We start from the raw sequence: 576,716 nt of genomic DNA, 5'->3' as shown, positions 1-576,716 counted from the left end.
GGACTCAGTACTAAATCCTCTTGACTGTGTGTGTGTGGGACTATGGGTCCCAGCAACTCTGCCTCGTGTAGACGGATGTATGAAAGTGCATCAAGATACTTTTGGGCAACAGCCCTCTCACCCAACCAGGACAGTGTTGTCAGAAGACTCCATACTGATGTACAGGATTCTGTCTCCGCAGTATCTCAGTTCATTCCCTGTGGCCACGCCGTCACGCTGTAGCACTTCACAGACGACCGGGAGTCCTCGGTTACCTCCTTCAAGGGTCTCTGGAACTATCACACTGCTGCTCCAACACGCTGTGATCTAAGGCAGGATCGCTGGCTGCTGTTCCGCTCCGCACAGGGTAGGCCGCAACTCTGTGGGACACACACACCCACAGAGCCCTGCTGGCAGGCCATGCGTCCCAGGAACAAGAGACCTAAAATGGCCGCTCCCAGCCCTTTTATGGGGTAGGTCAAGTTAATGTCCAAATGTAAACAAACAAAGCACTTCCATGTCAACTTCTGAACAACCAAAAAAAAAATAAAGATGCAGACCTTTTATATTTTGGCCGCTAGATGGCACCAGATGATAAGATATAACCTAACATTAATTTATATATATATATTATGACCGCTACACACCCCCCCTGCTTGAACTCTTTGGTCCCCAAAGAGATGTAATATTTTGTTTCATCAAACATCTTTGCCTGTTACATGCTATCAGCTACATGCGGAGAAAACAGGTTAGTAGGACAATAAACAAGTCGCATTTATTTTCATGACCAGAGTCCAAGCTCAAATGGCTCAGTTTACAACACAAACTTGACAGAGGAACTTCCCACCAATTTTCACATGATGAGAGACTGCTCTGTGTACCCACAGCTGACACCATGGTGTCCGGTACAACTGTGTCAAGGGGCGAGATGGGGTTGCTTCTTTCTGACTCAACAATAGAGGGACCAGGCATCTCAACATTTCTTCTGGCAATAATTGAGTCCCTTCAGAGCATTCACCCAAGGTATCATAAGTCAGCCTTCTTGGTGGGTGAATCACTCTCTTTGTTCTCTGTACTTTTGGCGTCTGAGGCAAACTGGCATTTTCTTGAAATTTCTTTACTTTCCTGTACTTTGGACTCAACATCAACAGAAAAGTCCTCAGTGTCTGTTTCCAATAGAGGAGTTTGAGACTCCACTAGATCTCCTGTTGACCTGTCTTTGGATATAGTCACCACTTCTGGGTATTACCCTCCCCCATTTCAGACTCCTCTATTTCAATGCCAGTGAGAGGCAAGTTTTCCTCAGAGTATTCAGACCGACACAAATTCTGGGGTGTCAGGTCTAAGAGTCCCTTCATTTCCACTTCTTGGCTGAGGTGAAACACCCGCTTCAACTTCTGGTGTTTCAGATGACCACAGCCAACTTATCTCCATCTCCTCTTCATCCTCAGTGATTGAGGATCCAGGCTGAGACCTAGTCACTGGTCGATGCACAGCATCAGATGTAGAGGGTAAGTCCGCCTCTAGATTTACCCTGACTGCTTCCGTTAGAGGTAGGAGGTGGTTCCTATGCCAGGTCTTTACTGGTCCAGTGCTCCCTTCCGGCCTGATCTCATACACTGGAAGTTCTGAAAGTTTCCTACACACAATATACGGTTGTGATTTCCAGCGATCAGCCAGTTTGTGCTTGCCTGGGATCCCCAAATTCCATAGTAGAACTCGGTCACCGGGTTGTAAATCTTGAACCCGTACTTTAAGATCAAAGTTCTTTTTGTTTCTGTACCCTCTGCTTTGTACTATTATATGCATGTACTAATGCAGTAATATGCCTGCTCCAATGTGGTGTTTGTTCAGATGTCAGGGTTGCCAACATGTTTAAAAGAGTCCGGTTAAATCTTTCCGGCTGAGGGTCACCTTGTGGATGGTAAGGAGTGGCTCTAGATTTCCGAATACCTAAGAGATCCAACTGCTTTTGAATCAGAGTACTTTCAAAGTCTCTCCCTTGATCAGAATGAATTTGTTGTGGTAGACCATAATGGACAAAGAACTTCTCTACCAGAACTTTCGCCACTGTTGAGGCCTGTTGGTCTTTAGTAGGGAATGCTTGAGCATAACGAGTAAAGTGATCAGTAACTATTAGAATGTTCCCCTTTCCACTTAAGTCAGATTCCACACACAGGAAATCTATACAGACCAGCTCAATTGGTCCATGGCTCTCCAAAAGACCCATTGGGGCAGCTCTCTGAGGCAAGGTCTTCCTCTGTATACACCGGAGGCATGAGTGACAGTAGCCCTATACTTCGGTCCTCATATAGGGCCAGTAGAACCTGTCCTTCACCAGCTGGAAAGTCCTTTCTGCTCCCAAATGGCCGTGATGATCATGTAGAACGATCAGTACCTTCTCTCGGTGCTTCTCTGGTAAGAACAGTTGCCACTTTTCTTCACCATCATCAGAGGGGCCCCTTCGGTAGACCACCCCTTGTTTGAGTTGTAGCTGATCCCACTCTTTGTGTAAGACGTGAGCCTCCTTTTCAGTGCTTTTGAGAAATAAGTCAGGTTGTTTGCTCTCCAAAGCCTTCAGCGCCAGACTACAAAGTGGGTCCCGTTGTTGGTCCAACCGAAGATCCCTCCTGGACAGCTTTGGTAAACCTTCCTCTGCAATTTGAGTGACATCACAGTAACACTTAGGCACTCCGGCAGCAGACACTCCAACTTCTTCTGCTCTAGCCCCACCTTTATTTTGTCATTGCGCCCCATCACAAAGGGCTCTCACTCCTTCTGAGGTGAGCTGGGTCCATTCTTCTTCTTGACTCTGGGAACAGTGAGGTCGTCTTGATAATGCATCTGCATCTCTATTTCCAATTCCTGGTCTATATTTCAAGCTGAAAGTGAAAGCCGAGAGTGCAGCCAGCCAGCCACCTATGGCCCGTGGCATCCAACTTTGCTGTGATAAGCAAGTAAGTAAGTGGGTTATTGTCTGTCTTAACCACAAACTCTGCACCATACAAATAATCCTTGAGTTTATCTACCACAGCCCATTTTAAAGCCAAGAATTCCAGTTTGTGAGTGGGGTAGTTCTGCTCAGCGGGGGGTTAGACTTCTGCTCAGGTAGGCTATGGGCCTTTGTTGTCCATCATGTTCCTGGTAAAGTACTCCACCCAGCCCATCTCGGCTGGCATCCACATGCAATTCATAGGATTTAGAAGGGTCTGCATAGGCTAGAACCGGAGCAGTGGTAAGGCTCCATTTCAACTGTCTGAAAGCCTCTTCACACTGTGTAGTCTATTCTTCCTGGATGGACTCCTTCTTCTTTCTGAGGCCTTTCTTTGGTTTCCCCAAGCCTTCTGAATTTGAGCTAGTTCCTTCTTGATTCTTCAACAGCTCGGTGAGTGGGTGGGGTATTTTAGCAAACCCTTCCACAAACCCCTTGTAATAAGAACAGAACCCTAGAAAGGATCTAAGTTCAGTCACGTTAGTTGGTCTAGGCCAGGAGGTAACGGCCTCCAATTTCTGCGGGTCTGTTGCCACTCCTTCAGCGGACACGATGTGACCCAAGTAGTTCACTGAAGGTTGGTAAAAGCGACACTTCTCCAAAGAGAGCTTCAGGCCTTCGTCATGTAGTCTCTTCAAGACCTTCTCCAGCCGCTCTTCGTGTTCCTCCAGTGTTCTGCCAAACACTATGACATCGTCTAGATCAGTGGTTCTCAACCTCCCTAGTGCCGTGACCCCTTGATAAAATTTCCCAAGTTGTGGAGACCCCTAACAGTAAAATTATTTTTGTAGCGTGGGTTGTCAGCACCCAAGGCAAGACAAGTAATTTTCGCCCCTAACCTACGGACATTTAGCGCTCCCTGAATCCCTTCCACTCATACAGTATTAAAATCCCTTATGGTACATTTTAGGATGTACCACTCTTTCTTTGCTCTCCTTTCTTTCCCTTTTATCTCTCTCTATCCTAATTTCCTGTACCCCCCCCCCATCCCTCTCTCTAGCTGTTTTTCTTGTTCTTTCTCTTATTCTTTCTCTCCTTTTTTCTTTGTTCCTCCCGCTCTTTTCCTCTCCGTTCCATGTATTCTCTATTTTTATTCCTTCTCTTACTCCTTGGTGGGGGGAATGGGATGAGTGGCAGTGCTGGCGTGGAGTTGGGATCAGTGGCAGTGTTGGCAGGGAGTTGAGATCAGTGGCAGTGCTGGGGGGAGTTCTGATCATCCAATTTAGGAGCTCTTGATCAAGGTCATCTGCTGATCTGAGAACTGTAGTGGGGACTTTTAATGGCAACTATAATCACAGGCAGTGTTACTCACTGTGTCTCAGACTTTGTGGTGTCTCATAGCAGTGACACCTATACCTAAATCAGGAGATAAGGTCTCCTCCAGCCCCTCCCACTTCACATTCCTCACCAGTCAGCTGACTGCTAGTCTCTGCCCCCCAGCCATGCAGTGAACTAAATGGGCAGCTGCGAAGAGGCTGAGTGGGCAGCTATGGGCTCCAGGGACAGCCCTGCTGAGTGGCCGCAAAAAGGGTGGGAGAGCGGTGCGGGCTTCACAATTAGCCCAGGATTCAGTGACCCCTGGCAAATCATCATTCGACCCCCGAGGGAGTCCCGACCCCCAGGTTGAGAACCACTGGTCTAGATAGACCAACACCTTGATCAGGTTCATGTCACCCACTGCCTTCTCCATTAATCGCCGGAAGGTTGCTGGGGCTCTAGACAGACTTTGAGGCATTCAATTAAATTTGAAGAACCCTACAGGGGTAATAAAAGTGGTCTTCTCTCTATCTTCAGGGCACATGGGGATCTGATAGTACCCACTCTTAAGATCTAGTACACTGAAATGCTTTGCTCCTGTCAGACTCTGTAGGGCATCCTCTATCCGAGGTTTGGTGTACTGATCTGGGATGGTCCTCCGATTTAGTGTCCGGTAGTCAATGCATAATCGTAAAAAAAACATTTTTTTTCCTTACGACCACTATGGGAGAGGCATATGGACTCCGGGACTCTCGGATAATCCCTGTACTTTTTTAGCTCAGCTAGCTGCTCCCGTAGATCTTCCAGATCTCCCATCGGGATCCGCCTTACCCTCTGTCGGAAGGGTTTATCTTCTTCCAAGCGGATTTTGTGTTCACCACTCTTTGCAAGCCCTACATCGAACTCATTTTTTGAGAAGGCAGCTCTCCATCTCAGGAGCTGGTTCCTGGCTCTTTCCATCCAGGCAGGCGTAAGTGGTGTGTTCTTTGGGTAGAACTCTTCCAGGGGAATCTCTCCATCCTGTTCTCCCATGACGCTATACGGTGAGACTGGGGTTGCTTGACTGACCTGTCCCAGCAGCACTCTGGCAGGCACCTTCACAGGCAAGGCGGTTGTGTTGCGGACACTGACCTTTATTTCTCTTCAGTGCCTTGGTTGACAACACTTTGGGGATAGCCTCCAGACCCTTGTCTTCTTTCTGCCTGTCCGTCTCAAGGACGATGAAGGGACCGGGCTGTCTCCAGCTTAGCTTGATAGAAGCTTTTAGGCAAACTACTTCACCCGGTTGTACCAGCTTTTCGCTCTTGTCTAGATGCCAGATTTTTCCCACTCCTTCGGGTGGGGCCTTCTATTTCTGTACAAGATCTTGGTACTCCTGTGCTAGCATGGGATGCACACTCTTGGCTGGAGTGTTCTTCTCCTGCACAATTGGTGTAAGCAGTTTTCTTACCAGATCAGTGTTGGTCCCAATGATGAGGGAACGTCCATCCATGAGGGTGAGGACACACCACTGCCAAGATGTCGAAGGTTTCGGCCTACCCTGCCACACTCAGGTCGAAAGTAAGTCTTATGGGTAGGTAGCCATCATAGGGGAAACTCTGAGTCCCAATGCCCCATGTTTGTAGCTCTTCTAACTTCTGCAGTGGCAGGTGTGTAAGGTACTTTTCATAGAAATCCCTATGAAGAAGAGTCACTTGAGCCCCAGTATCCAGGAGACCTCTGGTGTAGATTCCCTCCACCTGAATGGGAACAACGGGAGAAGTTGTTGAATCTGGGTGGTAATTTAATGGGGGTAGCGCGTTTGGCCTGTTTAGCGACTTTGACCTGCACTCCTTTCTTGCGGGGCTTCGAGCTCCGCGCGGCTTCCTGTGTGACCCTCTGGTCTGGCGTGCATTAACTCCTCCTCTTTTAGTAGTCTGGGTGGAAAAAGATGAGGTGCTGGGTTGCTTTGAGATGATTACAGGGGCCTTCTCTGTGAGTTTCAACCCCTCCTGTGGTATCTTCATATCATTGTGTTTCTTGGAGTTAGCTGACACAACAGGGCACCCGGTTGACTCCTTCACCGGGGCCCTCTGAAGTTTTCCGCTGGCTTTTGACGTGATGCCTCAGGCTTTACTGGACTTGGGCACACTTGCCGATAATATCCGGTTCCTCCACAATTGAAGCAGACTTCATCGCTCACTGGTCTCTGGTTCGAGTCAGTGAATTTACTCTGAGGTACTCTGGTCATCGTCCCTCCTTCTGTGGCTACCTCGGAGAATCTTGCCATTAATGTCGTCATCATCTCCATCACTTGTGCCATTTGAGATTTCAAAGTGATGATTTCAGAGTCTTGTTCTACTGCCCTCGCAGGCCTTGCTTGAGCTAGAGATGCATAGGCTGGGTGAACAGTCGCTTTCTGATCATCTAACATGGCTTCTTCATCTCTTACCACTCTGATGAGATCAGGGTATTTGAGTGACATAACACCCACTAAGGTTTTCAAATGGAGCCAAACTGGATCAGAACGTAGAGCCCCCTTGAGGATTTGCTGTATTCGGGCTTGGTCTATGGCAGAGGGCCTCATCCCTTTCTTCAGCACGATCTGGTATAACATCTTATTTAGTCGTCTGATATATTCAGAAAGGCGTTCTCCTTGGCATTGGAGGGTATGCTCAAACTGGTAGATTAAATCAGCTGCCTTTTCTAGCCGACCGAACTCCTCATGTAACATAACCAAGTAATCGTAGGCTGTACAGGTGGTATTACTGAACTTCAGGTTCCTGACAGCCTCTGCAGCAGCTCCTCGCAGGCTTTCACTGATGCGCTGTTTTTTTTGGGCTTCTGGCAGCTCCCACTCTTCCAGAGCCTGCATAGCCTGCTCTATCCATACATCAAATTCCTCTTCTCCAGCCGGCACAGGCTGTTCTCCTGAAAAAATTCTCAGCTTCCTGTACCCAGCTTCTATGCATACCGTGTTGCTCTTCTGGCACTTTGACACAAAGTCTCCCAAAGCTGCAAGGAGTTCTGGCCCGATCATGGTCAGAGATGCTGGGGGAGGGATTGCTCCTCTAGCTGTGTCCCAGTGGGGAGCACTGATGGGATCCCCATCTGAGACTTTTGGGTGTACTATGTAAAACCTTGTTTTATTTTCCAGCTGTACACTTCCGCCCTTGAAGCTCCCCGGTACTCCTTCTCTCCACTCCAACAGTGCATAACTGCGAGAAGTCTCTTCATCTGGCTTGATGGCAATCACCCATGCTTTTCTATCTGGGGATAATGTCTTTATAATTTGACTGATCTGTTCTTTTTCCCAGGCCTCACCAGGGAGCTCAATCGCTACGCTTACTTCTGAGCGGCGCCTTCTGCTGCTCACCACTGAACCACAGTGGACAGGTCCATACTGGTGCCAAGGGGATGGGCTTGCTTGCAGAGTAACAGTAATCCCGGACGACGCACCCACGTGTAGCACTGACCCCCGAAGGAGCTGCTCATTTATTTGGGCCTGTACTCTGCTTTGTTTCCCCTTTGACTATCTCAGTCCCCCTAACACAGCTGTGGTGTAATAGTGTGCAGTCAAAACAAAATCATAAAGGCAAGTTCACAATACAGGGGGTCCCCGGGTTACAAACAAGATAGGGACTGTAGGTTTGTTCTTAAGTTGAATCTGTTTGTAAGTCGGAACATGTACATTTTTTAAGTGTAGCTCCAGCCAAAAAAAATATTTTTAAGCTTTTTGGATAGCATAGGGAAGGGTTAACACCCCTGTAATGTTTGTTTTGCTGTCTGTGCCCCTATTCAGAAGATTTCACCTCACTTTCCTTCCCAATGACAATTGGATTTTGAAAATTTTGGGTTGTTGTGGAAACAAGGATTGGTGAAAAAGCATCAGTGGCGACACATTTTTCCCATAATAGCTCTTACAGGAGTGAATTTCCCTTCCTAGGGGTAGATTTCCTCTCACTTCCTGTTGTCTCCCTCCGTTTGTAAGTAGGAGTCGTTTGTAAGTCGGATGTTTGTAACTAGGGGACCCCCTGTACTCAATAAAATATACCTACCTGTAGTTACCTTACCCTCCTCTTGGCTGGTGATGAAGAGGAAAACAACACTCACACAGAATAATAACCTTATTTACTTGATTGTTTTAGAAGGTTTAGCTACAATGGTTGTACTGTCAGACCAACATAATCTGACAGTTAACTGAACTTTATATTACAAAGATACAATACAGGTATAAAATGTCTGAAATAATATATGAGTGGTGTAGCGAAGTAAATAGGATAACCGTCAGAGTGAATTTGTCTCACTATGAGCACTATCCTATTTCCTGCACGCTTTATTACTACCCTAAATCAAAGACTAACTTGATTAAGTGTAGTACAACAATTAGAGAGCTTCCTCATTTAGTATCACACTACCCCAATACAATAAAGAGACACAAGGCCTTGTATTTTACTAAGCAGTCCTTCCTTTCTTCTTTTCTTCTGCTAGCAAAAACAAAGTAGATTTGTAATCCAAGGGTTAATGACTCCTGATCAATGTAGATTGAAATATGAAAGCAAAGTTCCAGTGCAGCCACACTATAACTAACTTTGATGCCAGGGACTCAGTACTAAATCCTCTTGACTTTGTGTGTGGGACTATGAGTCCCAGCAACTCTGCCTCATGTAGACGGATGTATGAAAGTGCATCAAGAAACTTTTGGGCAACAGCCCTCTCACCCAACCAGGACAGTGTTGTCAGAAGACTCCATTCTGATGTACAGGAATCTGTCTCCGCAGTATCTGAGTTCATTCCCTGTGGCCACGCCGTCACGCTGTACCACTTCACGGACGACCGGGAGTCCTCGGTTACCTCCTTCAAGGGTCTCTGGAACGATCACACTGCTGCTCCAACACGCTGTGATCTAAGGCAGGATCACTGGCTGCTGTTCCACTCCGCACAGGGTAGGCCGCAACTCTGTGGGACACACACACCCACAGAGCCCTGCTGGCAGGCCATGCGTCCCAGGAACAAGAGACCTAAAATGGCCTCTCCCAGCCCTTTTATAATCTTCCCACAATGCAGTTCTGTTCCCTCAGGTTCATGGGAATTAATGAGCATTGTGGGTAGGTCAAGTTAATGTACAAATGTAAACAAACAAAGCACTTCCATGTCAACTTCTGAACAACCCAAAAAAATAAAGATGCAGACCTTCTATATTTTGACCGCTAGATGGCGCCAGATGATAAGATATAAGGTAACATTAAGTTATATATATATATATATATATATATATTATGACCGCTACATACAGTACAGTGGAACCTTGGTTAACGAGCGTTTTGAAAGACAAGCAACTTTTTTTTTTAAATCCTGACTCAGTTTGCGAGTGTTGTCTCGCAAAACGAGCAGAATTCAACCTAATGTGGTGTGTAGCACCGCACTTGGCCAGAGGTGCGGGGACGCCGGTGACACTCGGAATGGTTCAGAGCCGTTCGGAAATATTCGGAATTACTCGGAAATACTCCATTCCTGAGTGTTTCTGAGCCTTTCCGAGGGTTTCCGAGTTCAGCAGAGCTGTCCCCGAGTATTTACGAGGCTCCCTGGCGCCCCCCCACCTCTGGCCACATGCAGTATTGCATGCAATAGAAGTCAATGCGGAACAAATTATCTTTATTTCCATTGACTTCTATGGGGAAACTCGCTTTGATATGCGAGTGCTTTGGATTACAAGCATTCTCCTGGTTTATGCTCGTAATCCAAGGTTGTATATCTATTTAAAAAGGGTTGTTATAGCAAGTGTGTTCCCCCCTCCCCCCTGAATCACACCAGTCCATATTCCCTCAAGTGTGTTCCCCCCTCCCTCTCAGAAACCTTGTTCCCATGTTGATGGGGACAGGGGCCTTATCCCCACATCCCTGACCCCCACAAACCCAAAATCAAAATGTAATACATTTCAGTTTACCAATTCTTAGATGTGTTGGATGCATTAGGTTTCTTTTTTAGGCTTTTTCCTTTATTTTTACTTGGTGTGATCATTTATAACACCAGCTATATGATGGCTAGAGAGTTTGGTTGAGAGCACAAGCATCAGTGACAAGTATGAAGGTGTGTGAAGGCAGGAACTGAGGATTACGTTTACCATACTTCACTAATAATTTATTGAAGTATGGTACATTCACATATGCAGAGGCCTGATTGGGAAGGACATTGTGCACAATAATAAGATGTGTCTCTTCTGACTCCTCCACTGGTACATACCCTACATCTTTTTTGATGTCTTTGGCCTGTTGGTTTGGGAGGGATTTTATCGGGAAAGTGGCGTTCGGAGAGTCGTCTAAGAAAATCTGATCAGATGTTATCTGGTGGGCCGTTCGGGAATATAAGGGCAGTGTAAATTTCCTCCTGGTAGCCAAGGAAGGGTTGGGGGTTTTGGGTGGAGTTGCAGTAAATGATATAGGAATTGAATATAGCCAATTGAAAAAAATAAATTGGTACTTTTTTATACCAATGGTATGTCCGTCTTGTGGCAAGGTATGGTTTGAGCATTTGGTCGTTCAAGTCGACTCCCTCCATAAACAAATTGTATTCATGGATGCATGTTGGTCTTCTTCCATTGAAGGTTGTGGAACAGGGGCAGAGATGTGTAGAAGTTGTCTATGTATAAATAGTAGCCTTTCTCCAGTAGGGGGTATATGAGGTCCCAAACAACTTTCCAGCTGAATCCCAAGTAGTCCGGGCAATTAGGGGGCTGCAGCTGGGTGTCCTTCCCTTCATACACTATGAAGGAATATGTTTTATCTGTGGCTCGGTCACATAATTTGTACACCTTCACCCCATAGCGGGCCCTTTTGCTGGGGATAAATTGCTTAATTTTAAGCCTGCCGCTAAATTTAACAAGGGACTCATCCACACATATGTGTTGGTCTGGGGTAAACAACTGGGGGAATATTTCCGAAAAATAATTTAGTATTGGCGAAGTCTTGTAAAGACTGTCATAATTTGGGTCTTTTCGGGGAGGGCACTGGGTATTGTCACTGAAATGTAGGAACCTCATGATCATCAGATACCTGGTTCTGGGCATTAACGCAGAGAAGAGCGGCATGAGGTGGATGGGGTGGGTTGACCAATAGGAACGCAATTGATTTTTTTTGGTGAGTCCCATATTAAATGTGAGGCCCAAAAAAACTTTTAACTCCTCCACTGTTAGGTCTCTCCACTCGTAGGGACGGGCATAATATGATGTTGGATTTTCCAAAATAAATTGCTGTGCATACAGGTTGCACTGGGCCACAATTGACGCTAACATGTCCTCCGTAAAAATTAAATAAAAAAAATTGATTGGAGTAAAATTCTCTGTGTCCACCTGGACTCCTGGCTGGGCAGTGAAATGGGGAACGTTAGCTTCTCCTGAATTAGGAGGAAGCCACAAGGGGTTCTGAAGGGCATAGGGAAGGCTGGCATGGGTCCTAATCCTTTGGGGCTGAGGTGAGACCCCACTGGTACTTGGCCTTTCTTGCTGAGGTACTGCGGTGCTGGTGGATTGCACTGCGGTGCTGGTGAATGCCACTGCAGTGCTGGTGGATGCCACTGCGGTGCTGGTGGATGCCACTGCCTCCTCACCAGAATGCCTTTTTTTTGGCGAGCCGAATATCTTCCTCCTCTGAGTCTGTCAGTGTGCCACTACTGAAGACTGGCTCATAATTTACGTCAGACGAAAACGAGAGCTCCTCTTTGCTCTCGTCAGCCGTGGAAAGTATTTGGTATGCCTCCTCGGTGTAAAACCATCTTTTGGACATGGTTGCTGGTGGTGATGAGTCTGCACAGGTGTGTGCTAAGCCTGCACTGATGGGCACTGATGAGGTGGCACTGATAAGCACTGATGTGCACTGATTGATGGCACAGATGTGCACTGATGAGGCGGCACAGATGTGCACTGATTGATTGCACAGATGTGCACTGATGAGGCGGCACAGATGTGCACTGATGAGGCGGCACAGATGTTCACTGATGAGGCGGCACTGATGAGGTGTCACAGATATGCACTGATGAGGTGGCACAGATGGGCACTGCTGAGGCGGCACAGATGGGCACTGATGAGGCAGCACAGATGGGCACTGATGAAGCAGCACAGATGTGCACTGATTGATTGCACAGATGGGCACTAATGAGGTGGCACAGATATGCACTGATGAGGTGGCACAGATGGGCACTGATGAGTCGGCACACATGTTCACTGATGAGTCGGCACAGATGTGCACTGATTGATTGCACAGATGTGCACTGTTGAGGTGGCACAGATGGGCACTGTTGAGGTGGTACAGATGGGCACTGTTGAGGTGGCACAAATGGGCACTGATGAGGCGACACAGATGGGCACTGATGAGGTGGCACAGATGGGCACTGATGAGGTGGCACAGATGTGCACTGATTGATTGCACAGATTGCACTGATGAGGCAGCACAGATGGGCACTGATTGGTACAGATGGGCACTGATTGGCACTGATGAGGTGGCACAGATGGGCATTGATGAGGTGGCACAGATGGGCATTGATGAGGTGGCACAGATGTGCACTGATTGCACAGATGATCGCTGATTGCACAGACGGGCACAGATGGGCACAGACGGCACAGATGTTGCACTGACGGGCACAGGTGGGCACTGATGGCACAGGTGGGCACTGATGGCACAGGTGGGCAGAGATGACTCTAGCTATAGATGCTAATTGTCACTGTGGTACTGGTTGGGCACTGATTGGGCACTGTTTGGGCACACTGTGTGTTTTTTTCACTGAATTAGCACTCACGATTCTTCAAAGAAGCTCTCCCTCCTCACACTTGGTTTCTGTGTGAGGAGGGAGAGCCGGCAATGAGAGATGATCTCATATGTTTACATTTGAGATCATCTCTCATTGGCCACGCCGATCGCGCTGTAAACAGCCGCTGTGATCGGCCATTTACAGCGATCTGTGATTGGCTGTGTCCAAGGGACACGGCCAACACAGATTTTCCCTGATGCGCGCTCACAAGTGCACGCGGGGAGCGAGGAAAGGGGAGGACGTCCTGGCAATGTAGATCTGCGCTGTAGGCGTCAATTGGCTATAGCGCGGAACTGAACTGGTTAAAGTGAAAGCATAAAAATTAAAAATTCCTTCCAAAATAGTGCCTGGGGGGTCCCCTTAGTCTACCTGTAAAGTGGCAGATCTGTACCATGTCTACAATCTGCTGCAGCAGTAATTGCATTTATAGCCAAAAAATGACATTTTCCATGCAAGCTGCCTTTATTTTGCTTAGCAACAGCTGGGGAGTCAGTGTGTATGATGAGGACACAATGTAGTGCACTGGGAACAAGATTAGAGATTTTTTGGATACATTCTGGTGTCACTTTGACTTTGGATAGAAGTAACGGGTGCGTAAAAATTGGTCTTTGGGTGTCGGTGGCGCCTTCCCACTATAACCCTATAGAGGTACTCTTGATGAAAGCAAGAATTGGCCTTGCTGTAAAAAATTGCAATGATATGCACCTGTCAAACAGATGCAGAAAAATTGGTCTTTGGCTGTCAGTGGCGCCTTCCCACCGTAACCCTATAGAGGTGCTCTTGGTGAAGGCAAAAAAAATTGCAATGATATGCACCTGTCAAATAGGTGCTGAAAAACTGGTCTTTGGGTGTTAATTGTACCCATGAAACCTATACCAAATACATTTTTCCAGATTAAATGATTGAACACCCTCAAAGCTAGGCAGTCTTAAAGTCAAATAGTACAGACACATTCTATGATCATTAACGAAACCTCCTGCAGCACCGAATGCCCATTCTGAAAGCACGATGGATGCAGGGCAGCCCAACAACTCAATAGCATACTGGGCAAGTTCTGGCCAGTGGTCTATTCGCATGACCCAGTAAGTCAGTGGATTGTCAGCTGGAAAGCTCTCCATCTCTGTTTTGGTCCTGAGGTAATCGTCCAGAATGTGATGCAGACGCTGCTAATGGGAAGTGGAAGCTGAAAGCCCTGGGTGGCAAGGACTAAAAAAATTCCGAAATGCCTCACTTAGGTGGACGCCTTCTCCAACGTTCCTCTCTTGAACAGAAGACTCAAAACTATGTTTTCAACAACACTGTAACCTACTGGAGTCAGGAAAAATGTTCAATAAAATCCTGATGTTCATAGGACAATTCTGCAGAGGAGGGCATGGAGGTGGCGGAGGAGGAGGAGTGAGTAGAGCTCACAGGTCTGGCATTATCACCACCAGCTGTATGGAAACGTGGGGGCACAACAAGCTGCAGCACCGAGCCCTGTCCTGCATCCTTTTGAGTTGCAAGCAGCGTTATCCAGTGTGCTGTGAACAAAATATATCGTCCCTGCCCATGCTTGCTGGACCATGTGTTAACAGTAAGGTGGATTTTATGGCTGACTGCCTTGCCCAACGATGCCAGAACATTCCTTTCCACGTGATGGTAGAGAGATGGAACAGCCTTACATGAAAAGTAGTAGAGACTGGGAACCTGCCATTTTGGTACAGCACATTGTGCGAATTCACAGAAGGGGGCAGAATCCACTAGGCTGAAAGACAGAAGTTGGAGAGCCAACAGTTTTGACAAGCTTGCATTTAGACGCTGGGCATGTGGGTGGCAGGGACTGTATTTTTTTCCACTGCAGCAGATGGGGAAGAGAAATTTGCCAGCTACAGTCTACAGCTGGGCAGACTGAAGTGGGTAAGGAGGAGGAGGAGGGACAGATTTGCGCCCCTTTTGTGTGGCTTTTAAGTGCTCTTGCCAACAAGTGGTTGGACGTTAAATGCCTTGTTGAGCATGTGGTACCCAAATGGTTGGTGTTTTTGCCACAATTGATGTACCTGAGACACAGTTTGCAGATAACAACAGTGCGATCTGCTGCAGATGTGCTGAAAAAGGCCCAGACAGCTGAGCTTTGTGGAGTGGGCCGGGGGATAACAGCTGCAGAATGTGATGGAATAGGGTGGCTGCTCTACTTTTTCTTGATGTCAGCCTCCTTGGGGTTGTGCCACCTCACCTTCAGTTTCCTCCTCTGCTCTATCTGGCACCCAAGTAGCATCAGTGACCTCAGCATCACTCCATCTCCTCCATCTTCATCATTACCACTGGAGACAACTTGGCAATACGCTGTGGCTTGGGGAACATGAATGCCAAATTGTCTACCAGTGTTCCTCCCTCTCTCTAGGCTCATCTTCCTGTCATCCTCAACCTCAGAACCAACATCTGAATCCAGTAATGGCTGGGCATCATCAAGGAGCAAGTGGCTGATGCTGTGGTCAAATAACTCAGCTGACTCCTCAATGGCTGATGTTGGGGCTATGGCAGGAATAGATGAGGACAAGGAAGCAAGTTTATCTATTCTGGCAACTGCAGGGTACTGCACACTTGTCTCTGCTTGCATGACAGAAGATGAGGAGGATGAAGGTTTAGTAAGCCAGTCCACCACCTCCTCTGCATGCTGTGGCTGGATAGCACGGGCAAACTTACAGAGGAAATTATGCCCTGCCTGAGGACTGACCACCACGTCCACCTTTGCCTGTGGACACATTTGTTGCTGACCCCCTTACAGTGCCAAGGGAACGTCTGCCTCTCCTTGTTGTCCTCCCAGACATTATTGGGAGGGAGGGGGTGGTGCTTATAAGCAAATGTAAAGAAGAAGTTGAAATCTGTATGTAGATGCACTTTAATCAATGTAAAGAGGTGTTTGGTGCACTTTCATTTGAGTACTCACACTACACAGACACACTCCACAGATACACTATAATATACTGCAATATAATGTGCCAAATGTACAGTGACACACAGAACTATATGGCATTAAACTGGAAGTAACGCACACAGAACTATATGGTGTTAAACTGGCAGTAACGCACACAAATCTATATGGCGTTAAACTGGCAGTAACGCACACAGAACTATATGGCGTTAAATTGGCAGTAATGCACACAGAAGTAAATGGCGTTAAACTGGCAGTAACGCACAAAACTATATGGCATTAAACTGGCAGTAACGCACACAAAACTATAGGGTGTTAAACTGGCAGTAACACACACAGAAGTAAATGACGTTAAACTGGCAGTAACGCACATAGAAGTAAATGGCGTTAAACTGGTAGTAATGCACAAAACTATATGGCGTTAAACTGGCAGTGTCAGGAGAATAGTAGACCAGACTGTGTGGACTGCACAGAGATAAAAAACGCATGTAAGTGAATAAATAATATATATTAAAATAGGTGATAATTCAGAAAATACAAACAGTGCAAAACCAACACAACAAACCCACTACAAACAACAATATATACAGCAAGGGGCAATACCGGAATCACAGATGTCAGCCAGGCCAGGGTCATACACAGCAGGTAAGCAGGAACAAGGGATATACCAGAAACATAAACGTTTAGCCAAGCCAAGGTCATACACAGGAGATAAGCAACTGAACAAGGGCAGGTTAGGAGAGGGGGATAATGGATGGGATAGGATACAGGCTCAGGAGCAGGCTCAGGTTCAGATACAGGAGATACAGATTTACAGGATACGGGATAACAGGTCAGGGTGCAAGGAAGAAAGATAACAAGGCAAGCCTATGAGGGCTTGCCGGGTATTTATAAGGCTGTGGTAATTGACCTCATGTTACAGCTGAGCGGAGAGTGTGCTGTTTGCTCCACACTGCCGGAGTGCACCCGCTGGTGGACACCGGTACTACGGCCCAAGGATGCAACAGTGCCACCAGCAGGAGAGACCTCTTACTACAGGTCCCAGGTGTTGGAAGACACCCGCTGGTGGACACTGGTACTGTGATCTAAGAGACCGACCAACGCCACCAACGGGTAAACCACACAGTACCCCCCCAAAGCAGCGGCCTCCGGACGCTCCAACAAGGTGAAATTGTCCAAAGTTCAGGGCCTCAAACCAAACAACAGATGAGGGCACATCAGGCTGGGCATCGGGTACATCAAACTGGACAGTGGGTACATCTGAGAAGACAGCGGGCACATCCGGGCAGACAGCGGGCACATCCAGGCAGACAGCGGGCACATCCAGGCAGACAGCGGGCAGGAATACACCGAGCTGGGCAGCGGGCACTTCGAGCTGGGCAGCGGGCACTTCGAGCTGGGCAGCGGGCACATCAGTCTGGGAAGCAGGCACTGAGACATCAGGCTGGAAGGCAGGCAATGGGACAATAGGCTGGAAAGCAGGCACATCAGACTGGGAAGCTGGCACATCAGACTGGGAAGCTGGCACATCAGACTGGGAGGCAATCTTCGAGACATCAGGCTGGAGGGCAGGCACTGAGACAACAGACTGGGAAGCTGGCACATCAGGCTGGTAGGCAGGCATCGAGACATCAGGCTGGAAGGCAAGCTTCAAGACATCAGGCTGGGAAGCTGGCACATCAAACTGGGAAGCTGGCGCATCAAACTGGGAAGCTGGCGCATCAAACTGGTAGGCAGGCATCGAGACATCAGGCTGGGAAGCTGGCACATCAGGCTGGGAAGCTGGCACATCAGGCTGGTAGGCAGGCATCAAGACATCAGGTGGAAATGCAGACACCGAGACATCAGGCTGAAAGGCAAGCTTCGAGACATCAGGCTGGAAGGCAGGCATGAAGACATCAGACTGGGAAGCGGGCACATCAGACTGAAAAGCGGGCACCGAGACTTCAGGCTGGAAGGCAGGCATCAAGGCATCAGACTGGAAAGCAGGCACATTAGACTGGAGAGCAGGTACATCAGACTGGAAGGCTGAGACATCCGGCTGGAAGGCAGGCGCCGAGACATCCGGCTGGAAGGCAGGCGTCGAGACATCCGGCTGGAAGGCAGGCGTCGAGACATCCGGCTGGAAGGCAGGCGTTGAGACATCCGGCTGGAAGGCAGGCACATAAGACTGGATAGCAGGCGCATCAGACTGGAAAGCGGGCACCGAGACTTCGGGCTGGAAGGCAGACATCAGGACAGACTGGACAGCGGGCACATCAGACTGTGAGGCAAAGACATCAAGCTGGGAGGCAGGCGCCGAGACATCAGGCTGGAAGGCAGGCATCAGGACATCAGACTGGAAAGCAGGCACATTAGACTGGAGAGCGGGTACATCAGACTGAAAGGTGGACACATCAGACTGGAAGGCAGAGACATCAAGCTGGAAGGCAGAGACATCAAGCTGGAAGGCAGAGACATCGAGACATCCGGCTGGAAGGCGGTCACTGAGATGTCAGGCTGGAAGGTAGGCATCAGGACATCAGACTGGGAGGCAGGCACATCAGACTGGATAGCAGGCACATCAGACTGGAAAGCGGGCACCGAGACTTCGGGCTGGAAGGCAGGCATCAAGACATCAGACTGAGAAGCGGGCATATCAGACTGGAAGGCAGAGACATCAAGCTGGAAGGCAGGCACCGAGACATCCGGCTGGAAGGCAGGCACCGAGGCATCCGGCTGGAAGGCAGGCACCGAGGCATCCGGCTGGAAGGCAGGCACCGAGGCATCCGGCTGGAAGGCAGGCACCGAGGCATCCGGCTGGAAGGCAGGCACCGAGGCATCCGGCTGGAAGGCAGGCACCGAGGCATCCGGCTGGAAGGCAGGCACCGAGGCATCCGGCTGGAAGGCAGGCACCGAGGCATCCGGCTGGAAGGCAGGCATCGAGGCATCCGGCTGGAAGGCAGGCATCAGGACATCAGACTGGGAGGCAGGCACATCAGACTGGAAAGTGGGAGCAGGTTGGGTTACTGGCAAGATGGTGTGGGTCGGGAAGAATTTTTGTTTTTTTTTGGTTTAGCCCATGCAGTTTTGTATGTAGGTGCAGGGCTGTAAGAAAAGAAAGTAGCTGGGCAGAAGGAAGACCAGGGAACTGTAGCTGGAGGAGGGTTTTGTGAGACTGTTACAGGTGGAGGAGAAGAGAAAGGTGGATTGAAGGCAGGATAGGTGCTACACTTGGAGACTGGGTAGTAGTATTTGGTAGGGGGCTGATTAAACTGGGCTGTAGCTGAGGTTGCCATAGGCGACGGGGAGATAGATTCTTGGAAAGGCAGATGATTAATGGCAGGGCTGGAATATTGTGGCTTAGCTAAAGACAGGAGATCTGACCATGCCTGCAGCACAGGTTGAACAAACGCTGATTCAAACACAGCCTGACTAACCAGGGATTGCACCGACTGGAGGAATAATGTTCCATGAAATAGGCTGGATCATCCTCTAACAACCAAACCAGGGATTCAACTTGGCCATAATTGAAGGGGGAAGAAAAATCATCGCTTTCTTTGGGAATGCATGACAGGGCTGGTTTTGCACATAACTGGATCAGAGGCTGAACATCTTCAAATGACATATACCCCTGATCCACTAGGGAATGAGCTGATCGCATAGTTTCCATCAGCTGGTCACTAGTCCACCCTTTTAAAATCTGGCGACAATATTCACCATCCTCTTCTGCCAGCAGGGAATAATAACTGATTTCATTGAAATCTATATTAGCAGACCCGACAAACCAGGATGGTTTCCTCAATGCAGCCACGTCTGGTCAGGGATGGCCTTGGTATACTGTCAGGAGACTAGTAGACCAGACTGTGTGGACTGCACAGAGATAACCCAAAATGCATGTAAGTGAATAAATAATATTTATTAAAATAGGTGATAATTCAGAAAATACAAACAGTGCAAAACCAACACAACAAACCCACTACAAACAACAATATATACAGCAAGGGGCAATACCGGAATCACAGATGTCAGCCAGGCCAGGGTCATACACAGCAGGTCAGAAGGAACAAGGGATATACCAGAAACATAAACGTTTAGCCAAGCCAAGGTCATACACAGGAGATAAGCAACTGAACAAGGGCAGGTTAGGAGAGGGGGATAATGGATGGGATAGGATACAGGCTCAGGAGCAGACTCAGGCTCAGGCTCAGGCTCAGGCTCAGGCTCAGATACAGGCGATACAGGTTTACGGGATAACAGGTCAGGGCGCAAGGAAGAGAGATACCAAGGCAAGCCTATGAGGGCTTCCCGGGTATTTATAAGGCTGTGGTAATTGACCTCATGTTACAGCTGAGCGGAGAGTGTGCTGTTTGCTCCACACTGCCGGAGTGCACCCGCTGGTGGACACCGGTACTACGGCCCAAGGATGCAACAGTGCCACCAGCAGGAGAGACCTCTTACTACAGGTCCCAGGTGTTGGAAGACACCCGCTGGTGGACACTGGTACTGCGATCCAAGAGACTGATAGCGCCACCAACGGGTAAACCCTCTCATGACAGGCAGTAATGCACACAGAACTATATGGCATTAAACTGGCAGTAACGCACACAGAACTATATGGTGTTAAACTGGTAGTAACGCACACACAAAAGTAAATGGCGTTAAACTGGCAGTAACGCACACAGAAGTAAATGGCGTTAAACTGGCAGTAATGCAAACAGAAGTAAATGGCGTTAAACTGGCAGTAACATACAAAACTATATGGTGTTAAACTAGCAGTAACGCACACAGAAGTAAATGACGTTAAACTAGCAGTAACACACACAGAAGTAAATGACGTTAAACTGGCAGTAATACACACAGAACTATATGGCGTTAAACTGGCAATAACGTACACAAAACTATATGGCGTTAAACTGACAGTAATGCACACAAAACTATATGGCATTAAAGTGGCAGTAACGCACACAAAACTATTTGGCGTTAAACTGGCAGTAACGTACACAAAAGTAAATGGCGTTAAACTGGCAGTAACACACACAGAAGTAAATGGCCTTAAACTGGCAGTAATGCACACAGAAGTAAATGGCGTTAAACTGGCAGTAACATACAAAACTATATGGTGTTAAACTAGCAGTAACGCACACAGAAGTAAATGGCGTTAAACTGGCAGTAATGCACACAGAAGTAAATGGCGTTAAACTGGCAGTAACACACTCAAAAGTAAATGGCGTTAAACTGGCAGTAACGCACACAGAACTATATGGTGTTAAACTGGCAGTAATGCACACAAAACTATATGGCGTTAAACTGGCAGTAATGCACACAAAACTATATAGCATTAAACTAGCAGTAACGCACGCAGAACTATATGGTGTTAAACTGGCAGTAACGCACACAGAACTATATGGTGTTAAACTGGCAGTAACGCACACAAAAGTAAATGGCATTAAACTGGCAGTAATGCACACAGAACTATATGGCGTTAAACTGGTAGTAACGCACACAAAACTATATGGCGTTAAACTGGCAGTAACGCACACAAAACTATATGGCGTTAAACTGGCAGTAACAAACACAGAACTATATGGCCTTAAACTGGCAGTAACGCACACAGAACTATATGGCGTTAAACTGGCAGTAACGCACACAGAACTATATGAATTTAAACTGGCAGTAACGCACACAGAACTATATGGCGTTAAACTGGCAGTAACGCACACAAAACTATATGGCTTAAACTGGCAGTAACGCACACAAAACTATATGGCGTTAAACTGGCAGTAACGCACACAAAACTATATGGCGTTAAACTGGCAGCAACGCAATCAAATAGACAGTGATCAACCGTCACTACACTGACGCTATCTGAACTGTCCCTACTCTAGCTATACACTAATGTACAGATTACTGACACAGTCTCACTACACTACACTGAATCTATATGAGCTCTCTCTACTCGACATTAATGTATGTATGAATGACACGGTCTCACTACACTACAGTGAAACTATCTGAACTGTCCCTACTGTAGCTGCGCACTATGCAAAGCTGAATGATGGTCCTCACCCTATCCCTAGACTGACACTACACTAATATTCTACATTGACAATTGAAGCAAAATAGCACAGTATAGCAAACTAACTAATAGCACTGAACAAAGCCCTGTTCTATCTCTCTCTGCCAAAAACACACTGAAAATGGCTGCCATTGAAAGAATACTTTTATACTGTGGGGCGGGAATGAGCCATTATTGGATAAAGTGACAATGACAGTGTCCAATCATGACTCTGACAGTGCTCTGTGCCCTGATTGGCTGAAGATTTCACTGCTTCAACCAATCAGGGCTTGCAATGCACTGTTAAGTGCCGCAATTCATTGTGGTCTGTTCAGGGGAGGGGGGGCGTACAAACTGTCGAATGACCCGTTTTTTCGGATGCTCGCAGAATGACCGAACAACTAAAGTTCGTCCCGAACTTATGATCGGTCTGAACCGTTCGCCCATCCCTATACAGCAGCAGAAGACCACACCGGGTGCTATTCCTGTTAGCTAAGAACAGGAAACTGAGACTACATTTCACACGGGCTCACTAAAATTGGACATTAGAAGATCGGATTGGAAAAATGTTACATGGTTTGATGAGTCTCAATTTCAGCTGTGACATTCAGATGGTAGGGTCAGAATTTGGTGTAAACAACATGAAAGCATGGATCCACCCTGTCTTGTATCAACGATTCAGGCTGGTGGTGGTGGTGGTGTAATGGTGTGGGGGATATTTTTTTTTGGCACACTTTGGGCCCCTTATTACCTAATGAGCATCGTTTAAACGCGACGGCCTACTTGAGTATTGTAGCTGACCATGTTAATCCCTTTATGACTACAGCGTACCTATCTTCTGATGGCTACTTCCAGTAGGATAATGCACCATGTCACACAGCTCAAATAATCTCAAACTGGTTTCTTGAACATGACAATGAGTTAATTGTACTCCAATTGCCTCCACAGTCACCAGATCTCAATCCAATAGAGCACCTTTGGGATGTGGTGGAATGGGAAATTCACATCATGGTTGCGCAGGCGCCAAATCTGCAGCAACTGCATGATGCTATCATGTCAATATAGACCACAATCTCTGAGGAATGTTTCCAACACCTTGTTGAATCTATAAAGGGGAAAAAAACTGCTCTAAATAATAAATTATTAAATGAAATACCTAAATAATGTGATATAAATCAATTGCATATCATAGTGAAAAAGCAGCGATTCTGACAATATAATTATATTATTTAATTCACTTAGTTTTGGACTTTTAGGTTGCATGGATGGTTAACCCTTGATGCCACCATATTTCTTAGTTTATTTACATCTTGATTTGACACTGTTTTCACAGTCTCTATGCACCTTTTTGTAATTTATTAGCACGATTCTATTTGTTTTTTATTTTGTTTTTTATTGTTGAATCTATGCCACGTAGAATAAGGGCAGTTCTGAAGGCAAAAGTGTGTCCAACCTGGTACTAGCAAGGTGTACCTAATAAAGTGACTGGTGAGTGTATACTGTTCTGTACTGTAATGGCCATTACTTTTTGCAGAGCTACATGATAAGAAAATCAAGAACAACTGTCCAGCCCCCCACACTTCCACTGGTTTTTATTGCTGTCATTGTCCCTACTAGGTAGATTCAACCTCTCTTTGTCCTGGTGACCAATGTCAATGAGAAAGTAATGGGAAAGTCATGTCATTGCCAAAACAAAAAGTGATTGTTAATATTCTAATCGGAACTCCCATTTTTTAAAAGATTTCCTCTCACTTCCTGTTGCAGCTCCAGGATAGGAAGTGAAGGGAATTTGCTCCAGTGGAGAGCAAAATTGACAGGGGAGTTAAGACTTTCCTACTCTATTGAAAAAAAAGGATCTAAACATACGCTTTAATTCAGGTTTTTAAATGTGTTGCCGTCAGATTTTCACACTGCTCCTGGCCAGGAAGAAAGCCTCTTGTCACACAATTCTACATATTCCAAATAACTTTTCTGATCAGCACAAAAAGAAGGACTATAAAAATTTCACCCTATAGACTTCAATAGGATTTGCTGAACCCCCCACTAATGGCACCCAGACAGATTTGCCCAACCTCGATCCTCAGCAATAAAAATGCTGAGCACATTTTAGACCAGTGTTTCTCAACTCCAGTCCTCAAGGCGTCCCAACAGGTCATGTTTTCAGGCTTTCCATGATTGGGGTATTGCCCAATTATCGGCTGTATGCCATCACCCAATACCCAATTACCACCTTACCAAATGACAATAATTAAGCCAGACAACTTGTTTTTGGGTTTAAAATGGCCATAGCAGCCTATTTTATTACACAAAAAACAAACCATAACAAAACTTTAATAAAAGAAATAACTGAACTGAAAAAACTGCATAGGATTTTTGAAGGCACCTTTGACTGCTCAAATTTCTGTATCTGGCACTACCTCGCCTATTACGGCCCCCAGCCGTGCTTTACGCCAGCTCTGGGACAAATTTAGGCAAATTCACCAGCCAATACAGCCAACTATTACTCCCGCCCTTATTAGGGCAGGTACACCACTACCAGAGATGGGCCTAACCCATCTTTTTCCAAAGAAATTCACTATCCCCGCCTTCAAAAACCCTACAACCTCTGCCAAGACACCTGGCATGAAACCTTACACCTGGGCGGCCCGCCACACCCACAGAGCTCTTTGAATGCCGTCTTGTAAGCCCAGGAACCAAAGATCAATCCCTATCGCATTCAAATGAACCCCGTCCCCTCCCAAGTACAACCACGGATCCTGCTCCAATTCTCTTTGACGAATCGCCAAACCGCCGTTGCGGACAAAAAATTTTGCTACAGCCTTATTGATCTTGATCCTGGCTTTATTAATCCGCTCCACAGATACAGCTAAACGCCAGGAGGCCCTAGCCACCATGTCCGACCATACTACAATTGTGTCCGGGAACAGGGTACGCAATCTTAATAAATCATATTTAATGTCTCTGCATAATTCCCTGGAAGCCTGGAGCCCCAAATCATTTCCCCCCACATGAAGCAGAAGCACGTCGGGGGGTCTGTCAAGCCTGGGGTAATGGTGCACTTCTGGAAGAACCCTCGACCACAACATGCCCCTGACCCCGATCCACCTGATCCTGACCTTTTCTCTGGAGAATCCCAACTGGCGACCATCCTGCCTAACCTCAGCCCTCTTTGCCCCCCAGTAAACATAAGAATGGCCCAGGATCCACACCAAACATTCCAGACCTGTAAAGCAACACAAAACATAAACAACACAAATCCCCAGCACCAAAACACCACGACAAGAAACCAACAAATGAGCACCCACAAACATGTAGGAAAAACACAAGAAACAGAAACACACGTAAAACATGATCACCTTACTCCCCCACTTCTCCCGTGCTTACCTACAATCTCACAATAGATGAGGCCGCACATACAGTCGGAAACGTGACTCCCATCGACCAAGTTGACGCACTAGCTTGTCTTCCAGGCCCCATCGGGCCGCTTCAGTGGCCGCTCCAATTCTGAAAGAATGGGAGGAGTAATTCTGAGTTGAGAAACCCGCAGCCAGGAGACACTTCTAAAAACAGCCCCAAACTGAAACCTAGACAACGCAGACCCATTACTATGTTTAAGCAAAGGACTGCGTTCCGTGCCCTTGACATCCAACCATTCCCGAACTGCCCGAACAGGGCACACTGGCGAGCCCCTTACCTCCCCCAAAGTAACCCATGCACCTTTACCACCTTGGTCAGTTTTGGACCTGCGAATGAAAAGGGACACCACTTCACCATTCCATAGAATTCGGCGGAATTGCACCAAGGACGAAGATTACCACATACAGGGTAAACTCCTTTCCAATAAATTTCAAGACAAAGGATACCCACCACATCTGGTACAAAAGGCCTTCCTCCAACAGGCAAAGAAACCTCCACCCAAACCCAAAACTTCATATAATCCACAACCAACACGTTTCACTACCCAGTTTTATGATTGTCACAAGAAGATGGAGAACATCTTAGCCAAACATTGGTGCATTTTGCTTGGAGACCCCTTTCTAGGTTCTTCCCTCACCCAACTACCCAAGGTTTCATATCGTAGAGCAAAAAATATTAAAAGTAGGATAGCATCCAGTAAAATCCGTAAAGTCCCACTCACTCCAGCCTCACATATCCCCCTAATTCCATTAGTGGGAATGTACCAATGCCGGAAAAAATTATGCCTAGCGTGCAAATTTGTTGACCATGGACAAAAAACTTCACTGTTAAAGACAAAACATACACCATAAAAGACTTTTATAATTGCTCCAGTGAATACATGGTGTACTGCCTGACCTGCCCATGTGGTCTCTTTTATGTGGGCAGGACCATACGCCCCCTACGCCAACGTTTTGGCGAACACAGGCGTTTCATAGAAAAGGGCTGGGACAAACACAGTGTCCCTCTTCATTTTTTGAAGGAACACCAAAAATCTACCATGGGCCTCAGAGTCTGGGTCAACAGAAACCTTTCCACTTTCCGGCCGATGGTGACGCGGTTCCTGCTCCCCCACCAGCCCCCCCCTGAAAGGGAGTGTTTGTTGCCCTCGCCTGGGTCATCAACTTCATCCACGAGCTGATATCCTTGTGGTCCCACCTAATTGATGGCCTGAGCGCCTTGACGAAATTGTTCATTGTAACGCAACCAGGACACTCCCCCGTACACCCTCTGCACCTCACCAATAGCATCCGCGTAGCAAAACAGCGCGGAGCACTGATCTGGAGACTTCTCGCCTATGACACTGGCAAGAATATTGAACACTTGTAGCCAATTCCCAGTCCAGGGAATAAGCCGGTATCGCCTCTTCTCCTCTTCCTCCTTCTTACTCTCATCCGGCTTGACCTTGTCCAGGTTGAACTTTTCCAGGGGTAACAGGGAGAATATCTCCACGTACTCACCTTTCCAAATCCGTTCACGCACTTCCTGTTTTAAATGAGATCCCAGCGGTCCCTCGAAGCACACATATACTTCGCATTTTGCCGCATCCGCTAAACGCACACCCTCGGTTTCCCTTGTTGACTTCTTTCCCTCCTCAGCCGCTTTGACTGAGCTCTGCGACTATGCCACTTCGGATGTCGTAGCCACCACCGCCTGCCCTGCCCCCTCCTGGGGGGACGTCACCGATACCCCTCTCGCTAGCCCCCAGATGAGCCCTGGCTGGCCACATCCCCTGATGCAAGTATTGGAGACTGCGCAGCCGTCCATGCTGACGCCGGGGAAACAACCCCAGTCGCACTTGTCCCCGTGTCGCACCTGGCTAGCACCTCACTGAAACCGGCCATGAACGCTTGAAGCAAGCCGGCCACACCGGTCATCCCGGCTGCCGTTGCCGGCACCACCGATGCCAACCCTGGTAAGGACCCCCCCCCCACAGCCGTGCCCTGTAAAGCTACCTCCCTCACAGCAGTGTCTTGCCTTAGGCCCATCACAGCACCCCTTCTTCAGCCACAGAGCCCCCCTTTTCTTGTACCTGCCCCTGTGACAACATCCCTGTACTGACAGCAGACACAGACGTCACAACATTAGACACAGAAGACACACAGGGATAGTACTCACCAGGCTGCCCAGACCGCTCAGCCGTCACTCCGGATTCCTGCAGCTGGTCCTCCTGTCTTCTCCCTGAGCCGGCATCCGCCCCCACCTCTCCATCCTCTGATGCTGTCAGCTCTCCTTCCGACCGCTCTGCATCTTCTTGTAGCCCGCCCATACTTCTCCCCGTTGACAGGCGCCGGCCGATGACGTCACCGGAGGCCGCCACTCCGTTCTCCCTTGCGTTCCTCCTCCCCCGCTGCGCTCTCTGCCTAGGGCTTGTAACAGAAGCTGCACGCTGGTCCCGCTGAGCTGTGGACTCGGCGCCGGCTGCCCTCTTGTGACCTCCGCTTCTTCTGCTGTCAGTCCCAGCCGCCCCAGGCATCAGGCCGGCACTGGGTGATCGCACTCTCCCCCGCAGGGCTGCTCTAACGGCGGGCGTAGCACCCGCAGAGACAGCCGCATGGTCCTGCAAAGCTGTAGAAGGGGGGTGGGATCGGGTGGCTAACCCACTTCTTCCCCCAGGGGGACGCCTGTGAAGAGGATTCCTCCCAGCTCCGCTAGCCTGCTGAGAAGGCGTTCTCTTGGGCGCGGAAGCTGAAGGGTCCATTACTGGGCTCCCAGCGCGGCGACACCCCCTCGGAGTCAATTCAGGGCTCAAACGCTCAGGAGGCCTTGACCTCCTAGCGCGTGCAATAGAAGGGGCAGGTGTAGCAATTACCTGCCCCGACCCCAGCAAAAGTCCAGACAATTGATCACGTAGCCATTGCGGTTCATTGGCAACCGCCGCCACGCGAATCCTGGCCAGCATATTGTCAAGATCCTCCATCTTAAATCTGTTAACTGCCAGACACAGCGTTAACTACTCAGAGAATCTACTCGGTTGCTGTCCAAATTCCAAGTGATACTGAAAGACCAACACCCACCTAGCAACACATTAGTACCACCCAGCCACACCCTGCCCCACCCTATAATCCTCCAATGGGGTACCTCTTATCATATCTCTCCTGATACTTAACCCTCCTACCAACTGTATCAATTTCTTAACAACCCCCACCTTGCTATAGCCTTATAGGGAAAACCCCATCATGCTGGCCCTACTCTAATGCCCCGTACACACGGTCGGATTTTCCGATGGACAATGTCCGATCGGAGCGTGTTGTTGGAAATTCCGACCGTGTGTGGGCGCCATCGGACATTTTCCATCGGATTTTCCGACACACAAAGTTGGACAGCAGGAGATAAAATTTTCCGACAACAAAATCCGATCGCGTCAATTCCGACCGTGTGTGGCCTGTTCCGACGCACAAAGTGCCACGCATGTGTAATGGAAATTTGTAAGTTCTGTATATAATTGTATTGTATTTTGTATGTATTGCACACTGCCCTCACTGTGCAACAGCACTAATAATGTTTTCAGTAAATGTTTACATTCTTTCGAGTCCTGATTAGAATAAGCCTGCCTATGTAACGCCCCTTGTTATGATAAACCTACAATTGTAATATTAATGTGATACCTACGTAATCATGTGCATAAAAACCTTCAATTGCGTCATAATAAAGCAGAACAGTAATTTGGAAAGATGCTGAGCGTATCTTTTGTGTCTGTTCCCTACTGCAGTAGTTATTATTAATTTGGAACCACTAATCAATATGAGGATAGGAGTTGCCTATCATCAATTCAACCGAGTCAGCATGGCGAGCCAGCCAGGAGGGGATTCCAGGTGACCCTGAGTATCCGAAACGAGGAGCTTGAGACGATCCGGGAATTTCTGATAATCAGCCGGCTGAGGTAAGCCTTTTGCTTACATTTGAGTTATCAGACTTCCTTGATCGGTAAGGCATTTTCGGGACAAAGGGTACCTATTTTACTCCCCTTAATCGAACTGTATTGATTGGTGGTTATATGTTATGTTGTCCCTGTCTACTGTTCATCGGAGTGTTATAGATAAGAAAGGGAAGAATAGTGCTGTTCACAGGTATATGCAGTACATCTGCTAGATAAAGTAGTTTAGAGGCAAGAGGGTATAGGCACAAGTAGAGAAGAGAGAAGACTGGCCAGTCATTATGGGCATTGAATTAAGTAAGGGAATGAAGGGTAAGAGACCCTCAAAAATGCCCAGCGCAAGAGGAGCGCTACATATGAACCAAAGGTGCGGTTCCGCCTATACTGAGCCCCTAGATTAATGGTTAAAGTGGACAGTGATCCACATTGGGTAACTGGGTTACCAAAGTCCACAGGGACTAAGAATCATGCAGAGTAAACAGCTAGAAAAACAGCTATCTATGTGAGCAGGATGGATCAAGGGTGACATTAACACTAGACAGGAAAGGGACATTTTCATGTTAAGTTGTGGGATGAATTTGGAGTCAGGCACTATAACTATTAGAGTCAGAAACAGAGAAATGAGAGGTAAAACAGAATACTTTATATGTTGTCAGAGAGAGAAGATGGGATGAGTACTCTGGCTGACCGTCTGATCATAGAAGCTAGATATAAAAGTTATCTGAACAAAAATAAAGAAAGTAGAATTTAGACAGGAAAATATTAATGAGAGTTAAAAGAAAGTGAGAGAATGATATGCATGTGTTGTGCACAAATGGGAAAAATGTAAGCGATTTTAGAGAGATATTGGTGTATGTGTGTGCGAATGCTGGGACCTTTAGTTCTATTGCTTGTGTGTGTCATGTACGCAGATGTGACCCCCTCCTTTGTGCTCTCCTGAAAGAAATGTGGCTGGGATGAGAGGTCAGTGATAAGCTGGAAGGACATCATGCCAATTCCAGTTTTTTTTAGACAAAACATTTATAACAAAATGTGCCGGGTTAACGAATCTAATGGTAAACAATGTGATCACAATTATTTTGAATCTGTTTTCCAAACATGGTAAAATGAAGGTTACATTTAACCGTGTATTACACAAATTGAATATCCTTTGATAGTGGAAACAGTGCATTTAAAAAAGGGAAATTAAGTAAAATTAAGTAGTAAGGAGTATTAATTTCTAATATGAGTTTAACAATTTTATTAATAATATAGATATATTGAAACTGGTTTAGACAACCTTTGGTTGGAAATGAAATCCAGGTTAATGGGGAAATTTGTAATGAATGAGATTAGTTTAGATTAAGATAACAATTTTGTAATTTTACATTTATTCAAAAAGCTCTTATTGAGAGAAAAAAAAGATTAAGATGAGGTTGTTATTTTGAATAAAGCTGCCATAATATTTAACAAAGCCAAGATGGATGGAATACATAAGAAGTTCTTCTATAAAAATGAAATTTTAAGGTTTTTGATAATAACTTGATGTGCGGTCCATGATGTAAGAGTAATATTAAATAAAATTTAAATATAACAGACCCATCACATCAAGTCCACACACCCTGTTAGGATAGATGCCACCTGCAGCCAGTTGTTTTATAGTTTTTGATGCTTTCTGGTCCATCATACAGATTCTTGGTCCTTTTGTTTTTATTTATTTTTATTTTTGAAATCCAAAGCAGAATGTGTGGATTGTGAAATGATGTGCCCCTTTTTCTTGTAAGTACAGTGGTATAAGCAGAAGAATATTTTGGATTTATGGGCATCTCTCCATGACCGCAGGGTATTGTTATCATTTATTATAATATTGCCAGGAAAAAGTTGTCTTTTGAAACATGAAACTGGAGTTCTTACACAAATAGTGTGATAGAAAACAAGACATTGTAATATATTTATGCAAGCTGGACCCAGTAATGAAGGGTTCATCCCGATATATCAGAGCTGTAGCTTTTATGCAAAGGTGCTATTAGACAAAGTTAGATATTGTTTTGGTCAATGGTCTGACATTCTGTGCAGCAAATTTACAGCTAACTAAATGTTTGTCTAATGAAAGGTTTAAAATATGAGTTTGTTTATGTACAAATCTAACAATGAAAAACGCGTACATTTATTCAAAAGAAAGGAAAAGACGCATGTGTTAAATTGATGACATAGGAATCAGCTGCTGTGAGCCCAGTGCAGGACACACTCCCTGAAGACCCAGATATTACATTTTTTGTAGATTTGAGTATGCAGTTTATCACCCAGAAGGATACTCTGTATTCAAAGTCATTGGATCCTTTTTCCCCAGCTCAAGAAGCAGAGCTCCATGTTTTAGCAAAGCCTGTGAGCTATAAAAAGAGTGTATATTTATATAGATAGTCGAGATATAGAGAGCTTTTGGTTCCATTTAAAGGGCCAGAAGTTTGTTTTTACTTCGGCAGGTAAACCAACCAAGCATGCCAAGTTAATTTGATCGGCTGTTTTCAGCCTTCCAGGTTCTTGCTGAGGTAGCCATATTAACTTTCACACATGGAAGCAGACCAGGTGACTAAGGATGCTGCATTTACAGCCCCGGACACTTGATGGGTCTGTGCAACTCACAGATTCCACCCTAGTTCTGGCCCAGTATAGCTGGGATTAATAATTCAACTTTAAGGACCCCAGAACGAGAAGAACAAGTGGTCCACAGGGGGCAACTTCTTATGAAACAGGACTTTGGAAAAGGTGATCATTTATGTCTGCCAGCCACTCTTTTCCCTTCAGCTTGACACATGGACCGTGTCATCAGTCACAAGAAGTTATGGCTGCCTTAGTAAATGAGCGTGGGATAGAGCCAGGGTTCACCACAGTTGTTTTTATAACACACCACTTCTTGTTTTACCTGTTACCAAAGGTGTTACCAAAAGCTGAACATCCCTCCCAGAGATTACATAAAAGATATATCCAGATGCCCAAGTCAGGATCTTTCGAGTATGCATTTTGTCTGTATGGACATGTTTTTTGGATGTCCAGTGGCAAATGCTACTGCAAAGGCCACAGTAAAAAGTGTTATCAGAAGTAGTTTGTAAGTACAGAGTGCAGAAAGTACAGAGAGTAACAGAGGAAATAATTTTTATAGGAGAGTCCTTACTAGAAGTTTTGAGGTTTTATTTTTACACCCCCTACTGTCTACAATATAGCGGACAAAGTAAAGTAAGAAACTAGAAAACTTTTGCCTGAATGTTTTCTTAAATTTTATCAAGCCCCTAAGGGGATGTTGGACTCTCTCCCTATGAGATTTTGTTTGGGAGTGTGTTACTCACTTGCTTATATTTTGTCTCAGCAGCTGAAGTCCTCCATTCGGATCTCATGGAGAATGCTGATGATCTTTTAAGGTTTTTTACAAACTCATTTATGTGTTTTCTCCCTAATTCCAGATCCTAAAAGTTTGGAAGGATCTAAAACTAAAGCCAGGTGACTTTTGGATTGTTAAGAGACATTTATATATAAGGAAATGTTTGGAGACTCAATACAGCATCTATTTCATTTACAGTTTTTGAAAAACTTGAAGGAAAAGTCACCTGGATCCACACCAGACACTGCAAAAATGACTTAATTAAAGAAATCTCTGTGTTTGATTTGTTTCCCTCTTGTGATCACAGTCTAGGGTACTTTTTTATTCAATTACTTTAATTGTAAGGGATATATATATATATATATATTTGAAAAGTAGTTCAGCCAAGTTGAAGTCATATTTGTCTTTTGTGCGTCTTCCATTTCATGTAGAATTGTCTGTGTTTACATGTGCTGATAAGTCAGCATGTCCACAATTCAGCTAGAAGGCCATTCTGGCCACAGGAGTGTACAGCCAGTACTCTGTAAATATGTCTTATCAATCATTTGTTTTTCACAATGAAAAGTCATTTTGGTAATGAAAAAGTTGCTTAGCTATTATTTTCTCCACAATGGAGTTTTTGCTTCTTTGGCCAGGACTACCTCCACACGCGTGTGGAGGTTCCAGGTTAAAGGTGATAGCAGGTATGGTTAGTGATCAAAATATTGATCAAAAGAGGGGAGACTGTAATGGAAATTTGTAAGTTCTGTATATAATTGTATTGTATTTTGTATGTATTGCACACTGCCCTCACTGTGCAACAGCACTAATAATGTTTTCAGTAAATGTTTACATTCTTTCGAGTCCTGATTAGAATAAGCCTGCCTATGTAACGCCCCTTGTTATGATAAACCTACAATTGTAATATTAATGTGATACCTACGTAATCATGTGCATAAAAACCTTCAATTGCGTCATAATAAAGCAGAACAGTAATTTGGAAAGATGCTGAGCGTATCTTTTGTGTCTGTTCCCTACTGCAGTAGTTATTATTAATTTGGAACCACTAATCAATATGAGGATAGGAGTTGCCTATCATCAATTCAACCGAGTCACATGCTCAGAAGAAATTCCGACACGGGACAGCTCGTTCTGGTAAACTTAGCGTTCGCAATGGATACAGCACTTTCGTCACGCTGCAATGTAAAAAATGGTTTAATACAGCGCACTCTCTTCTTCTTTATAATGTGACAAGAATGAAGTAGTTTTGCTGCTCATATTCACACACACTTCTCACAAAGTTTTATTTGTGTTTTTTTAGTGGGATTCCCTGAATAAATTGTTATTAGTTGTCACATCTGACAGTTTTATATTTTTTATGTTTTTTTTTTTTTTTTTGATTTTAAGCCTTTTTTTTTCTTTAATGTTTGGATTTTTTCCAAGGCTGATCTTTGTTCAATGTTATTTTTATTTTTACTCCAGAATATTTTTGTGTGTGTTTTGTGTGTCAAGTTACCCCAACACCATTGATATCTTTTATTATTTAATCTCAAGGAGATTGTTTGTTGTTGGTGACCCTTGTTCATTTCACATTGTATATTAGAAATGTACCTGAATCCTCACAAACCAACTGTCATTTTTGAAGTAAAACACATAGGAGAGTATAATTCAAAACAAAAATCCTTTATTAAGGGATCAGAACCAAACAAAGAGGAAGGCAACACTGGATCAACAGCAGAAATTAGTGAAGCCTGGGACCCCCACGGCAGACATCAATTCTTAAACATCAAAATTGGTGGCCTGAGGAGTCCATATGTAAGGGAGGGCAGTCTGGTCCGGGATTCACAGAGACTCGGATAGCAGCAGATGACATCTGTGTCCGCAGGCTGTGGTACCACAAGAGGCTGCATCTTTTGGCCGACCAGACTGGATCCAGGGCAATCACTCTCTGGTCTTCCTTTCACACTTCCTTCCGGGCTGTGGCTGTGCAGTTGGAGATGTGGCAGGAGGAGGAGTAGGACCTGGAGGAGGAGTAGGACCTGCAGGAGGAGGAGGAGGACCATCCCAAAGCTGTGTGTGAGGTGTAATTTGGCCCCTCATACCTTTTGCCAGAGCCTCAGATATGAGGGCCTCACACATGGCTTTTTGGCCCTCCTCCATCCTCTGCATTTTATATGCTATGAATGCAGCAATGTTCTCCTGCCTGGTGTGTGGTGCTCCCAGGACCTCTGTAGCCCTACAAAAGAATCTGATAGCCGCCTCCTCTAGGCCACTCCTCCTACTGCCACTTTCTGTTTCCAGGGGGGATGGAGGGACCTGCAGTTCAGCCAGCCGGCTCGGTCCGGCCACCTCCTGGCTGAGACTTCCCTGTGTATGAAAAAGGGACATAGTTGTAATGTTTTGCATCATCAATCACAATCCTTAATTAGTACTCCCAACTAACATATAGTTCACATCATTGATTGGACAAGCAGAAATATTTAGAGTAATGCTATACCTGGCTCAATCTGGGCTCCTCCACATGTGGCCTGGAAGGCCCAGGTTGGGCGTCAGAAGCCTCAGCCGGGGGGAAGGAAGCGTGGAAGGAAGACTGGAGAGGGATGGCCTGGGTTCAGTCTGGCCTGCCAGAAAGTGCAGCCTGTCGTAGTACAACATCCTGGGGACATAGATGTCACCTGCTGCTCCGGATCTCTGCGAATCAAGGACTTTATTGCGCTCCCTCAGATATGTGCTCCTCAGGCCACCAATGAAAATCTTTAAAAAAGTGATCTCTGCCGTGGGGATCACCTGCTTCACATTTTCACACAATTGCTCCAGTGCTGCCTTCCTCTTTGCTTGGTTCTTGTAATGGGGGTGTTTAATCTCCCACAGACAGGGCAGCTCCCTTAGCATCTCTATGAAGACTGAAATGAAGTCCTTATCTTTCAGTACCATATCCATGTTCACTGCAAGACACAACACAAGACAAAGCCTAATGTCACACAAAACTCTCCTAATCTTGTTACAATATAGGCCTCAATCTAGAAGCAGTATAGGCCCAAGTTTGTCTCTTACCTTCGTTCTTACGATCTCCGCGTCCAATGCTCCTTCCTCTGCTCACAGATCAAACGTAATACGCACGCGTGTTACGCTTTATATACACTGCGCATGCGTGTAACTCCGCCCGCCCCTGACGTTCTTTCTAGTGTATTCCCCGCCCCTTTTCGTTCGGCGCAGTGGGGGAAGAGCATGATGGCGGACATACAGCACGTGCGGTCTAATTGTAGCAACGAGGAGGAGGAGGAGGAAAGGGCGGATCGAGGCACGTCCCGATCCAGAAGGAGACGTTTTAAGGCCACAAATATGTCGTTTGGGGAGATGTTGGAGATGGTCGACATCATGAGGAAGTCCGACTATGACGGAAAATATGGGCCTTACCCCAACCCGAACATCCGAAAGGCCAAGATCATGGCGAAAGTGGTCAGGAGTCTAGAGCGGAATTTCGGGGTACGAAGGTCTAAAGATCAGCTCAGGAAGCGGTGGTCGGACCTGAAGTTGAGAGAGCCAGAGCAGTACCGAAAGATCCGGAAAGTGCTGCAAAAAAGTAAGTAGTTGTGCTGTGTTCCTATTCTTTCTGTCTTTATTACGTTCGTTCTGCTCCATATGCTTTTATTAGTTGTAACGTTTCAAAAGGTCAACTTTAATGTTCATGGGCACATTATTCTTTCGTATCAAACATTTTTCTTTCGGCCTCTAGAACACCATTGTTTAGGCCATATGCATTTTCACACATTTTTGGGGGCCTACTTGGATGCCAAATATTTGTTTGTGGAGATGGGTTTGTTACTAGAATGAAATGCAAACTAGATTGTGTGTAAGGAGAGGACACTGAGCAGCTGTTTTCACATCTGGACACTGGAGCACTAGTGTGGGACACAAGAACACCATTTTTATTAGGGGGGGCCACACAGGTGCTCCAGTGTATACTATAGGGGGGGTTACATCTGTGAAGCTTGTACCAAACAGGTAAAGTATTGCAGCTTGACAAAGGGCAATAAAAAATATACATCTTGGAACTCTGCTAAAATAGACAATTGTACCCCACTTCCGAGCAATGTTTCCTATTTCTATAGTTCTGCCATCAAATATCTGTGTGCTAAGTATACCATTTTTGTTTTACATAGGGGATAAAAGACTCGGAGGACACCCCTCATCCCAGGAGACCAGAGACCCCCCCCCCTCTGGAAGAAGGGGAAATACCCCCAACCCAAGAAGCTGAGCAGGAGGAAGAAGAAGATGTGGTGGAGATTGGCACCACAACAGGTGAGTGTCTGCGACCACAGACTCAGGTAAAAGAGATGGCTGGTGGCAGATTTTTGAGACTTTTTTTTTGTCTTTATCTCTTTTTAGGTGATCGTGATCCAGAACGCTTTACATCTGAAAGTGCCCAGATACTGATCGGGGAGATCATTGGGTGTAATCTCCAATTGCAAAACATCCAGCAACAAATCAGTGATGTTATTAAAAAAAATAATAACATCATTGATGTTTTGGGGCGAATTTAAACCCCACAAAATCACCTGTTTTATCGTACCAAAATTTTTTAAATGTTTAGAAAAGCCAAATTTGGAGGATGCACACAGTGTGCCAACATGTGCTATCTGCCATCACGGGATATCAATGGACGCGTTTTGGGGGTGCAACCCCTTCCTCAATTATAAAGTAGCGTTGAGGAAGGGCTTGCTCCCCCCAAACACGTCCCTTGATCCCCCCTGATGGCAGATAGCACATGTTGACATTCGTAAATTGGTGTGCATCTTCCAAATTTGGCTTTTCCAGGGGTGATTTCCCCCCATCTGAACGCTATATCAAACCCAGTTCCTAAATACTGATGTCTGATATAGCCTTCAGGTTTTACCTAATGTAAACTTTGTAAGTTCAAGTTTTTTGGCTTTCTTGTTGGTTTTACACAGGCCTGTTTTATCTGAAATGGATATTTTGATTTTTCATAATGCTACTGCAAACATTGTTATACAACAAACATGTTGGTTTGTTTTAAAAACCTTTGGGAAATGCACATGTGATTGTGCACGTATAAAAAAGTGCCTTACTCAAGAATGTGTGGATTATTGTCTCAACACTACAACACTTTTGGGGTGATGTAATTGCTGTTTTATGCAAAAATGGGGGTTATTTCCTAAGGGCAAATCCTCTTTGCACTACAAGTGCAGGTTCAGTGCAGTTGCAAGTGCACTTGTAGTGAAATGTGTTTTTGCATTTAGGAAGTACCAGCCAACACTGTTTTTTATAAGGTTACCCAATCACGACATTTTCTGCACTCATTTCTGCACATTTCTGTCAGGGTCAGCTAAAACAAACACAAGCAGTAAATGTCCACCAAGAATTTCTTTTGGTTGTTTTTTATTTGAAAAAGGTGTCACAGATTGTCTGGCATATTGATAGCCCCCCTACCCGCAAAGAACTCCAGGTAGCGTAACCGGACATCACGGGCATTCAGGGAGGGCAAGCCAGGACGGCCACTTTCAAGCGCCGTCAGTGTTGATGGATTAGGGATTCCGGCCTCAGGCCCAACTGAGCCAGCATAGTTGGCTGAATGTTTTCTTAAAAAATTATGGAGAACACAGCAGGCAAGTATTATATGGTTCAGTTTATACTCCGCCATATGGATGGGTGTCAGAAATAATCGGAACCGGCTGGCCAGGATTCCAAATGTGTTCTCCACCACTCTTCGGGCTCTGGCCAGCCGGTAATTAAAAACCCTCTGTTCCGGGGTGAGGGTCCTCATCGGGAATGGCTGCATAAGATGGTCCCCCAGCGCAAACGCTTCATCAGCAACAAACACAAATGGGAGACCTTCAACATTGTCCTCTGGAGGTGGCAAGTCCAAGCTGCCATTCTGGAGACGCCTGTAGAACTCAGTCTGGGCGATCACTCCACCATCGGACATCCGGCCATTCTTCCCCACGTCCACATACAAGAATTCGTAATTAGCCGACACCACCGCCAACATCACTATACTATTAAACCCCTTGTAATTATAATAGTATGACCCCGAGTTGGGTGGTGGGACGATGTGGACGTGTTTCCCATCAATTGCCCCTCCGCAGTTAGGAAAGTCCCACCGCTGGGCAAAGTGGGAGGCCACAGTCTGCCATTCCTGTGGCGTTGAAGGAAACTGTTGAGGAAAAAAAAATAAACCTTACTATTTTTTCACAGAAACATGGCAAGCAGATTAGACACAAACATTATGGGGCAACCTCCAGATAGCATTTACTAAGGGGAATTTAACAAGGCCAAAGTATAAGGTACACCTATCATATTCCCCCTCCCCCCCTCTCATGGGCCATTTCTAACATTATAGGGGGGGGAACTCTTGGACAGGTAACCCTCTTCACTTCATTGAGAGATGAATGCCTAAATACAGGGTATTACTTGGAACAGCCCCTCCTTAGTTACACTATTGGCAGACCACTGGACAGGTAAGAAGTGTCTGAATACAAAGATATAAATACACACTGTACACATTTGAGGACATTTGAACATTCTGCTATTACCTATCAAGATAATAATAGGATACAAAAACTTTAAACAGTACCATTGGAAAGTATACAGGCAGGCCTTTGCACTACATGCTTTGGGGAATTCATCCCTAAATCTGACCAGTAAAGAGGTGGGTATAGTGTGTATGGGTTTGGCAAAGTCAGCAGATAGATGATTGAGGATAGATAGAGAATTGGGATCAGCTGACTTAGCAGTTGGGGGGGAGGGTTAAAAAAAATTTGGGGACACCACAAAAAAAAGCCTCTGGCACTTTGCCTGAATTTAAATCAAAAATAACATTTCCAAACATTTTAGGGGGTGTTTGGGGTAAAGCACTACTATGGAGCTGATAAAATACATTGTTAAGTGACTACATGAGGTGAATATAGGCCAGGAGACACCATGCTGGGGAGGTTATTGAAGGGCAAATATGTATGAAGGACATAAAATAATAATTACCTAAAAATCCAGCATGCATGAGAACAAAGGGGACATTCACAGCATATTACAATCATGGTAATTAGGGAATGAGGGAAGAAATACAATATATTATCAAACATTAAATACAATAAAATGGGATATAAAAGGATAAAAATCTTACCTTCATATACTTCTTCTGCAGGACCTGGATGATGGCAGAACAGGTCTCTGGGATAATGATCCCCAGAGCCTGGGGGGAGATGCCTGTCGAGAACTTCAAGTCCTGCAGACTTCTCCCTGTGGCCAAATACCGCAGGGTAGCGACCAACCTCTGCTCCGGAGTAATGGCTTGCCTCATGCAGGTATCCTGCCTGCTGATATAGGGGGTCAGCGAAGCCAACAAACGGTGAAACACGGGGTCCGTCATCCTGAGAAAGTTCCTGAAATCACCAGGATTATTCTCACGGATCTCACGGAGCAAAGGCATATGACAGAACTGGTCACGCTGAAGCAACCAATTCTTGGTCCATGAACTCCTCCCCACCCTGTTCATGGACTGGACTTGTGTCAAGGTCAGGACCCCAACACCAAGCCCCCGCACAGCACGAACTCTACGAGGAGTACGCATACGAAACATGGCTAGAAAACGGTCGGCTGCTCAGAACGAAGTAACAGAACGCACTGAAGAACAGCAAGGCCTGTGAAGAGCGACCTGAAAAACAGCAACGAGCAGGCAAGATCACACAGAAAACTCCGATACGAACTGACTGCACGCACTGAAGAGCAGATACAAACCCACAAGCACAAACTGAACGTCAGAAAACGATCTGAAAGCCACGAGTCTGAAAAAGCGCGAATCGTCTCTCACCAAACTTTTACTAACACGAGATTAGCAAAAGGAGCCCAAAGGGTGCCGCGCTTGGTTCTGAACCGGCTTTTTCTAGTCTCGTCGTACGTGGTGTACGTCACCGCGTTCTTGGCGATCGGAAATTCCGACAACTTTGTGCGACCGTGTGTAGGCAAAACAAGTTTGAGCCAACATCCGTCGGAAAAAATCCTAGGATTTTGTTGTCGGAATGTCCGAACAAAGTCCGACCGTGTGTACGGGGCATTATGCTGCACTTCAGCTCCAGGCCTATACTTTATTTTGCACTGGTGATTTGATCAGTTTCACTGCCTTAGTAATTACAACAGCCATATCATCTGAAGGAAATCCTGAAAACATGACCTGTTGGGGCGCCTTGAGGACTGGAGTTGAGAAACGCTGCTTTAGACAGTGTGAGGCCTTTGCTTTAGAAAATTTCAGAGGAATTCAAAAAAGAATTAGCACCACTTTTCTGTGGCAGAGACAGCACTCAGAAAGTGCTGAGAGTCTGTTAAAGTATACAGTTTATAAAGTTGAAGCTTATTAACCACATGCCGACCAGCCATCACAGTTGTACTGCGACAGAATGGCACGGCTGGGCGAAACAACGTTATGTAACGTCACTTCGTCCGATGCGAGTGCCCGGTGGTCTCGATCACCCCCGGGCTCCCGAGATTGCTCGGCCCACACGGAGAACCTGGAACTGTGTGTGTAAACACACAGTTTCCGGTTCTCTGAGGGGAGAACTGACAGATCGTCTGTTCATACAGAGTATGAACGGCGATCTGTTAGCTTTCCTGCACAGTCCACATTCCCCTTCAGTTAGAACACAAACTAGGACACACAAATTATTGAAAGGAGACAGACTGTATCATCAATCGAAGCTGGGGAAAAACCTATTGATTTAAACCAAAATTATTCTAATAGTCTTGATGGAAAATTGTAGATTAACCACTTGCTGACCAGCTCACAGAAAATGCCATGGAGTGCGCAGCGGCGTGATCTCGTGACTGGCTGGGATATCGTGTGATCGCTATGACCAATCATAGCGATCACGTGGTATTATGAAGGAGAGAGAGAGAGAGACAGAGAGAGAGAGAGAGAGAGAGAGAGAGAGAGACACCTGGACTTCATTATCTTCATTATTAACTCAAGAGGGACTGAATGGGTAACTTTCATTCTTAACACCCCAGAAGACCACCCTACACCTCTAGCTGGGGATTCAAGAGCAGCTAGGTGCGTTAGCATTTCTCTATGGAGTAGCACCTGTATACAGCAGTTTAAAATGTTGCTATCTGTTTTTTTATTGTACCATCAAACCTACAGGAGAACATATTTAAACATTAGTGTTCAGCAGAAAGAAAGTTAGCAAGTCCTCAAGTTTGCATTCGAGTTCTACAGTTCTGTGCATCCCATGTGTCCACTCCCCATCCAAGTTTTAACCCCCTAAATAAACAAAAACAAGCATTCGTTTGTCTGATTCTTGAGTCTGAATGAACTCTGCAAAAATTCCTGTTGCCTGGCTGTGTACGTAAGGGAGGACATGAAAATCCAGCGGCCCTTGCGGGGATAGCGCTACATAAGCATACTATCATAGTTACATAGAAGGTGAGGTTTAAAAAAAGACGCAAATCCATCAAGTTCAACCTATGTGTGTGATTATATGTCAGTATTACGTTGTATATCCCTGTATATTGCGGTCGTTCAGCTGCTTATCTAATAGTTTTTTTAAACTATCGCTGCCCCCCCGCTGAAACCACCGCCTGTGGAAGGGAATTCCACATCCTTGTCGCTCTTACAGTAAAGAACCCTCTACGCAGTTTAAGGTTAAACCTATGTATTTTGGCCCTTTTTTAAATATTGGTGCTACATTGGCTTTTCTCCAATCAGCTGGTACAATTCCAGTCAGTAGACTGTCAGTAAAAATTAGCAACAATGGTCTGGCAATTACTTGACTGAGTTCCCTAGGTACTCTCGGGTGCAAGCCATCTGGTCCCGGTGATTTATCAATGTTAAGTTTCCCAAGTCAAAGTCCATTTCTAATTCTGTCCTTTAATAGCCATGAGGGTGCTTCCTGTGATGTGTCATGAGGACAAACACTGCAGTTTTGGCTACTGAAGCCCCCCGATTCCCTCATGAAGACTGAGGAAAAGAATAAATTCAATACCTTCGCCATCTCCCCATCCTTTGTAACCAAATGTCCTTCCTCATTCTTTATGGGGCCAATATGGTCTGTCCTCCCTTTTTTACTGTTTTCATACTTAAAGAATTTCTTGGGATTTTTTTTGCTCCCCTCCGCTATGCTTTTTTCGTGGTCTATCTTAGCCGCCCTAATAGCACCCTTACATATCTTGTTGCATTCTTTGTAAAGTCTGAATGCTGATGATGATCCCTCAGCCTTGTATTTTTGGAAGGCCTTCTCCTTTGCTTTTATAGCAATTTTTACATTAGAGTTATGCGATCCAGGACTTTTGTTCACTCTTTTAAATTTATTTCCCATTCATTTAATATACTCTTAAAGCAAACCCATCTCTCCTCCGTGTTCTTTGTTTCTAAGATTTTATCCCAATTAATATCTTACATACATAGTTTAGGGAAGTTGGCTATTTTGAAATTCAATGTTTTTGTGTTCCCCTTGTGTTTCCTATTTGTGTGATTTATACTGAAGCCAATTGACCTGTGATCGCTGTTTCCTAAATTGCCCCGTACTGTATTTCCACATCCGTGATCAGGTCTGTATTGTTGGTAATCAGTAGATCTAGTAACGCCTTGTTTCTAGTTGGTGCGTCTACCATCTGACCCATGAAATTGTCCTGCAAGACATTTAGGAACTGGCGAGCCTTAGATGAATGTGTAGTTCCCTCCACCTAGTCTATGTCTGGGTAATTAAAATCGCCCATTATGATAACACTTCCCAACCTTGCTACCAATCCAAATTGTGATAGGAGGTCCACCCCCCCCCCCCCCCCCCCACTCCCTCATGTTAGGGGGCCTATAGCATACGCCCAGTATTATTTTATCCTTAGTTTCATCCCTTTGGAGCTCTACCCATAAGGATTCCACCTCCTCCCCAACTCCCTGATCAATGTCATCTCTCACATTCACTTGAATGGCTTTCGCTCATAAACAGCTTGCATACTATTGTGATCATAGGCGTGCCCACGGGGTGTGCCAGGTGTGCCCAGGCACACCCTAATCCCTGTGCTGAGCTGTCATTGGTCCGGGCAAAAGTGCCGTAAAAATAGCTGTGACCTGGTCGGCTATGAACTGTGCATGCACAGTTCTGGCGAGCTGCCCGACTCCCAAGCTGATCCGCGGATTTGACAGAGGCTGTGAGGCATGCTACTGGCTGCGATGCAAGTGATGTCATGGTGCATCTTGCCAGGCGCGCCAGCCTTTAAAAGTAGTCACCATGAGGCAGGAGCTGAGCAGGTGGAATGGAGGAGCCTTGCCTGTCAGACAATCCAGTAATAGCACAGCCCAGCACAGCACAGCAGCTGCCTAGGCAACATCCACAGCACAAGTGGACCAGCTCAGGGCAAGCTTGCATTCTCAGACTTCCTTGCTTTAAGGTAATAAAGGCAGGAGGTTATTGTGGCAGGAGCTGGTGGTTGCAGAAGGTGGTGGTGGCAGGAGCTGGTGGTGGCAGGAGCTGGTGGTGGCAGGTGGTGGTGTTTGGGGCAGGAGGTGGTGGTGGCAGGAGGTGATGGTGGCAAGAGCTGACAGGAGATGGTTGTGGCAGGAGGTGGGGGTGGTGGGTGCAGGAGGTGGTGGGGGCAGGAGGTGATGGTGGCAGGAGCTGGTGGTGGCAGGAGGTGATGGTGTTTGGGGCAGGAGGTATTTGGGGCAGGAGCTGGTGGTGGCAGGAGGTGATGGTGGTGGGTGCAGGAGGTGGTGGTGGTGTTTGGGGCAGGAGGTGTTTGGGGAAGGAGGTGGTGGTGGCAGGAGCTGACAGGAGGTGATGGTGGTGGAGGTGGTGGTGGCAGGAGCTGGTGGTGGTAGGAGGTGATGGTGGCAGAAGGTGGTAGTGGTGGGTGCCGGAGGTGGTGGTGGCAGGAGGTGGTGGGGCAGGAGGTGATGGTGGGAAGAGCTGACAGGAGCTGATTGTGGCAGGAGGTGGTGGGTGCAGGAGGTAGTGGTGTAGGCAGGAGGTATTTGGGGCAGGAGCTGGTGGGGGCAGGAGGTGATTGTGGTAGAAGGTGGTGGTGGTGGGTGCAGGAGGTGGTGGTGGTGTTTGTGGCAGGAGGTGGTGGTGGGGCAGGAGGTGATGGTGGCAAGAGCTGACAGGAGCTTATTGTAGCAGGAGGTGGGGTGGTGGGTGCAGGAGGTGGTGGTGGGGGCAGGAGGTGTTTGGGGCAGGAGCTGGTGGTGGCAGGAAGTGGTGGTGGTGTTTGGGGCAGGAGGTGGTGATGGGGCAGGAGGTGATGGTGGCAAGAGCTGACAGGAGGTGATGGTGGTGGAGGTGGTGGTGGCAGGAGCTGGTGGTGGCGGTGGGTGCAGGTGGTGGTGGTGGCAGGAGGTGATGGTGGAAAGAGCTGGCAGGAGGTGATGGTGGCAGGAGTTGGTGGGGGCAGGGGATGATGGTGGCAGGAGATGGTGGGGGCAGGAGATGGTGGGTGCAGGAGATGGTAGGGACAAGAGGTAGTGGTGGCAAGAGCTGGCAGGAGGATATGGTGGTGGGGGCAGGAGCTGGTGGCAGGAGGTGGCGGCAGCACAGCACGTCAACAATAAGCAAGCTTTTATAAATGCAAAGCCATTCAGGACAGTAATGCAGCGTACACACGATCGGAATTTTCATCAGAAAAGTCTTGGATGGTTTTTCCGAAGGAATTACACTCAAGCTTGTCTTGCATACACACGGTCACACCACATTCTGACCGTCAAGAACGAGGTGACGTACAACAGGTACGACGGCACTATAAAAGGGAAGTTCAATACCCAATGTGCCACCCTTTGGGCTCCTTCTGCTAATCTCGTGTTAGTAGAAGTTTGGTGAGAGACAATTCGCGCTTTTCAGCCTCGTGCTTTTCAGATCGTTACTGCTCTTCTGTTTGTGTGTTTGTATCTGGTTCTCAACGCGTGTAGTCAGTTCGTATCTGTTTTTCAGTGTGTTCTTGTCCGCTTGTTTCTGATTTTCAGCTCGCTCTTCACAGGCCTTTCTGTTCTTCAGTGCGTTCTGTTAGTTCTTTCTGACCAGCCAACCGTTTTGTTGTGGTCACGTATTCGTCGCAGAGTTCGTGCTATTCGGGGCTTGGTTGTTGGGGTTCTTGCTTTGCTACCCAAGCCCAGTCCATGAACAGGGTGGGGAGGAGTTCATGGACCAAGAATTGGTTACTCCAGCGTGACCAATTCTCTCATATGCCTTTGCTGCGGGAGATCCAGGAGAATAACCCTGATGATTACAGGAATTTTCTCCGGATGACGGACCCCGTTTTTCACCGTCTGTTGGTTTTGCTGTCCCCTTATATTAGCAGGCAGGACATCTGCATGCGGCAAGCCATCACTCCCGAGCAGAGGCTAGTCGCCACGTTGCGGTACTTGGTGACAGGGAGAAGTCTACAGGACCTCAATTTCTCTACAGGCATCTCCCCCCTGGCTCTGGAGATCATTATTCCAGAGACCTGTTCTGCCATCATTCTGGTCCTGCAGAAGGACTATATTAAGTTTTCTCCTTTAACATCACATTCTATGTATTTAACCACTTCAATACCAGGCACTTATACACCTTCCTGCCCAAGCCAATTTTCAGCTTTCAGCGCTGTTGCACTGCCCGAGGGCCCTGGGCCACTAGGTGGCCCCATCAAGGTTGCCAGCCTCAGTAAAACCAGAGACAGTATGTATAAATCTGTTTTTTTTTACATCTGTCTGTGTATACTGTGTGTACATGTATGTGTATACTGTGTGATTGTATACTGTGTGTGTGTATACTGTGTGGCCTCATAATCTCTGATTGCCTGGGGGTCCCATAATCTCCTTGTCATGGTTATGCAATAGCGTTTTCTCTGTCAGCTTACCTGTCTCCATGTGTTCATCTCTAAAGACCAGCTGCCTCTCACCTGACTGGTTTTATAACCTCTCCTCTAAGCATGGCCCCACCCCAGGCCCTATCAGGGAACCCTATATTAACCTGTGCACTGCAAGCCAGCAGTGCTGATCAACCATTGTGTGTTAGCCTCTGTGTGTACCCTGTTATATTTATCCTTGTTTGCTAGTCGCCCTGACCTTTGGCTTACCCCTTACTTCCCTGTAGTTCCAGCCTGCTACCTCCTTCCTCTTCTCCTGTAGTCTACGGTGAGCGTGAGCTGTGAGACCCTGGGGGCCGCGACCTGGAGCCAGACTGCAGCGCAGTCCATCCTCACCACTAGAGGCTCTGGTGAACACCCGCTGGCTCTTAGACTCCGCGCCCTGGGGAATCTATGCTCTAGCTCCCACTGGGATCCATGTTAGTTATCCTGTAGACCTGCTTCCTGATCCTTCCTGGGTTCAATCCGCAGCAGTCAGTCCTAGGGTCCACTACCTTAGCGGTGCACTTCCGATTCCTACAGAGTGCATCTGTCACCTGGTCTCAGGTGACCTGACAGTTTGATCAGTCATGGACTTGGCTAATGTGCCGCTACCCGCAGATGATCCGTTGCAGGGCATAGTTCGCAGACTTGAGACCCAAGAATTGCATCAGACCCAAGTGATGCAATTCCTTCAGGATTTGGCATCCCGTTTTGAACAGGTTCAGGCCTCATAAGGACCCCCGGTTCAACAACCTCAACCGCTATCTGCTGCTGCACCTATTGCACCAGTCGCAGCCACACATTCATTACAACTGCCAGCTCCGGCCCGTTTCTCTGGGGACTCCAAGGCTTGCAGGGGGTTCCTTAGCCAGTGCACAATTCATTTTGAACTACAGCCCCAAAACTTCCTGTCCGATCGGGCGAAAGTAGCCTATATTATATCTCTCCTGTCCGGCGAGGCGCTAGCTTGGGCTGCCCCTCTGTGGGAACTGAATGATCCAGTGGTTTCTAGCCTGTCTGATTTCTTGAAACTTTTTTGGAATATCTTCGAGGAACCAGTCGTGTCTCCTCAGCAGCTAGCGCTCTTTTTCATCTCCGTCAAGAGTCTGCTTCTGTGGGACAGTATGCTCTTCAGTTCCGTATCCTCACAGCTGAATTGAGCTGGAATAATGAGGCCCTAGTTGCAACCTTTTTACATGGCCTCTCCGATAGAGTGAAGGATGAATTAGCAGGAAGATCCCTTCCTGCTGATCTGGACGGTGTCATCACCTTGTGTAACCAGATCGATATTCCCTTTTTAGGAGAGGGCTCTGGAAAAAAGACGCCAGCATTCCCCGTTCCTTAGGCAGCTTGAGCTCCCAGTCCCTTCTCTTCGATCCGAGGAGCACCCTCTGCCCGCTGAGGAACCTATGCAGCTGGGCTGGACCAAGTTGTCTCCTGAAGAACGCGCTAGGTGCAGAACTCTGGGCCTGTGCCTCTATTGTGGGGCCAAAGGTCATTTTCGTGACACTTGTTCTCTCCGTCCGGAAAAACGATCGGGGCTAATACATCTGGAAGGTGGAGTATTAGACCCTGAAGTATCACCTTCACCTTCTCGTCTTCTTCTTTCTGTGTTCCTTCATGTCGGCGCTTCCTCTCGTTCGGTCTCGGCACATCTGGATTCCGGAGCTGCTGGCAATTTCATGGATTGGGAAACTGCATCTTCCATGGGACTTACCCTTTTGCCCCTTTCAACACCATTGGTGGTCTTGGGGATTGATGGCACTGTTCTCCCAGAGGGTCCTATCTGCTTCCAGACCCTCCCTGTTAAGGTGTCGGTAGGGATACTCCACCAGGAGTGGATATCCTTCCTTGTCTTACCTAAGGCTTCATCTCCTATCATATTAGGTCTTCCTTGGTTACGGTTCCATTCTCCACACATTGACTGGACTGCTGGACGGATCCTGGCTTGGGGTTCCTCCTGTTCCTCTTCCTGCCTACTCAAGGTTACTCCAAAAGAGAAACTTCCTGTTGCCACCATCCCAGTATCTTCTGCTCTTCCCACTGCATATAGCGATTTCTGGAATGTCTCCTGCAATAGTCAGGCTGAGGCACTCTCTGGGTCATGTGGCACTCTGGATGAGGAGCCCACCTGTGAACTTGAGCCGATCATTCACTCCAGTTTGCATGGTCATTTACCTTTGCCTGTTCCTGGACCCCCTTGGACGCACACCCAGGCTGACTCGTCTACCAGTTCCACAGTCGCTACGCCCTGTGATGCGATTCTGGTGGTCACTGCACCTGGCAATGCTGTTCAATCGGCCTCTGCACCAGTTCAGCCTATGCCCAGTGAAGCTATCCAGCTTGACTTCTGTGACACATCACTTTCTAAACAACCTGGTCTCAGAGATCCACTGACTTCTGCCCAGTCTGATCCTGTGCTGGATGTCCAGCTCATCTTTAAGGGTCTGGGGGACCCTGCTCAGACTCCTGATGGTCTTCTTATGCCTTTACCCTTTCCTAATAAGCCTTCAGCCCTCAATAAGTCCTCTCGTCCTCTCCCTACCTCGGTGTCGGTCACTGAGGATAATCTTAAGTACGAGGTTAGTCAAGTTCTCGATTCCCGGTGCCGTAGAGGCATTCTTCATTACCTCGTACATTGGGAAGGGTTTGGTCCTGAGGAGAGGTCTTGGATCACTGCATCTGAGATTTTTGCGCCTCATCTGTTGAGGAAGTTTCATCTGGAGTTTCCCTTTAAGCCAGGGCCCAGGCGGGGGAGGGGGAGGCCTCATAAAAGGGGGGGTACTGTCATGGTTATGCAATAGTGTTTTCTCTGTCAGCTTACCTGTTTCCATGTGTTCATCTCTAAAGACCAGCTGCCTCTCACCTGACTGATTTTATAACCTCTCCTCTCAGCGTGGCCCCACCCCAGGTCCTATCAGGGAACCCTATATTAACCTGTGCACTGCAAGCCAGCAGTGCTGATCAACCATTGTGTGTTAGCCTCTGTTTGTACTTGCTGTGTTTCCTACGTCTGATTCCTGATTCAGAGCACTGTCAGCTCCCGTTTTTAAACTTTTACTCATCATTCTTTTGACAATAAACTTTTATTTCCAAACGGATTTACACTATGAGGATTCCCTGTTTCTCCACACATATTTTGTTCCGGTGGATACTTATGTGAAGAATAACGCGGATCCAGGAGGAGGGGGCTCGCTGAACCTGAGAGGGGGTTTTCGGGTCTCCAGGATTCCGGCCACAGGATCTATTCATGCCCTTTACCCCTGCAGGGGTTGGGCTTTCTGGTGAGTGGGGGCACAAGAGGGGGCCTGCCAGTCACGGATACATCAAACATTAATATTCGTTGGGGATAACACACCTGTCAGACATACCTCCATTGGACAATTTATATTGGACGATTTTGATTGCATCACATATGCTAATTTATTTATATTCTATTTAACACTCTCTTTTTGATTTTTTTTACTTTCATAACACATTTTTTCATTCATTTTTTCACTATTCACATCAGGAAGAGCACAGAAGTTCATTTGGTACACTTATATGTATTTTTTATGTATTGCTTATGATATTGGACATTTGAGTGGGATTTTTAAACAACGATATCACTTTTGATGATATTTTTGTACTATGTACGATTTTGCAATTCTTTATTTATGGTTGTGACCTACATATTCACACCCTATGCCATACACGTATTGGTTTAATTTACATTATTTTGTGAGTTTTCTCACACATGTTGCTGTGACCTCGGTGCATTCTGCACATTTATTGTTTATTTTATATATATATAATTTTTTTCACATTTTTTCTTTCCTATTACAAAAAAAAATTTTTTTTGGTGGGTTGTATATTACGTTTGTTGATTTTTTCAATATTTGCGAACAGCGCCATTCCCCTTTTAGAATATTTACGTCTGATTCCTGTTACCGACTTTGGCCTGTTCTCGACTCTCCCTGTTTGCTTGTTACCCTGACCTTTGGCGTGTTATGTTTATCCTTGTCTGCTAGTCGCCCTGACCTTTGGCTTACCCCTTACTTCCCTGTCGTTCCAGCCTGCTGCCTCCTTCCTCTTCTCCTATAGTCTACGGTGAGCGTGAGCTGTGAGACCCTGGGGGCCGCAAACTGGAGCCAGACTGCAGCGCAGTCCATCCTCACCACTAGAGGCTCCGGTGAACACCCGCTGGCTCTTAGACTCCGCGCCCTGGGGAATCTATGCTCTAGCTTCCACTGGGATCCATGTTAGTTATCCTGTAGACCTGCTTCCTGAACCTTCCTGGGTTCAATCCGCAGCAGTCAGTCCTAGGGTCCACTACCTTAGCAGTGCACTTCCGACTCCTACAGAGTGCATCTATCACCTGGTCTCAGGTGACATGACACTCCTATTGCCCGGGGGCCTCTGCTAATACTCTGCATTAATCTGCAATACTCTGCCAATACTCTGCAATAATCTACCAATACTCTGCAATACTCTGCAATACTCTGCCAATACTCTGCAATACTCTGCCAATACTCTGCAATACTCTGCCAATACTCTGCCAATACTCGTCAATACTCTGCCAATACTCGTCAATACTCTGCCAATACTCGTCAATACTCTGCCAATACTCATCAATACTCTGCAATAAATTTTAACAGAAACAAAGTTTTTTTTTTTTTTTTTTTTTTTTTACTGAATTTTTTGATTTATAGCGCAAAGATAAAAAACCCAGCAGTGAGTAAATACCACCAAAAAAAAGCTCTATTTGTGTGAAAAAAAGGACAAACGTTTCATATAGGTACAGTGTTGCATGACTGAGTAATTGTCATTCAAAGTGTGAGAGCACGGAAAGCTGCAAATTGGTCTGGTTAGGAAGGGGGTTTAAGTGCCCAGTGGTCAAGTGGTGAAAATGTGTCAAAAATGTATAAAAATTGGTCCAAAAAAATATAAAATGGTGGCATTTTGTTGTTATTTAGATTCTTCCTAGTACATCAATGATGTTCTTCAGTTTTTGTTCAACCTCATTTGTTTTTTGCTTTATGATGTCTAAATCCCAACTACACACTGTTATCTCCTGGATTAGTATTTTGCACTTGCACTGGTGAAATGAGGAGATTGTTCTTCCACAACATGCACATCACCTGAAATAAAAAATACACACCATGTATTATAAATATGCAGGCATACCTCTATTACCTGAATCTGTGGTGTCAGACACTGACCTGTTGTGGTGACAATTTCAACCACTTCTTCCACCTCTCCTTCCTCAACATCCTGAGGTTGTGGTGTCCTCTGTTCCCCTTCTTCAGGAGATGGGGGGTTCCTGGTGTCCTCAGATATTCTGAGTCTTTTCTCCCCTATGATAATGAAACAAAAGGTATACTTAGCACACAGATATTTGAGGCCAGAAAATGCAAAATGAAACATTGCTTGGAAGTGGGGTACAATTGTTTGTTTTGGCAGAGTTCCAAGCTGAAGACATGATTTTTTCTCTTACCAAAGCTGGAATACTTACCTTTTTTGGACAAGTTGGATGGAGACACCCCAAGTATCCACATGAGTACCTGTGTGGGACACCCTAAAAAGGCTATTCTGGTGTCCCACACTAGTGCTCCTGAGTCCAGATGTGTAAACAGCTGCTGAGTGTCCTCTCCTTACATTACACTGAATCAAGTTTGCAATTCATTCTAGTTTCAAACACATCTAGACAAAAATGTCCTAAACTTCTTTTAATACAAATTAGCATGAAAAAATGTAGTTAACCGTGTATCTGCCAAAAACATCGTATTTAGTTGGCAAACAAACGATGTTTACTGCGACTGATTACTGTGCCCACGAACATGAAAATAGCCATTTAAAACTGTACAACAATAAAGGAAAGCACGTTGAGCAGCATGCAAGTAATAATGATAATAATAATAGGAACACACGACAAGTACTTACTTTTTAGAAGCACTTTCTTGATCCTTCTGTACTGATCCTGCTCCCTCAATTTAAGGTCTGACCAGCGTTTCATCAATTGCTCTTTGGATCGTCGTACCCCAAAATTCCTGTGCAGACTCTTCACAAATTTAGACATGATCTTGGCTTTTCTCACATTTGGGTTTAGGTAAGGTCCATACTTCCCGTCATAGTCGGCCCTCTTCAAGATGTCCACCATCTCCACCATCTCTAAAAAGGCCATATTTGAGGCCTTAAATCTCCTGCGGGATCATGACGTTTCTGGCTCCGGGTTTTCCTCCTCTTTACTGCTATTACACACCTGCTGTTTCTCCGCCATGTTCCTCTCCCACAGAAAGAGAAGGGGCAGGGAATATTCTAGAAAGAACGTCAGGGGCGGGCGATGTGGGTGGAGTTTCACGCATGCGCAGTGTATATAAAGCTAACACGTGTGTGTCGTAAGTACAATCTGTGAGTGGAGGAAGTGCCGATTGTGAGAACGAAGGTAACATTTTAACTTGGGACATCAGTGGCCTATACTGATTCGAGATTGAGGCCTATATTGGGATAAGATTAGGAGAGTTTAGCCTGATATTAGTGTTTTTGTCTTGTGTTTTGTCTTGCAGCAAATATGAAACAATTCAATGACCCTGAATTCATGGGCCCGCTCATAGACAGATACAGGGATCTGAGAAATTTGTGGGAGGTTAAAAATCCCTTATATCGAAATAAACCAGCGAGGAAGGCATCGCTGGAGAAAAACGGTCCGTGTTCATCTGATCCCCCATTGGGAAGAGCGGAGATCCGACAGGGCGGTCCCTGCACAGTGTGCAGGGACCGACCTGTCATCCACCGGCTCCGCGGGGATCAACGGAGAGATCCCCGCTGAGCAGCGGATGTTCACGGGGCGGATCATCATGGATCCGTTCCGTGTGAAAGGGGCCTTATTGTCACCAGTCAGTATCCATGATCACTACCACACCAGTCATATGATCGCACTGTACTGCACCGGTGACAGTATGTAAAAAAAGATTGTGAACAAAAAAAAAAAATTGTATTTAATTTCTTTATTTTCCAAAAAACTGTAACAAAAAATTGTGACTTAAAATTTGGGGGTTATTTGTACTTTCCTGTCATTTTAGGGTCTCAAGAAATGAGTACAGTACATCTGGAATGATCAATTTCCAAATATATACTGTATGTACCATAGTTTGTAGGCTCTAAAACTTTCACACAGACTAAATAATATACACCGATTTGCAGCAATTTAAGACTATTGTGGTACTATTAGAGACTTGACAAAGGGTCAGATGCCTGGAAAGGCGCTGTCTGCTGTAGCCCCGCCCACTCCCATCACCTAGGCTGTCCCATTGCACAGAGATTTCGCTGTGCTGTGTAGTGTGCTGTCTGATCAGTCCGTCTGCTCAGGCTTCCTTCCTACATTGCACCCAGCGCTATTATCTTTCACTGTCTCTGTGTGACTGCACACCAATCATCTCTATACAATGTGCGTGGGTCCATGTTTTCTTTTCATTATAGTTACCAAAGTCTGACATTTCCATGTGTCCTTGTCTTTTGTTCATTTTTTAAGGTGAATTTAGCCTTTAACACAGTTTTTTTTCTTTGTTCAGTACCTTTTTATATTTATGCTGCTTTCCATTTGCATTTTTCTGGATGTGAATGACATCCCCAGCTGCCTGCAATACTCCTGGGATACTCGCATCATGCATTCCAGTAGGCTTCGGGGCAATCCACAAGACATACTCCTTTGCTATGATGCATCATTAGGGGACTATCTGCAAGAACCTAGAAGAGACAGCTGGTTCCAAATGATGCAAAAAAGATGATGGCAGGGGGACCTGCCATGCAGATCAACCCCTGATTTGCTGGGCATGCTAGTATGTTTATTGTGGAGTTCTGTTCCCACAATATGTATTAGATTAGATGCTTTGATGGACTGGGGAAATATCAGGGGCCTAATGGACCCCTGATGTTTAATAAGTACCTGTCACTATCCTAAGCTATCATAAGGGGCTTGTTCACCCCTTGTAATAGCAATAAGGTAAAAAAAAGAAAATGAAATGTAAAAAAGTTACCGGTAATGCATGTGTAAACATTGATTGCACCACACATGGGAAGTATGGCCGCAAACGCCAGAGTGAGAGCAATAACACTAGCACCAGGGCTCATGTTTAAGGGGCTTGTTCACCCTTTGTGATCGCAATAAAGTTAAAAATAAAAATAAAATAAAAGTAAAAAAGTGAAATAAAAGTAATAAAAAAAATATAAAAGCACCCCATTCCCCTGTGCTTACATGCAAATGCAAACACGCATGTAGGTCCCACATGTATATGTAAACAGTGATTGCACCACACATGGGAAGTGTGGCCGCAAACATCAGTGTAAGAGCAATAATACTAGCACCAGGGCTCATGTTTAACTTCAAGGTTTCATTCACACGGGGTGCTTTACTGTATGCCCCAAGCAGGTCCGTGGTGTTCCGGCATGTGGATAAACAGGTGTCCCATTCATTTCTATTGATTCAGCCACTGTGTCCTAATATGACATGTGGGTGAGTGCAAGTGCGGTTCCTCAAATGCATTAAAGGTGCATTTAGAGACTTGCATCCGCAGTCACCCGCATATCATATTAGGACACAGGTGTGCTTCTCCCTGTCTGGGAAATGTGGATCTGCATAGGGCCCACAGTAAAGCACCCCATGTGCAGATATTAACACCTGCCCGCCCGTAAGGTGACCAGATTTTTAAAAGGAAAACCAGGGACATTTTTATTTTTTTATTTTAAATGGTAAACTATTTTATAAGCATATTTTCCTCAAATTATATATGCAGTGTATGTGGTATGTGTTTATGGAATGATTTTATGATATATTTGTTATTTCTCACATTTCGTCCATGAGATAAAAAAAAGATACTTCTTAGAATTTTTTGAGATATAACTACCAAATGTTATGAAGATAAGAGAAAAAAAAAGAGAGTAGGGCTCAGGAATGCGCTACATAAATATTGCAGGGCTCAGCTGTGCCCATCTATGCAGCCTCACCAGTGCCCATCTATGCAGCCTCACCAGTGCCAGCAATGCAGCCTCGCCAGCGCCCATCAATGCAGCCTCACCAGTGCCCATCTACGCAGCCTCATCAGTGCCCATCTATGCAGCCTCACTAGTGCCCAGCAATGCAGCCTCACCAGTGCCCAGCAATGCAGCCTCACCAGTGCCCAACAATGCAGCCTCACCAGTGCACATCTATGCAACCTCACCAGTGCCCAGCAATGCAGCCTCACCAGTGCCCAGCAATGTAGCCTAACCAGTGCCCAGCAATGCAACCTTACCAGTGCCCAGCAATGCAGCCTCACCAGTGCCCATCTATGCAGCCTCACCTATACCCAGCAATGCAGCCTTACCAGTGCCCAGCAATGCAGCCTCACCAGTGCCCAGCAAGGCAGCCTCACCAGTGCCCAGCAAGGCAGCCTTACCAGTGTCCAGCAATGCAGCCTTAACAATGCCCAGTAATGCAGCCTTACCAGTGCCCAGCAATGCAGCCTTACCATGTGCCCAGCAAAGCAACCTTACCAGTGCCCAGCAATGCAGCCTAACTAGTGCCTATCTATGCAGTCTCACCAGTGACCAGCAATGCTGCCTTACCTGTGTCCAGCAATGCAGCCTCACCAGTGCCCGGCAATGCAGCCACACCAGTGCCCATCTATGCAGCCTAAACAGTGCCCAGCAATGCAGCCTCACTAGTGCCCATCTATGCAGCCTCACCAGTGCTCAGCAATGCGGCCTTACCAGTGCCCAGCAATGCAGCCTGACCAGTGCCCAGCAATGCAGCCTGACCAGAGCCCAACAGTGCAGCCTCACCAGTGCCCATCTATGCAGCCTCACCTGTGCCCATGTATGCAGCCTCACCTGTGCCCATGTATGCAGCCTCACCTGTGCCCATGTATGCAGCCTCACCAGTGCCCATGTATGCAGCCTCACCTGTGCCCACCAATGCAGCCTCACCAGTGCCCATGTATGCAGCCTCACCTTTGCCCATGTATGCAGCCTCACCAGTGGTCATGTATGCAGCCTCATCAGTTTGCATGTATGCAGCATCACCTGGGCTCAAGTATGCTGCATCACCTGTGCCCATGTATGCAGCCTCACCTGTGCCCATGTATGCAGCCTCACCAGTGCTCATATATGCAGCCTTACCTGTGCCCATGTATCCAGCCTCACCTATGCTCATGTATGCAGCCTCAGTAACAGTTTTAATTTGAATCTACGGTTGCCTGTCGTCACACAAGTCCCTCCTACAGATGATAGACAGCACACGTCCCGGCATTGGACAATTGTGCTGTCTATCAAAGGAGCCAAACTAGTAGGTGGGACTTGTGTGACGGCAGGCACCCAGCGATTTAAATGAAAGCGGGTACAGCGGGCGACGCCGGCCTGAAATCCCCAATTGTTATATCTGTCAAAAAAAAAATTATAAAAATGTAGTTTGGGTACAGCGTTGCATGACCGCGCAATTGTGATTCAAAGTGTGACAGCGCTGAAAGCTTAAAATTGGCCTGGGCAGGAAGGGGTTGAAAGTGCCTGGTATTGAGGTGGTTAACTTTACCCCAAACGGCAAGTGGTTAAAAAAATAAAATAAAAATAAGCAATTAGGTATGGGCCCAACACCCCCCGGTTCGGTTCACACCAAAACATACTGAACAGGCAAATAATTCGGCTGAACACACGAACACCGTTAAAGTCTATGGGACACGAACATGAATAATCAAAAGTGCTAATTTTAAAGGCTTATATGCAAGTTATTGTCATAAAAAGTGTTTGGGGACCCGGGTCCTGCCCCAGGAGACATGTATCAATGCAAAAAAAGTTTTAAAAACAGAAGTTTTTTCGGGAGCAGTGATTTTAATAATGCTTAAAGTGAAACAAAATTGAAATATTCTTTTAAATTTCGTACCTGGGGGGTGTCTATAGTATGCCTGTAAAGTGGCGCATTTTTCCCGTGTTTAGAACAGTCCCTGCACAAAATGACATTTCTAAAGGAAAAAAGTAATTTAAAAGTACTCTCCAGGCAATACAGATAAAAGTAATTGAAAAAAATGTCTATGGATCCCCCCAGTCCATTACCAGGCCCTTTGGGTCCAGTATGAATATTAAGGGGAACCCCGAACCAAAATTTTAAAAAAATGGCGTGGTGGTCCATACCAGACCCTTCAGGTTTTTAAATTTTGGTTCGGGGTTCCCCTTAATATTCATACCAGACCCAAAGGGCCTGGTAATGGACTGGGGGGATCCCATGCCGTTTTTTTCAATGACTTTTATCTGTATTGACGGGACCGACAATTCATTATAGCCGCGAGTAGTTTTAAATGACTTTTTTTCTTTAGAAATGTCATTTTGTGCAGGGACTGTTCTAAACATGGGAAACATGCGCCCCTTTACAGGCATACTATAGACACCCCCCAGGTACGAAATTTAAAGGAATATTTCACTTGTATTGTTTCACTTTAAGCATTATTAAAATCACTACTCCCGAAAAAACGGCTGTTTTTAAAACTTTTTTTTTGCATTGATCCATGTCCCCTGGGACAGGACCCGGGTCCCCAAACACTTTTTATGACAATAACTTGCATATTAGCCCTTAAAATGAACACTTGATTTTTCATGTAAATGTCCCATAGACATTAATGGTGCTCCGGCGGCTTTTGAATTTGCCCCGAACACCGCATATTGTTCGGTGTTCTGCAGAACATCCGAACAACCAAAGTTCGGCCTGAACCGTTCGCTCATCCCTATTTGCAATTTTGAGAGGGGTCTGGGATGAAATGGTGGAAAGTGGCTGGTGGGAGGGAAAGGTCCACATTGGGGCTGAACAACTATACGAATGTGTGTATTTTGAGCTCCAGCCAGTAGATGGTGCTGTAACACGGGCATCATATGAAGAGGACTTTATTCTTCAACGTTTCCATGGTAGTCCTGGTGGGAAAGCATGTAACAGGTAGGAGGATTGTATGTGCTGTATATTGTCCTCTGTTTGTTCCTGGATCTGTTGTGTACATGAAGTGTTAGTAACATGGAAGTTCTATTCTCTGGTATTCACTGTACAGGAAGCTGGGCCACTGGGGGAGGCAATGCAGATGAATTAAGAGTAACTGCAACAGAAAGCCACATGCACATTGCCCAGGCTTGTGTGTGTCCAGAGACATTCAGCACAGTGTCTTCTGTCAGGCCTGGGGCTGAGGATTCAGCAATGTGTATTATGCAGTTGCTGATTTTACTGGAAATGGCTCCTCACCTTCCATTCTGTGTAATCAGCTCAAGATTTACTGAGTGTATATAGTGTACAAGTATACAGCCAGTCAGTATATGGCATGTTAGGCCTCATTCACAGGTTTACCTATCCATACAGCTGTTTAAAGGGCTGTCTTTGACTGCATGAGCAGCACAGGTGTTCATGCATCCGCATACAGATGGTCCCATTCATGTCTATTGGGATGCAGCGGCTGCATGGACACATCTGCTTATCACTGAATGCAGACAGTGTGCGTTTTGGGTACCCGTCCGGCTGTCAGATTAGGACCAGTGGTTGTGTCCATGCAGCCGTTGTGTCCCAATAGACATGAATGGGACTGACTGCCTGCATGCAGATGCATGGAACCCCTGTGCATCTCATGCAGGCAAAGACAGCCCTTTGCAGGAATGCACGTATAAGTTCACGTCGTGCTAAAACAGGGGTAAGGGCCTTCCATTATGCAAAGTATCTGAGCAGGGTGATGGCCCGCATTAAGTGGATCATACACTTTAAAAAAAAACAGAATGTACAATCTTTTTTTTAAGGGCCCATTCACACCAGATGATGATCATACAGGCAGTCCCATTCATGTCTATTGAATGCAGCGGCTGCACGGACACCGCTACTGTTCCCAATTTGGCAGCCTCACAGGTCCCCGATCTCACTGTTTGCGTTCGGGTACCAACGACCGTGTCTGTGCAGTCACTGCTTGCCAATAGACACCTGTACAGGCAAACACTGTCATTTGCACGTGTACTTTGCATGAATCGATACACCTATGCAAATGAGGCTTAACAAAGGCCTTGCGTAGCATAGTTGTTGGGGAATCTAAGGGCCTATTCACACCAGAGACCACACGTTTTTTATGCATTGCCAGTACTTTTGGCATGGGGAAGGATGGGTCATCAAAGGAGCCAAACTTGTCTTTTGTTCCTAAAGTTGCGTTTATGTGCTTACCTTCCAAAAAAAAAAAAAAAAAATGCAGCTTCTTTTCACCGCACTGCAACGCAGTGTGAATAGAGTTGCCACCTCATCCCTTTAAACCCAAACACCTTTGAATTACACAGGTTCTGAGGCTAATTAAATGCAGATAAGGCACCGAGTGAGTTTAATTACCACCTTAATCAGCCACAGAACCTGTGTAATTAATATGTGTTCGGGTTTAAAGGGATGAGGTGGCAACCATAAGGGGGAACTATGCTCATTAGCTAACATTAATTTTGCACTGTAAGTGCAGTGAGAATACATTCAAAAACACATCCCACTTCTCCCTCACAGCAGTTGTCACTTTTGAAATTGTTGCGGTTGTACAAGGCTTCACATTTGTCTGTAAATGGATGAACTGTAAGTACTGTCTCTGCTACAGAAGATGGACTTGTACTTCTCAATAGAAAAGGATAGTGGTAATTGGAGCACTCTTATCCATTGACACTTCTCTGCAGCTAAAAGCCCGTACAGAGGTATGGACAGGGAGCCGGAGGAAGAGTTTTTAAAAGCCTGACATTGCAATGCTTTTTAGTCTCCTGTGAAAAAAAATAATAAATATAATTTTTCCCCTGCAAAAACATGCTTTTTTTTTTTTTTTTTTTTCCATTTTTTTTTAATATATAAAAATGTGGTGCTTCCCAAAACCAAAATAATTAGATATTATTATAAATAGTGAAAATTACCATAAAGGATATAATCATAAAGTCCACATGACAGTCCCATAAACAACCTTAGAGCTGAAAAATGTAACTATCTGTATGCTAAGGACAAAGCAGGTAAAGAGTGATAGATTAGGGCTGGAGCAATATAAGACTTTTGTAGTAGTATTAGAGACTCTATTAGAGGCCGGGTCGCAGTTCGGTGTCTGATGGGACACAGGGATCTGTGACCCGCCTCAGGCGCTCCCATAGCAAGCTGCTTGCTGTGGGGGCACTCGACAGGAAGGAGGGACCCGAGAAGAGGAGGATCTTGGCTTCTCTATGCAAAACCACTGCAACAGAGCAGGTAAGTATGACATGTTTGTTATTTTTAGAGAAAAAAACTAGACTTTACAATCCACTTTAAGATTAAAGCGCTTCTCCTCCAGTCTCATTGTGTGGCCCCGTATACACACTGGGACGACAAGTAGCGTCCCGTTCTGTACAATGGATCCGTTCTAATCGTCGCTCTGACTTAGAAAAAGGTTCCTGCACGACTTTGGGGGCGACTTGCATTGACTTCTATACAGAAGTCGTTTTGCAAGTCGCCGCTCCTGTCGTGTCCAGGTCGCCTGAGGCAGTCGCGTTGCAAGTCGTGCTGCCTCAGTGTGAACCGACACTTCCACTCCCTGAGACTGAAGGGACTATTTTCCTATGCTAGGATCACCATTTAGGTATTTGTAAACTGCTATCATGTCCCCTCCTAAGTCTCTTCTCCAGTGAGAATAAATGTAGTGCTTCTAGTCGTTCCTCGTAATTGATGTCCTCCAGTCCCCTTATTTATTTAGTTGCTCTTCTTTGTACTCTCTTCAGCTCCAGCACATCCTTTCTGAGGACTGGACAGAATACTCCAGATGTGGCCTAACCAGAGTTTTATAAAGTGGCAGGATAATCGTTTTATCTCTGGAGTATATCCCCTTTTTATGCATGGTAAAATTCTGTGGCTTTGGTAGCTGCAGCTTGACATTGCATGCTTTTGCACAATCAGTCATCTACTAGGACCCCCAGATCTTTCTCCATCCTTAATTCCCCCAGAGGTTCTCCCCCCTTAGTGAGTTGTTTGTGTTTAGCCCCCTAGTGCATTACTTTACATTTCTCCACATTAAACCTTATTTGCCATTTATTTGTCCACTCCATTATTTTGTTCAGGTCTTCCTGTAAAATTTCTATATCCTGCTGTGAAGTTATTGCCCTGCTTATTTTTGTGTCGTCAGCAAAAACTAAGATTGAGCTTTTTATCCCATCCTCTATATTATTTATGAATTAATTAAACAGAATTGATCCCACATCACACCCTTGGGGTACCCCACTTACCACTTCAGACCAGTACACTTCATTTATCACTACCCTGTGGACATGCCCCTGTAACCAGCTTTCTAGCCAAGAAAAAACTTTTGTGGTCCATGCCTGCAGACCTCAGCTTGTAGATTAGGGGTTTATGAGGGTCTATATCGAATGCTTTTGCAAAATGCAGATACACCACAACCACAGACCTCCCCTATCCAGATGACAGCACACTACCTCATAGATCATAAACCCCGCCAGGAGGTGCTGGGGTTGAGAATTTCCTTCACTCCCTCTCTTTACTGTGGCACAGTAGAAACCACTCTGAAAACAAGTTTCTGTACCACAATTATCAAAAGTTTTTATTTACACAATTAGAATAAAAATTGGGGTGTGTTCAGCATAACAAACCGTGCACTATAAGCCCCACTTGAACATTTTTATGCTCATTTCTCTACCCCTGACTATGCTTGATTATGCAGAATCATATTCTTTTTATTTGTGCCTGTTCACTCTTGTACACTCAGTCACCCTCTGCTCAAATAAGTACATAAGCTTATGACCCCATATACCTCAATAGGAACGCCTGTGAATGCATGATACGCATGTTTTTATGCCTGAAGAATTCCTCTCTCTCCTCCTATAGGACAGCTGTCCCCCATTTGCCCAGCCCAGGAAGCTTGATAGGTGTGCAAAAATGCCCGGGGAAGTTGTTTAGGTTATGGAAAAGGCAAGATGGCGAAAAAGGATCAGGGTTTATAACCCTCCCTTACTTTATCCAAAAAAAAAAAAAAGTTTTGCCTTTTAGTTCTAATTTGATAACAAACTCGCTTCATAATGGAATACCCACAGTAAACAGTTAACTGCCTCTAAAATATGGGTGTCTGTAGAAGATTAAGATCTTAGAGCAAAGCAATCTAAAAGTGATAAATAAGCTTCTATATATTCACTGTTATCGGATTTAAATATCCTTAGAAGAAAAGATGTATTAAAGTCTTTCTTTACCCCAGAAGTCAAAAATGTAAAGTCTGCAGCTACAAAAAACTGCTGAGTTTTAATAATAGGACACTCCATCTGAGGGGAATACCCAGATAGTGTAGTATGTAATATAAAAATATTTATTGAATAAAAACTATCTGGGCATTTCCCCCCCCCCGGGCGAGTGTGAGATTACTATGGAGAAGCTACCATCCACCACCCAGAATTGATTCTCAGGACAATGAGAAGAGGACCCCTAAAGGAAAATCAAGATTTTTAAAGCCATCAGTCATCTATGTAAGGACCCCTGGGAGGATATTGGAATCATATGCTGTTACCTTACACCAGTAAGGTGAGAGGCCAATCCACACAGGTGTCACTGCATGGAATGAAGAGACACCTGCTTATATTAGTTTGCACGGTTAAGACTGTAGCATTTTATTTCACTTTTTGACACTTCAATCTCAAGATTATTCCAGAGACTTTTTCATCTGTCACTCCACTATCCAGTGTCATGTTGATCAATTTTTTCACATGAGCACCGATTGATCAATCGCCCACTTTTTTGTTAGATATCTCATTTGTTTTGTGATGGAAATCATTTGTTCTTTACTTTTATTGTGAGGAATTCCGATCGTTAATTGGAGATTTTGCATCTGCACGTTTGGTCTATACTGCCACCTTGTGCACATCTTTAGTATTGCTTTCAGCATTATTATTTTGCATCATCTTGTTACACTACAGTTCAAGAACAGCGCAGCATCATTTATTACACACTTACAGTTACGGATTCACCTATCGGTGTTTGCAGCAGTTGTTTTGTTTTACACATCGTTTTTTTTCACCTCCAGCGTGGGAATATTCCTTTACTAATGATATTCTTGACCTGTTTTGAAAAAAATTATCTGGTTTGCTTTCTGGTCATACAACCAGCATTTTCTGGACAGAGGATGCAGTGACACCAGTGGGGTACCTGGGGGGGGGGGGTGTCAGGCTGGCCATCAGAGCCGGGACAAGGCAGTGGCGGGTGCAAGAGGTGCTCTCTGCTCTGTAGCTTGTAGTGCATGTACCTGGAATCAAGACCTGGGATAAGGAAGACCACCTTACAAGTGGGGGCTGTGAGTACACGTGCGTGAAGGGAGGAGGCTGCTTGTGTACAGGGAGGGGGGGCAGAGCTGAATATGTTTTTACAGATGTGTGTGTGGGGGGGGTGAGTGCGTGCAGGTGTATAGGGGGCAACGCTGTATCCTGACCTAGGCCGACAAGGCCCAGGCCTAGGGCAGCACTTTGCAGGGGGGCAGCACAGAGAGAGTCCCCATCGGCTAGTGCTACACTGTTAGTGTAGCGCCAGTCTTATGGGGTGGACTGGGCTGAGAGGCAAATTAGTCTAACAGTGCGGGGGTGGCGCTGCTTCTAATTTTGACTGTCCTATCATTCTGGACCACAAACCTTCCTCACTGTGCTATATGTTTTCTGCTGCACCAATGGCATGGTTATATCTTCTTAGTCCTCTCCATAAAATTATCAGAAATTTGTGCTTAAAGTAGAACTATAGGCAACGCTTTTTTTTTTTTTTTTTTTTTTCATTTTTGGATAGAATAAGGGAGGGTTATAGTCAGTTTATTTTTTACCATCCCTGTCCATTGCAGAGATTTCCCTTCACTTCCTGCCCCACAGCCAAACAGGAAGTGAGAGGAAATCTATGCAAATTAAGGGAATCCATTGCCCCCCCAGGCCCACAGAACTAGTGTCCCCACTCAAAAATTTCAGGGCGGGTCTTAAACAGCAAGGGGGGTGGCCTTGACAGGAAGGGGTGGGTCATATTTAAATTAGAGGGTGCATAAGTTTAGTCAGGCCTAGGGCGGCACAAAACCTAAATACACTACTGGTAGGGGGGCTGAGTGCGTGCAGGTGTGTGGGTAGGGCTGAGGAAAAAATCGATTTAAATCTTGAATCGAGTTAAGAGGTCAAATCGATTCAAAATTTAAGCAAATCGATTTTTTTAGATTTTTTTTTTTTTTTTTCACCACGCCGGTCCTGAAGAGCTGGGGGCAGGAGTTTTTAGGCGAGTCCGCGGCGCGGACTAGGCCGAAGTCGCGGCCTCGCCTAAAAACTCCTGCCTGCAGCTCCCCAGGACCGGCGCTGACACCGCACCGGTCCTGAGGAGCTGTGGGAAGGAGTTTTTAGGTGAGGCCGTGGCTTCGGCCTAGTCTGTGAGGCCGGACGCCGCAGACTAGGCCGAAGCCGTGGCCTCGCCTAAAAACTCCTGCCCGCAGCTCTTCAGGACCAGAGCAGTGTCCAAAAAAAAAAATTTGAATCGTGAATCAAGTTTTTTTTTTTTTAAGAAAATCACAGATTTTTTTTTTTTGTGGAAAATCTCCCAGCCCTATGTGTGGGTGGGCTGAGTACGTACAGGCATGTTTGGTGAGGGGAGTTCCAGATATAGGATCCGCCCCGGGTGCCAAATGCTCTAGGTACACCCCTGAGTGACACCCTAAGTATATCTCTTAGGTCAGACTTGTGGTGGCCATAGACGGTGCTAAAAAAGATCTATCTATAGCTGTTAGCGTGATAAATCGAGCTAAAGGCACAGCAAACAATAATATTAATAATCAATTCCGTACCTAAATTGATCCCATCAATTCATTTGGATGAACGCACAGGTCTCTTTGTGTCTTGAGCAATTGGAATTTATTTTCCCCCTTTTATTGATTGAACTAGATGGACTTGTATCTTTTTTCAACCTAACTATAAAATGATGAACTATAGGAATGGCATAGGGTGAAAAAAAAAATGCCATCTGTTCACTCAGTTGAGGCAGAAAACACAATGCAATCGATCAAAACCTTCACTATCGGTTGCTAGGCCGTGCCATATTTGTTTTGCTTGTTCGATGTCCAATTTGTTTTGTCGGAGTGGACGTAAATTGTTTGGTTTTATTACACTGTTTGAGGCTTCCATTAGTTAAGGCATTTACTGTAGGGGTTATGCTGCACTGTCTGAAGTGATTTTGAAACAGTACTTTGACAGACCATTCCCACCACGTGCATAGGGCTGTGTTGCTTGAAGCATGCCGAACTCCATAACCAGCTGAATTTGTTTGTTTCCAATGGGCCCAATTCACATCAATGATCGTTGTTGGTGTGCGTTGCGGGGAAAATGGGACATGCTACATTTAAACACAGCACAGTGTGTCTCAACACATCTCAGCAAACTGCAACCCACGTTAAGGGTAAAATACTCCTGCTGCGAATTAACACCTACTGTATAATACCTGCTCGCACATCAATGCAAGAAATGCACCATACACACATTCCAATGCAGTCTGTTATAAAGGCACAATTAACTCAACTGCTAAGTACAATGGAAATGCTATGAATCCAGTCTGAAGCTCATACCCTGTAGCTCAAGCAGCATTCTTGACAGTTATTTATATTGAAAATTGGTAAAGGATTACTTCACCCTTTCAGAAAAAAATGAAAAGGTGGACTAAGGGCTCTTTTTTACACTGATATGTTCTTCCTGCATCTTTACTCTGCAAAAAAAACACAGCAAAAAATATTTCCCCTTAAATCCTTTGAGACTTTCACACTACTACATTATGGGTGTGGTGCTTTTTGAAAAGTCCTTTGGTGCGGTTTTCCGCAGCTTCCCATTGAAATGAATAGAAATCGCTGTTAAAATGCACCCTCGATTTAGTTTGTTATTAAGTCACATTTACATTTCTCACAGGTGCAGGCGGCCCAAAAGCACACCAGAAACACGAGGGCTTTCACACTGAAGCGGTGCGCTGACAGGAGAAGAAAAAAACTCCTGCCAGCCGCATCTTTGGAGCGGTGTATTCACCGCTCCTAAACCGCTCCTGCCCATTGAAATCAATGGGGCAGTGCGGCAATACCGCGGCCATAGCCGCGCTATTCCAGCGGTTTTAGCCTTTTTTTCGTCCGCCAGTGGGGGTTAAAACCGCACCGCTAGCGGCCGAATACCGCTGGTAAAGCAGCGCTAAAAATAGCGCTGTTTTACCGCCGACGCCACCTACCGCCCCAGTGTGAAAGCAGCCTTAGTGATGAGCTGTCAATGTCCATGCAGCTGGTGTAACGGGCTGGGGATTTGATAGCCTTTCTCTTCTCCCTCTTCTTTCTTCAGTGCTTCCAGGGCAGATCAGAACAATGCACTGTGCCGGCACTGACCAATGAGAAGCACTAAAGTGAAAATAAAATTTGAAGGCAGAGCTTTCTTTTGGCTAGAATAAAAGGGGTTATCCCCTGTAAGTGTTTTTTTTTTTTTTTTTCTTTTGTGCCCCCTTAGGGAGATTTCCCTTCACTTCCTGCCCCCTTTTCACAACAGGAATTGAGAGGATATCCCTCAAAGTGAGGCAATCTCTGGCTATCATCAGGTTCACCAGAACTAGTGCCACCATTGAAAGATTTTCACTTTCATTCCTGTTCTGGTGACCACCCAAAATATGGGATTCTAAAAGTAGCAGCTACCTTCTAATTTTGTAAAGGTGAAGTTCCCTGCAGCAGCGACAAGTGTTGAGAAGATGTCTGTAAAATGTGTAATCAGCACAGGGCTTGCATTTGGCAGATAGTTTTACGTTCTTCTGGAAAATGCAGAATGCAGATGTAAAATCTCTAGTGGTAGCATTCTTTTTTAAAAATGGTGAATGGGGCATTCAAAAAACATCCAGTGATGTTAAATCATTAAAGTGGATGTAAACCCTCTCCTATACACAGTGAAGTGAACAGCCTCAGATGATACACAGAGATTAAACAAATCTCCCTACATAAATTTTACATGCATATCTGCTGTCTTCAGCTTTCTACATTCTTTAGAAAGTGCAGATCATGTTAGAAATCTAGTTTTCCTCTTCCAGCAGTTGGAGGGGAGTCTTGACATACACTATGTGAGCTGATTGGAGGAAAGGCACACACCCACCCCCTCGACATAGGCAGAGGAACAAAGGAACATGCAGAGCTGTAGTTTGAATAGACAAGCTCTTGCTAATCTACCTCTAAGCACCCTCCCCGACACAAATTTCCAGCTGTTGTCCAGCTGCTGTTATCTCGTGTGTCAGAACTTGTCAGCAGTTATCATGCTGATAACAGAACGGAGCAGGAGAAAGACACGGGACTCAGAGCTTTAGAGAGAGATAAGGAAACACTACAGATAAGTGCATTTTTCAAATTTCATGAATGGGGTTTACATCCATTTTGAACTATTCACCAGAAAGATTCACCTGCACTGAATATTTGAATGTCACATTCACAATTTTATAAATATGCTTTTTTTACATTTTTATAAATATGCTTTCAATGCAAATAGTGTTGAAAGAAAAGCTTCTGTAAAACCTCATAGTCAATTTGGAACAAACCTCGAATAGCAGTCTGTAGGAAGGATCATATTGCTGCTGACAGTTGGCTGAGGCTGTCTACTGTTCTGCTTTTCACAGGTATTATGTAAAACAACAATTGAAGCAAATGGATTTCATTCCGTCTGTAATACAGAATACTTTCTTTCCAGCCTTATAATAGACATACTGTAAGTAACCAGCTTATCGCACGCACAGCCAGAGCTCGCTCATATACAGTATATTCAGGTGTGTCTAACAAAGTGCAGCTCCCTCTGACAAAATCTTCTTGGGGCCCCTCTACACAGAGAAAGCACAAAGTAGCTGAGTCCCCCCTCTGAATATTTAGCTGTCTATGTAGGTCAGATTTTACAGAGTTTAATATTAACCTCAGTAAAATACATGCTTTTCTAGTATTACCAGGTACATTTGTGTGATGGAGCCTAGGGCTGCACCTGCTGGCTGTAAATCTAAATATGTAATGCTCATATCCAGTATTTTTATATTTACCTGCCAAAATGTCTTTTATTCTTCTTTTTAAAAAAAATATAAAACACTATACATTGCTTATAAGTGAGAAATGTGAGACTTTAAATAATAATTAGGGCTGTGTGTGGCCACTCTTTTTCATGTCCTAGATGAGCAGTTCTAATCTGTGTCTTGTAAGTAGTGTGGTGGTAAAAACGATTATCAGGATGTCAGATCCTGGGCTGCATATTGGCTGCTGTCCTACTGTAGCTGATTGACCTAGAGGTAGTCATTTATTTAGGGCTCATTCACACTGTTGCTCAACACTATACAAGGTCAGGTAAAATATCATGGTTTTTCATGGTGCTATTTCACACCAAAATCATATGTTCATGTGCAATTAGATAATAAAAATAAAAAAATATATATAATATATAGTGTGTGAAAAAACAAATTGCAACATGTTTTAAAAACTCATTGCAACTCAATGCATTGTATAATTGCATGCCAGTGCATTCGCGTTGCGCAAATGCTAACACCTGCACTGTGGTGTGAGTGAACCCATAGGCCATAGGGCCTGTTCACACCGAAGAAACCTGTTCTAGATGCATTTCCGCACGTGTGTGTTTGATGCTTTTTCAGTGCATCCCCCCCCCCCCCCTCTTCTTCTTTTTTTTTTTTTTTTTTTTTTTTTTTTTTGCTGTAACGTGTTCCGGTGCATTTTTTTTTTTTTTTTTATATATGTTTTGCCACGTTCCAGTGCAGCATGTGCTACATTTTTTTGACTGTACTGGAGCACACTACAGTGGTGGTAACTTTGCCATTGAAATCTATGTGAGCTACAACCCATGCATTTTTGATGCAGAACAAAATGCACTGGACTGCATGTGATGTGAACCGGCCTGTAATGACAGTAAAGGTTCCTTGTTTTAAAGTATATTTAAGTTTCCCTTTAAATACTGTATTATTATGAAGTCCAGAAAAAGCTTTTTAGGCTCCATGCACACTAGGAGCAGAAAAAACATCAACATTTTTAGCTGTAAAAACGTGGCATGAAAGACGCAAATTGAAAGCATATTGTACAAAGTTTAGGCGAGTCTATGAGAGTTTAAGAGCATTTAGTTTAGACGTTTTTTGCACTACACGCCCTTCTGCAAAAGTCGGGAAATGATGTACAGTGACAACACACCTTGTTTTTTTTAGTAAAAAAAAAAAAAAAATTGAAACTTGACGTTCAGACTGACGTTTTTACAACTCCTAAACTTCTCCAGAAAACGCAATAGAGAAGGTTTTTTTTTTCACTGCCTATGAACATCCCTGACAGAAAACGCCTGTAGTAGTCAATAATGTGAAAAGACACATAGAACACAATAGAAGTGCTTCTAGAGGCAGGAGAAAAAGACGTCAGACGTCTGTAGTATCGACGTTTAAGTCCAGTGTGCATGGAGCCTAAGAGTGTTTATGTACTGATGGCAGCCATAACAATGTAGTGTGTATAATCTAAAAGCTAATGATCTTTGTTTAAATTCTAAACTAACTTGCGTATAAATCCTGATTTATGTTGTATCTATTTCTAGGGTGTCGATCGCAAAGCTGGAATTGAGAATGGCAACAAGAAAATATCGGTAAGGGATAGTTGCTTGGAAATGTAGGTTTGGGATACAGGGAATGCACAGGGCTTTTGCTTTTCATGCTGACATTAACTGAATACATGAGACCAATAAGGTTTGTAGAACAACTCTTCCACAGGCCAAAGTGCTGCAGGCCAAGCATTACCAAATCTGTCTGTCATAGTCGCCCTGCGGTCCTAACTATGTATATGCAATCATTCAGAAAGAAAGGATTTGTGCTTATATCATACTCCAACTATACCCTACAGGAAACTACTTGTGGAGAGATGTAATTCAGAAAGATGTACAGCAAGAATATGTAGTCCATTTCAAAAACACATTTGAAAGACTACTTTGATTTGGTTTTAAAGTAAGCGCTAAACATAAAGTTTTTTTGTTCTAAAATATCGAGTATACCATGGGGCTTTGTTTTTTCTTCCCTTTTAAGAAGTCTCTTACCGTTGTTTTCAGACTTCTCTTTTGTCCTGTGCACATGCTTCCTATAGAGCGAGCGGTGCTGGTATTTGTAGTCACATGCTCCGCTCTATGCATACTACAATTCCCATAGAAATGAATGTGTTTGCAGGTAGATGTATAGTCCATCTTGGGGTGGCTAAGTTCACATACACAAGGGAGCATGGAGAACAAACGTAACCGCCCTAGTACAGGAAGTCTGAGAATAGCAGAAAAATACTTGCATGTGAGGAATGAAACAAAGAGAGAGAGAAGGTACATTCCACTTATCTCTGTCAGCTTTATGGAGCTCCCAAAGGATAGCTATCGTTACACTCAAAGGTTCTGAGAGGAGAGATGCTATTTTCTAACATACAGCATCTCTGCCCACCTCTCCTCTCTGCTGCCTGTTTACAGAAAGCTTTGTATTTTCTTAATAGGTTCACTAAATACAAGGGCTTCTGTGAATAGACACCAGAGGGGAGGGGCTGCATGTGACTCTGCCACTGAAGGAGCTTAGACCAGAAGGTCGGAACTCCGAGACAATAGCGAGAGCTATTCTTCCAGAGCTTTATTAAACTGTCAGATGTAAATTAAAGAGTTAAGTCCTCAAGGTGGCACGCACCTCACTGCACTTAACTCATAGTACGCCTGTGTTTCATCAGATTAGGCGACCCGTCAGAATGTGTAACAAAAGTGACGTTTTGTCGCCGCCATCTTGGTACACCCCGCACTCCTCCACAGTAAGGATACACTGAGAAGGGGGCAAGCGGACATCTTGTTACACCCACTGGAGTTTTGCATTTTACACTCATTTTTACAAGTAAACTGAGTTTATATAGGGAAATACAGTACTTAGAACTCCGTCAGACTGTTTAGATGTTGAATTTTAAAAGCAGCGCCAAGCCTGCTGATCTCACAGGTTTGCTAATCAGACAGAAGTTCGCTGCTTTTAAAATTCAACATCTAAACATTCACACTGAGTTCGAAGTACTGTATTTCCCTATATAAACTTTTACTGGAGAGGCTTCCGTCGGGCCACTCTGCCATAAAGCCCTGACTGGTGGAGCTCTGCAGTGATGGTTGACTTTCTACAACTTTCTCCCGACTGCATCTCTGGAGCTCAGCCACACTGATCTTTGGGTTCTTCTTTATCTCTCTCACCAAGGCTCTTCTCCCCCGATAGCTCAGTTTTGCCAGATGGCCAGCTCTAGGAAGGATTCTGGTCGTCCCAAACATCTTCCATTTAAGGATTATGGAGGACACTGTGCTCTTAGGAACCTTAAGTGCAGCAGAAATTTTTTTGTAACCTTGGCCAGATCTGTGCCTTGCCACAATTCTGTCTCTGAGCTCTTCAGGCAGTTCCTTTGACCTCATGATTCTCATTTGCTCTGACATGCACTGTGAGCTGTAAGGTCTTATATAAACAGGTGTGTGGCTTTCCTAATCAAGTCCAATCAGTATAATCAAACACAGCTGGACTCAAATGAAGGTGTAGAACCATCTCAAGGATGATCAGAAGAAATGGACAGCACCTGAGTGTCAAAGCAAAGGGTCTGAATACTTGAAGAGGAGGGCCCATTAAAAAAAAAAAAAAAAAATTAAAAGTCAGCAGCTACAAATACTGCAGCTGTTGACTTTTAATCGGACACTTACCTGTCCCGGGGTCCAGCGATGCGGGGGATCGAAGCCCTGCTCACCTTCCGCTCCATTCGGCGGCGCCGGCATTGCAACTGTGGGCGCCGGGCTGTGGCTTCACAGCGGGGTAACCACTGCGCATGCGCGCCGTGATTGGCCGCTCAGTCACCTGGGACCTGTAATGGGTCCCAGGTGATTGACAAGAGGAAGGGAACAGAGCCGAGTCCTTCCTGTGCCGAGGGGGAAGTGATGTCACCAGCCCAGGCACTGAAAGAGGGACCCCCTAGCAACAGGCATTTAGAGGTGAGTTAAAAAAAAAAAATTTCCAAATGATTTTTTTCAATTTTTTTTTTTAGTAATTTTCATGTATTTTTTATTTTTTGGGTGGAACACCACTTTAAGACCATGTGATATTTCAGTTTTTCTTTTTTAATAAATCTGCAAAAATGTCAACAATTCTGTGTTTTTCTGTCAATATGGGGTGCTGTGTGTACATTAATGAGGAAAAAAATGAACTTAAATGATTTTAGCAAATGGCTGCAATATAACAGAGTGAAAAATTTAAGGGGGTCTGAGTACTTTCTGTCCCCACTGTATATCGAATATTAAGCCCTCCTGGGCAGAGCCTGCCAATATTAGATTTTTAAAGGGGGTTGGAGAGAAAAATTGCAGGTTTGGTGAAAAAGTCAAGGCATAATGGCGTATTTGGAGGTACCCATAGAACTCCTGGTGTGGTAGATCAAATTTTGGCCTGTAGCTCGGCAAAAGGCAGCAGTTTGCGAGTCCGGGGATCCACCAGATTCCCAAAGTGAAAAAGATTCTGCGTAGCACACGGTGAGGACATTCGTGGGTAAGGCTATCTGGCACCTTGGGATTGCAGACAAATGAGGTCAGGAGCGAGCTGTCCGAGGACAGCTTATGTTGGCGTGCCAGCTTGTGCCATGTCCGCCGAAGTTGGGACATAGGGCCCTACAAACAGTCGGGGTCTTCCTCTGCGTTTGTAGATTGTTTGTTTGGGTGTAGTGGGGCGAGCCACAACTTTTCGATTTCCGTCCATTTGTTTAAGGAGCGCTGGGTGAACCAAGAGGCTATGGCCTGCAGCTGGGCCACCTGATATTTAATAAGGTTAGGGTAAGCCAGGCCCCCGTCTGATCGCGTCCCCATTAGTGTGATGCCTGTTTTTAATGCTGTGTTTTATCTTCATTGCCTTTGTATCTCTTCTTTATGTTTGGGAACATTACAAATTATTTTTTGGCAGGTGTTGCCCTAGACCCCCTTGCACACAGGGCATTCTAGTTGCTGTATGCCCAGGAGGGAAAGTTGTAGCGTCAGCCTTCTGCCTGCAGACTGTCAGTCCATGGCAGGTTGCAGCTGGACAGGGCTGTACGCTGTACTGAGTGGTACTCCTGTTTACAGATTAATGCCTGGAAAAAAAGTCTTCTGCGTTCCAGGCATTTGTCTCTGAACGCATAGGACACTAAATGCGAATATCATTCGGTACAGCCCCCTACAGCCTTCTATAGACTTTGACATGATGTAGGCAGCGGGGCTGGACGCTGCACCTGGCCCTCCCAGGCACAGTAAGCGGCCAGGCAAAGGGCCCCGTGTGCAGCTAGATAGCCCCATGTACAAGCAAAGCAGCTTTAGAGGTTTATTATGCACTGGGTGATTTCTTTGTATAAAGATTGTCCGATATGGACCTGTTTTGTTTTTTCGTTTAATTCAGATCAGATTTTTCAATCGACTATTATTGAAGCTGGCGCGAAAATCCAGTACAAGCACTGTGCAGGTATTCAGCAGCACCTGTTGTTTAGTTGCGGGTGGGGGGGCTAGGACAGGTATGGTAATTTTTTCCCTAATGCAGAAAAAACATTCAGTTAAAAAATGGTTTGGGCTTAAAACCACTTAAGTTCAGCTCCAGAACATTTTTTTTTTTTTTTTTTTTCACATACATGTAAAAATCTTAATTTTTGGCAATAAAATTACTAAAACCTCCAGAATATTATATATTTTCTGAAAGCAGGGGCCATGTAGAATAAAAAGCTAATAGTTGCAAAATGTTATCACATTATACATGCGCAACTTTTCAAATTTTCAGGGAAAAATATAATAAAATGAACTTTAGTGCAAAAACACACAATATAATACCCTTTTGTTAGTTAAAATATAAAAGATGAGGTTGCATCGAGTAAATAGATTCCAAACATTCCATATCTTAAAATTGCGTGCGCCTGTGATATTGCAAAAAACTACGGTGACCAAAAATCATCATAGGGGATGCTTTAACCACTTCAGTACAGGGCATTTTCAGAGCTGTTACACTTGGCAAATGAGCGGTCATGCAACACTGTACCCATATGATATTTTGATAATTTTTTTCCCCACAAATAGAGCTTTCTTTTGGTGGTATTTGATCACGTCTGTGGCTTTTATTTTTTGCGCTATAAACAAAAAAAGAGCGACAATTTTGAAAAAAAAACACTATTTTTTACTTTTTGCTATAATAAATATCCCATTAAAAAAAACCAAAAACTATTTTTTTCCTCAGTTTAGGCCGATATGTATTCTTGTACATATTTTTGGTAAAAAAAATCGCAGTAAGTGTATATTGATTGGTTTGCGCAAAAGTTATAGCGTCTACAAAATAGGGAATATATTATTTGCATTTTTATTGTGTTTTTTTTTTTTTTTTTGTTATTGTGGCTGCGATATTGCGGCGGACACTTTTGACACTATTTTGGGACCTTTCACATTTATACAATGATCAGAGCTATAAAAAATGCACTGATTACTGTGTAAATGTGACTGGCAGGGAAGGGGTTAACACTAGGGAGCGAGGAAGGGGTTAAATGTGTATCCTAGGGAGTGATTCTAACTGTAGGGGGAGGGGACTCACAAGGGGAGAAGATCGATCAGTGTTTCTCTGTACTGGGAAAACACCATCGGTCTCCTCTCCTCTGACAGGATGTGGATCTGTGTGTTTACACACACAGATCCACTGTCCTGCTGTGTTCATGGGCAATCGCAGGTGCCCAGCTGAAATTGCGGCCCATCGCGCACATTGGGTGCCTAGTGACGTGGCGGGCGCGCATGCCCCCTGGAGGCTCAGAAAGTAAAAGACGTAATTTGACGGCGGCCCGGAGGGACAAAGGGTTCCTGCAGCCGTCATATGATTATGCGCACTAGGGAAGTGGTTAAAATCCTTTACAGCTCATCAGTTTAGAGTTCACTAGGAGCTCTTGTGCTAGCATTATTGTTCTCACTCTGACGTTCACAACGATATGTCGCACGTGTGGTGTGATTGCAGTTTACATATGCGTGCACGCCCTGAGTCTGCGTTTGTGCATATGTGCGGGGCAACAGGGGTTGTGACAATTTTTTTTTTTACTACATTTATTTATTTTTTTTTTAAACTTTTTTTTATTTTAACTTGATTGCTATCACAAGAGGTTAATAAACCCCTATGTGATAGCATTGGGCAGGTGACAGGTACTCTTTATGGAGACATTAGGGGTCTAATAGACCACCACTGGAGGAGGGGGGCTGCCAGTGGAAAGGGGGGGGGGGGCGGCACCATGCTGCTGGCTCTGTGGAGCTGCCGTATCAATCACTTTCGAGTCGGAAGCCGGCTAAACAAATCTCGCACAAGTTGATAACTCCAGCCAGCACCTTGTCATTAAAGGTTCACTCTTTGGACTTATGCCCCGTACATACGGTCGGACTTTGTTCGGACATTCCGACAACAAAATCCTAGGATTTTTTCCGACGGATGTTGGCTCAAACTTGTCTTGCATACACACGGTCACACAAAGTTGTCGGAAAATCCGATCGTTCTAAACGCGGTGATGTAAAGCACGTACATCGGGACTATAAATGGGGCAGTGGCCAATAGCTTTCATCTCTTGATTTATTCTGAGTATGCGTGGCACTTTGTCCGTCGGATTTGTGTACACACGATCGGAAATTCCGACAACGGATTTTGTTGTCGGAAAATTTTATAGCCTGCTCTCAAACTTTGTGTGTCGGAAAATCCGATGGAAAATGTGTGATGGAGCCTACACACGGTCGGAATTTCTGACAACAAGGTCCTATCACACATTTTCTGTCGGAAAATCCGACCTTGTGTACGGGGCCTTAGTATGTCCAAAGAGCTGCACTAGTTATGTTTAAGAGCAAATGTGAATTTCTGAAGACAACTTGCACTATTTAGAAGCTGCAGCAGTTTTTTTTTCTGCATACAGTCTGTGGTAGCAATTTTGAGCCTCAACAATTTAAAGAACAAAATATTAAGATAATTAACAACAGCAGTATTATCCTGTGTGTAGATAGGTTCTTAGTTTACAGTGCCTTGAAAAAGTATTCATACCTCTTGACGTTTTCCACATTTTGTCATGTTGACCAAAAACGTAAATGTATTTTATGTGATAGATCAACACAAAGTGGCACATAATTGTAGAGTGGTAGGAAAATGATAAATGGTTTTCAAAATTGTTTACATAAAAATATGTGAAAAGTGTGGCGTGCATTTGTATTTAGTCCCTCTAATGCAGCCCGTCTACCACAGCCGCGACCCGCTTGTTAGGCAGGGACCCGGCAGCTAGAGACTCGGGGCTATGGGCTCTAGATTCAGGGCTACAGCCTCAATAGCCACCCCCTGGCAACACCTATGCTTGCCACAGATTCTCAATTGGATTTGAAACCGCTTTAGTGCACTTTAACACCTGACACATTTGTATATACAAAAAATAGTTTGAATATATTCAGTCATACTATATTAATTGATGATTAATCATATTTGCATTTTAGAAAGAACATAGTATCCATTATCTTCCCTGAAGAAGGAATATAATTCTGAAACATCTTGGGATGCATCAAAGAAACTCATGTGGACTGACCACAGTCTATCTCTGGCATTACCCAGGGTGGATTTTCATATTTTGGGGTATTTGTTTTAATGCCTTTTTGTTCAGTGTACTCCTCCTGTTAGCATTGATGTACTGTACATGGTATAAATACATGTTTTCTTTAGTGGTGGCCCGTGCATTGTGTGCGAACGGGTGCTGCCCCCCCAACACTGCCGCCTTTCTCCCTATCCACGTGCCCGGCCCCTTTCAGGACGCCGGACATATGAATTACAATTGCGGGGATAGACAGGGAGGTGTCTTTTGAAGCACCTGATTAGAGCCAGAGGCTCTAAATAGGCTTCAAAATAAAGAGGCTTCAAAATAGGGTGGGCTTGGGGCGCTGAGAGTGCACCCTGATCCCACCCAGTTGTGTGACACTAGCGAATGAATATTCGCTATTCTGCCACATTCTCCTCCTGGCCAATCAGGAAGCCCCTATTATGACTCCCTGGCCAATCGTGTGTCAGGACACACTTCTGGGTTCCAATCGGCCTGAAGAAGAATGCCTGTGTCCTCGCTGGAGCGGCCTGGCTCTTCCTTCTCCCCGCCCCCGTGTCTCCTCCATGTCTCCACTAGGTAAGATGAATCGCCGTTGGCTGCTGTGTCTCCTGCGGGGTGATCGCCGCTGGCTGTGTCTGTCTCCCGCAGTGGGGGGGGTAGTAGTGTTGGTTGTGTCGTCCCCCCCAAAATTAGTAAGCACCAGCCGCCACTGATTTTCTTAGGATGCATGCAGCCCTCTCTCTCATTTTATACTGGTATTAATAAAAGTGGTGATGTTGCCTTTTAAACCTATTTATTTTCTGCCTTGAAAGTCCATGGGGGTGTTATACCATTTTGCACTTTTGTGCATTATACACATACTCAATTAGATTTAGGTCTGGACTTTGCCTGGGCCATTCTAATACATGAATATGCTCTGAATATTGTAGCTCGGGCTGTATGTTTAGGGTTGTTGTCCTGCTGGAAAGTGAACCTCCGCCCCAGTCTCAAGTATTTTGCAGACTAACAGGTTTTCTTCTAAGATTGCCCTATATTTGGCTCCATCCATCTTCCCATCAACTCTGACCAGCTTCCCTGTCCCAGCTGAAGAAAAGCATCCCCATAACAGTTTTCTGCCACACATAGCCTTTTACTTTTAGGCCAAAAGGTTCAATTTTGATCTCCTCTGACCAGAGCACCTTCTTCCACATGTTTGCTGTGTCTCCCACATGGCTTCTCCCAAACTGCAATCGGGACTTCTTATGGCTTTCTTTCAACAATGGCTTTCTTCTTGCCACTTTTCCATAAACTCCAGATTTGCGGAGTGCACAAATAGTTGTCCTGGTGAAAGATTCTCCCACCTGAGCTGTGGATCTCTGGAGCGCCTCCAGAGTTACCATGGGCATCTTGGCTGCTTCTCTGATTAATGCTGTCCTTGCTCAGCCTGTCAGTTTAGGTGGAAGGCCATGTATTGGTAGGTTTTCAGTTGTGCCATACTCTTTCCATTTTCAGATGATGGCTTGAGCAGTGCAAAGCTGAGATGTTCAAAGCTTGGGATATTTCTTTAATCATACATCACGGGACACAGAGCCTTAGTAATTACTGTGTAGGTTATAGTCCACCTTCAGGTTCTGGACACTGGCACACCCTAACCAGGAAGTTGCCTCCCTATATAACCCCTTCCATACCAGGAGTATCTCAGTTTTTTCGCCAGTGTCTAAGGTGTTGGTCACGAGTGAAGATACGCTGTGCTGAGCTCCAATTTAGCAATCCTTGCTGGGGCTTGCTATGCAGCTGGATCCCTTCAAAGTGTCTATTAGGCCGAATTGAATGGTACCCGGGCCTCGTGTCAGAAGAAACAAGGTTTTGCCTGTAAACGCTTCTCTTTTTAGAGAGTTGGACCCCCAGGATCCAGTACTTTTGGTATTAAGGCCATAAAGTTTTACTGGCGGAGGTGCTATTACAGGTCCAGGATTGTGGGTTTCCCTGAGGATCCCCGGCTCCTGAAGGTTTGTTAACGGAACCCACCGTGAAGGGTGAAGATTGGGTCTGTTGGTTTTTACCACAGAAAACTCCGCGGCGGGAAAGGTAAGTGGAGTTTTTTCTAAGAAATTTGTGAATTTTCTTATGAAATGTCTCCTTTAGTTAGTAAATGTTGTCATGCCTAAGTATGGAGCACATACCTTCTCATGCTTCCTCAAGAGATCACGCTGTGTCCGGAGCAGCAGGCTTTTTTTTTCTCTCCAGCCAGCAGCAGACCTCTGGTAAATCTGGGGGGGGGTTTCTCTTCACCAGACACTAGAGCTGCACGATTAATCGTCAAGAATCGTTATCGCAATTTTTTTTTTCCCTATTGCGATCTTGACAAAGGGTTTCCCAATCTTCCCAATCTTTGGTATGCAGAGAATTTTCTCTCTGCTCTCAGCAGTCAAAAGTCAAAGTCTGGGCAGTCTGCCAAGTTTTTAAACATTCTATCAGTGGAATGTTAAGTCTAAACATTGTATCAATTTTGTCTTTTACATCAAAGTAATAGACTTCCATATGTAAATTAGGAAAGTTTAACCACTTAAACACTAAACCTTTTTCTTACAGTTGTTGTTTTTCAAGTTAAAATCTTTTTTTTTTTTTTTGCTATAAATTGATAGACATTACTTGGAACCCCCAAACGTTATATATTATTTAGTAGAGACCCTAGAGAATAAAATGGTGGTTGTTGCAAAATTTTATGTCACACTGTATTTGTACAACGGTCTTTCAAATGCAATTTTTTTGGAAAAAATGACTAATGAATTAAAAAAAAAAAACCAGTAAAGTTAGCCCAAACTTTTTTGGTATAATGCGAAAGATTTTACGCCGTGAGAATCGTGATCATTATTCTAAGCAAAAAAATTGTGATTCTCATTTTGGCCAGAATCGTGCAGACACCCCCCACCTGTGCTGTATTCTCCCCCTCTTCACGAGGAAGAGCGTCAGGAAAAAAACAGAAAAAAAACAAAATGATCAGCACACCACTCTACTCGGTGGCTTCCAGGCTCTCTCCTCGCCATTTTTTTCCCCCTCACATGACGATCCTGTAGGATCGGGAAAATTCTTTTTGTAAAAAAAAAAAGAGGAGGGGGGCTGAAGGCGACGGAGTGGAGTGGAGCTTAGCGCGGCTTTGGCGTTCTCCAACGTCCAGCGAGGTAATGTATTTTTTAAAACGCCATTATTACTGCTGCAGGCTGATGGAGGGACACAAGCGTAGAAAGAGGTTTGGTGACACAAGCATTCCTTTTGACACATTTACTATTGCATCAGGCTGAGCAGTAATAGCGGCAGCAGGGCTGGACTATTGCTCAAGCAATGGATGCGATTTCTTCTGGTAGTACCTCTGCTTTGTGCATCGGACTATGGTCAGAAGGGGGGTTAAAACACGAGCTAAAAGGGTCTCCCTCAAGCTCTGGAAAAAAGAGCTAAAAGGGTCTCCCTTAAGCTCTGGAAAAAAAAAAGTTTAGCGACTTTAATTGCATCCCAGTGTGTTCAAGATGTGACAGGTTCTCTTCCATTTTCCTAGGACCCTTAAACTGAGGAACTAGGGGCAGGAGAAGATGAATTCCCTCAGGAGACCGTGGTGAGGCTGATGACTCCTCTTCTGAGGTGTCAAATGCGGGAGAGTCAACTTTCACAATCTGTAAGATTGATGGTAGAATTTCTTGCTGAATGATCAGCTCCAAATTTATGTACCCTTAACTGAGTGTTTGGGTTCGCTAAAGCCTCCTCAAGCTGTGCATGCCTTTTCCTGTTTATTCGTTGTTGGAAAAGCTTTTTTTTTGTATCTGGAGGATCACCCAGATAAGCATTATTTTCCTTTCTAAAAAGTTTTCACACTTTATCCTATGGTAGAGAAGATTCACTAAGTAGGGTATACCGGCAATTAATGCTACTATATCCTCTGTGAATAAGTCTCACTTGTCCGGCAGACAATACTCAAATACCTAGGGATCCAACAGATAAAAGGTTGGAATTCCTATTTAAAAAAAAAAAAAACGCTTTTTTTCTGGCAGACTGAGTGTCTCAGCCTGCGCTGACAGTAATTGGTTAACGTTGAGAGACCGGTTTGAACAGGTGTTCAAGGTTATCCTGCTCAGCAGGCCCAGGAGGCAGTTTTATGTTTGCAATAGTTGCTATGACAGATTCTATCCTTTTAGGCTTTGCGCCCTTCGCTAAGCGTCATGCAAGAAGCTCCTGGCTAGTCTTCCTTTTTGCGATTAAACAGCTATCTGGGGATATTTTGGATAATATATCCAAAGAATTTCTAGTGAAAAAGTCCCCCTTTTGCCATTTAAAAGATGGAGTAAATGTATTTTCGTTTTCAAAGCTCCTTCTTCTGTGCCAGGGGCATCAGCCTCCAGGCAGTCACGACGGCTTCCGCCGTCAGGTTCAAAAGATAATCCTCAGGGTTAACCCCAGGGACAAAAGAGGTCTTGGGGGAGGAAGCCTACAAGATACTGAAGCCTCCCCGCTTGCTCAATAGGGAGAATTCTTCTGCAGTTCTCAGGGATCTGGCAGGAGGAGTGTCAAGACGAATGGGGGTCTTCCTCAATAACTCCAAGGTACAAACTGGAGTTCCAAGAGTTTCCGTCTCCTCGTTTTCTCAGATCAAACGTTCCTAAGGATTTTTTGCATTAAGTCAATCCAGTCAGTTATCTCCATCCTACAAGGAGGAGAACTTCTGGCGTCAATCGACGTCAAAGATGCATATCTCCATATGCTTATTTCCTCCCTCACTAGTAATATCTACTTTCCAAAGTAGAAAATCTTCATTTTCAGTGTGTAGCTCTGCTTCCAATCTAACTACTGCACTTCGAGTACAAAGGTTCTGGCTCCTCTTCTAGCCAGATTGAGGGCCCAAGGTATAACGATTATGGTTTACCTAGTCGATCTGTTCTTGATAGACCGTTCGGTAGCCCGCTTAGACCAAAGCAAGGTCAGCACATTCGACTACCTGGAATATCTAGGTCGGATTCTCAACCTAGGAGAAATCTTCTTTAAAACCATGAAGAAGGCTAATACTTGGGTCTTATCATAGGTACACCCAGAAAAGTGTATTTATACCCCAGGCAAAGATCAGTGCCATAAAGGAACTGATTTAGGTGGTCGAAGCAAGATGAATTTCTCCTATTCAACTTTGCATGAGGTTGTTGGGAAAGATGGTGGCTTCATTCGAGGCCGTTCCTTATGCTCAGTTTCATCAAGACTGCTGCAAAACAGTATCCTATCGGCTTGAAACAAAAGGGTTCAAGATCTACATTCCAATGTGTCTGACTCCAAAGCCTACGACCACATCACCCTGATAGCGCCCAATCTCTTCTGATCTTGAAGGCTAAGCAGGGTCGGGCCTGATTAGTACCCGGATGAAAGACCACTTGGAAATACCAGGTGCTGTAGGCTGGGTGCGCCGGAGCCTAAGTTTATGGTTAATATCCAAAAATCTGCAAAGGGCAAAATCCTTCAGTTACCTGGGAGATAGTAACAACATATGCCAACCTTTTTTGTTTAGGTTGGGGAACAGTCCTGAAAGAGGCAACTGTCCAAGAGAAGTGGCCCAGATCAGAAATGGCTTTGCCCATTAACATTTTAGAAATCCAGGCAGAGCACTTGGTCCTGAGGGCCTGAACGTTCAGTTTACGGTATTGTCCTGCCAGGATTCAATCCGTCAATGCCACAGCAATGGTCTATATTAATCAACCAGGGGGCACAAGAAGTTGTGAGGCCCAGAGAAAGATGAATCATATCCTATCTTGGGCAGAACACAATGTACTTTGCCTATCGGCCATCTTCATTCCAGGAATAGAAAATTGGCAGGCGGACAACTTGAGTCACCAGCAGTTGTTTCTGGTAGAATGGTTCCTTCACCCCGATATCTTCCTGTCAATATGTCAAAGATGGGGGATCCCAGACATAGATCTGTTTTCGTCCAGGATCCCGTGGCATCGGTTCTCACTGATTTATGCATTCCCTCCTATTCTACCTGCGTCCACGACTTCTTCGCAGGATCAAGCAGGAAGGGAAGTCATTGATTCTTGTGACCCCCAGCGGGGTCCAGGAAATCTTGGTATGCAGAGATCATAAAGATGGCGGTAGGGGACCCATGGACCCTACCATCATGGCCAGACCTTCTCTAGCAAGGTCCGAAGTTCCATCCTACTTTACAAACGCTAAATTTAACGCTTTGGCTATTGAGACCCACACTCTGAAGAAGCATGGGCTGTCAGGTTCAGTAGTTTTCTACCTTGGTTAATGCAAGGGAGCCAGCCTCCATAATTATATATTATGAAGTCTGGGCAACATATGTCTCCTGGTGTGTAACCAGGAGCTGCACCCCAGGAAATAGGTCAAAGGTAGAGTCCTTGACTTTCTGCAGATGGGGTGAGAAATAAAGCTGACCTTGGGTGCTTTCTAAGGACAGGTCTCGGCCTAATCGGTATTATTTCAACGACCACTTGCTTTGCATTACAAAACAGCCTTTTTTTGGCCTGATACAACATATTCCCTTGGTGCTTTTTTGACAAGGAAACTATTTTTTTCTGGTAACCATATCTGCTGCAAGAAGGGTATGAGAATTGGCTGCTCTTTCTTGTAAAGAGTCATATTTTTATTTTATGTTTTTATCTAAAGCAGGATATTGTTCTACCTTCATTTTTCCAGAACCCTGTTCTTTGGAAGAAAAATCACTACATTCTCTTGATGTGGTGAGAGCAGTCAAAGTCTACTTAAAGGCAATTGCTCAGGTTCAGAAAACAGATGTTTTGTTCGTGCTGCCTAAAGGTCCTAAAAGAGGACAGGCAGCATCGAAATCTACTATTCTAAATAGATTCGACAAGTAATCGTTCAAGCTTATGGTTTAAAGAGGTAGATTCCACCCTCTCAAATCAAAACGCACTCCTCTAGGGCAGTTAGTGCTTCGTGGGCAGTGCATCACCAAGCCTCCATGGCTCAATTCTGCAAGGCTGCAACTTGGTCTTTAATCCATACATTTACCAGATTCTATCTGGTGGACATGAGGATGTTGCCCTTGGGCGCAGTGTTCTGCAGGTAGCAGTATAAATCCTCTGTTCTCATGGTGCCCTACTTTGGTTGTGTCTCCCTCCCCTCAGTTGACATTGCTCTGGAACATCCCACATAGTAATTACTATGGCTCTGTGTCCCGTGATTTACGATGAAAGAAAATAGGATTTTTATAACAGCTTACCTGTAAAATCCTTTTCTTTTGAAGTACATCATGGGACACAGAGGTGTCCTGCCCCTCTTTCTAGTATACACGTGTATTGCTTTGCTACAAAACTGAGATACTGCCGGTATGGGAGGGGTTATATGGGAAGGAAACTTTCTGTTTAGGGTGTGCCAGTGTCCAGCACCTGAAGGTGGACTATAACCCACATAGTAATTACTATGGCTCTGTGTCCCGTGATGTACTTCAAAAGAAAAATATTTTCAGGTAAGCTGTTATAAAAATCCTATTTTTTTTTTTTTTTTAACCTAACCCTGCTTTAAACTTCTCCCCAACTTTATGCCTGACCTGTCTGGTGTGTTCCTTGGCCTTTGTGATGCTGTTTGTTCAGTAAGGTTCTCTAACAAACCTCTGAGGGCTTTACAGAACAGCTGTATTTATACTGAGATTAAATTACACACAGGTGGACTCTATTTACTAATTAGGTGACTTCTGAAGGCAATTGGTTCCACTAGATTTTAGTTAGGAGTCTCAGAGTAAAGGGGGCTGAATACGAATGCATACCATACTTTTCAGATATTTATTTGGAAAACCCATTTATCATTTACCTTCCACTTCACAATTATGTGCCACTTTGTGTTGGTCTATCACAAAATGCCAATAAAATACATTTGTTCATGGCAGAATACCTATCGGTTAACCCCACCCCCACTCTTCCCCTATAGGACCCCACTCCCATAAATCTTTACTCTGAGCCATAGCCATGCTCCTTTTTTGTCGTCCTCCTAAGGACCGGTTTGATAATGCGACCACCTACGTTTTTTCCCTCTCTGCGATCAAGACTGGCCAACGGTGACCACTGGGAAGACAGGTCGCGATACTCCGATAAGCCTTGGCTATTAGCAGGGTATCAAGTCGACAAACGGAAGAGGCGCTGAAAGAGCTGAAGCCTGGCCATTAACAGGCAATCTACGCAATGGATTGGCAGGCAATCGGTGCAATGGCTAGATAGGGCCACCCGCTAATAGCTGGGCTATCTGCCCCAAGTATGGCGTGATCAGCCTACCTGGTCCAGTTTGATCGTGGAAGCAGGATTTAATTGCAGATCTGTGTTCGTGCCGTGTGCGGTGATGTATACTTTCATATTACATATTCCATGGCAGCAGTTTGTGTGTTTTTTTTTCTTTTTGTCTGTCTTCTTCCCTGGCCCTAGTGTCTTCCAGTCTATGGCAGTTGGAGCGCATTGGCGTTCCAAGCCCCTGCTTTTTCTTCCGGCCGGGCGTCCCTGGGTTACTCCTGCTCAGGGCCTCAGCGCATGTGGGCTGGGGGCGGCGGTGGCATCATTTCAAGGGAGAAATTCAATCAGCGGTCAGTACTGTTGATATTCGGATTTCCCTGTGCGCAGCTTGCAGCGGTTTCTCTAAATGTTGTGCACAATTGTCCCAGGTATATGCTCTGCACTAACACCCCTGTTATGCTGCCTCTGTGTGATTTCCTTGCTGACCTGGGTACTCTTTTTGAGTTTAACCATTTCCTTTCTATCTTATTTTGCATTTTTTTTTTTTTTTTTTTGAGTTCTTCTAGGTCAGATTGAAAATACACAGCACAAGATGATAAAGACCTCATTATTTGGCATAGGGCACCGTCAAGGTCCAGCCTTCATAGTAGAAGCTATGAATTCTCCTTTACGTACCATACCACCGCTATGTCAGCAGCTCAAAGAAGGCAACCTACTGCGGATGCGGGACTCCAGTCCCAGAGGGCAAGTCTCTGTGTGAGCTATGCTGAGCCCAGGTGGTTGGAAAAGTAGATGGTGATTTCCAGTAAATGGAATCTCTGGTGGGGCACATGGTGCAAGAATTCCTTAAAGAGTAGAATACAAGCCACACGCAGGAGTAGATGCTATGGATCCTCATTTACGCACACACCACTGTCAGCCGCTTCAAAGAAGGAGCCTGCTGGGGATGTGGGACTCTGGTCCCAGAGGTCAAGTCTCTGTGTGAGCTATGCTAAGCCCAAGTGGTTGGAAAAGGGGATAGTGACTTCCAGCAAATGGAATCTCTGGTGAGGCATGTGGTGCAAGAATCCCTTAACCACTTAAGCCCTGGACCATTTGGCTGGCCAAAGACCAGAGCACTTTTTGCGATTTGGCACTGCGTCGCTTTAACTGACAATTGCGGGGTCGTGCGACGTGGCTCCCAAACAAAATTGACGTCCTTTTTTCCTCACAAATATTGCATTCTTTTGGTGGTATTTGATCACCTCTGTGGTTTTTATTTTGAAAAAAAGCAATATTTTTTACTTTTTTCTATAATAAATATCCCCCCCCCCCCCAAAAAAAAAATGTGTGTGTGTGTGTGTGTGTGTATAATAAATATATATAGATATAGATATATATCTATATCTATATATAGATATATAGATATATAGATATATATATATATCTATATATAGATATATATCTATATATAGATATATATCTATATATATATATCTATATCTCTACCGTATTTATCGGCGTATAACATGCACCCCAAGTTTAGGAGGGAATTATAAGGAAAAAAATGTTTTAAGGAAAAAAACTTACATTTAAATGCCCATCAATGCAGCCTTGCACAGCGTCCATGTGTATGCTTGTCCAGTGTCATTTGCAGCCTTGGTGTCATTTGCAGCCTTGGTGTCATTTGCAGCCTTGGTGTCATTTGCAGCCTTGGTGTCATTTGCAGCCTTGGTGTCATTTGCAGCCTTGGTGTCATTTGCAGCCTTGGTGTCATTTGCAGCCTTGGTGTCATTTGCAGCCTTGGTGTCATTTGCAGCCTTGGTGTCATTTGCAGCCTTGGTGTCATTTGCAGCCTTGGTGTCATTTGCAGCCTTGGTGTCATTTGCAGCCTTGGTGTCATTTGCAGCCTTATCAGTGTCCATTTGCAGCCTTGCAGCTTTGTCAGTGCCGATCTGCAGCTTTTCTGTGTCCATTTGCAGCCTTGCCCAGGCTGCAGTTAAACTGCAGTGACTTGTCAGTGTCACTGCAGTTTGAAAATGGCGCCGAAATACACAGAGCCGGTCCTCGGCTCTTCTCGGTGGCTCACTTTCGGCCACTTTCGGCTCCTCTCGTAGTCCCGCCCGGGATGGTCGTGACTGTGAGCGGGGTCGAGCGCTGCCCATATACAGATAGCCGAGTGTACTCGGCTAAGTTCGGCAAGCTCCGCTCACAGTCACGCCCAGTCCCTGTGTCCATCATAGGGCGGGACTGGGCGTAACTGTGAAGGGAGCTAGCCGAACCTAGCCAAGTACACTCAGCTATCTGTATATGGGCGGCGCTCGAGTGGAGCCGAAAGTGGCCGAGAAGAGCCGAGGACCAGCTCTGTGTATTTCAGGGCCGGCGAGAATTGCGCCATTTTCAAATCGGCGGCCGGCGATTGCTCCGCTCAGTCAGCAGGGGATCGGCGTATAACACACACCCGCAATTTTCCCCTGATTTTAAGGGGAAAAAAGTGCGTGTTATACGCCGATAAATACTATAACTTATATATATATATATTATATATATAATTTCCTCAGTTTAGGCCGATACGTATTCTTCTACATATTTTTGGTAAAAAAAATCACAATAAGCGTTTATTGATTGGTTTGCGCATAAGTTATAGCGTCTTCAAAATAGGGGATAGTTTTATGGCATTTTTATTAATAATTTTTTTTTTACTAGTAATAGCGGCGATCAGCCATAATGTCGTGACAGCGACATTATGGCGGACAGATCGGACACTTGGCGCAATTTTGGGACCATTCACATTTATACAGCGATCAGTGCGATAAAAAATGTGCTGATTACTGTGTAAATGTGACTGGCAGTGAAGGGGTTAACCAGGAGGGGTCGCTGCAGGGGTTAAGTGTGTCCTAGGGAGTGATTTTTACTCTTGGGGGGAGGGGCTACGTGTGACACGACACTGATCACCGCTCCCGATTACAGGGAGCTGTGATCAGTGACCTTTCACTAGGCAGAACGGGGAAATGCTTGTTTACATTAGCATTTCCCCGTTCTTCAGCTCCGTGAGATGATCGTGGGTAGCCCCGCAGACATCGAGTTCGGGGGACCCGCTATCACACTCACGGAGCTCACGGCAGGGTCGCGCGCGTGCCGCTGGTGGCGGGCACGCAACCATGTGGCGGCAAATTCAAAGGGACGTACAGTTACGTCCATTTTCGCAGCCGTGCCATTCTGCCGACCGTATATGTACATGCGGCGGTCGGCAAGTGGTGAGAGTGGAATACAAGCAACATGCAAAGTCCAACAGCCATTGCGACGTGTTCTTCCACTGGGATGACCAGGGAGAACTGGAACTGTCCCAACATGCCATCCATCTGTGAAGACGTCAGATAGTGAGGCAGAGGGAGATGAGCCTCTTTACCCTTGTAACACCTTTTGGTTAAGGCAATAATGGGTGCATTTACATGAATAGAATCTTTAGAATCTCCTGTAAAGGAAGAGGAAGTTCTGTAAGCACCTTGGGCTACGTTTTTCTCTAGTGCCACTTGTCATGACTTTGTCATGTCACTTGATGGGTCACAACCCATTGATTTCCATGGCACCCATTCTAATCTTTGCGACTTAAGGTTGCAGGGACTATGGGAAGGTTTTTGTACTACTATGGTGTGACTTTTGATGCAGCTTTGATCCAGAAACAGCAAAGTTGGTTTGGGGTTGCACTCAGAATCGTATCAAGGTTGCACTCTAAATCGTGCAACTTTGGGGTCACAATAGTGGAAGACGTAGCCTTAGAGAGAGTGTTCTATTTCCCCATTGTTAACGGAACTAGGGGACATCATTTTGGATGAGTGGAGCAAGGTCGCGAGATATACCTCCCTTTTGAGCAAACATATCGTTTTTTTCTTGGAAGATGCAGTGAATAGCCCGGCCTGGCCTCTTGTGGCCATGTTGAAAAGGATAAAATTGTGGATAGAGAATGTGGACGCATTATTCAAGTGCGTTTTCAGAAAGTCTGTAGCTCAGGAGTCGGCGCTGGTGTCTGTTTACATAGTGAGGCTCCAGTTGAAATCATCTGCATAGTGGCACGGGTTATGCTCTATTCAGTTACGGCAAATGAGTGATACGGCTGGGACCTGGGCTTGCTGATCCTGCCTCTAACAGGTGTAATATAGCATTCCCTTTGAGGGAGCTTCATCTTTGGCAAGCTGAATAGCACCGCAACCTGGCCCACAGTTGGCAAGTTGGGGTCCTGCTGAGGACTGGTGCCTGATGGGCCGGAAGACGACAATCTAGAGAACAAAGTTTGGAGCGTGCGAGGGTCACATGTTTTTACAGACCAGGTCGAGATTCTAGAAAAAGCTGGTGTGGAGACCAGAGTTAGTATGCTAAAAGCGTGAACTCAGGTATACAAGAAAGCTACTGAGTTTGGGCCTCAGACTATTGCGACGTCAAAATGGTCTCTCTGGGACATGCATGGTCCATCAGAAGTCCTCCTCATCTCGGATTAATTTCATTAATTTTTAATTTTATCTCACTCTGAGATAAAGGAAGCATATACTCATGTTTCACCTAAGTCACTGGTGTCGCAAAGTGCTGCCATGACAGTCTCCGAATGCGAGAGATTTCAGGGCAGGTACTCGCCCCTGTTTATGGTCATGAAGCAAACAGCTTGTGGAGGCCGGTTTTGGACCTTGCGCATCTGAGACCATTTTCAGCAAAGGAGAAGTTCAAGGTGGAAACATTGTCCCTGATTCATAGGGTGCCCAGCCAGGTGGCTGGCTTGTTTCCAATAGACCTAAGAAGATGCTTACTTTCATGTGCCCATTGTAGAAGACTTCAGCAAGTTCCTTCAGTTCTCTGTAGGTCAAGACCATCTCCAGCTCCAGCCATTCAGGCTTTCAACATCACCCTGTGTATTTTCAGGGTCTTAGTGGCTGTCTTTATCAAAACAAGGAGCGTACACCCGCATAGTTACGTGGATGTCCTTCTCCTACTGTCCCAAAACAAAGGGCAGCTACCTTGTCTTTTCAATGCTCCTCAAATTTGTATGGCAGCTGAATCTGGAAGAGAGTCACCTGGAGCCCACTCAGTCTCCTGTGTGCCTCGGGGCTCAGTTCAATATAATCAAGAGTACCATTGCCTTGACTCTGGATCCCGATGTACTGGAACAGAATACTCCTGGCCCTGTCTTCTTCCCACCTGCGTGCCTTTCAGTGCCTAAAATGATTGGCACTATGGTGTCTATGGTTCTGCGGGTCAAGTGGAAGCTGGAGAAGGCGGCCCTTCCGGAAGGGGTTTCTTCAGCAGTGGGAGCCAGGAAGCATAATTAAGGTCCTCTACATAACCTCAGTCATGAGAGCGAGTCTCCTGGTGGCTGCAATGGAAAAATTGGCTAATTTGCCATTCCTTGGCCCTATCTCCTGGTTCACAAGCACGTCCGATGCTAGCAAATACAGAATGGGTGGGCTTGCTGCCTGTTGGGGATAGCTCAAGGCAGGTGGGGCTGTCAATTTCACAGATTGTGTTGAACATTCTGAAACTACGGGTAGCCTTCTGCACCCTACAGGCCTTTCACCATACAGTCAGGTCCATAAATATTGGGACATCGACACAATTCTAATCTTTTTGGCTCTATACACCACCACAATGGATTTGAAATGAAACCAACAAGATGTGCTTTAACTGCAGACTTTCAGCTTTAATTTGAGGGTATTTACATCCAAATCAGGTGACCGGTGTAGGAATTACAACGGTTTGTATATGTGCCTCCCACTTTTTAAGGGACCAAAAGTAATGGGACAATTGGCTGCTCAGCTGTTCCATGGCCAGGTGTGTGTTATTCCCTCATTATTCCATTTACAAGGAGCAGATAAAAGGTCCAGAGTTCCTTTCAAGTGTGCTATTTGCATTTGGAATCTGTTGCTGACAACTCTCAATATGAGATCCAAAGAGCTGTCACTATCAGTGAAGCAAGCCATCATTAGGCTGAAAAAACAAAACAAACCCATCAGAGAGATAGCAAAAACATTAGGTGTGGCCAAATCAACTGTTTGGAACATCCTTAAAAAGAATGAACGCACCAGTGAGCACAGAAAACAACTGTGGTGGATGACCGAAGAATTCTTTCCCTGGTGAAGAAAACACCCTTCACAACAGTTGGCCAGATCAAGAACACTCTCCAGGAGGTAGGTGTATGTGTGTCAAAGTCAACACTCAAGAGAAGACTTCACCAGAGTGAATACAGAGAGTTCACCACAAGATGAAAACCATTGGTGAGCCTCAAAAACAGGAAGGCCAGATTAGAGTTTGCCAAAAAACATCTAAAAAAGCCTTCACATTTCTGGAACAACATCTTATGGACAGATGAGACCAAAATCAACTTGTCAAATCAAGAGTGATGGGAAGAGAAGAGTATGGAGAAGGAAAGGAACTGCTCATGATCCAAAGCATACCACCTCATCAGTGAAGCATGGTGGTGGTAGTGTCATGGCGTGGGCATGTATGGCTGCCAATGGAACTGGTTCTTTTGTATTTATTGATGATGTGAATGCTGACAAAAGCAGCAGGATGAATTCTGAAGTGTTTTGGTCAATATTATCTGTTCATATTCAGCAAAATGCTTCAGAACTCATTGGACGGCGCTTCACAGTGCAGATGGTCAATGACCCGAAGCATACTGCGAAAGCAACCAAAGAGTTTTTTAAGTTTGTTATGCAATGGCCAAGTCAATCACCTGACCTGAATCCGATTGAGCATGCATTTCATTTGCTGAAGACAAAACTGAAGGGAAAATGCCCCAAGAACAAGCAGGAACTGAAGACAGTTGCAGTAGAGGCCTGGCAGAGCATCACCAGGGATGAAACCCAGCATTTGGTGATGTCTATGCGTTCCAGACTATAGGCTGTAATTGACTGCAAAGGATTTGCAACCAAGTATTAAAAAGTGAAAGTTTGATGGATGATTGTTAATCTGTCACATTACTCAAAAAGTGGGAGGCACATATACAAACTGTTGTAATTTCTACATCGTTCACCTGATTTGGATGTAAATACCCTCAAATTAAAGCTGAAAGTCTGCAGTTAAAGCACATCTTGTTCGTTTTTATTTCAAATTCATTGTGGTGGTGCATAGAGCCAAAAAGATTAGAATTGTGTAGATTTCCCAATATTTATGGACCTGACTGTATAACAAAGGGAGCGTCAGTGCTCTTAGGTTAGTCAACACTACGGCGGTCTCCTACGTTAAAAGACAAAGGGGGACTCGCAGCCTGTTCTCTATTACAGGAAGCAGAGCCAATTATGTCTTTGGCTCAGAGGATTCAAGCCTACACCTCAGCGGCTTATGTCCCCAGATTCCAAAATATTCTAGCAGGCTTTCTTTCCAGAGACAACAACGAATGGTCTCTACATGTGGAAGTTTTCAGGCACAGATGCCCTGATGCATCATTGGAAATGCGGTAGGACCTGTGCATTTCTTCTAGTCCTGGTCAACCTCGGGTTTCTATGAAGACTCCGAACAGAGGTTGTGGAGGTAGTGGTGACACCGTCCCGGTCCTGAGGAGCTGCGGGCAGGAGTTTTTAAGCGAGGCAGCGGCTTCGGCCTAGTCCGCGAGGCCGGATGCTGCGGACTAGGCCGAAGCCGCGGCCTCGCCTAAAAACTCCTGCCTGCAGCTCCTCAGGACCGGCGCAGTGTCCAAAAAAAAAAAAAAACTCGATTCGAATCGTGAATCGAGGTTTTTTTTTTTTTTTAAGAAAATCGCAGATTTTTCTTTTCTTTAGAAAATCGCCCAGCTCTAATCCATGTCCAGCACGGTTTCCTCTGACGCCCTGGTTCTCGAGATGGGAGGTCCTCGGCTGCTCTTCCAGAGTCATCTCCACTCTCTTGAATACTAGAATGAATGCAAACAAAGTTTGCAGGAGAATCTGGTCAAAGTTTGTTCAAATACATGTCTGCTGCTGACAGATCATGTAGTGATCTAGAAGTTCTAAATATTCTAGGCTTCCTCCAGTCGGATTTAGATCTGGCTCTATCGGTCAGCTCCCTCGGAGTTCAAGTGTCAGCTTTATCAGCCTTCACTGGTGTATTCCGGTCTAGGCATCTTTTCCTGTCCAACAATTGTGGCTAGGCTCAGATCCCGAAGTAAGCGTAGGTTTTCCAAATGTAGTCTCCCTCTTGTTCTCAACTCCCCCTCGGGAATTGGAGCAGAGTGTTCTAGAGCTGTCTCCATTAAAGGCCTCTCTGTCAAGTTCACCTTTTTCCTGGCTATCACGTCGGCATAAAAAGCCTCAGAGATTGATTCACTGGTCATGGAGACCTTTTCTTAACATTCTTTCCAGTTCGAGCGGTGCTGTTACCTATGCTTGACTCAATTCCCAAGGGTGCATGAGTCTTTCATGTGAGCCAAGAAATTTTTCTGCCAATCTTAGAGTTCTAACTTGCGTCCTTTAGACGTGGGAGAGGGCACGCTGTGGCTTAGTAAAGCACATGTCTAGTAAAAGGAGTCCTGAATTGACTCCTAGCAGTGCCTTCCTTCGGTTCTAGGAATACCTTGGATATTGTGAAGTTATAGCTACAAAGCTACAACTTCCTTCAAGCTTCAGAACGCCTGTTCATTCCTTTGCCAGAAAGGACAGAGGAACGTGCCTCATCTAGGATGATTGTGGCACGGATTGCAGAGGCAATCCAACAGGCTCACAGAGCAAAGGGCTTGGCTCCTTTGGAGGTAGTGTCTGCTCACTCGACCAGGAGTGGATCTACATCTTAGGAAGCTTTGCAGCATGTGGTTCCCAAAGTAGTCTGTAGGGCGGCCTTGTGGTCCTCAATACATTTATGGCTCATCATTGTGTAGGGTCTGCTTCCTTATCCTCTGTTTTATTATGGCTTGCAGGTCCTGTCTGTTGGTGGTACAAATTAAAGCCTTTGGGATAGCATTGCCCACCCATTGGGTATATGGCGAGTTAGTTCCCATATGTATGCTGCCATGGAGTCGGTCAGGAAAATGGATGGACTCCATGGCAGCAGGAGGAACCCCTCCACCCCCAGTGTCTTGAGGAGGCTAGTTACGGAACACGGCCTCTGGCTCAGAGCAAAGATTTATGGGAGTGGGTCCTATAGGGGAGGAGTGGAGGCGGGGTTAACCCATACATATGCTGCCATGGAGTCCATCAGGAAAGGAAAATTATGGTAAGTATTGGATAGGACATTTTCCGTTTTACGATCTTGGTTGTAACATGACAAAATGTGGAAAATTTCAAAGGATATGAATACTTTCCCTTATCGTCTTTCAGGACAGCACATGAGAGAGAGGCTCCACCCACTAGGAAACAGGAAACACAAACTCCACCACATTTTAAAAGGAGGCTCCTCTCCACAGCTCGTCAGTTTTTGTGTTTCCTCCGGCAAGGGAACACCTAGTAGGGGCCAGGGTCTCTTATGGTGCTATCCTGAGAGGCCAGGCTGCCTACCCCACCATACCTATCTTTTTCCTCCAGAGAGTCCGATCCTCCCACACTGCGCCACAGGGTTGCTGGTAAGTGGGCTCCTTTTTCCTCTTTCTTTGCTCATGATGAGCTGGACCGTTCCTGGAGCAGCTCCTTAGGCGGCGGCAGCCGCTCGCGGGCTTTTTTGAAACCGCGTGTCGGCGTTAGTGGCCGCCGCCATCTTGGAAGAGTACAGACTCGACCGGTCGAAAGTGAGGTATCTGACGAGGGGAAGGCACTAGAAACGGGCGCATCATTTCCGATCGGAAGTGGCGCAGAGGAAGAAGGGAGGAGCGGTCCTGGTGCCTATATTCCGGTTCCGGTCGGGCGCAACTGCGTTTTTTGACTCCGGAACCGAAGTTCGTAAGAGCCACCGATCGGTGCAGCACCACTATGGATTCTGTGGCAGCTGCATGTGGGACAGGCACAGGCACCAGCAAGGCCCAGGTAAGAGGCTATAGTGAATATCCTGGTTACTTTGGTGCCCCTCTCACAAATGTTTTTTTTTTTTTCCCCCTTGGTGGCTGGGGCCTGTCTGGGCACATGGGGTTAACTGTTGTTCCTCCTGTGCACCTGTGGTGAGTCCGTTAGGAGGAAGCTTTGGCTTAATGAATGCTGGTGTTTTTTCTCTTTTGTCATTTTTTTCTGGCAGGCTAAGAGCTCTGAACCAGCCATTAAAAAGAGATGCCCCTCATGTAAAGCAAAGTTACTGGAGGGTTGGAAGAAGACTTTATGCCAAATTTGCATCGATTCCTTAGTCAAGGAAGAGGCTTCTTCTGCGTGCAGCGACATAATCGCATCAGTTAAGAAAGAGCTAGATGCTACTATACAGGCTTTTCGCTCTTCTCTTGTAACACTAGCATTAAGTCAGGCAACTACCTCAGACCCCTCTCAGGACTCACACTTAACCCCAACGGTAGAGGCTGAGGCTGGCCCGACTACCCAAAAGGGGTATTCCCCCTCATACTCTGGAGAAGAGGAGGAGGAGGAAGAGGAAGAGGCAGATGCACCTTCTAGATACAAACTGTCCTTGGAACAAGTAGACAGTCTGTTGAAAGCAATTTATGCAACATTGGGAATGGAGGAAGAAAAAAGAGAATTATCGCTGCACGATAGAATGTATGAAGGGCTTGGTGAAGCATCAGGTCGCACTTTCCCTGTACATTCGGTAATCTCGGAGACCATTAAGAAAGAATGGGCTGACCCAGAGAGAAAACCCTTTTTCCCAAGAGCTCACAAGAGGCGTTTTCCATTTAATGATAATCCTGAGTCACTTTGGAATAAAGTCCCGAAGTTGGATGCAGCTTTTTCCCAAGTATCTAGATCAGGGGTCCTCAAACTACGGCCCGCAGGCCGAACCCAGCCCTCCAGCGTTTTTTATCCGGCCCGCGGACTGCCTCTTTAACATCGCAGCACTCCCCCTGCCCTCTGCTACCTCCATCACACAGGACGGGAAACATGACAGGCCCGGACAAGGGCCCTTCTGTGCTAAAAAGCAGGTGATTGGTTACTAGGCATCGGGGCGGTCCCAGGAACCAATCACCTGCCCCTCACTTCCAAAGTCCCGCCCTCCGTCCGGACCTACCATGCCTCGCGTCCTGCGTGATACAGGTAAGTGCTGAGTGGGAGTGCTGTGACATTATACAAGGGGCGGCAGTGTAATATTGATGAGGGGAGTCTATGATATGGGGGATCTGTGATATGAGGAATCTGTGATGGGGGATCTGTGATGTGGGGGAGATCTGTGATGTGGGGGAGATCTGTGATGTGGGGGAGATCTGTGATGTGGGGGAGATCTGTGATAGGGGGGAGATCTGTGATAGGGGGGAGATCTGTGATATGGGGGGGTCTGTGATGGGGGAAATCTGTGATATGGGGGGATCTGTGATATGGGGGGGACTGATATGGCGGAGTCTGTGATGGCGGAGTCTGTGATGGCGGAGTCTGTGATGGCGGAGTCTGTGATGGCGGAGTCTGTGATGGCGGAGTCTGTGATATGGGGGACGTATGTGATATGGGGGACGTATGTGATATGGGGGACGTATGTGATATGGGGGACGTATGTGATATGGGGGACGTATGTGATATGGGGGACGTATGTGATATGGGGGACGTATGTGATATGGGGGACGTATGTGATATGTGGGGCTTTGTGATGGAGAGGAGTTTGTGTTGGGGGGCTTTGTGATGGGGGGGCTTTGTTATGGGGTGAGTCTGTGATGGTGAGGGGGGGGGTCTGTGATTGGGAGTGGTTCTGTAATGAGGGGAGACTGTGAAATACTGATAAGTTCATACTGATTACAATTGTTCTTTATTTTAAATATTGTTCTGTTTTTTTCCTGGTTTTTTTTTTTTTTTTTTTTTTGCACTACAAATAAGATGTGTGCATAGGAATTAGTTCATATTTTTTTAAACTATAGTGCGGCCCCCCCAACAGTCTGAGGGACCGTGAACTGGCCCCCTGTCTAAAAAGTTTGAGGACCCCTGATCTAGATCAACAGATCTGGCATTCGAGGACATGGGTACTTTGAAGGATCCTATGGATAAGAAGGTGGACCAACAGCTTAAAAAAGCCTGGCAGTCCATTGTAGGGAATCTCAAGCCTGCTATGGCTATGACCTGTGTCTCCAGAAACATGGAGTTCTGGCTGAATCAGCTAAAAGCACATATTATAGCTGATTCACCCAAACAGGAGATTCTAGATTCCTTCCCAACCCTTATAGCAGCTGTAGCATATATTTCTGACGCCTCTGCTGATTCTATAAGAATGTCAGCTAGGTCAGGGGCCCTGACCATTGCAGCCAGGAGAGCGTTATGGATGAAGACATGGCCTGGGGACGCAGCTTGCGGAGTGCCATTTTTGGGAGATCAGCTTTTTGGTCCCGATCTAGAATCTATTTTGGATAGAACAGCTGATAAAAAGAAATCCTTTCCGGTTAAAAAGAAAAAGCAGCCAGTTAGGCGTTTTTTTCGACCTCAAAAAAATCAGGAAAGGAGTAACAGGCCCCAAGAAAAAAGAAGGAATTGGGCGGCGCAGAGAGGAAAAGGCAAAGGGAATGTCCTTTTCAATCCTCCTACGCAGGCCAATAAGACACAATGACTTGGTGGTGCCTGTGGGAGGAAGGCTTCAAAAATTCCTTCCTCTCTGGGCAAACATAACAAAAAACCCTTTTGTTTTGGATTCAATAGCCCAGGGTTACAGGATAGAGCTGTTGAACCTTCCTCCAGAGAGGTACTGCGTAACAAATTTGCCAAAAGACACAACAAAAGCCCTAGCCATGAAGAACCTGTTAGGGGATCTGCTAAAACAGGGTGTTGTGGTTCAGGTGCCTCCGGAGGAAGATTGCCAAGGGTTCTACCCCCATATTTTTCTGATAAAGAAACCATCAGGAAGCTTTCGGCTCATCCTCAATTTAAAACCGCTAAACAGGTCAGTCCAATACAGGCGATTCCGCATGGACTCCATCTTTTTGGTAAGAAATCTCTTAGTCAGAGGATGCTTTAAGGCATCAATCGACTTAAGGGATGCGTACCTGCATGTACCTAAAGCTGTTCAGTCCCAGAGATATCTGAGGCTGGCAGTAAATATGGGGAGGGAGGTTCTGCACCTTCAATTCAGGGCTCTCCCGTTTGGTCTATCTTCCGCCCCTCGAATATTTACCAAAATTATGGCGGAAGCCCTAGCTCCCCTCCGGCTACAAGGGATTGCGGTTATCCCTTACCTGGACGACCTCCTTTTCTTTGCCCCTTCCAGGGAAAGGTTACAGGAGGATCTGATCAAGGCTCGCAGTCATCTGGAGGCCTTAGGTTGGATTATAAACATCCAAAAATCAAATTTCAATCCAGCACAAAGAGTCCAATTTCTGGGGTATCTGATAGACTCAGTGGATCAAAAGATTTTTCTTCCAGAAGAGAAGAAAGTGAAGGTATTGCAGGCAGTATCCAGCCTTCAGACGAACCTGGAGGTATCAGTCAGAAGGATTATGTCAGTACTGGGAACCTTGACCTCAACCATGCCGGCCATTCAATGGGCCAGACTCCATTTCAGACCCCTTCAGAGTTTTCTCTTAAAGATCTGGGATCACAGTCCAGAAGCTTTAGACTCAAAGGTAAGGCTTCCCACCAGGGTAAAAAGGACCCTTTGGTGGTGGAGAAATCATGCAGTGCTGTCAAGGGGTTTACTCTGGTCCTTCCCAACAGAGAGAAGGATAACGACAGACGCCAGCAGTTGGGGATGGGGAGCACACTGGGGTCAAGACATAGCTCAGGGAGTTTGGTCCCCAGTGGAAGCAGGAAGGTCATCAAATTGGAGGGAGTTAAAGGCAGTCGCTTTAGCCTTGGTTGCCTTCTCTCCAAACCTTCGGGGGTCCCATGTGCAGATATTGTCAGACAACGCCACCACGGTGGCATACCTGAACAAACAAGGGGGCACAAGGAGCGGGACTCTTCTATTGCTATCTTCAGAGATCCTAAAATGGGCAGAGAGTCATCTACTTTCCCTGTCAGCAGTACATCTCAAGGGCACGCTAAATGGAGTAGCAGATTTCTTGAGCAGACAAAGGATTCAGGAGGCAGAGTGGAGTTTGAATCCAGAAATATTCACTCTAATAACCCAGAAGTGGGGATGCCCGCAGGTGGATCTATTCGCATCAAGAGAAAATGCTCAGCTCCCTCAGTTCTTCTCCCTGCACCGAGACAACGGACCGATGGGGATAGATGCCCTGGCACATCCTTGGAATTTCCAGCTGGGTTATGCCTTCCCCCCTTTTCAGCTAATTCCTTTAGTATTGAGGAAGATACAGAAGGAGAAGGTGTCGGTAATCTTGATCACCCCGTACTGGCCAAAAAGGGCCTGTTTTTCCTCCATTCTACTAATGTCAGTCAAACCATTCTGGCAGCTTCCCCTCAGACAGGACTTACTACTTCAAGGTCCAGTGTATCATCTGGATATAGCAAGACTAAGTCTCACTGCTTGGTATCTGAGGAACAGCTGTTAAAAAACAAGGGTTTGTCAGAGCCTCTAGTATCTACTTTACTGGCTAGTAGAAAGAAGGTGACTAGAGATATCTACGCTAAGGTTTGGAAAGTCTACAACTCCTGGTGTCACTCGGCAAACCGAAATTTAGAAGACATTGTGTCAGTTCTGGAATTTCTGCAGAAGGGGGTGGACAAAGGGCTGGCAGTTAGCACTCTTAAAGTACAAGTGGCTGCCCTAGGAGTATACCTGGATCAACCTATTTCTTCAGTTCCGTTGGTCACGAGATTCTTTAGGTCACTTACTAGATCCAGACCAGTTCCCAATAGACACTTTCCAAAATGGGACTTGACAGTGGTCTTACAAGTACTCACAAAAGATCCTTTTGAACCATTACAGTCAATCTCGTTAAAGAATTTAACTCTAAAGACGATATTCTTAGTTGCAGTTACGACTGCGAGAAGAATTGGAGAACTTCATGCTCTTTCAGTTAAAGAGCCCTTTATGTCAATTTACCCAGACAGGATTGTGCTTAGAACAGATCCTGCGTTTTTACCAAAAGTGGCATCAGTCCATAATAGGTCGCAGGAAATCATCCTGCCAACTTTTTGTTCAGATCCTTCAGGAAGTAAGGAAGAATTATTTCATAAGTTAGATGTAAGAAGAACTTTATTACATTACTTAGAGAAAACAAGGGACTTCAGGTCTTCGGACTCTTTATTTGTTCTGTTTTCCGGCAACAGAAAAGGAAGGAAAGGGATCAATTGCCAGATGGTTAAGAATGGCTATTTCAGAAGCTTATGTCCAGTCGGGGTTGTCTCCTCCTCAGGGAGTACGAGCACATTCTACCAGAGCTCTAGCCACTACATGGGCAGAAAAAGCTGGTGCCACCCCAGACCAAATTTGTAAGGCGGCTACGTGGTCAAGTTATCTTACGTTTGTCCGTCACTACAGATTGGATCTTCTGTCAGCCGGTGATCAGGCATTTGGCAGAAAGGTCCTGCAGGCTGTTGTCCCTCCCTAGTTGGTAAGTCTCGATTATCCTCTCATGTGCTGTCCTGAAAGACGATAAGGGAAAATTCAAGTTAGACTTACCGGTAACTTGTTTTCCATGAGTCTTTCAGGACAGCAGCAACCCGCCCTTCATGTTTATATATACATATTTATACGTATATGGAAGTGTGTGTGTGTGTGTGTGTGTGTGTGTATGTATGTATGTATGTGTGTGTATATATATATATATATATATATATATATATATATATATATATATATATATATATATATATATATATATATATATATATATATATATATATGCTGTGAATTAACAGTATTATGCTTATGTGTTCCAGCTTGGGCCGGAGGTACTCTACTACAACTGACGAGCTGTGGAGAGGAGCCTCCTTTTAAAATGTGTTGGAGTTTGTGTTTCCTGTTTCCTAGTGGGTGGAGCCTCTCTCTCATGTGCTGTCCTGAAAGACTCATGGAAAACAAGTTACCGGTAAGTCTAACTTGAATTTTTTCAAGGCACTGTATAAGGTTGAAAAAAGACACAAGTCCATTTAGTGCATCCTATGTGTGCGTGTGTATGTGTGTGATTTTTATTCTCTAAAAATTCCCATAACCTTGTATACTCTGCTTCCCGAGGAAGAAATCTAAGTGTTTGGACACTTTCAGCTAGTACCACTTCCTGGAGGAGGGAGTTACACATTTTTACTGCTCTAATAGTAAAGAACCCTTTTTGGAATGTAAGGTTAACCCTTAGATTGCTCACATCCTTTGAGAAAGCTTATGCTAAGGTTTGGAACAGTGTTGATGTGGTAATCCCTCCCGCTATGTTATTGTGTTCTATTGGCGAGGAGTGCAATAGGAGCGGCCATAGCCTCAGGCAGTTATTAGGTGAAAAACATGGCAGGCTGGATCGATGAATCAACTTCAGTACAACTTGCCTTCCCATAGATGGATCGACATTCAACCAATTTTCGGATGACTTTTGATACATCTATAGCCAGCTTTAGGAGTGCTTGAATTTGAACCTTTTGACTTTATCCTTTCAATAATTTTACATTTTATATCAGTTGCCTTGGAGCCCAGACCAGCATCTTCAGATCTGTGGATGTCTCTTATGTGGCTGTCCTACAGGATTCTTGGAAAATATCACATTTATTTTTTCGTTACTTTGAAGTGTTGGCTGTTATTGCAGCTATTGACCTCTGGGAGGGTGTAGTGACCAAGAAAACTGCCTGGCTTTAGTTTTCGTTTCTGTATAGAGGCAAACATTTTGGTACACAAGATATCTCAAATTGCTCAGATGGATAATTTGTAGATAATGAACAACTGAAAATAGGTATATGGCCGGTGACAGAACTGGTAGTATTGCATACATTGATTTGCCTTTTTATATAATAAAGCAGACAATTTTAACTTTGAAAGCACTGTGTGTATATTTCATGGTGATTTTTTTAAGATTGTGCAAACTGTATGTGTGAGCTTTGCCATATAAGGCCTCATGTACAGACGGTGAGAGATGGAAAATATGCCCAGCGTAAAATTCTGCTTGGAGCTGCAGATTTTACTTACAGCCTACCATACAAGTGAATGGCTGAATGAGGCCATACTCTTGTAAACACTGATGTTTCTGTGCATCAACGTTTACTCGCACATGCGCATGTGACAATTTCCCGAAAAATTATTGCCTTTGGGAAAAACATTGTATGGGTGAAAAAAACGCTGATATACTGAAGCATTGGCACTTACAAGACTACATCCGCATACAGCCATTAACTTGTATGGCAGGCTGTAAGAAGCACCTGCAGCTCCCTGGGTGCGGGAAAATGGAATTTTAGTTGGATATATTTCCAGCCTTTCACTGTCTGTGTGCTTGAGGTCTAAAAGTGAAAGAAAACACTGATGCAGCCATGAAATTTTAAGCCTTAATCTAATTGACAAGTCTTCTGAAAAAAAGCAGAAAAGAGAACTGGTCATTCCACAGAATTTTATTTCCCCAGCCACTTCTAATATCTTTCATATCATTTAAAATGTGTGGGATTTCAAAATAGCAAACATACATACTCACATAGGTGGATGCAGCATCTGTTTCCCTCCGCCTCTATACTTAGAACTGAGTGAACAAAGACCACTGATCACTCAGTTCTCAGTCTTCAGTGAACGGAGAGCCAGTGCAGTACTCTGCACCCCCCCCCCCCCCGCGCGTTTACTGGACTGCTGGGCTGTACAAGGGATTGGGGGCTGCTGACTCTCTGCGAGGAGAGGCTGAGCCAGCTGCTGCTCAGGCATCTGGATGGATCATGACATTAATGTTGGGATCTCTCCACAGCCTGGACTGACAGGAATGCAGAACTAAGTACAAGAGCTTTGGCCCTACTTCTCCTTTAAAGTAGTTCTTAAAGTGAAAACATTTTTACCTTAATGCATTCCGTGCCTTAAGATAAAAAGTGTTTTGCCTCTTTTGGTGCTCTCCCACCCACTCTAAATTCTAAGTTGTGTATTAATCCAGCTCTGTGCCCGGCTGTTAGTCTTTTCTCTCTTCTCCCCCACTCTTACAAGCTTAGCTAAGAGCACCAAGACCCATTGTCTCCTGCTGTCAGTTAAATCCTTTGAGCAGTGAGCGGGAGGCTTTGTGTGTGTCAGTGGACGCACACAGCCCGGCTTGGGAGTAAGCCTGCACGTCTGCTCCATAGCAAACGCTTGCTATGGGGCGGTATCTATATTCCCATCACACACATTCCTGGAAAGGGCTTGGAGGCTGCAGCCAGCTGGGGACTGGAAACTTCACATATCAGTGTTCATATTTGACAACACACCACAGTTCTTCAATAATTGTCCAAAGGTTTTACTGAAGAATGGTCACATCACAGTGTAAAGGGTACAACATTTTGGAGCTGCACAGGACCCCTTTGTCAGGCATGCTATGGGGGCCGACATAAAAGAGGAGAAGCTGAGAGTGCCGGCAGGGGACTACAGAGGAGGAGGTTCAGGGCTGCTCTATGGGATACCATTGCACAGAGCAGGTGAGTATAACATGTTTATTATTTTTATTAAAAATAAATTGTTTTTAAAACCGCTTTAACAATATCTTTGTTGTCCTTCCTTTTTTTTCTTCTAAAGCTCAGTATGGTTGATTTACTAAAGAAATAAAGACAAAAGAAATAAAATATATAATTAGCAAAAGTAATGTTTACTTTAAATAATAAATAAGATAAAGCTGTCTTAACTTTGAATACCCAAATGTAGAGGTGATGTGCAAGGAAATCAAAGATGTACTGTATCCTTACCCCTATTCCTTCCTATGTACCTCACTTCTGTGTTCTGTCCCTCGTGCTCGCGATTGCTCGTGGCTGGCGGTCATCGCGACCGTCAGCCACAAGCATCGGCACCCCCGCTGTGCAGCGGGCGCGTGTGCCTGCTATCATGATCCCGCGAGCCGACGTATAGCTACGACGGTTCGTGGGATGGTGCCGACCTGCCGCTGTAAAATGACGGCGGCTGGTGGGCAAGCGATTTAAAGAGGAAGCACACTGCACATAGTGTGATACTGTTTAAAAACTGCTAATTTTTCTTGGTGTATTCACTTTCCAAAAAAGATTGTCTGCAAAATCAGCAAACATTAAATAATACTTGCGATATACAAAATGGTGCTATTGTCATCAGTAATCAGCGCACATCTGCTAAAACAATGTCAGACAATATGCCCCGTCCACCTGGCGCAGCTCTTCATTATAAATAACATCTTTTTTTTTGTTTTTTAATTTAACTTTAGTACTATCACAAGGAGGCGAACAAGCCCCCTATTTGATAGCATGGGCAGGTGATAGGTTCTTTATATGGAGACATCAGGGGTTTATTAACCACTTCAGCCCCAGAAGGTTTTACCCCCTTCCTGACCAGAGCACTTTTTACAATTTGGCACTGCGTCGCTTTAACTGCTAATTGCGGGGCCATGCAATGCTATACCCAAACGAAATTTGCGTCCTTTTTTTTTCCCACAAATAGAGCTTTTTTTGATGGTATTTGATCACCTCTGCGGTTTTTTATTTTTTGGGCTATAAATGGAAAAAGACCATAAATTTTGAAAAAAAAATATTTTCTACTTTTTGTTATAAAAAAAATCCAATAAACTCAATTTTAGTCATACATTTAGGCCAAAATTTATTCAGCCACATGTCTTTGGTAAAAAAAAAGTAAATAAGCGTATATTTATTGGTTTGCGCAAAAGTTATAGCGTCTACAAACTAGGGTACATTTTCTGGAATTGTCCCACATGTGTGGGACTTTTTGGGAACCTCGCCTCGTACGGGGCCCCCGAAAACCAAGCACCGCCTTCAGGTTTTCTAAGGGCGTAAATTTTTGATTTCCCTCCTCACTACCTATCACAGTTTTTTGAAGGCCATAAAATGCCAAGATGGCACAACCCTCCCCCCCAATGACCCCATTTTGGAAAGTAGACACCCCAAGCTGTTTGCTGAGAGGCATGTTGAGTCCATGGAATATTTTATATTTTGCCACAAGTTGCAGGAAAATGACAAACTCTTTTTTTTTTTTTTTTTTGCACAAAGTTGTCACTAAATGATGCTCAAACATGCCATGGGCATATGTGGAATTACACCCCAAAATACATTCTGCTGCTTCTCCTGAGTACAGGGATACCACATGTGTGGGACTTTTTGGGAGCTTAGCTGCGTACGGGGCCCCGAAAATCAAGCACCGCCTTCAGGATTTCTAAAGGCGTAAATTTTTTATTTCACTCCTCACTACCTATCACAGTTTTGAAGGTCATAAAATGCCCAGATGGCACAAACCCCCCCAAATTACCCCATTTTAGAAAGTAGACACCCTAAGCTATTTGCTGAGAGGCATGGTGAGTATTGTGCAGCTCTCATTTGTTTTTGAAAATGAAGAAAGAAAAGAAAAATATATATATATTTTTTTTTGTTTTTTCAATTTTCAAAACTTTGTGACAAAAAGCGAGGTCTGCAAAATACTCACTATACCTCTCAGCAAATAGCTTGGGGTGTCTACTTTCCAAAATGGGGTCATTTGGGGGGGTTTGTGCCATCTGGGCATTCCATGGCCTCCGAAACTGTGATAGGCAGTGAGGAGTGAAATAAAAAATTTACACCCTTAGAAACCCTGAAGGCGGTGCTTGGTTTTCGGGGTCCCATACGTGGCTAAGCTCCCAAAAAGTCTCATACATGTGGTATCCCTGTACTAAGGAGAAGCAACAGAATGTATTTTGGGGTGTAATTTCACATATTCCCATGGCATGTTTGAGCAATATATCCTTTAGTGACAACTTGGTGCAAAAAAAAAAAAAAAAATTGTCTTTTTCCCACAACTTGTGTCACAATATAAAATATTCCATGGACTTGACATGCCTCTCAGCAAATAGCTTGGGGTGTCTACTTTCCAAAATGGGGTCATTTGGGGGGGTTTGAACTGTCCTGGCATTTTATGCACAACATTTAGAAACTTATGTCATACATCACCCACTCTTCTAACCACCCTTTCTGACACTTTTTGTTTTACATGAAAAAAAAAATTTTTTTTGCAAGAAAATTACTTTGAACCCCCAAACATTATATATTTTTTTAAAGCAAAGGCCCTACAGATTAAAATGGTGGGTGTTTCTTTTTTTTTTTTTTTTTTCAAATGCATTTTTTTTGGGGAAAAACACACTTTTTTTTCATTTTAACCACTTGACCACTGGGCACTTAAAATAACCAGACCAATTTTCAGCTTTCGGTGCTCTCACATTTTGAATGACAATTACTCAGTCATGCAAGACTGTACTTATATGAAATTTTTGTCCTTTTTTTCACACAAATAGAGTTTTCTTTTGGTGGTATTTAATCACCGCTGGGTTCTTTATTTTTTGCGCTATAAAAGAAAAAATTCTGTAAAAAAATGCATTTTTCTTCGTTTTCTTTGTTTTGCAAATTAGTAATTTTTCTTCATATATTTTGGCCAAAATTTATACTGCTACATATCTTTGGTAAAAATAACCCAAATCGGTGTATATTATTTGGTCTTTGTGAAAGTTATAGAGTCCAAAAGCTATGGTGCCAATAACTGAAAATTGATCACACCTGAAGTACTGACAGCCTAATTTCTTGAGACCCTAACAAGCCAGAAAAGTACAAATACCCCCCAAATGACCCCTTTTAGGGAAAGAAGACATTCCAAGGTATTAAGAAAGATGCATGATGAGTTTTTTGAAGTTGTAAATTTTTCCCACAATTCCTTGCAAAATCAAGATTTTTTTTTTCCCACAAAATTGTCATATTAGCAGGTTATTTCTCACACACAGCATATGCATACCACAAATTACGCCCCAAAACACATTCTGCTATTACTCCCAAGTACGGTGATACCACTTGTGTGAGACTTTTACACAGCTTGGCCACATACAGAGGCCCAACATGCACGGAGCACCTTCAGGCGTTCTGGAGTGCCCAGGCCAATTCTGACATTTCTCTCCTACATGTAAAAATCATCATTTATTTGCTAGAAAATTACATAGAACCCCAAAACAGTATATATATATATGTTTTTTTTAGCAAAGACCCTAGAGCAGGGGTCTCAAACTGGTGGCCCTCCAGCTGTTGCGAAACTACAAGTCCCATCATGCCTCTGGCTGTAGGAGTCATGTTTGTGCCTTGCAATGCCTCATGGGACTTGTAGTTTCTCAACAGCTGGAGGGCCACCAGTTTGAGACCCCTGCCCTAGAGAATACAATGACGGTCGTTGCAACTTTTTATTTTGCACGGTATTTGCGCAGCAATTTTTCGAATTTTTTTGTGCTTTAAAAAAAAAACAAAACAGTAAAGTTAGCCCAATGTTTTTGCACAATGTGAAAGATGAAGTTATACCGAGTAAATAGATACCTAACATGTCACCCTTAAAAATTGCACACACTCGTGGAATGGCACCAAACTTCGCTACTTAAAAATCCCCATAGGCGACGCTCTAAAATTTTTTACTGGTTACATGTTTTGAGTTACAGAGGAGATCTAGGGCCAAAATGATTGCTCTCGCTCTACCGATCGCAGCGATACCTCACATGTGTGGTTTGAACACCATTTTCATATGTGGGCGGGACTTATGTATGCGTTCGCTTCTGCATGCGAGGACACGGGAAACAAAAAACATTTTTTTTTTTTATTGTTCATTTTACTTTATTTTTGTTTGACTCTTTTGTCCAAAAAATAAATGTTTTGATCACTTTTATCCCTATTACAAGGAATGTAAACATCCTTGTAATAGGAATATGGCATGACTGGTCCTCTTTACAGTGAGCTATGGAGTCAATAAGACCCCACATCTCACCTCTAGGCTGGGAAGCCTGAAATAAAAAAAAAAAACAAAAAAACAAAAAAAAAAAAAACAGTCCTGGCTTCGATCGTAGCGGTGAGTCGGTAGAAGCACCTGAGGGCGGCGGGAGGGGGGAATTCCCCTCTCACCTCCCGTAAGAACTATCAAGCAGTGGAACAGCCACTATGATCGTTCTCATGGTGTAGGGAATCGCTGGCTGAAAAAGCTGATATCTGAACAATGCCTGTAGCTGCAGGCATCATTCAGATATCCCTGCAGAAAGTCAAGGACGTCGTATGACGGCCGGAGAGCGGGAAGTGGTTAAAACGCTTTTTTTTTTTAACACAAAGTTGTCCATTTATACAATATTTCTAACACATAGCATGTACATACCAAAAATGACACCCCAAAATAGATTCTCCTACTCCTCCTGAGTACGGCGATATCACATGTGTGAGACTTCCACAGCCTGGCCAAGTACAGCCGAGTATGGCTGAGCATGGCTGGGTATGGCAAAGTATGGCTGGGTATGGCTGGGTATGGCAGAGTATGGCTGGGTATGGCAGAGTATGGCTGGGTATGGCAGAGTAGTGCAGGGTATTGCTGAGCATGGAGGGATGGATCCATGGAAGTGACTGCACATGTCACAGAACAGCGCTGTGGGCACTACACATCCAGCCCACAGCGCTGCTGCCATCTGATCTCTCCCCCTCTGTACCAATGGGCACGATGCCGGTTTGTTTACATTGTTTACATGACGGAGCGATCACATGGTAAACGGCCACGATTTACCGTGATGCGCCGGGTCCTCTGGGGGCGCGCGGGAGTGGTTTTCTGGGATCACGTCATAGTACGTGCTTCCAGAGCTATCCAACCGCCCTGCAGCTGTCATTTGGCTATGGGCTGGTTGGTAACTGGTTAATGCACTAAAACACACTATATTGCCCAAATGTTTGATGGAATAAAAAAGATGATCTTGGGCCGAGTACATGGATACCAAACATGACATGCTTTAAAATTGTGCACAAACGTGCAGTGGCGACAAACTACATATATTTTTAAGAGCCTTTACAGGTTATCACTTTAGATTTACAGAGGAGGTCTACTGCTAAAATTGCTGCCCTCGATCTGACCTTCGCGGTGATACCTCACATGCATGGTGCAATTGCTGTTTACGTTTGACACCAGACCGACGCTTGCGTTCACCTTTGCGCGAGAGCAGGGGGGACAGGGGTGCATTTTTTTTTTTTTCTTTTTTTTGCTTTTTATCTTATTTTTAAACTTCCTTTCATATTTTTTTTTTTTTTTATTGTTATCTCAGGGAATGTAAATATCCCCTATGATAGCAATAGGTAGTGACAGGTACTCTTTTTTTTTTTTTTTTTTTTTTTTTTTTTTTTGAAAAAATTAGATCTCTCCTCTGCCCTCAAAGCATCTGACCACACCAAGATCGGTGTGATAAAATGCTTTCCCAATTTCTCAATGGCGCTGTTTACATCTGGCGAAATCTAAGTCATGAAATGCTTGTAGCTTCCAGTTTCTTAGGCCATAGAGATGATTGGAGCCATTCTGGTCTCTGATCAGCTCTATGGTCAGCTGGCTAAATCACCGGCTGCATTCTCGGGTTCCCCGTTGGGACAGGAGAGCCAGAGAAAAACATGAAAGACGGTGGGGGGGGGGGAACATTCCCTCCCACTGCTTGTAAAAGCAGTCTAGAGGCTAATTAGCCGCTAGGATTGCTTTTACATGAAAGCCGACCGCTGGCTGAAAAGAATGATACCTAAATCTGTGGGCATCATTCTGGTATAACCACTCAAAGTCCAGCAACATACCAGTATGTTGCTGGTCCTTGTTGGGCATATATTGTAATCTTTCTTTTTTTTTTTTTTTTTTTTGCATGCAGCCTGTGGGCTGAACGAAAAAAAGAGATTGATTGGTGGGTATGCCCACTATTACAGCACCTCCCTTCATCCACCCACTTCTAATGATGGGAATACATGCACTATTTATATATGCCGGAGCATGGGGGCATCTGCCCCAAAAGTTAGGAGCAAATCACTCCTCCGCCCCTGCTGCCCCCATGCTTTTGGCATATATGCTCTTTTTTTAACTGTGGTGGTGAAATCACCTCCGACAGCGCTGGAGTCACGGCTTTATGTATGGTGGGAGCGAACGCTGTTGCTGTCAAGATAAATAAATCCGTGCTGCAGCTGAATGGCGTACCTGAAAACAAAAAGATGGTTAACAATAAAACACAGTAAACTATAAAAAAAATTACATACCTGAAAAGCAAGCATGATAAAACATAATAACAATAAAACATTGCAAAATAGAATACAGTAAAAAAGAGCAGAACAATAGAGAGAGACTAGAGAGAGAGAGAGAGAACAATAAAACGACAACTATTTTAGTTTTTTTTATTTCATATTTTTTTTTGTGTATTTTTTTTTTTTTTACACTTTCTTTGTAACTGTAACCAGTTCCAGGTTCGGGTCTCTCAAAATGCGATGGCATCTTGGACCCTGTGAAGGTGTGCCTAGTCTGTGCAATGCTGTACCCTACGCTAAAACTCAATTAGTGTATGGTAGCGCTCAAAACATTCACCAATGCAAAGACCAGGATTGTCAGGACACGACGGACAATAATAGCGGGTGTTACGCCTATATCAGCGCTTTCTACAGACACAGCATTTTCTTTGGGGGGCTCGTTGGGTGGGCGTACTCGGGAGGACATAAAGAAAATGCCTCTCATGCACCCGGCTTACTGCATTTGTATTGGGAAGGTGAGGCGGAGCACCGTCTGGAAACAGAAGGGCTCTGACGATCTCTTCCTGGAATTTAAGGACGGATCACATGAGCGTTCAGCAAAGCCAATTGAAATAAGTATACAGACACTTTTTTATACCAGCCACTGGCCTTAGGGGCAACTAGGTACAGTGCCAACAACTGGTCGTTGAGGTCCACCCCTCCCATATTTTGGTTATATTCGTGGATATAGAGGGGTTTCTCCACAACACCAGTCGCCATAGTAATTTGGACAGTCGTGTCTGCATGAAGGGAGGTAAGAACAAAAAACATTCTTATTATCCCTCCACTTCATAGCGAGCAAGTTATTACACTTCAAGCAGGTTCTCTCCCCCAGCCTAAGACGGAAACCTACAAGCCGCTGGGGAAAGCCCCAGCGATTAGATCGCACGGTGCCACATGCTCCAATCTGATGATCAAACAAGTGACTAAAAAGTGGCACGCTCTTGTAGTAATTGTCCACGTACAAGTGGTACCCCTTTCTGAATAAGGGTGATGCCAAGTCCCGCACAATCTTGCCAGCGCTTCCTATGTAGTCAAGGCAGTTTGTTGGCTCTACGTGACTATCTCTTCCCTCGTAAACCATAAAATTACATGTATAGCCTGTGGCCCTGTCACAGCTTATACATCTTGACCCCGTATCTGGCACGCTTGCTCGGAAGGTACTGTTTGAATGACAAGCGGCCAGAAAACTTAATCAGGGACTCATCGACGCAGACAACTTGATGGGGAGTAAACAAGTCTGAAAAACTTTGGTTGAAGTGGTTTACGAGGGGCCGAATTTAGTAGAGGTGATCATATCCAGGGTCTCCTCGAGGACGACAGAGTTCATTGTTGTTAAAGTGCATGAACAGCAAAATCTGCTTGTATCGTGCCCTGGCCATGGAAGCAGAGAACACGGGCATATGGTGAATTGGGTCAGTGGACCAATATGACCGCAACTCACTCTTTTTTTTGGTTATGCCCATGAGGAGGGATAGGCTCAGAAAGATCTTAAATTCGGAAACCGTAACTGGTTTCCAATCTCTGGCAAGGGAGGACTGGGGAATAGTGGCGATGTGTTGACCAGCGTACAAATTGCTTTGGTCCACAATAGATCTATAAAGATCTTCGGTGAAAATGGTGAATAAAAATCAAGTGACGTAAAATCGACTGTTTCCACCTGAATGCCGGGTTGGCCAGTGAATGGGGGAAGTACGGGTGCTGCAGAAGTGGTGGGTTCCCAATTCGGATTGGCGAATGCAGCAGGAAGGGCACTATGGGCATGATGGGCCTGTGTTTGTCTTCTTGGTGGCAGCGGGACACTACTTGTGCTTGCCACCTCGCCAGCTTGAACTGCACTCATGGGACTCGCCACGTCACCACCTGTTACTGCAGTGCTGGATGTACGACCAGGGTGTACTAGGCCGCTGGTGCGTGCCAGTTCACCAGAAGGAATAGCGGCGCTAGTACTGCTCTGCTCCATACAAGGGACCTGAGATTCTTGCACCTCAACAGCAGAAGAAGATTGGGGTCTGGTACGCCTGACCTTGGCAGGGACCAAAACTCCGTCGTCAGAGCTATCTGTCATGGAGCCGCTGCTGTCTACAGGTTTGTATTCTGAGCCTGAATCTGACAGATGAGTAACTTCCTCTTCACTATCTGTCATGCTCAGAAACGTGTAGGCCTCTTCACTACTGTACCTTAGATTTGCCATTTGGGGCTCTAAATTTATTGTTACAGTAGTGAGACGAACAGGTAAAAAAGCTCCTGACTGTTAACGACTGTATCAAAACGCTACCAAAATAACTGTTAGTGATCGCAGGGATCAGACCTGACTCTGCGAACGCTGCAGTTATGTGTGCTTAGTGTTTTGTAAGTAACAGTGATCGATCAATACTGCACTTGGTTGGGCTGGGTGGGAGGGCAAAACGCAGATGCTAGCAGGTATCTGGGCTGATCCCGCTAACACTGCGTTTTTGGGAACCCTAAACTGCTGGGGACGCTAGTATAGATCTAATCAGATCAGATATCGATCCGTTCAAATACTATACCACTAAGGGAGGTGCATGCTATCTGACCCTAAAACCTAACTTATATCACCCGCCAGGCGATCAGGGGGTTAAACCTTTATTAGGTAGTAAACGGCGGGTGCCCTGACACTATAAAAAAACAAACTAACCAGCGTCATCCATAACAGTTATACGGTGACCAATGGTGAAAGGGTTAACTAGGGGGCAATCAGGGGGTTAAAACCTTTACTAGGTAGTACATGGGGGTACCTGACGCTATAAAAAGCTGACAGCGAACCTAAATACTTATCTGCCTAACTAGCGTCACCTGACACTAATACAGCGATCAGAAAAAACGATCGCTTAGTGACACTGGCGATGGGGGGGGGTGATCAAGGGGTTAAACCTTTATTAGAGGGGGTTAGGGGGGTACCCTAGACCTAAAGGGGCCCACCACTAACTGCCCTACCACTTAAAACAGTCACAAATGACACCAATGCAATAATCAGTAAAAAAAAAAAAAAAACTGCTATTGGTGTCACTGTGACAGGGGGTGCAGGGGGGTGATTCTACTGTTAGTGTAGTGTTTGGTGCAAACTTACTTGATGTCTTCTCTCCTCGGAAGCTGGAACAAAAAAGGCTTCACGAGGAGTGATGACATCTCTTCCTCCGCTTCTGTTTACAGTTCAGAAGCCGAGGAAGCCTGTCATTTGCCAGGAGCGATCGTGAGGGGGTGGCCATGAATCGGTGGCCTCCCCCTCAGCACGGATCGCTCCTGGAGCTAATCCGTCCGCCGCAGACACCGGGGGGGGGTTTGAACCCCCCCGCCCACGGGCAGGCAGGGACATACAGGTAGGCCCTTATGCCTGCCCATGCCATTGTGCTGCAGCTAAAGTGGCCAGGGAATATAGGAACTAAACCAGAATTGACAAAATGATTGCTGCTTTTGACTTCATTACTAACAGAGGATATCGGGGAACAATCGTTCCTCCTGCTCTCTGATTGGTCAGTTGGCCCAGATCACTTTTACTGAACAGCTGACCGCCAGCTGAACAAAAATTTTACCAAGCTTATTTTAAAGTGGAATTCAAATCTAACACTTACAGTATTATTTTTAAAAATGTGCGCCCCACTTGTCCAGTCTACACTGTGTAAAAAAGAAATGCATACTTAACTTTTTTAGTCTGGTTCGGTCAATGACTGGTAATTCCAGGAGCTGTGATGACACCCATAGGCACACAGCCGTTGTTGGCTCTCCCTACTTTCCCCTGCAGCTGCCACTCACTGACACTGGTGCTGCAGGACTATGTAACCATAAGGCTACTTTCATACTGAGGCGCTTTAGCGCTAAAAATAGCGCCTCTCCTGTCACTCCAGTGTGCGTATAGAGCGCTCCTAAAACGCCCCTGCCATTGAAATCAACGGGCAGCGCCGCTGAAGTGCCTGCAAAGCGCAGCGGTGCTTTGCGGGCGCTTTTTAACCCTTTTATTCTGCCGCTAGCAAAAAGCGCCACTAAAACAACGGTAAAGCGCCGCTAAAACTAGTGACGCTTTACTGCCGACGCCCCCGTGCCTCAGTGTGAAAGTGCCCCAAGTATACAGAACTTTTTTTCTTTACACAAGGTAGGTAGGAGGAGGGGGTGGGTAAATTTTCAAGAATAGTTTTAGTGTTAGGCTTGAATTCCACTTTATCCACTTGAAGGCCAGAATGGTTTAAAATGGCCTATGGAAGGCAAGTGGTTAAAGTAGACAAACTTACACTGAGTGATTATATGTAGAATTTTTACATTTTTGATAGGATCAAGATACTTGTATTTTAAAATGCTTTATTTACGATTTGAATATTTTAATTGTAAAATATTTATCTAGTTTTGTGCACATTTATCTTAATAATTTGGGGGGAGGAACTTTGGTGTTGGATACGTATGGCAGCTGTAAGAGCTAAATATTGGCAGAATTTGGATTGTTGTATGCTATCTATGGGTGGCATATGCGGCTGCCTGTGCACTTGGCTTTCAGCCCAGGAAAGGCTTTTGTAATCACAACATGATCTTGTATGCTATGCAACCAGCACAGGGTAACTGTCTGATGTCTCTCCTGCCTCAGCTCTGCTTTGGAATCTACCCAGCTTTGCCGTTGATGTCCAATATGCACAAAACTGTAAGTGTCTTGCCTTTGTGTATACATGGTTTTCCTTTTTTTTTTTTTTTACACCGAAAAGTCAGTACACGGTTTTCAAAGTTCACTTTAAAATGATTGCATTTTGAATATTGAAGTTTCCCCACACAGTTTTCTAAATGCAGATCACCAAGGCACTTTGTTGTGATTTGTTGTGGTCATTGCGGCTATTTGAGTAAATGATCATGCACACCGCGTTGTGGCCAAAAGCTTAGGTTGAGATCTTGCATTGCAGCTGTTGTTGAATATAGAAAAGCAGGAATAGTAAGTAAGTAATCTTTCTAGCACAATACCCACTGCTTACTTTTTACCCCTTCATTTTATTGTATGTTATTTTATCTTAAGACTGTTTTGCACCCCTCCCCCAATGCCCTTTAAAAACCTAAGCTCCAAAACTGCTTACGAAGAAAATATGTAGTGTAGTTCTGCGTATGGAGTTTCTATTCCTGAAGAAAGCTTTGCAGCACAGTGACAGCTATCGGCAAGTGAAAAAGAGAATGGGATATATTTTAATTGGAGCTTACTCTAGATTCCTGATTTTTATTTTTAACGCATTCTTTTTTTAGCAATTAATTTTAAATATGTAGATTCTAATGAAATGCAAAGTATAACTGCACTTCTTTGCTGATATTCATTGTATTCTAATCTGTGTTTCTTGCTCTTGCTTCTATTTTTGAACTGAAAATACCTTCAAAGTTATTTTGTAATATCATCAGTGTAAAAAAAGTCTAGTTCAGGTTGCAATGCTAGCATTTGCATCCTGCAAAGGTACAGTGTGTAACATATTTACTATAATAAAATAATTTACGCCTCCACTGCAATACATTGTATGTAATTTTCCTGTATTGAACCTTGAAACATTGTTTGCACATTATCATGTAGTATTGTTTTTATTTGCCCCTGCATTGTTGGTACATGTAATCGATATGCGTGTAGAGGTGTCATAAGTAGTGGAAGTTGGTTGAAGGTAAAGGAACAGACACTGAAAATGTTTCACAAAATCATGAATACGTGTGAAAAATATGTGGACAGAATGTAGCAATGTCTGATTGCTACTTCTCCCCAGACCGGTGAGCCACAGGTGTGCGGCAAAGTCTTCTGGGGCCCATAAATATTACAATCCTGACTGGTCACAACTGACTACAATTATCTGGTGCCTGTGGTTGCATTAAGCTATTTTCGTGTTTTGCATGTTTCCCAGGGTTTATGCATTTTTTTTTCTAAAGATAACTGTTTTAGGTAAGCAAGTATTTGTATTTTAACGTGTTTGTTTTCAGATGTTCCTGTGTGCATAGAGGTAGAATTTGAATGTATCTGTTTGACAAGCAAAAGCCAGTTTATAACAATGCCTTCAATATTTCAAAAATTAAGCTCTCATCATGGCAGATTATTGTTGACCTAGTGGAAATCAGTGAAGCAGTGCCAGGAGCAATGTCATTAAAGTGGAGTTTCACCCAAAAGTGGAAGTTCCGCTTTTAAGGACTCCTAAGCCTCTGACATGCTACATTTGGCATGTCTTTTTTTTGGGGGGGTAGTGGGTACCTAGTTTTGGCCGGTACCCAGCTCCCACTTCTGCTCGGCCACCTAGGTGACTCAAGCGGAAGTTCTCCTCTACTCCTCCCTCCCTGCAATCTTCTGGGATACGTCACAGGTTCCAGAAGATTACCCGACCATTAAGGAGGCGCATCACGTCTCGTGGCAGCTTGTGGCTTCACAGCCAGGTGCCTGCACTAGTGATGTTGGTGCCGGGGAGAGGAGAGGGAGAGAACCGAGGGTTCAGGTGGCTGCATCGCTGGATCATGGAACAGGTAAGTGTGTGTTTATTAACCACTTCAGCCTCGGAAGGCAAAACTTTTTTTTTAGTTTTGGATAGAGTAGAAAGGGATTAGAACACATATCAGTCTTTGTTGCTGTCTGTGCCCCCCCTAAGGAGATTCACCCTCTCTATTTGACCTGTTTAATGAGAGAACACAGAAATTGGGACTTTGAAGGTGCAAATAAATTGAAAATAATATCAAATATAATATATAAAAAATTATTTTATTTTAAAGAACAAAAAAAGAATTAATTCGTTTTAACCACTTGCTTACTAGGCACTTAAACTCACCTCCTATCCAGACCAATTTTCAGCTTTCAGTGCTCTCACACTTTGAATGACAGTTACTCAGTCATACAACACTGTACCCAAATGATTTTTTGTCCTTTTTTTCATACAAATAGAGCTTTATTTTGGTGGTATTTGATCACCTCTGGGTTTTTTATTTTTTGCGCTATAAATAAAAAAAGACCGAAAATTTTGAAAAAAAACAAATTTTTCTTAATTTCTGTGATAAAATTTTGCAAATTAGTAATTTTTCATAAATTTTGGCCACAATTTATACTGCTACATATCTTTAGTAAAAATAACCAAAAATTTGTGGAAATTATTTGGTCTGTGTGAAAGTTTGAGTCTACAAGCTATGGTGCAAATCATAAAAAAATTATCACATCTGATGTACTGGTGGCCTATCATTTCCTGAGACCCTAACAAGCCAGGAAAGTACAAATGCCCCCCAAATAACCCCTTTTTGGAAAGTAGACATTTCAATGTATTTAGTTAAAGGCATGGTGAGTTATTTGAAGTTGTATTTTTTTCCCACAATTCTTTGCAAATTTGAGATTTTTTTTTTCCCCCACAAAATTTTCATTGTAATAGCTTATTTCTCTTACATGGCATGTGTGTACCACAAATGACACCCCAAAATACATTCTGCTACTCCTCCTGAGTATTACGATACCACATGTGTGGGACTTTTTCACTGCCTGGCCACATACAGAGGCCCAACATGCATGGAGCACCATCAGGTGTTCTAGGAGCATAAATTACACATCACATTTCTCAACCACCTATTACACTTTTGAAGGCCCTGGAGCACCGGGACAATGGAAACACCCACAAAATGACCCCATTTTGGAAAGCTAACAACCCAATGTATAATCTGAGGCATAATGAGTCTTTTGAACAGTTCATTTTTTTCCAGAAGTTTTTGAAAAATGTGGAAAAAAAAAATGAAAAAGCATTTTTTTTAAACAAAGTTGTCCGTTTATAAGATATTTCTAACACATAGCATTTGGATAGCAAAAATGACACCCCAAAATACATTCTGCTACTCCTCCTGAGTATGGCGATACCACATGTGTGAGACTTCTACACAGCCTGGCCACATACAGAGATCCAACATGCAAGGAACCACCGTCAGGTGTTCCAGGGACACACAGCATGCACATACCAAGAATTACACCCCAAAATACATTATGCTGAGCAAAGCGTAAACAAAAGATTACCTGTGGTTGTAGTAGCGCAGTTGTACACAGGAGGATAGCACTGGTCCAGGCAGCAGGCAGGGACTTGGTCAGCAGTGGCGAACACAATTGTCCAGTCAGCAGGCAGGGTTACTGTCCATATAAAGTCCGGGGTCAGTGCAGGCAGAGACATGTCCGCAGTGCCAAAAATATTGGTCCTGGTAGTAGGCAGGTCCATGTGGTGTGGTCAGTGCGACAGGCAGAGGCATGACGGCAGTAAGTACTACAGGCAGAAGTAGGGCCACATTCAGGACAGAATGGGGACAGGGGTAGAGGCTTCTCCCACCCAAATCTCTTTGAAGCCTCCGAGTCTCCAGACCCTAATCTAGGATTGAGAAAACAAAAAAAATTGTTTTCTTCATCCAGAAAAACAATTCTGTAACCCCTCACATATGTGAGACCCCTGTGTTGCATCCCACTAGTCCAATATCAGGGTACAAGGCAGGCAAATATCATGGTCAAACAGTCCAAGGTCAGTTCCAGATCAGGCAGCGGTATGTACAGAATCGTTAGGCAGAAGCGTGGTCAAATAACAAGCCAGGGTCAGTTACAGAGGAGGCAGTGGCATAAGGGGTGTGAGGGTAAATTGCAGGAATGGAGGCTTACGTTTACCATACTTCACTAATAATTTAGTGAAGTATGGTAACGGCGAAAACATTCACCTACGCAGAGGCCTGGTTCAGAAGGACATTGTGCACAATAAAAAGATGTGTCTCTTCTGAATCCTGCTCTGGTACACACCTTACATTTTTTTTGCCGTCGTTGGCCTGTTGGTTTGGGAGGGATCTTATCGGGAAAGTGGCGTTCGGGGAGTCGACTTAGAACATCTGATCGGATATTTTCTGGGGGGCCGTTCAGGAATATAAGGGCAGTGAAAACGTCCTCCTGGTAGCCAAGGAAGCGTTTGGGGTTTTGGGTGGAGTTACGATAAATGACATATGAATTGTAGATGGCCAAATGAAAAAAATAAATTGCGACTTTCTTATACCAATGGTATGTTCGTCTTGTAGCAAGGTACGGTTCCAGCATCTGGTCATTCAAGTCGACTCCCCCCATAAACAAATTATAATCATAGATGCATTTAGGTTTCTGTATGGGGCCATTTCTTCTGGGGATTTCCATGAAGGTATCATCGTTAATTGAAGACAACATGTACACATCTCTTTTGTCTCTCCACTTCACTGCAAAAATCTCGTTGTTTCGTAGACTTGCCGTTTCTCCTTTTCTCGATTTCTTATTGACCAGACTTTGAGGAAAGCCCTTCCGGTTCTTTTTTACGGTACCACATGCAGGCGTCTTCTTCCGATGAAGGTTGTGGAACAGGGGCAGAGATGTGTAGAAGTTGTCTACATACAGGTGGTAGCCTTTCTCCAGTAGGGGGTATGTGAGGTCCCAAGCAATTTTCCCGCTTGATCCCAAGTAGTCTGGGCAATTAGGGGGTTGCAGCTGGGTGTCCTTCCCTTCGTACACTTTGAAGGCATACATGTAACCTGTGACTCGGTTACATAATTTGTATACCTTCACCCCATAGCGGCCTTTTTACTGGGAATATATTGTTTTATTTTAAGCCTGCCACTAAACTTAACAAGGGACTCATCCACACATATGTTTTGGTCCGAGGTAAACAGCAGGAGGAATAGTGCAGAAAAATAATTTAAAAGTGGCCGAATTTTGAAAATTCTGTCATAGTTTGGGTCATTTTGGGGAGGGCACTGGGTATTGTCATTGAAATGAAGAAACCTCAATATCATGAGGTATCTGTTTCTGGGCATTACCTTGGAGAATACTGGCATGTGTTGGAGAGGGTGGGTTGACCAATAGGACATCAAAGTGTTTTTTTTTTGTGAGTCCCATATTAAATGTGAGCCCTAAAAAAAACCTTCAACTCCTCCACCGTTAGGTCTCTCCACTCATAGGGACGGGCATAGTAGGACGTTGGATTATTCAAAATAAATTGCTCTGCATAAAGGTTGCACTGGGCCACAATATTTGACAGCATGTCCTCGGTAAAAATTAAATTAAAAAAATCTATTGGGGAAAAATTCTCTGTGTTCACCTGGACTCCTGGCTGGGCAGTGAAAGGGGGAATGTTGGCTTCTCCTGAATTAGGAGGAAGCCACAAGGGGTTCTGCAGGGCATAGAGAAGGCTGGCATGGGTCCTTGGCCTTTCTTTCCGAGGCACTGCGGTGCTGGTGGATGACACTGCGGTGCTGGTGGATGACACTGCGGTGCTGGTGGATGGCACTGCGGTGCTGGTGGATGGCACTGCGGTGCTGGTGGATGGCACTGCGGTGCTGGTGGATGGCACTGCGGTGCTGGTGGATGGTACTGCCGTGCTGGTGGATGGCACTGCGGTGCTGGTAGATGCCACTGCCTCCTCACCAGAACGCCTTCGTTTGGCGGGCTGAATATCTTCCTCCTCTGAGTCACTCAGTGTTTCACTACTGAGGACTGGCTCATAATTTATGTCCGACTCAGAATCGGAGTCGGAAAGGGAATCCGAAAAAGAGAGCTCCCGGTTGCTCTCGTCAGCCTGGGACAGTATTTGGTAAGCCTCCTCGGCGGAAAAGCTTCTTTTGGACATGGTTGCTAAGCCTGCACTGATGGGCACTGATGAGCACAGATGTGCACTGATGAGGTGGAACAGATGTGCACTAATGAGGTGGAACAGATGTGCACTGATGAGGTGGAACAGATGTGCAGATGTGCACTGATGAGGTGGCACTGGTGGGCACTGATGAGGTGGCACAGGTGGGCACTGATGAGGTGGAACATATGTGCACTGAGATGGCACAGATGTGCACTGATGAGGTGGCACAGCTGGGCACTGATGGGAGGGCACAAATGGGGCGGCACAGATGGAGCAGCACAGATGGGCACTGATGAGGCGGCACAGATGTGCACTTATTGCACAGATTTGCACTGATTGGCACAGATGGGCACTGATGAGGTGGCACAGGTGGGTACTGATGAGGTGGCACAGGTGGGCACTGATTGTGCAGATGTGCAGCTGGACACTGATCACCGCTGGGCAGACAGGTGGGCACCGCTGGGCAGACAGGTGGGCACCGATTGGCACAGGTGGCCACCAATTGGCACAGATGGGCCAATCATGTGACGGCCTCCCGGGAATTGACATCCGCGCTGTAGCCGTCATTTGGCTACGGCCGGATGTCAGGTGGTTAAAAAAGGAAAAGGAGATGCAGTGATGGCTAGTACAATGGTTTGTAATTACAACAACACAGCAGTGAATGATGGACTTCCCCACATGTTTCACCCATAGAGCGGGCTTCCTCAGGGGATGCTGGTCATATGCAACGTACAATGTGGGAACCAGGGGACATATGCATGCTGCTTCTCCTTATCCAGATATCCTCTATTTAATGATACAAAGGCATTTGTCCCCTGGTATTTAGCCAGCTGCTGAAGCTGCCTTTTTGGTCTTTACCTTCAATGGCCACTTTAGCGCATTGTTTCTCTAATGCAGTAAAACATCCAGTCATCCCAGCAGTCCTTGGTTCTTTCTCCCCCCCTCGTTTAGGAGATATAGAAGGCAATATATGTTGCACATGACCAGCATCCCTTGAGGAAGCCCGCTCTATGGGCGAAACATGTTGGGAAGTCCATCATTCACTGCTGTGTTGTCGTAATTACAAACCATTGTACTAGCCATCACTGTATGTCCTTTTCCTTTTTTAAAACAAATGAATTCTTATTTTGTTCTTCAAAATCAAAGAATTTTTTATATATTTTATATTTGATATAATTTTCAATTTCTGCACCTTCAAAGTCCCAATTTCTGTGTTCTCTCATTATCCAATCCCGGGATGTGGTGCTAAAAAAACAACTGGTGTGTTCTTGTTCATAATAACCTGTTTGACCTGTTTACCATTATTATTGAAAGGTAAAGTAAAAGAAAATCCCAAATTTTGGGTTGTCCCCAGAAAAGAAATAGAGGGGAAATCTTCCAATGGGGACACTAGCTCTGGAGACCTGGGGGTCCCCAAGGAATTCCCCTTAATTTGCAGGGCTCTCCTCTCACTTCCTGTTTGGCTATGGGACACAGATGACGAGAAAACCCTCCCTTGCTCTATCCAAAATTGAAAAAAAGATTTTTTGCCTATAGTTCTACTTTAAAGCTGTCAGCTTATTTGACTCTAGTGGCTCTGGTTTTACGCATAGTGTTGAGAATAGAGAGCAACTGAGCATGTGTAGAGCCGGGTGAGACAGTGCATTACTAGATTTTAAACAGTATAGCCACATATTTACTGTTTTTGCAAAAGGGGCAGCCTAAGGTCATCTATCAGGACTTAAGGGAAGAGCCAAAACCCATAGCGACCAGACTGAAGATTGCTAGACTCACATCCTCTAAGAGCTAGTTACTGGTGGGTTTCATATAGAACAAAGAAAAATCTATCAGATGACCTTACTGCCATGGATCTGAGACGTTTACCTGTTTTCCCAGTGGAGTAATAAGTGGAGTTTTCCCAGTGGAGTAATAAGACAAGTATATATAGTATATACAGTATAATATAACGATTTTAGTGAGGGCCCTACCGTTATAAAGTTTTTAATCTTGATGAGTCAATGGTGCTCCACTTGAGCAGAGACAGAAAAAAAAGAGGGATTAAAAGTCACAAAAGAGATCCTTCTAAGGATAGTATTTAGTTGTATGAAAAGTATAACAAAAAGTGTATTAAGTGTATACTCACTATCAGTGTTTTTCAACATTTTTCAGTCAAGGCACCCTTTAGAACTGTGCACAGTCCCAGGGCATACCAGTCTGATGGCTCGTTCTCAGCGGGTCTGAGCACATGCTTTTTTGCGTGTTCACGCATGTCGCATTTTCTAATGAGCACAAATGCGTGGGAAGTCATTAAGAAATGATGGCACCCACATGCAACTGCAAAAGGCAGGTACAGGAAAATGTGCAATTTTGCACGTTACCTTACTGTACCTGGTATGAAGAAGCCCTAAAATGTAGTCTCCTCTACCTCCAAATTCCCCCTTATAGCACCAATCCTTCCTTCTAGCACAAACCCTCCTGCTCCAAAATCCTCCCTCCTAGCACAAACCCTACTCCAACCCCCCCCATTACCCTCTCCTAGCACAACCCCCTTCCCCCAATTCCTTCTAGCACAAACCCCCCCTTACTTCCAAATACCATTGGGACAGGGGAGATCCAATTATGTAATTCTTCCCAAGAGAATATCCCTTCAGTCCTTAGAATGATGTCCTGCTGGTATCGGACGCAGCGGCCGTTCACCTTGTCTGACCTTAGGTGACCCATAAAGAGTACCTGTCACTACCCATGCTATCACAAAGGATGTTGTTCATCCCTTGTGATGGCAAAAAAGTCGATTAAAAAAAAAAGATTAAATAGTGTAAAAATTAAATTTAGGATATAATAATTTTTAAAAAATTAAAGCGCAAAGGCGAATGCATAAATAGGTTACGTATGCATATGTAAACAGTGATCGCACCACACCTGTGAGGTATCGCTGCAAACGTTCTAGTGAGAGCAATAATTCTAGCACCAGACTTCCTGTGTAACTCTAAACTGGTAACTTGTAAAGGCTTATAATGTGTTGCCTATAAAAAAAATTTGATTACCGTAGTTTGGTGTCATTCACGAGCTTGCACAATTTTAAAGCATGACATGTTGGGTATCTATTTAGTTGGCATTACTTCATCTTTTATATCGTAGCATACAATTGGGTATTGTATTTATATGGTGTTTTATGCATTAAAATTCACTAACGGTGTAAAAAAAAAAGTAAAACCACTGCACAAATACTGTACATCATAAGAAATTGTAACACCCACCATTTTATTCTCTAGAGCCTCTGCTTTCAAAATATATTCGGTTTTGGAGTTCTAAGTAATTTTCTAGCAAAGAGGCAGATTTTTACACTTCTGTGAGAAGTGGCAGAATGGGTTTGGGAAGCAAGTAGTTATAGTAATTGTACGCTCAAATTTTACCTGCAATGATCATCTCAATAGTCTGTCTAAATTACTTTCTAAAGTGTATGTTAATGGAAAAAATTAGTTTACTTACTTTACTTTATTCATAGAAAAATCTTTGTCTATCCTCACTATGCCACAAGAACCCCCTCTCGTCATATATACAAGGCTGATTAACCTAGCACAAGAAGGCTCTGCCCCATCTCTCACCACTCATGAATAGCTGTTACAGGACCCCTTTAGAACAACTTAAAAAAAACCCAGTTTTTGCACAATTTTTTACTATATGTTTGATGTAGATTAGCATTAGAAGGCTGTATGGAATGCAGTAACTATTGGTACAGGTTAGGCATTCATATAGGTTTTTTTAAAGTATGTAAACTCTTTATGCTCTTATGTAGTTATAACATGGATCAGTGCATGGTAGAAGTAACTATCAGTCACATTTGTTTTGTTTTTTTCAACTCTTTGGGTATAGGAAGAGTTATTTTCCTAAATAGAATTTATTTCAAGTGGTACTAAACTGAGCAAAAGGAAAACCTTCCCCCTGCAAGGCAATGTTATAATGTGCTAGTGTGCACTGCATACTAGCACATTATAAGAAACTTACTTAAAAACAAAGCCCTACAGCGGTGGGCTGTCAACACTCAACATGATCTTCCATCTTCACCCGATCTTTCTTTCAGGTTCGTGGGCTCTGGTGTTTTAAATGGCTGAGGCACAATGATCTTGGTCCAGGGCTGTACATGTCTTCAGCAGCTCTTCTCCCCCCTCGAAATCTCGTGCACAGGCTTGGCTGAGAGCAGCAGGAGCCATTGTCTCCTGCTGCTATCGGTCAAAACCTGTGAGCAGAGAAGGTGGGGCAGGTCTGAGCCGAGCTGTGTGTCTGATTTAGATGCAAACAGCCCGGCTCGGCATCGTACATGCATGAGTGCCCCTATTGGAAGCAGCTTCCTATGTGGGGGCACTCGCCAGGGTGATGGAGGGACCTGAGAAGATGAGGATCCCGGATGCTCTGTAAAAAAAAATTGCACAGAGCAGTAAGTATAACATGTTGTAAAAAAAAAAAAAAGCGGAAGCTTTACAATCACTTTAATTCCCTCTGATCTGCGGCCACTTTGCTTTTTTCTCTAGGTAACATTGCAAGGATTTGTACATTCATATCTTTGTTATTTTTGTCTGAAGAGTTTGTGGTTTATTTTACAATATCCATTCAGAAACTGATTTTTAATTGGAAGGTCAGGCATTATAACCAGTAAGGATGAGCTCCGGCGTGTTCCTATGCTGCACGTGCCGAGCCTGCCAGGAAGTCGGCACGGTGCAGCGCTGATCACAGGCAGTGAGACGTTTCCCGATCTCTGCAGCCGCACATCAGGAAATGTCTCACTGCTTGTGATTAGCGCGGCAAGTGCAGCATGCGAACACGCCGGAGCTCATCCTTAATAACCAGCTAGGCCTAGGGCGATCTCAGGGTTGTAATTGGAAAAGCTGCAGTATCTCACGAAAACAGCAACTCCTATTGCAGGGATATAAATCAAACCTGCGCGGTACTCATAAAAATGTGAAATCGCTGTAGAAAAGCAGCTGACACTAATCACAATCTCATAGTTGTGCTACAAAAATATTAATAGTAAACTGTGCAGCGCTAAACTATCAAAACTACCACAATTATAAATGCAATGTGCAATGATATGGTAAACAAAGAAAAATAAAAGATAAAAAATCAAACCAAACAGAAATCCCCCTGAGAAAGACCCATGACCCTGTATCGACACGTGTAGGGGAGAGGCAGGGATGGTGACGATACCAGGAACTTAGCATGGAGCTGGGTATCGACGAGGGTGTCTGCGCCTTTGCGGGGCTTGTATTGATTGAGAGAGATATCTTTTTAATGATATAAGCACTATCGGCTTTTTTTTTTTCCTCTCCACTCACTCCTCACAGATGGTATCCACAATAAATGTATATTTATTGTGGATACCATCTGTGAGGAGTGAGTGGAGAGGGGGTTGGAACACGCCATATTGTATCCCTGGAGAGCCTAAAAAGCTGTTTCTGACCCTACTTAGCTGTAGTGGTCGCATTACTTCAGGTGAGATTATTTCTGGAGGGGGGCACCTGCGGTGACCTATTTATTTGTCCTCACTAACTGGGAGCACGATAGGAGTGGACTGAGTTAAGACATCAGTGTGTGAAACCCCATCTATGTGGAAAAAATGAAATTATATATATTAAATATATAAATATTAATATAAAATATATTATACACTTTAATTTTTCTTTAGCTCAGTGAATGTATGGAAAATTCACTTTGCAAAGAGTACCTAATTGAAGGCTACGAAAATAAAAAAAAAAAACTTCTTCCTTGCACATGATTGGACGATTGGAAGTCAGTACAACTTCACCTTATTCAGCAAGCTACATATCCTCGCAAAAGTGAACAGTCTATTTGCTTTTTCTTTTTGACTTTTAAAAAGTGATCAAATGATGAGAACATTGCACACTAACACTGGATGTTACTCTTCCTTCTGTATAAATAGGCACATCTTTATCTACGACCTCATAGCTGCACAGTGAGACCTAAGGCAATTGGTGATGTCATTACGGTGCTGCTCACTCTTCTTTGTTGGAGGATCACCAAGCTGGCTACCTCCATCAAAGATGGTGCAGAACAAGGCATGATAAGTCAGTAGTTGGGAAAGATCAGCTGCAGGGAAGACACCAACAATACTGGTGCCCTTTGTCTTCTGCCTGTCTTTCTGGGTATAGATTCCAGAGTTCAGTTCCTTTTTTTTATTTTCTGAAAACCTATATTCACGTATCGCATTCTGTGTTTTTTTTTTTTTTTTTTTTTTTTTTTACTTCATCTCTTTAAAGAACTTTCTTCCTTGTGTAAAATCACCAGGAAGACTTAGGGCTAGTTTTCACAGAGCAGCAAAGAAGTGGCCGATACTAACGCCTTCTGAATGCCTGTTGTGTGTTTTTTTAATTTTATTTTATGAAAACTGAATGAGCTTTTTGAACAAGAATACCACGCCAAAACCGCCCACTTTGTCTCTGACTTGCTGTTACAGTGCAGCCCTATTCACTTGAATAAATTGCATTTAGGGGTGGTTTTGCCTGCCGAACCTGTCAGGGGGTATAGTTTCTGTGCTGCAGTGTGAAACCTTTTACACTTGCAGCTTAAAGTGGTAGTAAAGGCTTTTTTGTACTTTATACTTTCAGGTAAGCCTATAAATAAGGCTTACTTGTAGGTGCATTAAATATCTAGTAAACGTGCGTTTTCTAGAACTCTCTAGAATTTCCAAACTCATATACTCCTGGCATAAAAAAATCTAATAACATTATTATTATTTTTGGTATTTAGGGTTTGATCATTCACTACAGACACAAATTTAACACTTGTGATATATATACGTATCTATTAAATATCACAAGGGCTAAATCTGTGTCTGTAGTGAATTTTCAAACCTTAAACTGCTGCAATAAAAAAAAAAAAAACTTTCCCCTGCAAAATAATCGCATAATGTGCCAGTTTGCATTGCATATTAGCACATTATGAAATTCTTACCTTAAAGCGAAACCCTCTGGCGGCGTTCTGTCACCGTTCAGAAGGCTTCCATCTTCCCCTGGTCTTCCTTTCGGGATCACGGACTCCGGCTGTGTGAGTGACCGGAGCCGCGATGACTTGGTTACGACATGGTGCTTTGGGAGGGGAGCATGTGAGACAAGAATGAAGGAGGATTTGACACAGACAGAAAGGTAAAATATTATTAAGGTCTTGTATAGTAACTGGGTTTGTGACTTGTCTAGACTGTCATACAGGAGCTTTTAGTTATATTTTAAAGTGACTGTCTTTCTAATTATCTAAAAAAAAGGTTTGAGGCATAGAAGTGATAGTTCAAAAAAAAAAAAAATGCTATCACTTCTGGTGATGCAATGTAACAGGTTTAATATGTATGAAAATGGCTAAACTAAATTGCATATATTTTTGCAAGTAAAATTGCTCTGATATCTCTGTCAAATGTGTATTTACAGTAGTTGTTTGACTGAAATTTTGAAATATATTTGTATGTTAAAAAAATATGAATTTCTGCAATATTGTTTTTTTTATACTATTTTTTAAGAAAAGTATAGGAGACAGATAATGGGCAACACATTAAAGCGACACTAAATGATATCCAAGGACAAGCCATGTGCATACACTAATTAATAACCCTGTAATCTCCTTTTTTTTTTTTTTTCATGAAATTGTTTCTTAAGCCGGCCATAGACGGTTCGAATCTCGGCTGGTTCAGCAGGGATCGGCTAAGATTCGAACCATGTATGGGCAGGCTGATTGTACCCAAATTGATCGATGAACATGGGTACAACCAGCATTTTCAATTTGTCATGTTATTATTATTGATGGGGAAATCAAGGAATTTTCTTGGCTGTAGGAAATAAAAATCTATGGCCAGCCTAACTGTGTTTTTCTGCTTCTTTGTAATGTCCTCCGTGGGCTCCCAAACCTCTCCTTTTCCCATCTCATTACATTTGTTTGGAGTGAGCAGTGTACATTAGTTGCTAGTTGCAGTCATGTGCACTGCTCTATGTTCACTACTAATCCCATTTTCCCTAGTCTATTTCGGGAATGAACAAGAGAGGATGGCTATGTTCCTACACACACTTTGACTATGGAGAACAAAGTAGCCATCCTCTAACAAAAAAAAAAGCAAAGGAGATTTGGAGGAGGCCGAAAACAATAGAAGGTACTTTTTTGTGTCAATTCTGTTTGGGTATATATTCTTAATATACCAGAGTTTAGTGTCACTTTAATGTTGTGCAAACAGCTTGATCTGTGTATAGTAAGAGATTTATAAGAACCATTGCAGTTCTGTTTTAAGTGTAAATAGTTCAGTTTTGAGCACAAGTAGCAGAAAGGAGCATTTTGGTTAGAATGTATTGTATGTGTACATGTCTGAGTAACAATAGAAGGTGCATTAAAAAATGTTAAGGAATAAGCAAAATGTAATTTAAATATTTGTGTTACAGTTTGAGATCTGAGAAATTTTCAATGGAGGATGGACAGCAGATGGTAAGTGATGTTTAGAAGCATTTCGTTAAAATTTGCTTATGGGGTTGTCTCCTGTCTCTTAACGTGGAAGCTGCAGGGAGTATTGCACATTAAATGGCACATATTCATCAGAACTCTATTGAAGTCTGTTATGAGACTGGTTTTAATCCAAATGCCTCAGCAAAGAGTGACATAGATAAACTTCAGGTTATGGTCCTTTCCCTTGTTACTGACACTGTTAATGTCTCTGTACAACAGGCATCCTCATAGACTAATATCAACACACAGCCCAAACTAGTCTTTGAATGCAATAATTTGAGGCATTATGGTTGTAGTAGTGTCTAGCAAAAGGCATGTATGAACAGAAATTTGGTCCTTTATCATAGAGTATAAGAGGTACAGGTAAAGAGTCTTCAGAAGTCACTGAGCTGCCTTCTACTATCCCTTTATATGACAATAGGGATTTCATTATTACTATTATTATTATATACAGTACATTGATAAATGTTTGCTGGAATTCTGTGTTTTAATTAGCTTTATTCAGTGTTTATTCAATAGATGCACAGTGTATAAACAAATAGAGAATCCTAGAAGAAGAAAGTGCTGTGCATGGTAAACAGGTTGATGCTGGTGTTCCACAATTTTCATAGCTGCCTCCCTCCCACAATTTGCTGCATAGTGTAACACCAAATCAGTAGGATGACTTGCTCTTTAAAGGAAAGGTGAGGACACAAGTATAGAAACATAATTTAGTTAGCAACACCTCTTCCCAGCACACTGCTCAAGACTTGCTTTTCCTTTTATCCCCAGACTCTGGGCGCTGGTTAAAAAGTCTGTCTTCACTTGTTGCAAGATACAGATAAATTGATAAGAACCACACTCCAGTCTGTGCTCTTACTTTATTGGATCACCCATAGTAGATATATGCCATGGTATCTCCACCTAAGAAAACCCACTAATTCTTAACGCATTTCACCACAATGTGGCTTAATCACAAGAAAATTACATTTTGCTGACTTTGTTTTTAAGACCTAGTTTCCAGGGCTTTCGTCCTGATACTGGCTTTACTACCAAGCAAGGCACTGATTTCAATCAAATATACGGGATTGTCATTCATCTTTTCATACTTTTCTGCATGCTTCTTCCAATTCAGGGACTCACTAGATAGAAAAGCCAGGGTCAGGCTAAAGTCAGGGGCAGGTTAAAACAAGTAACCAATGTCCGTTCTCATTTATCTATTAACACAAATTCAATTACAGCCTTTACCTCCTCTTCTATCCTCACCAGTGGGTTGTCCTCACTGCTACAGAGAGCTCTGCAGCATTCTTTTTTAAGCCCAAGGTGGCTTGATGCCCCCCTTAATGGGTTGTGCCCTTGACTTCCTGGGCCCACAAGACGTTGGTTGATTGACATTGGACCACGAAAGAGGATGCACGGGTTAGTGCAAGAGTATGGAGAGGTTGAGTACTGCTTGACGATTTTGTTTTTCCTATACTGGAGGAAGAGGGCAAATTATACTTATCATGGGACTTTAAAGTGGTCATTTGCCTTTACACCGTTCTGCATTTTGTCTAATTGACCCTTCTTTCCTGTCCCCCCAAGTTACCATTTTTCACCAATTAAGAAGTAAATCAGTGTAAGGGCTGATGTATTCGGATTCATAATGGCTCTCCTTCTCCCCAGCAAACCTTAAAGAGGTGGTAATCGCTCACATGTATTCGGTGTACTGACTAGCATTAGGTGATCCACAGAGATTAAACAAATCCTCCTACATAAAGCCTCATGCACACTGGATGTTTTTAACGTGGTTGTTGGGGGCGTCTGCAGTTTTTTCTCTGTTTAGTTCAGCCCATTTTGAACACGCAGGCTTTTTCCTGTTTTTTTTTTTTTTTTTCCCCCTGGAGGTCTTATTTGGCGTTTATTGTTCTTTCTACAGTTGGAGATATTGCAGCTCACGCTGGTTGACCACACCCATTCTAAAATTTTGATCTTTACTGTACCACCTTACTATAACCCCCTGATGAAGGTTGCTCTTGCATATCAAAATGTGTTGCATGTATTTTATATATATATATATATATATATATATATATATATATATATATATATATATATATATATATATTAATATGTATAAATTGGCTGATTTGTTATTCGATTATGTTGTGCTGCTGTTGTCTCGGTTTTTAAATATTTAGATAATGTCGCTTTTGGGTTTTTTTGCCTGTTAATATCGAGTGCCTGAAAAACCCCATTATATGCAAACAAGCTCTTGATATGACTAGGGATGTGGCACATTTAGGTTCACTGCTATTTGAATCATTTAACAAATTATTAAGGCCTTTCTAGTTTAAAGCAGTAGCAAATCGCCCCCCACCCCCAAAAAAAGAACATCGCATATTAGAACATTATGACAGACTTGCCTGTAAATAAAAATAAAAAGACTCCAGCGATGCACTATCACCGCTGTATGTGCTTCCATCTTTACCCGGTCTTCATGAGCTTCAGCCATATTAACCACTTCAGCCCCGGAAGGATTTACCCCCTTAATTACCAGGCCATTTTTTTGCAATACGGCACTGCGTCGCTTTAACTGACAGTTGCGCAGTCATGCGACACTGTACCCAAACAAAATTGATATTCTTTTTTTCCCACAAATAGAGCTTTCTTTTGGTGGTATTTGATCACCTTTTGCGGTTTTAATTTTTTGCGCTATAAACAAAAAAAGACCGAAATTTTTTTTACTTTTTGCTATAATATCCCCAAAAAATGTAAAAAAAAAATTTCTTCATCAGTTTAGGTCAATATGTATTCTTCTACATATTTTTGTTAAAAAAAATCGCAATAAGCGTATATAAATTGGTTTGCGCAAAAGTTAAAGCATCTTCAAAATAGGGGATAGATATATGGCATTTTTATTATTATTATTTTTTTACTAGTAATGGTGGTGGTCAGTGATCTTTAGCAGGACTGCGACATTGCGACAGCCAAATGAAACACTTATGACACTTTTTTGGGACCAGTGACACTTATACAGTGCACTGATTACTGTATAAATGAGACTGTCAGTGAATGGGTTAACTAGGAGGCGATCAAGGGGTTAAATCTGTTCCCTGAGAGGTGTTTCTAACTGTAGGGAGAGTGGACTGACTGGGAGAAGAGAGAGAATGCTATTCCTGATCACTAGGAACAGCTGATCTCTCTCTCTTCCCCTGACAGATCGGGAATCTGCTTATTTACATTGACAGATCCCCGTTCTGGCTCTCTGTGGAGCGACTGCAGGTGGCCGGCAGACAAAGCGGCCGTCGGCAACACGCATCGGCTCCAGCGCCATGCGCGCCCCCACTATATCTTTTGCATGAAGTGACGTACAGCTATGGCGATTCGCGCAATAGAGCTGACCTGCCGCCGTATAACTGTGGTGACTGCTCGGCAAGTGGTTAATGGTTGAGCTGTGATGACGTCACTTACATGCGCTCTGGTGTTACCGCCGTGTCACAGACTTGTGAATGGACAGCACAGACCATTCAGACCCCAGTGCGCCTGTGCCAGTGATGTCACCAGCTGATGCCAGACTAAATATCGCCTACATTTAGCAGATATTTACTTTACCTATAGGTAAGCCTTACTATAGGCTTTTTTAAAGGTATAAATCAAAGAAGTGACTTTACTATCACTTTAAATTGGAACTACAGTCTGTTATCCTTTACAGCCAAGGAAGCTGACGTCTTAGCCTCTGATTGATCTGTAGTTGCTATGGTGCTGCGCATGTGATCCGTTATAGTTAGACAGTGTGATTGAGAGCACAACCAATGTGACAGTTAGAATTCATGACATGCCTTGCATAAAATGGTTTTGGAAAAAAAAGTTAAATCTATGGACTAGTTCTTTAATTTTAAGAAAAGGCAGTGAAAATGGTAGCCTTTCATTTTTTTACATAGAATCTTTTGCAATTTTGGGATACATATTGCACACCTTCTGAATCTTAGACAGCTGATGTAAAACCTCTTGTAAAGTTTCCACAAATATTAGAACAAACATTTGCCATTTCACTGTTTCTGTTGCTGAAATGGTACACAGTGCATTCCATATTTTTTTCTTTTCTTGCCACATTTTTAAAAAGTATGCTGTAGTTTGCCTTATTTGGAGTCAGGAATTTGTGTAACACTCAGTTTTACTGTGAATGTCAGTGTAGACCAGCCTTTCTCAACTTGTGTGCCGCGGCACAAAAGGGTGCCGCCAGAGGTCCTCAGGTGTGCCACAGGTTCATGAGAGAAAAGGGCTGTTATATGAGCCTGATCGCTCGATCCCCTGCCGAACTGTACATCGGCACTGCAAGGGAGCTCCATCAGCCTCAGCGAAGTGGAGGTAAAGGGAGGGGGAGTGTGCTGTGCTCCCTGCTTCCCTCTACAGTGCAGTACCCGGCTGAATGAGAAAAGGTACTGTGCTAGAACATTTTAAAGGACTTTATACGCGTGTGTGTGTATTAGAGCTGCACGATTCTGGCCAAAATGAGAATCATGATTTTTTTGCTTAGAATAAAAAGATCACGATTCTCGCGACATAAAATCTTTCACATTATACAAAAAAAATGGGCTAACTTTACTGGTTAGATTTTTTTTTTTTTTTAATTCATTTTTTTCCCAAAAAATTGCATTTGAAAGACCGCTGCGCAAATACAGTGTGACATAAAATATTGCAACAACCACAATTTTATTCTCTAGGGTGTCTACTAAAAAATATATATATATGTTTATGGGTTCTAAGTAATTTTCAAGCAAACAAAAAAAATGATTTTAACTTGAAACCAACAAATGACAGAAAAAAAAAAGGTTTAGTGTTTAAGTGGTTAAACTTTTTTAACTTACACAGGAAGTCTATTCCATTGACAAATTGTTACAATGTTTATACTTAAGTTCAACTGATAAAGAATGTTTTGTTTCTTGGCAGACTGCCCAGTTTTTCTCTTCCTTTCTTTTGAGGGCTGTGGCTTCAGAAGAGCAGAGAGAATTCTTTGCATAGAAAGAATTGTGAAACACTTTAGTCAAGATCGCGATAACGATTAATTGTGCAGCTCTAGTGTGTATGTGCACGTGTGTGTGTGTATGTGTGTGTATGTTACTTTTAATCCTGCCCCCCTATTCCTGTACCATTTGAACTGCTTTTGTAGGGCTTGTTGGTGATAGCAGCAAGGACTGCTACTCCTCTGTAAAGCGATCCATGCTCAGATCTCTTTGTCAGAGGCATTTGCCAGGTGGTAAAGAGGCAATATGTGCCTCCTCACCACCTGTTTTAAGCCCGTAAATGCAGCATCACCACACCGCAACCATGCAATGCGGGGTAGTTGCAGTGCAGCCCCATTCACCCTGGGTATACCTCCAGCTGCATCAACAGCATGTGTACACCCCCAGATGCTACCTCTGCAGATAAAGGGGGAGAAGTTGTGGGTGGTAAAAACAGCTCAACCATGTGGTTTTACCACCCTTCCAACCTGGCATGTGAACAAGCCCTTGGTACACATCTGTGTGGACGTGTGCTACGTGTAGGACAGGCCATTCATTTCAATAGGCTTCCCTACCCACAGAAATCGAGGAAAGCAGTCCCCGACCCTATTTTAGCCACTCCCCATTCACCAACCGTCATATGACGTCCTTGAATTTGTGCGGGTATATCTGAATGATGCCTTCAGCTACAGACATCTTTCCGATATCGGCTTTTTCAGGCTGCGACTCCCTACACCATAAGAACGATCATAGTGGCTGTTCCACCCCTTTGTTTGTTTTTACGGGCAGCGAGAGTGGACATCCCTCCCTCCCTCCCACCCGCTGCCCTCTGGTGCTTCTACCGACTCACCGCTTCCATCGGTGAGTTGGAGACAGGATCCGCCAGCCCCGGATGTTTACCATAGAGGATTCCGCTGGACCAGATGGTCGCCGGAGTCGCTATGTTCGTTCGGAGTCCGGGCACGATGTTATGACGTCACGCCGGCCTCTGCATTAAAAAAAAAAAGTCCTCGGCTGGAAGGCTGAGATCGTTTGTTTTTTTTTTGTTTTTTTTTTTATATTTCAGGCTTCACAGTCTAGAGATGAGATGTAGGGTCTTATTGACCCCATATCTCACTGTAAAGAGGACCGATCATGCCATAATCCTATTACAAGTGATGTTTACATTTCTTGAAATAGGAATAAAAGTGATCAAAAAATTATTTTTTTTTTAAAAAGTTAACAAAAAAAAAAAAAAAAAAATTAAAGCGCTTCTGTCCCCGTGTGCTCGCACGCAGAAGCGAATGCATACGTAAGTCCTGCCCACATATGAAAACGGTGTTCAAATGATGTGAGGTATCGCCCCGAACGTTAGAATGAGAGCAATAATTCTAGCCCTAGACCTCCCCTGTAACTCAAAACATGTAACCAGTTAAAATTTTTAAAGCGTCGCCTATGGGGATTTTTAAGTACCGAAGTTTGGTGCCATTCCTCTGGCGTGTGCAATTTTGAAGCGTGACATGTTAGGTATCTATTTACTCTGCATAACTTCATCTTTCACATTATGCTAAAAAATTGGGCTAACTTTTTTTTTTTTTTTGTTTTAAAGCACAAAACAGTTTTTTTTTTTTTTTCCAAAAAAAAAAAAAAGTGTTTGAAAAATTACTGTGCAAATACCGTGCGAGATAAAAAGTTGCAACGACCACCATTGTATTCTCTAGGGTCTTTGCTAAAAAAAAACATGTATAATGTTTAGGGGTTCTATGTAGTTTTCTAGCAAAAAAATGATAATTTGTACATGTAGGAGAGAAATGTTAGAATTGGCCTGGGTGGCAAGTGGTTAAAATTGCACCGCATGTTTGCCAATGTGTGGGGTACCATTAAGAATTAATGGCACCCCTAAAGAGCAGAGCATTTGTCTGTGTGTCTGGAACTAGCGCAATTTTGTACGTGTTCTGCGAAACACAGTAACGTGGTAACCAAGTGGGACAGGGGTGCCTCAAGGCTGAAAATACTTTTCTTTATCGTACATCATGGGACACAGAGCCTTAATTAATAACTTAATGGGTTATAGGCCACCTTCAAGTGATGGACACTGGTATACCCAATCCAGGAAGTTCACTCCCTATATAACCCCTCCTCCTTCCAGGAGCACATCAGTTTTTTCGCCAGTGTCTAAATTGTTGGTCACTAGTTAAGATGTGCTCTGAGGAACTCCAGGAGGGATCCACGCTGGATTTAAATAGCCTCCATAGACCAGATCCATCCAAAGAGTCACCGAGGCCAAAGTGGATGGTCCCTCCTGGAGCTCCTCAGAGCATATCTTAACTCGTGACCAATAATTTAGACACTGGTGAAAAAACTGATGTGCCCCTGGGGCCTCGTATCCGAAACTCGAGGTTTTGCCTGTAAAGCCTCTCTTTGTAGGACTGGACCCCGGGACCCAGGGCTTAGGTCTTGCTTCATTACCTAAAGCTTTCCTGGTGGGATGCTTTTACAGGTACAAGGTAGTGGAGGCCCGATATCAAGGGACCCGGTCCTTGAAGGTTTGCTAAAGCAGCCCGCCGTGACGGGTGAAGGTTGGATTGTCTGTTAATTCAGCAAATCCTGCGGCAGGGATAAGGAAAGGGAAGAAACTTAGGAACTAAAAAGTCCACCTATGCTTTCTTCCATTAGTGAAAAAAAAAAAAAGTTGTCATGCCTTAATATTCCACCCAGAGGGAGTCTATGCACATACCTTAATCTGTTGTCTTCACTGTAAAGCTCAGTCAGTCTCTGTGTGGCCGCAGCAGCATGTGCAGGAGGATTTTTTTCAGGTAAAGAAATCTGCCAGATGCTTTCTTTTTTCACCCTGAAGGGACCGGAGGGTTGGGGGAACATCAGTGGTGTACCCCCCTTACATTACCTCCCCTGCCGCGGGGGGTGCGGAGGTCCCGGTGTTACTGCTACTACTGTTACTATTGTTTTTTCTTTGCCTGCTGCTGACAGGACTCTGCCCCCCCCGTGTTGGGTCTGACCCGAAAGCCGCCGCGCACGAGTGCAGGAACATTTTAAAAAATGAAACGGGGGGCGGGTTTTCGGAGGGGTCGGGGCCTGAGCACAGCGCCGTGCAAAACGTCCACAAGGACGCACAGCTGGAACAGTATCTCCTCGGCTGACAAGGAGGAAACAAGCAGTCTGCACACAGGGACACAGGAGCTGGTCACGAGTGAAAGCCAGGGTGAGCCATTGGAATAAATTGATGGTACAACTGCTTCTCACAACTCGGCCCCTGTATACGTGACCGAAGATGTCCTTTCCTCCACCCTGCAGGGTCTGGAAGGAAGATTAGTGGCTTAAATCGCATCCTCCATTCGAATGGATAGGATGCGTGCTAGATCCCCCTCCCCCACTTCAGACCCTTTGCAAGTGGAACAATTGGCACAGGATGATGTGCTACCTTAGGCGATCAGGAGAAAAAACAAACCAATGATTCCTCTGCGGAGGAAACAAGGGTAGATGAACCTTTTTTCAGCTTCACAATCTAAGAAATTGCTGATACAATCTCTTACGGAGATGGTTCATTCGACTTTCATGCTACCCCTAACGGAGTCTCCTGAAAACTCGGTTTCTTCCTTGGGTTCCTTAAAACCTTCCTTTGCATGCGTTTCCTGTCCATTCATTACTAGAACAGCTTAATTTTGCTGAATGGGATCACCCGGAGAAGCATTTTCTCCCTCCTGAGAGATTTTCAGTTCTCTATCCCCTGGAAGAGAAATTCACCAAAAAATGGAAAGTACCAGCAGTTGCATAGTTATTAAGGTTGAATAAAGACACCAGTCCATCCAGTTCAACCTGAGTGAGTGCGGGTGCATGTCTACAATTGTCCCTATCCCTATACATTGTGTCTCATTAAGATGCTCATCTATATTATTATTTATTTAACCGGTTCCCGACCGGCTCCTGTAGATATACATCGGCAGAATGGCACGGCTGCGCAAAGTAATGTACCCGTACGTTACTTTGAATTTGCCGCTGTGTGTGCGCGCGCGCCGCGATCTCCGTGAGTCGGGTCGCGGGTCCCGCGGACTCGATCGCCGCAGGGATACCCGCGATCGCCTCACGGAGAGGACCAACGGGGAGATGCCATTGTAAACGGCATCTCCCTGTTCTGCCTAGTGACAGTGTCACTGGATCTCTGTTCCCTGTCATCGGAGCAGAGATCAGTGACGTGCCACACACAGCCCATCCCCCCTACAGTTAGAATCACTCCCCTAGGACATACTTAACCCCCCTAGTGGTTAACCCCTTCACTGCCAGTGTCATTTACACAGAAATTAGTGCATTTTTATAGCACTGATTGCTGTATAAATGACAGTGGTCCCAAAAATGTCCGATGTGTCCGCCATAATGTCGCAGTCCCGATTAAAAATCGCTGATCGCCGCCATTACTAGTAAAAAAAAAAAATATTAATAAAAATGCCATAAAACTATAACCTATTTTGTAAACGCTATAACTTTTGCGCAAACTAATCAATAAACGCTTATTGCGATTTTTTTTTTTTTTTTTTTACCAATCATATCGGCCTAAACTGAGGAAAAAAATGTTTTTTATATATTTTTTGGGGATATTTATTATAGCAAAAAGTAAAAAAATATTAAAATTGTCGCTCTTATTTTGTTTATAGCGCAAAAAATAAAAATTGCAGAGGTGATAAAATACCACCAAAAGAAAGCTCTATTTGTGGGAAAAAAAGGACGTCAATTTTGTTTTGGAGCCACGTCGCACGACCGGGCAATTGTCAGTTAAAGCGACGAAGTGCCGAAACGCAAAAAGTGCTCTGGTCAGGAAGGGGGTAAATCCTTCCAGGGCTGAAGTGGTTAAGGTACTCATATAGTGCCATCAGTGCATGCTGCACTCCACACACATATTGCACACTCACATCGGTCCCTACCCCCAAGGAGCCCACAACCCAAGGTCCCCAACTCGCATTCATATACTAGGGCCAATTTTGGACAGAAGCCAATTAACCTACCAGCATGTCTTTGGAGTGTGGGAGGAAACCGGAGTTCCCGGAGGAAACCCACGCAGGCACAGGGAGAACATGCAAACTCCAGGCAGGTAGTGTCGTGGTTGGGATTCGAACCAGCGACCCTTTTTACTGCTAGGTGAAAGTGCTACCCACTACACCACTGTGCCGCCCTAAAAGTTGATGTTGCGATTTCCAGTGTGAATAAAAGCCTAACTTGTCCTGTAGACAATGCACAAATGCTTAAGGATCCAACAGATAAGAAGCTGGAATCCCTGTTAAAATCTACTTTTTCCTTGACAGGTGCCGTTACTGTAGTCGCTGCAATAGGCATCTGGCAATCCATAAAGGACTAATTTAGACAGGCCCTTAAAGAGGTTCCTGCACAATAAGCTCGGGAATTGGCTGAACTACCAAAAGCATTATGTTTTGCCATTAAAGATTCTATTGACCAGGCGTCCCACCTTACGCTTATGCTTGTACATATACTTAGAATCCTGTGGTTAAAAAATTGGTCAGCCGAAGCACCATGTAAAAACCTCCTAACAAGGTTCCCAAATATATCCAAACAATTTCTAGTAGGAAACGTACTCTTTTGCCAGTCAAAGGAAAGTATAAATGCCCTTCGTTTAAACGGGCCAGGGGCTTCCCCCCTGTGCCAGGGGCTTCCGTCTTTAGGCAGTGGGGACGGCCTCCGCCATCAGACTCTAGAGGAAAACCTCAGGGTCAGACCCAGGCTCAAAAGAAGTCCTGGGGTCGGAAACCTGCAAAGCAGAATCCTAAAGCCTCATCATGAAGAGGCAACCCCCCTCACCAAGGTGGGGGGAAGACTTCTGCAGTTGTCAGAAGTCTGGCAAGAGGAAATTCCCCCCTCCACAGTAACACTGGGGTACAAGCTGGAATTTCGGGACTTTCCACCGTCTCATTTCCTGAGGTCAAGCATTTCCAAAGATCCAGAGAAAAGACAATCTCTGTTTCAGGCACTAGACCGATTAATATCTCAAGGGGTGATCATACAGATCCCCACAAAAGAGCAAGGTTTGGGGTTTTATTCAAATCTTTTTATGGTACCAAAACCAAATGGAGATGTTGAACCCATTCTAGATCTAAAAAATCTAAATCGGTTCCTGAAGATCCGCTCCTTACGCATGGAGACGATCAGGTCAGTAGTCTCTATCCTTCAAGGGGAAAAAAACAGATAAGCCCCAAGGGATAGTGCGGACACAGAGAGAGTGCAAATTAGGGTGCACACCAAGGTAGGTATAAAAATATATAAATTTACTTTATTGGTACAGAGTAAAAAAATATAACAATGAAAATTTACAAATGTAAAAACAATGATACATCTCATTTGGAGATAGAACAAGCTGCTAGACTTAAATCACCGACCTGTTTCGGAAGCCAAAAAGAAATATTTTTGACATATTGTATATCCTCAAGGTAAATAGACAAGCAGACTATTCCATATTCTATCAAGGGCAGAAAAAGGGGAAGAGAAAGGGAATATTGTATCAATATTGTGAGTAAATAATTACAAACAATAGGTTAAAGCATGGTGGCATTGCAGCATATATAAGGTTTAAATAGAAAATGTCTATTCGTACTTACAGATGTATGTTCAAATCTTAGAGACATGCACATCAGTGGATAAAACGTCAAGCCAAAGGTATTTCACTCAGCTGTGCCTCAAAGCTTAATTTGTATGATTTAGTAAGCTGGGGAATAAATCCCATGAGTAGTAAGTCAATCCCATAAGTGTATGCTTGCATAGACTAAAGCCAAGCTCAAGAGAGGGCAGATATAGTGCTTGTCCTGAAGCAGTCCATCAAAGCTCACGGGGATACCACAAAAAAGAGGGAGACGGATATCTAAAAATATAATGGGATGTAGGTATCAGAATAGCAGGCAACATAGTGTGTATATGGGCCAAAAAGTTAAAAAAAGGGAAATATCCATAGTGAAACATTTATGCCATATATATATATTACCTGGAATATGGTGGACAAGGCTTGCTTACAGGAGTCTCTGGCATTTCCTGGCTGTGCAGCAAGTGAGTTTCAAGGCTCGGGGGGAGGAGACCCTTGTAAGATGCGGGGAACTTTTCCCTGCGGTTCATGTGCCTATTGTAAGTACATGGACTCAAGAAGGAACATTTCTTTACCTAATGGAATACGGTACATGCCCAGACACTTTTCTAACTGCCAAACAACCGCGGTGGTTTATCTTTTGATGTGCAGTTGCAATTGTTTTTATGTGGGCAAGACCATACAAAAGTTGTGGCAAAGATTATATCGCCACATCAGGGCTATCTATGCAAACCAGCAACCCTGATGTACCTCTAGGAAGACACGTATCACAAACCCACAATGGCATTTGTCCTACCATCAGAGTATTGGTATTGGATAGAGTACACCCGGGCACCCGTGGAGGGGACCTTGACAAAATCCTCCTCCAGCAGGAGCTCAGGTGGATATTCCATCTTAATGCCACCTCGCACCCCGGCCTCAATGAGGCCTTTAGCTTTAGGTCTTTCTTACCAGGATTTTCCTCAGGCTTCTTTGATAAAGATATGTAATTACATTATCCACTTTTCTCCCTCTCTCTTTCTTTCCCTCTCCGTTAACTTTGATGGCATGTATTTGTTTACCAATGAGCATATGATTGTATTTTTTGCTTGTTATTTTTCTCAAAACGTGTTATCATATTAATCATATAAAATTTTTGTTTGTTACAGATACTGTAATATCAACAAATCCTCTTGTAAGGATGACAACCAATGACCGGGGCTAAAATCTGAGCTGTGCCCACACCTGTATTCTTCAACTAGCTCAGGCGGATGTGACTGTCCTTGGTGGTCCACCGAGGCTCCCCGACACATGGGGCCCCTTCGGTGGCGATTTTTTCCACCTTTTGGGGTAGCTCCCTGTTAAGGGGTTGCATTGGCGGAGACTCCTGTGCGGACAGTATCTTTCTGCACATGCGCAACGGGCATCTACATCGCCTGGCTGATCCGCCTACCTTCGTGTCGACGGCCATGTCGACGTCTGACGTCGCCGCACTATACGCGGCGACGTCAGACGCTGCATCGGCCAGGGGATGCCGATGGGAGATGGTTACATGGATTGGGACGAGGTGATGGGTGTCTGAGGGAGCGGTCAGCTGACGCTCCACAGCACCTGTCTCCTCCCCCCCTCCCTTCTGATTTTGTCATACTCTTAATTGCTGTTATGGCATTCACCTGATCTCTGGGCGTATATATCCTGGCTGTGAACAGCATCACTTGCTGCACAGCCCGGAAATGCCAGAGACTCCTGTAAGCAAGCCTTGTCCACCGTATTCCAGGTAATATATATATGGCATAAATGCTTCACTATAGATATTTCCCTTTTTTGAACTTTTTGGCCCATATACACACTATGTTGCCTGCTATTCTGATACCTACATCCCGTTATATTTTTAGATATCCGTCTCCCTCTTTTTTGTGGTATCCCCGTGAGCTTTGATGGACTGCTTCAGGACAAGCACTATATCTGCCCTCTCTTGAGCTTGGCTTTAGTCTATGCAAGCCCACACTTATGGGATTGACTTACTACTCATGGGATTTATTCCCCAGCTTGCTAAATCATACAAATTAAGCTTTGAGGCACAGCTGAGTGAAATACCTTTGGCCTGACGTTTCATCCACTGATGTGCATGTCTCTAAGATTTGAACATATATCTAAGTACGAATAGACATTTTCTGTTTAAACCTTATATATGCTTTAATACCACCATGCTTTAACCTATTGTTTATAATTGTTTACTCACAATATTGATACAATATTCCCTTTCTCTCCCCCTTTTTCTGCCCTTGATAGAATATGGAATAGTCTGCTTGTCTATTTACCTTGAAGAAGGATATACATATGTCAAAAATATTTCTTTTTGGCTTCCGAAACATGTTGGTGATCTAAGTCTAGCAGCTTGTTCTAACTCCAATTGAGATGTATCATTGTTTTTACATTTGTAAATTTTCATTGTTATATTTTTTTACTCTGTACCAATAAAGTAAATTTATATATTTTTACATACTACCTTGGTGTGCACCCTAATTTGCACTCTCTCTGTGTCCGCACTATCCCTTGGGGCTTATCTGTTTTTCTCCATTTATATTTTGGGATGTGACACAGAGTGTAGGGTTCCCCTATTTCTAGTTGGTTTCCATCTCTCCTTCTTGTATTTTCTATCCTTCAAGGGGGAGAACTTCTGGCATCTATCGACATCAGGGATGCATATCTGCATGTTCCTATATTTCCCGCTCACCAAAAGTTTCTGCGGTTCGAGTTAGAACAGCAGCATTTCCAGTTTGTAGCCCTGCTCTTCGGGCTAGCCACAGCACCCCGGGTGTTCACAAAAGTGCTAGCCCCACCTCTAGCCAGGGTAAGGGCACAGGGCATAAAAGTCGTAGCGTACCTAGACGATCTATTGCTAATAGACCAGTAGGTGGCTCGTTTGGAGCAAAGCGTACGCATTACAACCACTTACCTGGAAAGTTTGTACTAGAAAAGACAACTGTCCAGGGACAATGGGCAAGACCCGAAAGAACCTTGCCCATCAGTATCCTAGAGATTCGGGCAGTGTGTCTGGCTCTAAAGGCCTGGACTTTCAGGTTACGGGATTGTCCTGTCAGGATCCAATCCGACAATGCCACAGCTGTGGCCTATATCAATCACTAAGGGGGCACCAAGAGTCTCTCAGCACAGAGAGAGGTGAACCATATTCTATGGGCAGAAAGGAATGTTCCGTGCCTATCGGCAGTCTTTATTCCAGGAGTAGAGAATTGGCAGGCGGACTACTTGAGTCGCCAACAGTTATTCCCAGGGGAATGGTCTCTTCACCCCGACATATTTGGGGCTGTTTGCCAAAGATGGGTGACTCTGGACGTAGATCTTCTAGCGTCCATGTTCAACATGAAGTTAGTCAACTTTGTGGCCAGAACAAGGGATCCACTCGCATGCAGAATGGATGCGTTGGTGACCCCGTGGGATCAGTTCTCACTGATCTATGCATTCCCCCCTATTCAGTTGCTGCCTCGACTTCATTGCAGGATCAAGCTGAAAGGAAAGCCGGTAATTCTGGTAGCACCAGCATGGCCCAGGAGGTCATGGTATGCAGAAATCGTAAAGATGGCAGTGGAGGGTCCATGGTCCCTCCCACTACGGCCAGATCTGCTCTCACAGGGACCGATATTCCATCCTACCTTACGGTCTCTAAATTCAAGGGCTTGGCTAGTGAAATCCACATTCTAAAGAAACGTGGGCTTTCCGGGTCAGTTATCTCTACCCTGGTTAATGCAAGGAAGCTAGCTTCCAGAACTATATATTATAGAGTCTGGAGGGCTTATGTTTCCTGGTGTGAATCCAAGGGTTGGCACCCTCGAAGATATATCATAGGCAGAATTCTTGCCTTTCTACAATTAGGGGTAGAGATGAAATTGGCTTTGAGTACTATTAAAGGCCAAGTCTCAGCTTTATTGGTCTTATTTCAAAGACCGCTTGCTATACATTCTTTAGTACGGGGTTTTATGCAAGGGGTGATGCGGCTTAATCCGCCAGTCAAACCTCCCTTGAACCCTTGGGACTTGAACATAGTTTTGTCTGTGTTACAAAAACAGCCATTTGAACCAAAAGTGGTTTCAGGTTTTCACCTGAACCAAGATATTGTCCTGCCATTGTTTTTTCCAAAACCATGTTCCAGGGAAGAAAAGTCACTACATTGTCTTGATGTGGTGAGAGCAGTGGAAATCTATTTAAAGGTAACTGTTCAGATTCGTAAGACTGATGTCTTATTTATTCTGCCAGAGGGTCCTAAGAAAGGGCAGGCAGCGTCGAAATCCACTGTCACTAAGTGGATTCGGCAAGTTACGATTCAAACTTATAATTTAAGGGGTAACCTTTTCAAGTTAAGGCGCACTCTTCCAGGGCGGTTAGTGCTTCTTGGGCAGTGCGTAATTGGGCCTCCATGGCTCAGATCTGTAAGGCCGAAACTTGGTCTTCAGTGCATACATTAACAAAATTTTATCAGGTAGATGTAAGGAGGTATGAGGATATCGGCTTCGGGCACAGTGTGCTGCAGGCAGCAGTATAGGTCCTCAAGTCTGGGGGTACCCTCCGGGTTGTGTCACACTCCCCTCAAGTAGCATTGTTATGGGACGTCCCATTAAGTTATTACTTAAGGCTCTGTGTCCCATGATGTACGATAAAGAAAATAGGATTTTTATAACAGCTTACCTGTAAAATCCTTTTCTTGGTGTACATCATGGGACACAGAGGTCCCTCCCCTCTTTTTGGGATTTAAGTATATTGCTTTGCTACAAAAACTGATGTGCTCCTGGAAGGAGGAGGGGTTATATAGGGAGTGAACTTCCTGGATTGGGTATACCAGTGTCCATCACCTGAAGATGGCCTATAACCCATTAAGTTATTACTTAAGGCTGGCTCTGTGTCCCATGATGTACTCCAAGCAAAGGATTTTACAGGTAAGCTGTTATAAAAATCCTCCGGGATTAGAACTACAGCTATGTGCCGTTCTAATCCAGTTGTGTAGCTCAGAACAAACACCAGGCAGGCTGTATGTAAGTTCAACCAGGAATCTCTTTTATTGAAAGGAATACAGGCTCTTTTATACAGTAAAAGAGGAGGTGTATACCTCCTGCTCATATTACTCTGAACCTACACCTGTGACCAGAAACCTAATTAACATGGGCAAATTAACTAATCCCTTTAGATAGCCTAGATGACTCAGACATGACCTTTAGGCCAGACTGGCCATCTTGTAGCTCAGACAACCCAATCAACATTATCACAAATCAACACCGAACTCTTGTTCACACAATAGCAGAGTTAATTAACACAAACAACAATGGGGATCTAATGACTCTTAGATCCCATACTAGATTCTAGCAGGCAACAGACAGACAGGTGGCTGGAATTGACATCAGCATCTCCTAACAGTATTTGTCCCAGCATTATGAATCAGCCAGTATTTCTAATAGGGCAAATCCAGGGTCCCCAGAGTCTGTGTGTCCTGGGGGACCAGGACCCTAATCCACAGTAATACCACCTCAAGGGTCCCCAGGCATACAGCTCACAAAGAGCACCGTTCCCCCAAATGCCAGGGCCCACGATCGATCGGCAAGAGGCTAGCATTCAGTCTCCTCCAAAAGTCTCTCTCCCGGCTAGGTCTGTCACAAACGCATTTCAGTGAATTGACTACTTTTTCAGAGAAATGCCGTTATTTTAACTTAAACATTCATATTTCAATATTTTGTGTTTATCTCTTAGTGAATAGACCCCTTAGATCTTTGTTCTCTTGAAGAATAATCTTCAGGATTCAACATACTTTGAAATGTTTTGCATGCCTGTTCACCACTGTGTGCTGTGGATCTTTTTCTTTTTTTTTCTCTTTTATATGCCAGCAGAGTTGCTTTGATGAACTGCTGTTATCTTATGTGTAAAGCCAGCCTTAGTACTTGTCCGTTTAGCCTTTGCTTTATGTATTGTCATATTACTTTTTTGTTATCAGGTCTCACTATCTGATGGGGAAATCAGAAAAAAAGAGCTGAAAGATGCTGAATTGGAAAAAAAGATAAAAGCTTTAAGAAAGAAGAATGAAGCCCTTGTCCGCCGATATGAAGTAAGTTATTACCAAATCTGTGAAAATTTTTTAAAGTCTTATATTTTCAAACGCCAAAAAAAAACATTTTTATATGGTATAAAAAAAATCTAAATCATTTCCTGTCAGCACACTGTACCCTGTAAATGATAACATCCTGGTGCCACAATAATTACAGCAATATCGGGCAGTTAGCCTAATATTGGGTGGTGCTTGGCTGTATAAAGCAGCCAGCCTGGCCAACTCCATTACAATGAATGTAGTCAGAACGTTGCTTCTAGTGCCCAGTATCTGACAAGCAGGCCATTATTCTCGATAAGGCTGACTCTGCATTAGAATTTCTTATTGTTCCATTAGGCAAAATCGAACCCTAGAAAATGTTTTTCTTAAAGCTTAACTTCAGGCATGAAGAAAAACTACTGCTGAAGCAGAATAATGCCCACCTTGGAGAATGTCATGCTTGTTATTGTTCTGCCAGTGGTGTGGAATCTTCATCCTAAGTCACCCTGATGCCACTAAGGATAGCCCAACTTACTTTCAAAAGGTTTAGTTGCCAACTGCCTGCTTCCTATGAGAAGTGTGACTGGTCACCCCATCAATGCTTGTAGTTCTTTTCACGGGTCAGCACTGCTGGATCTTCTCTGTAACTCCATCTCCAACACCACCCATCCTGACCAAACTGCTTCACCTTTCAATCAGCAGATGTCCTTTTTCATCCTGTAAATTGGCTCTAAAAGCCATATAGGATGCCCAGACCCCCCCCCCCCCCCACACACACACACACACACACACACACACACACACACACACACACACACACACACACACACACACACACACACACTTTGGATTTCAGACCTATAATGACATCTTTTGCTAAGGGGAAGCTGAAAGAGATTTGTGCATGGTGGTCAGCTTCAACTAGATGCATTATGTATACAAATAGCTTCTCCATCGCTTTACAGCAGTGCCCACTTAAAAAATATTCTGCCACCAAACATTTTGATATTTTCCCAGAAACAAGAAGTTGTCACAAGTTTGTATATGGGTGCATGAGTTCTACTAGCCACCTGTGTGGGTAAAGGCTAAATATAGAATAGTTGCACAATTTGTGTGTTCTGTTGACTAACATATTTGGCTTCTGTTGTAGCATCTTTAAATACTGAAATGTGAAATACTATTAATATTAACTATACCCAGAATCACATTGAATGATTTATTAAACCTGGCCGTGCAAAGTGTAGTAATCCTTAACTGGAAATGCTGCTTTTCACATTACGCTTATTAAGCCTAAAAGTATGGTAGGTTTTATTTCTATCCTTGTAAGTAGAAAATGCTTCTAAATTTCAGCCGTGCTAAAGATTTGATTCACAGTTTGAAACATATTAGTACATCAGCAGTTTGGCTTTTTAGTTTTCACATTAAAAACAAATATTGAACAGGGAATTTTCACCCGATCTATGACTTTTCAATACAAGTATTTGCTGGCATCCAACTAGATGATGTGCAACTGCATTTCCCAGTAGTATAATACATTTTTAGATGATAAGATTTTCTTGACACAGGAAATTGAAGAAGACAAACGGAATGCTGAGAAACAAGGCAAGGCAATTACTTCTCGCCGGGCTAAGCAAGACAACCTCACAATCACGATCACAAAGGCTCCTAATGTAAGACTAATTCACTTCTTGCTATCAGATTACCTGTAGAGAAGTATAGCGTAATAAATGAGATACCTGCAATGTCTACCAAATGTAAATGTCGTAATCCTCTAAAGTAATACAGGCAGTCCCCGGTTTATAAACATATGTTCTGTAGGTTTGATCTTAAGATGAATTTGTATGTACAGTAAGTTGGAATGGGTACATTTTTTAAATGTAACTCTAGCCATAAAAAATATATTTTTAATTTTTTTTGGATAGTATAGGGAAGGGTTAAAATCCCTGTAATGTAAGATTTCACTTCACTTTCTGTCCCAATGACAATTGGATTTTGAAAATTTTGAGTTGTGGTGGAAACAAGGATTGGTGATAAAACTTCAGTGTGGAAACCTTTTTCCCCATAGTAACTCTTACAGGAGTGAATTTCGCTTCCTAGGGGTAGATTTCCTCTCACTCCACCTGTTATTACCCTGTTTGTAAACATGAGTCGTATATAAGTAGGATATACAGTGTGTAACTCGGGGACTGTCTGTCAATTGGACATTATATGTTTACCCCTGACTTTTATTTCCAAAAAATGTAATAATGTGTTACTCTACATTTTGGGGTAGATGTCTGTGTGTTGAAGTACCCAACAACTGCATATACCTCTCAAGTACCTCTCAGTTCCACAGTCTTGCCACCAGGAACAAATATTGTAATTGTGCCTTAGTTTTCTATTACAGCACATATAGACTCAGGAGGAGTCAGCACCCATATTTACTTTGGTGGGAGAACTCTGGCAATAAGATCTTGCTGTTAAAGCTTATAAAACTCAAAAGTTGGCAAAGGCATCTAGTATGCACTCATACAATTGTTTTTGAAGGTCTGATCATATGGGAGCTATGGTATATTTAAAGGAAAGGGAGAGAACTGTCAGTTATTACAGAAAGAGCTCTGTCGCTGATGTTCTTTATCTGCCCTGGACAAATGTGCTGTTCTTAGGTAAGTACTCTGACTATTGTACATTGTTTTGTTTTGTCCTTTTGCATTTTGTCTTGGTATGTCACATTCTTCTAATCCCTATGTATTAAAATTACATAGGGATTAAAAGAATGTCAAAAAAAGTCTGGGAGACCCTTTTGGAGCTATGACTTGGGCACATCATAGAGCCAAATGTACTCCTCCAGGCCTGTATTTCTGCTGAAGACAAGACACTGCCTAGAATCTGCATCCTCGAGAAACCTATACATGTCAGTGGTGACACAGAATATACCGCTCCTGGCAGTTTACATTTGTTTTGAACCAGCTTGTGTTCCTATGACTGACTTTATGTAGAAATTTTTAATTGGTCAAAAATGAAAAAGCCCATGAGGTGAATAGCGCAGGTCCTCCCATGTATTTCTGTTGGCTTGTGTCAGCTTTAGGTTTTTTGGTAACCTCCACAGGCATTCCATTTCTAATGTCTTATATTTGAGCCATATGGTGTAGGATGGCATATATAATTCTCCTGGTTAGCAATAAAATTATTGCCCTCTCGCCTAGTATAGGTCTTTAAAGAAGGATCATCTTGTAAGGCTTTTCAGAACACATGAAACATTGGTAACAATGTGTATTAAAGTGGATATCTGTTCTCAAGAAGGCAGATACATCAGGGCTTATGTGACCTCCAGAGCCTTATTTGGGGCCGGGCTCCCTGAGCCTTGCTTCATCCTCTTCAGCCAGAAAATATATGCAAATTTCTTTTTTCTTTCAAAGATTAGTATTTGACATGGATTTTCATCATGGTGTTGCTAAAAAGCTCACTGAACAAAGGCTGCCAAGAATTAAATATCCTGAAAACTCTTCTATTATCTTTTGTAAGTGACAGTGGCATTCCCTGGGCTGTCCAGCACATAACTGTCCCATCATGACATTTGAGTGCTTAATACAGCAATGAATATCCTCTTATAGTTATCTCAAACTCAACAAATAATTTTCTTCTTTTTGGGAGAGCATTTGACTTGGTAGCTAGATTTTTTGCTTATGAGTCTGTGTGGTATAGGGGTATACAGTAGCAGCAACCAGCATGGGATTTTTTTTTTTTAAGTATGTTGCCACAAAAAGTAACAATAAAAGGGAGGGAGCCTGAGATAAATGTGTAGTGTGAGTGTAAGATTGTGGTAGTTTTGTCTTCATTGAAGACAGATAAATGGAATAAATCAGAGTTTGAGCTTCTGGGTCAATTGACCCTGGTCTTATTACCAAGCCGTACAAAAAAAAAAAAAAAAAAAAAAAAAGAAAATCTGAACTTGTCTACCTTCAAATGCACTTACAAATCTAAACCCTAGGTTTACCTCAACCATTTATACAGCTTCTATGAATGAAGCACAAACAGTCCTTTTATCTGCCTGTCCTCCATTTATAGACTGTGTTTCATTCATAGAAGCTGTAGTACGGCCTCTATGACTGGAGAAGCTGGGTGGAAAAGGACAGGCATAGTTGGTCACTCTTGAAGAAGGCCTGTGACAGCTCCTCAGTTCTATTAAGCCCCGTGTCCCCAGAATGTTTTTTTTTTTTTGGGGGGGTGAGGTGGCAGAGGAGGAAGATTACTAGAACTTGAAGAAAGAAGCACAAGGGAAATATCACACTGAAGGTAAGTAATGTTTTGTGCTTTTTTTGTTCTTTTTGTTTTGTTTTTTCATTTGATTAAACTTAAGATTTTACACTCAACGTCAGTAAAATGTTACATAGTTGCATAGTAGGTGAGGTTGAAAAAAGACACCAGTCCATCAAGTCCAACCTATGTGTGTGATTTATAGGTCAGTATTACATTGTATATCCCTGTATGTTGCGGTCGTTCAGGTGCTTATCTAATCGTTTTTTGAAACTATCGATGCTCCCCGCTGAGACCACTGCCTGTGGAAGAGATTTCCACATCCTTACCGCTCTTACAGTAAAGAACCCTCTACGCAGTTTAAGATTAAACCTTGTTTCTTCCAATTTTAGTGAGTGGCCACGTGTCTTATTAAACTCCCTTTCGTGAAAAAGTTTTGTCCCAATTGTGGGGTCACCAGTATGTTAGTTTTACATAGAATGATGAAAGGTTGGAACTTACATGTGTTCACATGTGTTCCTTTTCTGTCTGATACCTGTCACCTAAGGTGGAAGTGAGAAAAAAACTCCCACATATAGACACGGACAGGAATAAAATCCTGGCAGAATTTCTAAATCTTCCTGCATCTCCTATAAAATTATTATTTTTTTTTGTCTGTTTACCCATTTAGGGGATTTTCCCTTTCTGTTCTCTCTGACACACACTTAGGCCCCTTTCACACTGGGGCGGTAGGTGGCGTCGGCGGTAAAACAGCGCTATATTTAGCGCTGTTTTACCACGGCATTCGGCCGCTAGCGGTGCGGTTTTAACCCCCCGCTGGTGGCCGAAAAAGGGTTAAAACCCCTCGTATAGCGCGGCTATAGCCGCGGTATTACCGCGGTATAGCCGCGATGTCCCATTGATTTCAATGGGCAGGAGCGGTTTAGGAGCGGTGAATACACTGCTCCTTCACCGCTCCAAAGAAGCGGCTGACAGGAGATTTTTTCTTCTCCTGCCAGCGCACCACTTCAGTGTGAAAGCCCGAGGGCTTTCACACTGAACAAACAGCTGAGGCTATTTAGGGGCGGTTTGCAGGTGCTATTTTTAGCGCAATAACGCCTGCAAACCGCCCCAGTGTGAAAGGGGTCTTTATGTGACAGGAATTGAGGAAATTTTGCCTTCTTGTATCAGTCTGAAACCTGTGAGACAGTGAGACTTCTACCAAATAAAATTAATAAAAAGTGGGTAGTGTTTCCTTCTACAATTTATTCAAAAATAATAAAAAAAATTACTGGAGTGGAGAGACACATCCCTTATAAAGAATACCAAGCATAGTTGCCTGGAACAGCCCAGGATCCAGGACTGTCCTGCTGAAGTGGAATTGCACTTTTCACTCACCTGTTCCAGCAAAGCAGGCTATTTCCAGGTATTACAGCTGGCCAAGGTAACTGCAAGAAGACTGCGATTTTTCCTAAGCAGAGTTCTGGAATTGGTACCTCACTATTTCTAACCCTAAATCACACTGAAAATAGATGCTACATGTCACTCTGATCAATCTTGTATATTTACCATGTTTTAGAAATGGAAGGCAGATGAAATGTAGACCTAACTTTTTGTTTTCTTGGTTTTGTAGGAAAAAAGAGTTGTAAGTGAGAATTGGAATAGCTCTGACAGTGAAAACGAGCAGAGATTAACTGTGCATGTGGGAAAAGAAGTGCAGCTTGCCGTTACGGTTGACAGTAAAGTTGAGGTTAGCTGCAGTCATTTTTTTTTCAAATTAAGGTTAAACAACTTTTATTGTATTGCTAATACAGTAGATGCATGCTGTTTGCGGTTTTTCTTCTTCAACCCTTTAAGACAGGGGTCTCAAACCAGCGGCCTTCCAGCTGTTTTCGAAACTTCAAGTCCAATGCGGCATTGCAAGGCTGACAATTATAAGTATGATTCCCACAGGCAGAGGCATGATGGGACTTGTAGTTTTTCAACAGCTGGAGGGACACCAGTTTGAGACCCCTGCTTTAAGAGCTCAGGGCAACAGAAAAACAGGGAATATTAGTCCTTCCTACAGCGTTGGATTTTGGTGTTCCTAGGCCCTAGCCTTGCCAATGCCACTATACCATAGCATTGCATGCTTACTTGTGCATAGTAATTACAGATGTTCTTTGGAATCCTTCAGTGGAAATGAACCAATACGTGGCTGTGTAATGACCTGTTGTCATGTATGTGGTTGGACTGATCTTTGGCAGCATAGGAGAAAGAAGTGAAATGTAGGCGCCAGGTAGTGTATTTGACAAGCCAGGATAAAAGCACTGGATGTGGGAGTAGTATTGCATTCTGGGATCCCGCTTGAGGTCTGAGGTGAGGGACTTTTGTGATTTTAGTGTAAAAAATATTTTAAAGTGGTTGTAAACCTCAGACATGAAATGTGAACAACGCATATCCCTCTATAGTGTGTATTTGTGTAATTAAGAACACTAAGGGGGTTATTTACAAAAGGCAAATCCACTTTGCACTGCAAGTGCACTTGAAAGTGCAGTCGCTGTAGATCCAAAGGGGACATGCAAGGAACATAAAAAACAGCATTTTAGCTTGCACATGATTGGATGATAAAATCAGCAGAGCTTCACCTCTTTTCAGATCTACCTCTCAGATTTAAAGCGACTGCACTACCAAGTGCACTTGTAGCGCAAAGTGGATTTGCCTTTCATAAATAACCCCCTAAGTGTCATTTCTGTCTACTGCTTTGTTCCTCTGCTATCTGCATGAGTCACTTCTGACAAGTTTTCTTGAGACCAAGAGCAAAAAGGTGACGGGGGGGTGGGGGGGTGAAGGGGGTGTCCCTTCCAATTAGCTAACAGAGATCTCACTGAGCTCTGCAGACTGTTATTTCAGCTCTCTGCCTCCTTTTTTCTGACATATCAGAAAAATGTTATTAATTCTGGACTTTGAACAGATGTAGAGAAGATAAGACTGCAGATAAACAGGAACAACTTATGTAGGAGGATTGACAGGTATAGGTGTAGCGCTAAATCATAATGACAATAAAGCAAATGTATAGAAAATACAGTCCATAAATGAAATATTGCAATCCATCCAGAGATTTCCAATTAGATAGAAAGAAGGAGAACCGTCACTGACACCCAATAAGACTGCCTCTTACCGCCAGTGTGTAAGATATGCACATTGAGCAAACGTCTGAAGAGCCAGTTCCACACTTAATCATCAGCTAGGTCCTCTCATTGGACTAGGAATACAGCTCACATTGGGTAAATAAAAATAGGCAAAAGGAAAGCGTCCAGCGCTTCCTACCCACAAGATGGCGCCACTCTATTCACAATGCGTCACTCGTCCCTCGTTGGCCCGACTTTTCGTCACGAGTGTGCGTCCTCAGGGGTGAAAAGAGGAGTGGCGCCATCTTGTGGGTAGGAAGCACTGGACGCTTTCCTTTTCGCTCATGCCTATTTTTATTTACCCAGTGTGAGTTATATACCTAATCTTTTGTCAAATAAATCGTTATATTTTATGGATGTTTGCGCAATGAGAATAGGGGTCTAGGGGTCTGTGAATCAGGATTCCTAGTCCAATAAGAGGACCCAGCTGATGATTAAGAAGTGTGGAACTGGCTCTTCAGACTTTTGCTCAATGTGCATATCTTACACACTGGCGGTAAGAGGCAGTCTTATTAGGTGTCAATGACGTTTTTTTTTTCTATACCTTTACTTTATTGTCATTATGATTTAGCTCTACACCTATACCTATCAGTTTTTGTTATTGTATCCAAAATTATTGTGTTAGCTGCTTTTTTTCATTTTATTTATTTTTGAGTGCAGCAAATTTTTTCTTTTTATGTAGGAGGATTGTTTCATCTCTGTGTATCACCTGAGGCCAGTCATTTCACTGGGTATAAGTAAGGGTTTACAACCACTTTGATGTCTTCTTCCTATTTTCTTTATTAATAAAGTGGACAATTAAAGAAAATCCACTTTCTCCTTTCTTTGTGGATGAATAGAAAGTAGAAATTAGTAGAAATTCCATCTCTGCCTGTATGATTTAAGCTCCGCTGATGTCCCCATTACTTTCTTTCTAAGTCTGTTCTTGCCCCTTCTCGGTCATCTGCAAAGTTTTTCTCTTTTTGCAGGGAAAGAAAGTAGTCAATAAGAAGAGTGAGCAAGACTGCATACTGGTGACAAACAAAGCTCCTAATCTGACTATGGAAGAAGTGGATCATCTGTTTTCATTTGGTAGAGGACGTCGTATGCAGATAGCAATTGCCATGGAACAAGTATGTCTTTCTTATGGTTGTGCTAAAAGCATCTTTTGAGTTTTTTTGTGGTCAAATATTTTCCAGGAAAAGGATTGTTTCTACATCCAGTACTACTGTTTCTACAGCCAGTACCGTCTCCATAGAAATGGACAAACATTTAAAGAAACTGATTGTTGATAGTGTTTTTTTATAAAATATTTGGAAGTTGCGAACAACCTTTAGAACCGAGCTGGACGCCTGGACAATCTGTGTTTTCTGTATTTGCACACCAGTTCCTTTCAGTAACAAAATTGCAGTTTACATATTTGCCTAGTTATGAGTTAGTTATGTTTTTGTTTTAAAGCAGGACTACAGAGAAAATGCTAAATCTGCTGATGATACCTATAAGCACTGTTTTACCTGCCAGTGTACTGTATTTCTCTCCATCCAGTTTGGGTCTAGCTCTGCCCCATAGCACAGCCCTGTTTAGCAGTAAGGGGACCTTATCCTCTGCAGTTTCATTGCAGCACACTGAATGGCTCCTTTTGCCCCTTTGTTGTCTCCCTCTCTAAGCTTTGCAGTGCAGACTGTACAGTAGACTGCAAAAAGCTGGCACTAAGGTAAATTCAGGTACTTGCTCTCCTTTCTTTTAAAAAATACATTTCACAGTGTGATAATTATGAACAGTATGCAAAGGAGCAAGCGGTTTGCTTTCACTGTCAATTAGTAAAATAGCTGATTTTTTTTACCTGCCATAAAATAATTATAATTATACAATATTCTGGTTGCTTAGGGTAATATATTTATTTAAGCAAAATTATTGTGTTGCACTGTCAAAACCAAGTGCCAATACATTATTAATACAGCTCAGTGCCATAAAAATAGTGTTTAAAAAAACATCATGTGAAAATTAATTCATCAAAAGTGTCCAAAGATAACATTTTGATAAAGTGCACGGTGCAAGTCCAAATGAGAAGTGATCAGTGCAAGACAATTCTTGAAATGTGTATATTGCCCCTGTCTTCTTGTGTAAACGTATACCACTCCACACCCGAGTGCACACCCAACTCACAAACTGCTTTCCAACAGGTAAGATCTCCGATATGGAGGCCTGGCTGCACCTTTTGGGAGAGATCCCTGCTGGGGTGGATGGCATACTCCAGGACACAGAATAAGGAATTCCCCAGAACACTCCGCAGGGGAATGTAGAGATAACGGAGAAACTCGTAGTGTAAAACTTCACCAATTTATTAAAAAGAATACTACTCGCACAAGGAAGATAAAATCAGGCATGTAAACACAGTGATCACCCTAGCAGGCATGATTCCGTCACAGCTGTAGCTCCATCCGATGCATTGCATCTGGTAGGACGTCATCCAGGAGTATAGCGGTGAATGAAATTCAAGGTATTTGTACCAAAAATACAAGATGCACTTAGCCGAAAACCGAAAATTACAGTTTTTAAAAAATATTTTTATATATAATTGTATTATATTATACTTTTTAATTCATATCATCAATTTTAATTAATATACATTTATTGTTGGCCAATATTGGCACCTTTAGTGTTAGAAAAGCTCAAGAAAAATGCAGTCTGCAGTCTCCAACCATCTCTTGTATCATGTCTGCAATCTTTTAAACTTAAACACATTTCTAACAGTATTAGCCAAATTTCCATTTGGTGCACCTCTAGCAGACACGATACAGGAGATGGTCAGAGACTGCAGACATGATACAAGCGATGGTCAGAGACTGCAGACATGATACAAGCGATGGTCAGAGACTGCAGACATGATACAAGCGATGGTCAGAGACTGCAGACATGATACAAGCGATGGTCAGAGACTGCAGACATGATACAAGAGATGGTCAGAGACTGCAGACATGATACAAGAGATGGTCAGAGATTGCAGACATGATACAAGAGATGGTCAGAGACTACAGATGTGAAAAAAGAGGTCAATGCAGCCTCATCTAGTGACCATCAAATGCAGCCTCATCAAGGCCCATCAAATGCAGCCTCAGCAGTGCCCATCAGGTGTAGCCTCACCAGTGCCCATCAGGTGTAGCCTCACCAGTGCCCATCAGGTGTAGCCTCACCAGTGCCCATCAGGTGTAGCCTCACCAGTGCCCATCAGGTGTAGCCTCACCAGTGCCCATCAGGTGCAGCCTCACCAGTGCCCATCAGGTGCAGCCTCACCAGTGCCCATCAGGTGCAGCCTCACCAGTGCCCATCAGGTGCAGCCTCACCAGTGCCCATCAGGTGCAGCCTCACCAGTGCCCATCAGGTGCAGCCTCACCAGTGCCATCAGGTGCAGACTCACCAGTGCCTGGTAGCATGATCTCCCGCTTTATCACAGAGCTAGATTTGAATTGCCGGGTGGCCGCTGTAACAAAGTCCACCCTTCTTTGACACACTGATTCAGTTTCCCGGCATTGGATCAGTGTGCTGTCTATCACAAGTGCCAGTCTAGGAGGCGGGACATTGTTATAGTGGCCGTCTGGTGATTCAAACCCAGCTCTGTGACACAGTAGGAGCTCGTTGCGCCAGGATAATGTGTGGCACCCAGGGCAGACCGCCCCCTTTTTTGGCTCCATTATCGCACCTTTTTTTCTTACGGCCGCATGCCGAAAAACCCAATTTTTGGCCGATATGTTTCGGCGGTCTAAATTTTGGTGCACCTCAAGTATTTTTACACACACAGCACCTAATTCTGCCTTCTAGATGCCGTTATCTAACCAAACAGCTTTTGGGACACGATGCTGGCGACCATATTGCCTAAGCTCAAACACTAGAGGCCAGCCATATCTTTTTGGATTGGATGCCAATTTGCCATGGTCCAAGAATACAGAATGGGAGAAAAAAGTCGAAGATGGCAAAAAAAATATTTACATGGGCTGTAAATAGCGACTGCTGAGCTGAGTTAAATCTAGGGGGTTTATAAACCATATAAGAAGGTTAAAGAAAAACCACCTGAAATATGAAATAAACAAAACAAAAACCCCCTCTGGAGGCAAACTTGAATCTCACAATTTGTATGAGAGTCAAGAAAAAAAACCCTAGCAAAAAGTTATAATTGGTTAAAAAAAATGTATTTACTTCCAGTCCCATAGAGCTGGATTTTTTAATGTTAGACTACTGAGTAGCCAAATGGAAATATTGTTGCAAACTTTTTCTACATATAGTATGTTTAACCACTTCAGCCCTGGAAGATTTGGCTGCTGAATGACCAGGCAATTTTTTGCGATTCAGCACTGCGTTGCTTTAACTGACAATTGGGCAGTCGTGCGACATTGCACTCAAACAAAATTGACGCCCTTTTTTTCCCACAAATAGAGCTTTCTTTTGGTGGTATTTGATCACTTCTGCGGTTTTTATTTATTGCGCTATAAACAAAAAAAAAGAGCGACAAATTTGAAAGAAACACAATATTTTGTACTTTTTGCTAAATATACCCATTAAAAAAAAAAAAAAAAACAAAAAACAATTTTTTTTCTCAGTTTAGGCCAATATGTACTCTTCTATGTATTTTTAGTAAAAAAAATTGCAATAAGCATATACTGATTGGTTTGCGCAACAGTTATAGCGTCTACAAAATAGGGGATAGATTTATAGCATTTTTATTATTTATTTTTTTACTAGTAATGGCGGCGATCTGTGATTTTTATCAGGATCATTATGGCGGACACATCGGACACTCTTCACACATTTTTGGGACCATTGGCATTTATACAGCGATCGGTGCTATAAAAAGGCACTGATTACTGTAAAAATGTCACTGGCAGGGAAGGGGTTAACACTAGGGGGCGATCAAGGGGTTAACTGTGTTCCCTCAGTGTGTTTCTAACTGTAGGGGGAGGGAACTGACCTAGAGGAAGTGACGGATCGTGGTTCCTAGCTAATAGGACCTCACGATCTGTCACGCCTCACAGAACAGGGATTTGTGTGTTTACACACACACGTTACTGTTATGCCTCTCGTGGCCTCTCGACCGCCGGCCATGAGCATCGGCTCCCCCGCTGTGCAGCGGGCACGTGCGCCCGCCTGCTATCCCGATCCCACGAGCCGACGTATAGCTACGACGGTTCACCGGTTTGCGCCGACCTGCCGCAGTAAAATGACGGCAGCTGGTCGGCAAGCGGTTAATGTTAACTAAAACGTACCTGCTAGTCCAGTGATTCAAGAGAAACTGCAGTCTGCTCACATAATTTGTAATAAAAACATATTTGCCATTCTGAAGCTTCCCTCCAACCACTTTGCATATTATTTTATATATACTATGAATCTGAAATCTCTCTCCACTGGCTGCAACCATTTTAACTGTGGGAAGCTGAAGCTGTTGCCTGTTCATTTCCTGGATTTACACAGACACACAGAGGCACGCCTCAATCTCTACAACTTTCATTGACCCTCTTATGACTCCTCCCCCCCCCCCCCCTTCCCTTCCTGGAAAACTCTCATGAGAGTGAGGGAGAGAGCTGTGCATGATGTCATAAGCCTAAGCTAATGACCAGACAAGAAACAGGAAGTGGACTGTATAAGGTATTTACTGTTATAAAAAAAATGTTTTACTATCCAAAGTTAAAACAACAAGGGCAGAAGATTTAATCGATGGAAAGTTGAAAAAAATGACTGAAGGTTCACTTTCATGTCAGATAATCTGCACGTCAGAAACAAAAAGTAGAACCATTTGGAAGAAAAGCACACTTTTATATCTGTATTTTTGGTTCAGGGCTCCACCCCCACCCCCGTATGAAGCCTGACTTATGAGCTTTCTATGGGGAAGCCTCAGCAAAGCCCAGTAGTTAGCACCCCCTTCTGCTATGCCCTCATGCTGTAATTTCCACCCACCCCCTGTTGTCAACTTGATATTCCACCCATTTCTGCTATTATTTTCTCCTCGCACCTCTAGTCCGCCATCTTGCATTCCACTGTCATTCTCACTCACCCAACCCCTGTTGTCTATTTCATCTTCCTCTGGGCTCCTGCTGTCAGTCTTGCCTGTCACCTCTATTTATTCCTCTCACCTCCCACTGTCATTCTTGTTCATCCACCTCCTTTTGTCTGTTTTATTTTTTCTTTCTCCCACATCCCGCTGTCGCTCTGTCCCGGCAGCTCTATTGGGTCCTCTTACTTTCCGCTGCCATTTTGTGTATTCTCTCTGTATGTGTTCCACTGGGAAGACATATACAGGCTGATATGCCCACTGCATGAGTGGTGACGGTGCATATGTCAAGTAGGTGTTTGCTGTCAGAGACAAGTGTGCCGCTCAAAACCCATGAGAAATTCCTCTCCTGCTGAGCAGCGTGGTCCAACAACAGCAGGAGGGAGGATCGCACTAGTAACCACCACGCAATCCCTCCAACAGCATCACAGATCAGAGCGGGATAAAGTACTGCTTCCATTTTTTCTTCTTAGGGGCTGGAGGAACCTAGGAATATTCTATAGAAACATCTCCTTTAAGTACAAATTAACAAATAAAAAAAAAAAAGAATTCTATGCTAAAAGATGATTATGTAAAGCTGCTGAAACTAAATATCCATGCACAGATCAAATCCCGAAGCAGGAAAATAGAAAGTACAGTGTTTGATAAGAAAAGAAAAAAAAATCACAGATGTAAAAGCAGCCACCAACAGAATCACAATAGGTACTACACTCACCTTAATTTAAATAATGAGACCTGTCAAACAATAAGGGCTGTCAGTTAATAATATCCGTGTAGAAGCCCAGCCACACACATTAGCAAATTAATCCCAACAACACTTCGAACATTTTAGTGTGTCTTAAAAATTGTTGTTACTCTCACAATCAACGGCAGTAAAAATGTTTCATGGTTTATTCAAACCACTTATTTGATTTACCCCCTTCCTGACTAGAGCACTTTTTGTGATACGGCACTGCGTCGCTTTAGCTGACAATTGGGCGGTCGTGCGACATTGCACCCAAACAAAATTGACATCCTTTATCTCCCACAAATAGAGCTTTTTTTTTGGTGGTATTTGATCACCTCTGCGGTTTTTAATTTTTGCGCTATAAACAAAAAAAACCGACAATTTTGGAAAAACAATATTTTTTACTTTTTGCTCTAATAAATATCCCCCAAAAATATAAAAAAACAAATTTCTTTCTCAGTTTAGGCCAATATGTATTCTTCTACATGTTTTTGGTAAAAAAAAAATTGCAATAGGCGTATATTGATTGGTTTGCGCAAAAGTTATAGCGTCTGCAAAATGGGGGATAGATTTATGACATTTTTATTACTAATTTTTTTTTACTAGTAATGGCGGCGATCTGCGATTTTTATCGTGACTGCGACATTATGGCGGACACATAGGACACTTTTGACACAATTTTGGGACCATTGTCATTTATACAGCGATCAGTGCTATTAAAATGGGATGATTACTGTGTAAATGACACTGGCAGTGAAGGGGTTAAACATTAGGCGGCGATCAAGGGGTTAAGGGTGCCCTAGGGAGTAATTTTAACTGTGGGGGGGGATTTCCTCACTAGAACATGACAGAGATCACTTCTCCTGATGACAGAGAGTAGTAGATCTCTGTCATGTTACTAGGCAGAACAGGGAAATGCCTTGTCTTGACACAATCGTGGGCCCCCAGCAGATACCGTCGCAAAGTGCGCGGCAGGCGCGCACCCACAATGCTGCAATTTAAAGGGGACGTACCTGTACGCTCATTTGCCCAGTCGTGTCATTGTGCCGACGTATATTGTCGTACGCTGGTCGGCATGTGGCTAAAGAATAAAACCTGACTAACAAAACATTGTAAAATACAATGACCTAGAGTGTATATCATTTTTTTAAAACCATGAAAACGCTATAAAACTTCAGATTTCAGTGTATAATGTCTTTACACAGAATTTAAGGGGGGGTTTTAATAAAACACGGTGGTGCACACAGAATCTGGTACAGCTGTGTATAGTAACCAATCGGCTTATAACCAGCTTGTTCAATAAGCCCTTGTTCACATTGTCAGGTCGAATCACATGACAAGTTGCAGCCTATTGGCGGCAATGACACCATTCCAATTGGTGCTACGCCGACTTTGCCGATTTCGGGTGCGACTTCAATAGACATCTGTGCATGAAGCCGCACAGATGTCTTTCAAGTAGCATCTGAAATCTCACTGACCTGCTACTTTGAAAGCGCGCTAATTCAAGTGAAGTAGCACGATTTCAAAATGGCCTCAATGTGACCCAGGGCTTAAACTTTGACAATAAAAACCTAGAAGCTGTTTTTCCATGTGGCTATCCAATAAAAGACTATTAAAACACCTATCTCCATTTGCCTGGAGAAAAGGAAACAAAATGTACCACTCCTTAGCTAGTAAAAAAGTAAGATATAACACTGAGGTTAGGTAGTGATCTTCATGTAAAGCTATAACCTTTGTAGCCCATCTATGTAGATCCCCTAGTAGTGCCCTTGCCAACTGTTCTGCAGTCTGCACATATTGTAGTTCCCACAGGCATCATGACCCGTAAGCCCATCACTGGCCTGTGTCTGCTCCCAATAATGGTACAAATCCATGAGTTAAAAAAAAAAAAAAAATATTTATAACTTTTATAACTTTTCATTTAGATTTCCACACACTTGTTCCCTGAAAGTGCGAGTTTGTCTCCACTTTAGTGAGGATTTTACTATAGTATGCATGGCCCATGGGACACAACAAGAATATAAAAGATGAGCCCAAAACTGATCAGTTTGAGAGATTGGTTTTAGGTGTTACAGGAAAATACTGTTCAATTAAAATTTTCAAAACGGTCATTGAACAGTGTTTTCCAAACTAAAGGAAAAAATATTTTGACTGGAGCTGGGCAATACCTTTTTTACACAGTTACATTACTTCAATGGCTATTTTTTTCTACAGGGCAAGAGTGTGGCCAGTAAGAATAATGACCAAGACTGTTATTTGGGGATCAGTAATGTGCCTAAGTTAACAATGGAAGAAGTGGACTATCTGTTTTCTTATGGCAGGGGCCATCGTAGGGAGATTGCTATTTCCATGGAACGGGTAGGTATTTATTTTTTTTTACTCAACATACTGTTTTCTGTCTTTAAGGCCTCATGCACACTGGATGGTTTTGGCGCCGCTCGTAGGAGCGTCTGGCATTTTTTTTCTGCCTCTAATCATCTCTGCATGTTAGCCTATGTGGCCATGCACACATAGATGTTTAGAGGCAGAAAAAAAACCTGCTGCCAGTGCATCCAGGAGCAGCAGCATTTTGGCAGAAAAAGCGCTTGATGTATGTAAATGTGTTAACATGCCTAAAAGTATGTTTAGGGCTTGAGTGTTAATTCATTTCATTGGCTAGAATGAATTAATATTCTGGCCAATAAGATAAGTTAAACCCTGTGCTTGATGCACCTAAACACTTTACATGCATTTACAAGCGTCGCACTTTCTTTTTTTTTTCTGCCAAAACACTGCTGCCAGGAGGAAAGGTGTTTAGGAGTGATGGCAAAAACATGCATGAAGCCTAATAAATCATGCAATTTGAGATAGGAAAGATGATGGCATAGAGGATACAAATGTATGCTTTGCAAATAGCTATTGTTTTTGGATCTTCTCTAGTTCTGCATTCCAGTTTCTGCCCTGTAACCAGTCAGTTGGCCTTTCTGTGCTACTTTCTACTTTTTAATTTTTGATATGTTGCATTAATACAGTAGGTTGCACCTCTAACAGGAAGTAAACTGTGGGTTCTGAGAATTATCAGTTGTTCCCTTTATTTTTGGAAAGGAGTAATGCCAAATAGCATATTTTCACAGTAATCCAAAGCAACCAGATAAAACCATGAAATCCTCATTAAAGCTGAACTCAAGGCAAACAGATGAATACACAGTTGCAGTGCATATTTGGTAGTTGTACTATTTGCCAAATGATTTGTATTTTTTTGCAGGCAGTCCCGAGGTTTATACAGCACTGCTGGACTGCATAGCCTGGCTGATGACCTGACTTTCCACTTCTACAGTTATAAAATATAGGCTGATTAACTTCCTTCTGCCCAACCTGTAATTGTAGAATACTGATAAGGTCATCCTATTCTCCTCTCCTTCTGTCAGCATGATCTTTGTAAGCACATCTGACTTCCAGTGCTGCAAATCCTTTACACAAGTTGATAAAACAAAACAAAACACAAAAGAAGCAAAGACAGAAGGAGTTTAGGTAGCCACTTAAAGTGTTAACCTAGAAAAAAAAGATCCTGTTCCTTTACAGCATGTTATACAGCACAGTAGCACAGTGCTTGTGCTGCGTCATTTGGCCCCCTGTATCACCTGAAATACCTGGCTGATCCTGCCTTGTTCTACCCTCCCCTTTGTAAATTGACCACGGTTTATCACGGCTGCTGAGCCCTGACACCATGGTCAGTTTACGTGCCTCTGCCACCTGCTCTCTCCTCTCTGCTGTCCTGTGTCCTCCTCTACCCCCCTCCCCCACCTGTCAGCTGCGTGTCCATGCCCGCCCCCTCCTGCTGCTGAAATTACTGTTCAATTTTTACACCATTCTCTCTGTTTATTAATGTAATCTGCTGCCTCATTAAAAAAAATGCATCTATATGTCTGTTTCCGGAGCACCGTTTGGTGCTCACGTGACCCGCTGCCTCTCTCCTCCTGATTGACGTCACTGAGGGATCCTCTGCCCCGTCCGCTCCAGCTGTCTGGTGGAGAGAGGAGAGAGCTGGCGGGTCATGTGACCGCCAATCAGTGGTCTGAAAACAGGTAAATAACATTTTTTTTTTTATATAAGGCACAGACACAGGAGCAGATTACATTAATAAACAGTGAGGATGGTGTAAATTTTACTTAGTGGGTTAACCACCACTCTAAGAAACATAATGAGCAACAGCTTAAAGTAGGTCTCAAGCCAGTCACTAATATCTCAAAAAAGTTTTAGTCAATGTGATTTCAAAAACGGTTTTAGTATTTTCAAATATACCACTTTCAATAAGAAAGGAAAAAAAATGTAATCCCACATGAAGGTCTATGTTCAAACCCCTGTTATGGGGTGACTGCTTTCTCCTAATTGTAATGTTTTTTCACCCTATCAACTGCACTCAGGTGGGTGTACAAGCTGTCATTTGATCGCATGTTGTAGAGGTATTGTCGTCATCAGGAATCTGGTCCTAAGCAATGATGTGTATGTAGACCGGAAGTGGCTGAAGGGGCTGGTGGATAGCAGCAGTACTGAAATGAACAAAAGGGTGATAAGATAAAAGCAGGATTTTATGAGATAAAAGCAGGATTTTATGAAAAAATGCCAAGTGCCTGATACACAGTTTTTAGAGAATTTAAATCTTCTACTTGGGCAGGCATCACTAAATGGCAGACTGTGTCCCATTTGGACCTACAGTTGTGCCATTGAGGAGCTGCTTCTTTCTCCCAGTCTCTACTGCTGTCATTCTCAAGGCAGAGCAGGAGGCAAGATAGCAATGAACAGAGAGTGGTGGCACAGCCGCACTGGATAGAGGGCGGGAGCAGGAACTGCACAAGTTAACTTTCCAGAATAACTAGCAGGTGATAAGATGCTGGTGGTGGGGGGTTGAAGAGGGGGCAAATGTGAAGGGGCAGAGCTTATTATTGTGGGAGGGGGTGGTGTGTGAAAGGGGAGCAGTGCTGTGGGGGGAGAGTGATGTGAAAGGGGAGCAGTGCTGTGGGGGGAGAATGATCTGAAGGGGGACAAGTGCTGTGGAGGGGGTAGATGTAAAGGGATGTAGGAAAAATGTGAAGGGGGGAGATTTAAAGGCGGGCAAGTTTTGTGGGGGGGTGATGTGAAGGGGGGCAAGTGCTGGCGGAGAAGGGAGATGTGATGTAAAGGGGAATTATGTGGTGGGGGGGGATGTAAAGGGGACACGTGCTGGGGGGGGGGGGAAATAAAGGGGGGCAGTACTCTGGGTGGAACTGAGGACACAGATCTAAAATGATGGGGCTGTAATGGGCAGGATCTGAGTCATTGCACAAACATGTGATTCGGACCTCCATGAATTGAATTGATTTTTAATTCAATATCCCTGTACTTGGGGTATAGACCCTTTAAAATTCCTGTTTATAGTGTGATCATGAACCTGGCATGCTTGGCGTGCGAACGGTGTCCAGTCCTCCTAAGAGTGGCATCAAAACTGTTTAAATGTAGTCAGCTTTACAAAATATTATATTGCTATGAAAAATTATCTTGCAGTAATATTTAGGAAACATTTCCATTCATATCCTGAAGATGATGGCAAACCTAAATTGACTGACTGAGGATGAATCTAGGAGTTGTATTATCAAACCTTCTTTGGCTGGATATGGATATGTAGATGATTCTTTTGGCTGGAAGGAAAAATCTTGAGTTTCAGAATGTATAACTTGATGCATCAATCATTCTTGGCTTAATAGCCGCAGATACTCATCCTCAGAAATTGCTCATTCAGGATTTCTTTTAGATGATGAAACCAGTGTTGTATATTATGCTCTGCTTTATGGTCATGTGAATCATTTAACACTTAAAGGGTTATTCCACCCAAAAGTGAATTTTCAGTCAATAACGGAACCCCATACTTGATTTGCCTTTTACATCTTTTGAAGACTTCAGTTGTAAAATGTTCTTGTACCTAGCCATGCTTTGGAGTCCTAAATCACAAAATAGGCGATTCTACTCCTGGTGTATTCTCTGTGTAGAAGGAAGTCCTGATTATTACTAGGGCAGGTGTGCAGACCTGAAAACACAACTTAGAGATCACCGAGAGCCCATTCACACAGGGGCAACTTTGGATCCGACTTCAAGTCGCCCCTAGTCGCCTCAAGTCGCGCTACATGAAAAAATCAATGTAAGTGAATGGATCCATCTTAATGCACACTACTGCAGTCGCTCCGACTTCAGAAAAGGTTCCTGTACTACTTCAATCCGACTTGAAGGCAACTTGTACCCATTGATTTCAATGGAAGTTGCCTCCAAGTCTGATCACTGTTCATACTGAGGCAACTTTACAGGAAGCAGAAAGGAAACAGAAAGTAATTTCCTCCACTAAACAGCCAGCCCCCTCCTTCTCACACACAGCTGATAAGCTCTGATTGGCCACTTGTAAAGTTCCCTGTCCTGGAGGCGACTTCAAGTTGTGTTGTAAGTTGCCCCAAGTCGTGCTGTGATTCATACTCAAGTCGTGTCCAAGTTGCCTCCCAAAGTCGCGCTGGAAGTCGTGTTGCCCCTGTGTGAATGGGCTCTAAGGAGGTAAAACTCTGTCTATAATAAATACCAGTTTTGGGTGGGCCGTTTACAATTTAAAGAGAAGCACAAGCACTACATAGTGTGCTGTGCTCGCTGTTCTATTTATTTTTGCCTGTTCTATTTTCTCATGATGAATGTCAAATTACAGTGTAAAAGTCAGAGCTGCACTGTTTCCTTTTATGGTCAGAAACATTGGACAAAAAGAATGCTATGTCAGTTGGCAAGAACCTCACACAATAGCGGTGAACAAGTGGCTTTGCAGTAGTTAGCACACTGAATTGCAAAGCTGGCACAAATAATGCTTGCTGACTTGTCTGCTAATCCCAAGCATAGCCTGTGTTAAAGCTCAATAAACATCGCTTTATACTGTAACTGCTGGAAGTTACATTGATGTGGAAGAGATCGTTGGACTAAAGCTGGTCATACACCAGTAGAATTCCCTTTGAAATCTTTCATTTTTGGATGTTAATTCAATTTTCTAATGTTTAGTGGCGTCAAATCGATGATTGTTGTCTGTAGTGATGAGAAAATTTGAAAGAGCAGGATGTTTTTTATTTTTTTATTTGAACAAACAAATTTCTAACTGTGAAGGTGGTTTGCATCTGGAAAAAATCATACATGTTGTAATGAAACCGGTTTGTCAAGTCTAGGATTCCATTCCAATAGCAGGTCAAATTTCAAATGAAATCAGTTGACTTGATAGCATAAAGAATCTTCTGAATAATAATGTTTCTATGAGCGTTCAAAGGAAAATCTATATTATAACCATATATGACCAGCGTATGTAGAAGACTGTTTGTTTCACCCTTTTGCTGATAGGTTACCACTTCTAGCTGGCCAGGTCTCTACGCTGTACAGACCTGGCATTCCCCCTTCTGCTATAAGCTCATGGTCATGGTGACCATGGGCCTATAACAAAACTGTTCAGCAGACTGCTGAGCAAATTAATTGCTCTGAATAATGGCTAACAGTCCACTGATCAGAGCTGTTGACCCACCTGCTGCTGCTTCTGAAATTTCTCTATGAAATTTCTCCTGCTTTCCCCTCTCCACTTACCCTGCCATGGCTAAAATTACCCCCTCTACCACCGTGCTGATTACCCCCGCCGCACTGATCCCTGCAGCTCTGATTCTCCCTAATGCCCCCCAGCACCAATACCACCGGCAACACTGATACACTGTTGCTTCCCTGCAACTGCTGGCTTCTTCTCGTCTGCCCTCTCTCACCAGCATTAGGTGTTGCAGGGGAGCCACAGAGGAATACTATACACAAATGCGTGACCTCATGTACCCCTGGTGCCCTTCCCTGCAGTGCTTGCTTTCTTTCTCCTCCCCTCCTCTCCTACCAGCTGCTGCTGGGGGCGGGAGATTGGTTTCAGGATGGAGGAGGGAGTCATTTTCTTGAATGAACACCGTGTGATAGGTACCGATTGCTTTTGTGTTCATTTGTCACTGAGAACATTCAGCCCACAAAACTACTGTGTGTTGCCAGCCTACAATAGGACTTAGGAGCTACGTGCATTACTGGCAGACCAAAAGCCATTTTTATGTACTTTCGGGGTCTTTAAAGCGGTTCTTCGGTCTGAAACAAAAAAAATAAATTAAGTCAGCAGCTACAGTATTTGATTAATATGACACTTGCATGTCCAGGGATCCAGCGCCATCATCACCCGAGCAGGCTGTTTGGCCCTCTTCAGGTCCAGGCGCCAGCATGTTTACTGTAGGAAACCGGCTGTCACGGCTTGCAGCTTCACACTGCACATGAACAAGCCCTGCTTCGCTTGGTGAATGGCCCCGCCCGTTATGATGTCACCGCCCCATCATGCCGCGGGCAGTGACCTCACCTGGTGACCCCGCCCCATGCCAATATAAGTAGTGGCACACCGCACACCCCGCATTAGAGTGGGAGAGATTGTCGAGTCAACATCGGAAGAAGAACAGGGGGAGAAGACAGCGGAGAGGACCCGGCAAAAGAGCGAGAAGACAGCGGAGAAAATCCAGCAGAAGACAGCGGACAGAGGGAGAAGAACTGGAGAGGGCTAGAAGACATTAGCGGAGCATGAGGGGAGAAGAACCGGCAGAGGCAGAAGACGTCAGCAGAGGAGGCAGAAGAGCCGGAGATGGGAGAAGAAATTTAAAGCTGCCTTAATAACTTACTCTAAAAACGTGTAATGTGTTTTATTTTTGACAATTTTTTTAGGTGAATGGGTAGGGGTACAATGTATCCCATACTCATTCACATAAGGTGGGGGCCGGAACCTGGGGAGATTCCTATAAGCTCCCTGCCCGCAGACCCCGATAACCAACGGCCAGGGTTGTCGGGAAGAGGCCCTTGTCATCATCAACATGGGGACAAGGTGCTTTGGGGTGGGGAGTGCAAGGCCCCCTGCCCCAAAGCACCCACCCCCCCCCAATGTTGAGGGCATGTGGTCTGGTACGGTTCGGGGGGGGACACTCGCTCGTCCCCATCCCCTTTCCTGACCTGCCAGGCTACGTGCTCGGATAAGTGTCTGGTATGGATTTTGGGGGGACCCCACACCTTTTTTTTGGCGTAGAGGGTTCCCCTTAAAATCCATACCAGACCGAAGGGCCTGGTATGCCCTTGGAGGGGGAACTCATACAAATTTGATGTGGAGTTCCCCCTAAAGATTCATACCAGACACAAAGTGCCTTTATTGTCGGATCCCCGTTCATTGAAGTCGAACGCATATTGGACTTCAAGTCGCAAGGCAAAGTCGGATCCACAAGATCGTACTCCGCAGCTAGCCAGGACTCAGATCGAATTCACAAAATAAGATATATGCATATCAAAAATAAATATAAACCATAATCAAAAATAATTGAAATTATGAAATATTAAAATCATATAAAAAAATCTTATACAAAAAACACAAAAAAAAAAATGGTCACTAGGAGTTGTCAATAAAAGAATTAACTTAGACATCTATGTTTAAACCAAAAGGGGTGTAGCATTTAATCTTATGCACCCATGGCATCTCTAGAGTTGCTCCTAACTAAACTCTACCCCTCCACTGGGGCCTATATTTATCAATGCCTAAAAATATAGTGTTAGATGGATCCCTATTATGTGCAGTAAGGTAGTATTTTGACACTGAATATTTGGTGAAGCCCTTATGTATTTTGTTTATATGCTCGTTTAAGCGTACCTGCAATGGTCGCTTAGTCTGGCCTACATACTGCAGGCCACACGGGCACTGAAGCATATAAACAACTCCAACTGTGAAGCAGGTAATAAATGGCTCAATGTAAAAGCTCCTAGAGGTACAACTTGAACTGAAACTCATGGTCCTTCTGGTCCTACATCCATTTAGTGAACAGACCTGACACTTTCTGCATTGATAATACCCGGTAAGTTTAGAAAAAAAAGTGGGTTTTATACTTGGAGGATTCAAGATATGAGGAGCCAGTTTGTCCTTTAAAGAGGGGGCATCCCTGAAAACCACCTGGGGCTTATCAGGCAAAATCCACTTGAGTACCCGATCGGTTTTAAGGATATGCCAGTGTTTCTTCATTATGTGCTTAACACTGGAGTGTTGACAAGAGAAATTGGTGATAAATGGATTACGAAATGCATCATTATCATGGCCTCTAATGCTCTCTTTCAACAGATTGGTTCTATCAACACATTTGACCTCATTGAGGCTGTTAGTAAGGGACTCAAGGGCATATTCTTTATCTATGAATCTGAGTTAGAACTTGAACTTGTGCCAGAAAAACACTGTTCAGTGCAATTGCGCTTTAATTTCAAATATTGGCTCTTTGGCACAGATCTAAGCCAAGAGGCACAGTGACAGCTATCCTTTGGAATAAGCAAATTTCTGTCAGTGGGTTTGAAATATGTAGATGTGACAAAACTGTCTCCACTGACAGAAATAGTAAGAGCCAAAAAAATTATTTTTCCTTAGATGGCCACATAATTAAGGTGTTATCCCCCTATTGTTGGTATTAGGGGAATGCATGAAATCCGAGAGATCAGTCTCACTGCCGTCCAACAGGAGGAGGATGTCGTCTATGTAATGAGCCCACAAGGTCACCTCAGGTCTTGGCTGGGCATAGACATCCTCCTCCCATTTGGCCATGAATAGGTTCACCAAACGAAATGACCATCAAACGAGAAGTTGTGGGTAGCTGCATACTCCAACAACATAATGAAATCAATCTGTTCTTGAGGTAAATTGGAAGCTCCATCCAAGTAGAATGACACAGCATCTAAACCCAACTGGTGGGGAATCATAGTATAGAGTGAGGTGACATCAGCAGTCACCAACCAGATCTCTCACGGGGCTTAAAATTAGAAAGAAGGTTGATTACATGCCGAGTGTCCTTCATGTACGAGGGCATCATACGCACCAAGGGCTGCAAAAAGAAGTCAACGTACTTGCCCACCCAGGAGGTGATAGAATCTATCCCACTAACTAGGGGATGTCCCAGGGAGCAAGTAAGACTCTTATGCACCTTCGGCAAATAATAAATAATAGGGATCCTAGGTGTTTTAGGCACCAGAAAAGCCCTTTCCTTCTTATTTAAAATGTTCAATTTAAAACCCCTAGTGAAAATTTACTCCAATGCACTCCTATATCTCTCACTGGGATTGGACGGCAAAGGGGTATAAGTGGCGTCATCTCCCAAAATATGGTACATTTCTTGCATATAGTCATCTTTATTCAAGATGACTATACCTCCCCCTTTAGCCACAGGGCGGATAACCACATTTTTATTGGCACAGAGAGAGTCAATACCCAGATCTATATCTTTTTTATTTCTAACAAGTTTAACTTGCATTTCATCAAGGTCTTTGAGGGCCAGATCTCTAAAAACTCTCAATGAAGGAGATGGATGTCCCGAATGAGAGAAGCCCTGAGGCCCGAATGAGAGAAGCCCTGAGATGCTGTCCTTGAGAGATTAAAATGATTTGAGGCTAAATATCTCTGGACATTAAAATTCCGAACATATTTTTGAATGTCCATATATGTCTGGAACTTTCTAATATTGCAGGGCCGAGCAAATTTTAAACCCCTATCAAGAACTCTCATCTCAAGAGTCTGTCAGGGTTTGAGAACTCAAATTAAAGATGCCGGTGCCTACTACATCCTTTGTCTTTTTGGACTGAGTGTGCCTCCCACCTCGAGTTCCTCTCGACCACCCTTTTTGTTCCTTGGCTGGGCCTGGGAAAAACCCAATTTTGCTGTTTGTAGTTATCGGCATGATTGGTCTCTCGGTAGTCACCATGGTTAAAACCATAGTATCCATCCGAAGTACCAGCACTCCCCACTTTACCATCAGGTGGTACACTGTGATGTAGACTATGAGTCTGATTATAATATTCATACTCAGAACAGTTTCCTACCTCTTAGAGACACCGGGGGCCCCAATGAAGGTGTATACCAACCACCTCCTAAAGTGGGAGATAGTGCTGGTACTTTGGATGGATACTATGGTTTTAACCATGGTGACTACCGAGAGACCAATCATGCGGAGAACTACGGACAACAAAATTGGGGTTTTCCCAGGCCCAGCCAAGGAACAAAAAGGGTGGTCGAACTAAGAGAGGAACTCGAGGGGGGGAGGCGCACTCAGGCCAAAAAGACAAAGGATGTAGTAGGCACTGGCAGAGTTCTCAAACCCTGACAGACTCTTGAGATGAGAGTTCTTGATAGGGGTTTAAAATTTGCTCCTCCCCGCAATATTGGCAAGTTTCAGACATATATGGACATTCATAAATATGTTCGGAAATTGAATGTCCAGAGATATTTAGCCTCAAATCCTTTTAATCTCTCGACAGCATCTCAGGGCTTCTCTCATTCGGGCCTTTCTAATGCTTCACTGTTTAACCCTCCGGGACATCTATCTCCTTCATTGAGAGTTTTTAGAGATCTGGCCTTCAAAGACCTCGATGAAATGCAAGTTAAACTTGTTAGAAATAAAAAAGATATAGATGAACATTTTAAATAAGAAGGAAAGGGCTTTTCTGCTGCCTAAGGCCTCATGCACACGAGACGCTGTTAAACTCGCGTTCAGAGGCAGTTGGACACTTTTTTCAACTGCCCCTAAACCCATTCAATGTTATCCTATGTGTCCATGTACACAGTCTCGTTTTTTGGCGTTTTTAGGCAGTTGCGTTTAACCTCATTTTTCCAGAAGCAAAAAAATGGGTTCAGACGCAAAAGTTTTCCACGTTTCAGACGCCAAACGCTGCTAAACATGGCTAAACGCCGGTACCGCGTTTAGCCGCGTTTGCGTTTATAAGTGTTTTTTACAACCCAACTTTGGGGCCCCATATCTCGGGGACACTTGGTGCTAGGAACCCCATATTTGGTGTGCTAATACGGTTGGACTAGCCCTATAACGTATCCAAATTTGGGGTTCCTAGTACCAAGTGGCCCCGAGATATGGGGCTCCAAATTCGGGTCACAAAATGTCATTCTCTGCTGCAGAAAAGTGCTTGACATTTTGCGACCCAATTTTGGGGCCCCAGATCTCGGGGACACTTGGTGCTAGGAGCCCCATATTTGGTGTGCTAATACAATTGGACTAGCACTATAACATATCCAAATTTGGGGTTCCTAGCCCTAAGTGGCCCGAGATATGCGGCCTCAAAATCGAGTCACAAAATGTCATTCTCTGCTGCAGAAGTGCTTGACATTTTGCGACCCGACTTTGGGGCCCCGTATGCTAGGAACCCCAAATTTGCATATGTTGTAGTGCTAGTAGTGCTAGTTCCACTATGTTAGCACACTAATTTGGGGTTTCTAGCACCAAGTGGCCCCGAGATATGGGGCCCCAAAGTTGGGTCGCAAAATGTAATTTTCTCCAAGCGTCTTCCAGGACAGCCCATGAGACCTTGGGCTCCTCCTACCAGGACAGGAAACATGTCACCCCCACCAGATAAAAGGGCGGTCCTCCAGGCCCATGTCAGTTATTTGTGTTTCCTCCGGACGGGGGTAACATGTTCATGGAACCTGCTCCCATAGGCCTTATAAGCAGGGGCTTTGTATGGCCTTTTTTCTGGGGCATATCACTTACCTCTTCCTCTGCCAGAGGCAGCACACCGCTGGGGAGGTTGGCTGTGTTGCTGTTCTCTGTCCTCAGTTCCTGGAGAGGGCCAGGACCGGTGTGAGGTCGTGCCCCTAGCGCAGTGCATTGCACTCTAGCTCAGTGCATTGCACTCTAGCTCAGCTGAGCTTCGGTTGTCCTTTCCTGCCGACAGCCTGGCTGATCTGAGCAAGGAATGGAGGAAGCCGCAGCGTTCGAGGGGGCGGAGCTATTGCGCTCCAAGCTGGCCCACAGGAAGTGCCTGGAGAGGGTTACTTCCGGGGCATATGACATCATCATCGGGCGCCGGAGACGAGGTTCCAGTCTTCATAAACGGCGCGAACAGAGAACGCTGGCTGCTGGTGTTTCTTGGTGTTAAGCAGCCAGGCTGTGGATGACCAAGAGGGGCAGAATGGATCTTCCTGCAGTACCTGCACAGGCAGCGGATGCAGTTCCCAACACCAGCACCTCACAGGTAAGCCTGGGGTGTTCTGTCACCACCTTACTATACCTGTGAGTGTTCCCTCCCCCTCCCCCCTCTGTAGTAGTGGGTGTAAGGGGACACATTTCCTCCCTCCTGCACGTGGTGTTACGGAGTGATTGTGTGGCTTTAATTACATTGTGGGTCATTTATTTTGTCTTGCAGACCAAGACTCAGGACAAGGCCCAAGCGCAGCCACTTAAAAGGAAATGTGCGGTTTGCGCAAACAAATTGAGCTCCTCATGGAGCAAAGCAGTTTGTCGCACCTGTATAGAAGGCCTAGTAAAGGATGACCCGGTTGCCTCTTGCCAGAAGATGCTTACTTCTGTTAGGGATGAGCTTGCGTCCACCTTCAGTTCCTTTAGAAAGCTTATTGACAAGCTCCAGACTCCAGCAGAGAGTCCGTCTTCACTGAAGGCTTCAGTAAGCACTCCGCAGCAGGCACCAACCAGTCGGTCTCTCTGAGACAGGTGTCGAGGGCAGTGGGTCTTATGACCTCATGTTTTCCCGCAGTACCATGGGCGAGACTCCGTCAGCGTCCGTTACAAAGGTTTCTTTTAAGAAACTGGGACGGGGACGTAAGGTCCCTGGAGTCAAGGATCTGGCTTCCCGACAGGATAAAAAGAAGCCTGTGGTGGTGGAGAGCTGGTCAGCACCTAGCAGGAGGTCTCCCCATGGTCCTTTCCCATTTCCCGAAGGATTACCACGGATGCGAGTTCCTGGGGATGGGGGGCCCACCTCAGCAATGCAGTAGCACAAGGAGAGTGGTCCCCAGAGGAGGCAAGGGCCTCATCCAATCAAAGAGAGCTGCTTGCAGTCCAGAGAGCCCTCCAGTCTTTTCAGATGGAGATCAGGGGTCACAACCTCCAAATCCTGTCAGACAATATAGCGACAGTCGCGTATATCAACAAGCAGGGAGGCACGAGAAGCTGGAGGCTTCAGTCCATTGTCCAGGAGATCCTTTCATGGGCAGAGGGGAATCTAGCCTCCATTTCTGCTGTACACCTGAAGGGGAAAAACAATTGCCTGGCAGATTATCTCAGCCGTCACAGGATAGACCGAGACAACTGGTCCCTTCATCCCGAAGTCTTTGCAGACCTCACCAAGAGATGGGGTTATCCGGTAGCGGATTTGTTCGCAAACCGAAACAACCGCAAGACGGAGATATTCTTTTCCATGAACCCGGCAGACCAAGCCTTGGGGATCGATGCTCTGGCGAACCCGTGGCCTCCAGGCCTATGTTATGCCTTTCCGCCAATCAGGCTGATTCCAGAAGTCCTCCGGAAGTTTCGGCTGGAAGAGACAGATCTGATTCTAATTGCCCCGTTTTGGCCCAAGAGGCCATGGTTTTCCCTGCTACAGTCTCTGGTTTCAGAGCCTCCGTGGAGTCTTCCGAAAAGGGAAGACCTATTATTGCAGGGTCCAGTATCACACCCTCAGGTGGTTTCCTTAAACTTGACGGCCTGGTATCTGAAGAAAAGATACTGAGCGCCCAAGGGTTCTCTGACAAAGTAGTCAGGACTCTCGTTAATTGCAGGAAGCCAGTTACTAGAGCCATATATTCCAAAGTTTGGAAAAGGTTTAACTCATGGTTATCTGAAAATGATAGATTAACTCATGATATTCCGTCTATTTTGGAAGTTTTCCAAGAGGGTGTCGACAAAGGTCTTTCTGTTAGTACCTTAAAGGTACAGGCGGCAGCTATTAGTGTGTTCCTCCAGTTTTCTCTCCTGGAAAATCCCACTATAGCCAGATTTTTCAAATCTATCTCTAGGGCCAGACCAGTAGTAGTGAGAAGTTGTCCAACGTGGGATCTGTCCCTAGTACTTCAAACTCTGGTAGAATTTCCGTTTGAACCTCTGGAAAGTATGTCAGTTAAATTACTTACATTAAAAACTGTGTTCCTTATAGCTGTTACCTCAGCTCGTAGGGTAAGTGAGTTGCAGGCCCTATCAGTTAGGGAGCCCTTCCTCACGATTTTTGAGGATCGAGTTGTGTTACGAACCGATCCAGGTTTTTTGCCCAAGGTGGCAAGTACATTCCACCGATCTCAAAACATTGTATTGCCAACCTTTTGTAGTTCGCCACAGGGCGACTTAGAAAGAAAATTTAGTTTTCTAGATGTAAGAAGGATTCTCTTGGTCTATCTTGAGGTCACGAAGACCTTTAGGAAAACTGATGCCTTGTTTGTCCTCTTTTCTGGAGTTCACAAGGGGAATAGTGCATCTAAAGCCACATTGGCTAGATGGATAAAGCAAGCCATCTTGGAAGCTTACAAAATTAGGGAGGTCCCTACACCTTTTGTTACTGCGCACTCAACTAGAGCCTTGTCTACGTCTTGGGCTGAGAGGGCTGGTGCCTCACCGGAACAAATTTGCAGGGCTGCCACTTGGTCCAGTTACTCGACCTTCATTAAACATTATCGCCTGGATCTCCTATCAGCTCAGGAGCAGGCGTTTGGTCGTAAGGTCCTTCAGGCAGTTGTCCCTCCCTAGACTGGTAAGTTCTGGCTCTTCGTCCCATGGGCTGTCCTGGAAGACGCTTGGAGAAAAGCTGAGTTAGACTTACCGGTAACTCCTTTTCTGAGAGTCTTCCAGGACAGCCGGATTCCCACCCGGTATTGTCTGAAGTTATGTGTATTATGCATATGTTTTGCAGGGTCCTACGGTTCTTGAGAATACTGACATGGGCCTGGAGGACCGCCCTTTTATCTGGTGGGGGTGACGTGTTTCCTGTCCTGGTAGGAGGAGCCCAAGGTCTCATGGGCTGTCCTGGAAGACTCTCAGAAAAGGAGTTACCGGTAAGTCTAACTTAGCTTTTCTGCTCTGCAGACGCTTCTAGACGCAAACGCGGCTAAACGCAGCATGCAAAAGCAGCAAAACGGGCGTTTCTAAACGCCGGTTTCAGCTTTTAAAAACATGTGTTCAGCAGAGTTTGCACTGGCGTCTTGTGTGCATGAGGCCTAAAGCACCTAGGATCCCTATTATTTATAATTTACCGAAGGTGCATAAGAGTGTTACTTGCCCCCCGGGATGTCCCACAGTTAGTGGGATAGATTCTATCACCTCCTGGGTGGGCAAAGTACATTGAGTTCTTTTTGAAGCCCTTGGTGCGTATGATGCCCTCGTATGTGAAGAACACTCGGCATGTCATCAACCTTCTTTCTAATTTTAAGCCCCGTGAGGGGACTTGGTTGGTGACTGCTGATGTCATCTCCCTCTATACTGTGATTCCCCACCAGTTGGGTTTAGATGCTGTGTCAGTCTACTTGGACGGAGCTTCCAATTTACCTCAAGAACAGATTGATTTCATTATGTTGTTGTTGGAGTATGCAGCTACCCACAACTTCTGGTTTGATGGTCATTTCTTTTGCCAGGATAGGGGTGTTGCTATATGGGCTAAATATGCCCCCAGTTTGGCGAACCTATTCATGGCCAAGTGGGAGGAGGATGACGTCTATGCCCAGCCAAGACCTGAGGTGACCTTGTGGGCTCGTTACATAGATGACATCCTCCTCCAGTGGGACGGCAGTGAGACTGATCTTTCAGATTTCATGCATTCCCTTAATAGCAACAATATGGGGATACACCTTAATTATGAGGCCAGCCGGGAAAAAAAATAATTTTTTGGATCTTACGATTTCTGTCAGTGGAGACAGTTTTGTCACATCTACATATTTCAAACCCACTGACAGAAATTTGTTTATTCCAAAGGATAGCTGTCATCGTGCCTCTTGGCGTCTATCTGTGTAAAAAAGTCAAAGAGCCAATATTTGAGATTAAAGCGCAATTGCACTGAACAGTGTGTTTTCTGGCACAAGCTCAAGTTCTAACTCAAAGATTCGTAGATAAAGGATACGCCCTTGAGTCCCTTACTAACACTCTTGATCAGGTCAAATGTGTTCATAGAACCAATCTATTGAAAGAGAACATTAGAGGCCGTAATAATGACGCATTTCGTAATCCATTTATCACCAATTTCTCTTGTCAACACTCCATTTTTAAGCATATAATGAAGAAGTACTGGCATATCCTTAAAAACGATCGGGTACACAAGTCGATTTTGCCTGATAAGCCCCAGGTGGTTTTCAGGGGTGCCCCCTCTTTAAAGGACAAACTGGCTCCTAATATCTTGAATCCTCCAAGTATAAAACCCACTTTTTTCTCTGAACTTACCGGGTATTATCAATGCAGAAAGTGTCAGGTCTGTTCACTAAATGGATGTAGGACCAGAAGGGCCACGAGTTTCAGTTCGAGTTATACCTCTAGGAGCTTTTCCATTGAGCCATTTATTACCTGCTCCGCGGTTGGAGTTGTTTATATGCATCAGTGCCTGTGTGGCCTGCAGTATGTAGGCCGGACTAAGCGACCATTGCAGGTATGCTTAAACGAGCATATAAACAATATACGTAAGGGCTTCACCAAACAGTGTAAAAACACTACCTTACTAAACATAATAGGGATCCATCTAACACTATATTTTTAGGCATTGATAAATATAGGCCCCAGTGGAGGGGTAGCTGTTTAGTTAAAACTAGAAATGTCATGGGTGCATAAGATTAAATGCTACACCCCGTTTGGTTTAAACATAGATGTCGATGGTAATTCTTTTATTGACAACTCCTACTGACAATTTTTTTTGTGTTTTTTTTTTTTTTTTTTTTTTTTTTTTATATGATTTTAATATTTCATAATTTCAATTATTTTTGATTATTGTTTATATTTATTTTTGATATGCATAAATCTTATTTTTTTAATTCAATCTGAGTCCCGGGTAGCCGTGGAGTACGATCTTGTTAAAGAAGATTGAATTCTTTATCTAATTTTTTTTAATCTTTTTTTGCTTTTTTTTATTTTTATTTTTACAATTAAATAAAGGATAATTTCCTTTTTTTATACACATGCCCAGTTAGGCTGCAGATAGGGGCCGTGTCTACCTTCTATATAGACGGGGGTCAATGGTGTGACTCTCGCACTAGTAGCAGCCTTAGTTTGAGTTTGTTAATTACATGTATTGAATCTATTTTGACTGCTACGGTTTACAGTGCTGACGCATTATTGTGCGGTTGTGCATGATTCTGCCCGTTGGTGATTAGATGTTGATCATATCAATGTCTGTATGTGGTCTAGCAATTCTAAAAGATTTTTTAACCACTTGCTGTCCGCGCTATAGCCGAATGATGGCCACAGCGCGGACCTGAATTTGACGGCCTCCCTTTAGCACGCTCCCTGCGCGCCCCCTGCAGGACGCGCGCTGTGATCACTGAGTCACTGAGACTCGGGTGATCACAGATCCAAGTAAGGGGCCGTTCCCGGCCCCTTACCACGTGATCAGCTGTCAGCCAATGACAGCTGATCACATGATGTAAACAAAAGCTCAGTAATCGTTTTTTTTTCTCCTCGCGCTGACAAGGTGAGGAGAAAAAAAAGCAGATCACTGGCTTATCTGCAAGGGACATTGGTCCCAAAGAGGAAGAGGCAATTATGCCTCATCTGTGCCCAGCAATACCCCCTGCCAGTGCCACCTGCCAGTGCCCACAGTGCCACCTATCAATGCCCATGAGTGCCACCTATCAGTGCCAATCAGTGCCACCTAGCAGTGCTGCTTATCAGTGTAACCGATCAGTGCCCATCACTGCCACCCATCAGTGCCCATCAGTGTACATCAATGAAGGAGAAAAATTACCTGTTTGCAAAATTTTATAACAAAATATAAAAAAAATTAAAATTCGGTCTTTTAAAATTTTTTTAACAAAAAATAAAAACCACAGACGTGATCAAATACCACCAAAAGAAAGCTCTATTTGTGGGAATAAAATGATAAAAATTTCATTTGGGTACAGTGTAGCATGACCGCGCAATTGTCATTCAAAGTGCATCAGCGCTGAAAATTGGTCTGGACAGGAGGGGGGTTTAAGTGCCCAGTAAGCAAGTGGTTAATTAAATAAAATATTCTTTATATATTAAGTTTGTACTTTCAGTGGCTGGCAGCCCTTTTGTTATCTATGTCAGCTGACAGTGCGTGGATACTTAGTTATGAGTTTTCTGTTGTGTCTGTTATATGAGTGTTTACTATTTGCCCTCATTATGTGGATATTTTAGTACACACATTTGATTTTTTCCATTAACCAAGATGGCGCCGTTCGACGTTGTCCCGGGACTCAGACCAAGGCTTGGTTACTTGCTCTCTGTATATAAGCGGTGCGTCAGGACGCCGCCCGTACCCTGTGACATCCTATGGTGTGCCGAAACGCGCAGGAAGGAGTGACATTCTGACGTCACTGCAAGTTACGCAAACTCCCGGAAGTTACGGGCTGCTGTTTGAGAGCCGGCCGGCTCGATTCCTTGAACGCTATTTTTACTTTACTCAAATGTAAGTGTTCATTTGTCTTTAGAAGTGTAAAATAAATGTGAAGGTTTTATACTATGCGAGCCTTTATTGTTTTATGGGGATCCATTAACCTTGCCTGATTCGTGTGAGGACTACCACTGCTGAGGCCAAGGAGTCCAGTGTATTGCACAGAGATCCCGGGCTGGGGTATTAGCCATCTGCGCTCTGTGGTCCCCTGTAGTAAGGGACCATAGTGATCTGGTAAGCTGCTGTGTGTACTGAGGTGGAGACATTTCCTATTCCTATTTTTTCACGTTTTTCCTGCTTTGTGTCACCGTGGATGAGTTAACCATTTTGGATGGACTATTTTGATAAAATTCTTTTCGAATTTTATATTTTTTCTCACTACAATCACATATGGACTCATTGCCATCATTCATTTAATTATTTCATTATTTTTTTGGTCACGTAGGCACACATTCACCCCCCCGATCACCCCCCCCCCCAATTAACCCCTTCACCACCTGTCACTGTGTCACCCAGTACAGCAATCAGATTTTTTTTTTGATCGCTGTACTAGTGTCATTAGTGACACTAACTCCCCCAATAAAGGTTTAACCCCTTGATTACCCCGTCACCTGTGATCACAGTATAAGTCTCACGGGTGACACAGTTTAGCTAGATTTATTTTTATAGCGTCAGAGCACCCGCCGTATTTTACCCAATAAAGGTTTAACCCCCTATCCCTATCTGATGCTAAGGTTTTAGCATCAGATAGGGTCTGCGTTTCCCCAGGCAGCATCAGATCAGTGCCAGTACCGCTAACACCCACGCATGCACCATACGCCTCCCTTAGTAGTATAGTGTCTGAACGGATCAATATCTGATCTGATCAGAACTATATTAGCGTCACCAGCAGTTTAGGGTTCCCAAAAATGCAGTGTTCGTGGGATCAGCCCAGATACCTGCTAGCACCTGCGTTTAGCTCCTCCGCCCAGCCCAGCCCAGCCCAGCCCACCCAAGTGCAGTATCGATCGATCACTGTCACAAAGCACAACACACATAACTGCAGCGTTTTCAGAGTCAGGCCTAATCCCTGCGAGCGCTAACAGTTTTTTTGTATTGTTTGAATCAGTCGGTAACAGTCAGGAGCTTTTTTAACTGTGAGTCTCACTACTGTACCAGTAAATTTAGGGACCAAAATGCTGTCGTTGAGGTGCAAGAGCCGCAGGTCCCTCGTATGGAGCAGAGAGCCAGTACTAGTGCCGCTATTCCTTCTGGTGAGCTGGCAAGCACCAGCGGCCTAGTATACATCCTGGTCATACATCCAGCACTGCAGTAACACTTGGTGACGTGGCGAGTCCCATAAGTGCAGTTCAAGCTGGCGAGGTGACAAGCACGAGTAGTGTCCCGCTGCCACCAAGAAGAAGACAAAGACAGGCCCGTCGAGCCCATAGTGCCCTTCTTGCTACATTCACCAATCTTAATTGGGAACCCACCACTTTTGCAGTACCCGTACTTACCCCATTCACTGGCTAACTTGGAATTCAGGTGGAAACAGTTGATTTTACGTCACTTGATTTTTATTCGCTTTTTTCACCGAAGATCTCTATAGATCTATTGTGGACCAAAGCAATTTATATGCTGGTCAATTCATCGCCGCTAATCCCCATCTGACCCTTGCCAGAGATTGGAGACCAATTACGGTCTCCGAATTTAAGACCTTCCTGGGCCTATCCCTCCTCATGGGCGTAACTAAAAAGACTGAGTTGCTGTCATATTGGTCCACTGACCCAATTCACCATACGTCCGTGTTCTCTGCCTCCATGACCAGGACACGATACGAGCAGATCTTGCGGTTCATGCACTTTAGTGACAATGAACTCTGTCATCCTCGGGGTGACCCTGAATTTGATCGGCTCTACAAAATTCGGCCTCTTGTAAACCACTTCAACCAACGTTTTACAGCCTTGTTTACTCCCCATCAAGTTGTCTGCGTTGATGATTTCCTGATTGTTTTCTGGCCACTTGTCCTTCAAACAGTATCTTCCCAGCAAGCGTGCCAGATACGGGGTCAAGATGTATAAGCTCTGTGACAGGGCCACAGGCTATACATATAGTTTTATGGTTTAAGAGGGAAGAGATAGTTACGTAGAGCCGGAGAACTGCCCTGACTACATAGGGAGGGCTGGTAAGATTGTGTGGGGCTTGGTGTCACCCTTATTCGGAAAGGGGCACCACTTGTATGTGGACAATTATTACACAAGCGTGCCACTTTTTAGTCACTTGTTTGATCATCAAATTGGCGCATGTGGCACCGTGCAATATAATCGCTGGAGCTTACAGATTCCCATCTTAGGCTGGGGGAGAGAACCTGCTTGAGATGTAATAATTTGCTTGCTGTGAAGTGGAGGGATAACAAGAATTTTTTCGTTCTTTCCTCCCTTCACGCAGACACGACTGTCCAAATTACTACGGCGACTGGTGTTGTGGAGAAACCCCTCTTTGTCCACGAATATAACCTCAATATGGGAGGGGTGGACCTCAACGACCAGTTGGCGCTGTACCTAATTGCCCGTAAGGCCAGACGCTGGTATAAAAAAGTGTCTGTATACTTATTTCAATTGGCTTTGCTAAACGCTCATGTGCTATACTGAGCTTCAGGACGAACTGGATCCTTCCTTAAATTCCAGGAGGAGATCATCAGAGCCCTTCTGTTTCCAGACGGTGCTCTGGCCCAACTTCCCAACGCAAATGCAGTAAGCCGGCTGCATGAGAGACATTTTCCGCATGTCCTAGCGTAGGGTACAGCACCACACAGTCATAGGCACACGTACACAGGGTCTCGGGGTCTCGAAAGATCTGATGGCCATCACACTTTGAGAGACCCCAATCTGCAACGTTCAGTTTATAGTTTGTTTTACAGTTTTTATAATAGTGAAAAAAGTGGAAAAAAAAAACAAAACACAAAAACGCAAAAAAAAAAAAAAAAAAAGTAGGAGGTGATTTTACCACCACAGTTAAATAAAAGAGCATATATGCCGAAGCATGGGGGCAGCAGGGGTGGAGGAGCGATTTGCTCCTAACTTTTGGGGTAGATGCCCCCATGCTTCGGCTTATATATTTTAGGCACAAATTGCGTTTAAAAATGTTTTATTTTTTACTATGATTTTTTTGTATTTGCTTTGCAGGTGTGGTATGTCTAATGCCCCGTACACACGGTCGGACTTTGTTCGGACATTTCGACAACAAAATCCTAGGATTTTTTTCCGATGGATGTTGGCTCAAACTTGTCTTGCATACACACGGTCACACAAAGTTGTCGGAAAATCCGATCGTTCTAAACGCCGTGACGTAAAACACGTACGTCAGGACTATAAACAGGGCAGTGGCCAATAGCTTTCATCTCTTTATTTATTCTGAGCATGCGTGGCACTTTGTCCGTCGGATTTGTGTACACACAATCGGAATTTCCGACAACGGATTTTGTTGTCGGAAAATTTTATATCCTGCTCTCAAACTTTGTCGGAAAATCCGATGGAAAATGTGTGATGGAGCCCACACACGGTCGGAATTTCCGACAACAAGGTCCTATCACACATTTTCCGTCGGAAAATCCGACCGTGTGTACGGAGCATTACTGTTATACTGTAATGTTACTTTGTTTTATTGTTAACCATCATTTGCTTAGCAGGTACGCCATTGAGTTGCAGCACGGATTTATTTATCTTGACAGCAACAACGTTTGCTCCAATGATAGTTAAGCCGTGACTCCAGCACTGTAGGAGGTAATTTCACCACCACAGTTAAAAAAAAGCGCATATATGCCGAAGCATGGGGGCAGCAGCGATTTGCTCTCAACTTTTGGGGCGGATACCCCCATGCTTCAGCATATATTTTTTAGGCCATTCAGCTGCAGCACTGATTTATCCATCTTGACAGCAACAGCGTTTGCTCCCATGATACATAAAGCGGTGACTAGAGGGCTGTAGGAGGTGATTTCACCACCACAGTTAAAAACAAAATGGTGCATGTATGCCCATCATTAGAAGTGGGTGGATGAAGGGAGGTATTCTAATGGTGGGCATACCCACCGATCATTCTCTTTTTTTTTTTTTTTTTCATTCAGCCCACAGGCTGCATGAAAAAAAAGATTACAATATATGCCCAACAAGGACCAGCGACATACTGGTGTGTTGCTGGACTTTGTGTGGTTATACCAGAATGATGCCTGCGGGTTTAGGTATCATCTTGGTATCATTCTTTTCAGCCAGCAGTGGCTTTCATGTAAAAGCAATCCTAAAGGCTGATTAGCCTCTAGACTGCTTTACAAGCAATGGGAGGGAATGTCCCTCGCCCCCTCCCATTGTCTTCCATAGTTTTCTCTGGCTCTCCTGTCCCAACAGGGAACCTGAGAATGTAGCCGGTGGTTCCGCCAGCTGACCATAGAGCTGGTCAGAAACCAGAACGGCTCCAATCATCTCTATGGCCTAAGAAATCGGAAGCTACGAGCATTTCATGACTTAGATTTCGCCAGATGTAAACAGCGCCATTGGGAAAGAATTTTATTACACCGATCTTGGTGTGGTCAGATGCTTTGAGGGCAGAGGAGAGACCCCAATTATTTCAAAAAAGAGTACCTGTCACTACCTATTGCTGTCATAGGGGACATTTACATTCCCTGAGATAACAATAAAAATGAAAGGAACAGTTTAAAAATAAGATAAAAAAAAAAAAGCACCCCTGCCCCCCCCCGCTCTCGTGCAAAGGCGAATGCAAGTGTCGGCCTGGCGTCAAATGTGAACAGCAATTGCACCATGCATGTCAGTTATCACCACAAATCAAGGGCAGTAATTTTAGCAGTAGACCTCCTCTGTAAATCTGAAGTGGTAACCTGTAAAGGCTTTTAAAAATGTATGTAGTTTGTCACCGCTGCACGTTTGTGCGCAATTTTAAAGCATGTCTCATGTTTGGTATCCATGTACTCAGCCTAAGATCATCTTTTTTATTTCATCAAACATTTGGGAAATGTAGTGTGTTTTAGTGCATTAAAATTAAAAAAAAAGTGCGCAAATACTGTGTAAAAAAAAAAAATAAATAAAATGAAACACCCACCATTTTAATCTGTAGGGCCTTTGCTTTAAAAAAATATATTTTTTGGGGGGTTCAAAGTAATTTTCTTGCAAAAGAAAAATATATTTTTTCATGTAAACAAAAAGTGTCAGAAAGGGCTTTGTCTTCAAGTGGTTAGAAGAGTGGGTGATGTGTGACATAAGCTTCTAATTGTTGTGCATAAAATGCCAGGACAGTTCAAAACCCCCCTCAAAAGACCCCATTTTGGAAAGTAGACACCCAAGCTATTTGCTGAGAGGCATGTTGAGTCCATGGAATATTTTATATTTTGACAAGTTGCGGGAAAAAGACAATTTTTTTTTTTTTTGCACAAAGTTGTCACTAAATGATATATTGCTCAAACATGCCACGGGCATATGTGAAATTACACCCCAAAATACATTCTGTTGCTTCTCCTGAGTATGGGGATACCACATGTGTGAGACTTTTTGGGAGCCTAGCCGTGTACGGGACCCCGAAAACCAAGCACTGCCTTCAGGCTTTCTAAGGGTGTAAATTTTTGATTTCACTCCTCACTGCCTATCACAGTTTTGGAGGCCATGGAATGCCCAGATGGCACAAACCCCCTCAAATTACCCCATTTTGGAAAGTAGACACCCCAAGATATTTGCTGAGAGGTATGGTGTGTATTTTGCTTATTTTGGTTCACACCCTCTAGATATTGTAATTTAATTGAAGGTTATTTCACTGGTACATTTGTGCACACTCATTTTGGTTAGTGGATTCATATTTTTGTATTGTGTTTTTTCCACCGTTCAATTATTATTATTTAATTTCTTTATATATATCATTTATAACTGTGAGTGCGCACATTTTTAATAGGCCCCTTTTTTTGTATTTCTGTTTTCTGTTTGGTGTTGTATAACATCTTGAGTTGCAGCTTAAGTATTTTTAGCTAATAGCGCAGTTTTTGTTTTTACCATAAAAAAAAAAAAATATATATATATATATATATATATATACACAGTCAGGTCCATAAATATTGGGACATCGACACAATTCTAATCTTATTGGCTCTATACACCACCACAATGGATTTGAAATGAAACAAACAAGATGTGCTTTAACTGCAGACTTTCAGCTTTAATTTGAGGGTATTAACATCCAAATCAGGTGAACGGTGTAGGAATTACAACAGTTTGTATATGTGCCTCCCACTTTTTAAGGGACCAAAAGTAATGGGACAGATTAACAATCATCCATGAAACTTTCACTTTTTAATACTTTGTTGCAAATCCTTTGCAGTCAATTACAGCCTGGAGTCTGGAATGCATAGACATCACCAGACGCTGGGTTTCATCCCTGGTGATGCTCTACCAGGCCTCTACTGCAACTGTCTTCAGTTCCTGCTTGTTCTTGGGGCATTTTCCCTTCAGTTTTGTCTTCAGCAAGTGAAATGCATGCTCAATCGGATTCAGGTCAGGTGATTGACTTGGCCATTGCATAACATTCCACTTCTTTCCCTTAAATTCTTTGGTTGCTTTTGCAGTATGCTTCGGGTCATTGTCCATCTGCACTGTGAAGTGCCGTCCAATGCGTTCTGAAGCATTTTGCTGTATATGAGCAGATAATATTGCCCGAAACACTTCAGAATTCATCCTGTTGCTTTTGTCAGCTGTCACATCATCAATAAATACAGGAGAACCAGTTCCATTGGCAGGCATACATGCCCACGCCATGACACTACCACCACCATGCTTCACTGATGAGGTGGTATGCTTTGGATCATGAGCAGTTCCTTTCCTTCTCCATACTCTTCTCTTCCCATCACTCTGGTACAAGTTGATCTTGGTCTCGTCTGTCCATAGGATGTTGTTCCAGAACTGTGAAGGCTTTTTTAGATATTGTTTGTCAAACTATAATCTGGCCTTCCTATTTTTGAGGCTCACCAATGGTTTACATCTTGTGGTGAACCCTCTGTATTCACTCTGGTGAAGTATTCTCTTGATTGTTGACTTTGACACACATACACCTACCTCCTGGAGAGTGGAGAGCAGCCAATTGTCCCATTACTTTTGGTCCCTTAAAAAGTGGAAGGCACATATACAAACTGTTGTAATTCCTACACCGTTCACCTGATTTGGATGTAAATACCCTCAAATTAAAGCTGAAAGTCTGCAGTTAAAGCACATATTTGTTTCATTTCAAATCCATTGTGGTGTTGTAAAGAGCCAAAAAGATTAGAATTGTGTCACTGTCCCAATATTTATGGACCTGACTGTATATACTGTACACATATATACCAGAGTGGATAAAAATCATTTTTTTTTTAAATCTTATTTTTATTATTTAAATTAGATTTTTTTTAATCACATTTATTTTAATAAAATGCTTTTGGATTAAAAATCTAAGATACATTAATAATTTAGTTTATTCAGCATGAAATGGAGCTTAGTTAATTAGCATGAGGCTGTATATTCTGCAATATTTACATTTTTGGTAAACTCATTGAATCCAAGCTCTGCAAGCTGAGAGAAGATGCACTGGCAATGTTATTGTTTTAATTAAATTAAATAATTTGAGTAGTTCTCCAACTATGGGGGTTATTTACTAAAGGCAAGTGCACTTCAAGTGAACTTGCAAGTGCAGTCCCTGTAGATCTGAGGGGGACATGCAAGGAAAATAAAAAACAGCATTTTTGCACATGATTGCATGGAAATCAGCAGAGCTTCCCCTCATTTCAGATCTTCCCCTCAGATCTACAGCGACTGCACTTCCAAGTGCACTTGTAATGCAGTCCAGATGAAGACAAAAGAAAAATGTAGGCGCTCCTGACAAGAGCTCCTTGAAGCACATGCCCTAACAAGGCACACAGGTGCAGGCTCTGCAATGGATCAAGAGACAAAAAAGAGTCCTGGACGGCCGCACACCGATGCAACACATCCAGCAGTCAGTCCATATGAGGCAGAGACGAATAGCTAATGTGTTTCACACCATGTGTTGGTGCTTAATCATAGCTAGTGTGGCATGGTCTGACTGTGCATATAAGTAAGGGTAGATAGCCAATCAAAATGAATTTCACTGAAATCACCCCTACTGCACAATCAAAGCATGACTGAAAGTCATCTGGGGGAGAACCCATGAGCAGGTGCAAGTACATGAAATCCTATAAAGGAATATATACACACACTGCAACCCCTCTCAAAGAACCTCCCACCCAAGTCCCTCAAATGTATGGAATATTCAAATTATCATGACAAAACAGATTTACATACATGGATAAAATCATGGACCGATTACATATCATATTTCATTAAGTAAAAATTGAACTGGTAATAACAAATGTTTCAAAAGCAATTAATACACAAGTCTTAAACATATTATGTATAAATCATGAACCATAAATAAAAAGATCATAATTTAAAATGATTGTTTTGGAAAGATGTATTGATTCCAATGTCTCATCGATTCTAGACGTAACGGACAGTCACTGTATCTGTGTAAACGTACACTGTTAAGCATATACATACATGTATATGTGTATGCATGTGTGTATATATATATCCCCACATTGAAAGCAGGGGACTAAAAAAGGGAAAGTGACTTTCGGTCGGTTAATGCATGGATGTGAGGCAGACCTTTACTAAATATTGGAAAAGACAGAAACACCTAAAAAAGCAGAAAAACATTAATCTAGGAAAAATGAAAACAACATGAGGAGTGTAAAAACATAACATGTATATAGACTACTCCATCGATGTGTAAATTAAGATATAAAATTAAATGGAAAAAAACGAGGCGAGGAGAATGAATAATGAAATCATGAATAATAACTTTAATCAATCAAAAAAATTATATTGCCATTAATGATGTAAGCCCATCGTTTAATCAAAGGGTCAGCAGGCAAAGAGATAGCAACGATCTCCATTATACCGATCCTGTCAATGGTTGATTAACCGGTAATAAACTAGAATTCTTTATCATATAGTGTAGCATATGGTTGTATCATCAGCCCTTATTAATGGCAACAAGAAGGGATCTAGTTATGATAAGGAACCCTGAGGATGTGTCTCATTCATAATAGTGAGACACATCCCATTCAAAGTTGAGGCCGGCGGGCTTTCTAGTACTTAAACTAAAGATACACCAAAGTTCTTGTCTGTACAAGATTTTAAATTTATCTCCCCCCCGGGTGGTTTTAGTATGCCTTTCTATGCCTTGGATAACCAAGCTAGATATATCTTTGTGATGGAAATCATTCCAATGACGAGCCACATTAGTGAAATGGTTCTTCTCTGTGTCATAGAGATGATCGTAAAGGAGATCTCTCAGTCTACGTGTCATCCTTCCTACATATTGAATGGGGCATAATGTGCATGTAATCACATACACTACAAAACGCGTGTTGCAATTGATGAAGGACAAGATTTTATGAGACTTGCCTGTGGTGACTGAAGAAACTGTGTCGCCCCTTTTTATAAATGGACAATACGCTGTTAGTCCCGCATTTGAATGTGCCTTTGAATTGTAGCCAGTGTGTGGGTGCTTTTGTGCTAGTATAAAGACTGGGTGATAGCCACTTGCCAAGTCCCACCATCCCATGTACAAATTGGCCAGGGATGGTGAGAACTTGGCCCCCATGAAGGCTCTGCATTTCTGGAGGTAATAGTCCCAGTTGAACATGAAAAAATTGTGTGAAAGTAAATATTCCAGACTGATCAAAATGAATTCCTGTGAGACCAGTAAAAACCTTCCTGATTTACTTAAAAAATAGGAAACCACTTGCAAGCCCAGGGTGTGATTGAGAAATAGAGATTGGAAATATCACATGAAATCCAACTGTAATGACTTTCCCATTTTAAATCTCTCAATTTTGACAGCAGTTGTTTGGTGTCACGGAGGAAGCCTGGTAGATCCATAACTAATGGCTGTAATTGTTGGTCTAACCATTGACCTAAACGCTCCTTTAATGAGTCTATGCCTGTTACTATGGGTCTGTCTGTAAGGGGATTTAACCCCTTGTGTATTTTCGGAAGATGGTGAAAAACTGGCATTACTGGAAATTCAGGGATGAATATTTCTCTTTCTTTTGATGTAAAAAATCCTCACTGATACTGCTCTGTCAATGAGATCATTAGAAAGTTCTTTTTTAAAAGCCTCAGTGAGGTCACCCCTCAATTTGCAGTAAGTAGCCGTGTCAGACAATTGCCGTAGTGCTTCATTCCTATAGCTCACTAAGTCCAAAAATATCACCGAACCACCTTTATCTGCATTCTTGATTACTATGCTAGTATCTTTATTTAAACATTCAAGAGATGACTTTTTGTCCGCTGTAAGATTTTCCAATGTATTTCTAGGGCTACCTCATGCTAGGTGTGTCAAGTACCTCTCCACCAATTCTTGAAACAAGTCCATATCTTTGCCCCTAGATCCCACAGGGTAAAAATCTGATTTAAGTTTAAATGACACAACGGGATGACAAAACTTGGTGTCTACAGGATCGGTGCATGATTCAAGGGCGAGATCAGTAAGATCTGGTAACGCACACACATCAGGAAAAAATTGGGGAGAGGGAATTGACTCACCCGCTGGCGACTGCTCCATAGATGAAAGATGTTGTGCATTTTCAGGATCAACAAAATAACGCTTCTTTAAAGTTAATATGCATGCAAATTTATTGACCTGTCACAGTTCATCTTAGTACTTGAGTACCTGTCACAGTCCATCTGAGCACCTGTCACAGTTCATATGAGTACAGAGTACCTGTCACCACCCTTCAGAGTACCCGAATACCAGTCACCAGGCCATCAGAGTACCCGAGTACCGGTCACCAGGCCATCAGAGTACCCCATTCCTTATAGAATATACATGGGGGGTTTGCTTTCCAAATTGGGTCAGTTTGTGGGTAATTCCCTGTCCTGGTGCTCAAGGATCTTCAAAAGTGTGATAGGTAGGAATGAAATGTGATGTGTAATTTATGCTTCTAGAACGCCTGAAGGTACTACTTCAATGTTGGGCCTCTGTATGTGGCCAGACTGTGTAAAAGTCTCACACATGTGGAATAGCAGAATGTATTTTGGGGTGTAATTTTTGCTATATACATGCTATGTGTTAGAAATATCTTATAAATTGACAACTTTGTGTAAAAAAAAAAATGCGTTTTCATTTTTTTTTTACACATTTTCCAAAAACTTCTGAAAAAAAAATTAACCGTTCAAAAGACTCATTATGCCTCATAGATTATACATTGGGGTGTTTGCTTTCCAAAATTGGGTAATTTTGTATGCAATTCCATTGTCCTGGTGCTCCAGGGCCTTCAAAAGTATAATAGGTGGTTGGGAAATGAGATGTGTCATTTATGCTCGTAGCGTACATACTTGCCAGCACACCAAGGATCAGCACAAGGTGGCGTCCAAACTGTTTAGTTTATTGCATGATCACAACACAAAAAGGTGCCTTTTTGTGCACCTTTTTGTGTTGTGATCATGCAATAAACTAAACCATTTGGACGCCACCTTGTGCTGATCTTTGGCGTGCTGGCAAGTATCTACATTGTGACTTGAACCAGCATCCAGCTGGTTGTTGCTGCAGCACCCAAACCTTTAGAGCTTATACCAGGAACGTGTGCGATGGGAATATGAAACATTATTTATGCTCGTAGAACGCCTGAAGGTGCTACTTCAATTTTGGGCCTTTGTATGTGGCCAGGCAGTGTAACAGTCTCACACTTGTAGTATTGCCATACTCGGGAAGAGTAGCAGAATGTATTTTGGGGTATAATTTGTTGTATGCATATGCTGTGTGTGAGAAATAACCTGATAATATGTAAAAAAAAAAAAATCTTCATTTTGCAAAGAATTGTGGGAAAAAAATACAACTTAAAAAAACTCACCATGCTACTCACTTAATACCTTGGAATGTCTACTTTCTAAAAAGGGATCATTTGGGGGCTATTTGTACTTTCCTGACTTATTAGTGTCTCGAGAAATGAGATACACCTGATGTACTGAAGGCCTGATCAGATGTGATTAATTTTCAGTGATTGGCACCACAGCTTGTAGACTCTATAACTTTCACGAAGACCAAATATACACTAATTTGGGTTATTTTTACCAAAGCTATGTAGCAGTATAAATGTTGGCCAAAATTTATGAAGACAAATGACTAATTTGCAAAATTTTATAACAAACAAAGAAAAAGGCTTTTTTTTTTCACAAAATGTACGATATTTTTTTATTTATAGCACAAAAAATAAAAAACCTACTAGTGATTAAATACCACCAAAAGAAAGCTCTATTTGTGTGAAAAAAAGGATGCAAATTTCATACGGGTACTTTGTTACATGACTGAGTAATTGTCATTCAAAGTGTGAGCGCGCTGAAAGCTGAAAATTGGTCTGGGCAGGAAGGGGGTGTAAGTGCCCTGTATTGAGGTGGTTAAAGAGCACCTGTCATTTCAGATCTGTACACCTGGTGCTGCCACGTCCCTCACCTTGTTGTGTCACTGCTGCATCACCAGCTGTCTCATTAACCACTTAAGAACTGAGCCTCTTTCTGAGATTTGGTGTTTACAAGTTAAAAACTGTTTTTTGCTAGAAAATTACTTAGAAACCCCAAACATATTATATATTTATATATATGATATATTTTTTTTTTCTAACACCCTGGAGAATAAAATGGCAGTCGTTGCAATATTTTGTCACACTGTATTTGTGCAGCGGTCTTGCAAGCGCACTTTTTTTGGGAAAAAATACACTTTTTGAATTAAAAAATAAGACAACTGTAAAGTTAGCCCATTTTTTTCTTTTAATATTGTGAAAGATCATGTTACGCCGAGTAAAATAATACCCAACATGTCTCGCTTCAACATTGTGCCCACTCGTGGAATGGCGACAAACGTTTACCCTTAACAATCTCAATAGGTGATGTTTAAAAAAATTCTACAGGTTGCATGTATAGACTTACAGAGGAGGTCTAGGGCTAGAATTATTGCTCTCGCTCTAACGATCACGGCGATACCTCATGTGTGGTTTGAACACCGTTTTCATTTGCGGCGCTGCTCCCGTATGCGTTCGCTTCTGCACGCGAGCTCAGCGGGACAGGGCGCTTTTCACATTTTTTTTTTCCTTATTTATTTTACCTTTTTGTTTTTCATTTTTACACTGTTCTTACACTGTTCTTTAAAAAAAAAAAAAAAATGTCACTTTTCTTCCTATTTCAAGGAATGTAAACATCTCTTGTAATAGAAAAAAAGCATGACAGGACCTCTTGAATATGAGATCTGGGGTCTAAAAGACCTCAGATCTCATATTTACACTAACATGCAATAATAAAAAAAAATGTCTCTTTAAGAGCTATTGGCGGAAGTGGCGTTTTGACGTCTCTTCTGCCCTGCAACGGTATGGCGATGGGTGGGGGCCATCTTCCCCTCACTCGTCTCTATACCTAAAAGGAGAGCAGACCCGATCACCTCCACCGCTGCTGGCGGCTCCGTTAAGCGGCGGAGGGCGGCGGAGGGCACCGGAGTGCGGTGAGAGGGGAGCCCTCTCCTGCCACCGATAAAAATCTGAAAGCAGACCGCTGAAGAAGAGGATACCGGGGTTATGGTAGCTAGCTGCTGCCATAACAACAATACCCCTCTTCAAAGTGCCGACGTATAACAACGGATGGCGGTCCGTAAGTGGTTAAAGTGAATGGGATGGTCGGTAAGTCAACAGCGGGTCAGAAGGAGCCGCTGTGGGACAGAGACAACAGTTGCCCTTTAAAAATTATGATTTAAATCAAGCCTTTTTACTAGTGATTTAAATCATGATTTAAATCGACTTGATTTAACTCAAATTCACCCTGATACATACACACATGCACATACAAAAAGCTCCTAGCAATTTCAGAGAACATTGTGCTATCCAACACGGATTTACTTTTTGAACCCTAAAAAACTTCAATGTTGTACATAAGTACAGGATAGGGAGGATATAGTATCACACTGCTGTTTTGGTAGAAAACACACCTCATTCAGACTCCTCAAGGTCAGCTTAATATAGCAGGCACCATTCCAGCACTATTCCTCATCATTGATGGGTAGGTATGTACAGTAGCTGCTCGACTTGCCAAGGGATCTCAGAATTGATAACTTCAAACGTATGAAGACTTTTGAGGTAGCCAAGGAGCACAAAAAGTTCTTGGAAGCCCCAGCTGGTTGGGAACAATGTTCGCCTTTTAAATATAAAATAAAGAATAAGTATCATCTGAAAGAGCCAATGCATTTAGAGGAATGGGGGTTTCCCCTTCTTCGGCCTTTGTTAGTGTTAGATATGCTGGTAATGGGTACTGGAGTCTGTGTCCTTATAAGTTTAAAAGAGAAGTATGTTTTTTTTTTTTTTTTCAAATCATAGCTGCAGCTGTCCCCCAGCGTCTCTGCACTGAGAACCGAGCCACCGAACACCGCCGATGACTTGGTTCTCACTCCTCCCTGAGCAGAGCGATGCTGAATGTCAGTCAGCATGGCTCCTGGTCTGCTTCTCCACGCTCATTGGAGCGATGAGCTGTGGAGGGGTGGGGAGAGGCCGTCTCAGCAGCTCGCTGAGACTGCCTTCAATCAAGGTAGCTGGCGGATCCAGACTTGGGACACGCTGCCTCGACTGATGGCAGTGACGTCAGCGGAGAGTGGACTTCAGACCGCTCTCTGCTGAAAACGGGTCACAGGAGTGCAAAACGAATTGCACTGCTATGACCTTTAGGAGAAGTCCAGCCTAAAAAAATTAAGGTTGGATTTCACTTTTAACGATTTTCCAGAGTGTTCTGTTGTGCTTGCAGTGGCCATAACACTAAAAATAACAATATCACCATCTTTCCAGTGAGATCCCTGGAAAAGCCGAGTGACCCAAATCTCACAAGAAGATGATCCTGCACTGTGCTGAGAAGTCAACTGTGCAAGATTTGTGACACTTGCTATTACTTGGGATCTTGCTGGAATGCTAGTGACATCACTTTTTGCTGTTTGTGGGGCGTAAACCACAAGTATATTTAACTTTTTTTCTCAAAACTTTTTTGTTTGTTGTATCAATGTTTCCATTTTTAAGAGGGTGGGGCCCTGATTTATTAAGAGGACCTTTGTTTGTTAGTACAAGGTCTGCTTTAAAAGAGATGTATAAAGTATTAAAAAAATAAACAAATTAACCATACTCACCTAGATGGCTGCAGCACCGATCCCAGCTGCAGCTATCCTCCGCCACCTCCAAGACCGAGAACTGAGCGATCAAATCGCACAGTTCTCGGTCTGGAGCCTGCAGAGATCTGGGAGTCACAGGTGAGTCACAGACTCCCTGCTGTTCCCCTCCAGTGCTCACTAGAGCACTGGACTGTGGAGGGGGGCAGGAGCGGCTGGCTCAGGCTCTTGACGGTGGCCCAAGCATCTGGGTGGATCCTGAGACTGGGCCGGCTGAGTGACGTCAGCGGGCTTTAAGCAACTGTTGGCTAAAAACTGGTAACTGGAGTGTAGAATGAACTGCACTTCTGTGATCCATAGGAGAAGAATAGCCAAAAAAAGCTTTGGCTATGTTTTTTCCAGAGTTGCTGTGCATGCACTGTTATGTCTGTGCTGTGGATCCATGCTACATCTCTAACAATGACACTGACATATTGTTTGTGTGTGCCATTTTACATTGTGGAGGGGAGGCAGAGCAATGCTGCCCAAAGCAGCCTCCAAAGGGAGTAAGGTCTACTTTCAGTAACATGCTTGGGGGTTGTCTCACATTGTCGTTAAATAATGCTGAAGATTTTAGGTACAATAATGAATGCAGCGCTTCTATCAATATAAATTGTATAACTTGATGTAATGTAGTCCCACTTTTCCTGCGATAGTCCAGAAGTGCAAGGAAATAGTCCACATCCATCACCACAGTATATGCATGAACACAGTGTGAAACTCTTTCCACCAAACGGATGAAATGCGCACTCATCCCAGGGATATGCTGCCAGATAAACAAGTATTAAATAAAAGTAAGAAGGCCCTGCCATCTAAGTTTATCTGTTTAACAAATAAAGAGGATTGCACTCGCAGGGTAAGAGGAGTAAACAGGCACATCATCATCAGTCCCAACTGGCTAGCCATTGTTAATCCAGTGGAGGCTTGGTGTAAAGTCCATAGCTCTCACTCAGGGTAGAGGTGTCTGTGATTCCTGCTTGTCGAAAGATGGCGAGCGTGATGGATGAATCTTGGCAAGAGCTCGTTAGATGGATGGACGAGCAGAGAGTGCTGCAGGCACGGCCCGCAACCAAGCTGGAATGCAAGCCACCGTGAAAGCTAGGAACCAGAAGGATGTCGGGGCGAAAGTGACGTCACATGTGGGTGGTAACAAGCTCTTCTTTTTGGTTTGACAAAGGAGCAGAATCGCTCCGAAACCTTTTACCACCCACATAGTGACGTCACTTCCGCCCGAACGTCCTTCAGTGGAAGGAGTTTCACATGGTGTTCTATATACAGAATCTCACAAAAGTTAGTACACCCCTCACATTTTTGTAAATATTTTATCATATCTTTTCATGTGACAACACTGAGGAAGTTACACTTTGCTACAATGTAATGTAGTGAGTGTACAGGTTGTATAACAGTGTAAATTTGCTGTCCCCCCAAAATAACTCACAGCCATTAATGTCTAAACTGCTGGCAACAAAAGTGAGTACACCACTAAGTGAAAATCTCCAAATCGGGCCCAAAGTGTCAATATTTTGTGTGGCCACCATTATTTTCCAGCACTGCCTTAACCCTCTTGGGCTTGAAGTTCACCAGAGCTTCACAGGTTGCCACTGGAGTCCTCCTCCACTCCTCCATGACGACATCACTGAGCTGGTGGATGTTACAGACCTTGGGCTCCTCCGCCTTCCATTTGAGGATGCCCCACAGATGCTCAATAGAGTTTAGGTCAAGAGACATGCTTGGCCAGTCCATCACCTTTACCCTCAGCTTCTTTAGCAAGGCAATGGTCGTCTTGGAGGTGTGTTTGGGGTCGTTATCATGTTGGAATACTGCCCTGCGGCCCAGTCCCTGAAGGGAGGGGGATCATGCTTTGCTTCAGTATGTCACAGTACATTTTAGCATTCATGGTTCCCTCAATGAACTGTAGCTCCCCAGTGCTGGCAGCACTCATGCAGCCCCAGACCATGACACTCCCACCACCATGCTTGACTGTAGGCAAGACACACCTATCTTTGTACTCCTCGGCTGATTGCCGCCACACACGCTTGACACCATCTGAACCAAATAAGTTTATCTTGGTCTAGTCAGACCAGAGGACATGGTTCCAGTAATCCATGTCTTTAGTCTGCTTGTCTTCAGCAAACAGTTTGCCAGCTTTCCTGTGCATCATCTTTAAAAGAGGCTTCCTTCTGGGACAACAACCATGCAGACCAATTTGATGCAGTGTGCGGCGCGTATGGTCTGAGCACTGACAGGCTGACCCCACCCCCATAACCTCTGCAGCAATGCTGGCAGCACTTGTACATCTATTTCCCAAAGACAACCTCTGGATATGACGCTGAGCATATGTACTCAACTTCCTTGGTCGACCATGGCGAGGCCTGTTCTGAGTGGAACCTGTCCTGGTAAACTGCCGTATGGTTTTGGCCACCGTGCTGCAGCTCAGTTTCAGGGTCTTGGCAATCTTCTTATAGCCTAGGCCATCTTTATGTAGCGCAACAATTCTTTTTTTTCAGATCCTCAGAGTTCTTTGCAATGTGGTGCCATGTTGAACTTCCAGTGACCAGTATGAGAGAGTGAAAGTCATAACACCAAATTTAGCACACCTGCAACACATTCATACCTGAGACCTTGTAACACTAACGAGTCACATGATACCGGGAAGGTAAATGGCTAATTGGGCCCAATTTAGATGCCAACCGAATGGAGGACACATAAAAGCTGGCTTCTCAGGCAAAACAGCTGCCAAAGATCACGGCGACCTGTGAACAATATTATACATCCTCCCCCCTCCCCCATTATTTTTTTTACTCTATTTTTCTTTAACTTTTCTTTTTTTACCTCTTTGTATGTCCCTTAAACACTGTTGGACACTTCAGTCCGTATATTGCAAGTCCAAGGCCTATTGGCTTAGTTATCATATTTTTTATACTCTTTAAGAGTGAGACATTAGTCCTGTGTACCTTGTGGTACCGAATTTTTAAATCTAATTAACAGATGGATGCTTGGTTAATTTCTGACTAGATCAGATGTAACATTATTATATGCTATTCGCCATTTAACTTTTAAAATAAATAAACTCAGATTTCTTTATCGTACATCACGCGACACAGAGCACCATAGTAATCACTATGTGGGTATATAGGTACCTTCAGGTGATGCACACTGGTGTACCCAATACAGGAAGTTCACTCCCTATATAACCCCTCCTCCTACTAGGAGTACCTCAGTTTTTTCGCCAGTGTCTAAGGTGTTGGTCATGAGTGAAGATGTGCTCTGAAGAGCTCCACTGGAGGGATCCTGACTGGATTTAAATAGCCTCCATAGACCGGATCCATCCAAAGTGCCACTGAGGCCAAGGTGGATGGTACCCGGGCCTCGTATACGAAGCACAAGGTTTTGCCTGTAATGCCTCTCCTTGCAGGGCTGGACCCCAGGACCCAGGGCTTTTTGGTCATGCCTACATTACCTAAAGTTTTTCCTGGCGGGGTGCTAATACAGGTCCAAGGGAGTGGAACCCTGATAAAAAGGGACCCGGTCCTTGAAGGTTTGCTAACGCAGCCCGCTGTGATGGGTGAAGTTTGGATCTGTCTGTTACAGCAGTATCCTGCAGCGAGGATAAGGAAAGGGAAGAAGCCTAGGAACTGTAAAAAGTCCACCTATGTTTTTTTCTTCCATGAGTAAAATGTTGTCATGCCTTAAAGTCTCCACTAGAGAGAGTAAATGCACATACCTTGGTACGTTGCTTCTCAGTCAGCTCAGTGTCCAGCTAAAACAGCATGTGTGTGGTCTCAGCAGCCAGGAGGGATTCTTAATCTTGAACAAAATTTTGCAGCATGTTCTTCTCCCCCCTGGGGGAACTAAGGGGCTGGGAGGTACAACAGCAGTTTGTACTCCCCCCCCCCCCCCCCTCGGGGGGAGCGGTGGCAGCCCCCCTATGTGGTATTTACCGTTAATGGAGTCAGCTGAAAGATTCCCCACATAGCCATAAAGCAGACCCGAATGCCGTCCGCACGTGGACTGCTGTTAATTTGAAACGGGGGGGGGTTAGTGGCGAGGGGGTGTGGCTTAGACGCAACACCGTGTGCAGGACTTGGCGTCCACGAGGAGCACAGGGCGCAGGCGCTTGGGACGCCAAGCAGAGCTCGCACCTGAGGCTTTTAAAACAGACGCTTCTCATCAACAGAAGATCTCGATCAGATGCAACTGAAGAGATGGAGGTCTGACACAGGACACAGGAGCGCTGGGGCAGGTAAGGGATGCATGAAGGCATTTCCAGTACAGGAAATAAATTTTTACTCCGCACCAAGCTGAACTTTATAGCGGCATTGTACTGCTAGACTATTGCTCAGCAAATAGTGCATTTACTTAGTGCCTCTGCTTTTGTGCTTAGCACTATGGCTTCCAAAAAAGACGACACAAAAAAGGTACCAAAAATTCCACCCCCAGGCACTGGGAACTCCAGTTGTGCCTCCACACTGTCATCCTCTCCTGAAATACCAGATATAGCAAGCCAGGGTGAGTCATTGGAACCAATTGGTGGTGCAGCTGCTTCTCACATCTCAGCTCCTGTATACGTGACTGAAGATGCATTTTCCTCTGCCCCGTAGGGCCTAGAAGGAAAATTAGCGGCTTTAATCGCATCCTCCATTCAAAAGGATAGGAAGCGTGTTAGATCCCCCACCTCAGACCCTTTACCAAGGGAACAGTGGGTACAGGAGGAGGTGTTACCCTCAGGCGATCAGGAGGAAAGACAAACTGATTACTCCTCTGAGGAGGAGGCAACAGTGGATGAACCTTTTTCAGCCTTGCAATCTGAAAAATTGCTGGTACAATCTCATACGTAGATGGTTCATTCCACTTTCAAGCTACCCCTAATGGAGTCAGCTGAAAGTTCTGTTTCTTCTTTAGGTTCCTTAAAACCTTCACCCCTTTTGCATGCGTTTCCTGTCCATGCATTACTAGAACAGCTTATGCTGAATGGGATCACCCGGATAAGCATTTTCTCCAAAGAGATTCACAGCACTCTATCCCATGGAGGAGAAATTCACCAAAAAATGGAATGTACCAGCAGCTGACGCTGCGATTTCCAGTGTGAATAAAAGTCTAACTTGTCCAGTAAACAATGCACAAATAAAAAGAAATAAAAAAAAGGGTGCGGCGCTAAAAATTGAGTTTAAGTGAAAACATAAATAAAGAGAAAAAAACCCAAAACAGGTCTTATCCTCATATAAAAAAAAATAAAACTAAATATAAGCACAAAATAAGTGATGCTACAATATATGACAATTAAATATAGGGATGAGCACTAATATCCAAAAGAGTAATAAATAACGTTATGTAAAAAATAACAAATGTGAAAAGAGAAAAATCCCAAGATATAAAGTCCACAAGATGAAGGAATGATCTGTGATTGAAAAAAGAAAAGTGCCAAAAAAAACGCAAGTGAAGATGCAGGTAGGGAAATCTTCTGTAACTCGTCACACCCAGGGTGGAAAATCAAATGCGCCTACCGGATCCTGGTGACTGCTATTACGGCAGTCTTCATCAGCACAGGGAAATCGGTCTCCCCACAACCTTGGCAAACAGCAACCGTAAGCAGCAGATGGTTGTCTCATCCAGGTCCTCTACAAAAGCAGAAGTGGGGGCCAGCAGGGACAAGGAGACCCTGACCAGAACCGATCACAGCTGTACATCACCGATCGCCCGATGGACCGACTGTGCTGGTTAAGACTGCCGTAATAGCAGTCACCAGGATCCGGTAAGCGCATTTGATTTTCCACCCTGGGTGTGACGAGTTACAGAAGATTTCCCTACCTTTATATCTTGGGATTTTTCTCTTTTCACATTTGTTATTTTTTACATATCGTTATTTATTACTCTTTTGGATATTAGTGCTCATCCCTATATTCAATTGTCACATATTGTAGCATCACTTATTTTGTGCATATATTTAGTTTTATTTTTTTTTATATGAGGATAAGACCTGTTTTGGTTTTTTTTCTCTTTATTTATGTTTTCACTTAAACTCAGTTTTTAGCGCCGCACCCTTTTTTTATTTCTTTTTACTGTGAGGTTTTGCACTAGACCCTTGGTGCTGGCTGCTTTTGATTTCACTATTTTTATTATTATTGTAGTATCCTTTAGCGCAGCTTTTATATCTGTTTTTCCAAAACAATGCACAAATGCTTAAGGATCCAACAGATAAAAGGTTGGAATTCCTGTTAAAATCCTCTTTTTCTTTGGCAGGTGCCGTTACTCAGCCTGCAGTCGCTGAAATAGGCATCTGTCATTCCCTAAAGGACCAGTTTAGACAAGCCCTTAAGGAGGTTCCTGCACAACAAGCCCAGGATTTGGCCGAACTACCAAAAGCATTATGTTTTGCCATAGACGCCATGAAAGATTCTATTCACCAGGCGTCCCACCTTGCGCTTGTGCTAGTACACATGCGTCGGATCCTGTAGTTAAAAAATTGGTCAGCCGAAGCACCATGCAAAAGGCTCCTGACTGGTTTTCCTTTTCATGGGGATAGGCTATTTGGGGATGATTTCTAGTGGGAAAAGTACTCTTGCCAGTCAAAAGAAAGTATAAACGCCCTTCATTTAAGCGGATTCTTTCTACTGCTTCAGGGGCATCTGCCTCTAGGCAGTGGCGACGGCCTCCACCATCCGACTCTAGAGCAGAGGTCTCTAACTGGCGGCCCTCCAGCTGTTGCGAAACTACAAGTCCCATCATGCCTCTGCCTGTGGGAGACATGCTTGTAACTGTCAGCCTTGCAATGCCTCATGGGACTTGTAGTTTCGCAACAGCTGGAGGGCCGCCAGTTTGAGACCCTTGCTCTAGAGGAAGTCCTGGGGGCGAAAACCTGCAGAATTCTAAAGCCTCATTATGAAGGGGCGCCCCCCCCCCCCTCGCCAGAGTGGGGGGAAGACTTCTGCAATGCTCAGAAGTCTGGCAAGAGGAAATTCAGGACAGATGAGTCATCTTCACAGTGTCTCTAGGGTACAAACTAGAATTTCGGGAGTTTCCAACGTCTCGTTTTCTGAGGTCATATGTTCCCAAAGATCCAGGGAAAAGTCAATCTCTGTTTCAGGCACTAGACCGATTACTGGCTCAGGGAGTGATCATACAAATCCCCACAGAAGAGCAAGGTTTGGGGTTTTATTCAAACTTCTTTACGGTACCAAAACCAAATGGAGATGTCAGATCTAAAGAATCAATTCTAGATCTAAAGAATCAATCTGTTCCTGAAGATCCGCTCTTTTCGCATGGAGTCGTGGTGTTTATCCTACAAGGAGGGGAACGTCTAGCGTGTATCGACATCAGGGATGCATATCTGCATGTCCCTATATTTCCTGCTCACCAAAGGTTTCTGGGGTTCGAGGTAGAACAGCAGCATTTTCAGTTTGTAGCCTTGCCCTTTGGGCTAGCTACAGCACCCGGATGTTTACAAAGGTGCTGGCCCCACCTATAGCCAGATTAAGGGCACAGGGCATAACAGTCTTGGTGTACCTAGACGATCTATTGCTAATAGACCAGTTGGTGGCTCGTTTGGAGCAAAGCATGCGCGTTACAACCAGTTACCTGGAAAGTCTGGGTTGGATTCTCAACCTAGAGAAGTCTTCCTTAAAACCACTAAAGAGGCTGGAGTACTTGGGTCTGATCATAGAGACAGCCCAGAAAAAGGTGTTCTTGCCTCAGGTAAAGATCAACTCCATAATAGAGCTGGTGTGGATGGTCAGGTCGAAAGGAGATCCCTCTATTCGCCTTTGCATGAGGTTGTTAGGAAAGATGGTGGCTTCATTTGAAGCAGTTCCCTATGCCCAGTTCCATTCAAGACTGTTGCAAAACAGTATCCTATCTGCTTGGAACAAGGGTTCAAGCTCTAGATTTACCAATGTCCCCAAAGGTGTCCCAAAGTCTCAATTGGTGGTTACTAACCCAGAATCTGCTGAAAGGAAAATCCTGGAAGGTGGTAATGACAGATGCCAGCCTTTCAGGCTGGGGAGCAGTGCTAGAGAAGACAACTGTCCTGGGACAATGGTCAAGAACCAAAAGAGCCATGCCCATCAATATCCTAGAGATTCGGGCAGTGCGTCTGGCTCTGAAGGCCTGGACTTTCAGGTTCTGGGATTGTCCTGTCAGGATCCAATCCGACAATGCCAAAGCTGTGACCTATATCGATCACCAAGGGGGCACCAAGAGTCTGGCAGTGCAGAGAGAGGTGAACCATATTCTAACTTGGGCCGAAAGGAATGTTCCGTGCTTGTTGGCAGTCTTCATTCCGAGAGTAGAGAATTGGCAGGCGGACTACCTGAGTCGCCAGCAGTTTTTCTCGGGGGAATGGTCCCTTCATCCCGACATTTTTTGGGCTGTTTGCCAAAGATGGGGGACTCTGGACGTAGATCTTCTGGCGTCCAGATTCAGCATGAAGTTAGTCAACTTTGTGTCCAGGACAAGGGATCCACTCGCATGGGGAACAGATGCGTTGGTGACCCCGTGGGATCAGTTCTCACTGATTTATGCATTCCCCCCTATTCAGTTTCTGCCACGACTTCTTTGCAGGATCAAGGTGGAAAGAAAGCCGGTAATTCTGGTGGCCCCAGCATGGCCCAGAAGGTCCTGGTATGCAGAAATCCTAAAGATGGCGGTGGAGGATCCATGGTCCCTTCCACTACGGCCAGACCAACTCTCACAAGGGCCGATATTCCATCCTACCTTACAAACTCTAAATTTAACGGCTTGGCTATTGAAACCCACATTCTGAAGAAACGTGGGCTTTCCGGGTCAGTTATCTCTACCTTGATTAATGCAAGGAAGCCAGCTTCCAGAACTATATATTATAGAGTCTGGAGGGCTAATTGGCACCCTTGTAGGTATATCATAGGCAGAATTCTTGCCTTTCTACAATTAGAGGTAGTGATGAAGTTGGCCTTGAGTACTATAAAAGGCCAAGTCTCAGCTATCGGTCTTATTTTATTTTATTTATTTTATTTTAATTATTTTATTTTATTTATTTTATTGCTTCGCATTCTTTGGTCTGGGGTTTTGTGCAAGGGGTGATGCGGCTTAATCCGCCAGTTAGATCACCTTTGAACCCTTGGGAATTGAACTTAGTTTTGTCAGTGTTACAAAAACAGCCATTTAAACCTATACAGCATATTCCCTTAGTCCTTCTGACAAGGAAGTTAGTGTTCTTGATTGCTATATCCTCAGCAAGGAGGGTTTCGGAATTGGCTGCTCTTTCTTGTAAAGAGCCTTACTTGATTATTCGTGAGGACAGAGTGGTGTTGCGCCCTGGTCCAGGTTTTCTGCCAAAAATGGTCTCAGGTTTTCACCTGAACCAGGATATTGTCCTGCCATCATTTTTTCCAAAACCACGTTCTAGGGAAGAGAAGTCACTACATTGTCTTGATGTGGTGAGAGCGGTCAAAGTCTATTTAAAGATGACTGCTCAGATCCGGAAGACTGATGTCTTATTTGTACTGCCAGAGGGTCCTAAGAAAGGACAGGCAGCGTTTAAATCCACTGTCGCTAAGTGGATTCAGCAAGTTATAATTCAGATTTATGAGGGGTAACATTCCACCTTTTCGAGTCAAAGCGCACTCTACCAGAACAGTTAGTGCTTCTTGAGCAGTGCGTCACCAGGCCTCCGTGGCTCAGATCTGTAGGGCTGCAACTTGATCTTCAGTACATACATTTACCAACTTTTATCAGGTGGATGTAAGAAGGCATGAGGATATCGCCTTTGGGCACAGTGTGCTGCAGGCAGCAGTATAGGTCCTCAAGTCTGGGGGTGCCCTACGGGTTGTGTCTCCCTCCCTTCAAATAGCATTGCTATGGGACGTCCCACATAGTGATTACTATAGTGCTCTGTATCCTGTGATGTACAATAAAAAAAATAGGATTTTTATAACAGCTTATCTGTAAAATCCTTTTCTTGGAGTACATTACGGGACACACAGGTCCCTCCCCTATTTCTTGGGTTTAGGTATATTGCTTTGCTACAAAAACTGAGGTACTCCTGGTAGGAGGAGGGGTTATATAGGGAGTGAACTGTATTGGGTATACCAGTGTCCATCACCTGAAGGGGCCTATATACCCACATAGTAATTACTATGGTGCTCTGTGTCCCGTGATGTACTCCAAGAAAAGGATTTTACAGGTAAGCTGTGATAAAAATCCTATTTTTCCATTGAATGATCCGTATTGATTTAAATGTTAGGATCTTAAATCTATAACATATTATCAATATTTTTTCTATGCCTCTCCTTTATTTTTTTAGCATTATCTAAATTCATCTCCACTGGACACATGTTGTTCCACATACAGGCGCCCTCCCATGTACGCTTTGAATAAATCTGCTATGGAACATTCCCATTGGCAATTAAGGTTTATCCTTTATGCACCTTTTTGATATATATATATATATATATATATATATATATATATATATATATATATATATTACACACACACATACACAGTATCTCACAAAAGTGAGTAGACCCCCGTATAAGGGCTAGAGCAACGCCTCCTCAGGCAGATTCGCTTCCAGTATAGCCACAGTCACGATAAAAATCGATGATCACCGCCATTACTAGTAAAAAAAAATAATTATTTTTTGTTTATATCGCAAACCGCAGAGGTGATCAAATACCACCAAAAGAAAGCTCTATTTGTGGGGAAAAAAAATGATAAAATTTCATTCGTTTAGGTACAGCGTTGCATGACTGCGCAATTGTCATTCAAAATGTTACAGCGCTGAAAGCTAAAAATTGGCCTGGGCAGGAAGGGGGTGATAATGTCCTGTATTGAAGTGCTTAAATACCCCCGATAGTTACAGTAATTTACTTCCATCTGAAGAACACTGTATTGAGAGGAAAACTCTCTCATACAATCTCGAAGATGTATGCCTTGACTTTTCTTCAGGAGGATTTCCAGCTACCGTATTTTCAAAAATGGGAGCTGGATTTGGATAGAACTAGTAACAGTATAATACATTCTATTTTTGAATCCTCGGTTTGCACGAAAATGCAGGAAACCAACTTTAAGATTTTTTTTCAATGGTATCGAACCCCGGCCCTTCTTCATAGATACTTTACAGATACCTTGGATAGATGTTGGTGCTGTCAGAAGGAATATGGGACACTATTACATAGTTTCTGGTCATGCCATAGAATAAAGGATTATTGGAGGGAGGTCCGAAAGATCATTCAAAAATTTTGTGACTGAGATCCTTGAGGACCCAACCTTTTTTTGTTGCATGACCTTAAAATACCACTCAAGACATACAAAAATTCTATTTCTTTAATCGTACATCACAGGACACAGGACCATAGTAATCACTATGTGGTTATAGGCCACCTTCAGGTGCTGGACACTGGCACACCCTAAACAGGAAGTTGCCTCCCTATATAATCCCTCTCATACCGGGAGTACCTCAGTTTTTTCGCCAGTGTCTAAGGTGTTGGTCACGAGTAAAGATGTGCTGTGCTGAGCTCCACTGGAGCAATCCTTGCTGGAGCTAGCTATGCAGCCGGATCCATTCAAAGTGTCTTTTAGGCCGAATTGAATGGTACCCGGGCCTCATGTCCGAAGAAACGAGGTTTTGCCTGTAACGCTTCTCTTTTTAGAGAACTGGACCCCGGGTTCCAGTGCTTTGGTATTTTCAGCCATAAAGTTTTACTGGTAGGGTGCTATTACAGGTCCAGGAGTGTGGGTTCCCTGATTCCTGAAGGTTTGTTAACGGAACCCACCGTGAAGGGTGAAGATTGTGTCTGTTGGTTTTACCACAGAAAACCCTGCGGCGGGAAAGGTAAGTGGAGTTTTTCCAAAGAATTTTACATTTTTTTATGAAATGTCTCCTTTAAAAAAAATAAAGTTAATGTTGTCATACCTAAGAGATACCACTGGGGGCTGTATAGAGCACATACCTTCTCATGCTTTCCTCAGAGATCACACCTGTGTCAGGAAGCAGCAGGCTTTTTCCTCCGGCTAGCAGGCAGACCTCCGGTAGGTTTGGGGGGGGGGGGTTCTTCCACCAAACACCCCCCACCTGGACAAAGCTCTCCTCCTCTAGGGGAAAGCTAATAACGATCAGCATGCCGCTCCATTTTCCTACCGCCCCTGCATGGTCAGCCTGTCTAGGTCTCCTCCTCGCCATCCCTCACACACAAGCCGATCCCATCGGATCGGAGAGGCCCGCACTCGCACAGGAAAACTCTCTTTTCAAAGAGAGAGGAGGGGGGGCGTGATGCGATGGAGGGGGCGGGGCTTATCGCTGCATTGGCGTCCTCCATCATCCGGCGCAGGAGTGTGTTTAAAAAGCTCAGTTTTTGCTGCTGCAAGTTGTCGGAGGGACACAAGAGCAAAGAGTGGCATGTAAGAGGTTTGGTGACACAGGCATTCCTATTGACACATTTACTATTCGCATCAGGCTGGACTATTGCTCAAAGCAGTGGATGGGATTCTTCTGGTAGTACCTCAGCATTTATGCATCAGGCTATGGTCATAAGGGGAGGTAGAAACACCCCAAAAGAGGGCTAAAGGGATCTCCCTCTAGCTCTGAAAGCCTAAAACTCATCCCTACATTGGCATCCTCCCCTGAGGAGGGGGTGGCTGGTCAGAGTGAGCCTTCAGGGGCCATGGAATGTTTGCAACTGTTTACAACATTGCAGCCCCTGCCTATATTTCTAAAAAGGTTTTTTTCCTCAGCCATGATAGCATGGAAAAAAGGTTAGTGGCTTTAATCGCATCTTAGATTGGGATAAAATGCGACAGGTTCCATTCCATTACCCAAGGACCCTCAAACTGAGGATCTGGGGGCGGGAGAAGATGTTTTCTCTCAGGGGTCTGTGAACAGGCTGATGACTCCTCTTTTGAGGGGTCATATGCGGAAGGATCAGATTCACATTGTGGGTGCAATTCCTTACTGAATTGGTCCACTCCACATTTTATGCTACCCTTAACTGGGTGTCCACTTCTTGTTTTGGGTTTGCTAAAGCCTTCTCAAAGCTGTGCATGCCTTTCCTGTCCATTCATTGTTGGGAAAGTTTATGTATTCTGAGTGGGATCACCGAGATAAGCATTTTTTCCCTCCTAAAAAGTTTTTCACACTTTATCCTATGAAGGAAAAAAATGTATTAAAGGTGGAAGATACCAGCAATTGACGCTGCTATATCTTCTGATTAAAAGTTTGACTTGCTCGGCAGACAATGCTCAAATACTTAGGGATCCAACGGATAAAGAGTTGGAATTAAAGAAAAAAACAAAAAAAAAACATATATTGTTTTCCTGACAGGTTGAGTGTCTCAGCTTGTGCTGACATGACAGTAATGGTATATGTCAAAATCCTTGAGGGACCAGTTTAAACAGGTGCTCAAGGTTATCCCTGTTCAGCAGGCCCAGGATCTGGCAAGCTCCTAGTAGCTTTATGTTGGCAATAGACACTATGAAAGATTCTATCTTCAGGCCTCACGCCTTTCGCTGGGCTGGTACATATGTATAGAATACTATGGTTGAAAAATTGGTCAGCCGAAGCATCATAAAAAAAAAAAACAAAAAAACTCCTGGCTGGTTTTCCTTTTTGCGGTGAACAGCTGTTTAGGATTCCTTGGATAATTCATCCAAAGAATTTGATGCAAAACAGTATCTTATCTGCTTGGAACAAGAGGGTTCAAGCTCTAGATTTTTCCAATGTGTCTGACTCCAAAGGTGCGCCGGAGCCTCAGTTTATGGTTCATAACCAAAAATCTGCAAAGGGGAAAATCCTTCCTACAGTTACCTGGGAAGTGGTAACAACATACTCCAACCTTTTTTAGGTTGGGGAGCAGTCCTGGAAGAGGCAACTGTCCAAGAGAAGTGGTCCAGACCAGAAATGACCTTGCCCATTAACATTCTACAGATTCGGGCAGAGAGCTTGGTCCTGAGGGCCTGGACGTTTAATTTACGGAGCTATCCTGTCAGGATCCAATCCGACAATGCCACAGCAGTGGCCTATATCAATCACCAAGGGGGCACAAGAAGTTGTGCGGCCCAGAGAAAGGTGAATCATATCCTACCTTGGGCAGAAAACAATGTACCTTGCCTATTGGCAGTTTTTCATTCTAGGGATAGAAATTTGGCAGGCGCTCTATTTTGAGTCGTCAGCAGTTGTTCCCGGGAGAATGGTTCCTTCACCCCCGATATCTTTCTGACAATAGGTCAAAGATGAGGGATCCCAGACGTAGATCTGTTTGCGTCCAGGTTCAACAGAGAGATTGACATCCTTATGTTAAGAACAAAGGATCCGTTAGCATGTGGAACAGGTGCCTTGGTGTTCCCATGCAATCAGTTTTACTGTTTTATGCATTCCCTCCTTTTCTGCGTGCGTCCACGACTTCTTCGCAGGATCAAGCAGGAAGGTAAGTTGGTGATTCCTGTGGCCCCGGCGTGGTCCATAAGATATCGGTATGCAGAGATCATAAGGATGGAGGTACGGGTCCCATGGACTCTACCACCACGTTCAGACCTTCTCTCGCAAAGATCCGTATTCCATCTTACCTTACAAACGCTAAATTTAACGGTTTGGCTATTTAGGCCCACACTCTGAAGAAGCGTGGGCTGTCAGGTTCAGTAGTGTCTACTCTGGTTAATGCAAGGAACCCTGCCTCCATAATTATATATTATGGAGTCTGGGAAGCATATGTCTCCTGGTGTGAAACCAGGGGTTGGCAGTCCAGGAAATGGGTCATAGGTAGAATCCTTGACTTCCTATAGATGGGGTGAGAAATAAAGCTGGCCTTGAGTACTTTCTAAGGACAGGTCTCGGCCTTATCGGTATTATTTCAGCGACCACTTGCTTCGCATTCTTTGGTTCGTAACTTTATTCAGGGAGTGATACGGCTTAATCTCTGGTTAGGTCACCCCTGAACCTTTGGGACTTGAATTTAGTTTTGAAATCAACAAGTAGGGAGTGGCGCTGTGCTATAAAAAAAGGGGGGATACCGTTATCTAATAATCCTACTCGTTAAAGTGACTAGTGTATCTGTGTAAAAATTCAATCCTCTCACAAATTTAAATTAACAACGTGATATTAGATAGGTACAAATTAATGATATAAAAATAATTTAAAATTAGATGCAATAGTGTATATTTCACATGTAAAGTAATAAATATTCCTTAGTGTAAAAAGTTATAAATTTTATATAAATATATTGGTGCAGTCATGATCCCATCAACTCAATAAGAGAGAGAATTCATGAAATATAAACGCTAATTGCTTTGTGATAATCCATCTCATATAAATCAACCCACTATATATAAAGCGAAAGTGACAGGTGCAAATTAAAAAATATATATTTTAGTATTGCAAAATAATAGTATATATAAACAATTCAAGTAAACATACACTACAAACAGCGCTATTGTTGAGCAAAAACATATATATAAATATCATGCGGCCAACTACGCACAAAAGTGATTAAACAGAGAGGTACAGAGTCTGTGAGGTGATCAGGAAAATGTCCATAAGTGATAATGCAGCTGAATCGCAGTGTGCACCTTCCACCGGTCAGTAGGATTTCACCCTGTGTTGACACTCTCCCCCTAGGGGGTCAAACTCACCAAAACTGCAAGTAAAATAAGCCTCCAAGAGAAGAAGATCTCCTAATCACATCTCTCTCAGCACCACTCCTGGGGGTTCAGGGGGGGTCACAACTCCAAACAAATAGATAACAAAGAGAAAAAGTGTGCACATAGCGTAATTCTATTTATTTAGATGAACCCCACAATCTTCACAAAACACCCCTCAACCAATATACGTACAAATAAGAACAGTCAATCAAGCAGATAGAAGTATTGCGTATCACCGTTCCGAAGATCAGCCGGCTCGGTAACCAGGGGAACAGATCACTTCCTGGTTGTGGATCCAGGCTGTGGTGGAGCGCATACCTCCCTTCCGGCGTCGTGTAAGCCACGCCCTGATGCGTTTTGTCATATCCTGACTTCGACAGAGGGCGTGGCTACACGGCGTAATGAGAGGCTTATATCGCCCGCCCCAATCCTAACCACCAATCACCGAGCGTCCAGCCCGACGTCAGGCGCACGACGTCAGACAGGGAGCTCAGCGGCGGCTCAGCACAAGGAAAAGAGGGGGGCGTACTCAGCCTCACTGCACATATCAGATGTCAATAACGAGGTGCCTGGATCCATGAGCGATCGCTCATCTCATAGACCCACACACATCGCACATGCCCATAAAGTCACCAGCCGGCATACTTAATAATAAACATACGGATGCCGCTGCAATTAATTGAAGTAGCCATGATTACATGTACTATAGAGAAAACAACAACAAACATAATAAAATCATAATGGTATAGTAAAACTTGCAAACTATAATTGCATAAATAATTTCAAGCACAAATCATTGAACAGTATGCATTAAAAAACACATCCTTATAACAGAGCATGTAGGTCAGGTTTAAACTGATTAATTCAGGCTAAAAAGCATTTAAAAATATGTGTGAATACAAATATAAAAATATATAAATCTATAACATACGAAAATAGCAAAATATCACACACATATTAAGCATCATAGTGGGGGTCATAATAGATGATTGACATTATAAATAAATGATTGACATAAGTTAAAAAACTCTAATCAAGAGATGATCATTGCTCATATAATAGAAACTGTCATCGTTGAAATTGCTACAAAAAATCAAAAAAAAAAAAAAAAAAAAATTTTTTTCTTCTTTTTTTTTTTTTTTTCCTTTTCATTTCTTTTATTTTTATATAAAAAAATTTTTTTAAGAATCACTGATAAAACAATTGATGTCTAGGTCAACGTTTAACCCCTTTGGCGATAAAGTATCCACCAAAAATATCCAGAAGGATTTAAGGAGAAGGATTTAAGAAATAGTGCAGAAAGTACTGGACCCTCCATCTAGGTTGCCCACTTTTTGGGATAGAAAAGGTTTTTTTAGTTGTAGAAGATGTCGGGCTTGCAGAGAGGTCAACAGGCCTCTTAGGGCTGTGGAAAATTTTATGTCAACTTCTAACGGTAGGGAATTCGCTATTGGTGAATTCATCACATGCAACACCTCGCATGTGGTCTACGCTCTGCAATGTCCGTGCGGTCTGATCTATATTGGACGCACTAAAAGGCTTTTGAGAATAAGAATTGCAGAACATATAGCCAACATCAAACTGGGCTTTAAAGACCACAACGTGTCTCTCCATTTTAAGCTGATGCACAATCGGGACCCGTCAGGTCTTAAGTTTTGGGGCATTGACCATCTCAAGCCGAAATGAAGGGGTTCCAATCTTGTCCGTGATATCTCAAAAAGAGAGACCCAGTGGATATTTTTGGTGGATACTTTATCGCCAAAGGGGTTAAACGTTGACCTAGACATCAATTGTTTTATCAGTGATTCTTAAAAAAAAAAAATTTTTTTTATAGAAAAATAAAAGAAATGAAAAGGAAAAAAAAAGAAGAAAACATTTTTTTTTTTTTTTTTTTTTTTTTGATTTTTTGTAGCAATTTCAACGATGACAGTTTCTATTATATGAGCAATGATCATCTCTTGATTAGAGTTTTTTAACTTATGTCAATCATTTATTTATAATGTCAATCATCTATTATGACCCCCACTATGATGCTTAATATCTATGTGTGTGATATTTTGCTATTTTCGTATGTTATAGATTTATATATTTATATATTTTTATATTTGTATTCACACATATTTTTAAATGCTTTTTAGCCTGAATTAATCAGTTTAAACCTGACCTACATGCTCTGTTATGAGGATGTGTTTTTTAATGCATACTGTTCAATGATTTGTGCTTGAAATTATTTATGCAATTATAGTTTGCAAGTTTTACTATACCATTATGATTTTATTATGTTTGTTGTTGTTTTCTCTATAGTACATGTAATCATGGCTACTTCAATTAATTGCAGCGGCATCCGTATGTTTATTATTAAGTATGCCGGTTGGTGACTTTATGGGCATGTGCGATGTGTGTGGGTCTATGAGATGAGCGATCGCTCATGGATCCAGGCACCTCGTTATTGACATCTGATATGTGCAGTGAGGCTGAGTACGCCCCCCTCTTTTCCTTGTGCTGAGCCGCCGCTGAGCTCCCTGTCTGACGTCGTGCGCCTGACGTCGGGCTGGACGCTCGGTGATTGGTGGTTAGGATTGGGGCGGGCGATATAAGCCTCTCATTACGCCGTGTAGCCACGCCCTCTGTCGAAGTCAGCATATGCCGAAACGCATCAGGGCGTGGCTTACACGACGCCGGAAGGGAGGTATGCGCTCCACCACAGCCTGGATCCACAACCAGGAAGTGATCTGTTCCCCTGGTTATTGAGCCTGCTGATCTTCGGAACGGTGATACGCAATACTTCTATCTGCTTGATTGACTGTTCTTATTTGTACGTATATTGGTTGAGGGGTGTTTTGTGAAGATTGTGGGGTTCATCTAAATAAATAGAATTACGCTATGTGCACACTTTTTCTCTTTGTTATCTATTTGTTTGGAGTTGTGACCCCCCCTGAACCCCCTGGAGTGGTGCTGAGAGAGATGTGATTAGGAGATCTTCTTCTCTTGGAGGCTTATTTTACTTGCAGTTTTGGTGAGTTTGACCCCCTAGGGGGAGAGTGTCAACACAGGGTGAAATCCTACTGACCGGTGGAAGGTGCACACTGCGTTTCAGCTGCATTATCACTTATGGACATTTTCCTGATCACCTCACAGACTCTGTACCTCTCTGTTTAATCACTTTTGTGCGTAGTTGGCCGCATGATATTTATATATATGTTTTTGCTCAACAATAGCGCTGTTTGTAGTGTATGTTTACTTGAATTGTTTTTATATACTATTATTTTGCAATTTTATGATTTTTTAAACGGCTGCTGTCTCTTTGATCACTTAGTGTAGAAACTGAGTGTTTTTACCTCCCCCATTCTCTAGTTCTGCTCTCTTAATTTTGGACATTGTCTTATCCTTCTGGCGCTGAGCGGTGTGCTGCAGGCCCGAGCAAACCTTTTCTTTCTATATATTTTAGTATACCGACCCCTATAAAGTGATGTGCAATAATCCTAAATAAACTCCGATAATATATTGCATATTCTATAATAAATCTAAATAGACTCCAGAAGTATATAATAAAATCTATAATAAATCCTCAGCCGAAGAAAAAAAGTCCCATATAATGTGCAGCAGTAAGTGTTCATAAAGTGATATATTGTGTCTTCCAACCGAATTCTTCCTTTCAAATAAAAAGCATGCAGTGATTCTTAACAGTCTCCCCCCGATATGATTGCACTCACCGGAGCGCTATACCCCTGCAGGGGTATAAGCGTGAGATGTTGTTTCCAAGATTCCGATGTTCTTCCGAATCCTCAGATATTGATATCCTTCCAATTTCAAATACCTCAATCTGGGTCATCTAATCATAGGAAGGTAGGGGGGAGGATACGCTATCCCTTATACCGATCCAGTCCCAGCCGGACATCCACTTTAGTATGTTATATAAAAATAAAAATGGTCCACATAGCGTAACTCCGTATTGGTAAATTTATTTGTAAATGCTGATAAAAAAACCAAGGAGTACAAACAGAATCCAAGGAATGGTGTTTAAAATAAGGAGCACACAAGCTCTCTTAATCTACTCGTAGTCCGGGGACGCAGCGCTGCCCAAGCCCACCGCTTGCGTTCCACTGGCCGAGTAACAGAAACCACGTTCTCAGGATGTGACGTTGTGCGTGCCAAGATAGTCCCACCTTACGCGTATCGTTATACGGACGTCATCGGCGCATTTCGGGGGCAGCAGTTGCTAAAATATCCTGAAGCGCGGATCCACTGACAAACTGACAAACAGCCTTTTTTTGAGCCGATATGACATATTCCCTTGGTCCTTTTTGACAAGGAAACTATATTTTCTGGTAACCATATCTGCTGCATGAAGGGCATCAGAATTGGCTGGTCTTTTTTGTAAAGAGCCATATTATTATTTTTGGTCACAAGGATAAGGTAGTATTGCATCCTCATCCTAACTTTTTGCCTTCATTTTTTCCAGAACCCTGTTCTATGGAAGAAAAATCACCACATTCTCTTGATGTGGTGAGAGCAGTCAAAGTCTACTTAAAGGCGACTGATCAGATTCGGAAAACGGATGTTTTGTTCGTATTGCCTGAAGGTCCTAAAAGAGTACAGGCAGTATCAAAATCTACTATTTCTAAATGGATTCGACAAGTAATCGTTAAAGCTTATGGTTTAAGGGGGTAGTTCCCACCCTCTCAAACAAATTGCACTCTTCTAGGGCTGTTAGTGCTCTATGGGCAGTGCATCACTAAGCCTCCATGGCTCAAATCTGCAAGGCCGCAATTTGGTCTTCAATCCATACATTTACCAGATTCTATCAGGTAGATGTAAAAAGGCATGAGGATAGCGCCTTTTGGCGTAGTGTGCTACAGGCAGCAGTATAACTCCTCTAGTCTCATGTTGCCCTAATTCTGTTGTGTCTCCCTCCCCTCAGTTGGCATTGCTATGGGACATCCCACATAGTGATTACTATGGCTCTGTGTCCCATGATGTACGATTAAAGAAAAATAGGATTTTTATAACAGCTTACCTGTAAAATCCTTTTCTTTTGAAGTACATCACGGGACGCAGAAGGTCCCGCCCCTCTTTCTAGTATACACGTGTATTGCTTTGCTACAAAACTGTGGTACTCCCGGTATGGGAGGGGTTATATAGGGAGGCGACTTCCTGTTTAGGGTGTGCCAGTGTCCAGCACCTGAAGGTGGCCTATAACCACATAGTGATTATTATGGCTCAGTGTCCCGTGATGTACTTCAAAATAAAAGGATTTTACAGGTAAGCTGTTATAAAAATCCTATTTTTATGTCATCTTCTGAATGCAGTAAGATTCTGTATTCCTCTTAGATGGAAAAAGACACAACCTTCTTCGGTAGGCATGTGGCTGAGGAAAGTGGAAGAGTTGAATAGATTGGAAAATTTGGTCTGGACAGGAGTGCAGAAAGGAGATAAATATAAGGAAACATGGTCTCTCTGAAACATTTTCATCAATTCAGAGGAGGGAAGGACTCTCATTGCTGGGAATAAAGATGGCTGAGGGAACTATATCCTAGCCTATAACTAGCTAGACCTGGAGTTGAAATATGGCGAACGTATTTGGTTGCCATGGCATGGGGGTGATTGTGTTGTTATGGAAAATTGTTTTATTTTTCTTTTCTTGGTTGTTGTTTTTTCTCTTTTTTTAAATAAATAAAAATCTTTAAATGGAAAAAAAATACATTGTAGCAAAGTGTAATCTCTTCACTGTTGTCACATGAAAAGATAGAATAAAATATTTTAAAAATGTGAGGGATGTACTCACTTTTGTCAGATACTATGTGCGTATACACACACACTGTGTAATAGATGAGGACTATTCAGTTGCATTATTGGACTGTCACAGGAAAAGTGCATTATATCACGTACGTTATATACTTTTTACTGATAGAAGTGCTACATTCATTATTATACTATCGCACAGAAGTTTTTTTTTTTTTTTTAAAGGTTTTTATTTGCCAAAAGTACATACATGTCAAGAGATGTAACAAAACCCCCCCCTGTCTCGTTCCCCTATAGATCTGGAAAGGGTCTGATATAAGCCCATTTACTCTAATACTCGCTCGGGGATCTTTGTATAGGAGTTTTACCCAGGAGATAAATTTAGGCCCAAAGCCCAGTTTACTTAGAAGAGAAAAAAAGATAATCCCGTTCTACCGAATCGAACGCTTTTTTTGTGTCCAATGATGCAGTCAACCTCTTGCCCGCGTTTATACGTTGGACCTGTAAGTTGACAAATGGTCTGCGAAGGTTCATTTGAGTGCAGCGGCCGGGTATGGATCCTGTCTGATCAGAATTAATTAATTTAAGGATCACCGATGTCAAGATACTGGCCAAAGTGTTGGCTAGTAGACTGCTATCAGAGTTGATCAGAGAGATTGGCCTTTATGACTCACATTCTTGCGGATCTTTCCCAGGTTTGGGGATCACTACAATCAAAGCTTCCTGCATAGAATCCAGGAGTATGCCTTCCTTTTCCGCCGCTGTAAAGACTTTTTGCAAAGATGGTGCCAGTTTCTCTTTATGTAGTTGGTATCAGTCAGCTGGGAACCCATCAAGGCCTGGTGATTTACCAGGTTTGAAAGAGGAAATAGCGCCACATATCTCCTCCTGTGTTATGGGATGTTACAAAGCGGCACTATCTTCCTGGTTCAAAGAGGGCAAGGTCAGGCTCTCTAGATAAGATAATTCCTGATCAGTATGTCGAGCCTGTGTCTGGTACAGAGTCTCATAGAATTCCAAAAATGTATTTAGAACTACACCACCTCTCCACTGGGTCGCTTAAGTTGCATCACCGAGATCGGAGTGTAAAGCGGCTTCGCTAAAAAAGCTAGCAGGCGGCCACTTTTGTCTCCAAATTCAAAAAAAGATCTGGTCTGGTGTTGTTGTTTTTTTTCAGTATATTCAGTCAGAAGTAGTTTGTACTGCCGTGTCTGGTCCTGCCAGAGGTGGTATTTACTAGGAGATGGGTCATGAATATACTCCTTTACAGCATCAGTAGGCTTGAGTTCTGCGTCTTTCATATCAGAATTCAAAGCCTTGGAGAAATCTCTTGTTTCTGTAGTGAACACCCCTCTCATAGTTGCCTTAAAGGTTTCCCATTGATTAACAACCGGCAGTACCGCCCCATTCTCTCTCCAGTATTGATCAATAGCTGTTTTGCATTTTGAGCAATAGCTGTTTTGCATTTTATTGCACAGAAGTTACTGGTATACTATATCTGCTTCTATTGCTAGCAGCTTCTTTCAACACATTTGGTTTAGTGCTGACTGTTTTTTGTTTTTTATAGCTTTTATGTGTCACTCTATGCAAGGGACAGTGGGTACCCTGCCAGGGGGCTTTTCCGGGCAAAGCATATTGTCTTTATGTTCATGAGGACAAGGACCTCTTCTCCTCATCTCTGGCCCAGTGGATGTGGGGACCTGCAGGGGGGGGGGGGGGGGGGGGCGCTATCGAAATCTAGAAGCCCCCGTTAACTGCTTGCCGCCCACCCACCATCAATTGACGGAGGACCGGTGTGGCTCTAGTTCTGGGTGGACAATATATGACAGTGCACTAGAGCGGCCGCTCTTGTGGCTGTGCCGCATTCTTAGGACACAGCGCGACCCTAATCTCCATACAGAACCTATGACACGGCTCTTTAACCATGTGATCGGCTGTGTCCAATCACAGCCGGTCACATATAAATGCGGAAATGCCGTTAATCGGCTCTCTTCGCCTAACACTCCTCTCCTCGCCTTACCTCATCTGGAATATGCAGCTAAGTTTTGGGCACCAGTTCTCAAAAAGGATATCGGTGAACTGGAGAGAGTGCAGAGAAGGGCAACCAAAATGATAAGAGGCATGGAGGAGATGAGCTATGAGGAAAGATTAGAGCAACTAAATCTATTCCCTCTTGAGAAGAGGAGATTAAGGGGGGATATGATCAACATGTATAAATATGTAAGTGGTCCATATAGTGAACTTGGCGTTGAGTTATTCTCTTAAAGGTCATCACAGAGAACAGGGGGGCACTCTTTAGGTCTAAAAGAAAAAAAGATTTCATCTCCAAATGCAGAAAGGTTTCTTCACAGTAAGAGCTGTAAAAATGTGGAATAGACTCCCTCCGGGGGTGGTTCTGGCAAGCTCACTAGATTGCTTTAAAAAAGGCCTGGATTCTTTCCTAAATGTACAGAATATAACTGGGTACTAAACTTTGTAGGTGAAGTTGATCCAGGGAAAATCCGATTGCCTCTCGGGGGATCAGGAAGGAATTTTTTTCCCCTGTGGCAGCAAATTGGAGAATGCTTTGCTGGGGTTTTTTGCCTTCCTCTGGATCAACTATGGGTATAGGTTTGTGTATATGGGATTGTATTATTAATAATAATATTATTATTATTATATATATTTCTTTGGTTGAACTAGATGGACTTGTCTTTTTTCAACCTGACTATGTATGTAACACTGACAGAGTGTGTGGCGAGGAGTGCCGATCAGCGGTATCTCCTCACAGGGGAGACCAGGGCAGGTAATTGGGGCACTGATCATCAGTACCCTGATTACAGGAAAGCCCCAGCAGTGCCCATTAGTGCCACCAATCAGTGCCCATCAGTGACACCAATCCTTGCAGCCTTTCAGTGCCTGCTCATCAGTGCTGCCCACCAGTGCCTCCCATCAGTGCTCATCGGTGCCGCATATCAATGGCACCTATCAGTGCCCATCCGTTCGACATATTAGCACCGTCTCATCAGTGCCCATCAGCGCACATCAGTGAAGCCTCATCAGCGCACATCAGTGAAGGAGAAAAATTACTTATTTACAAAATTTACTGACAGAAACAAAGAAAACCTTTTTTTTTTTCAAAATGTTTAGCCTTTTTTTCTTTTTTCTTTTGTAAAAAAATAAAAAACCTTGCAGTGATTAAATACCACCAAAGAAAGCTCTATTTGTGTGAAGAAAATAATAAAAAATGAATTTGGGTACAGCGTTGCATGACAATTGTCATTCAAAGTGCGACAGCGCTGAAAGCTGAAAAATGGCCTGGGCAGGTGAAAGTGCCCTGTATTGAAGTGGTAAAGTAAAAAGATCCCCACCATATGTGAATAAGCACCCCTTGATACTCCTGGTTAAGCCTTTACAAAAAAAAGAAAAGTAATTGAATGCACAGTATCCAATACAAAGTAAGCAACCACAAAACATGCCACTAGCAACAAAGGAATGGAAAGTCATTCATTTAGTGGCAGAAAAATGGCAGGCAGGTGAACTGGTCATTTAATTTGCCCGTTCAGGGAACTGTGAACATGTAAAGTTCTTGTTGAACTCTACATTGCCAAGAATTTGCTAAATTGGAAAAGAGACTATCTTGCTCTAAGCAGCTATGGTTTTATCACTCACACATGTTATGTACTCCTTTAACCTGTAAGACTCTAGTAGCCTACCACAGCAGTGCAGGTAACATTATCCTTGTTTAAATTTATTATAGTATTTATGGGCTTTCAAATAAACTGCGGGTATCATGACCATGCAATTTACTGAACACTGGCTTATCAAACAGTTCAGTACAGGTTTATTGAAGTAGTGGTAAACTGGTTTGCGTGTCCAAGATGGCACCTGGATGGACATGTGACTGTGAGGCTCCCGATTACGGCGGTGATCCTCCCTTCCATCCTGGTGCGGAACAAATGATTTTTGGCTGCCCAGACTCTCTACCACCTGTGGAAAATGGCACACCCGTATATATGTCAGTGCCCCCCCACACACCTGTATATATGTCAGCACCCCCCCACACACCTGTATATGTGTCAACGCCCTACCCCCCCACACACCTGTATATGTGTCAACGCCCTACCCCCCACACACCTGTATATGTGTCAACGCCCTACCCCCCACACACCTGTATATGTGTCAACGCCCTACCCCCCACACACCTGTATATGTGTCAACGCCCTACCCCCCACACACCTGTATATATGTCAGCCCCCCCCACACACACACGTGTATATATGCCAGCCCCTCACATACACAAACCTGTATATATGGTAGCCCCTCACACAGTGGCGGTGCATCCATAAGGGCGCACAGGCGCCGCCCCCTCTATCCAGTCACCCCTCTATCACCAATAGATATATGCATTGCATGAATCTATGGCCGCCGCTGAGTTTGGCGCTCGCAGTTCACCCATCTGTGTTTAGAAAAGCGAATGAATATTTGCTTTCCTAACACTGAACCACCTCTCCGCCAATCAGGTTTGGTACACAAACCTGTAAACACACAAGGCTCTGGCCCCTCCCTGTACACAAACAGCCCCCCTCCCTTTCCCTCCCAGCCCCTACTTGTAAAGAAGGTCTTTACCTGGTCCCAGCCTGTTTTCGCAAAGCTGACATTTTGCTGAGAAGCTCAGTACAAATCAGACAAGGGGTGCACATACACATAGTCGCCAGAGGTGGCAGTAAAGAGCTCAATGTCTGAGCTCAGTGACACAAGAACAGAAGAAGCTGTGAAATCGTTTCTGTAATGCACAGCACGGCTCTCCTTCACCTGTCCTGCCTACTTCTGGCCCAGGCGGGCCCCTTACAGTTGTGACGGTCGCACCCCCTGATGGCGGGCCTGAGTGTTGGTAGTAAACCTGCTTATCAAGCCACTGCAAGCGGCTACAAATTCCCAACTTTTCCAAAGCCTCTAGCTCAAAGTGGTCCTCACCAGAGTCCCTGCCAACAGATGCATTTTTAAGGTAACCCTTCTTCATTAAAGCCAAATAACAATTGATCCTCTACCTCTAACAATTGATCCTCTACCTGCGGCACCCCTGGGTTATGACCAGGGGCAGAAGCACTGGCCTGCCTCACTGCACAGCAGATCCTGTGATTACTAAAGCTGAGGTGGGGACTTCCGCCTCTCCCGTCCGTGACATGGATACACAGACTGATGGCCGAGACTCTACTTCCTCTCCCTTACGCAGGCTATTAATGCCTTCCAGACCACCCTTATCACTGAAATCAACCATGTATGAGCTGACATTCGTCTGATCCGCCAAGACCTTGACCGATTCTGGGAATGTGTCACTGAGGTAGAGCATTGGGTGTCTGCAGTGGAGGATGTGCAAAGAGACCACCATGTCGACCTCCATACACTACAGATAAGGGCAAAGCACCTAGAAGCCAGCCAATTGAAATTCCTCCACAGGGCATATTACCCCCCCCCCCCCAACCAATATTTATCTCCAGGCAGACCCGCAGAGTGAGGTGGCTTTGCCTCTTGATCCTCTTTTGTTGCTGTTGAATTACTGTATATAAAGGATATTGAGGCTGATAGATATCCTAAGCTCTCTCTCTCTCTCACATATGCCTTCTTTTATGCGAGAAGAGAATTATTATTGCATTGGAAGTCTACTATCCATACTACTTATTTCGCCTGGCAAACAGTGGTCAATTCAGTTTTACTGTATAAAATGACATGAGAACAGAAATTGCCCTAAGAAGTTCGATAAGATATGGTCCACCTGGATTGATGCACATAGTCAAGACTCCTTGAATAATATGTGATTGATGTTTCACTATGATTTCTTAATTCATCCTTTTCCCCCTCTTCCTTTTTTTTCTTTCTGTGTCCCCCCTTTACGTTCCTCTTTTTCCGATTTCCCCTACCCATCCTTTCCCCCTTGTTTCCCTAATTCCCCCTTTTCCTTCCCTCATTCCCTTCCTTTTCCCTTTGGTTGTTCTCCCTTTTGGTTACTGTTTAATTTAAATCACTTCTGAAAGAGAGTTGCTCCTTAATTTTCATTATCTGCCCACCTGCGTCTTTTCTGCTGATGTCTCCTCTGTTAGGTTAAATGCTCCTGCATCCATGTCCCCCTTGCCGCTATAATCTTTCTGTGCTGTGGGGGTTAAAAGGACTAAGGGGCTGTTATAGCCTCTCATCAGGAGTGCCAGACCATGCCTGCTCAACTCCTCTATTTATAGAAGTTGAAATGGTGGAGGTAGACCAAAAAAATCATCTGTCCACCCCCCATGCCTGTGACAGCCCCTTAGTTCTATTAACCCCTGCTGCACAAGAAGATTATAGTGGCAGAGGTGGGGGGCATGGGCAGAGGAAGATTTCACCTACAGTACCTGACCGCGAGATCCCATCGCGCTGGTTCACGGCGACAGGGTACTGTGCATGTCGCGCTGGCTCGCTGATCGGGGAAGGAAAACTTTTTTTTCCTTTTGCGATGAGCGACAGGCAGTGCTGACAGCTGTCTGGTATGAATCATGAGGGGGAACGCCGTGCCAAATGTTAAATGAAAACGGCGTGGGTTCCCCCCAGGGGCATACCAGGCCCTTAGGGCTGGTATAGATTGTAAGGGGAACCCCCTACGCCGAAAAATCGGCGTGGGGGTCCCCCCCAAAATCCATACCAGACCCCTATCCGAGCATGCAGCCTGGTCGGTCAGGAAAGGGGGTGGGGACGAGCGAGCGCTTGGGGGTTCCCCTTGTGCCTGGTATGCTCTTGGAGGGGGAACCCATGCCGTTTTTTTTTAAATTTGGCGTGGAGTTCCCCTTCAAGATCATTAAAGCACAAGTCGCATGCCAAAGTCGATCAGTAAAGGCGGCGATCCGACTTTGATCCGACTTCAGTGATATTCAATGGGCTGTATATATGATTAAAGTCGGACCAAAGTAGTGCAGGGAGCATTTTCAAAGTTGGACCAACTTGTGTCGGACCAGTTCTCATAGGGAAACATTGATTTTCACACGTCATGCGACATGAGCTCCCAATATCGGAGCGTTTGTCGTACCAGTGTGAACCCGGCCTTAAGCAATATTTGGACAGTATTGTACTGCAGGAAGTACTATGTTGCTCTCGAACTGGCAACTAAAAGACAATTAACCACTTGACCTCAGGAAGGTTTTACCCCTCTTCCTGACCAGAATATTTTTTGCTATTTGGCACTGCGCTACTTTAATTGGTAATTGCGCAGTCATGCAACACTGTACCCAAACAAAATGTATGTCCTTTTTTCCCCCACAAATAGAGCTTTCTTTTGGTGGTATTTGATCACCACTGGAATTTTTAGTTTTTGCAATATATTTTCTCATACATTTCGGCCAAAATGTATTCAGCTACGTGTCTTTGGTAAAACAAATCCCAATTAGTTTATATTGATTGGTTTGCGCAAAAGTTATAGCGTCTACAAACTATGGTGTATATATATTGGAATTTATGCAGCTTTTACTTTCTGACTGCCTATCTCATTTCTTGAGGTTCTAAAATGCCAGGACAGTACAAAACCCCCAAATTACCCCTTTTTGGAAAGTAGACACCCCAAGGAATTTGCTGGGAGGCATGTTGAGCCCATGGAATATTTTAATTTTTATCACTTTATTTATTTTTTTTTTTTACAGAAAGTTGTCTTTTTAATGATATATTGCTCACACATGCCATGGGTATATGTGGAATTACACCCCAAAATACATTCTGCTGCTTCTCCTGAGTACGGGGATACCACATGTGTGAGGCTTTTTGGGAGCCTAGCCGCATACAGGCCCCCGAAAACCAATCACTGCCTTCAGGTTTTCAAAAGGTCTAAATTGCTCCTATTACTTCCTCGCTTCCTATCACAGTTTGGAAGGCCCTGAAATGCCAAGATAGCACAAAACCCCCCAAATGACCGCTTTTCGGAAAGAAGACACCCCAAGGAATTTGATAAGAGGCATGGTGAGTATTTTTGCATTTCTAATTCATTGTCAAGATTTAAAAATTTGAAAAAAGAAAAGAAAAAATTTGGCAACAAATGAGATCTGCAAAATACTCACTATGCCTCTTAGCTAATACCTTGCAGTGTTTACTTTCTGAAAAAGGGCTCATTTTTTTTTGGGGGGGGGGGGCTTGTGCTGTCTTGCCATTTCAGGGCCTCAAAAACTGTGATGGTGGGGAAATGAAATGATCAATTTACGCCCTTAGAAAGCCTGAAGGCAGTGATTGGATTTCGGGGTCCAGTACGCGGCTAGACTTCCAAAGTCCCACACGTGGTATCCCCATACTTCGGAGAAGTAGCAGAATGGATTTTGTGGTGTAATTCCACATATACCCATGTCATGTGTGAGCAATATATAATTTAAGTGACAACTTTGTGTGTAAATTTTTTGTCATTTTCCAGAAATGTGTGTGAAAAAATCAAATATTCCATGGACTCAACATGCCTCTCAGCAAATAGCATAGGGTGTCTACTTTCCGAAAAGTTATAAAAATAAATATTAATAACAGCTTTATCCTTGACCATCAGTGGAGCCTCACCTGTGCTCATCAATGCAGCCTATCTGTGTCCATCAATGTTGCTTTACCTGTGTCCACCAATGCAGCCTGCCCGTGTCCACCAATGCAGCCTGCTTGTGTCCACTGTGCAGGGGAACAGAGGCATGGATTGCCGGATGGATGATCAGAGCAGGGGAAACATCACTAGAACAGATTTAATTTCAATTGCTGTGTTCCGTCGCCTACAGCCCCACCCCCCTGGCTGGGGAACTTTGATACACGTCCCGGGATTGGACGGATGATTTGTCTATCAAAGTCCCAGGACCACAGGAGGTGGGGCTGTATGTGACAGCGAGTGCGGGGAACACATGGCAGTTGAAATGAAAGCCGCTAGTGCGGCTAGGGCCGGCTCTCTCCTCTCTCTTCCCCGCTGCGATCGGTGGGACAAGAACTCCCATTCAACCCGTCTGCCGGCGGTGCTCTCCCCCGCCCCCCGCTCCCAGGCAGCCCTTCCTCTACAGCCCTCAAATTCCACTCGCAAAATGCGAGCAGGTGAGTGGAATTTTTGAGGGCTGACTATACTATTGAGGATGCTAGAATAGTTCTGATTAAAGATATTGATCCGTTCAGACATTATACTAGTAATGGAGCATTATAGTGTGTGTGTTACTGGCAATCAAAGGGTTAAATGTAATAATAAATATGTGGTGAGCATTCTGACGCTTTCTGGGATTGACGCTAACTGACACTAATGCTGTCTGACGTCACCCGTGACACTAATACAATGATCAGGAACAAGATCTGTACACTGTAAAAAAAGGAAAACAAAATATAAGAGAGTTGCCATTGGTAAAACCGGGTGGTATTTTATTATATTAAAACCTGTGCCCTTCATCTGGATATGCCAGAATCCTTGCTTCAGGCTAAAGTAATGGAATTTACCGGAGTAGTATGAAGGATCTGAGCCACCAAAGATAATCTCACCTCCGGTCTGCAGTGTTCTGCTAGATCTGTGACTCCATTTCACATGTGTTGCTGGGCTTATCTGTTTCCTGTAATGTGTCTGCAATCTTTGACCATCTCCTGTAGTATGTCTGCAGTCTCTGATTGTCTCCCGTAGCATGTCTGCAGTCTCTGACCGTCTCCAGTAGTGTGTCTGCAGTCTCTGGCCGTCTCCAGTAGTGTGTCTGCAGTCTCTGGCCGTCTCCAGTAGTGTGTCTGCAGTCTCTGGCCGTCTCCAGTAGTGTGTCTGCAGTCTCTGGCCGTCTCCAGTAGTGTGTCTGCAGTCTCTGGCCGTCTCCTGTAGTGTGTCTGCAGTCTCTGACGGTCTCCTGTAGTGTATCTGCAGTCTCTGGCCCTCTCCAGTAGTGTGTCTGCAGTCTCTGACCGTCTCCTCTAGTGTGTCTTCAGTCTCTGACGGTCTCCTGTAGTGTGTCTGCAGTCTCTGACCATCTCCAGTAGTATGTCTACAGTCTCTGGCCGTCTCCAGTAGTGTGTCTGCAGTCTCTGACCATCTCTTGTAGTCTTTTTGCAGCCTCTGACCATCTCCTACAGTGCGTCTGCAGTGAGTAATGTGTGGTGTGAGTGATGTGAGGTATATAGCGGCACAGTGGTGTAGTGGATAGCACTTTCGCCTAGCAGTAAGAAGGGTCGCTGGTTCGAATCCCAGCCACGACACTACCTACCTGGAGTTTGCATGTTCTCTCTGTGCCTGCGTGGGTTTCCTCCGGGTACTCCTGTTTCCTCCCACACTCCAAAGACATGCTGGTAGGTTAATTGGATCCTGTCTAAATTGTCCCTAGTATGTATGAATGTGTGTTAGGGACCTTAGATTGTAAGCTCCTTGAGGGTGGGGACTGATATGAATGTACAATGTATATGTAAAGCGCTGTGTAAATTGACAGCGCTAATCTAAGTACCTGAAATAAATAAAATAAATAAAAATATATATGGTATGTTTAATGTAGGCTGCGTATGAGTGACATTACACAGACACACACAGAAAAAATATTCACACATACTGACAAAACATGCACAGAAAAAAAATCACATGTATTATATATATTTCGTTTTTTTTTCAATGGTATGATTTAGTGGTGAAAAATATTAGTGCCTCCCCAGTTGTGACTGTGGTATCTTATGTGTTCCCCCTTATATTGTTCCCAGAGTTGCCACTGCTCTAGACTTAAAGTGGTTGTAACGTTGCCACAATAAACTACCATGACAGGTTCTCTTATGGGGCAATATTAATGGCAGTGTGTTTGTTTGTTTTTCAGCAATATAATCTCTAAATACATTCTCTCAGCAGTTCTTCTGTGCAGTCATATGGTTTTCTCAGGTCTAGTTACTCCCAAGCATATAGACTCAGCTCCCATTCCTCTGCTGGTTTAGTTTCAGGAGGGGAGGGGCTGGAAGAGGATCAGTTTCACACAGATCACAGAAATGACAGGAAAGGAGGGGGAGAGAGGGAGATACAGATGCTGCAGAGAAAGAGCAGGATGATGGAAAGTCAGTTTACTGATGGGAACACAGAAACAGGCAGGATCAACTAGGTATTAATCTAAACTGGAAAAAATAAATACTTGCACAAAAATAATGAAGGAAGGATCAAAGGTAAGAAGGATCGGTCAATCGCAGGAAGGATCGGTCAAATAAATTAAGGATCAGTCGATCACAGAAAGCATTGGTCAATCAAGAGAAGGATCCATCAGGTCGATCACAGGCAGGATCGGTGGATCAGTCACAGAAAGCAAAGGTTGATCGATCGCAGGATCAAAGGATCGATCACAGGAAGCATAAAAGTAAGGAAGGGTCGATCGATCAATAGGATTGGTCGAAGGAAGGGATTGGACGTTTGATTGCAGGAAGGATTGGTTGGTCAATTGTTTATTCCTTGTGAAAACAATAAAGTTTATAGAAAAAAAAATTAGAGACCGTGTAAAAAAAACTTTTGAATAAAATAATAAATAACATTTAAAAAAATGTAAAGCGCCCCCTCCCCCTAGTGCTTACATGTAAACGCAATTGCTCTCTAACTCTTGTAACTCTAAATTAGTAATATGTAAAGGCTAATAGAGGTACCGTAGTTTGGCGCCGTTCCACTGGTGGACGCAAATTTAACCACTTAAGGACCAGCCTCGTTTTGGATTTTAGGTGTTTACATGTTTAAAACAGTTTTTTTTGCTAGAAAATGACTTAGAACCCCCAAACATTATATATGTTTTTTTTTCCTAACACCCTAGAGAATAAAATGGCGGCCGTTGAAATACTTTTTTTTTTGCACAGTATTTGCGCAGGGGTCTTATAAGCGCACTATTTTTGGAAAAAATGCACTTTTTTGAATAAAAAAATAAGAAAACAGTAAATTTAGCCCAATTTTTTTTTTTATATTGTGAAATATAATGTTACGCCAAGTAAATTGATACCCAACATGTCACGCTTCAAAATTGCGCCCGCTCGTGGAATGGCGTCAAACTTTTACCCTCAAAAATCTCCATAGGCGACGTTTAAAAAATTCTACAGGTTGCATGTTTTGCGTTACAGAGGAGGTCTAGGGCTAGAATTATTGCTCTCGCTCTACCGGTCACAGGGATACCTCACATGTGTGGTTTGACCACCGTTTTCATATGCGGGCTATTCGCGTATGCGTTCGCTTCTGTGCGCGAGCTCGTCGGGACGGGGGGGGTTTAAAATTTTTTTTTTTATTTTTATTGTTTATTTTACATTTTTTTTTTTTTTTTTTTTTACACTGTTTAAAAAAAAAATTGTCACTTTTTTTCCTATTACAAGGAATATAAACATCCCTTGTAATAGAAAAAAGTATGACAGGACCTCTTAAATATGAGATCTGGGGACAAAAAGACCTCAGATCTCATATTTACACTTAAATGCAATAAAAAAAAAAAAAAGTCATTGAAAAAAATGACATTGAATAAAATATGCCTTTAAGAGGCGTGGACGGAAGTGACGTTTTGACGTCGCTTCCGCCCAGCAGTGTCATGGAGACGAGTGGGCGCCATCTTAGCCCCACTCATCTCCAGACACAGCACTGACAGGACGCGATCGCCTCCGCCGATACCACCGGCTCCGGTAAGCGGCGGAGGCCACCGGATTGCGGCGGGAGGGGGGCCCTCTCCCGCCACCGATAAAAGTGATCTTGCGGCGAATCTGCCACAGGGACCACTTTTATCAGAAAGCCGACCGCCGCACGAAGACGGGGATACCGGGGTTATGGCAGCTAGCTGCTGCCATAACCCCGGTATCCGCTGCCAAAGTTTGGACGTACATCGTCGTGCAGCGGTCGGCAAGTGGTTAAAGCACGACATGTTTGGTATCTATTTACCCAATGTAACATTATATTTTAACAAAAAATTGGGTATTATGTTGTGTTTGTGTGCAAAAAAGTTTATTAAAGTGTATTTTTTCCCAAAAAATTGTGTTTGAAAAACTGCTGCAGGCAGCCGCAGACCTGCAATAGAAAAGGCGAAAGAAGCATACAAGCCTGAGCCTCTGCTGCCTTTCACTTCAACAGCCCCCCCCCCCCCCCCCCCCGCTGCTGTGCCCCCTGTGCTGTAGATTTGGACTCACTTTATTTAATCTCCTTGGATGGGACACCAGAGGCTGACAAACTGGCATGATGGAGTTGCATTGTGAAAATGGATGAGGATGACTCTGGGTGGGGATGAGAGTTACACTGTGGAGAGCCATCCTCATCTATTTTCACAATGCAACTCCATCATCCTCATCCCCACCCAAAATCTCTATCCCTCTCCACAATGTATCCCCATTAAGGTGTTTCATTTTCGAAATGGAAAAAAAATAAACTGTAAAATATTTGCAGACTTTACTTACGCCCTGAGTCTGAGTGATGTAAAAGATATATATGCTAAATTTCAAGAAGATTGGATAATATTTAGAGGTTGCACACTTTGATCTGTTTTGTAAAAGTAGGCAAAAAATACGATTTTTCAATGTTAATTCTTTTATTGGGAAAACTAGAAATCACAAACTTAAAATACTATTACAACTATACACTAAGATAGGTAATATGATAGGCAAAACATGTGTTATATTAATCAACTTTGAACAATGCAATCCCTTGTTTTGTTCGCTTGGTGACGACTTTTCTGTGATGCTTGACTACCCTCAACAAGAATTGTTTTTGTTGTTCATCCCTGACCGATTCGTTATACTTTATCAGAGCAATTGCTCTTTCTGCGGTATCATTGACAACCTTAAGAGTGTTCACATGGCTTCTTAGAGAATCACTGCAGTATTCTGTCACGTTGTGGATCCCAAACAATTCAAAGAACGTCTTTGTTTTATTAGTAACGAAATGGCTCAGGTCTTTTCCTTCAAAAACCATGTTTTTACCCTCTAATCGTTTCACTTCCTTTTTCTTTGCAGGTTTGGTTTCTAAATTTTTAGTCATATTTTCCTTAACAACCTAAATAATACATTCGTACATTCGTCCAAAAAAGAATTTGGCAAAGAGATTGGCTCTCACACAGACTGCAAACTATGGAACTTACAGAAAGAGAGGGAGGAGGGGGAGATTCAGAGAGACACAGAAGCAAGCTGGAATGACCGAGACAACACTTTTTCATTGCACAGCAGCCATGGTAAAAGTGGTCAGCTCACAGAGGGTAAGACAGGAACAGGCTGGATCAACCAGGTACTGTACAGTAGAAGATAGAAAGGGACAATTGACATGCAAAAGCACTATATATAGCTTGTGCCTTTAAAAGGACAGGGTATGATTTCTTTTTACGATTACAACCTCTTTAACCACCTGCCAACCGGGCTGTAGCCGAAAGACGGCTACAGCACGGTCGGCTTATTCTGGGAGGGCGTCCATGGACGTCCTCCCAGAATCTTGCTCTCGCGCGCCCCCTGGGGCGTACACCTGCGAACATCCGTGACCGCCGGGTCCCGAGGACCTGGCAAATGAGGGATCACTGTAAATAGCCGCTGATAGCGGCCATTTACCACGTGATCGCTCTGTCAATGATGGAGCGATCACATGTAAACAAACCGGCGTCACATCCGCTTCCTCCCTACACTCTCTGTACAGATCTGTACAGTGCAGGGGGGGGGGGGGATCGAGTGCTGCAGCGCTGTGGGCTGGATGTGCAGTACCCACAGCGCTGATATGTGCCCACTCCAGCACTCAGCCATTTATACCATCCATACCCAGCCATTCATAACAGCCATCCATGCTCAGCCATATATACTCATCCATCCATCCACCCATACTCAGCTATACCCAGCAATACTCAGTCGTACTCAGCAATACCCAGCAATATTCAGTCATACCCAGCCTTACTCAGCCATACCCAGCCTTACTCAGCCGTACCCAGCCATACTCAGCCGTACCCAACCGTACTCAGCAGTACCCATCCATACCCAGCTGTACCCAGCTATCCCATCCATACTCAGTCGTACCCCACCATACTCAGCCATACTCATTCATATTCAGTCATCCCATCCACGGCTCATCCATCCCCATTCATGCTCATCCATGCCACATCAGTTCTCATCCATGCCACATCCATGCCACTACAGTGCCTCACAAAAGTGTAATAGGTAGTCAAATTAGATTTGAAACTTATGCCCCTAGAACACCTGACGGTGCTCCCTGCATGTTGGGCCTCTCTATGTGGCCACGCTGTGGAAAAGTTTCACACATGGTATCGCCATACTCAGGAGGATTAGGAGAATCTATTTTGGGATGTAAGTTTTGGTATGTAAAGAAGGGAGGTTGAGTACAGCTCTGCGCTAAAAAAATGGGAAGAATAGCAGCCAACACAGCTATAGACTCAAGGTAGAAGACAATAAAACAAAAAAGTGTAGCGCTATAAACCCCAAAATAAATTAAAAATGTGTCAAAACAGTAGGATATATATATATATATATATATATATATATATATATATATATATATATATATATATATATATATATATATATATATATGAACAGTATGTGAAAATAATATCACCACCTTAAGATGTATCTAATGGATACAAAGAAAAAAATTATAATCTAATATATATTATTGTGCTATAAATCAGAACAACACTCAATATATATATGTGAACAATATGTGAAAATATGTCACCACCTTAAAGTGTATCCATAGGATACAAAATAGATCATAAAAGTAACACTGTGTTAATAAATCAAAACAATATAAAATAACACACTGGTGATAAATAATAATGATCAATATGTACATTAATAATTGGAAGACCATAAAAGGTCTAATAGGTCTAGCACCATAAAAGTTTGTAGATAAAGGTGTTCTGAAACATAAAAGTCCACAATGTTGATTGTAGAAAAAAGGTGACGGGAAAACCACCACCAGGGGTCTATGGAGGTTCAACACTAAAAATGGTAGATCAATAACTCCCCAAATTTTCAATAGAAAGAATCAACTGGATCTGGCAGGTGAGTGAGCTGTAGAAGAACCACGTGTGCACAAAAGATCTAAAGTGGTGCAGGGGCCATCACCGGAGACATCAAGAGGCTTACCGGAACTTAGTGACTTGAAAAGACATATGTCATACAAGTCAGAAAGGCTTAGTGACCAACCGGTCTGGATGATACGTCTCTTCAGATGTCCTCAGTATGTAGCAGAAGGGAAAATGGCAATACGACTTCCAAATCCATAAACATTCCAATAAAAGCCATACGAGTGTTCATATGCCATGTGAGAAGTGAAAAAAAAACTCACATAGCGTGATAACGTTTAAACACTGGTTTATTAAAATAATATAAAATAGACTCACATGTTAGAAGATCATAAAAGCTCAAGTATCAAATAGCGGTAATCGTGAGGGGTCCACCCGACATGTTTCAGCTAAGGAGCCTTCATCTGGGTTGTGGAACCCCCCCCACTCTACAGCTTTATAAACAAATAATGACCCCCCACTGGGAGTGCCATGATACCGGAAGTGCAATGAAATGATATCACTTCCGGTTCGGGGAGACCTTTAGTTGATAATTTAACACCCAAATACATAAAATAAAGCTAGAAGAGGATTCAGAAGGTCCTTAATATTTAAAAAACTTAAAAAAGTGATGATAATTCGATGTGGAATGGCTCAACTCATTAACCACTTGAGCCCGGACCATTATGCTGCCTAAGGACCAGAGGTCTTTTTCCAATTTGGCACTGCGTCGCTTTAACTGCTAATTGCGCGGTCATGCAATGCTGTACCCAAACGAAATTTGCGTCCTTTTCTTCCCACAAATAGAGCTTTCTTTTGATGGTATTTGATCACCTCTGCAGTTTTTATTTTTTGCGCTATAAACGGAAAAAGACCGAAAATTTTGAAAAAAAATGATATTTTCTACTTTTTGTTATAAAAAAAATCCAATAAACTAAATTTTAGTCATACATTTAGGCCAAAATGTATTCGGCCACATGTCTTTGGTAAAAAAAAGTCAATAAGCATATATTTATTGGTTTGCGCAAAAGTTATAGCGTCTACAAACTAGGGTACATTTTCTGTAATTTACACAGCTTTTAGTTTATGACTGCCTATGTCATTTCTTGAGGTGCTAAAATGGCAGGGTAGTACAAACCCCCCCCCCAAATGACCCCATTTTGGAAAGTAGACACCCCAAGGAAATTGCTGAGAGGCATGTCGAGTCCATGGAATATTTTATATTGCGACACAAGTTGCGGGAAAGAGACAAATTTTATGCACAACATTTAGAAGCTTATGTCACACATCACCAACTCTTCTAACCACTTGAAGACAAAGCCCTTTCTGACACTCATTGTTTACATGAAAAAGTTATTTTTTTTTGCAAAAAAATTACTTTGAACCCCCAAACATTATATATTTTTTTAAAGCAAATGCCCTACAGATTAAAATGGTGGGTGTTTCATTTTTTTTTTCACACAGTATTTGCGCAGCGATTTTTCAAACGCATTTTTTGGGGAAAAAACACACTTTTTTAAATTTTAATGCACTAAAACACACTATATTGCCCAAATGTTTGATGAAATAAAAAAGATGATCTTAGGCCGAGTACATGAATACCAAACATGACATGCTTTAAAATTGCGCACAAACGTGCAGTGGCAACAAAATAAATACATTTTTAAAAGCCTTTACAGATTACCACTTTAGATTTACAGAGGAGGTCTACTGCAAAAATTACTGCCCTCGATCTGACCTTCGCGGCGATACCTCACATGCATGGTGCAATTGCTGTTTACGTTTGACGACAGACCGCCGCTTGCGTTCGCCTTAGCGCGAGAGCAGGGGGCGACAGGGGTGCTTTTTTTTTTTTTCTTTATTATTTTTTTGCTTTTTTATCTTATTTTTAAACTGTTCCTTTCATTTTTTTTTTTTTTATTTTTATTGTTATCTCGGGGAATGTAAATATCCCCTATGATAGCAATAGGTAGTGACAGGTACTCTTTTTTGAAAAAATTGGGGTCTATTAGACCCTAGATCTCTCCTCTGCCCTCAAAGCATCTGATGACACCAAGATCGGTGTGATAAAATGCTTCCCCAATTTCCCAATGGCGCTATTTACATCCGGCGAAATCTAAGTCATAAAATGCTCGTAGCTTCCGGTTTCTTAGGCCATAGAGATGTTTGGAGCCACTCTGGTCTCTGATCAGCTCTATGGTCAGCTGGCTGAATCACCGGCTGCATTCTCAGGTTCCCTGTTGAGACAGGAGAGCCAGAGAAAAACACGGAAGACGGTGGGGGGGGGCATTCCCTCCCACGGCTTGTAAAAGCAGTCTAGAGGCTAATTAGCCACTAGGATTGCTTTTACATGAAAGCCGACCGCTGGCTGAAAAGAATGATACCAAGATGATACCTAAACCTGCAGGCATCATTCTGGTATAACCATTCAAAGTCGTGAATGGCGTACCTGAAGACAAAAAAATGGTTAACAATAAAGCACAGTAAACTGTAAAGTATAAAAAATTGCATACCTGAAAAGCAAACATGATAAAACATAATAACAATAAAACATTGCAGAATAGAATACAGTAAAAAAGAGCAGAACAAGAGAGAGAGAATAGAGAGAGAGAGAACAATAAAACGACAACTATTTTTTTTTATTTTATATATATATTTTTTTTTTTTTACACTTTTTTTGTAACTAACTTTTATAACGGTAACCGGTTCCAGGTTCGGGTCTCTCAAAATGCGATGGCATCTTGGGAGACCCTGTGAAAGTGTGCCTAGTCTGTGCAATGCTGTACCCTATGCTAATACTCAACTAGTGAATGGTAGCGTTCAAAACATTCACCAATGCAAAGACCAGGATTGTCAGGACAGGAGGGACAATAATAGAGGGTGTCACGCCTATATCCGCGCTTGCTGCAGACACGACATCTTTTTTGGGGGTTCGTTGGGTAGGGGTACTCGGGAGGACATAAAGAAAATGCCTCTCATGCAGCCGACTGCATTTGGTTGGGGATGTGAATGGGGGAAGTACGGGCGCTGCAGAAGCGGTGGGTTCCCAATTAGGATTGGTGAATGCAGCAGGAAGGGCACTATGGGCACGACGGGCCTGTGTTTGTCTTCTTGGTGGCAGTGGGGCACTACTTGTGCTTGCCACCTCACCAGCTTGAACTGCACTTATGGGACTCGCCACGTCACCAAGTGTTACTGCAGTGCTGGTTTGACTACGACCGGGGTGTACTAGGCCGCTGGCGCTTGCCAGTTCAATAAAAAGCTACCAAAAAAACTGTTAGCGATCGCAGGGATCAGGCCTGACTCTGCGAATGCTGCAGTTATGCGTTAAGTGTTTTGTAAGTGACAGTGATCGATCGATACTGCACTTGGGTGGGCTGGGCCGGACGGAGGGGCAAAATGCAGGTGCTAGCAGGTATCTGGGCTAATCCCGCTAACACTGCGTTTTTGGGAACCCTAAACTGCTGGGGACGCCAGTATAGATCTGATCGAATCAGATATTGATCCGTTCAGATACTATACCACTAAGGGAGGTGTACGGTGCGTGCGTGGGTGTTAGCGGTACTGGCGCTAATCTGACGCTGCTTGGGGCTGGTGCTTGCCAGTTCACCAAAATACTACCAAAAAAACTGTTAGCGATCGCAGGGATCAGGCCTGACTCTGCGAACGCTGCAGTTATGCATTTAGTGTTTTGTAAGTGTCAGTGATCGATCGATACTGCACTTGGGTGGGCTGGGCTGGGGCGGGCGGAGGGGTAAAACGCAGGTGCTAGCAGGTATCTGGGCTGATCCCGCTAACACTGCATTTTTGGGAACCCTAAACTGCTGGGGACGCTAGTATAGATCTGATTGGATCAGATATTGATCCGATCAGATACTATACCACTAAGGGAGCTGTACGGTGCGTGCGTGGGTGTTAGTGGTACTGGCGCTAACCTGACGCTGCTTGGGGCTGGTGCTTGCCAGTTCACCAAAATGCTACCAAAAAAACTGTTAGCGATCGCAGGGATCAGGCCTGACTCTGCGAACGCTGTAGTTATGCGTTTAGTGTTTTGTAAGTGACAGTGATCGATCGATACTGCACTTGGGTGGGCTGGGCGGAGGGGCAAAACGCAGGTGCTAGCAGGTATCTGGGCTGATCCCACTAACACTGTGTTTTTGGGAACCCTAAACTGCTGGGGACGCTAGTATAGATCTGATCGGATCAGATATTGATCCGATCAGATACTATACCACTAAGGGAGGCGTATGCTGCGTGCGTGGGTGTTAGCGGTACTGGCGCTAATCTGACGCTGCCTGGGGCGACGCATATCACCGCCGGGCGATCAGGGGGCTAAACCTTTATTCGGTAGTAAACAGCGGGTTCCCTGACACTATAAAAAATAAACAAACTAACCAGCGTCACCCGTAACAGTTATACGGTGATCAGTGGTGAAAGGGTTAACTAGGGGGCCATCAAGGGGTTAAAACATTTATTCGGTAGTATATGGGGGTCCCTGTCGCTATAAAACGCTGACGGCGAACCTAAATATTTAGGTCCCTAACTAGCGTCACCAGCGACACTAATACAGCGATCAGAAAAATGATCGCTTAGCGACACTGGTGACAGGGGTGATCAAGGGGTTAAAACTTTATTAGGGGGGGTTAGGGGGGTATCCTAGACCTACAGGGGGGTAATACTAACTGTCCCAACACTGTAACTGTCACAAACTGACACCAATGCAGTAATCAGAAAAAAAAAAAAACTGCTGGTGTCAGTTTGTGACAGGGGGGGGGGTGATTGGGGGGGGGAATCGGGGGGCGATCGGGGGGGGGGATCGGGTGTTTTGTGTGCCTGGCATGTTCTACTGTGTGTGTGTAGTGTTGTGCACTCACATACCTGTCTTCTCTCCTCGGGCCGGAACGGAAATTACCGAGCCGAGGAGAGATGACATCATTTCCTTTGCTGCTGTTTAGCATACAGCAGCAAAGGAATGATGTGATTGGCCGGCGGCGATCGCGAGGGGGGGGCCACGAACGGATGGCCTCCCCCTCATCTCCGATCGCCGTGGGACAAAAGACGACCGCCTCGGGCACCGGGGGGGGGGTCCGATCGGACCCCCCACCCGCGGAAGGCAAATCACGTATATGTACGTGATTTTGCCTGTCCATGCCACCTTGCCGACGTAAATTGGCGTGAGGCGGTCGTCAAGTGGTTAACATGGAAGTGCTCCGAAAATAAACAAACCAAGTCTCGCTTTCCACATAGTGCTGCGGCGTCACATCCTCCACGGATAGTGTGGTGCCGTTGCGCTGCACATGTTGAACCAAGCCTCGCTTTCACATAGTGCTGCGACGTCACGTCCCGCTCAGATCGTGCGGCGTCGCTGCGCTCCACATGTTGGACCAAGCCTCAATCTGAGGCCGGTCACGAGTCTCTTAAAATGCTGACAGAAGAAACAAAAACAAGCAGAGAGTACAATAACCAGAACTGCGCGTCATCAGCAGAAAGCGTCATGACAACTGGTCACAGCAACGGCATAACGGCGACAGTTCTAATAGGATATTAAATTAAACTCACTGCGATCATGAGACACAAAACCAGACATGATATGCCCAGAAAAAACAATTTAGAAATTTAAAAATGATCAGTCTAACCCAGCAACTAGATATAAATACAATCAGAGCTGGAAGCAAAAATTAAAAATAAAATTAAATTATAATGGGATCACGAATAAGGGCCCCAAAAAAACTAAATGACACTGCCAGTAGGGGGCATCACAATTGTTATGACCAAGTCTTTACCAGACAATATCAACATTAAATATAATAAAATGGGAAATTATATTACTAATTTATTGAAATTATGAATAAAAAATATAAAAATATATAAACTCTGTGAGTATAAAAAAAGGGAGGAGAGAGACCGTACTAGTTCTTAAGCTTGGTTAATAAAAGAGTTGATGTCCCACCCACATTAATCCCCTGTGGAAAATGGGACCGCAACTCATAAATCCAGTATGTCTCTAACCGAGAGGCGCCCCTTAAGGTCGACCCCCTCCCCCCCCCCCCCCGCCAGGGGGCAACATATCTATCGATGATGAGAAACTGGGTGCCCACAGGTTTTCGATCATGAAATTCCCTATAGTGCCGAGGAACAGTGTGTTTGGTACTACCTGCCTTAATAAGATTTATGTGTTCAGAGACACGCGTCGTAAAAGATCTAATAGTCCAAGCCACGTATTGTTTGCCGCATGGGCTAGTCAGAAGGTACACTATTCCTGTAGTGGCGCAAGTACAAAATTGTTTAATCTTATATGTACGGCCAGTTACAGTGGAAGAGAAGCTATGGCTTGCCCTCCTGCCACAATTATTAAACTGGCATACTAAACACTTTCTACAAGGATGAAATCCAATCCAATCATGGAAAAAAGATGGTTTACTTGGAGGGTTAATAACATTGGGTGCCAATTTGTTCCGAAGTCATGGAACACCTCTAAAAACCACCTTAGGAGTCTTGGGCAGCAAGATTTGATCTGTTTTCAAAATATCCCAATGGTGTTCGAAAATTTTCTTAATATGTTTATGCTGAATGGAGAAAGACGTTAGGAAAGACCACTTGAAATCATCGCTTGACTGTCGAGGTTTGTCCTCCAACAGCGACAAGCAGTCAGTAGCACAGGCATTACCAATCTCCATATCTATATCGGAAGGGTTATAACCCTTTTCAAGAAACCTTTCTTTCATGGTGTTAGCCTGGACCTTGAAAGTGTCAAGTTCAGTACAATTCCTGCGCAATCGCAGGAACTGGCTCTTAGGGACTGATCTAATCCACGATCTGTGGTGGCAGCTGTCAGTAGGTATATACCCATTCCTGTCCGTAGATTTGAAATAGGTACTAAATGTAAATTTCTGTTCACTTCGCTCGATGACCATTCCGCACCGTAAGGGTGTGGATGCGGTGAAATGCTTTCTTAACAGAGATGCCTCCCTTGCCTCACCACAGGTTGGCTTTATTGTTGATTTGATTGAGTTTGCCACACAACACAACTATTTCTGGTTTGATGGAAAGTTTTATCGACAGCATAAAGGGGTGGCAATGGGAGCAAAATTTGCTCCCAGCTTGGCCAATCTGTTCATGGCCAAATGGGAGGAGGATGTCGTCTATGCCATGGATAACCCACACCTCTTGTTGTGGGCCCAGTACATAGACGACATCCTCCTCCTGTGGACTGGCACTCATCAGGGCTTGGATGATTTTGTCAGGGCCCTTAATGACAATGATAGGGGTATTGTCCTGTCTTTTGAAGCAAGCAAAACTTCAGTCCCACTTTTTGGATTTGGTCATCGAGCGAAGTGAACAGAAATTTACATTTAGTACCTATTTCAAATCTACGGACAGGAATGGGTATATACCTACTGACAGCTGCCACCACAGATCGTGGATTAGATCAGTCCCTAAGAGCCAGCTCCTGCGATTGCGCAGGAATTGTACTGATCTTGACACTTTCAAGGTTCAGGCTAACACCCTGAAAGAAAGGTTTCTTGAAAAGGGTTATAACCCTTCTGATATAGATATGGAGATTGGTAATGCCTGTGCTACTGACCGCTTGTCACTGTTGGAGGACAAACCTCGACAGTCAAACGATGATTACAAGTGGTCTTTCCTAACGTCTTTCTCCATTCAGCATAAACATATTAAGAAAATTTTCGAACACCATTGGGATATTTTGAAAACAGATCAAATCTTGGGCCCTTTGCTGCCCAAAACTCCTAAGGTGGTTTTTAGAGGTGTTCCATCACTTCAGAACAAATTGGCACCCAATGTTATTAACCCTCCAAGTAAACCATCTTTTTTCCATGATTGGATTGGATTTCATCCTTGTAGAAAGTGTTTAGTATGCCAGTTTAATACTTGTGGCAGGATGGCAAGCCATAGCTTCTCTTCCACTGTAACTGGCCGTACATATAAGATTAAACAATTTTGTACTTGCGCCACTACAGGAATAGTGTACCTTCTGACTTGCCCATGCGGCAAACAATACGTGGGTCGGACTATTAGATCTTTTACGACGCGTGTCTCTGAACACATAAATCTTATTAAGGCAGGTAGTACCAAACACACTGTTCCTCGGCACTACAGGGAATTTCATGATCGAAACTCTGTGGGCACCCAGTTTCTCATCATCGATAGATATGTTGCCCCATGGCGGGGGGGGGTCGACCTTAATGGGCGTCTCTCGGTTAGAGACATACTGGATTTATGAGTTGCGGTCCCATTTTCCACAGGGGATTAATGTGGAGTGGGACATCAACTCTTTTATTAGCCAAGCTTAAAAACTAGTACGGTCTCTCTCCTCCCTTTTTTTTATACTCACAAAGTTTATATATTTTTATATTTTTTATTCATAATTTCAATTAATTATATCATTTCCCATTTTATTATATTTAATGTTGAATGTTGATATTGTCTGGTAAAGACCTGGTCATAACAATTGTGATGCCCCCTACTGGCAGTGTCATTTAGTTTTTCTGGGGCCCTTATTCGTGATCCCATTATATCATTATAATTTAATTTTATTTTTAATTTTTGCTTCCAGCTCTGATTGTATTTATATCTAGTTGCTGGGTTAGACTGATCATTTTTAAATTTCTAAATTGTTTTTTCCGGGCATATCATGTCTGCTTTTGTGTCTCATGATCGCAGTGAGTTTAATTTAATATCCTGTTAGAACTGGCGCCGTCATGCCATTGCTGTGACCAGTTGTCATGACGCTTTCTGCTGATGACGCGCAGTTCCGGTTATTGTACTCTCTGCTTGTTTTTGTTTCTTCTGTCAGCATTTTAAGAGACTCGTGACCGGCCTCAGATTGATGCTTGGTCCAACATGTGGAGCGCAGTGCCGCAGCACTATCTGTGAGGGACGTGACGTTGCAGCGCTATGTGAAAGCAAAGCTTGGTTCAACATGTGGAGAGCAACGGCGCTGCACTATCCGTGGAGGATGTGACGCTGCAGCACTATGTGGAAAGCAAGGCTTGGTTTGTTTATTTTCGGAGCACTTCCATGTTAATGAGTTGAGCCATTCCACATTGAATTATCATCACTTTTTTTAAGTTTTTTAAATATTAAGGACCTTCTGAATCCTCTTCTAGCTTTATTTTATGTATTTGGGAGTTAAATTATCAACTAAAGGTCTCCCCGAACCGGAAGTGATATCATTTCATTGCACTTCCGGTATCATGGCACTCCCAGTGGGGGTCATTATTTGTTTATAAAGCGGTAGAGTGGGGGGGTTCCACACCCCAGATGACGGCTCCTTAGCTGAAACATGTCAAATGGACCTCTCACGATTACCGCTATTTGATACTTGAGCTTTTTGTGATCTTCTAACATGTGAGTCTATTTTATATTATTTTAATAAACCAATGTTTAAACGTTTTCACGCTATGTGAGTTTTTTCACTTCTCGCATGGCATATGAACACTCGTATGGCTTTTATTAGAATGTTTATGGATTTGGAATTCGTATTGCCATTTTCCCTTCTGCTACATACTGAGGACATCTGAAGAGACGTATCATCCAGACCGGTTGGTCACTAAGCCTTTCTGACTTTTATGACATATGTCTTTTCAAGTCACTAAGTTCCGGTAAGCCTCTTGATGTCTCCGGTGATGGCCCCTGCACCACTTTAGATCTTTTGTCCACACGTGGTTCTTCTACAGCTCACTCACCTGCCAGATTCAGTTGATTCTTTCTATTGAAAATTTGGGGAGTTATTGATCTACCATTTTTAGTGTTGAACCTCCATAGACCCCTGGTGGTGGTTTTCCCTTCACCTTTTTTCTACAATCAACATTGTGGACTTTTATGTTTCAGAACACCTTTATCTACAAACTTTTATGGTGCTAGACCTATTGGACCTTTTATGGTCTTCCAATTATATTTTATTAATGTTCATATTGATAATTATTATTTATCACCAGTGTGTTATTTTATATTGTTTTGATTTATTAGCACAGTGTTACTTTTATGATCTATTTTGTATCCTATGGATACACTTTAAGGTGGTGACATATTTTCACATATTGTTCACATATATATATTGAGTGTTGTTCTGATTTATAGCACAATAATATATATTAGATTATAATTTTTTTCTTTGTATCCATCAGATACATCTTAAGGTGGTGATATTATTTTCACATACTGTTCACATATATATAACCTACTGTTTTTACATATTTTTAATTTATTTTGGGGTTTATAACGCTACACTTTTTTGTTTTAAAGTTTTGGTATGTACATGCTGTGTGTTAGAAATATTGAATAAATGGACAACTTTGTGTAAAAAAAAATGCGTTTTCATTTTCTTTACACATTTTCCAAAAACTGGTAGAAAAAAAATGACATGTTTAAAAGACTCATTATGCCTCATAGATTATACATTGGGTTGTTTTCTTTCCAAAATGGGGTCATTTTTGGGCGTTTTTATTGTCCTGGTGCTCCAGGGACTTCAAAAGTGTAAGAGGTAGTCAAGAAATTAGATGTGAAAAAAGAAATGATTAATGCGCTACCCAAAAAAACAAAAACCAGCTGCTACAAACCATGAGACAAAAAGGTAACAAATATAGGATAAATTGTAGCCATAAAACACACATGTATTAATAGTGAATAAAGTTCAAAGTGCATGTAGACGTAATGTCCCAAGAAAAAAAGGGAATATATAATCCAAATAGGACAACAGTCCGCAGTGAGATTAAATAATCTGTGTATCGATCCTGTCTGCTTCCCAACCGTCAACTTGTATATCATCAACTTTAGCGAATAGATGGAATACGCTTACCAGAGAGGTTGGATTCTACTGCCATAAGCATAGAATCAATGGAGCTTGGTGCCACCCTGGGCAAAGTAATGAAGTGTTGGAGGCAAGGGTAGAGCCTCTACCGGGCCGGGACGTCCCCTCTATGTCCACCAAAGCATAGATTATACATTGGGTTGTTTTCTTTCTAAAATGGGGTAATTTTTTGGGCGTTTTTATTGTCCTGGTGCTCCAGGGACTTCAAAATTGTAAGAGGTAGTCAAGAAATTAGATGTGTAATTTATGCTCCAAGAACGCCTGGCGGTGCTCCCTGCATGTTGCGCCTCTGTATGTGGCCACGCTGTGTAAAAGTTTCACACATGTGGTATCACCATACTCAAGAGGAGTAGTAGAATGTGTTTTGGGGTGTACTTTCTGCTATGCATATGCTGTGTGTGAGAAATAACCAGCTAATATAACAATTTTGTGAAAAATAAAAGAAAGAAAATCTTGATTTTGCAAAGAATTGTGGGAAAAAATTACAACTTCAAAAAACTCACCATGCCTCTTACTAAATACCTTAGAATGTCTACTTTCCAAAAAGGGGTCATTTTTGTGGGTATTTGTACTTTCCTGGCTTGTTAGGGTCTCAAGAAATGAGATAGGCCATCAGTACATCAGGTGTGATCAATTTTCAGATATTGGAACCATAGCTTGTGGACTCTATAACTTTCACAAAGACCAAATAATTTACACCAATTTGGGTTATTTTTACCAAAGATATGATGTAGTATAAATTTTGCCCAAAATGTATGAAGAAAAATTACTAATTTGCAAAATTTTATAACAGAAACAAAGAAAAATTCATTTTTTTACAGAATTTTCAGTCTTTTTTTTTTAATAGCACAAAAAATAAAAAACCCAGTGGTGATTAAATACCACCAAAAGAAAGCTCTATTTGTGTGAAAAAAGGACAAAAATTTCCTATAGGTACAATGTTGCATGACTGAGTCATTCAAAATGTGAGAGCATCAAAAGCTGAAAATTGGTCTGGTTAGGAAGGAGGTTTAAGTGCCCAGTGGTCAAGTGTTAACCACTTCAGCCCCGGAAGGATTAACCCCTTAATGACCAGGCCATTTTTTGCCATATGGCACTGCGATACTTTAACTGACAATTTTTATTTTTTGCACTATAAACAAAAAAGACCGACAATTTAAAAAAAAATATATATATATTTTTTACTTTCTGCTATAATACATATCGAATAAAAAATGTAAAAAAAACTAATTTATTTATTAGTTTAGGCCAATTTGTATTCTGCTTCATATTTTTGGTAAAAAAATTGCCATAAGCATATATTGATTGATTTGCTCAAAAGTTATAGCGTCTACAAAATAGGGGATAGATTTATGGCATTTTTGTTATTTTTTTTTTTTTTTTACTAGCAATGGCGGTGATTAGCAATTTTTTTGCGACATTGCGGTGGGCTGATCGAACATTTTTGACACTTTTTTGGGACAGTGACTTTATTACAGTGATCGGAGCTAAAAATATCCACTGATCACTGTATAAATGACACTTGCAGGGAAGGGGTTAACACTCTGCGGTGTTTGAGGGGTTAAGTGTGTGCTAAGGAGGTGTTTCTATCTGTGGGGGGGGGGACTGACTGGGAGTACAGAGAAATCGCTGTTACTGATCACTAGGAACAGATGATCTCACTGTACTCTCCTGTCAGAATGGGGATCTGCTTTGTTTACATTGGCAGATCCACGTTCTGCCTCTTTGAGGAGCTGAACCCACGCATCGGCTCCCCCGCTGTGCAGCATCCGCGCCCACCCACAGTGTCTTGTGCACGAAATGACGTACAGGTATGTCGTTTTGTGCAATAGGACCGCCCTGCCGCAGTATATATGCGGTGGGCGGTCCTTAACCACTTCAGCACCGGAAGATTTACCCCTTAATGACCAGGCCATTTTTTGAGATACGGCACTGCGTCGCTTTAACTGAGAACTGCGCGGTTGTGCAAATAAAATTGATCTCCTTTTTTCCCACAAATAGAGCTTTTTTTGGTGGTATTTGATCACCTCTACGGTTTTTATTTTTTGCGCTATAAACAAAAAAAGGCCGGCAATTGTGAAAAAAAAAAACAATATTTTTTACTATAATAAATATCCAAAAAAAAACTAATTTCTTCATCAGTTGAGGCCAATATGTATTCTTCTACATATTTTTGGTAAAAAAAGTCGCAATAAGCGTATTATAGCAGCTACAAAATAGGGATATATTTATGGCATTTGTATTACTAATTTTTATTTTTCTTACTAGTAATGGTGGTGATCATTGATTTTTAGTGGGACTGCGACATTGCGGCGGACAGATCGGACACTTTTGACACTTTTTTTTGGGACCAGTGACATTTATACAGCGATCAGTTATATAAAAATGCACTGATTACTGTATAAATGACACTGACAGGGAAGGGGTTGACTTTAGGGGGCGATCAAGGGGTTAGGTGTTCCCTAGGGAGGTGTTTCTAACTGGGGGCGGAGTGGATGTACTGGGAGTAGAGATCGCTCTTCCTGATCACTAGGAACAGAAGATCATTTTGTACTTTTGTTACTCCCCTGACAGAACGGGGCTCTGTTTGTTTACATTGACGATGCAGCCTTCTGCGATTTGCGGAATCGAGCCGACCTGCGCAGTATAATGATGGCGGCTGGTAGGCAAGTGGTTAAGTAGTCAAACACCATCAAGCTGGCTTTATGATAAGCTGGAGAGAAGGATGAAAGCAAAGCAATCTACAAGTGTAACACATCTATTAGATGGAGGTTGATGGGGAACTGAGAGACTAAGTCACCATCAGGTCCTCTTTGCTTTTGACAGCACACAACAATAGGTAAATTCGAAAGCAGTTATTGGACTCAATAGCTGGTATAGATATGCCCACTGCCATGCACCATCAATCAAAAGTTAAACAGACCTGATGGGGAAATAGTCTCTCAGTTCCTCATCTGGCTACACCCACCCCTAATATGAAACTCCTTAGTAATGCCCCGGTCAGTGTGTTGCAGTGGCTGGTGAGGGAGCACACTGTGGAAAGCGTGTCCAGTATGGCACTCTTTCCTGCAGGCACTGACCGATTCATGTACATGACTTTAGTGCAAGCACCAACCCTTTTGGTGCTGCGTCCTGACTCTAAAGGTTGTCTACAACACCCTTTTTGAATTCGCTAAAAAATGCAATTCAACACTGACCTTATAGTCTTCATACATTATATATTTAGAATGTTCGGATCCTAGTCTGAATGCCATAAAGCTGTCACTGTACTGAAACAGTCATTGGCCAAGGCATTTCCCACGCCACAACCACATTTAAACACCCTCATTGTATATGTGTGGCTGCTAGGCAGGAAATATCTCTGCTAGTCATGCTTGGCCCTGTACAGGTGACCACTTTCTTTCAGGCTTGCTCTGGTGGATTCGGGCTAGGATCTGAAGTCACATAGAAATTACAACAGCATTATTATTAAGCTAGTCGATATGCTTATCATGTTGGCCAACATCACAAGCTACACACTACTGGCAAAAGGTTCCTTACTGAGCACCAAGAATAGCTTAGCTGGATTAATTGGTATTGGCGGATCCAATGGTTGCCTATCCAATGAGGTGACAGAATTTTTGGATAACCCCAGCTTCTAGTTATTTATGGCCTATCCAAAATACACAAGGGGATGACACCCCTGAATTTTAGACCACTTGTGTTTTGTACAGAATCTGTTGCACAACCATTGACCAAACTAATAGATTTTCTGGTGAAGGACGTACCAGTGTACATCAAGGATATGAATGATTTTATTGAGGCTGTTCGCCACATTTTGATAATTTTAAATTTGCAACTATAGACTTGTATACCTGCAAACCTAAAACCTTTGAATTACTGCTTGAATGCAGGAAAAATTATTTTGCATTTGAAGAGACAAGATATACCTAGATAAGTGGCACTGCCATGGGCAGTCCTGCAGCCTACTTGTTTACACAAACTATTTTGTGGGCTATCTTTAAGAACATGACATCCACCCATCCCCCACTTTCTCTGCCCATGTCAAATGCTGGATGCATTATATAGATCAGTGTTTCTGAACTCCAGTCCTCAAGGCGCCCCAACAGGTCATGTTTTCAGGATTTCCCACAGATGAAACGGCTTTGGTAATTACTAAGGCTTTGAAACTGATCAAATCACCTGTGCAAATGAATAGAAAGCCTGAAAACATGACCTGTTGGGGCTCCTTGAGGACTGGAGTTGAGAAACACTGATATAGATGACATCTTCCTCATTTGGGCTAGCAGTGATACTGATTTTTTTTTTTTTGCTTTTGTTGATTTCCTAGATAATATCTTTCCTGGGATAGTGTTTAATCCAGAGATCTCATTACAGAGCATTTATTTTCTTGACTTCACAATCACCCATGTACAAAGTACCCTAATGACATTCATTTACACCAGGGCTAGACAAATCCCAGGTCGCCATGGTGACTAGAAATTGCATCCTGGCACCTGGGTTTTTGTCAGCCATCCGCATCTGCCTCCCATTTGCCGACCGCACTATAGCCAAATGATGACTACAACACGGTTGTCCAGTTCTGGGAGGGCATCCATTGAGGTCCTCCCATCAGTGCTGCCTATCAGTGCCCATCAATGCTACCTTATCAGTGCAGCCTCATCAGTGTAGCATATCAGTGATCATTAATGCCCATCAGTGGTGCCTCATCAATGCAACCTCATCAGTGTCCATCATTGCAGCCTCATCACCGCACAACATTGAAGAAGAAAAATTATTTGCAAAATTGCAAAAAACAGAAATGGGAAAAAAAGGCTGTTTTTCTTTTTAAATTTTTTTTTTTTTTTCATTTGTTTAGCAACAAGTAAAAAACCAAAGTGGTGATTAAATACCACCAAAATTAAAGCTCTGTGTGAAAAAAAAATTGTTAAAATTTCATGTGTGAACAGTGTTGCATGACTGTGCAATTGTCATTCAAAGTATAACAGCGCTGAAAATTGACCTGGGCAGGGAGGGGGTGAATGTGCCCAGTAGGCAAGTAGGCTAACTTTATCTGGCTCCCAGATTCAAAGCAAATTTGTCAAGCCCTAATTTATGCTAAATCTACTGATATGAATACTGTACTGCATTAACAAATGTCAGAGGGGGTGACAGACATACCCTGCTTTGCAGTTTCTGCCAATTCACCCGCCACAACCCTTCAGGGCCCCTTAGTTCCCGAGTCCCCTAGGGAGGAGACTAATAGGAACACTGGTAAATTCAAACCCATGTCCCGCACATTTCCAGACCTGATGATCTATCTGTGTGGGCCTTTCTCCATGCATCGATTAAATCTCTTAAACAACCATGGCCTCATCTACCCTCTAATTTAACTAAAAAACAAACACTGGGCACTGACTAAACTACAGAAACACACGGATCTGATAATCAAACAATCCGATAAGGGCTGGAATATAGTCCTTATGACACATCTCCAATACCAGACTATGTGCCTGGATGTCCTGCACAATACAACTTGGTACACTCTGACCATACTTTGATACAACAATTTATTGCCGAATTACAAAACTTGTGCATTGGAGCATTCTGGGAAGGCCTCATTGATGAGGACACTCAAGTTTATCAATACCCAAACCCCACGGCTACCGACATTTTATACGCTACCCAGAACCTCAAGGTACCACCTGGGAGACCCATAGTTTCGGGCGTAGGGTCCCTCACAGAAAATGCAAGCAAATTTGTAGACACATTTCTAATGCCACACGTTCTGAGTTTACCGTCATACATTCGGATACAACAGACCTGCTTCGGCACATTGAGGGGGTCCGGGTCTCTCCGGATGCCCTCCTCGTGGCTATTGATGTCGAGGCCCTCTATTCGAGCATCCCCCATGGGCAGAGCGCCCGGATGGCTGGTACCTTCCTGATGGAGCAGGATCAAAACACTTGGCCCTTTAATCAATTCATTTTGAAACTATTACAGTTTATTTTGACCAAAAACTACTTTGTTGTTCTTTTGATTAAATCTTTTGTACCAGGCATGTTTGCCATGGGATACAGCAGGCTGAGGCGTTACACTCCACCTAGCAGCGGACATGCGTCTCTCCATTAGGAGGCTGACTTCCATTCCTTGGTTTCCCTCCCCCTTCTTCCCTCGATGACGGCCCTGCACCGTCCCTTGTGAGGGTCACGTGCGTGCACACTGTAGGCGCGCGCAGTGGCCATCCTTCTGTGAGCGTTATGCACGTGCGCATGTGCGCACGCATTGTGGGCGAGACGGACTGGTTGACGTCAGGTGTGGGTGTCAGCCAGCGCATTGGCATGGGCCTGGTTGGAGGCTCCATAAAAGAATGTCTAAATCCCTGGTGTACCGAGCTAGTCCACAACAATCCTTGTTGTCTTGGGGCAAATTTTGGAGTAGCACATGACACACCCCTTTTCTCATTATTCCAAGTTATTTTTAGATTGAGGCAATACTTTACACCCTAAACATATATTAAGGACCCTACCCTAAAGACCCATACACACTATCAGATTTTCTGCTGATTTTTTCCTTCAGATTTACCAAAACCATATAATTTGAGGTCAAACCTTAGGTGTTTCAATGTGTATGCAATCAGGCAGGCCCTTGCACTACGTGGTTTTGGTAAATCTGAAGACAAAAATCAGCAGAAAATCTGATAGTGTGTATGGGGCTTTAGGGTCACACACATCTGCTGTGGTGCTGTTGATATAAAATCTCAGCTGGAGAGGGTGTATCACAAATTTCTAGAATGTAAGTATCCTGCCATGGAGCTTGATCAAGATCTGGTCAAATCCTTGGCTGATCCTACTAACACTCCACACCCCCCCACCCCCCCAAGACAACTGACACATCTTTGTGCTGACATTTTGACATTTAACCTGGAATCTGAATGAATCAGACAGACAGCAATAAAATACCTTGACCTACTTAGAGCAGACAGCTATTTGAATCCAAATCTTTTTTTTTTTTTTTATATACAGGCTGGTGCCAAACAAAAATATGCAAAAAACATGATGTTCCAGGTGTCAAAGTATGTAATTCAGTGTATGTGATTTAACATTTCTTGCGCTCTCTCACAAGGGCAATTAATACTGTATACATGATTACCTAAATTGCAATACTGAGTACTGTATTTACATCTTAAAGTACCCATGCACACTGACATGTTTGGTGCGTTTAATGACACAGAAGGAACATTATAGTGGCCCTAGCAAAAAATTGGGAACGGTGAACAGATTGTTATGAACAAACCAGTAGCAGTACACTTTATCACACTCAGTTTCTTGAACTTAAGGGCATGGTGATTGGACATGTCAAGTGGCCTGTGTGAGATGGAGACTGTCATTGTCTCCTTATACTTTGTGAGGCGTTTTGGATTTACACCCTTACGGTACAATCGGGTGGATTGAATGCCAGTTTTTCATTTGAGTGCTTCCTTGATGTCAGATGATAATTGTTATGGCTTTTTCATTATAAGGCTTCATGTACACGGGACTTTTTTAACCTCTCCTGAACGATTTAACTTGACAGCTAGAGACTGACGTCTAAAAAGGTCAGTTTAGCCGCATTTACAAGCTGCGTTTAGCCACATTTGCGTCTAGAAGCATTTGTAAAAATTTTTTAAAATGTTTGTTACGTTAAACTGTAAACAAAACGCTTCTAAACGCTAGTTACTGCATTTAACAGCGTTTAAAGCTGTTACAGGCATTTGGCGTTTCAAGTGCCTTTGAACATCTCCCTAAACCCATTTTTTTGCGTTCCAAAAAAGTCTTTTAGAAATGACTATAAAACAATAATGTGTACTGGTGCGCAAACCACCAACTAAACTATAAAAGTAAAAAATCTAAATATCGGTGATGAAGCTGCCACCCTAAAGGTGTTCCCACACCATGAAATAAACAGCTGAAATAATAATAGGTAATGTGGCGCTAAATCCAAAATATTTAAAAACCCAGCAATGTGAAAAAACAATAATTAACAAATATAAAAATATAAAGAATGTGAAACAACCACATAAATGGAGATTTTACAAAAAAAATCCCAATACTAATTGTGTCAACAAAAATGTAATCTACCATCATAATGTGTAACAAAGGTTATAATGAACCATCGCTACAATAAATAGGTGTATATAACTTTATTTATAAATCACTCATGAATTAACTTTCCAAAAACTACTATTCAAAAGTGGCTATAATCCCGCCAGGATCCAATAATAAAGTGCAAAAATGCAAGACATACAATCAATGAAAGTATGTAACAGTTACAGTGTAGTTTCATTAATAAAGATCAGTGTATAAAAAGTAGCAGTCCAAAAATATTCAATTCATGCAAAAAATCGTGCACTTAATAACAAGTCCCATATACTGTGCAATCCGAATTGTGGCAATCTCCAGGAAATGGTGCAAATTAGTGCAAACAACAGCTCCCCCAGCCGCTCACCTTATGGCAGATCGATCACAGCCCAATAAATAAAGTCCGGATGGACAGGCAGCTCCAGGATCTCCTATTTAGTAAGAACGCTCTCTGCTCCCACAGCACCTCAGCAGCTCAGCCAGGCAATATGAAAGAAGGGAAGGAGTACTCCATAGTGTAGTATCAAAGTAACATTAAATTTATTAAAAAGTATCCACTTACATTTACAATACGATATACGAGCACACACAACAGCTGATTCCTGATCCCGGCCGTGATGGGAAAAAGCCGAACAAGACAGGACCCGCCTCTCCTCACTGACGCGTTGCGTGACCGTCACATCACTTTTTCAAAGGGTATACCCTGATACACTGATCTTTATTAATGAAACTACATTGTAACTGTTACATACTTTCACTGATTCGGATTGCACAGTATATGGGACTTGTCATTAAGTGCACGATTTATTGCATGAATTGAATACTTTTTTGGACTGCTACTTTTTATACACTGATCTTTATTAATGAAACTACACTGTAACTGTTACATACTTTCATTGATTGTATATCTTGCATTTTTGCACTTTATTATTGGATCCTGGCGGGATTATAGCCACTTTTGAATAGTATTTTTTGGAAAGTTAATTCATGAGTGATTTATAAATAAGGTTATATACACCTATGTATTGTTGTAGCGATGGTTCATTATAACCTTTGTTACACATTATGATGGTAGATTACATTTTTGTTGACACAATTAGTATTGGGATTTTTTTGTAAAATCTCCATTTATGTGGTTGTTTCACATTCTTTATATTTTTATATTTGTTATTTATTGTTTTTTCACATTGCTGGGTTTTTAAATATTTTGGATTTAGCGCCACATTACCTATTATTATTTCAGCTAGAAATGACTATAAATGTCCCTGTGTACATGTACTGATAAGATAACATAGAGGAGAGTTCAGGGGCGGCTGAAAAAAATGCCTAACTGCTCCTAAACGTCTGTTTACCAGCAGCAGTGTACATGAGGCTTTTAATTTGTGTTTTTTCATGATTAAATTTGCTTTTGTTTTTTCGTTTTCTTTACCTGATTTTTTTTTGCTTGGTTTCTTTTGTCCCCTTTCCTTTTCCCACCTGGATATGGACCGATACATTGGGTAGTTTAATATATTCTTTTATAACCACCTGACCTGAGTTTAGGCCTTTCTCTTTCCTTTGCCCCTTCCCCTTCTCGCTCCCTATTTTTTTTTCCTTCTTCCTTCCTTCTTTCTTATTAATATTCTCTTCCCCTTTATTTTTCCCTCTCCACCCCCCCCCCCCCCCCCCAATATCTTTTTTTTTTTTTTTTTTTTTTTTCAGCCCCCCTACCCTTTTTTTGTCTAAGGTTTTACCTTCTTGCTGTTTGTGTCCTTTCTTGCTGCTAGTTTTCAGTACATTTTCTTTTCTATTTTCTTTTAGTCTGTACCTACTCCTACTTCTGTCCCCTCACATTGCAGTCTTGCTGGTGTGTTAGATCATTTTTTTTTTCTTTTTGGTTCCCCTTGGCCAATATGCCCAAATTGTTTAACCTCATTTATTTGTTTATTGCTCATTTTGACAGCCAATGAAGGATGTGTGCCTTGACGTGGGTTTTTTTGGCCGAGGCATTTGGCATCCTTAGTTGCCATGGTTTGGGCGGCCATGGAGTACATGTACAAAATGCATATTAGGCTCCTTTTGAGTTACTCCTTTTGGATTAGTCTGGTTATCTAGCAATGATGACGTCCTACTTTGAGGATGTTAACGCACATCTTCGATCTGGCTCATCTGCAGATATGTTAGATTAGATGCTGTGCGTAATTTCATTAATTTAACCCTTTCATGACTAAGCCTATTTTTGAAATTTGGTGTTTACAAGTTAAAATCCATATTTTTTGCTAGAAAATTACTTAGAACCCCCAAACATTATATATATTTTTTTAGCAGAGAATCTAGAGAATAAAATGACGATTGTTGCAATATTTTTTATCACACGGTATTTGTGCAGCGGTGTTTTAAACGCAAATTTTTGGAAAAGTGACACTTTCATGAATTTTAAAAAATCCAAACAGTAAAGTTACCCCAATTTTTTTGTATAATGTGAAAGATGATGTTACGCCGAGTAAATAGATACCAAACATGTCACCCTTTATAATTGCACGCACTCGTGGAATGGCGACGAACTACGGTACCTTTGAATTTCCATAGGCGACACTTTAAAAAATTTTTACGGTTACCAGGTTTGAGCTACAGAGGAGGTCTAGGGCTAGAATTATTGCTCTCGCTCTGACGATCGCGGCGATACCTCACATGTGTGGTTTGAACACCGTTTACATATGCGGGCGCGACTTCCGTATGCGTTTTCTTCGCTGCGCGAGCTCGCGGGGACAGGGGCACTTTAAAAATTTTTTTTTTTTTTTTTATTTATTTATTTTATTTATTTTTGTACTTTATAAATTGTGTTTAAATTTTTTTTTTTTTTTTTTTTACTTTTATTGCTGTCACAAGCAATGTAAACATCCCTTGTGACAGTAATATGTGGTGACAGGTACTCTTTATGGAGGGATGGGGGGTCTAAAAGACCCCCCATCCCTCCTTTACACTTCAAAGTATTCAGATCGCCGAAAACGGCGATTCTGAATACTGTGTACTTTTTTAAATTCGGCGCCATTGGCAGCCGAGTAAACGGGAAGTGACGTCATGACGTCGCTTCCGCGTTTACAGCAAGAAGGCTGGAACGAAGCCGCTCGCAGCTTCGTTCCAGTCCGCCCCCAGCCGCCGAAGGCAGCGGAACGGACACCGGGCCTCCCGATCGCACGGGAGGCCCGGTAACAGCGGCGGGAGGCGGCGGGAGGGGGGGATGTCCCCTCCCGCTCCTCCGGTATAACAATCGAGCGGCTTTTAGCCGCATCGGTTGTTATACTCGGGTAGCCGATCGCCCGCTGGAAACAACGGTACCGGGATGATGCCTGCAGCTGCGGGCATCATCCCGGTATAACCCCGGAAAGCCGAGTACGCATATATGCGTTCGGTCGGCGGGAAGGGTTAAGCACCTCCCTTGTTTAGGATACCATGCCAATATTTTCTTATTAACCCTTTGCAAATGTGTGACTTTGGAAGGGACAGGGGTATTTGCTATTACACTTTATAACACTTTTGATGGGATTTATGACATCATCTTTTTTTTTTTTCCACTTCAGTGAAAATTTTCTGAGAGACGTATCAACTTTGGAGATCAAATTTGTCCCCTCTCATTTTTCACATCATTGTGGATTTATTCAAGATTATCTTTATTAATTTTCCAAACAAATATTTAATTTGTTTTAATTACAAAAAGTCACTCAATCAGTTATCCCCGACTTCCCTCCCTCCCCCCCACTTCTATTTGGTTTGCTTCTTCCCAAGTTCCTTATCATTCTAGCTCAATACCTACTGTTTCCTTCATCTTGTCTAAGTATATATCTGAGGTTTTATATAATTTCCATCCCTCTCAGAGACTATTACACTTGTTATCTCTTCTCTCCCTGTTTCTCAGCAAATCCATTTTACAGTAATAGTCTATTTTTTCGTACCACTCTTTTATATCTGGTTTTCCACTTTTTAACCAATATTTTGGGATCAGACCCTTTGCGGCATTCAGGAGTTTTGGAACCACTGATCTCATATATATATATATATACATATATATAGTTTCTTTGGTATTTTATGATCATGAAACAAGCAGGTCCATATATTTTGTTCCATTCTCTCACCAGTTATCTCCCCTATATTTTTGACTATTTCTTGCCAGTAATCCGTTATTATTGGACACTCCCACCATAAATGTGTCATCGTTGCTCTTTGACCGCATTTTCTCCAATACAAGGGTGTTTTCTCTTGTTAATATCTGTGGGTTCTTACTGGTGTCAGGTACCACCTTGCTAACAGCTTATAGTTCATTTCAATGGTCTTCATATCCCAGGCATTATTGTATCCCATTTCTATCATCTTTTCCACTTTCTGATCTTCAAATTTTAAATTAATTTCTCTCTCCCATTGTTTAATGTACTCAGGTCTTTCTTGTCCATCTAAGTCAGCCAGTATTCCATAGATTTATATTCCATTTTTCAGTGGCGTTTTGGTGAAACAAAGTTTTTCCAAAGGGCTTAATTTCTCTTCTTCTCTAAGTGGATGTGGTATTGTATTTACTAGATGTCTTAATTGGCAATAATGCCATATGCTCATCTTCCACCCATTAATTTCTTCTAATTCTAGTCGTGTTTTAATCCTACCTTTTGTGGTGATATATTTCAAATGTGGATTTCTTATTTCCCTTATTGTCTTTCAGGACAGCACTTGAGAGAGTGACTCCTCCCCTTGCAAACAGGAAACACCTCTTCCACCAAACTTTAAAAGGAGGCTCCTTTCCACACATTGTCAGTTTTTGTGTTTCCTCCGGAGGGAACACTTCGTGGGGAAGTCAGGGCTCTCAGGTGCTGTCCTGGGAGCTCAGGTTTCCTGTGTTTTTTTTCACCAAATACTTCTTTTACCTCATGAGAGCTGTTCCTCCCATTCCACAGCTGATGAAGGTGCTGCTGGCTGGGCTCCCTCTCCCTCTTCACTGGGCTCGGGGTGAGTCCGACTGTTGTGGGCATCGCTCCTAGGCAGCGGCAAGACAGGCGGTGGCCGTTTACTGTATTTTTTTCTCAGGTCCATCGCCTGTTGCTTATTGCGCCGCCGCCATCTTGGGGATGGCAGCGGGGCTCCATCCGCTGGAAGTGAGGCGTCCGGAAAAGGGGAGGCGCCCACAGAACAGGCGTGCGGCGTCATTTCCGCCGGAAATCGCAAAGGGAAAGGGGAGGAATGGGGCTGGTGCTTATTTAGCGGGTCCGGCGCACTGGCGCTATTGGAGTCCGGAACCGGAGTTTTAGCCACACAACACAGCAAGTGCTCCTCGATGGAATCGATGGCGGCAGCGAGTGGGACAGGCACAGGCACCAGCAAGGCCCAGGTAAGGGGCAGTTGTATACTGTCCTCCTTGTACTGTGGGGTCTCTCTCTCTATCTCTCTTCCCCCCCGGTGGCAGGGGCCTGTCTGGGCACATAAGGCAGTTTAGTTCTTACTGTGCACCTGTGGTGAGCATCCTTGGGAATAGGACAGGTTGTCTCACTGGGATGGTTTCTTCTTTTGTCTCATGGCAGGCCAAGAGCTCTGATCCAGAGTCAAAAAGAAAATGCCCTTCATGTAAATCCAAGCTACTTGAAGGATGGAAGAAGACGTTATGTCAAGCCTGTATTGATTTGCTAGTCAAAGAAGCTTCTTCCGCTTGCAGCGACTTGATTGCATCTGTTAAAAAAGAACTTGATGCGACTATTCAATCATTTCGCTCTTCACTAGCAAACCCATCCCTGAGTCAGCCTACTACCTCACAGTCCTCTCAAGGCTCACTTATAGTCCCGGCGGTGGAGACTGAGGCATCTCCTACCCCAGAGGGACATTCCCCCTCTCAATCTGAGGATTCTGATGAGGGGGAGGAAGGAGAAAATTTACCTTCAAAGTTTAAATTGTCTTTAGAACAGGTAGATGGCCTGTTATAAGCAATCTATACCACACTGGGTCTGGAGGAGGAAAGAAGGGAGTTATCTCTGCATGATAAAATGTATGCAGGGCTTAGCGAACACAAAAATCGCAATTTCCCAGTGCACTCTGTTATTTCTGAAGCGATTAAGAAAGAGTAGACAGAGCCAGAGAGAAAGCCTTTCTTTCCCAAAGCCTTAAAAAGGCGTTTTCCTTTTGATGAAGATCCAGCGGCGGTTTGGAACAAAAACCCCAAACTAGATGCCGCGTTTTCCCAAGTCTCGAGGTCAACAGATCTGGCATTCGAGGACATGGGGGTGCTGAGAGATCCCATGGATAAAAGGATGGACCAGCTATTAAAAAGGGCTTGGCAATCCATCATGGGAAATCTTAAACCTGCTATGGCGACTACGGTGGTATCCAGGAATATGCAGTTCTGGTTAGAGCAACTTAAGGCCCATATCTCAGCAGACTCACCAAAACAAGAAATTTTGGACTCATTCTCAACTCTGTCTGCCGCTGTCGCATTTATATCTGATGCATCAGTGGAATCAATTAAAATGACAGCTAGATTTGCTGCCCTAGCCAACTCAGCCAGAAGGGCTCTGTGATTGAAAACTTGGGGAAGCGGCATCCAAAAACAAACTGTGTGGGATACCGTTCCTAGGTTACTTGCTTTTTGGACCTGACTTAGATGCAGTTCTCGATAGAACAGCGGATAAAAAGAAGTCTTTTCCCATCAAAAAGAAAAAGCAGCCAGTTAAACGTTTTTTTCGTTCCCAAAGGGCTCAGGAACAAACCAAACCCCAGGAGAAAAGAAAAAATTGGGCATCGCAGAAGGGTAAAGGCAAAGGAAATGTCCATCCTCCTGCAGCCTCCGGTAAAACGCAATGACTTGTGCGTACCAGTGGGGGGAAGGCTTCAAAGTTTCTTCCCCATTTGGGCCAGCATGACAAGAAGTCTATATATTTTGGACATGCTGTCCCAAGGTTACAGGATAGAGTTTTCGGATCGCCCGCCAGAAAGATTCTTTGTAACAAACCTACCAAGGGATCTGACAAAGGCTCTGGCCATGAAGAACCTTTTAAAGGATCTGAGGCACCAGAGGGTAGTGATACCAGTATCCCCAGAAGAACAGGGTCAGGGTTTCTATTCACACATCTTTCTGATAAGAAAACCATCCGGAAACTTCCGTCTTATTCTCAACCTAAAACCCCTGAACAAGTCAGTCCTATACAAAAAGTTTTGTATGGACTCAATTTTCTCTGTCAGGAACATTCTGACAAAAGATTGTTTTATGGCATCAATCGATCTGAGGGATGCTTATCTTCATATTCCTGTAGCACCTCAGTCCCAGAAGTTCCTGAGGTTTGCGGTGAATATGGGCAAAGAGATTATACATCTTCAGTTCAGGGCCCTTCCCTTCGGCCTGTCGTTAGCTCCTCGTATTTTTACGAAGATAATGGCGGAAGCTCTCGCCCCTCTTCGTCTCCAGGGGATTGCGGTTATTCCATATCTGGACGACCTCCTCTTTTTTGCCCCATCCAGGGAAAAGTTGCAGGAGGATTTGATCATAGCCCGCAGTCATTTGGAGTCACTAGGGTGGATAGTGAATGTTCAAAAATCAAATTTTATCCCAGCTCAGCAAGTACTGTTTCTGGGTTATTTGATAGATTTGGTAGAGCAAAAGATTTTTCTCCCAGAAGAGAAAAAGATCAAGGTCCAAAGGGTAATAACGGCACTACAAACAAATCAACTGATTTCAGTCCGAAAGGTTATGTCGGCTCTGGGGACATTAACCTCTTCCATGCCAGCCATCCAATGGGCAAGGCTGCATTTCAGGACTCTCCAGAGGTTCCTTCTAAGGACATGGAACCACAGGACAGAGAGTTTGGATGCAAAAATAAAGATCCCCACCAGAGTCAAACGTTCACTTTGGTGGTGGAAAGTCAGGTGGTACTGCAAAGAAGTCTTCTTTGGTCGTTTACGACCGGAAAAGTGGTCACAACAGACGCCAGTTTACAGGGATGGGGGGCCCACATGGGTCAGACCTTAGCGCAGGGAACATGGTCCCAGTTCGAGGCCCAAAGATCCTCAAATTGGAGAGAGCTGAGGGCGGTTGCTCTAGCATTAGCTTTCTTCTCTCAAAACCTCATAGGTTGCCATGTCCAGATTTTGTCGGACAATGCCACTACAATAGCCTACCTGAACAAACAGGGAGGCACAAGAAGCAGGGCTCTTCACTTACTCTCAGTAGAGATTCTGGAGTGGGCGGAGAACCACTTACTATCTCTATCCGCAGTCCATCTAAAAGGCACATTAAACAAAGTAGCGGATTATCTGAGCAGACAGAAAGTTCAGGAATCAGAGTGGAGTCTGAACAGGAGGGTGTTTGCATTAATCACGAGTGTTTGGGGCCTTCCGCAGGTAGATCTGTTTGCTTCAAAACAAAACTCGCAGCTCCCAATTTTTTTCTCCCTTCAGAGAGACAATTGCTCTCAGGGGATAGATGCTCTGGCACATCCGTGGGATTTTCACCTAGGGTATGCTTTTCCTCCATTCAGGTTAATCCCTCTAGTGTTGAGAAAAATTCTGAGAGAGAGAGTATCAATAATTCTGATTACTCCATATTGGCCAAAGAGAGCTTGGTTTTCCACAATTCTTCAGTTGGCAATCAAACCATGTTGGCATCTTCCGCTCAGTCAGGATCTGTTGATTCAGGGGCCAGTGCATCATCCAGATGTAGGCAGATTAAATCTCACTGCCTGGTATCTGAGGAGCAGTTAATGAGAAGCAGTTAATGAGAAGCAAAGGCTTTTCAGAATGTTTAACTTCTACGTTGCTTTCCAGTAGGAAAAAGGTAACCAGGGATATTTACGCCAAAGTCTGGAAAGTCTATGTTGCCTTCTGTCATTCTGAACATAGGAAGGTAAAAGATCTAGTTTCAGTACGGGAGTTTTTGCAAAAAGGTGCAGACAAGAATCGGGCGGTCAGCACTCTTAAGGTGCAGGTGGCCGCCTTGGGAGTTTATCTGGAGAGATCCTTATCTTCAGAAACTCTGATCATGAGATTTTTCAAAGCACTTTCCAGGTCTAGACCGGTCCCGGTGAGGCATTTCCCAAATTGGGATCTCTCGGTGGTTCTGCAAGCTGGCAAAAGAACCATTTGAGCCTTTACAGGCCATATCCCTAAAGAATTTAACTTTGAAGACTATTTTTCTGGTCGCAATTACTTCAGCAAGAAGGATTAGTGAACTGCATGCCCTATCAGTAAAAGAGCCTTTTTTGTCAGTTTTTCCTGATAGAGTTGTCCTTAAAGTAGATCCGGGGTTTTTGCCAAAAGTGGCAAGCTTTAGTAACAGGTCTCAGGAGATTACTCTACCAACCTTTTCTGCTAACCCTTCGGGTGCAAAGGAAGAGCAGTTTCACAATTTAGACGTAAGACGTATCCTATTACATTATTTGGAAGTAACAGGAGGGTTTAGAGTTTCAGATTCATTATTTGTTCTTTTTTCTGGAAACAAAAAAGGCCAACAAGCATCGAAGGCATCATTGGCTAGATGGCTTAAGACAGCTATTTCTGTAGCCTATTCTCAAATGGGTTTATCTTCCCCGCTGGGAATTAGGGCTCATTCAACGAGAGCTCAGGCCACTACATGGGCAGAAAGAGCTGGTGCCACCCCAGATCAGATTTGTAAGGCGGCTACGTGGTCAAGCTACTTAACGTTTGTCCGTCATTACAGACTGGATCTCCTATCAGCAGGGGATCAGGCTTTTGGCAGAAAGGTTCTGCAGGCTGTGGTCCCTCCCTAGGGGGTAAGTCTCTATTATCCTCTCAAGTGCTGTCCTGAAAGACGATAAGGGAAAATTCAAGTTAGACTTACCAGTAACTTGTTTTCCTTGAATCTTTCAGGACAGCAGCATCCCACCCTATTGTTTTTTTTTTTATATATATATATATATATATATATATATATATAATATATACTGTGACTAATCATATCTCGATTATGTGTTCCAGTTTGGGGCCGGAGGTTCTCTACTACTACTGACAATGTGTGGAAAGGAGCCTCCTTTTAAAGTTTGGTGGAAGAGGTGTTTCCTGTTTGCAAGGGGAGGAGTCACTCTCTCAAGTGCTGTCCTGAAAGACTCAAGGAAAACAAGTTACCGGTAAGTCTAACTTGAATTTTCTCGTCCTACAAATATTTCCTTCCCTGGAGTAAAAAAATGTGTTCCTGTGAGTGCTAATAACGGTGAATTGTATCTCCATTCATTCTTCATGTGTACTATATCCCAGATTTTGAAAACGTTTTTAGTTATTTTGTGAGTTTCCGAATCTATTAATCTGAACTTTCGTGGTATCCATATGTTTTTGTGCAATGTGGTTTTACTTATTGTGTTTTCCATCTCCACCCACTTTTTTTCACTATTTCCATTTGTCCACTCAATCATTCGTGACAATACTATTGCTTTATAATACCTACTTATGTCTGGAGTTGCTAATCCTCCGTGCTCCCTTTTCCTTGTTTTTTATTATTCCAAATATATTTTAACAATATTGTTTTAATTATTTTGAAAAAACTCTGTCGAATCCTTACTGGCAACATCTGAAATTTGTAAATTATTTTTGGAAGTACCATCATTTTAAACATATTTATTCTTCCTATCCATGATATTGGTTGTATACTTAATTTTTTTATTTCTTCCTTGACCTCATTGATTAATGGGATATAATTTGGCGGGAAGATTTTTTCATCCTTTGAGGTTAATTTAATTCCAAGGTATTTTAGTTCTTCTTTTACCCATGTGAATGGAAATTCTTTTTGAAGAGACAGAACTTCCCTTTTCCCTAGTCCGATATTTAATATCTCTGTTTTTATCGGGTTTATTTTGAAGTTTTACAGTACCCCATATTCTTTTATTTCTTTCAGCATATTTGGCAGAGCCACTCTTGGGTTAGTTACGTACATCAGGATGTCATCCGCGTATGCCGCGATTTTGTGCTCTTTTTCTCCAACTCTCACCCCTCTCACATCCTGATTGTTTCGAAGTGTCGCCAGGAATGGTTCCAATGCCAATACATAAAGTAGTGGGGAAAGCGGACAACCTTGCCGTGTTCCGTTCTGCATCGCGATCAAAGGTGAAAGTCTGCCATTCACCTTTACCATTGCTGTTGGACCGTTGTATAGATTTGTTACCCACTTCATCATTTTTGGTCCTAGTCCCAAATGCCGCAACGTGTCCATCATGAATTCCCAGTCTACCCTGTCAAATGCTTTCTCTGCATCTATTGACAGGAATAGAGCTGGGGATTCACTTTGCTGTGTAACATCAATGTTGTTTTTAAGCTGTTGTCCCTTCCTTCTCTCCCCGGTGCAAATCCAGTCTGGTCGGGATTTATCCAAAGTGGAATTAATTTTTTTAGTCTAGTAGCTAAAATTTTAGCATAGAGTTTTGTGTCCACGTTCAACAGAGCAATAGGTCTGTAGCTTAAACAATTGGTTCTATCTTTCCCTTCTTTGGATAATATTGTAATTAGAGGTCGACCGATATATCAGCCGATATTTGGCTTTTTTTACTTAATGGGCATCGGCTGATTGTGCTGATAAAAAAAGCCGATTATAACTTCAGCGGGACTTGCAAATGACTTCTGTAATAGAAGTCAATGCAAGTTGTCTGAAAGTTATCTGTGGAGAGGATTCTCTCCTCCCTGGGCAGCCTGACAAATCTGATAAGAAGATACATTGTATCTTTTCAGGTTCTTTTATCAATGAGCTGAACTCCGTGTGTAGCTCTCAGTTTAACCATTTAAAGACTAAATCTTTTCTGACACTTGTTGCTTACAAGTAAAAATCCTGTATTTTCTGCTAGAAAATCACTTAGAACCCCAAACATTATATATATATATATATATATATATATATATATATATATATATATATATATATATTTTTTAGCAGAGACCCTAGGGAATAAAATAGCGGTTGTTGCAATATTTTATGTCACACGGTATTTGCGCAGCGGTCTTTCAAACGCAATTTTTTTTTAAAAAATACACTAATGAAATAAAAAAAAAATAAGCAGTAAAGTTAGCCCATTTTTTTCGTCCAAAAGTTTTGATTACCTGTTTTTGTGTATTTAATATTTAAGATATCGTTATTTTTTTTTAATCTAAATTATACATACAAGTGAACTGATTGGAGGTTTGCTTTGTTTAACAAATGTTTAAATGTAAAAAAATTTCTGTATTACTTAAGGCTGCTTCCACACTGGAGTGGCCATGCGTTGACGGTAAAACGCTGTTAGTTTTAGTGGCGCTTTACCGTCATTTTAGCGGCGCTATTCGGCTGCTAGCGGGGCGCTTATAACCCAGCTAGCGGCTGAGGAAGGGGTTAAATGCGCCCCTGAAGCGCTGCTGCCGAAACGCTTTGCAGGCGCTTCGGCAGCGGTGCGCATTCATTTCAATGGGTAGGAGTGGTGGAGGAGCGCACCAAAGATGCCGCTTGCAGGACTTTTTCTTAAACATCCTGCCAGTGCATCACCTCAGTGTGAAAGCACTCGGGCTTTCACACTGAGACTGCAGGGGAGCCGTTTTACAGGCACTTTACAGGCGCTATTTTTAGCCCAAAAGCGCCTGAAAAACGCCCCAGTGTGAAAGGGGTCTAACTGTTAGATTTTATGAGATGAAGGGAAAAAGGAAAAAAAAAAAAAAAATCGGCCTAATATATCGGCCCAAAAAAATCGGCATCTTATATCGGCCATCGGCCACTGCGATTTCTAAATATCGGCATCGGCATCGGCCAGAGAAAAACCCATATCGGTCGACCTCTAATTGTAATGTGGGCTAATAGCGATTCTCGTCTTATTTCTTCTTCGTCTCCTATATTGTTCAGATATTCTTGTAACTTAGGGATCAGTTGTTCTTGAAATTTTTTATATTTGACCGTGAACTCGTCTGGTCCTGGGCTTTTTCCTCCAGGAGTTTCTTTTAATGCCTGTTTTATCTCCTCTTGCGTTATTTTTTTTCCCAGCTCTTTTAATTGCTCAAGTTTTATTTTTGGTAAATTTGCTTTTTTTAAGTAGTCTTGTATCTTCTTTTTCTTATATCTTCTTCAAGATGTATTTCCTGTTTTTTTATCGCGTATAGTGAGCTGAAGTATTTTTGAAATGCTAATGCAATATCCGTTGTCTTGTTTACCACTTCTCCTTTCTCATTTTTGATCTTCTCAATATAATTTAAAGACTTCTTTTTTTTTTTTTTTATCATATTTGCAAGGTATTTTCCTGGCTTGTTATCCCATTTAAATCTCTCCTGCAGTACTCTATTATATTCTTTCCTCTCTTCTTGTTCCATCCATTCCTTTAATTGATCTTTTTTTTTTAATTAGGATCTGGTATGTTTCTTTGTCTGATTGCTTTTTATGACTTTGCTCCAGATCCTATATTTCCTTTATAATTTTCAGCGTATTTTTTCTTCTTTCCTTCTTTTTTCCTGCCCCAATAGATATTAATTTACCCCTGATGGACAGCCTTATGTGCCCCCCAAATTGTTGCTTTGATAATTCTGGGGTATCATTCTCCTTAAAATATCTTTTGATCTCTTCTATTATAATTTTTTCCTTCTCCCTGTCTTCAATTATATCTTCATTTATTCTCCATGTACCTTTCTCGAAGGATTCTCCTTGCAATTTAATTTTCAGCATTACTGGACTATGATCCGAGGCTGTTATTATTCCTATTTTTGTTTCTGCTATTTCTTCCAAGCTTCTATGTTCGACCATGATGTAATCTAGCCTGGAGTATATTCCATGCGCAGCTGAATAAAAGGTGTAATCTTTTGTACTTGGGTATTGTATTCGCAAAGGATCAACTAATTGATATTCATATAATTTTCCTTTTAATTTCTTTAATTGTCTTACTTCTCTGTCTATTGCTATGGAGGTACTATCTAATCTATGGTCCATGGTGAAATTGAAGTCTCCAGCCAGTATTAATTTGCCTTGTTTAAATTCCATTAAAACTTTTAATATTTCCATCAGATATTTTTTGGGGTTTGTATTGGGACAGTATACATTGGCGAGTGTGTATTTCACCCCCTGTGTGGTACCCATAAGAAAAAGGAAGCGTCCTTCTGGGTCTACTTTTCTTCGTTCTAATAGAAAACGTATATTTTTCCCTATTCCAATAGCCACTCCTTTAGCCCTTCTTATTGGTGAGTCTCCGTAGTACCATGTTGGAATATTTTAGTATTTGAGTTTTGAGTGATATGTGTCTCCTGTAGGAATATTATTTCAGCCTTGCTTTTATCTAGTTCTCGAAGTATTATGTTTCTCTTCCCTGGGGAGTTTAATCCTCGGACATTATAAGACATCTTCTAATGTCAGAGGTCAAGGGGTGTCTATACTGCAGGTTTGACTGGTGGATTGTACTTCTTACACTGTCTTACGCACTTATCACGTGCCTGACAAAGGGGTCCTGCATGGCCCTGAAACATTGCACTTTATTGCTGTGATGTGATCACTAAAAAAACATTTAGACATTCTCTTGAAGATCCGTGCTGTGCTGACAATACTGTATGTGCTTCAGACTAGGATCTCACACCCAAGCTCATGCGTTAGGAAATTTTTTATTTTTTTTTTTATAATTTTTATAATTTTCCTTCACACGTATGAGTATTCAAAGTTCGCCTTCTTCACCAACATTTACTTTGCAAAGTGAGCAGCCTCAACTCTTTTACTAATAACCACACAGTCCAAGACCCCAAAATGAGACACCATTTTATCTTATTATCCCTCAAGCAAACAGGATCTGAGCATTGGTAGGGTGTCTTTGAAGTGACATATGCACATACTTGCTGAAGGCAATAAACAAATGGACAAGAAAGTGTTGTATGTTCTATATGGTCATGACTATTGGTGAAAGACAGAATTAACCACTTCTCACTCGGCCAATGTACATAAGTTGCCAGGTGGGTGCTTCCCTGTATCAGGGACAGTCACAGAGACATGTGATAGCTGTAACCAATCACAGTAGTAAGCAAGGTTTCATGAATGATCACTGTAATTAGCAACCTCTAACACAGTTTAACACTGTAATAAGCAGAGTGTTAAAAAAAAGAAAAAAATTCCCTGATCACCACTGCATGTAAAATAAATTAATTATATTTACTGCACAGTGCTCAGCATAAATGGTTACACTTCTTTTGAAAAGTACAATTTTAGTATCTCTATGAACACGCAAACAAATTCCAAAATTTTGACAAGTTTTTTTTTTTTTTTTTTTAGAACATTTGTTTAGCTCATTACATGAAAATAAGGCTAATAATATAAATTAGATTACAAAATCTTCAGTTTTACTCAAATTAGTTGATGCAAAAATGAATACAACACACAACAAAAACTACTACATCTAGTATTTTGTATGGCATCCATGATCTGTTAGGACAACACCAAGTTTTCTAGGCGTGGAATGAACAAGTTGGCGACATATTGCAACATCTATCTTTTTACATTCTTCAAGATCGACCTCTTTTAGAGCCTGGATGCTGGATGGAGAGTGATGCTGAACTTGTCTTCAGAATTCCCCATCGGTGTTCGATTGGGTTCGGATCAGGAGACATACTTGGCCACTGAATCACTTTCACCCTGTTCTTCTTCAGAAATGCAACAGTGACCTTAGATGTGTGTTTTAAATCATTGTTATGTTGGAAAAGTGCACGATGACCAAGGGCGCGGAGTGATGGTAGCATCTTGTCTTTCAAAATAGAGCAGTGCATCTGTGAATTCATGATACCATCAATGAAATGCAGCTCCCCGACACCAGAAGCACTCATGCAGCCCCGCAGAAGGACACTGTCACCACCATGTTTCACTGTAGGCACTTTTCTTTGTACTCCTCACTTTTGTGATAACATACAGTTTTGAAGCCATTTGTTCCAAAAAAATGTATCCTGGTCTCATCACTCCAGAGTACAGAGTCCCAGTAGTCGTCTTCTTTATAGCAGGAAGGGAAAGAGAAAGGTGCCTCTAAGTGCAGTGGTTAAAATATTTATTACAGGCACAATGGGATTAAAAAGACTTACAAGATAGTGAGAGGTCATAGCCATATAATGATTTGTCCTCATGTGGATCGCTGTAATCCTCATCCTGGTGTGACGAAGGAGCTGTGCATGCTCCAAAACGCATTACCGCTCCACCACCTTCAACTGATGTCGCATTGGCTGCGTGCATTCCACCTTGGTCCCAGAACCCGGGGCCGCCTTGTCGCATCTTCGCCAATCCATGTCACTAGGGACTCTGACAGCTGCAGGACGGCTTTCTCTCTCCCCCAGACAGAATAGGATTGCAGCGATCTGCATGAGGACAAATCATATGCCTATGACCTCTTACTATCTTGTTAGTGTTTTTAATCCCCCTGTAATAAATCTTTTAACCACTATACATAGAGGTGCCTTTCTCTTTCCTTTATGACCCTCCGGAGCTGCTTCTTCTCTACAGAGTGCTACCTTCAGTGCCATCTCTCCACTGCTACTATAGACCAGATACCCATCCTTACCAGAGTGCCCTCATCTCTCTCTCCCTTTTTTATATCATGGCCCTGGAAAATTCTAGGTGGGCTTTTTTGTGCATGGGCTTTAGGAGAGGCTTCCTTTGTGGATGACGCCAATGCATGCCATTCATCTGCAGTGTATGCCATATTGTGTCACGGGAAGCAATCACCCCATTCTTTTTTTCTTTATCTTACATCATGGGACACAGAGCCTTAAGTAATTACTTAATGGGTTATAGGCCACCTGCAGGTGTTGACACTAGTAAATCCAATCAAAGGAGGTTTACTCCCCTATATAACACCTCCTCCTTCCAGAAATACATCAGTTTTTTCGCCAGTGTCCAAAGTGTTGGTCACGAGTGAAGAAGTGCTCTGAGGAGCTCCAGGAGGGATGCATGCTAGATTTAAATTCCTCCATAAAAAGAATCCAGATCCATTCAGACGTGCCACTGAGGCCTAAAGTGGATGGTACCTGGAACCCCGTATTTGAAGCACAAAGTTTTGCCTGTAATGCCTCTTTGTAGGGCTGGACCCCAGGAACCCAGGGCTTAGGTCTTGTTACATTACCTCAAGCTTCCTGATTGGGTGCTTATACAAGGCCCAAGGCAGTTGGACCCCTTGTTTACGGACACAGTCCTTGAAGGTTTGCTAAACGTACCCGCCGTGATGGCTGAAAGTTGAATTTTCTGTTCAGCAAAATCCTGCGACGATGACAAGGTAAGGGAAGAAAACTTAGATATTAAAAACATCTATGCATTTCTTTCATTATAAGGTAAAGATGTTGTCGTGCCTTAAAATCTCCACTAGATGGAGTCTATGCACATACCTTACTTTGTCTCAATGTTTGCTCAGTCAGTCCATGACTGGCTGCTCAGCTCGTGGAAAAAGATTTTTTGCAAGGTAAAATATCTACAAAAAATGTCTTTTTTACTTCCCCTGATAGAGCCAGAGGGTTAGGGGGACAGCAGCGCTGCGCCCCCCTTACATTCCCCCCCCGCCGTGGGTAATGCGGAAGGTCCCGCTGTTTTATCGCTAATGTCTGTTACTGTGGCTGAATTTTTCACGTCTGTGCCTGACTGCAGGAGGTTCTGCCGCCCCCCCCCCCCCCCTCGTGTTGAGTCTGGGACCCGAAAAACGGCGTGCTCAGGCGCCGCAATTTAAATAAAAAAGGGGGTGGAGTTTTTTCGGCGGGGGCGGGGCCTAACGCAGGTGCCGTGAAATGTCCACGAGGACGCACGGCAGGCTAATAGCAGATAATTATACAGCTGTGTCGGTCAATCCTCTGCTGATGAGGAGGAAACAAGGTGCCTGCACACAGGGACACATGAGCTGTGGGATACGTATGCGTTGCAAAACTGGCATTGCTGATAGAGGAACGAGACACTCTTTTCCGGCACTAGGCTGAACTGTATAGCAGCTTTAAAAAGTCATGACTATTTTCAGCAATTTAGTGCAATGTGTATAGCGCCTCTGTTTTTTTGTGCTTAGGACTATGCCTGTCAAAAAAGACACCACAAAAGCCAAAAGAGTTTCACCCCCAGACATTGGGATTTCCAGCTGTATTTCCATGCTGTCATCCTCGCCTGAATTACCAATTATGGCAAGCCAGGATGAGCCATTAGAGCAAATTGATGGTGCAACTGCCTCCCACATGTCAGAACCTGTATACTATACGTGACTAAAGATGCTCTTTCCTCCTCCCTTCGTGATCTGGAAGAAAGATTAGCGGCTTTAATCGCATCCTCCATTCAAATGGATAGGAAGCGTACTAGGTCCCCCACCCCCGCTTCAGCTTTGCAAGGGGAACAGTGGGCACACAATGAGGTTTTACCCTCAATCGATCAGGAAGAGTAACAAACTGATGATTCTTCTGCTAAGGAAACAACGGTAGATGAACCTTTTTCTCAATCTGAAAAATTGCTGATACAATTTCTTACAGAGATGGTTCGTTCCACTTTCATGCTGCCTCTAACAGAGTCTCATGAAAACTTGGCTTCTTCCTTAGGTTCTTTAAAACCTTCCCATCATTTGCATGTGTTTCCTGCACATGCATTTACTTGAACAGCTTTTTTTTTTTGGAATGGGATAAACCGGATAAATATTTTCTCCCTCCTAAAGAGGTTTTTAATTCTCTATCCTCTGGAGGAGAAATTCTCCAAAAGGTGGAAAGTACCAGCAATTGACGCTGCGATTTCCAATGTGAATAATAACTCAACTTGTCCTTGTAGACAATGCACAGATGCTTAAGGATCCAACAGATAAGAATTTGGAATCCCTGCTAAGATCTGCTTTTTCCATAACAGGTGCTGTCACTCAGCCCGCAGTCGCCGCGATCGGCATCTACCAATCCCTAAAGGACCAATTTAAACAGGACCTTAGAGAGCTTCCACAACAAGCTGGGGATTTGGCTGAACTACCTAAGGCATTATGTTTTGCCATAGATGCCATTAAAGACTCTATTCACGAGGCATCCCACCTTACGCTTATGCTTGTACATATGCGTAGAATCCTGTGGTTGAAAAATTGGTCAGCTGAAACACCATGTAAAAACCTCCTAACTGGGTTCCCCTTTCATGGGGAGTGACTGTTTGGAGAAGACTTGCATAAATATATCAAGACTATTTCTGCTGGGAACAGTACTTTTTTACCAGTCAAAAGAAAATATAAACGCCCTTCATTTAAACGGGCTCTTTCCCCTGCGCCAGAGGCTTCTGCCTCTAGGCAGCGATGGCAGCCTTCGCCATCAGACTCTAGAGGAAAACCTCAGGGTCAGACCCAGGCTCAAAAGAAGCCCTGGGGTAGGATATCTGCAAAACAGAATCCTAAAGCCTCATCATGAAGAGGCAACCCCCCTCACCAAGATGGGGGGGACCTTCTGCAATTTTTCAAAAGTCTGGAAAAAGGAAATTCAGGACAGATGGGTTATTTCCATGGTAACGCTGGGGTACAAGCTGGAATTTCTGGACTTTCCACCATCTCACTTCCTGAGGTAAGCGTTCCCAAAGCTCCAGTCTCTGTTTCACTCACTAGACCAATTAATATCTCAAGGGGTGATCATACAGATACCCACAAAAGAGTAAGGTCTGGGATTTTATTCAAACCTTTTTATGGTACCAAAATCAAATGGAGATGTCAAACCCATTCTAGATCTAAGAAAGCTAAATCAATTCCTGAAGATCCGCTCCTTTCGCATGGAGACAATCAGGTCGGTAGTTTCTATCCTTTTAGGAAGAGAACTTCTGGCGTCAATTGACATCAGGGATGCATATCTACATGTCCCTATATGTCCCTCATCAAAAGTTTCTGCAGTTCAAGTTAGAACAGCAGCATTTTCAATTTGTAGCCCTGCCCTTCGGGCTAGCCACAGCACCTCAGGTGTTCACCAAGTGCTGGCCCCACCTCTAGCTAGGTTAAGGGCACTGGGCATAACGATTGTAGCGTATCTAGACGATCTATTACTTATAGATCAATCAGTGACTCGCTTGGAGCAAAGCGTACACACTACAGCCAACTATCTGAAAAGTTTGGGTTGGATTCTCAACCTAGAGAAATCTTCCTTTTATACTGCTAAAAAGGCTGGAGTACTTGGGTCTGATCATAGACACAGCCCAGGAAAGGGTATTCTTGCCTCAAGCAAAAATCAATTCCATAAGAGAGGAATTCCTCCATTCGCCTCTGTATGAGGTTGCTAGGAACCATGGTAGCTTCATTCGAAGCAGTTCCCTATGCCCAATTCCATTCAAGACTGTTGCAGTATCCTATCTGCTTGAAACAAAACAATTCAAGCTTTAGACTTATCAATGCGGCTGTCCCCAAGAGTGGCCCAAAGCCTCACTTGGTGGTTATTAACCCAGAATCTGCTGAAAGGAAAAGTCCTTCAGACCAGTCATCTGGAAAGTAGTAAGGACGGATGCCAGCCTTTCAGGCTGGGGAGCAGTACTAGAAAAGACAACTGTACAGGTACAGTAGTCAAGAACCGAAAGAATTTTGCCCATCAATATCCTAGAGATTCAGGCAGTACGTCTGGCTCTAAAGGCCTGGACTTTCAGGTTACAGGATTGTCCTGTCAGGATTCAATCCGACAATGCCACAGCTGTGGCCTATATCAATCACCAAGGGGGCACCAAAAGTCTCTCAGCACAGAGAGAGGTGAACCATATTCTATCTTGGGCAGAAAGGAATGTTTCACTCTTTGTTATATTGCAGCCATTTGCTAAAGTCATTTAAGTTCATTTTTTTCCACATAAATGTACACACAGCACCCCATATTGACAGAAAAACACAGATTTGTTGACATTTTTGCAGATTTATTAAAAAAGAAAAACTGAAATATCACATGGTCCTAAGTATTCAGACCCTTTGCTCAGTATTTAGTAGAAGCACCCTTTTGATCTAATACAGCCATGAGTCTTTTTGGGAAAGATGCAACAAGTTTTTCACACATTTGGGGATCCTCTGCCATTCCTCCTTGCAGATCCTCTCCAATTCTGTGAGGTTGGATGGTAAACGTTGGTGGACAGCCATTTTTAGGTCTCTCCAGAGATGCTCAATTGGGTTTAAGTCAGGGCTCTGGCTGGACCATTCGAGAACAGTCATGGAGTTGTTGTGAAGCCACTCCTTCGTTATTTTAGCTGTGTGCGTAGGGTCATTGTCTTGTTGGATATTTAGCAACATTTTAAATTATTTTTTGTACCTATGATATGTGATACAAACAAAAAATTATCTGTAATACTTCTTTGACATATTGTTTAAATAAAATTTATTCCTTTTTATCAATTTTTTGTTGACAATCTATGCCTTTAAAGTCCCACCCTCTCTGGGGAAAACTTTGCTTGCATTGTCTTGTTGGAAGGTAAACCTTCTGCCCAGTCTGAGGTCCTGAGCACTCTGGAGAAGGTTTTCGTCCAGGATATTCCTGTACTTGGCCGCATTAATCTTTTACTTGATTGTAGCCAGTCGTCCTGTCCCTGCAGCTGAAAAACACCCAACAGTATGATGCTGCCACCACCATGCTTCACTGTTGGGACTGTATTGGACAGGTGATGAGCAGTGCCTGGTTTTCTCCACACATACCGCTTAGAATTAAGGCCAAAAATTTCTATCTTGGTCTCACCAGACCAGAGAATCTTATTTCTCACCATCTTGGAGACCTTCAGGTGTTTTTGTTTTAGCAAACTCCATGCGGTCTTTCATGTGTCTTGCACTGAGGAGAGGCTTCCGTCGGGCCACTCTGCCATAAAGCCCCGACTGATGGAGGGCTGCAGTGATGGTTGACTTTCTACAACTTTCTCCCATCTCCCGACTGCATCTCTGGAGCTCAGCCACAGTGATCTTTGGGTTCTTCTTTACCCCTCTCACCAAGGCTCTTCTCCCCCGAAAGCTGTTTGGCCGGACGGCCAGCTCTAGGAAGGGTTCTGGTCGTCCCAAATGTCTTCCATTTAAGGATTATGGAGGCCACTGTGCTCTTAGGAACCCTAAGTGCAGCAGACATTTTTTTGTAACCTTGGCCAGATCTGTGCCTTGCCACAATTCTGTCTCTGAGCTCTTCAGGCAGTTCCTTTGACCTCATGGTTCTCATTTGCTCTGACATGCACTGTGAGCTGTAAGGTCTTATATAGACAGGTGTGTGGCTTTCCTAATCGAGTCCAATCAGTATAATCAAACACAGCTGCACTCAAATGAAGGTGTAGAACCATCTTAAGGATGATCAGAAGAAATGGACAGCACCTGAGTTAAATATATGAGTGTCACAGCAAAGGGTCTGAATACTTAGGACCATGTGATATTTCAGTTTTTCTTTTTTAATAAATCTGCAAAAATGTCAACAAATCTGTGTTTTTCTGTCAGTATGGGGTGCTGTGTGTACATTAATGAGGAAAAAAAATGATTTTAGAAAATGGCTGCAATATAACAAAGAGTGAAAAATTTAAGTGGGTCTGAATACTTTCCGTCCCCACTGTATACACACACACACTATCTCCAGAGCAAGTGCACTGTCACTATGGTGACATCGTACCACTGTGGCGGTGATCATGTACAATGGCTAGCTGCTCTGATATCACTGTATGTCTGTGCCGCCAGCCATTGTCTCTAATCACCATCGGACCAGTGCTGTCAGTCAGTATCCCTACTTACCGAGGTTCACTCAGTGTTGCTAATCATCGTCACTCACTCAGTGTCCCTAATCACCGCCACCCACTCGCAGTGGTAGAAGAAAGGTAGGTAGGTGCCAAAAATATGAGTGCAATCTGCTCGCTAGGGGGAGAACCTCTGGGGGAATCTAGGATGTAAAAGGACCTGGGGGGTCTTAGTAGATGATAGGCTCAGCAATGGCATGCAAAGCCAGCAGAATATTGGCATACATTAAAAAGGGGATTAACTCCAGAGATAAAATAATTCTCCCACTTTACAAGACTCACCTCTACACCTGAAGTCGTGCCGTCCAGTTCTGGGCTTCATTCCTCAGGAGGGATGTGCTGGAACTGGAGAGGGTCCAGAGAAGGACAACAAAGCTAATAAAGGATCCCACTGATTACATTCCTGCAAATCACCAGGTCAGTGGATATGCAATTCCTTGGGGCAGCCATGTTGCCAGCAAGGTAGACATGGTTATAGGAACTGGGACTGCTGTAGATGAAGCTACACTAAGTTATATTCCCTGGCCACTCATACAGATGTACGCAGAATGCTAATTTGTAGTCCTGTGAGCCTCCAGGTAATTGACCAAATCTGGTCTCCAAAATAGTGTATCTTTGCAAATGATCAGCTGCTAACGTTACGCATGTCTCATAACCATGCAAAATAGTTAAACCAAATTGTACACACGCTGCGCTTATTAAAATGTGAGAAATTTCCACTAAAATATTAATAAAGTGATATTGTGCTTAACATACAAAATATACAAAATCTATTAACCCTTTGATGACTAAGCCTATTTTTGAAATTTGGTGTTTACAAGTTAAAATCCGTATTTTTTGCTAGAAAATTACTTAGAGTTCCCAAACATTATATATATTTTTTTAGCAGAGAATCTAGAGAATAAAATGGCGATTGTTGCAATATTTTTTATCACACGGTATTTGTGCAGCGGTGTTTTAAACGCAAATTTTTGGAAAAGTTACACTTTCATGAATTTTAAAAAATCCAAACAGTAAAGTTACCCCAATTTTTTTGTATAATGTGAAAAATGATGTTACGCCGAGTAAATAGATACCAAACATGTCACCCTTTATAATTGCACGCACTTGTGGAATGGCGACAAACTACGGTACCTATGAATTTCCATAGGCGACACTTTAAAAATTTTTTACGGTTACCAGGTTTGAGCTACAGAGGAGGTCTAGGGCTAGAATTATTGCTCTCGCTCTGACGATCGCGGCGATACCTCACATGTGTGGTTTGAACACCGTTTACATATGCGGGCGCGACTTCCGTATGCGTTTTCTTCGCTGCGCGAGCTTGCGTGGACAGGGGCACTTTAAAAAATGTATTTATTTATTTTATTTTTTTACTTTAAAATTGTGTTTAAAAAAAAATTTTTTTTTTTTTTTACTTTTATTGCTGTCACAAGGAATGTAAACATCCCTTGTGACAGTAATAGGTGGTGACAGGTACTCTTTATGGAGGGATGGGGGGTCTAAAAGACCCCCCATCCCTCCTTTACACTTCAAAGTATTCAGATCGCCAAAAATGGCGATTCTGAATACTGTGTACTTTTTTTAATTCGGCGCCATTGGCAGCCGAGTAAACGGGAAGTGACGTCATGACGTCGCTTCCGCGTTTACAACAAGAAGGCTGGAACAAAGCCGCTCACAGCTTCGTTCCAGCCCGCCCCCAGCCGCCGAAGATTCCCGATTGGACACCGGGCCTCCCGATCGCACGGGAGGCCCGGTAACAGCGGTGGGTGGCGGCAGGAGGGGGGGATGTCCCCTCCCGCTCCTCCGGTATAACAACCGAGCGGCTTTTAGCCGCATCGGTTGTTATACACGGGTAGCCGATCGCCCGCTGGAAACAACGGTACCGGGATGATGCCTGCAGCTGCGGGCATCATCCCGGTATAACCCCGGAAAGCCGAGTACGCATATCTGCGTACGGTCGGCGGGAAGGGGTTAATACTATACATTAATGTGCAATAAACTTCAATGAATGAATAAATAGGTAAAAGTGCTCCAATCAGCCTGTGTATCTCAAATATTCCACAAAGCTTGTGCAATTTTCAAACATTAATAGATAATTCAAAACAAACATCCATGCAATTTAGTGTTGCATCCATGCATTTCAGTGCTGCATCTATGCAATATGATGTTAGTGCAATGTTCAAACAATAAAAAGTGAAAAAATACAAAAAAATGCATCCATGCGATTTGGTGCTGCATCCATGTGATTCTATGCAATTCAGTGCTGTATTGCTGTGCAGTGATCAAATTAACAGTCTGATTTAGTGTTGCATCCATGCATTTCAGTGCTGCATCTATGCAATATGGTGTTAGTGCAATGTTCAAACAATAAAAAGTAAAAAAATACAAAAAAACGCATCCATGTGATTTGGTGTTGCATCCATGTGATTCTATGCAATTCAGTGCTGTGTTGCTGTACAGTGATCAAATTAACAGTCCACAGATCTTCCACAATCCATTCTTGTGAACACAAACTAAAGTGCTGTGTGCTCATACAAGTGCTCCCCCCCAGGTGATAGCCCCTCACCTTGGGGTGTGTGACCTTGCACTTAAGCTTGGTCAGAATGCGCCTTAGAACCAACTGTGTGAAGTTGGCACCCCATGTTTGTAAAACCTGAATAAAAATATACCATTCGTTTGTGCTGATTTGTGCCGCAAAAGTGAGCGTTTGTGCCAGTTCGGTTTCTGAGATATTAAACATTCAATGCAATGCAAGCCCTGCCCACTTTGCACCCCATGTCCCTGAATTTTAAAAACAAACGTTTGTGCCGCTTTGGTTGCGGAGATATTGTGCGTTATAGTTGCTGTAACCCCGCCCATTTTGCACCCCATGTTCCTGAATTTTAAAAATAAACGCGCCATTCGTTTGTGCCGCGTTTGTGCTGGTTTGTGCCGCAAAAATAAATGTTTGTGCCGCTTTGGTTGCTGAGATATTGTGCGTTATAGTTGCTGCAACCCCGCCCACTTTGCACCCCATGTTTCTGAATTTTAAAAACAAATGCGCCATTCATTTGTGCTGCGTTTGTGCTGGTTTGTGCCGCAAAAATAAACGTTTGTGCCGCTTTGGTTGCGGAGATATAGTGCGTTATAGTTGCTGCAACCCCGCCCACATTGCACCCCATGTTCCTGAATTTTAAAAACAAATGCGCCATTTGTTCGTGCCAGGTTTGTGCTGGTTTGTGCCGCAAAAATAAACGTTTGTGCCGCTTTGGTTGCAGAGATATTGTGCGTTACAGTTGCTGCAACCCCGCCCACATTGCACCCCATGTTCCTGAATTTTAAAAACAAACACGCCATTCATTTGTGCCGGTTTGGGCTGGTTTGTGCCGCAAAAATAAATGTTTGTGCCACTTTGGTTGCGGAGATAATATGCGTTATAGTTGCTGCAACCCCGCCCACTTTGCACCCCATGTTCCTGAATTTTAAAAACAAACGCGCCATTACTTTGTGCCGCGTTTGTGCCGCAAAAATAAACACTTGTGCCGCTTTGGTTGCGGAGATATTGTGCGTTATAGTTGCTGCAACCCCGCCCACTTAGCACCCCATGTTCCTGAATTTTAAAAACAAACCCACCATTCGTTTGTGCTGCGTTTGTGCTGGTTTGTGCCACAAAATAAACGTTTGTGCCGCTTTGGTTGCAGAGATATTGTGCGTTATAGTTGCTGCAACCCTGCCCACATTGCACCCCATGTTCCTGAATTTTAAAAACAAACACGCCATTCATTTGTGCTGGGTTTGTGCTGGTTTGTGACGCAAAAATAAATGTTTGTGCCGCTTTGGTTGCGGAGATAATATGCGTTATAGTTGCTGCAACCCCGCCCACTTTGCACCCCATGTTCCTGAATTTTAAAAACAAACCCACCATTCGTTTGTGCTGCGTTTGTGCTGGTTTGTGCCACAAAATAAACGTTTGTGCCGCTTTGGTTGCAGAGATATTGTGCGTTATAGTTGCTGCAACCCTGCCCACATTGCACCCCATGTTCCTGAATTTTAAAAACAAACACGCCATTCATTTGTGCCGGGTTTGTGCTGGTTTGTGCCGCAAAAATAAATGTTTGTGCCGCTTTGGTTGCGGAGATAATATGCGTTATAGTTGCTGCAACCCCGCCCACTTTGCACCCCATGTTCCTGAATTTTAAAAACAAACACGCCATTAGTTTGTGCCACATTTGTGCTGGTTTGTGCCGCAAAAATAAACGTTTGTGCCGCTTTGGTTGCGGAGATATAGTGCGTTATAGTTGCTGCAACCCCGCCCACAGTGCACCCCATGTTCCTGAATTTTAAAAACAAATGCACCATTCGTTTGTGCTGCATTTGTGCCGAAAAAATAAATGTTTGTGCCGCTTTGGTTGCGGAGATATTGTGCGTTATAGTTGCTGCAACCCCGCCCACTTTGCACCCCATGTTCCTGAATTTTACAAACGTGCCATTCGTTTGTGCTGGTTTATGCCACAAAAATAAACGTTTGTGCCGCTTTGGTTGCAGAGATGTTGTGCGTTATAGTTGCTGCAACCCCGCCCACATTGCACCCCATGTTCCTGAATTTTAAAAACAAACACGCCATTCATTTGTGCCGGGTTTGTGCTGGTTTGTGCCGCAAAAATAAATGTTTGTGCCGCTTTGGTTGCGGAGATAATATCCGTTATAGTTGCTGCAACCCTGCCCACTTTGCACCCCATGTTCCTGAATTTTAAAAACAAACACGCCATTCATTTGTGCCGCGTTTGTGTTGGTTTGTGCCGCAAAAATAAATGTTTGTGCCGCTTTGGTTGCTGAGATATTGTGCGTTATAGTTGCTGCAACCCCGCCCACTTTGCACCCCATGTTTCTGAATTTTAAAAACAAATGCGCCATTCATTTGTGCTGCGTTTGTGCTGGTTTGTGCCGCAAAAATAAACGTTTGTGCCGCTTTGGTTGCGGAGATATAGTGCGTTATAGTTGCTGCAACCCCGCCCACATTGCACCCCATGTTCCTGAATTTTAAAAACAAATGCACCATTTGTTCGTGCCAGGTTTGTGCTGGTTTGTGCCGCAAAAATAAACGTTTGTGCCGCTTTGGTTGCAGAGATATTGTGCGTTACAGTTGCTGCAACCCCGCCCACATTGCACCCCATGTTCCTGAATTTTAAAAACAAACACGCCATTCATTTGTGCCGGTTTGGGCTGGTTTGTGCCGCAAAAATAAATGTTTGTGCCGCTTTGGTTGCGGAGATAATATGCGTTATAGTTGCTGCAACCCCGCCCACTTTGCACCCCATGTTCCTGAATTTTAAAAACAAACGCGCCATTACTTTGTACCGCGTTTGTGCCGCAAAAATAAACACTTGTGCCGCTTTGGTTGCGGAGATATTGTGCGTTATAGTTGCTGCAACCCCGCCCACTTAGCACCCCATGTTCCTGAATTTTAAAAACAAACCCACCATTCGTTTGTGCTGCGTTTGTGCTGGTTTGTGCCACAAAATAAACGTTTGTGCCGCTTTGGTTGCAGAGATATTGTGCGTTATAGTTGCTGCAACCCTGCCCACACTGCACCCCATGTTCCTGAATTTTAAAAACAAACACGCCATTCATTTGTGCTGGGTTTGTGCTGGTTTGTGCCGCAAAAATAAATGTTTGTGCCGCTTTGGTTGCGGAGATAATATGCGTTATAGTTGCTGCAACCCCGCCCACTTTGCACCCCATGTTCCTGAATTTTAAAAACAAACCCACCATTCGTTTGTGCTGCGTTTGTGCTGGTTTGTGCCACAAAATAAACGTTTGTGCCGCTTTGGTTGCAGAGATATTGTGCGTTATAGTTGCTGCAACCCTGCCCACATTGCACCCCATGTTCCTGAATTTTAAAAACAAACACGCCATTCATTTGTGCCGGGTTTGGGCTGGTTTGTGCCGCAAAAATAAATGTTTGTGCCGCTTTGGTTGCGGAGATAATATGCGTTATAGTTGCTGCAACCCCGCCCACTTTGCACCCCATGTTCCTGAATTTTAAAAACAAACGCGCCATTACTTTGTGCCGCGTTTGTGCCGCAAAAATAAACACTTGTGCCGCTTTGGTTGCGGAGATATTGTGCGTTATAGTTGCTGCAACCCCGCCCACTTAGCACCCCATGTTCCTGAATTTTAAAAACAAACCCACCATTCGTTTGTGCTGCGTTTGTGCTGGTTTGTGCCACAAAATAAACGTTTGTGCCGCTTTGGTTGCAGAGATATTGTGCGTTATAGTTGCTGCAACCCTGCCCACATTGCACCCCATGTTCCTGAATTTTAAAAACAAACACGCCATTCATTTGTGCTGGGTTTGTGCTGGTTTGTGCCGCAAAAATAAATGTTTGTGCCGCTTTGGTTGCGGAGATAATATGCGTTATAGTTGCTGCAACCCCGCCCACTTTGCACCCCATGTTCCTGAATTTTAAAAACAAACCCACCATTCGTTTGTGCTGCGTTTGTGCTGGTTTGTGCCACAAAATAAACGTTTGTGCCGCTTTGGTTGCAGAGATATTGTGCGTTATAGTTGCTGCAACCCTGCCCACATTGCACCCCATGTTCCTGAATTTTAAAAACAAACATGCCATTCATTTGTGCCGGGTTTGTGCTGGTTTGTGCCGCAAAAATAAATGTTTGTGCCGCTTTGGTTGCGGAGATAATATGCGTTATAGTTGCTGCAACCCCGCCCACTTTGCACCCCATGTTCCTGAATTTTAAAAACAAACGCGCCATTAGTTTGTGCCACATTTGTGCTGGTTTGTGCCGCAAAAATAAACGTTTGTGCCGCTTTGGTTGCGGAGATATAGTGCGTTATAGTTGCTGCAACCCCGCCCACAGTGCACCCCATGTTCCTGAATTTTAAAAACAAATGCACCATTCGTTTGTGCCGCGTTTGTGCCGAAAAAATAAATGTTTGTGCCGCTTTGGTTGCGGAGATATTGTGCGTTATAGTTGCTGCAACCCCGCCCACTTTGCACCCCATGTTCCTGAATTTTACAAACGTGCCATTCGTTTGTGCTGGTTTATGCCACAAAAATAAACGTTTGTGCCGCTTTGGTTGCAGAGATGTTGTGCGTTATAGTTGCTGCAACCCCGCCCACATTGCACCCCATGTTCCTGAATTTTAAAAACAAACACGCCATTCATTTGTGCCGGGTTTGTGCTGGTTTGTGCCGCAAAAATAAATGTTTGTGCCGCTTTGGTTGCGGAGATAATATCCGTTATAGTTGCTGCAACCCTGCCCACTTTGCACCCCATGTTCCTGAATTTTAAAAACAAACACGCCATTCATTTGTGTCGCGTTTGTGTTGGTTTGTGCCGCAAAAATAAATGTTTGTGCCGCTTTGATTGCGGAGATATAGTGCGTTATAGTTGCTGCAACCCTGCCCACTTTGCACCCCATGTTCCTGAATTTTAAAAACAAATGCACATTCGTTTGTGCCGCGTTTGTGCTGGTTTGTGCCGCAAAAATAAATGTTTGTGCCGCTTTGGTTGCGGAGATATTGTGCGTTATAGTTGCTGCAACCCCGGCCACTTTGCACCCCATGTTCCTGAATTTTAAAAACAAACCTGCCATTCGTTTGTGCTGCGTTTGTGCTGGTTTGTGCCACAAAAATAAACGTTTGTGCCGCTTTGGTTGCAGAGATGTTGTGCGTTATAGTTGCTGCAACCCCGCCCACATTGCACCCCATGTTCCTGAATTTTAAAAACAAACACGCCATTCATTTGTGCTGCAAAAATAAATGTTTGTGCTGCTTTGGTTGCGGAGATAATATGCGTTATAGTTGCTGCAACCCCGCCCACTTTGCACCCCATGTTCCTGAATTTTAAAAACAAACCCACCATTCGTTTGTGCTGCGTTTGTGCTGGTTTGTGCCACAAAATAAACGTTTGTTCCGCTTTGGTTGCAGAGATATTGTGCGTTATAGTTGCTGCAACCCTGCCCATATTGCACCCCATGTTCCTGAATTTTAAAAACAAACATGCCATTCATTTGTGCCGGGTTTGTGCTGGTTTGTGCCGCAAAAATAAATGTTTGTGCCGCTTTGGTTGCGGAGATAATATGCGTTATAGTTGCTGCAACCCCGCCCACTTTGCACCCCATGTTCCTAAATTTTAAAAACAAACGCGCCATTCGTTTTGTGCCGGGTTTGTGGTGGTTTGTGCCGCAAAAATAAACGTTTGTGCTGCTTTGGTTGCGGAGATATTATGCATTATAGTTGCTGCTACCCCGCCCACTTTGCACCCCATGTTCCTGAATTTTAAAAACAAACGCGCCATTCGTTTGTGCCGCGTTTGTGCCGCAAAAATAAACATTTGTGTCGCTTTGGTTGCGGAGATATTGTGCGTTATAGTTGCTGCAACCCCGCCCACTTTGCACCCCATGTTCCTGAATTTTATAAACAAAGGCACCATTCGTTTGTGCCGCATTTGTGCCGCTTTGGTTTCAGCGATATTGAGTGGTATATGTTGTCAAACCACATTGACTTTGCACCTCGTTATTAAATCTTACATACAACTAGATTTATTTGTTAGCAGTTTATGCAGATTTGGTGGATATTGTACATGAAGTTTTACTTCACATGCGTAGTTTTGCCACCACCACAGGGATCCCCCCCTTTCCGATTCTCTAGTGCTGACTGGAAGAACAAACGGGGAGGGGGCGGGCACAGCTGGCTCTGGCTCTAGTGAATTTTTTTTTAACCGCTTGCTGCCCGCCGGCCGTCATATGACGGCCAGGCGGCACGGCTCTCGTTCTGGGAGGGCGTCATATGACGCTCTCGCCTTCCCGGCCCACCAGGCTCGCCTTCCTGGCCCACCAGGGAGAGCGTGAGCGCCGCCGACGGCAATCGCGCGCGCCTGTTGTGTCACTGGGGACCCGATTATGGTTACCACCTCATCCCTTTAAACCCGAACACATATTAATTACACAGGTTCTGTGGCTGATTAAGGTGGTAATTAAACTCACTTGGTGCCTTATCTGCATTTAATTAGCCTCAGAACCTGTGTAATTCAAAGGTGTTCGGGTTTAAAGGGATGAGGTGGCAACTCTAGACCCGATGCGTGTGCCCGGCGGCCGCGATGTTTGCCAGGCACCCGCGATTGCCTGGTAACACAGCAGGACAGTGGATCTGTGTGTGTAAACACACAGATCCATGTCCTGTCAGAGGAGAGATGATTGATGGTGTGTTCCCAGTACAGAGGAACACCGATCGGTCTTCTCCCCTTGTGAATCCCCTCCCCCTACAGTTAGAATCACTTCCTAGGAACATAATTAACTCCTCGATCTCCCCCTAGTGTTAATCCCTTCCCTACCAGTAACATTTATACAGTATTCAGTGCAATTTTATAGTACGGATCGCTGTATAAATGTGAATGGTCCCAAAAATGTGTCAAAATTGTCCGATCTGCCCACCGCAATATTGCAGATCGCCGCCATTACTAGTAAAAAAATAATAATAAAAATGCCATAAATCCTTCCCCTATTTTGTAGACGCTATAACTTTCGCGCAAACCAATCAATATACGCTTATTGTGATATTTTTTTTTAACAAAAATGTGGAAGAATACATATTGCCCTAAACTTTGGAAAAATTTTGTTTTTTTAAAAAAAAATTGGATATTTATTATAGCAAAAAGTAAAAAATAAGGTTTTTTTCAAAATTGTCGCTATTTTTTGTTTTTATAGCGCAAAAAATAAAAACCGCAGAGGTGATCAAATACCACCAAAAGAAAGCTCTATTTTTGGGGGAAAAAATAACAATTTCATTTGGGTACAGTGTTGCATTACCGTGCATTTGCCATTCAAAATGTGACAGCGCTGAAAGCTTGAAAAATGGCCTGGGCAGGAAGGGGGTGAAAGTGCCCAGTATTGAGGTGGTTAAATAAGGATTTTTCAAAAACCTGTGTTGTGTTGTTTTTTTTTTCCAATAAAGGACTTTTTATATGGTGTTGTGTGTTTGACGGGCTGGAGCATGTTCGTTCGCCCCAGCTACATGCGGTCATTCCTTTGGTTGCCTTCGACTGCTGTAGGTGCTTTTTGGCATAGTGCGTACAGCAGCCATTCAGGGTTTAACCAGGCTCAGCGAGCCGAAAGCTCATTATGTAATACTCACCTGGGATCAAAGCCCCCGCTGCGGTGCCGGTACACAGCACCGGCCGGCGACATGTTGTCCTGGAGTTACTTACGGGTATCGTGGCTCCGGCGCTGTGATTGGCCGGAGCCACGATGACGTCATTCCCATGTGTGGGAGCTGCCAGTCATGACCTCCTTTTGAAACGGCATGCGCACGTCTCTTTTTTAATAATTGTAATAATTCGTTTTTCTTGAAACTTGGCTTACCACACTCTCAAGCAAGCACTTATAACTTGCAACATAAAGCATGCTAATAGAGGCTCAGATGTGGCAAGTGCATTAAAATCTACAATGCTGCGGCCTGTCACAGACATGTTTACATGTTTAGAAATAAAACAATTTAAATATCAAATTTTATACGTCCTACCATAGGAATAATACTGAATTTCAAATTAAGTCACTGTAGTGTAAACTGTGCAATATTTTATGAAAAGCCACTTATATTTATTTATTGTAGACCCTGTTTAAGGCCTCATTCACACAGGCAAAACATTTTGTACTAATTTGTGTAGTGTTAATTTCTGTGTGCATCTGTATGCTGCATGTGCAAATACATGGGTCCGTGCACACAGCTGCATATAGGACTGTGTTTTTGCATTGCTAACAAATGTGCACAGAAAAAGCAACAAGGGTGCATCCGGGTCTGCAAATCATGCACGTTTTCCATATGTACGCATGTGTATTTGCCTAAACACACATATGCATTTAAAGTTTGCTATACATTCTGGGCCTGCATAGTGCTAGAATGATATCCCCTTAGCGCTGACCGTACGCACATACGACTTTAGGGGGTTATACCCGGATGATGCCTGCAGCTGCATGTATCACCCCAGTACCGTTTTTAAAGCGGGCGGTTGGCTCTTCGGGGATAGCAACCCATGCGGCTAAAAGTCGCTCGGCTGTTATCTGGAGAAGCAGGAGGAGACTACCCCCCTCCCGCTGCCTTTCGCCGCTCTTCCCAGGTCTCCCATCCCACCGGGAGACCTGAGCCATGATCCGGCACTTCCGCCGGCTAGAGTGAGACTGGAAGGAAGCCATAAACGGCTTCATACTAGTCTCCTATGTGTAAACAACATCACTTCCGGTTTACTCGGCTGCCAATGGCGCCGTTTTAAAAAAAAAAACAATATTGAGAATCGCCGTTTTTGACGATCTGAATACTTTGAAGTGCAAAGGAGAGATTTGGGGTCTTTTAGACCTCCGATCCCTCCATAAAGAGTACCTGTCACCACCTATTACTATCGCAAGGGATGTTTAGAATCCTTGTGAGTGACGATCTAAAAAAAATAAATAAGAAAAAACATTTTTTTTTTTTTTTAAAGCGCCCACCCATCCCTGCGAGCTCACGCAACAAAAACACACACATCAGTCGCGCCCGCATATGTGAATGGTGTTCAAATCACACATGTGAGGTATTGCCGCAGTCGTCAGAGTGAGAGCAATAATTGTAGTAAAAGACCTCCTCTGTAACTCTAACCTGGTAACCGTTATTTATTTTTAAAGTGCCGCCTATGGAGATTTTTAGGTACCATAGTTTGTTGTCATTCCACTAGTTTGCGCAATTTTAAAGTGTGACATGTTAGGTATCTATTTACTCGGAGTAACATCATCTTTCACATTATACAAAAAAATTAGCTAACTTTACTGATTCGTTTTTTTTTTTAATTCATGAAAGTGTATTTTTTCCTAAAACAAATGCGTTTGAAAGACCACTGCGAAAATACGGTGTGACATAAAATATTGCAACGATCGTCATTTTATTCTCTAGATTCTCTGATAAAAAATATATATATAAAATGTTTGGGGGTTCTACGTAATTTTCTAGCAAAAAATACGGATTTTAACTTGTAAGCAACAAATTTCCGAAATAGGCTTAGGCATGAAACGGATTATGTACGAACTGACAGTAAGTGCATATACACATTTGCAGTACAAGGATGCATATTTTGTGCACCTTTGTAAACTCGTATTTTGCAAATTCTGCTCATGCGTTGTGTGTTGAATTTAGGCCTCATGCTGTTGGTGCATTGAAAATAAAAAAAAATAGTCACACAGTCACTTCAGCACATTGGTGTGCAAAGGCAGAAATTTTTACTGCCATGTGTGACACATTCTAAAAAGACTCCGCCCCTGAGCACTGGAGATCACCATTATTTTCTAAACACGTTTTGCTGGGTGCATACCTAGAATAAAAGGTGTTTAATGTACCCTAATGCCCTTGATTACCCTGTGTGTGGACATGAAAGGTTTAAAGCATTTCTGCATGTTACTATAATGATTTTACATTCTGGCTAACCCTGAACACAGAATGTTTACAGTACATGGGGACATCAGTTATTAACACAACTAGTATTGCCACCTGACCACTATATTAGGTTGTCTTGCTAGTTAGTGCTAGTATTGCAAAAAAATAGTTTGTATACACACAGCAAACACACAATCATCTATTCCAAATTTATTATTTTCATTGCAATTGCATACATTGAATAATTATTAATAATAAGTACAATTAAAGATGTTAAAAATGAATTTACCCTGGATTCCCTGAGCTAGAAGTGAAACCATCAAGCAAAAAGTTGTTTGAGCTCCAATGCTGCCTTTTTCAGGGTACAATATGAAGTGCAGTGCCAGTACAGTGGGAGGAGCTTTACATTAAGGAAACCCAAGCTGAGTTTTGGTTCTGTATGTAAGCTTTAATAACAAGGTGTAAAGTCAATGTGGTTTGACAACATATAACGCACAATATCTCCGCAACCAAAGCGGCACAAACGTTTATTTTTGCGGCACAAACCAGCACAAACGAATGGCACGTTTGTTTTTAAAATTCAGGAACATGGGGTGCAATGTGGGCGGGGTTTCAGCAACTATAACACACAATATCTCCGCAACCAAAGTGGCACAAACATTTATTTTTGCGGCACAAACCAGCACAAATGCGGCACAAACGAATGGCATGTTTGTTTTTAAAATTCAGGAACATGGGGTGCAAAGTAGGCAGGGTTGCAGCAACATATAACGCACAATATCTCCGCAACCAAAGCGGCACAAACGTTTATTTTTGTGGCACAAACCAGCACAAACGGCGCGTTTTTTTTAAAATTCAGGAACATGGGGTGCAAAGTGGGCTGGGTTGCAGCAACTATAACATACAATATCTCTGCAACCAAAGCGGCACAAACGTTTATTTTTGCGGCACAAACCTGGCACAAACAAATGGCGCATTTGTTTTTAAAATTCAGGAACGTGGGGTGCAAAGTGGGCGGGGTTGCAGCAACTATAACGCACACTATGGATGACAGTAGTTCCGCGCTCAGGAGTATAAAATCTAGGAAAAAAGACTGCTGCCCCCCTATAATGGAAATCACCAGGGTGAAATCCAAAACGTGAAAGATTATTATAAGTAGGGGATTGGCGCTGTCCAATTTTGATGATAATTATAGATGAAAATTATAAGTGAGAAAATGTTTCCCAAGTATTAGTGTCAGAAATTTTTTTTTAAAAAATTATTGTGCATATACCAAAATATGTGCAAAAACTAAAGTGTATCAAGCATACATAATCCACCTATGTGGTACAATACGATAAAGTGCAGCGTGCTCCTGAAAAGTGCGTGCAAAAAATATATTTTATATTCAATGATTATATATGTGTAGATGAAGTACCTGTATCTTATAAAATGGTAAAAAACAAGATATAAAAATAAAAATATTCAAAGCGAACAATTGTGTGGAGAATAAAACATGAAAAAAATTTGAAAGAAATGTTGAAAAAAATGATGAAACAAACCAAAATATATATATATAGGAAATATATATATAAAAAAAAAAAAAAAAAAAAAAAATATATATATATATATATATATATATATATATATATATATATATATATATATATATATATATAAAAAACCCAGCATGTGTGCTTAAAAAATACAATTACGACACTCAAAACAATTCCTTAAGGAGAAGATGTGAAACAAGTTATTTTTTAGCTGGAAGTAACAGCAGAGGAGTGTTTTTCTTCCTCACTTCATATGGATGCCTTGTACTGGGGACTACATTACGCCAGAACAGGATAAAGCACCCCTGGACGGAGGATCACTTCTCGGTTCCAATATCACAGGATTGTCTACATATGCCCTTTACCCCTGCAGGGGTTAGGGAGTCCGGTGAGTGCAAACACAAGTGGGGGTGCAGGGAAGGATGGGAAAAACGCTGCCACCACGTTGTTTCTTTAACAGGAGGACATTTTTTTAGGATTTTTTTGTGGACATTTATCTTTTGAACTTTTTGATTTATATGCACATAAGCTGAAAAATAACTTGTTTCACATCTTCTCCTTAAGGAATTGTTTTGAGTGTCGTAATTGTATTTTTTAAGCACACATGCTGGGTTTTTTATATATATATATATTTTTTATATATATATTTCCTATATATATATTTTTTAGTTTGTTTCATCATTTTTTTCAACATTTCTTTCAAATTTTTTTCATGTTTTATTCTCCACACAATTGTTCGCTTTGAATATTTTTATATATACGCTGCACTTTATCGTATTGTACCACATAGGTGGATTATGTATGCTTGATACACTTTAGTTTTTGCACATACTTTGGTATATGCACAATAATTTATTTTTAAAAATTTTCTGACACTAATACTTGGGCAAAAATTTTCTCACTTATAATTTTCATCTATAATTATCATCAAAATTGGACAGCGCTAATCCCCTACTTATAATAATCTATAACGCACAATATCTCTGCAACCAAAGTGGCACAAACGTTTATTTTTGCGGCATAAACCAGCACAAACGTGGCACAAACGAATGGCGCGTTTTCAAAATTCAGGGACATGGGGTGCAAAGTGGGCGGGGCTTGCATTAAATTGAATGTTTAATATCTCAGAAACCGAACCGGCACAAACGCTCATTTTTGCGGCACAAATCAGCACAAACGCGGCACAAACGAATGGTATATTTTTATTCAGGTTTTACAATCATGGGGTGCCAACTTCACACAGCTCTTAGAACCTCTATGGGTTTGATGTTATATGCAGGGTCCAGGATAGATTCGCACTGGTGCCTCTGTTCCTCACAGCAGTCCCGTTTGTACCTCAATATATCAACACAAAAAGGACTTCATGGTGCAGTATGTACTAAATTTATTAAAATCATAAACAAATCCCGCAATGGGTACTCACAGTAACAAGGCGCTTAAGGGCGCCACACTAAAACAGCAGAAACGAACGGGCAGCAGCGGCCGGTATGGGGTGGCGTGCTAATCTTTCCTAACAGGTTGTATGTATAACGTTCCGTCCTGTCCCCTTCCCCTACGTGTGTTCGATTCAAGGGGTATTTCGTATCTTCATCACCCCCTGATGAAGATACAAAATACCCCTTGTGGAATATTTGCAATACACGGGCTGATTGGAGCACTTTTACCTATTTATTCATTCATTGAAGTTTATTGCACATTAATGTATAGTATTAATAGATTTTGTATATTTTGTATGTTAAGCACAATATCACTTTATTAATATTTTAGTGGAAATTTCTCACTTTTATTTTGATAAGCACAGCATGTGTACAATTTGGTTGTGCTCAGGAGGAGCAGCAGAATGTATGTTGGGGTGTAATTCTAAGTAAGCCCATGCTGTATGTGAAAAATCTTATTAAATTATAAATTTGTGTAAAAAAAAAAAATAATTTAAATTTTTTCCCACATTTTTGAACAACTTGTGGCAATAAGATTGAGTCTTCAAAAGACCTTGCCTCTTAAAAAATACCTTGGTGTTTTTACTCTCCAAAATGTGGTCATTTTGTTGATGTTTCTACTCTCCTGGTACTCCAGGGCCTGCAAAAATTTGATGGGTAGTTAGGAAATTAGATGTGTAGTTTATGCCCCTAGAATTCCTAAAGGATTTTGTGCCTCTTTGGATTTTGGGCTCCTCTATATGAAAAAGCCCCACACATGCTATATCACCATACCCGGGAGGAGTAGCAGAATGTGTTTTGAGGTGTAATTGTAAGTATGCCTATGATGTGTGTTAGATCTTATTAATTGACAACTTTGATTAGAAACTTGTAGTGAAAAATTACATTTTCAAGAGACTCCCTATGCCTTTCAGAAAATTCCTTTTGCTTTCCAAAATGGGGTGATTTTGTGGGAGTTTCTACTTTTCTGGTGCTTCTGGACCTCCAAAAATATGATAGGTTGTTGAGTAATTAGATGTGTAATTTATGCTCCACCGGTGCTCCTTGGATGTTGGATGCTCCTATGCAACTAGGTTGTGAAAAATCTCACACATGTTCTATCCTCGTACTCAGGAGTCATAGCAGAATGCCTTTTGAGGTGTAATTCTAAGTATGCCTATGCCATGTGTGAAAAATAACTTGTTAAAATGACAACTTTGTGATTCTTTTTTTTTTATTCATTTTCCAAAAAGCGTGACACAAAATTACAGCTTAAAAAATTTTCCATGCCTCTTACTAAATACCTTGGACTTTCTGAAAAACTATTTATGATGAAAGTCAGAGAGGCAGTCAGTACATCAGGTCCGATCAAAGTATAAATGTATATACCATAGTTTGTAGACTATGCAACTTTCACACAGACTAGATAATATACAGGCAGTCCCCGGGTTACAAACAAGATAGGGTCTGTAGGTTTGTTCTTAAGTTGAATTTGTATGCAAGTCAGAACAGGTACATTTTTTAATTTTGCTTCAGCCAAAAAAACTATTTTTAGGCTTTTAGCATAGCATAGGGAAGGTTTAACACCCATGTAACATTTGTTTTGCTGTCTATGTCCCTGTTCAGAAGATTTCACCTCACTTTCTGTCCCAATTACAATTGGATTTGGAAAATTTTGGGTTGTTGTGGAAACAAGGATTGGTGATAAAGCTTCAGTGGAGACACCTTTTTCCCATCATAACTCTAATGCCCCGTACACATGGTCGGACATTGATCGGACATTCCGACAACAAAATCCATGGATTTTTTCCGACGGATGTTGGCTCAAACTTGTTTTATCTACACACGGTCGCACAAAGTTGTTGGAATTTCCGAACGCCAAGAATGCGGTCACGTACACCACGTACGCCGAAACTATAAAAGGGCAGTTCAGAACCAAGCGCAGCACCCTTTGGGCTCCTTTTATTAATCTTGTGTTAGTAAAAGTTTGGTGAGAGACAAGTTGCTCTTTTTCAGACTCGTGGTTTTCAGATCAGTGCGTTCTGTTACTTCGTTCTGAGCAGCCGACCTTTTTCTAGCCATGTTACGTAAACGTACTCATCGTAGAGTTCGTGCTGTACAGGGGCTTGGTGTTGGGGTCCTTACTTTGACACAAGCCCAGTCCATGAACAGGGTGGGGAGGAGTTCATGGACCAAGAATTGGTTGCTCCAGCGTGACCAGTTCTGTCACATGCCTTTGCTCCGTGAGAATAATCCTGACGATTTCAGGAACTTTCTCAGGATGACGGACCCTGTATTTCACCGTTTGTTGGCTTTGCTGACCCCCTATATCAGCAAGTAGGATACCTGCATGAGGCAAGCCATCACTTCGGAGCAGAGGCTAGTCACCACCCTGCGGTACTTGGCAACAGGGAGAAGCCTGCAGGACCTTAAGTTCTCGACAGGCATCTCCCCCAGGCTCTGGGGATTATTATCCCGGAGACCTGCTCTGCCATCATCCAGGTCCTGCAGAAGGAGTATATTAAGGTAAGATTTTTATCCTTTTAATATCACATTTTATTGTATTTAATGTTTACTAATGTAATGTATTTCTTTCCTCATTCCCTTATTACCATGATTGTAATATGCTGTGAATGTCCCCTTTGTTCTCTTGCATGCTGGATTTTTATGTAATTTTTTTTCTCCTTCATACATATTTCCCTTAACTAACCTCCCCAGCATGCTCTCCTCGACCTATATTCACCTCGTGTAGTCACTTAACAATGTATTTTGTCAGCTCCATAGTAGTGCTTTACCCTAAATACCCTCTAAAATGTTGTAAATTGTGATGTGTGCTTTAAATTCTGGCAGAGTGCCAGAGGCTTTTTTTTTGGGTCCCAAAATCATTTGGAACTCTCCCTCCCCCAAATGCTAATTCAGCTGATACCAATCCTCTATCTGCTGACTTTGCCAAACCCATACACACTATACCCACCTCTTTTGTGGTCAGATTTATGGACGAATTCCCCAAAGCATGTAGTGTAAGGGCCTGCCTGAATACTTTCAAATGGTACTGTTTAAAGTTTTTGTATCCTATTATTATCTTGATAGGTAATGGCAGAATGAAAAAATGTTCTAAAATGTGTAGAGTGTGTATTTATCTCTTTGTATTATGACACTTCTTACCTGTCCAGTGGGCTGCCAATAGTGTAAAGTAAGGAGGGGCTGGCCAAAGGAATACACATTATTTAGGCATTCATCTGTCAATGAAGTGGAGAGGGTTACCTGTCCCAAACATCTCCCCCCCCCCCGTAATTAAAAAAAAAATGGGCCATATGGGGGAGGGGGGGACTGATAGGTGGACCTTGTACCTTTTGTCTTTAAATACTCTCTAAAATAAATGTTATGTATAAAATAAATATCATACTGATGTTGGCCAAGAATGTTTGTGTCTAATCTGCTTTCCATTTTTATGTGTAAAATGAATAATTTATTTTTCTTGTTTGACTCCACAGTTTCCTTCCAACCCACAGGAATGGCAGACTGTGGCCTCCCACTTTGCCCAGCGGTGGGACTTTCCTAACTGCAGAGGGGCAATTGATGGGAAACACGTCCACATCGTCCCACCACCCAACTCTGGGTCATACTATTACAACTACAAGGGGTTCAATAGTATTGTGATGTTGGGGGTGGTGTCGGCTACTTACGAGTTCCTGTATGTGGACATGAGGAAGAATGGCCGGTTGTCAGATGGTGGAGTCATTGCCCAGATGGAGTTCTACAGGCGTCTCCAGAATGGCAGCTTGGACTTGCCACCTCCAGAAAACAATGCGGAAGGACTCCCATTCGTCTTCCTTGCGGATGAAGCGTTTGCGCTGGGGGACCATCTTATGCGGCCATTCCCTATGAGGACCCTCACCTCGGACCAGAGGGTTTTTAATTACTGGCTGGCCAGAGCCAGAAGAGTGGTGGAGAACACGTTTGGATTAATGGTAATTTTTTACACCGATACACATGGCGGAGTATAAACTCAATCACATCATCCTGGCTTGCTGTGTTCTCCACAACTTTTTAAGGAGAAATTCTGTCAACTATGCTGGCTCAGTTGGGCCTGAAGCCGGAGTTATTAATCAAATATTTGCTTACATTTATTGCTTGTCTTTCTTTTAGCTGACCATGACTGAAATTTGTGGAGTTGTGAAAATGGCGTGATTGTGTAAAATTATAAAGCACTATTGGATGTTATTTACTAAAGGCAAAGGCACTTTGCACTATAAGTGCACTTGTCACTGAAAACACTAATTTTACCACAAAAAAGTTTGAGCATTGAAAGAAGAAGCCACACGTTGTTGATTATCAATCTTTTTAATACCAGCACAATCACATGTGCATTTATAAAAGGTTTGTAAAACAAGCCAACATGTTTGTTGTATAACAAATTTTTTGGTCACATTAATAAAAGTACAAATGTCCTTTTAAGGTAAAACAGGCATGTTTAAAACCAACAAGAAATACACAAATCTGGAACTTACAAAGTTCAACTTTTCAAGAAAGTGAAGGCAATATCAGCCATGAGTATTTATAAACTGTGTTTGATATTGCATTCAGCAGATGTGGTGAAGTCAGCCCTGGAAAAGCCAAATTTTGAAGATTCACACAAATTGCCGAATGTCAGCATGTGCTAGCTGCCATCATGGGGGATCGATGGACGTGTTTTGGGGGTGCAACCCCTTCCTCTCAGCTACTTTATTATTGAGGAAGGGGTTGCACCCCCAAAACGCATACATTGATCTCCCGTGATGGCAGATAGCACATGTTAACACACTGTGTGCATCTTCAAAATTTGTTTTTTCGAGAATATGTCAAAAAATTTGCAAAAAAATTTCTGTTAAAAAAAAAGGAAATAATAAGGGATTTCGAGGGGTTTTAAACTCTCCCTAAAACATCAATGATGTTCTTCATTTTGTTTTGAACATCACTGATGTTTTGCTTGATGTTTTCCAAGTCCCTATTACACCCCATGATCTCCCCGATCAGGATCTGGGCACTTTCACTGGTGAAATGACCTTCATCCACAACATCACGATCACCTAAAATATACAAACAAAAACACACCATGTATTATAAATATGCCGGCATCCATTTCTTACCTGAGCCTGTGGTCGCAGACACTCACCTGTTGTGGTGACAAATTCCACCACGTCTCCCTCCTCCTCCTCTGCTTGGCTTTGGGGGATTTCCCCTTCTTCATGAGGAGGGGGGTCTGTTATCTCCTCGGATGAGTCGTGTCCTCCGAGTCTTTTCTCCCCTATGTAAAAAAAAAAATAGGTATACTTAGCACACAGATATTTAATGGCAGAAATAGGAATATGAAACATTGCTTGGAAGTGGGGTACAATTGTTTGTTTTGGCAGAGTTTCAAGATGAAGAAATATTGTTTTCCTTTGTAAAGCTTGAATACTTACCTGTTTTGTGCAAGCTTCACAGATGGAGACAACCCCTATAGTATACACTGGAGCACCTGTGTGGGTCCCCTAATAAAAAGGGTGTTATTGTGTCCCACACTAGTGCTCCAGTGTCCAGATGTGTAAACAGCTGCTGAGTGTCCTCTCCTTACACAGAATCTAGTTTGCATTTCATTCTAGTTCCAAACCCATATAGACACCAAATTTTTTTTAACAGAAATAGGCCAGAAAAAAATTTATTGAACTGCATCTGGACAAAACATGGTGTTTTATTGGCGGAACGAACAATGTATCCTACAAACTAAAAATGTGTCTCTGAACATGAAAGTTGCCATTTTAAACTGTACAACGGTAATAAAGAAAAGCACATGGAGCAGCACGAACGTTATAAAAATAACGAATAAGAACACAGTACAACTACTTACTTTTTTGCAGCACTCTCCTGATCCTTCTTTACTGCTGATGCTCCCTTAATTTGAGGTCCGACCACCGCTTCCTGAGTTGATCCTTGGATCGTCGTACCCCAAAATTCCTGTGCAGATTCTTTGACAACTTTCGCCATTATCTTGGCTTTTCTGACATTGGGTTTGGGGTAAGGTCCATACTTCCCGTCATAATCGGCCCTCCTTATTATGTCGACCATCTCCACCATCTCTACAAAGAACATATTTGAGGCCTTAAATCGTCTCCTCTGGGATCGTGACGTTTCTGGCTCCGGCCTTTCCTCCTCCTCCTCGTTGCTGTAATTAGCACGCACCTGCTCTGTCTCCGCCATGTGCTCTTCCCCACTGCACCAAACGAGAAGGGGCGGGGAATAGACTTGAAAGAACGTCAGGGGTGGGCGGAGTTTCACGTATGCGCAGTGTATATAAAGCGTAACACGCGTGCGTAGTACAATCTGTGAGCGGAGGAAGGAGTATCAGAAGAGCTGATCGTGATAACAAAGGTAACATTTAAACTTGGGTCTATACTGCTTAGAGATTGAGGCCTATATTGGGACAAGATTAGGAGACTTTAGCCTGACATTAGGGTTTGACTTGTGTTGTGTCTTGCAGAGAAAATGGATATATTGAAGGATCAGGACTTTATCACCATATTCATTGATATGTTCAGGGAGCTGCCCTGTCTGTGGCAAGTAAACCACCCACATTATAAAAATCAAACAAAGAGGAAGGCAGCGCTGGATCAATTGCTGGAATTTGTGAAGCCGATGATCCCCACGGCAAACATCAACTATTTGAAGGCTCTAATTGGTGGCATGAGGAGCACTATCTTAGGTCCAGGATTCCCAGAGATCAGGAGCTGCAGATGACATTTATGTCCCCAGGCTGTGGTACTATGACAGACTGCATTTTCTGGCAGGTCAGACTAAACCCAGGCCAGCACTCTCCACTCTTCCTTCCATGCTTCCTTCCCCCCCAGCTGAGGCTTCTGACGTCCAACCTGGGCCGGAGGCAGCAACATGTGGAGGATCCTAGCTTGAGCCAGGTATAGCATTCTTCAAAATATTTCTGGTTGTCAAATTAATGATGTTAAATATATATGTTAGTTTGCATTCCTAATTTCTGATTGTGATTGATGAACCAAAAAATAAAACGATGTCCCTTTTTCATACACAGGAAAGTCTCAGCCAGGAGGTGTCCGGGCCAAGTAGGCTGCCCGATGCCCATGTCCGTCCCCTCCGCCTTCAAAGAAAAAGTGTCAGGAAGAGGAGTAACCTGGAGGAGGCAGCAATTGGCCTATTTTGGAAGGCTACTGAGGCCCTCAGAACACCCCACAGTGTTGAAGAGGATTTTGCTGCCATAACAGCCTGCAAAATGCAGCAAATGGAGGAAGGCCAACGCCTCTTATGTGAGTTTATTATTTTCGAAGCACTACATATGGGGTTGAGGGGCCAACTCACATGCCAAACCCACATTTGTCAGCTGACCCATGATCCTCCTCCTCAAGGTCCTCCTCCTCCAGGTCCTACTCCTCCTCCTGCCACACCTCCAACACCAGAGCCACAGCCGGGAAGGAAGCGTGTAAGGAAGACCAGAGAGTGATGGCCTGGGTTCAGTCTGGTCTGGCAAAAGATGCAGGCTCTTGTATGACCACAGCCTGGGGACATGTATGTCATCTGCTGCTGTTCATGATTCTCTTGGACTTCTGGACCAGATTGTACTTCCTTAGATATGGATTCCTCAGGCCACCAATTTTGCAGTAAAATAATTGATGTGTGCCCTGGGGGCCAAAGGCTTCGCCAATTTCTGCTGTTTATCCAGCGGTGCCTTCCTCTTTGTTTGGTTATGAGCCCTTAATAAAGGATTTTTTTTTTCAATTATACTTGCCTATGTGTGTTTTCCTTCTAAAAGGACAGTTTGTGAGTAGACAGGTACATTTCAAAAATACTATGTTAAATTAACAAGAGACACCAACACCAAACAGTCTCCTTGAGATTAAATAATACAAGATAATAATGGTGTTGTGGTAACTTGACACACAAAACACACCCAAAAATATTCTGGAGTAAAAAAAAAAAAAAGATAAATAAAAAACAAGATCAGGCTTTAAAAAAATCATAAAGAAAATATTTTTAATCTAAAAACATCCCAAAAATATTTTTTCGGTAGATGTGACAAATAAAAATATTATATTGATGAAATCACGAGAAATAATAAAGAAAGAAGTTTGTGAGAACTCTTTGTGAATATGAGCAGCAAAACAACTTCATTCTTCTAGCATTATAAAGAAGAAGAGAGTGCGCTGCATTAAACAATTTAAAACATTGCAGCCTGACGAAGGTGCTATATCCATTCCGAATGCTAATTTTACCAGACCGAGCAGTTGCGTCTCTGAATTTATTCTGAGCATGTGTGGCACTTTGTGTGTCGGAATTGCCCACATACGGTCGGAATTGACGCGATCGGATTTTGTTGTCGGAAAATTTTATAGCCTGCTTTCCTTGTCAAAAGAAGTTTATTGAGTATACAATGTTATAAAGATACATAAAGTAAGTTTACAAGGATCTATAAAGTAAGCTCATTGTTTTACAGTAGGGTTTATATAGGTAAATATCATGAAATTTCAAATATTAAACATTGGGTTCACGTAAACCTAAATTAAAAATATATATCATTTCCTTAGTTACTTTTGTAGGTATTTAAATGATTTATACCTACTATACATATTGTTTACAAGTAGAGTGTATATAGGTCAAATAAATTCTGATAATGAGCTTTAATCGTAAGGTGGAGAAAAGGAAAGAGAAAGAAGAAAAAGGGTTGAAAGGTAGAGGTGTGGTCCACAAGGTTGTCCCGCTCGTCAGTTTATTATTCTTTTTAGTTCTCTTTGAAGCCTTAGAATGGGTGTCTCTGTAAGTCATTTAATCTGTTACCATGGCAACAGGACAGAGTCATTGAAGTTTGACAGGAACTGTTGTTTTATCCAAGGATGCCAAAGTTTTTCAAATTTTGGAATTTGATTTTGATCGATGGCTACCATCTTAGCATGGGACATTGTATTATTCATTCTGTGAATTGTTTCTGCTAGTACCAATGTAGGAGATTTCCATGCCTTGGCCACTGTTTGTTTTGCAGCCGTTATTAGTTGGATCATAAGTTTGAATTGAGAGAGTGTTAACCATTCCGGTTTTAGATTAAGTAAAGTTAAATATGGATCTGGTTGTATTATTTTTTTATATATTTTAGATGCAATCACGAAGACTTCCTTCCAGAAGGTTTGGATTACTGGGCACGTCCACCATATGTGTAAATATGTGCCTATTTCTGGGCATCCTCGAAAACAAAGAGTTGAGGTATTAGGTGAATATTTTGCCACTCTAGCGGGTACAAGGTACCAGCGAGTTAGGACTTTATAATTTGTCTCCAGTGCTAAGATGTTAGGTGAAGATGACTTAGATGTGAGCCATATGTTAGACCAGTCCGTGTCTTCTAAAGTTCGTCCCAGGTCCTCCTCCCACCTCTGAACGTAAGAGGGTCTATTAAGATTTGCTACTCCATATAATTGATTATAAAGTGATGAAATTGTACCTTTAGCAAATGGATCTTTTGTACAGATTGATTCAAAAATGGATAATTGGGATATTGGTGTATCCCCTTTAGGAATGGTGTATAGAAATTTTTGATTTGGAGATATCTAAATATCTCAGAGTTTGGTAGATCATATTTTTCTCTAAGCGATGGGAATGAAAGGAATGATTTAGATGCTATGAAGTCATTTAGTGTCTGAATGCCTGATGTTGTCCAAGCTTTAAAAGAATTTGGGTAGATCCATGCCGGATAAAAGGCCGGATTTCTGATAAAAGAAAGGAGAGGATTGTGTGGAGATTGTAACTAATATTTGGTTTTTAGTTTATCCCAGAGAGATAAGAAGTGTTTAGTTATGGGATTATGAATTTTAAAGCGGTCTTTAGGATGAAGCCATAATAAATTTGATATTAATAGAGGGTCATTTTCTGAAGCCTCTATAAATACCCATAATGGGATTTCCTGTTTTGCATGGTATTTGGACAGACTGGCCAAATGTGCTGCTCTGTAGTAGTTAGTAAAATTAGGGTATCCCAGGCCTCCTTTATTTTTGGGAAGATGTAGTGTGTGTATAGGTATACGTGGTTTAGAAGAGCCCCATATAAACGAAGTTGCTCTTTTTTGTACTATTCTCAAAAAATAGGAAGGAATTGGAATAGGGAGGACTCTGAATAGATAAAGCAATTTGGGTAGAATAGTCATTTTGATTGCATTAATCTTCCCTATCCAGGATAAAGGAAGTTGCGACCATTGTTTTATTAGATTTGTGATCTGTCTTAATACAGGAGGATAATTGGTTGAGAATAAGTCAGAATGAGATGCTGTTAAATGAATTCCAAGATATGGGATTGATTTTTCTGCCCATGTGAATGGGAGTGCAGCCCTAGCCGGGATCAATTCCATGTTTGTGAGTGAAATATTAAGCACTAGGCATTTCTTAGGATTAATCATAAGGCCGGATAGGGCTGCGAATCCATCAAGAGCTGGTATTAAGTTAGGACCAGAGACCTGTGGTGATGATAGAAAAAGTAATATATCGTCTGCAAATATACATAATTTGTGTGTAATACCTCCTACTTCAATGCCAGTTATAGTTTGGTTTGTTCTGATGTATTGGGCCATGGGTTCGAGTATAAGGGCAAATAATAAGGGAGATAATGGGCAACCCTGTCGGGTACCTCTTTCGATATTAAAGGCTTCAGATTTGTATCCAGCATATTTTATATAGGCTTTGGGTTTATTATATAATGCTTTGATCCATGTTAAAAAGTGGGGTCCAAAACCCCATTTTTGTAATGAATATTGTATATATTGCCAGGATACTGTGTCAAATGCCCTCTTAATATCGAGAGATAGAAAACATAAAGGGATTTTCCGTTTTTTAGCAATATGTGCCAATAACACTGCCCTGCGTATATTATCGCCTGCCTGTCTATTTGGCATGAAGCCTACTTGATCTCTATGTATTAATTTTCCTATAATGTTATTGAGGCGTTTTGCTATTATTTTTGCTAATAATTTAATATCGAGGTTTAACAGAGAGATAATTCACACAGGAAGTATCATCAGAAAGGGGTTTTGGGATCATACAAACAATTGCCATTAGTGTTTCTTGCCGAAAAGAATGTCCATCTAGAAGTTTGTTAAAAGTTTCAGTGAGAATAGGAGAGAGTATTTCTGAGAATGTTTTATAGTATAAAGCCGAGTAGCCATCTGGGCCTGGTCTTTTGTTAAGTTTTAGGTCTTTTATGGCGTTAGCAACTTCATCTATAGTTATAGGCTCATCCAAACTGCTTTTTTGATTCTGAGATAACTCAGGTAAGGTTATTTTTGAGAAGAAGGATTCATCTTCTGTAGGATTAAATTCATTGTTTGTCTTGTATAAAGTTGTGAGATGTGAGTGAAATTTATGGACTATTTTAACTGGATTACAAGTGTAAACATTTTTTGATAATTTCAAACGTATTGGTTTGAAAGATTTGTTAGTTGAATTTAATGCCCGAGCCAAATATGTACCTGGTTTGTTTGTATTCATGTAGAAATTGTTTTTGGAGCGTTTGAGGGATTTATCAACTGACTCAGTGAGAAATAGATCGTATTCCAATCTAGATTTTTCCAGATGAGATTTTGTACTCTGAGATGGATTATCTTGAAATGATATGTAGGCTGCATTAAAATTGAGTTCTAGTTTTTTTGCTAGATTTTTGCGTTCCCGTTTAAATAGTGCCATTTGTCTTTGTATTGTACCACGCAAGACAGGCTTATGAGCTTCCCACAGTGTTATTGGGGAGATGTCTGTTGTATTATTAATTGATATGTATTCCTTTAAAGCTTGTTCAATGGCCATCTGATGTAGTGGGTGTTTGAGCATTATGTCCGGTAAGTACCACGTTGGGTCATGCACTTTTGGTATGGCTGAGGCTATAGTAGTGTATACTGCATTATGGTCAGACCACGGAATCGGAATTATATCTGATGCAATAATTTCTGGTATCATTCCTATTGTTAGAAAAATATGATCTATTCTGGTGAAGGTTTGATGAGGGTGCGAGAAATAAGTGAATTTCTTTTTCATTGGGTTACTTTCTCTCCATGAATCTACCAGATTGTATTTGGAAAGAAGTTGAGAAAAAGGTAATCTAGAGGTTATTTTGGATGGTGTAAAAGGTGATTTATCTAGAAATGGGAGGAGGACCTGGTTCGAATCCCCACACATTATTACTGTTCCTATTTTGTGTGTATTAATCACTTGTAATATATGTGAGAGGAATGGTGTAGGTTGTTTGTTAGGAGCGTAGTAGGAAATCACCGTGATTGCTGTATCCATTATATAACCCATGAGTATCAGGTATCTACCTTCTGGGTCTTTAATTTCTGATGATAAGGTGAATGGTGTGGATCGGTGAAATGCAATTAGAGTTCCCCTTTGCTTGGTACAGGCAGAAGCCGTGTAAATTTGTTGATAAAAAGGAGAAATATATTTTGGAGTAGAATCTTTGGTGAAGTGTGTTTCTTGGAGGCATACTATGTGAGCCTTCTTGTTATGGAAAGTACGGAAGGCTTTGGTCCTTTTTTGAGGGACATTTATTCCCTGAACATTCAGGGAAATATATTCAGTGGTGCCATGGCAATAGATCAAATAGTTTTGACTTACTTTTTGTTATGCAGAGCTGACTGCGCAGATCAACCTGTGTGGACTGAAGAGATGAATAGATAGAAAAGAAACCAGTGAATTCTGGAGTAAAGAGTAAACAAAAAACATATGAGATTAGATGATACATTGTATAAATTATTTTTTGCAAGTAATCACAATTTACCCGTGAAAGAGAATAAATATCTCTCTCAGGGGAATAAGTGCCTTCGTCACACTCCCACATAATATGGTTGGGAGAATGAGGAGGGCTAATGGGGGTACACGGATCTTCCGCTTACAGGAGAGAAGTGCTATGTCAAAAGACATCAAAATGATGTTTCATTAATTGGAGTGCAGAATATAGTTTTTGTTGAAATTATTTATTCCAGGGTGGTTGTATATGGTTAGTCTTGCCCTAGGCTAAATAATTCAGTTAGAAAGGTACTGTTAATAACTTTGGTATTGATGAAGATAGTTTGAATTATTTTGGGATTTTAACCCTTTTAGAGTAAACAATTACATATTTTATTCATATGTAACTGTTTAGATATGTTAACTCATAAAATTGAGGTTGTATTGCTTCAGATTAGAATAAACAAAAACATAATTCTAGGAACTAGTTAGGTAATAATATATTTGTTTTAAGAAAAGAAAGAAAAAGCTTCCATTACTTCTGGATTATTGAACATATTTGTCCTAAAAAGTAATAAATCTATTGTTATTACCTGATAATATATAACTGAACAAGAATGTCCTTATTTCACTTATATATTCCAAGGCTATATGAATCAGAAGTAATAAGAAATATAACTGGAATGTAACATGACCCCACACAGTGTGCGACTATCAGAATGCAGTTACATTCAGTTATAAATATAGGGTTTTTTTTATAGAGAACCATCTCTTAGTATAATAAATGAAGAGATATCAGGAATTAGGATGTCAGGCCATTGAATCTTCTTGGTCCATGGATGATGTGGCATAACGGCCTCTTTTGTGAGAATGATGATTCCCATTTTGTTCTGAGATTTTCTGGGTGCTGCCTGAAGGTGAAGATGATGCCATTCTTCTGCGTGTGGGAGTGTTGCTGCTTGTGGGTTCTGTCAGATTTAATTTTAAAAGGGTTTGTTGTAGTTCATCTGCTGATCTGCTTCTGTAAATTGTACCTTGGTAGTTAAATCTGACTGAAAAGGGGAAGCCCCATTGATACATAATGTTGTGGCGTTGCAGTTCCATTAGTTGAGGTTTCATGGATCGTCTTTTAGTAATAGTAAGTTGGGATAGGTCAGCAAAAATTTGATAATTGTGTCCTTGAAAATTAAGTTCCTTTTTTTCTCTTGCAGCAATTAGTGTTTGTTCTTTCATTCTGTAATAATGAAATTTTGTGATTATATCACGTGGGGGTCCATCTTTCTTTTTGGCTGTGAGGGCTCTGTGTACTCTGTCCAGTTCTAAACGTTCAATAGGGATATCTGGCTTTAGTTCTTGTAATAGAGCAGTAATAGTAGATTGCAGGTCTGTCACAGTTTCAGGTATTCCCCTTATGCGCAAGTTTGAACGTCTGGCTCTATTTTCGTAATCTTCGAGCTTAGTTTGAAGTATTAAATTCTCTCTTTTTAATTGTTCCAATTCTGTTATATTTTCTTGGGTTGTAATTTTAATTTCATCCATTTTTATTTCTAAGGCTGCGGTGCGGTTTCCCAGCTCTCTTATTTCTTTGGTTAGGCTTTTTGTTATTTGGTCTGAGGTTTGTTTTAAAGCCTTATGAAGCATCTTTTCAAATTGTAATAATATTACTGGGGATACTGAGGAGGCTTGTGGAGAAGTTTGTGAGAGGATTTGTTCTGTATCTGACTCAAATGGAGAGTCTTGCTGTGACATTTTTTGTCTGTGAGAGCGCCCTGATGCTGTATCTTGTGAGGTGACTGGAGCTGCTTCAGCTGCAGTGAGTGCCTGTGAGCTCTTTGTGAGGTGATTTTTATTTCTGCCACGGTTTCCTCCCAGTACCATATTTCCTGCCCAAACTTTCACAGTTTGTTCCCTGGGGCAAAAAGGTTCAAATGGATACCTTTTGAGCCTGCAGGCTCCGCTTTGTCCTTCTCTTCTCTCCTCAGCGGTGTGGAGCTCTAACAATGCATGTCTGCTCCGCTAGGCTCCGCCTCCTGCCCCCCTATAGCCTGCTTTCAAACTGTGTGTCGGAAAATCCGATGGAAAAAGTCCGATGGAGCCCACACACGGTCAGAATTTCCGACAACAAGCTCCGATCTCACATTTTCCATCGGAAAATCCTATCGTGTGTACAGGGCATTACAGGAGTGACTTTCCCTTCCTATGGGTAGATCTCTTCTCACTTCTTATGTCTCCCTTTGTAAGTAGGAGTCGTTTTGTAATTTGGATGTTTGTAACCCCGGGACCGCTTGTACACTGATTTGGGTTATTTTTGCCAAAGAAATGTGACAGAGTATACTTGGCCTAAATCTACGAAGAAATATTATGTATGTGCAAAATTTTATAACAGAAACTAGGAAAAACATGTGTTTTTTTTTCAAAAGTTTTAGTAATTTTTCCTTCTATATAACAAAATGTAAAAAACCCAGTGGTAATTAAATACCACCAAAAGAAAGCTTTATCTACAGTACCTCAAAAATGATACAAATTTAATTTGGGTACATTGTTACATGACTGAGTAATTTTCATTTAACAACTTCAGCCCCGGAAGGACTTACCCCCTTAATGACCAGGCCATTTTTTGCGTTACGGCACTGCGTTGATTTAACTGACAATTACACGGTCGTGCAACGTTGTACCCAAACAAAATTGTTGTCCTTTATTCCCACAAATAAAGCTTTCTTTTGGTGATATTTGATCACCTCTGTGGATTTTATTTTTTGAGCTATAAACAAAAAGACTGAAAATCTTGAAAAAAAAAAAACAATAATTTTTTTACTTACTGCTATAATACAATCCAAAAAAAATCGCAATAAGCATGTATTGATTGGATTGCGCAAAAGTTAAAGCATCTACAAAATAGGGGAAAGATTTAGGGACTTTTTTTAATTGTTTTTACTAGTAATGGGGGTCAGAGATTTTTAGCACAAATATGGGGTGGCGGTGCGATGTTGGTCTATTGAGTAGGGTGGACCCACATCCCAAATTTTCAGGGAGAAATGGAAATTTGATCCTCTTAGGGGACTTAAAAGGGGACACCTACTCATAAGTAATAGAGTATAATAAAGAGTATAATAAATGTAGGTATGATTGCAAAAGTATGGGTGTTTATTGGGGTAAGAATACGGGTAAATAGGGGGTACAATAGATGAGGCATAAGGTACAGGATACAAGTTATAAACATGGAAACATGGCAATACAACATGCAAAAAGATCCACAATCATGGGACTCCAGGTGTGTATGGAGCACACACCCAGAGAGTACCCGACGCGTTTCGAGATAAACTCTTCCTCAGGGGTGTCTGATAGGGATCAGCAAGCACAGAGGTATGTCCTATTATGTTGCTTGGAGGGCATGTGTTACTGCATTGTATCCAAAGAAGCACTCAAAAGAAAGGGGGGTATGGTTGGTTAGGGGGATAAAAAGACACACCACTGGACCTCCACGGATCTTTCGCCCCCAGTCCACGTCAGGCCCGTGACACCCAAAACCCGGCGAGGTGGCCTGAGAGAGAGCTCCCCAGCAGAGGGCGCCACAGAGCCACCGTAGAAAAGAGTAATTCTAAGTATGCTCCAATCTGGAGAGGGCCGAAAGAAGGCCCTTGCAGGCAGGAGATTGCAGGTCTCCAGAGGGGGGTTTTTTGGTATTTTCTTGAGGTCCGGCCTGGTGAGCAAGTGCACTGGTCCTGTATGCTGTCCCAGACTATGTGCATCCGATTCCCTATGAGGGTAGCGGTGCCCCAGGGGGGTGATGGCAGTGTGGGAGCAGTGGAGATGAGTGCTCCAACAGGGGGTCCAGGCCGGGAGGTCCAACCTGGTGGTTGTAGCAGCGGCAAGCGGCGATGTGTGGCAGAAATCTGGAGACCTGCAATCTCCTGCCTGCAAGGGCCTTCTTTCGGCCCTCTCCAGATTGGAGCATACTTAGAATTACTCTTTTCTACGGTGGCTCTGTGGCGCCCTCTGCTGGGGAGCTCTCTCTCAGGCCGCCTCGCCGGGTTTTGGGTGTCACGGGCCTGACGTGGACTGGGGGCGAATGATCCGTGGAGGTCCAGTGGTGTCTTTTTATCCCCCTAACCAACCAGACCCCCCCTTTCTTTTGAGTGCTTCTTTGGATACAATGCAGTAACACATGCCCTCCAAGCAACATAATAGGACATACCTCTGTGCTTGCTGATCCCTATCAGACACCCCTGAGGAAGAGTTTATCTCGAAACGCGTCGGGTACTCTCTGGGTGTGTGCTCCATACACACCTGTAGTCCCATGATTGTGGATCTTTTTGCATGTTGTATTGCCATGTTTCCATGTTTATAACTTGTATCCTGTACCTTATGCCTCATCTATTGTACCCCCTATTTACCCGTATTCTTACCCCAATAAACACCCATACTTTTGCAATCATACCTACATTTATTATACTCTTTATTATACTCTATTACTTATGAGTAGGTGTCCCCTTTAAATTCCCCTAAGAGGATCAAATTTCCATTTCTCCCAGAGATTTTTAGCAGGACTGCGAAATTGCGGCAGACAAATCTGACCCTAAATGGCACTTTTTGGGAACCAGTGACACTAATACAGTGATCAGTGCTATAAAAATGTACTGATCACTGTATAACTGGCAGGGAAGGGTTTAACACTAGGGGTGATCAAGGGGTTAAGTGTGTCCTAGGGAGTTGTTTGTAACTGGGGGGGAAGTGGACTAACTGAGAGTAGAGAGAGATCGCTGTTCCTGATCACTGTCAGAACGGGGATCCACCTTGTTTACATAGGCAGATCCCCGTTCTGCCACTCTTCACCGCGACTGCGGGTGGCAGGTGGACATCAAGTCGACTGGACCCACGGGCAAACTCCCACTGCACGTGGCAGGTGTGCGCCCACAGTACCTCATGCACAGACCGGCCTACAGGTATGTCAGTTTGCACAGCCGAGCACCTTGCGGTCGGCAAGTGGTTAAAGCAGCCTTTTTCAACCAGCGTGTCTAAAAATTGCCCAAAAATGTATACCAGCCAGCAGAGGTTGATCAAGCCTGCTTTTTAATTGCACAAAGCCACAGGTTTTAATTGTTCACCATTTCAACCTCCTAGCCACTGCCAGTGTCCTAACAACTAGTGATGTCATCAGTGTTGATGAGAAGGTTGATAATTGCCTGTCAACACTGGGGTCACATTAGTTGAGTAATGGAGAGAAACTGAGGGGGAAGGGAAACACTGGAATACTAGTTGATACAAGTGTGCAAAAGTGTATTTGCTTTCGAAGAATAAATCGCCTCTAATGTTGTGTCCTATGTGTGTCGATGCTGCCGCATTAAGTAAAACTATTAGAATATTTTTTTACATTTTAGAATGGGGTGCTTTGATACTGTCTGTCACTTTAACCACTTCCTTCCCAGACCAATTTCCTGCTTTCATTGCTCTCGCACTTTGAATGATAATTGCGCAGTCATGCTACACTGTACCCAAATGAAATTTTTATCATTTTGTTCACACAAATAGAGCTTTCTTTTGGTGGTATTCACCACTTGTTTTTTTATTTTTTGCGATATAAGCGAAAAAAGAGCAAAAATTAAATAAAAAAAAAAACAATATTTTTGGGGGGCGTGGCCGGCATGGTGGACTGAGTGGACATGTTCTCTGAGAGCTCCTGGAGTATTGATTGGTAATTTATCCGTACACTGAGACTATATTCACCGGAGAGACCCCTGGTCTCTGGATGCCTTCCAGAACTCCTGGCATTCAAAAGCGGGGTAAGAAATTGAAATTTCCCCCAAATATACTGGAGGAAATCGACCCGGTCTCCTGCTCTCTGAGATCTCCTGGGTGTCATAGTAATATGGCGTCGCAAACAGACCACGAGGAGGATCTGCTAGCAGCCCCCCCGGGCTTGCCAGAGATCATGACAGCTATTACCTCTTGTCAAACGGTTATCACTGCTTGTCAGACTGCTCTGGCATCCAAGATGGAAGAGGTTCAGCTGGATGTGGGCTTGATGCGACAGAATTTTGACAAGATCAGATCCAGAGTGATGGAGGCTGAGCAGCGTGTGGGTTTGGTGGAGGATACAGTGTCAGACCATGCTGCTTCCATCCGCACACTTCAAACAAAAGTTAAAGCCCTGGAGTACAGAGCGGAGGACGCGGAAAATCGCAGCAGACGGAACAACCTCAGACTTGTGGGTCTCCCAGAGGGTGTTGAGGGGAGAACACCGACCCTGTTCACGGAAGACCTGCTGCGCTCCCTGCTGCCCTCCGCTCAACTCTCTCCTTACTTTGCCGTTGAAAGAGCCCACCGGGTCCCACCCAGGCCGGTGCCGACCAAATGTGGATATCTGATTGTTGTTCCTGTGTTCAGTATTCGTATACCGCTGGAGACGCGTGAGCTCTGTCCTTTTTCTCCTACTATGCCCAGGCCCCTCTTTCTGCACTCCACAGACTGATATTAGTTCTGGTTGTTTTCAAATTGTGGGGCTGCACTGGGTGGGCATGATTTCCCTGCTCCGTGTTAGTTATTGCCTATACTCACCTTGAAGTTTTTTGGGAGTCACTGCCCCGGCGGCCATTGTTGGCTACAGAACGGTGCCAGCGATTCTGGACACATACAGGACTGCTCTCTCTGATTTTCTCATAACCCGGTACCTTTCTTTAACCGGTTCCTGACCGGCTCCTGTACTTTTACGTTGGCAGAATGGCACGGCTGCACAAAGTAACGTACCCGTACGTTACTTTGAATTTGCCGCTGTGTGCGCCTGCTGCGATCTCCGTGAGTCGGGTCGCGGGTCCCGCGGACTCGATCGCCACTGGCATACCCGCGATTGCCTCACGGAGAGGACATAAAAATGCCATAAACTATCCCCTATTTTGTAAACGCTATAACTTTTGCGCAAACAAATCAAACGCTTATTGCGATTTTTTTTTATTTTTTATTTTTTTACCAAAAATATGTAGAAGAATACGGATCGACCTAAACTGAGGAAAAAAATGTTTTTTTATATATTTTGTGGGGATAATTATTATAGCAAAATGTAAAAAATAATGCGTTTTTTTCAAAATTGTCGCTCTTATTTTGTTTATGGCGCAAAAAATAAAAATCGCAGAGATGATCAAATACCACCAAAAGAAAGCTCTATTTGTGGGAAAAAAAGGACGTCAATTTTGTTTCGGAGCCACGTCGCACGATCGTGCAATTGTCAATTAAAGCGATGCAGTGTCGAATCGCAAAAAACGCTCTGGTCAGGAAGGGGGTAAATCCTTCCGGGGCTGAAGTGGTTAAAATTTTTTCAGGTTTTTTCTTTTTTATGTATTGCTTGTTGTAGTGGCAACTGTTCTCTAAGTATATGCCCCTGCTTAGGCAGGTGAATCTCAGTACTTTTTCTCCGGATCATAATGCTCCAATACTCAGGGTCGAGTCTCCCTATGAATATTCACGCTAGAATCCCTACCAGTTGGGATGTAGTAGACCCTGTTGCGGACACGCAACCCCAACTTTAAAGTTATAGTCTATTGACTATGGGTGGTTTGGGATTTAAGGGCGCCTCACTGTTTCGAGGTGCACGGGGTGGGGGGGAGGAGGGGGTTGGCACTTGCTGACCTGTTTTGGGAGTTTGGATGTTTCCTATGTTTCAGATTTTTTGTTGGTCTTTTATTGAAAATGTTTTTCATATACCTAACTGCTAACAGTGGTACTGCTTGCCGGAATGCTTTGCTGCAGGAGTATGGTGTTTGTGGTCTGGTGCTGCCTCCACTTGCAGAGGTGGCTCTGGATGACAGTACCCAGGAACCTGCGCCATTTTAATACCATAGTAGTGTCATGGAATGTGCAGGGTTTAAACTCTGCCGTAAAGCGTTCTCTGGTTCTTAACAATCTACGGAAACTCCGCCCACAGGTGTGTATTCTTCTGGAGACGCATCTTATGGGATCCCGGGTTTTGAGCCTAAGATGTGCCTGGGTAGGTGCTCACTACCATGCCCCTTACTCTAACTATGCTAGAGTTGTAAGTATTTTAGTGCAAAAATCCCTCCCCTTCCAGCTATTGAATGTTAAACTTGACCCGGGGGGCAGCTATGTACTCCTACATGCCTTGATTTCGGAGATCCCATTGGTGATTGTGGGCGTTTACCTCCCCCCGGCCGATATAGATGTGCTTCATGTGCTGATGCAGCAGGTTACACTTTATAATGTTGACAATGTTCTCTTCACTGGTGACTTTAATATGGCTCCCTCTCTGGGGATGGATAGACTCCATGCTTCTGGTCCTCAGCAGTCTAGTATATCTCGTTGGGCCTCCACCTTCCACATGACAGATGTTTGGAGACACTTTCATCCCTCTGATAGGGAATATACCTGCCTTTCTACCACATACCGGTCCTTGTCCCATATTGACTTGACATTTGCCTCCCCTGCTCTGCTGCATAGGGTGGAGTCCGCAGAGATCCTCTCACGGGGATTTCGGATCACGCTCCGGTATCTGTTACGATTCGGCTCTCTGATGTGGGGGGTGTGGGAGTATGGAGGCTGTCCAAATACTGGATTATGGACCCGGATATACAGGAGGAGATGCCAGAGACACTATGTGCCTTTTGGATTGATAATGCAGATTCTGCTGGGCCTCTGGTTGTGTGGGATGCCCTTAAATCATGGCTCAGGGGAATATATATAAATCGTATAGCTGCAAAGAAGCGGCAATCTGTGCAGTCTCTGAGGCATCTAGAGGCGCAGGCGAGGTTGAAAGAAGCTGAATATGTTCGGTCTCCTACCCAGGACCACTATGTGCCCTGGCAAGACACCCTGAGAGAGTTGTCCTTACTTAGAGTTGAGCTCACTAAGAAGTCTATGCTTGACAGTGCCAAGAGGGTGTTTGAATTTGGAGACAAAAACGGTAAGCTGCTGGCCTGGTTGGCCAGGGGCCAGCATACTGCGACACATATTGGTAGGCTGAGAGATCTGGATGGTTGTCCTCTGACAGCTCCAGTGGACATTAGTGCAAGGTTCCTAGATTTCTACCAGACCCTTTACTCATCCAAGGCAACCTTTCATGATTCTGAGCTACTCCATTACCTAGACCAGATCCCGCTCCCCTCCCTAGAAGCGAAGAAGCACGAAGAGTTGGATAGGGGCATCTCCCTAGAGGAAGTGCAGGAGGCAATGGGGTCTATGCAGTCCGGCAAGGCCCCAGGTCCCGATGGCATTCCCATTAAATTTTATTCGGTGTACCAGGAATTTTTGGCCCCTAAGTTTACTACCCTTTTGAAACAATCCATAGATCTAGACTCCTTGCCGGAGTCATGGTCTGAGGCGATAGTGGTTTTGGTGCCCAAACCTGGTAAGGACCCTGAAGAGTGTGCCTCCTACCGGCCTATTTCTTTAATTAACGCTGATGCTAAGCTTTTAGCAAAAATTTTAGCCCGTAGGATCAGTAAGGTAACAGAGGACCTCATCCATGTGGACCAGACTGGTTTCATGCCGGGTAAGGGCACTGATATCAATATCCGTCATCTGTTCCTAAATTTAGCCACCTCCCATAGTAACGGGGGCACTAGAGTCATAGCCTCTCTGGACGCGGAGAAGGCTTTTGGCTACGTTGAATGGGAGTATTTATGGGCGGTGTTGAAGTTTGGAGTTGGACCTAAATTCCTGCACTGGTTGAGATTGTTATATAAAACACCTAAGGCAAGAATTCGGGTAAATAACACCCTTTCGGAATTATTTTCTCCTCCAGAGGGGAGCCCGACAGGGTTGTCCTCTATCCCCCAGCCTGTTTGCGCTGGCCTTGGAGCCCCTGGCAGTTTTGGTCAGGGAAATCCAGCAGAATCGAGGGTCTGCGGGTTGGCCCTCTGGAGGAGAAAATATCGCTCTATGCGGACGACACCTTGTTATATTTGCAAGACGCGGGTGCTTCTCTACAGACTGCGCTGGAGACCTTTGATGTGTTTGGGAGATTTTCTGGAGTCCGTATTAATTGGAGCAAATCTGTCTTGTTCCCTCTTAATGCGCAATCTAGACAATCTGCAGCTCAGACCGCGTTATGCTGGGTGGATGAATTTGCGTATCTAGGAATTAGGGTTACACGGGATCCCCAGTCCTTTTAACGCCTTAATCTCCAGCCCATAGTGACACGCCTCAGAGACCACTGCTCTAGGTGGACTAAATTGCCCCTTAATCTCCTAGGGCGTATTAATATCCTGAAGATGATCTATCTTCCTAAATTTAACTATATCTTCAGGAACTGCCCTGAGTTGATACCCCAGTCTTTTTTCAAAGATCTTGATAGCTGCATTGGATCCTTTCTGTGGGGGGGATCCACCCCTCGTATAGCTAAGTCGACCCTTCAGCTTCCGGTTGACTGTGCGGGGTTGGCCTTGCCTAATCTGCTATTGTACTATTGGGCAGCCATGTTGGTCACAGTTAGGTGGTGGTTGGAGCAGTCTAGGGCCAATGAGACGATTAGACAATGAGATAGCCTTGAGGTGGCTATCGTGGGATCCCTCTGGGAACTAGGTAACCTGATATACAGGGGGGCCTCGGCGTACCCTTCTTTACCAATCCCTACTAAAGTTACCCTTGGGGTCTGGAACCTGGCTAGGAGACGCTTTCTCTCCTCCAAGCGCTGGTCCCCTTTTTGCCCGTTATGGGGAAACCCATCACTCCCACACTTTCGGTCAATCCCTGACCCACACGTTTGGGCCAGATATGACATCAAAGTTCTGAAGGATGTGATGTCGGCAGGATCTCTTAGATCTTTTCAGGAGCTGGCTAGTAGATACGACCTTCCTGCATAAATGTTATTCCGTTACCAGCAGCTACGTCACGCATTTCGAGCACAGTTCCTAACACCGCCTGATCTTGTATCGGATGTGGTTGAGGACTTACTAGCCCAGGAATCCTTAGCTAAACCTCTCTCTGCATTATATTTTACTCTCCTTAGGAAGGATTCACCAAAGATGGAAACACTTTGGACCAATTGGAAGAATGAGATTTCGACCCTAGATAGGGAAACATGGGAGGAGTGTTTCGAGGATAGTTCTAGACTAGTAATTTCTTCTAGGGACAAACTAATACAAGCAAAATTCCTTCACAGAGTATACCTCACGCCTCAGAGACTGCATAGAATATACCCGCAGAGGGCCCCGAATTGTCTGCGCTGTCAGTCTACTGATAGCACCTACATTCACATGTTTTGGGCCTGTCCTAAACTTTCCAGGTTCTGGTCTGCTGTAATGGAGGTTATTAATGTCCGTTTGCAACTTGATATACCCCTCTCACCTGAATTAGCTCTGTTGGGCATACAGGACGATGACCAGAGGCCTAGATATACTAAGTTACTTGTGTTGCTGTTGCTCTTCTATGCAAAAAAAGAGATCTTATTCTCATGTGCCCCCCACGGCAAGGGAATGGGAGAATTCAGTTAATGCTGTTTTACCCATGTACAAACTGACCTACACCTCTAGGTACCCAGAAATTCATGAGAATGTGGAAGCCTTGGACTGACCCAACTTAGGTACCTGTTCAATGCAACCTGTATACTTTCTCTCGTCTAAAAAGATGTATTAATTATTGTATTGGTTCCCCCCCCCCCCCCAATCACTACTTTAATGAACCAGATATCCTAATTTGGTGGTGTGTATTGTTTCCTATGTATATAGACTATGGATTGCCTATGTGCCCACTCTATTGTTTTCAAAACATTTTTTGTATTGTGTACAATTTCTTTTCAAATAAAGACCAACCTTGTTAAAAAAAAAAGAAAAAAAAAAACAATATTTTCTACTTTTTTGTTTTAAAAGAAATCCAATAAAATCTAATTTTGTCATAAATTTAGGCCAAAATGTACATACACACTGATCACCGGCCGGCTACAGTGATCCACTCTCCTTCTCACTGATAAGCTCCGTGTGAGGAGGAGAGCTGATTGCCTAGCAACCAACTCTCTATTTACATCACATGATGGCTGTGATTGGACACAGCCATCATGTGATCAGGAGGGCCAATCACAGAGCCCTCCTGCTGATCCGAGATGCGCCAAGATTAAAAAAAAAAAAGTGTTTGAAAGGCCGCTGCGCAATATACGGTGTGACATGAAATGACTGAAATTTTTTTCTCTACGGTCTCTGCTAAAAAAAATATAATGTGTGGGGGTTCTAAGTAATTTTCTAGCAAAAAATACAGATTTTAACTTGCAAGCAGCAAGTGTCAGAAAAAGGCTTAAGCGGAGTTCCACTCTAAAGTGGAACTTCCGCTCATCGGATGCCTCCCCCCCTCCGGTGCCTCAATTGGCACCTTTCAGGGGGGAGGGGGGTGCAGATACCTGTATATACACCCACTTCCGGGAATAGCTAGCCACAGCTAGCCGCCAGAGTGTGCAATATTGAGGACAAGCTACCTCTGCTCGCACGAGAAGCCAGGGCAGCACACCGCATCGCCCAAGAAACATATAGAGCAGAAGACACAGAAAATCGCTTACGCAGAAACAATGTCCACATTGTCGGACTCCCGGAAAAATCCGGGGGTAAAGACCCCACTACATTTGTGGAGAACTGGCTTACTGAGATTTTTGGTAGGGAAGTGCCAAGCTGACCACCCCCGCAGGGAGCTCCACCCAGATCAATGTTGGCCAAACTTCTACATAACTGTGACGGAGGCAGTATTACGCTGCGCTCGGGAACGGGCTAATATCAAAAACAATGGAATCAGGGTGTCATTTTACCCTGACCTCTCAGTTGAGGTGCAGAGAAATCAAGCAAAATTTGGGGATGTGAAGAAACGCCTGCGGGCCCTGCAGTTACCATACGCCATACTCTATCCAGCTAAACTGCGTGTGACAGCGATGGCATGTGCAGTTCTTTGATTCAGCTAGGGAGGCAGCTGCGTGGCTGGATCACAACGAACAGGCCCTGCGCCACCGTCGAGCTGATGCAGAAGGAGATTGATCCCCACACCATACCTGTGTGAAAAAGCAAGAAGGCATGCTCGACTGTTAAATTCCTCAAATTAACGAAATGCTGTTCTCTTATTCTACTTCCATGGTGCCTCTTCCTCCCATTTGTTTTATTTTTCTTCACTTGTTTGCTGGGGGACACTACATATCTATACACGCTAGGAACTCAACTGTGACTACCCTATTTGCTAATTTTCCTAAATCTTTTTTTCTTTTTGGAATGCGTAGACAATCTGTCTGCTACAACTAGGAGTGAATAGATCTGCCCTGTTGGCAGAGTTATTATGTTTGACTTTACTTTTTGGTCCTCTACTTGCTCTTACCGGCGTAAGTGTTACATGCCGGGCAAGTGGATACCTCAATACCAATGCACTACTGTTTGTTGGCATCGTTGTGCCTTGTTGCTGTCCACAGTATAGACTATCCTACAGTCCAGAGATATACACTTACCTGACTACCAGCCAACCCGATACTACAGTACTTTGCCTTTGCCCTTCCCGGATACTGTTTGCAAGGGACGGCCAGAGGCCCTACCTGGACACTGACTATGCTCCTAAGATGGCGGCACCCTATTGATCTCCTGGAATGTTAGGGGCATGATCTCCCCACTTAAATCTACAATGATATTCACGTCTGAAAAAGTTTTATCCTGCTGTTTTATGTTTTCAGGAAACGCATTTGATGGCCAAGACTAAGAGTTGCCTGAAATATTCATGGATAGGATGTGCGTACCACTCCACTCACACCTCATTTTCCAGGGGAGTTAGTGTTGTGTGGTGCACAGGTCCCTGGATTACCAGGAATATGCTGCTAAAATAGATCCTGAGGGAAGGTTTGTGTTTCTGTATTGCCGTATTGGTATTCTGAAATGTATTTTCGCTTGTGTATACATAGCTCCCCAATTTGATTCCTGGGTACTCCAGCTTTTCTTGGAATTTTTAGAGGGGAAGCCGGATCTCCCAATGCTGCTTGTGGGGGACTTTAACAGTTGGTTAGACCCTAGTCTGGACATACACCCAGCTCCGGGGGTACATGTACCACATAGGGTAACCCCCCTGGCAAGACTACTACAGGAAGTGGGCTGGCTAGATATATGGAGACACCAAAACCCTGCAGTTAAACAGTTCTCCTGCATCTCAAAGGCACTCGGGTCCCTATCCAGGATAGATTTAGTGGTGCGAAACTCTGCTATGCTCCCCTCGGTTTCAGAAATTTCCTACAAGCCCCGATGCGAGGTGCTGAAGCTATTCGGTTTTGGAGATGTGTATATCTCCAGGGTGCGTTTGCTGTATCACCACTCCCAGGCAGTTATTAGAAAGGCAGGTAGATTGCATTGGGCCGGGGCGTCCTTTATCGCCCCTGCTGTTTGCCCTGGCAATAGAACCACTGGCGATCCGGATCAGTGATAACAAGGGCATCACTGGCTTCTGCTACGGGGATAGGCAGGAGAAAGTGATGCTATATGCAGATGACACGATGATTCTGCTGGGCGATACCGAACGATCCCTGAGTGAGACGATTGATACTATTGTGTGCTTTGGGAAGTTCTCCGGTCTAAAAATTAACTGAACCAAATCAGCATTGATGCCGATAGATGTCGAACGATTACAACACGGGGACCTAGTAGGGGATATCCCAATAGCTACCTCTTTTAAATATTTGGGGATACAGGTGATCCCCGTGAATTAGGGACTACAGCCAACGTAATATCTCTCCTCTTCTGGCCAGATTTCGATCGCACGTCAAATTTTGGAATGCTCTGTGTTTGTCAGTTGAAGGCAAAGTGAACCTAATTAAAATGATTCTTATGCCCCAACTGCTATACATGCTCCATAACTCTCCAGGGGTAATCCCACTAAAAACTTTTAGGATAGTAAACACTATATTTCGCAAGCTGATTTGGAAAAACCAGCCCCCTAGGATAAAGTTAAAGCATCTGCAATGTCCTAAGGACGATGGAGGCCTTGCATTACCAAATCCATGGCTGTACTATCTAGCGTCGCAACTGCAACACTTGATAGGCACCATGGTAGCAGAGGGAGAACAGGCAGACAGAATCCCGAGTGCTTCCGAGAGTATTATGCTACATACAGTGGGTGGTAAATCCGTTCCAACTGCACTTGAGGCATTAGCCTTTGGAAAACCCCAAAAAAGCTTCCCCACATGTAACTTAATGCAGAAAATATTGAACAAATCCAGATATCTACAGGGGGCGACAGGTATCATTGAGTTCAGTCCCCTTTGGTCAAATGATTCATAACCTGAGGTGGCCAAACTACAACACACGGATAGGTGGAAAAAATATGGCATTATCTATTTGAGACAAATTATTCATAATGGTGAATTGTTGACTTTTGAAACTCTGAGGGAGATGTATAAGTTACCAACATTTATGCACTTTTATTATATACAACTCAGACATGCGTTCAAGGCCCAAACGAGCGCCTCTGAGTGGAATATGTACTCCGTACCCCTCTTCTTTCAGCTTAAGACAGCAGAGACCTCTAAGGGGTTTATCTCCCAAAGCTATAGTACATTTCTCCACCAGTACCTGCCCAAGCACCCCCTGACAGTAAAAAGAAGGTGGGAAGTGGACGTAGGCCCCCTAGACCAGTGGGAGGAGGCTCTACAGAAAGTGGCCATATGCTCCCTGAATGTGACACAAAGGCTGACACAATTATACACACTCTTGAGAGTATACTACACAACCCATTGGCTGCATAATATAGGATTGTTACCCACACCAACGTGTACTAGATGCAAACGGGATCATGGGGACCTGATACACATGTTGTGGCGCTGCCCCAAACTACACATATACTGGAAGGGGATGACGGACACCCTGAACACAGTGTTCCGGGTGTCAGTCCCATTAGACCCCAAATACTGTATACTGAATCTGTTAGATTAGCTTGAATGGGAGCATCTCACTAGACAAGCTCCCACGAGGGCCCTTTTTATGGCCCACAAAATGATAATGCTCCATTGGAAATCCGACTCGCCCCCCAATGTCAAAGAATGGATTACTACTGTAGGTAATACACTGAGGATGGAAAAAATCATTTACCAACATAGGGCGTGCTCTGGAAAATTTCAGAAGTTATGAGACCCATGGTTGTGTACACCGGGGCTTGCCCCAGATGACCTGATCATGGACGGACTTTTGAGACTAAATGTGGGCTAAATACAGATATCCTACTGCATTACTGATGGATCAGGGGCGGGAGGCAAACTATCTCGGACTTTGGTTGTATGGTGAAACGGGCTCTGGCTTCAGGATGTATGATGTATGACAATGGCGACTATGGTGAATATGAAATGCTTCCATTGTATATTGATTTGTATATAACTACTGTATATGGACTAAATGTTGATCTTTGGACTGTATGTGTTCGATTTAAAATAAAAACAGTTTTTTTGGATAAAAAAAAAAAAAATTATGACAGGTGTGTTCTGACTCCTATTTAAGATGAGTTCAAATTTGATTGCTTAATTCTGAACCCAGCTACATCCCCAGTTAGAGGGATGTGCACACTTATGCAACCGCATTATTTTAGTTTTTTATTTTTACTCAACCCCCCCCCCCCCCCAAAAAAAAAAAAGATTTCAGTTTGTTTTTCAATTGAGTTGTATAGTTTATAGGTCACATTAAAGGTGGAAACATTTCTGAAATGATTTATATTTGTCTCATTTTTTACATCACAGAAACCTGACATTTTAACAGGGGTGTGTAGACTTTTATATATATATCCACTATATGGCCAGATTGTATTCATTTAATGTGACATGTGATCTTTTTCCATTTTAGGAAGCCAAGAAAAAATCTGGAAAAAAACGTGAAGAAATAGAGAAAATTTGCATGAAAGGACAAAGCAGTAAGGTGAGCTTAAATGTAGATTAATGAAAAGGTTGATTTTATTGTTATGGTGTTTTAAGTGATAACTAAAGTAAATGTATATAATGTGTCTCTTGTGCTAATTATTTTTCTTTCAAAAGAAATCTTCTTCTATCCTATCCTTCCTTTTAGGCAGTTTTTTAATATGAAGTATTTATGATAGCTTTATGAGAACTGATTTTTTTTATTTTATTTTTTACTTTAACCTCCCTGACGGTACTCTCGAGTGTGGCTCGGGGTGGATTTTCAGCACCAAAAGCAGTAACCCCGAGCCGCACTCGAGATTGCAACGCAGGATCCAGGTACAGCAAACTTACCTTGTCCCCAGGATCCTGCAATGTCCTCCCCGCTCTGTGTGCGAGCTGTCCTCCGCTCGATCTATCACAGAGCTGAGCTCCGTTCCCTGCGAGCGTTGCGACGCACAGGAGCGGAGGATGGCGCCAAATTCAAATAGTAAAAAACACAATACATATACAGTACACTGTAATCTTACTGTATCAATTTATTTCACATCCCTTTTGTCCCTAGTGGTTTGTCCAGTGCCCTGCATGCACTTTTATATTATAAATACTGTTCTTTCTGCCTGGAAACTGGAGATTGTCCATAGAAACCAAAACTGTCCCTTTACATCAAAAGTGGTTTTAGACCAACTAGAAAACAGAGATAATAAATTAGAATCACTTGCAGAATTGAGCGACCGTGAATTGTGGGGAAATCCGTCATCAAACACTGAAAGTAATGACAGCAACCGGGATGTCTACTAGACTCTTGGACAGATTTATTCCTAAGAATTACAGGCCAACAATATAAAACCCCAAATTTCCATGCAAAATATTTGTACCGCTTTCAGCATTAAAAATATGAAGAAATCATACCGCCAGGGAGGTTAAGGGCCCATTCACAACATGTGTGTTGTGTTGGGCTGCAGTGGGCAGCTTTGTCCAGAGCAGTCTGAACACATTGACAAGACAAATTGCCTTGTGTCCTATTTGTTCATTTCACACCACTGTGTCGTGGTGACGTGAAGTAAAAGAGAGTAGGGGATGCAGTACTTGTTTTCACTGCGGCATGTCACACCTCATTGCAATGTGCTGCAATGAATACATATTAATGGAATGTAATTTTGTAACAACCCAATAAAGTAAAAAAAGAAATAACATTAAAGAGCGCAGTGGGCTGTAATTGTTGCATCTACACTGTGTTCTCCACAGTGTAACATGGGCGCTGGTGTGAATGAGCTATTCATCTTTCTTTTTGTAAAATTTGCAAAGCACAGAATTGAAAATCATATGAATGTATGAAGTTTTTATGCTCAACTCCAGACAAAACGTATGCATGGTTATTTTTAAAGTGGCGCTCCACCCAAAAAGGGAAGCTCCACTTGTCTGCCTCCTCCCTCCGCTGTCACATTTGGCACCTTTTGGGGAGAAGCGGGTACCTAATTTTGACAGGTACCCACTCCCACTTCTGGCTGACTTTAACGTGGCTCGCCCTCCATCCTCCTTCGGCAGCTGGCCCATTCATAGAGCGCAGCACTATTCGCACATACACAGTAGGAAATCGGCTGTGAAGCCACAAGTCTTCACTGTCGGTTTCCCTTAGCCAAAATGGCGGTGCCAGCACTCGAGCCAGTTCAAGTGCGGACACTACTGGATGCCTGGACAAGTAAGTTCCAGCCATTTTTTAGTCTAATAAGCAAATTATTGTGAAAACAGGACATGGGCCACTGGGGGTCATTTATCAAAGTAAAACTGTTTTGTTTTTTTTGTTTTTTTTGGTAACAAACATGGAGTGGGTCTTTTTTAACCCCTTTTTGCCTAAAGATAAAACAAATCTTAACTATAATGATACAATTGCAGCACCTATTAGTACCAAAAGATACTAATAGATACAAAAGATACGTATAAATAAACAAGTGATCCAAAATGTATAATACATAAATCGAATTATAAAAGTCCCAAAATGTATAACTTGTAAAAATCTAGTTCTTGCAAAAACACCAATGTGCTCAAAATAATCCGATGATTTTCCTCCAGTGAAGCCCTGTCACCAGTATATATCATGTCAGATAGAATACCTTGCACATAGAGGTATACCACACATAGTATAATCAGTTGGGGCTGCGTTAGAGCAAACTCCCTTTTCCCTGCTGGCAAGCGCTCCGTGAAGGAACAGCATTCTGTATAGGAACAATCAGCTGACCGGTGTCTCTCCCACAAATTCACCTGTAGGTCACCATTCCCTTCATCACATCAGGGCACCCCTGATTCCACATACAGTGCTGTGAAAAAGCATTTCCCCCCTTCCTGATTTTTTTTTTTCTTTTTTTTGCATGTTTCTCACACTTAAATAATTCAGATCATCAAACAAATTTTAATATTACACAAAGATAACCCGAGTAAATCCAAGATGCAGTTTTTAAATTATTATTTCATTCATTAACGGAAAAAAGCTGTTCAAACCTGCCTGGCCCTGTGTGAAAAGTAATTGCCCCCTCCCATGCTGAATCTTGAATGAACTGTGATTAACCTCATTTTTTGGAAAGCTGAGTTAAATTTCATTTGCCACACCCAGGCCTGATTACTGCCAGACCTATTGAATCAAGAAATCACATAAATAGAAGCTGTCTGACAAAGTGAAGCATGCTAACAGGTCACAAAAAGCCACACATCATGCCACAATCTAAAAAAAATTCAACAGATTAGAAACAAAGTAATGTACATGTAGCGGTCTAGGAAGGGTTTCAAAGCCAATTTTAAGGCAAGGGAACCACGGGGAGAGCCATTATCCCCAAATGGAGATAACTTGGAACAGTGGTGATCCTTCCTAGAATTGGCCAGCCTACAAAAATTACTCCAAGAGCATGACAACTCATCATCCAGGAGGTCATAACAGAACCAAGAAAATCATCTAAAGAACTGCAGGTATCACTTGCCTCAGGTAAGATCAGTGTTCATGATTCAGCAATAAGAAAGAGACTGGGCAAAAATGTCATCCATGGGAGAGTTCCAAGGCCAAAGTCACTGCTGACCAAAAAGAACACCGGCTCATCTCACATTTACCAAAAACATCTTTATTATCCCCAAGACTTTATGGCAAATATTCTGTGGACTGATGAAACAAAAATTTCACTTTTTGGAAGGTGTGCGTCCCATTACATCTGCCATAAAACTAATACAGCATTTCATAACAAGAACATTATACCAACAGTCAGACATGGTGGTGGTAGCGTGATGGTCTGGGGCTGTTTTGCAGCTTCAGGACCTGGATGACTTACCATAATTGATGGAACCATGAATTCTGAGCTCTACCAGAATATCCTAAAGGAGAATGTCCGGCTATCAGTTTGTGACCTCAAGCTCAAGTGCACTTGGGTTATGCAGCAGGACAATGACCCGAAACACAACAGCAAATCCACCTCCAAATGGTTCAGACAAAGCAAAATTTAGGTTTTGGAGTGGCCTAGTCAAAGCCCGGACTTAAATCCAATTGAGATGCTGTATCATGACCTTACACAGGCTGTTCATGCTGGAAAACCCTCCAGTGTGGCTGAATTAGAACAATTCTGCAAAGAAGAGTGGGCCAAAATTGCTCAAAAGCAATGTGAAAGACTCATTGCCAGTTATCGCAAACGCTTAATTGCAGTCATTGCTGCCAAGCGTGGCACAACCAGTTATTAGGTTTAGGGGGCAATTACTTTTTCGCATAAAGCCAGGCAGGTTTGGACAGCTTTTTTGCCTTAATAATTTAAACCATTGTTTAAAAACTGCATTTTGTATTTACTCAGGTTATCAGAAAGGGGGCAAATACTTTTTCACAGCATTGTATGTCACAAGATGCAAAAGGAAATTCTCAGGCCTCATGCACACTGGACGTTAAAGTAACGTTAAAAAAAGTCAGTAGCTGCAGTGAGTTTTTCAACGTTTTTGCAATAGCGTTTTTCCGCGTTAGCGTTTTTTTTTTTTAATAAAAAACATTTCTTTTTAAATTTTTTTCAATGGATCAAAAATGTTAAACGCTGGTGAGCGATTTGAGCGTTTATCAACGTTTAAGCGTTTTTACAGCTGAAAAACGTCTCTCAGAACCCACTAGTTTGGGGTTTTTTTTTTACTGCTCAAAAACTCCACTGTCCAAAACTGCTGATAACAGCCTATGTGTGCATGGACACATAGGATAACATGATGGAGAGTTTTATGACTGTAGAAAAAAACATCTACAGCCAAAAACAGCTGCTGTAAAAATGTCAAAAAACAGTGCATGAGGCCTCATAGTGTAGCAATTTGAGTTTTTCTATTAGAAAACCATAAAATAAAAAGCTGGTTAACAACACTTACATAAGTGCCTTGGCTCCCAATGAGACTGCAGCGAGCAACATCCGTGCACACAGCTACACTTACCACTGTTCCTTCTCTGAGTGCTTGTCAGCAAGGAGTAGGAAGTTTGTTCTGAAACAGCCCCAGTTGATGATACAGAATGCGGTATACCTCTACGTGCAAGGTAGATGTATACCGCACTCTATCTGGTAATTGGTAATGGGTCTTCACTGGATTTGGAATACATTGGTGTTTTGTGAGAGCTGTATTTTAGGAAGTTCTACAATTTGGGACTTTATGATTTAATTTATGGGACTTGTATTATAATTTATGGATCACTGTTCTTTATTTGTAAGATTCTTTAGGTAATAATAGACACTGCATTTGTATCTTTATAGCTCTTTGGTGGATTTGCATATATCAGTTTAGATTGCCAGCTGCCTCTGTATTAGTTGCACTAGCACAGACTTGGCTTATTCTTTAAAGCAAATCTTAATACCTGATCCCAGCCATTATTTGTGACCTCAAACCTGACAACAACCTAGATAAAGCCCTGATCCAGGTATTTTAACTCTTTTTTTACATACATCATCTTTTTTTTTTTTTTTTTTTTTTTTTTACTCTTCAGAAGAGAAACTGAGTACAGGGGTTAGATTTTAGCCAGGCTATGACAGTGATCATGTGTTCAGGAACCAGGGCTGTTTTTTTGTAGCTAATGGCTAAGAATCAGGTTGGAAAAGGCCAAATAATTCTGGCCTTTTTAGACGAAACCATGGCTCACTCACCAGAAGTGTTTTTCTGAGACAATCAGTGGCGGGTGGTGGTATATTTTTTGGGGCTGGGTGGCAAACAATCTACCAGCTACTCTGCGCCCCGAGCCTACCCTTTTTTGAAGCCTATTAGAGCCTCTGGCTTTAATCACGTGCTTCTAAAAAAGAAAAAAAACCCCATTGGAATCCATGCGCCCTGCGCCCCACATGTAGATTAAGGGACCGGACGCATGGATTGGGGGGGGGGGGGCGGCGGCGTCCCGTAGGGACGGGCCACTACTAGAGACCTTATGGTGCAATGAGAATCTGTGGTACCCTTTCCTTCTCTATATAATGTAGCAGTTGTGGGAGAATCTTCATCGGAGAAGGCCTACATTAACTCCAAGGAAATAACTCCAAGGAATTTAGCCACAAATTTGTTCACCTCGTTTTTAAACCTAAATGCCAGAATGTTCACAACTGGTTTTCCCCCCACCTTTGACAGACATTTAAAAGATCTCTGGGTGCAGGGACCACTCCCCCAGGTATAGGTGTTTGCTTAGAAAATCAAAGAATAAGCCAAAGAAGAATTGCCCGTAGTGCTCAACCTGTTTAGAGACTCCTAAAACACAGTGTGCCAGTTCGATATGCTCAGCAGGAGAGAGCTATGTCAAAAGATTTTGATAATGCTATGTGGCAGGTTAAAGCCCTTAAGCTCATTAATCATATATACAGTATCTCCGAAAAGTGAGTACACCCCTCACAGTTTTGTAAATATTTTATTATATCTTTTCATATGACAACACTTAAGAAATGACACTTTGCTGCAATGTAAAGTAGTGAGTGTACAGCTTGTAAAACAGTGTAAATTTGCTGTCCCCTCAAAATAATTTAACACACAGCCATTAATGTCTAAACCGCTGGCAACAAAAGTGAGTACACCCCTGAGTGAAAATGTCCAAATTGGGCCCAAAGTGTCAATATTTTGTGTGGCCACCATTATTTTTCAGCACTCCTCCACGACGACATCACGGAGCTCCTCCACCTTTCATTTGAGGACGTCCCACAGATGCTTGATAGGGTTTAGGTCTGGAGACATGCTTGGCCAGTACATCACCTTTACCCTCAGCTTCTTTAGCAAGGCAGTGGTCATCTTGGAGGTGTGTTTGGGGTTGGTATCATGTTGGAATACTGCCCTGCAGCTCAGTCTCCGAAGGGAGGGGATCATGCTCTGCTTCAGTATGTCACAGTACATGTTGGCATTCATGGTTCCCTCAGTGAACTGTAGCTCCCCAGTGCCTGCAGCACTCATGCAGCCCCAGACAGTGACACTCCCACCACCATGTTTGACTATAGGCAAGACACACTTGTCTTTGTACCCCTCACCTGTTGCCACCACACACACTTGACATCATCTGAACCAAATAAGTTTATCTCGGTCTCATCAAACCACAGGACATGGTTCCAGTAATCCATGTCCTCAGTAAACTGTTTTTGGGCTTTCTTGTGTGTCATCTTTAGAAGAGGCTTCCTTCTGAGACGACAGCCATGCAGACCAATTTGATGCATTGTGCGGTGTATGGTCTGAGCACTGACAGGCTGACCCCCCCACCCCTTCAACCTCTGCAGCAATGCTGGCAGCACTCATACATTTATTTCCCAAAGGCAACCTCTGCCTCAACTTCTTTGGTCGACCATGGCAAAGCCTGTTCTGAGTGGAGCCTGTCCTGTTAAACCGCTGTATGGTCTTGGCCACTGTGCTGCAGCTCAGTTTTAGGGTCTTGACAATCTTCTTATAGCCTAGGCCATCTTTATGTAGAGCAAAAATTCTTTTTTTCAGCTCCTCAGAGAGTTCTTTGCCATGAGGTGCCATGTTGAACTTCCAGTGACCAGTATGAGAGGGTGAGAGGGATAACACAGCTGCTTCCCATTCACACCTGAGACCTTGTAACACAGAGTCACATGACACCGGGAGAGAAAGTGGCTAATTGGACGGCCCAATTTGGATACTTTCACTTAGGGGTGTACTTACTTTTGTTGCCAGTGGTTTAGACAATAATTGCTGTGTGTTGAGGGGACAGCAAATTTACCCTGTTATACAAGCTGTACACTCACTACATTGTAGCAATGTGTCATTTCTTCAGCGTTGTCACATAAAAAGATATAATAAACTATTGTAACGATCTGGGGTGATTATACTCAAGTGGTGTATGCGTTTTCAGGAACACTGGTCAGTCCAGACTAGAATTTTTATGGGCGTGGCAGCCAAATTTTATTTAAATGAAACAAACTTCACAGACAGTCTTCCCTCATAGGGGGTTCCATCATCATTGTATAACAGAAAAACTTCAGCCTGGCTCACTCACTCTTACTTAGTCAAACTCCCTCCTGGAGCTTACTTGCTCAGCTGCGTGCTACTTGGTCGCTGGCCACATCTGCCTCCTGCAGACATACACACTCAGACTCCTAGATACCGCCTGCCTCTCTTTCAAGGAGCCGTCGCCACCTCAAAGCCCTCCTGACTCCTACACCAGGCCACCTGCCTGTAGGGGGGAGCTGTTCCCAAGTGTGAGCCCTGAGCTCTCTTCCTGAGAGGAATATAAACCCAGTCCACGGGTGTGCAATCATGCCTGTCTTTGCAAAAACCAGGCTGAAGGTGCTAATATACACCGTGACCTGGAGTCGCCTCTCCACAATATTTACAAAAATGTGAGGGTTGTACTCACTTTTGTGAGATACTGTACCTTTATCCAAAAAGGAAACTGTTTAAAACTGAAATAGATAATAAAAGAAAGTGATTAATTATTAATTTGGTTACCAAAAACTTAAATGAATAAATGTATTTCCATATTTCCACAAAATCCAGAGGAATTTAGACATTAAAGTACAGTATACCATATATACCGTATATACTCGCGTATAAGCCGAGTTTTTCAGCACATTTTTTATGCTGAAAAAGCCCCTCTCCGCTTATACTCGAGTGAGGCAGACGGGCCCGGCTGTCTGGCGGGGATGGGAGAAGGGAGGGGCGGGTGCAGAAGAGCTCCGTGGCTGCTCTGGCTTTTGTGTGTTTTTTTATTGAGCTGATATTGGGCTCTTTGTTGCCCCCTCTGGTAAATTCCTGCATGTGCACCCCTCGTGTGTCCTGCACAAGAACTGGGAGTGGGACAAGGAACACCACCTAACAAGTAAGGGCTGTTCTACAAGTAAGAAGCGGGGGGGGGGGGGGGGGTTGTGTGTGTACATGTGTGTGTGTGTCTGTGTACATGTGTGTGCCTGTATAATTTACCAGTAGCTGCTTGCTGCATTTTCCACCCTAGGCTTATACTCGAGTCAGTAAGTTTTCCCAGTTTTTTGTGGTAAAATTAGGTGCCTCGGCTTATACTCGAGTATCTACGGTATGTAAACCCTCACCTTGTAGAACAACCCATTCAGTTTAAAATAGAAATAAATGGGAAAACATTTGTGTATACTAGTATATATCCAGAAAAATTATAAACAGCATCACATTGATCTTCCCAGTGAATGGCTGGGGGGGGGGGGGGGTAGCCAGCCCTGTCAGTACAAATCTGATCATTGAAGGAGAGTAGTCGGAGTTCGTCTTTGGTAGGAAAGCAGGAACACCAGGGATTTCACACAAGGGAAGTAATACAAAGAGAACTGGATACTTTACCATACAATTACATTCTACAGCTAAGGCTAGGTTGCCGGTAACTGCAGAACAAGAGAGAAGGGAGAGGGGAGCCAAGCAGTCATATAGTTTTGTAAACTACCTTTATTAGGATGACATTAAAACCAATAATAATGCATTCACAAGCGCAGAGAAGATCTAGGCATGTCACTGAGAAGCTCGTTCCTAGTCGAGGATCAGAACCGCCGTATGATCTGTGTTATTACACTTCCTCTAAGATTCCAGCGGTCCCAGCAGCGGTGGTTGCTTTCTCCTGGTTTTTGCATTGTGTCAGTTGTTAGCTGATCCTGCACTCTTGCTCTGGATCCGCATCCTTGTACGGCTACATCTGCAGCAGTATCTCTGCTCACTACTACTTGCATACAGGAATCTGCATTTGGGGCTTTGCATATATGTCTCTGCATGCAAATACGACCTCTTTCACATTCTTTAAAAAAAAAAAATAAAGTTTTGGCTTTACATACACTTTAAGGTGTCTATAAATGCTTGCACAAAAGATTCACACTTTTTCACCCAAGAGTCACACATTTTTTCTAATTGGATTTAATTGGGCAAATGTGTGAAACCTGGGTTAAAGTTACACAAATCTTATATGGGAAAAAATATTTAAAATGTAAGTGTCAGAGAAACTATAACATTTTTCATTTACAATTTGGCTGGGATAGGTTACAGTGTGATGTATAGTAATAATTGAGGGGAACAGACCAACTTTAGTTAAACTGGACCAACTGGGGTTCATTAGGAGCAGGTAATTGTCGGAAGCTACCAGACGCATCCTGAACATCGTACATCATGCGAGGGCCAGTTGAAGGCCTACTCTGCCTCGCTCTATAGATGCAAAGAAGATGTTCGACAGAGTTTACTGGGGGTACATGGCTGCTGCTCTCTCCAAATTTGGCTTCCAAGGCAGCATACATTCCACTATCCTTGCACTGTATTAAAACCCATCTGTGCAGGTCTACACAATTGGCTTGTTATCTAACCTGTTTAATATAACCAATGGCACCCGCCAGGGGTGTCCCCTCTCCCCATCCATCTTCAACTTAATAATAGAACACCCAGCTGAGACTATATGTTCACACCCTCATATCTCAGGCTTTCGATTTCGTCAGAGCTCTCATGCAATTAACTTATTTGCAGACAATGTAATTCTTCTACTGTCCAATCTGAACATCTCTTTGCCTTTTGCACACAACACTCTAACTCACTTTAGTTTAGTCTCCTATTATACAGTGAGGGGGAAAAAAGTATTTGATCCCCTGCTAATTTTGTACGTTTGCCCACTGACAAAGAAACGATCAGTCTATAATTTTAATGGTGGTAGGTTTATTTTAACCTAAAAACCTTAAAAAAAAAAACCCCAGAAAAAACGCATTTCAAAAAAGTTAAAAATGTATTTACATTTTAATGAGTGAAATAAATATTTTACCCCTTCGTAAAACATGACTTGGTACTTGGTGGCAAAACCCTTATTGGCAATCACAGAGGTCAGACGTTTCTTGTAGTTATCCACCAGGTTTGCACACATCTCAGGAGGGATTTTGTCCCACTCCTCTTTGCAGATCCTCTCCAAGTAATTAAGGTTTCGAGGATGACATTTGGTAACTCAAACCTTCAGCTCCCTCTGCATATTTTCTATGGAATTATGGTCTGGAGATTGGCTACTCCGGGACCTTAATGTGCTTCTTCTTGAGCCACTTCTTTGTTGCCTTGGTCGTGTGTTTTGGGTCATTTTCTTGCTGGAATATCCATCACCCAAGATTTGACAGTACATTGCCCCATCCATTGTCCCTTTGATGGGTGGAAGTTGTCCTGTCCCCTTATCAGAAAAACACCCCAAAAGCATATTTCCACCTCCATGTTTGACGGTGGGGATGGTGTTCTTGGGGTTATAGGCAGCCTTCCTCCTCCTCCAACGAACACGATTTTGGTCTCATCTGACCACAACACTTTCACCCATTTCTCCTCTGAATCATTCAGATGTTCATTAGCAAACTTCAGATGGGCCTGTACATAGTTACATAGTTAGTCAGGTTGAAAAAAGACACAAGTCCATCCAGTTCAACCTTAAAAACAATAAACAAATAAAATACAAAATATCGTACAATCCAATATACACAATTTTATACCCTCAGTTGATCCAGAGGAAGGCAAAAAACCCCAGCAGAGCATGCTCCAATTTGCTACAGCAGGGGAAAAAATTCCTTCCTGATCCCCCAAGAGGCAATCGGATTTTCCCTGGATCAACTTTAGCTAGAAATGTTAGTACCCAGTTATATTATTTACATTTAGGAAAGTATCCAGGCCTTTCTTAAAGCAATCTACTGAGCTGTCCAGAACCACCTCTGGCGGGAGTCTATTCCACATTTTCACAGCTCTTACTGTGAAGAAACCTTTGCGTATTTGGAGATGAAATCTCTTTTCCTCTAGACATAAAGAGTGCCCCCGTGTCCTCTGGGTTCACCGTAAAGAGTATAACTCAACACCAAGTTCACTATGTGGACCCCTTATATATTTGAACATGTTGATCATAGCCCCCCTTATTCTCCTCTTCTCAAGAGTGAATAAATTCAGTTCCTCTAATCTTTCCTCATAGCTGAGCTCCTCCATGCCTCTTATCAGTTTGGTTGCCCTTCTTTGCACTTTCTCCAGTTCCTCGATATCCTTTTTGAGAACTGGTGCCCAAAACTGAACTGCATATTCCAGATGAGGTCTTACTAATGATTTGAACAGGGGCAAAATTATATTTCTCTCTAGAGTCCATACCTCTCTTAATACAAGAAAGGACTTTGCTTGCTTTGGAAACCGCAGCTTGGCATTGCATGCTATTATTGAGCTTATGATCACCCAAAACCCCCAGATCCTTCTCCACCATGGATTCCCCCAGTTGTACTCCCCCTAGCATGTATGATGCAAGCATATTCTTAGCCCCCAAGTACATAACTTTACATTTCTCAATATTAAACCACATCTGCCACATAGTGGCCCAATTAGACAATGCATTGAGGTCAGCTTGTAAATTGGAGACATCCTGTAAGGATGTTATTCCACTGCATAGCTTGGTGTCATCTGCAAGGACAGAAATGTTACTGTCGATCCCAGACCCAATATCATTTATAAAGATATTAAAAAGTAAGGGTCCCAGCACTGAACCTTGGGGTACACCACTGATAACCTTAGACCATTCAGAGTAAGAATCATTAACCACTACTCTCTGAATTCTGACTTGTAGCCAGTAGACTTTACCTTACACTTGAGCCGCGTGTGGGGAACTGTGTCGAACGCTTTTGCAAAATCCAAGTATACCACGTCCACAGCCACCCCTCTGTCTGTTTTACTTACCTCTTCATAAAAAGAAATCAGGTTTGTCTGACAACTTCTGTCTTTCATGAATCCATGCTGTCTGTTGCTTAAAATTTTTTTTTTCCAGCAAGAACTCGTTTATGTGGTCTTTTATTAAACGCTCCAGTATCTTCCCGACTACAAAAGTTAAACTAACAGGTCTATAGTTACTTGGTAAAGACTTTGATCCCTTTTTAAATATAGGCACCACGTTCGCCCTGCGTCAATCCAGTGGTACTATTCCCGTCATTAATGAGTCCCTAAAAATTAGATACAATGGCTTTGAAATTACAGAGCTTAATTCTTTTAGGATCCGTGGGTGGATGCCATCAGGTCCAGCTGCTTTATCCACCTTTATTCTGTTTAAATAATTCTGGACCATATCACTTTTGAGCCCTTGTGGATCATTCGGGGCTGTGTCACTACCACCCCCATTATGAACATGAGCTCCCCCATGTTCTTTTGTATACACAGAGCTGAAGAAAGTATTTAATAAATTTGCCTTCTCTTTGTCCCCAGTCACCCACTCTAGATTATTTTGTAAAGGGCCTCCATGCTCAGACCTGGCCTTTTTACTATTAATATATTTGAAAACATTTTTGAGGTTTGTTCTACTATCTTTTGCAATCTGTCGTTCATTTTGAATTTTTGCATCCTTGATTTCCTTTTTACATATTCTGTTAAATTCTTTGTAACATTTAAACGACACTAGTGTTCCTTCATTTTTATATTTTTTAAAAGCTCTTTTCTTATTGTTTATAGCTTCTTTAACTTTGGCCGTGAGCCACATAGGTTTTGTTTTTAGCCTTTTAAACTTATTTCCCATGGCAATATACTTTTGCAGTGAGGTTCCAAACAGTCTTTTTGAAGAATTCCCATTTCTGTTCTGTGTTTATCAATGCAAATATTCCCTCCCGGTCTAAATGCTGGAGAGCAGCCCTCATCCTTGGAATATTTGCTCTCTTGAAGTTAAGTGTTTTTATCTTTCCCGTATGTATTTCTTGTTTACAGCTAACATCAAATGAAATCATGTTATGATCACTGCTATCCAGGTGTTCCTTTACCTGGACATTAGTAATATGTGCTTTCTTGAGCAGGGGGACCTTGCGCGCGCTGCAGGATTTCAGTCCTTCACGGCGTAGTGTGTTACATAGTAGGTGAGGTTGAAAAAAGACACAGGTCCATCAAGTCCAACCTATGTGTGTGATTATATGTCAGTATTACATTGTATATCCCTGTATGTTGCGGTCATTCAGGTGTTTATCTAATAGTTTTTTTAAACTATCGATGCCCCCCACTGAAACCACCGCCTGTCGAAGGGAATTCCACATCCTTGCTGCTCTTACAGTAAAGAACTCTCTACACAGTTTAAGGTTAAACTTCCTTTCTTCTAATTTTGTGGCCACGTGTCTTATTAAACTCCTATCCGCGAAAGTTTTTTCCCCTTTTGAGGGGTCACCAGTATGGTATTTGTAAATTGAAATCATATCCCCTCTCAAGCGTCTCTTCTCCAGAAAGAATAAGTTCAGTGCCCGCAACCTTATTTCATAACTAATATCCTCCAGACCCTTTATTAGCTTTGTTGCCCTTCTTTGTACTCGCTCCATTTCCAGTACATCCTTCTGAGGACTGGTGCCCAGAACTGGACAGCATACTCAAGGTGAGCCTGGACCAGAGTCTTGTAGAGTGGGAGAATTATCGCTTTATCCCTGGAGTTAATCCCCTTTTAAATGCATGCCAATATTCTGTTTGCTTTGTTAGCAGCAGTTTGGCATTGCATGCTATTGCTAAGCCTATCAAATACTAGGACCCCCACGTCCTTTTCCATCCTAGATTCCCCCAGAGGTTCCCCCCCTAGTGAGTAGATTGCATTCATATTTTTGCCACCCAAATGTAGTATTTTAAATTTTTCTACATTAAACCACATTTGCCATGTAGTTGCCCACCCCATTAATTTGTTCAGATCTTCTTGCAAGGTTTCCACATCCTGCAGAGACGTTGTTGCCCTGCTTAGCTTAGTGTCGTAAGAAAAAAAAGAGATTGAACTGTTTACCCCATCCTCCAGGTCGTTTATAAATAAATTAAACCGGATTGGTGCCAACACAGAACCCTGGGGGACTCTACTCCCCACCCCTGACTATTCTGGGTATTCCCCATTTATCCCCAGCCTCTGAACTCACCCTTGTAGCCAGTTTTCAATCCATGTACTCACCCTATGGTCCATGCCAACGGACCTTACTTTGTACAGTAAATGTTTATGGGGAACTGTGTCAAATGCTTTTGCAAAATCCAGATACACCACGTCTACGGGCCTTCCTTTATCTAGATGGCAGCCCACCTCCTCATAGAAGGTTAATAGATTGGTTTGGCAAGAACGATTCTTCATGAATTCAAGCTGATTACTGCTAATGATACCGTTTTCCTTACTAAAATCTTGTATATAGTCCCTTATCATCCCCTCCAAGAGTTTGCATACTATTGATGTTAGGCTAACTGGTCTGTGATTTCCAGGGATGTATTTTGGCCCTTTTTTAAATATTGGTGTTACATTAGCTTTTCTCCAATCAGCTGGTACCATTCTAATCAGTAGACTGTCAGTAAAAATTAGGAACAATGGTCAATTACTTGACTGAGTTCCCTAAGTGCCCTCAGATGCAAGCCATCTGGTCCTGGTGATTTATTAATGTTAAGTTTCCCAAGTCTATTTCTAATTCTGTCTTCTGTTAGCCATGAGGGTGCTTTCTGTGATGTGTCATGAGGACAAACACTGCAGTTTTGGCTACTGAAGCCCCCCGATTCCCTTGTGAAGACTGAGAAGGATAAAAACAATACCTTCGCCATCTTCCCATCCTTTATAACCAAATGTCCTTTTTCGTTCTTTATAGGGCCAATATGGTCTGTCCTCCCATTTTTACTGTTTATATACTTAAAGAATTTCTTGGGATTTTTTTTAGCTCTCCTCCACTATGTGCCTTTCGTGTTCTATCTTAGCCGCCCTAATTGCACCCTTACATATCTTGTTGAATTCTTTGTAAAGTCTGAATGCTCATGATGATACCTCGGCCTTGTATTTTTTGAAGGCCTTCTCCTTTGCTTTTATATCCTTTTTTTCATTGGAGTTAAGCCATCCAGGACTTTTGTCCGCTCTTTTAAATTTATTTCCCAATGGGATGCACTGGCTAATGCCCTTATTTAATATGCTCTTAAAGCAAACCCATCTCTCATCCGTGTTCTTTGTTTCTAAGATTTTATGCCAATTTATATCTTCTAGCAAGGTTCGTAGTTTAGGGAAGTTGACTATTTTGAAATTCAGTGTCTTTGTGTTCCTCTTGTGTTTCCTACTTGTGTGATTTATACTGAAGCCAATTGAACTGTGTTTGCTAATTCCTAAATTCACATCCGTGATTGGGTCTGTATTGTTGGTAATCAGTAGATCTAGCAATGCCTTGTTTCTTGTTGGTGCGTTTACCATCTAAACCATGAAATTGTCCTGCAAGACATTTAGGAACTGGCGAGCCTTAGACGAATGCGTGGTTCCCTCCGCCCAGTCTATGTCTGGATAATTAAAATCCCCCATTATGATAACACTTCCCGTCTTTGCTGCTAAAACAAATTGTGATAGGAGGTGCATATCTCCCTCCTCTCTCAGGTTAGGGGACCTATTCCCAGTATTATTTTCCCCTTAGCTTCATCCCTTTGGAGCTCTACCCATAAGGATTCCACCTCCTCCCTAGCTCCCTTATTTATGTCATCACTCACATTTACTTTTACATTATTCTTGATATATAGGCACACCCAGGAGTTTGGGCGTATGGAGGAATTATAACGGTGCCAAAGAAAAGGAAGAGTGAGTATTCAGATGAAATTACAAAAATACTTTATTAACATATATTATCACATGTAGAAAGGCAGGTCATTAAAAAGATGGGTGCAGTTCACAGATAAATTGATACAGAGCAAATACAATCGAGTAGGCCTGGTGAAGAGGGCCTTCAAAACAGGTGCTCAATTCGTACATGTTTCGCCAAGACATTGGCTTCCTCAGGGAATGGTATGAGCCTGTAGCAACATTAAAGATCTCTACATAGATACAAAAAACACAATAAGAGACATAATAGAGAACAAGTGATATAATACATAAAACATCGGGTAGGGTGTGTGGCGGAGCTAGATCCCCAAAATGGCCAAAAAACCCCCATCCAGGGACGTACCTGAGGGCTAGACACCCAAGGCAAGGCCAGGCGAGGGGCACCCCAACCAAGGGCCAATTGGGTCACACCGTATCTATGACTGCAGAGGGCATACAAAAGACCTGGCAATCAAGTATAATACTATTAGATAGTGTATGTAAAAAAGAGAAAGAAAGAAAATAAGAATATAACCAGATGAGTGGGATAGTTATCACCACATCAGATCAATAGGGCTAACATAGCCGCAATAACTCACAATTTAAAAGTAAGTATAATCCAGGGGGAACGCCTGAAGGAAGTTGGAGGGATATACTCAAAAGCTGATTGGAAGATGCAGATATTTGTCTAAAAAATGAGAGATCCAAAATCAGTAAAGATAAACCATGAGAAAATAGTAGATACCTATACGGATAATTACATACACACAGGTATGTAAAAAACAGGGACAATGATTAAAAGGTGAATGTATAAGAACCAGTGCGCAAAAACCCAATGTACACAGAGAGCTTTAAAACTGACGGTAAAATACCCAATAGAGAGCTGCCAGCATAGATAGGTTCACTCAATTCCCCCAAGATAGATAATAGATAGAGATATGTGGCGCTGCTCCATCAATCAGTGATAAAAAAATAAAAAATTCAAAACCGCAACTAAAATGAACTAAGCTGTAGGATGAAGTACGCAAAGTGGGCTCCACCTTATATATTGGATATTAATTAAAGCCTAGAGATATAAATATCACCATACATGAATAAAACAAAGAAGAATTCTGCAATATCAACAATAAATTGTGAGTACCAATATGCTCAAAATTAAAGTATGTGATTTCCGTGCTCATTGAATTATATCAGCCACCCCTCATCAGGTGGCAAAAATACAGTGAACCTATGAATATATTGAACTGACTTCCCAGGCTAAAAAACACCAAAAAACCATAAGCAAATAATGTCCAATATCTCACAGGCAACAGCTGGAGATCAAATTATTTCTAGTGATGATACCAAAAATACATAAATCTTCAACGTGAACTAAAAAGTGGATGTATTAAACCGACATAAAGTGCAAAAAAATCTCTACGATCAGCAAGAATTCCTATAAAATCCACAATATGAAAATAAATTCCACAATAATAATGCAATCATATCCTAATAATCTAGTGCATAATAGGTGATTGAAAATAATATAAAAACAATAAATATTAATTTTAAATATTAATAAAAAATATAAATGAATGAAAAATCAAATATGATAGGACAGATAATCCCACAAAAGAGACACTGTCCCAAACGGTGACAATAGTGCAATAAGTCCATACAAAAAGTGCAGTAGTGATGGGTGACTTCCACACAAAAACAGTCTTTGATTATAGTGTCAAATGTGCAGTGACTGGTGCTTTTCTTCTATGCACGATCTAGTGCATCTCCCAAGTGTTTCCCCCAGCCTCTCACCTCCAGCAACGGCCCCCAATGGGCCAAGTAGAGCGGATAAAAATTCTAGGAGAGGATGTGTTTCCTGCAGCTTTTCTTTAATGCCAAATGAGTCCGTCTCTCTGCAACTCCTCCTGCGACTCCCAGCACTCCCAGCAATCCCAGCAGTTTGTTTAGAAACAAAGGAGAGGTCTCATGGTGCAGTATTAAATACACGTTTATTGAATAACATAGCAACTTACATTTAAAATAGCAGCGAACAGTGGATGTGTAGAGCTTCCGGGTTCGGCCGTCCCCGAGAAGCGTCAGGAGGAGTCAGGTGCCGACGGTCAGGGCAGAGTGGCACGAGCACAAGCACAGGAGCCTAAACTGGCAGACACTTGGGAGTGCTGCCCTGGGCGTCCATACAGTCAACAACAGTGCAAATCCAGAGGCCAGGGCAAGGAGGCCACAGCCACACCAAGCAACAGCACAGCGGGGAAAAGGGGCAAAAAGCCACCTGGGGAGAAATAGCGCGGAGGAGAGCGCCCGGGCACAGACCCCCCCCCCTGCCAATTCCAGCACACTGTAGGAATGGAAGGAAGGTCCCAGGCGCACAGCCACGCACAGGTCCAGCCACACATCCCAACGAGTTCATAGAGAATAACTGGGACCCCGTTGTTACACAAAGAAAATAGACATTTGTTTAAGGAGTAAGGACAATAATGAAAAATATGGGATACTCTATACGTGTATAATTGTTGTTTAGGTGGCACCACAGAATTAATAAATAATGCAAAGTAAAACATACATGGAAACATCTTATTGGAAATAAATATAAGTTATCCATAGCACATACAATGTAGTTGTGTAAAGAGATCAAAGTAACATTCCATGGCTGAAGGAAGAAGGGAGAGGAAAAAAATGGGAAATGAGAAGAACAAGAGGGAGGGGGGGGGAGAATACAGACTGAGAATAGGGCAAAGGGGAGAAGAAGGATGAAAGGGGAAAGGAAAGAGAGAGAAAGAAAAAAACCAAAGACTGACCCAGAGTGGGAAGGAACTTAGGTTAGAGACACGAATTAGATATTTGGGTTACAAACTGGGTTAGAAATTAACAAACTATTAATAATTCAATTGGGAGGTGCAGGAACTCTATAAAAAGGGTTTAAAGCTAATATGTTCATTTAGCCCGGGAAATTTTGTAGCCTGTAGAATGTGAATCCACTTGGTCTCAAGCTGTAGCAGTTTGCTGTCGGTGCTCCCACCTCGGGCATGTAAGGGTACATGCTCAAGTGCGGAGAACCTGACAATGTGTGGTTCAAAATTGTGTTGTATTGCAATATGCCGGTCAATGGCTGTGGTGGTGGTACGTTTAAACAGGGGTTTGATGTGGTCCCTGACACAAACCTGGAAGGGTCGCTTGGTTTTGCCGATGTAGTAGGAACCACATCGGCACAGAGCCAAGTATACCACTCCCATAGTAGCACAGGTGACTCGATGTCTGATGAGATGAGTCGATCTGTTGGGAAGGACACGTTCCCTAGAGTTAGAAACAAAGGTACAGACATCGCACTTGCCGCATTGAAAGGTCCCAGTAATTCTGATCGATGACTGGGTGTCAACAGAATGGTGACTTGTTATCAATCGATCTCTCAATGAGGGAGATCTACGATATGTTATGTCAGGATATGATCTAACATATTTGGCGGTGACAGGGTCTGTGGTTAATAGAGGCCAGAATTGATTAAGAATGTCCTTGATTTGGGCATGTTGTTTGGAATATTGGGTGATCAGCCGGACAGGCTGCTGAATCTCCGAAGGCTTGTCAGAGAAAATTAAGTCCTTCCTATCAAATTTTTTGGCTTTATTGAAGGCTTTTTCGAGACGAGAATGACTGTATCCTCTATCTCTAAGTCTACAATATAACTCTTGTGATGCTTGAAAAAAATCAGTCTCAAGGGTGCAATTTCTTTTGAGTTTTAAGTACTGGCTGAAGGGAATGCTCTTAAGAAGAGGCTTAGGTTGGGCACTGCTGGCATGAAGAATGGTGTTACCCGAAGAGGGTTTCCGATATAGGGCTGTTTGAATATTGCCATTTGGGTCCAGACTAATTTGAAGATCAAGGGAGTGAATCTGAGATTGACTGCATTCCATGGTAAATTTAAGGTTGTAGGAATTCATGGTCAGGAAGTCCATGAACAGAGATAGTCCTTCTCGAGTGCCAGACCAAAAAAATAGCATTGGCGTAAGAGGGGGCACACTAGGGCTATGCGCAGAAGCCTCTCTTTGCGTCAGCACACTTGATCAGCTGCACTGATCACGTGTGGGGGGCGTACATAAGCCGGCCTGTCCTTCGTTCCAGCTGGACATGAGGAACACCTGTCACTATTGCGGAATACTCACAGGGTATGTTTGATCCTCTTCACACTCCCTTTGTCTACCTCAATCTTCGTTTTCTTTTGGTCTTGAGCTTACACCACTTTTTCTATTATAGGATGTGACTACTCTTGTTGCTGTGTAAACCAATATAATCCTATCCGGTGCCTTGTATATGCGTACAGGGTAGCCGTTTTTGGCATCTCTGATCCACCTGCAATTTCACCTTGGGTAAGATACCTTTTAATCATTGTCCCTGTTTTTTACATACCTGTGTGTATGTAATTATCCATATAGGTATCTACTATTTTCTCATGGTTTATCTTTACTGATTTTGGATCTCTCATTTTTTAGACAAATATCAGCATTTTCCAATCAGCTTTTGAGTATATCCCTCCAACTTCCTTCAGGCGTTCCCCCTGGATTATACTTCCTTTTAAATTGTGAGTTATTGCGGCTATATTAGCCCTATTGATTTGATGTGGTGATAACTATCCCACTCATCTGGTTATATTCTTATTTTCTTTCTTTCTCTTTTTCTTTTTTACATACACTATCTAATAGTATTATACTCGATTGCCAGGTATTTTGTATGCCCTCTGCAGTCATAGATACGGTGTGACCCAATTGGCCCTTGGTTGGGGTGCCTCTCGCCTGGCCTCGCCTTGGGTGTCTGGCTCTCAGGTACGTCCCTGGATGGGGGTTTTTTGGCCATTTTGGGGATCTAGCTCCGTCACACACCCTACCCGATGTTTTATGTATTATATCACTTGTTCTCTGTTATGTCTCTTATTGTGTTTTTTGTTTCTATGTAGAGATCTTTAATGTTGCTACAGGCTCATACCATTCCCAGAGGAAGCCAATGTCTTGGCGAAACATGTAGGAATTGAGCACCTGTTTTGAAGGCCCTCTTCACCAGGCCTACTCGATTTGTATTTGCTCTGTATCAATTTATCTGTGAACTGCACCCATCTTTTTAATGACCTGCCTTTCTACATGTGATAATATATGTTAATAAAGTATTTTTGTAATTTTATCTGAATACTCACTCTTCCTCTTCTTTGGCACCGTTATAATCCCTCCAAACTCCTAATTGATAATCCGGGATGAGGTGCTGTATATAGTGTAGCCTTTCTAGTCATACCTTCTTTCATATAGGCACACCCCTTTCCTTTTTTTAACCTCTCGTTCTCTGCGATAAAGGAAATACACCTGAATGGTTGCCAGCCAATCATGAGAGCTGTTGAACCAGGATTATAAAATTCTCACAAAATCTAAATCCTCCTCGTTTAACAGTATCACTAGTTCCCCCATCTTGTCTGCCAGGCTCCTGGCATTGGTGAACATGTCACGTAGTTTAGACCAGTCACATACTGTTTTCTTGGTGACTACGATCCCTGCTGCCTTGAGATTATTGACAAGATTCTCTTGTGTAGTTCTGCGCTGATTCCTTACTGTTCTCCTGATCATTGAAACTCCATGAGGTGAGATCTTGCATGGAGCCCCAGACCGAGGGAGATTGACAGTTATTTTGTGTTCTATTTGCGAATAATCGCACCAACTGTTGTCACCCTCTCACCAAGCTGCTTGCCGATGGTCTTGTGGCCCATTCCAGCTTTACGTAGGTCTACAATCTTGTCCCTGACATTCTTGGACAGCTCTTTGGTCTTGGCCATGGTGGAGAGATTGGAATCTGATTACTTCTGTGGACTGGTGTCTTATATACAGGTAACAAGCTGAAATTAGGAGCACTCCCTTTAAGAGATTGCTCCTAATCTCAGCTCGTTTCCTGTATAGAAGACAACTGGGAGCCAGAAATCTTGCTGTTTGATAGGGGATCAAATACTTATTTCACTCATTAAAATGCAAATCAATTTATAACTTTTTTGAAATGCGTTTTTCTGGATATTTTTGTTGTCATTCTCAGTCTCGCACTGTTAAAATAAACCTACCATTAAAATTATAGACTGATAATTTCTTTGTCAGTGGGCAAAAAACAACGCGTCTTCCCTACCAGTGGGCTGAAAGTATTACCTAGTACTTCAACATTACACTCACCTCAAACTTGGCAACAATTGTAGAGACTAATCTCAAACCATTCCTAGCTGCTCTCTGCAAGTATGAACTCTCGTGGGTGGGATGAATTTCAGCTTTCAAGATGATAGCCCTTCCCCAAATCTTATGCCTTTTCAGACATTTAAACCCTCACACTTAGCCAAACTTGCTAAGACTCTCAAATAATTTCTTTGGCAAGGGAAAAAATAGGATTTTTTATAACGGCTTACCTGTAAAATCCTTTTCTTTTGATGAACATCACGGGACACAGAGCCTCAGTAATTACTGATGGGTTATATGGGTATTACAAGGTGATTGGACACTGGTCACACCCTAGACAGGAAGTTCAACCCCCTATATATCCCCTCCCCTTACTGGGGATACCTCAGTTTTGTAGCAAAGCAATATAAGTGTATTAGAAGAGGGGCGGGACCTCTGTGTCCCGTGATGTACATCAAAAGAAAAGGATTTTACAGGTAAGCTGTTATAAAAAATCCTATTTTCTTTCTCGTACATCACGGGACACAGAGCCTCAGTAATTACTGATGGGACGTCCCAGAGCAATGCTATTTGAGGGGAGGGGACCACACAAGTAGGGTGTAATCAGACCTGAGGACCTCGTACTGCTGCCTGCAGCACACTACGCCCAAAGGCGATATCCTCATGCCTTCCCACATCCACCTGATAAAATCTGGTGAATGTATGGACTGAAGACCAGGTTGCGGCCTTGCAGATTTGAGCCATAGAGGCCCAGTGATGTACCGCCCAAGAGGCACTATTCGCCCTTGTGGAGTGTGCCCTGATTTGAAAAGGTGGAATTTTTTGTTTCAAACCGTAAGCCTGAATAATCATTTGTCTAATCCATTTCGAAAGGGTAGACTTTGACGCTGCCTGCCCTCTATTGGGACCTTCTGGTAGTATGAACAAAACATCCGTTTTGCGAACTTGAGCAGTTGCTTCCAGATAGGCCCTGACTGCCCTTACTACATCCAAAGAATGTAGTGACTTTTCTTCCGTGAAACAGGGATCTGGAAAAAAGGAAGGCAGAACAATATCTTGGTTTAGATGGAAATCTGAAACCACCTTTGGTAGAAAGCTAGGATGGGGGCGCAATACCACTCTATCTTTATGTATGATCAAATAAGGCTCTTTACAGGAAAGGGCTGCTAATTCTGATACTCTTCTAGCAGAAGAAATGGCTACCAGGAAAATTAACTTTCTTGTCAACAAGACCAAGGGAATCTGACGTTCTGGGTTCAAAAGACTGTTTCTGTAAAACTGACAGAACCAAATTCACGTCCTTGGGGTTTAGGGGCGCCTTAACCGGAGGATTAAGACGCGTCACCCCCTGCATAAAGCTTCGGACCAAAGAATGTGAAGCAAGTGGTCGTTGAAATAATACTGATAAGGCTGAGACCTGGCCCTTGATGGTACTCAAGGCCAGCTTCATCTCTAATCCTATTTGTAGAAAGTCAAGAATTCTACCTATGACATATTTCCTGGGATGCCAACCCCTGGCTTCACACCAGGATACATAAGTCTTCCAAACTCTATGATAAATCACTCTGGAAGCTGGCTTTCTTGCATTGATTAAGGTAGAGATCACAGGACCTGAAAGCCCACGACTCTTCAGAATGTGGGTTTCAACAGCCAAACCGTCAAATTTAGCATTTGTAAGGCAGGATGGAACACTGGACCTTGAGATAACAGGTCTGGACGTGACGGTAGGGTCCACGGGAAACCCACTGTCATTCTTACTATCTCTGCATACCAAGCTCTTCTGGGCCACGCTGGGGCCACCAGAAGTACCGACTTCTTCTCCTGCCGGATCCGGCGAAAGAGCCTTGGTAGTAGCATAATAGGAGGAAACTCATAAATCAGTGAGAACTGATGCCACGGAATCACCAACGCATCTGTCCCGCATGCAAGAGGATCCCTTGTTGTTGCCACAAACTTGTCAACCCTTTTTTCGACCCTGGATGCAAAGAGATCTACATCTGGTATCCCCCATCTTTGGCATATGGCCCAAAAGACATTGGGGTGAAGAGACCATTCCCCTGGGAATAACCGCCGGCGACTCAAATAGTCCGCCTGCCAGTTCTCTATCCCTGGAATGAAAACTGCTGATATGCATGGCACATGCTTTTCTGCCCAGACTAAAATCTGGTTCACTTCTCTCTGAGCTGCACAACTCCTGGTGCCTCCTTGATGATTGATATAAGCCACTGCTGTGACATTGTCGGACTGGATCCTGAAAGGGGCAACCCTGTAGCCTGAGAGTCCAGGCCCTTAGGGCTAGATACGCCGCATGGATCTCCAGAATGTTGATGGGTAAGGTCTTCTCGATTTTGGACCATTTCCCCTGGACTGCAGACTGTTCCAGAACTGCTCCCCAACCCGAAAGACTGGCATCCGTTGTTAAAGGTAACTGGTAAAAAGGATTTCCCTTTCTGCAGACTTTCGCGTATTAACCACCAACTGAGGCTCTGACGCACTGTAGGAGTCAGGTGCATCGGAAAATCTAATGCCTGTATCTCCTTGTTCCAAGCAGACAGGATACTGTGTTGCAGCAGTCTTGAATGAAACTGAGCATAGGGAACTGCTTCGAATGAAGCCACCATCTTTCCCAGCAGCCTCATACAAAGATGGACAGAAGGACCCTTTTTGGTCCTGACTACCTGAATCAGCTCTCTTAAGGCACTGATCTTTGCCTAAGGTAAAAATACCTTCTCTTGGCTTGTATCTATGACCAGGCCCACATACTTTAGTCTTCTTACTAGTTTTAAGAAAGACTTTTCTAGGTTGAGAATCCAACCTAGGTATTCCAAGTAGTTGACTGTGGTCATCAAGTTCCAGCTCTAGCAGGCTACCGACCGGCCTATCAAGAGCAGGTCGTCTAGGTATGCTATGACAGTTATACCTTGGGCCCTTAATCTGGCCAGAGGAGGAGCCAAGATCTTTGTAAATACCCGAGGTGCAGTGGCTAGCCCGAAAGGCAGGGCTACAAACTGAAAATGGCGTTTTTCTATATCGAAGCGCAAGTACTTTTGATGAGCAGGGAAAATGGGTACATGCAGGTACGCATCCTTGATGCCTATTGATGCCAGAAATTCTCCTCCTTGTAGGATGGAGACTACTGACCGAATTGATTCCATGCGAAAAGATCGAATCTTTAGGAATCGGTTTAGATCCTTTAGATCTAGGATGGGTCTGACATCTCCATTTGGTTCTCGAACCATGACAAGGTTGGAATAAAATCCCAATCCCTGTTCTTCCGTGAGAACCACCACGATGACCTTTTGCAACAATAGAAGGAGCGACTGCTTTTTCTCTGGATCTCTGGGGACATTTGATCTGAGGAAACGAGGAGAGGGGAATTCTTGGAACTCCAGTTTGTAACCTAGAGTTACCGTGGAGATTACCCATCTGTCCTGGAAATCCTCCTACCAGAGCTTTGAGAACTGTAGCAGTCTTCCCCCAACCCGAGCCAGTGGGGGCGCTCCTTCATAAAGAGGCTTTAGCGTCTTGTCTAGTAGGCTTCTTCCCCCAGGACTTCTTTTGTCCCTGGGGTCGACTCTGAAATGTATTTCTTGAACCTGGCGGAGGAGGCCGTCGCGACTGCCTGGAGGCTGATGCTCCTGGCACTGGGAAAGAGCCCGTTTAAAAGGGGGATGCTTACTCCTTTTCTTAACAGGTAAGAGAGTGCTTTTCCCACTAGAGATGTTTTGGATATAGTTGTTCAAATCCTCTCCAAACAGTCTAGCACCACGAAATGGAAATCCAGCCAGAAGCTTCTTACATGGTGCTTCGGCTGACCAATTTTTCAACCAGAGGATTCTACGCATATGCACCAACCCAAGCGAAAGGCGAGAGGTTTGGATGATAGAATCTCTGATAGCGTCAACAGCAAAACATAAGGCCGCTGGAAGGTTGGCCAACCCCCGGGCCTGCTGTTCAGGTAGAACTTTGAGGACCTGTTTAACATGGTCTCTCAAGTATTGACAGACCCCGATCGCTGCCACTGCAGGTTGAGCTACTGAACCCGCTAAGGAAAAAATATTTTTTAACAGGGATTCCATCTTTTTATCAATTGGATCCCTGAGCATCTGAGCATTGTCGACAGAACAAGTCAGACTTTTATTTACGGAGGAAATGGCGGTGTCAACTGCCGGTATACCCCACATCTTTCTAAACTTTTCCTCCATAGGATAAAGTGTTGAAAACTTTTTAGGCGGAAAAAACTTTATTTGGGTGATCCCACTCAGATTAAATGAGCTTTTCTAGTAAATTATGAACAGGAAAAGCATGTGTTTTTCCCAGAGTTCCTCTGCTTGAGGGTCCTGGGTAACAGAGGGAGACCTAGTGCGTTTTCTTCCACTGTGTGAAGACGCAATTAAGGCCATTAGTCTTTCCTCTAGTCCATTAATGGTTGAGGAAAAAACCACCTGCGTAATGTATACAGGGGCTGAAGTGCCAGAAGCAGATGCAGCCCCTGACCCCGACAGGGTCAGCCATCCCAGGTCCTTCAGGGGGGGAAGGTGCTGCAGAACGGGGGTCCTCAGAGCCTGAGGGAGATCCCCTAGAGCCTCTAGTTTTTGGGGTATTTGTACCTCTTCTACCCATAGTGCAAAGCAACGAGGTGGAGGTATCACAAAAATGAAACACTGACTGCTGAGCGATGTAGTACAGCAACTGCCGCTGCTACCAATGCACAGTCTGGTGTTTCTAAGTAAATGCTGCTTGGGAGAATGCCTGTGTCCCACCTTACATGCGACCGTCAGCTCTGTGTCCCTCCATAGGCTGTGTGCACCTGGAAAAGTGTGCTCTTTATAGCCTGTGCAGCCGGCGATGTGGACGTCTAAGCACGCCGGACATCACGCTAATGCCCCGCCCCCCCTCCTCTGACCACCCCTCCCGCCCCCCTCCTCGCATAGCATACATTTACTTAAAGGAGAAACCTACTAGAATTAAAAAATTCTGAGGAATCTCCCTTACCTTATCCAGCTGCAGGGCTCTGTTATACAGACCCAATCTTCACCTCTCACGGTGGGCTCCGTTTGGAAAACCTTCAGAGACAGGGGCCCCCTAGAAAAGGAGGATCCGCAGTTCTGGGCCCGTAAAGCACCCCGCCAGGGATATGGCTAGAAAAACCAAATACTGGATCCCGGGGTCCAGCTCTCTAAAAAGAGAAGCGTTACAGGTAAAACCTTGTTTCTTCGGACACGAGGCCCGGGTACCATCCAATTCGGCCTAGAAAGGACACCTTGAAATGGATCCGGTTCGCATAGCTTGCCCCAGTATAGAATATAGGATATTCCCTTTGGAGCTCAGCACAGCACATCTTTACACGTGACCAACACCTAAGACACTGGCGAAAAAACGGTGGTATCCCCAGTAAGGGGAGGGGTTATATAGGGGGTTGAACTTCCTGTCTAGGGTGTGACCAATGTCCAATCACCTTGTGATAACCATATAACCCATCAATAATTACTGAGGCTCTGTGTCCCGTGATGTACGAGAAAGAAAAGCATGTTGTTCCCAGATTCACCTCATGAAACACAGAACAGTGGGAGGAGCAGGCTTGCCCCATATTACTATTATACAGATCACACTAGACAGATATCACACTATTATCCAGCTGCATAACTTAAACACCTCAAACAGTGGTTTCTAACCCCAGCCGAGGCATTATGGGTAAAAATAGAAGCAACTTGCACAAAGTCCCCTAGCCTATACCTTTTACTGCTGGCAGATGCTTGGAAGCCACTTAATTTATGCGGTCTCCCTCCCACTAATTTAAAATTCGCAACAGGACCTCCACACTATACCTTTGATACACACATTAGAAATACTTATTCCCTATATTTATGTCAAAAGTTGGGTTGACAGAGGTCTTCAATGGGTGGCCGAACTCTTTATGGGAAGTATTCCCAAAGACACAGCAGCAGTGGTGGAAGAATATGATATCCCCAAACTTACCACCTTTACTCTCGTATTTAGAATTTTCTTTCTAAATCACGGCCCCCAACTATCACTGTTAATAAGCTTGCATGGAAATTTTATTAATGCATGTACCCTTCCATATTCTTATGGGAGTCCGACCGTCATTGCACCCCTGAACATAGGTCTTTCACATTCCACTACAGTTATAGTGCAACACATTGTATCAACCACTGGGAATTGACCCAGAAGATAGTGGCCAGAAGGTATTGTACTCCTCAGTTGGCAAAATACTAGCCATTTAACCCTCCCCTTTGTTGGAGATTGTGCGGACAAGTCAGTAACCTCCATCACACTTTCTGGACATGCAAAAACCTTACCAGTTTTTGGAGGAATTTTAACTTGACCATGTTCAGCTCTAGCTCTTTTGCATCTTGGTCTAGAGATTTTTTCCACATAATATAGGGTAGTAGTGACCATTATCCTAGTGGCGGCCAAAACCGTTATAGCCAGACATTGGAAAGAGAACTTTAACCCAAATCCATCTGAAGTGGTCACTATGATCAGACTCCATTCTCAATATGACATTTTTTTCCTATAGGCAAACCTCCTGCACCAGCTTTGATAAAGCATGAAAACCGTGGGTCGACTGGTGCATCTAAATTTCAATTGTTTAGACAAAAGCATATTTGATGTGTAAAAGACGATAACCTCATTGTTCTTCTTTCTATGATATACCAATGTATCTAACACTCTGCGAGGTGACTGTTATACTCTAAAAGTCCTTCAACAATATTGATGTTTTTTTATTAATTTCCTTTTTCTGTAATGTCCAAAAACTCGATAAATACTATATTTTAAAAAAAAATTACTTTCCATCTTCAGCTTCTTAGGTAAGCTTTAAAAATGAAAGTTAGAAGCTGGTTGATTGCCGTCCATATCTGCTCCAGATTCTGGCTGCTCATGTTTTAATAAATTCCCCCTACTGTATTTTCTTGTGACATACATGTGTAATTGATCTTTAGTGATATATATACTTCCCCAAAAGTGTTTTTTTTTTTTTAATGGACAGTTTAATTAAATGGGTTTCTTTATATATATAGTTAATATTGTGCCCACACAAGGCTGAAAAGTCAGATGAGCAGTCCTTTCCTTTTATTTTTTCTTTGTACAGGATAATCTTGAATACCTTAAATGGAAGAAAGAGCGTGAACAAATTGATTTTGACCGTGTGGCACGACATAAGAATTCAAAAGGAGAATGGCGCCGTCCCTGGGATATGGAAAAGACAGATGAAATGTAAGAGCCATATTTAATTCTCGCGGTGTAATCATATACCAAGATATTTAACCACCTGCCAGCCAGGCCAATTCTGACACTTTTCTCCTACATGTAAAAATCATCATTTTTTTTGCTAGAAAATTACTCAGAACCCCAAACGTTTTTTTTAGCAGAGACCCTAGGGAATAAAATGATGGTCGTTGCAACTTTTTATCACTAGACTACGTAACAGTTTTGAAAACATATGTACAGTGGCTTAATATTTTTGTCATAGTTTTGTCCTTTGACTTAAAGCTGTCTTTGTGCATTTTCCATGGTCAGTGCTCTAATGTGTGCAGGTGTATATGCATAGATTATATCAAATATACAGTTTGTGTATGTTCATCCACATACATTGTAATGTCAGTAGCTTTGCTTTTACATTCTTTCAGTGTGGACAGTCTCAAATCGGGGTTTTGTGCACAGGTAATGTCCTCACAGCAGTTTACAAATTCAAAAATGCCTCGACCATCTTTTATTTAACTTGCAATATCACATACAACATAAACCGTATTTTTCCACAGCTAACAAAAAATTGTTAAAATACATCCTAGTCTGCCCTGCATTATCTACACAAAAAAAAAATCAATTTCAAATAAGGACAATGTGCCTTGTGCCTAGGTCCCCCAAAACAGTAGTTCCCACTTTCAAAATCTGGGAGTTCTGAGAGACCACAGTGAAGGCAGTTTTCTGTTACCTAAAGAATGATAACGGCAGTGGCCTAAGTACCCCTAATTACTCCACTTTTTCAGGTACATGCAGCCCAGTGATTCTGTTATCATATATCTAACACAAATTTAGACTATTCCACTAAGGCAATGCAAAGTTCAATGATGGCTTGTAATGTGCAGTAACCTATACTCAACCATGCAAGGAGCAGTGTTCTAACATAAGTGACCTAATACAACCTATCAGTTTTCAGTTTAGTCACAGAGCTGGTCCAGGCTGGGGAAAGATTGCGACAATATGATCGGGATCCACCCACAACCCTGGACCGGCATCTGGCTCAGTCTTTCAGCAAGCCGCTAAGAGCCTGAGCCCTGCCGTTCCCGCTCCCTTTACAGTCCAGTGCTTCTAGTGAGCGTGCGTGGAGGAGAGGGGCAAAGCAGAGAGCAGTGACTGACAGTCAAGAGCTCTCTGCTTACGGAGCTCTGAGAACCAAGTCATTAGCTGTGTATGATCGCTCGGTTCTCAGTCATAGACCTGGCGGGGGACAAATGCAGCATTGGACTGATGCTGCATCCACTTAGGTAAGTATGATTCTTGGGAAAATAAAAACTGTACTTCTCTTTTAACTCTGATTCTATTGTACATAATGTCCTGATGTCTGTTAAGTTCCTTTCTCTGAATGTTCATTGGGAGACACAGTAGTCCTCTGGGGTATATAAGCTCTGCCTTTAACAGGGCTTATTCCCTGAACAAAAGCAGAAGGCTGTGGTCCTCCCCTTGTCTTTGCCCCTCTGCACACAAAGAGAAATGTTTAGCGTTCGCTTTGTGTTCTAGGAGGTAAAACATCTTTAGGCCCTGAGTGCATGGGTTTTTTACCCTAGGGAAATCTCCTTGATTCTGTACATAGACAATTTGCCCATCATGAGACAAACCAATCAGGAGACTTTGTTTAGACTGTACACCCTGCGGTGCTTTAGCTTACTCATACATTTCTACAGGTCCTATCTTCACCACAACCAATGCTTCCCAAGGATAATTGAAATAGACCATGTTGTCAGACTATTCATTTTAACAAATATTTCCTCATAATAATATATCTACATAAATTGTGCATTAATGTTTTTATGCATGTTATTTACCTGTAAAAGCCTCCAATATGTAGACATCCAAATGATCTGATACTGCTGCTGTGCACTACAATCTTGGATTCAGTGTCAGCAGCCCCATTTAACACAAAGCTGTCACTCAAATACTACACTATAGGATTCCCCTTTGTTTCTCCCTAGCTATTATCAGAGGGGTGAAGAAGCTAGGCCTGCTTAGAGTATAATTAGACACTCAAAAAAGAGGAGAGGGCTAGGACATGCAAGGAGGTTGGGATTGTGTTTGAGAACTAACTTTAGGGTAGTAAAAATTTTGAGTAAGTTCAAAGCCACATTGCAAGTGAATCATATCTCACAGCACAGGACACAGGATCTGTAGTCATTGACAATGGGTTAATATGAGGCCGCTACCTTCAGGTGATTGGACATTGGCTTTCATGGGAACACCCTGAACTCCCCCCCCCTTAATAAACCCTACATACTCCATGTTCCAGGTTTTTTTTGCTAGGGTCCTTAAGCCATTGACCTCTTTTCCTCTGGAAATAATCTACACCAGGGGTAGGTAACCCCCGGCACTGGTGCTGCAAGCGGCACGCAAAGCCTCTTTTGCCGACACTCAACTCCCTCCCCATCAGCGGGGCAGCGCAGGGAAGTGTCAGTGAGACACTAATAATGCATTCCAATTTCAGAATTCCCCACGCCGCACCTGCACTGAGGGGGAGGCGCTGTGCCCCCACACATTGTAAAAGATGGGACACATTATTTGGTTCTCTAATTGCTGTAGCTGCGATCGTCAGCTTTTGTGATGGGGAGGGGATTGGGTGCAGTTCTCCTGGAGGAGTGGTCCCTGTTTCCAGGAGGAGGAGGACTGTCTTGGCCACCGCTAAAGCCAGTCCTGCTAGCCCAATCCACCATCTGGAGGAAGATGACTCACTTGGTTGCCACTACCAATCTCAGAAAGAAGGGATTTCACTGATTGAGAAAACGACAATCAGGTGACAGTTTGTGGAATTACTGTTGAGCTTCTGGGAACTTTGTTGAAATTATTCCTTAACCTTTGCGTCACTTACTACTGAACCCCTGCACTCTGTGTCCCTTTAAGCCACAGCCAGTATTCAGTGCAATGAAAATTACACCCAACCACTTTTTCTCAGCTGCGGGGGCCCAACTTATGATCCTGCCCACAGGCCCACTGCTTTCAGAAAATGCCTCTGACCTGAGCTCATCATTGCACATCTATTCCGTATGCTGGTATGTGACATCACGTAAATCACATGCAAGCACGTGGGCTGGATGCGAGAGTTGGATCAGCAGGATGATTGTGCCAGGTCATGTAGATGTGTCTCATCTCTGCTTCCTTTCACCACTCTACATATCACTCATATCATAGATGAGAACAGGGTACAGCGGTGGAGCAGATGAGCAGGAGGGGTTCAGAGGTGGAACAGAAGATCAGAAGGGTACAGCGGTGGGGCAGATGTGCAGGGAGGTACAGTGGTGGAAGAGATGAGAAGGGGGTTCAGCAGTGGGAAGAACAGTGGGTTACAGTGATGGGCCAGGTGAGCAGGGGGGTACAGTGATGGGCCAGGTGAGCAGGGGGGTACAGTGATGGGCCAGATGAGCAGGGTGGTTCAGTGTTGGGGCAGATGAGCAGGGGGGTTAAGTGTTGGGGCAAAAAAGCAGGGGGCTAAAGCAGTGGGGCAGATGTGAAAGGAGGTGTATTGGTGGGGCAAATGAGCTGGAGGTTACAGTGGTGGGGCAGGAGAGAGGGAACAGTGGTGGGGCAGGAGAGCAGGGGGAACAGTGGTGGGGCAGGAGAGCAGGGGTAAGAGAGGTGGGGCAGAAGAGCAGGGGGGTACAGAGGTGAAACAGATGTGCAGGAGGTACATTAGTGGGGCAGATAAAAAAAAAGGAAGTTACAGTGGTGCGGCAGATGGGTTCACTGTTAGGACAGGTGATTCAGTAGTGAGACAGAAGAGCATGTGGATAACAGCGGTGTAGCAGATGTGCATGGAGGTACAGTAGTGGGGCAGATGAGAAAAGGGGTACATTGATGGGGCAGATGAGCAAGGGGGTTACAGTGGTGGGACAGAAGAGCAAGGGGGGGTACAGTGGTGAGGCAGATGTGCAGGAGGTACAGTGGTAGCAGGGATTAGAAGGGGGGTACAGTGATGGGGCAGATGAGCGGGGGGGGGGGGGGGGGAATCAGTGTTGGGCCAGATGAGAAGGGAGTTACAGGAGTGAGATAGATGAGCAGGGGGGTTTAGTGTTGGGACAGAGGAGAAAGGAGGTACATCGGTGGAACACATGAGCAGGGGGTTACAGTGGTGGGGCAGAAGAGCAGGGGGAACAAAAGTGGGACAGATGTGCAGGAGGTACAGTCGTGGGGCAGATGAGAAAGGGGGTTACATGTTGGGGCAGTTGAGCACATAAGTTCAGTGTTAGGACAGATGAGAAGATGGTACAGTGGTGGCGTAGATGTGCATGGAGGTACAGTGGTAGGCAGATGAGAAAGGGGGAACATTGGTGGGGCAGATGTACAGGGGGTTACAGTGGTGGGACAGATTAGAAAGGGGGTACATTGGTGGAGCAGATGAGCGGAGGGGTTATAGTGGTGGAGCAGATGAGCAGGGGATACATTGGTGGGGCAGATGTGCAGGGTAGTACAGTGGTGGGGCAGATGTGCAGGGTAGTACAGTGGTGGGGCAGATGTGCAGGGTAGTACAGTGGTGGGGCAGATGTGCAGGAGGTTACAGTGGTGGGGCAGATTTGCAAGGTGGTACAGTGATCTGAAATGTGGAGTTGCAGGAATTGGGGCTGATCTGAGGCGTAAGAGTGCAGGATGTTAATTTCTCACTACTAAAGTAGTTTACAGCATTTACTTTATAAAAAATCCGTTTTGTGATTGAGTGTAAAGTTGACATTTTTTTTGTTATAAAAGCGGCACACTCAATTTCTTTGAAAACATTTTTCAGCACACTGCTCAAAAGGTTGCCTACCCGTGATCTACACCAATCCTTTTTACTTTTCTTCGCTACTTTAAATGACACCTCTATCAAGATTCAATTGCTTACTTCCTTATGGCTCACTAGGAGTTTTCGGATCAGCTGCCTTCAATGTACATCTTGAGAACCTTACCTGGACCCCACATCAGTGAAGCAAGCCTGTAACATTTGCTTCAGGCACTGGATCCTGCGTTTGGTGCTTACCTTGGCACTTGGTACAGTGAGTGTAGGTAGCCACAGGGTGTGCTATACATGTCCAGGGTCGTGCTTCATTCCTAAGGGACCCAGACCATGAAGACCCCTTTAGGGGTATGCCCAATGTGAGTGGTGAAGTTTGGTTCTCACTGAGAACCTGCAGCATGGATAAGGTAAGACAGTAATTGTGATGATGTCCTGTTCTTACATATGAATGTTTGCTTCACCCAGTGTGTTATCCACCTCTGTAAATGCCTCCACTTACAACTATTTTGAATTTTAGCTCCCTCTCTATTACCTATTTGGCTAAAGCAGATTTTACTTCAGCTATGTCTGATTTTGGATTTGGGAAACTCGCTGCCCTTCTGAAACCTTTGCTCCCCAGGGCCCAAAAGCAGTCTTCTGCCTCTCCACCTCAGGAGTATGACCCTGATCCTCCTAACATCGTTAAGGAAGATATTAAGGTGGATGAGGTGGATGCAGAAGATAATCCTGCAGAGTAATTTTCACCACCTGTATTTCTGAGGCACAAGCTAAGGCTTCCCACTATTTGCTTTCTACCATGAACTCATTTATTGATTCGGTGCATAGTAGACTTTGTCAGACAAACCAGGCATCCCTGAATTAACTTCTGCATGAGAAATCTAGACCTCTGGAATTTAGAGCACTGGATTAACCAGATGAAGGCCCATGTTACTGCGGATTCCCTGAAACAGGAGATTTTGGATTCCTTTACAACCCTATCTGCAGCAGTGTCATATATTGCAGATGCCTCAGCAGAGGCCATACACATGCCGGCTAGGTCCGCAGCATTAACAAACTCTACTAGGAGAACCTCATGGCTAAAAACCTGGCCCGGGGAGGCAGCATCAAAAAATAGGCTGTGTAGCATTCCCTTTGCAGGGGATTTGCTGTTTGGTTCAGAATTAGAATCCATTCTTGACCGAACGGCCAATAAAAAGAAATTGTTTCCGGTCAAGAAGAAGCAGGTGCAGACCCGTAAGAACAGCAGGAAGATGAAAAAGGAAGCCATGGTCTTAACAGAAGCCCAAAGGTAGGAGTGGAGTGCTCTTCAATCCTCCTGCGACTTCCGGAAAATCACAGTGACTCCTTCCTCCCAGACAGAGGAAGGTTCCAGGAGTTTCTTCTGCAGTGTAGAGGCATTACACTAAACCAATTTATTTTAAATATACTCTCCCAGGGATATGTGATCTAATTCACGGAAGAACCTCCAAAAAGATCCTTGTTGACGAACGCACCAAGGGATCCAGCCAGGCTTCACGCCATGAAGTCCCTAATCCAGGAACTGAGATACCAGAGAGTCATTGTTCCAGTCCCTACAAGGGAGTTCTTCCAAGGGTTCTACTTGCATGTATTCCTCTTTCAGAAACCCTTAGGGAGGTTCAGTTTCATCCCAAATCTCAAAACGCTAAATCGATCGGTAGAGTACAGAAGATTTCAGATGGATTCCATTCTCTAAAGAAGCAGAGCTCTTCAGTGCCTAGCAGGAAGTATTCTAAGATGGGCAGAGCTCCATATTCTATCCTTGTCTGCGATCCATGTATAAGGGACTCTAAACAGGGTAGCGGACTTCCTCCGCAGAAACCAGGTTTATGAGACAGAGTGGCGATAGAACCCGGAAATCGTCCAAATGATCGTGAAAAAATGGGGGCAGCCAAAAGTGGATCTTTTCACAACTCTGGTTAGATGCTCTGGTGCACGGCTGCAATTTTCGCCTTTGTTACGCCTTTCCCCATATCTTCAGCTTATCCCTAAGGTCATAAGGAAAATCCAGTAGGAGCATGATGACAGTAATCCTCATCACTCCCTTTTGGCCCAAGAGAGCTTGGTTTTCATCCCTTTTCCCAGATGCAACTCGAACCGTATTGGCACCTTCCGTTGAGGTAAGACCTGCTGATACAAGGTCCTTACTTCACCAGGAAGTAGCAAAGCTAAAGCTCACAGCTTGGCTTCTGAAGAGTAGCTCCTAAGAAAGAAGGGATTTTTAGATAGGTCGGTGGCTACCCTCCTATCTAGCAGAACGAGTGTTACCAGAGCAATTTATTTCAAAGTCTGGAAAGTTTTCAACTCCTGGTGCACTGCATCCGGAAGATCCTTAAAAGATATTTGTTCTATTTTGGAATTCCTGCAAGAAGGAGCGGATATAGGCTTAGAAGTCAGTACCCTCAAAGTTCAGGTTTCCGCTCTGTGGTTATTTTTGGAAAAATCAATCTCATCAGAACCCCTAGTGATCAGGTTCTTCACGGTTGAGAATTGCGATCACAGAGGCCTATTCCCTTTCAGGCAAGGAGAGTTCAGTTGGTATTTCGGGCTCATTCTACAAGAGCTTTGGCAGTGAACTTGGCAGAAAGAGCTGGTGACACCCCCTGAACAGATCTGTAAAGCAGCTATATGGACGAGTCTGATGACCTTTGCTAGTCATTGTAGGTTTGACCTCCTGACAGCTAGGGACCAGGCTTTGGAAGGAAAGTCTTGCAGGCTGTTGTCCCACCCTAAATGGGGTAAGTCTCTATTATCCTCCCGCGTGCTGTCCTGAAAGACGTTTTGTGAAAAATTCAAGTTAGACTTACCGGTAACTTGTTTTCCAATAATCTTTCAGGACAGCAATAACCCACCTTTTTTTGTTGCTGTAATACTATGATATAACTGTCACTTATGTGTTGCAGCCGGGGCTGGAGGTTCTCTACAAACAACTAAAGGAAGCTGCGTGGAGGCATTCTGTTAAAGCTTTGGATGATGAGGTGTTTCCTGTTGGAGGAGGAGCCATGATTTGTTTTTATCCTAATGATGAGGATAATATCCTCCCCCCTCGCCAAGGTGATTTCAGTCCTTTGGATGTGGTCAGAGCAGTTAGGGTTTACCTAGCTCTAACATCTTCCTTACAAAAAACTCCCTCCTTTTTTGTCCTCCCTGGGGTCTTAAGAAGGGTCATCCTGCTTCCTCTTCCACCATAGCTAGGTGACTCAGTAAGCTTATTTCCAGGGCATATGACCTCAAAGAAAGGATTTCCCCCTTCCCTGTCAAGGCCCACTCCACCAGATCTGTTGGTGTTTTTTGTGCTTTTCAGCATCAAGAATTCATTGCTCAGGTCTGCAAATCCACCACTTGGTCTTCTGTTCATACCCTTTTACCAAGTGGGCCTCCAAGCCTTTGTTGATGCAAGCTTTGACCGCAAAGTGCTTCAAGCTGTAATCTGTTTTGGGTCAGTTGACATTTGTTTTCTTGGGGACTTGTATGCCGTAGTTTGCTATATTGTTGTCCATTTCCTCAGTTTATTGCTGTGGAACGCCCCATGGTCTGACTACATATCATGCCTCCTGTACAGTACAATTATGATAATAGGAATTTCAACTCACCTGAAAGTCCATATCTTGGAATACAGTACAGGACGCTGGTCCTTACCTCTGTTCTCTGTTTCTTATTATTGCCTGCTACAAAACTAGAGTCGCACAGAGTGGATGGGAGTATTTAATGGTGCACTAGGGAGTGTTACCAACAAAGCTTTTGCCAGTGTCCAATGACTTGCAGACAGCAGCAAATAACACATGGTCTATGACTACAGGATCTGAACTCCACCCATAAAAAACACTGCAAGTAAGCATTTAGAATAGTTGATTTTACCTGCTTTTAGTTGTTGACAGGGTCTCTATAAGATTCCAGATTGACGCTTGTTTTAAGCAGATGACCGTCTTCTGCACTTTTCACCATCTCCCTGTTTAGCACACGTGATTCCTTGGGCTGATGGGGACACGTGTCAGGTTACTTTTTTGTTGTCTGTTTACCATTGGGGAAATTTTCCTTCACTTCCTGTCACTTTGCTATCCTAAAGTCAGGGAATTTCACGTCTTTGGTAGTTGTCCCCCAGAACATGTGTTCTAAATTTTTCCCTTTACTCTTGTTCTGGGGACAAGTCTTACATTTTGGATTTTTTATGTAACAGTTGTCACCAGTACAAATAAAAGGGTATGTAACTATGTAAGGGTGAACCTTCCCAATGGGAACACTGACGACACTAACAACTCGACAGAGTGTAATAATTCCCCACTCTATCCAAAACTAAAACAAAGCCTTTTTAGGCAGAGATGCACTTTAAGTACACCCCTCACCATTCTCTCCCAATAAGACATATCATCACTTTCCCTAGTAAGCAGAATCCAATTCTATTCATCTAGGGTCAAGAAATGAAGGAAGTTCCTCCCTTCTGTTCAACATATTGGAGTTCTGGACTATTCTGTAACTGTTCTACCAGTTTCTATTCCTGATTGGTAGTCTAGCACAGGCTTAGTGTAAAAATGCCATTGCTTTGACATACAGTACATGAACAACAAAGGAGGCACCAGGAGTTCAGCTGTGTTAGAGGAAGTGTCCAAGATCTTTTGCTGGAATCAGCAGATGGACGTTCTCAGCCACCTGGGGGAATGGACTGTTTATCTAGAAAAACATTTTTGGATTGGAAAACATTGGTGCACACAGATTATTGACTTGCTACACCCTCTAGGATCTCCAGTTCATAGCTCACTCCAGGGATCTTTCTACTGATGCCATTGTCACCCCGTGGGCTCTGCACTGCTTAGTGCGCCACTTCCCTGTTTTTCAAGCCTAAGTTACAGAGATACGTACCTGTAGTTTGATATCTTAAATTTCTTAATACAGCTATCTACCTAGTTCTATCTTCTGTGCAAAGGGAATGCACAAGGGAGGGGAGCCTTTCTGTTTTATCTGCCTAAGGGTAGAGATTATACCCCAGATGCCTATTGTTTTAGTCATTGAACTATCCAAGGAAACTTTTTTTACTGTTAAAAAAAAAAAAAAAAAAAAACCTTTTATATGACATTCTAAAATGCTGATTGCATGGTATTTGTTGTTCTCTTCCATAATAATGCAGGTTTAAAGATGATTCTGACACAGTTCCAAGTGGATTCTGTGGCAAGAGAGGTGAGCATCACACGAATTACGTAAAGAAACCATCTAGAAACTGAGCAACTCAGACGTTCGTCTGAGTAATTTTTTTTATTTGCGGAGATTAGTATATTAAACATTAATAAAGTTATTGTTCCTAAATCAGTGTCACAACCATGTCTTTATTTTTTTCTACCAGTGGCTTTTATTTTGAATAGTGTAATATAATTTTTCTGTTTCAAATGCTGCTTTATGCATTGACATACCTTTTAGACCCAGTCTGTCCAGAGAGTATGGTCACTTGTTAACTTGGCACCGTTCACATGCAGCTAAACTCTTTAATAAGGCACAGAAGTTGAATCCAATGTGATTTGACGTAATTGCAGTATAGAGGGTGTTTTTCCAGTTCTTTTGATGTGTACGAAGACCATGAATTTCCCAAGGCCGTGCAAATAACTAAAACTAACTGAGGGAACATAGAAGAAATGGGGAGTGTCTAGCTGGGACTAAACTAACTGGACAAGAGGAGGACAGAGGAAGATACCAAAGTCACATTAGTGAACAAGTTGTAGTGGCCCCAAACCACTACTAGATGTCAGCATACTACATAAAAATAACAAAAATAATGCAGTTAATACCAACACAGATAAATTACATGACACTGAAAGAGAACACTCCTTGTCTGAAATCGTAATATTTAATTTTAACCCAGTTTAAGTCCATAAAGCGTGACTAAAAAGAGCAAGAGAGGGAGAACATGCAAGTGTGTGTGTGTGTGTGTGTGTGTGTGTGTGTGTGTGTGTGTATGTATATGTGTATATATATATATATATATATATATATATATATATATATAGGATTTTTTCTTTTGCCGGATCGGAGTTCCGCCAAATTTGGCAGTCCTGTCCTCTTCCGCTTGTCATGTAACACAGAAGCTGGTAGAGGACTCACTTCCTCCATCAGCTTCTGCGTAGTAGTGTCGGCACTGCACCCAGGGCACACAATGCTGGATATTTACAGGTGGATGTCCCAGAACTCGACGCTGCAAGCGCCCACATTGTTTGTAAATATGTGGCTTGGGGAGGTGGCTTCTTTCTCCACCTGTCACCTGTTACAACTGTGTGTAGCACAGAGCTGAGTGAAGCGCTGTGAAACTCTTCCTCTGCTCTGTGCTACATTGCTAATAGGCAGAGCTGCAGGAAAGTCACTGTGTGTTGAAAATAAAAGCCCGGGTACAGCTAACAGAGCCCTGATGGCTGCATTCTGCAAGAGGTGACAGAGAGCTTTGGAGGAGGAGGACAATACGTCAACAGGTGAGAGAGCTTTTTGTGTGGAGGTGGGAGGATTTGTGAGAAAGCTGAGGGGAGGGGGGGGGAATCTGTGAAAAGGTGAGGGAGCTGGGGGCGGTCTGTGAAAAGGTGAGAGAGCTGGGGGGGGGTCTGTGAAAAGGGGGGGATCTATGAAAAGGTGAGAGAGCTGGGGGAGAGGGGGATCTGGGAGGATCAAAAGTGAGAGAGCTGGGGGGGGGGGGGGGGGGGTTGTGCAAAGGGGAAAGCTGGGAAAGGGTGGATTTGTGCAGGGGTGATAGCAGGGAAGGGGGAGTGTGGATTGTGCAGAGGTGAAAGCTGTGAGGATAAGCTGTAGATGGGGGTGCAGAGGCGAGTTGTGGACTGGGGATGTAACCTGTGAACGGAGGGGTGCAGAGGCGAGATGTTAATGGGGTGCTAAGGTGAGTTGTTGATGGGGAGGTGTGTAGGTGGGTTGAGGATGTTGGACGCAGAGTTGAGCTGGAGATGTTGGGAAGGCGTGCAGAGCATAGCAAAGAGGTGTGTGGAGGCGAGTAATTGATGGTTACTTTGAGGAGTGGGGGATACTTGAGGGAAGTGGGATTTTTGCTTGGAGAGGACAAGGGAACTTTACTGGGGGGCAGCAGAGTAAAGGGTTCAGTAATCAAGAGTATGTCATATATGGCAGGGTGCAACAGTGAGGATTTAGTAAAATACCTTGTACATTACCTAGTCATAACTTTATGCTGTGCTATACATTACATACCTTTTACAGTCATATGTTACATAAATGGCCCCTGGGCAATACTCCTTAATTCTGCACTCTGTACAATGGGTTTTACGTTATGTACTTCTGACCCCTGCACACTGTATGCTGGGCTGCACATTACACTCTGTTACATATTCCTGATCACTGCAGTCTGTACACAGGCTATATGTTGCATAATCCGAAAACTCTGTATATGGGTATTACAGCAGTCAAGAGCGTGCAAAATACATCACAGCATACAGAGTTCAGCAGTCAGGAGTATGTAAGGTACATCACAGCTGACAGAGTGCAGTGGTCAAAGTATGTAAAATACAGCCTAGTATAAATAGAACAGGAGAGCAAGAAAAATCGTGGACGGCCGCACACCGATACAACACCTTTATTGTGAAATCTAAAATCCAAAACAGTCCATGCTATGCAGAGGTAGAGGCAATAGCTAACGTGTTTCACACTGTAGGTCGGTGCTTAATCATAGCTAGTGTAACATTGTTTAACTGTGCTTATAAATAGGGGTAAATGGCCAATCAAAAGAATTTTCATCAAGGCCACCCCCCTGCACAATCAAGTCAAAACAAGGGACACATGAAGGAGAACTCCGAAGCAGGTGCAGGCATGTAAGGCACCTTATCAAGGAAACCATCCACAATCTGCAACCCCTTTAGAGAACATCCCTTATGAAACAACAAGATCATAAGTAAATAATGCTTTCATAACGAGATAAGTGAAAATTTAGACCAAAATTATACCAAATCACAATAAATAAAATAAAATTAAAGATTTTATATGTTTCAGCGTGACAATATTTAAAACAATTAGTATGCAGTTCATAAATTATTTGATATACAGATCATAAATCACAGATAAAACAATGTATAATTAAAATAATAGTTTTTGTTCCAATGAAATGTTAAGAAGAAAAATAACGGAGAATTGCTATGAACATACTGTATTTAACGCATGAACCCCCTTGCTTGGGGGGGGGGGGCTCCGGTAGACTTGAAAGACCCTTTGTTAGTTCAGAAAAAAAAAAAAAGGAACCTCATGAAAAGTATAAATGTATAATTATACATGTAGTTACATAATATATACACTAATCTATTTGAGACACAAGAGGAAGAATGAGATAAATAGATCAATCAGTAGAAAAAATCCTCACTTGGCAGATGGCTATCACCCAGTCTTTACACAAGCACAACAGGACCTACACATTGACTACAATTTAAGGGTACATTTAAATGCGGTATTAACAGTTGTGCATATTGTTCTTTTATTAAAAGGGGTGACACAGTCCTTTCAGTTACAACAGGGAAATCCTACAAAAGCTCGTACTTCATTAATTGCAATACGCGCTTCTTAGTGTATGTTATTACTTGCACTTTGTGCCCCATTCAATATGTGGGTTGACGACACATAGGTGAGGGATCGTCTCTACGACCACCTCAATGATATTGAGAAAAATCATTTCACCAATGTGGCCCGTCATTGGAATGACTATCACCACAAAGATGTGTCCAGTTTGGTCACCCAGGGTATGGAAAAAATAGAATTCAGAATTTTGTGTAAACAAGAAGTTTATTGGCTCTTCAATTTAAATACTAGAAAACCAGCAGGCCTTAACTTTGAGTGGGATGTGTCTCACTTTTACAAGTGAGACACGTTTTTAGAGTAACTTAGTTCGACTATAAGTCACTTTATATTGTCATTTATACATCTAATTCATGGTGATGGAAAAAATGTCATATAGCACATGGGTCGTCAACCCCCGGGCCGCGGCCCACTATCGGGCTGCAGCGTCTATGCAGCCAGGCCGCGGCAGGTGGCATGACATTTTAAGGCACCGGTGGATCAGTGAGGAAAGCGGGCAGGCGAATGAGAGAAGCGGGCTGGCGAGCAGAGATGACATCTCTCTCCGCCCACCTAGCATCACTGCTCTTCCGCCCTCACAGCGTGAGGAATGTCGGCGGTGCAATGGGGAGCAGAGAGATGACATCATCTCTCTCTGCCCGCCTAGCATTACCGCTCTTCTGCCCTCACAGCATACAGGATGTTGGAGGTGCGGCGAGGAGCAGAGAGATTACATCATCTCTCACCGCCCACTCCACATCTCTGCTCTCCTGCCTTCACTCAAGAATGATCACTGAACCAGTGGCACCAATGCAGTGAAAATCCTCATCTGGTGGCACTGGCAGGTGATGTGGCATTCCTCATCTAGTGGCACAGGCAGGTGACATGGCAAGTGGCATTCCTCATTTGGTGGCAGGCAGCATGGCAAGTGGCATTCCTCATCTGGTGGCACAGGCAGGTGACGTGGCAAGTGACATTCCTCAACTGGTGGCAGGCAAGTGGCATTCCTCATTTGGTGGCAGGCAGCGTGGCAAGTGGCATTCCTCATCTGGGGGCAGGCAGCGTGGCAAGTGGCATTCCTCATCTGGTGGCACAGGCAGGTGACGTGGCAAGTGGCATTCCTCAACTGGTGGAACAGGCAGGTGACGTGGCAAGTGGCATTCCTCAACTGGTGGCAGGCAAGCATGGCAAGTGGCATTCCTCATCTGGTGGCAGGCTGGAAAGTGACACACTCAGGGCTCCAACTGATTCTGCATTATGGTGAGTTGAACTATTTAATTTATATTACAATGTAATATAAGAAATAATGTGCTTCATTCATTCTGACACCATACCAACCATGGTGCCTTGATGATTGAAGTACCAACAGCTATTGCCCCGATAAATTGCCCATGAAATTCGCTTCCCCTCCCCCCCACGTACATCCCCCCCTTGCCGGGCCTTGGCACAATTTTCTTCCACGCAGTTGGTCCCCGGTGCCAGAAAGGTTGGGGACCATTGATATAGCATGATGACCACTCGTTTAAATTTACCTCATCTTTTTTTCCTCTTTTTTTTTTTTTTTTTCTTCTTGAAATTCATGTCACAAATTATTAATTATTAATTGCTATGATTGATATGACTAACAATACCACGGATTGTTTCTACTGATTGATCTATTTATCTCATTCTTCCTCTTGTGTCTCATATAGATTAGTGTATATACTGTATCAAGTAACTACATGTATAATTATAATTTTATACTTTTTATGAGGTTACTTCTTCTTTTTCTGAACTCCCAAAGGGTCTTTCTCATTTTAATTCACAAGTCTATCGGAGGCCCCCCCCCCACAAGTGAGGTGGTTCATGCGTTAAATACAGTATGTTCATAGCAATTCTCCGTTATTTTTCTTGTGAACGTGTCATTGGAACAAAAACATTTTTCCAACAATTATTTTATTATACATTATTGTTTTATCTGTGATTTCTGATCTGTATATCAATTAGTTTATGATCTGCGTATTTATTGTTTTATGTATTGTCACATTGAAACTAATGAAATCTTTAATTTAATGTGATTTGGTATAATATTGGTTTAAATCTTCACTCATCTCGTTATGAAAAGCATTATTTACTTGTGGTCTTTTTCCATATGGGTTGTTCTCTGAAGGAGATGCAGATTGTGGATGGTTTCCTTGATAAGGTGCCTTACATGCCTGCACCTGCTTCTCCTTCATGTGTCCCTTGTTTTGACTTGATTGTGCAGGGGGGGTGGCCTTGATGAAAATTCTTTTGATTGGCCATTTACCCCTATTTATATGCACAGTCAAACAATGTTATACTAGTTACGATTAAGCACCGACCTACAGTGTGAAAGCGTTAACTATTGCCTCTACCTCTGCATAGCATAGACTGACTGTTTTGGATTTTATATTTCACAATAAAGGTGTTTTTCGGTGTGCGGCCATCCAGGATTTTTCTTGTTCAGTGATCCATTGCAGAGCCTGCACCTGTTTGCCCTAACGGGGCATGTGTTTCACAGAACTTCTGTCTAGAGAGGAATCTTTCTCCCGTTGTTTAAATATAAAGAGAACAGGGTCATAGTCTCTGTGCTGTATGGTACATATTGTACTTTTTTAATGTGTACTGTACATGTTTATGGCTACTGGACATGATATGCACTGCACTGTACATGATATGCACTGCACAATGCACACTCCTGAGTCCTGTACTCTGTGTGCTTCACTTTTCTGAACCATGTGCCTTCCGCGATACACATTTCTGAGCCTCGATCACACCCACTATTTGGCAACTGTGTAATTTTAACCTCTGAGGAAGGTGTGGCTGGGGGCAGGGTTGTGGGTGTGGTGGGGTTGTGGGCGTGGTTGGGGCAGGGACTTGCCTGTTGAGAGTAAGTTCCAGCACCTATTTTCTGAGAAAAAAGCCCTGTGTATGTATATGTGTGTATGTATATGTATATATATATATATATATATATATATATATATATAAAATCTCACAAAAGTGAGTGCATCCCTCACATTTTTGTAAATATTGTATTCTATCTTGTCATGTGACAACACTGAAGAAATTACACTTTGCTACAATGTAAAGTAGTGCATGCACAGCTTGTATAACAGTGTAAATTTGCTGCCCCCTCAAAATAACTCAACACACAGCCATTAATGTCTAAACCACTGGCAACAAAAGTGAGTACACCCCTAAGTGAAAATGTCCAAATTGGGGCCAATTAGCCATTTTCCCTCCTCCTCATGTGACTCGTTAGTGTTACAAGGTTTCAGGTGTAAATGGGGAGCAGGTGTCTTAAATTTTGGTTTTATTGCTCTCACACAATACTGGTCACTGGAAGTTCAACATAGCATCTAATGGAAAAAAAACTCTCAGAGGATCTGAAAAAAATAATTGTTACTCTACTTAAAGATGGCCTAGGCTATAAGAAGATTACCAAGACCCTGAAACTGAGCTGCAGTATGGTGGCCAATAACTTACAGCGGTTTAACAGGACAGGTTCCACTCAGAACAGGCCTCGCCATGGTCAACCAAAGAAGTTGAGTGCACGTGCTCAGCGTCATATCCAGAGGTTGTCTTTGGGACATATGAGTGCTGACAGCATTGCTGCAGAGGTTAGGGTGGGGGGTTAGCCTTTGTTGCCAACGGTTTAGACATTAATGGCTTATTTTGAGGGGACAGCAAATTTACACTGTTATGCAAGCTTGTACACTCACTACTTTACATTGTAGCAAAGTGTCATTTCTCCAGTGTTGTCACATGAAAAGATATAAAATATTTTCAAAAATGTGAGGGGTGTACTCACTTTTGTGAGATACTGTGTGTATGTGTGTGTGTGTGTGTGTGTGTATATATATATATATATATATATATATATATATATATATATATATATATATATATATATATATGCACCGTGCTAGTATCGGTTTGGACTGCCTTAATTATTGGTGGCGTAGATTGAACAAAGTGTTGGAAACATACCTCAGAGATTTTGGTCCATAATGACATACTAATATAATGCAGTTGCTGCAGATTTGTTGGCTGCACATCCATGATGCAAATCTCCCATTCCACCACATCCCAAAGATGCTCTATTGGATTGAGATCTGGTGACTGTGGAGGCCTTTGGAGTACAATGAACTCATTATCGTGTTCAAGAAACCAGTTTGAGATGATTTGATGTTTGTGACATTGTGCATTATCCTGCTGGTGTTAGCCATCAGAAGATGGGTATACTGTATTCATAAAGGAATGGACATGGTCAGCAACAATGCTCAGGTAGGCTGTGGTGTGTAAATGATGCTCAATTGCTACAAAGGGGCCCAAAGTGTGCCAAAAAAATATCCCCCACACCATTACACCACCAGCCTGAACCATTGATACAAAGCAGAATGGATCCATGCTTTCATGTTGTTGTTTATTTCAAATTCTGACCTTACCATCTGAATGTCACAGCTGAAATAGAGACTCATCAGACCAGGCAACGTTTTTCAAATCTTCTATTGTCCAATTATGGTGAGCCTGTGTGAATTGTATCCTCAGTTTCCTGTTTTTATCTGACAGGAGTGGCACCCGGTGTGGTCTTCTACTACTGTAGCCCTGCTTCAAGGTTTTCTGTGTTGTGCGTTCAGACATGGTATTCTGCATACCTTGGTTGTAACGAGTGGTTATTTGAGTTACTGTTGCCTTTCTATCGTCTTGAACCAGTCTGCCTATTCTCCTCTGACATTAACAAGGCATCTTTGTCCACACAACTGCCGCTCACTGAATATTTTCTTTTTCAGACCATTCTCTGTAAACCCTAGAGATGGTTGTAGGGAAAAATCCCAGTAGATACACGCACACAAGTCCAAAAAACAAAAGTTGAAGCTGGGATGACCTTGATGTTGGTTTCTTGATGTCTGCAACTTCTCACTTCTTGAATGTATCCAGTCACTTTTCCATCAGTGGCAAAACATGCATAACCACTGTGAGCTTTAGGTAGAAAAGTCTCTCTTGTTGGTCTGAAGGAATTTTAGATGACTCTTTCCTAAAGAGGCTCTGCTATCAACCTACGAAGTGAAGGAGGCTCACATTTAAACACTCAAATAGAAAATTTGGTTGAATTTTTTTAGGACACTGGCTATTAGCAAGATTCCTTGTGCATTGCTCAAGCTGTCAGCTATGTCAGCTTGGATCTTGGCAGATGGTCATCCATTGAAGGTTCAGTCTTGTTGCTGTCAATAGTATTTTGAGCTATCTTTTTACTTACTCTGCTGTAAGATGATTCTCAAATGTAGATGTGCTCACACTTGGGAAATCATGTTGACTGGGTGGTTGTCTTTTTTGAGCTCCAGTAGCACACATTTTGAGAGATGAAGAGGACGTCTTGTATTCTCTCAACAATCGCTTTCTAAACCTGCACACTAATGCCCCGTACACACGGTCGGATTTTCCGACGGAAAATGTTTTATGGGAGCTTTTTTTTCGGAAATTCCGGCCGTGTGTAGGCTCCATTGGACATTTTGACAAAATATATAAATACCGCACTCACAAACAGAGACCCATAGTTAGGTGACAAAAACATATAGTCCATGTAAAAAAAGTGTTTCACAACTAAATACAGTCCATATAAAACTAAAAAGGTGCTTCACAACTAATGTGCGAAATCGCAGGGAATGCTTCACATCTGGTGTGCAAAAATTGCAGAGAAAAATGTTGCAGAAAAATATTTTCAGGCATACCAAGGCACCCCCACATGTGTCCCTACTCCCCAAATCACAGTGACACCCAGCTTTTCAGTCTGGGAGTCAATAAGGCTTAGAACGATATCCAGAGAACGACACAGGATGGCAGGTTCACTGATGAGTTGATAAACAATCCTTCAACGTAAATGCTCAGCCATACAAAAGAGGTACCCAAAAAGGAAGAAAAAAGGGGGACCAATAGTGAAGTATGCTAAGAAAGCAAATTTATTGCGCTAAAAAGGTATACTTGCAAAAGTAAGTTAAAAACAGGCATTGAAATTGTAAGAAGATGCAGCAAACACCATTGGGGACGTTCCTATGAGACCGGAAGTGATGTCAGTGCCGGAAGCGAGTCACGTCAATGCATTTCGCCCTCCCACAGGGCTTCATCAAAGGACCAGGCAGGATATAGTCATGTAACATATTTCTTCCAGGGCAGGGATTTCCTCTTTGTCATTAGGTGTTTGATTGCACTTAAAGTGTTTGTTAAACACCCCCCCCCCCCCCCCCCAGAAAAAAATAGATCCTGTTCCCTTAAACATGTTATACAGCACAGTATACAAAAACAGAAAGTCGCGCTAAATAGTGAAAAGATCAATTAACATATGTTACCAATAGTAGGTGCCAAAAATTGTTATATAAGTGAAACAAAATCAAGATGAAGGTGCAAAATTAAATGTATCTAACTATAAATTATGGTATACATATTGAAGTGCATAGAAATCAATACAATTAAGTATTGTTAAAAAACAAAAAAATGCAAAATAAAAATTAAAAAAAGTCCAATGACTGGGTGAAAACACAAAAAAGAACTGAAAAAACACCCAAAGTTAATCAATATTAATAAAGGATAAATCCATATAGTAAAACATAAAAAGTCCAGTAAACATGTGGATCCAGAAAGTGATGTTAGGTGAAATTCCACACTCAAGTGATAAGTGAAAAGGTATATCCTCCACCACAGAAAATGCTGCCGTTTACCAGAAAACGGTGGTCCCTTGTTACAGGGGACCACACTAAGCGAGTGGCTATAACCCCAGCCCGGGATCTCACTGGCAGGCACCGGACTCCTCAGCGTCAGCAGGGATGGTCAGCGGAGGTCAGTGGAAGGATCGGTGGATAAGCAATATTGTCACCATAAAAAACAAAAGGCTTTGGACATTTTTAATTTTTATTTTGCATTTTTTTCTTTTTTAACAATACTTAATTGTATTGATTTCTATGCACTTCAATATGTATACCGTAATTTATAGTTAGATGCATTTAATTTTGCACCTTCATCTTGATTTTGTTTCACTTATATAACAATTTTTGGCACCTACTATTGGTAAGATATGTTAATTGATCTTTTCACTATTTAGCGCGACTTTATGTTTTTGTATATTTGTTCAGTGTCGTATAACACTTTTTTTAGTTGCAGCTCACTCTTATTTCTACCCTTTATTATATCCATATACAGCACAGTGCTTGTTCTGTGTAACCCCTGTATCACCTAAAAAACCTGGCTGATCCTGCCTGGCTATACCACCCCCCTGTATGCTGACCACAATATATCAGTGCTGCTGAGCCCTGACACTGTAGTTAGCGTACGTTAATCTGTCATCCGCAGCCCTGCTCTCCTGTGTCTCCTCTGTTTTCCTCTCCTCCCCTCCCTGCCTGTCTGCTCGTAGTAGTGCCCACCCACCCCCCTCCCCCCTCCCCTGCTCCTGCTGCTCTCATATCTGCTATTAAATCCTGTAATCCCCTCTGTACCATATTTATAAAAGTGTCCCTGTGCCTGTGTTATGAAATCTGCTGGATTGTACCTATATTAGCGTGGCTTCCTGTCGCTCAGCTGACTGTCGGCTCTCTCTCCTCTCTTCCCCTGCTCCCCGGCTGATGTCAGCAGGAGGGCTCTGCCCCGCCCACTGGAGCTGTGAGCTGGAGGAAGAGAGAACTGTCAGTCAGCTGAGCCCGGGAGCCTTCCGTCCCTTTATGTATGAGATAATCAATTATCCAACTGGTTATTCTTCCTGTGGTTTCTACTGTGCCCACATGTGTGCAGGGTGTAGAACATTACTGCTCCCCTTGCTTTGAACATGTCAAAGAACTCTGAAGTGGCAAACGAATAACTGCTTTGGTCATATAAAACCGCATACATCCAGATAGGTTGCTCTGGTTGTCCCAGAGGAAACACTTTTCACCAGAAAATTTTAGCACTGGTTAGCCATAGCTCACTATATTTAGATATGATTACTGGAGGTGACTGTTTAATACTTCCTCGGCCATGGTCTGACATGTTTGATCGCAGGTCTAAGATCTTCAGTGGAAGTAGTCTTGTTTAAAAGGGACTTGGCGTAGAGTTGATAAATGCCTGTGGAGGTCTTCTCTACTTGTAGCTGAAGGACTAGGAATGCTTGGGTCAATAATTTAAATGTTTGGATTCTTGTTAGCTCTGGCTAAGTCTTTCATGAATTTTAAAAAGAAGAAAAGTGGAGAAGAGACTTGATGCTGCTTTTTGTACCCAGAACCCACTGTAGCCCATTTGTCTTGGATATTGTATGGTATTTCTGCTACGACCATGTTGTTGGTCTTGCTTCGCAAATTTCAAGCTCAAGAAGATGATCACTTACGGTAGTTCCTGGAATTTCTGATTGTCTTTGTTGGATAGTTTTAGAAAGTTCTGCATCCTCTTAAGGCAAGTTTTTGATAACTTCAGAGCTCTAATCTTTCCCACGTAAGTTTAAGGCCTTGCCTGGTTCCTGAATATGAACAGTTTTATTGAATGTATACCGCTTCTGATGATGGCTATACGTCAAAACATGTAAGGTGGATCTTTTTAAGTGACATCAACTCATATGGGCACGTGGAGGCTCGAAGTCTTTGGATGCGGCTGGAGTCTGCGGTCCTCGCTGTACTTTCTCCATGCTGTTTCCTCTTTGTGTCGGGCATGACACACAACAACATGTAAGTGTATCCAAATCTTTTTAATAAACAATTGTACACTATGTTGCACTCTGCTTGTGTTCCCTATTTATACATCTGAATCCTCTAAATCCTCGTATCTGTTTTTTTTTAATTTTTGATTTACTTGCATATTTGCACCTGGTGTACTTTACACTTTTTTTATGATTTAAAGGTCCATTTAGCATTTGTTATTGCAGTTAATATATATATATCTCTTAGTATTTGTTTATGCACATGTTAAAGGAATCGCTCATTTTATTTTATTGATTCCGGGCCGCATTGTCACTTTATGTAAATTTTAAGGTTTTATAATCTTTTTTTACACTTTTTGCACATATTAAGCTTTTTTCGGCGCAGTCTTTAATAAGTTGACATGACCCGTTTTAACTTTCCTAACACAGTTCAATGACTTAACCATCTGATTAACAAATCAAGTTCATGCATAGGTAGGATGCTAAAGTCCCTAAACTACTGCCTTAAAGGTGGGTCTTTAGCTTTTATAGTTCTTTGGGCGATCATCAAACGTCATAAGGACAGTGTTAGCTAGTTATTTGTAGGTAATGCACTTAGCAATGACCGACGTATCAATTCCTTGAGGCCTTGTCTTGCCAGATGATCCTTTACCATTCCTAGAGATGGTGGTATCCAATACCAGGTGTTTGAGGAGAAAATGGAGTAGCAGATGGGTTCAGTGAAGGTGAAGGTTTGGAGGTCTTGTGGTGTGGGTCTCGAGAACAGTGTGATCAGTCACCTGAGGTTTTGTGATAATTTGGTGAGCTAGCTTCAGAATAGTCTGTGGTGGCACATGATTTGCTGCATAGAATGATAGTAACTCTGGAGGTAGAGAAATGTCTGGTGTGCCAGAGTGACCTGTATGGCTGATCGCTGCCCAGTGTTCTATGTATTGGTGTAAAGAGTTTAAAGTGTGCAGTGTACTTGTTTGCTGGTCACTAAGGCTAGGTTCAGACTGATACAGTGCAATCTAAATCTGGTTTCCAGTGCGATTTTAAGGGGCTGTGTTACTGTGTGTTTATGCGGTTCAGATGCGATTTTGATGCAAGTTTTTACTACTGCGACTCTTCCCTGCTGTCAGCAGCAGGGACGAGTCATCAGTTGTTAGGGAGCCGACACCTGCCGGTTTCCTAAGGCCTCATGTACACTGCTGCTGCTAAACGAACATTTTTTTCAACTGCTCCTGAACTCTCCTCTGTTATCTTATCAGTACATGTACACAGGGTCATTTACAGTCCTTTCTAGGCAGTTGAGTTTAGAGGCTTTTTTTGGAACGCAAAAAAATGGGTCCTGAAACTGAGTTTAGAGGCATTTCAAGAGGCAAACGCTTCTTAACACGTTTCATTTACAGGCGTTTTTCATTTCTGGCTATTTAAAAAAAAAAAAGTTTCTAAGAGCAAACACGCATGTATACGCGGCACAACTGACGTTTTAAATGTGGGTTACTATCTGTCAAGTTAAATCGTTCAGGAGAGGTTGTAAAAACGTCCCATGTACATGAAGCCTAACAACGATGAGTCATCTCTGCTGTTAGCTGGATTCACCGCTGACAGCAGAATGTAAACAAAAGAGCCGGCGTTGAAAAAAATCCATACCAGGCCCTTATTGGAGCATGCGGCCCGGCAGGCCAGGATGTGGGATGGGGGGGGGGGAGCCGACTTCTTAACATCCAATGACTCATCCCTGATGCTGACAGCAGGGATAAGTCCCTGGTTGTTAGGTGGGTGCCAGCTGCTAACAACCAGCATAAATCACATTGTCAAATGGATCAAAAAAGAACACAGATGCAGTTTTGATGCATGTCCATTGAAGTGTCTGGACCACAAAATCGCACTGCATTGCACCAAACTCGCACAGGACCCTTTTCAAAATTAAATCACAGCTGCACTGTATATATGCGAACAGGCTCATGTTATTTAACTTGTCATGCAATTCTGGAATGCACCAGAAATTGCATCAGTGTGAACCAGGGCTAATATTTGTGTTTATTGCTGGGAGTGAGACCTTAATGAGATCTGTACGATGTTTTTGAGTGCCTTTAAGAGAGTTGCAAAACAGTTTTTTGCTATTTCAATATCTTGTCATCTATCAGTGACTTGTCGCCCAACCCCCCTCTCTTTAAGGGCAGGAAGCTATTTAACTCTTCTAGAGAATCTTCTGTATTGATAGTTGATAGAAGAAAAGAATATTTTTCAGGCAATCTCTTAAACTGTAGCTTTCATAAGCTCTTTTTAGCTTTGTGAGTAACTTTGTGAACTAGTTGCTTTGCATCATTACCTTTGCTATCCATTGCTTAGTCCTATTTCACAGATCAGATAGATTATCAGACATTTGTGCCCGTATGTAAAGTAAGGTTATGCCCTCAAATGCCAATCTGAATTTTTTTAATCACTTCAGCCCCGGAAGGTTTTACCCCTTAATGAACAGGCCATTTTTTGCAATATGGCACTGCGTTCCTTTACTGACAATTGCGCAGTCGTGCAATGCTGTACACTGTTCTTTTTTTCCCCACAAATAAGGCTTTCTTTTGGTGGTATTTAATCACCTCTGCGTTTTTTTATTTTTTGCGCTATAAACAAAACAAGCAACAATTTTGAAAAATATATATATTTTTTACTTTCTGTTTTAAAACACACCCTATAGAAAAATGTAAAAAATCAGATTTCTTCATCAATTTTGGTCAATATGTATTCTGCTACATATTTTTAGGTAAAAATCCCAATAAGCGTATATTGATTGGTTTGCGCAAAAGTTTTATAGCGTCTACAAACTATGGGATAGATTTATGGAATTGTATTTTTACTAATAATGGCAGCGATCAGTGATTTTTAGCAGGACTGTGACATTGCGGCGGACAAATTGGACTCCTAACTGACACTTTTTTGGGAACCAGTGACACTAATACAGTGATTAGTGCTAGAAATATGCACTGTTACTGTACTAATGACACTGGTAAGCAAGGGGTTAACACCAGGGGCGCTCAAAGGGTTAAGTGTGTCCCTAGGATGTGCTTGCTAACTGTGTGGGGGATGGGCTGACTGAGTAAGCAGGAACAGAAGATCTCTGTGTCCTCCCCTGTCAGAACGGCGATCTGCCTAGTTTACATAGGCAGATCGCCATTCTGCCTCTCTGGAGAACGATGGCAGGTGGCGCGCGCCCACAGTATCTTTAGCGGGAAATGACGTACAGATAAGTGATTTCACGCAATAGAGATGCCCTGACGCAGTATATATGCGGTAGGCGGTTTTAAAGTGGTTAAGTTCTGCTTGCATTTGTTTAAATTTTTTTTCCTTATGCGCAAATATGCATTTCTTTCATACATTACAGGACACAGGAGTAATGACAGCACTAATAAAAGCCCTCCAGCTCCCACAAGTCTAACCTTGGGGGAGTAAATGTTTTCTCTCTATTCTGAGAAAAGCAAACCATTTCCTTTTTGTTACTTTTACATGAAGATTACTCTAGCATGATTCTTTTTTTTTTTTCAATCAGATTTTATCCAGAAAGGAGGTCTTAGCACTTTTACAAAAAACAAGGAAAAAAAAACAAACAGAAGAACGGTGCACCATGCAGGACGACATAGCATATAATAGTATTAGAAGGTGTATGCAGAAGGAGCGTATGGACGCAACACAAAACACACATGACATTTACAGTAGGTAAGTATTCAGAAAAGACTTAGTAGCTATCTCACAGGTAATGACAGGATAAACCTAACAATTACAGAGCAAGCGAAGGACACATCAGCTCTATCCAGTTAGACCAAATCATGGGGCATAAGGTAGGTGTTATGTATGCTCTTCAAACATTACATATTTGTTCATGATATCCATTAATTCTGAGTGGGGGTTGCAGACACCTATCGGGAAGCAATTCATTTACGAGAAATGAAAAGTTTTCTTATAATTGCAAGTAATAAATGCGGGTCATAGCTAACAGGATCTGCATACCCTAAAATATAAAGTACAGGGTTGGGGGTCAATAAAAAATCACACAGAATGGATAGAACCTCGTGGCAGTAACAGTGGCACTTTGGAAATGTCCAAGAGAGAGGTGAGACCTTTAATAGTTTCTCCCTGGCCTAAAGTGTAAAATAAGGACATAGAAGAGAGGGGGAGCGAACACGGCCAGACGCTGAGCATGAAGGGTATGTCACAATTACGAATATTGATAGAACCATCTCTGGGCCAGTGGAAATTCAGAGCAGTTCATAAAAAGCAGTACAGCGCATAAAAAATTAATCACTTGAAGCAATAATTTTTCATAAAATGTCCATAAAAAAGAATATCTGATAGTAATCCAATGGTGCGAGTGACATCCACACAAGATGAGTGACTGTAATGAGATAAACCTCCACCAACGTTAACACTAGCCGCTCACCTCAGCAGGTGGACCCCTGAGTTAATCAGTCAGGTCAATAACAGCCTTTCCCACAAAAGGGAAATAAACAGGAGCAGGTACACTTGTGGCCGGTCAGCTTTCAATCTTATTAGAGCTCGCGGGGATCACATGTAATAAAATAAAGAACATCTAGTGCTCTCTGTATGTTGCATAAAAGTATTTAATGTATTAAAAGTAGAAAACTTACAAACGAAGCACTGTTCCCCAATGCGAAGGATAAAAGCCTAGTAGGATGATCAACGGAGATCAGCGAGCGAGCCGTGGGTGACGTCACGATCCAAGTCACGTGATATTTTCCGTATGCGTTATGTCCCTTGTGATGGGCGGGACTTCTTCAGCGGCGACGGCATGACGTGGTACACCCACTATAAATATAACTCAGCTGATCGAGACAGCCAATAGGCTGTAATGTGTGTATAATACCATGGTAACCGGTAAACGGAAACGAAGGCAACAGTTCTTATAACGGAACAACAAAGGGGTCAGTTTTTGCGGTGATGCATAACCGAAAATAAGCCCATATTCGCTTTATAGATGTAATGTTACTTTGTGTAACTATTATAAATATGACCACCATCCTTAAATGATGTCTAATTTTTGGAACAACCCGTGTGCTCGCTCGGTTCCGTGGAACATCCTAATACATTGCATAGTAGTACTGAATCAAAATTCATAATCTTATTCAAAAACATAAAACTCAAGAAAAATTATCGGTCAGAAATAAAACAGTTAACGTCAAACTCGACGTTTAAGCCTCTAGGTAAAAGGACCTTGGTTTCGTGAATCCAATGGGATTCCCTGCGGCTGAGCTGGCGAAGGAAATTTCCTCCCCTCCAATGTCTATTGACCTTTTCGATACCCCAGAATTTTAATCCTCTGGGATTTTGACCATGTACTAGTTTGAAATGTTTGGAAACATTATGAGCTTTTAATCCTTTTTTAATGTTATTGACATGTTCACCTAGACGTACATGGAGGGGCCTGGAAGTCCTTCCGATGTATTGGAGGCCACATCCACACTCCAACATGTAGACGACCCCAACTGTCATACAGGTGATCAATTGGTCAATTTTATATTCCTTGCCAGTAGAAGTGGCAATAAACTGTTTACGTTTTTTATTATTGCATTTGGAATGCCTGCAGGCTGTGCAACGTCCACAGGCATAGAAACCTGAGAGGAAGGAGAACAGTCTATTGTCTGTTTGTGTAGGGGGATCTACCACCCCAGGTACTAGACGGTCCCTTAAGGACGGGGCTTTCTTGTAGATGAAGGACGGACGTGGTGGCAGCAGGGGACCCAGCACACGATCTTGTTTCAGGATTGACCAGTTTTTCGCGACTAGCTTCTCAAATTGTTTGTATTGAACATTATAATTGAGTATCATTTTAAAGTTGGGGGCGTTAATACTGGTATCCCTGACTTTATTGGAAACCAACTCAGACCTGTCCATAGCTAAAACTTTTTCCATATCTTTCTTTAAGACTAGTTTATCATAACCTTTTTCATGGAATTTAGAAGTAAGTAACATAGATTGAGTGATAAAATCACTATCATCAGTGCAATTTCGTCTGAGTCTCACAAATTGTCCCTTGGGAATGTTGCATAGCCATGATTTGTGATGGCAGCTCTCTAATGGGATAAAAGAATTACGATCTGTGGGTTTTAGATAATTACACAATCCAAACTTATCGTTATCCTTACGTATCTCCAAATCTAAGAAGACTATTTTTTCTTCGCTAAAGTTCCAGGTAAGCTGAATGTTTTTGGTATTAGCATCAAGGGTTTGCACAAACGTAGCTAAACTGGATTGATCACCCTCACAGATCATTATCAGGTCGTCTATGTACCGTTTGTAGCAAACTAGTTCTGGAGGGCGGTGCTTGAACACCACATCTTCCTCACAGTGGGCCATAAACAGGTTGGCCACACTGGGAGCAAAACAGGCGCCCATCGCAACGCCCCTCTTTTGTAGATAAAATTGACGATTAAACCAAAAATAATTCTTGGCTAGACAAAAACGTAAGCACTTTAACAAAAAATTCTTGTGTCTCGTTGAGAGGTCAGAAAACCTGGATAAAGCCCATTGAACCGAGGACAGAGCATCCTCATGTCCAATAATAGTGTATAAGGACCCTACGTCCGCTGTCACTAGAATGCATGGAGAGGAGCATCTAGTGGATTCAATAATTTGAATAATATGTTTCGTGTCTTTCAGAAACGCTTCCGTTTTGTTCACTAGCGGTTGAAGGAAGTGGTCGATGTATTGACCCACCCTGGAGGAAATGGAATCAATGCCATTAACTATGGGCCTTCCAGGGGGGTTAACACTATCCTTATGGATTTTTGGAAGACAATAAATAATTGGAGTTCTGCAAAATAAGGGGTCCAAGTAGGACGCCTCCTTCTTTGTCAGAATCCCATGTGTCTTCCCTTCCTCTATTAACCAGTGTAACTCATCTTTATACACCAGCATAGGGTCCTTATTGAGAATCAGATAGGTGTCTGGATCATCTAACAGTCTATTTAATTCTGTCAGATACTTAGATTTATCTAAAATGACCAGACCACCACCTTTATCTGCCGGGCGTATTATAATGTCATTTCTGGCCTCAAGGGCTTTCATGCCCTGCCTGATAAACTGTGGGTCCATTACTTTTCTTACTTTCATCCTGTCCAGATCATTGAATAACATATTTTTGAACACCTCAAGATACTTCTTGTCGTGGTTCAAAGGATTGAAAGTAGATTTATTCCTTAAACCGGAATGTGAACCTTTTACAGTAACAAGAGGTCTGGTGGGATTTGACAAAAAATATTTTTTCATGTTCAGGTTCCTGACAAATTTGTGAATACTCACATAAGTTTGAAATTTATTCATGTTTTGAACGGGAGCAATATGTTATTCAATGATCTGGACAGGATGAAAGTAAGAATAGTAATGGACCTCCATTGATCATCCTACTAGGTTTTTATCCTTCGCACTGGGGAACAGTGCTTTGTTTGTAAGTTTTCTACTTTTAATACATTAAATACTTTTATGCAACATACAGAGAGCACTAGATGTTCTTTATTATATTACATGTGATCCCCGCGAGCTCTAATAAGATTGAAAGCTGACCGGCCACAAGTGTACCTGCTCCTGTTTATTTCCCTTTTGTGGGAAAGGCTGTTATTGACCTGACTGATTAACTCAGGGGTCCACCTGCTGAGGTGAGCGGCTAGTGTTACCGTTGGTGGAGGATTATCTCACTACAGTCACTCATCTTGTGTGGATGTCACTCGCACCATTGGATTACTATCAGATATTCTTTTTTATGGACATTTTATGAAAAATTATTGCTTCAAGTGATTAATTTTTTATGCGCTGTACTGCTTTTTATGAATTGTATTTGTGGGATTTGATAAGTTTTATCCTCAGTATTAGCCGCTTTAGTTCAATTTCTATCTCATGTGATTAGCGCTGGTTGATTTTTTCATTATATTGAAATTCAGAGCAGAGCTGTTGAAATGTTTTCAGAGTGCCCTGAGAGTATAGTTGGGCCAGGGCACCGAGCACTGTCCTGCTCCCACCTCGGGAAGCAACCAGAAGAGCAGGTTAGATGAGAGCAGTATAGATTTGTCCTAGTTAATTTTTAGCCTGGAAAAAAGCTAAATTCAATAATAATTAACATTGCTGAGGATAAGGGCGCCCAGGTGTCGGCAAGGAACAGCAGCATATCGTCCACATTAAGGGTTATTTTCTCTTAGTGTAGTCCCCTGCGAATGCTGCACACCTCAGAAGTCGGCCTCAGCCAGGTAACCAGGGACTCTATAGCCACAGCAAATAGAAGGGGTGATTATGGGCAGCCCTGCCTCATCCTGTGGAAAAGGGGGAAGGAGAAAGACTGCTCCCCATTGACCCAAACAGAGGCTCTGGGAGAAGTATACAGTAGTTTAACCCATTTACAGAAGACATCGCCAAACTGTGTTAATACTTCCCACAAGTAACCCCATTCTATGCTATCAAATGCGGCGGCAGTGTCAAAAGAGAGGAGGGCCCTATTCTCAGAGTTATCAACAGGAGCCTGTAAGTTTAAGAATGTACGCCTTATATTAACGGTAGTGGAAAGAGAAGAGAAGACATGAAACCTGTTTGATCTGGATGAATAATAGATGAAATTACTGTGTTTAATCGGCAAGTTGGCAAGTATTTTAGTAGTGAGTAGCGAGATTGGACTATAGGACTCCAGATATAAGGGATTTTTGCCCTTCTTTGGTATGACAACTATAGTGGCTTATGTCATGGAGGAAGGGAACAGACCCGCAGAAAGAGCTTAATTGTAGGTATGTAGTAATGCGTGGAGAAGTATCTTGTAGCATTGCATGTAAATTTCTTTGGAAGGCCATCCAGGCCAGGGGCCCTACTGTTGGGAAGAGACACTACTGCGATCTCAAGTTCCTCCAAAAATAAGGGAGTGTCTAGCATATGCTTATCTGCTGAGGATAAAGAAGGGAAGGTAATGCTGTCCAGAAAATGAGGTAGGTCAGTAAAGCTCTTGATAGGACTTAAAGACCTCTAAGATATCAGCAGTATTAGTACATAAATGACCAGCTTTTGTCCATATAGTACTGATATAGGGGGTAGCCAGTTGAGACCGGCCAATGGTAGCCAATAGTCCGCCGGTTTGCTCACCCTCCATCCACGAAAGATAAAAATAAAATTTGCTGTAATTCACTTGATACACCGTTCTAGGCAACAAGAGTTTCACTTATCTAGTGACACTTTGCCATTTGAACATTCACAATTGTTTGATTTTGCTTATTGCACATTATTATTATTATTATTATTATTATTATTATACAGGATTTATATAGCGCCGACAATTTACGCAGCGCTTTACAACATTAGGGCACACAGTACAAGTACAATACAGTTCAATTCAATACAGGAGGAATCAGAGGGCCCTGCTCGTTAGAGCTTACAATCTAGGAGGGAGGGTCAAGTTATACAAAGGGTAATAGCTGTGGGGGATGAGCTAATGGAGAAAATAGTGCAGTTGTTAGATGGAGGCAGGATAGGCTTCTCTGAAGAGGAAAGTTTTCAGGGATCGCCTAAAAGTGGATAAAGTTGGAGACAGTCTGACAAATTGGGGTAGGGAATTCCAGAGGATGGGCGAGGCTCGGGAGAAGTCCTGGAGGCGGATATGGGAGGAGGTGATGAGAGAGCTAGAGAGCAGGAGATCTTGGGAGGAACGGAGAGGGCGATTAGGTTGGTATTTTGAGACTAGGTTCGTGATGTAGCTGGGGGCAGAGTTGTGGATGGCTTTGTAACTTATTGTTAGTATTTTGAATTTAATTCGTTGGGCGAGTGGTAGCCAATGGAGGGATTGGCAGAGAGGGGTAGCAGACACTGAGCGATTTGTAAGGTGGATGAGTCTGGCAGCAGAGTTCATGATGGACTGAAGGGGGGATAGTCTATTTAAAGGTAAGCCAATGAGTAGTGAGTTGCAGTAGTCAAGGCGAGAGATAACCAGGGAGTGAATCAGGAGCTTTGTCGTTTCATTGGTTAGGAAGGGACGTAGTTTAGAGATGTTGCGGAGGTTGAGGCGGCAAGCTTTGGAAAGTGATTGGATGTGGGGCTGAAAGGAGAGTTCAGAATCCAGGATAACACCTAGTACCCTGACATGCACATTGTTTATTGCATCTGTTACCTAATCATGTTTAGGATAGTATCTCAAAAACAGCACATCTTATGGTCATGAAGACCCATCTCTCTGCAGAGGTTACCCAGGGTAAATAGTGTAGCATGGATGGCGGATCTGGAGGCGGGAGCCTCTCCCGAGTTGCAGCAAAAACTATATTGAAGTCCCCCCCATAACTAAATCACGAAGAAGCAGTTTGTCAGTTATACATTTAGCAAGCAGAGTACCTCAGGCGAGTAAGGGGGTGACAAATAAACATTAGCAATGAAACAACATAAGTCAAATAATTTACAGTATAAGAAAACAAATCTTCCTGTTTATCCACCTCCATCTATTCAGAGGAGAAGTTGGTGCCACCACATATCCTAGCGTGGGAGGAATAAGTAAAATAGGCCAGTTGTATACAGCACCTTTCCAGAAACCTGGAAGTATCAGCTGTGGCATGTGTATCCTACAGAGTCATTGATACCCCTCATGCTCCATGACACAAGTCTGATTATGTGACCCCCACATAGAAGTAAGGTGGAGTAAAATAGCTGTTCAGTTACTCTGGGAGGTAGGAGCCCATGGAGAATGAGAGAGTCAAGGTGCCACAGAATACGTACAGGTGCTGTGGTAGCTCAAAACATAGCCCGAAAAGGAATCAAGAACAAAACAACAGTTAAACCGGGCAGCCAGGCGAATATGGGTGAAAAATACAACCTGAGAATCAGACAAAAAGTTCCCAGTTGGGGAAAGATGGGGGAGAAATCATAACTGGCAGACTTATCATATTCTGTAGGTGCGTCTTCCACAGCGGTCACAATGGAGGAAAGCCAAAGGGAAGAAGAATGATGATCTGACCTTTGCCAATAGAAAAAAGAATAAGGCTTTTAAATAGCAGATGTGTGAAGGCTCCAGGAGATGGTACTGCGAAAGGCAACCAGCAGAAAACCGTACGCTTAAGGAAGTCATGGGACAGCCAGATTGGTCATTATTTGTTGTAGTGTCTATCAAGCCAATCCGTAGCAGCCCATGGAGAATCAAAGAAGAGAGTGGTTTCCTTTGCAACGACTCTTAAGTTTAGTGGGATACAACATGGAGAACTCCAGGTGGTGGTGTTGCAGCCAATTTTTGACTTCCTGGAAGCTGGAGTGTTGCTTTTGCACATCTATAGAAAAGTCTGGGAAAAGCATAATTTCGGTGTCATTAAAAGAAACCTCTTTCAGCACCCCAGCTCTGCAAAAAATATTCTCTTTGTCGCTGTATTTAAGTAGGTGGATGAGGAATGGACGAGGAGGTTTGCCAGGCGGCAGGGGTCTGGTAAGAACGCAAAGGGCCCTCTCCACTGCAAACAGAGGAGAGAAATTCTCCTTCCCAATGGCTTTCAACAGCCATTTTTTGGCAAATTCTGAGGGGGTTTGAGTCCTCAGTGAAAAAATTTGAAAATGTCCAAATTTGGCCCAATTAGCAATTTTCCCTCCCAGATGTCATGTGACTCGTTAGTGTTACAAGGTCTCAGGTGTGAATGGGGAGCAGGTGTGTTAAATTGGTGTTATCGCTCTCACTCTTTCATACTGGCCACTGGAAGTTCAAGATGGCACCTCATGGCAAAGAACTGAGGATCTGAGAAAAAGAATTGTTGCTCTAGAAGTTTGCCAAGACCCTGAAACTGAGTTGCAGCACGGTGGCCAAGTCCATACAGCGGTTTAATAGGACAGGTTCCACTCAGAACAGGCTCACCACGGTCGCCCAAAGAAGTTGAGTGCATGTGCTCAGCTTCATATCCACTTTGGGAAATAGACGTATGAGTGCTGCCAGCATTGCTGTAGATGTTGAAGGGGTGGGGGGTCAGCCTGTCAGTGCTCATACCATACACCGCATACTGCACCAAATTGGTCTGCATGGCTATCGTCCCAAAAGGAAGCCTCTTCTAAAGATGATGTACAAGAAAGCCTGCGAACAGTTTGCTGAAGACAAGCAGACTAAGGACATGGATTACTGGAACCATGTGCTGTGTTCTGATGAGACCAAGATAAATTTATTTGGTTCAGATTGTGTCAGGCGTGTGTGGCGGCAACCAGGTGAGGAGTACAAAGACAAATGTGTCTTGCCTACAGTCAAGCATGTGGTGGTGGGAGTGTCATGGTTTGGGGCTGCATGAGTGCTGCCGTCCATAACCCAAGAGGGTTAAGGCAGGGCTGGAAAGTAATGGTGACCACACAAAATATTGACACTTTGGGCCCAATTTGGACAGAGGTGTACTCCCTTTTGTTGCCAGCAGTTTAGATATTAATGGCTGTGTGTTGTTATTATGGGGTGACAGCAAATTTACACTGTTATACAAGCTGTACACTCACTACATTGTTCACTGTCATTTCTTCAGTGTTTTCACATGAAAAGATATAATAAAATACTTACAAAAATGTGATACTGTGTGTATGTGTATATAGGTGTGTATGTGTGTGTGTGTGTGTGTGTGTGTGTATATATATATATATATATATATATATATATATATATATATATATATATATATATATATATATATACTTTATATGTGGTTTTTAAACATATATATGGGAGTCCATGGGAGAGGGTGAGTTCAGTTCTGAAAGGGCGCAGCTGAATGAATGAATGGACGGTGAGCTGCTGCAGGCACAAAATCCGTATCTCTGTGCCACGAACTGCGAATAGGGAAATGGCTCTGATAGCCCAGCAAGCATGCATAGTGCCAGGGCTTCCTTGTTCCTGGTGTCAATGGCCGATGGATGGCAATGTCCACCTGAAGTCCAGGGTCACAGGGCGCGTTTCAAGGGACATTCCTTTTTCTCAGCTGACCCCATGGGCTTCCTGCTCTGTTTTAAATGGCCGCCTCAAGGAAACAACTCGGGACACCAGACACCTGAACAAGCTGTCTTAATTAATGAAGCACTGGGCTAACTACAAGATGTGGACAGGAGCAATCGATCCTAAGCCGGGCAACCATCCAGGCTCCCTACACCCTCAGCAGCCTAGAGCCGACAAAGAGCAATCTATACTAAACGCAGCCTGTCCAATAAATCATTCAGCCTTCCTGCACTCTCTGCAGCCTAAAGCTGACAGAGAGCAATCCATCCTGAGCGCAGCTTGTCTGATTAATCATCCAGCCTTCCTCCACCCTCAGTAGCCTGAAGCCAACAGAGAGCAAGATAGCAGCAATACAAATATTAGAAGCTCCTAAAGCTGGCTACATGCCATACAATCCTCATACAATTATCCTGTACAACTTTCCCCCAGACCCACCAAACCCACACAACATGAGGTCAGTCCTAAACACCTTCAAATTGTATGCAATCAGACGGGCCCCTGCACCACACAGTTGAAGGCAAACCCAAAGGAAACTGAACAAAAATTGCATAATGTGTATCCAGCTTAACTGTCAGGGTATGTCTATAAAAAAAAAACACTGCTGTGAACAAATAAGTATTTCAAAAGTGAATGTCTATGATACCAAATTAAAGCGGACCTTCAGTCATTTTTTCAACTTTCCATCTATTAAATCTTATGCCCTTGTTGTTTTAATTTTGGATAATAAAACATTTTTTTTTCAGCCAGTAAATACCTTATATAGTCTACTTCCTGTTTCTTGTCTGGTAATTAGCCTAGGCTTATAACATCAAGCACAGCTTTCTCTCTTGTGAGAGTTTGCCAGGAATTGAGGGGAGATGAATCATAAGAGGGCCAATGAGAGCTGCAGAGCTGGACCAGTGCCTCTCTGTGTCTGTGTAAATCCAGGAAATGAACAGGCAGCAGCTTCAGCTGCCCACAGTTAAAATGGTTGCAGCCAGACTCAGTGTAGGGAGATTTCTGCAGCATATTTGGCAAGTACAGAATCGCAGTATATAAAAAATAATATGCAAAGTGGTTGGAGGGAAGCTTCAGAATGACAAAGATGTTTTTATTACAAATTATATGAGCAGACTGCAGTTCCTCTTTTATATGTAACCTACTGCAATGTGTAGCTGTGCTATTGCAACAATGCATCCTTCCAAACTAACGCAATCGGATACATGAGTGAAAATAACTCTATCAAACTAAACTAACTGTGAACCATATGACTCCTGTGAATATTTAAACTAAGCTTCACTAGTGTACTAGATATGCACACATCTAATTATAACTTGCATGAAATTAATTGAATGTGTATAAAAACAAATTCTCTCTGTGAAAGTTCTTTTGTGCGGTTCTACAATTAACCACAAAAAATGTCCTCAAGGGATCTCCAATGTTGTGTTGTAACTTGAAAGAAAAAACAAAACAAAAATAAAAAGTCCTTTAGTGATGAATTCAATATCTTTTCGTGACCACATCCACCACCACATGTCCAAACTACTCACCAGATATCATGCTGGTGTGACCAGCAGGCAGTGCATTTTCTTATATAAAACGATCCACTGCAGAGACCATACACATACGATCTTCCTCAGATCTTCAAATCCTCATTGTAAATGGAAGAGAGAAAATCTCGCAAACCTTTTAAACAATTTGAAATTCATTAAAAAATATTGCACTCATAAGCTGAGGTGTCCTCTTGACACTGGTATTTGAACATAAAAGTAAAGCTGAATGTGCTCCGACAGTTCCATTGCCGCAAGCACTAACCCAGCACAGCGTGACGCCCTACATACGTTCATTTGATTGACATCTTCCTGGGGCAGTATCTGTCAGGGTGCACTATGCTGCAGAACGCAGGGGGGTAAAAATGTATATACAATGTACATCTGGGATATTAAATGCAACTAATGAAGCAACATTTATAAATGGATTAAAATCCACAAACGATCCATGCATCAAACCCACTGCTTGAAGTACCCGGGTAAGACCTTGGATACAGCAATGTCTAGGGTCTTTCTTCCTCAAGATAGGCTTCAGGCACTCCACTCCCACATTCAGACCCTACATTCCAGGAGCAACAACACCAATCCTATTTGCATAAAGGTTCTGGACCTTGGGGCAGTTCTATACACCAAGTTTCTTTTTGTTTTCAATTCTTTATTTAGATACGCATATTACGGCATATGGTGATACAGGAACTCAACATTGGTGAACATACAATGGGTCACGTCCACAAACAAAATCACATGACACAATGTCACAATTGAGATAAACATATAAGGGCAGACCCGACAATGGGCTTCAGGGTCTAGGAAGTCTCTGCATCCCACACAGTCAACCATCAGCACTATTCAGATTAGAGAGAGTAAGTATGGCCCTAAGGCCAAGCATCAAAGAGTAGCAAGAGAAAAAGTAAAGAAAGAGAGAGGGAAGGAGTGACAGATAAGAAAAAAGGGGGGGGGGGCCTCCAGCCAGTCCTACAATCTATGCCTGGGAGCCTTCTCTCACCTCTCAGCTCCCAGGGGATTTAATTCACCAGCTTCGCATGCTCCTCAGAATAGACTCGTGCCAGTAAAACCATTTCTTGAGGAACTTCTCTCTGAGGCCCCTGTCCGTGGCTACCAAGACCTCCATTGCATTGATTTTGGCTACTCTTTTCAACCATACGGCTACTGCTGGCGGCTGAGTCTGCTTCCAAAACAGTGGGATGCAGCTCTTTGTGCTGTGAGCAGGAGAGGCAAGATGGATCTCCTATAGATCTTGCTTGGAATCTCATGGTGGTGCGAGAGGAAGAATGCGGGGGTCCAAGGCAACTTCCAGTCAGTAAACTTCTGGACAATGCAGTGAACCTCGGTCCACTAAGTGATCATAAGACGGCAAGACCAGAAGATGTGGAGGAGAGAACCCGGTTCCTCCCCATACTTTCAACACAAATCTGAGATCAGCGGGATCATCTTATGGATTCTCACAAGCATATAGTACCACCAGGTCAGCACCTTATATCCCACCTCCTGGTGATTGACACAAAACAATGTTTTAGAAGAGAAGACATCTCTCCACTTGCTTCTCCTTGAATTTCAGTCCTAGTTCTTGCCCCCACTTAGGATTATAGGGAGGTCTGAAATCCGGTGGCGGAGATACGAGCAATTGATAAATCTGAGAAACTACGTGGCGAGTAGGGGACTGCTCCAGGCATGACATTTCAAAGGTAGTAAGTCTCCTCTTGAAGAGCTCCGGGGAGGGTAGAGAGCCGATGAAATGAGCGAACTGTAGTTTTTGCCAGAATAAAAGACCTACCAAGGATAAGTCATCCATGATTTGTTCCCTGGTCATTCACTGGCCATTAATGAGGAAATGACGGACCTGAGATCTTTCAACTACAGTCAGATCCTGAAATCTCGGGTCACTGAGTCCCGGGCTAAAGGTGGGTTCTCAACAACAGGGGTAAGCGGCAAGGAAATGGGTGCGATGTAAAACTCATGGAAGGCTTCTTGGGCAATCCACCACGTTTCACCCACAGTCGGGTGGTTCAATATCCAGCTTGACAGATTCGTCTGGCACCAAGGCACCAAGTGCAGCTGGGCCTAAGCCAATAGCCATTCTACCTGTACCCACTGTTTCAAAGGACCATGATGAAACTGGTCCTTTAAAACTGCAAAAACTGCAGTGTTTATCCTCATGACACAACACAGGAAGCACCTCCATGGTTAACAGAGGACAGAATTAAAATTAGACTTGAGAAACTTAACAATAATAAATCACCGGGACCTGATGGCTTGCATCCGAGGGTACTTAGGGAACTCAGTCAAGTGATTGTCAGACCGTTGTTCCTAATTTTTACAGACAGTCTACTGACTGGAATGGTACCAGCTGATTGGAAAAAAGCCAATGTAGCACCAATATTTAAAAAGGGCTCAAATTACATTCCTGGGAATTACAGACCAGTTAGCCTAACATCAATAGTATGTAAACTCTTGGAGGGGTTGATAAGGGACTATATACAAGATTTTAGTAATGAGAACGGTATCATTAGCAGTAATCAGCATGGATTCATGAAGAATCGTTCTTACCAAACCAATCTACTAACCTTCTATGAGGAGGTGAGTTGCCATCTAGATAAAGGAAGGCAAAAGCATTTGACACAGTTCCCCATAAACGTTTACTGTACAAAATAAGGTCTGTTGGCTTGGACCATAGGGTGAGTACATGGATTGAAAACTGGCTACAAGGGTGAGTTCAGAGGGTGGTGATAAATGGGGAGTACTCGGAATGGTCAGGGGTGGGTAGTGGGGTTCCCCAGGATTCTGTGCTGGGACCAATCCTATTTAATTTGTTCATAAACGACCTGGAGGATGGGATAAACAGTTCAATCTCTGTATTTGCAGATGATACTAAGCCAAGCAGGGCAATAACTTCTCCACAGGATGTGGAAACCTTGCAAAAAGATCTGAACAAATTAATGGGGTGGGCAACTACATGGCAGATGAGGTTCAATGTAGAAAAATGTAAAATAATGCATTTGGGTGGCAAAAATGTGAATGCTATCTATACACTGGGGGGAGAACCTCTGGGGGAATCTAGGATGGAAAAGGACTTGGGGGTCCTGGTAGATGGTAGGCTCAGCAATGGCATGCAATGCCAATCTGCTGCTAACAAAGCAAACAGAATATTGGCATGCATTAAAAAGGGGATCAACTCCAGAGATAAAACAATAATTCTCCCACTCTACAAGACTCTGGTCCGGCCGCACCTAGAGTATGCTGTCCAGTTCTGGGCACCAGTCCTTCGGGAAGGATGTACTGGAAATGGAGCGAGTACAAAGAAGGGCAACAAAGCTAATAAAGGGTCTGGAGGATCTTAGTTATGAGGAAAGGTTGCGAGCACTGAACTTATTCTCTCTGGAGAAGAGATGCTTGAAAGGGGATATGATTTCAATATACAAATACCGTACTGGTGACCCTACAATAGAAATAAAACTTTTTCACAGAAGAGAGTTTAACAAGACTCGTGGCCACTCATTAAAATTAGAAGAAAAGAGGTTTAGCCTTAAACTACGTAGAGGGTTCTTTACTGTAAGAGCGGCAAGGATGTGGAATTCCCTTCCACAGGCGGTGGTCTCAGCGGGGAGCATCGATAGTTTTGAGAAACGATTAGATAAGCATCTAAATGAACGCAACATACAGGGATATACAATGTAATACTGACACATAATCACACATAGGTTGGACTTGATGGACTTGTGTCTTTTTTCAACCTCACCTACTATGAAACTATCTAACTATGACACCAGTCTAAGATGCATTTTAAATGGCAAGCTATGTGTATACACCCAGTTTCATTCCACTTAACATTTTCGCAGTGTGAGACAAGCAGGCTCAGTCTCAAGATTGATGCTAATGGTGGATGCCAGACTTTTGGGTTGGTGAAGTGTCCTGGATACCCCTCAGTATAGGAAAATTGGTTGTTGTAAAAAGTCTGTCTTTAAATCAGTATCCTGGAATTTTGTGCAATGCTATTGACCCTTCAGTGCTGGACCCCTCAACTGGAAGGCCACACAGGCAGAATTCAGCCATACAGTGAAATGCAGTGTTCTATATAAACCATCTGGGAAGCATCAGAAGTAATGCAGCTTAAAGAGAGATGAACCTCATTCCAGCTTCTGCATAACTCAACTTTCTGTCCCTGATTGCTGGAAGCCCCCCTCTAAAACCCTTTCCTTGTTTGCAGCATCAAGGTGGAGCACATTCTGGTGATTTCCTTTGCACCAAATTGAACCAGGTGAATGCAGTACTCAGACATATTCAGACTCTCTTGGGCCCTCGGGGCTTGTCAAGAACTTCTGTTCTAGGGGCTGCTCCCCCTTCTTGCGTCTCGGGTTGCTGGCATGCTTACTGCATGGGGGGGGGGGGGGGGGAGGATGCTGCACACCACAAATCAACAGTTTGCAGGCCTCATCAGCCCAACTGCATGAGTAGAGGGGAAGGGGCGTGCATGATTTCTTTTACAGTAAAGATGAAGATATACTACAATGAAAATAACCTTTCCTGTATATACAAATCTTGCATAAGCACTTTTCTCTCATATATCAGATTGTGCAATAGGGACATCCAAAGAAGCGGGTGATGGGAGTGAGCCAGAGTCTTTGTCCTCTAATATTGATCATACCCATATCACCTGTGGATTGCAACCAACTTTACCTACCTTGCTTATGTAGCACTAACTCATGATGGGGCTGCTGGTTTAAGCGGGTCTGTTACCTTCACCTTGCTTCCCTTGGTTTCACCGGCACCGGGTCTAGGGGTTCCGTTGAGTTTACTTCTGGACGACACACGCACCAACACTGGAGTACGTTTTCAATGCTTTATTGAACAAACAAACTTTAGGAAGTAGCAGGAAAGAGGCAGAAAAGGAAACTCTCAGGTGAAACTCAAATATCTTCTTATAGAATCTTAGCGACAAATGTCCTGGTAGAATTCAGATATTTAGGTGGAATGAGCTCCCCTTGTGGGACACACTCCTTGCTCGTCTGGATAGGCCTCTCTCACCGGTCTAGCAGCCAGTACGCAGCATGAATCAAAAGTCTCTGCCACAGACTCGTTTGGGGGGTAAATCCGTACGATCCTCTGCCACAGGATGTCTCAAATTTTCTCTGCAGTGAAAGTCAGTCACAGTGCCTGAACCTTTAAGCCGAACCAGCAACACTATGCTGTATAGTTACTTCTTTTGGATACGTCCTTCGACCGAGTCACCAGGCCCCTCTATAGACCAGCACGCTGCGTGATCTCTCCAAGACAGGTCCTCCCCTGGGATCTCCTCGGTCGCCCAGCTTCGTCACACAGGACCGACAGCTCAGGACCATTCCTCGGCCGCGGTGGTAGGCCCCAGACAAGCCTCTGGACCCACCCCTGCGCCGCAGCATCATGGGCCTCCTCATCGGAGGACCATGAGGTAGCTCCTTAACGCATACCTGTCGGCCAGGAGGGCCAGCAGGTGGCTGTAGAAAAAAACCCTACAACGTGGCGTCTGTCCCATAAATACCCTCTTCCCAGAATGCAACTCGGAGGACCACCTCCACCGAGCTTGTCTCCGAGACAGAGGAGCATCTATACACTTTGACACGTTGCCTTTCCAACACTGACCAGTGGTAACAGCGACACCCACCGGTCAGCACGGAAGCACACACAACGTCAGCCAAGCTGGAACAGAGGCGAACTTTTAACCTTCCTAACGCACAATTTACTAAATTTACCTAACCTGCGGTAGATTGTAAATCTACCAGCGCTACACTTATTATTCCAAAGATCATATTCAACCCCAATTTCAAAATAGTTGAGACGCTGTGTAAAATCTACATAAAAACAGAATGCAATGATTTTCAAAGCTCATAAACCCATATTTTATTCACAATAGAAAACATGTTTAACCACTTGCTTACCGGGCACTTAAACCCCCCTCCTATCCAGACCAATTTTCAGCTTTCAGCACTGACGCACTTTGAATGAAAATAGCGCGGTCATACAACACTGTACTCAAATGAAATTTTTATCCTTTTTTCCCCACAAATAGAGCTTTCTTTTGGTGGTATTTGATCACCTCTGCGGTTTTTATTTTTTGTTAAAAAAATGTAAAAAGACTGAATTTTTTAAAAAAAAATATTTTTTTTTTTTTATATTTTGTTATAAAAAATTTAAAACAGGTAATTTTTCTCCTTCATTGATGTACGCTGATGAGGCGGCTCTGATGGGCACTGATAGGCGGCACTGATTAGTTACACTGATAGGCAGCACTGCTAGGTGGCGCTGATTGGCACTACCGGTGGGCACTGATAGGTGGCACTTGTGGGCACTGTTAGGTGGACATTGTGGGCACTGTTAGGTGGTACTGTGGGCACTGTTATGTGGCACTTTTAGGTGGCACAGATGAGGCAGATGTGCCTCTTCCACTTCGGGACCGATGTCCCTCACATCTGAGCCGGTGATCGGCTTTTTTTTCTACTCACGCTGTCAGCGTGAGTAGAAAAAAAAACGATTACCGATCTTTTGTTTACATCATGTGATCAGCTGTCATTGGTTGACAGCTGGTCACATGGTAAGGGGCCGGGACCGGATCGGTGATCAGCCGAGTCTCAGTGACTCGGTGATCACAGCGTGCTCGGCACGCGCCCTGCAGGGTGCGCGCACAGGGGAGGCCGTCATATGAAGGCCTCCCGGGAATTCAGGTCCGCGCTGTGGCCATCATTTGGCCATAGCACGGATGCCAAGTGGTTAAATAAGAAAATGTACCATTAGAAATAGTAAGGTACTTTTGAAATGGATGGTAGCAACACTTATAAAAAAAAAATTGAGACAGGGCAACTAAAAAGACAAGCGCTGGAAGAACATTTTGCAACTACTAAGGCTAATTGACAATTGGTCAGTAACATGATTGGGTACAAACAGAGCATCTTAGGAGAGTCAGAGTGTCTCAGAAGTAAAGATGAGCAGAATTTCACCAATCTGAAAAGCGATGTATAAAAACTGTCTAACAATTTCAACATAATGTTCCTCAATGTAAAATTTCAAAGACTTTAAATATACCATCATCTACAGTACATAATATCCTCAAAAGATTCTGAGAATCTGGAGAAATCTCAAGACCAAAACTCAGTATTAGATACACAGGATATTTGGGCCCTCAGATGGCACTGCATTAAAAACTAGCATGATTCTGTGATGGACACCACTGCATGGCTCAGAAATACTTCCAAAAATCACTGTCTGTGGGCATAGTTCGCCGTGCCATCCAAAAATGCAAGTTAAAGCTCTATTGTGTAAAGAAGAAGCCATATTTGGACATGCTATAGAAATGTTGCTATCTTCTCTGGGCCAAAGCTCATTTAAAATAGTCTGTTGCAAAGTGGAAAACTGTTTGAAGGTCAAACAAATTTATATTTAACATTCGTTTTGGCAACCATGGGTGCCTCTTCCTTCAGACTAAACAAGGGAGGAACCTTCCGGCTTACCAGCGCTCAGTTCAAAAGCTTGCATCTCCAATGGCATGTGTGGGTGCGTAAGGTATAGGCAGGTTGTACATCTGGAAAGGCACCATCAGTGCTTAAAGATATATCCAGGTTTTATAGCCACTTATGCTCCCATCCAAATGTGTTTTTTCAGGGCAGGCCTTACATATTTCAGCAGGACAATGCTAAATACATACTGCATCTATGACAATAGCATGGCATCGTAGTAGAAGAGTTTGGGTGCTTAACTCGCCTGCCTGCAGTCCGGACCTTTCACCAACTGAAAACATTTGCTGTGTCTTGAAATGAAAAATACAACAAAGACCCTGGTCTGTTGAGCAGTTAGACTCCTATATCCAGCAAGAATGGGACAATAAATCTATTTTCAAAACGCCAGAAACTGATCTCCTCAGATCCCAGATGTATAACAGTGTTGTTAACAGAAGAGGGAATGCTACACCTCAGTAAACATGGCTCTGTTTTAACTTTTTTGAGATGTGTTGCTGTCATCAATTTCAAAAGTACCTTATTTTTTTCTTAAAATGGTACATTTTCTTAGTTTAACCACCTTAAGACTGCCCCACGCAGAAAACAAGGCAGATCGCTGTTCTGCCAGAGGGAAAAATGGAGATCTTGTGTTTCTGCTAAGCACCCTCTAGGGACACACTTAACCCTTTGATTGCCCCCTGATGTTAACCCCTTCCCTGCCAGTGTCATTAGTACAGTGACAGTGCTTTTTTTTTTTTTTGATCACTGTAATAATGTCACTGGTCCCCAAAAAGTGTCAGGTGTCCGATTTGTCCGCTGCATTGTCGCAGTCCTGCTAAAAATCGCTGATCGCCATTACTAGTAAAAAAAAAACAAAAACAAAAAAATTCCATAAAAATATCCCATCATTTGTAGACATGAAAACTTTTGCGCAAACCAATCAATATACGCTTATTGGGATATTTTTTAACAAAAATATGTAGCAGAATATATGACCTTGACCTAAATTGATGAAGAAATTAGATTTTTTACGTTTTTTTTATTGGGTATGTTTTATAGCAGAAAGTAAAAAAAAAAATATTTTTTTTTCAAAATTGTCGGTCGTTTGTTTATGGCGCAAACAATAAAAACCACAGAGGTGATCAAATATCCCCAAAAGAAAGCTCTATTTGTGGGAAAGAAAGGACATCAATTTTATTTGGGTACAGCGTCACACACACACACGCACAATTTTCAGTTAAAGTGGAGGTCCACCCTAAAAAGGAAATGGCATTAAAATTCATAAAAAAAATTAAAATTTTAACTTACCTGAAACCCCTGTTGTTAGGCAGTCTTCCTAATCTGCCTCTTCATATTCTGCGGCACTTCCTCCTCCTAAGGTGAGCTGCCCCATTGCCTTCTGGGACATGTGTGTGTCCCAGGAAACAACGGGGCCATAAACAGAGCGCCGCACCGCTCACGCATGCGCAGTGGGGAACTGGCAGTGGAGCCGCAAGGCTCCACTGCCTGTTTCCCTTAGTTAGGATGGAGGCGCCACCAGCCGATCTGATGGACGGATCGACCTCGGGGGGGGGGGGGGGGGGGCGAGCCGACATTGCAGGCTTGCTGGACAGGTAAATGTCCTTATTAAAAGTCAGCAGCTACAGTGTTTGTAGCTGCTGACTTTAAAAAAAAAAAACGCCGGAACCCCGCTTTAAAGTAACACAGTGCCGTATCGCAAAAAATGGCCTGGTCAGGAAAGGGGAGTGAACCTTCCGGAGCTGAAGTGGTTAAAAATGTGATACGTTTTCTATCTAATTTGGGTTTGAGATTAGCAAATGCATTCTGTGTATGTAGATTTTACACAGCATTCCAACTTTTGGAATTGGGGTTGTAGGTGCTTCTACAATTATACACCTGTTTGCTGCTCATATACTTTACTATGTACGATTGACTGATTGGAACCCAGTGTACTAGCTTAATGGCATGTTTATTTGTTGGATACCATTCCCATGAACAGTCTTGAAGGGATAAATTAATTATGGATAGTTTGTGGAATTGTGACATGCCCTATAGTGCAGAAATCTCTGGGCGTTTGTACTATCAAGGTTCTTTGTAATCCGTTCTCATATAAGATGGTATGTTAAGTGGATAGAATAGAAATGTATATTGCTGAAATGTTTAGGCATTTAGTATCTGCTTAGGTTGAATAGGTTTGGCAGGGTTTGTGTGTGCTTTTAAGGCAATTGAAAACATTCTCAGTTTTTAATTGGGTGGGTGTGAAAGTGATTCCTTTTAATAATGATATTTTTGTGAGATATATACAGAAGTGTGCAAACATTTTAGGCAGGTGTGAAAAATGCTGTAAATTGAAAATGTTTTCAGATATAGATGTGTTAATAGTTTATTTTTATTAATTAACAAAATGGAAAGTAAACGAACAGAAAAGAAATCCAAATCAAATGAATATTTGGTGTCACTATACTTTGGCTTTAAACAAGCATCAATTCTTCTAGGCACACACAGTGTTTGTGCACACGATTTTTGAAGGAACTCAGCAGGTAGGTTGTTCCAAACATCTTGGGGAACTAACCACAGAGCTCCTGTGGATGTAGTTTGCCTCAAATCCTACCATGCAGCTCGGAGAGAGAGCCCCCCCACCCGTGCCTTCTTCCTTCTCCAGCTCAGGGGAGTGAGGGCCAGCCGGGGGGGGGGGGTTCCCATCTGGGTGCTCAGAGGCCACGGGTGTGCGGGGACAGTGTGGATACCGAAGGCAGGAAATATAATTCCGGTGGCCGAGATTTCCGGCGCGGGCGTACTGCAGGTTGGTTCCGGCCGCTGGAACGCAGGAGGAAGAGGTTGGGCCTGGAATGGCAGCAGCAGCCACTGCACACCCTGCTATGGAGGAGACAGAGCCGACAGTGGGAATGGCTGAAGTAGGCACCGAGGGCACCAGCCAAGCCCAGGTAAGAGTTGCAGAGGTGCCTATTTTTCTTTCTTACTGGGTGCTTTTTTTTGTTTCCTTCCTCTGGGAAGCCTGCGGCTGTCTGCTAAAATCATGTCTCTTGGCAGAACAGTGGGGCTCTTTGTTACAGGGGGGTGTGTACATATCTCTTTCTCTTTTCTTGGTGGCACCTGTTTCAGTTTGGTCACGAGGGTGTGCTTGTATGTCCTCCTACCCCAGTAAAGGGGGGGGTTTGGTTGTATTTTGCAGGCTAAAGCCACCACCAAATCAAAGAGAGTTACTTCTGGGAGAAAATACCCCTCCTGTAAGAACCTGTTAAGGGACTCCTGGCCAAAACTGTAGTAAAATAGGAATCTGCACAACAATGTAACGAGCTTTTTTTCTTCAGTCAGGAAAGAAATGGCAGAAACTTTGGGTTCAGTGAGTTCCCTATTAAAGAAAAAACCAGCCCAGGAGTCAGGGCAAAGTTAGAGCAAAGTTGGAGGAAGAAAGAGAGAGTATCCCCTCTTCCATGCTGCATTCAGAAGAGGACAAGGAAGAGGAGGTTAGGGCAGTGGTGTATCATCCATGTTTGCAGTGAACACGGGCCCACATGGTAGGGAGGCCCACATGGTACTGTGCCCTGACACACACTGCCCATATGAAGTAGGTAAAAATACGCCCATAACATTTCCTTGGGCCCCATGATTTCAGTCAGAGGGGCCCAAGAGGTAGGAGTATTGATGGCCTTTTTTTATTTTCGGCTCTCAGGCGGAGTCAGCCAGATACGCATTTACTGATGCTTGGATTGTAGTTCCGGCATCTCAGAGACTCCAGGGGGTGGAGCTGGGTGATGGAGCCACGCTGTATACTCGCAGCAGTGTGTTGTGACTGCTTCCTCCTCCCGGGTGCCCCCTGCACTGTGTGTGATGACTGGACACGGAATAAGACCTCTTCCTTCACAGGCTTTACCTGAGCTTCGATTCTCTGTGACCTGCATCTGTCAGCTGGAAACCAGTCTGTGAAGAAATACTTCCTCTGCTGTGTCCAGCGATTGCAGCTATGTGTAGTGTGCCATTTCATTTATCAGCTGTGCTGCTGAATGGGAGATGAGGAGAGAATGTGTGTGTGCAGGCTGCTCAGAACTTTACACACACAGCAGGTCAGCAGCCCGAGAGGGGGGGGGAGTGAATGTATTTGATCCATACAGTAGATCCCTGCTGGCTGCTCCCTGACTGACCACCCTTTACATCCATGTAGTAAGCTGTAAGGGGCAAGCAGTAGACTAACACTCAGAACAGAGGGTTGTGTTGTAACAGACAGTGAGCTGTAAGCAGCAAATTGCACTCAGCATGTCCTGCTTGTACCATCAGAGTACAGAGAGGCAGAAGTGAGGAAAAGTCTGTATTGGGGGCAATTTAGGGGGGGCATAGTCTGTCCTAAGAATGGTGGTGGGGGGGTCAATATTTGTATACTGTATCATCTCTGGGTATGATGTATGCACCACACCCATGGATGAGATGTGTCTGGCACTACAGCTACACCTGTCAACAAGTACAGGTGCCCCCAACCCCCAGGCTGTAAACCAGCACCAGTCCATGGCCTGGCAGACGCAGGGCCGCACTGCCCTTGGGAGGAGAGAGGCTGCTTGTTTCCGCTGTGTCAGATCCTGTGAGCCAGGTCGCTTTCTGTGAGATCAGCACATCGGGAGCGCATTCTATTCACATACAGTGGGAATGGAAAGTGTTCAGACCCCCTTAAATTTTTCACTCTTTGTTATATTGCAGCCATTTGCTAAAATCATTTAAGTTAATTTTTTCTCCTCATTAATGTACACACAGCACCCCATATTGACAGAAAAACACAGAATTGTTGACATTTTTGCAGATTTATAAAAAAAGAAAAACTGAAATATCACATGGTCCTAAGTATTCAGACCCTTTGCTGTGACACTCATATATTTAACTCAGGTGCTTTCCATTTCTTCTGATCATCCTTGAGATGGTTCTACACCTTCATTTGAGTCCAGCTGTGTTTGATTATACTGATTGGACTTGATTAGGAAAGCCACACACCTGTCTATATAAGACCTTACAGCTCACAGTGCATGTCAGAGCAAATGAGAATCATGAGGTCAAAGGAACTGCCTGAAGAGCTCAGAGACAGAATTGTGGTAAGGCACAGATTTGACCAAGGTTACAAAAAAATTCTGCTGCACTTAAGGTTCCTAAGAGCACAGTGGCCTCCATAATCCTTAAATGGAAGACGTTTGGGACGACCAGAACCCTTCCTAGAGCTGGTCGTCCGGCCAAACTGAGCTATCGGGGGAGAAGAGCCTTCGTGAGAGAGGTAAAGAAGAACCCAAAGATCACTGTGGCTGAGCTCCAGAGATGCAGTCGGAGATGGGAGAAGGTTGTAGAAAGTCAACCATCACTGCAGCCCTCCACCAGTCGGGGCTTTATGGCAGAGTGACCCGACAGAAGCCTCTCCTCGGTGCAAGACACATGAAAGCCCGCATGGAGTTTGCTAAAAAACACCTGAAGGACTCCAAGATGGTGAGAAATAAGATTCTTTGGTCTGATGAGACCAAGATAGAACTTTTTGGCCTTAATTCTAAGCGGTATGTGTGGAGAAAACCAGGCACTGCTCATCACCTGTCCAATACAGTCCCAACAGTGAAGCATGGTGGTGGCAGCATCATGCTGTGGGGGTGTTTTTCAGCTGCAGGGACAGGACGACTGGTTGCAATCAAGGGAAAGATGAATGCGGCCAAGTACAGGGATATCCTAGATGAAAACCTTCTCCGAGGTGCTCAGGACCTCAGGCTGGGCCAAAGGTTTACTTTCCAACAAGACAATGACCCTAAGCACACAGCTAAAATAACAGAGTGGCTTCACAACAACTCCGTGACTGTTCTTGAATGGCCCAGCCAGAGCCCTGACTTAAACCCAACTGAGCATCTCTGGAGAGACCTAAAAATGGCTGTCCACCAAAGTTTACCATCCAACCTGACAGAACTGGAGAGGATCTGCAAGGAGAAATGGCAGAAATCCAGGTGTGAAAAACTTGTTGCATCTTTCCCAAAAAGACTCATGGCTGTATTAGATCAAAAGGGTGCTTCTACTAAATACTGAGCAAAGGGTCTGAATACTTAGGACCATGTGATATTTCAGTTTTTCTTTTTTAATAAATCTGCAAAAATGTCAACAATTCTGTGTTTTTCTGTCACTATGGGGTGCTGTGTGCACATTAATGAGGAAAAAAAATTAACTTAAATGATTTTAGCAAATGGCTGCAATATAACAAAGAGTGAAAAATTTAAGGGGGTCTGAATACTTTCCGTCCCCACTGTAAGAGGGGAGCCCTATTGTCAACTGCGCATGTGCCGATTATTGGGTTCCCTCCTTGAGAATCTAATGCCAGCTGATCTGGCTGAGTCTGTAGCAAAGAGAAAACTGCATCTAGTGGCAGGCTACGGGTAGCAAGTGACACGCTACAGGGGTCAAGTGACATGCAGCATCTGGTGGCAGGCTACGGGTGTAAAGTAGCATCTTTGTGGCAAGCTTCGGGTGGCAAGTGAAACGCAGCATCTGAAGGCAGGCTACGGGTGGCAAGTGACACGCAGCATCTGGTAGCAGGCTACAGGTGGCAAGTGACATTCTGCATCTGGTGGCAGGCGAAGGTAGCAAGTGACATACTGCATCTGGTGGCAGACAGCAATGGCAAGTGACACGCTGTATCTGTTGGCAGGCAACGATGTTAAGTGACACGCTGCATCTGGTGGCAAGTGACACGCTGCTTTTGGTGGCAGGCAGCGATGGCAAGTGATACATGACAGTGGCAAGTGACACATCTGGCGGCAGGCTACGGATGTCAAGTGACATGCTACGTCTAATGGTAGGCTATGGGTGGCAATTGACACTGCATCTGGTGGCAGGCGATGATGGCAAGTGACACGCTGCATCTGGTGACAGGCGACAGTGACAAGTGACACGCTGCACCTGGTGGCAGGTGACGGTGGCAAGTGACACTCTGCACCTGGTGGCAGGTGACGGCGGCAAGTGACACACTGCTTCTGGTAGCAGGGAATGGTGACAAGTGACACTCTGCATCTGGTGGCAGGCAATGGTGGCAAGTGACAAGCTGCATCTGGTGGCAGGCAACTGCCAAGTGACATGCTGCATCTGGTGGCAGGCGACTGTGGCAAGTGATACACATCTGGTGGCAGGAGACGGTGGCAAGTGACACATCTGGTGGCAGGCTATGGGTGGCAAGTGACACGCCAAATCTGGTGGTAGGCTACGGGTGTCAAGTGACACTCTGCATCTGGTGGCAGGTGACGATGGCAAGTGACACGCATCTGGTGGCAGGCAACGATGGCAAGTGACACACTGCATCTGGTGGCAGGTGACATGCTGCATCTGGTGGCAGGCAACTATGCCAAGTAACATGCTGCATCTGGTGGTAGGCAACTATGCCAAGTTACACGCTGCATCTGGTGGCAGGCAACTATGCCAAGTGACACGCTACATCTGGTAGCAGGTGACGGTGGTAAGTGACGCGCTGCATCTGGTGGCAGGCGATGGTGGCAAGTGACACGCATCTGATGGCAGGCGATGGTGGCAAGTGACATGCTGCATCTGGTGGCAGGCGATGGTGGCAAGTGACACGCTGTATCTTGTGGCAGGCGGAGGTGGCAAGTGAAACGCTGCATCTGGTGGCAGGCAGTGATGGCAAGTGACACGCTGGATCTTTGGCAGGCGACGGTGGCAAGTGACACACTGCTTCTAGTGGCAGGTGACAATGGCAAGTGACACACTCGGGGCTCCCACTGATTCTGCATTATGGTAAGTTGAACTATTTCATTATATATTCCAAAGTAGTAAAAGAAATAATGTGATTCGATCATCCAGTACCCCTCTCCCTGAACCTACTACCCACCGCCATACACTCTGCAGTCCTCTCTTGCACATACTACCCACCACTATACACTCCATACTCCTTTATCTGCACATACTACCCACCACCATACACTCCGTAACCCTCTCCTGCACATACTTCCCACCGCCATACATTCCACACTCCTCTCCCTGCACATACTACCCACTACCGTACACTCCTCTCCTGTGTATCCTACCCACCACCATACACTCCGTACCCCTCTTCCCACACATACTACCCACCGCTTTACACTCTGCACTACTCTCCCTGCACATACTACCCACTACCGTACACTCGGCACTGTAAATTACCTATTTAACATTATCGCATTCTGCACAATGTAATCATCTCAGACACTATTAATCACACCCCCTTTAAGCCGCTCCCAATATTTAAATCACACCCACTTTTTGCCAAGGCACACTGTACGCACCACGGTTTTCATTTTCTCTGTGGCTAGGGCTCACTTTTGATCTTGCACACAAGCCCACTGATTTTCATGATACGCCCCTGGGTTAGGGCCTCTCATTACAAATTGTCCTTAGAAGAAGTTGATGGTCTCCTAAAGGCAATTTATACCACCCTTGAGATTCAAGAGGAAAAGGCACAGCTATCAATACATAAGATGCTAAGCACAGGGTCTTCCCAGTCCATAAAGTGCTAACAGAAACTGTCAAGCAGTGGAAGGATCCGGAAAGGGGTCTATTTTTTTTCCATGCCCCTCAAAAGAAGGTTCCTCTTTGAGGAGGACAAATCTTTGGTCTGGAACAAAAAGCCAAATATTGATGCTGCCTTTTCTCAGGTGTCAAGATGCACTGACCTTGCTTTTGAGGATATGGGGTGCTCAAGGATGTCATGGACAAAAGGGCAGACTCCCTCCTTAGAAAGGTGTAGGACTCGTCCCTGTCAAATTTGAAGCTGGCAATGGCTTCTACAGTGGTTGCGAGGAACGTTGAATGCGGGGTGGAACAATTAAAGGGTCACGTAGAAGCCGGAACCTCCATAAAGGACCTGTTGGAATCCTTCCCTGCTTTATTGGAGTCCATTAGAATGTCGGCACAATCTTTGTCTCTTATCAACTCAGCCAGACAAGTCTTAATGGCTTAATGACATGGTAAGGGGACTCGGTGTCAAAGGTGAAACTATGTGGAATCCCATTTACAGGATACCTACTGTTTGGCCTGGAACTGGAAACAGTGCTAGGCAGGACAGCAGACAAGAAGGCCTTTCCGCCTAAGAAAAAGAGTGCGCCTCCAAGGAAGAATTTTTGCCCTTTTCTGCAGTCCCAAAAGTAAAAAGAACAGAGTCAAAGGATACCCTGGAACCCGCAGAGGGGGAGAGGTAGAGGGGGTGTGCTCTTCAGGCCCCCAGAACAGGTGGCAAAGAAGCAATGACTTTTGCCTTCTCCGGTGGGCGGGGAAGGCTTTAAGCTTTCTTACCTCAATGGGAGGAAGTGACGGCAAGCCCATTCATGATGAACATCATCAGACAAGGATACAATCTAGACTTTTCCCAGACTCCCCCAAACAGGTTTTATATAACCAATCTCCCAAGGGATCAAGAAAAAGCCCTGGCTATGACGTCCCTTTAGAAGGAACTGATTCAACAGGAGGTTATCATTCAGGTCCCCAGGGAACAGGAGGGAGGGGATTTCTACTCCCACATATTTTTGGTCAAGAAGCCTTCAGGGAAGTTCCATCTGATCCTAAACTTGAAAATCCTAAACAGATCCATCAGATACAAGAATTTCCGAATGGACACAATATTTGCTTGCTCCCAATTGTTTCATGGCGTCAATCAACTTGAGAGATACACATTCCAATAGCAATCTCGTTTCTTCGACTGGCGGTCAGCCTAGGAAGGAAGATATGGCACCTGCATTCCAGGGCTCTGCCCTTTTGGCCTTTCCTCTACATGCCTGTCAGCTCCAGTGGAACATACTCCAGTGGTGGTTGCATCAGGAGTCACTGGAAAAGATCAAGATTTGTACAAGAGCAAGAAGGTCTTTGGGGTGGTGGAGGGACCAAAGAAATCTATCAGAGGGCCTCCTTTGGGTCTTTACAGTGACCACCTCAGGGAACAAACAGCACAAGGCTTATGGTCCAAAATGGAGGCCAGGAGATCCTCCAACTGGATAGAGCTAAAAGCAATACATCTTCTGACTCTTGTGTTCTTCCAGTGGTCCTTAGAAAACCAGCATATGCAGGTCCTGTCAGACAACATGACAGCCGTTTTGTACCAGGAAGAAAGTAATGGAGTCAGAATGGTCACTGAATCAGGAGATCTTATTGATGATTGCCGAGACCTGGGGCTTATCTCAAATGGATTTGTTTGCGAACCAGAAAAATGCAAAGACGCCTGCCGCCTTTTTTCACCACAAAGAAGATTGAGCATTGGGGTTAGACACATTGGCCCACACACGGAACTTCCCTCTGTCTTATGCGTTCCCCCCCGGTTTCAACTATTACCACTGGTCCTGGCAAAGTTCCAGGTAGAGTCTCTACAGATCTGATTCTAATCACTCCCTTTTGGCCAAAAAGACCTTGGTTCTCAACTCTTCTGAATTTATCAGTGCAGCCCCCTGGTGATTGCCGGTCAAAAAGGATCTGCTGAGGAAGGGATCTCCCTATCACCCAGACCCAACATACCTCAATCTGACAGCCTGGTTTCTGAGGAAGACCTGCTAAAATGCAGAAGCCTATCGGAAAAACTTATCAACACCCTCTCAACAAGCCTAAAGAAGGTGACCAGGACAATATGTTTTAAAGTATGTAAATGTTACAACTCCTGGTGTTCTGGCAAGAATTTTGATTCAAGTACAATTTCAGTTTTGAAATTCTCCGTGATGGAATGGAGAAAGGCCTAGCAGCAAGCGCCTTCAAGGCGCAGGTGGCAGCGCTCTCAATGTTTCTAGAGAGCCATTGATTATTAGATTTTTTTAAGGCTAGGACTAGACGGGTGCCTTGTAAGTTACTCCAGAGATGGGATTAATCATTATTCTGCAGGGGCTCACAAAGCTGCCTTTCGAACCCCTGGAAAATACCTCTACAGTTTTTCTTACGTTTAAAGACAATTCTTCTAGTGGCGGAGACCTCCGCTCACAAGATTTGTGAAATTCAGGGCCTATCAAATTCTGAACCTTTTCTTGTGTTTTCCAGAATAATCCTAAGGACAGATCCAGGGTTTTTCCTCAAAGTATCTTCTTCGTTCCAGTACCTACATTCTGTCCAGCGCCTTTCGGCCCAGGAGAGGAGGCCTTCCACACCTTAGATGTCAGGAGATGTTTTTTGAGGTATCTAGAAGTAACTAACAACTTCAGGAAGTCAACCTCCCTGTTCATCCTGTCAGCAGGAGCACGCAAAAGAGAGAAAGCTTTCAAAAGCACCTCGGGAAGATGGTTGAAGCAAGCTATCAGGGAAGCCTACCTGGGGGGGGGGGTGACCAGCATGGGCATGTGAGAAGACGTGTGTCTCACAGCTGCTACACAGCACAGTCTACCGATCCTCTCCCAGCAGCAATCCACCGGTGAGAAACGGCTCTCCAGCTGGCTACCGACCTTGGCAACCTCCCAATCCACCCGCCGGCCTTCTGTACCCGCGGAAAAGCAAAAAAAAAAAGGAAGATTCCATGAGCTCTGAAATCCAAGATGGCACCGCTGCGGCCCTGGCTCAGCGCACACGGAGAGGTGCAGAGAAATCTAAGGGGGAGCCCAACAAAAGGACACAAAAGAATCAGGGTAAGGAGTACCCGAGGGACATGCTCTATTATACACAAAAGCTGGGGGGGTCCCTGGGTCAGATTGCGGAGGGGGGCTCTGTACAACCTCACGTGGCACTACAGGGTCCAGCAGCACAAGGCACATTGAGACAGTTTGCAGGAGAGGCGGGGGGACAAGCAGAGCAGGACTGTGCAGCTGAGCAGCCTCTTCTCCTGCATACAGACAGGGCAGCAGATAACAATGAGTAGCCAACCCTGGCCGAGATACTTAGAGCGGTGCAAGTCTGCACAGCCTCAGTGAATACCCTCAAGGAGCAGTTTGGGGGATTAAGAGAGTATGTTTCCCTGCTGCAGCAGGCTTTGCAAAATATCCGGGAACGTACAACCGCAGTGGAAAGCAGAGTGAGTGAGGTTGTAGACAAACTCCCCCCAGTTGCTCGGGAGGCCCATTTAGCACATCAGCTGGCTAAAGATACCAACAATAGAGCAGATGATATTGAAAACTGTCTGAGACGGAATAATATACGCAATGTGGTGTTACCGGAGAAAACTGAGGGGAGAGACCCTACTACCTTTGTAGAAGGGTGGCTGCAGGAGATATTTGGAAAAGTGCCCCCCCAGACCCATCCTTGCCCGTCTTCTACACTACAGAGACAGAAAAGCTGTACTGCGACAAGCTAGAGAGAAGGCTAATGTTCAGGTGAATGGGGTCCGGGTGTCCTTCTATCCGGACTTTTCTGCGGGGGTGCAGAGGCGCCAAGCCAAGTTCTCAGATGTTAAAAGGAGACTGAGATTACTGCAGCTACCCTACGCCATGTTGTACCCCGCCAAGTTGAGGGTCACTGCTAACCGTCAAACCCACTTTTTTTAATCTGCTCAAGATGCTGCACTATGGCTGGATCAAAATGAACAGGCCCTACACCACCGTGGAGAAGAGGAGGATGGTGATTGATTTACTAGCGCCTGCTTTCAACCACCACGATGATAAATCATCAAGCTAGATGTACCTGCAGGTTTTGTATGGAGAGCTCACAATTATGTTCACTTTTTGCTCTTTTGTCTTTCCCCCTTATTTTGATCCTGACGGAATTGTCTTTGATAAAAAGGGAAACCTATGACTTGTTCTACTGGGAGACGTGATACTAACATGTGAACCTTGAGCTATCTTGTGAAGTTGCAAGAAAAATGCGATCTTTCCACGTGAGATATAGAAAAAAAGTGCTTAATATTCTTTTGTTCCGAGTTGGATCAATCTGTCCTGTCCAGTTGACGGCTGGGTCCGTTTTTTTTGTGTTTACCTCTTTTTATCCACAGGCTTTGTTTGGAGAACTTTAGACTCTGGATCTGTTACTATGCAAATAATGGTAAAATTGAGGTACCTAGATTATGGCTCACACCAAATATTCAGTGCTGGGGTCAAAGCTGGCTGATAACGGACTGGCCTAACTTCCCCACAAGGGGATACTTAATTTTGTTTTGCTCATTGATCAATTCCTGTATTTTGTATTTTTGTATATGCACCCTGGTGTTACTAGATACTTTGGTTCCAAATGGAAGAAATGCATGTGGTGTCTTGGAACGTTGGGGGGCTAGGTTCGCCACTCAAACGTATGATGATCTCTACTTTAAAGAAGTTTCACCCAGCCATATTGTGTTTCCAGGAAACACACCTGACTCCGGAAACTCAGAGATGTTTACAGTACTCTTGGGCAGGAAAAGTGTATCATTCCACACACACCTCCTACTCTAGGGGGGTGAGTGTGCTGGTACACAGTGCAATTAATTTTCAGGAGTTGGATGCATGTATAGATTCTGAAGGGCGTTACACTGTATTTTGGCATGCATATTTATTCCTCCTCCGTTTGCGGTGGTGGTGCTCCGGAATTTGTTGACTTATTTGGCGGGTAGGCCGGAGCTCCCATTGCTGATAATTGGTGATTTTAATTGCTGGCAGAGTCCCTCCATGGACAGGCACCCAAGTTTAGGGGGGCCTGCCTCATTGAGGGAGTCGCCATTGCTGAGGTTGCTCTTTGAGGTGGGGTAGATGGATGTTTGGAGACACGGGAATCCTTTGGAGAAGCAGTTTTCCTGTTTCTCCAAAACACATGGAACGTTATCCAGGATTGATTTAGCAATTTGTAACCCTGTCATGCTCCCATCTGTCTTGGAGGTGATATACAAACCGCACAGTGTGTCTGACCACTCCTACATGGTGATTAGTTGATTGTGGCTCCACTGACTGGGCTGCCCAGGGTACCCTGGAAATGTAATGCCTTCTGGCTGAAGTTATTTCTATCTCCTGTAGAGCTGGAGTGGAGCATGCGGGAATTCATAGCTAGGCAGGAATTTGCGGATTCCCCTTTGACCGAATGGGAAGCCTTTAAGGCCCACTTGAGGGGACTACTAATCACTGAAATCAGAAAGGTCAAAAAGCAGTCCTCGGGGCAGAGGGAAGACCTTGAGAAGCTTGTGCAGGACTTGGAGGAACAGTATGTTCAGGACCCCACAGACTCTGCCAGGTCATGAGTCATGGCAGTCGGCTCAATCAGCTTATGAGAAGCTGCTGTCCTCCTCAGCAAAGAAGAAAAGATTCTTCTCAAAGGCTGCATTTTTTGAGGAAGGTGAAACCACGGGATGCCTTCTGGTAAAGATAACAAACTCGCAGCAAACTCCAGTAGTTGGGGCAATCAGAACATTAGAGGGTAAACTAGTGAGCTCCCCTGATCAAATTTTGCAGGAGCTGGCAGGATTTTATGAGAAACTGTATCTACCTACCGGGGAGTATACCATGGAGGGACCTTATGAGATACATACAGGGCATTCATTTCCCACAACTCACAAATGAACATAGGAGGGCCCTTGACGCCCCACTTACAGTGGAGGAGCTGCAGACAGCGTTGGCAGAGTTCCCTAACTGTAAGGCCCCTGGATCGGTCAGGCTCCCCATGGAGATTTATAAGCAATAAGCTGACATCCTTCTCCCTAAACTATTGGTGGTATTTGAGGCGGCCAGGGAAAATCGGACCCTACCCCCCTCCATGTCCACAGCTAATATTGTTCTTGTACTAAAGCCTGGGAAAGATCCTCTTGACCCAGGATCATATAGACCCATCTCTCTGCTTCAGAGCGATATCAAACTGTTGGCTAAAATCATAGCACTTAGACTAATGTCATTACCTCTATAGTGCAACCGGACCAAGCGGGGTTCATGCCGAATAAGTCCATGGTGGTAAACCTCAGGAGACTCTATCTAAATATTCAGTCCCAGGCAGATAATAGGGGACAGAGGACCCTGCTCTCGGATGCTATGAAGGCCTTTGATAGCATCGAATGGGAGTATTTGTGGGGAGTTCTCCAGAGGTTTGGATTTGGGGAAACATACATTTCCTGGGTCCGTTTGCATTATTGCTGCCCACAGGCGGCTATTAGGGCATCAGGCAGAATGTCTCATACCTTTGCGCTGGGGCGGGGCACGAGTCAGGGGTGTCCACTGTCTCCCCTGCTCTTCGCGCTAGCTATTGAACCCTTGGCTATAACAATTAGAGACCACCCTGTTATTACCGGCTTCCGTTATAGGGACATACATGAGAAATTGATGCTCTATACAGATGATTCTGATAGGGGATGTTGAAGGTTCCCTACGAGAAACTATGTCCATCATAATGGAGTTTTGCACCTATTCAGGGCTCCAGATTAACTGGACAAAATCCTCCCTAATGCTCATTGATGAAGAGGGTAAGCCTCCCAATGATAACTCCATACCCTTGGCCACATCCTTTAGGTATCTGGGAGTCATGGTGATGCCTACAGTAAGGGATTATGGGGGGCTGAACATCTCCCCAATACTGCAGAAATTTCAAGATCAGATTAAGACGTGGAACTCACTCTGCTTGTCGATAGCTGGTAGAGTGAATCTGATCAAGATGATCCTTATGCCCCAGCTCCTATATGTGCTCCATAATTCTCCAGTAGTGTTCCCCTTGAAGACATTTAGAATTGTCAACTCCCTATTCCGCCTGCTAATCTGGAAAAATCGTCAACCCAGGATTAAACTTGAGCATTTACAGCGTCCTAAGGATGAGGGGGGACTAGCCATACCGAACCCATGATTATACTATTTGGCAGCACAGCTCCAACACCTAATAGGGGTTACGGGTGGGGAAGCTGACAGAATGAGTAATGCCCGCAGCTCTTCAGAGAATGTGATGTTACACACGGTAAAAGGAGACTCGGTGCCAGCGGCACTCGAAGCTCTAGCCTTTGGGAAACCAAATAAGAAGTACCCAACCTATAATATTCTCCAAAAAAATTGGAACAAAATCAGATACATACAGGGAGTGACGGGATACACGGAGTTTAGCCCGATATGGTCCAATGGAACTTACCCCGAAATAGCACAGCTACAGCATGGGGCCTTATGGAAGAGATATGGGGTGATATACATACGGGGAATTTTTCGAAACGGTATTATACTGCCTTTTGAGGTTCTGCAAGAAAGACATGGCTTGCCATCCAATATGCGGTTCCATTATATGCAATTGAAACATGCCGTGAAGGCAGAGTAGTGCTTCTGAGTGGTCTCCTTCACCAACACCATTATTTAACCTAGTCTTGAGAGCTGACAACACTAAAGGTTTCATTTCTCAATGCTATAATATGCTCCTGCAGAGTTTTCTGCATAAACACCCCTTGAGAATGATGGACATGTGGGAGAGAGATGTGGGACAGATAGATGGAGACCAGTGGGAGTAGATTTTACAGGCGGTACCCACGGGTTCGCTGAATGTATAGCAGAGGCTAACACAACTATATCTCGTCTTGAGGGTATATTACACCCCGCATAGATTGTATAAAATGAGTCTCACACCTACTCTGATGTGCACTAGATGCAAGAGGGATCATGGCGATCTGATCCACCTACTGTGGAGGTGCCCGAAACTTAATTCCTATTGGAGTGGAGTGGTGGATACCATAAACAGGGTATTTCAGATCTCTATGCCTACTGACCCAAAACACTGTTTGTTAAATCTATTGTAGGTCTTTGAATGGGAGGAGAGCATCAGAACAGCAGTTACCAGGACCCTACTGTTGGCATGTAAGATGATAATGCTCCACTGGGTTTCAGAGGATCCTCCCACAGTAATGGAATGGATTTCCACAGTTGGGAATATGATCAGAATGGAGAAAATGGTATATCAACACAGGGGATGCTCCCGAAAGTTTGAGAAACTTTGGGGCCCGTGGCTGGATGTACCTGGACTAGTCCCGGTGGATCTAGTGATGGGTAGATTGTTGGGTTTGAATGCCGGTTAATTACACTGGTACATATTATTGGTCAAACTGGAAAAAGACGATGGGTCCCAGGAAAGCACGGGAGGAGCAAGAAGTAGAGGGCTGGAATAGAGCGTGTTGTGCCTTATCTATGATGGAATTACAGCCATTATGTAAAGAGATTTTGCAAAATATGCAATGTAACTGTGTATTGTTGAAGCCTGGCTGTGTCTGTTTATGTTGAATTTAGTAAACTTTTCTTTGGATAAAAAAAAAGGCAAGCCTACCTGGCAATGGGGAAAGAACCTCCAGAGTTAATAATGCCCCCTGCCACATGGGCGGTAGTGACTTCCTGGGCAGAGAAGGCTGGGACATCACCAGAACAGATCTGTAAGGGGGCCACTTGGTACAGTTTCTCAATGTTCGTAAGGCACTACAGGTTGAAACTACTATCTGCCTCTAATCAGATCTTTGGCAGGAAGGTCTTACAAGCTGTGGTCCTACCCTGAAGTAAGTTCTCGGTTATCATCTCCAAGGTGCTGTCCTGAAAGGCGAGGTGAGAAAACCTTAGTTAGACTTACCAGTAACAGTATTTCTATGAGCCTTTCAGGACAGCAGCTATTACCCTCCCTTGAGTGTATAATATTATATTATCTCTTGTGATAGGTGTTCTGCTTATATCTTCCAGCATGTCGGAGGAATTCTTGTGGACGACTGATGGCATGGTGGAAGCAGCTGCATTTAAAGGGGCGTTGTCACAGCAGTGTTTCTGGTAAAGGGGTGGAGCTGCTCTCTCCAAGGTGCTGTTCTGAAAGGCTCGTAGAAATACCGCTACCGGTAAGTCTTCCGAATCTAAAGTCCGTCAGATTTTTGTCAAAAAGTCAGCTGCAGGTCCAATGGAGCCCACACACGGTCGAATTGTCCGACGGATTTGTTCCGTCGGACCAGTCCGGTCAAAAAGTCCACTCGTGTGTACGCTGCATAAGATTTTATCTTGTATTAAAAGAATATTCTCTGAGACAGTAGTCACATATATTGTTCAGTGGTTGGACACTATGTAAGCTACTTGCTTAGGCTGCAATAGCACTTTAGTTCATTCAGGTGGAATTTATTAAAGTTGATACAGGCAGTATTTTTTATGAGGAGCAGCGTTTTCCTTCATGATACCTGTCCATTACCACCACTGTAGTTCAATGTTTTCCTTTATTGTAGACTGACAAGATGAAAAAGTGTTGAATTTCTAACTTTTCTGTGGATAATCTGCCAGACTGTGAAGTGATGGGTCCAAGTCTGCAATATTTTGATATGTCTATATTTTGCTTAAAGAGTAACTTCATAGTTGCTGAAAAAAAAAATCCCCTCTAGGTGATCTATGTACATTGCAAGGATTTTAACAAACGTTGCAGTTTCCTACCATTTGTTATTCTGACGAAACAGCTGTATCCATGTGCTAAATGAATCTAATGGGAGTTGTTGCTGCTGCTGATTTCCCTTTGGGAGCAACTCACCAAAAATTGCATTTTGTTGCAGGGGCTGCCAAAAATCTGGGGGGGAGGGAGGGCGGGCTTTGAGGCTGTCGGCTTGTGGTTTCAGTGAACTAGCATAGCACTTTGGCAGTTCATTCTCTATCAGTGTGTATCTGCCTGCCATACGAGCAGACAGATACACAGACAAGTCTGCAAGACTCTTGTATGGCACCCACAATCTGCTGATCGTGAATGCAATGCTTTACAGGCTTTAAGTAAAAAAAAAAAAAAAGAAAATTGCACATTTTTTTACCTGCAAAAAGATGTGCATTTATTTTTTTAACCGCTTCCTGGCCGCCTCGCACAGATATACTGTGGCAGAAGGGCACATACAGGCAGATTAACGTACCTGTACGTTGCCCTTTAAGAGGCGGCTTGCGGGCGTGCGCCCGCCGGGAGCTCCGTGAGCGTGATCGCGGGTCCCGCGGACTCGGTTTGTCAGAAATGGTTCTTTAAAACCCTCAAGGAGATTAGAATACTTGGGTCTGATCATAGATACAGCCCAGAAAAGGGTATTCTTGCCCCAGGCGAAGATCAGTGCCATAAAGGAACTGATTCAGGTGGTAAAAGCAAAAAAGAATCCTATTCGGCTTTGCATGAGGCCATTCCTTATGCTCCTTTTCATTTGAGGCTGCTGCAAAACAGTATCCTATTAGCTTGGAACAAGAAGGTCCAAGCTCTAGATTTCCCAATGTGTCTGTCTCCGAAGTTGCGCCGGAGCCTCAAGTTGGTGGTTGATAACCAAGAATCTGCAAAAGGGAAAATCCTTCCTACCAGTTACCTGGAAGGTGGTAACAACAGATGCCAGCCTTTCAGGTCTTGGAAGAGGCGACTGTCCAAGGAAAATGGTCCAAATCAGAAATGGCCTTGCCCATCAACATTCTAGAGATTCGGGCAGCGCGCTTGGCCCTGAGGGCCTGGACGTTCAGGTTACAGAATTGTCCTGTCAGGATCCAATCTGACAGTGCCACAGCCGTGACTTATATCAATCACCAAGGGGGCACAAGAAGTCGTGCGGCCCAGAGAGAAGTGAATCATATCCTAACTTGGGCAGAAAACAATGTACCTTGCCTATCGGCAGTCTTCATTCCAGGAATAGAAAATTGGCAGACGGACTATTTGAGTCGCCAGCAGTTGTTCCTGGGAGAATTTTCCCTTCACCCCGAGATCTTCCGGGCAATATGCCGAAGATGGGGGATCCCGGACATAGAACTGTTTGCATCCAGGTTCAACAAGAAGATCGACAACTTTGTGTCAAGAACAATGGATCAGCTAGCATGTGGAACAGATGCCTTGGTGGTCCCGTGGAATCAGTTCTCACTGATTTATGCATTCCCTCCTATTCTGCTGCTTTCACGACTTCTTCACAGGATCAAGCAGGAAGGGAAGATGGTGATTCTTGTAGCCCAGAAGATCTTGGTATGCAGAGATTATAAGGATGACGGTAGGGGACCCATGGACCCTACCACCACGTCCAGACCTACTTTCGCAAGGTCTGGTATTCCATCCTTCCTTACAAACGCTAAATTTAAGCATGGGCTGTCAGGTTCAGTGGTATCTACCTTGATAAATGCAAGGAAGCCAGCCTCTAGAATCATTTATTATAGAGTCTGGAAGGCATATGTTTCCTGGTTTGAATCCAGGGGTTGGCACCCCAGAAAGTATGTCATAGGTAGAATCCTTGACTTTCTGCAAATGGGGTTAGAGATGAAGCTGGCCTTGAGTACTATCAAAGGCCAGGTCATGGCCTTATTGGTATTATTTCAACGACCACTTGCTTCGCATTCTTTGGTTTGTAGCTTTATACAGGGCTTAACGCGGCTTAATCCACAGGTTAGGTCACCCCTGAAACCTTGGGACTGGAATTTAGTTCTGTCGGCTTTACAGAAACAGCCTTTTGAGCCGATATGACATATTCCCTTGGTCCTTTTGACAAGGAAACTAGTTTTTCTGGTAGCCATATCTTCTGCAAAAAGGTTATCAGAGTTGGCTGCTCTTTTTTGTAAAGAGCCATATTTAATTATTCACAAGCATAGGGTAGTATTGCGTCCTCATCCTAACTTTCTACCGAAGGTAGTGTCAGGTTTTCATCTAAACCAGGATATTGTTCTGCCTTCGTTTTTTCCAGAACCCTGTTCTACAGAAGAAAAGTCACTACATTCTCTTGATGTGGTGAGAGAAAAGTCTACTTGAAGGTGACTGCTCAGATTCGAAAAATGGATGTTTTGTGTTGCCTGAACATCCTAAATAGAACAGGCAGCATTGAAATCTACTATTTCTAAATTAATTCGGCAAGTAATTGTTCAAGCTTATCTTTTGAAGAGGAAGATTCCACCATCTCAAATCAAAGCGCACTCCACCAGGGCTGTTAGTGCTTCGTGGGCAGTGCATCACCAAGCCTCCATGGCTCAAATCTGCAAGGCCGCAACTTGGTCTTCAGTAAATATACATTTACCAGATTCTATCAGGTGGATGTAAAAAGGCATGAGGATACCACCTTTGGGCACAACGTGCTGCAGGCAGCAGTATAAGTCATCTGGTCTCATGCTGCCCTACTTTTGTTGTGTCTTCCTCCCCTCAGTTGGCATTGCTCTGGGACATCCCACATAGTAACTACTATGGCTCTGTGTCCCGTGATGTACGTTAAAGAAAATTGGATTTTTTATAACAGCTTACCTGTAAAATCCTTTTCTTGGAGTACATCATGGGACACAGAGGTCCCTCCCCTCTTTTAATACACGTATATTGCTTTGCTACAACAACTGAGGTACTCCCAGTAGTGGGAGGGGTTGTATAGGGAGTGAACTTCCTGTCTTAGGGTGTGCCAGTGTCCATCACCTAAAGGTGGCCTATAACCCAATATACTATGGCTCTGTGTCCTGTGATGTACTCCAATAAAAGGATTTTACAGGTAAGCTGTTATAAAAATTGTATTTTAGTGTTATGATATAGTAGGCACTCAGTTGGAAAACTAGCAGGCTTTATGAAATGTTCTCTCTCTCTCTCATACACACATACTCTCTCATAGATTCAAATCAGTATGTCTGTATCACCTTGGTGGGAAAGGATTTTTTTCATTTGGCCCTTATTGAGCTTGGATGTGAAACAGGACACACCCAGCAGGCGTAGTAGTAGGACTGCCAAGGTTTGTTGTCAGGAAAGTGTAAAATTAATAGGCATGAGGAATAGATGGAGTCAGCCCAGTGCCGGTATCAATTTTTTAGGTCAGTACCGCATTATAAATGAGCAATCCTGGTGTTTGGTCGGTTAGCAAAGATAAAAAATATGATTTTACTGAGATTTTTATTCCTAATACAGAATTTGCTGATTGCCCTTCCTGCTGAATATCTTACCAAACTAAGAAGAATAATGGTTAACCATATTTGGCTAGGTAAGCGTTTATGTATTTGTTATAAAACTTTATGTAGAACCAAGGATAGAAAAGAGGCTTTGCCACTCCTGACCCCAGTATATACAATCTGAGCATTCATATGCAAAATTATCTAAATTGATACAAACAAGGCAAAACCAAAATCTGGTCTGTATTGTAAAAGCTGGTCATACGCTGGTAGTAATATGTTGGTAATTTTTTATTTTAAGAATGTTCGTTTGATTTTCTAATTGTTAGTGGGGTCATATTGATGTTCATTTTCAACCATAGTAATGAAACAATTTGAAAGAATGGGTTGAAAATGTATCTTAAATGAACAAATTTTCAAATGTATGTGGTTTTAATTTGGGAAATTACATTCATTCCAAAATCAAATGTTAAAAGCCAACAACATTTTGAAGTACTTTCAAACAACATTTGTCAAGTCATTGAATGTGCTTAGAATTTTTGGTTGAACGTTTGTTAAAAAACTAGTTTGTGGCTAGCTTAAAGGTTTGTATTTAAGCAAGATAAATATTTTCATGGAACCTTAGAAAATTGATACTCAAATTAAAAAGAGGGCAATCCACTGGTCCATCTTTGTTAAGTAGACAAGAAAGGTAGTACTTTGGTGTACCTTCTTTTCCCACTAAAATTAAGATTCCTTGTGAGTGGTGTTGAGTCTCTCGTATAATGATGTATGGTTCTATAATGACAGACTGATCCACCTTATTAAATTATGTGATAATTATGATGGTGTGAGGTTGCAAGTAAATTATGGGCCTAATGCCCTTGATTATTTGGCATCTCTCAAATTAATTCATATACACACTTGGACTAAGGGTCAGCCTTCCTCTTTTATCAATTTTATTTTAAAAATTAGCACAGAAAATTAAAGTACAGTTTGCAGAGGTGGTCTGATGTAGTATTCGTATATTAATGGTAACCTCAGAGTGTAATTGAATTGGCAAACTGCAACATTTCAGACTCTTATACTCAGGAGTACATACACTGGTTTGAATGATGGTCTAAGCTTTATTCCTCAAAGTTAAGTGCTGGCTTTAAGGTTCTTAACAAAACGCACTCGCGTATGTTGGACATGAAGAGCAGTTCTACAATTTGGAGAAGACAAAGTAGTAAATATAATAGGGAATTTAATCTGGCTGTATGGGAAGTGATTTATTTTTTTTTTAAATAAAAGTTAATATTTACATTGAAGATGTGAGCAAGAACAATTATTTTGGAAATCAATTCAGGTTCTAGTTTTTGAGGGGGTGAAGAAATGAGTAATTAATCCCAAATAATTGAAATGCTGGAGTCCGCTCCTGAAACAAGGAAAAGGTAAACATTTTAGATTTATGATGCCGCACCTCTTTAATAATATAAACCTATGCTCCCATTCCTCATTTTCTTCCATCTATTTTTCTCTATGCTTGGTTATTTATTATATGGTTTTAAATGTAGATTGAGCTGCAGTCGCAAAAGCAGTTGAACTGCATCAACAACAGATAGATAGACTCAAGAATATAGTATAGTTTTCAGAATAAAGAAGAAACACAGAAAGCAAGTAAAAGCATTAATTGGTTAGAGGTTGGCTATAGAAGAGGCTGGCTAAGTTGAGTTAGGCCAAGGTCACTATGGGTAGAAAGCAAGCTTTGGAAAATTAACACTAACAATAAGTCAAGATAAGCCAGATCAATAAGAGGATTTAACAAATCAGGTCAGGTGAAGCAAGCATGCTATTGAACTATTAAAAATGAATCATAACTGAGGTAAGGAGGAACATGTTTAAACACTCCTAATTGTGAGCAGTGGGGCTCTGTTAAGCAATAAACACACCCCCACATTTCCCCCCCTTACATTTACAGTGGTCTTGGATAAGTATTTTTCCCCTTTAGACTTCTTCACAATTTGAGACTGTAAAGCTTTTTTCATTCTTGTCCATTGAGGGACACAGGAAGTCTTAAACCTATTGGTTATACTGCTGCCACCTACAGAAGGATCGGACACCATCTCACACTTTAGTTCCTGTAGGGGGCACTGCTGTATAGGCCAGCCCATTGTATATCCCCTCCTACTACCAGCATGCCTCAGTTTTATGCTAGTGTCCCAGGAGGATGAGTGTCTTTTCTACAGCTCTTCTGTTTTAATGTTCTAATGTTTAATGTCCAATGTTTTAATGTTCTAACGTGATTTTCTAGCAGTGTTCCTCCTTTTTACATTTTTCTTCTTCAATCAAGATTCTTCTACACTGTTTCTGAAAATTTACCTGCTGATTTGCAGCTATCCAGTACAGTCTACCTCAGAATGGATTTTGGACCATACCACACCTGGACCCTGCTGGGCTGGACACTGCTGGGCTGGACATTGCTGGGCTAGTTTGAAAGTTACCTTTGGGCACTGTCCAGGTTTGGTTCTGGTTAAATTAGCTGCAGGGCACTTAACAGGTTCAGAGCCACTGGTACTGCCTTTGCATTTGTCCAGTCTCTGAAGACTCACTTGTTGAAGAGGCCAGACGGGCCACGCGCCCTAATTTTAATTGGCTACTGGGCATCATACTTTCCTGTTTGCCGCTGACTTAACCATGAAAGGGGTTAATACTGTGCAACAGAGCATTGATATCATATGCTGGTAAGGAGTGTTGTCTGCACTCTTTCCCACTATCCAGGGTCTAGAAAGCATTTCCTTGCTGCTGCTCCTATTGCAAAGCGCCATGTTAAACTTTGATTGCTTCCTGCCACCCTCCTACAGTGACTTTGGTCACCTTCCAGCCATTCAAACTTCTGGTCACTGATCTCACCTGCTACCAGCTGTACTCATTTTTTGCTCCTGGCTCAAAGCCTTTATGTTACCGGAAATGCACTGTAGTCGCAACATGTCTGATTCTAGACGGGGAGAGGGTAGTTCTGCTCTACAGGGTGCCCCTACTCAATTTCTGCTGACAGGTCAGGGGCTGCTTGCAGCATACAAAGTAACTCTCCTGCACTCGGGTATTATGCTCAAGGGAAGGAGATGTATATCTCTCAATCCTTTTTATCCACACTTTGAGTCTTGGTGCCCTCTCAGGACCATGGGTATATGCTTGCAGCATGCCTGCTGATGGTGCCACCACCTGCAGCCTAGAACCCTGCCACCCTTTGCTATTAAAGTCGAAGTTCAGCCAAAAATTAACTCTAAAGCTATTCGCAGACACATTCTAAAACTAAACTATCTAACCCTGTAAAGCAAAAATTGCAAGACAAACCATTTCTGAAGTCAGCCTGAAATTTGTGTCGAGGGAGGTTGCTATAAATGGATTAGCAGAGAGCTTGTCTTGTCACAGCACTGTTCTGAAAGTATCTTCGTTCTTCTGCCAATGTGGAAAGGGAGTGAGTGCCTTGAAAAATAAATATACACCTCAATATGGGATTTTTAAGGCAATTCCGCCCTACAGTGGGCAACTTATCCCCCTATTAGGTTCATTTCCGCCCCTTCATGAGATGGCGGCTACGTTCCTTCCGGGGGAGGCTTATAACTTTAGAAAATATGGCGCCTCCGTAGCGTCCAGTCACATGACTGTGACGCTAGATGCGCTGTCATTACATGGCGGGGATGCGCGGTGTTGCTTAGGCGATGCGGCATCTCTCTCCCCCTTGTCCGTGTGCCACGCCCACACCCCATAGGATATGGGGTTAAGGGGCGTTGAGCCTTGGCCAAGGGGCGGGACGCCACTCTGCCGGCACCGCGCCTCTTACAGCTGTACGGAACTCTAGGAGCGGCATGGCGTCGTCATGGAGATGCGACGCCTCTTGTTTGGCCACGCCCACACCCCTTTATTAGGACGCCAGGGACGGCCAATGGCGGCATTTCTCCCTCGGCTTTCAACTGAGGGGTTCCTTACACTGCAGACTCGTCCTTACAGGCTCCCCTGCAGCTTCTACAAGACCCAGACTCAGCTACAATTTGAAAAGGTAATCTTATATGTTGAAACTATCAACACCTCAGGGAACATTGGTCTCTGAGGGGATCTCCTTTCATCCTTATTTTCAAATGGCATCTTTTGTTATCTTTTTAGAAAAATTCCATTTACTTGGCTGCCTAAGTTTGGATTCCTTATGAATATATCCTGTCGTCATGTAGAGGATTTTGGACAGTAAGGGCAACAAATGATAGAGACCTCATTTTTTTCTGGGCACTGGGAATGCACCTTACCTGCATTTGCATGAAAAATGTAAGTTGCTTTTATTGAACGTTTGTGGTTGAGTATATATGTGCGATATATGTATATGATATATGGTATGTAACATTGTTCTTTTGGCATTCTTGAAATTTTAGAATGTGATGCAATCTTTCCCTGAGGAAGACTTTTTGATATAAGTTGAAACGCGTCGGAATACTACTTGATGCCACCGTATCACTCTAGGTGGTGATAGTATCCTATAGTAGGATGTATCACGATTTAGAAGTAATATTTACATACGGTTATGTTATTTGACGAATCATTTTAAATTCATTATCACTAAAATTATTTTTGTATGTTATATATTTTCTATGTACCAATAAATTATTCTTTTATTCAAAATACAAATATTTTTACATTGCCTTAAAAATCCCATATTGAGGTGTATATTTGTTTTTCAAGTCGTTAAAGGGATGATGGCAATGAACACATCCAACCCTCTGAGTCACCCCTTTCTAGGGAGTGAGTGCCTTTCCTCCAGTCAGCTGTCTCCCAATGTAAGCCAAGACTATACTGCTACAGCTGAATGAGGAAGTGAAAATTCTAACACAATGTAAGAATTCTAAAAAATGTAGAAAGGAAAAGACAGCAGGTATGCATGTAAAACTTGTGTAAGATTTGTTTCATCCCTGTGTATCATCTGAGGCTGTTCACTTCACTGGGTATGTGTGAGGGTTTACATCCACTTTAAGGCTTATTCCCTAGGTCTGTGAGTGTTTTAGGCAGTTTGGCGTGAGGCAACTGTTTCCTAGATTTCTAAGGCTGGCACCTGGTCTTCTTTTTGCACATTCTCTAAATTCTAGCAGGTGGACCCTATTTTTTCCCAGATTTGTGCGTAAAGTCCTGAGAGGTTTAAGTCTTCCTATGTCCCTCAATGTACTCACCATAAAATCATTGAGGAGCTGTCTTGACTTTCTGCCACACATAGAAACGTTTAATTTTGATCCTATCAGACTAGTAAACATTTTTCCACATGACTGATATGTATTTACAAGTGCCTTTTGGCAAACAGCGTACATTTTCTTTTAAGCCATGGCTTTCTTTTTTTTTTCTTTTTATCACTTAAATAAGCAGCTTTGTAGATTATCTGAGTTCTAATGATCCCATGGATGTTGCTTCTTGTCTCAGCCATGGATGTTTGCAGCTTTTTCAGAGTAACTTTTCAGACTAATTAGTGGCTTACAGAGTTGGTTGGTGGCCTTCATTAGGTAGAGCTGCGTGTCATACCATTTTTTTTTTTTTACCCAACAATAATTTTATTCTCCAAAACTTGATTTTAAGCCCCTTGGTCTTTAAATGTTGATTTAGAAATGATCTCCCTGCAGCCTTTCAGAAGTAGGTGCATTTTTTTTGTGGTCATTTAGCACTGTAGTTTAACAGAAGTGGACTTAAATCAATGACATTATGTACATTTGTAAGGCATTTATTAACATTTAAACTTTATTTAGAACACTTTTTAGTTGCATATAACTTGGAGAATCTGTAGATTTTGACCTACTTTTTGACTATTTTAGGCAAATTAGTGACTTAAAAGCCCAATTAAACCCACTTTCCTGATACAAGCATGACAGCATACACATATGGGTACAGGTTCCGCCCCTCGCCCAATCAGGACCGGTTATACTATATAAATGAGTCACCTCCCTCGAGGAAGCAAAGCGAAAAAAAACTTTTATTTTTGCCCTCACCTTGCCGGATTCATCTGGCACAGGTTCAGCCTCACCTGTGACGAAGCTCCCTCCGTTTGGTTATAAAACTTCCATAAGAGGGAAGCCTCCCCCATGTCCAGTTACTGGGGTGTAGGATGCTGGTCTCTGGGTGCAGGTGAAACAACTGCCTGGCAGTACACATCTCTCGCTCTCTCCAGCGCATATGGATTCCCCATGCTGGGAGATCGGTGGTGCTGTCTGTCTGGGTCCTATAGCTTGGGCAGCAGTGCTGACATGATTGTGAGGGCGGCTTCCCCCTTTCAAGATTGTGTCCTGCTACTTCCAGGTCTCATCCAAGATGGCGCCCGGCGGACTTCTGGTCGGCTGGGAGTAGCAAAATGGTGGCGGGGTGGCTTCCGGTTCACCACAGGTGGCCTGAAAGCTCGGTGGCAGCTCTGCCACCATGTTGGGGAACCTGGAGGAGGAGGGGCAGGTCTATCTCTCCCCTCCCCTTGTAATTGTGAGGAAGCAGCACCTGGATGCACATGACAGGAGCAAGTGCAGGCAACGGATGCTGGGTTTGTGGAGAAAGGGCTTTGTGGTGTTTGGGACGTGATATGTTTGTATTTAAATTACAAGTTCTCCCTTGTTTGTACAGATTGTGCCTGTCTGTGCCATACTCATTCAGTGTTCCTGTTAAGGTAGGATATATTCATGCAGGAGAGTTGGGCAAAATGCTTAGTGCAATCATTGTTACAGCTTCTCAAAGTCATAGGAAATTATGAGCTCTTCCGGAGACCAACCACACAGTATAAGGTGAGGGTTAGGTAAGTAATTATTAAACTTCATTAAAAAAGAGTGCATGGCTAATTAAATGTAAATCTTTCGCTCAACAACCAGAGACTTCCTGGTGAGCACCTTAGCAAGCTTTTGCTAACTTAGCACATTCACTTAGAGCTGCAAACCCTAGTGACAGCCTCCTAACGCTCCTCACCTTTCCTCGGGTCTGAACACCCAATTTTACCAATACCACTTTTTTCTTCCCTTGCTCTCTGTTTTTCCTTCCACCCCAACCCCACCTACTCTACCCCGACACAACCCCTCCAATTCACATACTGAATATAGTCTTACTGAACGCGAAAGGACTTAAATACACCTGAAAAAAAGGCGAATGCTGCTTCATGACATGCAACGCATGAAAGCAGACATCATCCTATTGCAGGAAACACACTTTAGGGAAAATACTCTACCAATACTTAAAAACAGATACTACCCCACAGTATACCATTCCACATACACGGAAGCTAAATCTTGAGGAGTTTCCATACTAATCTCAGCCAAGATACCATGGACTCACTTAGATGCAAAAATTGACCCACAGGGACGATACCTATTCCTGAAAGAATGGATTAGAGACGTGAAAGTCACCTTCGCTAACCTATACGTCCCAAACGACCACCAAGATACGTTTCTAAATCACCACCTAGAACAGCTCATGCAATACTCAGAGGGACAACTCATCATTGGAGGAGACCTCAACATTCCCCTGACGCCGACAGAGGACACCACCTCTGGACGGTCCTCAACCTCGAGAGACGTACGCATATGAATCTCTACATCACTACATACCGCTCAACTGATAGACACACGGCGTCTCTTCCATCCAGGGGAAAGGGACTACACATTCTACTCTAGACCACACCAAACATACTCACGAATTGCTTATTTTCTGATCCCACATAGACACTTACAAGCAATCAAAGACACCACAATAGGGTCAATTACATGGTCAGACCATGCCCTGATAACCCTGCGATATGCCATTTCAGACATCCAAAGAGCGCAGAGGCAACCTTGGAGATTAAATGAGAGTTTACTACAAGACCCAGAGGTCCTGGCAGATGTAGTAAGGGAAATAGGTCAATATTTCAACGCCAACTCCACCCCTGACAGTAAGACCGGAGTAATCTGGGAAGCACACAAAGCGGTAATATGGGGTGTACTCATCAAACACAGCTCACGACTTAAACGACAAAAGACAGCACAACTGACCTCACTACTCAACAAGCTACAAACACTAGAGACAAAACACAAACAGACTCCATCCGGGCAACTGGGTAATGAACTTGACACCACCCGCAAACGGATCACTGACCTACTACAATTTAAAGCCAAAGCACTTCAAATCTGCCGGAAAAAAACATATGAGTCGGGTAACAAATGTGGGAGATTGCTAGCCCGGACCCTACGAGCACAAAAATTGGCATCTTACATACCACATATCATAGCTCCTACAGGACAAAAAACCTCCCTACCTCAACATATTTCACAGGAATTCAGATCTTTTTATAACTCCCGCTATAACTTGAATACAACGCAACCAACACAGGACACTACAACAGAGTACATAGCCTCCTCTCTCATGTCAACCCTACCAGCTGAAGCAAAAGACTTATTAGAAGAACCCATTACACTACCAGAACTTCAAATTGCACTAGGTAATGCCAAACCAGGTAAATCACCAGGTCCAGATGGTTTTACCATCCGATATTACAAGGCCCTACTCCCCTTTCTAGGCAACCACCTAATATACCTGTTCAATGACCTTAGTTCAGGGGCAAAACTACATGGAGCCACACTACAAGCACAGATTTCAGTGATACCAAAATAAGGTAAAGACCCAGCCCAATGCGGAAGCTACCGCCCAATCGCCTTATTAAACACCGACCTTAAACTCTTCACCAAGATTACAGCAACATCTACCCTATCTCATACACTTAGACCAAGTTGAGCTTCGTTCCAACCAGAGAAGCCAGAGATAACAACACCAAGGTACTAAATTTACTGCACATAGCCAATAATAACAAAATACCATGTGTATTCATTGGAACAGACACCGAAAAGGCGTTCGACCGGGTGAGCTGGCAATTCATGTTCTCGACACTGAAGTATATAGGAATAGACGAAAAAATGCTAAACTGGATATCGGCGGCACATTCAGACCCGACGGCGAGAGTAAGAGGGAATGGCGTGATCTCAGACCCATTCCCAATATCCAAAGGGACTAGACAGGGCTGCCCATTGTTGCCCTTGCTCTATCCCTAGAACCCTTCCTGTGTCATATAAGATTAAACCCAGACATTACTGGAATAGAAGTTGGCAAGTCACAATATAAAGTCTCTGCCTACGCAGACGACTTAATGTTTTCACTCACGAACCCAACCATCTCCCTCCCCAACTTACTACGAGAATTTGACACCTATGGGAAACTCTCAAGCTTAAAAATCAACTTCAACAAATCAGAGGCTATGGGGTTGTGTATACCGCAGCCACAACTCACACATCTATGAGCCAGCTTTTAAGGGGTTGTAAGTGTAAACATTTTTTCACCTTAATGCATTCTATGCATTAAGGTGAAAAAACTTCTGACAATACCGCCGCCCCCAGCCCCCCCGTTTTACTTACCTGACGCCTCGAAAGTCAGCTTCTCGTTCCCGACATCTATTCCTCCGCTCACACTGGCCGCTGATTGGCTACAGTGGATGGATTGGAAGCAGCGCAGCCATTGGCTCGCGCTGCTGTCAATCACATCCAATGACGCGGCGCGCTGGGGGGCGGGGCGGAGTGATACAGTGAGCGGCTATAGCCGCCGGCTGTATCACAGGAGCACGCCCGCAAGCACTAACCACCATGCGAGGGAGCTCGCATTAAGGTGGTTAATGCTTGCGGGGAGGAGCTGAAACAGCCGCCGAGGGACCCCAGAAGACCAGGTTCGGGGCCACTCTGTGCAGAACGAGCTGCACAGTGAAGGTAAGTATAACATGTTTGTTATTTTTTTTTTTTTTTTAAATTTACCTTTACAACCCCTTTTACTTAAAATGGACAGACACGGCCTTGAAATACCTAGGCACACTTATCTCCCCAAAATTCTCACAATTATTCAAACTAAACTTCCCACCCCTCCCCAAAAGCGTCCAAAAATTGCTCAATCAATGGAACAGTGGCCTACATTCATGGTTCAGCCACTGTAACATCCTCCAAATGGCGATCTTACAGAAGTTTCTCTACCTCCTACAAGCACTCCCTATTCATATACCCGCAGAATACTTCAAACTAGTGCACTCAGCATTCATAACTTTCCTTTGGGCAAGCAAAAAACCTTGTCTACACAAAAAAATACTCCCCCTCCCAAAACAATACAGAGGTCTAGCAATGCCAGAAATTCGCACATACTATCACGCGACACACTTAAGTAGGCTTATCGACTGGTGCCGGCATAAAGAAACCAAACTGTGAACACAACTAGAGCAAGCGCAGAGTATTATTCCCCCACATAGAGCCCCATGGTGCCATGCAGCTCTACCAACGTGTATTAAACGCCAACCACTGATAGGCAACACCATCAAAATATGTGCACAACTGCTATCTCAGACCTCCCTATCCTCCCGAGACTCGCCCCTACGGCCTATACTAGGCAACTCCCAATTCGAGTTGGGACTACAAGATATCAAATTCCATGCCATGAGCGACTCGAGACTTTACCAAGCTTCCCATTTCAGTACCGCGGGTAAATGGAAAATCATCCCGGAACTCTCAGACCCCACAGGCCAAGATAGACTGAACTTCCTTAGAGCTCGACAGCTCTGCCACTTCCTCAGCGCTATAACACCTCTTAACACTACAAGCCAACCACCTACGACCTTAGAAGAGCTTTGTACAGAAACAGGAATATTACCACACACACTCTCCCTAACATATAACATTCTAATCGCACCACCAGAGGATTATTAACTTCCAAGTCTTAACAAATGGGAAAGGGACCTAAACTGCCACATTAACTCCCCAAAAAGACAACACATCCTCAAATTCACACACAAATCATCCATTTGCACCAAAATCCAAGAGACCAACTACAAAATCCTTACATGTTGGTACAGAACCCCAGCTCTACTACACAAGCTCTTCCCCACGACATCGGACCTATGCTGACGCTACCAAAAGGAAAGAGGTACCCTGTTACATATATTCTGGTCATGTCCTCAGATCCAGAATTTCTGGAGAGAGGTACGCCTGATCGCACAAAAATTTACAGACCGCACAATACCAGAAGACCCAGCATATTTCCTCCTGCATGCAAACGACACCCCCCCAAAAATGACTAATACGCCACCTACTAGATGCAGCCAAAGCTTGTATTCCACTTAACTGGAAATCACCACACCCACCGACCATCGACCTGTGGCTCCAAAAAGTAGACAACATTAATAGAATGGAAGATCTCATCCTCACAAGCCAAAACAGATGAGACATACTCCAAGACATGGCAATTATGGAACGTATTTAAATACTCAGAAGAGCGACAAACCCTCAGAGGTCAATAAACTGGTAAATCAGTTTCTCAACTCCCCGCCTTCAAGGTGAATGACATAACTTATTATACAGCCATTAAGCGAGCGTATAGTTCCATGTTCGTGTATACTCCTTACCCCCCACACACACACACTCCCCACCTCTAAAACCCCCCTCCCCTCTCCACCCCTCTTTCTTCACTACTACCCTACATCTTTTTATCTCTACTTTCTTAGAGCACTGCCCACCTTTCAACTACTGGGCCGCGGGGCTAGGATGTCCTGACTTGCCACAATCAGAAACACGAGACAACTATATAGAAATAAGGTGTTGTTTCAGCAACCTTTGAAAACAACTCTACAAGTAGACACAACCAAGAACATCATCCACCTGTTATGTACCCCAATGCATATCAACACAGGATAAGGATGCTATTACGTCAATAACACCCACACGACCTATGTTCCTGTATCTCTTATTCATATTTATATTTGTATTACTGTTATTTTGATATACTATACTGTTACTGTGGTCTCTGCGGAACTATTCCCTGTTATAGATAAATAAAAAAAAAAAGAAATGTAAATCTTTCTAGCCCTCATCACCAGCACCGCTCCTCAAGATGTTCAGATAGAAGCCCTACTGCTGCCACAGCCCATTCAAAAGCCTGCCAAGATGGTCGGCATGGAATGGAAGAGACACGGCTTGAGAAGGTGGTGGAAGATCAATGTTTAGGATGTGGCCTAACAGCACTCCCTGGAAAGGTATTATGTTGGCCCTGTTTGCTTGAGGCAGAAAAGGCAGACAGTGAAGGACTCCATACAGGAGATGACCGCCAAAGCAATCTAGCCCCTCCCTGGTGCAGAAGAGTTCTCCAAGGGAGCCCTCACTGGCATCAGGCTCAGGCGAAGAGGTAATAGCCGGTTTTATTTTACCCTGGTGCAACCCCTGGTAAGGGCGATAAGAGAAGCCTTTGAGTGGGAGGAAGAACTCACACAGCCTGCAAAAAACAGAAAATACTACCGAAAGTTGAAAAAATCGGTGCTCTCCTTTCCACTAATTGAGGAAGTGAGGGTTATAATCTATGATAAATGGAAAAGAGTAGACAGAAAACCGTCCCTATCCAACATATTCAAGAAGATCCCTTCAAGGAAGAGGGGGTCCAGCCATTGGAAGTAGCTCCACTGGTAGATGAGGCTGTCATTAAATTAGCTAGGCATGTCACATTACCAGTGGACGATGCAGTATCTTTTAAGGATATCTCGGAAAGAAAGATAGGCACAGAATTAAAGAAGATCTACACCTCAGCCGGAAGTGCATGCAAGCGTTCCCTCACATTAATGTCAGTAGCCAAAGTGATAGGAGCATGGGCAGAGACGGCAGAATTATTGGCAGTCATATGTTTCAGTTTGTGAAATGTTTCAGTGGTAAAGATACTGAATTAAATGAAACCGCCAGGCGATTTTGTTGGTGAAGCCGCCATTGATACTTTACTCGTACGAATAGTCTTTGAATACATCCAGTAACTCTTGCACAAAGAAGCCATACAGCCAGTCCTTATGCAAGAAAGATATCCAGAGTTATCCACTTTTCTTAACAAAGAAAAAATCAGGCACTTTAAGACCAGTACCAGACCTTTGGGGCTTAAACAAGTATATCCAAGTGTAAAGTTTCCGGATGGAGTCATTGCAGTTGGTCACACAAACCATCAGGCAAGGGGAATGGATGTTCTTCTTAGACCTGAAGGATGCCTACCTGCATGTCCCAGTTCATTAACAGTGTCACAAGTATCTACGGTTTGCGATGATGGAGTTTCCCCAAGGACTTTCTCCAAGGTCCTACTTCCTGTCATGGCCATGCTGGGCAGACAAGGCCTACAAGTGTTCCATTATTTGGACGATATCCTCTTAGTAGCTCAAAATCCTCGATCTCTGACAGACCAGCTGGAGATTCTAGTTCAAACCCTGCTAAAGTTAGGGTGGATAATCAATTGACAGAAGAGCCAACCAGTGCCCACGCAGAGGATGCTGTTTCTAGGGACAATCCTGGATACCTGCAGGAACACAGTCGAACTCCCTCCACAGAAAGCAATAGCTCTTATCTATCAACTGGAGAATGTATCAATGCTCTCATAGCTCACAGCCTCCCAGTGCCTCAAACTATTGGGGTCACTATCAGCCACAATACCCATGGTGAAGTGGGCCCACTGGCGAATGAGGACTTTCCAAGTAGAATTCCTGAGGCAATGGAAGAGTCGATCCACACGAAAACAGATCACTCTGTCCCCAGCAATGAGGCGGTCTCCCGACTGGTGGTGGAGACCAGCGAATTTAGGCAAACTGCCACTAGCTCAACCCAGGGCCACCGATGTTAATCACGTCGGACGCATCAGCGGTAGGTTAGGGAGCACATTGCAACAAACTCCTAGTTCAGGGCCAAGGGAAGGAAGTCTCCAATATAATCGAGCTGAAAGCAGCCTTTCAGGCATTGAAAGCATTCCAGGATCAGGTTAAGGGAGCCATTGTAGTTCTCCATATAGACAAGACGATCACATATGTGCATTGCTGGGGGGGGGGGGGGGGGGGGGAGGAGCAGAGCACTCCTAGCAAAGGTCTCGTCCATTATGAACTGGGCCCGGCAGAATGGGACAAATCTTTCAGCCATGTATATTCCAGCCCCACAGAATTAAGACCCAAAATGCTATACAACAGAGAATGGGCGCTGAACTGGTCACTCTTTCACAGGATGTGCAATCAGTAGGGCCATCCAGACCTCGATTTAATAGCATCTGCAGTCAACAGGAAATACAGTTGTTTCCTAGCAAAGGTGAAATTCCCGGAGGCAGAAGCAGTGTATGCATTCTGAATGGTCTGTGTCCTAGCATATGTAATTCCACCGATACCTCTACCTCTAATTTCCAGATTACTCAACAGAATATGCAAACACCCAGGAATAGTGATAGCGATCATCCCCTTTGGACCTCGCAGGCCATGGTTTCCATTATTGCAGGCTCTGGTGTTGAAACCCCCAATCCTACTCTCAGAAGTGCCGAACCTCCTTCAACAAGGTCAAGTTTTTCATATGAACCCTACCAAACTCCATCTAGCGGCCTGGAGATTGAGAGGCGAATATTAGGTGAGGCAGGCTGTTCAGCCTCAGTCATTGAGGCTTTGCTAAAAGCAAGAGCAACAACTACAAATAATACTTACTCGAAGGTGTGGGAGAAGCTTGCTGTCTTCACCGAATCCAGAGGTTTCAATCCTTTATCACCACGACAGTCGCAAATATTAGACTTTCTCCAAGCAGGTTTAGATATGGGCCTACAAGCAAACACACTCAGAGTCCAGGTCTCAGCCCTATTAGCTTGGTCAGGAGTGAAATAGGCTATGCGGCAATTAGTGCATCAGTTCCTGAAGGCTTGTACCAGGGTCTGGCCTCAAACCAGGTCATTTGTCCCTCCTATGTTACTGAATATGCTAACCCAACCCCCCCTTTCTGGAGGACCAATCAGCACCATTATGGAACATAACGAGGAAAGTAGTGTTTCTCACAGCCATTACGTCAGGTAGAAGGCTATCAGGCATTCAAGCCCTGGCTATAAACCGCCTTTCTGTTGCCATTTTCCAGATAGAGTAGTGTTTAAGGACCCTTCCTCGGCATCATCCTAAATTGAATAAGCCATTCCATCTGAAACAGGATATTGTCCTTCCAATGATGCAAAAGGATTTTTCACACGACACTAATTGGATGTCGGCTCTATCCTCAGGTTGTATTTACAGAAAACAGCCTCTTTCAGAAAGGCGGAGAATCTGTTCGTCAACCCAGGTGGAGTAAGAAAGGGGCTAGTGGCATCCACCAGAATGCTGGCACTGTTGCTGGTCAAAATTATTAGGAGAGCTTACGAAGCGAAAGGTATGAAGTCTCCGATGGGCGGGAGGGCTTACTCGACGAGAAGCCTGGCAGCTTCATGGGCAGAAATTAGGGTGTATCCCCAGAAGTAATATGTAGAGCTGCAACGTGGTCTACATATAGCTCACTATAAAGTAGATCCAGCGGCCTTGACTACAGTAGAATTTGGTGGCTCTTTACTAACCAGAGTTAATGATTAATAAAATACTTCAGCATACCCTCCCTTGTGGTTTTTATGGCGTGCTACATCCCATACGTGTATGCTGTCACGCTTGTGTCAGGAAAACGAAAAAATGTATAATTACCTGATGGTAATTTTCCTTTCCTGATGCATAAGCATGACAGCATACAGGTATGAGAATGCCGCCTTGAGGGAGTCGACTCATTTATATAATATAACCGGTCCTGATTGGGCGAGAGGCAGAGCCTGTACCCATACGTGTATGCTACCATGCTTATGCATCAGGAAAGGAAAATTACCGTTAGGTAAGTATACAATTTTCCGTTTTCTATTCTAGGCTGTAATTCTTGAACATGTCTGAAAGTCACATGGAGCTAAATATCTATGCAAAGCATCTGTATTGTTGACACCATGACTAAAGTCTGACTTATGGTACTTTCCTGACAATTCACATCTACTGACGCTGGACAGACAACATGGTGTGAGGCTACAGTAACTGGAGCTCATTAGAAAAAATAAGAGCAAGGCGCCCCTACATTCACCACTGCAAAAACTGGGTATGGCCCACTGTAAGCAGGCAAATAAACACGGTTTAACAGGGCTTCTTATTTTTAGCAAGTATAGTCCAACAAGGGCAGTTTATCACAACCTTTTTTTAATTTCTTCAGTAGTACGATAGCTCTTTCTAACGGAGACCCAGTATTGATGCTGCCATATTGCAGGTGGATGCTACTACCTTGTTTTAAGAGACTACATTCATGTTGCAAGAAACTGTCTAAAGTTCACTACAAGAGACTGGTCAGAGACTTTTCGTTTGTCAAGGCATACCACTCTTCTGTGATTAACATTGATAATGTTTTTCTTAATATGCTGTGTTATTTGTGTTAATCTTCTCAGGGAATTATTGGGTCTATTGCTGTGCTCAGTGTGACTTTTTGATAGCTGCCAAATGCACAGCCATAAAATATAATGCTGTTTACTCCGCACAGCCTTCTGAACAGTGTAGGAAACTCATCATCCCTAAAGGCTTCCCCTTTTCTGCTATGTATTTTTGTACAAATATGTCTTCTCACATCATGTAAGTGATGCAGAACTGAGTTTTTTTGTTTTACTAATTTTAGTTAAAGACAAAATATACTCAGTCTTCTGGCTCCAAATAGTAAGTTAATCTAAACTTTTGCTCAATTTTACTTTCAGCCAGGCAAGCCACTTAGGTACCCCTCTTAGATCCGGTTTCCCTTTGATACTGGGGTCTGGACTTTGATTTGATGGCCAAGCCACACCAAATACCTTTCTACTATTCAGTGAGACTGCTTCTGTGCAATATTTATAGTTTTACTGTATTTTACAGTTCAACAATTTTGCAATTACTTTCCATCTGAAGCCTGTTCTGTCAAAGTAGTTTTTTCCAGTTGGACATCGAAAGAAGTTGTGGACAGCCGCACTCCAAAAAATGTTTTGCCTTTTATTCAAAAAAATATCTAAAATACAGGTCACAGCAGAGCGGAAAAAAGCTTACGCGTTTCACACTACAAACAGTGCTTAATCAGAGCTATGATTAAGCACTATTTGTAGTGTGAAACGCGTAAGTTTTTTCCACTCTGCTGTGGCCTGTATTTTAGATGATACTTTTTTGAATAAAAGGCAAAACATTTTTTGGAGTGTGGCTGTCCACAACTTCTTTTGATATCCAATTGCTATATGCATTGCCAGCACCTGGGCTTCTAAACTGGAGGTGAGGCTTTTACTTCTATCTGACCCACCTGGAATGGTGATACCTTCTCCCTAGTTTTTTACAGTGCTCCCACTTCACTTTGCATTCTTGCACACGTGACATGACTGGTTTAGAAAGAATGACTATCTTAGGATTTAATGTGAGCTGGAACAGGGAAAAAAAGCCTAGGCAGAGCGTAGGTAATTTTCTTTGCTACATTACTGCATTCATCTTTCCGTTGATCCTGATTAAAAACGAAAATTGTAGCGCTAATGAACTCATATATAAATAGTCTCTGTGCACATGAACATAATGTCCCAATGGTGACGTGTTGTTGAAACAACAAAAACAGTCCACAGAGAATATGTCTGATCCGTGTGGCAGTTCCTTCAGCTTCTCAACGGTCAGCTCAGGTATCAACAAGATAAACGAATAGATGGAATACGCTTACCGAATAAGTTGGATTCTACTGCCATAAGCATAGAATCAATGAGGCTTTGTGCCACCAAGGGCGAAGATGTGAAGTGATGGAGGCAAGGGTAGAGCCTCTGCCCGACCTGGACGTCCCTCTCGGTCCACCGGAGCAGGATCCAAACAGTTCCCAAAGGAGAGTGATTCACCAGGGCATGTGGATAAAAGAGGGATGCTTCCACATAGTGTGACTCAGGTAGTTTTATTGTTAAAAAACCACAATACATAAAACAAAGCGTGATCACGAAATAAAAAGCAGTGTATGGGGTATAAAAACGCCCTACGCGTTTCGATCTAAAGATCTTCAACAGGGGCATATGAGACCCCCATAACACTGCCAATATTTATAAAATAGTGTATGTAATCAAACATAATACAAGACCAATCAGCTATCAACGTGTTAATGAGCATATTGCAGGCATTAAAGGTGGCAAAGATAAACATACAGTACCCCGACACTATTTACTCCATCATAATAGGGACCCTAGGGGAAGTATATTTCAGGTGATTGATAAGTTTGTCCCCCATTGGCGGGGGGAATCGCGCTTACGGGGGGTATCCAAGTTGGAAACTTACTGGATACATGAGCTTAGAACATATTTTCCCTTCGGGCTCAATGTAGAGTGGGATTTGAACTCATTTATTAATCTTTCATAATATCACAAGTTTTTTTTTTTTTTTTTTTCTCATATTATTTCATTTGACACATCCCATGTTTGTCACCCTAGTCATTTATTATATCACATCATCCATTTTAGCCCATTATATATTTATCACACATGTTTTTATTTATCCTCGTCTGGTTATGTTCATAACACATCAGGCTGTAATCTTTTCCTCATGCACTCACTTCACACTATGCATTTCAATATTTCATTATTAGCACAATTTAGTATCTGACCGTTATCATCATGTGCCTATATGTATCCCCTTTTTTGTTGTTCTTTACCCGTTTTCCAGTGGGTACATCATTTTTTATTTTATTTTTTGTTTTTCCTAGCACCCAGATGTGCTATTGTACACTTATGGTTAGGTCTCACATTCACAGAGAGTCAGGTGATTGCGGTGCGGACATGTCTACTTTGTGTGGACCTCTCCGACACTGCGTCAGCGTTGCCTGGAGACCTGTGCGTACTGCCCAATTGTGTATGATGGTATACGTCATAAGGGATGGGCACTGCGATCACGTGACGGCCGCGCGAACACGTGGTTTGTGTTCGCGGGCTTTCCCCGACGTAGCGTGTAGGGTTGCTAGACAACCTCCACGTGCGTCCGTATACCCCCAGGTCGCGGTATCACGTGACGGCCGCGTGAACACGCTGTTCTGTGTTCGCGGGCTTTCTGGACACAACGTGTATGGTTGCTAGGCAACCTCCACGTGTGCCCTGTACACTTTCCGGTTTTGGCATTGCATGCGGAAGTCCCGCCCAGCTCCCGGGCTCCCAGCATGCAAATGCCTAGTGATAATTCCACCAATTAGAATAGATTTAGGTGGGAAGTGCCTGTTGCCAGTTGCTGAATGCTAGATGTTTATTTTGTTATAGACATAGCGATTGGCCAGGAGGAGAAGGTGGGCCCTATATTATCAGATGACCTCCTTCTCTGCCCAATAGGATTAACCATTGTTTAAACGTTGATAGCTGATTGGTCTTGTATTATGTTTGATTACATACACTATTTTATAAATATTGGCAGTGTTATGGGGGTCTCATATGCCCCTGTTGAAGATCTTTAGATCGAAACGCGTAGGGCGTTTTTATACCCCATACACTGCTTTTTATTTCGTGATCACGCTTTGTTTTATGTATTGTGGTTTTTTAACAATAAAACTACCTGAGTCACACTATGTGGAAGCATCCCTCTTTTATCCACATGCCCTGGTGAATCACTCTCCTTTGGGAACTGTTTGGATCCTGCTCCGGTGGACCGAGAGGGACGTCCAGGTCGGGCAGAGGCTCTACCCTTGCCTCCATCACTTCACATCTTCGCCCTTGGTGGCACAAAGCCTCATTGATTCTATGCTTATGGCAGTAGAATCCAACTTATTCGGTAAGCGTATTCCATCTATTCGTTTATCTTGTTGATACCTGAGCTGACCGTTGAGAAGCTGAAGGAACTGCCACACGAATCAGACATATTCTCTGTGGACTGTTTTTGTTGTTTCAACAACACGTCACCATTGGGACATTATGTTCATGTGCACAGAGACTATTTATATATGAGTTCATTAGCGCTACAATTTTCGTTTTTAATTTTAGCTTACATTTTTGTCATATGTTTGTAGCAGCTCACTTTCATTATATTTTTTTGGGTAGCGCATTAATCATCCCCCTTTTTCTGCACTTTATATGTTGATCCTGATTAGTCTCCCAGTTCCTGTCGCTGAAAAACATCACCACAGCATGATGCTGCCACCACCATGCTTCACTGTAGGGATGGTATTGACCAGGTGATGAGCGGTGACTGGTTTCCTCCAGACTTGGTGCTTGTCATTCAGGCCAAAGAGTTCAATCTTTGTTTAATCAGACCAGAGAATTTTGTTCCTCGTAGTCTGAGAGTCCTTCAGGTGCCTTTTGGCAAACTCCAGGCGGGCTATCATGTGACTTACTGAGGAATGGCTTCCGTCTGGTCACTGTACCATACAGGCCTAATTGGTGGACTGCTGCAGAAATGGTTGTTCTTCTTGGAGGTTCTCCTCTCTCCACAGAGAAATGCTGCAGCTCTGTCAGAGTGACTATCGGGTTCTTGGTCACCTCCCTAACTAAGCCTCTTCTCCCCTGTTCGCTCAGTTTGGCTGGGCGGCCCACTCCAGGATGAGTCTTGGTGGTTCCAAACTTCTTCCATTTGCAGATGATGGAAGCCACTGTGCTCAATGGGACCTTCAATGCTGCAGAAATTGTTCTGTACTCTTCCTCAGATCTGTGCCTCGATACAATCCTGTTTCGTAGGTCTACAGAAAATTCCTTGGACTTCATGGCTTGGTTTGTGCTCTGACATGCACTGTTAACTGTGGGACCTTATATAGACAGATGTGTGCCTTTCCAAATCATGTCCAATCAACTGAATTTACCACGTGGACTCAGGTTGTAGAAACATCTCAAGGATGATCAGTGGAAACCGGATTCATCTTAGTTCAGTTTTGAGTGTCATGGCAGAGGCTGTGAATACTTACAGTATGTATATGTGATTTTCTTTCTTTTTTTTATTTTTAATAAATTGGTAAAGTTTTCAAACAAACTTCTTTCACGTTGTCATTATGTAGTATTGTTTGCAGAATTTTGAGGAAAATAATGAATTTAATCAATTTTGGAAAAAGGCTGTAACATAACAAAATGTGGAAAGATTTTAAGCACTGAATACATTCCGTATGCACTGTAAATGTTGCAACATTAAGAAAATATAAGCTTTAACGCTCGGGTTTAATGATTAAAGCTTGTAGCCAACATTTGTGATATTAAGGATACTGTAGGTGACTAAGAAAATGGAATACAAGATTCCCAGTGTTGCCTAGTTATTTTTACTACTTACACAACAAAGTTCCTTGAGCCCTATAAACTGTCAGCCGTCTGTGTAGATATACGTATCCTGGAGAATGTAAATGGAGCTAAAACCCAGTGCAGCCGCCAACCACTGGAAAAGGTGGACAACAAGACACTAAAACCAAAAAGACTTGCAAACATATACCCAAATAAAAATTAATTAATTTATTTGATACACTCTTGAAGAGATGAAAACAACTGTCAATGATCAAAAATTTGTAGGGATTTGCAGAAGCAATCATAAAAACAAATAGTCATTGTAGATGTAATGTGAACAGGATAAACACGGTACCACTATGACATCCAGGTGGAAAGGGGTTAACATCAACCAAATCACTTCAGCTATCAGTCAGTGGTTGGACCGAATGGATCTCTAGGATGAACCACCTGGGCGGGGAGTCAAAAAACACAGCTATCAGCCCGGTATCTGGCCGTAGGTGTCAAACCTGCTGTGCTGCGGGAGGTGTGTTGTAGTGTCCACCGCTGGGGGGGGTAGAACCAGGGAAACCGTCCATGCTGGCTCAGGCTGGGTGCCCGAGATGACGTGGGTGTCGCACCGGAAGAGGAAGTGACCAGGATGTGGATAGTCAGGGTGGACCGCAAGTTTAAGGTTGCCATGACGACCGTGGTTTACATGTTTCGCACACCTGCACCTTGTCAAAGCCATGGGAGTAACGGCAACAACAGAAATATAAGCACTCAACGGGGTGGGGAGGAAACGAGCTCCAGTATGATGTTAACCCCTCACTCAACCCTGAACGCAGTCTACAGGACATTCATTATATGCATAATACATTGTGTGGTAATATCAAACAACTAAAAATTACACCCAAGAAATTGAATCCATAATGCTGGTGGAAATATTGAATAAATTGGTAAATAAATTGATGAAAAAATGGGACAAAAAATAATAATTTGGACAAAAGAAAAAGCTTCCAATGTGCTATCAAATGATACTAAGGACATAGAGTTCTTCGTTGAGGCCCTCAGGCGAGAGGGAGCCCAGCAGATAAATCCAAAAGGTCTCCCCCCGACACAAGAGAGAGAACCTCTCATTGTTGGTTAGTGTACCCTTAGTGTACCTCAATTGCAAAAACCTCCAAAATCTTGGAGGTTTTATTATGCGCCTGGAGGAAGTGGCGTGGAACACTGTATTTAACACAACTTTTTTTAATCAGCCTGTGGTGTTCACCCACCCTCGTGCACAGGGTACGCATCGTCCGACCCACGTACAGGAGACTTCATGGGCACCGCAGAACGTAGATGACAAATTCAGTTGAGCATGTAATAAACTGTTTGATCTGAAACGAGTTGCCTTTATTGATAACGATCTTCGAACATCCATGAGAGATAAATTGGCAAGTGAGACAACCTCTTTTACGACATTGATAAATACCTGTCCTATTATCAAAATAGGCCCTAATTTCGAACAGGGGTTTTTCGTTTGATTTTTCTAACTTGCTTGGAGCGATTGTTTTTTACAGTATGTGATCTTCTGAAAGTTATTTTGAGGCTTGGGAGGAAGCAAAGGAGCTAAATATTGATCTAATTTTAAAATATTATAGTGTTTATAAATTATTTTTGATATGGCCCTATATTTGGTATTAAAAGTCGACACAAATCTAGCTGTATTTTCCATTTCTTTGGAGGTATTGTCTTTGTTTTTGGATTGTTTGTTCATATTTGAAAGGAAAGCATTCAAAACCAAATCTTTTGGATACCCCTTTTCTTCAAACTTTCTCTGCATGTACTCGCCCTGTGTGATAAAGTCTTCCGTTTCCATACAATTTCTTCTTAATCTTTGAAATGACCATTAGGAATATTTTTCTTCCACGTTGGGTGGTGGGAACTATTAAAATGAAGATATGAATTGCCACATGTGGATTTATTATGATTACTGGTAATGATATTTTGTTGATCATGAGACAGAACCTGATCAAGGAACACTAACTCTTTCAGATCTAGCACATGTGTGACTGATAATCCCAGTATGTTGTCATTACAATAGGCAACAATGGAGGAAAACAGATCAGGGCCACCACATTCAAATGAGCAAGACATCGTCGATGTAACGACCATAAAAGACGATGTGCTCAAAGAAGGGATTATTGGTCCAGACCCTAATCTCCTCCCAGTACCCCATAGTGAGATTAACGTACACTGGGGCAAAATTAGCCTTCATTGCTGTACCTTTCCGTTGAAAATAAAACTGATCTAAGAAAGTAAAATCATTGTGCCGTAGACAAAAATCTATACCCTTGAGCAAGAACTCAGATTTTCTGGAATTCATCCCACTGTTCTTGCTAAGAAAATATTGTACGGCAGTAATACCAACCTCATGGGGTATGGATGTGTACAATGCGGCGACATGCAAAGAGGCCCACAGGTACCCATCCTGCCAGGAATAGCCTTGTAAAATGTCGATGATATGACTGGAATCTTTAATATTGGCTAACCATGGGCTGTAATAAGTGGTCTATATAAACTGACAGACCACTGGTAAAGCTGTTGGTACTGGCAACAATAGGCATACCTGGAGGATCCACCAAGGATTTGTGCACCTTGGGGAGGTGGTAGAAGTAAGGTACTGCACACTTTCGGAAGCAAAAAACGCTTCTCTTTGTTGTTCAACACACCCTCAGGTTTGCAGATGACACTAAGCTATGCAGTGGAATAACGTCCTTACAGGATGTCTCCAATTTACAAGCCGACCTCAATGCACTGTCTAATTGGGCAAATGAGGTTTAATGTTGATAACTGTAAAGTTATGCACTTGGGGGCTAAGAATATGCATGCATCATACATACTAAAGGGAGTACAGCTGGGGGGAATCCGTAGTGGAGAAGGCTCTGAGGGTTTTAGTAGATCATAAGCTCAATAGCATGCAATGCCAAGCTGCGGTTTCCAAAGCGAGCAAAGTCCTTTCTTATATTAAGAGAGGTATGGACTTCAGAGAGAGAGATAATTTTTCCATAGTACAAATTGTTAGTAAGACCTCATCTGGAATATGCAGTTCAGTTTTGGGCACCAGTTCTCAAAAAGGATATCGGGGGACTGAAGAAAATGCAGGGAAAGGCAACCAAACTGATAAGAGGCATGGAGGAGCTCAACTATGAGGAAATATTAGAGGAATTGTATCCATTGCCTATTGAGAAGATTAAGGGGGGATTTGATCAACATGTACAAAACATTAGTGGTCCATATAATGAACTTGATGTTGAGTTATTCACTTTAAGGTCATCACAGAGGACAAGGGGGCACTCTTTATGTCTAGAAGAAAAAAAAATTCATCTCCAAATATGGAAAGGTTTCTTCACAGTAAGAGCTGTGAAAATGTGGAATAGACTCCCTCTGGGGGTGGCTCTGGCAAGCTCAGTAGATTGCTTTAAAAAAGGCCTGGATTCTTTCCTAACTGTACATAATATAACTGGGTACTGACATTTATAGGTAAAGTTGATCCAGGAAAAATCTGATTGCCTCTCGAGGGATCAGGAAGGAATTTTTGTCCCCTGCTATAGCAAATTGGATCATGCTTTGCTGGGATTTTTCGCCTTCCTCTGGATCAACTGTGGGTATAGGATTGTGTATATAGGATTGTTTTTTTTTTTTTTTTGGTTGAACTGGATGGATTTGTTTTTTCTTTCAACCTGGCTAACTATAACTGTCAGTGAACATAGCATATTAGAAGTAAGATACAATGAAATACAAGCGATAATGGGGCAAATCATGGCATGGACAGGGATCCCATATTTTATTGAATTTAACCGGGCAGCCCTTGTGAGAACATTCATTTGTGCAAATCATTCCTCTGCAGTTTGAAGGCAATCCGACCGTAAGTGGGAGTGGGTACCCGCTTTAGGGAGAAGGTCCGCTTTAAGTGTGTCGTTAGTATATAATTGAGAGATATCTTAGCCCCAGTTGAGACCAGCCAACAAAACCTTTGTGTACCTAATGACACATTGTGCCCAACCGGAGCGTATGAGTTATAAGCGGAGTAATGCATAATCTGCTTAATTTTGATCCATATCTCATATAATAACTTTAACATTGGGAATTCACTTAAATTACCCATGATGCCCACCTCCAGCTGGAAGGTGATAATTCGCATAGTGAGTTAGCAATAACTCTTGGATGGGATAATTTAAATTAGGAGTTCCCCACCCCACCATTTGTTTAACTGGGCAGCTAAAAAAAAAAAGTGACATTAGGAACTTCTTACCTCCCCTGTTTTTAGGTAATTTTAATGTGTGATTTAATAGGGGGTGCGGGTTTGCCCTTTCACATTAACTCCCTAAATAGAGCATCAACTTTCCTGAACCAGGTCTGAGAAAGCCATATAAAGGAAGATTTGTAAAAGATACAGAATTTTGGGTTGCCCAAATCCTTTTTATTAAAATAATTCTAAACCTTTTTTTTTTTTTTTGTTTGTGATCCTCCCATTCTGGGGTCCCCTGCCGGAAATCCTGGTTCCTCCTCTTCAGCAAGTCCCCCCCATTGGAAGCACCTCTCTATGGACACACAGCACGGCTCAACCCCACCACCCTCGACCTCATCACAGAATTTTATTGACAACAGCAGGAGCCAATGTCTCCTGCTGCTGTTATTCTGCCCTGTGAGGAGGGAGCAGGGCCGCCATCAGGGGGGGGACAACCCATACACATGCATGGGGCCCAGGCTCAGGGGTGGACTGACATTCGGGCACTGCCTAGGGTCCCCATGGGAGGCTCCTGTCCTGGACTGCACCGCTTATTTCTGATGGCTGCCCTGAATGGCATACTGCGGTCTGTGAATGATAGTCCTTTCTGGACTGCGGCTCCACCACTTAGCATGGGTAATATCATCCTTTCAAACAGTCTATGAAGGGGATGGATGTGCAGGGAAGGAGGAAGCTGTAAAGGGGACTGGGGTGCAAGGAAGGAGGAAGCTGTAAAGGGGACTGGGGTGCAAGGAAAGAGGGCTGTGAAGGGGACAGAGGTGCAAGGAAGAGGGGACTGTGAAGGGGATGGAGGTGCAAGGAAGGGGGGCTGTGAAGGGGAAGGAGGTGCAAGAAAGGGTGGCTCTGAAGGGGACGGAGGTGCAAGGAAGGGGGCTGTGAAGGGAATGGGGGTGTAGGGAAGGGGAGCTGTGAAGGGAATGGAGGTGTACGGAAGAAGGAGGCTGTAAAGGGAACTGGAGTGCAAGGAGAGGGGCTGTGAAGGGGACCGAGGTGCAGGAAGGGGGGCCTGTAACGGGGCTAGAGTGCAAGGAGGGGGGCTGTGAAAGGGAACATTTTAATTCAATAATCCTGGTGTACACACTTGGGGGGGTACACTGCTCCTCCACAGGTGAGGGGCCTAGTAATCGGGAGTCACTGAATGAATATATAGGGTTGTCTCTTTGCTGGATTGGGCTATCTCATTTCTCTATGGAGAAGTCTCTTTTCTGCATATATGGGGATGTCTCTTTGCTATATGGGGTGTCTCTTTGCTTGATTGGGCCATCTATTTGCTGAATATATGGGGATGTCTCTTTGCTGGATATATGGGGCTGTCTCTTTGCTCCATTGGGCTATCTCTTTGAAAAGGTAGGGCAGTTAGTGTAGAGTTCTGCACAAAAGGCTCTACCTTGTCGTGGTGGCAGGCTTCATATTTTTGGGGAAAAATATAATTGCTTACTGTTAAATCTTGAAAGCACTAATGACTCCGAATACACTTTTAATTTTCACATATTAAGTTGTAAGAGTGTTAAAATAAAAGTGGGTGCACTGACGGACACTGTGGGATGGCCAGTGGGTGGATTCTGTGGGACGGCCAGTGGGTGAACCCTGGGGAATGTTAGTGGTCAGGGTTGGCGAGGCCCAGGCCTAAAGCTGTGTAAGGGGCCCCATAATTTCTAATGGCTGCCCTGGGAGGGAGAGAGTGGAGAAAGCTGCTGCTCTTGGGCACAGCATTGGATTGAGATTGGGCTTAGGTAAGTATAAGGGGGGATCCTGGTCACAGAAGGTTTTTTACCTTAATACAGATAATTTGTTAAGGTGAAAAACCTTAAGGCTTTAGAACCAGTTAAAATGAACCCTCTCTGTTATCGTGCATAGTAATTTCCTCCAGCTTCTATCTAAATTCAAACTGAAGAGTAGAAGAGAACTATATTCAGTTGGGCATAATCTTCCACACAAGGGCTCACTAAAATTTCCTAGTATTTTTTGGAGGAGACAATACTGATCTGTGATGCAGCTGTAGTGACCTTACAATAGACAAGGAGCGTTCTGTGCCTCCCAAAAATAATAATGAATCATCTGCGTATAACACTTATACTTACACTCTTATCTTCTCTATTACCCCTCTGAAAGCCAATAATATTGTCCGCCTGTCTAATAGACGCCGCCTCAAAAAGGAGTGGAGACAGTGGGCATCCCTTTATCATACCTACTATGTAATGAGAATTAATAAATAGAACTATTAACCGCTTGCCGACCAGTGCGCGACGATATACGTCAGCACGATGGCACGGCTGCACAAATGGGCGTACCTGTACGTCCCCTTTAAGACATGGACTTGTGCGCGTGCCAAGTACTCTGTGCCCGCCGGCGCCGCAGACTCGATGTCCGCCGGTGTCCCGCGATCGTATCACGGAGCGGCAGAACAGGGAGATGCCTTTGTAAACAAGGCATTTCCCTGTTCTGCCTAGTGACATGACAGGGATCTACTGCCCCCTGTCATCGGGAGCAGTGATCGCTGTCATGTCAATGGTAGCCCACCCCCCCCACAGTTAGAACACCTTCCTAGGACACACTTAACCCCTTGATCTCCCCCTAGTGTTTAACCCCTTCCCTGCCAGTGTCATTTACACTGTAATCGGTACATTTTTATAGCACTGATCGCTGTATAAATGACAATGGTCCCAAAATAGTGTCAAAAGTGTCCGCCATAATGTCGCAGTAGCGATAAAAATCACAGATCGCCGCCATTACTAATAAAAAAAAAATAATAATAATAAAAGTGCCATAAATCTATCACCTATTTGGCACAATAGCTTTTGCGCAAACCAATCAATATACGCTTATTGCGATTTTTCTTTTTTTTTTTTTTTTTTTTACCAAAAATATGTAGAAGAATACATATCGGCCTAAACTGAGAAAAAAATTTGTTTTTTTTACATATTTTTTGGGGATATTTATTATAGCAAAAAGTAAAAAATATTGCTTTTTTTTTCAAAATTGTCGCTCTTTTTTGTTTATAGTGCAAAAAATAAAAACCGCAGAGGTGATCAAATACCACCAAAAGAAAGCTCTATTTGTGGGAAAAAGGATGTCAATTTTATTTGGGTGCAACGTCACATGACTGCGCAATTGTCAGTTAAAGCAACGCAGTGCCATATCGCAAAAAGTGCTCTGGTCAGGAAGGGGGTAAATCCTTCCAGGGCTGAAGTGGTTAATTTGCATACAAGCTCTATGAGCTTTGTAGAGTATTTGAACCCCCTTAATAAATTGGTCACCCAAGTCCCTATAAAATCTCCCACAAATAATACCATTCAACATTGTTGAATGCCTTGGTAGCTTCTAGCGAGAGTATAGCTTTATGACCCATATTATCCTTGGGGAGTTGAATGTTTAAGAATAATCTTAACATCTTAATCTCAGATTAACAGTGATGGATCTGGTAGGTATGTATTAGCTTCTACACGACTGTTGCTAGACTATTTGCTAATACCTTTGCCAACACTTTGACATCTGAGGTAAGGAGAGAAGTCGGACAATAAAAGTCCAGATGCAGAGGATTTTTTGCAGATTTTGAAAATACAATAATAGCGTCGTTCGTGGAGGGTGGTAGGGAGCTTTTCTGGAACTCCTCATTTAATATCACTAGGAACGCAGGTAAAAGAACATGCCCTTAAACCTTTGTGGAGGCAGAATGGCCATACGCCGAGATGCTGGCTAAGCATTTCTTCTGTAGAGGCCGATTCCTACGCCAAACTGAACTTGAGAATCTCTCTAATACGGGCTCATTTCCGTTCTGGCCCTATATACAACTTAAGCATTTTTTGCATGACCCAGTACATAGGGGAGGTTTTACCACGAACCCTACAATATTGGAGGCACTATGCTTAAGCGCACCCCCACAGAGGCATGTCATTTCAACACTTTATGCTTCACTTCATGAGAAAGCACCAGCGAGCTTACACTCGGAGCATGCTTGCTAGGAGTCGGCGCTTGGCATGGAGATAGAGGAAGAAAGTTGGGACAGGATCAATTTCTACCTTCACAAGGGTTCTTTAAACATTTCAGTACAAGAAAACGGCTATAAATTGAGAACACGCTGGTAATACACAAATTCTCACCTACTGTGCCGGAACAATGCTGGCGATGTGGCAGAGAGACAGGCTCTTTCCTTCATATTTGGTGGCGTTGCCCATCACTGCAATCCTGTTGGCGGAAAGTTTATGAGATAGTATCAAAGGTATCCTCCCTCCCGTTGGAGTATTCTCCAGCACAGTATCTCTTACACCTATCTGAGATACCTAAAAAAACGATACCACAAATTGATAGCACTACACATGATCAATGCGGCCAGGATGTGCGTTCCAACTCACTGGCGATCGACATCTGTACCGACATTGCCCGAATGGATCCGCCGGATTAATTGGATTGCGGAGATGGAGGAGCTGAACTATACCTCACTAGATAAAATCTCTACCTTTACTGCGATATGGGGTGCATGGACGTCCTTTAAGACTTCCCAGTCATACCTGGATCTAATGAAGGACCTAACCTGAAGCTAAACCGTGACCTTGCAAAATAAAACATATAAGCTATTTCAGTATCACGCTAACGGCGACTCACATGGATGGACCCCTAAAATAGGTGAAGGAGAGGGCAGCTGGTGATCATCTCACCCCCTCTTCCTCCTTCTTCCGCTCATCTCTTGAAGGGTCATCCCCTTTACACTAGCTAATCCTACCCCCTTCTTCCCCCTCCCTCTTCCCCCCATTTTTTTTTTTTTTAATATACCCCGAGAAGGTTAAACAGAAATTTTCCTAGCCTGCTTTTGACCCGAACTCTATAAATTAGCATCTATGTGCTCAGGATCGAGAGGACCTGAGAGGGAACTTGACACAGATGGTTAGTGATTGTTTACGCTTGTGTGCTCTTTACTGTTCTCTATTCCCTTTGGGCCTTGCCCATAAAGTTATTGTTTTGTCTACAAATGTGAGGGATTCGTGGAATCCGTTTCTTTATATATTTCTTGCATGCATTCAATAAAATGTTTGTGAAAAAAAAAAAAGTACATGCCCTTAAATTTTATATTTCATTGGGTAGCCCATCAACCCCAGTCGCTTTGCTGTTAGGGGCATCAACAACTATCATTGTGAGTTCCTCTGGAGTTAAGATGAGTTCAGGGCTTTTCTATTAGCATCTGTAACAAGGCAGTTGTAAGTGGGCAAGAAAATCATGGAGTGCTTCAGAGGAGTAGTCCACCTTGGATTTACAGTATATAACGAGCGATAAAACTTTTGGAATGTATCAAATATTCCTGTGCGGTTGTAGGTGACATCATCTTCTGGCTTGGTTATCGCACCAAAATAAGTGGGCTTTCCTTGGGAGTTGGTTAAAAACGCTAGTAAATGGCCCATACTTTTGTTTACCTTCATTTTGAAAATTCATTTGGTCTCCCACCTCTCACCTGTGACTTTTAAGTTTAAGAGTAAGACTCAAACAAAAACACATACACTAAATCTGAGGAATATTTTAACTTAATTGTACAATACTGGACACAGGCCGAATATTCATAGACCCTGCATTATAGGCTGGTACCTTTTAGGTGATTGAACACTGGCAAAGCTTTTGTGAACACTCCCCTTGGGCGTACCCATCTAATCCTACCTCAAGCTGTGAGACCTTGGTATATTGCTAGGGGCCTAAGCTGATGGGCCTCTTCACTCTTATGGAGAAATAATTTGCTTCACTAGTTATTTTACCTCGGATTCTTCAATCAACTCTTCGCTGTCTTCTAATTCAACAATAGAAGCACCGCATCTGGATTTGTGCAACCTTAGTAAAACATTGTAATCCATACCAGGACCCACACTGTGGGAACAGCTTGCAATGTTGCTTTGGACACTGGAACCTGGACAATATATAAACTGATTCTGTATCCTCACTTATTACCTTGTACAGTGTTCAACTTTTCAAACTTGGCAGTAAAAATTCCACCATTCAGAGAATTGTCTCAAGGTTTTGCATCACACCAAAGGTTGCACTTTTACCACCACTTCCATGTAGAGCACTTTATAGGATATTCAGGTACTTCAGAACACCTTTTTACTTGAATACTTTGCTACAGGTTAGTCAACACTCTGGTTTCTGCGTACTCCTTCACAAACATACTTAACCACTTCGCGCCTGCGCTATAGCCGAAAGACGGCTGCAGCGCGGACGCTATCTGCCGGGCGGCCGTCCTGCTGTTTACTTCCGCGATGCGTGCTCCCGCGGACGCGCGTCGGGGAAGTTTTGTGCTGGCCGTGTCCCTTGGACACAGCCAGTCACAGATCGCTGAAAACGGCCAATCATAGCGGCCGTTTTCAGCGCGATCGGCGGTGCCAAAGAGAGATGATCTCAAATGTAAACATATGAGATCATCTCTCATTGCCGGCTCTCCCTGCTCACACAGAGACCGCGTGCGAGGATGGAGAGCGACCTTTGCTTCAGCGTTTTTTTACTGTGAGTGAAAAAAACACATACACTGTGCCAACACACTAATATCAGTGCCACCTGCCATCAGTGCCACCTGCCATCAGTTCCACCTGTCAGTACCACCTGTCAGTGCCACCTGCCATCTGTTATCAGTGTCACCAGTGCCACGTATCAGTGTCACGTGTCATCAGTGCCACGTAAGAGTGCCAGCTATCATCAGTGTCATTTGTCATCAGTGCCTTCTGTCATCACCAACAATGGCTAGAAGATTATATTCAGCTGAGGAGGCGTACAGTATTCTTGCGGGCGACAAGCGCAACGGGGAGCTCTCCGCTTCGGATTCCTCCTCATTTTCCGATTCTGAGTCTGACATGGACTACGAGCCTGTCCTAACCAGTGGTACACTGACAGCCTCAGAGGAGGAGGATGAGAGTCCACCCGCCAGATGAAGGCGTACTGGTGAGGAGGCAGTGCCATCCACCAGCACCGCGGTGTCATCCACCAGCACCGCAGTACCTCGGCAAAGGCCACGTACCAGTGGGGTGTTACCTCAGTCCCAAAGGGTTAGGTCCCATGCCAGCCTTCCCTATTCCCTTCAAAACCCCTTGTGGCTGCCTCCTAATTCAGGAGAAGCTAACGTTCCCCTTTTCACTGCCCAACCAGGAGTCCAGGTGGACACAGAAACTTTTTCCCCGATAGACTTTTTCCACCTTATTTTTGCTGAGGACATGCTTGCATCAATTGTGGCCCAGTGCAACCTATATGCCCAGCAATTTATAGCAAGTAACCCAACGTCCTCTTATGCCCGTCCCTACGAGTGGAGAGCCCTAACAGTGGAGGAGTTTAACATTTTTTTGGGCCTCACATTCTGTATGGGACTAAACAGAAAAAATGAAATACGTTCATATTGGTCTACCCTCCCCATCTACCACATGCCCATCTTTTCCTCAATAATGCCCAGGACCAGATATCTCATGATTATGAGATTCCTTCACTATAACGACAATACCCAGTGCCCTCCCCGAAATCACCCAAATTTTGACAAGCTTTTTAAAATTCGTCCCCTAATAAATTATTTTTCTGAAATCTTTCCCCAGTTGTTTACCCCAGACCAACACATATGTGTGGATGAGTCCCTTATCAAATTTTCTGGCAGGCTGGGCTTAAAACAATTTATTCCCACCAAAAGGGCCCGCTATGGGGTGAAGATGTACAAATTGTGCTATCGTGCTACAGGGGATACCTATGCCTTCATGGTATACGAAGTAAAGGACACCCAGCTACATTCCTCTAATTGCCCAAAATACATTGGATCGAGTGGGAAAGTCGTTTGGGAACTGATAAACCCACTCCTGGAGAAAGGCTACCATCTGTATGTGGACAATTTTTATTCTAGTTTGCCCCTGTTCCGAAACCTTCACAGAAAGAAGACTCCAGCATGCGGCACCGTAAGGACGAATCGGAAGGGCTTTCCTCAAAGCCTCGTCAACAAGAAGTTAAGAAGAGGGGAGGCGGCGAGCTTACGGAATGAGGAAATTCTGGCTGTGAAGTGGAGGGACAGAAGGGATGTCTACATGCTTTCTTCAATCCACAGTAATACATTTGTTGAGATCACCAGGAGGAATGGCCCAATTCAAAAGCCAACAGGCATCTATGAATACAACATGTATATCGGGGGTGTCGACTTCAACGATCAGATGCTCAAGCCCTACCTTTCCACTAGAAGAACATACCAGTGATATAAAAAAAGTTTTGATTTATTTATTTAATTTGGCCATATACAACACCTATGTAATTTATCGCAACTCCACTGACAGACCCAAACCCTTCCTTGGCTACCAGGAGGAAATCACCACTGCCCTTATATACCCGAACGGCCCACCAGAAAACATTAGATCCAATGTAATTAGCAGACTCTCTGAACGCTACTTTCCCGATAAAATCCCTCCCAGACCAACAGGCCAAAAACGTCAGAAAAAATGCCGGGTGTGCTCCAAACGAGGGGTGAGAAGAGACACCACTTATCATTGTCCCCAATGTCCTTCCCAACCAGGCCTCTGCATAGTTGACCGTTTCCGCCGTTACCATACTTCACTAAATTGTTAGTGAAGTATGGTAAACATAACCCTCACTTCCTGCCATTTACCTTCACACCCCTTATGCCTCTGCTTGCTCTGTAACTGACCCTGGCTTGTTATTCGACCATGCTTCTGCCTACCGATTCTGTTTATATCTCTGCCTGATCTGGAACTGACCCTGAACTGTTATTCAACCACGCTTCTGCCTACCGATTCTGTACATACCTCTGCCTGATCTGGAACCGACCCTGGACTGTTTGACCATGCCTCTTGCCTGCCTCTTGGACTGATCTTGTACCCTGCCAGTGGACTAGTGGGATTCAGAACACAGGGGTCTTACATATGTGAGGGGCTCCAGAATTGTTTTTCTGGATGAAGAAAACAATTTCATTTGTTTTCTCATTCCTAGATTAGGGTCTGGAGACTCGGAAGCTTCAAAGAGATTTGGGTGGGAGAAGCCTCTACCCCTGTAACCATTCTGTCCTGAACGACGCCCTACTTCTGCCTGCTGCCTGTTGGACCTATGCCTCTGCCTGTCGCATGAACTAACCACACCACATGGACCTGCCTACTACCAGGACCAATATATTGGCACTGCTGACAATCTGCCTGCACTGACCCTGGACTGTATATGGACAGTATCCCTGCCTGCTGCCTGTACTGACTATGGACAGTATTCCTGCCTGTTGCCTGGAAAATTGCGTTTGCTTTTGCTGACCAAGTCCCTGCCTGCTGCCTGGACCAGTGCTATCCTCCTGTGTACAACTGCGCTACTACAACCACAGGTAATCTTTTGTTTACTCTTTGCTCAGCATAATGTATTTTGGGGTGTAATTCTTGGTATGTGAATGCTGTGTCCCTAGAACACCTGATGGTGTTCCTTGCATGTTGGGCCTCTGTATGTGGCCAGGCTGTGTAAAAGTCTCACACATGTGGTATCACCGTACTCAGGAGGAGTAGCAGAATGTATTTTGGGGTGTCATTTTTGCTATATACATGCTATGTGTTGGAAATATCTTATAAATGCACAACTTTGCGTAAAAAAAAATGCGTTTTCATTTTTTTTCCACATTTTCCAAAAACTTTTGGAAAAAAATGAACTGTTCAAAAGACTCATTATGCCTCATAGATTATACGTTGAGGTGTTAGCTTTCCAAAATGGGGTCACTTTGTGGGCGTTTCCATTGTCCTAGTGCACCAGGGCTTTCAAAAGTGTAATAGGTGGTTGAGAAATGAGATGTGTAATTTATGCTCCTAGAACGCCTAATGGTACTATTTCAATATTGGGCCTCTGTATGTGGCCAGGCTGTGTAAAAGTCTCACACCTGTGGTATCGCCATACTCAGGAGGAGTAGCAGAATGTATTTTGGGGAGTCATTTGTGGTATACACATGACATGTGAGAGAAATAACCTATTACAATGACAATTTTGTGGGAAAAAAAAATCTTCATTTTGCAAAGAATTGTGGGAAAAAAATGACAACATCAAAAACCTCACAATGCATCTTACTAAATACCTTGGAATGTCTACTTTCAAAAAAGGGGTCATTTGGGGGGTATTTGTACTTTCCTGGCTTGTTCGGGTCGCAAGAAATGAGATACGCCACAAGTACATCAGGTGTGATTAATTTTTATGATTTGCACCACAGCTTGTAGACTCTAACTTTCACACAGACCAAATAATATCCACTAATTTGGGTTATTTTTACCAAAGATATGTAGCAGTATAAATTGTGGCCAAAATTTCTGAAGAAAAATTAATAATTTGCAAAATTTTATCACATAAACTAAGAAAAATGCGCTTTTTTTCAAAATTTGCGGTCTTTTTTCATTTATAGCGCAAAAAATAAAAAACCCAGAGGTGATCAAATACCACCAAAAGAAAGCTCTATTTGTATGAAAAAAAGGACAAAATATTCACTTGGGTACAGTATTACATGACTGAGTAATTGTCATTCAAAGTGTGAGAGTGCTGAAAGCTGAAAATTGGTCTGGGCAGGAGGGGGGTTTAAGTGCCCAGTAGGCAAGTGGTTAACCAAATTCTGCTTCCAAGGGAACCACAACAAGGGTTCAGGCAAAAAATTCTCTGCTGAAGCCTCACAAAACACTCAAACTGTTCTCTTGTAGTGGTCTTTGCATCTAATTCTATTTCAGACATGCAACAATTGGCCCATCTGACCAAGCCTGATTTTTCTAACTGCCTACTGAGCACTTTTAACACCTTCCTGCCCAGGCCAATTTTCACCTTTCAGCGCTGTCGCACTTTGAATGACAATTGCATGGTCATGCAACTCTGTATCTAAACAACATTTTTATCATTTGTTCACACAAATAGAGCTGTCTTTTGGTGGTATTTAATCACCACTGGGTTTTTGATTTATTTTTTTTGCTAAATAAAGACTGGAAATTTTGGGGGAAAAAAGTTTTCATAGTTATAAAAGGTAATTTTTCTCCTTCACTGATGCACCCTGCTGAGGCTGCACTGATGGGCACTGATGGATGGCACTGATAGGTGACACTAGTGAGGAGGCACCGATAGGCACAGACTGGCAGCCCTGTTGGGCACAGACTGACTGCACTGTTGGGCACAGACTGCACTGTTGTGCCAGCACTGTTGGGCACTGATTGACAGCACTGTTGGACACCGATTGGCAGCACTGGTGGGGACTGCACTGATAATCAGGACACCCTGATTATCAGTGTACATGTCCCTTTTAAACAAGACAGTTATTGGCTTTCTTCTCCTCTCCACACACTGTCAGCATGAGGAAAGGAGTGCCGATAACCGGCTTCTGTTTACATCTGTGATCAGCTGTGATTGGACACAGCTGATCACTTGGTAAAGAGCTGCTGATTGGCTCTTTATCGCAATCTATGATCAGCAGTATACGGAGGACACTGCGATCACAGAGCGCGCCGCCCATGCCCCGCAGCGGCGCGGTCATGGGACGCCGTCATATAATTGCCCCTCAGCGGGCGTGATCATGGGATGCCATCATATGATGGCCTCCCAGAACTAGCTGGCCACGCTGTAGCCATCATTCGGCTATAACACAGCTGGCAAGTGGTTAATTCAGCCATCCCTGTCCAGAACACAAAAGCACCAATTCGGAAAATTAAATGTCCACTTTTAAAAGATGTAGACATTGAGGAGAAAGAAGAGGATCCAAAAGATGTGTTAGAGGAGGTCGCAGAAGATATTTCACCCCCAGACTGTCTTGTACCTGATGTTATGGCTTCATGCAATATGCTTTGCTATGTAGATTTGTTCAGGTTTGTTGTGCACAAAAGGCTTGACATTGTCGCACTTGACTTTACTCTGTCTTTCTATGCCCCCTTGGGTATCAAGAGACCTGCTAAGTCTTAAAACTTTCTGTATTCATGAGCAAATAGAGTGGTCTATTTATGATGATTGGGTTAACCCTAAAAGATTTTCAATCCCCTGAGAATCATTGCCAAACTCTATCCAGTGGAAAAAGAGTTCACTAAACAGTGGTCTGTTCTGGTAGTAGGCTCCTGCTGCCTCAGTCTTTAAATATCTTACTGTACCTATTGAAGATGGTCCTTCATTTAAAGACTTGCATAGACTTTAGAATCTTGCAGGTCCATCTTTGTAACTGGATATTGCTGGACTAGAGCTATGAACAACTAGCAGTCCTGTCTTACAGGATCAAACTTTGCCAGAGCACTTGAAGACATTGCTCTTTACGTTACTCTTTTGTGTTGATGCCCTAGAACAAGTCATGACACAGATCTCCAGAGTGGCTCTCATGTCTAACCATATGTGCAGAATCTTATGGATGAAAGCCTAGTCAGCTGAAACTGCTTGCAAATGTTGCCTCACACATGTATGCCCTTTGAAGGATGATGTCTATTTGGTGAGGCACTTGACAAATTTTTTAAAGATGTTACAGGAGGAAATGAACTTTTTCCACAATGGAAGGTTTCGAAACTAGATTCCTCAGGGATTTCTACCTCCTTAACCACTTGGCGACCAGCCACCGCAGTTTTACTGCGACAGAATGGTACGGCTGGGCGAAACAACGTTATGTAATGTTGCATTGCCCTGGGGCTGCTGCTCGCCCCCGGAGCCGTTGTGAGTGCCCGTCGGTCGTGATCACTGCCGGGCTCCCGCGATCGCTGGTGACACACCGAGAACCGGGATCTGTGTGTGTAAACACACAGTTTCCGGTTCTCTGAGGGGAAAAGAGACTGATCGTCTGTTCATAGTATTAACAGCAATCTGTCATCTCCCCTAGACAGCCCCCTCCCCCTTTCAGTTAGAACACAGACAGGGAACACAACCCGTTGATCGCCCCCTATTGGTTAACCCCTTCCCTACCAGTGACATTTTTACAGTAATCAGCGCAATTTTATAGCACTGATCGCTGTATAAATGCCAGTGGTCCCAAAAATGTGTCAAAAGTGTCCGATGTGTCCACCATAATGTGGCAGTCCCGATGAAAATTGCAGATCATTGTCATTACTAGTTAAAAAAAATTAATAATAAAAATGCCATACAACTATACCCTATTTTGTAGACGCTATAACTTTTGCGCAAACCAATCAATATATGCTTATTGTGATTTTTTTTAACCAAAAATATGTAGAATACATATCAGCCTAAACTGAGGAAAAAAATTGTTTTAATATATATTTTTGAGGGATATTTATTATAGCAAAAAGTAAAAATATTGCGTTTTTTTCAAAATTGTTGCTCTTTTTTTGTTTATAGCGCAAAAATAAAAAACACAGAGGTGATCAAATACCACCAAAAGAAAGCTCTATTTGTGGGAAAAAAGGATGCACAGTTGTCAGTTAAAGTGACGCAGTGCCGAATCGCAAAAAGTGCTCTGGTCGGGAAGGGGGTAAAATCTTCCGTGGCTGAAGTGGTTAAATAAGAGTGCCCAATAGTTTAAAAATAGTTGTCTTTTATTTAAAATAGGCAAAGTAACATCTAAAAATGTCAAAGTCAGCCGCATACATGAAAAAATGTGTCAGGGACTTCCGGTCTCGGCTGTGACTGAAAGTGACGTCACCCATAAGTCACGTATTGTGATGCAACGCGTCGGGAGGAGCCGGGTGACATCACGGCTGAGACAGAAAGTCTCTGTGTTTGACATGTTTTTTCATGTATAAATAAAAGACAATGATTTTTAAACTACTACACTATGGAGGCTCTTATATCCTTTATGTCAGTGGTCATCAACCCTGTCCTCAGGGCCCACTAACAGGCCAGGTTTGCAAGATAACGGAAATACATCACAGGTGATATCATTTGCTGCATAGTGATTGCAGTATTCTAGTCTGCATCTCCCCAAGGTAATACATAAAACCTGGCCTGTTAGTGGGCCCTGAGGACAGGGTTGATGACCATTGCTTTATGTAATACCCCGGATCTGAAGGAACCTCGGAAGAGGTTGTTGTGGAACGTGGACCGCATGGGAAAAATATCCATCTATCCCCTAAGGCTGCAGTTGTTCCTTATCCTGCTGGGATATCTTCAATAAAGAGGAAGACAGCACAGATTGCCAGGATCCAATATCTTGATGCATGACTAGACCCATTGGGGTCTATTCCTGAGGTGAGAGGCTAGAACACACTGGGTGTGGATTTTTGAAGGTTATTTACAGGCTATCATCACATCCTACCCTGCTGATTTACACTTGAACACACTTCTCCCCTCTCCCCCCCCCCTTTTTTTTTTGCACAATTGTAGAAACTTTCAATCAATGTGATATTTGATGCACGTTTTTTTCTCATTGGACTATTTTTCATTATATGGTTGCACTTTGACACAGGATTTGTTTATTGCATTTGCACTTGATTTTTGTATTTGGATTTAGTACTTTATACTGTTTTTTGCATTTTCATTGGTTATAGTTTTATAGCTCTGCTTCACTTTACTATTTATATACAGTGGGGACAGAAAGTATTCAGGCCCCCTTAAATTTTTCACTCTTTGTTATAATGCAACCATTTGCTAAAATGATTTAAGTTCTTTTTTTTCCTCATTAATGTACACACAGCACCCAATATTGACAGAAAAACATAAAATTGTTGACATTTTTGCATGTTTATTAAAAAAGAAAAACTGAAATATCACATGGTTCTAAGTATTCAGACCCTTTGCTCAGTATTTAGTAGAAGCACCCTTTTGATCTAATACAGCCATGAGTCTTTTTGAGAAAGATGCAACAATTTTTTCACACCTGGATTTGGGGATCCTCTGCCATTCCTCCTTGCAGATCCTCTCCAGTTCTGTCAGGTCGGATGGTAAACGTTGGTGGACAGCCATTTTTAGGTCTCTCCAGAGATGCTCAATTGGGTTTAAGTCAGGGCTCTGGCTGGGCCATTCAAGAACAGTCCCGGAGTTGTTGTGAAGCCACTCCTTCGTTATTTTAGCTGTGTGCGTAGGGTCATTGTCTTGTTGGAAGGTAAACCTTCGGCCCAGTCTGAGGTCCTGAGCACTCTGGGGAAGGTTTTCGTCCAGGATATAACTGTACTTGGCCGCATTCATCTTTCCCTCGATTGCAACCAGTCGTCCTGTCCCTACAGTTGAAAAACACCCCCACAGCATGATGCTGCCACCACCATGCTTCACTGTTGGGACTGTATTGGACAGGTGATGAGCAATGCCTGGTTTTCTCTACACATACCGCTTAGAAATAAGGCCAAAAAGTTCTATCTTGGTCTCACCAGACCAGAGAATCTTCTTTCTCACCATCTTAGAGTCCTTCAGGTGTTTTTTAGCAAACTCCATGCGGGCTTTCATGTGTCTTGCACTGAGGAGAGGCTTCCGTCGGGCCACTCTGCCATAAAGCCCCCGACTGATGGAGGGCTGCAGTGATGGTTGACTTTCTACAACTTTCTCCCATCTCCTGACTGAATCTCTGGAGCTCAGCCACAGTGATCTTTTGGTTCTTCTTTACCTCTCTCACCAAGGCTCTTCTCCCCTGATAGCTCTGTTTGGCCAGACGGCCAGCTCTAGGAAGGGTTCTGGTTGTCCCAAACGTCTTCCATTTAAAGATTATGGAGGCCACTGTACTCTTAGGAACCTTAAGTGCAGCAGAAATTTTTTTGTCACCTTGGCCAGATCTTTGCCTTGCCACAATTCTGTCTCTGAGCTCTTCAGGCAGTTCCTTTGACCTCATGATTCTCATTTGCTCTGACATGCACTGTGAGCTGTAAGGTCTTATATAGACAGGTGTGTGGCTTTCCTAATCAAGTCCAATCGGTATAATCAAAAACAGCTGGACTCAAATGAAGGTGTAGAACCATCTCAAGGATGATCAGAAGAAGTGGACAGCACCTGAGTTAAATATATGAGTGTCACAGCAAAGAGTCTGAATACTTAGGACCATGTGATATTTCAGGTTTTCTTTTTTAATAAATCTGCAAAAATGTCAACAATTCTGTTTTTTTTTTTTTTTGTCAATATGGGGTGCTGTGTGTACATTAATGAGGAAAAGAATGAACTTAAACGATTTTAGCAAATGGCTGCAATATAACAAAGAGTGAAAAATTTAAGGGGGTCTGAATACTTTCCGTCCCCACTGTATCTATTGGTGCTGGTGACACTTCAGAAGTTCAGCGGCTATATACACTTTGATTTACACTACTTTAATCGTCAACATTTCTAGTAGCGCATAAGTTTCTGGGCACAGATGTGGCACTGTAGAGCACTGCGGAGCACAGCTATGGTGCTGTAGAGCACTGATGGGACACTGTAAAACACTGCTGGGCACCCATGTGGCACTTGGAAAAAACAAGCAGCCTGAGTTTGGCCCTTTACCCTGATCCATGACGCGCTGGGTCCCAAAGACCTAGTGGTCATAGTTACATAGTTAGCAAGGTTGCATAAAGACACCAGTCCATCCAGTTCAACCTGAGTGAGTGTGGGTGCATGTCTACAATTGTCCCTATCCCTATACATTGTGTCTCATTAAGATGCTTATCTGTTATTATTATTTATTTAAGGTACCCATATAGCGCCGTCAATTTACAAAGCGCTCCACACATACACTGCACACTCACATCAGTCCCTACCCACAATCCAAGGTCCCCAACTCCCATTCATATACTAGGGCCAATTTTTTTTTTTTTTTTTTGGACAGAACCCAATTAACTTCCCAGCATGTCTTTGGAGTGTGGGAGGAAAACAAACCCACACTGGCACAGGGAGATCATGCAAACTCCAGGCAGGTAGTGTCATGATTGGGATTCGAACCAGCGACCCTTTTTACTGCTAGGCGAGAGTGCTCCCCACTACACCACTGTGCGGCCCATGGACACTGCTGGATGCTCGCCCCTTGGGGCGCACGAGAAGCTTGTTCTCGGGAGGACATACGCCCTCCCAGAACTAACTGGCTGCGCTGTAGCCATCATTCGGCTATGGCGCGGTCAGCAAGTGGTTACGTTCTGTATGGAATCTACGAGGTCCATTATTGCTTCTCTGAGACAAAGGAATCTTTTGCCCTTTGCATCAGTTGATATTCAAGATGCTTATCTACCTATTCCCATTTACTCACCTCACCAGTGCATTCTGCGCTTTGCAGTAGGAGACAAACACCTCCAATTTGCGGCACTGCCATTTTGTTCCATCCTCTGCACCCAGAGTATTCACAAAGGTACCTGCATCTCCATAATCAGAACAGCCATTTTCATGAAAACTTACTATTGTACCTGGAAATCCTTTTTTGTCTGTTGTGAAAACAGGCTTTTAAATCCCAGAGATGTATCTGTGCCTTACATCCTGGCCTTCCTACAATCAGGACTTGACCAGAATTTAGCCTTAAAGTGTTCCTAAACCCACAACAGTAAAATCACTCTGTATATGCAGTAAAGCATGCTTGTTATACTCACTGGGGAACCTAAGGGCTTAATCTTCTGCATTGTGTATAAGGCTGTGTGATCCTGTCTCTCTGATCCTCCTTCTTCTACTGACACCAGACCATTTTTTTCTTGGGAGAGTGCATGTGATCAGCACTGTCCAGAAAGAGGGTCAGGAGAAAATGAAAACTCCTCCTAGAAGCTTTAACCAGACACTGATAAGTCACAAACCTGCTATATGCAGCTGATGAGAAAAGGTATTTAGCAGTTTATATTTACTAAAATAATTGCAGGGTCCTGGGTTTAGTAACACTTTCAGTATTGTTAAGGGACAGGTTTCAGTCGTCTATTTTATTTAAAAAGAAAAAACTCTGGCTGCATTATCCCTTGTAAAACCCTTTATTAAAGGTGTTCATCAGGTTATACCACCCTGTATTTCTTTGGGATTTTAAATTTGTTCCCTCTGCCCTTCAAAAGCCACCCTATAAACCCATCAGGGAACTCTTTGGATAACCTCTACTGCAAAGTAGCATTCTTAATGACTATCACATCTTCCAAACGTGCCTCTGAACTAGTCTCCCTCTCTTGTAAAGAGCCATTCCTGATCCTTCACAAAGACAGTGTAGAGTAGTCCTATGCCCAAGACCTACCATTCTACATAAGGTGGTGTCTACTTTCCACCTTAATGAAGACACATCCCTTCCTTCTTTGTGCCATGCTCCTAAACACCCAAAAGAGACCGCGCTTCATAAAATGGACATTGTCAGAGTTAAAGTGATACCAAAGTCTTGTTTTTTTTTTTTTAATTAAAAATAACAAACATGTTATACTTACCTGCTCTGTGCAGTGGTTTTTCACAGAGCAGCCCCGATTCTCCTTTTCCTGGGTCCCTCTTTGGTGCTGCTGGCCCCTCCCTGCTGCCGAGTGCCCCCACAGCAAGCAGCTTGCTATGGGGCACCCAAGCCACAGCATCCTGTGTCCATTCAGACACAGAGCCGTGGCCTGGCCCGCCCCCTCTCTCTTCTCATTGGCTAAATGAATTTGACAGCAGCGGGAGCCAATGGGGCAGCGCTGCTGTCTCCGCCATTGGAGAGGGAAGTCCCGGGCAGCCGAGACACTCTGGCAACATTGCTGGATCTAGATGGACCTCAGGTAAGTATTGGAGGGCTGAGGGGGCTGCTGCACATAGGTTTTTTATCCTAATGCATAGAATGCATTAAGATAAAAAAAACCTTTTGCCTTTACAACCACTTTAAAAGCCACAGCTTCCATAAGGAAAATGGACTTTCTTTTTGTCTTGTCATCAAGGCCTTGCAAAGGACATCCTGCTTCAAAATCCACATTTGTGTAGGTATAGACACCTTCAGCACTCTTACATGCTCACCGCACCAAATATGTGGGTGTTTCCTAGGCATTCTGACACTATGTCTCTGTTGCCCAGCTTTGCAAGTTCGCCACCTAGACTTCAGTTCATACCTTTTCCAAGTTCTGTCAGGTGGACGCCCTAGCTTCTGCAGCTTTTTGCAGACGGGTTCTTGCAGCAGGTTTGTTGACTCTTGTTATTGTTGGGCCTGTCAGTATAGTTTGTTATCCTTGTTGTAGCCCCTCTTATACATTGGGGATGTCCCACAGTCGTGCGCTACTTTTACGCTAAGACCCCTTTCACACTGATGCCGCGTTTGCAGTAAAGCGCCGCTCATTTGACCAGCGTTTTACCGCTGTTTATTCAGCACTTTTGCTCCGTTTTTTGGCCACTAGCGGGATGCTTTTAACCCCAAAGAAAGGGTGAAAACTCCCTTGTTGTGACGCTTCCAAAGCGCAGTGGGCAGGGGAGTTTTGGGAGCGCTGTATATAGTGCTCCCAACCCGCCCCAAAGATGTTGCTTGCAGGACTTTTCCAAACTTCCCGCAAGCACACTCCCCGCGTGTGAAAGCACCCATTGCAGAGAATGGGAGGCAGTTTTCAGGCGCTTTATAGGCACTTTTTCTAGCGATAAAATGCCTGAAAACTGCCTCAGTGTGAAAGGGGTCTAATAGCAGCGGACAGCTGTATACAGCTTCAGGACAGCACGGGCACCAAAAATACATGGGGTACTATGCTGCATGGGTAATTGTGCACATATGCATAAAGCCTTTTTACAGTGCCTTGCAAAAGTATTCACCCCCTTGGCTTTTTACCTATTTTGTTACATTACAGCCTTTAGTTCAGTGTTTTTTAATCTGAATTATATGTGATGGATCAGAACACAATAGTCGAAGTTGGTGAAATTAGAAAAATATATACATAAAACGATTTCTCAGAAACAAAAAACTGATAATTGGCAAGCCCATAAAAAGCTCTGGTGCAACCAATTACCTTCAGAAGTCACATAATTAGTGAAATGATGTCCACCTGTGTGCAATCTAAGTGTCACATGATCTGTCAGTACATATACACACCTATTTGAAAGGCCCCAGAGGCTGCAACACCTAAGCAAGAGGCACCACTAACCAAACACTGCCATGAAGACCAAAGGACTCTCCAAACAAGTAAGGGTCAAAGTTGTTGAGAAGTACAAGTCAGGGTTAGGTTATAAAAAAAATATCAAAATCTTTTATGATCCCTAGGAGAACCATCAAATCAATCAAAATCAAATGGAAAGAACATGGCACAACAGCAAACCTGCCAAGAGACGACCACACACCAAAACTCACTCGCAAGGAGGGCATTAATCAAAGAGGGCAGCACAAAGACCTAAGGTAACCCTGGAGGAGCTGCAGAGCTCCACAGCAGAGACTGGAGTATCTGTACATACGACAACAATAAGCCGTACGTTCCATAGATTTGGGCTTTATGGCAGAGTGGCCAGAAGAAAGCCATTACTTTCAGCAAAAAACAAAATGGCACATTTTGAGTTTGCAAAAAGGCATGTGGGAGACTCCCAAAATGTATGGAGGAAGGTGCTCTGGTCTGATGGGTCTAAAATTGAATATTTTGGCCATCAAAGAAAACGCTATGTCTGGGGCAAACCAAACACATCACATCACCCAAAGAACACCATCCCCACAGTGAAACATGGTGGTAGCAGCATCATGCTGTGAGGATGTTTTTTAGCAGTCGGGACTGGGAAAGAGTTGAGGGAAAGATGGATGGTGCTAAATACAGGGATATTCTTGAACAAAACCTGTACCACTCTGTGTGATTTGAGGCTAGGATGGAAGTTCACCTTCCAGATGGACAATGACCCCAAACACACTGCTAAAACAACACTTGAGTGGTTTAAGGGGAAACATGTAAATGTGTTGGAATGGCCTAGTCAAAGCCCAGACCTCAATCCTATAGAAAATCTGTGACCAGACTTAAAGTTTGATGTTCACAAGCACAAACCATCCATCTTGCTGGAGCAGTTGCAAGGAAGAATGGGCAAAAATCCCAGTGGTAAGATGTGGCACGCTCACAGAGACTGCTCCAAAGCGACTTGGAGCTGTGATAGCTGCAAAAGGTGGCTCTACATCAACTATTGACTTTAGGGGGGTGAATAGTTATGCACATTGACTTTTTCTGTTATTTTGTCCTATTTGTTGTTTGCTTCACAATAAAAAAAAAAAATCTTCAAAGTTGTGGGCATGTCCTGTGAATTAAATGATGCAAGTCCTCAAACAATCCATGTTAATTCCAGGTTGTGAGGCAACAAAACACTAAAAATGCCAAGGAGGGTGAATACTTTTGCAATGCACTGTATGTAGCTATAAACAAAAATAAAAGAACACTTGTCAATGGAGAAATAAGTGGGCTGCCTCTGTTGTTTTTTTTTTATTCAGGGTTTATCTAAGCACAGTGACTAAGTGATTAGCACTTCTGCCTAGCAACACTAGGGTCTCCAATTCATATCCCAACCACTACCTGCCTGGAGTTTGCATGTTCTCTCTGTGCCTGCGTGGGTTTCCTCCGGGTACTCCAGTTTCCCCCCACACTCCAAAGACATGCTGGTAGGTTAATTGGATGTTGTCTAATTTGGCCCTAGTATATGTATAAGTGTGAGTTAGGAACCTTAGATTGTAAGCTCCTTGAGGACAGGGACTGATGTGAATGTACAATATATATATGTGCAAAGCGCTGTGTAAAGTGACGACGCTATATAAGAACCTGTAATGAATAAATAAAAATAAACTTGCTGTATACTTGTTTTAGGTCTGGGTGTCTGAAGTACTGAAGCCAAAGATAGACAATTAACACTTCCCCATTACAGATTTCCTGTAGAGAAGAACTATTGGAAAAATATAGTTTTCTGATAACTGTATTTGTGGATACAATATTGACTTCTGAAATACAACAATTATTAATAAACTGAATGGTATCTTCACCAAACCGTTTCAGTATTTTTTTGATAGCTGTCCTTTTAAGACTGAACATTTTTCACATTCTTAGTTAAGCCCACATTTTGATTGTATTTCTTTATCTTCCTTCTTCCACCAAAACTAGAATCTATTCTCCGCAGACAAAACCAATCACAGTAAATAATGTTTGCAAATTGCAACCAATCTCTGCTGCTGTGTATGTAATGGTCAGTGCAGGCTAATGACCAGTGCTCATGTTTTGGTGACAAATTTGGTATCATTCCGTAGTAATTCCACTCCATATTACTAGTGTTATTAATGTACTTCTTGGCTTATTTGTCTCAGAAATAATTTTCTTTCACATTTCCTAGGGCTTGGAAAACCAGTTAATATCGAAAAGATACAGACAAAAAGTAGTCAAGCAAAAGGAAAGGATCGCCTTACTGGCAGAGCTCAAAGGTAACTTTGTTCCAGTCCAGTTTTCCAAGGGCCTGTTCGTAAAAGTTAGAAATCAGAAATTCTAGCTGGTTGCATGTTTGTAAATCTTGCCACTTTCTGGGTCATTTAAAAAAAAAGCTGAAGGTATTGCTTCCCCCCCTTTTTTCAATTCCTTTTAATGCAGTTTTACTGCAAAATCTCTTCTGTGATAGTTATAAATATATTTTTTTGTTCGTTATTGAATTGGGCATGCTGTATTTCTTTCAAAATAACAGAAATATCATCGTGACATAATGGACTTTAAAGTGGTTTTAAATCTCTACATATACAGTGAGGGGGAAAAAGTATTTGATCCCGTGCTGATTTTGTACGTTTGCCCACTTACAAAGAAATGATCAGTCTATAATTTTAATGGTAGGTTTATTTTAACACTGAGAGACAAAATAATCCAGAAAAACGCATTTAAAAAAAGTTATAAATTGATTTGCATTTTAATGAGTGAAATAAGTATTTGACCCCTTCGCAAAACATGACTTGGTGGCAAAACCCTTGTTGGCAGTCACAGAGGTCAGACCTTTCCTGTAGTTGGCCACCAGGTTTGCACTAGGGGTGCGCATCTTCACTGGTCTCTCAATTCGATTTGATTAAGATTATCTGGTCAACGATTCCGCGATGCATCACGAATACCGATGAGCTCCCACTTCCGCTTGGGCCGCCTGGGTGGCCCTTCCACCCTGCTGTCTTCTGCCCATTAAATGCAGCCACCTGTGCCCATCAAATGCAGCCACTTGTGCCAATCAAATGCAGCTATCACTTCACTAACCCCCCCACAATGCACGGGCCGCCACTGGTGCTGACAGTTCCTTGGCATCCCTGTTTGCACCTTCCAGCACACTAGGAGTTAACAGTGGAATGTGCAAAGGGGAAGCCCAGGGAACTGTCAGCATGGAGCGTGAGGTGTAAGTAGAGTACAAACTCATTTGTACTCTACTTACTGTTGTTAAAATGACTGTGTTTTAATAAATCCCATGTTACGATGAATGAAGTGCCCCACTGTATGTGCTTTTAAAAAAAATATGGAACTTCATACAGAATTTCACAGTACAATACATCCCGCTCATGTGACTGCCCGGCCCGCCTCTCTCCTCTCACGTTTCGTGTCTCTCCTGACGTCAGTGGGGAATTCTCAGCCCCGCCTGCTGACTGTAGCGATCAGATCAGAAGAGAGGCGGGGATGAGAATTCCCCGCTGATAAGGTATCTGGTATAGAATGTCAAGGGAGGTCCAGAACAGACCAGTATTTATGTAGTTAGAGAAATAATACAAATTTGTTTATATCCTGTTAAGTTAGTTTAGTGTAGTCTTAATATGTATTAGTATATAGTTACTTAATGTAGTTAAAGTTGGTAATATGTGTTCATATTAGTAGATGTTTGGTTATATGACATTACATGATCAGCACGTTACTACAAGTGTTACATGTGGGATTGCCAATCCAACTCCATATATCATTCTCTGAGTTAGTATCTCCTTTTGTATAGCATATTGCTGAAGTTAGCAGAAATGAATGTGTGCCATACAAGGTTCTAAGTTTTTGTGAGGTTATGACATTCACATGTAACATATAAAGCCAACGCTTTGATATTGAAGGTCAGACAGACACACACACACCCACTAGGAGAGATGACACAAACATATTCACATGAAGACACTTTGACAAGTTGGAACAGCTGAATTCTCCCAGAAGTCTAAGAACGTCATTTCCTGCTTCTTTTTGGTTACTCAAGACAGCATGGAGACAGAAGACAGCAGCCATGAAGCACATATGCTTTCATAAGCTTTATTACAGCTTTAGAACTATTCTATTTCATATATTTTTACCCACACTGAACTGTTATACTTTTTTTTTCATTGTATTTATGATGCCAACTGTGTGACAATAAACTCACACTTTGTTTTTAAGTTAGTCTGACTATCAATGTCATTCATCCAGAAACGCCCTTGAGATACAAGAATATTAGATATAGTTTTAATTCTTCATTTGACGAGTCAGACACTTCCGTAATTTCTCCATTTTTACTGAAATTTCAATCCTTGCTGAGGGGGGAGAGATTAGCGCAGTTTTGCGAACATTCAAGTCTCGAGGAAAAGACTGTCCCGAACCTAGCAACCAAGAGGCGTTTGTGTTGCATCAGATGTGGACAACAATCCAGTAACATACGGTTGAAGACAAGAAATTCTTCTAAATACGGTGAGTAAAAGTTATGGAATTGATGAAATAGCTAGAGAAAAAAAGCTAAAGTATAAAGATGTGTCTTTTTATCCAAATGACAGTCACCTATGGGTATATATGTATAATGAATGTTTACAGGCTAATACACAGATTGACAAAGCCAGATTTACTGTGCACAAATTACCGAAAAAGATAAATACTGTGTTAAAATAAGTAAGAATATTTAATAAGATGATTATTAATATTTTATCTGCCAAAAATGCATGTACACTAAATCAGACAGAGAATAACAATGTACAGAACACAGAAATACATGAAAATGTGTCCCAAGATTCTCTTAGTTGTCCAAACTGTGAGATTTTTTGTAATTACAGAATCTAGAAGAACAATTAGAATCTAAAAAAATATTTTGCCAGAGTTACAAAATGACAGATTGCTGTAATTTCAACAGATGACAAAAAAGACTGCAGAAGAAGATCCATTTCAGTTTAAAATACAATTCTGCAAGGTTTATGAAATGATATTTGGAGTAGATAATGACTATGATCCAGGTTTGAAAATGGCTTTCATAAAAAAATGTAAATACCTTGACCCAACATCAGTAGATATAGTACAGGAACGTCAAAATTTAAATGATATAGTAAGCTTCATTGATAAAAGGAGACAATTGAATCAAAGCAATGTCACACACGAGGTAGCTATAATTCAATGTGACAAAAATAGTCAGGCTACAGACATGTCAAACTACAGTTCTTAGCAAGAATGACAATGACAGGTGCAGACAAGTAAGGCAAGGAGAGAGCCTATCACGTGTCTTTATTGTCATAGATCTGGCAATATGAGAAAACATTGCTGTAAATTTAAGAAAGGCTCACAAATAAAAGCTAAAGATATGGAGAATGAAAAATCAGCTTTTGTACAGCCTGTTTTTTTATGTCAAGATAAAATTTTGATTGAATTGCTTTATGCCACTGAAGTCAAACAGATCAGTAATTTGCCTGTTAACAGCAGTTCAGACAACATGGCGAAAGGAGCTGTCACTGAAAGAGAGGGTTTATTGTCATTGCCAAAAATAGAATTGCATCGAGAATCTATTTCTCTGCCATTACAATATGTAGCACCAATTATATTGGATGAGAATGGTAGACCATATATACAAAGTTTGCTGATTGGTAAAAATATTGTCTCATTGACAGTGGATTTGACTTTAGCCTTACCAGAGAAAATATACCTGTGAAACCTAATTTTCCTATGTCTAATATCGTGGGTTTTAATAATAAAGGAATTCCACTGCTAGACAGTAACATTTGAAGTACCTGGATTAGTAAAAACTAATATTAACATTTGGGTCTGTCACGAAGCAGAGAATATACTTGGCATTGATATAATCAATAAACAAAAGTGGGTGATTGATTTGGCTAATAAAAGTATTTGGAAAGATCCATCTAAGCTCAAATCAGTGCTAATTGATCCCTCTGTATAGAGTAATGTAGGTTCCATTACCAATATGTCTACAGAACAAAAGTGGCCTGATATTGATGGTAATTGTGCTTTAAAGGAAGTGGTACAACATTTTCCAAGTTTGTGGTTAAAGGTCAAAAATGACATGGGAACTTCCTGAAAAATAATGAATTGAATATTGAGGGAAAAGATCCAGAACCCCTTAATCACCATTTACCACTAGAATCAATTGGTCCACTTTCTGCCATTATTCACGAGTTTGTACAACTTGGAATTGTAAAGAAAGCTAAATTGGTGGCAACTGTATTTGGCCTATAAAAAAAGCCGATAATTCATATTTTTTATCAGTTGACTTAAGGCACTGAATAAACATATCACAAATAACCCAGTTCTTCCTGATAAATCTGACAAGTTAAATTTTGAATGCTGAGGACAGTGTTTTCTGTACTAGATATCTCTAATAGTCATTTGTCCAACCCTTTAACTAAAAGTTGTCAATACAAACTTGCGTTCACATTCAGAAAAAAGACTCATACGTTTACTTGATTAATACCTGGTCTGTATTGGTGATGGTGTAGTTCAGTGGTTTTCAACCGGGGTTTCGGTTCCATTGGCTGTCATTCGCAGGCAGCTGACAGGAGGATCGCACAGACACAGGCAGAGATAGGTAGGGAAGCGGCTGGCATCCTATTGGCTGTAGCACTCTGTTCCCCGCCGGCCCCTCCTCCCCTCTTGTCCTTCCCGAGTGGTTGTATGTGACATCATCTGGGGGGGAGGAACAGCGTGCCACTGGAGGAGATATGAAATGAGTTCTGAAGCCAGAAGAAGAAAGCCGGTACTGAAGTGTGCCCAGTTGTGTCCCCCCACAATGTGCCCAACAGTCTGTACCTTGTAATGTCCCTTGTCATGTCCCCTACCCCATGTAATGTGGCCTGCCCCATGTAATGTCCCCTGTCATTTGCCCTGTCCATGCCATGTCCCCTGTCATGTGCCCTGTCCCATGTAATATTCCCTGTCATGTGCCCTGTCCCATGTAATGTCCCCTGTTCCATGTAATGTCCCCTGTCATGTGCTCTGTTCCATGAAATGTGCTCTGCCTCATGTAATGTCCCCTTAATTGGATCAGCTCTGCAAAAAAAGAAAGCACAAGTTTCACATTAAATAGGTACGTTTTAATATTTATTCTTTATTTAATGCTATTTCTACAAATAATTTTTGTTATCAACAGCTCGCTGACCATACCAATGTTCCCTGAGCTGTAGATGTAAACATTATTTCAGGGGTTCCTCGAAGGTAAAAAGGTTGAGACACTGGTGTAGTTCATGAAACTATAGCAAAAATACTTTAAAAATTTTCTAGGCCAGACTGTATTTATCAGCATGTGGATACGATTTTGCTGAGTAATCAGAATATCGATGAACATATGGCTCTTTTGTCTGAGTTGTTTATGATGTTACAAGCTGAAGGTCTAAAATTAAACAAGGCGAAAGTTCAGCTGATGAAAAGTCAAGTGAAATACATAAGCAAATTAGTCAAGGAAGGAGACAATTGTTGCAAGAAACAGAGATATCACTGCAATTCCAACTCCAACAACAGCATCATTTTTGCATAAAATAAATCATTGCAAAGAGTTTGTACACTGTTTCACAGAAAAAGTTAATCCACTATATAATCTTTTGAGGAATAAAGTTAATATAGTTGACCAATGGGGTCCAAATGAGAAAAATGCTTTTGAAGTGTTGAAAAAAGATTTGCAGAATGCTCCAGCAATTAAATACAATAGAGGTTTGTTCTCAAGCATCTATTGTTTTGAAAACACATGCATCTGAGAATACCATTTCAGTAACGTTGTCTCAATTACAAAAAGGTAAGGAGAACACAATTGCGTATTTCTCCAGAGTTTTATCATTTTTGAAAAAAACTTTTGAGTCTGGTGTAAAGCAACTGCTAAGTGTTTACTATGCATCTAAAGCTACAGAGAGCATAGTGAAATCAAACAAAATCATTGTACAGATACCCGACTGCTCACTTAAAGGTATTTTTGAGAAAGATAGTTTTAGAGAATGTCGGAAAACATATCCTCTATGGTTCAGAGCTTTGTCATCCAAACACATTCAGATAGATGTAAAAGGAAGACTTCTTCAGGGATGTACACCAGCACATGTTTATACAGCTGTATCTGAGAAGTCTTTACCTCAATTTTCCAGCATAAGAACAGAGAAAGACATTGAACCAGTACTTGTTACTGCAGAACAGTCTAACACTAGAATAAGAGCTTCAACACAGAATACAGTTACGCATATTTATAATCTTTTAGAGATGTGAACAAAGGCATAGTCCATTGTCATCTCTGGGGTGATGCAAATCCTTGTTTTTACAAAAAAGGTTTTTTTTAACATGACCAAAAGGAGGTTTTGCCGTCGTGTCATACCTAAACTTCACGGTACATATGTTTTATAGTTTAGGCCATCTTAGACAGGATAAGGACAGTACATTGTCATACAGAAGTTCTCTTTGAAGGAAAATATAAGATAGTATTATTTCACATATAGTTTAACAAATTCACAAATTCTAAAGAAAAAAAAGGTATAAGAATTAATATAAATATTTAATGCCTGAGTAATGATACTGCATGCATCTCTTTTACAGAAATGGCATCTAAAATCAAATAAATATGAAGGATAACAAGCTCCTATAAAGAGCAAAGAGAATATCAAGAAATTCAAAGTTAAAGAAGAGATCCTTTTGGGAAGAATATTGGACAAAATATATATACTTCATATTTATGACTGTTTTATCTTATTCAACAAGGTTTTTCTAACCTAACAGAACTTGAAGAAGAAAGTTTACAAGACATATCATGAAGAAAAAAAATAATCAGAAGAAACTATCTATATGTTATAGATAAATCATTTAGGACTGAAACATTTGTCCGCATATACTTTTTTTAACCACTTCGCATCCAGGCCATTTCTGACACTTCGCTCCTACATGTCAAAAATCATCATTTCTTTGCTATAAAATTAGATAGAACCCCCAAACATTATATATGTTTTTTTAGCAGAGACCCTAGAGAATACAATGGCAGTCATTGCAACTTTTTATCTTGCACGGTATTTGCGCAGCAATTTTTCAAACGCGTTTTTTTTTTGAAAAAAAAAACAGTTTCATGCTTTAAAAAAAAACAAAACAGCAAAGTTAGCCAAATTTTTTTGCATTGTGTGAAAGATGAAGTTACGCCGAGTAAATAGATACCTAACATGTCACGCTTCAAAATTGCACACGCTCGTGGAATGGCGCCAAACCTTGGTACTTAAAAATCCCCATAGGCGATGCTTTAACATTTTTTACTGGTTACATGTTTTGAGTTACAGAGGAGGTCTAGGGCCAAAATTATTGCTCTCGCTCTAACGTTCGCGGCGATACCTCACATGTGTGGTTTGAACACCGTTTTCATATGTGGGCGGGACTTACGTATGCGTTCGCTTCTGCGTGCGAGCTCACGGGGACAGGGGCGCTTTAAAAATTTTTTTTTTTTTTTATTGTTAATTTTACTTAAAAATTTTTATTTTTACACTTTAAAAAAAATTTTTTTTTTTTTTTTGATCACTTTTATTCCTATTAGAAGGAATGTAAACATCCCTTGTAATAGGAATATGACACGATCAGTCCTCTTTACAGTGAGATATGGGGTCAATAAGACCCCACATCTCACCTCTAGGCTGGGAAGCCTAAAATAAAAAAAATAAATAAAACGATCGCCGCTTCACAGCTAAAACGGCGCCGTTTTTTTGAATGCAGAGGCCGGGCGTGACGTCATAACATCGCGCCCGGCCTCCGAACGATCATAGAGACTCCGGCGACCATCTGGTCCGCCGGAAATCTCTATGGTGAACATCCGGCGCCGGCGGATCCGCTATCTGACTCACCGATCGCTGAGGTGAGTCGGTAGTAGCACCGGAGGGCGGCGGGAGGGGGGGGACGTCCCCTCCCTCCGCCCGTAAGAACGATCAAGCGGTGGAACAGCCGCTATGATCGTTCTTATGGTGTACGGAATCGCCGGCTGAAAATGCCGGTATCTGAATGATGTCTGTAGCCTCAGACATCATTCAGATATAAGCCCCGAAAGTCAAGGACGTCATATGACGTCCTCCGGATGTCAAGCGGTTAAATATCCAATTATTCTGATATTAATGTTCATATTAAGTTAGGATTATCATTATTATTTTTATTTATTTTTCCTTATTCATATATTGAATATTTTTAGTTTACAACTGCACAATCATTTCTAGTTAACAGAATATCTTTTGTTCATAACTTAGGAAACATATCACTCTTAAAAGAACAATGAAATATTATGACAAGATTTAGAGTGCAAAGTATATTTCCAAAGAGCTAAAATATTATTTGAGCACAAATATGGAAATATATTGTTACATCCTTTACTTATTATTATTATTATTTTCCCCCTCCCCACCCTTTTCCCTTTCCCCATTTTTTTTTCTTGTGTTAATTTCAGTCTTTCCAGTTGTTCCCTTCTCTCCCTCCCCCCCCCTCTCTTTTTCCTTCCCTTTCCCTTCTGTTCTGTTTTCTTACTGCATCACACATTTACCTTTCGCCTCACTCCCCTCTCTTTCCTTCCCCCCCTCCCCTCCTCTTTCCCTGCACTCTTCCCTTGCCCCCCTCGGTCCCCCCTTCTTCTCTCCCCTTTCCCCTTTCCTTTTACACCTTTTTTGCTTGGTATTAATCTAATTCTTGTCTATATTTCTAGTCCATCCTAATAGCCCCCCGTGTCCGCCCCCAGGGGGATCACCCGCCCACGTGTGTCTGTTTATGCCGTCTGCCCGTATGGGCCTCCATTGGTGAGTCATGCTGTACCATGTTCAATACTCCAATACAAATATGCCTTCAGCAATACAGTTTTATTTCAGATTTCCTTGTCACTGTAATCTTGCAATTATATCTTTTATAGATGTTTTGGTTGACGCCTCCTGAGGAAGCGGCATAGGCCGCAATACTTGAGGCCTACGTCTATACCCACATCACTGTGCGTCTACATATCTGTGGGGGTTTTTCAATTGTCAATTCTATTGTTATTGTCACATGGATCTTTGTTGTTTTTGTTGTAATTTTTGTACATATTTTTGTATATTGTGTAATAAATGCTATTTTTTTATCAATGTTCTACCGTATGTTTGGTTACCGTGATAGTCCTAACCATTACTGGTGCTTGAGGGCAATTTTGGAGTAGCCCTTGTCAAACTCCCCTTCCTTCTCTACTAAAGCTGAGTCAGACACTGCCGTCATTCTCCATTTTTACGGAAATCTCGATCCTTGCTGAGGGGGGAGAGATTAGCGCAGTTTTACGAACATTCAAGTCTCGGGAAAAAGATGGTCCCGAACCTAGCAACCAAGAGGCGTTTGTGTTGCGTCAGATGTGGACAACAGTTTTATTTCTCCACCTGTCCATCCTCCTTCAGATGCAGTAAAGTTGTCATTTCTCCTTAGCAGAAAAACACCCCCAAAGCATGATGTTTCCACCTCAATGTGTTGATGGTGGGGATGGTGTTCTTGGGGTCATAGGCAGCATTCTTCCTCCTTCAAACATGGCTAGTTGAGTTGATGCCAAAGAGCATGATTTTGGTCTCATCTGACCACAACACTTTCACCCAGTTCTCCTCTGAATCATTCAGATGTTCATTAACAAACTTCAGACGGGCCTGTACATGTGCTTTCTTGAGCAGGGGAACCTTGGGGGCGTTTCAGTGTGTTACAAATTGTTTTCTTGGTGACTATGGTACCAGCTGCCTTGAGATCATCGATAAGAAGATTCTCCTGTGTGTAGTTCTGGGCTGATTCCTCACCATTCTCATGATCATTGCAAACTCCACAAGGTGAGATCTTACATTGAGCCCCAGCCTGAGGGAGATTGACAGTTATTTTGTGTTTCTTTCATTTGCGAATATTCACACCAACTGTTGTCACCCTCTCACCAAGCTGCTTGGCGATGGTCTTGTAGCCCATTCCAGCCTAGGTCTACAATCTTGTCCCTGACATCCTTGGACAGCTCTTTGGCCTTTGCCATGGTGGAGAGATTGTAATCTGATTGCTTCTGTGGACAGCTGTCTTTTATACAAGTAACAAGCTGAGATTAGGAGCACTCTCTTCAAGAGAGTGCTCCTAATCTCCGCTCATTACCTGTATAGAAGACACCTGGGAGCCAAAAATCTTGCTGCTTGATAGGGGATCAAATACTTATTTCACTCATTAAAATGCGAATCAATTTATAAATTTTTGAAAAGCGTTTTTCTGGATATTTTTGTGGTTATTCTGTCTCTCACTGTTAAAATAAACCTACCGTTAAAATTATAGACTGATCATTTCTTTGTCAGTGGGCAAACTTACAAAATCAGCAGGGATCAAATACCTTTTTCCCTCATTGTACCTACTGAAGTGACAACCCTGAGGTGATATACAGAGATTAAACAAGTTCTCCTACATAACTTCTACCTGTCTTTCTGCAACCCTCTCTTCTATACAGCCCTCTAAAACACAAAGATCAAAGGCTTTTACCCAGGTCCAGCAGTCAGAAGTTGAGGATCTGACGTCACACACTACACTGCGCATAGAGCAGGGAGCTCTGTGTAATCTGAAACCTTGAGTGGAGGCAAAGGACACACAGGGAAACATGCACACAGCTGAGGCTGTCAATTAACTTCTGTGCGTTGGGGGGGTACCCTACCCCGAGATTTTGTGATGTCGGAATGAACGGTCATAAGTATCTAATGCAGATAGCAGTGGGAAGAAAGAGGAAAAAGACATCACACATGGTGCTTTGAATTGAGGCTAGTATACACTATATAGGGATTTGCTCTGTTAATTTTTCAGTCCAAAGGTTTACTACACTAAGATTTTTATAAAATCACCTAATCATCTCAACTGCTTTTGTTTAAAGATCAGGACTGTATAATGTGTATAACTGTATAATTTAAATACAGTTATAATGTGGGTTATTCATATAATTGTTTATTTTCTTTGTCTATAAATCAAAGGGTTTGCAGGAACGTTTAGAAAAAACTATGTTCTCATTTAATTGGTCTCCCAACATCTTAAAACATACCTGTGTATTTCTTTTTTGCCCATGGGGGAACACAGCACTGCAGTAGATCATCGCCTACTTGGGGATATTGCCACCAGCAGGTACAAGTAAAAGACAAATAGAAGCATCGGGGGGCAATACCTGCTGGTGGCCAAAAGCCTAACTGTTGAACAAGCTCAGTTATTAGTCTAGTGTCTGGGAGTTAATCCGGGAATTGTGTTTTTACTTTAAACAAGATTCTATAGATTAGACCAGATAATATAGATTCTGGCAATCTCCTCAGTTTTAGCCATTGTGTACATGCAGTTCCCTGTTCCGTGTTGGTTTGTCAGAGACAGCCCTGGCTATGGCAGTCTGTGAAGTATCTGCTGGGAATGCGTTTGAGCAACTGGCCTCAAGCTCTTCTGTCACCACATTCCCCTCAGACAAAAAACACCTTGGATGTGGAGGGTGCCCCCTTTCTCCTCTGAACAGGAAAGGAGGAACAGTGTGGGGGCTATGTTTACCATTCATTTCCGTCAGGGGACTTTTAGTCTACTGCTGTTATTCTTATTGGGACTGGGGATGACCCGTTGGAGGACCTGAAAGACCGTGATCCCTTCCTTTGCTCTACTTGCAGTGTGGTGAACAGGTGGCTGCAGAGGATTCATTTTGTAACATCTGCAAACCACCACCAACTACACCCCCCCTATCGTCTGGTCTATTGCCAACCTTTGGTATCCCAGGGTCTTTCTCATCTCTAGCTTCCTTGGTTTCCATTTTGGAAGGTTTTTTGAAGGTAGATCGCAGGGTAGGTAGAAATGCCTGCCCTCCTCTGTGCCCTCAAAGGAGTATGAAGTGGAGTTTTCTCAGGCAGTAGGCACAGTCTCATCACATTGTTCTTCTAGGAACAATGACAAAGCGCTCACACCAACTTTAATCCAGCAGGGGAAGTTGATGTCAGCACTAGTTAAATCCGTCAGGGATTCACCTAAGATTGTGGATCTGATGTACCAGTACCTTTTGGGATGTCTCAGCAATAGTGTTCTGCTAAGGTTTTCCCCTACCACAAATTTTACCTATAAAGAGCGCAAGCGACCAACTGACTCTTTGTTTTGCACAGTGCTTTAGTGTTTTACCCCTTTGAAGAGGGGTTTGCTAAAAGTAAGTCCCCCCACTCTGGTTGATTTTTCAGTTTCCCAGTTAAACAGGGCTACTGTTTTTCTGCTGGGTAGATCCTCTTCCTTTAAAGAATCTCCAGACAGAAAGCCTTCAGCTATCACTAGATCTATGCACATGATCACAAGATCCTTACTAGTTTTGGTGTTAGTACCAGTTCTTGTTTCACAAACCGTAAGCAAAACCCCTACAACGAGGATTTACTGGAGGAACGTGTTCCACATGTTTATGTGAATTTGTCAGAGTAGCTGGTATAGGGTTTGAAGTAGTTTTGTGATGTAGCACATGTCTCTGAATCTGTAGTCTCTAGGCTGTCAGCTTCGGTCTTGGTTATTCATTTCTGTAGCTGAAATGTTATCTAATATGGGTCTGCCATTCACGGGGCGATTGGCTTTTCGGTGCTACACTGGATGAAATCCTGTTTTTTGGGGTTTTTTTTTTTTTTTGTGAGGAATTTCAGATAAAGGAATGAAGTCTTCTAAACCATCTTCCTTGCTGGAAGCCTGCCGAAAATGCCTCCTCTGCATGAACTTTCGTTCACACCTGTTCAGCTAAAGGCTAGGAGATAACTTCTAATATTCGCAGTCTATTAGCTAAACCAATGGTCTCCAAACTGTAGCCCTTTGTTTAACTTTATCCGACCCTTGGGACACACTTGCCACCACCGATTTAAAGCACTAATTCCTCCCACTGAAACCACCACGTGGACACTATTCCTCCCACTAATGCCAGTGGTGGAGCACAATTATGCCCATTGATAGCAGATGGGGCAGTATTCCTCCTTCTACTGACTACAGGCTGTAACCTATTTTATTACCACTGACTATCAAGCCTGAGATATTTACTTCAATTGTTGCTGGGACAATTTCTATTCCTACTGAGCATAATCCGGCTGGCCCCTTGTTTTACAATGGAATATATAAATAAGTGCAGCGCTATACTTTTATATAAGTGAATTGACAATTGTGCATATCAATATAGAAAAATCCTAAAAAAATAAAAGTCCATTTTCAATAAATCAAAGTCCATTTGTTTGTGAGAACATACAAATCACCACGTGAGTATATGACTAAAATAATAATTAGGCAATCCCCAAGGTAATGGAGGCGTACCGTAGATTTTGGACCTAAAAATAGCATATGCTACATAGGTCAACATAAGCCTTTATTGCCCAATGGCAATGGTACACAGGATCAGTACCGAAGGAAGATCGACAGTCCTGGAAGCTTGCTCAGGGATTATGTGCAAAACCACACTTGTGCAGATACCACCACCAATATGAATGGAGGCTTACCAAAAGGTTGGGACCCAAAACAGCATATGCTGAATGAGTCAAACAGGCTTGGAATTGCCCGCTGGCAATGAAGAGGAGATCCCAATGGTACACTGGAGAAAAGATCCTGGGGGTGCCTCACCGGGGTACTTCCTCCGTGTGGAAATTAAGGACGTCCTCGAACATGCCCCACATAGGATAAAAAAGGGGCCTTATAGTGTAATTCCGTAAAATTTTACATTTTTATTTAAAAGGAAAACACTTACATTTAAGAAGTAGTCAAGCGCTTGTATACAATAAAAAAGGTGGCAGTGGAGTCCTCCCGACGCGTTTCGTCACATAGGACTTCATCTGGGGTACTTGCCCACTGCAGCCATACTCCTTTATATAGGCACCAAGACCCCTATAATGAGAATCCAGCTCCTACATTCACGTCATCTGCACTTCCGGGTTCGGCCCAAAATGGCGGACGCGCGTGCGTTCCAAGCCTCATTCCCATGCGTTCCACCTTCATTAGTAAACATAGGTGAAGCTTCCCAATGCAGAGGTATGTATGTATTTATATTTAAATGTATTACCACCTATCGCTCGCTGTAGCTGAAGCCATCAGCGAGCGGAGTGTAATGCGAAATTTGTGTCACCGTGCGTTCCACCCGTTGTGCGCAAGCGCGCTGTGATGACGCCGCCACAATATCAACATCATCCTTCATTATGCAGCGCACGCGCTCGCGGCGCGATGTCGTCACCGCGCCCTCGCGCATGCGCACACAACAACATCAATCGCACATTATCACATGGCAGCTTCAAGGTCACATGATGGCAACAAAGCCCAATAATCAAAAGGGGGGTGGATCTAAATAGAATTGACATCCCGTAGACTGGAAGTGTTAGTGAAGTGTAAGCAATAAATGGAGTTTTAAATCGCAACAGGATTACCGTGAACGGAAATGTTTTATTTCAATTGTTATTTCCGCATATGTTAGCCCAATAAATTTATCAAAAAAAACCCAATGTTAAGTATGGAAAAGATTAGGACATGGATTCTCTACATCTCTGGTATCTTGTAACTATTTGTCTCATATACATATATACACCAGATCTTATATATAAGATGACAATATACATATATAATTTGAAGACGATGTAACTAACACAGTCTCTCAAAACAAACCATAAAACGTACGCTGTAAAAAATATATGTATTACATATATAATTTAAAAAGGTATCACTAATGTAATCTCACTGAACAAACTACATGAACAAAAATATAAACATAGATAAAAAATGGAAAAAATGAAAGTAAAAAAAGGAAATATGGAAATTGGTCCTGCACCTATCTCTTTATGATTCATCTATAAAGGCATTGATATCTACCTCTACATTCATGCCCTGTGGGAAAAAGGTCTGTAATTCATATACCCAGAACATCTCTAGACGTGAAACCCCCCTGATTCTGGCTCCCCCCCTCCACGGTGGGACATATTTGTCTATGATGATAAATTGGGACCCAGCGGGATTGCTATTGTGAAATTGTTTGTAGTGCCTGGGCACTGTGTGTTTAAGGTCTCTACCCTTGATCAGGGCTATATGTTCCCCCACTCGCGTAGTGAATGTTCTCGTGGTACGTCCTATGTACTGTTTGCGGCACGGGCAAGTAATAAGGTACACTATGTATCTTGTATTGCACGTGCAGAACAATTTTACTGTATAACTTTTCCCAGTAGTGGTAGATGTAAACTCTGTGACCTTACGTCTGTCTAGAGTGTTGTGTTGGCATACAACACACTTTCTACATGGGTAGAAACCTGTCATGTTGTGAAGGAAGGAAGGACGGGACGGTGGATTGATCACATTGGGGGCTATCCGGCCCTGTAAAGATGGTGCTCCCCTAAATATGACTTTGGCCTCCCCTGGTATAAGATTACCCAAAATGTTGTCCTGTTTTACAAGTATGGACAACCCTGAGCTAGACCATGTGTCAGACAAATGGGTTCATGAAGTGGTAGCCTCAGGCTCCGAAATAGTTTTTCACACAACACACCTGCAAAAAGTTTTTCTTTTCCAACCTGCACCTCTCTTCCCAGTGGTTATCAGATGTACATCTGACTATCAGGAGATTCTGGGCCTAGGTGAATTGTAATTTCTAATTCCAGCTGTGGAAAGGTTCAAAGGTTTCTACTCAAACTTCTTCATGGTGCGAACCAGGGCGAAGGGTGAACAACGACTTGGATTTTTAAATAGTTCAATGTTTTTGTCTAAATCTGCAATATCAACTTGGATTCAATCTGTCCCTGCATCAAGGGAGCTTTCATTTCAGCCTAGTCATGGCTCCTCAGGTGTTCACATTGGCACCAGTGTTTGCTCTCCTGAGGTCAAGAGGGATACCAGTCATGGATTACCTGCATGACCTTCTATTGCATGTGTAGTCTAATTCTGAACTGGAGTCCAACTTGTCTATTGCTACTCTGAAAACTTTGGAGGAATTTTAAGATTTGAAATCTTTGCTGATTTTGCCACTTCAGCTGGAATATCTAGGGCTGGTTAGGGATACCAACCAGACCAAGGTGTTCCTTCCATTAGAAAAAACACAACTTCAGGTTCGCTTATTCCAGTCCACTCAGACTTAATTCTGAGTCCCTGATTCCCATTAATGTGGTGAAACTTTAGGCTATTGAGCTCTTGGAGAGATACCTTGTCACACGATGCCACAGTGTTATTAATAAACCACTGGGGGGGGGGGGCACAGGGGACCCCAAGCCTGTCGTGGCAATGCTGGAAATATCTGCCAACCTGAGTGGGGCAGAGACACTTTCAAGGCCTTATGCTTGTTGCCCCTACAGTCAGACCACTGTTGTCACCATGGAGCTCATTTGGAAGATGTTAGGGAGATTCCACTGCTTACATGCTCTCAAAGTGGCATTCCTAGTAGCCATTGCTTTGACACAGAATCTCTCCTAACTGGTGGCTTTGCCTTGCAAGCCTCCATTTTTTGTCCTTTTACAAGGATAAGGTTGTCCTGCTTAAAGTAGAATCATTTTTTCACTTAAATTCTGCTTCAGTCACTTTATCCTAAGCTGGTCCCATTAAGAAAGTTTCCTTAGAATCTTCGGATGTGTTAAAAATGGAAATTGATGCACAACATCACTGTTAAGAGGTCCAGAAACAACTTTATTCCAATAAAATTCATAGTGACAATCCAACAGTTTTTAGGGGTCTAAAAAAAGCCCCCTTCATCGGGGCTTGATTGAAAACAATGTGAATGAACTAGAAGTGAGCTGGACCTTTTGTTTCTTTCAGTGTTATTACAAGCACAGGCCTTGTCTGCAGCTGGGTTGGCTGCCAAACTATGTTTCTTGAATTGAATCCCACTTCGGCACTCACAGTGTAATGCATGTAGTTAGGCTCAGTGTGTTCTACAGGTTCAGGGCGGTGGTACATTCCTATGGTTTTATAGATAAAGGTCCAAGGGGGTACCACATCCATATGAAATTTCTAATGAGAAAGGGGGAACGTTGGAGCGTACTTTATAGGTACCAGAAAAGGAATACAAAATATTATTAGAAAGATAATTAATTTATTATACAAAGATATAAACAATTGACAATATAACATTAAAAACGAATAGCGTTGGCTTCCAATAAAATAAGCCAGACATAGTATGTATATTGCTCCCTATTGCTGCTTGAATATGGCAGGTCGACGTTTCCCTTTCGCTTCCTCAGGACCTATATGCCTGACACCAAGCAGAGGGATTCTGCATAAGAAAGGAGAAATAATCATATTTCAAATACGGACAATGGATACAGATATGCATATCAAAAGGTGAGATGTCCCAGAAAGACATATAAGTGATTCATATAGGAAACCACTCACTTGGTACCATCCAGGCACCCAGGGAAAGCGTGGGGCATATCATGCCTATGAGAGTTATGCTGTTCTAACTTCCTTTATGCATCACTTATGTCTTTCTGGGACATTTCACCTTTTACTTTTTAATACTGGTCTCTGCATCCGATTCTATCTCTATCTGACCAAGGCAGAGTTCTCTGCAAATATGTCAAGACTTTCTCAAACCTTAAATGACCTAACACAACCATTCCTATCCAAAGTTTAAAAGACTAGGTTCCTCCTACATCACCACCTCCCTTACCTGAGTTGAAAGTAAAGCCACCTGCTCCAAAAGGGGGTCAAACAGAGGAGATTGAAGAGGACCTAGAATCAGTGCTAGAGGAGGCTGCAGAATATTTCTTAACCCCAAGCCTATAAACCTGATACCCTGGTTTCACACAAAATGCCTGCCAATATAGACCTGTGTGCAGATGTACATAGTCACATTTGGGTTTCTCCCATATCACTATGCCTCTTTGGGTACTAACAGACCTGCAAAGTCTAAAGAGACTCTCCCCAATTATGAACAAATAGAATGGGCAATTTATGGTGATTGGAGTACTCTTGAAAAGGTTTTCACTCAACTGAAAATCATTGCCAAGCTATAACCAGTGGAAAGAAGAATTCACTAAAAAGTGATCTGTTTTATTAGTAGACCCTGCTGAGTTCTAAAAAAATCTTGCTGTGCCTATAAAAGGGGTTCCCTCATTTAGAATTTCACAGACAGAAAATTTGAAACTCTTAAAAGCTCTATTTGCTTTTGCAGGCCCAGCTATGCAACCAGCTATAGTATTGCTGCAATCTCTGTTTGTCAAACCGCAACTAATAGGACTAGAGAAATGAACAATCAACAGGATCCTGTGTTCCAGGACTAAGTTCAAGTGGAACACATACAAAATTGCCTTCCCCTACTCCCTTCTCCCCACTAGAACAAAACATGACACGGATTTCAAGAATGGATATAATTTCTGTCCATATACATTGAATCTTATGACTACAAGCCTGGATAGCTGAAGATGCCTGTAAGCCACCTCATATGCCTTTTGAAAGAGGACATCTTTTTCACAGGAGGAAAGTCTCACCTTCCGCAAGGCTGGGCTTCTACCTCCTCTGTATGAAGAGCATCCAGTCATCGTCCACAGTATTTCTGTTTGAGACTTGAAACATAAAGTACACCAAGTCTGTCTCAAAACGTTCTCCACAATGAAGGGATGTGCTCATTCTTAAAGTGTGACCTAACCCACAACAGTAAAATCAGTATGTATATGTAGTAAAGCATGCTTGTTATACTCACTGTGGAACCTAAGGGGTTAATCATCTGCATTGTGTAAAAAGGCTGTTTGATCCTGTATGCACAGGTTCTTCCCTTCTTGCACTCCAAAACATGTCCGGATAAGACAAAGTTACTGGAGTCAGGCTGCACATGCTCAGTTTGGTGTGTTTTGCTAGAGATTTTTTTTTTTTTTTACTTGGGAGAGTGCATGTGATCAGCACAGAGCCAATTAGCACTGTCCAGACAGAGGGTCAGGGGTCCTGCATGCTGATAGACAGCCAGTGCAGTATGAAAACTCTTCCTACAAGTCACAAGACTGCTATATACTGCTGATGTGAAAAGGTATTTAGCAGTTTATATTTACTAAAATGATTGCGTTTCTATGTTCTGTGTACTATGGGAGACCAGATATAGTGAATTCAGGGTCCTGGGTTTAGCAACACTTTAAGGAGGGATATCTACTGCAGTTTGCCTCCTCTGGGTCACAGACCTGGGTTGAACAGAGCTTATTCCAAAAAAAAAGTGAAACTTTCATTATGAAATTGTGTGTGTGTGTCCATATATGTATGTATGTATGTATATATATATATATATATATATACACACACACATGGTCTTCTAAAAGTTTCTGCACCTTTATATTTTGGTTGGAAGCAGTGAGGGTAGTAATTGGTTGTGCCTGAGAGTGTCATGTGACTAGTCTGTCTGGTAAGCCGGCCAACCTTGCAGTCTAGGTGAAGATGCCTGTGAAACGTAAAAAAACAAAAAAAGTGTGGAAACTTTTTGAAGAACCCTTGTTTTTCCTTGTGTGTGTATGTATGTGTATATATACACAGTACTGTGCAAGAATTTTATTAGGCAGGAGTGAAGAAATGCTGTAAGGTAAAAACACATTCAAAAATATATTTTATTTTTATCAATTTACAAAATACAAAGTGAGCGAACAGAAGAAAAATCAAATTATGTGACTACCCTTTGGCTTTAAACCAGCATCAATTCTTACACTTATACACTTTGTAAACTTACATAAAGTCATGGATTTTGTAGGATTAGAGTCAGGTGTATGATTAACCAAATCTACCAAGCAGGTGCTAATGATCAATTTCATATGTAGGTTGAAACACAGTCACTAACTGAAAAAAAAAAAAAAAACAGCTGTGTAGGAGGCTTAAAACTGAGTGAGGAACAGCAAAATTCTGCTACTAAGGTGTGGTTGTGGAAGACCATTTCATGTCACACCATGGCAAGACTGAGCACACAGGTAGTTACCTAGTTACCATATACTGCATTAGCAAGATTTCGAAACCGACTAAGGTTTCAAGATCTTTTAAAGAAGCATGGGCAACATTGAGGACCGTAGATGCAGTGTTCAGCCAAGGAAACTTAATGCAGCTGATGAGACACATCATGCTTACTTCCCTTCAACATCGAAAGATGTCCAGCAGTACCATCAGCAGAGAACTGGTGGAAACCAGTGGGGGGACCCAGGTACATCCATCTAGTGTCCAAAGAAGTCTGGCTAGAAGAGGTCTTCATGCAAGAATTGCTGTCGAAAAGCCATACCTCTAACATGGAAACAAGGATAAGCAACTCAAATATGCATGAAAACATAGGAACTGGGGTGAAGAGAAATGGCAACAGGTGCTCTGGATTATTGAGTCAAGTTTTGAAATATTTGGCTGTAGCAGGGGGCAGTTTGCTGCAGGACTAGAGAGCGGTACAATAATGAGTGTGCAGGCAACAGTGAAGCATGTTGGTGGCTCCTTGCAAGTTCGGAGTGCATTTCTACAAATGGAGCTGGGGAATTTTTCAGGATCAGTGTTGAGAAATGCAGGCAGATATTTCTCCATCATGCCATACCATCAGGGAGGCATGTGACTGTTGTAAAATGTATTCTGCAGCAGAACAATGACCCCAAACATACAGCCAAAATGTAATTAAGAACTAACTTCAGCGTACAAAAAAAACAAATAGTCCTGTAAGTGATGGTTTGGCCTCCACAGAGCCCTGATGTCAACATTGAATTTATCTGGGCTTACATAAAGAGACAGAAGGATTTGAGGCAGCCTACCTCTAGAGACGATACCTGCTGAGTTCCTTCAACTCATGTTGCAGAAGTACCTAGGAGAATTGAGGCTGTTTTGAAACCAAAGGGTGGTCATCACAAATATTGATTTGATTTGGATTCCTCTTCTGTTCCTTTCCTTTTTTACTCATTTTATTACTTGATAAAAATAAACTACTGACAAATCTATTTCTGAAAGCTTTCCTAATTTACAGCATTTTTTCACACCTGCCTAAAACTTTTGCACAGTACTGTGTATATCTCGATATCGCACCAATCCAAATTAGTTAGGTATAGACCTTTCCCTTAAAATATATGCTAAGAATATTGGGTACAGAAATTATAAATACCCGGTTCCTAAGAAAATTTATGGTGACAAAACATGTAGGGTGTGATCATAGCATATCACTTTTATCCACGTGATTGGCAGGTATCCTGGAAGGTTTCATTCAGGCAACTACAGGTGACATTGTGAATTGATTTTTTTTTTTTTTTGGTTATTTTGCAAAGCGATACTATTAAATACTATACTATCAGATATTTTCCTGTCCATTTACTTTTGCCAAGTTCTAGTTGCTAGCAATATCATTGGTACTTCAGAAAATGCATCCCAGTAGGTTGTTTTGAAGTGTTGTGTGACCTCTTGCTTCCTAAGGTATGTTAATCTGGTGAGTGCATATTGTTCACAGGTGGTGGAGAAGCACAGTTGCAGTATTTTTACAACATCAAAATCAGTTTTCACTGGAGCCCTCTCCTTTTGCTGCATCTGTTTGTTGGGACGTTCTTAGATTAAATACTTTTCCATAAGGCTTCATGTACACATAGCCTATTATGACCAACGGCCACGGGAAAACACAAAATGTGCTGTGATTTTGCTGCGATTTTGCCAACAGTCAAAATGTTCCTATCCTGAACGTGATTCTTCCGAGTTCAGGAGGGGGAGGTTTGAACCTCCCCTAACCATAGCTGCTCCTAAGCAATCCTAAAAGCCTATGTGTACATGGACACATAGGCTTTTATGAAGTTAAGTTCAGAAGCGTTGGCAAAAAAAAGCCAAAAGCTCCTAAGCTCAAGTTTATTAGCTGTTGTGTGCATAAAGCCCGGTACACACTACAGTTTTTTTCTTGCAAAACCCTCTGGTCGGAGCTGCTGTACTAACCATGTGAGATTAGTCCAGCGATCTCCTCTGCTGAGCTGTTGTGTTCTGACAGGGGGACGGCCCCCTCGCCAGAACACTCTGGTCAGCGCTCTCTGCTATTGGCTGAGAGCGCTGATTGGGAGTTGGTCAGCTGCTGGTTTTCCAGCATGCAGTCCGACAGAAGCCGGCCGAATGGACAGACCGTTCTGTTTCTGATAATGCGCATGTCTTTTGTATCTGATTTTTCTAGCACTACGAAAACAATATAAAAACCATACACATTAAATGAAAATCGTAGTTCTGTTAACTTGTGAGAAACATTTTGGAGTTTGTCCCTTCTGAAATGTTAGTTTGGATAGTCTGAATCAGATGTCAAAAACTGTGTACACGCTACCAAATGTTTGTGCCTCGTACAGAATTTTTCTTCTGCTTTTCTTATAGTGTGTACCCTACTTAACCACTTCATATCCCACGTATGTTAAAATGACATCCACAGATCGGATCTTCCATCCCAGGCGGACGTCATATGACGTCCTCCGCTTCCGTATTCTGTATCCGCAGTATTGGGACGCACCTGTCTTTACACGCACATGAACTTTAATGGCATTCCCGTCTTAGTCCGTAGGGTTTAATATTGAGTTGGCCCACCCTTTGCAGCTATAACAGCTTCAACTCTTCTGGGAAGGCTGTCCACAAGGTTTAGTAGTGTGAATATTTGACCATTCTTCCAGAAGTGCATTTGTGAGAACAGGCACTGATGTTGGACGAGAAGGCCTGATTTACCGTCTCCGCTCTAATTCATCCCAAAAGTGTTCTATCGGGTTGAGGTCAGGACTCTGTGCAGGCCAGTCAAGTTTCTCCACCCCAAACTCGCTCATCCATGTCTTTATGGACTTGGCTTTGTGCACTGGTCCTAATCATTTGGTGAAGGGGGGGATTAATGTGTGGGGTTGTTTTCTGTGTTGTACATCATGGGACACAGAGCCTAAGTAAACACTTAATGGGTTATGGGCCACCTTCAGGTGTTGACACTGGTATACACAGTCAAGGAAGTTCACTCCCTATATAACCCCTCCTCCTTCCAGGAGCACATCAGTTTTCTCACCAGTGTCTAAGGTGTTGGTCACGAGTGAAGATGTGCTCTGTGGAGCTCCGGGAAGGATCAATGCTGGATTTAAAAAACCTCCAAAACCAGATCCATCCACGCCACTGAGGCCACAGGATGGTACCCGGCCTCGCATAGAAGAATGAGGTTCTGGCTGTCACGCTTCTCTTTGAGGGCTGGACCCTAGGAACCAGGACTTTTTTTGGTCTTGCTACATTACTTAAAGTTGCTCCTTAGGGGTGCTATACAGGTCCAAAGGAGTGGAACCCCTATTAAAAGGGACCCGGTCTTTGAAGGTTTACTAACGCAGCCCGCTGTGATGGGTGAAGTTTGGATCTGTCTGTTTCAGCAGTATCCTGCAGCGAGGATAAGGTAAGCAAAGAAGCTTAGCAACTGTAAAAAGTCCACCTATGCCCTTCTTCCATATTTTAAACATTGGTAATGCCTTAAAAACAAAATACCTTATTACGTTGTTTCTCAGCAGCTCTGTCCAGCTACAACAGCTTGTGTGGTCCCAGTTGCACGAGGGGGTTTGAATTGAACAAAATGTTCCTCTCCCCACCCCACCCCCAAATTGGGGAAACTAAAGGGCAACAATGTAAAAGCTGTACTACATCATTTGGGTAGTATTGCATATTTGGCAATGTATCAGCGCTAAACTGATTTACACTTAATGAGAATATAAGTTTCAACTCTTTTCTTTAATCTTGTTCAATCAAGACACCGTCAGGAGAGTCCGCTGATAGTTCTGTTTCTTCTTAGGTTCCTTAAAACCTTTACTGCCTTTTTCATGCGTTTCCTATACATGTACAGATCCACACAGAAATGCAACAGATCCATTCTAGATCTAAAAAAATCTAAATCCGTTCCTGAAAATCTGCTCCTTTCTATGGAGTTGATCAGGTCAGTAGTTTCTATCCTACAAGGAGGAAAACTTCTGGCGTCTGTCAGCATCAGGGATGCATATCGTGGTGACGGAAAGTATTCAGACCCCCTTAAATTTTTCACTCTTTGTTATATTGCAGCCATTTGCTAAAATCATTTAAGATTTTTTTCCTCATTAATGTACACACAGCATCCCATATTGACAGAAAAACACAGAATTGTTGACATTTTTGCAGATTTATTAAAGAAAAACTGAAATATCACACGGCCCTAAGTATTCAGTCCCTTTGCTGTGACACTCATATATTTAACTCAGGTGCTGTCTATTTCTTCTGATCATCCTTGAGATGGTTCTACACCTTCATTTGAGTCCAATGTCTATCTAAAACCTTACAGCTCACAGTGCATGTCAGAGCAAATGAGAATCATGAGGTCAAAGGAACTGTCTGAAAAGCTCAGAGACAGAATTGTGGCAAAGCACAGAAGGTTACAAAAAAATGTCTGCTGCACTTAAGGTTCCTAAGAGCACAGTGGCCTCCATAATCCTTAAATGAAAGAGGTTTGGGACGACTAGAACCCTTCCTAGAGCTGGCCGTCTGGCCAAACAGCTATCGGGGAAGAAGAGCCTTGGTGAGAGAGGTAAAGAAGAACCCAAAGATCACTGTGGCTGAGCTCCAGAGATGCAGTCGGGAGATGGGAGAAAGTTGTAGAAAGTCAACCATCACTGCAGCCCTCCACCAGTCGGGGCTATATGGCAGAGTGGCCCGACGGAAGTCTCTCCTCAATGCAAGTCACATGAAAGCCCGCATGGAATTTGCTAAAAAAAACACCTGAAGGACTCCAAGATGGTGAGAAATAAGATTCTCTGGTCTGAGAGCAAGATAGAACTTTTTGGCTTTAATTCTAAGTGGTATGTGTGTAGAAAACCAGGCACTGCTCATCACCTTTCCAATACAGTCCCAGCAGTGAAGCATGGTGGTGGCAGCATCATGCAGTGGGTTGTTTTTCAGCTGCAGGGACAGGACGACTGGTTGCAATCGAGGGAAAGATGAATGCGGCCAAGTACAGGGATATCCTGGATGAAAACCTACTCCAGACTGGGCCGAAGGTTTACCTTCCAACAAGACAATGACCCTAAGCACACAGCTAAAATAACAAAGGAGTGGCTTCACAACAACTCCGTGACTGTTCTTGAATGGCCCAGCCAGAGCCCTGACTTAAACCCAATTGAGCATCTCTGGAGAGACCTAAAAATGGCTGTCCACCAACCTTTACCATCCAACCTGACGGAACTGGAGAGGATCTGCAAGGAGGAATGGCAGAGGATCCCCAAATCCAGGTGTATAAAACTTGTTGCATCTTTCCCAAAAAGACTCATGGCTGTATTAGATCAAAAGTGTGCTTCTACTAAATACTGAGCAAAGGGTCTGAATACTTAGGACCATGTAATATTTCAGTTTTTCTTTTTTAATAAATCTGCAAAAATGTCAACAATTCTGTGTTTTTCTGTCAATATGGGGTGCTGTGTGTACATTGAGGAAAAAAATGAACTTAAATGATTTTAGCAAATGGCTGCAATATAACAAAGAGTGAAACATTTAAGGGGGTCTGAATGCTTTCTGTCCCCACTGTATCTGCATGTCCATATATTTCCCGCTCACCAAAGGTTTCTGCGGTTCGAAGTAGAACAACAGCATTTTAGTTTGTAGCCTTGCCCTTCGGGCCAGCTACAGCACCCCGAGTGTTCAGAAAAGTGCTAGCCCCACCTCTAGCCAGGTTAAGGGCACAGGGCATAAACAGTCTTGGCATACCTAGACAATCTATTGCTAACAGACTTCTGTTCAGAGTAAGGTGTACACATTACAACCATTTACCTGGAAAAGTCTGGGTTGCGTTCTTAACCTAGAGAAGTCTCCCTTAAAACCGCTAAAAAGCTGGAGTATTTGGGTCTGATCATAGATACAGCCCATAAAAAGGTGTTCTTGCCCAGTCAAAAAACAACTCCATAAGAGAGTTGGTGCGGATGGTCAGGTCAAAAGGAGATCCCTTCATTCGCCTTTGCATGAGGTTGTTGGGAAAGATGGTGGCTTCATTCGAAGCAGTTCCCTATGCCCAGTTCCATTTGAGACTGTTGCAAAACAGTATTCTATTTGCTTGGAACAAAACAATCCAAGCTTTGGACTTGCCAATGCGACTGTCCCCAAGGGTGTCCCAAAGCCTCAATTGGTGGTTACTAAAGAATCTGCTAAAAGGTAAATCCTTCAGACCAGTTATCTGGAAAGTGGTAACGACAGAGAAGACAACTGTCCAAGAACAGTGTTCAAGAACCGTAAGAGCCTTGCCCATCAACATCCTAGAAATTCGGGCAGTGCGTCTGGCTCTGAAAGCTTGGACTTCCAGGTTAAGGGATTGTCCTGTCAGGATCCAATCCATCAATGCCACGGCTGTGGCCTATATCAATCACCAGAGGGGGCACCAAGAGTCTCTCAGCGCAGAGAGAGGTGAACCATATTCTAACTTGGGCAGAAAGAAATATTCCGTGCCTATCTGCAGTCAATAGAGAATTGGCAGGCAGACTACTTAAGTCGCCAGCAGATTACTCCCAGGGGAATGGTTTCTTCACCCCGACATGTTTTCAGGCTGTTTGTCAAAGATGGGGGACTCCGGACGTAGATTTTCTAGCGTCCAGTTCAACATAAAGTTAGTCAACATTGTGTCCAGAACAAAGGATCCATTCGCATGCAGAACAGATGTGTTGGTGATACCATGGGATCAGTTCTCACTGATCTATGCATTTCCCCCTATTCAGTTGCTGTCTCAACTTCTTTGCAGGATCAAGCTGAAAAGAAGAAAACAGGTAAATTTGGCAGCACCAGCATGGGCCAGAAGGTCATGGTATGCAGAAATCGTAAAGATGGCAGTGGAGGGTCCGTGGTCCCTTCCACTAAGGCCAGACCTGTTCTCACAGGGGCCGATATTCCATCCTACTTTAGGAAATGCTAAATTTAACGGCCTGGCTATTGAAACCCACATTCTGAAGAAACGTGGGCTTTCCCGGTCAGTTATCTCTACTTTGATTAATGCAAGGAAACCAGCTTCCAGAAATATACATTATAGAGTCTGGAAGGCTTATGTTTCTTGGTGTGAATCCAAGGGTTGGCACCCTTGGAGATATATCATAGGCAGAATTCTTGCCTTTCTACAATTAGGAGTAAAGATGAAGTTGGCTTTGAGTACTATTAAGGGCCAAGTCTCAGCCTTATCGATTTTATTTCAAAGACTGCTTGCTACGCATTCTTAGTTCGGGGGTTTTATGCAAGGGGTGATGCGGATTAATCCGCCTGTTAAATCACCTTTAAGCCCTTGGGACTTGAACTTCGTTTTGCCAGTGTTACAAAGACAGCCATTTGAACCGATACAGCATATTCCCTGAGTCCTTCTGACAAGGAAGCTGGTATTTTTGGTGGCTTTATCCTCAACAAGAAGGGTTTTGGAATTGGCTGCTCTTTCTTGTAAAGAGCCATATTTGATTATTCATGAGGACAGAGTGGTGTTCGGCCCTCGTCCAGGCTTTTTGCCAAAAGTGGTTTCAGGTTTTCACCTGAACCAAGATATTGTCCTGCCATCGTTTTTTTCCAAAACCATGTTCCAGGGAAGAAAAGTCACTACATTGTCTTGATGCGGAGAGAGCAGTGAGAATCTATTTAAAGACAACTGCTCAGATTCTTAAGACTGATGTCTTATTTATTCTGCCAGAGGGTCCTAAGAAAGGACAGGCAGCGTCGAAATCCACTGTCGCTAAGTGGACTCGGCAAGTTATTATTCGAACTTATAATTTAAGGGGTAAGATTCCCCCTTTTCAAGTTAAGGCACACTCTACCAGGGCGGTTAGTGCTTCTTGGGCAGTGCGTCACCAGGCCTCCATGGCTTATATCTGTAAAGCCGCAACTTGGTCTTCAGTGCATACATTCACACAATTTTATCAGGTGGATGTATGGAGGTATTAGGATATCGCCTTCGGGCGCAGTGTGCTGCAGGCAGCAATAGAAGTCCTCAAGTCTGGGGGTACCCTGCGGGTTGTCTCTCCCTCCCCTCAAGTAGCATTGCTATGGGACATCCCATTAAGCAATTACTTATGCTCTGTGTCCCATGATGTACGATAAAGAAAATAGGATTTTTATTACAGCTTACCTGTAAAATCCTTTTCTTGGAGTACATCATGGGACACAGAAGTCCCTCCCCTCTTTGGGGATTTAAGTATATTGCTTTGCTACAAAAACTGATGTGCTCCTGGAAGGAGGAGGGGGTTATATAGGGAGTAAACTTCCTTGATTGGGTATACCAGTGTCAACACCTGAAGGTGGCTCATAATCCATTAAGTAATTACTTAGGCTCTGTGTCCCATGATGTACTCCAAGAAAAGGATTTTACAGGTATGCTATAATAAAAATCCTATTTTTCAGGGGTTGGGCTTGGCCCCTTAGTTCCAGTGAAGGGAACTCTTAAGGCGTCCGCATACCATAACATTTTGGACAATTTTATGCTTCCAACTTTGTGGGAACAGTTTGGGGATGGCCCCCTCCTGTTCCAACATGGCTGTGCACAAAGCAAGGTCAATAAAGACATGGATGAGCGAGTTTGGGGTGGAGGAACTTGACTGGCCTGCACAGAGTCCTGACCTCAGCCCGATTTAGAACACCTTTGGGATGAATTAGAGCTGAGACTGCGAGCCAGGCCTTCTAGTCCAACATCATTGCCTGACAAATACGCTTCTGGAAGAATGGTCAAATATTCCCATAGACACGCATATAGTGTATTTATTTCAGACAACGTTTTCACTCTTTGTAGTGGTGTAAGTTGGAACAGCTGCTTGGGTTTTGTATTCTTATTAAAATTTGCTATTTTTAGCAGTACAGTGTTTTTATAACACTTACTATGTGTATAGTTGATGGTTTGAAAAGGGTACAACATAATTTAAACTCTACCTCCTCACTGTTACTTCTCTCAAACCAACCAAAATCTTTCAAAGGACAGTCAGTTTTGCAGACTGCCCTGAACTAACTCTTGTCCAAGGGAGTGGTCTTTCTGGTTCCTCTAATCTAGATAACATGTTTAAAGGATTCTATTGAAAACTGATAACTGATGCAAAACCCCATTGGGGTATTCTTCCTATTCTTGACCTAAATTCTTTAAATAAGTACCCTTTGTGTTCCAAAGTTTTGCATGGAATCAGCAGTCAGTAATTGTCTCTGTGAAACAAGGAGATATCAGTCTACTGAGACATCAGTAGACATTCAAAACACTTACCTGCATATTCCCATTTAGCCTTCTCACTCTGTACTTCATAAGAGGAGACATACATTTTAAATTTGTTCACAGCTGTTCGGTCTATCCTTACCACCAAGATTATTTACAAAGGTGCTTGCATCCTTAATCACCCTCCTAAAAAGGTCATAGGGTACCTAGACAAACTTCGTCTGAGGGATTCATCTCCATCAAAACTTTTTGCAAACATCCAAATGACTATCCAGCTTCTTTAGGCCTTCAGCTGGGTAATTGACCTTCAAAAGGCTGCTTTCCAGCCTCCTCCTCATCTAGAATACCTTAGTCTTCTTTTAGACAGCACAGGAAAAATGTTTCCTTCTGGCAAGCAAACTTGCTTCTCTAAGATCCAATGCTCAGACCTTATGATCAAAAAGACATCCCTCTGAGGGTCCTGCGCCTTATGGTAGCCTCATTCAAGGCTGTTCTATTTGCTCAGTTCCACCCAAGGAACTTTTTCAACACCGCATTCTGTTGGCTCAGAACAAACATACTCCCTCTCTTGATCTTCCCATGCTTTTCTTCAGCCAAGCAAGAAGCTTCCTAATTTTGTGGATTTCCAACCCAACCTTGGAAATGGGCAAGTAATTTCTTCTATGCTCATGGAAAGTGATAATAGATACCAGCCTCACAGGCTGGGGAGGAGTGTTCTAATCTCCCACGGTTCAAAGAACCTGGTCCCGAAAGAAAGCAAAGCTCTTTATCAACATTCTTGTGCTCAGAGCAATAAAACTATCTCCGCACCACTGCACCCTCCTTTAGGGGCACCCAATCAGGTTTCAATCAAATTGTGCTACAGCAGTAACCTAGTTAAATCATCAGGAAGCCAAAAACTGTGATTTCAGTGATTCTTCAATTATGATGGAAATGATAGATGTGGATACCAAAAGCCACCAAACTTCTTAATGATAAACCGCACAGCACCACAACAGAGGGAGCCTTACCAGAATCTTATGACCCCCAATTTAAGGGCTTGTAAAGTCAGAAGGTTTTTTATCATAATGCATTCTATGCATTAAGATAAAAAGCCTTCTGTGTGCAGCAGCTCTCCTCGGCCCCCTAATACTTATCTGAGCTCCATCGCTGTTCAGCGATGCCCACAAGTGTCTCGGCCGCCCGAGACTCTTCCTCCTGATTGGCTAAGAGACAGCAGCAGCGCCATTGGCTCCCACTGCTGTCAAATAACGTCAGCCAATCCGGAGAGAGAAAGGGGTGGGGCTGGGCCCAGGCTCCGTAACTGAATGGACACAGGGAGCTGTGACTCGGCTCGAGTGCCCCCATAGCTAGCTGCTTGCTGTGGGGGCACTTGGCAGGAGAAAGGGGCCAGGAGCACTGAAGAGGGACCCAAGAAGAGGAGGATCCGGGCTGCTCTGCAAATCCACTGCACAGAACAGGTAAGTATAATATGTTATGTTATTATTTTTATAGAGAAAAAAAAAAAGCCTTTACTTTAACCACTTGCCGACCGGGCCATAGCCGAAAGACGGCTGCAGCGCGGTTGGCTAGTTCTGGGTGGACGTCCATGGATGTCATCCCAGAATCCTGCTCTTGCGCGCCCCCTGGGGCGCGCACCTGAGAACTTCTGTGACCCCCGGGTCCTCACGGATCACGGTAAACGGTTGCTCATCGCGGCCGTTTACCATGTGATCGCTCCGTCAAATGAAGGAGCGATCACATGTAAACAGACCGGCGTCATGACGCCGGTTCCTCCCTCCCCTCTCTGTACCGATCGGTACAGTGCGAGGGGGAGGGATCGGATGGCAGCACCGCTGTGGGCTGCATGTGTAGTGCCCACAGCGGTGCTCAGTGACAATTGCAGTCACATCCATCCCTCCATGCTCAGCCATCCCTGCAATATGCCCTGCAATACTCTGCATTATACCCCGCAATACTCTGCATTATACCCCGCAATACTCTGCATTATACCCCGCAATACTCTGCAATATACCCCGCAATACTCTGCAATATACCCCGCAATATTCTGCATTATACCCCGCAATACTCTGCAATATACCCCGCAATACTCTGCATTATACCCTGCAATACTCTGCAATATACCCTGCAATATTCTGCAATATACCCGGCAATACTCTGCAATATACCCGGCAATACTCTGCAATATACCCTGCAATACTCTGCAATATACCCGGCAATACTCTGCAATATACCCGGCAATACTCTGCAATGTACCCTGCAATACTCTGCATTATACCCAGCAATACTCTGCAATATACCCAGCAATACTCTGCAATATACCCAGCAATACTCTGCAATATACCCAGCAATACTCTGCAATATACCCTGCACTGCTCCGCAATACCCCGCAATACTCTGCAATACCCTCGCTTCTACCGACTCACCGCTACGATCGAAGCCAGGATCGTTTTTTTTTTTTATTTCAGGCTTCCCAGCCTAGAGGTGAGATGTGGGGTCTTATTGACCCCCCATATCTCACAGTAAAGAGGACCTGTCATGCCATATTCCTATTACAAGGATGTTCACATTCCTTGTAATAGAAATAAAAGTGATCAAAAATTTTTTTTTTGGGGGGGGGGAGTGTCTAACTAAAATAAATAAAGTAAAATGAACAATAAAAAATTTTTGTTTTTTTTTAAAGCGCCCCTGTCCGTGTGCTCGCATGCAGAAGCGAACACATGCGTAAGTCCCGCCCACATATGAAAACGGTGTTCAAACCACACATGTGAGGTATCACTGCGAACGTTGGACAGAGAGCAATAATTTTGGCCCTAGACCTCCTCTGTAACTCAAAACATGTAACCAGTAAAAATTTTTAAAGTGTCACCTATGGAGATTTTTAAGTAGCGAAGTTTGGCACCATTCCACGAGCGTGTGCAATTTTGAAGGGTGACATGTTAGGTATCTATTTACTCGGCATAACTTCATCTTTCACAGTATGCAAAAACATTGGGCTAACTTTACTGTTTTGTTTTTTTTAAAGCACAAAACTGTTTTTTTTCCCAAAAAAACGCGTTCGAAAAATTGCTGCGCAAATACCGTGCGAGATGAAAAGTTGCAACAATCGCCATTGTATTCTCTAGGGTCTTTGCTAAAAATATATATATATATATATATATATATATATATATATATATATATATATATATATATATAATGTTTTGAGGTTCTATGTAATTTTCTAGCAAATAAATTATTATATTTACATGTAGGAGAGAAATATAAGAATTGGCCTGGGTGCTCCAGAACGCCTGGAGGTGCTCCCTGCATGTTGGGCCTCTGTATGTGGCCACGCTGTGTAAACGTCTTACACATGTATCGCCATACTCGGGAGTAATAGCAGAATGTGTTTTGGGGTGTAATTTCTTGTATGCATATGCTGTGTGTGAGAAATAACCTTCTAATATGACAATTTTGTGAAAAAAAAAAAAAGAAAAAAAAATCTTGATTTTGCAAAGAATTGTGGGAAAAGATGACAATTTAAAAAAAAAACTCACCACGCATCTTTTCAAATACCTTGGAATGTCTTCTTTCCAAATAGGGGTCATTTGGGGAGGTATTTGTACTTTTCTGGCATGTTAGGGTCTCAAAAAATTAGATAGGCCGTCAGTACTTCAGGTGTGATCAATTTTCAGATATTGGCACCATAGCTTTTGGACTCTCTAACATTCACAAAGACCAAATAATATACAAGTTGTACTTATTTTTACCAAAGATATGTAGCAGTATAAATTTTGGCCAAAATTTACAAAGAAAAATTACTAATTTGCTAAATTTTATAACAGAAACAAAGAAAAATTCATTTTTTTACCAAATTTTCAGTCTTTTTTCTTTTATAGCGCAAAAAATAAAAAACCCAACGGTGATTAAATACCACCAAAAGAAAGCTCTATTTGTGTGAAAAAAAGGACAAAAATTTCATATGGGTACAGTGTTGTATGACTGAGTAATTGTCATTCAAAGTTTGAGAGCACCGAAAGCTGAAAATTGGTCTGGTTAGGAAGGGGGTTTAAGTGCCCAGTGGTCAAGTGGTTAATGACTTTAAGAGTGGTCAACCAACACTTGTGTATCAATCCAAGATGTAGTGCTGCATTGTAATAGATATATACTCAGTTGGACATAGTATCATGAAAAAGAAAAAAGGCACTCTCTATATAGTGTAATCCCGATTAAAACACCAATTTACTGTGGTAAATGCACTTGCAATGAAGTGATGACAACCAGGCACGTCATATCATATAAACAACTCCTATTCCAGAATCCAATATTGCAGTGGCAGGATCGTATGTGCATAGTGGTATGTGTTCCATCCCTGCCCTACTAGTTTTGTCAAAGATGACGTCATCAGGACACAAACTGCCACTTTCCCTTTTATACAGAACAACACAAGAAGGAAGACATCCCAATTAGAGTACTGTACACAGGGTGGAGATTGATGGTTAACCCTGCATACAAATTGTAGTGCCAAACACATTCAGTGATGCCTCATGAATGATGCTATAGCAACATAAATGTTTTTTTATCAAAAATATTCAGCATAATAATATCCTTTGTAAGTTATAAAAAATTGATTGAAAAACAACAAATGGATTACATAAATATTAATACATCTTTATGGACAGATCTTATTCCCTAAAAATTCCTAGAAATATGTTAACCTCAAATTTCTGTTAATAAATATTATTATCAAATATAAGATCTCCAAAGTCACATAGTTACATAGTTAGTCAGGTTGAAAAAAGACACAAGTCCATCCAGTTCAGCCAAAAAATAAATACTTAAATAAAAAATACAATCCCATATACACAATCCTATACCCACAGTTCATTCAGAGGAAGGCGAAAAACCCCAGCAAAGCAGGATCCAATTTGCTATAGCAGGGAAAAAATGATTAGCTGATTCCCCAAGAGTCAATCGGATTTTCCCTGGATCAACTTTACCTATAAATGTCAGTACCCAGTTATATTATGTACAGTTAGGAAAGAATCCAGGCCTTTTTAAAGCAATCTACTGAGCTTGCTAGAACCACCCCCAGAGGGAGTCATTTTCACAGCTCCTTTTCGTATTTGGAGCTGAAATCTTTTTTCCTCTAGTAAAGAGTGCCTCCTTGTCTTCTGTGATGACCTTAAAGTGAATAACTCAACACCAAGTTCACTATATGGACCACTTATGTATTTGTACATGTTGATCATATCCCCCCCCCCTTAACCTCCTCTTCTCATGAGGGAATAGATTCAATTCCTCTAATCTTTCCTCATAGCTAAGCTGGATGGAAAATGTGTGATGGAGCCTACACACGGTCGGAACTTCCGACAACAAGGTCCTAGCACACATTTTCCGTCGGAAAATCCGACCGTGTGTACGGGGCATAAGAGTCATTAACCACTACTCTCTAAATTCTGTCTTTTAGACAGTTTTCTATCCATTTACAAATTGATCTTTCCAAGTCTGTGGACTTTACCTTACGCATGAGCCGTGTGGGGAAGTGTGTCAAACGCTTTTGGAAAATCCAAGTATATCACGTCCACAGATACCCCTCTATCCAAGGCTTTACTTACCTCCTCATAAAAAGAAATCAGGTTTGTTTAGCAACTTATGTCTTTCATGAATCCGTGCTGTCTTTTGCTTAAAATTATTTTTTTCCAGCAAGAACTCATCTATGTGATCTTTTATTAAACTCCAGTATCTTCCCGAATATAGAAGTTAAACTAACCGGTCTATAGTTACTTATCAAAGACTGTGATCCCCTTTTAAATATGGGCACCACATTGGCCCCGCGACAATCAATTGGTACTATTCCAGTAATTAACGAGTCCCTAAATATTAGAAACAATGACCTTGAAATGACAGAGCTTAATTCTTTTAGCATCCGTGGGTGGATGCCATCCAGGGGCTTTATCCACCTTAATTCTGTCTAAATATTTCTGGACCATATCACTTTTGAGCCTTTGTGGATCATTTGAGGCTGTTTCACTACCACCCCCATTATGGACATGAACTTCCCCATGCTCCTTTGTATACACAGAGCTGAAGAAAGTATTTCATACATTTTCCTTCTCTTTGTCCTCAGTCACTCTAGATTATTTTGTAAAGGGTCAACATGATCAGACCTGACCTTTTTACTATTAATATATTTGAAGAATTTTTGGGGGTTTGTCTTACTATCTTTTTGCAATCTGTCGTTCGTTTTGAATTTTTGTGTCCTTTATTTCCTTTTTACATACTCTGTTATATTCTTTGTAAAATTTAAACTATGATGGCTTTCTTTCATTTTTATTTTTTTTAAAAGCTCTTCTTATTATTTATAGCCATTTTAACTTTGGCCGTGAGCCACATAGGTTTTATTTTTAGCCTTTTGAACTTATTGCCCATGGGAATATACTTTTCAGTGAGTTCACAATCAGTCTTTTTGAAAAATTACAATCTCTGTTCTGTGTCCATTGATGCCAATATTACCTCCCAGTCTACGTCCTGGAGAGCAGCCCTGATCCTTGGAAAATTTGCTCTTTTAAAGTTAAGTGTTTTTATCTTACCTATATGAGTTTGTTGCTTACAGCTAATATTAAATGAAATCATGCATGTTCTGGTCACTGAAACCCAGTTGCTCTTTTATATGAATATTGGTAATAAGCTCTGCATGGTTTGAGATTACCAGGTCCCTCAAAGCATTATTCCTTGTTGGGGCCTCAATAAACTGGACCATAAAATTGTCTTGTAATAGGTTTATACATGTTTGCCCTTTAACTGTCCCAGCAGTGCCATTACTCAAGTTAATTTCCGTCCCAGCCCTTGCAGCCCTTTCCATCTATGCAAGGAGCTGAGTCTCCACCGCTTCACCATCACTGGGCAGTCTATAACAAAGTCCAATGACAACCTTTGTACTACGCACACCCATGTACAGTTCCACTCATAATGCTTCAGACTCATCACACTCTCCATCAGTTAGGTCCTCTTTCACACTCGCTTTGAGATCACTTCCCACACAGAGACAGATACCACCACCCCTCCGTTTTACCCTGTCTTTCCAAAAGAGAACATAGCCAGGAATATTAATAGCCAAGTCATGAGAAGAATGAAGCTAAGATTCAGCAATACCAATTAGATTATCTCCTCATGCACCAGAGCTTCCAATGCACCTATTTTGCTTGGCAGACCTCTGGCATTGGTGAACAAACACTTTAATTCATTGTCACATTTTGCAAACGTATGTTGCATATTTTTTATTTAAGTATAAATAGTACCATTACCAATGGTTGTTTGTAACATAGGAACCTTCATATCATCTGCCACAGCCCTTTTCTCATCTTTCCCCATTTCACTCACCAATAGGGAATGACCCCTGTCTGCCCCATTATAATAAAATTAACTGTCCCCCCAAAATCCTGGTTTAAATACTCCTCCAGCCTTCCCATAAACCTCTCCCCCAGCACAGTAGACCCCCTTCCATTTAGGTGCAAACCATCTTTAGCATATAGGTTGCACCCCAATGAAAAGTCATTCCAGTGTTCTAAAAACCCATATCCCTCCTCCTTACACCAGGTCTTTAGCCATGCATTCAGCTCTCTAATCACCCCCTGCCTTTCCTGTATTGTGCATGGTGGCACAGGCAATATTTCAGAGAATATCACCTTGGAGGTCCTTCCCTTCAACTTGCAGCCTAGTTCTTTAAATTGGTTCTTAAGAAGCCTCAACCTTCTATATATTCTGTCATTGGTTCCAATGTGGACCAAGACAGCTGGGTCATGCCCAGCCCCACCCAGTAATTTATCCACCCGGTCCACCACATTCTGAACCCTGGCACCAGGGAGACCGCAAACCATTCGGTTGAGGCGATCCTGGCAACAAATTATTCCATCAGTCCTGATTATAGAATCCCCTATTACCACCAACTGTCTAAGCCTACCTGCACTTTCCTCACCACACCTTCTAGATGGACTGCTCTCCCAGCTGTTAGGGGGAGCAGTGACATCTAGGGCTGCCACCTCTGAGCTTGATACCCCCACATCTTCACCCAACTTGGCGAATCTGTTAGGGTGCTCAAGCCCAGGGCTGGCCTTTCTTTTCTGTGAGACCCTACCACTCCCTCTAACTGTATTAACCCATCTTCCTACCTGATAATCCTGACTTACTCCTCCACCCTCTCCATTAACCCCACTGACCACCTGCTCAGCGAGCAGAGAACCCCTTTCAAGGTTGTCAGTTCTGCCCAGTGTTGCAAATTGCTTCTCCAGATCTCTAATGCGAGCTTCCAGAAAGTCAGCCTGCTCACATCTGTCGCAGCGGTATCCATCCTGGAGCTGTTGCTCCATTGTTGTATACATGTGACACACAGTGCACTGCACAAAACTTTCAATCTTGCTAGCCCCCATTTTCCCAGTTACAATAATATTATTATTAACAGGAAATTTCAGATGTTACTTTCAGGTTTTCTGACTCCTTTTATAACCTCCTGTTGTCAACTCTGGTTTTTAACTCACCACTTAGTCCAGTTCCACTTGGTCAGAGTTCCAGCAAGCAAAAAGATGGCAAGCTCAAGGATGAGCAAGCTCAGGAATGAGTTCTACAGAAAGTTATATAGGACCTCAAGCACCTGTCACAATTAACCACTCCCCTTAATTAGTAGTCTGAAAGAAGGAAAGAAAAAAAAAAGGCTGTTTAAAAAGTGACAGAAAAAGGTGGTAAAAAGCTGCAAGGAAAGACCCCAAAAAGAACCTAAAAATGCAAACCCAGCAATCACCAGCAGTCAAAAGCAAAACTGGTTTTCACTCTCCACTCAAGTTCAAACGCTTCAGCTTCCAACCAGCAAATCTGGCCATTATATAAAAGCTATCAAAGCCCCTGAAATGTAACTGACAAAAAAGGGAAATTCTGAACCACACAAAGAAAGGGGGACAAAACCGTAAATAAAATTAACTATGAAATTAAAATTGTAAACAACATTAGCAAGAATAAAAGAATCCAATATTCTAAAAAGGACATTGTAGCCAAAAAAATTGAAACAAATGAGGTTACAAAGCGATTCAACTGTTATTAATGAAACAATTTATGCCCCACTCTATATTGAGACCTAATGGATTATAACATTTGAGATCGAATATCCATCGGGCTTTAAGAAGTGGAATGTTTCTACATGCATTTGTACCTCTCCAATGAGGGTTATGTTTATCAATTGCCATAAACATTGTGCCAGCAGGATTTTTCTTGTATGACATGGGGCATAATGTTTAACTACACTATGTCCCTGAAATTCATGTCTTATATTGCCTGTATGTTCCTCTAATCTGACATGTAATTCTCTTGTGGTCTGGCCCACATATCGAAGCCCACATGGGCACTGGAGCATGTAGACCACATTTTTTTTGTGTGGCAAGAAATAAAAGACCTAACAGTATAGGATCGTAAAGTCTGGGTCGAACTGAACTGTAATACCTTATGTTCTTTGATGATATTAATGCGACATACATTTTCTGCAAAGGTGGAAACCTTTCATATTTTGGAAAAAAATAGGTCTTTTTAGGGGGTCTATCACATTGGGGGCAATCATGTTCCTCAGTGAGGTAGCACCCCTATAAACAACTGGAAGATTACTGGGCATTTGTGGACCCAAAATTCGATCATTTTTCAAAATTCTCCAGCGTGTCCTTATTATACCTCTTATTTTGTAGTGTTGGGCTGAAAACATTTTAACAAAAGAAAAACTATACATGTTTGAATCTGAAGATAGTCTTATATTTTTACCCATAAGGCTTCCCTGGTCTAAATTGCCTACATTGTGAATTACCTGATCCAGCATTGCCTCATTATAACCTTTATTCAGGAACCATTCTTTTCATCATTAGGGCCTGAGAGGAATAGTCCTCAATGGTTATACAATTACGTCTCAGCCTTGTAAATTGACTTTTAGGCACAGATGAAAGAAGGGCAATCTAATGAGCCGATCGGAATGAACCCATTTTTATCTGTTGTTTTAAAATATGTGGCAGTTTTTATTTTACCCCCCCCCGCTATCGATATAGTTAAATCCAAAAAATGTATTTCCACAGAGCTAGCCTCCTTGGTTAAGATAATACCCCTTTGATTGTTACTCAGAAAAGCCATAAATGAGGGTCTTATGCGCTCAGGTATAAGGTAACCCCAGTACCTCCACCAGGTCAGTTTCCTGGGCTTTCTGACATCTAGGTTCTGTTGCCCAGCTTTGTAAGACTGCCACTTGGTCTATAGTTCATACATTTCAAAGTTCTAACAGGTGGATATCCAGGCTGAAGGGACAAGATATATATATTTTTTTCTTATTAAAGCAACACTCTGACTTTGGGTCTTTGTCTTTTGTCTGTTTTGTTGTGCCTGGTGGCAATGCTCTGTTTGCCTTGTTGTTGCCTGCCCTAATGATTCATTGCTTAGGGATGACCCAGGATCTGTGAATATCCAGCCTGTATCCCGTACTGTACAAATTAGATACAGTACAAGGAATTTTCACTTACAGGTATATCAAAACTCTTTTTTTTATGCACTGCTGTGTCATTTAACTGAGCTTGTTCCAGTACAGGAGTTTTGGCCACCAGCGATAGCCACCCCTGGCTGTCCTTTTTGGTACCTAACATCTTAATCCTGCAGATGGTATTATATCCAGTAGGTGATGATCTAGAGCAGAGATGTTCCCTATGTAATCAGGGAAAAGGATTTTAGAGTGAGTACAAACAAATTCTATTTTAGTCATGTTGTAGGGAGTAGGTTTGTATTAATGTCATTCTTTCCTGGCAGCACAAATCTTTTTTTGATATGTTATGTTGCTGTGAGTAAAGAAAATACCCAGTACTTAGATATGGAGGGGCAAGTGACCACCTCCGTGTGACAAGCACTGGTGCCTTGTGATTAGCTCAGCGCTGTACAGTGGGATCGGGTAGAGTTCTCAGACCCTGTGTATGTCCTGATAGGAACAACTCTGAGGTTAAAAAAGACTGTTTTCCTTCTCTTTTTGAACCTGGGGGGAGGGGGGGGGGGTTCTAATTGTTTTAAATATACAATACAAAAATAATTAGCAGCTCTTTACTTTTGCAGTGCTCAGGGAGTGCAATGTATGAATTTGCCACCTCTAATTTAGGGGCAAAAGTAGACACATTTCACCTGATATTACTGACATTTGCCAGCCATTTTGCACAATTTTAGATTTAAAGTGACACTAAATGATATCATTATTCTCCAAAAATAATCCATCCACGCCAACTGCTTATTGACCCTGTGAGTTGGACATTTTATAGATAGGCGACTCCTCTTCTCATATTGATTAGTGGTTCCAAATTAATAATAACTACTGCAGTAGGGAACAGACACAAAAGATACGCTCAGCATCTTTCCAAATAACTGTTCTGCTTAATTATGACGCAATTGAAGGTTTTTATACACATGATTACGTAGGTATCACATTAATATTACAATTGTACGTTTATGGTAACAAGAGGCGTTACATAGGCAGGCTAATTCTATTCAGGACTCGAAAGAATGCAAACATGTACTGAAAACATTATTAGTGCCGTGTGCACAGTGAGGGCAATGCATACAAAATTGAATACAATTATATATAGAACTTACACATTTCCTTAACACCCTGTAATCTATTTTTAAAAAAATAATAATTCTTGTGTTTTTCTGCCTCCTTGTTACATCCTGAATTTGCTGCAGGTTCTTAAAGCGGACTTCCACCCTGAAATTTTTATTGCATATTCACAGACCTTTAATAGTATTAAGAAACATTTGGGGGGGATTTTTTTTTACTTACCAGAAATGCCCTGTTGCTTTGTAGTGGCTTCTAATCTGCCACTTCCTTGTCAGCGGAGCTCCTCGTCACTTCCTCCCTCGCCTGTGCTCTTGGGAAATGTGAGTCATCATTTCCCAGGAGTCAGTGGGCAGTACTGTGATCAAAAAAATTGTGTTATTTCCCGGCAGGAAATGATGCGATTTAAGGCTGTTTCAATAAGAACGAGGCAGGACCTTCCTCCGTCTCCGCCCGTTGTTATGGCAACTTTCTAAACAAACAGCCCTACGGCCGCCGAAGCATCGCGCATGCGTGATATCGAGAGGTGCATGCTGGTTACCATAAAATGTGTTCCGAACGCTTTAAAGTTGTAAACCTCAGACAAAAAATATATACAAAGCATATCCCTCTATAGTGTGTACATGTCTCAATTAAGAGCACTAAGTGTCACTTTTGTCTGCTGCTTTGTTCCTCTGCTATCAGCATAAATCACTTCTGACAAGGTTTCCTGACACCATCAAAAAAATGGTGACGGGAGGGATCATCAGCTGATTGACACCTCAGCACTGTTCCTGTGTGCTGTGTGTCCTTCCCTCCATTCAGCTGTCAGAGCTCTCATCACTGAGCTCTGCAGAATGTAACGTCAGCTCTCCCCCCCCCCCCCTTTTTTTTCTGAACTCTTAGACAAGCTTTACAATTCACCACTTTGAACAGATTATTATTATTATACAGGATTTATATAGTGCCAACAGTTTGCACAGTGCTTTACAATGTTAGGGCAGACAGTACAATTACAATATAATTCAGTACAGGAGGAATCAGAGGGCCCTGCTCGTTAGAGCTTACAGGAGATGTTGAGAAGAGAAGACTGCAGATAGACAGGTACAACTTATGTAGCACATACAATCACCACCAACTAGTAATTGCGTTAACTCTCAGGATTACTGCATGAATGAGTCCATGATCACAAGAAAAAAATTGTTTAACAGGGTAACTAAAATCCAAAGAACCTTCTCTCTTTTGTTTCATTTACAACGTATGTAGGAGGATTTGTTTCATCTCTGTGTATCACTTGGGGCCAGTTACTTCATTGGTTATGTGAGAGTTGACAACCACTTTAAATTTAGGGAAATTCATCTTGGTGCCATTTGCTATATTTATAAAACAGCAAATGTTATTGCTACTGAGGCTGGATTCACACTTATGCGATGCCAGACATCGTTTGTGATTCTCACCACATTCCTGTGCAGATCACATGCGATGTCTGTGCGATGTGAATTCAACCATACAGTTTATATGGCTAAAATCTTACTGTATTCGCACCAAAATGGCACAGGACCCTTTTTTTTTTGGTCTATGCTGGAATTGGGTTTGAACCCCCAATGCTATCCAATTTCACAGTTCTCACTGCGTTCTGCAAACCCATTTGGGGGTATTATTAACTTCACATTGACACCCGCAGCAGTTTGCAGATGTCGGTGTGAACTGCCTCTGAGTCAGATGCAATGCAGAACCTGCACAGGAATCGTGCTGGCCCCCACTCATTCAAAGCAAATACTTAATTTTATCAATGATTTTACCAATTTATTTTATTCTTTAGAAGCAATTACACCATTGGACGTACTAGCATACATGCTGACACACATTTTCTGCGCCTTTATGTATACTCTGTAATGTATATTGACTTTAATTTTACCTTCTCCCAGAGCTCTGCTACCATTGAGCAGCATTATGATATTGTAGCACAGGTTATACAGTGGGGACGGAAAGTATTCAGACCCCCTTAAATTTTTCACTCTTTGTTATATTGCAGCCATTTGCTAAAATCATTTAAGTTCATTTTTTCCTCAATGTAAACACAGCACCCCATATTGGCAGAAAAACACAGAATTGTTGACATTTTTGCAGATTTATTAAAAAATGAAATATCACATGATCCTAAGCATTCAGACCCTTTGCTGTTACACTCATATATTTAACTCAGGTGCTGTCCATTTCTTCTGATCTTCCTTGAGATGGTTCCACACCTTCATTAGAGTCCAGCTGTGTATGATTATACTGATTGGACTTTATTAGGAAAGCCACAAACCTGTCTATATAAGACCTTACAGCTCACAGTGCATGTCAGAGCAAATGAGAATCATGAGGTCAAAGGCCGGATCTGTGCCTTGTGGCAAGGCACAGATCTGGCCAAGGTTACCAAAAAATTTCTGCTGCACTTAAGGTTCCTAAGAGCACAGTGGCCTTCATAATCCTTAAATGGAAGACCTTTGGGACGACCAGAACCCTTCCTAGAGCTGGCCGTCCGGCCAAACAGAGCTATCGGGGGGAGAAGAGCCTTGGTGAGGGAGGTAAAGAAGAACCCAAAGATCACTGTTGCTGAGCTCCAGAGATGCAATCGGGAGATTGGAGAAAGTTGTAGAAAGTCAACCATCACTGCAGCCCTCCACCAGTCGGGGCTTTATGGCAGAGTGGCCCAACGGAAGCCTCTCCTCAGTGCAAGACACATTAAAGCCCGCATGGAGTTTGCTAAAAAAAAAACACCTGAAGGACTCCAAGATGGTGAGAAATAAGATTCTCTGGTCTGATGAGACCAAGATAGAACTTTTTGGCCTTAATTCTAAGCGGTATGTGTGGAAAAAACCAGGCACTGCTCATCACCTGTCCAATACAGTCCCAACAGTGAAGCATGGTGGTGGCAGCATCATGCTGTGAGGGTGTTTTTCAGCTGCAGGGACAAGACGACTCAAGGGAAAGATGAATGCGGCCAAGTACAGGTATATCCTGGACGAAAACCTTCTCCAGAGTGCTCAGGACCTCAGACTGGGCCGAAGGTTTACCTTCCAACAAGACAATTACCCTAAGCACACAGCTAAAATAACGAAGGAGTGGCTTCACAAAAACTCTGTGACTGTTCTTGAATGGCCCAGCCAGAGCCCTGACTTAAACCCAATTGAGCATCTCCGGAGAGACCTATATATGGCTGTCCACCAACGTTTACCATCCAACCTGACAGAACTGGAGAGGATCTGCAAGGAAGAATGGCAGAGGATCCCCAAATCCAGGTGTGAAAAACTTGTTGCATCTTTCCTAAAAAGACTCATGGCTGTATTAGATCAAAGGGTGCTTCTACTAAATACTGAGCAAAGGGTCTGAATACTTAGGACCATGTGATATTTCAGTTTTTCTTTTTTCATAAATCTGCAAAAATGTCAACAATTATGTGTTTTTCTGTCAATATGGGGTGCTGTGTGTACATTGAGGAAAAAAAAAAAATGAACTTAAATAATTTTAACAAATGGCTGCAATATAACAAAGAGTGAAAAATTTAAGGGGGTCTGAATACTTTCCGTAGCCTCTGTATATTACAGTTGTTTTGGGGATCTAATGGAATGTTCCAGATTCAATAGGAACAACAATAATAAAATGACCGGAGAAAGCAAAAAATCTAAATCAATTATAAATGACAGCATGAAATAGAAAACCATGTGCTCTAAATACTATAAAGCCACTTTACTGCCCATCTTAACTAGTTAAGGACTAGAAGGATTTGCCCCCTTAATGACCAGGCCATTTTTTGCGATATGGCACTGCGTCGCGTTTACTGACAATTGTACCCAAACAAAATTGACGTCCTTTTTTTCCCACGAATAGAGATTTCTTTTGGTGGTATTTGATCACCTCTGCAGTTTCTATTTTTTGCGCTATAAACAAAAAAGTAAAAAATTTTGAAAAAAAAAAAATTTTTACTTTCTGCTATAATAAATATTAAAATATATATATATATAAAAACAAATTCTTCATCAGTTTAGGTTGATATATATTCTTCTACATATTTTTGTTAAAAAAAAAAAAAAATGCAATAGGCGTATATTGATTGGCTTGCGCAAAAGGTATCATGTCTACAAACTATGGGATAGATTTAGGGACTTTATTTTTTTATTGTTTTTACTAGTAATGGCGGTAAACTGCGATTTTTAGTGGGACTGCGACATTGCAGCAGACAAATCTGACCCCAAATTAAACTTTTTGGGGACCAGTGACATTACATTGATCAATGCTATAAAAATGCACTAATCAATGTAAAAATGACACTGGCAGGGAAGGGGTTAACACTAGGGGGTGATCAAGGGGTTAACTGTGTTCCCTATGTGTGTTATAACTGTAGGGGGGGGTGGGCTGCCTGGAACATGAGAGAGATCACTGTTCCTGATGACTGGGAGCAGTAGATCTCTGTCATGTCATCTGTCAGAATGGGGATCCGCCTGGTTTACAAAGACAGATCCCCATTCTGCATCTGTACTAGGCGATCGAGCGTCGCTGGTGGACATCGTGTCTGCCCGACCTGCGGGCACGCTCCCACAGCGGGTGCAAGCCTGCCCACATCTGCGCCTGTGCAAGCCTATGTACAATGATGGCGATTCGCCCAGGAGAGCCAACCTGCTGCAGTACAACTGCGGCGGCTGGTGTCTTAAAGTGGTTAAATGATCTTTATTGTTTTTAAAGCAGTATTAAACCCAAAAGTAAACCTTTATAATATTTTGGCTTACCAATTCATGGATCTAATGGCTGAATTTGTTTTCTTTTTTCAGCTTTCTTTTTATTTTCATATGGTGATCTGACCAGTAAGTCACTTATTTTTCCACAGAATAAGCTGTCCTGCAGATGTCGCAGTTAGAGGGATGAGACTAATCATTTAACACTGACAGGGGTGCTCACAAGGATCAGCTTTTTGTTATATAAAATCTTTATCCCAGAAACAAACTGTAGCTGTAACTGCTTATAAAATGTGAGCTGAAGTTTGACAATGCTACTGTCCAAAGGTGCCTTTGTGCTCCTTCAGTCAGAAAGTAGACACCCTAATACAGGAGATGTGTTAATGGCCAGATCAGCAGGTGAAAACAGAGGGGGGAAAGCCTAAAATTGCAGCCAAAATAAAAAATGCAGCCACCACATCTAATGATTTATAAGCTGCATTATACTTGTGTTATGTTTTTAGTTTTGGATTTAATATCGCTTTAAGATATAAAATGCCAGTTGTTTTTTTTTTTTTTTTTTTTAATTCAGTACTTTTTTTATTCTTTTCATAGCAGTACAAGTTATACATTTATACATACATTTTATTCCAGATACATAATCTTACTTCTAGCATTCACCCACCCCCCCAAAAAAATAAAAACTAAATGCAAAAATAAAACCCAACAACAAAAAAGATTTCTTCCCCCTACTGTATCTCTCCCCCCCCCCGACCCCAAAAGGGCCTCCCCCCGTCCTCCCATCCTCTCCCAATATTGTCCCTCTCCCATATTGATTCATCTTTTATTTTAATTGTCCCAGGCCTCTACCCAGCTTTTCCAGATAGCATAAAATTTATCTCAGCTCCCTCTATGTGTATAAATAAATTCCTCCTTTATTATGGTTTCTTTTATTTGTGTTCTTCATTCTTCGACCGTTGGGGGGTATATAGATATCCATTTCTGAGCTATTAGCTTTCGTGCCTGAAACAAGCCTCTCGTCATTGCGATATGGGTATGTTTTGAAATATTTGGTTCCTCCACTATATTTAATAAATATAAATTTGGGTCTAGTGAAATTTCTATACCTAATGCGCTATTTATGTTTTTAATTATATCCTGCCAATATCGATGGCGTTTGGGGCATTTCCACAACATGTGTATTAGATTAGCCAGTGCACCACTACACTGGGGGCATAAGGGGGATTCCCTGCGTCTCCAGTTTTTCGGGGGTATAGTATGATCTATGTGTAATAAAAAGTTGTGTTAATTTTTGAGTAGCTGACAGAGATACCTTTGGGATCGCAGACAAGACCTCCGACCACTGAACAGTCAATGCTCCCAGGTCTCGTTCCCACTGCGCCCTGGCCGGCACCACTACCGCTTCCTTAAATTTACACTGCAATATCTCATATATTTTAGAGATAAGTCCCTTCTTTTGATCCCTTTTCTTCAACAATTTTGTTATTTTAGAGACATTAAACTTAAATACAGATGTACGGGCATGGACATGAAAGGCATGTCTAAGCTGGAGATACTGAAAGAACCTCTGTCTTGGAATCCCGAATTCCTCAGATATTTGTGCAAATGATTTTATATTATCGTTCCAAAACAGTTGTTCCACATATCTCAGCCCCTGAATTTGCCAAAGCCCAAATCCCTCCAATCTCTGCACTTCCTCATAGTTTGCGTTATTCCATATTGGTGTATAGGAAATATAACCTGTAATGCTAGTAATCTTTTTTATTGCTAGCCATACCTTATTGAATAGCTCGCCTGTCATGAATTTCTTATCTTTTTGAAAGGTTTTTGTCTCTAGTAGGGACATCAGTGAATATCCCTTACCCAGTGGAAGTAATAACCCCTGTATGAGATCATTCTCATCAGCCAAAAAATAGCTGGGTTTGTAAAGCCAAAAAATAATTTTTTGGATGTGGAATAGAGAGTCTCCCCTCATATTTAGCCAGCATTAAGTTTGTTAATTTAATAATTAACTTTAATAAATTTAATAATATTTTTTGTTCCAAATGAGTTTGTGAAAAAGCGATTCTATCATTTTAAACCAAAATGCGGCTATCCACATCAGGCAGTTATGAAAAATATACAATAATTGTGGGGCCCAAATCATCTTTATAAGATTGGCTCTGCCAATCACAGTTAATAGGAGTTTGCACCAGGTCTGACATTTATCTTTCAGCCTAGTCAATAGCGGTCTAAGATTAAGGTCCACATAGTCCCCCACTTTTTGTGTTACCTGGATCCCTAAATACTTAATTTTATGTTTTATTTGAATTTGTTTTGCACAGTCTGGTAATGAAATTTTTGCGTTATATAGCGGCATCAATACCGACTTCTCCCAGTTGATGCAAAACCCAGAAAGCTGCCCAAATGCAGATACAAGTGTCATGAGTCTCTATAAGGATTTTGTGGGGTCGCTCAGGAAGATTAAGGCGTCATCTGCATATAGGGCTATTTTGTTACACTGTTGTCAGCTCTAAAAAACCTTCAGGTATAGGCTCGGTTCACATATATAATGTGTTTTGAACCGCACTCGATTCGCATGACATGTTAACCAAACCGGCTTGGAGTTCACATATGTACGTGCTGGCCGCAGTCTGTTTTTAAATATTTTTTTGTTCATGTGCAATTTTAAGTAAAAATTCACACCTAAACCGGTGAACGAAATTGCATCGGACTCCTTTTAAAAGTTGCACTGAAATCCGGCCAGACATATGTGAACCCAACCTTAGAGCGTATAGGAGGAGAAATCTGCCTGTCAGCAGGAGTCTTAATAAGGTGTTGACAACAATAAGTTACTATAGCTTACAACAATCAGTGATTCATTAACATTTCTGTAGCCTGGATCCAGTAAGTTGCTGAACTGATGTTTGCACTACAGATATAGCTCAGGATATGTCTACAAAGTGAAAATGCTGTATGCACTATACTCCCAGGTTTACAGAAATTAAAGGAAAGTGAAATGCATGTTGCATATAGTAACAAATAGGATTCCAGCTTCCTTTTCTCATATTAGAGATATCTATGAACATTTGTAAAACTTGTAACCAATTCAATAAGGGAAATCTTTTGTCATTTCCAATAGGAATCTCAAGCTACACAGTAGTCACACACATTGTAACAATTTAGGGCAAAATGTAATTACATGCTCTGTGTATAGTGGCAAGTCATTCTTACTGTACCAGTAATTACCAGTATGGTTCACACAGTGTTGTCAAGCTAACAACAAACCCTCTTCCAGTCTCAGAGGGACTTGTGTGCATTGCTCAGGGTGCAGGTGCACGGAACATAACAAACAAGAGCCATTTCCTGGAATTAGATATTTGAGGATTATAAGATTGTACTTTGGACCTTGTAGAGGAGAGAAAAAAATAAAACGTGTAATATACTGTATATATCCTAAAATAAAATTGATTCTAATCGCATTCAGGCTTAGCAGTGAAGCATTTCAAAGCATTATGATAACGTGTAAGCTATATTAAAGCGGAGTTCCACCCATTTAAAAGTCAGCAGCTACAAAAAGTGTAGCTGCTGAATTTTAATAATCAGACACTCACTTGTCCCACGGTCCAGCGATGCGGGTGAATGGAGCCCCGCTCCTCTCCCCCTCCTCTCTGCGGCGCCGTCACTGTAACTGTGGGCGCACTGCTGCGGCTTCACAGCCGAGCACGCACTGTGAATGGCCGGGCAATCTTCTGGGACCTGTGACGTGTCCCAGAGGATTGCAGGAAGGGAGGGGGGGAGACGTGAACTTCCTTCCAGTACCACAGAGCCCCGGGAGGAAGTGGGAAATCGGTGCCTCAAAAAAGTGACATGCCAAATATGGCATGTCGGGGGGTCACCATCACTTAAAGCGGAAGTTCCATTTTTAGGTGGAACGCCACTTTAACTCATGGCAGTCAGTCAGATTTCAATTTATAAAGTCAGACACAGAGTGTTTTGCTATGATTAACTTTTACACATTGCATTTCATTATGTGGGATTTATACAGTGCAGTGTTTACTTTTTAATGTTATTTTAATCCGACTGTTAAACTCTGATTCTTAGTTGTGCATTAGAACTTTCATCAACTTTACAAATGCTTACTGAATGGTCTCTGCTGTTCTTCTCCACGATGCTGCAGGTTTAAAGATGACCCTGTCTATGTTGAAACAGTTGAAAGTGGATTCTGTGGCAAAAGAGGTGAGCGTCACATAAACTACCTAAAGAAACCATCTAGGAACTGAGCAACTAAGACCTTCCTCAACGAGTTAAAATGGGGAAAAAAAAATCTGATGAGAATAGGACATGTTTAACAAAAATAAAAATATTCTTTCCAATTCAGTGTCCTAACCGAATCTTTCATTATATACCGTAATTGGTCTTTATTTTAAACTGCATCCTCTTCAAGTGGTAAATTACTCACTATAAGTTTTTTTTTTTTTTTGTTTTGTTTTTTTAAGGAAAAAATGCCAGTGTGTTATCAGTTTTGCTGCAATGCACAGATAATAAGTAGTAGAAGGGCTGAAATAAATGCCTTTTCAGGACCCTTCCATATCAGTTCAGTGAGCCTGATCCTCTCCTTCAGTAGAACTCAATTGACTATATACTTGGGAATTTGGTAACAAAGCTTGAAGCTAGCTACCTGAAGTGAAAACTGCATGTTAAAAAGATCAGTAGATCCGGAGATATAAGCATCTGAACGTATATGCAAGTCTTTCCTGTAAATGTCACACTTGACCATTTAAAGCTGTAGTAATCTCACCAAAAAATTTGTGACCTGATTTCAAGTCCAGATCGTTTGGCACCTCTATGTTCTTTTAATCGTAAAAATATTAATATTTGTATCTTACAAAATGAAACTTTATAGACGAGGAAAAACAATTGCATTTTAATAAGCTTGGCAATAGTGTCCAAGAAGTAAAACTGGTTATAAATGCTTTACTGCATAAATGTGTGCCTAAAAGGAAACTTGGCAATGCATAAGCTGGCTATATCGTCAGTAATCTCCATTCCACTGAAGAACGGTGCTGATAGCCTACCTTCATTTTTAAATAAACTATATTGCCAAAAGTATTGGGGCACTGCCTTTACACGCACATGAACTTTATTGGCTTCCCACTAGTTTTAGTCCGTACGGTTCAATATTGAGTTCGCTATCCACAAGGTTTAGGAGTGTGTCTATGGGAATGTTTGACCATTCTTCCAGAAGCTCATTTGTGAGGTCAGGCACTGATGTGGAGGAGAAGGGCTGGCTCACAGTCTCCACTCTAATTCATCCCAAAGGTGTTCTATCGGGTTGAGGTCAGGACTCAGTCAAGTTCCTCAAACTCACTTATCCATGTCTTTATGGACCTTGCTTTATGCACCGGTGACCCGAGGCATGTGGCAGCCATTTTGGTTAAGGTGCCTCTCTGTTCTATTAAAGCTACTAACAATTTTATACATTTTAAGTGCAATATCTTTTATTCCATTTAATAAACAGCAGCACTTTTCACTATGTAGAGCCTCTTTGTGTCTTTTTGCTGTATAGTCTTTGGTTTAAAATTTCTGAGCCAATATAAAGAGGGCACTGCATTACTTCAGGAAGTTGAAAGGAGAACTTTTAAAGGGGCAGAGCTGCATGGAACAAGGACTCCAGTTTAGAGTGTTATATTGACTCACTTGGTAAATCAAGGGGTCAATATCATCCGGTGAGTGCGGTGTGATACTATATAGTCGTTCCTTGTCTGAAGCTATCCCGTCTTGGAGCGCAAATTCTGAAGCACTTTTTTTAATCACATGTACATGTGCAAAAGTTTTAGGCATGAAGAAATGCTGTAAAGTAAGAATGCTTTCAAAAATATATTTTTTAATTGTTTATGTTTTTCAATTTACAAAATGCAAAGTGAGCAGACAGAAGAAAAAATTAAATCAAATCAATATTTGGTGTGACTACCCTTTTGGCTCCAAACCAGCATCAATTCTTAAACTTGCACACTTTGTACACTTGCATAAAGTCAGGCATTTTATAGGATTAGAGTCAGGTGTATAATTAACCAATTATACCAAGCAGGTGCTAATCATCAATTTCAAATCTAGGTTGACACAGTCATTAACAAACCACTCTGAAGGAGGCTTAAAACTGTGTGAGGAACAGCCAAACTCTGCTACTAAGGTGATGTTGTGTAAGACAGTTTCATGTCACAGGTCATACACCATGGTGAGACTGAGCACAGCAACAAGACACAAGTTAGTTATATTGCATCAGCAATGTCTCATGCAGGTAAGGGTATACCTAGAGAGGTCACAATTGCAACCCAGCCTCATGCTTCAGGGGACTAGTGTGATTTCCCCTTGACAGGAGGGACAGGACGTGGCCAGCATTCTATGTGAGCAGACGTGCACCTCAAAGTTCAGGTGGCCCATCCTGTAGATTCTCCTACCTCCACCGTAACTCCTCTCCCCCACCACCTGGCTCTTTTCCCTCTACAGCCCTTCCTTTTCCCCTTGGCAGCCTCCATTGCTCAATATGCCGCCATGACCAGGAGGAAGGATGGCTCCAACACTGCTAAGCAGGGCACACTATTTGGCAGCGGTGCACTACAGAATCCTCATAGCGGCCATTCAAGTGGAGAGATGGTGAGGAAGACAGTGGCAGCCAAGTTGGAGTTGTTCGCTTGGCTCCCAAGCACAGATATGAAGGGAGAGGCCTCTCATCATGCAGCTAACTTCTCACCACCTGACACTCAGCCAGACTCCAGCCCTTCTACTGCAGCTACAGAACATACACATTCAGAACATATCGCCCAGGCCAAGGACCCTTCCTGCACAGTGAGTACTGCCTCCCTTCTCCCTCCTCTGCCTGGACCCCCTGGACAGGCCGCTGAGCCCACCATAGCAAATGTGCTCCAAGCAGTTCAATAATGCCATGCTTCTATTTACACCCTGAGAGGCCAGGTACAGGGTGTCAGGGAGAAGCTGTATCTTCGTAAACACTATCTCCAGAAAGTACAGGAGCCCACATCAGCCTTGAAGGACTGCGTAGGTAAATTGGAAGATGTGATGCACCCTCTATGCACAGACCCATGAGCCATGTGTAAAATCGACACCAACTTACAAAGATCTGAAGACCTGGAGAACTGGCTTCGCCATAATATTAACAGGCTGGTGGGTCTTCCTAAACATGCTGAAGGCACTAATTCCTCTGCATTCACTGAAAAATGGCTGTTGGATGTAATTGGATAGGAGGGGTGGCAGTATATAGAGGAACCAATGCCTTCCATTCAGCCGCTAAAAGCCTGCTTTTCCACCTCTCTCTCCCATAGGCATTCAGTGCCTACAGGAGGAAAATGGAGGGCATTGGTTCCTTTATATGCCGCCTTTCCTAGCCAGGTCCTGCAGCCTTCAGGTCCCTGTGTGCTCCCCTGGTGTGTCGTCGTGTCCCCCCCAGCTTTCCCCCTCCCCTCCTTGCGGGCTGCTGCAGGGGATGTGTCAGGATGGGGAGTGGGAAAGGTGCCGGCTGGTAAATGTGTTAAAATATCAGTACCAGCCACTGACTCTGCTCATGCATAACTGTGTTTACTATGCTTCAGTTTGTGAATGAACCGGAATCTCTGTGCATTCATTCTGTGCAGCTGAGGCTGCAGAGATAGAGATTAAGAGATGTGTCTTATCCTTTCTCTGTCTGTTTAGACCCCTGGTATCTCACCAAAATCACCCAACTAGACTCCTGGAAAAACTGTACAAAATAATAAACTACCTTGCGATCGTGCCCTGGCTTTCCGCCACCGTGGGGGGGCTCCAAGCGGTAGAACATTGAGGACCATAGACACAGTGGTCAGCCAAGGTAACTTAATGTAGCAGATGAAAGACACATCATGCTTACTTCCCTTTGACACTGAAAGGTGTCCTGCAGTGCCATCAGCACAGAACTGGCGGAAACCAGTGGGACCCAGCTACACCCATCTACTATCCAGAGAAGTCTGTCCAGAAGTGATCTTCGTAGAAAAATTGTGGCCAGTCAGTCATACCTCTGACGTGGAAACAAGGCTAAACGACTCAACTATGCATGAAAACAGAGAAACTGGGGTTCAGAAAAATGGCAGCAGGTTCTCTGAACTGTCAAAATTTGACTGTAGCAGGATTGCACAACTAAGAATGACTTTGCCCTGGTGAGCAGGGTGAGATGCATCAGGGTGTGTGGTTTGGTGGAGACATGTAGGCTGAGGCCGCTCCTTATCGTTTATTCAGGTGGCTGGAAGTAGCGGCAATCTTTTTTTCTTTACATGTAGCAGAAGGTAGTTTGTTTGCAGAAGGGCTGGAGAGCATTACACTAATGAGTGTCTGCAGGCAACAGTGAAGCATGGTGGAGGTTCCTTGCAAGTTTGGGGCTGTTTTTCTGCAAATGGCATTGGAGATTTGGTCAGGGTCAATGGTGTCCTCAGTGCTGAGAAATGCAGGCAGATACTTATCCATCATGCCATACTATCAGGGAGGGATGTGATTGGCCCCAAATTTATTCTGCAGGAGGACAACAACCTCAGACATACAGCCAATGCCATTAAGAACTATATTCAGCGTAAATCAGACATACAGCTAATGTCTTCCACGTAAAGATCAAGTAGTCCTGGAAGTGATGGTTTGGCCCCTACGGAGCCCTGATCCCTACATCGAGTCTGTCTGAGATTACATGAGGAGACAGAAGGATTTGAGACCACCTACATCCACAGAAAATCTACAACATGCATAAAACAACCTACGTGCTGAGTTCCTTCAAAAACTGAGTGCAAGTGTATTTGGAAGGATTTATGCTATTTTGAAAGCAAAGGGGTGGTCACACCAAATATTGTTTTGATTTGGATTTCTCTTCTTTTCATTTATTTTCCATTTTGTTAATTGATCAAAATAAACTATTAACACTTCTATTTCTGAAAGCAATTTTAGTCTAGGCTCACATCGTTGCAGTTGATTTGTTTTTCAGGCACATTTTGTGGTGCATTTTGCGTTTTTAAACCCGTGTTTTTGCATGCAGTTTTCATGCATTTTGTGTGTTGTGTTTTTTCCGTTTTAAAAACACTGTATATAGCTGGTTGATAAGGAGCGGGCTGGGTAACCAACCACTCTGTCCTTAACCAATGAATCATCAGCTGTCAGTCTAGGGAAAAGTATCCAGCAACAAAGTTCATGAAAAAAAAAAAATGTGTAGAGGGGGCAGGAGGCGGAGCCTAGCGGACCAGACATGCATTGTTAGAGCTCCACACCGCTGAGGAGAGAAGAGAAGGACAAAGCGGAGCCTGCAGACTCAAAAGGTATCCATTTGAACCTTTTTGCCCCTGGGAACAAACTGTGAAAGTTTGGGCAGGAAATATGGTACTGGGAGGAAACCGTGGCAGAAATAAAAATCACCTCACAAAGAGCTCACAGGCACTCACTGCAGCTGAAGCAGCTCCAGTCACCTCACAAGATACAGCATCAGGGCGCTCTCACAGACAGAAAATGTCACAGCAAGACTCTCCATTTGAGTCAGATACAGAACAAATCCTCTCACAAACTTCTCCACAAGCCTCCTCAGTATCCCCAGTAATATTATTACAATTTGAAAAGATGCTTCATAAGGCTTTAAAACAAACCTCAGACCAAATAACAAAAAGCCTAACCAAAGAAATAAGAGAGCTGGGAAACCGCACGGCAGCCTTAGAAATAAAAATGGATGAAACTGAAATTACAACCCAAGAAAATATAACAGAATTGGAACAATTAAAAAAAGAGAATTTAATACTTCAAACTAAGCTCGAAGATTACGAAAATAGAGCCAGACGTTCAAACTTGCGCATAAGGGGAATACCTGAAACTGTGACAGACCTGCAATCTACTATTACTGCTCTATTACAAGAACTAAAGCCAGATATCCCTATTGAACGTTTAGAACTGGACAGAGTACACAGAGCCCTCACAGCCAAAAAGAAAGATGGACCCCCACGTGATATAATCACAAAATTTCATTATTACAGAACGAAAGAACAAATACTAATTGCTGCAAGAGAAAAAAAGGAACTTAATTTTCATGGACACAATTATCAAATTTTTGCTGACCTATCCCAACTTACTATTACTAAAAGACGATCCATGAAACCCCAACTAATGGAACTGCAACGCCACAACATTATGTATCAATGGGGCTTCCCCTTTTCAGTCAGATTTAACTACCAGGGTACAATTTACAGAAGCAGATCAGCAGATGAACTACAACAAACCCTTTTAAAATTAAATCTGACAGAACCCACAAGCAGCAACACTTCCACACGCAGAAGAATGGCATCATCTTCACCTTCAGGCAGCACCCAGAAAATTTTCAGAACAAAATGGGAATCATCATTCTCACAAAAGAGGCCGTTATGCCACATCATCCATGGACCAAGAAGATTCAATGGACTGACATCCTAATTCCTGATATCTCTTCATTTATTATACTAAGAGATGGTTCTCTATAAAAAACCTGTATTTATAACTGAATGTAACTGCATTCTGATAGTCACACACTGTGTGGGATCATGTTACATTCCAGTTATATTTCTTATTACTTCTGATTCATATAGCCTTAGAATATATAAGTGAAATAAGGAAATTCTTGTTCAGTTATATATTATCAGGTAATAACAATAGATTTATTACTTTTTAGGACAAATATGTTCAATAATCCAGAAGTCATGGAAGCTTTTTCTTTCTTTTCTTAAAACAAATATATTATTACCTAACTAGTTCCTAGAATTATGTTTTTGTTTATTCTAATCTGAAGCAATACAACCTCAATTTTATGAGTTAACATATCTAAACAGTTACATATGAATAAAATATGTAATTGTTTACTCTAAAAGGGTTAAAATCCCAAAATAATTCAAACTATCTTCATCAATACCAAAGTTATTAACAGTACCTTTCTAACTGAATTATTTAGCCTAGGGCAAGACTAACCATATACAACCACCCTGGAATAAATAATTTCAACAAAAACTATATTCTGCACTCCAATTAATGAAACATCATTTTGATGTCTTTTGACATAGCACTTCTCTCCTGTAAGCGGAAGATCCGTGTACCCCCATTAGCCCTCCTCATTCTCCCAACCATATTATGTGGGAGTGTGACGAAGGCACTTATTCCCCTGAGAGAGATATTTATTCTCTTTCACGGGTAAATTGTGATTACTTGCAAAAAATAATTTATACAATGTATCATCTAATCTCATATGTTTTTTGTTTACTCTTTACTCCAGAATTCCCTGGTTTCTTTTCTATCTATTCATCTCTTCAGTCCACACAGGTTGATCTGCGCAGTCAGCTCTGCATAACAAAAAGTAAGTCAAAACTATTTGATCTATTGCCATGGCACCACTGAATATACTTTCCCTGAATGTTCAGGGAATAAATGTCCCTCAAAAAAGGACCAAAGCCTTCCGTACTTTCCATAACAAGAAGGCTCACATAGTATGCCTCAAAGAAACACACTTCACCAAAGATTCTACTCCAAAATATATTTCTCCTTTTTATCAACAAATTTACACGGCTTCTGCCTGTACCAAGCAAAGGGGAACTCTAATTGCATTTCACCGATCCACACCATTCACCTTATCATCAGAAATTAAAGACCCAGAAGGTAGATACCTGATACTCATGGGTTATATAATGGATACAGCAATCACGGTGATTTCCTACTATGCTCCTAACAAACAACCTACACCATTCCTCTCACATATATTACAAGTGATTAATACACACAAAATAGGAACAGTGATAATGTGTGGGGATTCGAACCAGGTCCTCCTCCCATTTCTAGATAAATCACCTTTTACACCATCCAAAATAACCTCTAGATTACCTTTTTCTCAACTTCTTTCCAAATACAATCTGGTAGATTCATGGAGAGAAAGTAACCCAATGAAAAAGAAATTCACTTATTTCTCGCACCCTCATCAAACCTTCACCAGAATAGATCATATTTTTCTAACAATAGGAATGATACCAGAAATTATTGCATCAGATATAATTCCAATTCCGTGGTCTGGCCATAATGCAGTATACACTACTATAGCCTCAGCCATACCAAAAGCGCATGACCCAACGTGGTACTCACCGGACATAATGCTCAAACACCCACTACATCAGATGGCCATTGAATAAGCTTTAAAGGAATACATATCAATTAATAATACAACAGACATCTCCCCAATAACACTGTGGGAAGCTCATAAGCCTGTCTTGCGTGGTACAATACAAAGACAAATGGCACTATTTAAACGGGAACGCAAAAATCTAGCAAAAAAACTAGAACTCAATTTTAATGCAGCCTACATATCATTTCAAGATAATCCATCTCAGAGTACAAAATCTCATCTGGAAAAATCTAGATTGGAATATGATCTATTTCTCACTGAATCAGTTGATAAATCCCTCAAACGCTCCAAACACAATTTCTACATGAATACAAACAAACCAGGTACATATTTGGCTCGGGCATTAAATTCAACTAACAAATCTTTCAAACCAATACGTTTGAAATTATCAAAAAATGTTTACACTTGTAATCCAGTTAAAATAGTCCATAAATTTCACTCACATCTCGCAACTTTATACAAGACAAACAATGAATTTAATCCTACAGAAGCTGAATCCTTCTTCTCAAAAATAACCTTACCTGAGTTATCTCAGAATCAAAAAAGCAGTTTGGATGAGCCTATAACTATAGATGAGGTTGCTAACGCCATAAAAGACCTAAAACTTAACAAAAGACCAGGCCCAGATGGCTACTCGGCTTTATACTATAAAACATTCTCAGAAATACTCTCTCCCATTCTCACTAAAACTTTTAACAAACTTCTAGATGGACATTCTTTTCGGCAAGAAACACTAATGGCAATTGTTTGTATGATCCCAAAACCCCTTTCTGATGATACTTCCTGTGTGAATTATCGGCCTATCTCTCTGTTAAACCTCGATATTAAATTATTAGCAAAAATAATAGCAAAACGCCTCAATAGCATTATAGGAAAATTAATACATAGAGATCAAGTAGGCTTCATGCCAAATAGACAGGCAGGCGATAATATACGCAGGGCAGTGTTATTGGCACATATTGCTAAAAAACGGAAAATCCCTTTATGTTTTCTATCTCTCGATATTAAGAGGGCATTTGACACAGTATCCTGGCAATATATGCAATATTCATTACAAAAATGGGGTTTTGGACCCCACTTTTTAACATGGATCAAAGCATTATATAATAAACCCAAAGCCTATATAAAATATGCTGGATACAAATCTGAAGCCTTTAATATCGAAAGAGGTACCCGACAGGGTTGCCCATTATCTCCCTTATTATTTGCCCTTATACTCGAACCCATGGCCCAATGCATCAGAACAAACCAAACAATAACTGGCATTGAAGTAGGAGGTATTACACACAAATTATGTATATTTGCAGACGATATATTACTTTTTCTATCATCACCACAGGTCTCTGGTCCTAACTTAATACCAGCTCTTGATGGATTTGCAGCCCTATCCGGCCTTATGATTAATCCTAAGAAATGCCTAGTGCTTAATATTTCACTCACAAACATGGAATTGATCCCGGCTAGGGCTGCACTCCCATTCACATGGGCAGAAAAATCAATCCCATATCTTGGAATTCATTTAACAGCATCTCATTCTGACTTATTCTCAACCAATTATCCTCCTGTATTAAGACAGATCACAAATCTAATAAAACAATGGTCGCAACTTCCTTTATCCTGGATGGGGAAGATTAATGCAATCAAAATGACTATTCTACCCAAATTGCTTTATCTATTCAGAGTCCTCCCTATTCCAATTCCTTCCTATTTTTTGAGAATAGTACAAAAAAGAGCAACTTCGTTTATATGGGGCTCTTCTAAACCACGTATACCTATACACACACTACATCTTCCCAAAAATAAAGGAGGCCTGGGATACCCTAATTTTACTAACTACTACAGAGCAGCACATTTGGCCAGTCTGTCCAAATACCATGCAAAACAGGAAATCCCATTATGGGTATTTATAGAGGCTTCAGAAAATGACCCTCTATTAATATCAAATTTATTATGGCTTGATCCTAAAGACCGCTTTAAAATTCATAATCCCATAACTAAACACTTCTTATCTCTCTGGGATAAACTAAAAACCAAATATCAGTTACAATCTCCACACAATCCTCTCCTTTCTTTTATCAGAAATCCGGCCTTTTATCCGGCATGGATCTACCCAAATTCTTTTAAAGCTTGGACAACATCAGGCATTCAGACACTAAATGACTTCATAGCATCTAAATCATTCCTTTCATTCCCATCGCTTAGAGAAAAATATGATCTACCAAACTCTGAGATATTTAGATATCTCCAAATCAAAAATTTCTATACACCATTCCTAAAGGGGGATACACCATTATCCCAATTATCCATTTTTGAATCAATCTGTACAAAAGATCCATTTGCTAAAGGTACAATTTCATCACTTTATAATCAATTATATGGAGTAGCAAATCTTAATAGACCCTCTTACGTTCAGAGGTGGGAGGAGGACCTGGGACGAACTTTAGAAGACACGGACTGGTCTAACATATGGCTTACATCTAAGTCATCTTCACCCAACATATTAGCACTGGAGACAAATTATAAAGTCCTAACTCGCTGGTACCTTGTACCCGCTAGAGTGGCAAAATATTCACCTAATACCTCAGCTCTTTGTTTTCGAGGATGCCCAGAAATAGGCACATATTTACACATATGGTGGACGTGCCCAGTAATCCAAACCTTCTGGAAGGAAGTCTTCGTGATTGCATCTAAAATATTTAAAAAAATAATACAACCAGATCCATATTTAACTTTACTTAATCTAAAACCGGAATGGTTAACACTCTCTCAATTCAAACTAATGATCCAACTAATAACGGCTGCAAAACAAACAGTGGCCAAGGCATGGAAATCTCCTACATTGGTACTAGCAGAAACAATTCACAGAATGAATAATACAATGTCCCATGCTAAGATGGTAGCCATCGATCAAAATCAAATTCCAAAATTTGAAAAACTTTGGCATCCTTGGATAAAACAACAGTTCCTGTCAAACTTCAATGACTCTGTCCTGTTGCCATGGTAACAGATTAAATGACTTACAGAGACACCCATTCTAAGGCTTCAAAGAGAACTAAAAAGAATAATAAACTGACGAGCGGGACAACCTTGTGGACCATACCTCTACCTTTCAACCCTTTTTCTTCTTTCTCTTTCCTTTTCTCCACCTTACGATTAAAGCTCATTATCAGAATTTATTTGACCTATATACACTCTACTTGTAAACAATATGTATAGTAGGTATAAATCATTTAAATACCTACAAAAGTAACTAAGGAAATTATATATATCTTTAATTTAGGTTTACGTGAACCCAATGTTTAATATTTGAAATTTCATGATATTTACCTATATAAACCCTACTGTAAAACAATGAGCTTACTTTATAGATCCTTGTAAACTTACTTTATGTATCTTTATAACATTGTATACTCAATAAACTTCTTTTGACAAGGAAAAAAAGTGTGTAGGGTCCCCCCCATCGATCTTTCCCTCCTGGACTGGTATGGATTTTGAGGGGAACCCTATGCAAAAAAAAAAAATTACGTGGGCCCCCTCCTAAATTCATACCAGACCCTAACCCGAGCATACAGCCCAGCAGGTCAGAAAAGGGAGGGGACGAGCGAGCGCCCCCCCCTCCTAAACCATACCAGGCCGAATGCCTTCAACATGGTGGGGTGCTTTGGAGCAGGGGGGCTCTGCTCCCCACCCCAAAGCACCTTGTCCCTATGTTGATGGGGACAAGGTCCTTTTTCCCACAACCCTGGACAGTGGTGATCTGCGGGCGGGGGCTTATCAGAATCTGTAAGCCCCCTTCGACAAGGGGGTCCCCAGATCCTGCCCCCCATGTGAATGAGTATGGTGTACATTTTACCCCCCCCCCATGTTGAGGATATGTGGCCTGGTATGGTATCTTATTTTGGCGTGGCCACGCCATTTTTTTTTTTTTAGCCGACAATTTTTTACATTCAGCTGTCAGCGGGGACTCATCCGTTGTTAAAGATGTGGCAGCCAGCTTCCCGGCCCACTCCTTAGCAATCAGCTATATACAGTTTTTTAAAGGGGCAAAATGTATATAAAAACACATAAAAAGTGCAAGTTTCTGGTGTGACGCCATTAAAGTCTATTACACGCAAAACGCAATCTGCTGCGGAATAAAAGTTCCCTGACCCTTTCCAAAAACGCACCGGCTGAAAAACGCCTAGATGCGAATGTGTACCATAGGAAACCATGTTGAATGGACTGTAGTGCATTTCTGCAAAACAGAAATTGCACAAAAAAGCACAAGTGTGAATGTAGGGTTAATTACTGCATTTTTTCACACCTGCCTTGAAAAAATTTCCTCAGTAGTGTATGTGGACATTATTTTAATTGTGGATTGCTATTCATTTATGTATTTGACTTGCTGTTAAAATTAATTAACCAATAAAAGTGTTCGAAGCGACACTGCCCCCCATTGGTAAACTGGGTATTTATTCATTTGCATCTGAAGTGGTAATCACTTTAAAAAAGCAGCTACCTTTTAATAAACATAGAAGTGCCTGCTTCTGCTCATGGTACTGCAGCATATTGTCCTTAACCCCATGTAGCTTTCTGATAAAAGTGAATACTTTGGTAAATGCCCCACAGTGTGATTAGACAATGGTGGAGGCCTTTTTTATGGAGCAGGAGTATATGATGTGGATCAAGGCCTCCTACTGTACTCTGCAGTAATAACAATGCCAAACATTTACTCGGTGTAGGAGGAGGAACAGGGTTCTAAGCCAAAGCGCACTTTGGAAGAAATGTAAAACACTTTACAAGACCGTTGCTAAATTACACAAAAAAGGGGTTTTTAAATGTCAATACACAAGTGAGACATATCCTCTGTGACCTAGTCACAGCAAACCCCACACTTAGAGAAAAATTGGAAACCATCTGTTTTTAAGGCCCAGTGACCTCAGAGCAATAGGAAAAAAGTTCAAGTGAACCCATAGACTAATTCAATAAAGCTAATCGGAGTCAGTTTGGAGGTGTGGTTTAGAGCTACCTTGATTGTTATAACACTCAAACATTTTAAGATTGCTATTTATAATCAAGCATCAGTTGATCTGTATCAGGCTGGAAAGGGATACAAAGCAATCTAAAAGTGTTTAGGCATCCATCAGTCAACAGTTAGACAAATTGTCTATGGATGGAAACCGTTTAGTATTCCTAGTATTCCCCCCAGTCAAGGTGACTCCCAAGGCACAATGCAAAATCCTCAATGAGGTAAAGAAGAGCCAACAATTACCAGCTAAAGGCTTGAAGGCATTACTGGAACTACAAAACATTCCTGTTCATGAGTCTACCATACGTAGGTCTTTGAACAGGCAGGGTGCCTATGGCAGAGGAAGCCACTGTTCTCCAAAAAAAAACAAACTGCAGTGCTACTGGGAAAAAGTTTTGTGGACCGATGAAACAAAAGTCGAACTGTTCATAGAATACACTATGTATGACACAAACAGGACACAGCTTACCAACATCAAAACATCATCCCAACAGTGAAGTATGGTTGAGGTAACAACATGATTTGGGCTTGCTATGATGCTTCAGAGCCTGGATCACTTGCCATTGAGGCAAAAATGAATGCCCAAGTTTATCAAAATATCCTACAGGATAACGTCAGGGTTGCTGTCTATCAGATGAAGCTTAGTAGAAGTTGGGTGATTCAGCAGCACAATGACCCTATGCATTGAAGTAAATCCACTACAGACTGGCTTCAGAAAAGAAAATGTGCCTTTTGGAGTGGCCCAGACCTTAACCCCGTAAAGATGCTGTGGAATGACCTCAAGAGAGCGATTTACACCAGACATCCCACAAATGTGTCTGAGCTGAAGCAGGTTTGTAAAGAGGAATGGTCATAAAATTCTTCTGAATGTTGAACATGTCTGATCTAGAGCTACAGAAAGTGCTTGCTTGTAGTCATTGCTGCCAAAAGAGGTTCGACCAGCTTAATTACTCCAATTAGCTTTGTTGAAGCATTTAGTCAATGGGTTTGCTTACTTTTCTTCCAGCACTGTGAATGTGGTGTGTTCAATAAAGACGCAAGAAATTAGAATTTTTTGTGTGTCATCAGCTTAAACAGACTGTTGTGATTTAGGTGATGATCAGTTCACATTTTATGGCAGTAGCATGCATTGACTTCAAGCTTCATACAGTATTACATGGTGAGAATATCATTGTGATATACATAAAGAAATCAAACATCCCACCACATTACAGGATGGCAATCTCATCTCAATCTGCATAAACAATGAAAAAAATGTAGACAACATGTAAACTAAAGTTAAATCCCACCTACTCACTCCTTCTGGAAAGGCTACACTCCAGAGAGAAGGAGAAAATCAGATCATGAGAAATCGTACATGGATGCCTAGGTAAACCTATCTACATAGACTAGCATCTGTTTTTTGACACGTCAAGCCTTGAAACATAAACTTCAGGGGTTATTAGGCCTGATTCACACCTATGCATTTTTAGTGCTTTTTGCATTTTGCAGATTTGCTCTACAGTCCATTTAACATGGTTTCCTATGGAACACATTCTGTAGTGCAAATCTGCAAAATGCATTAAAAATGCATAGGTGTGAATCGGGCCTTAGAACACTAGTCTAAGATGGTATCAACAATTATGTAGTCTAAAGACAATGAGCACCAACATCTACAAGTTTGAAAATGTATCCTTGCATACATTGTGCTTTTGTAGAAACTCCACAAGGGCATGCAAAGACACAGGACTGTTGAACAGAGGGGAGAATCCGGACACACAGAGGAATATAATATGTGGCTACAGTGTCTGGATTTTTTTTTATGAAATAATGCATCCATGTGTCTTTCAAGCCTAGTACCACCCCAAAAAAGAAGTTTGTAAATCCATACACAAGCAAATTAACTTGACAAATGTAGTGCAGTGTAGGAAGGAATGCAAAGACCTGTACATTGGGAGAGAAAACAACATCTTAACAATCTGATGTCTCATTTTAAGAGGGTGAACTTTGCACTCTTCCTTACACCTTAAAGGACAATGAGGTGTACATTTTGTACAGAGAGGTTAACTGGTTTGCAAGAGGCATGAAATAGGTAATTTAGAAATCATGGCTATGGGCGCATGCGCGGAGTCTAACTGAGCGGTAATGTGCCATTAGAGCTCTGCTCCGTGACTGAGGGAAAACCCACCATACAGCCTGAACCTGCCGGTATAACTTCCACCACCACCTTGGGCTTATTCCCGTGACCTCAGGGACTGAACTGTCACAGGTAAAATGGTGCTAGGAGGTGGCAGAAACAAATTTAAAAAGTCCTCCATGAAGGAGTCTCAGTCACGGCTGCAGCCAGAGTGGCATCAGCCTCTGCCTCACAGATTACCTCACAGAACACCTCAGAGCGCTCACACAAAGAAAAGCAGCCTTCTGTTCCTGATTCTGGCATAGAACTTTTCCCCTCACAAGATTCTTCAAAGAATGTATCTGCTTCACCTGTGCCTTTGAAACAATTTGAGAGAATGTTACAAAAGGCACTTAAACAAACAGCAGAACATATTACAAGCAGCCTCACAAGAGAAATTAGAGAACTGGGCACAAGTACTGATGTATTGGAAAATAAATTTGAAGTAATGGAACTTTCTGTACAGGACACCATGAAAGAAATAGAAAACCTTAAAGAGGAGAATTTCACACTTCAATCCAGATTAGAAGATTATGAGAATAGGGCCAGGCGTTCAAACATTCGTATTAGAGGAATTCCTGAGACGGTAACTGATTTACCTTCGACGATAACAGCCCTATTTCAGGAGCTACAACCGACAATACCTATTGAGCGCCTAGAGATGGATAGGGTCCACCGAACATTGGCACCAAAGAAAATAGATGGCCCTCCACGTGATATCATAGCGAAACTTCATTACTATCGCACGAAGGAACAATTGATGTCAGCAGCCAGAGAAAAACATAGCCTATTCTTTCAAGGTCATGACTATCAGCTATTTACTGACCTGTTCCAGCTGACCATCAATAAGAGGCGATCGATGAAGCTCCAATTGGCAGTACTACAGAATCACCATATCATTTACCAATGGGGATTCCCGTTCTCCATCAGATTCACACATCAAGGTTCTAGATTTACCTGCAGATCTCCTGAAGAATTGCAGCTGACTTTACAAGATCTACACCTAGTAGATAAATCACAATCTACCAACCTTACCCATAGAAGATCTACATCCAACAATCCTGGAAACCATCAGGCTAACAAGAGGAGCCGTATTGCCTCGCCTCCGCTGGAACAAGAAGACTCTATGGACTGATAATAAGAGACGGTGTCACATAGACCCCATTTGGACTTCATAGTCCTTTTCTCATTTATTTTGAATATTAAGACTAAATACGTGAGCCATAGTCATTAATGGCATATTTAACGGATTTTCCTTTGTTCTGAAGTTATAACATTTCCTAAAGGACCCTTCAATATTAATAGTTAATTGTTAAATCTTAGTTCAAACAGAAACATGTTTAAATATTTAAACCTTATTATTTCACACCCAAACTTGTGAAATCGCATTTAATATAATAAATAAATAAAATAAATATGACATGAGAGGATACCCCCTCCAATCAAACAGCCCCTGATAGACCAGTTTTCAACTCTAATCTATTGCTATCTTTCATCTCTTTATTAGCTTTAATTATGGTCGAACATGTTCAACACTTCTACTTGTATATAATAGTCGCTAGTTAGCTCTTCTGCTATCTTTGATTTTAAATTAGGAATAAGAATATATCTTTCCCCACCCTTCATCAGTTACATTAATATGGGATTTGTAGATTCTCAAGTTATTATATATGCAACTACATCCCAGGTCATCCCCTTTTTTTCCCCTTCCATAGTATTAAATTACATCTTTATTAACTCAATATTTGAACAAAATATTAATGATATTTATTTCCTCAGTTCTAATAATCAATTATTCTTGTTTTAAAATGTTACAATCGTCCTCATTTACGATTAAAATGAATTGTTCATTTACTTTATTCAATTAGCCGAGTCGGCTAAAAATCAAAGCATCTTAGCGTTGCTCTATTATAGGGTTTTTCCCTCCTTACACGGTAGTTCCATATGCCCCACTGTGCCTTCCTCGACCGACCATTATTATTATGTGGTCGATCAACGATGGCCCCGTATCCCTTGATGGGGTAAATTTTCCCTCCTCACCGGTAATTCTTGGATCTCATATTAGACTAACTTATTCAACAGAATATTTATTAATTTATGCTACCTATTTTTCTCTTTTTCTAGACCTCCCTAGGTCCTCTTCTTCTTCCCCCCCTTTTCTGTTCACTTGGATTGGTCCACTCAGCCGGAAATATAACAAAAGTGGTATCATCTTTTTTATTTTCTACCATGGCACCCTTGAACATCCTTTCCCTGAATGTTCAGGGACTTAATATACCGCAAAAGCGCTCAGAAGCATTTCGATTCTTCCAAACGCAGAAAGCACATATAGTTTGCCTACAGGAAACTCGTTTTACAATAAATTCTACACCCAGATATTTGAGCTCTTCCTATCCTCAGGTCTATTCGGCTTTAGCATCCACTAAACAACGTGGCACCCTGATAGCTTTTCATCATTCAGTACCCTTTTCTCCTATATCAGAAATCAAAGACCCTGAGGGGAAATACATCATTTTGACAGGTCATATTATGGATATGGAAATAACAATAATCTCATGCTATGCTCCAAATAAAAACCCTACACCCTTTTTTACACATCTCCTACGGGTTATATCCACACACAAAATAGGGACTATTGTAATGTGCGGAGATTCAAATCAGGTTCTTTTACCATTCTTGGATAAAACCCCCTACACGCCCACAAGATGTCCATCTAATCAATCCTTTTCACAGCTTCTTTTGAGATACAACTTAATTGACTCTTGGAGGGAAACTAACTCGGTTAAGAGAGGTTATACATACTATTTAAACCCACATCAAACTCTTTCACGCATATATTTTTAACCATAGGCATGATTCTGGAGATTCTCAATTCAAATATAATCCCAATACCATGGTCAGACCACAATGCGGTTTTTACCAGTATAGCCTCCGCCATTCCCAAATCCCATGATCGTACCTGGTACCTTCCCAATATTCTGCTCAAAAATCCATCTCACTGTATCCAGGTCGAACAAGCCTTAAAAGAATATTTGTTATATAATACATGCCCTGAAATATCTCCGTTAACCCTCTGGGAAGCCCATAAACCAGTGCTAAGAGGTATACTACAAAAACAATCCGCATTGTTCAAGAGAGAACATAAAAAATTTGGCACAAAAGCTTGAATTGGAATATAATAATTCCTTTTTAAATTTTCAAGATAACCCCTCCTCGATTTCTAAAGCCCGTCTAGAAAAAGCACGCCTAGAATATGACCTATTCCTCACAGAAAATGCAGATAAATCTTTACGCCGATCTAGGCATGCTTTTTATATGAAGTCCAACAAGCCAAACACATTTCTAGCACGAGCCCTTAACTCCCAATTTAAACAAACAAAACCAATAAGACTCAACATATCCAAAGATAATTACACATGCAACCCCGTTAAAATAGTTCACAAATTTAGATCCCACTTATCATCCCTATATTCGGCAACAAATGATTTTAATCCAGTAGAGGCAGAAGCCTTCTTTTCTCAAATAAAATTCCCAAAGTTAACACACGCCCAACAAGTTCTTCTTGAAGAACCCATTTCTTCAGAAGAAGTAAGTTTCACAATCAAAGAACTAAAGTTAAATAAAAGACCTGGCCTGGATGGCTTTTCAGCTTTATATTACCGCACATTTGCAGAAATCTTATCCCCACTACTTACCAAAGCTTATAATACAATTCTAAAAGGTAAATCATTTAGACAAGAGTCGCTTATGGCAATTATCTGTATGATACCCAAACCTAATACTGATCACACATCTTAAAAAATGGAGGATGGGGGCGGGACTTTGTGTGAGGCATGTTGGTGAATATGTCCACATTATAAAAACTGATGGTAAGATGTCTAGAGTTGATCCTGTATCAAATGATGATACCCACAGAATATATTGCAAGGAAATGATACATAGTTTAATACAGAAAGATCATAAAACCACATACATGATAAAAGGAGTACATTTGGGCTACAATGAGGTATGTTGACATACGAAGTTTACAGACATGGTTTGAATAATGATAATACATGTACAGGACATGGTAAAATAGTGTAACACATGGTACAATAAATAGATGTATGCATCGATAGATGTTAACTCTACGCGTTTCTTGGCTTGAAACCAATCGTCAGGAGTCTGATGCAGTGTAGCTGCATTGAAAGAATAACTGTGTGTCAGTAAAAGTATGGGGAAAATGGACGCATAAACATGCAAAATAGTTTAGATATACTCACAGACGATGCATGGGTGAATGATAACCCATACAATGTGGTGCAATGTTGGCCCGGGTACACTGAATCTCACCCGGGGTTGAGGCAGAGAGCACGCTCCAAGGAGACCATCGGCCCCGACCGACCAGGTGGCCGGAGCACCTACAAGGGCCACCAAGTGGGGACAGATAGCGAGGCCCAGAGAATGGGAAAAACGCTGGGAATGAAAAAAGGAGATGAGAGTGTGAGTGACTTGAGTGAAAATAAGGGAGTGAATGGAGGAGTGAAAAGGGAGGAAAAGACAAGGAAAGGGGCCCAGAGTGTACATAAGTGTTTCTGTGATTCTGTGGCTACTATGTCACTTTCTCTGCCAATCACTGTTTCCAATCAGGGCAGAGACCACCAGCCTTCATATGGCTTGCCTATTTTATTTATTTTGCCCTTCCCTTTATTTTCCTTTTCTTTTGTATTCATAGCATCTATATATTTTTTATTCTCCCTGATCATACACGCTGTCTGCTTGCTGCTCTCTGGATGCAGTTGGTGTCGGGATCTATCTGGTCTTTTCCCAGGGTTGCGATGCGCCCAGTCCATTACCCGCCACCCGCCCTACCATTGACGGGGGCGGGTCCTGGCCTCGACGCATCGGCGTCATTACTCCCACGTCCCGCCTCCGGCGCCTTTGGCTGCCGTAGGCGGAGCCTATTGGTGATTTACCAACCAGGACCTTGACGCTGCTGGGTTGGGGGGTGGCCACACGATGTTCCTGGCTGCCCGCCCCCCGCCGCGTCATCAGGTCCGCCTATGACGTTGGCGTGAGCGCGCCCTAGCCCTCGGCTTTATTACTGGCTGGGCACCTCGTGCGCTCACCATGTCTCTTCGGGGCACGTCAACTGGCCCGGCTATCTCACCACAGGTAACTTCCTTATACACTCTTACACTTCTTCACTGACACCTGCAGTGGCTTCCTGGTTTTGCACACTCACATTTCGGTTCACATATTTCCTTCTTGTGTGATGGGCTATTCCCACTACTCATACTTATGTACACTCTGGGCCCCTTTCCTTGTCTTTTCCTCCCTTTTCACTCCTCCATTCACTCCCTTATTTTCACTCAAGTCACTCACACTCTCATCTCCTTTTTTCATTCCCAGCGTTTTTCCCATTCTCTGGGCCTCGCTATCTGTCCCCGCTTGGTGGCCCTTGTAGGTGCTCCGGCCACCTGGTCGGTTGGGGCCGATGGTCTCCTTGGAGCGTGCTCTCTGCCTCAACCCCGGGTGAGATTCAGTGTACCCGGACCAACATTGCACCACATTGTATGGGTTATCATTCACCCATGCATCGTCTGTGAGTATATCTAAACTATTTTGCATGTTTATGCGTCCGTTTTCCCCATACTTTTACTGACACACAGTTATTCTTTCAATGCAGCTACACTGCATCAGACTCCTGACGATTGGTTTCAAGCCAAGAAACGCGTAGAGTTAACCTCTATCGATGCATACATCTATTTTTTGTACCATGTGTTACACTATTTTACCATGTCCTGTACATGTATTATCATTATTCAAACCATGTCTGTAAACTTCGTATGTCAACATACCTCATTGTAGCCCAAATGTACTCCTTTTATCATGTATGTGGTTTTATGATCTTTCTGTATTAAACTATGTATCATTTCCTTGCAATATATTCTGTGGGTATCATCATTTGATACAGGATCAACTCTAGACATCTTACCATCACAGTTTTTATAATGTGGACATATTCACCAACATGCCTCACACAAAGTCCCGCCCCCATCCTCCATTTTTTTTGTACAATATGGGATGGAGGCATGTTGGTGCATTCACACAAAATGAGTGGACAGGTCACAACCCCAATTTGACATATGATCACACATCTTATAATAATTATCGCCCCATATCTCTCTTAAACTTAGATATAAAAATATTAGCAAAAATCCTGGCAACTCAACTTAATAAAATTATAGGTAACCTTATCCATAGAGATCAGGTAGGTTTTATGCCTAATCGTCAAGCAGGAGACAATGTACGCAGAGCAGTTCTATTGGCACACGTTGCTAAGACCCGACCTATCCCCTCATGTTTTCCTCTCATTGGATATTAAGAAAGCCTTTGATTCAGTGTCTTGGACCTATCTTTATCATACTTTACAGAAATGGGGTTTTGGACCTCATTTTATCAAATGGATAGCCGCACTTTATAATAGTCCTCAAGCATGCATAAAATATGCAGGCTATAAATCAGACCCATTTAAAATTGAAAGAGGCATGCGTCAGGGATGCCCTTTATCCTCCCATTTATTCGCCCTTCTCATAGAACCTCTTGCCCAATTTATTAGACTAAATCCAACAATAACGGGTATAGAATTAGGAGGTTACAATCACAAACTCTGCATATTTGCAGATGATATTTTACTATTTTTATCTTCTCCTCAGGTATCAGGCCCCAATTTATTACCTATTCTTAATACATTTGCCAATATTTCGGGACTGATAATTAATCCCAAAAAATGTCTAGCCCTGAATATATCCCTGTCTGATAGAGACAAAGAAACAGTGAGGTCAGCACTCCCTTTCACTTGGGCAGAGAAAACAATCCCATTTCTGGGCATACATTTAACAGCATCCATCTCTGATCTCTTCTCAGCTAACTATCCACCCATCCTAAAACACATAACAAATTTGATGAAACAATGGTCTTTCCTTCCACTATCTTGGTTTGGAAGGATTAATACTATTAAAATGTCGATCTTACCTAAATTATTATATCTGTTTAGAGTTCTCCCGATTCCAATTCTGGCTTATTTTTTACGACTAATTCAAAATAGAATGAAAAAATTTGTATGGGGATCCACAAAACCACAAATTCCTATACATACTTTATACCTCCCCAAATCTTCTGGTGGCCTGGGCTTCCCCAACTTTGCAGCATACTATCAAGCTGCACATATGGCAAGCTTAATTAAGTATCACACAACTCATGACACACCCCTGTGGGTAATGATAGAAGTGGCTGAATATGACCCTCTATCGGTCTCAAATTATTGTGGCTTAATCCCGAGGATCATCAAGGTTTACGCAACCCCATCACAAAGCACTGTATAACCCTTTGGGACAAGCTTAAAATTAAACATCAGTTGCAGTTTCCTCATAACCCTCTCCTCTCCTTCCTCAAAAACCCGGCCTTTTACCCAGCATGGGTTTTCCCTAAATCGTTTAAAATATGGGACTCCATGGAAATCTCGAGACTACATAAATTCGTCACACCTTCCAACATTATCCGATTTCCAGAATTACGTGAAACAGTCAGAATACCTCAGTCAGAAACATTCCGATACCTTCAGATCAAAAATTTTTTCACACCTTTCACAAATACAGACACTCCTTTACACCAATTTACTAAATTTGAATCCACTTGTCTAAAAGATCCACATGCCAAGAAACAAATTTCTTCTATCTACTCCCATTTACTGACTAATATTAATTTAGATAAACCATCCTATGTTCAGAAATGGGAGGAGGACCTAGGACGAACTCTTGAGGATATGGAATGGTCAAGTATCTGGCTGGCCACTAAAACATCTTCTGACAATATTTTAGCGATGGAAACAAATTACAAAGTTCTGACTCGTTGGTACTTAGTACCTTCTAGAATCGCAAAATATGTTCCAACTTACTCAGCTCTTTGCTTTCGTGGCTGCCCAGACCTGGGCACACATTTGCATGTCTGGTAGACCTGCCCGGTAGTCCAGATCTTTTGGAAGAAAATTTTTGGCATAGCCTCTGAAATGTTCAAATTTAAAATTCACCCTGATACCACCATGGCTTTGCTCAACTTAAAACCGGTATACCTAACACATATACAATTCAAGCTGTTGATCCAACTACTGACAGCCGCTAGACAAACAATTGCGAAAGCCTGGAAATCCCCTTCACTAGGAGTGGCTGAGACAAAAAATAGAATGAATAATTTCATGATTCACTCTAAAATGGCTGCTATAGAAAATAATCTTATACCAAAATTTGAGAAAATATGGAACCCATGGATTAAATTTTTCACTGCATCATCTATGGATGAAAAAGTCCTATTGCCATGGTAGTGGTTAAAATTGACTGGTCTTAGTCTTTACTCATTTCCATATGGCTCTCGGACCAATCTGGTGAACTCATTCCTACTCTCTTCTTTTCTGTCCCCTACCCTTTTTTTTTCTTCTTCTCTATTGCCTGTGAACATAGTACTATTTAAGTTAAATGTTCTTTTTATAATGTAATGAATTGCTCTCATTGTATATCTTAAATCTTTTGTTTTAGATTGGCTTATTAATTCAGCAATAACATACAGTCTTTAGACTCCCCACACTAATTCCTTTATATGTACAATGTAATCTTTGCATAGGATTTGTTTTCTCTTGTTTATTTTTTTTTCTACTTATTTCTAATTTTCCTATGTAATAGCAAAATTAGACTCTGTTCATATGTGATTATTCAACATATACGTTTTGCTGATTGTTGTATATTCAATAAAATCTTTTGACAAGGAAATAGGTAATTTATGTCAAAATAGAACAGCTATTCCTAAACAGGTGGGGGACCTCTACACAATCTGTTAGCCACATATAATTATGCCAATTTAACATCTCTATCCATGACATTTGATAACAATTAACAGTCTTAGCCATGCAAATTGAAGGATTTACACCTGTTGCAGATTTCCTGGCACCATGGGATTGGATTGTGCGATTACAACAGGGTGTTACCGCAAACTTTTACACCTCCCATCCTGTTCTTGGACAGTCAATATTATTATTTCTTTTTACAGGATTTATATAGTGCCAACAGTTTGCGCATCGCTTTACAAAATGAAGGCAGACATTACAGTTACAATACAATTTGGTACAAGAGGAATCAGAGGGCCCTGCTTGTCTGCTTTGATACATTCCTTGGTGACGGAGTTACCTGTGTGGCTATAAAAGCTGGGCTTTGTTCCTGACACTAATTTAGTACTGAAGAGGCAGCTTGGATGAGTTACGAAAAGTTTTAAACCTCCAGAGCAAGTCCAGTTGAATAGGACTAAATAATACTAGTTATACTATGACCTGGATAAATTAGAACCTTCACAGACATTCCTTTCTGATTACTTTTACTCTAGGTCTAAAATTATTTAAAAATTTGTCACACTGCCCTTTCTTCCTGTCACTCTTTACACACACATAGTTAGCTTTACCTTGCCTAATCCCTGATAGGTCTAATCTCTGCTTAAGGTCCACATCATTTTGTGCCAGAATTTACATAACAATAATGATCCTCCCTTATCCCACAGTGTTTTGGCCTGGGGATTGACCACCTAGACCTGAGTACTGTGTCTTGGGACTGAGGGGAGAAGGTTATGTGCTCTCCCATACGAAGAGGTACCAGCTATTGATGAGCATTTCCAGCAAATGAATAGAGCAGAATGAAGAAGGAATCAGTGGGTGGGAGGGGACTTGTCAAAAATACCCTAAATAGGGAACGTGAGATTCTCTTTAAGCAAACCTTCTCCACCTAAACCTACCAACCCTAACACCCACAGCAAGTAGGTTTTACAGCATTAAGGTAGAAACACCCTGTACATTTGTAATCTTTCCTGCTCTTCACAAGCACTGGCAGCAACAGAAGTGTGTCTTGCTACATGCTGTATGTCTATGGACTCACAGAACTTGACTCAGGTCCCAGCAGGGGGTACATACACACGAGTGTCTTCCTAGCACCTGGCCAGTGATGGATACGCTTTCAAACAAGGAGGCAGGGGAGAGCAGTCTGGGGATCAGCTAAAAGAAGTGGAAGTTATGATTTTCTAACACAAAACCAATCATAGGTTTTTCTTCTCCTCTTTTAAAATAAATTAAAAAAAAGGTTTAGACCCCTTTCACACTGAGGTGGCTTCACGCTAAAAAAAGCGCCTGAAAAGCTCACAAAAACCTATTTTCATTAAAATCAATGAATGCTTTCACACTGGGGCAGTGCACTGGCAGGGCGGTAGAAAAATGCCCCTCTCCATTGAAATGAATGGAAAGCTCTTCAAAAGTGCCTGAAAAGCTCTTCAAAAGCGCTCAGTGTTTTACTGGCAGTTTAGAAGCGCCTCAGTGTGAAAGGGGCCTTAAAGTTTAGAAAAACGGTTACAACCTCTCTGATTGTTAACTGCTTCAGCTCTCACCTCTGTACAACCCTATGAACCAATGGGATTTTTACATTTCTGCTATGGGCCTATTGGCAATAACGTTGTCATTATTTAGGATAACAAAGTGACGCATATTATTTTTAGGATAAATAAGTCTTCATTCTGGTGATAATGTCTTGCAAAAATCAGTTTATGCAATCACTAGCCAAAAAAAAAAAAAAAGCATAGAACTAAAAAAATACACTTTGTCAGTGTTTAAAAAAAAATTATTGTAGATAAAAAGTAAATTTCATTCTATTATTTGTCCCTTTAAAATTATGATTATGGTACAAAGTGTTACAAAGTTATTTACAAATAACAAAATGTTTTTTGTTTGATTTTCACACTTTTTCTTAAATGCAACTCTTAAAAAATCAAAACAAAAAAAGCCTTTTTAATGGTTAGAAGAATAAAAAAAAAAACTCAGCAGAAAAATAATAGTTAATTGGAGGAAAAAGTTAATTAAGGCTTTAGAGGGTAAACTAAGGGTTAATAAGAGGTTAAAGCGGTAGTAAACCACTGAAAAAATAAAAAATAAAACAACCTGCAAGACAATAGCATAATGTGCTAGTATGCGTTCCAAACTAGCACATTATGAAATACCTTAGAACGAGGCTCCTGCAGCTCGGCCGGTCACCGCCAAGGGGGCTGACATGTTCCCTCTGCATTTCTTCTGGGTTTGCGGGCTCCGGCGATATGACTGACCGGAGCCGCGATGATGTCACTCCCACGCATGTGCAGGTTTAGCAGATATTCATTTTACCTACAGGTAGGTAGAAATGACCAAGCGGACAATACAACTGCTCTAAGTAGAATTCCAGCCTGACACTGTGTTTAAAAATGTTCCTTCCCCCTCCTTTTACCATTCCTGACGAACCTGTGTAAAGCAGATATGTATTCTTAAAGGAGTTTTAAAGTCAGAAGGTTTTTTTATCTTAATGCATTTTATGCATTAAGATAAAAAGCCTTCTGTGTGCAGCAGCCCCCCTCACTTACCTGAGCCCCCTCTGTCTAGCGATGTCCACGAATGTCTCTGCCAATACTCTCCCTCCTGATTGGCTAAGTCACAGCAGTGGCGCCATTGGCTCTCGCTGCTATCAAAGTCAGTCAGCCAATCAGGAGAGAGAGGGGGTGGGGCCAGGCTGCAGCTCCGTGTCTGAATGGACACAGTGAGCTGTGACTCAGCTCGGTGCCCCCATAGCAAGGTGCTTGCTGTGGGAGCACACAACAGGAGGGAGGGGCCAGGAGACACAGAAGAGGGACCCGAGAAGAGGAGGATCGGGGCTGCTCTGTGAAATTCCACTGCAACAGAGCAAGTAAATATAACATGTTTGTTGGGTTTTTTTTTCAATAAAATAACACTTTACAATCACTTTAACCAGTTCCCGACCGGCGCACGCCGATGTACGTTGGCAGAATGGCACGGCTGGGCAAATGGGCATACCTGTACGTCCATTTGAATTCCCCACCGTGCCATTGCGTGCGCGCCGGCTGAGTGCTCCGTGAGTTGGGTCGCGGGTCCCGCAGACTCGATTGCCGCGGGGATACCCGCGATCGCCTCACGGAGAGGCTGAACAGGGAGATGCTGATGTAAACAGCATCTCCCCGTTCTGACTAGTGACAAGTGTCACTGATCACAGCTCCCTGTCATCGGGAGCTGTGATCAGAGTAATGACACTGCTAGCCCATCCCCCTACAGTTAGTAATCACTCCCCTAGGACACACTTAACCCCTCCCTGCCCCCTAGTGGTTAACCCCTTCACTGCCAGTGTCATTTACACAGTAATCAGTGCATTTTTAATCGCACTGATCGCTGTATAAATGATAATGGTCCCAAAAATGTCCGACATAACGTCGCAGTCACAATAAAAATTGCTGATCGCCGCCATTGCTAGTAAAAAAAAATTATTAATAAAAATGCCATAAAACTATCCCCTATTTAGTAAACACTATAACTTTTGCGCAAACCAATCAATAAACGCTTATTGCATTTTTTTTTACCAAAAATATGTAGAAGAATACGTTCGGCCTAAACTGAGGAAAAAAAATGTTTTTTTATATATTTTTGGGGGATATTTATTATAGTAAAATGTAAAAAATAATGCGTTTTTTTCAAAATTGTCGCTCTTATTTTGTTTATAGCGCAAAAAATAAAAATCACAGAGGCGATCAAATACCACCAAAAGAAAGCTCTATTTATCGGAAAAAAAGACGTCAATTTTGTTTGGGAGCCACGTCGCACGACCGCGCAATTGTCAGTTAAAGCGACGCAGTGCCGAATCGCAAAAAACGCTCTGGTCAGGAAGGGGGTAAAATCTTCCGGGGCTGAAGCTGTTAAAGTAGAACCATAGGCAAAACTTTTTTTTTTTCATTTTAGATGGAGTAAGGGAGGTTTTGTTATAACCTCGGTCAGATTTTTTTTTTTTTCGCCCTCTGTGTCCCATTGCAAACAGGAAGTGAGAGGAAATCTGCAATTAAGGGAATTCCTTGGGGACCCTCAGGTCCTCTTAACCAGCGTCCCCATTGGAAAATTTCCCCTCTCTTACTTTTCAGAGGGCAACCAAAAATGTGGGATTTTCTTTTACTTTCACTTTCAATGATAATGGTAAACAGGACAATTAGAGAGGGGGAGATCTCCCTAACAGGGGCACAGACTGCAATAAAAACTGATGTGTTTTAACCCCTCTCCAGTCCAACGAAAACTAAAAAAAAGTTTTGCCTTTTAGTTTTGATTTAAGGCTCTGTTCACATCTAGGCGTCCCAGTTCGCGGGCGGAACTTCTTTCGGGCGACAGGCGTCCCACGATTCTGTATGCGCGATTTTAAAAAATCATGCCGCGATTGGGGTGCCATTGAAAGTGACGGAGATCACAAGCGCTTCCTGTGATTTGCAGCGATTTGGTATCACGGGCAGAATCGCAGCAATTCCGCCTGCGAACCGGGACGCCTAGATAAGAACGGAGCCTAAGTATTTTTGATTAGCTCTGGACCGGCCATGTGATCCACAGCCCTGTGTCAGTGAGCAGCAGCTGCAGGGAAGAGGAGAGAGCACTGACAAGTAACATCATAGCCCTCTGAATTCTCAGCCATCGTCAAGCACTCCCTCCTCTACCCTGCAGCCGCTGCTCGCTGACATTGGGGATCTTGTGACCTGAGCAGACTAAAAATAGGTAAGTCTACAGATCTTTTTTCACAGCTTAGGAAGGATAGGTAGCGGGAAGGGGAGCATACATTTTCAAATATAATTAATGTTAGGCTGGAATTCTACTTTAAACTGGAACAAATTTAAAAATTAAAAAACTTTTTTTCTCTTGTCGAGTTACTGACCTCGTATGCAAATTGAATCCCATCTGCAGATGAATGAAACAGAGTAGAAAGTTAAACAAAAGTAAAGCTGATCGTACACTATACAAATTTCTGCCAGTTCCTGGAGAGTTGACATTCGTCCAGTGGGTGACTCTGTTGCATTCCGTCCATCATCCCTTGATTGCAAAAAAATTGTCAGATAAAAAGTGACTACATGCAATCCGATGCGGCCACTGTTCGGGTATTTTGACACCCAGTGAGGATGACTGTCAAAATACAATAATTGCAGAAGGAAATTCATCTGGTTTAGAAAACTAGAGGTGCCGTTCCAGTCTCCCTCATCCCAATCCAGTGGCTTGCACTGTGGGTGTAGGCTAGAAAGAACTCGTCCTAGCTCAGTATGCTAAATCCAGCAAAGAAAATATCCCGAATGCTGCACACCAACATGCTGAAGTCACTTGACAGCAGCCTCAGCCCAGCTCTGTCTAGGTCATGCCTCCAGTGCATTAGTTGAATTCTAAATTTTATTTTTCTTTCTGCTTTACTCTCTAAGATTGTTAGGCTATTATTTAACATGAAAACTGTGCCTGCACAATAACATTTCTACTATGATCTTCAAGGTGCCATTATGTAGTCAATAAAGTGCAATTTGTGTAAAAATCCCAACGTGTACAAATCCCAATGTGTACTGTACAATCCTTACATATATACACTATATTGTCAAAAGTATTGGGACACCTGCCTTTTTATGCATATGAACTTTAATGTCATCCCAGTCTTAGTCTGTAGGGTTTAATATAGAGTTGGCCTACCTTTTGCAGCTATAACAGCTTCAACTCTTCTGGGAAGGCACTAATGTGGACGAGAAGGCCTGGATCGCAGTCTCTGCTCTAATTCATCCCAAAGGTATTCTATCGGGTTGAGGTGCAGGCTAGTCAAGTTCCTCCACCCTAAACTCGCTCATCCATGTCTTTATGGACCTTGTTTTGTGCACTGGTCCAAATCATTTGGTGGAGGGGATTATGGTGTGGGATTGTTTTTCAGGGGTTGGGCTTGGCCCTTTAGTTCCAGTAAAGCAATCTCTTAAGGCGTCCGCATAACAAGACATTTTGGACAATTTTATGCTCCCAACTTTGTGGGAACAGTTTGGGGATGGCCCCTTCCTGTTCCAACATGACTGTGCACCAGTGCACAAAGAAAGTTTCATAAAGACATGGATGAGCAAGTTTGGGGTGGAGGAACTTGACTGGCCTGCAAAGAGTCCTCACCTCAACCCAATAGAACACTGACCCAATATTGACTGACCTCACAAATGCACTTCTGGAAGAATGGTCAAACATTCCTATAGACACACTACTAAATCTTGTGGACAGCCATCCCAGAAGAGTTCTAGCTGCAAAGGGTGGGACAACTCAATATTGAACCCTACGGACTAAGACTGGGATGCCATTAAACTTCATGTGCGTGTAAAAGCAGGCATCCCAATAATTTTGACAATATAGTGTAAATCTCAATAAAGTGCTTTCTGTGCCATAAACAAAATATGTGCAATTCATAATAATTATGTATCAAATTAAAAATAGTCTAAATAATTAGTTAAAAAAATATTGTTCAAGAATATAATAATTAAAAAATGATATTATTCAGTGTCCTATGTCTATTTTATTATTGTGCTATTTTCTTGCAGCAAAACGATGTGAATATACAGTACCTCACAAAAGTGAGTACACCCCTCACATTTTTGTAAATATATTATATTTTTTCATGTGACAACACTGAAGAAATTACACTTTGCTACAATGTAAAGTAGTGAGTGTACAGCTTGTATCACAGTGTAAATGTGCTGTCCCCTCAAAATAATGCAACACACAGCCATTAATGTCTAAACTGATGGAAACAAAAGTGAGTACACCCCCAAGTGAAAATGTCCAAATTGGACCCAAAGTGTCAATATTTTGTGTGGCCACCATTATTTTCCAGTACTGCCTTAACCCTCTTGGGCATGGAGTTTACCAGAGCTTCACAGGTTGTCACTGGTGTCCTCTTCCACTCCTCGACGACATCACAGAGCTGGTGGATGTTGAAGACCTTTTGTTCCTCCAGCTTTCGTTTGAGGATGCCCCACAGATGCTCAATAGGGTTTCGGTCTGGAGACATGCTTGGCCAGTCCATCACCTTTACCCTCAGCTTCTTTAGCAAGGCAGCGATCGTTTTGGAGGTGTGTTTGGGGTCGTTATCATGTTGGAATAATGCCCTGCGGCCCAGTCTCCGAAAGGAGGGGATCATGCTCTGCTTTAGTATGTCACAGTACATGTTGGCATTCATGGTTCCCTCAATGAACTGTAGCTCCCTAGTGCCCCTAGCACTCATGCAGCCCCAGACCTTGGCACTCCCACCACCATGCTTAACTTTAGGCAAGACACTCTTGTCTTTGTACTCACCTGGTTGCTGCCACACACGCTTGACACCATCTGAACCAAATAAGTTTATCTTGGTCTTATCAGACACAGGACATGGTTCCATTAATCCATGTCCTTAGTCTGCTTTTCTTCAGCAAACTGTTTGCGGGCTTTCTAGTGCATCATATTTAGAAGAGGCTTCCTTCTGGGATGACAGCCATGTAGACCAATTTGAATCAGTGTGAGGTGTATGGTCTGAGCACTGACAGGCTGACCCCCCCACCCCTTTAACCTCTGCGGCAATGCTGCCAGCACTCATAAGTCTATTTCCCGAAGACAACCTCTGGATATGACGCCTGAGCACACGCTCTCAACCTCTTTGGTCGACCATGGCGAGGCCTGTTCTGAGTGGAACTTGTCCTGTTAAACCGCTGTATGGTCTCGGCCACCATGCTGCAGCTCTGTTTCAGGGTCTTGGCAATCTTTTTATAGCCTAGGCCATCTTTATGTAGAGCAACAATTCTTTTTTTCAGATCCTCAGAGTTCTTTGCCATGAGGTGCCATGTTGAACTTCCAGTGACCAGTATGAGAGAGTGAGAGCAATAACACCAAATTTAACACACCTGCTCCCCATTCACACCTGAGACCTTGTAACACTAACGAGTCACATGACACCGGGGAAGGAAAATGGCTAATTGAGCCCAATTTGGACATTTTTCACTTAGGGGTGTACTCACATTTGTTGCCAGTGGTTTAGATTTTAATGGCTGTGTGTTGTTATTTTGAGGGGACAGCAAATTTACACTGTTATACAAGCTGTACACTACTTTGATGTATATAATAGATAGATATAATAAAATATTTACAAAAATGTGAGGGGTGTACTCACTTTTGTGAGATACTGTATAGTATTTTCTCCATCGGTGAATATTATGGGGTTGCTTGTATTTGTAGTACACTTATCCCTTCACCAGTATTATACCACTCTCACCTCACAAGATGGACCTAACATATATCAGGTCAAATACGGTTATTCCCTCTAACGTAGGTTTAGTATGCTCTTTTGTATGTATCCTTCCTGGTTAATGTAGATCTTTCAATATTAATCCATTGGATTCTTCAATGTTAATCCATTGCCATCATGGCTCCTCTTTGGTCCACTATGGGACCCAAAAGAGAATAGTTCTCATAGTGTTCATTGTTATTTTAACTGTGTTTTTTAAAAAGGTAACAAGATGCACTCCCAATGTATAAAATATAAATTTGCTTGTACAGTATATGTTTCAATGGATGCAGCCTGTGTACCTCCAACAAAATGACATTCCACCCACTTCTGTTTGCGGTGTGACATCACTGGCTCCTCCTCCCCACGTATTACGTCACTATACTTTGTCAGGGGATGGCCCGCCATGATGCCAGGCCCTAAGCTCACAACTCGATTATATGACTTATACCAAACCTGTTTTTCGTATGGGACAGTACTCACAGGCTGCATTTACATTTTCTTATCTGTTTCACCATTTACATTCAATGGAATATATTTGTATTTGCATTATACTGATCTTATTCATAATTAAGTATACTACATACAATAAGTCTATAATTCCAATATGTATATGGAAAACCATATATACTAGCAATGTAAATGATACAAGTTTTAAAAACAGTACTGATGGGATACAGTATTGATACACATTATGAAATTGAAAATAAAGAATAATATTAAAAAAATATATATTTGAATCTTCTTGAGGAATGTTTATTAAAATTCTAAAAATACCTTTTGGAATGCCGAGTGGTGTATGATGATGTACTGAGCGTGCTGTATAATGATTATATTGAGTAATCTTCCCTGCAACACAAAGTCAATCTACCTGTCTGCGATTTCCCACCTGACTCTTCATACCCCCTGGTAACTGCACAGACTCCAGTCTTCTCTTAAATACTGGACTACATTGCCTAACTGAACTCTAATGCCGTGTACACACGAGCGTACTTTCCATCAGAGTAGACTCTGACGGTCTTTCCGACGGAGTTCCGCTGAAATGGACTTGCCTACACACGATCACACCAAAGTCTGATCGTTTAGAACGTGATGACGTACGACGGGACTAGAAAAAGGAAGTTCAATAGCCAGTAGCCAATAGCTGCCCTTGCGTCGTTTTTGGTCTGTCGGACTAGCATACAGACGAACGGTTTTCTCAATAGGAGTTGAGTCCATCGGAAAGATTTGAAACATGTTCTATTTCTAGGTCTGTCAGAATTTTTTAAAAAAAAGGTCAGATGAAGCCCACACACACGATCAGTCATTCCGTCGGACCTTTTCTGCCGGAAAGTCCGGTTGTGTTTACGCGGCATTCTGCCTTACTAAGAATTTGAATTTGCTGTCTATACTTGTTTGTTTATTTTTGAAAGTGTCACTTATTTTGCATTACGCTGCCTTGGACAAGATCAAACATTTAGCCTTATCCTGTTGCCTCCACTTGCATTGCACTCTGTCCAAGCCAGTTGTAAACCCCACCCGCCCACGAGCCTGGTTTTATCAGCTCCTAATTGAAAAATTGTGAAAAATTGGGGGGCAAACCATCCTTGTATAAATGTAGTTCATTTCTTGGGAGGGTTTGGGCTGGCCAGTCCTTGTGCAAAGTGTCACTCCGGTGACAAGTGTTTGGCACTTGTACACAAGCACTTTGACTAAGGCACTGCTACAAAAAAGCAATTACAGACAGTAGTGTTCCACACCTATTTTACACGAAGTTCCCCTTCATCCTCTAACTTTCCTCAGCCTTCCTTCTATTCCCATCTCCCCACCCTCCAACATGCTCACACTAATCTTTCCTAATCCTCTCTCCTCAAACTCTCATTTCTTTACTGCCCCTCTCCAGCCCGCAACCTGTACATATCTCTCTCTCTTCTGCCCACTCAATATTACTGCAGTTATCACCTCCTGCTCATTTTAAGCCCACACATTATCACCACTTCCACTCCACTGCCCTCCTATAAATCCCACTCCCGCCTTACCACCCTCCCCCTCCTACTACTCCTAATGTCTGGGGACTTCGCACTAAAACCCGGCCCTCCCACCCCCCAAAAATTGGCTATCTACCTCCTCCAACAGTAGATGCAACTCCCACCTTCTCATCCCAATTCCCCTGATTCCACAAGTCAGCCCCCCTTTTTCATTTGCCCTCTGAAACGCCCGCTCAGTCTTCAACAAACTAGCTTCTGTCAATGACCTTTTCCTCTCCAAATCACTTAATCTATTTGCTATTACCGAAACCTGGCTCCAGGAACTCAACACTACCTCTCCAGCTGCCCTGTCCCACAGTGGCCTCCTCTGGACTCACTCCATCAGACCCAGTGGACGAAAAGGAGGTGGCGTCAGACTTCTCCTCTCTCCACAATGCACCTTCCAGGTTCTTCCCACACCTCCCTCTCTTTCCCCTTGCTCTTTCGAAGTGCACTGCATTCGTCTTTTCTCTCCAGCTTGTCTGAGGGTCGCAGTCATTTATCGGCCTCCTGGACCAGTGTCACGCTTTCTGGATGACTTCTCTGCATGGCTACCCTACTTTCTCTCCTCTCAAGTACCTGCCATCATCCTAGGTGACTTTAACATTCCAATCAATGTTAATACTGCAACCACTTCTCAACTACTCAACCTAACCATCCCTTTTAACCTAGAACAATGGACACAAACCACCACTCACTCCAACGGCAATACTCTACCTCGTATTCTCCCATCGCTGCACTCCTTGCAACCTCTCTAACACCCCCTTTCCTCTCTCTGATCACAATCTTATCCGTTTCACACTCTCCTTGTCTCCTACCTCCCATGCTGCCAACCCACAAACCACTACCCGCAGAAACCTTTGCAACCTCAACCATTCCCTTCTTCAGCCTGCTACCGATGGCCTTTACGACAAAATCGCACCCCTGTCCTGCCCAGACCTAAATACTTCCATCTACAACAATACTCTGTCATCCTCCCTAGACTTACTTGCTCCTCTTTCTACTTGCAGAACCAGGCCCCATCTGCAACAACCCTGGCAAACAGATGAGGTCTCAAGAGATGCAGTCATGCTCTTGAGTGAGCATGGCTTACTCTAAATCCCTGCAAATCTTTACCCTCTACAAATCTGCCCTTCTCAAATACAACTCCTGCCTCCACACTGCTAAACAAACTTACTACAACACTCTCATCAAAATCCTCTCATCCAAACCTTGTCAACACTTTTCTACCCTTAATTCCTTATTTCACCCCCCCCCCCCCCACTGCCCCACCCACCAACTTGCTTACCGCTCAACAGATTGCCAACCATTTCAAAAGCAACATCGACACAATTCGCAAGAAGATATCCAGCATTCAACTTCCTCCCCTACCCAACACATCAGGTCCAACACCACACTCAATACGCTCCTCCTTCTGCCCAGTTACCACCTATAAAGTTGATAAACTCCTCTCCATGGCCCACCTCACCACCTGTCCCCTGAAACCTGTCCCCTCACAATTACTGCGACCACCTTCCCACTCTATCCTAAACTCCCTAACCCATATCTTCAACCTCTCCTCCAGCACCTTTCCTTCCCCGCTCAAACACTGGTTACCCCCATACTTAAAAAACCCTCACTAGACCCCACCTGTTTGAATAACTTAAGACCCATCTCCCTGCTCCCATTTGCCTCCAAGCTCATCGAACGCCTTGTCCATGACCGAATGAGCCTCACGGACAACAACCTTCTCGACCCCCTACAGTCCGGCGTCCCTTCACAACATTCCACTGAAACTGCTAATAAACGGTCTCCAAAGTATAATAACCACTCTATACCCAGTTACCCACCACTGCGCCTCGGAGTAAAAAATCAACTTTAATAAATGATAATAAAAGTTGATATATAGATCTAACTACAGCTGCCACGTTGTAAACAACTACTATACCATACATTTTTAATCTATGATGTGTCTATTGTATATGAATCACACGTGAAGAATAAAAAAGTGGCGCTCCCTGAAAAATCAATTTCACCCTTTAAAGTGACTAAATTACTCTACTAGTGAACACCTATTAGGGTGTACAAACAAAATTATATAGAAATAAAATTATATAATTGGTGGACACCAAGTGCATACACTTACAAAGTAATAACCCAGTATCAATACTGCTCACAATATCATTCCACAAAATTATTTATAGTGTACAAAAAAAATATAAAAAGTGCGAAACTCTTATATATCACTAACACATATAAAAATCATATAAAAAATATATATATAAAAAAGTGATCCAGTGATAGGAAATAAAGTTCATTTAAAAACGTGCCAAAAAAGTCCTCACAGCCCCAAGTGTGAAATCTTCTTTCAAAAACTTCCACCACACCTGAGTGTTCGGTGAGCCCACTCCCAGTGAAAATTCACTCACCAGCTCCAATTGCCCCCACTTGCGTGTAAGGCTATACAGCTTTAAAGATTCAAATCACCAGGATTCAGCTAACAATTTCTCCATCCGGCAACATGTTCCATATGTGAATTGAAAAAAATGCTCCAAATAGTGTGATAACGTCAACCAGTTTATTAACACACACTTCACATAACACTCCAATGGTTCAACTCACATTATAAAAAATAAATTAACACAGCAACCTCCACAGAACACTGTATAAGCAGTATCCAACACAGCAACTTGAAAAACCTCCTGGGGGTATGCGGTCACAGCGGATCCGAGATAAGCAGGTGTAATTCTCTCACCCTCTCCTCGCTAACCCGACTAATAGACCCAATCGCTTCCCATGTGAGTAAACCGCAGCACTCGTTCCTCTGTATGTCACTCGTACGCGATGTCCACCGCTGCTTGGCCACGCCCCGACATGTTTCGTCACGCCTGTGACTTAATCATGGGATAGGCCGCTCTCACTGTCATTCAATCCTTATATCCCCTCCCATCCGTGACTGATCGAAGATGCTCCAATGCGCACGTGCCCCACATGTTTCGTGCCTGCGCAGTAGTTGTGTCCCCGTGAGCGCAAACCCCCCGTAGTAGTGGGGTTTTGGGATGAAGGCCCTAAATCCTAAAGAGAAAAGATATCTCGTACCAAGTGCAAGTCGAATACCGGTAATCTACAAGCTGCCCAAAGCTCATAAAAATACTCAGAACCCACCTCCTCGACCTATAGTCAATGGAATTGGGTCAGTGACTGCAAAGTTGGGCGAATATTTAGATAAATTCCTCCAACCCAGTGTAAAGGAAACGAGAGCTTATCTTAAAGATACATCGGACCTGTTATGCTTATTGGAACAAGTTAAATTGGACCCATCATCAATATCCTACCTGGTAACGGCTGACGTAGCCTCTTTATATACAAATATACAGCATGAGGATGTATCCTTGGCCCTTAATTGGGCATTAAGTAGGAGGGATGACATCCCATATGTACAGAAGAAGTTTGTGGGACATGCATTAGAATTTTGCATGTCCCACAACTATTTTTGGTTTAATGGACATTTTTTCTCTCAGCAAGTTGGCGTGGCAATGGGGGCAAAATATGCCCCTAGTCTCGCCAACTTGTTCATGTCCGAATAGGAAGATAGACAGGTGTTCAACGTAAATAGGCCCCAGCTTAAATTTTACTGCAAGTTTATTGATGATATTTTGCTAATTTGGGAGGGAACGAAGGAATCTGTGGAGGAATTTTTAGAATATTTGAATAGAAATACGAATAACATCAAATTAGTGAGAAAACCATCCATTTTTTGGATGTCACTATAGAGAAGGACTCCAATATACTAAAAACTAAGGTGTATTTCAAACCGACGGACCGCAACAGTTACTTATCCGTGGCGAGTGGAGATCATCCGTCCTGGATAAGGAACATTCCGAAAGGACAGATATTGAGAATCCGTCGGAATTGTACACAGTTGGATGACTTTCTGATTCAATCAAATGTTTTGAAGGAGAAATTTATACAGAAGGGGTATAACAATGAGAAACTGACTGAGATAATTCAGGAAGTAGCTGAAATCCCCAGGGAACAATGTATGAAGAAAAAAGAACCACAAGTGGGGGACACCCAACACCAATTAAGCTTTGTTTCAGGATTCCACTGTCAGTACAGGGAAATAGAAAATATCTATAGGAAATACTGGTATATCCTTTGCAAAGACAGATACTTAGGGGATATATTACCGGCACAACCTAAATTTATATATAGGAAAGCCCCAAGTATAGGTGATCAAATAGTTAAGAAAATTGTGGACCCACTGAATCCAAGAACTCTGTCCTTTGATTTTAGGGGATTCTATTGCTGCAGGAAATGTGTTTGTTGCGGGACAGTGAGAGTCAGCAATAGGGGCATTACTAGTGTCACTAATAGAGAAGGAGAGATGTTCGAAATTACGGAGTTCAGCACATGTACCACCACGCATGTGGTTTACCTGATGTGGTGCCCATGCGGCCTATTTTATGTAGGGAGGACCAAGAGACAATTGAAGGTCCGGATAAGTGAACATTTGACGAACATAAAAAATGGATACAAATACCATAGTGTGTCCATGCACTTTAAGGACAAACACCAACAGGACCCCTCCTTGCTACAGTTTTGTGGCATTGATGTAGTGCACCCTTCCTGGAGAGTTTCTAATAGGATAAGGGATCTATCACGGAGGGAAACTGAATGGATATTTCTTTTTAAAAGTTTGACCCCTAGAGGACTTAATATTGAACTGGACCTAAATTGTTTTATTAATGATTTTTAAATGTAAGTATTTTAGTTTGAATATTGTAGCACCTACCGATGAATGAGAATTTTAGAAGTTTGATCACAGCACTGTCACTTTATATAGTAGGAAGATTTGAATTTTTTATAGACATGATAGGTCCAGAAAACACCACTTTAGTGTTGTCACCGTGTTGAGGAGTGGGTGAGTTAGTACTGGAGGAGAGGGTGATAATACAGCTTTACACCTATATATGGGATGTGAACCCCTGTAGAGTTTATTGTTTATGGGACTATATGGATCCCTATATGGGATATATGTGAAACAGTAGTGACATAAAATAGCCACTAAATAGGTTACCAGAAGATGGAGATTCATTTAGGACAAGTATAGAATATAGTATATTGGAAAGGGAACTATTCGAGCCCGAAAGTGCAGGCTTGATTTATATAGCTTCAGATTAAAGGGAGAATTAAAGATGGATCTCTAACCAACATTCACCAGTGATTGTTGGGAGGAATCCCCAGGGACATCTATGTCCTTAAATATATATAGATGCCAATGAATGACCTGAGTGGAGCTTATATATCTGACCGCACATGCAATAGGATATAGTGCATGGGGGATAGGGTGGATATAGTAAATAACCAGACGGAAATATAATGACTAATAGATACTTATGAGTAACTACCCACTCATGACTATATTAATGAGAAACCACCTACTGATAAATATTCTAATTTAACAATTAATAGTAGTTAGGATTATTGAATTCCACCCATTCTAAGATGTTTTCTATTTGAGATTAAGAGCGAATGATATGTTTATTTTAGCATTTTTTATATAACTATAAATATTGATTGCTATTAATAATGTGATTTTATATGAGTGTTTTTATTAATGCACAACATTTTTATGTAAATCTGGGGGTGTTTGAGAGGATTAGGGTGCTATGCGATGTTGTGGTTCACCTGAGCAACACGTATAAAGCAACCAAAATGAAGGGGTTAATGTTTCAGGGTCCGGTATTTAGATTGGGAAGCAATGAACTAAGTACTTTGTACCATTGAATTACATGTTATTGAAAGATAACTGATATTGGGGACGTGTGATTTTATAATGGATGAGTAAATATTGCAATCCGATGCTTCAGGACCCATTAAGCAGCGGTCCCAAGCAGCGGGGGTTTGCGCTCACGGGGACACAACTATTGCACAGGCGTGAAACACATGTGGGGCGCGTGCGCATTGGAGCACCTTCGATCAGTCACGGATGGGAGGGGATATAAGGATTGACTGACAGTGAGAGCGGCCTATCCCATGATTAAGTCACAGGCGTGACGAAACATGTCGGGGCGTGGCCAAGCAGCGGTGGACATCGCGTACGAGTGACATACAGAGGAACGAGTGCTGCGGTTTAGGTACCTGGGAAGCGATTGGGTCTATTAGTCAGGCTAGCGAGGAGAGGGTGAGAGAATTACTGCATACGCCTGCTTATCTCGGATTCGCTGTGACCGCATACCCCCAGGAGGTTTTTTCAAGTTCTGTGTTGGATACTGCTTATACAGTGTGCTGTGGAGGTTGCTGTGTTAATTTATTTTTTATAATGTGAGTTGAACCATTGGAGTGTTATGTGAAGTGTGTGTTAATAAACTGGTTGACGTTATCACACTATTTGGAGCATTTTTTTCAATTCACATATGGAACGTGTTCCCGGATGGAGAAATTGTTAGCTGAATCCTGGTGATTTGAATCTTTAAAGCTGTATAGCCTTACACGCAAGTGGGGGCAATTGGGGCTGGTGAGTGAATTTTCACTGGGAAAAAGAGAGTGGGAACCAGGGGACAGTGGCTGATGTTGGCCCCATAACATTCGCACCCTAAAATGTCTGGACTATATCCCGGTACAGATAAACAATAATAAACAAATTATATAAAAAGAATTTATTGCAAAAGGGAAATACATAGTATACTTATTAAAATGCAAAAAAGAAATTCAGGATTCCCCAAAGAATATCTGTTGATTACAAGATATAGAATGGTCTGGTTCTCGACTAGTTTCGCGATATTATCGCTTCCTCAGGAGGACCAATCTACAAAACAAATAATACAATGCAATATAAGCAAAAAAATACAATACACTACAAGTAGTGATCATAAAAACAGCATGTAAAAAAAAGAAATAGAAACGTAAATACTGGTTTGGCTTACCCTATGATTGGGTGATCGTGCGCGGCTCCGGGCCGCCTCATTAATTCTCCCCCGCGGTGGACAAGGGGGATAATATAGAGTTCTCTAAATGAAAATCATAACACAAGTAAGGGGCCACATAAGTAGCTGATTAAAAGATACGATGGATTTGGCCATACACATAGTAAGGGGGGGTTTGTTGGAGGACAAGAGGGGGAAAAAAACCAGAGGGAGGAAGGAGAAATTGGAACTGAGGGGAAGGAAAAGGAAGGGGAGAGGAAGGGGGGTGAAAGTGAAGGAGGAAAGGAAAGGGAGAGAGGGAGAGGAAAGGGTAGTGCACATAGGTAGGGGGGGGAGGGAGGAACAGAAAGGGGGAAGGAACACCAAGGGAAGTGATAGGAGGGGGAGGGAAGAAAGGGGATAGGGGACAGAACAGGCTAGGACAAGCAGTGCACAGGGGAGGGGAGGGGGGGGGAGGATAGAATTGCACTTAAGCTAGTGAACAGATGGGGCGTATAGTATAGCTCACCGCATTGGTTAACCAGAGGGTAACAAAGATGCTAGCCACAAGGAGACTTCCAATGGCGCGGGGGTCGGATGGCCCATAGTGAGCAGGAGAGCCAAACGTGTCCAAACACTGGGGCATCAAGGAGGGTACAGTGTGTGGGAGCCCAACAATGTGGGTGGATACCCACGGGGTTGCATGGGAATCTGTAAATAAAACAGTATCAAATATAGCATAAGATACAGGATAGTGTCCATGTGACGGTATCAGTGATAGATAACGTCGGGTAAAGGATAGTATCCAGGGTAAGAAGGCAGAAAACGTACCTATAGATGTCCACCAGTGAGGTATTGAAGGCCTCCCTTCCATCACAAAACCACATCAGCAGTCTACCGTGGAGAGAACTAAGATGCTCACTCACGGGCCCGTTAAGTGAGCTCCCCAACCCGGAGACGCCCACGACGCCGCCGTACGGCTGCGTCTGATGTCACTGGGTCAGTTTCAGCACACTGCGCAGGTGCGCGGCCCGCGCTGCTGCGCAAGCGCGTTCGAGACGAGCCCGTGGGCAGGAAGCCCTGGGTTCGGCAAGGACAAGCAGGAGATGAACAATGGAGCGTCATCACCGCCAGGAGAAACACAAGTCCGCCGCTGTGGGAAGGCACAGGCAGCCGCGGACCGCACAGAACACCCAGGGATCGCCAAACATAAATAAACAAGACATTGAGCATCATAACAAATAAATTATAATTTATATATAACAGTATATATGGAAAAGGTATGAGTGGCAGTGGAAATGCCACCCAATCCATTACGGTGTTGGTAAACACAAACGGGAATTGGTCCCCATAGATGGCTCTGGAAACAAAAGGGACAGCATTGGCTACAGACAGCCCATGTTAAGGAGTGAGAACCATTGATGAGGTGGGGCTTCCTGTTGGTGAGTGGTAGGGGTGAGGGTGGGAGTGGGGACAAGGAACAGGGGAGGAGGGGGGGAGGGAAGGACGGAATATACCAATACGAAGGTAATGAGTGTATTTCAGATATATTAAGGGTAAACGGTGAAAGGTGATAAGGGAGTAAATAATTAATTGTATTGAATTATAATGAATGGAATATGTGAAAAATGTGAAACAGTGAAACTAGATGCACTGTTAGTGAGAATAAAGAAACTTGAAGGTGATAGTGACGACCAACAGGAAGGAAACCATATCAATTAAATAAGTTGGATAAAATATGTCCTCAAATAACTAGATTAGGGATCGGATGACATGAAGGCAGGGAACTCTATACAGTGTCAAGCTCCATAGTATCATATTCTATAGGTATATAAGGGTAATCGCGATATAGCGATAATATGACAATAAAATGGGTTTCAAATGGAAGACAAAGGGCCATAGTGGGTGAAGATCAGCTACGGATTATAAATGTGGGTAACATCAATAATCACAGTTAGGCCGGAAATTAACCGGTCCATAGCAACACATACTCTTGGGTAGAAGGTAGTGAATTTGAACTGACTAGACCCAACTAATGGCGATAATGAGTGGATACTTAAAAGCTATATTAGAACATGGTATATTGAGGTAGCTAGAAAGGAACGTCTGGCTGTATGGAACTAAACCTGCGTGGTCAATAATAAGACTGTCCCCTATGTATGAACCATGTAGGGGAGGGGGCCAACCTCCGACGTAATGGGATAATTGATATACAAAAATGGTAATATAAGTTAAGAATTAGAGGCACTCAAGGAGAGAAAAAAGAAAAGAAAAACGGGTGTGTTATCCACCCAATGAATATGCACAGATTGTGAGTATAGCCTCATGTAGTCTAGGGTAATAGGTCTTAAACCGTACCATCATCCAAATTAATATACACAAAGAAAAAGAGAGTGGGAACCAGGGGACAGTGGCTGATGTTGGCCCCATAACATTCGCACCCTAAAATGGCTGGACTATACCTGTACAGATAAACAATAATAAACAAATTATATAAAAAGAATTTATTGCAAAAGGGAAATACATAGTATACTTATTAAAATGCAAAACAGAAATTCAGGATTCCCCAAAGAATATCTGTTGATTACAAGATATAGAATGGTCTCCCTGCCTTCATGTCATCCGATCCCTAATCTAGTTATTTGAGGACATATTTTATCCAACTTATTTAATTGATATGGTTTCCTTCCTGTTGGTCGTCACTATCACCTTCAAGTTTCTTTATTCTCACTAACAGTGCATCTAGTTTCACTGTTTCACATTTTTCACATATTCCATTCATTATAATTCAATACAATTAATTATTTATTCCCTTATCACCTTTCACCGTTTACCCTTAATATATCTGAAATACACTCATTACCTTCGTATTGGTATATTCCGTCCTTCCCTTCCCTCCCTTTCTCCCCCCCTCCTCCCCTGTTCCTTGTTCCCACTCCCACCCTCACCCCTACCACTCACCAACAGGAAGCCCCACCTCATCAATGGTTCTCACTCCTTAACATGGGCTCTCTGTAGCCAATGCTGTCCCTTTTGTTTCCAGAGCCATCTATGGGGACCAATACCCGTTTGTGTTTACCAACACCGTAATGGATTGGGTGGCATTTCCACTGCCACTCATACCTTTTCCACATATACTGTTATATATAAATTATAATTTATTTGTTATGATGCTCCGTGTCTTGTTTATTTATGTTTGGCGATCCCTGGGTGTTCTGTGTGGTCCGCGGCTGCCTGTGCCTTCCCACAGCGGCGGACTTGTGTTTCTCCTGGCGGAGATGACGCTCCATTGTTCATCTCCTGCTTATCCTTGCCGAACCCAGGGCTTCCTGCCCACGGGCTCATCTCGAACGCGCTTGCGCACTAGCGCGGGCCGCGCACCTGTGCAGTGCGGAGAAACTGACCCGGTGACGTCAGACGCGGCCAGACGGCGGCATCGTGGGCGTCTCCGGGTTGGGGAGCTCACTTAAGGGGCCCTCGGGCCTGTGAGTGAGCATCTTAGTTCTCTCCACGGTAGACTGCTGACGTGGGGTTGGGATGGAAGGGAGGCCTTCAATACCTCACTGGTGGACATCTATAGGTACGTTTTCTGCCTTCTTACCCTGGATACTATCCTTTACCCGACGTTATCTATCACTGATACCGTCACATGGACACTATCCTGTATCTTATGCTATATTTGATACTGTTTTATTTACAGATTCCCATGCAACCCCCGTGGGTATCCACCCACATTGTTGGGCTCCCACACACTGTACCCTCCTTGATGCCCCAGTGTTTGGACACGTTTGGCTCTCCTGCTCACTATGGGCCATCCGACCCCCGCGCCATTGGAAGTCTCTTGTGGCTAGCATCTTTGTTACCCTCTGGTTAACCAATGCGGTGAGCTATACTATACGCCCCATCTGTTCACTAGCTTAAGTGCAATTCTATCCCCCCCCTCCCCTGTGCCCTGCTTGTCCTAGCCTGTTCTGTCCCCTATCCCCTTTCTTCCCTCCCCCTCCTATCACTTCCCTTGGTGTTCCTTCCCCCTTCCTGTTCCTCCCTTTCCCCCCCTACCTATGTCCACTACCCTTGCCCTCCTTTCCTCTCCCTCTCTCCCTTTCCTTTCCTCCTTCCCTTTCACCCCCCCTTCCTCTCCCCTTCCTTTTCCTTCCCCTCAATTCCAATTTCTCCTTCCTCCCTCTGTTTTTTTTTCCCCCTCTTGTCCTCCAACAAACCCCCCCTTACTATGTGTATGGCCAAATCCATCGTATCTTTTAATCAGCTACTTATGTGGCCCCTTACTTGTGTTATGGTTTTCATTTAGAGAACTCTATATTATCCCCCTTGTCCGCCGCGGGGGGAGAATTAATGAGGCGGCCCGGAGCCGCGCACGATCACCCAATCATAGGGTAAGCCAAACCAGTATTTACCTTTCTATTTCTTTTTTTTTTACATGCTGTTTTTATGATCACTACTTGTAGTGTATTGTATTTTTCTGCTTGTATTGCATTGTATTATTTGTTTTGTAGATTGGTCCTCCTGAGGAAGCGATAATATCGCGAAACTAGTCGAGAACCAGACCATTCTATATCTTGTAATCAACAGATATTCTTTGGGGAATCCTGAATTTCTGTTTTGTATTTTAATAAGTATACTATATATTTCATTTTTTGCAATAAATTCTTTTTATATAATTTGTTTATTATTGTTTATCTGTACCGGTATAGTCCAGCCATTGTAGGGTGCGAATGTTATGGGGCCAACATCAGCCACTGTCCCCTGGTTCCCACTCTCTTTTTCTTTGTGTATATTAATTTGGATGATGGTACGGTTTAAGACCTATTACCCTAGACTACACGAGGCTATACTCACAATCTGTGAATTTTCACTGGGAGTGGGCTCACCGAACACTCAGGTGTGGTGGAAGTTTTTGAAAGAAGATTTCACACTTGGGGCTGTGAGGACTTTTTTGGCACGTTTTTAAATGAACTTTATTTCCTATCACTGGATCACTTTTTTATATATATATTTTTTATATGATTTTTGTATGTGTTAGTGATGTATAAGAGTTTCACACTTTTTATATTTTTTTTTTGTACACTATAAATAATTTTGTGGAATGATATTGTGAGCAGTATTGATACTGGGTTATTACTTTGTAAGTGTATGCACTTGGTGTCCACCAATTATATAATTTTATTTCTATATAATTTTGTTTGTACACCCTAATAGGTGTTCACTGGTAGAGTAATTTAGTCACTTTAAAGCAGGGGTCTCAAACTCGCGGCCCGCGGGCCAACTGCGGCCCGCGGGACAATATTTTGCGGCCCCCCGCCTGGAAAAGCACTCTGAACGCACTTGGTGCAGGTCAGCCTCCGGCGGTGTTACACAGCGGGCAGCGCTCCACCGCCAAGTACAGTACCTCGGCGTCTCACCAGGGGGAGTAAGTGGCGGTGGAGCGCTGCCCGCTGTGTAACACCGCCGGACGCTGACCTGCACCAAGTGCGTTCAGAGCGGCGACTTCATCTTCTTCGATGGGAGGGACACGGAGAGGCAAGTACCAGCCTGTCAGTCACGCTCTCCACGCCTCACTTTTTTTCTTCTCTTTCCCGTTCAGGCGACAGGACGTTCTGCCATTGGAGGCCCTGCATGGGAGGAGGAGACGCAGGGGTTTCTCAATGGGCGTCTCCTTCTCCCTGGCTGTGTTGTGATCCAATCACATCAAAGAGTGTCACAGACAAGGAGTTTTTTTCTTCCTGGCTGTGACTCTCACTGTGATTGGATTGAGGCACATGGAGAAGGAGACGCCCATTGAGAAACCCCGGCGTCTCTTCCTCCTTGATGCTCAGTATTAGCATACAGGGCAAGAAATATACAGAGGGGCACAGCAGAGTGGAGGAGTGCTATTTTTATAAACCAGACAGGTGCGTGCCCACCCTAAAGGTATTTGGCTACTCCTGTGAGTAAAAATCAGGTCCTCTTTAATGTTGCCGAAGGTCATGCTAGGCAGCTAGGGGGACTGGGAAACTCTATTTCCGCTCATCCAGAGCACCTTGTGCTGAAGTGGGTATCTCAAGGCACCATAGGCCTAAGTTTTTGGTACGCAGCCCCAAATATGTCTTGCTCAAAGCCTGCAGTGAAGAGAAAGGTTGATGATGAGCACAGACAATTTCAGGAAAAGTGGGAAAAGCAATATTTCTTTATTGAGCACAAGGGCATCCCAACTTGTCTTATTTGCACAGAGAAAGTTGCAGTGCCCAAAGAATACAATTTGAAGCGTCATTACACAACTAGACATGCTGAGGAGTATGCAAAGTACCAGGAAGATGAGAGAGCCAACCAGGTTGCTAAACTTAAGACATGTCTGCTGAGGCAACAAGATTTCTTTAAGAAAGCAACCAAAGAGAATGATGCAGCAGTCGAAGCCAGCTACGTAGTTAGTATGATGATTGCTAAAGCAGGAAAGTCATTTAAAGAAGGGGAATTTATAAAAAAGTGCATGTTACAGGCTGCAAGTATTATCTCTCCAGAAAAGAAAGGTCAGTTTAGCAACATCAGCCTTTCTTCCAACACCGTGGCAGAGCGCATTTCTGACCTTTCAAGTGACATTTATGATCAACTGTGTGAGAAAATAAAATGTTTCAGTGTATACTCAGTCGCTCTTGATGAGACCACAGACATCACCGACACTGCCCAGCTTGCAATCTATGTCCGGGGTGTTGATGACAATTTTGAAGTCACAGAGGAGTTGCTCTCACTAGTTCCAATGCATGGCCAGACCACCGCCCAAGAGATATTTCACCAGCTGTGTGATGCTTTTCAGAATGCTGGTTTGCCTTGGAGGAAGTTTGTCGGAATAACAACTGATGGAGCGCCATCAATGATCGGGAGGAAAAAAGGACTGGTGGCACTTGTTAATAAAAAAAAGAAAGAGGAAGGTTTAGAGGAGGTCATTGCTCTGCACTGCATTATTCACCAGCAGGCCCTTTGCAGCAAATGCCTGAAGTTTGACAACGTGATGTCTTTCGTTGTGAAATGCATCAACCAAATCAGATCCAGGGGCTTAAAACACAGAATATTTCGTGCTTTTTTAGAGGAAATAGAGTCAGAATATGGGGATGTGCTCTACTTTACCGAGGTGCGTTGGCTCAGCAGGGGAAACGTATTGAAGAGATTTTTTGAGTTGAGAGCGGAAGTGAAAGCTTTTATGGAGAAAGATGGGGCTTCTGTTCCTTTGCTAAGTGATCCAAAATGGCTCATGGACTTAGCTTTTTTAGTTGATATCACACATGAGCTTAATGTACTGAATAAGAGGTTACAAGGCCAGGGGCAACTTGTCAGTGCTGCCTATGACAGCGTGAGAGCGTTCTCTACAAAACTTATATTGTGGAAAGACCAGCTTTCTCAAACAAACCTTTGCCATTTCCCAGCATGCAAGTCACTCATTGATTCAGGCACACTATTCAGTCATGAGGAGTATGTGGATGTCATTTTGAGGCTACAGGAGGAATTTGATCATAGATTTGCAGACTTCAAGAGACACAGAGCCACATTTCAAATTTTTGCAGACCCCTTCTCCTTTGATGTGCAAGATGCCCCTCCAGTGTTTCAAATGGAGCTCATTGACCTGCAGTGTAACTCTGAACTCAAAGCCAAGTTTAGGGATGTGAGTGGAAAAGCAGACAAACTTGGGCAATTTTTAAGAGAATTGCCCCCCAGCTTCCCTGAGCTTTCCCGAATGTTCAAGCAGACCATGTGTCTTTTTGGGAGCACATACTTGTGCGAAAAGCTCTTCTCTACCTTGAACTTCAATAAGTCAAAGTACAGGTCTAGAATTACTGATGCTCATCTTCAAGCTGTGCTGAGGGTCTCAACTGCTTCCTCACTTACGCCAAATGTGGCTCGGCTATGCAAGAGTGAGCGCTGTCAGATCTCTAGCAGCAAGAAGTAGGCAGATAAAGCCATGTTCAAACAGTTTATGTCCATTCATGTTCTAAAAGTTAAATGTTAAAGAACTGTTAATAAAGACATTTGAATCTGAATAATGATATTTTGTAAGCGCATTTTTTGTGGAAAACTTGATGCGGCCCAGCCTTACCCAGAATCTACCTCCAGCGGCCCCCAGGTAAATTGAGTTTGAGACCCCTGCTTTAAAGGGTGAAATTGATTTTTCAGGGAGCGCCACTTTTTTATTCTTCACGTGTGATTCATATACAATAGACACGTCATAGATTAAAAAAGTATAATATTCCATTAAAACTGCCCAAATAAAACTCACCAATGACCTACTAACTGCTAAGACCAATGACCATTACTCCATACTCGTACTCTTAGACCTCTCTGCTGCCTTCGACACAGTTGACCACCTTCTCCTCCTCAGCAAACTACACTCCCTTGGCCTCTGTGATTCTGCTTTATCCTGGTTCTCCTACCTATCTCAGCACACTTTCAGTGTCACTTACAACTCCATCTCCACAGCTCCTCTTCCTCTCTCTGTTGGGGTACCCCAGGGCTCTGTCCTTGGGCCCCTCCTATTCTCTCTCTATACCTCTTCCTTGGGCCAGTTGATAACCTCCCATGGCTTCCAATACCACCTCTACGCCAATGACACCCAGATCTATCTCTCCACTTCTCAACTCACCCCCTCGATCTCCTCACGGATCTCAAACTTACTGAATGACATATCAGTATGGGTGTCGCACCACTTTCTCAAACTCAATCTTTCTAAAACTGAGCTTGTTATATTTCCTCCTTCCCGGCCCCCCGCCATGACTTTACCATTAAGATCAACAGCACAACCATTGGTCCCTCCACACATGCCAGGGTGCTGGGTGTAATCCTTGACTCTGATCTCTCCTTCAGCCCCCACATCCAATCACTGGCTAAATCCTGCCGCCTTAACCTCTACAACATTTCCAGAATTCGACCCTTCCTGACTAATGACACCACAAAGCAACTTATTCACTCCTTGATTATTTCCCACCTTGACTACTGCAATTCTTTCCTTAATAGCCTGCCCTTACGCAGGCTATTCCCCCTTCAGTCGATTATGAATGCTGCTGTTAGACTAATACACCTCACTAACTGATCCATGACTGCTGCCCTTCTCTGCCAATCCCTTCACTGGCTTCCCATACCCCACCGTATAAAGTTCAAAATGCTAACCACAACATACAAGGCCATCCACAACATCGTCCCCAGCTACATCACCAACCTCATCTGCAGATATCGCCCTAATCGTCCCCTCTGCTCCTCCCAGGATCTCCTGCTGTCTAGCTCTCTTGTTACCTCCTCCCATGCTTGCCTTCAGGACTTCTCCAGAGCCTCTCCCATCCTCTGGAACTCCCTGCCTCTGTATATCGGATCAGCCCCTAACCTGTCCACCTTTAGGAGATCCCTGAAAACTCACTTATTCAGGGAAGCCTATTCCACACCCACCTAACAACTGTCCCCAAGCCACCCCCATCAAATCATTCCCTGCATCTATTACCTTTTGTACCATCACCCCCTCCCTTTAGAATGTAAGCTCTATGAGCAGGGCCCTCCTGTCCCTTCTGTATTGAACTGTGCTGTCCCCCTCTACACTGTAAAGCGCTGCGTAAACTGTTTGTTCTATAAATCGTGTATAATAATAATATGAGTGTTTAAACATGTATGGACCCCTTATTTGAAAGAAGTTAAAAATGTTTTAAAATCTTCTAGAAAGCAATTTGTCATACAGAGGTACACAGAGGCTGCATCCATTAAAACATATACAGGCAAATTTATATATTATACATTGTGGGTGCATCTTGTTATCCTTTTAAAAAATAAACTTAAAATAACAGTGAACACTATGAGATTTATTCTCTTTTGGTCCCATACGGGAGAAAAAGCTAAGAGATATTAACCAGGAAGGATACATACAAAAGAGCATTGCCAGCAAGTTTGAGAAGGGAAGTGGCAGCAGGACAGGGTGTACTATGTATTCTCCTGTGAATTTTGATTACTGTGTTCACAACTGGTTAAAACGGTTTGTTTTCCTGTTTGTAATAACATTGTTACTGTGGGAGCCTGCCAGAATGAGGTATAGGGTAAGCATTCAAATAGTAACAAAATCTTTTGCTCTACTAAATGGTATAAACCCCCACCTCCTTTCCTCAGCTGCAAGGACTAAAAACCAAAAGTTTGAACTAAAAGAAAAAAAGGAAAAAAAATGCCTTTCCTTAATCCTTGTGCAGGTCTATTATGCCAATATATGACCAAACATCAATATGACATACAAAAACAATAAGATGGCGATCAAATATTGTCCACACAAAACTGTTTATAAAGGGTCTATTTATATCCACTTGTGATCTCCACATGTAGTGATTTGAAACAAAACTCCACCAATCCACTCTTGACTCTACTCCAGGTGAACATGAACCTTCCCAGTGTAATACTGCTTCTTTTGAGATGACCCTCAACTTCTACCAATGACCTATACTAACATACATGGTGTGTCACAAAAAAGTCTCCACTGGGTTTATAAATACATCAGCTGAGATATGATTCCTGGGAATATTCCATCCATACTCCAAAGAACAGAGCAGAATATCACATGGCATTAAATCTTACTTTTATTAAAATACTGTAGGTATATTCTAGTACATTTAGAGCTTTAATAATGCGTTTCCTGTTTCTGTGGAATGGTTGCAGATCACTTTGTTTCTTTTATATAAAGAACTTAAAGTGAGTAGATTTTAATATACCTATTTTAATAAAAGTAAGGTTTTCTGCCATAGCTGCAATCCTTTTTCTTATGTCAGGTAGGCCTAAAGTGAGAGGTAGAGGTTTTGCGCGCAGAAATAGTATGGGGTTAACAGGTTAAGCAGGACAAAATGGTGGTCATATCACACAAACTAGAAGCAGAGCATATCTGCTTTTCCTATCTCAAAGTGGACATGTTATGCAGGCACATGAGGTAGTTGAGTGGCTGACAAAGCTTCCTCCTTCCAAATGCAAAACAATCACTTGTGAAGTTACAGTAGCTGAAGCCTCCTGCAAAGTGGGCTTCAGTGATGGGGAGGAGGTGAATGATGAGGTGGCAGACTATCTGTGGGTGCCACTAATTGGAGAGGAGTAAACTTCTGAGGGAGCAGTAGAAAGGCAGCAAAGGATGATTTTGTCAAGGGGCAGCTTCAGCAGACAGAAGACTAGAGGGAGCAGCTGTCTGAATCTACCTGGTGGCACTTCCCCACAGCTACAGGCCATCGCTGTCCCCAGGGCCAGTCCACAGAGCTCTGCAGTGTGGACCTTTTTTAAAGTATCTGTTGCTGACAACACTGTTATGGTCTTCAGCCTCTGTTCGAAGCATATTAGCTATGATAAAAGTGCCAGCCATTTGGGTACTACATGTAGGAAGAACACATGACTCTGTACCGCAGATCTGGATGGGTGCAGCACCATAATGATACGAATAGCAAGCAAAAGGCCAGTGCTCCTCCTTTTTTCTCACCCCCTTCCTTGAATTTATGGCTAGTGCTGCAACACAATGGCAAGTACCCAGCCACCATTATTTTGCCCAGAAGGCCATCCCTGCCTGCCACATGCATATGGAATTTAATGTGTCTGTGTTGCTGGACCACTATGTCAGCAGCAGGGTACACATGACCACAGGCACATGGTAAGCAGAGAAAAGGATGCTACAAATCCTTCACAGCTCACTGGATCAATCTTCTGGTGTCTGGGAAGGATGCAGCCGCTCCTCCCAGGTGCCCCAGAGCATATGTAGCCTTCCAAGCTAAATGCTGCCATTCTGTGTTGCAGCTTGTATGCCTGGGGGACAGGAGGCACACTGACCCAGATCTGCTTGTATTTTGCCCAGACTGAGACTGCACTGACCCCATACCATCTCCAGCCAGGCAAGGTTTACAAGTGGCAATGGCACTAACCTTCTGTCACTCTTTGACATGGAAAAATCACACATGTACCTTACTTGGTACATGTCCTACATTTAGTAGGGCAGTGGTTCTTCATGAAGTATGCTAGTCATATCCTGTCATGGTGTGCCTGGCAAAAATGCAGTGCCAATGTGTGCTACCTGACAACTATCTCATTTCCACGGGCGGGAACTCAACACTGGCCATGCCGCAGGGGTTGCATGAACAGAAGCATGCCACCGATGAGCACCTGTGCAATTATGGTACAAAACCAGGCTCTGGGGAGCTGAGGTTCTCTTCACCTTGTGAACATTGTTCAGGATGCACACAGCATTTTGGCACATTTTGAAGGAGCCTTTGAAATGGATTAGTGATACAATTCCTCTTGTGTTGTTCCTGGAGCACACACTCCCTGATAGACCAAGCACTGAGGCACAGCAGTAGGAGAAAGATGAGAACTTGCTGATGTCTGAAGGCACACAGGATCCTTTGTCTCTGCCTTTGGGGCAGCAGGAACCAGAAGAGAAATTTGAGAAGGGGAGATGTTTCGCCACTCCCAAACCCCAAAGGTTGGATGTGGTGAGATTGTTGAGGATATTGTTGTCCTTATTAACACAGAGGACACTAAATTCTGTGTTGCAGGCAATTTGTGGTGAACAGGATCTTTTATGATTGATTGCCTGCACAGGGTTCCCAGGATTTAAGGCATCAAAGAAATGGACCACTATTGGGTGGCTGCCCTATTAGATCCCCAATATAAGGGTAAAATGGCCTCCATTCCAGAGTGTACTCTGAGGGGGCACTGCAAAGGAACCTCTTTGCTGCATTTCCCATTGGTGGAAAGATCCACTGGATGACCAACCTTCCTCTGATTTCTGAAACATGGAGCAACAGTGGTGGCAGCTGGCTCAGTGCCACTTTGCAAAGTGTTTTAAACCACAACAACCAGCCCTTGCTGCAGGCAGCCCTCACATGACTACATTGGGTCAAGGGTTGATGAAGACACTCACAGAAGTAAGGACCCCCCTGAACTGTTGGGTGTCCAGGCTGGACCACTAGCTAGAGCTTGCATAGCATGAGATGGAGCATTGTACTTGCCCTGCTGCCAATGTGATGTCTGATTTTGTAAAAAAAAAAAAAAAAGAGTCTAATCTGCCTGCCCCCTGACAGTGGGGACCAGCTCACATACATTAAAATGAGCAATTCTTGGATTGCAAATGATTATAAAACCTTTGCAGTTGAGGCTACATATGAGGCGTTTCATTTACACTCATACAATAGACTGAAGCAAAGTATGCCTGTAGTAACAGAGGTGCATTTATTTAGAAAATTGCTTCATGTGCAATACTCAATGGCTGTAAAATGCAAAATATAAAACCCTTTTAAAGGCTAAATTCACCCCCCCCCCCCCCCCGAAATCCAGCTCCCCTATGCACCAATATACGATTAATGTACCTCAGTTGCAGAAACATACAAGCGTTGTTTGATTTTGAGAACAAGGCCTTACCTTAGCCCTTGCTGTATTTCTTAGGTTCGGAGACTCCCTGGTATACAGAGACAGACAAACCAGTAAGACACAGTAGAAGTAGGGGAGTAACTGAATGTTTTTCCCTACCTGCGCAAAAATAATTTAAATGAATATTAATTTAGTGGCTCCTCATTGTGAGGTTAAACCTATTAATTTAAAATGTGTGATAAACCGTGCACCCTATAAATAAATATACAATAAAGTGCTATGTCATAGACAACCACTAGGTGTCCTGAGTGGATGAATTTTGCAAATATGTTACACAAATATGTGCAATTTCATGAAGTGCAAATATTACATGTGCATAAAAATATTATACAAATGTGTTTCAATTTCAAAAAATATAAATATTACATGTGCATAGAGATTGTCACCTTTTCTAGTGAGTGGCAGGTAGTCAAGTGCAATGTCCAAATTAACTCATTCAATACAACATATGATAAAATATGATAGTAGTCTAAAAACTTCCATCAAATAGTTTCCAGTAGTGCAATGATCTCATGGATCCAACAATCAAGTGACTGAAAATCTTCCTCCACCAACACCGATTTACATTTCTCCATGCGTGCATTTGCATGGTTTTCCCAGGGTCCCTTCAGACAGGCTCAGGCTGCATGGTAAACTCCCTGGGGCCGCATGCAGCCCATGGGACACCCCTGATGTAGTCTAAGGACCTGCCTGATTGGATACAGAGTGATTGGATAGATGGTGTGTCCGCCTATTATATCGTTTTGGTAAATCTAAAAGAGATTGTACAATCAAATTGTATGGTGTATGGCCATATTTTCACACCTAAAGTTACCTAGGTTGCACTTTCAGTGTCTTTAATTGTTAATGACACACCAAACACAGAGGCAAACACACATGTGCAAAACAAAACGTGTTCCCACCATGCTCCTCTCCATGCTTATGGTCTGGGGTGATTTTTGCATGTAGGGCAGCCCAGTTTTTCCGTGACGAGTGAAAACACTCCAAAAAAAAAACACATGCGGAAATGTGAATTTTCACTATGTAGATATGTGAACAAGGCCTGACAACTGAGTGTTTCCATCCACTCCCTCCTATGTACTTGTGTAAAGATGACCATACACTATGCTATCTCCCAACTTTGTAACTTGAGCATGAGGGGCACTTGGGGACAAAGAAGAGCGCACTGCAGTGAAAATGGGCATGGCTAAAATTTGCTGAATATTGGCATGGTATAAAAGAGTATGGTTAAATAGAGTTTAAGCTCCCTGCTCACATCGGCGTGATTTGACAGGTCAAATTGCAGCCTATTGCCGCCAATGGCACGGTTCCTGCACTACTTTTGGCAACTTCGGGAATGACTTTAATAGACATCTGTGCATGAAACCGCACAGATGTCTTTCAAGTCACCCCCAAAATCAGACTGAAATGCGGCTTTGAAATTGTGCGAGATCAGATGAAGTTGCAGGATTTCAAAGCCGTGTTCAATGTGAATGAGGGCTAAGCTACATATGAAATACACTGTACACAGTCTACTGGGCTATGGGTGGGAAATAAACCTACACTAAAAAAAATAATCCTGCCATATATACACAGTTAGGGGCTGAGAAATACTTTGTTTCCAATATTAACCGCTTCAGCCCTGGAAGATTTTACCCCCTTCCTGACCAGAGCACTTTTTGCAATTCGGCACTGCGCCGCTTTAACTGTTAATTGCGCGGTTGTGCGACGTTACACCAAAACAAAAATGATGTTCTTTTTTTCCCACAAATAGAGCTTTCTTTTGGTGGTATTTGCTCACCTCTGTGGTTTTTATTTTTTGCTCTATAAACAAAAAAAGAGCAACAATTTTGAAAAAAAAGCAATATTTTTAACTTTTTGCTATAATAAATATCCCCCAAAAATATATAAAAAAAATAATTTTTTCCTCAGTTTAGGCCGATATGTATTCTTCTACATATTTTTGGTAAAAAAAAAATCACAATAAGCATATATTAAGTTATAGCGTCTACAAAATAGGGGATAGATTTATGGCATTTTTATTATTTCTTTTTTAATTAGTAATGGCAGCAATCTGCGATTTTTATCATGACTGCGACATTATGGCACACACATCAGACACTATTGACACTATTTTGACACTATTTTTGGACCATTGTCATTTATACAGCGATCAGTGATATAAAAATGCACTGATTACTGTGTAAATGACACTGGCAGGGAAGGGGTTAAACACTAGGGGGCGATCAAGGGGTTAGGTGTGTCATAGGGAGTGATTCTAACTCTGGGGGGGATGGGCTACCACTGACATGACAGAGATCACTGCTCCCGATGACAAGGAGCAGTAGATCCCGGTCATGTCACTAGGCAGAACGGGGAAATGCCTTGTTTACATAGGCATCTGCCCGTTCTGCCGCTCCGTGTCACGATCGCAGGACATCGAGCCCGCGGGCACGGTCACACTGTATGCGGCCAGCGCACCCTGGTGGCAGCGCTTGTGCCCACTAGCCCCGCAAATTAAAGGGGACATACAGGTACGGCCATTTGCCCACCTCTGCCATTGTGCCAACGTATATTGGAGTTCGGCGGTCGGCAGGTGGTTAAATATACTGAGTCCCCCGAACACACCAGAAGTCCCTCTTTCATATTATGAGCACCCTTCACATCAGGAGTCCCCTCCTTTCACATTACAGTTTTTAAAAATATGACCCATAGTGGTAGATTGCCAGTTATAATAACATTTTTTATTGACATTTATAGGAGAGAGTGTGATAGGAGAGGAGGACCTGGAAGTGTGATAGGAGAGGGGGACCTGGGCAGTGTGAAAGGAGGAGGGCACCTAGGCAGTGTGACAGAAGAGGACAGTTTGAAAGTTTGATCAGGCAAGGGGACCAGGAAGTGTGATGGGAAAGGGGGACTGGAAGTGTCATAGGAGAGGGGGACCTGGAGGTATGATAGCAGGGGGGGCCTGGAGGTGCGATAGGAAAGGGGGGCCTGGAAGTATGATAGGAGAGGGGGGCCTGGAAGTGTGATAGTAGAGGGGGGCCTGGAAGTGTGATAGTAGAGGGGGGCCTGGAAGTGTGATTGGAAAGGGGGGCCTGGTAGTGTGATTGGAAAAGGAGACCTGGAAGTGTGATAGTAGCGTGGACCTGGAAGTGTGATTGGAAAAGGGGACCTGGAAGTGTGATAGGAGAAGGGGGCCTGGGCAGTGTGAAAGGAGGAGGGCACCTAGGCAGTGTGACAGAAGGAGGCAGTTTGATCAGGCAAGGGGACCTGGAAGTGTGATGGGAAAGGGGGCCTGGAAGTGTGGTTGGAAAAGGGGACCTGAAAGTGTGATCAGGCAAGAGGATCAGGAAGTGTGATGGGAAAGGGGGACTGAAAGTGTGATAGGAGAGGGGGACATGGAAGTGTGACTGGAAAGGGGGGGCCTGGAAGTGTGATTGGAAAAGGGGACCTGGAAGTGTGATAGGAGTGTGGACCTGGAAGTGTGTTTGGAAAAGGGGACCTGGAAGTGTGATTGGAAAAGGGGACCTGGAAGTGTGATAGGAGAGGGGGGCCTGGGCAGTGTGACAGAAGAAGGCAGTTTGATCAGGCAAGGGGACCTGGAAGTGTTATGGGAAAAGGGGCCTGGAAGTGTGATTTGAAAAGGGGACCTGAAAGTGTGATCAGGCAGGGGGACCTGGAAGTGTGAGGCTGGATTCACACTAGTCCAGTGTGAATTGCAGCTCCGGTTCCCCTGCAAAGATAAAAATGATTAATTCAGCGGTTCCCTTCCGTTATAGCTGCGGATTAGCTGACCTGGGAGAGGGAGGGAGGTGTAGTGAGGAGGGGGAGAGCATTCGTGTTCAGAACGGAGCACATCTGTGTATCAGATGCGTTCCCATTGAAGATAATGTGCCTACAATGCACACTGCAATGCCTAGAAAACGCACATATGTGAACCATACCCATTAAAAACAACATGTTTTCAAATGTTCTGCGCATTGGATGCGATATAAGCTGCATCCAATTCTCAATAGTGTGAACCCAGCCTGATAAGAGAGGGGGACCTGGAAGTGTGATTGGAAAAGGGGCCCTGGAAGTGTGATAGGAGAGGGGGACCTGAAAGTGTGATCAGGCAGTGGGACCTAGAAGTCTGATAGGAGAGGGGAACCTGGAAGTTTAATTAGAAAAGGGGCCCTGGAAGTGTGATAGGAGGGGGGACATGGAAGTGTGATAGGAGGGGGAGACCTGGAAGTGTGATAGGAGGGGGGTGACCTGGAAGTGTGATAGGAGAGGGGGACCTGGAAGTGTGATGGGAAAGTGGGCCTGGAAGTGTGATAGGAGAGGGGGACCTGGAAGTGTGATCAGACAGGGGGATCAGGGAGTGTGATGGGAAACGGGGCCTGGAAGTGTGATAGGAGAGGGGGGCCTGGAAGTGTGATTGGAAAAGGGGACCTGAAAGTGTGATCAGGCAGGGGGACCTGGAGATGTGATGGTGTAGGGGGACCTGGAAGTATGATAAGAGAGGGGGACCTGGAAGTGTGAATGGAAAAGGGGCCCGGAAAGTGTGATCAGGCGGGGGAACTGGAGATTTGATGGGATAGGGGGATCTGGAAGTATGATAAGAGAGGGGGACCTGGAAGTGTGATTGGAAAAGGGGACCGGAAAGTGTGATCAAACAGGGGGACCTGGAGATGTGATGGGATAGGGGGACCTGGAAGTGTGATAAAAGAGGGGGACCTGAAAGCGTGATTGGAAAAGGGTGAAAAGCGTGTCATCGGTTACTAGAATGCCGGCAGTCCTAGCAACCAATGGCAGCAAACAGGTGGGAGAGAAGCAGAGCGCAGGCATACAGTGCTGATAGGAGTGCAGTGTGTGAGAGCACACACTGCACCCATTAAGAATGCCTCAACTGAGCTCCACTACCGAAACTTGTTCTGGCAGTGTGCTCCGGGACTGCAGCCCAGATTTACCAGAACTATGGAATAGCGGGGCCAATCTGACCAATCCGAATCAAATCAGGCAGGTCCTTGTACTACATAGCTGATGGGAGATCTAAAGGAGATTGTACAATCAGATTGTATAGGACGTGGGTGGAAGGTGGTATTGTAATGAGGGAGGTGTGATCCAGGGTAGTGAACACACCCTATCACACCCTCTTCTGTGATGGAAATAAAGAAGTGAAGGATTCTGGGAGATGACCTAAAGGAGGTATAGGTGTGCGCAGCCTGTTGCATTAGGGTGTGCACCCCAAAGCTCAAACACACATATGAGTGCCGCGTTCTGGTGTACGCTGCATATAAAGTACAGAGTTTAGATGTGTGCTGTGAGAGTGCAGAGAGCAGGTGTGCGCTGCCTATAGAGTGCAGAGTTCAGGTGTGTGTGCTGCGCATAGAGAGCAGAGTTCCTATAGAGTGCAGAGTTCAGGTGTGTGCTGCCTATAGAGTGCAGAGTTCAGGTGTGCGCTGCGCATAGAGAGCAGGGTACCTATAGAGTGCAGAGTTCAGGTGTGCGCTGCGCATAGAGAGCAGGGTACCTATAGAGTGCAGAGTTCAGGTGTGCGCTGCGCATAGAGAGCAGGGTACCTATAGAGTGCAGAGTTCAGGTGTGTGCTGCGCATAGAGAGCAGGGTACCTATAGAGTGCAGAGTTCAGGTGTGCGCTGTCTATAGAGTGCAGAGTTCAGGTGTGTGCTGCCTATAGAGTGTAGAGTTCAGGTGTGCACTGCGCATAGAGAGCAGAATTCCTATAGAGTGTAGAGTTCAGGTGTACGCTGCCTATAGAGTGCAGAGTTCAGGTGTGCGCTGCCTATAGAGTGCAGAGTTCAGGTGTGCGCTGCCTATAGAGTGCAGAGTTCAGGTGTGCGCTGCCTATAGAGTGCAGAGTTCAGGTGTGCGCTGCCTATAGAGTGCAGAGTTCAGGTGTCTGCTGCCTATAGAGTGCAGAGTTCAGGTGTGCACTGCGCATAGAGAGCAGAATTCCTATAGAGTGCAGAGTTCAGGTGTGCGCTGCCTATAGAGTGCAGAGTTCAGGTGTGCGCTGCCTATAGAGTGCAGAGTTCAGGTGTGCGCTGCCTATAGAGTGCAGAGTTCAGGTGTGCGCTGCCTATAGAGTGCAGAGTTCAGGTGTGCGCTGCCTATAGAGTGCAGAGTTCAGGTGTGCACTGCGCATAGAGAGCAGAATTCCTATAGAGTGCAGAGTTCAGGTGTGCGCTGCCTATAGAGTGCAGAGTTCAGGTGTGCACTGCGCATAGAGAGCAGAATTCCTATAGAGTGCAGAGTCAAGGTGTGCGCTGCCTATAGAGTGCAGAGTTCAGATGTGAGCTGCCTATATAGTGCAGAGTTCAGGTGTGCGCTGCCTATAGAGTGCAGGGTTCAGGTGTGTGCTGCCTATAGAGTGGAGGGTTCAGGTGTGTGCTGCGCATAGAGGGCAGAATTGCTAATGAGTGCAGAGTTCAGATGTGCGCTGCCTATAGACTGCAGAGTTCAGGTGTGTGCTGCCTATAGAGTGCAGAGTTCAGGTGTGCGCTGCCTATAGAGTGCAGAGTTCAGGTGTGCACTGCGCATAGAGAGCAGAATTCCTATAGAGTGCAGAGTTCAGGTGTGCGCTGCCTATAGAGTGCAGAGTTCAGGTGTGCACTGCGCATAGAGAGCAGAATTCCTATAGAGTGCAGAGTTCAGGTGTGCGCTGCCTATAGAGTGCAGAGTTCAGGTGTGCACTGCGCATAGAGAGCAGAATTCCTATAGAGTGCAGAGTTCAGGTGTGCGCTGCCTATAGAGTGCAGAGTTCAGGTGTGCGCTGCCTATAGAGTGCAGAGTTCAGGTGTGCGCTGCCTATAGAGTGCAGAGTTCAGGTGTGCGCTGCGCATAGAGAGCAGAATTCCTATAGAGTGCAGAGTTCAGGTGTGCGCTGCCTATAGAGTGCAGAGTTCAGGTGTGCACTGCGCATAGAGAGCAGAATTCCTATAGAGTGCAGAGTTCAGGTGTGCGCTGCCTATAGAGTGCAGAGTTCAGGTGTGCACTGCGCATAGAGAGCAGAATTCCTATAGAGTGCAGAGTTCAGGTGTGCGCTGCCTATAGAGTGCAGAGTTCAGGTGTACGCTGCCTATAGAGTGCAGAGTTCAGGTGTGCGCTGCCTATAGAGTGCAGAGTTCAGGTGTGCGCTGCCTATAGAGTGCAGAGTTCAGGTGTGCGCTGCCTATAGAGTGCAGAGTTCAGGTGTGCGCTGCCTATAGAGTGCAGAGTTCAGGTGTCTGCTGCCTATAGAGTGCAGAGTTCAGGTGTGCACTGCGCATAGAGAGCAGAATTCCTATAGAGTGCAGAGTTCAGGTGTGCGCTGCCTATAGAGTGCAGAGTTCAGGTGTGCGCTGCCTATAGAGTGCAGAGTTCAGGTGTGCGCTGCCTATAGAGTGCAGAGTTCAGGTGTGCGCTGCCTATAGAGTGCAGAGTTCAGGTGTGCACTGCGCATAGAGAGCAGAATTCCTATAGAGTGCAGAGTTCAGGTGTGCGCTGCCTATAGAGTGCAGAGTTCAGGTGTGCACTGCGCATAGAGAGCAGAATTCCTATAGAGTGCAGAGTTCAGGTGTGCGCTGCCTATAGAGTGCAGAGTTCAGGTGTGCGCTGCCTATAGAGTGCAGAGTTCAGGTGTGCGCTGCCTATAGAGTGCAGAGTTTAGGTGTGCACTGCGCATAGAGAGCAGAATTCCTATAGAGTGCAGAGTCAAGGTGTGCGCTGCCTATAGAGTGCAGAGTTCAGATGTGAGCTGCCTATAGAGTGCAGGGTTCAGGTGTGCGCTGCCTATAGAGTGCAGGGTTCAGGTGTGTGCTGCCTATAGAGTGGAGGGTTCAGGTGTGTGCTGCGCATAGAGGGCAGAATTGCTAATGAGTGCAGAGTTCAGATGTGCGCTGCCTATAGACTGCAGAGTTCAGGTGTGTGCTGCCTATAGAGTGCAGAGTTCAGGTGTGCGCTGCCTATAGAGTGCAGAGTTCAGGTGTGCACTGCGCATAGAGAGCAGAATTCCTATAGAGTGCAGAGTTCAGGTGTGCGCTGCCTATAGAGTGCAGAGTTCAGGTGTGCACTGCGCATAGAGAGCAGAATTCCTATAGAGTGCAGAGTTCAGGTGTGCGCTGCCTATAGAGTGCAGAGTTCAGGTGTGCACTGCGCATAGAGATCAGAATTCCTATAGAGTGCAGAGTTCAGGTGTGCGCTGCCTATAGAGTGCAGAGTTCAGGTGTGCGCTGCCTATAGAGTGCAGAGTTCAGGTGTGCGCTGCCTATAGAGTGCAGAGTTCAGGTGTGCGCTGCCTATAGAGTGCAGAGTTCAGGTGTGCGCTGCCTATAGAGTGCAGAGTTCAGGTGTGCACTGCGCATAGAGAGCAGAATTCCTATAGAGTGCAGAGTTCAGGTGTGCGCTGCCTATAGAGTGCAGAGTTCAGGTGTGCACTGCGCATAGAGAGCAGAATTCCTATAGAGTGCAGAGTTCAGGTGTGCGCTGCCTATAGAGTGCAGAGTTCAGGTGTGCACTGCGCATAGAGAGCAGAATTCCTATAGAGTGCAGAGTTCAGGTGTGCGCTGCCTATAGAGTGCAGAGTTCAGGTGTGCACTGCGCATAGAGAGCAGAATTCCTATAGAGTGCAGAGTTCAGGTGTGCGCTGCCTATAGAGTGCAGAGTTCAGGTGTGCGCTGCCTATAGAGTGCAGAGTTCAGGTGTGCGCTGCCTATAGAGTGCAGAGTTTAGGTGTGCACTGCGCATAGAGAGCAGAATTCCTATAAAGTGCAGAGTCAAGGTGTGCGCTGCCTATAGAGTGCAGAGTTCAGATGTGAGCTGCCTATAGAGTGCAGAGTTCAGGTGTGCGCTGCCTATAGAGTGCAGGGTTCAGGTGTGTGCTGCCTATAGAGTGGAGGGTTCAGGTGTGTGCTGCGCATAGAGGGCAGAATTGCTAATGAGTGCAGAGTTCAGATGTGCGCTGCCTATAGACTGCAGAGTTCAGGTGTGCGCTGCCTATAGAGTGCAGGGTTCAGGTGTGCGCTGCCTAAAGAGTGCAGAGTTCAGGTGTGTGCTGCCTATAGAGTTCAGGGTTCCGGTGTGTGCTGCGCATAGAGAGCAGAATTGCTATAGAGTGCAAAGTTCAGGTGTGCGCTGCCTATAGAGTGCAGAGTTCAGGTGTGTGCTGCGTATAGAGAGCAGAGTTCAGGTAAGAGGGGGAGAAGGGGGGGGACAGATGGGGGTGGGGGAGACAGATTGGGGAGAAGGGGGGAGACATGTGGAGAAGGGGGGGCAGATAGGGGAGGAGGGTGGAGACAGATGGGACAGAAGGGGGGACAGATTGGGGAGGAGGGGGGAGACATGTGGAGAAGCGGGGACAGATAGGGGAGGAGGTTGGAGACAGATGGGACAGAAGGGGGGAACAGATTGGGGAGAAGGGGGGGACAGATTGGGGAGAAAGGGAGGAGGGGGACAGATGGGGGATTAGTGGGGGAGATATGTGGAGAAGGGGGGACAGATAGGGGAGGAGGGGGAGACAGATGGGACAGATAGGGGAGGAGGGAGACAGATGGGGGGAGGGGGGAGACAGATGGGGAGAAGGGGGGAGAGATTGGGGAGGAGGGGGGGCAGATGGGGGATTAGCGGGGGAGACATGTGGAGAAGGGGGGACAGATAGGGGAGGAGGGGGGACAGATAGGGGAGGAGGGAGATAGATGGGGGGAGGGGGGACACAGATGGGGAGAAGGGGAGGACAGATTGGGGAGGAGGGGGGGACAGATGGGGGATTAGTGGGGAGACATGTGGAGAAGGGGGGACAGATAGGGGAGAAGGGGGAGACAGATGGGACAGATAGGGGAGGAGGGAGAC

General features: G+C 43.1%; 2 protein-coding genes, 1 long non-coding RNA gene and 1 pseudogene across 10 annotated transcripts; all 4 read left to right on the top strand.

The window, feature by feature from the left end:
- Window positions 1-82,340: 82,340 nt before the first annotated feature.
- On the top strand, window positions 82,341-82,459 carry LOC141120670 (5S ribosomal RNA; annotated as a pseudogene).
- Window positions 82,460-114,801: 32,342 nt separating this feature from the next.
- On the top strand, window positions 114,802-513,629 carry CCDC9B (coiled-coil domain containing 9B). Of its 8 annotated transcripts, none has more exons than XM_073610482.1 (12): window positions 114,830-114,966; window positions 129,325-129,367; window positions 146,901-147,011; window positions 148,556-148,660; window positions 152,839-152,955; window positions 155,344-155,487; window positions 163,336-163,479; window positions 320,495-320,566; window positions 349,820-349,944; window positions 359,844-359,893; window positions 462,923-463,010; window positions 512,274-513,629. In XM_073610482.1, exons 2-12 carry the CDS (start codon window positions 129,347-129,349, stop codon window positions 512,374-512,376), a joined length of 1,080 nt encoding a protein of 359 aa, XP_073466583.1. In that variant the 5' UTR covers window positions 114,830-114,966; window positions 129,325-129,346; the 3' UTR covers window positions 512,377-513,629. The 8 variants fall into 8 exon arrangements, 7 of the variants coding, with proteins under 7 accessions (XP_073466587.1, XP_073466585.1, XP_073466583.1 ...); XM_073610483.1 differs by lacking the exon at window positions 114,830-114,966 and adding an exon at window positions 115,170-115,252; XM_073610481.1 differs by lacking the exon at window positions 129,325-129,367.
- On the top strand, window positions 336,365-341,094 carry LOC141117238 (uncharacterized). Its single transcript, XR_012237123.1, has 3 exons — window positions 336,365-336,523; window positions 340,769-340,881; window positions 341,005-341,094. It is a non-coding gene; the product is annotated as an uncharacterized lncRNA (long non-coding RNA).
- Window positions 513,630-559,601: 45,972 nt separating the features above from the next.
- On the top strand, window positions 559,602-561,437 carry LOC141116544 (general transcription factor II-I repeat domain-containing protein 2-like). The gene has a single exon (XM_073608941.1). The coding sequence runs from the start codon at window positions 559,602-559,604 to the stop codon at window positions 561,435-561,437; it is 1,836 nt and encodes a 611-aa protein (XP_073465042.1).
- Window positions 561,438-576,716: the final 15,279 nt, after the last annotated feature.

Source organism: Aquarana catesbeiana, linkage group LG13 (genome assembly GCF_042186555.1).
Source record: "Aquarana catesbeiana isolate 2022-GZ linkage group LG13, ASM4218655v1, whole genome shotgun sequence".
Classification (NCBI taxonomy): domain Eukaryota; kingdom Metazoa; phylum Chordata; class Amphibia; order Anura; family Ranidae; genus Aquarana; species Aquarana catesbeiana.
The sequence above is the reverse complement of the archived record's forward strand: the minus strand, read 5'-3'. Positions and strand labels throughout refer to the sequence as shown.

Excerpts from the sequence above, each read along its gene's own strand:
- CCDC9B (XM_073610481.1), top strand. The coding sequence starts at position 114,853 with ATGATCTTGTATGCTATGCAACCAGCACAGGGTAACTGTCTGATGTCT. Across the intron at positions 152,956-155,343 it reads CGGTTGACAGTAAAGTTGAG|GGAAAGAAAGTAGTCAATAA; the intron begins GTTAGCTGCAGT and ends CTCTTTTTGCAG. Across the intron at positions 463,011-512,273 it reads CTTACTGGCAGAGCTCAAAG|GTTTAAAGATGACCCTGTCT; the intron begins GTAACTTTGTTC and ends ACGATGCTGCAG.
- LOC141116544 (XM_073608941.1), top strand. The coding sequence starts at position 559,602 with ATGTCTTGCTCAAAGCCTGCAGTGAAGAGAAAGGTTGATGATGAGCAC.